We start from the raw sequence: 576716 nt of genomic DNA, 5'->3' as shown, positions 1-576716 counted from the left end.
AAAGAATTTGTATGCATATATGCATAACCAGTGGACACAATAGGGTGGTGAAGGCCTGGGGTGGGGGGTGGGGGTGGCCTAAGAAGGAGTCAATGGGGGGAAAAGGGGAACATATGCAATATCTTCAACGATAAAGATTTTAAAAAAATGTATACCTTGCCCTTAATTGGTGCTGCTGGACAGAATAATTGTGTAGTTAAGTTTAAAGGAAACAGTAAAATGTTTTCCAAAGTAGCTGTACCGTTTTGTATTCCCACTGGCGTTTTGGAGGCTGCTCTTTGCCATCTGTGCTGGCGAGCAGAGAGGAATTGTAGCAGGTGCCATGTCTGGCCCCCACCTTGATGAAAACTGTGACAGATATGGGCATTTGAGCAGCCAGTAATTTCCTGACTTGGTGAGGAACAGATGTTTTATTGGTGGCCTAATTCTGATGAGGTTTTGGGAGGTGTTCCTGGACACTCAGCCTAGATTCTGTTTTATTCACTTTCTGGTTAATCTGGTATAGTACTTAATATCTAGAATGACTCTCCTGTGCTAGGCAGATGGGTTTTGTTTCTGAAAATGAGCCCTGACACAATATATCTGCCATCTATTCTTTACTGGTTGGGAGGTAGTGGTGGAAGAAAGACAATTAACATAAGCTCTTTTGTCTTTTCTGTCTTCTGTACCAACATATATACCGGTAGTACCTATTCTAATAGTGATGATGTTGGTGATGATGATGGTGGTGGTAGTCATAAGAAAATCCAGGTCCACAAAGCATTGGTGAGTGATGCAAATGTTATTGTAGATTTTGTAGGGAGATGGATTAGACTAGTATTTGCATTCCTCTTGGTAAAACTTAAGACAAATCTTTCATAGAGGCTTCATTTCTCCTTCCAAAGTTCTTCTCACTTGTCATTTCCCAATTCTTTCTCCACAGGCCTCTTTTACCTTCTGAATCCCTCACTTTCTTCTCCTCTCCCCATGTCATTACAGTAAATTTATTGTAATATTAAAATTCTTCAGAATAAACAAACTCATAGAGAGATGCTCCCTTGGAAAAATAAAGGAAAACATACAGGTGCACACTGTTTTGAGTAGTTGGTGTTTTGCACTAGAAGGTTTAGAATTCTAAGCAGTATTTGGAAAGTGATCTTCCCAAATTTGCACAGGAAGACTAAGGCCCACTAACCTTGCCAAGTGATTGGCTTCCTGGGGATGTATTTATGTTAGTTGTTAAGATACTTTCTTCAAGATCCAGACCTACTGTTGATACTTTGCTTTGTGACGTTGAGGCTGGAATTGCAAACTGTCTTTCTGCTTTGCTAGCTGGATCTTGGTTAGACTTTGTCAATTGGGGGCGCTTACCGTTGGAGGAGGGAGGAGGACTTGCTTCCGACTTGCCTTCGATTCAGTGTCATCCCAGCAATGGTCTCAGCAGTAGTTCATTTCTCTAATACCAGATGAGTCCAGTTGGCAGTTTTTCTAACACATGTAAAAGCAGCTTCATTGTGTGTCCCCTCAGGGCCACCAGCTCCTGCTGGATGATGCCCCAGGGTATCGTCCATCCAGTTCACTATTGTATCTCTAGCATCTAGCCCAGGGGTGGGCAAACTTTTTGACTCGAGGGCCACAATGGGTTCTTTGGACCGGAGGGCCGGAACAAAAGCATGGATGGAGTATTTGTGTGAACTAATATAAATTCAAAGTAAACATCATTACATAAAAGGGTACGGTCCTTTTTTTTTTATTATTTCAATAGTTTTATTCATTTCAAACATTTTAACAAGAAGAATGTAAACACTAATTATTATAATTTGAAACTTCAAAAAATGGAGGAATCATAGCACAATAACATACCTTATATTGAAAATGGCAAAGGCAAAATAAAATTGCCTAACAAAGGAAAGGTACAAAAGCCTTTCAAATTAAACTTAAATATAATAAAATAATTTAAAACTAAAACAAATAGAAAAGAATAAAATGTGTAAACAGTAAATTAAACATTTTCTTTAGTGCAACTTCCAAATTATGCCCGGGACGTAGATGTAGATGGCAATGTAGACTGGGTTGAAAGGTTTTTGGTCTTTAAAACATCAACTTCAGTGGGAACAGTGTTGTTGGTCTCCTTTTTAGCTAATGCTCTGATACTGTGCTCTCCAGGGACGTGTCTCCCTACATCACCACGATAACGTGTCTACGCATTCCCAGGGTGATGTCGTGGGACGCGTCCACGGGCATTACAAGGAGCCTCTGGAAGATTGAGAGGTTGTTCCTTCTACTGAATGGGCAGATATAAATCCTCACACTCAGAAGAAGGAGCTGCGGCCGTGTTTCCCGACGTTGCCATGTTAACACTGCTGCTGGTGAAGGAGCGGAGGGGAGAGCAAGAGAACCCTCTGCTCTTTCGGCTCGGCTCCGCGGGCCGGATAGAACAGCCGAACAGGCCGGATCCGGCCCGCGGGGCCCTAGTTTGCCCATGGCTGATCTAGAACAATGTTTGGCTATAGAAGGTGCCTAATAAATATTTTTTGAATGAATGAATGAAAAAATTCAGAGAGGCCAGAAATATGGTGGATTTCAAATGCCAAAAGGAATTCTCTCCTCAACACTGCCTCCATCCTCCTGGCCCGCCCCCCCCACCCCCCAAATCCAGACACTATATCAGGGGCTCTGCATTAATCTTAATAAAATAGGCATTAATTGTTCCATTTTAGATGAGGAAATTGGGGCTCAAATTCTTTAGTAGATTAAATAACCAACTTCACTACCTTTATTCACAACAGACTGGATTCAAATTCTATTCCATCTGAGTCCTAAACCTGAGCTCTTTCCTCCCTGCTTTGCAAAAACTGTGATATTTTAAGAGCCAATGAGGAGAATCATTAACAAAACATAAATATTCTGATGCTATACATGCAGGCACTAAGAGAGTGTAACTTAGGAGCAAACATTTATTAGAAATAGTACTATTATAATTTTCATTTATCGAATGAAAACATGAAAATTGGTGTTAAAAGATGCTTTATAAACTTTGTGAGTCATCAGCAGCATACATTCTGGGGAGTCAAGAGACATAGATTCTATTTCTGACTCTGACGCTAATTAGCTCTAAGACCTTGACCTCCCTGTATGTCACTTTTCTCATCAGCATACCATTTAGCCTTGTAATTTGGCAATTCCATATATGATATAAAAATCTATATATGAATAAAAATGAACCAGCTCACCCCATGCAGACAATAAGAACCATCTGAGTGTAATTCAGATAATAAACTAATGGGAGCATAGATCCATTGTTCTTCCATTAAAATGTTTGCATTGCCACACATGAAAATCTATTCCTACAATTTATGATTTGTGCATTAAAGGAACTTGCAAAAGCATTAAATAATGTAACTTTTCTTTTTTCTTTTTAAAGCTAGCTTTAGGCTACAATGATTTCTTAAGGTCTGTTTTGTTTAGAAACTGTTTATTTTTCCCACTGAAAATTAAATAGAGGATTCTGTGTTCTGTTACTGGGATAATGGAAGAATTTATTGAGAGGTTTATCCAATTAGGAAACTGAAGTAAGACTTCCTATTTATTTGTCCTTGAATTATTTCTAAAAGGAGGCACTAGAATATTTTGATTAAATTCTCTCTTTCTTGTGGCTTTGTGTTCAATTATTATTTGGGGGATGCATCAGAAAGATTTTTAGAAATGACTCAGCCAATGAAATAGAATAGTTGTATCATAAATTAAATTCAATGAAATCTCTGTCCATTAGTTGAATGCCTGGGGCTTTGACATTCTCTCCGACTTAGGGATCCATGAGTGCTGTGACCACTGTAGTATACAGGTAATAAGGATGCTGCCCCTTTCCCCCCAAGATTGCCACTTCTCTCTCCCCACTCCAAGGGAGACAGTAAAAGAGGGACGGGCAGAATGTCAGTGTAAAGAACCCTGGACTGGCACGTGGCAGCCTCGGGTTCTAATTCTCCCTGGGTCAGTGCTTTGCTGTTACTTTGGGCAAGTAACCCTCTTTCTCTGGGCTTCACCTATAAAAGAAAGATTGAAGCAAAATATCCCTGAGACTCTTTCTGGATTTACTAGTCTACGACTTTAGAGCTGAACTTTTGGAGGCATTTGTGGTCCAGAGGAGACTAGTTGAAGAAATTGCCTTAATAGAGGGCTGTGATGAGTAAGCACTGCTGGAAACTGAAAGACCGAGAGCCCTCCTCCCCTTCCCCCCTTCCCCCTCCCCCTCCCCCCTCCCCCCTCCCCCCTCCCCCCTCCCCATGACGGAATCCTCCCAGGGGCTGTGTTTATAGCCCCTGGCAGACAGGCCCACCGCATGGAGTTACCTTCAGTTAGCGCCTGTCCAGATAGACAAGGCTGTCTGGGGGATTCTAAGGAGGCCTAACGAGGCGTTTACACAGGAGTCAGGAGCGGGTTTTTCTCTGGCCCAGGCTGTTTGACTAATAGGCTTTGTGTAGGTTGGCCTGGGAGTAGTCGAGCAAGAACCAGTTCCACAGGAGAAGTACTATTTGTTCGAGCAGTTATATTTAATAACCCAAGACCTCCTGGGACAGAGACTGAAACAAGAAAATGTTATTTATTTTCCCTTCACAACCCAAAGCTGTATCTTGCTTTTCCACCTGGTTTTAATGTAGACAATGTCTATTTTAGTGAGCTCCAAGAATCCTACCTACCAAGGAATCCTACCTACCAAAGAAAGAAAGAAAAAAAAAAAGATTATAGAAAAAAAATTCCGTAGTCTACATGTTTTCAATTTACATTTTAATTTGGGTGTTGATGCAATAAAACTAAGTGACTAGATAATGGTCCCATTCATTTTAGACTTTTAATCTATTTGCTGTATTATAGTTAGTCATGTTGAAGAGTCCTGGGCCTAGGGGGCCTTCAGAGACAGTCTAGTCTGTTTAATGCTGATAAACTGCCTCTCTAAAAACAAGGGCCCAGATGTGTAGCTTTTGCTGGTTTCTGTGGTATAAATTCTCTCACTGTGGTCAATTTCAAAGTATCCATATGACATCACTAAACGGGGAGACGGGAAGAGAGATACATATATAGGCTCTCTTAATCTGTAAGAGCTGTTTCAGCACATCCCTGAACATTCCCAACGAATAGCTATGCTGAGGAATGCAGAGGCGACATTGTGTATTATTGGAGGGAGCTAAAGGACGATTATGATTTAAGGGGTGGGCAGCTTCCCAGGGGGGGACGGCAGGAAAATAAATGATCTGAATACAATTGAAATGAAAGCTGCAAAACTAAGCAAGCATGAGTCCCTGGGCCCAACTCTTTGATATTAGGCTAGAAAGCAGATGAATGGAACCAAACTGTCCAGAAACAGATGTCAGTACACATAATATATGTATATGGATATACCATCTGATGAAGGTGGTATTTCAATGACTGAGAAGGGATGTATATATTTACATATTACATATATTTATAATATATATCTATTTTTTTCTGCTTAATTGTTGTCTGTCCTGAAAAAATGTTCCATGTGCACTATTCTGCTGCTTTTGGGTAAAATGTCATAAAAATATCAATTAAGTCCATCTGGTCTAATGTGTCATTTAAGGTCACTGTTTCTGCATTGATTTTTTTTGTCTCAATGATCTATCCATTGATGTCAATCGGGTGGGTTCAAAATGATCACATATTGAGTTTATAATTAGGGAAAGAAAGGATTCTTAGAATAAAGGCAGGCAATCACACTTTCCTTTGGGTAGTCTTGAAAAAGGTTTCTATAAAGTGCCATTTTCTTTCAACATCCCAGCCATCTGGCTATTTGTTTAGTCCCCTGTTTGTAAGAGAAGCATAAAATAATATAGCATATAAACAGCAGCATTTAAAATTACATGGATGAGAAGATTCTCAAAATGTTAAAAACGGATACCTTTTAGAAGACAGATGTCTTTGACATTTCAAAAATAAAGCTAACACTTTTCGTAAGCTATCAAGTGACAGGCTCCATTTGTCAAATGAAGTGGCATTTGTGTTGTGCTTTACCCTTTACAACTCACAGTCATTGTCTCACTTTTTGTCAGTCCTCACGACACTCCAGGGCAGGAATCCTTACGATCACCTCTAATTTACCAGCTCAGGGCTAAATAGAGCCAACTCAGGGCCCTTGGGTGGTAGAAACATGTTTCACATTTAGATCTTGTCTTGAGAACTCCCAAGCTCACACTGCTGCACCACACAGTTTCTCCACAGTTTTCAAATAATCCAGTAGAATCCTGACAACAAGAATACATTTTTTTTTGTCACAAGACTTTTTAGGTTTGAAACAGTTTCAATTTTTGAGAATGTGATGCCATCTGGAAGTGGGATCCCATTTTGAAGTTGAGACTGTGACTCGTGATTTCCTGACCATACATACTGTTTACTAGTTTTATCCTTTTTCCTTCCTTAGATTCTCTGTACCAGACAGGAAGTAGGTGGCTGAAGCGTTGTAATATCCAGGGCCCGTGCATTGCACAACTCCTGGAAGCACCGTTCACATCATCGTCTATGTGAATGGCATCTTCTGGAACTGTGCTGTGCCCCTGTGCAGTGGTACCTAGCCCAGGTGACACTGGAAGGATCCTGCCTTTCATTGTGGTTCTCAGTTCAGGTAATGTTAGCTCTGAGGTTAAAAAACCAAGTGTCCAGCAGAGGTGTCTAAATTCTTGCATCCTGAATTTGGCCCCACCTACTATGGCCATAGCACCTTCCCCCGCCTGCCCATCCTGAGTCCTAGGTGGTATATGAAGCACAGAGGCCGCTACAAGAAAACAAGTGTTTTGCTATTAGTTAAGCTAACATTCCTTTATCCCAACTCAGTGGTTCTTAACCCTGGGCATATTGGCAACGTCTGGAGACATTTTTGGTTGTGACAACTGGGTATCTGGTTCTATTGGTATCTAGTGGGTGGAGTCCAGGGATATACATCCCAGGAGTGCCCTCACAACAAAGACTTGACTACTCAAATGTCAACAGTGCAGATCCCTAAATGTATATTCTTGATGAGTTGGGCTAATGAATTTGTAAACCGTGAGTATTTTCTTGGTTTGTTCTTGGCTCTTTTCAGGCCTCTAATAAAAGAAGGCAAGGGGGCTCCTTTCCCCTAAATCCACCCCCTGTGGCTTCCTCCTGGGGATTTTATATTTCCTCTGTGTGTGAGAGAAACACAAGTCTTTCCTGTGGAGAGCTTTCCTGAGCCATTTACCCAATGTCCTTTTCCCCCTATAAATTTTGGTGCAGCAAGTGGTGTGAAATATTTCTTAGGGCAGGAGGAAGTGCACGGATGGAATTCCCCAGAGTACAAGAGGGCATGAGAAGCATTTACATGTATGGATATTATCATTTTATGACATTGCTGCCCACATGAGCATATCAGAAAGGCTGCTTAATCTATAAAAATATAGAAAAATAAAAAATATACTATAGGGATAGAGAGAGATTTTGTTCACAAACTTAGAGCAGATCTGATTCAGCTAAAAAGCTGTTGCCCACAGAAAGACAAATACTGCATGATATCACTTATATATGGAACCTAAAAAGTCAAACTCAGAGAAGCAGAGATTGGAGTGATGGTAGCCAGGGGTAGGGGCAGGGAAAATGGGGAATGTTGGTCAAAGGTTACAAAGTTTTAATTATGCAGGAGGAGTAAGTTATGCAGCATGGTGGCTATAGTTAACAATACTGTATTGTATACTAGACATGTGCTGAGAGTAGATCTTTAGTGTTCTCAACACACACACAGTAACTATGTAAGAAGATGGATATATTGATTAGCTCGATTGAGGGATTCATTTCACAATGTATACACATATCAAAACATCACCTTAAACATATACAATTTTAATTCATCAATTATACCTCAATAAAACTAGAATAAGATAAAAAAACATTAAAAAAAGCTTTGCATAGAGGAACTGGGTCTTCCCAGTATACTGGAGTCTGTGTAAGGGTGCCCCTTCCCTCGCAGAGCTATGCCACCCTGCTGTCCTCATTGTGGTTATGTGAGCTGAGAAGTAGCTTAAAAAACCAACTAGTTTCTGAATCACATGAACCACAAACTCTGCAATCTGCCAGCACTGCAACTTTCTAGGATGTAAAATGATTGTTAAGACATTTCTCCCTATGATTTGGGAGTAATGCTTCTCAGATCTTCTCTTGGGCATCTCACTTGGAGACCAACATTTTGATGATGTATGTTGGGTAGGCCCACTGCTGTCATTTAAGAAAATGCCTCTCTTCAAATCCAGATGACTATATCTGTTTTCCAAAACATCTGCTTGGCTTATGTAAAGGGGGTTGCATGGCGTTCATAATGAAAGCTTAAAAAATCTGTGTGGTTTGGTGGTTGAGCATCGATCTGTGAGCTGGGAGGTTGCGGTTCAATTCCTGGTCAGGGCACATGCCTGGGTTGTGGGCTCGATCCCCAGTGTGGGGCGTGCGGGAGGTGGCCGATCGATGGTTCTCTCTCATCATTGATGTTTCTATTTCTCTCTCTCCCTTCCCCTCTGAAATCAATTATATATATATAATCTGTATGGACTGGCAGGCTTCTTTCTTCCTGTAAGAGTTAAAGAGGAAATTAACTCAGACTTGTGTTAAGTTTTAAATCAGTCTGTTCTCATTATAGTGTTGGGTTATAGGTGAGTCATGGCTTCATGGCTTTCCAACAGATCACCAAGCAATTACTTGTCTGTAAACTTTCCCATTGTTCTTATAAATGGACAGGCTCTTCTGTTCGAACACCTATCTCTCTTCTAAATACTCAGGATACAGGCTATCTTACATCCTTTAATCAGTAACATGTTCTCTGAGATTAGTGCTTATATAGAATGATGTTTCATTGTACCAGGTGTCAAACCTGGAACAGAGATCATGAAGTCAATACAAAGTCACATCAGCATTCAATTCAGTTCTTTTCACTAAAATTAAGTTTTGGAATGAACAAAAAGAGCTTATCTGAAATTATAAATGACTATGAATACATGAAAGGGGTAAAACCAGCCAGTTCTGGAAAAGAGCAAAAGATAAATTAGTCAAGAATTATATTAAAATATCTATGAAGAGATTAAAAATTATTATGCTTCTCATTCCTTTGCTCTTTTTTTCAAGTTTTGTGATCTTTAATGTCTTTTTAGCTTTAGATGTTCATGCTTAAACAAATAATTTCCTTTGAAAAATTTTTAAAATATGTTTTTATTGATTTTTTTTTTTAAAGAGGGAAGGAGAGGGATAGAAACATCAGAGATGAGAGAGAATCATCTATTGGCTGCCTCCTGAACACTTCCTACTGGTTATTGAGCCCCAAACCTGGGCATGTACCCTGACTCAGAATTGAACTGGTGACCTCCTGGTTGATAGGTGGATGCTAAACCACTGAGCCATACTGGTAGAGCTCCTCTGATTTCTTGATAGGTCTTTAAATACTCAGCTTAGTCTTTTTCTAAACATAATCTTTCTCTAAAGATAACCTTCTGTTAAATTGGGCCTCCAAAATCTAATACTAGTCTAGGAAATATTAAGCTTATAAGAATTGTGTAAACTTCACACATATGGACATTTTGTTTTAAGAGTCTTTTCTCTGGAAAGGATCCACATCAACTTTCCAAGAGTAGCCAGCAGCAGTTACTCAGCTGCTAGAGCACCATCGAGTCCAGCTTACTGTCACCTTCCTTCTGCATTTCCAAGTTCTTCCTTCTCTTTCTTTAGGCCTGTCTAAGCCATCACTGCCCCATGTTTTAGGCTTTCAACCCTGTAATTGGAAACTTAGGCTTCTCTTTCTTCTCTCTCCATACAATCCAGTTGGTCCCATCTCAATTACTGCATTATTTTTCTAAATAACAATGGTCTTCAAGTTACTTTTCTGAACAAAAAAGATTCAATGATCCATATTGCTTACAGAATAAAGATTAAACTTCTCAACCTGGCATTATAGAATCTTCATGTTTTCATTCTAGCCCACCTGTGGTTTTATTAGTAGAATTTACTGTATTTATTTTATGCTCCTAGGAAAATTTAAGAGATTTTCTAATTATATATGGTGCAAAATCATGCCAATTTCTACCATTACTTTAATTTTAAAAATAATATAATAGCACATGATGATTTTAGAAAACATGGAAAATACAGATGAACAAAATGAAAATTATAAATATCTATAACAAACTCTCAGAGATAATTACTGCCAAAAAATTTTTGGCTATATTTTCTTTCAGACTTTTTCCCCATGCATATTTTTACATACATACATTTATAAAAATTGAATTTTACCATATATGCTATAATGTAATTGTTTCACTAAACATAATTCTATGTTTATACTTCTATATCTTGGCTATAAAATACATAGATGTTTAATTATCTGACCTCCTACTTGATCTCTTAGGTTGTTTTCAGTCCCCCCCACCCCCCATTTAAAACAACTTTCCTACAAACTTCTTGTAGAAAACATTTTGTAAAAATTCTTAGTTATTTCTTATAAGTGAAATTGTTTCTTAAACATTTATTATGTTTTCTTATTATTTTTATTTTCTAAAACTTAATTTTTATTTTTCTTCTTTGGATCCAATTTAACTTTTTTCCATTCTTATTTAAATGTGAAGATGAAACTCAGAATGATGAATCTAAGAAAAGTTCTGATCAAATCTAAGGACAAGATAGAGGTGACTTGCCGAAACCGGTTTGGCTCAGTGGATAGAGCGTCGGCCTGCGGACTGAAGGGTCCCGGGTTCGATTCCGGTCAAGGGCATGTACCTTGGTTGCGGGTACATCCCCAGTAGGAGGTGTGCAGGAGGCAGCTGATCGATGTTTCTCTCTCATCAATGTTTCTGGCTCTCTGTCCCTCTCCCTTCCTCTCTGTAAAATATCAATAAAATATATTTAAAAAAAAAAAGATAGAGGTGACTTTCTTACAGTTCATAATGCTTGTTAACACCAATCAGAATTACATGAGCTGTTAATGTAACAAAACTTGTTCTCAAAATGGTGTATGTTCAGTTGGCCCTTCATCTTCTGAGAGTGCTGTTGACCCATTTTGTTTAGTTATTGTGATCTAAACTATAAGTTTAGGTTTGCCGGGCTAGCTGCCAGAGGCTGATTTTTCTTTTTTTTAAATCTGTTTTTATTGACTTACTATATAATAGGTGAGTTCTAGGTCCACCCTAAGACGGTGGGTTCTGCAGAATGTGTATCCCCCCCCCCCGCCCCCAGGGCTCACAAGACAATTCCCACACATAAGCCACGAATTGCCCAGAGGGCTCAACTAGGTGTCACAGAAACCAGAGGAGGGAGGTATGTGGAAAAGTGGAATGTAGTAAGGATTCCCATACATGATCTTAGTTGACCTTCAGGAGGAATTATTATTCCTCTTTTAAAAGTAGGAAAACCAGGGCACAGCGACTTGCCCATGATCCTACAGTTAGCACTGTAGATCTAGGATTTAAATCATCACATATGGTATATTTAGAATAGGTGACCTATGTCAAATCATCACTCAGCCATCTGTGTGGTAACTGTGTGGTTTGCTTACTTAATCTCTCTGTTAGGTAACTCGTAGAAAACAGGGTTGTTAACATAAACTAGGCTTGTGAGGAAGAGAGACAAGAAACAAAGTTCCTAGCCCAACTGGCGTGGCTCAGTGATTGAGCGTGGACCTATGAACCAGGAGGTCACGGTTTGATTCCTGATCAGGGCACATGCTGGGGTTGCGGGCTCAATCCCCAGTGAGGATGTAAAGGAGGCAGCAGATCAATGGATTATCTTATCATTGATGTTTCTATCTCTTTCTCCCTCTTCCTTCCTCTCTGAAATCAATAATCATATATTTTTTTTTAAAAAAAGAAACAAATTGCCTAGCATAGTGTTGGACACATAGATGGTAAAAAGGTTGACTTCCTTCCTTCCCTTCTCTTCTCTCCCAAGGGACCTAAGGAGATGGCTCCACAAGGATTCACCAGGTGGCACAAACAGAGGTTTTCTCTCAAGCGAGTTACTTAACCTCTCAAGCCTCAATTTCCTCATTTATAAAATGGAGATAGTAGTGCTATCTACTTTATAGAATTGTGGCATTTAAGTGAGAAAACATATGTTAAGGACTTAGCTTAACAACTCACAACACATGGTTAGAGCTCAATAATAGGTATCTTTATGCTAACTATTTTTTTAATTTTATTGTTTAAAGTATCTATATAATAAAGAGCCAGGGTCGACCAGACCGGAAGTCAGTGCTGGGTTGCCTAGGGGGCTGTGGATCAGGCCGGGAGAGAGGCCTGCAGAGAGAGAGAGGCAGCATCTGATCCGTAGCCTCTGTGGCAGCTGTTGATCAGAACTTGCCTCTCTTTCTCTCCCAGCCTGGCCAACAGCTGCACCCTGATTTCTCTCTAGGCCTCCACCCAGGCTGCTGATCAGCCCTGCCTTTCTGATCAGGCCCCGTTGATAGGCCCAGAGACACTGACTGGCATAGAAACTGACCAATCAGAACAAAATCTGGGTGAATGTAAGGAGCCAATGGCTGCCTAGGAGGCGGAGCTTTTGACGCTGACTGGCATAGAAACTGACCAATCAGAACCAAATTGGCCGGCAGGGGAGAGCAGTTGTGGGCTCAATCAGGCCGCAGGCAGGGGAGGGCAGTTAGAGGCGATCAGGCAGGCAGGCAGAGGCAGTTAGGGGCGATCAGGCAGGCAGGCAGGTGAGTGGTTAGGAGCCAGTTGTCCCAGATTGTGAGAGGGGTGTCCGACCAGCAGTCAGACATCCCCCAAGGAGTCCCCGATTGGAGTGGGTGCAGCCTGGGCTGAGGGACACCCACCCCTTCGTGCATGAATTTCATGCACTGGGCCTCTAGTTACAAATAGTAGTACATATGTCTCCTTTTTTTCCCCATTGACCTTCCCCCAGCCTCCTCTACCCCTTGGCATATGCCCTCCCCCAACCCCAGTGTTTTGCATCCATTGGTTATGCTTATATGCATGCATACAAGTCCTTCGGTTGATCTCTTACCTCCTCCTCACAACCCTCCCCAGCCTTCCTGCTATAATTTGACAGTCTGTTCAATGCTTCTCTGCCTCTGTATCTATCTTTTTGTTCATCAGGTTATAATGTTATTTATATATCCATAAATGAGTGAGATCATGTGGATTTTTATTTCACTGACTGGCTTATTTCACTTAGCATAATGCTCTCCAGTTCCATCCATGCTGCTGCAAATGGTAAGAATTCCTTCTTTTTTATAGCAGCATAGTATTCCATTGTGTAGATGCACCACAGTTTTTTAATCCACTCATCTGCTGATGAGCATTTAGGCTGTTTCCAAATCTTAGCTATTGTAAATTGTGCTGCTATGAACATAGGGGTGCATATATCCTTTCTAATTGGTGTTTCTGTTTTTTTGGAATATATTCCTAGAAGTGGGATTACTGGGTCAAATGGGAGTTCCATTTTTAAATTTTTGAGGAAACGCCATACTGTTTTCCACAATGGCAGCACCAGTCTGCATTCCCACTTGCAGTGAAGGAGGGTTCCTTTTTCTCTGCATCCTCTCCAGCACTTGTCCTTTGTTGATTTGTTGATGATAACCATTCTGACAGGTGTGAGGTGGTACCTCATTGTTGTTTTGATTTGCATCTCTCGGATGATTAGTGACTTTGAACATGTTTTCATATGTCTCTTGGCTTTCTGAATGTCCTCTTTTGAAAAGTGTCTATTTAGGTCCTTTGTCCATTTTTTGATTGGATTGTTTATCTTCCTTTTGTCAAGTTGTAAGAGTTTCCTGTAAATGTTGGAGATTAAACCTTTATCAGTGATAACATTATAACATTTGCAAATATGTTCTCCCATACAGTGGGCTTTCTTGTTGTTTTGTTGATTTTTTTTTTCTGTGCAGAAGCTTTTTATTTTGATGTAGTCCCATTTGTTTATTTTCTCCTTAGTCTCTCTTGCCCTAGGAACTGTGTCTGTAAAGATATTGCTACGACATATGTCTGCAATTTTGCTGCCTATGGAGTCTTGTAGTATTTTTATGGTTTCCCATCTTACATTCAAATCCTTTAGTCATTTTGAGTTTGTTTTTGTGTATGGTGTAAGTTGGTGATCTAGTTTCATTTTTTTGCATGTATCTGACCAAATTGCCCAGCACCATTTATTAAAGAGACTATTTTGACTCTATTGTATGCTCTTGCCTCCTCTGTTAAATATTAATTGAGTATAATGGCTTGGGTCAATTTCTGGGTTCTCTATTCTATTCCATTGGTCTATATGTCTGTTCTTGTGCCAGCACCAGACAGTTTTGAGAACAGTGGCTTGGTAATATAGCTTGATGTCTGGTATTGTGATCCCTCCAACTTTGTTCTTCTTTCTCAAGATAGCTGTGGCTATTCAGGGTCTTTTTTTCAAATTCCAGATGAATTTTTGGAGAGTTTGTTCTAGATCTTTGAAATAGGTATTGCATTGAATCTATAGATTGCTTTAGGTAGTATGGACATTTTAATGATGTTGATTCTACCAATTCATGAACATGGTATTTTCTTCCATTTGTTTATGTCTTCCTCTATCTCTTTTTTTCAATGTCTTATAGTTTTCCAAGTACAGGTCTTTTATGTCCTTAGTTAAGTTTATTCCTAGGTATCTTAATTGTTTTGCTGCGATGGTAAATGGGATTGTTTTTTCATTTCTCTTTCTGTGAGTTCATTATTGGTGTATAAATAAAGGCCATAGATTTCTGGGTGTTAATTTTGTATCCTGCTATGTTGCCAAATTCATTTATTAACTCTAGTAGTTTTTTGATGGAGTCTTTGGGATTTTCTATGTATAGTATCATGTCATCTGTGAATAAGGACAGTTTTACTTCTTCTTTACCAATTTGGATGCATTTTATTTCTTCTTCTTGTCCGATCACTATGGATAGTACTTCTAGTATTATGTCGAACAGGAGTGATGAAAGTGGGCATCCCTGTCTTGTTCCTGTTCTTAGGAGAAATGGGTTTAGTTTTTGCCCATTGAGTATGATGTTGGCTGTAGGTTTTTCATAGGGCTTTTATTATGTTGAGGTATGACCCCTCTATTCCCACTTTGCTGAAAGTTTTTATCAAGAAAGGGTGTTGGATTTTGTCAAATGCTTTTTCTGCATCAATTGATATGATTATGTGATTTTTGTCTCTCAGTTTGTTTATGTGATGTATCACGTTTATTGATTTGTGGATATTATACCATCCTTGCGTCCCTGGAATAAATCCCACTTGGTCATGGTGTATGATCTTTCTAATGTATTGCTGAATCCGATTTGCTAGAATTTTGTTGAGGATTTTAGCATCTATGTTCATCAAGGATATTGGCCTGTAGTTCTCTTTTTTTGTCGTGTCTTTTTCTGGTTTTGGGATTAGGGTAATGCTGGCTTCATAGAAAGAGGTTGGAAGTGTACCTTCCTCTTGAATTTTTTGGAATAGTCTGAGGAGGATAGGTTTTAGTTCTTCGTTGAATGCTTGGTAGAACTCTCCCTTAAAGCCATCCAGACCAGGGCTTTTGTTTGCTGGAAGATTTTTGACCGCTGTTTCAATTTCATTGGTAGTTATTGGCCTATTCAGTTTTTTTTATTCTTCTCGGTTGAGTTTTGGGAGCTTGTATTTTTCTAAGAATATGTTCATTCATCTGGATTGTCCATTTTGTTGGAATAGAGTTGTTCATAGTATTTTTTCATAATCATTTGTATTTCTGTGGGATCGGTTGTTACTTCACCTCTTTCATTTCTGATTTTGTTTATTTGGGTCCTCTCTATTTGCTTCTTGGTGAGCCTGGCTAGAGGCTCATCAATCTTGTTTATCCTTTCAAAGAACCAGCTCTTGGTTTTGTTGATCTTTTGTTTTTTTGGTCTCTATGTCATTTATCTCTGCTCTGATCCTTATTATTTCCTTCCTTCTGCTTACGCTTTTCTTGTTGCTCTCTTTCTAACTCTTTGAGTTTGTAGGGTTAGATAATTTATTACCATTGTTTCTTGTTTTTTGAGGTAGGCCTGTAGAGCTCTGAATATCCCTCTCAAGACTGCTTTCACTGTGTCCCATAGATTTTGGATTGTTGTGTTTTCATTGTCGTTTGTTGCCATGAATCTTTTTATTTCTTCTTTGATCTCTCTGATAAGCCAGTCATTGTCTAATAGCATGCTATTTAGCCTCCAGGTATTTGATTTTTTTTTTTACTGTTTTTATTGTAGTTGATTTCTAGTTTTATGCCATTGTGATCTGAGAAGATGCTTGATATGATTTCTATCTTCTTGAATTTGAAGAGACTTTGCCTGTGTTTCAATATATGGTCTATCTTTGAAAATGACCCAAGTGCACTTGAGAAGAATGTATATTCTGTGGCTTTGGGGTGAAATGTTCTGAAGATGTCAATTAATTCCATCTGATCTAGTGAGTCCTTTAGGATTGATGTTTCTTTGCTGATTTTTTGTTTAGAGGATTTGTCCAGTGGTTTAAGTGGGGTATTAAAGTCCCCTATTATGACTCTATTGCTGTCAATCTCTCCCTTGATATCCTCCAGAAGTTTGTGTATGTATTTGGGTGCTCCTGGATTGGGTGCATATATGTTTACCAGAGTTATATCTTCTTGTCGGATTGCTCCCTTTAGTATTATGAACTGGCCTTCCTTATCTCTTGTTATGTCCTTCACTTTGAGATCTAATTTGTCAGGTATAAGTATTGCAACACCAGCTTTTTTTTTTTTTCATTTCCATTTGCCTGAAAAACCTTTTTCCATCTCTTCACCATCAGTCTGTGTGAGTCCTTTTTTCTGAGGTGGGTTTCCTGTAGACAGCAGATATATGGGTCATGTTTTCTTATCCACGCAGCTACCCTTTGTCTTTTTGTTGGGGCATTTATTCCATTTACATTTAAAGTTATTATTGATACATACTTGTTTGTCTCCATTTTTATTCTTTATGCCTGTGTTCCTTCTTCGCTTCCCATTTCTTCTTTTTACAGCAGACCCTTTAGCATTTCTTGCATTGCTGGTTTGGTGGTGATAAAGTCCCTTAGTCCTTTTTTGTCTGTGAAGCTCCTGATTTCCCCCTCAATTTTGATTGATAGCCCTGCTGGGTACAGTATTCTTGGATTCAAACCCTTCCTTTGTATGACTTTGTATATTTCATTCCATTCCCTTCCAGCCTGATATGTTTCTGTTGAGAAATCAGTTGCTAGTTAGATGGAAGATCCTTTGTAGGTAACTTTCTGTCTCTCTCAGGCTGCTTTTAAGATTCTTACTTTGTTGTTGGTGTTTGCCAATTAAATTATAATGTGCCTTGGCGTCGGTCTTTTGGGGTTCATTTTGTTTGGGACTCTCTGAGCTTCTTGGACTTGTGTGAGTTTTTTCTTCCTTATATCAGGGAAGTTTTCTGTCATTATTTCTTCAAATAGGTTTTCTATTCCTTGCTCAGTTTCCTCTCCTTCTGGATCTCCTATTATGCAGATGTTGTTTCATTTCATGTTGTCCCAAAATTCCCTTAGGCTCTCCTCCTGTTTTTTAAGTTTTTTTTCTAGATGCTGCTCTGCTTGGGTATTTTTTCCTACCTTGTCTTCTAGCTCACTAATGCGGTCCTCTGCTTCTCCTAGTCTAGTGTTGATGCTTTCTATTGAGTTCTTTATTGTAGTTATGTCATTTTTTCATTTCTTCTTCATTTCCTCTTGTTTCTTACATATATTGTTGAATTTGTCTTCCAACCTTTTCAGCGACTGTATGACCATTTCTTTGAATTCTTCCTTTGACATATTGCTTGCTTCCATTTCGTTTACTTCCTTTTCTGGTGTTGCCTCCTTTTCTTTTGTTTGCAGGCTGTTTCTTTGTCTCTTGATGATCTCTCCTCTCTGGGTGTCTGGTTATGTAGCTCTCTCTCTCCTGCACTGACTTAAAGGCACAAAATACAACACAACAAGGCACAACACACAAGGCATTGAACACAAATGTATTCATGATACTAATAACCCCAAATAAAGGTAACCGCCAGAGAAAAGAGAATTAGGGGATAAATAAAAGAGTGCAAAAATGATATTGAGAAAAGGAAAAAAAGTAAGAGAGAAAAGAAAGAGAATAAAAAAAGAAGGGGGATAAAACTATTTATATGGGGAGAAAACTCCAATAGAACACCAACAAATCCAAAAACATGCAAACAACTAACACACAGATATGAATGCAAACTACAAACAACAACTAATAACAAGCGAGGAGAGAAAAAACAGAAGCAAAAAAAGAGAAACAATCACATAAACCAAAAAACCAATCTAATCAACAATCAATCAATCAACAACTATAGGACAGAGAGAAAGAAGGGCAAAATAAAACAAAAAAACCATAACAAACAAACAAACCAAAACAAAAAAAAAACAAAAAACGGAAGAGAGAAAAAATATTTGGATAGTGAAGAAAGAGAAGAGAGAAGTGTGTATGGACCTAGAACAGGGGATTGGAAATTAGATATATAAGTAGGATGAATTTTTAACAGGGAGTAAAAAGAAGTAATAGGGAAAATCTAAAGCAGGAATAGGGTAAGAGAAACAGGACAAAAAAGGGAAAAAGTGAGGAACAGAGTGTTGGCATAAAGGTAAAGTTGAGATAGAGTAAAATGATGCTAAAGGAAAAATGAAAATAGAATGTATAAAACTAAACCCAATATAAAATAAAATAAAGACAAAATAAAATGAAACCTTAAAAAAAGTAAAATAATAGCAGTAATAATACTGATTAAAAATAAAAATATAATAATTAAAAAGGTAAAATCAGGGAGAAACCAAGATTGCGGCATAGATAAACACCTGAACTTGCTGCCTCGGACAACCACTTCAAAATTACAACTAAAAGACAAAACGGACATCATCCAGAACCACAGGAAGGCTTCTTGAGTGGAAATTCTACAACTAGAAGGAAAGAGAAAAGCACACTGAGACTCAGAGGAGGTGTAGAAGTAAAGTGCAGAGGTACAGATGTGCGCGCAGAAAGGGGCTGGCAACTGAGGACACGGTTGTCTTTTTCAATTGGGAGGGAGACACAAGCTCCTGACTGTTCTGAACTCCATTTCCGGGTGAGACTCTGGGGACCCAGACTCATACGGGGGGTGAGGGAGGGGACTGGACTGTCTGGCATCAGGCCGGAATACAAGGGTGGCTTTCTCTCAGAGGTGCTTGCAGTGATTACCATGGGACACTGAGACCCAGGGGCCTCTTAGGGCAGGGCTGATGGTCAGCCATTGCTGTTTGCTCTGCCCTGTTGATTCCCTGAGACCCTGCCCCACCCAATTTACAACCCCACTCCAACTGTGGGCAGAGGCTTTTGCATATGAATGGCCTGGCCCTTTGCAATCTAAAATTACTCAACAAACTGCAGCTGGGTCAGAAAGCCCCAGAACTTCCAAAAGAAGGTCGAAGGCTCCACAGAAGCTTGCATTGCTTCACAGCTGGGCCTCATCTGGGCACCTCCAAACCCCAAACAAACAAGAGGAATCTGCATATCTCTCCATAGTTCCTGCTGGGTGGCCTCAGGCAGATGCTAAATTTGCACCTCCTTGGAGATCCAAAAGTCAGTGTACCCAGTGGTCAGAGTGGGACCATCCAGATTACAACTTCTCACATCCATAAGGGACACACTCAGGGGGCAGATTCAGTGAGCGCCAAAATCCCACTGAAGCAAGTCTTGCCCCATAAGGGTGTCTCCAGCACAGAAGTTCTCCCATTGTAGACACAACTGATCCTCACAGCTAATTGGCCTGGAGGTCAATTTCTCCCAGTGATACCAACAACAATCAAGGCTTATCTACAACAAGACTGTGCACACAGCCCACAAAGGGGTGCACCAAGAGTGTCCACCTTAGATAATTGGGGAGGCTGAGCCACTGGGCCCTATAGGACACCTAGCACACAAAGCCACTCTATCAACACAGGGAAGCAGCTAAAATGTGGAGACAAAGAAACAGGTTACAAATGAAAGAAGTGGAGGAAAGCAAACTACTGGATATAGAGTCCAAAACCACGGTTATAAGGTTATTCAAGAATTTTCTAGAAACCGCTGATAAATTTAGTGAGTCCCTCGAGGATATGAAAAAGGACCAACTAGAAATTAAGCATACACTGACTGAAATAAAGAATAATATACAGAGATCCAACAGCAGACTAGAGGATGGTAAGAATCAAGTCAAAGATTTGAAATATGAAGAAGGAAAAAACAATCAACTGGAAAGCAAAAAAAAAAAAAAAAAAAAAAAGAATCCAAAAATATGAAGATAGTGTAAGGAGCCTCTGGGACAACTTCAAGCATACCAACATCTGAATTATGGGGGTGCCAGAAGAAAGAGAGCAGATATTGAAAACCTATTTGAAGAAATAATGACAGAAAACTTCCCCTACCTGGTGAAAGAAATAGACTTACAAGTCCAGGAAGCGCAGAGAATCCCAAACAAAAGGAATCAAAAGAGGACCACACCAAGACACATCACAATTAAAATGCCAAGGGTAAAAAACAAAGAGAGAATATTAAAAGCAGCAAGAGAAAAGCAGTTAGTTACTTACAAGGGAGCACCCATACGATTGTCAGCTGATTTCTCAACAGAAACTATGCAGGCCAGATGGGAGTGGCAAGAAATATTCAAAGTGACGAACAGCAAGAACCTACAACCAAGATTACTCTACCCAGCAAAGCTATCATTCAGAATTGAAGGTTAGATAAAGAACTTCACAGATAAGAAAAACCTAAAGGAGTTCATTACCACCAAACCAGTATTATATGAAATGCTGAAAAGCATTCTTTAAGAGGAGGAAGAAGAAAAAGGTAAAGATAAAAATTATGAACAACAAATACATATCTATCAACAGGTGAATCTAAAAACCAAGTGAATAAAAAAATCTGATGAACAGAATAAACTGGTGAATATAATAGAATCAGGGGCATAGAAAGGGAGTGGACTGACAATTCTCGGGGGGAAGGGGGTGTGGGAGGTGCGGGAAGAGACTGGACAAAAAATGTATACCAATGGATGAGGACAGTGGCGGGGGGGTAAGGGCAGAGGGTGGGGTGGGAACCAGGTAAAGGGGAGCTATGGGGGGAAAAAAGAGGAACAACTGTAATAATCTGATCAATAAAGATTTATTAAACATAAAAAAGGTAAAATCAGTTGGAAAAATATAGTTTCTTAAGTAAAAGATAAAAAATAAAAATGTGCAGTAGTGAAGGTTATTCACTTCCTCTACTGCTCTGTTTGTTTTTTTTTTTTTATAAATAAATCTTTATTGTTAAGATTCTTACAGGTGTTCCTCTTTTTTCCCCCCATATCTCCCCTCCACCTGATTCCCCACCCCATTCCCTTACCCCCCGCCACTGTCTTCATCCATAGGTGTAAGATTTTTGTCCAATCTCTTCCCGCACCCCTCACACCTGAGAATTGTCAGTCCACTCCCTTTCTATGTCCCTGATTCTATTATATTCACCAGTCCATTCTGTTCTTTAGATTTTTTATTCACTTGATTTTTAGATTCACTTGTTGGTATGTATGTATTTGATGTCATTTTGTTGTTCATAATTTTTATCTTTACCTTTTTCTTCTTCTTCCTCTTCTTAAAGAATACCCTTCAGCATTTCATGTAATCCTGGTTTGGTGGTGATGAACTCCTTTAGCTTTTTCTTGTCTGTGAAGCTCTTTATCTGACCTTCAACTCTGAATGATAGCTTTGCTGGGTAGAGTAATCTTGGTTGTAGGTTCTTGCTGTTCATCACTTTGAATATTTCTTGCCACTCCCTTCTGGCCTGCATAGTTTCTGCCGAGAAATCAGCTGACAGTCGTATGGGTGCTCCCTTGTAGGTAACTAACCGTTTTTCTCTTGCTGCTTTCAAGATTCTCTCTTTGTCTTTTGCCCTTGGCATTTTAATTATGATGTGTCTTGGTGTGGTTCTCTTTGGATTCCTCTTGTACGGGGTTCTGTGCGCTTCCTGAACTTGTAAGTCTATTTCTTTCACCAGGTAGGGAAAGTTTTCTGTCATTATTTCTTCTAATAGGTTTTCAATATTTTGCTCTCTGTCTTCTTCTGGCACCCCAAAAATTCGGATGTTGGTAGGCTTAAAGTTGTCCCAGAGGCTCCTTACACTATCTTCATATTTTTTGATTCTTTTTTCTTTTTGTTTTTCTGGTTGGGTGTTTTTTGTTTTCTCATATTTCAGATCTTTGGTTTGATTCTTGGGGTACGTTGATCTAAAGTTGAGTTTCTGTATATTCTTTATTTTAGACAGTGTATGCTTAATTTCTGACTGGTCCTTTTCCATTTTTTTGGCATTCTCATTAAGGTCCTTGAAGGTCTCACTAAGCTCTTCGGAGGTCTCATCAAGTTTCTCGGTGGTTTTTAGAAGATTCTTGAGTAACCTTATAAATGTGATTCTGAACTCTATGTCATCCAGTAGTTTGCTTTCCTCCATTTCTTTCATTCGTGACATGTTTCTTTGTCTCTGCATTTTGCTGCTTCCCTGTGTTGATGGAGTGGCTTTGTGTGGTAGGTGACCTATAGGGGCCAGTAGCTCAGCCTCCCCAATAACCTGAGGTGGACGCTCTTGGTACACCCTTTTGTGGGCTGAGTGCAAAGTCTTGGTTTAGTTAAGCCTTGATTGCTGTTGGTACACTGGGAGGAATTGACCTCCAGGTCAATTGGCTGTGAGGACCCGCTGTGTCTATTATGGAAGAACTGCTGCGCTGGAGACATGCTTATGGGGCAGGACTTGCTTCAGTGGGGCTTTGGTGCTCACTGAGTCTGCCTCTTGAATGTGTCACTTATGGATGTGAGTAGTTGAAATCTGGTGTCGTCTCACAGTGACCACTAGATACACTAGCTTCTGGATCTCCAATGGGGTGCAGGTCAGCTACTGTCTGAGGCCACTCAGCAGGAGCTACAGTGAGAACTACAGTTTTCTCCTCTTTGCTTGGGGTTTTGAGATTTTGGAGCTGTCTGACCAGAGCTGCAGTTTGTTAGGTTAAGCTGCGATAGGGCAGACCATTTATATGCAAAAGCTGCTGCGTGGAGCTTGGGTGGGTTTGTAGATTGTGCAGGGCAGGGTCTCAGGGAGTCACTCGGCTAGGGCGTGGCAAACAGCGATGGCTGCCAGTCAGCCGTCTCTGCGTCTCCACGTTTCCAAGTCCCTGTGTCCTGCGCCCCAGCGCAGTAAACAATGATTGCTGCGCGCACCTCTGCAAGAAAGCCACCCTCACTTTCCGACCCGATGGCAGACAGTCCAGCTTCTCCCCATAGGAATTTGGGTCCCCTGCATCTCCCCAGAAACTGGAGTTCAGAGTAATCGGGAGCTTGTCTCCCTTCGGGTTGAAAAAAGCAGCGCACCCAGTCGCCCGCCGCCAGCCTGATTCGTGCGCCTCCGTACCTCAGCTTTTTAGCGCTTGTGCATGTCTCAATGCTCTTTTCTCTTTCCTTCTAGTTGTAGAACTTCCACTCAGCCAGCTTTCCTGTGGTTCTGGGCAATAGACGTTTTGTCTTTTAGTTGTAGTTTTGAAATTGTGCGAGACAGCAGTTTAGGTGTTTACCTACGGCGTCATCTTGGATCCTCTTCTCTCTACTGCTCTGTTTGGCTTGCCTGTTTCCTGTCAGGCAGTCAGGACAGAATTGACGTTTCCTGCATTCCACCACTCCTCTGTGTCGTAAGCCACAATCCCGTTTCAAGTAGGCAGTGTTTCTTTGTTTCTCAGCCTCAACCCCTGGGTGGCAGTATTTCTGTATTGACATCCAGGGCTATAAGTCCTCTCTACCCAGTATTTAGATTTTGTTTTCCCTGTCACACTTAATACTGTTTTGGAGGAGTGAACTTCCCCAGAGCTGGTTTTCTGATCGTTAGGTTCCACAAAAACAACTTTCCCCTGCAGTCTCTGAGAGTGTTTTTAATTGGGCGATCCTATGTACTGGGCTTAGTAATCAAAAGCAAGGATTTAAATAGAAAAAAGAGCCAGAATAAGTGCACGGAACTCACGACTTTTTCACCCTGGTACTGCGCACGACTCTGTGCATGTCTTTTTCCGCTGGCACAGTGTGGCTGGTATACTGGTAAAACTTCAGGCTGCCTTTTTGTGCCAGCCAAGCGATGGGTTGATTTCTAGATCCCTTCTGCCAGCAGCCCTCTGGACCCCCATCCACATTTGAGGACTATTCTGGTCCCAACAGCCGCGGATTTTGTGGGGCACAGACTTCCTCTGAACCTCTGGATCCCGCTGTGCACGTTTCTCCCTCCAGCCTGGATCACAGACCTCACCTTTCTCTGGGCGAAATCTGACCTTTCTGTGAGAAGGTGCAGAGCTTGTCCGAGTCAACCTATTCGCGCTGCTTGAGATCCGGTGATCATGGATTTGCAGCTGGTCCCTGGGTGTTGTGGTTGTAGGGTCCTGGGAGGTATCCGATTCTTCCCGGTTGAAGGAAAGGCTAGGCTTCCGATCACAACCACTCTCCCCTTCAAGATGGCATGGTCTCTGTGTATGCTAACTATTGATAATAATAACAGAAAGGAGAAAATTCAAATGTCTAGCATATTGGCATCAGAGGAACGGTGAGCACAGTGCCTCTTTGACATGTTCTCTTGACCTGTCACACCCTTTGAAGCTGAGCTGGAGAAGGCTGAGGACCCAGAGGAAGGCCTGGAGGCCCCAGGAGCAAATTGGGGCCATTTGAGTCATCGTATTTTATTTACTCTGCATGCTACACAGCTCTTGCCAAGGAGATGGCAGGATCTTCTTTCAAATAAAACTGAATTTTGCACAGTCCTCAGAAGAAGGTTTATTTTCCTCTGTTGCTGAATTAGTTTCTAATGGGCTTCTTGCCAGTATGAAGAGAATGAAATGCTTAACTTTTCGACAACAGCCTCTGGCTTAATAATTAGAGATTCCAGGAATAACTGCTTTGGCAGGAGTCAGCTACATTTTATTTTGACAGTGAAGGGATCTTACAAAATTTTTTTTCTTCCTATTCCATTGTAATGATGGGAGAAGCTATTTGGAAGCCTGGAGTTTTTGTAACACATTTTACTGTTTAAGGCCATGATGTATGCTAAGATTTTCCCTGAAGGCCACAAGTAGAAATATTTTATGGTTGCAAGATCATGGGGAAGGCCAATCTCCTATATATCCCGGCCAATATCTACTTGAGAAGTGTCCTAATTAAAGTTATAGTACAACTTCTTTCCGATTTTATTCTGTCTTGGCAATAGGAAGTTGGCACTCTGGGGTTTAAAGAAGACTGGGAGGTTTGGGGCAGAGAGACCAAAGCATGGTACTAGGTGACTCATATAGAGTTTTGACCATGTGAAGGGGGTTTGCTGTGGGACCATCCTTGGTCCTCATTGGCTTCAGGGCTGCTTGTCCATCTGGCACAATATTTCCTTCCTTCATTATAAGGTCCACATCGGGGATTCGGCAGTTCCTTTGTCTTGACCCCAGCGTTCATGACTGCTGGTGCCTTCCTATAATTCCTCTTTTGATGAGAGGGGCTGCTGCTATAGAAACATTTTGGATGCTGTTCTACATCAGGCTAGGGGTATGCATAGAATGAATACACCTTTTGGTTTCAGGGACGTTACCAGTTTTCACCTATTATTTCTCTGTAACTTTTAAAAATTAATTAATTTTTGTTTATTTCATATAGAGGAAGGGAGAAGGAGAGATAGAAACATCAATGATGAGACTCACAGATTGGCTGCCCCTGGCACGCCACCTACTGGGGATCGAGCCTGCAACCCGGGAATGTTGCCTGACCGGGAATCAAACCGTGTCCTCCTGGTTCATGGGTTAATGCTCAACCACTAAACTACACCGGCCGGGATGTCATTATTATTAATAGCACATACTTCACTCTTGAAAGTGTCCCCGTTTCACAATACATTCGGTAGCCACCGTGGTGCGCAGGGAGGCCCTCTCAGGCCCATCGCTTCCCTCCCACTCATGCCCTCTTGGATTCAGGGTAGATGGGGCCCAGGAGCATCTCAACCCGAATCAAGTCCACTCCAAGCCCTCTCATCTTGCTTCAAGTTTCTTTTTTCCCAAGGGATGGGAGAGGAGGAAAATAATACTGATGTGATCAAATATCCTTCTCCACTTCATGAATTTATGCTGTAAGCTTTCTCTCTTACTATTTAAACAGAAGAAGTTTCTAGAAATAAAGAAACACAAAACGTTTCTTTTCCAGGTTCCTGGCCCTGTCATTGACCTTCAAGAACCTATATTGGCAGTGAAGGGGAGACTCAGTGAGTAAGATGATGAAGGTGTGTATAAAAGGGAACACCTCAAAAGGGATTGCAAAGGAGAGGGAAGGGCAGGTGGAAGAGGACAGGACATACACTAAAATAGTCCAAGACAGCCCTAACTGGTTTGGCTCAGTGGATAGAGTGTCGGCTTGCAGACTGAAAGGTCCCAGGTTGGATTCTGATCAGGGCATGTACCTTGGTTATAGGCACATACCCAGTGGGAGTGTGCAGGAGGCAGCTGATCGATGTTTCTCTCTCATCATTGTTTCTAACTCTCTATCCCTCTCCCCTCCTCTCTGTAAAAAATCAATAAAATATATTAAAAAAATAGTCCAAGACAGCAGTAAAGAAGTTGTCCAAAGCTGTGTGTAATCCAGGTACCCTAATTAGTTCAGACAGTAAGTGTGAGAAGGGCAGTGGCCCCTTCAGGCGGTAAGGAGTCAGAGGAGGCCTACGACAGCCTGGAATTTCAATGAGGAAACTGGAAAATGTGTAGGTAGAAGCATACGGAGTAGAGGGTGGGGATGGGGGAAAGGTGTGATAAAAATGTGGTGGTGTGAAACAGCAGGTGCTTTAGGGGAACAGTGAGCAACCAGGGTAAAGCAATTTAGTCAGAACACACTTTGTGCAAAGAGGCAGCGGGATAGAAGCTGAATGAGTAGACTGCAGACAGGTAGCAATTGGCCTTTAAAATCAATTTGATGAGTTTCAACATTATTCTCTGGTATAAAGGAAACATTGGATAATTTTGAGCCCAGGAGAGATATAATTAGAGCAGTTTTTTTCTCCCTTCTCCCTCCTTTTTTTTTTTTTTTTTGGTTTGTTCAAGAGAAATTTATCTGTCAGGGATGTTGACTGTATAAAACTTTGGAATGGTTAGAAAGAGAAAGATCAGATAAGGATTGAAATCCTTAAAATCAGCTCTTATAGCTATGATCACTGAGATAAAGAAGAAGATGCTTGCAGTGAATGAAAAGATAAGAAATATTGGAGTAATAAAAATATAGAAAATAACCAAGTGAAAATTCTAAAACTGAATAAAAAAAATTACTGGATGCACTTAGCAGAATAGAGATGACAAAGTGAGCTTCAAGAGAGATCAATAAAATTATCCAATCTAAAGAAGAGAGAAATTAGAATTAAAAAAGAATGAACAAAGCCTCAAGGACATGAATAACATCAAAAGATCTAACATATGTGTTATCGGGGTCCCAGAGGAGAGAGAGTCTGTAAAAGTAATAGACAAAACTTATCAAAATCTGGTGAAAGACAGTAATTTACAGAGTCAAGAAGTTCAGCAAACTTTGAGCAGGATAAATACATAAAGAGAAAAGGTTGAACACATCCAGCAACATCTAACACCTTGCATACAAGGGAAAATGACTCAACTGATCATCAACTTCTCATCAGAAAATATGGAGGCCAAAAGACAATGAAAACACATCTTGAAAGTGATGGAAAAGAAGAACCCAGAGGGGGGGAAAACTCTTTAAGGACGAAGGTGAAATAAAGTTATATTCAGGTAAAAGAGAATTTGTTGCTAGTAGACCTACATAAATATTCAGGGAAGTTCTTCAGACTGCAGCAAATGGTAATGGATGGAACCATGGGTTAGGAAGATAGCAAGAGCAACAGCAATGGTGAGTTTGTGAGTAAATACAAAGGCAATCCTCTGGTTACATCTTCGCCCAGCCAGCAAACTTGATCTTTCTGCATCTTCCCAGTCTCAACAAATGTCTCAGGCCAGAATTCTTTGGGTCATTGTTAACACCTGTCATTCTTTTATACTGCTTTCCTGGTACCAATCCACCAGGAATTCTGTCCTTTCTTTCAAAATATGTACACAAAGCTTGACTACTTTATTTATTTTTTACCTCCCTTGGACTAAGTATCAATATCTCCCCTAGGTTATTGTTGCAGCCTCCAGGCTGCCCTCCCCTCTGCTTCCTTGACCCTTACAGATTGTTCCAGCACAGTAGCCAGAGTGACCTTTTTAAACATAAACCTGATCATATCACTCCCCTGTCACCACCTTCTAAAAGCTCCTCATCAGAGTTGTGGGTAGATAAATTATTACGTTTTTAATGACACATTACTGTGACTTTTTATATATATCTGAGTAGACAGTTAAAGAACTGAATAATTTTACTATGATAAAAAAGACTTCCTCTTCCATGAACTTATCTATATGAACAAGGTTTCTCAGAACACATATCTGTAAAAATATAAAAAACACAAAAGGGAATACAATTGATGCCGAATCTTGTCTGTCTATTAATAAATATCACTCTATGGATACATAACTTAATTCAGGAAAAAGAAATCCCAGCTCCATTCATGTCATTAAGAGACACATTTTTAATAATATTTTACTTATCATGTTAAGCAATAATTTTTCCAAATTTAGAAAATCTAATTTTGATCAATTATGTCCAATAATAATTGTCATGATAACCCAATTCCTGAGATGTTTTATAACATTTAGACTTTTATGGGCATAGAAAATAAAAATTTAGCATTTTTTATGTTCATATTTTTGTTGCAGAGAATTATTTGATAGGGTCATCTGTAAAATATTTTCAAGCATACAAATATTTAATATCAGTATAAAATTCTGGGTGTAAAATGGACTGGAAAAACAAGTTCAGGGAGAAAAAGGAAGAATGTAAAATTTCCAACTGCTAAAAGGCATGCTCATGAATTTTTTAAATGGATGATGATAGATATCAAATAGCTATGGGATTTAAATTCCAGTGGATACATTTAAAATACTGATGTAACAACTTTATTTTAAAAACACCAACACTTAAATATGCTGGGCCTGGCATCTTTTGTGATTTTTAAAAATATATGATGAAGATATTTCATATTTTAAAATGTTTAAGTTGATACTTAGTTTACCAGTTTTTAAAAAAGGAAAACGTAAGCAGAAAGTTTGAATGCTAGAGCTGCAACAGTATCTAACCTGGAGGATAAGTATTAATACTTATTAAATGTTAATATATGCTAGACACTGTTCTAAGTATTTCTCACATCTTCTGTTAAATATTTATAATAAAGATATGAGTAGTGTTCTGGTTACTATTGCTGCAAAATAACCCCCAAACTTAATGGTGGTCATAAGGCAACCATTTCATTTGGCTCAAAATTTTGTGGGGTAGGAATTTGGGAGGGGCCGTTCTAACTTGGGCTGTCTCATGCAGTTACAGTCAGAGGTTGGCTGGGACTTCTGCCATCTGGAGGATAGACCGTGCCCAGATGCTCACGCCGGCTTCCTCACAGAGTTGGCAGTTGCCTGGGAACTCAGCTGGGGCTACTGATCAGAGCGATTACATGTGACTCCCAACCATGGCAATCCCAAGGTAACGAGATTCCTTACATAGCAGCTGTCTTCCCCCAGAATGCACCTCCCAAGAGCAGCAGGTGAAAGGCAGATGGCCTTCCTTCCACCATAGGACAGCTTCACTTCCACCAGATTGTACTGACCAGGAGCCCAACCAGCTGCCGGGGAAGGGAAGTAGACCTCACCTGTCAATGAAAGGCATGTCAGAGAATTTGGGAGCCATGTTTTAAAACTGCCACAAGTAGATGGTTATCCCTATTTTTATAGCTGAGGAAACTAAAGCATAGTGGGGTAAAGTAATTTGCCTAAGATCACAGAGCAGGTACATGATGGAGTTAGTATTCAAACCCAAGGAGTCTGACTCCAGAGCAAAGCTCTCAAACACAACAACACTGCCTCCTGAGGAAGGCAGCCCAAAGGGAGTATGATGGCCCCTTGGCTGAATGAGCATAGACCCGCCCTCCCCAGTTCTACTGCAAAGTCCTCCATTGACACATCCCCAAGAATATCAAACTGGGAAACTGTTTCCAGAGTCTATACTTGGGGAGCCTATTGCTATTGGATACCATGTTGCTGAAGCTCTTCTATGACTCCCGGGGTGGTGGGTAGAGAGAAGAGTTGGAGAGGCTGCTGGTGATGTTAAGATTCCTAAGACCACACAGCTTCGGGTGGGGCAAACCTGGTGCTTGGTAGCAGCTGCCTCCTTGCCCACGGATAAACGTTTCAGATTGCACATTGTTTGGTGGTCCTGGTCCTAGTCCTAGACTGCCCTGGAAGCTAATATGAAACAGCTTTTACCTGAATATGGACGAGTCTACATAGTGTGACTTGCTGTCCTCTCATTCTTGGCTTGGACTAATTAGTGGCCATAGGGATTTGCGAAGTCATTTACATACTTTCCCAAAGGGCCACCTCTGTAACCAGAGCCTCCTTTTTCCTCTTTTCTCTCCTGCCATTCTCAGAGTCTATAGGACCTCACTTACTTCTATGATTTTTAATTTATGGGTTTGCATGGACAAGGAAATTCACACACCTTCCCAAGTCCTTCACATGCCGCCGACACAGAGCAGTTGATACCGGAAGCACTGGGGTTGATTCGGGGGACGCCTGGGGCTTAGAGGGTCACCAAACACTTAGGTGGGCACTGACATTAATGTGTCCTGAGCTAAGACAGAGGTCACATGTCACATGGGTGGGCATGTGTGTGGGTCAATCCCATTCATCGTAACTGAACGGTCTTTCCTTCTTCGGAGCTAGTTGTCATGTGCAGTCGGCATACCTGCCTCATTCACATCCACACACACTCAGGCTCTTACCACTTCCTATTTCTACTTTCCCCCCATTCCAACGTCAGCCTCAGCCCCCTGGATTACAAGATGATTCTCATGCTTCCAACCATCATTATCATCAAGAGGGTCAATTACTGAGTCAGTTATGGTGGGCTTATCATGTTTTCATTCAGAATGAAAGACTGTTTGACATAGTGATTCGCTGACATTCAAAAAGCTCCTCCCCCCAAAGGATTATAAAATCAATTAAAAATTTCATTTTAAGGCTTATACAAAAGGACTATTACCCTCCCCTTGCATTGATGTTAGACTTATTTGAGGAAATTCACATTAAAACTTTCAAAACTCTAAAGGGACTCTAATAAAGAATGGCTAATGAGCCTCTACATGTCCCTTTTTAAAAATAACTCTGACATGATGATCAAATGTAATTTACCACGCCTAATGAGCTAAGGTTGAGAGTTATTGTTAGATGAAGCCGAGGTCCACACTTTGCAGAAGCAAGAGCACAGCAACGCTTGCGTCTTACCAAGTTGGAGGCTGTTTTGACAATTTCCACTATCCGTGCTATCACCGGTCCCTAGCTCTTCCTCAGGAAAATTAGAGATACCCTTTCATGCCCAGTCACAGACCCGGCTCAGTTACAGCTTCGTGGCAGGATAAGGTTAAAGGGATGGGCAAAGACAGCGAAGACGAGGGAGGCAGAGCAGAAAAACCCACTCCAACTGCTTTGATAACAGGCACTTGGAGTCTTTTCTGACAGACAGACAGGCCTCTCCAGGATGCTGTTAGCCCGGGGCGTAGAAGAGAGCAGCACCACCAAGGTAATGAAACAGTCGGGGCCCTCTGGAGGGGGCAAGGACAAGCCTCCCAAGAAAGCCTCGGAAAATGGGAAGGACAGCAGCCTCAGCCCCGCGGGGCAAAGCCAGCTCAGGGCACAGCAACTGGCGCTGGTGCGCGAAGTGGAGATGAACTGGTACCTAAAACTCTGCGACCTGTCCAGCGAGCGCACCACCGCCTGCATCACCGGCATGCCCCACAGGTAAGCCTTCTCCCCGGGCGCTTTGATTTCTTTCTTTCTTTCTTTCTTTCTTTCTTTCTTTCTTTCTTTCTTTCTTTCTTTCTTTCTTTCTTTCTTTCTTTCTTTCTTTCAATATATTTTATTGATTTTTTACAGAGAGGAAGGGAGAGGGATAGAGAGTTAGAAACATCAATGAGAGAGAAACATCGATCAGCTGCCTCCTGCACACTCCCTACTGGGGATGTGCCCGCAATCAAGGTACATGCCCTTGACTGGAATCGAACCTGGGACCCTTGAGTCCACAGACCGACGCTCTATATCCACTGAGCCAAACCAGTTAGGGCCGCTTTGATTTCTTGCCCCGGGCTGCTGGAGACCTTAAGGGCTCTCACTGCCTTACGGATGGATGATTGACACCAGAATGTGTAGCTGCCAAGAGGAGGGACTTGGTGAAAATGGCACATGATGGTCCCTGGGTAGTCATTCAGAAACCACCCCTTGGAAGGAGGCAGTGGACACTCACAAGCTGACAGGAAAAAGGAGGATGGCATTAAGATTTGTCTTAAGTAACGACCAGTTCCAAGATTGCAGGAAAGTGACCCCTCCTAAAACAACAAGAAAGGCCCTGTGGCCTTCCTGCACTTCTGTTACCTTGAGAACTTGGGGACGAGGGAGGGCAGAACATTTTGCCTGTTGGAAAATATCCTGATTACCTGGTGTGAACTTGCTGAATGGGGCTTAGGTCTGGCAATGGGTGCAGAGTAGAACATGCTGTCCACTAATATGAGGGTCTGAGCATCTCTCTAAGACAGTCAACACCAGGAAAAAAAGACACTTAAAAATAAAAAGAGGTAATATAAGATAAATTTCTATAGATTTTCCTCTCTTGCTCTTTCTTGTTTCCCCAGCGTCAGATTCAAATAATGCAGAGGAGGAAACATGTCACAAATCTCTTTGTTATAAGGCAAAATGTACTGAGCAGAAGTGTCTGTAGTCCTGAAATTTAAGAATGCCTATTCCCTGTAATTGCCATAAAAATCTCGTAGGTGCTGTTCAATCCGGTTTATATTCTGTTCCAGATTGGCTTATGCCCAAATGCAAGAAAAATTATTATGAAAATAAAGCCTAAAATAACTATTTTCATTAAACCGTTAATAAAAACCATTAGAAATGAAAAATAGTTTCAATGAAATGGCTGAAGTATGGAAAAGTAATTCCGTAGAGACTGTGTGGAAGTATAGAAATCCTGGCTGTATTCCATTCATCAAAGCATCCCTGTGTGCTCTGAGCTGCCCTGCTTTTATATTTCTGATTCCAAAAGGGCACGATAGGGAAACTTATTTAGCAATTGAGTTAATTGATGTCTAGATACTGAAAACTTGTTCCACTATGAACCTCAGAATGCCTGAGCTTCTCTTCTTCCCTTTCCAAAGCAGGAATAAAAGAGGTATTTCCAAATCTAAGCCAGTGTTTAAAAATCAACATGTAAAAGAAAGAATGAGATAAAAGTGTCTGGAAATGGTCTGTGAAATACATTGACTATTTATGGCCAGAGAGATTTGTCTGAAGCTCTTGTAAATTGTTATTTAATGTACATGGAGGAAGGGCCAAAGGAGAATGGTCTCAGTCAAAAAGAACTTGAATGAGCTGTCAGTGTTGGGAATGTACCTCCTATCTGTACATCTTAAAGCTACCATTAACGAGCTCCTGGACAAAGAATTAGGTGGCACAGAAAGCCTCTATAATGATTTCCTTCCATAACGTATTCTTTTAGTACTCTAGGCTAGCAACTGTCCTTAAAGGAGTCTAACACAGGACCATACAATTCCTGCTCTATTATCTGACATTGGAATGACATCTTTCAGGTTAGAGGGGAATATTCATTTAGGTAAACAGGTTTAGCCAGCAACTTTTGGAAAAAAACAGATGCTACTCTTTTCTGCTTTACTCAAGCAATAACAACATGTCCAGTAACCAGAATGAATGGTTTCCATGGTGATCTACCGGGTAATGTTATTAATCATTGCTTTGCAGTAGCCTTGTGAATCTCTTGTTTAATGAGTGTGCTAAAGAACAGTGAAAGTCATGTCTATCTTACATGATCCAAAATTAAAAATGTCTCTCCCCTTTATTTTTATAGCATGGTTGTTTCAAGAGGAGACTAGTGTGTGCAGTTGAAACGAAGTCCATTTACAAATTAGATTTACTGTAGAGCTCCAAGTGCATATCTCAGAAAAAAAGGCAATCTTTCTCATCGCCTGCTCCTTTCCTTTTTTCACGTAATATTGGAATTACCTACCTCAGTTGAATCATTGAATTTACTGGAACAATGACAAGGATGAATGGTGCAATTCCTTCAAATTATAATGTAAACAATAGACCGAGCAATTCCTCATGCCACAAGCTTTTCTTTCATTTGTAGATGTTGTCTGTGAAGAAGTTACAGAAAGTTTTTCCGGACTTCCAATTGTCCTTTCTTCCAACAACATGGCCCAAGAGGGAGATCTTTATTAGAGACCTGTATGTAGAAGATAGATATGATTGATACAAAATAGGGACATATGTATCCATCTGTGAAACCTTTCTTCCACAACAGAATATAAATCAGATTGAATAGGCCTTGAAGACATTACACATTTGCTATGGGCAAGAATTCTATGGGTCCTTGCATTATGGCCATAAATAGAGAATTGCTAGAGGAATCTAACTCCAAATTCCAATGAAAATATTTCACATCAGGTTAATTCCAGATCTTGAGGGATTTGAGGATCGGCTTATGCCCAATGATAATCTATATTTGAAATCAAGGGTATTCTTAACTGATTGGAAGAAGGCATTAGTGCTGGAGAGGGGTCCAGCAGTCCTGGTATATCTACACTAATAAAAGAGAAAGATGCAAATTGACCGTAACTTCATGATGCCCACCAGCTAATCAGGAGTGAGCATGCAAATTAACCCAACAAAGATGGTGGGTTAATTTGCATACACAGGCACCAAGCAGCTGGGGGTGATGACACAGGCATTCCGCACCACCCCAGCTGTTCCGGGCCTCTGGGTAGCATGGGAAGGCAGAAAGGTGGCTCCAGGCCGGAGCAAAGGCAGAAAGGTGGCTCCGGTCCAGAGTGAAGTTGGTGCTAGCAGCCAGGGGAAAGAAGGCCCATTCTTGCACGAATCTTCGTGCATCGGGCCTCTAGTTTAAGAAATAAAATTGCAGGAAGATGGAAGAGAATGCACATCAGTCTTGTGATAAATGGTTCTGACCTTCTTTCTGGGTCTATGTCTGCATAGGGCTACATGTGAAAACATCTGATTGGCTTTATACTGATTGGCTGGCCATTTCACAGAGTTGTCTGATGAATCTGTGAGGCTGATGGATTTTACAGGATGGCTCATTCCCCTGCACAGCGAGGGAGGGTGGTGCAGGGGCCAGAGTCCTGGAGTTGGAGGCAATGGGTTGGCTTTTAGTTCCTGTGTAACTGTGGATATGATTTTAAAACATTATTTGTTGTTTTAAATAACTATTTTTAAGGTTAAAAAAGTAGCATCTGAACTTGGTAGAAAAATTTAAAAATAGACATACGTATAAGGAAGAAAAGGTGACTACTGCTAATATCTTGGGGTGCTTCCCCCAGCCTTGTGAATTTGAATTATACCAGATATTTTGTTTTTTACCTTATTTTTATGGCAGTCTATTTTATTATTTTGAAAACCACTTTAAAAATGCAAAGGACTGCCTCTTATAATTATACTAGAGGCCTGGTGCATGAAATTCGTGCAGTCCAGGGGTCCCTCAGTCTGGCCTGTGCCCTCTTGCAGTCCAGGAGCCCTCGGAGGATGTCTGACTGATGACTTAGGCCCGCTACCCTCACCAGCCATGAGCCTGACTTCTGGCTGAGTGGCGCTCCCCCTGTGGGAGTGCAGTGACCACCAGGGGGCAGCTCCTGTGTTAAGCAATGGCCTCCTAGTGGTCAGTGCATGTCATAGTGACTGGTTGTTCTGCTGTCGGGCCAAAATCAGTTCTCCGACATCCCCCGGGGAATCTTGGATTTCAAGAGGGTGCAGGACAGGCTGAGGGACCCCACCAGTGCATGATCAGGGCCTGAGAGGGATCTGGGAGGTTGGCCAGCTGGGGAGGGGCCGCGGGAGGGCTCCAGGGTGTGTCCAGCCCATCTTGCTCAGTCCCAATCAGCCAGACCCCAGCAGCAAGCTAACCTACTGGTTGGAGCATCTGCCCCCTGGTAGTCAGTGTACATCATAGCAACTGGTTGACTGCCCCCTGGTGGTCAGTGTACATCATAGCGAGTGGTTGAGCGGCCTTAGCATATCATTAGCATACTAGAGGCCCAGTGCACGAAATTCATCCATGGGGATGTGTGTGTCCCTCAGCCCAGCTTGCACCCTCTCCAATCTGGGACATCCCTCTCCCAATCCAGGATTGCTGGCTCCCAACTGCTCACCTGCCTGCCTGCCTGATTGCCCCTAACTGCTTCTGCCTGCCAGTCTGATCACCCCTAACCACTCCCCTGCCAGCCTGATCAATGCCTAACTGCTCCCCTGCCAGCCCAATTGCCTCTAACTGACCTCCCCTGCCGGCCTGGTTGCCCCCAACTGCCCTCCCCTTCAGGCCTGGTGCCCCCCAACTGCCCTCCCCTGCAGGCCTGGTTCCCCCCAACTGCCCTCCCTTGCAGGCCTGGACCCTCCCAACTGCCCTCCCCTGCTGGCCTGATCACACACAACTGCCCTACCCTGCTGGCCATCTTGTGGCGGCCATATTGTGTCCGCATGGGGGCGGCCATCTTGTGTGTTGGAGTGATGGTCAATTTGCATATTTCCTCTTTATTAGATAGGATTATGCTTTGATTGGTTGAACAGCTGACTGTATGACTGGACACTTAGCATATTAGGCTTTTATTATATAGGATTATTGCTTAGCTGGTCTTGTCTTGTTTACTATTTATCATGATTATAAATAACTAGAGTCCCGGTGCATGAAATTCGTGCACGGGAGGTGGGGGTGTCCCTCAGCCCAGCCTGCACCCTCTCCAATCTGGGACCCCTCAAGGGATGTCCGACTGCCCGTTTAGGCCCGATACCGAGAGGATTGGGCCTAAAAGGGCAGTTGGACATCCCTCTCACAATCCAGGACTGCTGGCTCCCAACTGCTCACCTGCCTGCCTTCCTGATTGCCCCTAACTGCTTCTGCCTGCCAGCCTGATCACCCCCTAACCACTCCCCTGCTAGCCTGATTGATGCCTAACTGCTCCCCTGTCAGCCTGGTCACCCCGAATTGCCCTCCCCTGCAGGCCTGGGTCCCCCCCAACTGCTCTTCCCAGCAGGCCTGGTCACCTCCAACTTCCCTCCTCTGCTGGCCTGGTCACCCCTAACTGCCCTCCACTGCAGGCCTGGTCCCCCCGGATTGCCCTCCCCTGCAGGCCTGGGTCCCCCCCAACTGCTCTTCCCAGCAGGCCTGGTCACCCCCAACTTCCCTCCTCTGCTGGCCTGGTCACCCCTAACTGCCCTCCACTGCAGGCTTGATCGCCCCCAACTGCCCTCCCTTGCAGGCCTGGTCCCCCCAACTGCTCTCTCTTCCTGGCCTGATCGCCCACAACTGCCCTCCCTTGCAGGACTGGCCCCTCCCAACTGCCCTCCCCTGCTGGCCATCTTGTGGCGGCCATCTTGTGTCCACATGGGGGCAGGATCTTTGACCACATGGGGGCAGCCATCTTGTTTGTTGGAGTGATGGTCATTCTGCATATTCTTTTATTAGATAGGATAGAGGCCTGGTGCACGGGTGGGGGCCGGCTGGTTTGCCCTGAAGGGTGTCCCGGATCTGGGTGGGGGTTCCCTTGGGGCGTGGGGCGGCCTGGGCGAGGGGCCTGTGGTGGTTTGCAGGCCAGCCATGCCCCCCGGTGATCCAAGCAGAGGCCCTGGTATCTGGGATTTATTTATCTTCTATAATTGAAACTTTGTAGCCTTGAGCGGAGGCCAGGGCAGGCCAGGGCAGGTGGAAAGTTTGGCTTCCTCCATTGCCAGGGGCAACCCACGCCTCTGGCTGGCTCCAGCTCCATGGCCGCTGCCATATTTGTTGGGTTAATTTGCATACTCGCTCCTGATTGGCTGGTTGGTGTGACTTGTGGGCATAGCAGAGGTACAGTCAATTTGCACATTTCTCTTTTATTAGATAGGATTCTAGAGGCCCGGTACATGAAATTTGTGCACGGGGGGGGGGGGTGGTCTCTCAGCCTGGCCTGCACCCTCTTGCAATCCGGGAATTATCGGGGGACATCCCTCTCGCAATTCGGGACCACTGGCTCCTAACCGCTCACCTGCCTGTCTGATTGCCCCAACCCCTCTGCCATCCTGCCTGATCATCCCTAACCGCTCGCCTGCCTGCCTGATTTCACCCTTAAAACTCAAGCTTCTTCTTTTTTTATTTTTAATATCTATATTTCTTCTTTATTTTTTATTTTAAAAGTCTAGCTTCTTGAGAACATGAGGTGTTTAACATTATTCCATATTCCTTACAGAGAGCTAAGCATGGTAAACACAGCAGATACTAAATACTTATGTGCTTCTATACAAACACTTTCCAACCAGGAATGTTTTAATAGGCAGTCTCCAAAAACTTGAACTGGAAACCTAAAAGTAGAGTGCTCAGATTTCAGGCATCAGGTGCTATTAGCAGGATTTCTATCCCAATTGAAATCTAATTCTTAGCTCTCAATAGTCTGGACAAACTGCCCTTCACTGTCTCCAAAGTGTCTTATTCATCACTATCCCATTTTCCTTTTTTTTTTTTTTTTTTTTTGAGTTCAATGTTTTATATCCACATCAGTATCAAAGTACCATACAAAACCCACCTGCCAGCTTAGCTGGACAGGCAGGAGGGGGTCCATGGGAGCATAGAAAACCAGGGTTCTTGTCCCAAAAGAGGAGAAAATGGGTTTACAGTCAAGGAAACAAAATCAGAACCCAACACGATCAAGGAGAAGCCTTGAAAGTGCATGGAGCAGAGGTGCTGTGGGCAGCGGTGCATCTCAGCTGGCCCAGCAGTACCTGCAGCAGCCTCGGTTCCTGGGAAGCCTGGGGTCAGATAGGGCCCAGCTCTGGAGGTTATTTTTAATAATTTTGATTTTGGGGGAGGAGGGCTTCTGGGCAGCAGCTCCATGTGGGGGTAACCGGTGCGGGTTTCACTTCAGGGTTTGGACGGGAAGTTGGGTCTGTGGGCAGGACCTGGCCCGGCCGGGCCCCAAATGTCACAGCTGAGGTTCTTGGAAGTGGCCCAGCGAAGTTTCTTCTTGCCTTCTTCCTGCCCTGACCCCAGGTCTATGGCTTAAAAATCAGGGCACCAGGCTGGGGCTGAGCCCCAAGGGCCTTTGTAAACATGGCAGGTACAGGCGGGGGAACTTGGGGGAAATGTAGAAACTGGTGGGGGCAGCCAGAGCCAGGGGAGGGAAGTGCCCATGGGGAAGGGGGCATAGGGTGGAGGAGGTACGCTCCTCAAACAGAGACTTAGAGGCACAGAGACTAAGAGAGATAGAGAGGACAGAAATGGGGATAGAAAGAGTGACAGGAAGAGAAAGACTCAGAGAAAGCAAGAGAGAGATTGAGACAGAGAAAGATTCACAAAGAAGAGAGACAGACAGAAAGATGGAGTCCTGCTCTGTATGAGTCAGCGGGCTTGGGGCAGGGGGGTTCGCACAGGATGTGCCAGTGTGACGGTAAGTGCATCGTTGTGTTGCACGAGGGAGGTGTGCTGGTAATGCAGCACCAGCTCCTTCAGACACCCGTACAGGTTGTAGGGCTCCTTAAAACCCAAGCCAGTGGCCGTGCGGTAGATGACACAGTGCTTGGTATCACCGTCCACCACCACAGAGCAGGCATTGCAGCCCCGCTGGCTGCTCTCACGGGTGAGGAAGGTACCATCCCGCTTGCCGTTCAGCATTTCCTCAGCCTGCATGCGGTGATCTTGCCCACACACCAGGTTCGTTCCTTATGGTGGGGGAGGTCATCCGCATCCTCCATCAGTGCATACTGGTCTTCATCTCCTTTTTGATTCCCAACCACTGGTTGGTTTTCTTCTGCCGGCGCCTTTCTGGGTGAGCCAGACCAGGTACTGGTCTCAGATCTTGCGCAGCTGCATGAGGTCTGGCTTCAGACTGTTCATGCACTTATCGATCTCCGGGTTGTCCAAGGCCTGTGCCCGCAGCTCCTGTTCCAGCTTCATGTGGCTCTCGGCGATGGGAGACTTGAGCCGTTCTGAGTTCAGCAGGATCCTCTGCATCTCGTTTTCATTGCCCTCACGCTGGAAGCGCTCCACATATTCCTTGCTGCACTTCTCCGGCGTCTGACCCTGCTCTTCAAAGGCTTGATGGCGGTGCGCTTCACCTGCAGTTCCTGGGAGGTGCATGTGTACTCCGCCTAGAGCTGGTCGTACTGTCGGCTCTTGTCCTCACTTCAAACCAAGGTAACAAACGAAACCTTTAATTCTGATCGTCCTCCCCACAAGGGAACAGCAAACCTCAATAGAAAGAGTTTCCCGTCAGAAGTCAGGTCCAAACACTGCGCGACTGAGGACTATAGGGCGGACTACGTACATGCGTAATAACAGGCTCACGTCCCAGCCGTAGGCACCCAGGCGTCCTCCACAATCCCACAATCCTCTGGTCGCATACTTCCGGTTTTTCTAGCTCCGCCTTAAGTGGTGTTTCCTTCAGTTGCGTTGCAAGTCCAGAGCCTCTAGTTGGAGAGGATTTTTCTGTTTTGGTGTTGGTAGCTGTTTACTATTTGGAATCAGGGAAGTTTCGGGAGTACTGCTGCTGCCGCCATGAACATGTCGGTCCCAAGCGCACTCATGAAACAACTGCCCATTCAGTCCTCGACTGGAGCCATCTCTGTTCGCAATGAGAAAGGTACTGTGCTGAGCCTTTTCCAATCGGATCTTCCTCTTCCTTCCCCAGCAGACTCCAAACCTACTCTGGGCCGACCACCCCAACCCCGCAGACCCTCAGACCCTTAAGACCTTCTCCTCTATTTCTTCGATTTTCCCCCATCAAACTCGCACCCTATTGCCTTGCCTAGGGGAGTCCCCAACCGCTCCCTGGGGGGCAGGGGGGCAGGGCCAGCCTGGGCGAGGGACCGTGGTGTTCTGGTCTCTGGTCGTTACCGTAGCTGGCTTTTTATATATATAGATTGCATAGATACAGAGCAATTTGGCACATTCATTCTAAGGTACTATTCTGGTTGGAATATAATTCCACAAGAGAGAAAAGAGAAGCCATTGCATTCAGTGTGTTTCATTTCTACATTCAGACTCTTCCCATGTTGCATTTTATTGCTACTAGGATCTCAATTTGAACCCCACACTTTTAGCAGCATCAGACAGGGCCCGGGATGACAAGAATTAAAGACACATTCTGGCTCTAGCACTTAATATGATTTGGCACTTAGTACAAACTCTCTTGCATTGTTTCTCATTTGTTTCCCAACTCTTGTTTAACTAAAGATATTATAAACTGCCCTAACCGGTTTGGCTCCATGGATAGAGCATCGGCCTGCGGATTGAAAGGTCCCAGGTTCGATTCTGGTCAAGGGCATGTACCTTGGTTGCAGGCACATCCCCAAAAGGAGGTGTGCAGGAGGCAGCTGATCGATGTTTTTCTCATTGATGTTTCTAACTCTCTATCCCTCTCTCTTCCTCTCTGTAAAAATCAATAAAATATATTTTGAAAAGAAAAAAAAAGATACTATAAACTCTTTATGAACCTGATCCATGAATTAATTTCTTTAGTAGTTTGTAGAACAGGACTAGTTAGGCACAAAGTAGATACCCCCCAAATACTTATATTGAATATGACTTCCAAGAACTTAAGTGGAACAGAAAGAATATACTTTCCCCTAATTCTAGCTTAAGGAGAGGATGCCTGACACCTTCATAAAGGAAAAATACTTGAATGTCCTTTTTTTTTGGTATTTTATAATAAGGAACTAGGCTGAATGAATATTTTCATGTATTAGCAGCTTTAACTGACAAAGAGTTCTCTTTTTACAGGAATTTGAGTCATTACTGTGATTATATGAGAACATTTATATAAGTAGCAATGTATGTATGTGATTATAAGTAAAATCCAAAGAGGTTGAGAATCACTGAGCAACTTATAAAGTATCTGAATTAGTGGCCCTCACCTCCTTAAAATGATATGTATGTATGTTTATGTGCAAATTACATAAAAACATATATGTGTAAAGAAGTTTTCATAACACCCTTCAAATGACTGGAGATTGCTAGGCTTGGGAACAATAAGACTAGGTTGATAACTATAGAAATGCATGTTAAAGGCAATATGTTCTGAGGAATATTGCAGAATAGTGGTTCTGTGGGTTATTATTTGTGTGTACATGAAAAAGGGCTCTGGGATCAAATAGGTTTGCAAAACACTGAGCCAACAAAGGTGCTTTTGCTGCCATTACTGAAAGACCTGTCAGAGCTTCTCATATGCTGATGTGCACTGTGAATTTAGAGAAAGGAAACAGCAGGCAGGGATTCCCAAACTTATTTGTGGAATATCTTAGAACTAAGTGTTCTATGACACACACTTAGGGAGATCAGAATTAAAGAATGAGTAACATTTAAAAAGCACTGAGCTGGTGTGGCTCAGTGGTTGAGTGTTAACCTATGAACCAGAAGATCACGGTTTGATTCCTGGTTAGGGCACACACCTGGATTGTGGGCTCGATCCCCAGTGTGGGGCTTGCAGGAAGCAGCCGATCAATGATTGTCTCCATCATTGATGTTTCTATCTCTCCTTTCCTCTCAGAAATCAATAAAAATATTTTTTTTAAAAAGCACTGAGATACATATGGTTGAATGCCAAAGGAGAGTAAAAAGTAATGTACTCCTCAGTCAATCTAAATGAATTAGATTCTACTTATATGACTTCAACTGTCAAATGGATTCTTCCACATAGGGCTTATTCATTATGTGAACAAAATAAGTTATTAAATTAATAACTCTAAACAGCATCACCCCAGATGGCCAAATAAGCAGACTGGCAAACTCTCTAGTTATTTTCTTAGGCTCTATTTGTAGAAGTGGAATGAAAGGGTGAATATTATGTACTAATATTACATATGCATGTATGCAGTCATATTTATTATTAATGCAGTTGCTGTCTGGAAATATTTTCTCAGTTTACCTTCCCACTGGCAATATTTGAGAATGCCTATTTCATTGCTTTCTCTATATTACACAGTGTTATATGGAATCTATGGCATTGAGTTCTATAGTTAAATCATTGGGTAAGTTGATTAACTTTTCTGAGTCCCAGTTTCTTTGGCTGTAGAGAAGACTAGAAAGGACCATTGTAAGAAAATAAGTGAGGTACTACTGTACAAGTGATTTAAAAGAGCAATGCACTTTGTTTTCAAACTCTCTGAAATATGGGTTGCGGTGTGACCCCTGACTGTGCATGGTGTATTTAAGTGTTATGAAGATAATTAAGGATAGGGTGACTCTTAAAATATCTGGGGAAATGTGCACTTCACCTAGTACCTGACTGCTGAGCTCAAGTAGTACTTAAGGGGGATCTTTGTGTTCTTACAGAGGCTTTTAAGGGATTTATACAATCACCAGCCTCCCGGGAGAAAGTGACTTTGGGATAGAATACAAAGAGCTTTTAAAACCATCAGTGTCAACATTCCAAACCACAGCTGCCTGAACCTATTAATTTGACTGGATACATTTAGTAGAACAAATCAACACATGAATAAACATTTAGCTATAGTCCTTTAAGAGTGATTTCGACCATCTTAATAAATGTTCCTTTTTAACTAGAGAGTAGGTACACTGAGCGTCATTTCTGATATTTCCTCTCTGCTATTAAAACTCCCTGACTTCCTAGAATCATTTACTTCAGCCACTTCCAGAGGATCAGCTGTGGTCCTGTGTGTGGACAGGCAGTTCTGCACATACAGTGAGCTTTGGTGCACTCGGTTCCTGCCAGCAGGGCAGCAGGTAATCCATCAGCTTAGCAACCTGGCTTGAGTTCATGCAGGAAGATCTGGTATTGAGAATCAACCTGAGGTGAGTGCAAGAACATTCAACAACCGTTGAGTGAGCAGCCGGAGATGAATTAGAGAAGATTCCTGCTCTGAGAGGATGTAAAGGTTCCATAGCAACAGCTGCCCTGGCCTTTCCGGTTTTAGCTTGTGGTTGTCACTAAATGGCCCGTGGTTGTATTATGTGCATTTGCTCAGTGGGAGGAGGAAACAGCATGGTTCTGAGGAGTACTGACTCACATCTCTCTGGAGCTGCTGGTTGAGACCATGCTTCCCTTCCCCACGGCCTCCCTGGCAATACATATGGTTGAATACCAAAGGAGAGTAAAAAGTAGCGTACTCCTCAGTCAATCTAAATGAATTAGATTCTACTTATTTGGCCTTTCCGAGGCAAGAGAGATGGAGGGTTTTGTGTGCATTGGTACACATATTGCAAACTAGTTACAGACAGAAACCTGCCAAATATTTCGTCAGTCACCAGGAAATTAAACTGGGCTCCAGACCAGATATCTAGTTCTGCCTCCCAATACAGGAAGGGCTACTAATGCTCATTATGGGTAGGCGGTAGGCAGATGCCCTTTGCAACATAAAGGCCATGATTTCATGAAAGGTAACCCTTGCTGCTAAATCCTGAAACCTCAACAACTTGACATTATTTTCTACTCATGTAAGTTCATTTGAGGGGGAGGAAGTTCCAATCAGGTGAAAGTTCATTTGAGGGGGAGGAAGTTCCAATCAGGTGAAAGGTGGGATCAGCCTATGTTTCCTAAGGTGGATAGTGGCTGAGTATTGGCATTGATCCAACAGACAGGACAGAGACTGTGGAGGATTATGTGGAGGGTACTTTGTGGACCAGGCCTGAAAGTGGCACCTGTGGGCAGAAGTGACATTGGCTGGAATTCAATCACATGACCTACTGAACTGCAAGGGAGACTGGGAGTTGTAGGCCAAATGCGTGCCTAGGAAGGGAGAAATGGGCGTGGTGAACGGCTGGCCGGTCGGTCTCTGCCCTGGGGTGTGGTCAGAGCATGCAAAGGAGCTGCCCAGGGAGAATCCAGCTGTTTACTACAACAGCAAAGAGGTCAAGGCACAGCTTTCCCTTCAATACTACTCTCCTCGTCCCAGGCCAGATGCAACAACCTAACCCACAGGGTGGGCCAATCACTTTTGGCTTCTCTACTTGGGACTCACTTTCCTGTTTCACTGAGAAAGCTGATGGCCCTTCAGGAACTTGTAGATGGTGATCTGACTTGGAGCACAGCCTAGCTTATGACACTCCATGAGGGCTCTCAGGCTCAGAGTTTGTTTTTATTGCCCTAAGAATCACTTAGGGGTGGATGAGCCAGGAGTCCCCCAGCAGCTCGTTTTATTCCACCTGCATTTGGTTGTGAGATGGTCATCCCTCCCCATGGTAAGAGCCACAGGCTCTGGCGCCACAGACACAGGCTGATAGCGCATGAGGCAGGATCTGGCACATGGTCAGAGAGCACTCGTTGAGCCAACAGAGTTCACTATGGCAGCCTGATCTTCCAGAAATGGCCAGGCGTGCGTTTTTCAGAGGAGCTTCCAGGACAGTGTGTTGATTCAGACAGTGTAATCATTACACGTTTCTCTAGAATGCACCTACAGGATTCTAGAAGCCAGAGAAGCCTCTGCTCCCATCAGCAGGATACAGCATGGTTTTGAATGTAATATTATTAAATAAAACCGCTGATCATGGATGATATCTTGGCATTCCTCCCCTGGCTCACTGTCCTCAAACAAAATACATGCATTTTGTGTGTGTGTGTGTGTAAAATGGTGAAACATTTGAGGAAAAATTAGTTAAGAAAATATGGGCTTGATTCAAGAGACCTTTTTTATGACAATACCTCCCATTTGAAATACTTCACTAATAAACGATGAAAGCCCAAGGTGCATTTTATAGCTTAATCTTCATATTAAATTGGATTAGAGCAATGAGCATCAAGCATGAAACAAGCTGTCCAAAAGGGCTGTCGCGTTATTTAGTTTCCTCGGAGGTTGAGGGGGTGATAGCATAATCAGTTCCACAAGGGGGCACATTGGGTAGATCAGCTCTTCCTGTCCACGCTCAGTAATTTGAGTGAGGTGACTATCCAAACACCAGTTGCTTGCTGAACAAAATATTAAATGCTTAAATCTGCTTATATTATTTTAGGTTCCAAGTGTCATTTATCCAAAATAAATGACAAAGAAGTATTACGTTTAAATGTGTTTTTAAGGTATTTTCAGTTGAATGAATTCCCAATAATGCCAATATTCAGAATTCAAGGACACTCAGTATTGAATGTGTAATATTAAAAAAAGTTGAAGTTAAACTAGAAAATTGAATAGAAATCCATTCAAGAGGTTTGACCATCTCTTATGTCCCAGTTCCAGAGACATGAGGATACATAAGACAGGCTTCTTGCTGTGAATAATCTTGGAGTTTTTTTTTCAGGGAATACAAGACTACAGTTTTGTTTTATTGGTGTAATATTAGAAGTGTGAAATTCTCTGGAAATAGAGGTAAAGGACAGGGGCAGATAGAGATGTGTCAGAAAAAAAATACGCACAAAATACACCATTTCAGCTGGAGTTTTACAAGGATGCGAGGAAGTTTGTGGGAATAAGAACCAACAGGGAGGCAGGGAGGAAAGCTCAGGGAAGACACGTGTGGTCTGTGACTCAAGAACAAAGTTGACCTTTTTTAGGCTGGGAATCCACTAACCCACCAAGTTCCTAGGAATGGGAAAAAAGCTCATGACATGAGCAAGTAGTATAACTAAATGCAGAAATTCGTCACAGTTAGGCCTTGTTCATCTGATATTGTCAGAGAATGAAAACTCTGACTCGAGTGATTTTTCCCTGAAACTTTGTAATTGTGTCAAGGATTTTTTTTTTTAACTTTTTAAACCTGAAGAAACAACTTGACAGCTCTAGTTTATCTTTTTAAAAAAGATACGTTTTTATTGATTTCTAGAGAGAGAAGAAGGAGAGGGAGAGAGAGAGAGAAACATCTACGTGAGAAAGAAATATGGGTTGGTTGCCTCCTGTCAACCAGGGATTGAACCCACAACCTGGATATGTGCCCTGACGGGAATCAACCTGCAACCTTCTGGTTGAGTGCATCGGACAACACTCAACCAGTTGAGCCACACTGGCCAGGGCTCTAGTTTATCTTAATAAATGTCAACTGTTGTGCTGTGTTAAAATGTCCTCAGGGACTTATGGCATGTAGAACTATTTGCCTTGAAAATTAGAGGCCTTCTTTTGGTATTTTATTTTTAAAGTTTGGCTTCTGTATTTTTTTCTCCATTACTTTTTCTGTATCCTTACCTTGCTGTAAATTTTTCTTGCTGCTGTCAGTAGATCTGCCTCTAATGGGCTTTTTCATCTAATTTGCTGTCTTTACTCTGCTGAGGAATGGGGAACAAGAAAATCCACCTTGCTTGAATTATGTGCACAAAAGAGTAAATGGTTTATGAATTGAGTTCCTTTTCCAGGAAGCCTAAAACTTTTTGTTTATTCTTGCTTGTATTCCATTGAGCAAGGTTGCAAAAAAGGTGACCTCTAAAAAAAAATCAGTTGTGACTTTATTTGAACTAACATTTTAATCTGTTTGGGAAAATGGCAAATCTTGAAATGGCTTCAAGTTGAAGTTTATCTTGGAATAGTCCTTAGAGATGTTAGAAAAGCAAAGCATGTGGAACACTATTTCTCAAAATGTTGATGGGACAATTGTGCTTCAGGTTTTATAATTTTCCCAGCTGAAAAGAACATTCTAGCACAAAGTAAGGGAAATGAGTTTGTCTTCCATGGCAGAAACATACTTATTCAATAATATTGAACTTTAGTCAACGATTAAACATATACAATGATTATACAGAGGAATGGCATTTCAAAAGGCAGTGTGGTATGTTTGGGGATTTTAAAATATACAACCTGACTTTGCTTCTCTAACTCTGAGGAGGTAGTATTGTTTTACTCATTTTTCTGAGGAAGAAACTAACAACTCAGAGAGTACTCACATCACACAGTACTGTACTGATGGGCAAGAATTTAAGACCCTGTCAGTCTGACCTCTAAGCCCATGCTCCTGGGAATTTGTACTTTATCCCAGTCCTCCCAATAACTGAATCTTTAACAATTATTTTTAATCATTAGTATTTTTATTTGAAAATTTAAATTGCCTTTTAAAAATTGAATGTATTGGGATAACTTTGGTTAATAAAATTATATAGGTTTCAAGTGTACAATTCTATGATTCCTCATGTAACTGATAGCATTGAAGTCCCCTGAAAATTGTTGCTTGCTAAGTCTGTCAAGGTTTGCCCATCCAGCTATGCCAGCCGGGTATTGCAACACTAGGGGGTGCCATCCACATGGACTGCAATGTCATGGCAGTCCTTAGAGTTATGCCATGCAGGAGATATTAAAATGATCACCATCACTTAGAGGGCTGTTAATTCTGTGCCAGGTACATCAAATACAATATTTCCTTTATTCTTTAAACAGTACTATAAGGAAATATGGTGAGGAGTATTTTCCAGAGGAGGAAATTGGGACTCAAAAAGTGCCCCCATTCAATTCATTAGTGTGTTGTAGGGGTAGAATTCAAACCCAAGTCTCCCTGATTTCACAGCCCATGCTATGTTATTTCCACCTTACTTCATCAACCCCTATTCCATGGAATTTCTTATCAGCCAGACAAGTGCAGACTGGGATAAAGGGGAACGTGTTCTCAGCATCCTGGAAGCATTACTTAAGTGATGACTCATCAGCACATGACCACAATACTATCCTGATCTCAAACCTTCCATGGCCCAACATTACTTAAGAAGAGAGTGCAAAGCCTATATAAGAGGACCAAAGCCCCATCGCCAACCTTCCTTCCTCCTCATCTACCCCTTCTCCAAGGCACTCTGTGCCCGCAGCAGCCACCTTTTGAGGCATTTTTGGCCACTGAGTGCACATTTGCATATCGGAGTCCCATTGGTCATTTCCTTTGCATTAGCTTTAGACTGAAGGCCACATGTTGTTTCCCCATCCAGAGAGCAGAAAAAAACTGATGCATTGAAAGCCAGTGATGCGTGGAAGAAGGCTCCTGTCTCATTCTTCATTATTGCTTTCCCAGTTCACCTCTGTTTCTTCTTGGCTATTACAAATTAACCTGCTATGAACATTTGTATGTGGATATTTGTGTGAACATAGATTTAATTTCTCTGGCATAAATACCCAAGAGTACAATTGCTGTCATATAATAAGTTTGGTATGTTTAGTTTTAGAAGAAACTGCCATACTTTTCTGGGGAGATGCTGCACCTTTATACTATATCCCCACCAGCAATTTCTGAGTGATCCAGTTTCTCTGAATCCTTGCCAGCATTTGGTGTTAGTGCCATGTTTATTTTAGCTATTCTGATGGGTGTGTGGAGATATCTCAATATGGATTTAATTTGCATTCCCCTAGTGGCTAATGATGTTGACCACCTTTTCATGTGTTTATTTGCCATCTGTATCTCCTCTTCAGTAAAATGTTTGTCTATATCTTTTGTCCATTTGCTAATTAGATTGTTTATATATTTTTTATTGTTGAGTCTTGAGACTTCTTTATATGTTCTAGCTATAAGTTTTTTGTTGGATATGTGACTTGCAAATAGTTTTTCTTGGTCTGTAATTTGTTTTTTCATCCTATTTACAGGGTCTTTCACAGAGCAGAAGTGTTGAATGTTTATGAGATCCAATTTATAATCTTTCCTTTTATGGACCTTATTTTTGGTATCAAGTCTAAGAACTCTTTATTTAGCCCCAGATCCTGAAGATTTTCTCTTAAGTTTTTACCTAAGAGTTGTATCATTTTACATTGAAGTCTGTGATCCATTTTGAGTTAATTTTTGTATGAATATGAGGTGTCAAAGGTCATTTATTTTTGTTTGTTTGTCTTTGCTTATCAGTGTCCAGCTGTTCCAGCACCAATTGTGGAAAAGCCTGTCCTTCTGTTGAATTGCTCTTGCACCTTCATCAAAAATCAGTGGAACATATTGGTGGGGCCCTTTGCTTTTTACAACCTTATTGATATGTCCTATCATTTGACAGCAGTATCTGAAGAAGAAAAGGATTAGTGGGCCTATTGCCCAAATGAATCATGCCACTAGTATAGTAAATTTTGAAATATTTGAAAATTTAGATAGGTCTCATTACACACTCCTGAATCATGCTCAAGGCCTTATGGTCCTTATGAGAACAGAACACTTGGCTCATATCCCACCAAAATATTCCCTTTACCTAAATAGAAAGACATGGGAAAGAATGCCTGTATTTTTCTTCCCAGGGTCAATACTTGGTTGCTTACGTTTGACTTTGTGAACTTTACGGGGACGGGAAAAGTGATTGGCCTCTGTCAAGCTTCTTTTTGCGTAGGCTTCAGCCGAGACATGTAGCCAGCAGCTCTGCCAGGACCTCAGGAGCCCGCTCACATACAAAAGCCATAAGGGGCATCTGAGGAAAACAATCCGATGCCTTTTAGGGACACACCAAAGCCGGGTAACTCAAGTTAAACATAGCAAGATACAGCCAGTCTTAGAGCTGAGTCCTGCGCCATTAGCACTGCTTCCCTGTGTTTTTTGAAACATGCATCTGTATAAACCTGCCTGTGCAGACATCCCCAGCCCCAAGCTGGGTCTGCCCAAATCCAGCGACTCTGCTCTGAAATGTAGACGGCACATCGTGGTGACCAAGCCTCCGCCTGGGGAAGCCTGCTGGCCTGCCAGGCCCAGTGGAGCAGCGGAACGGAAACACCTGGAGAAGTTTTTACGTGTCCATGGAATTTCGTTGCGGGAAACCACCAGGGCAGAGACGGGCATGGCTTACAGGTACTTGCTGGTTGTAATGTCATCCAACCAGGACGCTGCACTGAAGTCAGAGGCTGCTGTTATCAGAGAAATAAGGATTGCAATAGCAAAACAAACAGAAAAAGGAGTGGGACTAGGAATGCAATGAACCCTCTTCTTGGGCTACTTTTTTTCTTCAAGCTTTAAATTGTCTATTTCCTCTCTGCTCAAAAGGTAATGTAAAAGATAGGCAAGCTCCTCTGGGAAGCTCCTAACCAGGAGCTGCCAGTAGAAGTATTTTTGACATTGAGCAGGCAGGTGGTTTTGTGGATCACAGTGAAGAATGGGACCCTGTTCTTCTTAAGGGAATTTATAAATTAAGAGAAGGATTTTTTCGCTGCCTGGGCTTTAGGACTGTTATTTCCTTCTAAGCCTGAATCATGTGGTCTGTGCTAGTGGCTAATAAAGTAGTTCATGAAACTGAGGTAGTTATTGAAATGACAGGACTTTTTATCAATGTAGCCCAAGATAAATTACTGGTTATTCTCTCAACTTCCAATCTCATCATTTATTCTGTGAAAGATTAACAAAAGGGAGAAATTTTTTTTCCTGGTGTGGAGTGGGATGTGTAATATTTATAAATTGCTCTGAGATGGGAGGCATCCCTCTTTTTCAGAACAATTATTAGTAAAACCTCTGTAAGAGGTGCTTGTGCTTAGCTAAACCACACAGCAGAAATGCTTCCTTGACCAATGCCTGGAGTTCTAAACATCTGGGAAGCTGAGCCAAAGCCATTCAGAAGGACAAGGGTGCTTGCTGAATGCTTTAAAAAAGAAAAAGAAAAAGGAAATATACTGTTTGTAGAGACCAGTTGTTGTAGCTCAGCTCAAAACTTCTTCACAGAATAAGGTTGTTTTGCATGGACAAGCTGTCCCCAGTGATTTCAATTTTCTATAACCTAAAGGTCAGTTTTAATGTAGCTAGTACTCTCGTTTATCAGCTAATGTGATTAATAAAGCAATTTGCAATGAGCTTCTCTCTGGAGAACGGAGTGCAGACTTTTTATGCAATAAAGGGCTCATGCAGAAGGGGAATGAACTTTTCTAGGTTTCTAGGACATGTAAACATAGGACAGACCACCCCATCATGATTTAGAAGTGGAGCCTAAGAAGAATCTAATTACCTTTTCAAGAGAACCTGTGGCTCCATATACCCCCTGTCCTGAATCCATCCCCCACAAAAAAGGAGCTGCCTTCTCTCTCTGCCTGTCCACAGTCTCTCACTGTCTTCTCCATGTTTTCTTAGACCCTCAGTGATAGAATATAGACCAGTGAGAAGGGACTGTCTCTCTTTCCATCTTTATCATAGGACGGTGGTATTAGCATGAACTCGGACAAACCTCCAGAGGGCAGGCCTCTTTCCCTCAGAAGTCCTGGTGTGAATATCAGTTACACATCTTGTGATGTTTTCCAATGTTCAAATATATGTTCTAGGACAGTGTTTTTCTAACAGTTATGAAGCAGAGGAATACTTTCTTCAAACCGCAAAGGTGCCCTAGTTGACACTGGGGGCCAGAAGCCCACCTGCTTGAGGGGAGCAGTCATCCCCAGCCTGGTTTCTGAGGCACCGTACTATCCACGGAGTGAGAGTCCAGTTGTGAAGTGACTCTTCATAATGCCCTGGAAAGCAGGGCTCTGTGACCTTGAGGATACCAGGTCCCACACAGAGGGACAAACTCTTGGGCAAGCGTGCATACCACTAGATCATACTCTAATAAGAAATGGGATGTAGGAGATTGTTGGCCTCAGATCAGGAATTCAGGAAAGAAAAGTGCAGTTACATTGGGCCTAGGAACAGCCAAGGCTGTGAATTATGATGACCTTGCTGTGCTCTGCCACTTCTCCCTGATGCATTCCTCCACCCCCGTCCTCTCCACCCCCCAACTTGAAGCACGTCTCCTTTCTTTAAATTCCATAGTGCTTTGTCTATTCTTCTTTCAAGGCACTTATTAATGAACACTATTTAAAACATCCTCCTTTAAGCATTAGGAAGGGATTGTTGGGGAAGAGAATCCTGGTTCTTTTGGTTCCTCCATAACTTAGCTTTTGACCTTGACTTCTTATAAACATAGTTGGGATTTAGGAGAGAAAGTAACTTTCATATTCTAACATCTTTATGTTTATTTACATCTTCCCTCAAGACCATTGGTTTGGTTCAAAGACCTGGTTCAAACTGTATGTCCCATATCCTTCTTCTTTGCAAGGGTATTATCCCACGTGTAGTGGAAAGAGAGTGGACGTTGGCAAGACCAGAGTTCAAATCCCAGCTTTTCTGGTTTACCAACTTTGTGACATTGGACCAGCTGCAACATCTAAGTGCCTAACACACAGTAGGTGCTCACTAAATGTAGGTTCCCTTCCTGCTTATTCTGTAGACTCTGTCACTCGTTCTAGGAGCAGGGGATGAACACCCCCTATAGATGAAACATAGAAATAGATAAGAGAATATTCGCAGAAGGAAAAAGAAAGAATAAAAAAACTCTCAGCAGTTCACAATCTGTGTAGATTTCCATGCTGAGCTTTAGAATTCTGAGAGGCCTGGAAGAGCTGGGTAAGCTGCTTTCTCTTCCTAATTTGGTCCGAAGCCGTTGCAGCCTTCAGCCCAATACCAGCTGCTCAGGTCCTTCGATCATCTGTGATAGAGCATTATGCTGTGTTTCCATGGAGACATGGTTATATTTCTAACTAAGGGTGACCAGGAGAGGAAAAAAATCAGTGAGTATGCAAACACATGTATCAACTGAAAAGAAACTGGAGGATATTGTTTGAACGTGTTGTGAAAAGTGCCAAGTTGCTGAGTAGATTCTTCTGTTGGCTTAGAATTTTCAGCAAAAATAGCAGTTTTTGTGGACTCATTTTATTAGTGTCTATAAAATAGTCACTCAAGAGGGTCCTTCAGTTATTTCTAAGTGGCTGCAAGTTAATTGTCTTTATTACATTGTACCGAACTCTGAGCCAGACAGTACGCTGGAGCTTGGGTCAAGGTTAAAGTGCACTGAGAAGTAAATTTATGAACAAAGCACACAAAATAAAATAGCTAGGCTGAGTAAGGAAGGATGCATCAAACACCAGTTTTGAAGCAATTTCATAAAACTAACATTAGCCAAGAGGAACTCAAACATATGTAAAATGAAGGTCTTATCCAGGAGTCAGCAAGCTTTTCTTGTAAAAGGCCAGATAGTAAATATTTTAGGCTCATGGGCCACCTCCGCCTTTGTGAGAACTACTGAATTCTGCTGGGCAGGGTGAGAGCAGCACTGACAATGAGTAAAGGAGTGGGCACAGCTGTGTGCCAATAAACTTTATTTACAGATAAGGAAATTTGAGATTTGTATATAATTTTCTCATATCACAAATATTCCTTTTTTCCCTCCCAAACATTAAAAAATATAAAAGCCAGTCTTATCTTGGGCACCATACAGAAATAAGTGGCAGGCTGGATTTGACCAGCAGTCTGAAGTATGCTCACCCCTGGTATAAAAACAAAGCTTTCGGTTGTACAGGTTATTTCTTTATATGATTGTTTATTTTCTTATACCTCTGTGTGTCTAGAGAGAGATTTAAGGGGCCCAAGTGCATATAATTCAGAAAGAGTAAAAATAAATATAGAAGAAGGAAAAAAAATGAGACTAAGAAAGATTAGGAGCAGGAAGGGAAGACAGCCCAGGTGAGTGAGCATGCCAGGTTCAGGCCATGCACTCGGGCCTGGATTTGGCTCTGCACTTTCTGACAGCACCAAACTGAGTAAAGGGAAATGGAGCTCCTCACAGCAGTCACGGAGTTCTTGAGGTAGAGGCGAGCCAGGTGTGCTCAGTAATGTGCTCTGATCTGGAGATCACAGAGAAATTTCTCTCTTGATTGTTCTTCTTGGTGTAATCAACAACATCCTCAAAAATATCCTTATACTGTAGTAAACACAGCAGTGGGGTTCCTAGAGCTCTTTCCCATGGAGCCCCTAATATTAATCAATGGCAGGGCATCAAATAGTAATTCATCAAAAGCAAGTGGGTGGATGACAGATGAAATGGCACTAGTTGATAGAAACCCCATCAATCAGTTTGAGATTATTACGCTTAAAACATTTCCCAGTAATGATGACACAGATACTGTTATATATTATAGTGACAGGATTTGTCCAGGTTCATGGAATAAAACAATTGTTTCTCAAAAAATAAAACAAAAAATAGCCAGTTATGCTATTTGCCAACCAAAAAGAAATTTTTTATAGTCTTGAGTTGAAGGTGGGGAGGGAATAATAAAAGAAGGAAAGGAGAGGCAAGGGGAAGTATCAGAATTATTATATGGGACAGACTTCAGAGAAAATCTGCTCCAATTTCTGGTTTAATATCTGAGGGAAATTGAGGCTTAGAGATGTTGGGTGACTAACCTGAAGGTGCAAAGCAGGGAATTCCTATCCCTTGGGTCCCAGCTCAATGCTTTCTGTAGACTCTCCATTTTTATTCCTAGTCCCCCAATCATCCCATCCCATCCCACACCAACACACACACACACACACACACACACACACACTCACTCACTCACACACACACTCACACTCTCTCTCCTGGGGATGCTGTCGCATTCACCATCCTGCTCTGATCGACTTTTCCAGGTGCTGCTCTTTTTGCTCTGGTCTAGAGCCTGCTTCATTCCTCTGCTCTGCACACTGACCCTCCATCACTTCCCCAAAGCTCAAGTCTCACTCATCATCACTTTCCCTATCTAAAATATTTTTTCACAGCCCCCTTGCCTAGGAAAATCCAACCCAGAGAGTCTTTCCCTTCTCTCTTACAGCATGACCTGTCTTTGCTCTAGATAGAATTTGGATTATTAGTTGTATGTGTGTGTGTCTTATTCTCAAAATTATGCCATTGTCATCTTGAGGATAAGGAGTAGAGTTTATAATATTTTGTAATCCTTCCATGCTTTGCATTTAGAAAGTGCTCAATGCATGTGTATTGCTTGATTAGGGTACATCCATTCAGAAGTTGGGGAACAGAAAGAAAGACACCAAAGAGCAAATAGGAACCTCCCTTTCCCCATTTAATAGTGCTCCAGCCCCATATTTTCTTCTGTTACTTGACCTTGGCTGAGCCTTAGTTTCTTCATCTGTAAAATGGGACTAATTCAACTGACCTCACCAGGGTGTTGTAAGAATTAAATGAAGCTACACATGTGAAAGTGCTTAGCTCATTGCCTACCAGAGTGGGAGCCTAACTAACTGAGTTCCCTTGCTTCAAATTCCGTCTTAACCCTAGGAATCCATCATTTTGTCTCTTTCAGAGGGTGAAAGGAAATGTATAACGATTTAGAGAGAGGGGCAGAAAATAAACACCTACAGATCGAGTCTTGCATAATTCTGAGCATATCACCTTCTTTTCCTCACTTTCTTTTAGTTTTTTTTTTGCTTTTCCTGTCAGAACATATTCTTAGGACAGTGGTCGGCAAACTCATTAGTCAACAGAGCCGCAGTTTGCCAACCACTGTTTAGGATCTATAGAGAAAGAGTTTTTTTTTCTTTTTACCTTGTACATGTCCTTCTATTTAATTAAAATGGCCTCATGAAGCATTGTTATAAATTACTCTCTAAATGCTGTAATATGAAGATGAATTCATCTTCTGTCAATCCAGGTATTTCCAGTGGCTAGCTTTGGGTTTAGAACATAAATATCTGAAACAGAATGAAAGGAAAGGGCTAAGACTCCCACTTGTATCTGCAGTACTTCTCCCATCGGCTGGTCACTGTGTCCAAGAATTTCTTTGACTAGAGGCATCAATTCTCCTGTTAAAATGGAATCTAAGCTCTGGCCAGTTACTCAGTGGTTAGAGCATTTGACAGAGGGTCTCAGGTTCGATTCCTGGTCAAGGAAACGTACCTTGGTTGTAGATTTCCCAGCCCCTGTAGGAGTGCTTGCAGGAGGCAACCAATGAATGTGTCTCTCTCAAGTCAATGTTTATTCCTCCCCCCCAAACTTCCACTCTTTCTAGAAATCAATGGGGAAAACAAGGGAATCTAAGCTAATCGGTGGCCTGACCTGAAAACAGAGAAGGTGGGAGAAGATTCTAGATCAAGGGGAAAGCTTGGGTGTCAGAGCCGGCTCAGAGCTACAGGCTGATTGTGCAGGACCACAGGAGGGAGGGAGCGAAGAGGAGGGCAGGAAAGCTAGAGAGAGACCTCACTCACCCACCAGCTTTTCTCAAAGATGCCCATGCAAGCATTAGGATGCATTCATGGACTAATGGAGTTTTCACTGGTCTCCAAGTGAAGATTCTAAAGACAAATAGAAACCTTTTCATGCTGAAAACCGTTCCCTGCGTTCTGTCACAGTGAGAATGTGGAGTCCTGGCTGGAGGATTGGAATACCAGCTTCCTCCCTCCCTCTTTCCCTGATCCTCCACTCCCTTTCTGATAAAATGAAAGAAAAGCGCCCTTCCTCCTAGGATGAAACTGTTCCTGCAAAGGGGCCTATAGTGACTCAGGAGAGACGCCCCTCCTCTGCCCTTTCTGCTTTTCATCTTTACCGTGCTACAGCGTGGAAGTTGCAACTTACTTTTGTTACTACATTCAATGTATGCTCATCCTCAAAGTATCGCCTCCCCAAAACCTCTCCCCCCAAATCTTTTTTCACTGCCTTCCCATGACCTACTTTTATCACGGAACACTTGGCGCACTCAGACCCGCTTGAAAAGTAGCTATGGCCGTGACCATGAAAATCAAAGCCTAGAACAAAATGCTACCCGTGCAGGGGGTTGTATTTTCTACATTAAAGAGAAAAGCCTACATGATTTATTTTAGACTGGCCTCATTTTTGTCCATTGCAGGGCCTGTGCTAATTTGCTCTGAGCCCTCTGGCTGTGGCTCTCCCAGCATTGACATTTCTGGGGGAACATGGGTGACACCCAGATGGTTCAGGTTCAAAACCCATGTGATCGATCACTTGAAACCTGAATAGGCTGCGGGTGAAGGGCCCAGAAGGCTTAGGGAAAGAGGCCCATACAGAACAAGACAGAATGCTTTTTCCTATTGACTGGAACAGAAGTTTTAAAACAGTTACATTAAAAAAAATGTCAGTTTAGATAGAAAGTGCTCTGAAATCTAAGCAGAAGTGAGAGATGAGTGCCACTTGGAATTGAAATATTATTTCATTTAGTTTTGAAATTTCCACTTGTGGTTTTTCCAGAGGGAAAGTTGCTTTGTTTACATGGCATAATAAAAACACTGAAAATTCAAGGTCCGAAAACAACAGTGGATTAAATGAATCTGCATTTTCTCATGTGGAAATTGTTGATAGCAGTTTCATATGAAAAAATAGGTATTTTGAGACCTGTGTTTTTCTGACTAAGGAGCATAGGTCAAATATGTCTTTACTCAAGAAAAAAAAACAACCCTACAACTCTTCCTGCATTTCCCTGCAGTGCCTGTGAGAGCCACTAGAATGCACTATTTCATAAAGAACATGGAACGCTTCAGTACCCTGAACCCAAGAAATCTACCCAGGCAATGCTAGAGCAGAACTTAAATTTGAATGTATATATTTACCTTGATTGTGAAAATTAAGAAATGTCTCTTTTGATACCACATGGAATATTTTCTATAGTGAGAAGAAAAAAAGAAGTTATGGCCAGCATACTCAGGATTCTGAGAAGCCCTGGCCCTATAGCAGGCATCTATCTATATAAAAGCCTAAGTGACCATCCGACCGTTCGACCGTTTGCCTGGTAGCTGTGACGTGCAATGACCACCAGGGGGCAGATGCTCTGACCAGTAGAGGAGGGAGCCTGATTACTCGTGGAATTGGCTGTGGGTTAGGTTGCTGCTGGGGCACTGTCAGCCCCCAATCTGCTTCACCCACACCCTGGACCCAGAGAGGAGGGAGCCTGATTCTGGAGTGCATCACCCGAGAACTGCCCTCTTGCAACCCAGGACCCCTTGGGGGATGTCAGAGAGCTGGTTTCGGCCTGATCCCCACAGGCCAGGCCGAGGGACTCCATTCGTGCATAAATCTGTGCACCGGGCCTCTAGTGCTATTATAACCTAATCTAGTTAGATATTTGATAGAGAAAAGTTTCTGTGTCCCTGAATTTCTGAGCACAGGGGTTTCTGAACCACACTGCAGACCTCTGGGGATGGCTGGTGGAGAAAGGAAAGGCAGATGTGTCCCACACGTGGTCTTCCTTTAGGGAATGTCTGTTAATGCCTTTGCACAGTTAAGATGGAGCAGATTTGGTGAATCTGGAAGGTGTGTGTTGTCAGGATGGCCTTGCAGAAAGCCAACTCAGAATCCAGGAATGTTCTTAGAACCATCATCTTGCCGGTCTGGCTCAGCACCAAATTAGGAGGTGGACGATTGGCAGTGCCCTTCCTCCTCTGTAACCATGGCTTATTTTCACTTCTCATGGGACATCTCTCCACACCTAGCAAGCACTTCAGCCTCTCATCCAGCGATTCCTTTGCCAGACCTTAGCTAGTTATCAACTAATGCTCCCTAAGATATTAATTATACATCTTGTGATGTGTCAATGTTCAGATAAAGATATGTTCTTTCAAACAATTGTGAAGCAGAAGAACACTTTCTTGAAACAGATGAAAGCAAAGCTGTCCCAGTTGAAGTTGGGGCCTGAGGGTATCTTCAAACTCTGTCATATCCAAAGAAGTGAACCTCTAATGGTGGGAGTCCAGGTTATAGAGGAGCTATTTTTAGACAACATATGTGCCTCCCAGTACAATTACCAACTTTAGTTAAATTTACACAATATACTTTCATCTCATCTACTGTTTGTATTCCAATTTTACTAGCCAACACAATAATGCCCTTTATAGAAAATTTTTTACTCCACTAATACTGGAACCAGTTTAGAATCATGCATTTTGTTGTTGTTGTCGTCATGTCTTTTTAGTTTTCTTCAATCTTGAACAGTTCAGGCCAGAATATTAGCCTGGGAGGGCAGTGAGAAAGAGGGCTGTGACTCATTGCAATGTCTACTTTGAGTTGGGAGGTGGCGCTGTAGTGCCGCACAATTGCAATGCTTGTCCTGAGGTCTCCCAGTTCCAACTACCAATTCTGTGTCAAAGACTGCGTTATCCAGCAAGCGCCATCACGTTTTCATCCTGTACTTTAGGTCCAAAGCTGAAGTGGACCTCAGAGACTTACTGAGAAAATTGACCTGCATAAATTCATCATCTGTGGGCGGTTGAGAATCACCAGGAACTGGAGTAAAGCACTGACAGGCAGGGCCAAGCACGCAGTTTCCTCAGACTGTCCAGCCCCAAAGTGAGGTACCCATGGAGCTGGGCCAGGGAACCACCCCAAGAGGCTGGAGCAGGAGCCAAAGGAAGAGGCCTATTCCAAACAGGCTCCAGCACAGAAGAGGGTGGATTCTGGCAGTAGGTTTTGGTGAGCCCACTGGGGGAATGGTGGGAGTAGCTGAGCTGCCCCAGGAGTCAGGAAAACACAGATTCTGAGTGGGTTAGATGTAATATTTTTAGACCAAACTGCTTTAATCTATTTTTGCTTCCATGATACTCCTTTTAATTTGTTAAGGCAGGATGACATAGAAGCTCTGACAGTTGTGGAGTATGGGTGTAGAATGTGCAGCTCATTAAGTATCCGAGCTCCTGCTTTAGCATTGGAAGGATCTGTAACAGGTCACTGATTCACCCTCTTTTGAAATTTTACAGCACTCTTTAACTCAGCACATGGTGACAACACATACATTTAGAAGCCTGTTATGGCTTATAAAGGAGTTATGATTGCTTCCTGAGAGGATCATTGTGTAAGATGGCACCTCTATGAATGATTTCTGAAAAGGTTAATACTCACTGGAACTTCTTTGTAAGATTCAGCAAACTAGCACCTCTCTCCTTTACCCCTATTTTTCCTCTTAGCACTCTTGTTTATTCCTGTATTGTCTGTCCCTTTCCCTGGAGTGAACTCCAGGAGGGCAATGATTTTTATCTGTAGGGTTAATTGCTGAATCCCCAGAACCTGGTGTCTAGTGCAGGACTCAACAAACATTTGCTGAATAAGTGAATTATTAAGCAGGGGTAGGACAAGTAAGCCTTCACTGTTCCCTGGCTGACAGCATGCCTTGTTATCAGACACAGGGAGGGAGTGTTCAACCAGGCTCTCCATCCAGAGTTTCTCTGCCATGTACTTTCTAATTTTCTCTGTTTACTAAAAGCATCCAAACTGTCCTTATTTGTGACAGTGATACTTAGAGACAGCATTGTTCCCACAGAACATAGGTCCTTAAATCTTGGATTTTAAGATCCTTTGTAAGTGCCATCATACTTACCATATTGTCATGTGCTCAGTTTATTTTTGTTTCTCTGTGGACATTCATTTGTTCACTTCTCATTCACTCATTTGCTTCACTCTAATCCCAGAATTTTCACTGTACTTTCCTCCGTAGTGGGGTCCTGAGTTACAATGACCAGTACAAGACACTCGGGGCTTTCATTCATATTCTCACTTCTCCTTAGAGATGGTGCTTATATACCCACATATGGAGCCATGGGCCTCTCCTTCTCCACCTCTTCCCACCACAAGTTCTTCCCGTCCGACCCTTTTTGCTTCAATCCCATTGGCCAGCCCTCTTTAGTTTACTTTTTTCCTGATCATCTTCTATTTCTATTTCATTTATAAGAGGGGCACCATCTCATATCACCTAGGTGTCATTCAGGGACAAGTCTGGAGAGTCAGCCCTCCTGTTGGGATTCTTGGATGACCCATCATCCTAAATACACTAGAAGATTTTCTGTTTACTCAGTAATTATAAATGGTTATGATTGGACCTTCTTGTTCTTAGTGTGATCAGAGTGTTCTGAGAACAATCTGGCCAACAACAAAGGAACTCTAGCTGGTGATGAGCAGTTGCAGGATGGTACCATTTTGCTGAAACTGGTAATGATTTGCTGGTATCATTAGGTCATTGTGGGGCTTCTCACTTGAGTCTGGCTCCACTCTACTTCCTGGGAAAGATGCTGACTTGTTCAACTCAGTGTTAGTGGAACTGGGCAATGGCAATAGTAGGTTTTCCTACTCAGTGGGTTTAATTGCCTGAAGGAGCCTGAGTGAGACTCAATGACAGTGGACAGAGTCCAACTATCCACTTTATGATCCTTCCTCACAACCATTTCCTCTCCAAAGACTTTCCATTTCTGACTCCATGTTCACCAATTCTTGGTTTCTGGATGTCCTGTATGGGTTAAATATTTTCCATAATTAGTCCCATGCCCCCTTTAAACTGTTGGGTGATCCAAAACACATTCTCTTAGAACCATGGTTGGCAAACTGCGGCTCGCAAGCCACATGCGGCTCTTTGGCCCCTTGAGTGTGGCTCTTCCACAAAATACCATGGCCTGGGCGAGTCTATTTTGAAGAAGTGGCGTTAGAATAAGTTTAAGTTTAAAAAATTTGGCTCTCAAAAGAAATTTCAATCGTTGTACTGTTGATATTTGGCTCTGTTGACTAATGAGTTTGCCGACCACTGTCTTAGAAGATGGAAAATCAGGTCCATGTGGCCAAATCTACTAACTCACATTTTATAATGGAACTCTTTATGAAGTTATTTTGTATGATCACTAATCAGTCTTTGTTGTTAGGGTAAAGTATCTATTTTTATTGTTCTTGAACCACTTAGCTTATTTCTTCCCTGACATAAACAGATTTTACCTTTCATTCAAGAGCTATTACTGGGTGTTAACCTGTGTTATACACTAGTCCAAGAATTTGGGACATAGCAGTGAACAGAACAGACTAAGTTCTCTGCTTTGTTGAAGATTTCATTCTAGTTGGGGTAAGGTAGACAATAAATTCACTAACTAAATAAAGTTTGTAGCATCTCAGAATGAATAAGTTCTTTATAGAAACAAAAAGTATGGAAGGAGGATGAGGATATGTGTCAGAGGATAGTTGCAATTTTAAGTATTGTAGCCAGAGAATGTGGCTATAATACTTCTCACTGAGAAGATGACATTTGAATAAATATCTGAAAGAAATGAAAAGGACAATAAGTTTTCCTGGGGTGGGAGTAGTGTACTGCAGACAGAGGATACAGCATGTGTAAAGGCTTAGAGTGAGAGTATATAAGGAGAAACATCACAGAAGCCAAGAGGAAGTGATGATTGGAAGAGTAGCAAGAAATAATGTCATGAAGGTAAAGGAGAATACTGCAAGTTCAGATGTTTTCCAAGACCTCCCTCAGGTTCAGTGATTCACTAGGAGGATTCACAGAACTCAGCAAAGCCATTATACTCATAGTTAAGGTTTATTACAAAAAAAAAAAAAGATACAGATTAAAATCATCATCAGGAAGAGGTGCCTAGGGGTATAGTCCAGGAGAACCAGAACTTCTGGTTGTCCTCTCCAATGGAATCATGTGGAAAGCACTTTTAGCTCAGCAATAATGTGGGACAATATGCATGGAATGTTGCCAACCAGGGAAGCTTATCAGAGATTTGGTATTCATAGCTTTCATTGGAGATTGGCTACATAGACACACGAACCACCTGTATGGTTGACCTTGGTCTCCAGCCTGTGTGGAGGTTGAGCTGATTCTGTGTAGCCCAAGGTCTTCAGGTAAACATAGACACTCCTGTTGGGTAGAATAATTCCAAGGGCTTAGAGTTTACCTCCCAGGAGCTGGGGCAAAGGGCCAAACCTTTCTTTGGTCAACCCCTCCCCAGCTACTTGGCTGAGAATGGAGAGGCAGAATATTGGTATGAGAAGAGGGGAGTAGATTATGGTGAGGCAACCTACATATGTCAACCACATTCTCTAATGATCACATCTGGAGGAGACAGATGTATCATAAGCTGGTATGACAATAAACTCACGGAAATAAGATTCCAGTTGGTCAGTCATCTGGAAATTGGAAATGAGGCTACCCTGCCATTAACCAGCAGTGTGCTATATCCATTGCTGGAGCTTTGTTCTCCTATTGCTCTAAAATCCTCTGGCTTTTTATGTGTAGAGGGATATTTTCCTCTATCTACATCCCCAACAGCTTATGCTACTTAATCACATGACTAAAATAAGCATAAGTCTCATTTAACTAAAGTTAAAGAAGGGAAACACTGGCTTTAAATGATATTTAATTTAGCATGGAAAGTAATGCATTTTTAATAAGAAACACATTAAAAACTCATAAAGTGGTTTATTTATAAGGTGATTATTTCCCCTCCTCCCCAATACCCCAATAACTACAGTTAAGTTCCATCTACTATTCAGGAAGTGCAATTACACAAATGCCATGTTTCATCTTGCATCTGATTATAGTAGTTCTCCTTCTGCATACAGATTGTGTGTGAAGAGTAAATGCATAAAATTTTAGACTCTGTGAGGACACGTAGATAATCAAATATCTCTTCCCCACCTCCCAATAATGTTACAAATACATTTTCTGAGGCTTGAAGAGTTTAAGCAATCTGCTAACAGTCACATAGATGGTTTGCTAAGTTCTAGTTAAGAACTTAACCAAAGACTTTTGCTCTACTAGTTTACTCGTTGCACAACAGAATTGTTCAAATCAACGAAGATTAACAGTTTTGCCTGGACATTATGCTAATCACTGACTCATACCAAGGGAGTACATGGTTCCTGGATTTAAGCAACTTCAAGAGCAGTCCAATTGGTGAGAGTACCATGTCAACCAGATAATTAGAGTCTAGTTAGATACATGCAATATTGCTGTTTTAAACACAGTCATAATAGCAGAGCAAGTGATGAATGTTTGCTTGAGAGTCGGAGATGACTTTGAAGAATTGTCAATTTCATGCACAGGGTTTTGAAGGATGAATAAGAGTTTTATAATTGTTCCAAAACTGGGAGAGCATTTGGTGTAGAGACAGTAGTATGTTTGAAGGCCTGGGGGTGATTATTGTATAAACAAGTTTTGGAAACAGACAGATCTGGATTGAATGCTGTTTCTAAGGCTCACTAAGTGAGTGACTCTCACAATTTGTTTATCCCTTCTGCACGTTCACTTTTGTTCATCAGTAAAATGGAACTAATAATACCTATCCCATAGGATAATGGAAAAAATTAAATAATGTTACAACTATAAAGCACATCATAGTGGGAACTCAGGAGCAGGTAGCTACTTTTCTTCCTTCTTACTTCCCTGCAGACCTTCTTGATGCGGATAGTGCTGGAAGAGGAGATTAAGAGGCAGGAAAGAAATATGTTGATCATTGGAAAAGCTTGCAATGAAAACTGTTGCTGGATACTTAGGTAAGAAAGGACAAGATCAAATTTGCATCCTAAAAAGGTAGTTTTGGAAGAGCTGTGCATAGAAACAGATAGAAGGCCATTTCATGATCTAGGTGAGAGGGCTTGAAGACACGAGTAAGGGCAGTGGCATGAAAGGGAGAAGAGAGCACAGACTGAACGATTTGGGGAGTTACAAGGAGCACGATGTATTCTGGTGCAGCTTTGTTCACTGCATTTTGGTTTTCATTTCCACATGTACTTGAGAGATTGTGTAGAAGGGAAAATCCTCACTGATTTAACTGGGCCCTAAGGTATGGCACTCTGGCATCAGGAAGGAGGCAGAGGGGCAGAACTCTGCAGCAGCTGCTGTTGCTTTAGGCTCTTGTGTCCTTAAAGTGCTTGCACAGAATCACTTAAATCGTCCACATTTCCATTCACATGAAAAGAAACCTCAGAGAGAGCCACTGCACAGTCAAATCTTTTCTCCCTTGTCTGACTTTAAAGCAACTCCTAAACTGCTACATTCCTGAGGCAATGATCTCTTCACTGTAATTGGTTAACTCTGAGTAACCTCAAATACATCACTTTTAAGCAGCTCAAGACTTTTCTCTGAGGCTGCCTGTGTCTCCTCAGACTTTGAACGGCCCAGTTGGGCATAGGGCTGGCTCCCCAGGGAGTGCTCACCAAATCCCTTGAGTTGACTGCACAATCTCCATCACCTCCATCACTTACCTTATACTTTCCTTTAAAAGCCATGCAGCCTTTACTACCTTTGTCTTTTTGTTTCAAATTAGTCTTTTTTTAAAAAATTTCTTTATTAAGTTATTACATATGTGTCCTTATCCTCCCTTTACCCCCCATCCCCCCCCACTCATGTCCTCACCCTCCTGTTGTCTGTGTCCATTGGTTAGGCCAGTGTTCAGCAAACTGCAGCTCACGAGCCACATGCAGCTCTTTGGACCCTTGAGTGTGGCTCTTCCACAAAATACCACGGCCTGGGTGAGTCTATTTTGAAGAAGTGGCGTTAGAAGAAGTTTAAGTTTAAAAAATTTGGCTCTCAAAAGAAATTTCAATCGTTGTACTGTTGATATTTGGCTCTGATGACTAATGAGATTGCCGACCACTGGGTTAGGCCTATATGCATGCATACAAGTCCTTTGGTTGATCTCTCCCACTTACCCCCACTCTCCCCTGCCTTCCCTCTGAGGTTTGATGGTCTGATCGATGTTTCTCTGTCTCTGGATCTGTTTTTGTCCATCAGTTTATGTTGTTCATTATATTACATAAATGAGTGAGATCATGTGATATTTATCTTTTCCTGACTGGCTTATTTCACTTAGCATAATGCTCTCCAGTTCCATCCACGCTGTTGCAAATGGTAAGAACTCCTTCTTTTTTACTGCAGCATAGTATTCCATTGTGTAGATGTACCACAGTTTTTTAATCCACTCAGCTCCTGATGGGCACTTAGGCTGTTTCCAAATCTTAGCTATGGTGAATTGTGCTGCTATGAACTTAGGGTGCATATATTCTTTCTGATTCATGTTTCTAGTTTCTTGGGATATATTCCTAGAAGTGGGATCACTGGGTCAAATGGGAGTTCCATTTTTAGTTTTTTGAGGAAACTCCATACTGTTCTCCACAGTGGCTGCACCAGTCTGCATTCCCACCAGCAGTGCTAGGGGGTTCCTTTTTCTCCGCATCCTCGCCAGCACTTGTTTGTTGATTTGTTGATGATAGCCATTCTGACAGGTGTGAGACGATACCAAATTAGTCTTAACAGCCCTTTTACTGATGGCAAAACTGAAAGTTAACATAACACACACGCACGCACACACACCACCACCACCACCACCATCACCACCACCACCACCAACAACAACTTCCCCCTGACCTCCCAGAGGACTGATATAAAAAAAAGAATATCTGGCCAAAACCGGTTTGGCTCAGTGGATAGAGCGTTGGCCTGCGGACTGAAAGGTCCCGGGTTCGATTCCGGTCAAGGGCATGTACCTTGGTTGCGGGCACATCCTCAGTGGGAGGTGTGCAGGAGGCAGCTGATCGATGTTTCTCTCTCATCGATGTTTCTAGCTCTCTATCCCTCTCCCTTCCTCTCTGTGAAATATCAATAAAATATATATTAAAAAAAAAAAAAAAGAATATCTGACTTCCAACCTCCTAACATGGGTGTGCTAGGATCCAGTCAGAGAGAGGATTTTTCCATTTCAAGCCTATTTTAGCTCTAACCAGCATTTTGGTATTTATTCATATTTTCGTTTTGAATATAAATAGCCATCTATACACTTTGACAATATTTTAATTCTACCCACTTAGGGGTTTCCGCACCATCTATGAAAGCTGGTTCACATACAAAAGCATCATAGCTCCACACTGTTCATAAAATGATTGGTCTTTGACTTCATTATCTACAAAAGATCTATACGTGGGAGCCCAGATGAAATTAAGTACAAAATTATTGGCAAGGTATTTCTACATTTATCTGTAAAAATAACCATGACTGACTATTTTAAAAAAGAACTACTCACAGAATTTTCTTAGATCTGACATAATTTAGGTATTGAAACCATTCTAAGAATTTACAAAAGCTCAGGGCACACAGAACACTGTGTTTGGGTGAGCCTGACTTTCAGGATTGGGCACATAAAAGAAGCCTTTGAAAAACTCACATCTGAAGTGCTTTCATTACTTGAAATCATAAAGTGGTTTTCTAAACATTGCTTGAAGCCAAATGAATAGATCACATACTTAGCATGTATTTATACTGGATGTTGTTAAGCAAGAAAGACGGAACAAATAGTAGCAATAGTACTATACCCATTTACTTTTTGCTTTAGGTAAATTTGCTATTCCAATTTTAGGACTAGCAATTATGCAGCCAATCAACTAATAATTTTGACCACCTGCTATATGCAACACATTATGCTGGACACTAACAAGGCTCTAACGACTCTCAAATCAAAACATCCCGGCAGCTGCCTTTAATCTCCTCCTTCCTGACTGTCTGGAGAGGATAGTTATCTTGTTTTCATTGGGCATTCATCTGCCTTCAGCAGTTCAGTCAAGTTGGAGAGGACCACAGATGATAAGACGTGGAGTCTCTCACTTGAATAGGTGGCCACTACCATCTCTTATTGACGTGTGGTGTCTAAAATTCTTTCAGATCATTCCTGCTGGGAACTCTAAGTGAGGCCATTTGCCAGCCATCATTTTGACATCTCCAGTAACTATTACCCCTGCGTTAAAAAAACAAAACAAAACAAAACAAAAAACTCACCAAACAACTTGATCTTGGATCAGCCGGGGCTTCTGCCCATTCTGTGGCTCCAAATGAATAAAAACTCCTGATCTCCTTCATGTGATTGGCTGCTTCAAGCTTAAGCCAAAGGAAGCTAAAGTCCCCACTGGCACCTGTTCAACACAACAACAAGATCAACAAAACAAGGAAAAACATTCTATAAAGTCAATTATGGAATTCACAAAATTTGGGTGCTCTGAAGTTAGCAACAAATTGCAGAAGAATTATACTTAGTTAGTTTATAAAACTGTTTTTAACACTGAAGTCTAGCTGTATTTGAAAACAGGACTCATACTGTGCTATCTTCTATGGTAGCCACTAGTAATATGTGGTTAAGTGAAAGTTAACGTTAAATTAAAATAAAATTTTGATCCTCAGTAGCATTAACATATTGCAAGTACTCAATCTCCACATGAGGCCGGTGGCTACTGTGTTAGATAGTGAAGCTATAGAACATCTCCATCGTCAATGGAGTAGTCCTGCATTAAAATATCAGCTCAAGGCAAGAGTCTCAGACTCAGCAGCCATAGGATTGTCTTCGCTTTCATGTATTTTTTTTCCAGGTTTTCAAATGAATTATGGCACTTAAAAATTTCTATAGAGTCCCCTTACCTTGAGACAAGTCAAGTAGTGGGAAGGTCTGGCCACCCACCATGCTGTCCTCATGGTGAAAGTGTAGGAATAATAATCGTTAGGTATCCAATTACTACCTGCCAGTGGGGTTGATTTAGTAACTTGTAAATAAAACTCTGTTATGGAGAAAGGTGTCAAAATGAACCTCACCGAAGAGCGTTTTGATGTATGCTATTCTGCATGCCCAGTTATTTTTTAAGGCAATGAGAACCATTATTTGGTCTCAGTGATGTAATTACCACAATGAACAGATTCCTGGCACCAGCTGAACCCTGTGATTCAGGAAAGAGAAATATGAGTTTTGTCTTTATTCATGTTGGTTCAGATCCATCCATAACTTTTGATGGGTGTAGACATTTAGATGAAAAAGCACTTATAAATTAAACTTTATCTTGTTATTTCATTGCTCTTTTGCAATAATGGCAAACTTTGTACAGAATTATAAATCAAGGCCAAATGTTGCCTGGATGCCATAGTACAAAGATTCATTTAGTGTGCATACAACCTTATGATCTACAAGGTGATTCATCACTTATTATCCTGTCTTCTGATGGAAGAGTTGGATGCTGATGCATACTAATGTGCAAAGTCAATGCTGGGTGTTGATCCTTCTCAGATCTAACTGTTTCTTAACCCATTGGCTGCAGGAAGGGTTGCCTTTCAGAATCAATGACCTAAATACAGTGAATTAATCTGAGAAAGTGGTGAAATATGAAGCCTGGCTTACCCTACCTCTGCTTGGCTGTTGACAGTTTGCTGAACATTACAGTTTAGATGTGACCAGATAAGAAAGACAGGAGATGAGTGCCCCAGAAGAGAAGAGAGCTGTGTGCTTTTCAAAGTGCTTTGCCATATAATATCCCATTTGGTCCTCACATCATTCTGTACCCAAGCAGGGAAGGTTTAGGTGCCACGAATGAGGCAGCTCTCTGGAGAAGAATTGATCACTTCCCCACCTGTGTCCCATTGGCTCTGTTCCCCTGAATATGCCTCTGTTGTTATTATCTGTATGCCTGGCCACCTCTTTCACTAGACTTGGCAGGGGTCCTCAAACTACGGCCCACGGGCCACATGCGGCCCGCTGAGGACATTTATCTGGCCCGCCGGGTGCTGCTGCCTGTCCTGCTTAGCAGCCGACTCATCCCGGGCCCACAGTGCGCATAGGAATTGGTTCATAGTTTTTTTTTGTTTTTTGTTTTTTTTTAAACTATAATCCGGCCCTCCAACCATCTGAAGGACAGTGAACTGGCCCCCTGATTAAAAAGTTTGAGGACCCCTACTTGAAGGCAAGGATGGGACAAACATGTTCTTATTTATCTCGTTTTCATGGCATCTAGCATGATGCCTCAGATATAAGTTGTTCATCTGCCCAGAAAAAGAAGGGTGAATAACACAAAAGATCTGTAAAGGAGGTAGGATTTTTTTTAAGGGAGGAAAACATTATGCTGGGTTTTGTTTGCTCTACTGAAATTCAGGAAGATGACGTTTAGCATGATCTGGGTTACACAGTCCCCAGTGTTGGAGTTAGATCTAAGACTTGGGTCTCCTTTCACAATACATTTCCCACTAAAACATTCTATTCTTCTCATACTGCTGAATATTTATTTTAAGACATTCTATTTCTCTTTGTAGCTAGTTCAGCAAAAGGGAACATGAATTTTACCTGAATCTTGAGTAGTAAGAGATTACAAATGCTTAAGTAGGAAGAATTGAAAAGCTGCACTGCTGTTTATACTTTTGTTCCTGGATATGAAGTCTAAAACCTCTTTGATGTGAAAGGAGATCACAGTGAAAGCAAACATGTGACTACAGTGTTCTGTTGTAGCCCGGGCTCTAAGCACAGACAGAGGAATGGATTTTTTGGTCATGGATGAACACAGTACATGATACTGTGAGTGGTCAGTGGTATGTGTAGGTCGTGGGCCTGCTCCAGAAGTCTAGTTCTGTGCTCAGGCTAGAGCACCCTTAGGCAAACTATGGCCCGCGGGCCGGATCCGGCTGTTCTATCCGATTCTCTTGCTCTCCCCTCCGCTCCTTTACTTTGAATTTATATTAGTTCACACAAACACTCCATCCATGCTTTTGTTCCGGCCCTCCGGTCCAGTTTAAGAACCCATTGTGGCCCTCAAGTCAAAAAGTTTGCCCACCCCTGGGCTAGAGATTCAAGAGGAGAGACAGAGTTCGGATGAACAGAATAACAGAAAATTGAAGAGGTAGCAGTCTCCACAATCAGAGGACTCCGTGTTTCACATAATGAGTGGACACTGCTAACTAACAGAACGGAGCACTAGGTTTATTCTATTGACAAACATCGTAACTCCTTTACTGATCTTTTATGTCGCATTTGCTTTTTCTCTTCTGAGCAAATGTTTTGTTATATTGAATACTTTTACTTATACCTGTCTTTAGCATTACTTTTTATACCTATGGTTTAACTCCCTTTTATATCTCTGAGCTCTCCCTGTTTTAGTTTTCAAACGTAAATGATTGGTACTTGCCTTTGACTATAGTAGTTTCCCCTTTATCTTTGCATGTTTCAGTTACCAGTGGTCAATCGTGGTCTGAAAATGTTGAATAGAAAATTCCAGAAATAAATAATTCATAAGTTTTAAATTGCACATTATTCTGAGTAGTGTGATAAAATCTCATTTCATTCCATTCTGTCCTTTTTGGACATGAATCATCCCTTTGTATAGCCTGTACATACAATGCAGTAAGATATTGAGAGAGAAAGAGAAAGACCACATTTACTAGTATATAATGTTTATTACAGTATATTGTTTTAACTTTCTATTTTATATTAGTTATTATTGTTAGTCTCTTACTGTATCTAATTTATAAATTAAACTTTAATATAGGTAGGTACCTATAGGATAAAATATATATATGGGTTCAGCATATTCAAGGTATCAGGCATCCACTGAGGGTCTTAGAACATCTCCCCGTGAGTAAGTGGGAACTACTGTGCCATTGTGAATCTTGCTGAATTGGGAAGTTGTTTACTGTGTTTTCACAAAGCCTCCTTCCCCTCTGGGTCACAGAGTGGTTCCTTGAAGGTATGTGAGGGATTCTAAGCTTGTGTTCACATGCAAAGGAAAGCGGGTAGTGATGTTGGGGACTGAGGTGTTATGGGAATCACCCAGTTTTGGGTTGAAGTTCATCTCCCTCATTTCTTCCCACATGCAGATGTTCAGTGACCATGCATATATTGTAAGGGAGAGAGGGAAATGGCCTTACTTGATGTAGAGGTAATAGGCCAAGATAAAATTGCAGAAGTAACAAGAAAGTGGAACACTGCAAATAATTTGCTGAGCTTTACTTTAAGTGTTGTGCCAACAAAGTTCTCAGTGTTATGCCGTGGTACAAAGTAGAGTTGAAGTGGACATATTCCCTTCCTTGAGGTCTCATGACCTGTGAGGCCCACATTCAGTTTGCAGTACATACAAAGGCCCTGGGGTCTTAGCCTTTGATGGGCCAGGGGCAACAGAGGATGCATTTGAAAACAAAGAATAATGGAAGAACCAGTAAATGAATTGTGTGATAGGACCAGACAGACAATAACAGAGTAAAATGGAAAAGTAACAGGTAATCTCAAACCAACATCTTATTTTTATCATTGTGCTAGAATATGGTATACGGTATATTTAAAAGTAACCCAATTAATGAAATTCACTGAGATCCCTTTATTTCTTATGTGGTTTTAAATCTGTTAAAGAGCTTTCAAATATCATCTTTTATTCTTTGCCAATAGTTTCTTTGTTTCTGTGGTAACTGCACTATTGCACAGGCACCCCTTTCAACTAAATGTACAGTTGAAATGAGTAGAGAGAATCTGTGGAGTGAATACATTGGTCAATAATTTTATGACAAGATATTTATTCCAATTAAGCATCTATCTTTTTTATTTTATTTATTGATTAAGGTATTACATATATGTCCTTATCCCCCCCTTGCCATCCCGCCCTCTCTGCTCATGCCCTCAACCCCCGCCCCCGGGTGTCTGTGTCCATTGGTTATGCTTATATGCATGCATACAAGTCCTTTGGTTGATCTCTTCCCCTTACCCCCACCCTCCCCTACCTTCCCTCTGAGGTTTGATCAATGGTTCTCTGTCTCTGGATCTGTTTTTGTTCATCGTTTATGTTGTTTGTTATATTCCACAAATGAGTGAGATCATGTGATATTTATCTTTCTCTGACTGAATTATTTCACTTAGCATAATGCTCTCCAGTTCCATTCATGCTGTTACAAATAAGAATTCCTTCCTTTTTGCAGCAGCGTAGTATCTCATTGTGTAGATGTGCCACCATTTTCTAATCTACTCATCTGCTGATGGGCACTTAGGCTGTTTCCAAATCTTAGCTATGGTGAATTGTGCTGCTATGAACATAGGGGTGCATACTAGGTGTAACGGTTAATAATGCAGGTTTTTTTTTCTTTCTTTTTTTTTAAGCATCTATTTTCCTAATAAACTTCTTTGAGAAGGTTGGGCTTTCGTGTAACTTTGTAAAAAAAGTTTTTAGGATTTTTACAAACCAGTTTATATTTGCAGTGCTATTTTATTTTATTTTATTTTATTATTTTATTTTTTATTTTATTTATTTTATATTATTTTATTTTATATTATTTTATATTATTTTATTTTATTTTATTTGCAGTATTTTGGCAGGACGTTTGGAAGTCATTCAGGAAACGGGCACTTCTTGGTTCCCTTGGATTGTCCCAGCAGGACACATGACTAGCATTGCCCCGTTGCCCCAGGCAGTTCAGGACCCTACTCTGACCCCAACAGGGCAGAGAGTCCTTTGACCCAAGAAATGTGCCCATCCAGCTGTTTGCCCTGTCTGGACCATCCTTCCTGCATATCCTGAGTTCCAGGATTCCCTGCTAGAGGGCCTCCATAGCCTCTTCTATGGGTCTTTTCCCTGGAGGGTGTGGATATGCGGGCTGAGATGTCTGCCTAGGCTGGGCTGCTCTCGGGGTGGCATGTGAGGCTCTTTGCAGAGACCAAAGGAGTACAAGATGGAAAAGAAGGGGGCTTTCATCCACAAAGATTAGGCATGAGCTTGTCTCTGACCCATGCCCATTAAACGGCAGTGGCAACATAATCATCTTTACAATCAAATTATTTCTGATAATTTCTGAAATGCTCGCTAAAAAGTAATAGTGCCACTGTTCTAAGCAAGAAGGTTGATTTTATTTTCTAACAGATAAACTTTCTCTGAGGATGACATCAAACAAACCTGAGAGATGTTCTCTGCTATGACAGCACCACTGGAATAAAAAGTGTATAATTTTCAAAGGTGCTTACTTTGAAGAAAATTCATTGAAATGTATAAGATCTGATATGTGTGGTAAAAACAAGAGTCAAATAGAAACCAAATAGTTTTTTAACCAAAAGAAAAAAAAATGTCAGTGCCTATTGGTGTTACTCATGGAATTTTTATGGTGTAACGTGATGTGTGAAATATTCAGCCAAAAGTCAGGAAAATGGCACTCTATTTCTAGCATTTCTGTGGAACAGCTGGATTATTTGGGCCTTGACCTCTTAGGATCTCAGATATGATGTCTGTTAAATGAGGAAGAATAGACAAGATGCCCTCTAAGGTTTCTTCTATATTCGAAAGTCCAGGAGTTTTGTATAAGCCATGTTCTCTTGGTTAGATAGGTGGCATAAGATATTCATCAAATCAAAGATACCATCAGTTGTAAGATACACCATTAATTTGTGTACTGTTAAGAATGAGACACACTGCCTTTCATAATTTTAAGACTATTGACTCTAAGAAGCATTCCAGTTTTGAGATGTGAAAATATTTAAAAAAGTGTATCTTAGAGTCTCTAGTAAATGATGATTCTTATCTTATTCATCCTACCATCCTTCAAAGAGTCTTGCAAAGTACCTACTATATCTAGTTACTCATTTATTCATTCAATAAATAAATATAAACTTAGTGCTTACTGTATTTCAGGCAATACAACATGCATATATCAAAACATATTGAATAATGGAATTTTAGAAGTATGCCCGCCTTCCATAGCATCAACATGTACACCAAGCTAGTGATGCAGATGAGAATTCAGTTCAAGAAAACAGCAAGATCTTCTCTTTTGAGCAGAATCACCAGAAACTTGACCTCTAATGTGGACATTGCGCCATAGAAATTTGTGCTGAGAAATGGAAGGCAGGTAAACAAGAATCCCTGGGCCCGTTTCTTAGTAATCAAGAGAGCCTGGTTAGTTTTCCACATTTCTATGAAAATCTTGTTGAAACAAGCACCACCTAGTTCCATGACTCCCATGTAGGTGCTCCTTTATCTGTCATTTCTTTTCCAGTAGAAATAAGGCAAGAAGTGAGTGTTCTATGAAACACTTTTATACTATACCACATGAAGTAATTTTAGATGATGTATTATTATTCTACATTATTAAACTTATTCATATACATGTAAATCTTCATATTATCCATTTGTGTCACATAGTACCCCAAGACTAAGTAAGTCCTTAAAGCAACACTCTGTAGGGAATGATACTTCCCCTAGTGAGCTCATTCTCAGAGTCAGTGTCTTGAGTGCATCAGGCAAGTAACAAATAAAGTTCATTCAGCCCCAATATCTTCATCTGCAGGGATTGTTCTGGGACCTTAGGAAGATGGCAAAAGAATTAGCTAAAAATGCTCGAACCCACTCTCTATAATGGAAACCATGTGCAGTGATTTTTAAGCCTAATTCTATACAATAAACAATGATCTGCCACTCTTCAAGAAGGAACTGTCAAAACCCCTAAGTCAAGGATGACTAAGAGAACAGTTTATGTTCTTGTTTGGCTTGCATTTTCCTTCTTGACTGGGTCACATGGAATATTTGAATATTTCTAATTGGCCTTTTCTGTCTTTCTCTGTTCAAAGTTGGTTTTAGGCACAGGGTCCTGATCAGTCCCATTTCCCTCTGCTACTGAAGGCTGCTCATCCTGAGAGCAGCTTCCTTCTGGGTCCCCAGGTCCCAGCATCCTGTTCCTCTGGGATCTGAGCACACTAGGCTTTCTGATCAGCTAAATCTCTTCTCCAAATTGGGGTGAAGAGAGGAGTTCCACACATTGCTCTCTGGGGATGAACTGGGCAAAACGTGGCGACCAGGATACTTTGAATCATGGTTCAAAGGTTTATGGCAGGTTATCTGCATGACTTTTGATACTACCTAATTATGTTTTCTTTGCTGTTGCATAATGTACATTAGGAAAAAATTTATAGCTGTTTAAATATGTTGCTTAGGACCATATCATAGTCAGAAACTTAATACGCACACACACAGACACTTAAATCAGTTTCCAATTACATCATTTTGACCTATGATACCCCTTCCAGGAACATTATTGTAAGAGTAAGAATGGTTCATATTGATTTTTTTCTCTTATAAATGTCATTGAAGAGTTAGCTTCCCTGAAGAATCCTAATCCTTATGAGTACGTTTTAAATTTAAATGTCTCCCCAGTGGTCCTTTGGCTATGGAGAAATTAGCACAGACTATAAAACAGAGTGCTTGGAGGACTCTCCTTGAGGGAAATGGGAGAGCAAGAGGGAGATTTATGCCGTTCATTTAGTGGTAATACTTATTGTATGCAATTTTATACCATTAGAATCATTAGAGGACAAGAATGTTGAATATGTCCTCCCTGTAGGCAGTCTTTCATAACATTTTCCTCTGAATAATCCAATCACAAGGAAGAGTCCAACGTGGATGTATTCTACTGCTCTGACTGTTTATTTCAAGGGCTCTCCAACCCCCCTTTCCACCCCTCACCCCAACCCCCCAGAGCTGGAACACCACAGAGCCTGCAGTCCTTAAGGGCATAATAAACTGTCTTCTCTGACCATTTGTTTCTGAAAACTCCTTTTGAAATCAACAGCAAAAATGCCCAGTCTATTGGTGGGTTCCAGTTTGTAAGCTTCTCTTACAAACCACAGCCTGCTCAGGGATCTATGAATATATTCAGTCTGACTAAGTCACAGATTTCTGGGAGTAGAATGTATTTGAGAATGTGAGTGCATGCCAGGCAAGGTTTTTTTTTTGTGTGTTTTTTTTTTCCATAAGACATCTTATCACAGTTTTCAAATGCATTTCAGCAAAACCTGGACACGGTAGACTGGATTTCCCATTTCCTGGCAATGTGTGGCACATGTAATTTAAAAAAGTATATACAAAGTTCAAATACATTTTGAGAATAATCCTTGAACTTGAAACAAGATGAGCAATTGATGCCCAGTAGATTCACACCTAAATCTGGCAATTTTCTTCATATCTTCTCTCATCAGAAAGTGTTACTAAATCAGACCCTGTGAGCAAACACACCCTAATTCCCTTTGGTTGCTCTGTTTCATAATTCAAATGGCATTTTTAAAAAAGGGAATTAAAGGTGGTGACATGGCTGGTCACTTATATGTAGCCTAGTAGCAAGTGGTGCTAAGGAAAGATAGAGGCCTTTCTAGGTAAACTGAGGCAGTCATTGTGAAAGTCATAGGAAGACAAGACAAGGAGATAAGACCCTTAGGCCAAAGGACTGAGGTAGGATATGGAAAGTCCTCAGGATGGTATCAGAGACTGGATTTTACCAGCCATGGGAGGAACTGATACCTTTTAAGGTGGAGTGGTTCCATATCATCTTTGTAGCCCCACATTCTCCTTGCTGTAACTCCACACCAACTTTGCTGTCATTGGGCAAATTCTTTCAGAGACTGGTTTGGGCATTTTATGCTCTGATGGGCCTTAAACATTTTGCTGCTAGGGAAAGCCATGTAAGGTTCATCAAAAGCACCTGACGGGTGTTGTCTCGCAAAGGCTTCTCTGAAGGTGGGAAATAGCCTGAAAGAAACTCTGAATGTCAGATGCCTCAACCCACGCTGTCAACTTCTAAGAGAAGTAGTAACCTGGTTATAAGATCCTGCCCAAAAAACCTGTCTGTTCAGTAGAAACGGACTCAGCACTTTTCTTATAGCACATCAACTACGTCTTAAGAAGTGCACTGCTGATTCCTCAGTAGGAGCAACAGGACTTTTATCAAGATGGCCGATGAGCTGACCACAGTGTTTCTGAGGTGAAAGAATGATGGGGGACATAGTAAGTTATGAGAAGAATAGGAGAAAAAAAAAAGAAGAAAATTTATCCTCTGAATGTGGGGCTCTTTCTAGTTTTAACCAATTATTAACCAGAAGTGAGTGATGAACTATTTGGATAATAAGAACAATTATTATCCAGTGGTTAATAAGAAAGAAAATGACACCCTAGCTGGTTTGGCTCAGTGGATAGAGCGTCGGCCTGGGGACTGAAGGGTCCCGGGTTCGATTCCGATCAAGGGCATGTACCTTGGTTGCGGGCACATCCCCAGTAGGGGGCATGCAGGAGGCAGCTGATAGATGCTTCTCTCTCATCGATGTTTCTAACTCTCTATCCCTCTCCCTTCCTCTCTGTAAAAAATCAATAAAATATATTAAAAAAAAGAAAGAAAGAAAATGACATTGTCCATCTGGGCTTGATTTCCAACTATATTATCACTGTGTCTGAGTCAAATCCCTTAACCTCTCGAGGGACCTCAGCTTCTCCATCTTTAAATGAGAACATTAATTGACATCTCTTCCAGCATTAATGCTCTAGGTAACAAGAAAAAGTGCAACAAGTTATACGTGAAGGTTAATTTTATGTGTCATCTTCACAGAGTCCAGGCATGCCCAGATATTTGGTTAAACATTATTTCTGGGTGTGTCTCTGTGTTTCCAGAAGAGTTTAGCATTTGATTGGTAGACTGAGAATGCAAACTGTCCTCCCCAAAGTTAGTGGACATATCTAATCAGTTGAAGTCTTGAATCAAATAAAAAGGCACAAGAAGGGAGAATTTGCTGTCTGTCTAACTGCTTGAAATGAGACATCACTCTTCTGTCCTCAGGCTGCGGACTAGCTCTCCTGGTCCTCAGGCCTTTAGCCTTGGACTGGAACTGTATCACCAACTCTCCTGGGTCCCAGCTTTCAAATGATAGATTGTGGAACTTCTCAGCCTCCATAATCACATGAACCAATTCCTTATAAGCATATCTCTCCCTCTTTCTATATATATCTGTCATGTTTTGTTTCTCTGGAGAATCCTAACTAACAACACATTGTCCACTTGGGTATGAAAATACTGCTCAAGTCTAAGAGCCTTCTTGTTTCCAGTTTTACGAAAAGTAATTTTAGGAACTAAACACTTGCTCCCTTCAAGTAATAATTGATTTTTAGTGGTTTGTTCCCAGGTAGGAATTAGAAACATTATGTGGCTGACAATGCACTGCATGCAGGGCTTATAAGAAGATGCTTTTTTACAGCTGGTTCCTTGATGAGAATTCAGCAGGAGGAGCTCTTTAGCTGTGCCAACAGCTGTCAGAGGGGTAACTAGTCAATAGGATCCACGGTACTCAAGAAAATAAATTTCTCCCAGCACAGAGTGGCCTGCTTCATAAGAAATGTGATGGGCTCATTCCCAACACCCTGATTGTTTCAGTGTATAGTCAAGGTATCACCATTGTACAGTATCAGCATATGGTAAAAGAAAACCAGGAATCCCCATATCTGCCAAATCCTTCTTTAGGTCTATGCCTTTAAGGTGGCGAGCTGCCCCTAAATGTCAGGTGCAGGTGAGGTCCAGAAGGGCTGAAAGAGCTGGTATTTAGCAAATATGGTTGCTTCCACTGGCTTTCTGAGCCTCACAGCAGCCCAGTGAGAGCAGAAGGCATGGAGCCACCGATGCAACGGTGTAAAGAGGAAGTGGGAAGCCACATGGCTTGGGCTTCCAATGAGGGGGGGCATCTGTCAGTGAACTCTCATTTCTAGAAGATGTACCAGCTTTTAGCTAACTCTACCAGATGCTAGTTGTCCAAGTGTCCTCAAATCTGTGGGTAGAATCCCTTAGGGCAACATGATGCTTCTCTGGCTTTCATGAGATTTATTATTATTTTTAAACTAGTGGCCCAGTGCACGAAATTCATGCACGGGGAGTTGCGGGGGAGGTGGGGAGGAAAGGGTGTCCCTCAGCCCGGCTTGCACCCTCTCCAATCTGGGACCCCTCAGGGGATAACCAACAGTTGGACATCCCTCTCACAATCCAGAACTGCTGGCTCATAACCGCTTGCCTGCCTGCCTGATTGTCCCTAACTGCTTCTGCCTGCCAGCCTGATTGCCCCTAACCACCTCTGCCTTGGCCCTGCATCCGGGACCCAGGATTCCCTCCTCCAGCTGAACACAGGCACCCGGGATCCGGGCTTCCCTCCCTCTGGTCAGCCATAGGCACCCAGGCCAGTTGCAGCCGCAGGGGATGTTGGGCAGGTGGCTTCACCTGGGCTTCAGCCACAAGTGCTGGCGCCTGGGACCGCGGGGTGGGCGGCTTCTCCATCTCCCAGGCCATAGCCAGCAGCAGGTACTGGTGCCCAGGACTGTGGGGTGGGCGGCTTCTCCATCTATCAGGCTGTAGCCAGCTGAAGGTGCTGGCACCTGGACTGCAGGCAGGCAGCTTCTCTGTCTTCCCTGGGATGCAGTGTGGGTGACTTCTCCGGCTGGCTGCAGCCTGGGATCATGGGGCAGGCAGCTTCTTCATCTCCCAGGCCGCACCCAGCCTCAGGTGCTGGGGCCCAGTTTCTCCGTCTCCCCCAGGACGTGGGGCAGGCGGATGTGAGGCTTCTGCTGCTTTCTGAGGCCTGGGATCACAGGGCAGGTGGCTTCTTGGTCTCCCTGGCTACAGCCAGCCTCAGGCGCTGGCGCCCAACTTCTCCGACTCCCACAGGCCCAGAGTGGCTGGGGGGTGGGGCTGCCACCATCTTTTCAGGTTAATTTGCATACTCAGGTTAATTTGGCTGTTGGGTGTAGCGGAGTGACGGTAATTTGCATGTTTCTCTTTTATTAGTGTAGATTACCTATTTATTTGTTTGATGGAGGATGCTGCAGGGCTTAGACTGGTCTCAGCCAAAAGATCAGCCTGCTCATGAGACTTCTGATCTGCTGCAGTGGGTTTGGATTTAAACCCTTCAGGACTGTGTTTAAAAGAAAATGGGATCGTTTGGGTTTTGAGGCCCATTTTCATACCTCCTTTTCTGTGGAGGTGTCCCCATTCCTTGGTGTGTGGGGTCCCTGTGGTCCTGCTGCCTTCACTCTTGCAGCTCCTCCACAGCACTTTGGAAGCAAGATGATGACTCTATCTCCTTTGTGTGTGATGATGACTTGTTTTGTTTCTCTAGGGGCATCTGTACTTGAATAGGGCAAAATCCATGAATACTCAAGTGATTTGAGGCAAACATCCAGCAGTACTTGAAGGGCTATTATAGAAAGAGGCTTGTACTGCTGTCTTCACTCATATGATGTGAGAGTCTAAACATGAATCAAACGTGGCTGGTTCTGCCTCACACCCATGCATTTTGTAGAATTGCCTGAAAAATAGCTAATGCAGGTTTGAACTTATGATTCTTAATTTGTGGTGATGATGGTGCTGATGAATCCTTTTGAGACTATGTTAAGAGCTATGGATCACCTCCACATAGTTAAATATATGTATCCAAGCATACCCACATTTATTTACCAGTCTAAGAGGGTCACCAGACTTTCCACAGCTCATGTTGGGATTTCAGGGTTAGAGAAAGCCTGATATTTGGAGTAAAGAGACCTGGAATTTAGGCCCCATTGTGATCTTAGGCAAGGTCTGTGTGTCCCTATAGCCTATATCAAAACCTTGGACTAATCAGTGGTTTTCAACTAAGGACAGCCCTGCAGGCATATTTTACTCCTCACGCCCATCCAGAATATATCTAATCTGGGGGACAGGCAAATGTTGTTTTGAAAAATATACTCAGGTGAGCTGATATGCCTCCAATGAGGTTGAGAAACTCGAGGCAAGGGGCCTCTAAGATGACCTCTGGCTCCAGGGTTCTGCGACTCAGGTTTTGCTCCAGAAATTCTACTCCACAAAGTTGAGAGGCTGCTCTACCAAGCACTAGTGGGAGAGTAGGGGATGTGTAGCATGACAGAGAAGGCCGGAGGCCTGGTTTTCCTCTCCTCACAACTCTGACCCATTGTTTAATGGGGGTGGGGGAAATGGGAGGAAGAGAGTAGAGCCCTTCTAGAATTCTCTTTCCTTGAGAGCCTATTGAATTGGAGAGAATTTATTTATTCAATCTTGAGAGGATATATAAACTAATTTATCTTTATTTTTTGAAAACCTATATACTTGTCATATTATAGCTACAGAATAAATGTTTTTTGACTAAATAAATTTTTTCCCATTAGTTGCTTTTTAAAACCAAATAATGTGATGAACTGCTATTCCATTCTGGTTGAGCATCACCAATATTGTGTAAGGTTTCATTTTACTGAAGTCATTAAATAGATATTAATTTATTGATTAATTGAAATTCAAGGAATATTTACTAAGCTCTTATTATGTGCTTGACACAGTAGAGTTTTCAAAATAGTGGATATTTAAGAAGAGAGTTCATAGTCCTATGCTAATAACAAATCCATATGTAAATACTAAGTACTGAAAAACATTACAGTCTATTTATGCTCCCCCCCCATTCCAGAAAGGGGGATACAAACCTTTATAAAAGACAATTGAAAAATGTCCTTCATTATTCCCTGGTTTGGACCCCTCTGGAGTTTTTTTCTGGCTGACTGCTATTGTGGCTTCTTGTCGAAGGGCCCAGACATATACACGTGCTTTAGGCTGGGAAAGCAGCCCATTTTGGGTTCCCTCAGAAAGTATGTGTCAGGTAGCTGAGCCAGTCTCACCAAGAGCTTTATTTCCCTGTCCACCATTGCATGAAATAATCAATAATGTAGAGTTCTGGAGGCTTAAAGAGGGCAGTAACCACAGACACCAAAGACATTAGTACAATGGATAAAAACTGATGAGGTTACATACCGCTTTGTTAATGGTCCAGCTCAAAATTAGTTTCATTCAGGAGAGGATTAAATTGCTTCAAATACTGCGTGTAATAAAAGACTACTTTTCCCTCATGAGAGTAGTTCTAGTTTTGATGTACATCTTCCTGGGACAAGTAATAATAATAAAAATACTACATACTGGATAGCCTCTATGTGGTAGGCTCTGCATTAGGCACTTTATTATACTACTTGACATATTTTGAACATTTACTGTTTCAGATACCCAAGCAATCAGTCTCATTAGCTTGAAGCTATTATTATCCTCCTTCCATAGTTCCTAACATATTCTCAAATTCAGACTTAGAGCGATTAAGTAACTTATCAGAGGTCACTCAGCTGATAAATGGTGGAAAGCTGGGATTCCAATGTCGATTCTTTAATCTTATTTCTAATGCAATCCTCACAGCAACCCTATAAAGCAGTTATGGGCATTTCTGTTGTACAGATAAGGAGATAGAGTTGGGAGGTGACTGCTCTGTTAACAGTCCCATAGCCAATAAATGGCAGAGCTAGGTGTGGAACCAGATTAGTCTGACTCATAAACTGGTGATTGTTTCATTCTGACACGCCGACGAGCCCTGGGCCTAAAGCATGCTGCAGTGTGAAAAGGGGGGTATTTACCTATCTAATCTTTCAAAATAATAGGCATCTATTTTGGTTTGCCTAATAACTTTCTTTCCTTGGATTTTCAACGTCAGAGGAAAATGCTGAATTAACCATTGAAAACAGTGGCAGGTCATTTGTGTTTACCATAGAAAACCCCTTAGCATTGAACTCCACTTGGCTGAGCTTGGTTGGGCTCAGCTGCTCTGGGGGCCTCACCTAATAGCCAGTCTGACTTTGTGTCCTTCCTGGATCCTGCTGTTTGCCCATCACAGCTTCCGATGCCAGTTTCTCTCACCTCCTCTCTGTTTGCCCTGTGGCAGGGATTTGGAGTAGAGAATCTGACTCCGGACTCTGCCATCTTCTAACTGTTTCAATCAGTTGCCTTACCTCCAGACTCAGTTTCCTTATCTGTTAAGTGGTAATGAACAGAATTAGACATGCCACTTGGACCTTTCAGGATTTCTATGAGGTTAAAATGGGAAAAAGTATAGTTGTAAATGTTCTATAATATGCTATTGACCCAGACTCCCTGGGTTTGGCCACCATATCCGCCCCTTACTAATTATATGACTTCGAGCAAGTTACTTAACTTTTGTGCCCTTCAGTTTCCTCATAGTAACATGGGGACAATGATTATACCTACTTTATGGGATAGTTGTGTGCTTTAAAGAAGGTAGTATATGTAATGAACATAGAACAAATCATGGTGCTTAATGAATACTATGTATGTGTTAGCTATAATACAGGTGGTAGTGAGTTTATTTATATATAACATGTCTTGTCCCCCAAAGAAATCAAGTCAATTCAATACAGAGAGATGACTTAAATTGGAAGTAGGTGAGATAGATAGTTATTTCTTCTGCCTTCTCCCTGCAACCTCCCATTCTGACTTCCTTTTCTGACAGTTTGATTCTACTCCTGCCGAACCCAGCTGGGATCAATTTGTGCTTCTTCTACCCAGAGAGAATCTTATGTTCTGCCCAGCTCTGTTCTGGTCCCGAGTGTGGTTCATAGAGAGAGACACTCTAGAACTGCAGTGTGTTTGGAGGCCAGAGAGAAGTGGCCAGTGGAGGGGAGATGGGAGGTGCTGGCAGGAAGCGATGATTAATGGAATGAGTGCCTGGAGCAGGCAGGAGGGGGAGAGTTCAAGAACATGGGTCTCTGAGAACAAAGTTGGCTGGGCTTTTAAAACAGTCTTCATCTATCAAGTGAAATAAAAGCTGTCTACCTTTGCAGACTAGCATGACCAAAATATTTCTCAGGGCAGCGCCTTTTAGCCTTCACCTGAAGGTACTAAGGTCAGCCTGAAGCAAAACCGGGAAGTCTGTCAAAATGTCTTTGCTCTCCAAGCCCACTTCTCCTCTCCTTTCTCATACTGGTCAGGCCATCCTCCCTCATGTCACTGGCTCTGATGCCCGCCCTCCTGCTCATGCCTGACACACCAGCCTCCAGATGCAATCAATACTGAGCGAGGCCGGCCATGTGCCAGGAGCTGTCATGCACGTTATTTAATATTTATGGTGCCTCATAAGAGGAAACAACAACTCAGGGAGGGTGAGGGTAAAGCTCAAGGTCACACAGACAGACAGTGGCAGGAATCAAATGGAATCCCAAGACTCCTGGCTACAGGTCTGTTGGTCTTCATACTGTCATTCCCCAAAGAGTTCCCACTGATTATCTTCAGGGACCTTCCATGACACTCCACCCACTTTGACAGGTCTTCTCCATGACTCGCATGACATTCCCAGCTCTCAGGGCTCAGAGCCTTCTGATCTTCTAGGGCTCCGAGGTGCTTTCCCCCATCACAGCCTCCTTTCCCATTAGCATTATAGGTTCATGGTAGGCCCATGCCCCTACCACCTCCACAACCACCCTGCCACCTCACCACCTCCTTCTAGCAACAATGTCTTAGGCATCTTTCTCCCCTAGCCATCCAAGCACACATCTGGAAATCTGTGGGCTGATAATCTTCTCTATTTCCGTAGCCTGTGGTCTGACCTTGCAAATCCTAAGTTCTAAATTCCCAGCCTTGGAAATATCTAAATAGTCTCTTCTGTGCATCCACACACGCAGCAGTTGAGCATCATGGTGGAAAAAATCATGTCATCGTGCCAATCACAGGCCTCAAGTTTCCAATGACCAGCTACTTGGTGAACTTGCCCTCGACCCTGCCAGTTCAGTTTCACTTGCTACCTCAATGTTTCAGTCCACTTTTCAAGCTTCCTTCTTATGCCCAACTCTGTGACTTCTATCTGATGATCTTGCCTTTTTCTCCATAAAAAAATTGGAGACTATCTCTCAATAGCTCCCTTAAAATGTAGCCTTTTTAATTCACCGCATTATCTGTATCAATTCCTACCTCAACTCTTCTCTCTCCCCTACCCCCAAAGTATTAGCAGTGTCTCCCTGTTCCTGTGAATGCCCCTCTCCCAGGCCGTGCTGTGGACCAATCCCTGGCACCATTGCCACCTGTTATATCCTTTCCTCCATGTTCCTTTCCTCTATCTCTGCCCCCCTCAGAATACAAACCTGTTAAAAAACAAAATGAAAACCCTCTCCTCTGCACTATAGTCCTTCTAACTGCTGCCCTGCCTCATCCCCACCTGTCCTACCTGCTTTCGCCTTCTCATGGCCATCCGGCCTCTCACCTCCTTGCCCCCTAGCTTCCAACCTCCATCAGTCCAGCAACACTGCCCTGGACAAGGTGATGGGCACTTTCCCTGAGGCCCAAAGGGAGGTCTCAGGCCTTGTATTTCTTGGCCTTTAAACTCTCCCTCCCTTTTGTACACCTCTCTTGATTTTGGATACTGCTTTCCTGACTCATCTCAGTATCTTTGACTCCATCTGTGTGCAATTTAGAAAAGCCCTTCATAATCTGGTCATAATTTTTAAATAGTTCATGGTATATTTTCTCAAACTTTCCCTTATGCACCTATTACCTTAAACTTTTAAGTTTGCTTTCATGGGATAATATGCTTCACACTGTTCTGAAACTTTCTTGAAAAATATTTAATAATGTATGCTTGAAAATGTATAAACAAACTTTAATGATGTCTCAATTGTAATTATCATTTTGTGTTTTTCTCTTCTACTACACCCCGAGGCCCTAGAAGCCAAGCTGTTTCCCTGCAGGCGAACTTAATTTCTTATTTTCCAAGTGATTTGAGAGAATAGCAGACAGGCAGATGTGACCACTTCTCTCCAGGAAACTCCCTGCCCACTAGGGGAGGATGAGTCCTCATGAGCACCAGGAACTGGCTGAGCTTTGGCAGGTGGAGGCATATTTACTCTTAAATTCAGCAATTTTTGTTTTTAATCTGAAAGTATTTTTCTAACCCAGATTCTTTATTTTTATTAACTAAAATACCTTTTAAAGGCTTACTGTAATTTTAAATGAAAGATTTCTCAAGTTTGCCCTCTGAGTTTTAAGTATGTCTCTTTCATAGGAAAACATTTGCTTTGATTTTTCAGATCCTCTCTTTTTAAATTTCTCTAATTCCTCATATATGCAGCGATTGTTTTCTACTTAGGCTTTCAGGGGGATCTTTTTTCACTCATTGCTGGGATTGCAAATAGGTCCAAACTGAGCTTATGTGGGTCTTTCTCTAATATATATAGGGTCAAGGCAAATGGTGAAAAGAAGAATTTAGAGCAGAAACCAAGATGTCAGTGGGACTGCCAGTGTGGCTGAGTTCAGCTATAAAGCCGAAAGCTTCACCCTTCCAAACAAGTTCATTTTCTATGATTATTGTTGCATTCCTGTGTTAGCTGAGCACTGTCCTCTTCCCAACCATCACATCTATTGTATTATTAGGAGCCACACATGCCCGGCCAGTATAGGACTGAAATTTGCTCTCCTACTGATTGCTGTGTGGCTTCTCCTCTTCTCTAAGACCTGCCACTTGTAGAGATGGTTCAGGGTACCATCCACTTACTTTCCAGGCGGGCAATTCCTTTTTAGCTCATGGGTAGGGGTTTTGCAAATTCTTTTTAAAGTCTGCTCTTCTATGTATTATAGCTTATGGATATTCTCAACATTACTGACATACAGAAGACACACTTCCCTCTGAAACTGATGTAAATTCTCCACTCATCCACTTGAGTAGAAATAATTGGACAGCTAGATTGCTAACCTTAAAACAGATGTCAATTGATGCTTTTAGTTTTTTAAATTGTGTATTTAGATAAAAGAGAAAACATTTCAATGAAATAATATGTATAAACCAACATTAGATGTCTCTTATATGCCCAGGAAATTGATAATTACATGTTTTTTTTTAAAATATATTTTATTGATTTTTTACAGAGAGGAAGGAAGAGTGATAGATAGTCAGAAACATCGATGAGAGAGAAACATCGATCAGCTGCCTCTTGCACACCTCCTACTGGGGATGTGCCCGCAACCAAGTTACATGCCCTTGACCGGAATCGAACCTGGGACCTTTCAGTCCGCAGGCTGACGCTCTTCCACTGAGCCAAACCGGTTTTGGCGATAATTACATGTTTAATGATTTTTGTAAATCACTTGAAAAGATAATTTTTAAAGATTTCTTATTCTTCTCTTTGCTGACTCTTGGGTTGACAAGGAATTCTTAGAACATTTTCAAGAAGGCAAAATTACAAAGCTTATTTCTTTAGCTTTATTGATTTTACATCTGCATCCATCATTCAGTTACTCAGATAATAAAAAAAACATATCTAAAATTGATCATGTTCTGAATTTTTTGTTATTTTCATATTTAAAAAATATTTTATTGGTTTTTTACAGAGAGGAAGGGAGAGGGATAGAGAGTTAGAAACATTGATGAGAGAGAAACATCGATCAGCTGCCTCCTGCACACTCCCCACCGGGGATGTGCCCGCAACCAAGGTACATGCCCTTGACCAGAATCGAACCCGGGACCCCTGAGTCCGCAGGCTGGCGCTCTATCCACTGAGCCAAACCGGCCAGGGCTGTTATTTTCATTTTAAGCCAAGGTATTTTGTAGATGGAATTTCACCTGCGATTTATTCCACTTTACTACTTTGCTTTGCATGTGCATATTAAACCACTGGAAGCTTCAACTGTAATAGAAGTTGATGGTGTTAATAAATATAAAAACGAATTTGCATGAAACATATGAGAGTGAATAATAAGAACACCTGGAATGCGATAAAACATCCTTGTCAGTACGCAGGTAAACTCAAAGAGTCATTCTCATTTTCTATTCCCCTTATTTGTTGTCAAGTCCAATTGGTCATCAAGTCTAATTGATTCTAATACCCAACTTTCTCTCCAAACTACCCTCTCATTCCTCTCCACTTAGACACAGTCTCTTGCCTCTGAATTCAATGACTCCTGACTTGGCTCCCCTCTAAGCTCCACCTCCTTCATAGCCTGTTACATATTGTCTTTCTAAAATATGGATCTGACTGTCATTCCCCTGACTAAATGTGTTAATGCCTTAAAGACAAGGCTGAGAAACCCTACCATTACATAAACTAGTGCCAAGCACCTCTGCAGTCTAGAACTGTTGCGAGGCCCTGTGACCCAGCCACACTGGGTGTCCCATTGCTTCTAGTACCTACCATATTTTTCATGCCTCTGTGCATTTGCACAGGTTGTTTTATTTCCAGGATCACCTCTCCCTTCAGTGCATTACCACGTGCCATCCCATCCTATTCCTCTTTTAAGAATCAGATAAAATGTTAACCAGCCTATTTGGGGAGTTTGTTACTCCCCCTCCCCCTTTTTGGTTAGCTTCTGGAACATTTTTGCATGTGTCTTTATTTTGTGGTGGTTGCTTCCCTGGCATTCATTCCCCCTTCCATTCACCAATAGCACTCAGATTGTCCCTTGGGGATCTACCCCTACTCCATTGTCAGGATGTTGGGTTGAATTGATTGGTTCCACACTCAACCTAAATGATGGGCTGGCCTTGACTTAAGTGAATCAGAGTATTCCTTTTCCAGCCCTAATGATTGGTTTCAGGGGGATTTAAGCCTGTCCATTCAAAGCAAACCCAGAACTTTACTGTGTTTATGACACATGGATATTACTTCTCTTCTGGGTTTCATGGTGCAAAAGTACAAGGTTTGGATCCCTACCACAAAGAGAATCCTCCTGAGGATCCAAATAAACACTATAAGGAGGAAGAGAAGAGAGAAGGAGCCTGGAAACATTAGTGAGTCCCAAATCAGACCAACATTGAAGCCAGTCCTGTCTTCTGAACTACCCTTTATATGTGAGTCCAGACAAACAAAGAAACAAAGAAACAACAACAAAAAACAGTACCTACCTATGTACCTGCCATTATTTTTTATTAAACTAACATAGGTAAGGTTTATTAACATTTATCTTTGCATCTCAATGAATTTCATTCAGGGCACTTGGGGCATGGTAGTTGCTCAATAAATGTTTGTGAAAAGAGGAGAAGGAAGGAGAATTATAATTTTATCTAAGTATTTTCTGTTTGGTTATGTGAACAGCAAAGCTGATAGCCTTAGATTTCAATCCTTTATATTTTTTTCTTGGTCAAAGAATGTGAATAAAAACAAAGTACGTACACAAGGAAAATCCTCAGGGATTTCTATTTCTTGTTGATTTTTCAAGGAGCATATTAAAAGAAGTTTGCAGGAAATGATATTGTCCCTAGAAGGGGTTGGAAATTAAGAAATTGAAACATCTAAATTTATAGATGTTTTAGTTGAAAGAAAATATTAAATTTTAATTTTTAAAAATAAAGCTTCTATTTTGTGCCTTTTTATCTTCTGTTTGCTTCTTTGGGTCCACACTCTCCACTTTTCCACCCAGCTTTCTGCCCCCGGAAGCACACTTACATGGCTTATGTGTTACCCTCTACCATCTGGCTTGGCCCATGGAAGCCCCAGCTGCAGGGAGAGAAGTGAGGTTGGATATTGACTCTTTGGGGAAAGCCTTAGGCTGACTGCATCCCTTGACTAGAGGCTGTGAATCCTTGACAATGAACTCATGACAGCCTTCTCTACATGACTTTCTCCAACCAGATTCTGGCAACCATGCCCTTCTCTCTGCTGCTGCTCACCCCAGGTTACTGCAGTGTCCCTTGTGATTCTTCTACACCTATGCAAATAAACCTGGTTTAAACCGACTAATCTGAGTGTGTCATCTGTGTTCTGTTGGGATCTCACGTGATACATACTCATTTCAGAAATAAAAATATTAAACATAACAATGCAAATCTAATGCATTCCGATGCTGCCCCATGAAACACTGTCTTTTAAGACTGGTGGAAGAATAGAGCATGTGTTAGCTAGGCCCATGTGAAATTGGTTAAAAGACAAAATCAGGGAAAGGAATTACTTAGAGGGTTTTGATTTTATTCAAGTAAGCCTTCCCATCACACAACCTCAAGGATGCCATTCACAGGATGATTTGGGGTAACTTTAGGAATGTTTGATAACCAGAATCATTTCTGCTTTGAAAAAGAGAATGAGAGCAGGCAAAACAATTTTTTGAGGGTGAAATGAGGTTGAAACGTACCAAGAAGAGCCACAAAGAGAAAAGAAATCCCCAGACTTGTTAGCTTCTTTTGGCCTTGAAAATTGCTCCTTTAGTTCTGAGGTTTTGAAATAACACAAACCAAGAGTTATATATCAAAGTAAGGAGGGATAGTTAGCTTTGCCTTGGAGGTTTGATTTAGGTTGGAATATATTTAACTCCAGGTGGCAAATTTCCCAGTTTCCTTAGACCTGACATCCTAAATCCTTGTCCAGTTCTCTGTCAAGCTGGAGTGTCCCCAAGTTTGGGAAGTGGGATCACGATGTCCCATTCCTTAGGGTTGCCTCTGGTCCTGATACTGTTGTAATTAGCTAGTTATTAATAACAGGAAAGGAGCAAAAGGAAAGCATGTCATTTGGGCAGGTTCACCAGGAAGCTACAACTTTACACGCCCCTGGGACCCAACAAAGGAGAGAGAAAATTGGGATGACATAGGGAAAATAGTTGCCTGTCAGTCACACCTGGGGACAGAGATGATTGGCCAGAATGGGCATGGCTACTGCAAGAACATGGAAATTTGGGATATATAATCTCTCATACAAAGATGCTCACTCTCTTTTGCTCTTGGGACTCTTGTTGTTCTGGGTGTGCTCTCTTGGTTCTCTTGTTTTGTCTGCATGGCCCATGGCCATGTGGACCCCCCACACAATGGACTGCAGTGGGAAACAGAAGCTAAGCTGGCCTGATGCTGGACTGGACCCGGCTCCACCATGGAAAAGAAACTCTGGATGTTGGCTCTGATTTTAGCTCTATCAGCTCTACTGAAACCCCAGGTACACTTCTTCTATGACTGGACTAAGGGAAATGGGACTTTGGAAATCCAGGGGTGTCATTCCATGGAAATAAAGCTTTCTACCATATCACACCCTCTAAGTCTCAGAAAATTCATTTTCTTGAGATATTGCAGAAACTCCATCCACAGCAGCAACCGCAACCGCTCTTCTTGGGTAACTGTCTCACTTGACCTTTGTAACAGCTCTGTTTCGATGTGTGTGTGGGGGGACTCTAGCTCATCCCTCCATGCCTACCCTTTTGATGTTCTCTCTTTTCCGCAGCCTTGTTTCTCATGACTTGCTTCCCAATCCTGTGACAGTGCTGCGCCTCTGTCGCAGCCTGGCTTTCTCTGAAGTGCAGCTGTAGCAGTGTGGAGTTAAAAATAACATCGTCTTGAGAGACTAGCAGTGGGGCGGGTGTGGGTGTGCGGAGCAGAAAGGTTCATTAAGAGCTTTTAAATTTCCAAATGCCCCTTCTGAGTCATTAACATGCTTGATTAAGAAAATCTCTGACAACTGAGAGAGAGAGGTATCCCTGTGTTGTACTCTGAGTATGTTTTGAGTGTTCATGCTCAGAAGGAGGGGAAGCATACTTCCCCATGCTGACAATGAACTGAATTCCATGCTGTGAGCAAACAGAACAAAATTTTAATTCTGGGTAAGTAAGCTGTCCTAGGAGCCTCATCTTGACCACCTGCCCTCTTACCACAATGGGCACTAATTAGCCAGTGCTCTTACTACTTAGGAACATGCTATATGCACAAGGCAAGCCAAAGGTTCTGTAGCGAAACCTCACTATTTATATTGATTGGAAGGACAACTAATGAGGCAACAAGAATTATAAGCTTTGGAATGTTTATTTCAGGTGTATAGTTTTCAAAAATATACAGTAACAAAAATGCATGACTGGCAGGTATTCTTCTGGCCCTGCCTTCATGAACAAGTATCCACTGTCATTCATCTGGTATTCAGTGCTAAAAAAGGAATAGATTCTATGTTCTGTATACTTTAAGAAAGTCAAGCAGAGAAATAAATTGGCATATAACTACATTTAGAAGTGATGTGTCATAAAGTGTATGGTGTTAATGGTATATGGAGAAGACATATATTGTAGTTTGGTAGAAAGAGAGGCAAGAGCCCAGGAAGGCGTCTGGAGAGAATGTGGAAGCTGAATTAGAGTTGGATTGGGATGGGCATTCTAGGCAGAGCAAATAGCATATGCAAAGATACTGTAGCAGGGGAATAGATTGCAGTTATGTTAATGGACATCTTGTCTAGAGTTTATTCAGAATGTGGAGAATGCTCTCCTTTGGGGAGCAGATACTGTGGGGCTACTGCATATGTCAATGTTTATACTAATTAATAAGCCAACATCCATATTGACAAACCTTGGTATAAGAGCAGACCTGTTGAGTATTAAAAGGATTGTGCAAATATTCTCTAAATATCAATGATAGATGTCATGATTTTGATATTTTAGACAAAATAGAGCTGCATGCATTTCAGTTCACGCTGCCACAGATGCTTTTGGGAATGTGGGTGTACAGACATTCCATACCAGGTCACATATGCAAACAGAACACAAAAGCTCTGGAAAATTCCATCACAACACAAAGGCATAAGGAAGCACATTGTGCGGGAAACTGACAAACATGCTCATTATCAGTGTGTCAGCAAGCCTGCTGAATTCATTCCCAAGAGTTTACTCTCTTGTCAAGGTTAAATGCATCCAGCATCTTGTCATGCCATTTGTTTCCTGGTAAACCTATTCTAGAATGGCAGAAAAAAAGATAAGTTGTCATTTAGAGCAGGTGATGGAAATAAAAAGGAGCTAGTTTCACACCAGTGGACTCTGTATTCCAAATTATAGAAAATGTCTTGAGGAAGGATCTTAAAAACGTTATTTCGCTCTTATTTCTTGAAAACCACCAAATCATCAGGAGACTGTGCCGATTTCCCCTTCCCCCCGCAGGACGTCTGCAATGGTCTGAACTCATCACTGATGCTCACTAAGCAACTGTCAGGTCGTATTGGATTATTGACTTGGAAGGCAACGGCACGCTGAGCCCTGTTGGTGAGCGGAGGGCTGCTGCTCAGGAGAGCAGCTCGCTGACCAGCGATGCCTGTGCTTTCCTGTGCTTTGTTACAGAACTTGGTCCTGTTCTACAAAGCCAGCTGTTCTTACACTTTACTTCGTGTACATTTCATTTTGTTTGCATGGGTGCAGATTGGATGTTTAGTTTTCCTACTGCCCTGGGTTATAACCCTCCTTCCCCTCCCTCTCCTAGGCAATGAGCAGGTTTGCATTTGTAGTACAGAAAATTTGTACAATTCCCCCCAGTTTGTCTGTGTTTTCTGGAGGTTGGAGGGCTAGGGGAGTTGGAAGTTGTTTTTCCAGCCTATACTAGACAAACAAGAGGCTCTAATGTTCAGTGTTTACTAAACACTCCCATCACTTATTCATCCACTCATCTGACAGTTATGGATCACATTATGTACCAGGTACCATCCCAGAAGCGCCAGGCACCCCACCCACTACTAGCCCAGAGACCATCCCAAAATTGCTGAAGTAAGTGTCAGTGCTCAGACCCAAAGCCATGTCTTCAGAGCCCAGACCCTGTGCTTTCTCTACTACCCGCTGTGTCCCAGGGCCAGGTGCCTGCCTCTCTTGGCTGTCTGCTGCCCTTCTGGAAACTTCCCTTCCATTTTCAAGTCCCCTTTATTTTTTACCTACTTTAAGAGGAATGGGGTGGAGAATGAGTGGGTAGGTGCCTCAAAGTGAAACTTTCCATAAGATTTGGCCCAGGAAGCAGGGTTGAACAATGCAAAGCTGAGATTTCAACAAATTTTAAAAAAGAAAATAAAAATCCCCCTGTGACGATAATGGAATCTGAGCTGTCAGGCTGTTTTTGATGTCAAACGAGGGAAGAGTTAAGACACTCTTCAGTGGGTGTGGGAAGGGGGTGCCATCAGGGGCTGAGGACAATAGTGTAGATTAGTCAGGGATAAGAATAAAATGACAGCGACTGAAGTGTACTTTTTAACACCTTATTCTGAGGATTACAAATCCAAGGGGAGAATGAAGAGAAGAGACACAAGATGAATCACTGATTAGAAATTGTCTTCAAGGTTTGCTTACTGCCCTATACTTTCCAGAAAATTATTACTTTCTGATATATTGAGTAATTATCTGCAGTGGTTAGTATTTGGAATATGCAAACATGCATTATCTGTAGACATATGGTCAATGCAATGGGTCAGATTTCTGGGTAATCAGCAATTGATTCTTCTAGATATTGTCAGAAGGTGCAAATAGGTGTTTTTCAGGCCTAATGTAATTGACTCACTTCTGCAATCACCTCCTCAGCTTTATTACCTCAGGTCCCTGCACGCATACAGGGTGATCACTTGAACACTACTGTGGGAAAAGCATTCAAAGGACAGTTTCTCTCTGCTATCATCTTATCCCCCATGAAGATCACAACAGAGGATGCAGTAACGGAAAAATAAGTTAGTTTACTTACTCAGGCCAACAGACTTGCTTACCTCAGTGCTTCTCATAATTCTATGGTAATTACTCAAAGGAAATGAATGGCTCCAGAAAACTCAGGGATACATTTGTGGCCGTGTGACAATCCCAGATGGTGTCCAAGCACCTGGCAGGCTGCCCAGTGGAGTAACAGAGGAGATGTAGCAGGCTCAGCGAAACACGTTCACAGGAAGATGCCCCGAGGAGGGGCTGGGCTGGAACCTGAGGGAGAGACTGGGCTCTCAGGAGGAAATCTGTGTGGGTGAGGGAAACCAGACCTGAGAAGGGTACAGATGAGTGTAGCCACACAGGGAGCTCTGCCCTCCAGATTCCCAGGATCCAGCAATACTGTGGGGGCTTTTTCAGGGGTGAAAGGACAACTTGTAAGGAAACTTCTTACCCCCAACCAACCATGTTAGTTTTGAAGGAGAATTAAGTATCTTCCTGGTTCTAAATCCTGGAGATAATTTATCCCACAAACACAAATATAGGAGAAGGAGTGATGCAAAGAGCAGAATAGAAGCCATTACAGTGCCATGGAAGAGGTGAAACATTCTTCACCTGGACCACTGCCGTGTGAGCAGGGGAAAATGTTCTCTTTCCCAGGGATAATTTAATTTTATTGATTGCTCTGGAAGACTTGAAAATGAAAGACGATGGGGTAGAATATTTTTATGAATAAAAAAGAAAATTCTTGTTCTCCTTCAAGCATTCAACAATCAACAGCTAATTATGAAGCCCCTACTATGCTCAGATCAAGCTTTAGATATAGCTACAGTGCAGTGGAAACAGACCACTATCTAGTTGTGGGGGGAAGCGGGGGGAGCAGGGGGTGTCAATGAGAGACAGAATAAGACAAATGATGGTAAATTTGCACCCACCACCAGGTGGCAAAGGATGATCCTCATTACTCACAGAGTTTATTGCAAAGCGGTTTGAGCCCATCAGGAAGGACCCGGAAGCACTAATTGGGCTGAGATCCAAAGGGTTTTCACAGATGGAGGGGAGCACTCCAGGCTGAGGGAAGAGTAGGGGTGCAGGCCTGGGATGGAGTTTGGGGATGGCAAGGCTCTGAAAGGGTAGGTCACATGGAGAGGGCAGGGGGAAGGTGATGAGAGGTGCCCTGCAGAGGTAGACAGGAGCTAGACCATGGGGCCTTGCAGAGTTGTGACTGTATTAGTAGAGCAGTGGGGAAGCCATGGAAGGCTTTTAGGAAATGGCGTATGATGTTTCAAAATTAAAAGCACTCTGACTGCCATTTGGAGAATGGGTTTCGTGGGTAAGTGATGAAGCAGGGAGATTAGGGCCAGATTTCAAAGTTACTTAGCAACTAAAACCAGTGGGATTTGGTGATGGGCTCACAGTATGGGGTAAGGAAGAGGGAACTCTCTTCCTGCAATCCTGTGCCTGTGTTCTGTTAGCACCCCAATACAACAGCTTGGCAGCATATAAGCCTCATAGACATGAGGCTTGGAAGACCCTGCCAAGGTTACCACATCCCCACATCCCTGCACAGTCTCTGGGGGCGATTGGGAGACTGGGGTGCATTGGGGAAAATTCTTGCCATCTGTGACATTTGCCTTTGTTGTGAGGGAATCTGGCAAGAGGTAATAAGCAACATCCCTTGTCTATTCCCACCAAAGGAAAAAAAAAAATGAAAGCCTAATGAAAACTCAAAGTTCCCCAACTCCCTATCTTTTCCCCCATTGTTAGAAGATAAGAGATTTTTGTCAACTCAAAGTCAGTGGCTACCTGATGCAGTGGCCTCAGGTCAGGGCATTCATCCATCTAACAGATACCAGGCTCACCTAACCACAGGCCGAAGAGACTCAGGGAACCACCCTGCCCTATGGGAAATGGCAGCACAATGGAATGATTTAATAAGCACTCACAGCTCCATTGAAGCCAAACTCTAATTTCTCAAAAGCTCAGATCTAGTCATATCATTCCAGTGGATGTTAAAAATAAAGGCTGAAACATTTATTCTTGTCACGTGGGGAGAGGGATTGGTGTGCTCGTACCAAACATATAGGCCGTTGCCCATCATTAGCAGGAGCTCAAGGCTTCAGTCTTTCAGGGTGTAAAGGCTTCTTTGAAAATGTCTATTTCTCTACCTGCCTCTGATGTTACTCTTTATTTAAATCCATCACCTGTCAGTTAATTGTTTAAGAAGCAATTGTAAAAGTAATGAAATCATACTTGTTCTCATTTTGGAGTGCTTACTCTATGACAGGCACTACACTAAGCATGCTTGCTACATTACCTGATTTAATCTTTATAACAATTCTGAGAAGTAGGGGTGGTTAGCCTGTCCTTGAGATGAGAAAAGGGAGACTGTAGAAGTTAGGTAACTTGAAGAATGTAGCTCAGATATTAAATGACAGAAGTAAGGGTTTTAAAAAGTCCTTGACCTTGATACGGAGCAAGGCATACGCTGTGGAAAGTTGGGTTGTGGCCCACAATCCACACTCAATCAACATTTAATGACCACCTGCTATGTGCCAGGTACTGTGCTTAACAAAGGAATACAAAATGGATAAATTAAGTTTCTTCTTTGATAGGGCTTAAAGTCTTTTGGGAAAATTAAACCTAGATATCCACATAACACAAGACACTATATTAAGTGCTAAAGTAGAGGTTAGGCAGAGGTTATGGGAGCACTGAGGTGACAGATAAATTCTGATGGGGTGTAGGTGGTGGGGTGGGAAGTAACTAGGAACAATTTTGGAGACGTGCTGTCTTTTCAGTTTCATATTGAAAGACCAGCATTTGACAGGTAGTAGAGTCTGTTGTTGGAGTTCATATAGAACACCTGACTGCCCATTTACCTGTGAACTTGACTTGGGCAACTGGAAGTTCCTCATTCCCTCCCCTGTTCTTGGAATACTAGTATAGGTTTTGCCCAGCACTCGTACACTAGGAGCTGTTTCAAGGATGCAGCCCTGAGAGACTAATGTATTGTTAAGACCATCTGGACATGACAGAACCCAGTTAAGTCCTCTACATAGACTTTTAAGATTCTAGCAGGTGGGTGTAGAGAGCTACTCATCTTGTAGCTGCCCAAGATAAGCCTTGTATGTAAATTCCCTTGCTGCTTTTTTCCCCCCTTTTAAAAAATTCTTTATTGTTTAAAGTATTACATATGAATCCTTTTTCCCTTGCTTCTTTGTGAGGGCAAAGCACTCATGGTTTGTTTGCTGGTGCTCAACGAAGTATTAGATTGAACTATATTAAAATGCTGATATTTGACCATTTTGACCTACAAAGATGATAATTTTATATGATAAAACTTAAGACATTTTGAGATTTTGATTCTGGTTCTGGAAAAGCTTTTGCATATAGTGTGTGGCTATAAATTTGGGGTATCCTGTCCTTTGAATGTCCCCAGAAATACCCTTGGGGTCTAATGATTCTTTGGAGCAGCTTAGCTTAGCCAATAAGGCAGTGAAATAAAATTTTATTTATTTTAGGCTGAAACTTGATTAACTCAGGATGATTACATGTCTACTGGATGGAGATCACAGGCTCTGATGGGTTGTTGAAACAATCAAAGAAGTTTCTAGTGTCTATGGGGAAGAGGGTGGATAGAGCATGAAGAACAAAGAAGGTTATTGATGGTAAGAACTACTGGCTGATGTAGACTGCTACTGAGAGCCAGCATAGACAAACATACCATGATTCTAAGCAACCTTGGATATCCTGGGGCTGTGCTTACTTTTCTTCAACCACCAAATGTTTTCTGAGTGTCTTAATGTTTCCTGAGCGGTTCTAGGCACTGGGGATATGGTTGGGTTTAAACCGGATATATTTGTATAATCTGGTTCTTGGATTTGAGGGCAAAACTAGAATGAATAACAGACTATTAAACTTGTTCAGAAAGATTAATTTGTGCTGAGCCTGTTCGTGATTATGGCAGCATAGTCTCTCTGTGTGCAGAAGGGGCAGCATGTGTGAGAGAGAAACATTTGATGTGATATACCTAGTACCAGACACTGGGCTTTTGTCTGATTGTCTCCTTTTCATCTTCCTCATCTTTGGACAAATTAGGTGTGGTTATCCCCTTTTAACAGATGAGGGAATGGACTCTCAGAGAAATTGAGAACATCGCTGGGGGGTCACCCATCTGGGAGGTGGTGGAACAGGGGTTTAAGGCCAGATCTGTGTGTGTTCAAAGCCTGAGCTCTTTCCATCAGCATCCCCTACACAAAGCAATTTTAGGTTTTGCATGACAAACCTTGAGGTTCACATGCTTATTTGATTAGGGGCGTATTTTCTTTTCATCTAGAATGGAACCAGAGTAATGTTATCATAACCATTTGTTGACAATGACAATGCAGGCTATAGGGATAGAATTAGAATTCAGTGTCAAGGCCAGGTGGTTGATATCTGCCAAAGGCATAAAAAGGCATTTTAAACCCAAGGTAATGATGCAGCAGCATCCTTGCAAGTCAAACAGATTCCACAGCGATTTCTATGTTAAGTAACTCCAATGCAAAGATAAATCTTAGAGTCAGCAAGCATAACAAGAATTCGGTTCCAATTTTGATGAATTTGTAGATGTTGCAACCCAGAGGTTGTGCTATTCATTTGGGTGACGTGATTATCATTGCCTTGGCTTTTCTATCCCCAATATGTTAATACAACAACAAAAACAAAAAGTCTGTAAGCCTTAAAGCTTCATGTTACATAATGTTTGGAGATATACAATCAGGAAACAGGAATAAAATAGGCAATGAATTCCATTTTCTTAGTTTAAAAAATGACTTTCTGCAGACTTGAGTGAAAACAAACAAACTTGCCTCGATGTGTCCATTCATCCTGAAAAGATTTTTTTTTGGTGGGGGGGAGGGGGCGGTTCTGGTTACCACACAATTTCTTTTCTATTTTTTATTTTTTTATTATTATTTTTTTACATATGTGTCCTTATTCCACCATTACTTCCCACACCCCACTCATGCCCCACCCACCTGTTGTCTGCGTCCATTGATTAGGCTCATATGCATGCACACAAGTCCCTTGGTTGATCTCTCCCCCTTACTCCCACCGACCTCCTCCTTCCCTGAGGTTTGAGGTTCTGATCAACGTTTTTCAGTCTCTGGATCTGTTCTTGTTCATCAGTCTATGCTGTTCATTATATTCCACAAATGAGTGAGATCATGTGATATTTATCTTTCTCTGCCTGGCTTATTTCACTTAACATAATACTCTCCATCTCCATCCATGTTGTTGCAAATGGTAGGAACTCCTTCTTTTTTACCGCAGTGTAGTATTCCATTGTGTAGATGGATCACAGTTTTTTAATCCACTCATCTGCTGATGGGCACTTAGGCTGTTTCCAAATCTTAGCTATGGTGAATTGTGCTGCTATGAACATAGGGGTGCATATATCCTTTCTGATTGGTGTTTCTAGTTTCTTGGGATATATTCCTAGAAGTGGGATCACTGGGTCTAATGGGAGTTCCATTTTTAGTTTTTTTGAGGAAACTCCATACTGTTCTCCACAGTGGCTGCACCAGTCTGCATTCCCACCAGCAGTGCACGAGGGTTCCTTTTTCTCTGCATCCTCGCCAACACTTGTCGTTTGTTGATTTGTTGATGATAGCCATTCTGACAGGTGTGAGGTGGTACTGCATTGTTGTTTTGATTTGCATCTCTCTGATGATTAGTGACTTTGAGCAGGTTTTCATATGTCTCTTGGCCTTCCTTCTGTCTTCTTTTGAAAAGTGTCTATTTAGATCAGTTGCCCATTTTTTGATTGGGTTGTTTATCTTCTTTTTGTTAAGTTGTATGAGTTCTCTGTAAATGTTGGAGATTAAACCCTTATTGTTGATATCATTGGCAAATATGTTCTCCCATGCAGTGGGCTTTCTTGTTGTTTTATTGATTATTTCCTTTGCTGTGCAAAAGCTTTTTATTTTGATGTAGTCCCATTTGTTTATTTTCTCTTTAGTTTTCATTGCCCTAGGAGCAGTATCAGTGAAGAAGTTCCTTCGACATATGTCTGAGATTTTTCTGCCTGTGGATTCCTCTAGTATTGTTATGGTTTCCCATCTTATGTTTAAGTCCTTTATCCATTTTGAGTTTATTTTTGTGTATGGTGAAAGTTGGTGATCTAGTTTCATTTTTTGCATGTATCTGTCCAATTTTCCCAACACCATTTGTTGAAGAGACTGTCTTGACTCCATTGTATGTTCGTACCTCCTTTGTCAAATATTAATTGGGCATCGTGATTTGGGTTGATTTCTGGGTTCTCTATTCTATTACATTAATCTATATGTTTGTTCTTGTGCCAGTACCAGGCTGTTTTAAGAACAGTGGCTTTGTAATACAGCTTGAAATCTGGTATTGAGATCCCACCTACTTTGTTCTTCTTTCTCAGGATTGCTGCAGCTATTTGGGGTCTTTTTTTTTTATTCCAGATGAATTTTTTGAAGGGTCATTCTAGGTCTGTGAAATATGCCGTTGGTATTTTAATGGGAAGTGCATTGAATTTATAGATTGCTTTGGGTAGTATGGACATTTTGATGATGTTGATTCTACCAATCCATGAACATGGTATGTTCTTCCATCTGTTTATGTCTTCCTCTATCTCTTTTTTTCAGTGTCGTGTAGTTTTCCACGTATAGGTCTTTTACCTCCTTAGTTAAGTTTATTCCTAGGTATCTTAATTGTTTTGGTGCGATGGTAAATGGGATTGCTTTTTTAGTCTCTCTTTCTGTAAGTTCATTATTGGTGTATAGAAATGCCATAGATTTCTTGGCATTAATTTTGTATCCTGCTACATTGCCGAATTCATTTTTTAAGTCTAATAATTTTTTGATAGAGTCTTAGGGTTTTCTATGTACAGTATCATGTCATCTGCGAATAAGTACAGTTTTACTTCTTCTTTTCCAATTTGGATGCCTTTTATTTCTTATTCTTGTCTGATCGCAATGGCTAGTACTTCCAGCACTATGTTGAACAGGAGTGGTGAGAGTGGGCATCCCTGTCTTGTTCCTGTTCTTAGGGGAAATGGGTTTTAGTTTTTGCCCATTGAGTATGATGTTGGCTGTAGGTTTGTCATATATGGCTTTTATTATGTTGAGGTATGATCCTTCTATTCCCACCTTGCTGAGAGTTTTTTATCAAGAAAGGGTGTTGGATTTTGTTAAATGCTTTTTCTGCATCAATTGATATGACTATATGATTTTTATCTCTCAATTCGTTTATGTGATGTATCACGTTTATTGATTTGTGAATATTGTACCATCCTTGCATCCTCGGGATAAATCCTGCTTGGTCATGGTGTATGATCTTTCTGATGTACTGCTGGATCCGATTTGCTAGAATTTTGTTGAGGATTTTGGCATCTATGTTCATGAGGGATATTGGCCTGTAATTCTCTTTCATTGTGTTATCTTTATCTGGTTTTGGTATTAGGGTGATGCTGGCTTTATAGAAGGAGCTTGGAAGTGTTCCTTCCTCTTGAATTTTCTGGAATAGTCTGAGGAGGATAGGTTTTAGTTCTTCCTTGAATGTTTGGTAAAACTCCCCTGTGAAGCCGTCTGGCCCAGGGCTTTTGTTTGCTGAAAGCTTTTTGATGACTGCTTCAATTTCTTCCATAGTTATCAGCCTATTGAGATTTTTAGAATCTTCCTGAGTAAGTTTTGGAAGGTCGTATTTTTCTAGGAATGTGTCCATTTCCTCCAGGTTGTCTAGTTTGTTAGAATAGAGTTGTTCATAGTATTTTTTAACAATCCTTTGTATTTCTGTGGGTCTGTTGTTATTTCACCTCTTTCATTTCTGATTTTGTTTATTTGGGTCCTCTCTCTTTGCTTCTTGGTGAGCCTGGCTAGAGGTTCATCAATCTTGTTTATCCTTTCAAAGAACCAGCTCTTGGTTTCATTGATCTTTTGTATTGTTTTTTTGGTCTCTATGTCATTCATTTCTGCTCTGATCTTTATTATTTCCTTCTTTCTGCTCACTGTGGGCTTTTCTTTTTTTTTTTTTTTCTTTAAAAATTTTTTTAATTGTTTGAAGTATTACAAATACTAGTACATATGTCTCATTTTTTTCCCCATTGACCTCCCCCCAGCCTCCCCTTCCTCCCAGTACATGCCTTTACCTGCCCCCCCCACAGTGTTTTATCCATTGGTTATGCTTATTTGCATGCGCACAAGTCCTTCAGTTGATCTCTTATAGCCCCCCCCCCCCAAAACCTCCTCTGCCTTCCCGCTGTAGCCCGACAGTCTGTTCAATGCTTCTTTGCTTCTGTATCTATTTTTTCCCCTTTTCTTTCCTTTAAAGAATCTTGCCTCTGCAGACTAGGAATAAACATATAATTACAAAAAATGTTTGAGTCCCAATTTCAATGTCCAACAGTTCTGAGTCCCCGTTTCAATGTCAAACAGTTCCTTATGTGTACATGTCAGCAATGATATCTGGATGGTGGGCACATGGTGGCAATGCAGGTCCGACCCTCTCTGGTTTGGTCCTAGGCAACCTGCTGCGTCGCACAGCTTCTGACTGCTAGCGTGGCAAGGCGTCGTAAGCGTCTCCCATCTCTGGACTGTTTCTCCTCTTGTCTTCCTGGTTGGAGCAAACCTGTCAATTCCTCTCTGTTGCAGGAATCCACATGGTCTTGGAGTTGTTTTCTGAAAATATACAAACATATTCTCAACCAAAAGTTAATAAAGGAATCTTTTCTATATAATTGATTTGGGATCCTTTTTATTTTTGCCCAAACGATTTTCCTTTGTCTTATTTAGACACCATGTGTGTTTTTCATGGGTGTTTTGCAGCTGCGCCTCCTTCGCCAATTCAGGCTGGATTCCACTCGTTTCAGCTGCTCCCTCTATCTGCTCCGGGACAAGGCTCAGGACACGTCCGTCTATTCTGCCGCCATTTTTCCAAAGCCCTGTGGGCTTTTCTTGTTGCTCTCTTTCTAATTCTTTGAGTTGTTGAGTTAGATGATTTATTACCATTTTTTCTTGTTTTTTTGAGGTAGGCCCGTAGAGCTATAAACTTTCCGCTCAGGACTGCTTTCATTGTGTCCCATAGGATTTGCAATTTTGTGTTTTTATTGTCATTAGTCTCCATCATGTTTTTAATTTCTTCTTTGATCTCATTGATAACCCAATCATTGTTTAGTAGCATGCTATTCAGCTTACAAGTGTTTGAATTTTTTGGAATGTTTTTATTGTAGTTTATTTCTAATATTATACCATTGTGGTCTGAGAAAATGCTTGATATGATTTCAATCTTTTTGAATTTGGGGAGACTTTGCTTGTGACCCAATATGTGGTCTGTTTTTGAAAATGTCCCATGTGCACTTGAGAAGAACGTATATTCCATGGCTTTGGGTTGAAATGCTCTGAAGATGTCAATTAGGTCCATCTGATCTAGTGTGTCATTTAGAATTACTGTTTCTTTGCTGATTTTTTGTCTAGAGGATTTATCCAGTGATGTTAGTGGTGTATTAAAGTCTCCTACTATGATGGTATTGTTGTCGATCTCTCCCTTGATATCTTCCCGGAGATTTTTTATATATTTGGGTGCTCTTTTATTGGGTGCATATATGTTTACCAGAGTTATATCTTCTTGTTGAATTGCTCCCTTCAGTATTATGTAGTGGCCTTCCTTATCTCTTATTATGGCCTTTACTTTGAGGTCTATTTTATCAGATATAAGTATCACAACCCCAGCTTTTTTCTTATTTCCATTTGCCTGAAAAATGTTTTTCCATTCCTTTGCTCTCAGTCTGTGTGAATCCTTTGCTCTGAGGTGGGTCTCTTGTAGACAGCAAATATATGGGTCATGTTTTCTTATCCATTCAGCTACCCTATGTCTTTTGATTGGTGCATTTAATCCATTTACGTTTAATGTTATTATTAACAAGTACATGTTTGTTGTCATATTTTTCCTTAGTGTTTGTGTTTCTTCTTGCCTTTCTCTTTCTTCTTTTTACTGAAGTCCCTTTAGCATTTCTTGCATTGTTGGCTTGGTAGTGATAAACTCTCTTAGCCCTTTTTTGTCTGTGAAGCTCCTGATTCCACCTTTAATTTTGAATGATAGCCTTGCTGGGTATAGTATTCTTGGATTCAGTCCCTTGCTTTGCATCACTTTGTATATTACGTTCCATTCCCTTCTGGCCTGGTGTGTTTCTGTTGAGAAATCAGTTGATATTCTGATAGGAGATCCCTTGTAAGTAACATTCTGTCTCTCTCTGGCAGCCTTTAGGATTCTTACTTTGTTGTTGGTGTTCGCCAATCTAATTATGATGTGTCTTGGTGTTGGTCTTTTGCTGTTCAACTTGTTTGGGACTCTATGTACTTCTTGGACTTGCATAGTTTTTTTCTTGCCAATATTAGGGAAGTTTTCTGTCATTATTTCTTCAAACAGCTTTTCTATTCCTTGCTTCTCTTCTTCTCCTTCTGGTATCCCTGTTAAGCGAATGTTGTTTCGTTTTGTGTTGTCCCAAAGCTCCCTTAGGCTCTCCTCTTGCTTTTTAAGTCTTCTGTCCAGTTGCTGCTGTGTTTGTGTGTTTTTTCCTACCTTGTCTTCTAATTCGCTGATGCGGTCCTCAGCCTCTTCTAGTCTACTGTTTAGGCCTTCCATTGTGTTCTTTATTGCAGCTATGTCGTTCTTCATCTCCTCTTGGTTTCTTTTCATGTTGGTGACATTCTCATTCAGCTCCTTATAGTTCTCATTGAGGTGTTTGTATTTGTCACTCAGTTGTGTGTATTTGTCATCCATCCATTTAAACATCCTTATAACCATTACTCTGAATTCTATCTCTGATAAGCTGCTAGCCTCGAATTCATTTAACTCCCTTTCTGGTGGTTCCCCTTTTTCTTTACTTTGGGGATTGCTTTTTTGTCTTCCCATGTTTTCCTGTAATGTTTTAATTGTAGATCCAATTGTTTGCTACCCAGGTTCTTTTGGGGATGGTGCTACTGGCGTAATCTCTCAGTTCTCCTGGGCTTGTTAATCTAGTGGAGCTCCCTACTGGAGCTATTTGGGTTCTGTTGATATAGGCCTGCGAGCTTGAGAGGCACAACTGCGGTGTCTAGAAGCCAGCCGCGTGGAGGGGAGTGTCCCAATTTTTGCTGTCTTGCACCCTTAATTGAAATCACGCGCGCCCAGCAGGGACTCACAGTGGCACCCATGAACCGTCTGTTGGGGTGATGGGGCTCAGGGGGCCTGCTCTCTGGAAAGGCGTGACCGTGGTGCCCAGAGTTCTGCAGTATTGGGGTGGGCAGACCCAGCTTTTGCTGTTGCACCTGTGGTGGATAGGCGCTTACTCCCAGTGGTGGCTCACAGGAGCACCCGTGGTACATTTGCCAGCGAGGCACACTGAAGGATTCTGAAGGGCCCTGGCAGTGTAGCCGCGCAATTGAGGCGCCTGTGGGCCAGTATCCAGGATGAGTGAACTCAAAACTTCTACTGCTGGGGGGAGTGCGCCCCCGCTTGTTCAAGATCGCATCCAGAGAGAGCTCACAGTGGCTCCCACTAGCGCCCTGTGGGTAGATGGGCTCAGGGTGTCTGCCTATTGGAACTTCGCCTCTGTGGAGGTGCGCTTGCAGGGCGCAGAGTTCTGATGCACTCTGAGGGGTGAATGTGGGCAGTTATTCAGGAAGAGGGAATTCAGAATTTCTGCTGAGGGGCTGCACACCCTTGTCTGTGCAGAATCACACCCTTGGGGGCTCTCAGCAGCTCCTAAGCGCTGCCTAAGGAGTGGAGTGCCCTGCATGGCTGGAAACGTGCGAATCCTGATACTGGGGAATCCGGAGTTCTGCCGCTGGGGTGGGGGAGGTTGCACTTACTGCTGCCGAGTGGTGTTTCTTTGGAGGTGGAGGTCCCAGGGTCCGCGGGTCTGCAGCTGGGGTAGCAGGATTTTGGCTGGAGTGGCTGCTGGGTCGCGGGGCAGTTCCAAGGCCTGTCTGGTTGGTGGTGTTGATGAGTTCCTAAAAAAGGCCATTCTCCCCTTCAAGATGGCGTGGGCTCCATGCTGGAGTCCCACCGTCCGGGGAGTGCCCGCAGCGGTGGTAGTCTCTCCTTGTCAAGGAGAGCCTGTCTGCCAGCCCCTGCTGCTCCTGCGCAATTTAACTTTCCCTCACTCACTCACACACACACCACGCTCATCCACACACTCTTCTTTCATACCCTCACTCACTCACTTCCTCTCCCTCACCTCTGTCCTGCCAGCCGCCATCTTTTTCTCTCTTCAGTGCTTCCTGAATGCTCAACCAACCACTTCCAGGAGGTCTCCCTGATGGCTCTGGCCTTCCTGCACTTTTCCCTGAAAAGATTTTTGTTCTTTTTAAAAATTACTTGAATTACCGGGGGGAATCACTTATATAATTATCTAACCACTGTGCTGTACACCTGAAACTAATACCGAATGTCAACTGCAATCAAAGAATAAAAATTTTAGAGTCATTGAATTTCCACCATAGTTGGGTGTGAACAGAGAAAAATGGCAACTCTTTCCTAAGTTGGGTGCCAGGGATGTAGAGCGTATAGAGCTGATATTCTTACCATTTAAAAAAATTCACTGAGTCCCAGAGCTGCTTTGGTACTTATTATTGACACAAAAAAGGGGGCTGCTCATTGACTATGTCTGCTCCTCCCTCCAGGGGATGACAAGTCCCTGTTAGTGGTCATAATGTCCCAGGGACTGTATGCCTTCAGTTGCCTGGAACAGGGAATCCAGGGCTGCGTGGTGGGAGGCATTATCTCCAAAGCTTGCAAACAACTTGCCATGTTTTGGGGGTGATTCTTTTCACCCCAGAATCAGAAAACACCCTGACTGCTGGTGCCCTTGCTCCCTCTTGTGTGAGTGATAAGCACCAATAACAGTCATGTTCATCTTGATTAATTCTGTGCATAGTGATCAAGAGAGCATTTTGACTTAGGGGCAAATCAAACCGTTGTGGACGTTGTGACACAGACATAGGGATAAACATTTATTAGAAGAGAAAAAACCAGAGCCTGAAGCTGGCAGGCATTGAATAAAAATAAAGGCACATAAATAATGAATTCCAACTATAGATAAAAACAGCTATAGGAATGATCAAAAACTTTTGGGTTATTCTGGTCTGTAAATTTTAATGGTTGCCAAAATCTGAGTGCTGCTTGGTAACAATGTTGTTTCAAAAATTATTCATTCAGTCTTTGTGTGAACAAGTATAGACCGTTAATCCACTACTCAGCAGCTCTAGCAAAAAGAAAAGGTCTTTTTTATTCTTTTACAACATAAGTTGCTTTGATTTCATGCTGAAATGACTGGTCATTTACAAAAATATAACAAATTTTAAGAAAAATGGCGAAGTACATATTCTCAAGGGTATTTACTAGGTCATACAAGTCTGATGTAGAGGGGCGGGGCCGGGGGTGGGGGCAACGGTACTTGAATATAGCCATACAAGCATGCAGTAAACTGTGACAATTCTGAGAGAGTGGAAAAGACTTTTTGATTTCAGAAAGAATTATCTTTTCTCATGATACTCTTGGCCAGGAATATATATTCCATACCACTTAGCACATGGTTTTTGTTTCATTCGACAATAGGTGATATAGGTAAGATGGGCGTTATCATCCAATTTTAGGAAAGGAGGAAAATTTGGACCCAGAGATATTAGGAGGTTTGTTCCTGGTCATGCACTTGGTACACAGAAATGCTTGAACATGAAGCTTGGTCACTCTGACACCAAATGAGTCTTCTCTCTATGTAATGAGAGCAGGGACCCCATTAGCAGGCGTGAGGTCAGTTCTCACCTCGAACCCCTTCCAGGCTGCCATCCCCTTTCGGAGCTTTTTCAGAAAGTTGTGCTGAAAGAGGGGCCTCCTTGAATAGAGCCTTTGGCCCAGACATTGCTTCTCCCTCCAGCCCCTTCTGTCATGCACAAGGTCTGAAAGAGACACCAAGTCACCAACTGCCATTGCTAAGTGTGAAAACCAACTACACACTTAGCAATGGCAGTGTAGAGACATCGGAGAGGGAGCAGGTAACTGGCAGGACACAATTTTAAACGTATCTTCTTGTAACATAATGGAAACCCAACATCAGAAATGTCCTCTCTCTTAGGGCTTTGCACAGTTTCTAGTACCAAAGTGGTTTGATTCTGCTCCACGGTTCACTCTTTTTTTTTCCATCCCTCACATCTTTATTGAGCACCAGTCCCATTGCAGTCTCTGTTTTGGTGAGAAGGTAGACACTACACAGGCCTCAGGGTACAAGGGATGGGGCAAAAGGAAGGCAGTGCTGGATGGGAGGTGGTAGGTAGCTAAAATTTTGAGCCTTGTGGATCACAGAAAGCTATGCATCGCTTGTCCACAGTCGTACCATGTGCTTTGAAAATGACAGATGCATGTCATGGTTTTGCCTCCATTGGTCTCCAGCCTCGGTGATATTCTCCTTAAGCATTTCTGGAAGCCCCTGGATGTGTGTCATGTGCGGTCATAAACATGCCTTCACATAGTGTCTGCTGTTTCTTCCCTCTCTCTCTAGCCTGCCTCTTCTGGGTTCTGTTTTGTCCCACTGGAAACGAGTGCTGATGTGCAGGAATCGGGACAGCACCTGTCTCCTCTTCTTGTTGCCCTCTGCTGGAGGGCCTCCCATGGCTTATCACATCTTTAGTGGAAGATGTGGTTGGGTTCCAGGCCTTTCTTCCCCCAGACCCAGGCAGGAATCCATGTGGGATGGGCCAGAGAAGAATCTCGGTGACTTCATTCATGCAGCCAGCATAGTCACACCCTTGGACTTGTCCTCCACTTCTGACCACCACCCTTTCTCCTTCCACTTGGACAAGTTGTATGTATTCTTTATTCAACCTCAAGTACTCCTCCAGTTGTCCAAAGATCCATTCACATCAGGTGTGCCTTCAATTTCATATTCCTGAAGAAGGCTGTCTTGAATTCTTCCCACCTGGTCCATCCAGGGCCAGCCTCTATGCCTACAGCCTGGCTGCCATCCTTTACTTCACTCTCCGTGGGACTAATGTCCTTGATCCCATGTCTTCCCCATTGTTGGTTTAATCCCTCATTTTGAAGATATTGACACATTACCCCTTAGTTTCCTGAGAAGGGGTTCATGGGAGGTTAAGTTATTGAAAAATTACCTGTCCAAACATATCTTCACACCCACTGCTCTTAATAAATGCTGCTGTTACTGTTTTTCACCAGGTAATGCTGTGTATTACAATAAGATTTGAATTTTAATGTAGGAGCTAATCTAAGAACTCAGCATCTAAAGATATTCTTTCTGACTTTAGGAGTCTTAAAAATCCTTAATTATGCGTCTAACATTCTCACAACAGTTTTGAATATCATTTGACTTGACTTTATTTCTTTTATTGACTTAAGAGCAAAAGAACTTGCTTATTTAATCCAACAAATAACCAATATTATGAAAAATTAATTAAAGTGGTTATATTCATTTGATATTCAAAGTAGGTAATTTGGTAATAATTCTGTAATCTATGAGCTGACTTATTTTTTGGACATAGGTAGTGATATATAAATAGTTATACAGACCAACACATAAGCCAGTCAGGGAAAGACAAGTATCACATGATCTCACTTTTAAGTGGAATCTAATGAACAAAATAAACTGATAAAATAGATCCAGAGACATGGAAGCATGGAACAGACTGACGAATCTCCGAAGGAAGGAGGGAATGTGGGAAGAGATTAACCAAAGAATTTATATGCATATATGCATAACCTGTGGGCACAGACAATAGTGTGGTGAAGGCCTGGAGGGTAGGAGAGGGAGGGGAGTCAATGGGTGCAAAAAGGGAACGTGTAATATTTTTAAAAATAAAGATACATTTTTTAAAAAAGAAAAGAACATCCAAACGTGTGTTCTTTACCTATTTGTCTTATTATAGTGGCAATCTTAATGAACTCTTTGATTCAAAGTTCAGTTCAGCAAATCACTTAAGGAGCTAGTTAAACGTTATTATGTGTCCACTGACTGTTTCATTGGGTTATATACGTATACAGAAGTAGATAAATTACATATTAAAAGCTCTGTTCTGAAGAATTCAGGAGCAATTCTCCTGCTGGAATCTGGTAAGCTTATGACCACAGTGGTCATGTGTAGGTTGTTTAGAAGATGTGTTCCTTATTAAGGAAAATATTTTTTTCATACAATTAACTAATAGAAGAGAATTTGTCCCTAAGATGGAATACGAATATGAAAAGCCATTTGCTGAAGAAGGGAGTGAAAAAAGAAAGGAAGTGCAGGATATCCAACATAAGATCATAGCTATTTACTTGTGCTATCATATGGGGGAAAAAAGAAAAGGAAAAAAGGCAAGGAAGGAAATGATTTCTAACCAATAGTTATAAATACCAGGTTATAGCATGTTGAACCCTGTCAATGGTATTATTTAAACATTAATAGTAAATAAAGGTTATCTGCAACTGTGACATTAGGTGGATAATTTACCCCCTAGCTCCTCTCCTTGTCCAAACGCTCACCCCCATTGGTTACTTGCAAATATAAATTTGGTTTACATGGGTGATGAACTATTCTTAATTCTGGTAAAAATTAATTTACCTTTCTACAAAGAAATACTGAATACTTACTAGTGCTTCTACTTTGGATCTCAAAGTCCAGGGAAGCTAGACCTTGAGACTGGCTTTTAGTCACCTCTGTCCTGATGCTTTTGTGCAAGGAGGCCAGTGGTTTCTTGTTTCTTATTCTACAAAAATAAACACAACTTCCCAATAGGGCCTGTACTCCTCCTAGGCCTCAGGCTTGGTTAAGAGGGCAAGGACATGGCCAAGAACTTCTACAACCAACTAACAGAAGCCCACCTGGAGAAAAGGCATAAAATTATTCCTCCCGTCTTTGTGAGTGCCCCAGGAGGCAGAAATGCAAAGCTGATTTTTCATTTTGAAGTGAGACTGTAATGGCTTTCCACAGTGTATAGAGATTTTAATCTGAAACTATGATTTTAAAAAAAAAATCTAACAATTACCAAACTTTTATAAACCATTTGGGGAGAAAGAAGGGCAAGTAAGAATAAACAAGTGCTGAAATATTTTAGTCATGTTTCAAAAAATAAAATCACATTATAAAAGTATTTGATTTTCAGAAAATATTTACTTTCTGAATACATACACTGAAATCTACACTGTAGAGAAAATATTTTCTTTCACTCCCCCCTGCCACTCTCCAGCTTACTTCCTTTCTGACTCCCTTCCTTGAGCTAAGATGCCTCATGGGCTGTTAAACCTGGGAGGATCATTCATCGCTTTGAGCTCTGCAAAGTCTGAAATCTCAAGGTTCAACTCTTAACATTCATTCAAACAATAATGGTTATGCACTAAAATCTGTCAGGTAATTTTTTAGGCACCATTTTTGGGCGCAGACAGAAGTGAACAAAGCAGATTTTTGCACCTGTGGAGCTAATGTGGGTGGCAAAGAATACAGGTAACAACAACAATCTATAATAATAAAAGGTAATATGTTAATTAGACCGGACATCTTGTGGACGTCATTCTGGATGTCCTTTCTGACAAAGCCAAGGCTGGAGGGAAACCGGCCCCAGTCCCGGGTGCCTGCCGGTGGCCTGAAGGAAGCCAGCCTGGGTCCTGGGTGCCTGCAGGCAGCCGGAAGAAGGAAGCAGCCTGGATCCCGGGTGCCGGAGGGAAGCCAGTGCCGGAGGGAAGGAAGGCCTACTCTTGCATGAATTTTCGTGCATCGGGCCTCTAGTAATAATAATAATTAATAATAATAACTTAAACATATAATATATTACATAATGCTAAATGCTAAGGAGGAAACTGAGACCAGGGCGGAAGGTATGGAAGACCAGAGGCTGCAGTGGTCACTAGGGTGTCAGGGAAGGTCTCACTGAGAAAATGCTACCTAAATCAAGACCTGAAGAAGACAGGGAGCTTGCCACACCAAGATCTGGGCAGAGAAAACAGCAAGCACAGAGCCCTAAGCAGGAATGGGACTGATGGACTGAAAGACTAAGAAATAAGCAGGAGAGGCTAGAAGGAGAAGGCAGGTAGGGAGAAATACTAAGTGGTGGTAGAGAAGAAATTGTGTAGGTCCCCTTGTAGATCATTATAAGGACTTTTGCTTTCTCTCAGAGTGAGATGGAAAGGCATGCATAGAGAGAGGATTGTCTTAGGGTACTGGGCTAAATATCAAATGAGAACTGGTAAGTGCAAAAGCAAGGAAAGTCGGAAGCTTTTTCTGTAATCCAGGTAAAGAAATGCCCTAGCTGGTTTGCTCAGTGGTTAGAGCGTCGGCCTATGGACTGAAGGGTCCCATGTTTGATTCAGATCAAGAGCACATAACCGGCTCAATCCCTAGTAGGGGGTATGCAGGAGGCAGCTGATTAATGATTCCCATCATTGATGTTTCTGTCTCTTTCTCTTCCTTCCTCTCTGAAATCAGTATATATTAGAAACAAGAAAAGAAAGAGGTGGCCTGGGCAGGAAAAGCACAGTGGAGGTAGTTAGGAGTGGACAGACTCATATCTCCTTTGAAGAAAGAGTTGAAGGATTTGCTGATTGAAAGGATGTGAGGAATGAGCAAAAGAGAGCCCTCGAGGATGACTATGGTTTCAAGTCTGTGACACTGGAAGAGTAGCATTATTTTTCCCTGAGCAAGGAAGGCTGAGAAGGAGCAGGAGCTCAGTTTGGACTTGTAAGATGGGAAATGACTATTTGACATCCAAGCAGAGATGCCAGTTAGTACTGGGTATGTAAGTCTGGACTTTAGGGGAAAAAACTGGACTAGAGATAGAAGGTAGGGAGGTGTCATTTAATAGGTAATATTGACAATCACTAGAGAGTGAGTGTGAACAGAGAAGCAAATTGATATAAGCATGAGACCTGGGGTTGGGGAGAGGAGGAAGAATCAGCAAAGGAGAATGAGAAGGAACAGTCCGTGAGATAGGAGAAAAACCAGAAGAGGGGGGTTCTGGAAGCCAGATGAGAAACGTGCTTGAAGAAGGAGAGCATGATCAACTCTGGCAAAATGTTTCTGCATGCTTATGGGAAAGATCCAACAGAGAAGGGAAAAATTGACACTGAAGGGGAGAGAAGGGAGAACTGTTGGGGCGATCTCTTTAAGTACACAAGAGGAAGTGGGATGCAGAATGTAAGTGGAGATATGACCTTAACTAGGAGTAGGACAACAATTCATCGACAGTAATATGGAAAAGGGAGAGGAAATGGGCACCTGTGAAGGATATGAGGATATATGGCACATGGAGCCTCCTGTGCCTTCTGTTTCTTGGTGAAATAAGAAATGAGGTCAGTGGCTAAGAGTGGGATGAGTTGAGGAGTATCTTGAAGGTTTGAAGAGAGAAGACAAAGTGGGGAGAAAAAAAGAGTGAAAGGACTAGAGAAGCAGACTAGGGTGCCATTTCTGGGCCCATTAAAGGCCCCTTGAGATCTGTGTCATGAACTTAAAGTAATACTAGTCAACATGGTTGTGTGTTTTGCTTCAGTCCCATTTCGCTACGTGGGTGCAAGTGTAGAGTAAGATTTAGATTCAGAGATGATGCTTTTCCAGGAAGTAGACTCACAATATCCAGACTCACGGGAGATGCCAACATCTACCAGACTTTGCTAACATATAAGGAGAAACGTAACTAGTACTGTCTTTGGTCTCTTTCTCATCCTGTATGTCAGCACCACTGGATGTTGTTTTTCTAGTTTTTAATTTCTTCATGTGAATACTTACCATGTCAGCAATGAGTAAGAACAGCAACCGTATATTCCAATGTGTCTGTCCGCAGGTAACTGGGCTCACGCTAGCTAAGTGTGTCCCTCTGACCCACCAGCCTTGAATGCAGGATTTGAAGTCATGCCTCAGAAAAGCCCATTTGCTGATGGAAAGTGAAGCTGCTAAATTCATAAGTACCACCACTCTGTCTGCTCTGATTCATCTTTGTCATTCGCCTTCTTTAGCCAGGCTGCTTGGCCTGTATGCCACTTGGCCTGGTTATATCAGCAGCCCGTTTGTTCACATGTATCCGGTGTCCACAATGGTAGCTCTTCAGCACCCCTCCCCCCTCATCTCATAGTTTGTGTCCTGGTTTCTTCTGTTCTCAAATCCTCAACTTAATCTTTGTTTCGTGCCTACAGTCTATGTTGTTCTAATAAATGGTACCTGACACAGTGCCCTAACCTTGGCCCACGTATTTCATCTTTTTGAAAGGTCTGCCTGAAGCCTATGAAAAGCAGTAAGGCCACAGCAAATGCCTAGCAGGACACACACAAACAATATTTGTCAAGTCTTTTACTTCTCTACTTTTGGATGAAAGGTTCCTGAAAAGTACAGATCATCATCAGCTTGGTGGCCGGAGGCAGAGGAGATGGGGAGCCCGTTTGTTCAGTATTGGGGTTTCTGAAAGGGTGGAACTTGGATTCTCTGCAGGATCGTTGCTTGTCAAAACTAGCAATTCCTGGGTCCCAGACTGCTGAATTGGAATCTCTGGCAGTGGGGCCAGGATGTTGCTTATTTAATTAGTGCATAAGAGGTACACATGTGCTAAAGCTTTAGGACTACTAGTCGAGAACAGTGGTTCCTAAACCACTCTCTCAGGATGGTTAATATACAGATTTGTGAACTTCATCCCAGACATGTTGAATAAGACTCTGGTTGGGGCCTGGTGTCTGAATTAAAATAATAATGATGATAAACAACAACAACAATAACGAAAACAACACTTCTGAAGTGATTCTGGTCATCAGCCAGGTTGAAAATGTCAAGTGTTTCTTATTCCAAGTCCGTTAAAGCTCGTCTGAGAAAGACGCAGTGTGCTGGAGAAGGTTCTCCCTCGGTAAGAGAGCAGCAGCTCTGGGTGCTGGCTGCCCTTCAGCTCCTACCGAGTCCTTACTCTGGGGTGCATCTCGAAACGGAGGGTCTGCCAGCTCTGCTCTTCTAAAGCTCAGGCTACCAAACCTGGTGTGTCACTGCAGGGGGTTTGGGAGAACAGGTTCTCAAGCTCCAACCCAGACCTGCTGAGTCATGGTCTCTGGGAGCAGAGCACAGGAATCCTTATTTTTCAGAAACACCCCAGCTGACTGCAAGGACAAGGCAAGTTGGGAGCCACAAGTCTGTGACCAAGGTGGGACCATTCCAACATGTAGGTGTCATAACAGCCCTTTAGAGGTGCTCCAGGAACTGCCAGGTTGATTAAAATGTAAACATGCCTTCTAGCTGCACATTTCCTGATCCCATCCCACTTTCTCTGCCTCTTACCTAAAATTATCTCCATGAAAATGTGTTTCAGATTTCCTATTCTCTTACTTCAGGTCCCAGCACCTATCTAATGTGTTTGTCCACCCATTGCTGCCACTGCCTGCCTTCTCATGTGGCCACTCCAGGACTCCTCTGGTTACTGACACAGACCTGTTTGAAACAGCAATCGTTTATTTGCTGGAATTACATATGTAGTCTATGACTGTATGAATGTAGATTTTTAAAAAATACATATTTTTATTGATTTCAGAGAGGAAGGGACAGGGAGACAGAGAGAGAAACATCAATGATGAGAGAGAATCATAGATAGGCTGCCTCCTGCATGCTCCCTACTAGGGATCAAGCCCGCAACCTGGTCATGTGCCCTTGACTGGAATCAAACCTGGGACCCTACAGTCCACAGGCCAGCACTCTATCCACTGAGCCAAACTGGCTAGGGCTGAATGTAGCTTTTACAATAAGGCATGCATGATTTCTTAGTTGTTTCCATATCAAATTTACTAAACGCAGCACAACTCCTCCAGGCCCCTTACTGGGGGGAAGACTAAAATAGAACCTGGTAAAAGGCTGAGTTAGAAGATCGTTTTTATGGAATTACACTGCCATTGTTCTTGAATGTAGGTGATGATTTGCACAGAGATTGAGCCGGGCTATTTGTAAGGAATAAATGTAGACAGCTATTTGTTGTCAGTGCAAATGGTGTTTGAATAGGAAGCCTAGAAGAGAAAAGGTTGAAAACAGTTTAGTGATGTTAGACCTTCATTGGACTAATCATTTATTTGGATTGCTTCCAAATAATTCATTTTCATAGATGATAGTAAGGTGAACTTCAGTCCAATGTGAGTGGAATTATCCCAGATTTTAAATTTAAAAAGTCTAAGTAAGCGAGGTTTAATAAATGAATAAAAATGAAACTTGTCAGAATAGTTGCTTTTTATTACACATGTAATTATTGCTAATTGTAGAATAATTAGAAGTGGCAAGAAATGCAAAGAAGAGAATAAACATTGCCCATATTTTTACCAGCCACAAAATGATTGTTGAAATTTTGGGGAACAGTTTTCCAGACTTCACACACATACACACACACACACACACACACACACACACACACACACCATGTTGTTTTGTAAAAACACTGAGTTTGGAGATTTTGCATTTAGCTCTGCCTGCAATGCTTTGCCTACCTTCTCTACATGGATATTTTTTTCTCATCAGTGTCTCAGATCAAATGTCACCTCAGCAAGGCCTTCCATGACGACTCGATCTAAAGATGCAACCATTCTTCAGTTATTCCAGCCCCATTACCTCCTCTGGAACCTTCTGCAGTTAGTTTTCCTGCCTGTCTTCTCCACTACAGCGTGAGCACCGTCTGAGCCAGGACGCTTTCTGTGCTCGTTCACTGTGTTCCCATTTCCTAAAGCAGTGCCTAGCCCAGGGTAGGTGAGCTGAAGATCCCAGATGGGCAAACAAAGGCAGGATTTGGGAGGCTGTTCTGAGGACAATGGACCACTTGTCCATAGTTCCAGAAGGATCTTAAGTGGCACTACCTGGCCCCTAACAAATGGCAAATAACAAACTGAAGTTTTTTAAGTTTGAGACCCTGATTGAGGGTTTGGTAGAATTCAAATGATTCTATAATAATTTTAGACCTTTCAGAGGAATAACCTCCTTTCTAGTTACACCTTGCCTCTTTCAGATTGTTTAGACAGAAAATTTGAAGTTACTCATCATTTACCAGTGGTTGACTCTAGAAAAACATGGGTAATTTTTCCAGGTGGCATTGCTTTTTGTGTCATCGATTTGGCTCACTGTTACATCCTTGCCTGGGATCTAGAATTATGAAATATGAGTAATATTTTGAGATATAAAATAATATATGAATGCTCAAGCTATAAACTAGCTAGTTGACAAAGGGGTTACTGTGAAAAATGTCTACAATAATATTAATATTCAGCTCTCTCTAGCAAGCAAAGGTACACACTGTAGTGTAATATATGTGAAATGTATAATGAGTTTATACATCAATATGCAGCCATTCTGCTCATTTCATGGGTATTTTGTGCTTGTTGGGAAAATGCTTCTTTTTCTTGCCTTTTCTTTTAAGCTTAATGTAAAGATAAAAGGATGACTTTAAAGGTAGTAGTTTGCACTTCTAAGTGAATATTTAAAAAATTCTGTTGCTTTTGTTATCAGGGGCTTCTCAGCAGTCAGCTAGCAGTCAGTCAGTCCTTAGTGAAACTGAAAAGTCAGTTAATCTTGCCCCCATCCCTTTCCTTCCCAGGCTGCTTTTCTCTCCTCCTCACCTGGGTTTCCTTCCCCGACCACCTTTCCTCCTCTGGAATGTTCTCCACAGGCATTGGCAGTGCTCAGAGAGGCCTGGCTCAGCACCTTGTCTAAGAGTTCTTTTGCATTTTCTCTCAGTCATCCCATTATTTATCCCTTTTATGGCATTTATCATATTTAGTAAGTACATATCTTTATAAAAGTTTGTTCACTTACCAGTTTCCTCCATACAATGTAGGTTTTATAAAAGCAAAGACTGTGCCTTGTTCACCTTCGTATCCTTTGCATTTACATCTGTCCCCTTATGTTGGGTGTTTGTTTAGAAAGGGGATAAAAATGCCTTTGAAGGGATGGGAGAAAACAAAGCTCTCTCCCTTGAGGATGGCAAGTTCTTATCCCAACCTCTTCATTCACAAGAAACATCGATGATGTAAGATCAAAACATCAATCAGCTGCCTCCCTGCATGCTCCCTACCCGACTGAGCCCACAACCCGAGCATGTGCCCTGACCTGGAATAGAACCGGCACCCTTTTGGTGCCCAGGACAACACCCACCCAACTGAACCACACTGTCCAGGGCATCAGAGGTACTTTTTAAATCCCAATAGCTGCAGGGAAAATGAGTTGGAGGAAGGGGGAGAGAGAATGAGAAACACACAGACTAATGAGGTCATTTATAACTTAAGTGAGTAATGGCAGACGTATTTCATTGTCTAAAAATATTTCCTACAATAGGCATGTTTTATGACTTCAGGGTTCTCAAAAATAAATTTGCCTAGCTTTGGATTTAACACAAGCCTTGGGGTTAAGGAGTTAGAGTCCAGCTGACAAAAGGCAGTTTTAATCGTAAAACATTTTGACATTTCTGAGAGAGCTAGCCTCTATCTTTCTCCTTTCAAACTTCCTCTTTTCTCTCTCCTTTTTCTTTCCTTCTTTCTTTACTTTCTTCTCTTTCCCTTTTCTTAATTATATCATATAAAAACAGTGCATGCTAGTACTAATGCTATTAAAACAATAAGTACTATTAAAAAGTGAAATACTATTAAAGGGTTTATGTATAAAAGGATGGCAAGTTCTTGTCCTTTCCATTCTCCTGACTCCCTCTTCCCAGAAACAGACTTTTGGACTTTCAGCTGTTCCTCTGACATTTATGGATCTTCATGCTAAATAATATGTGAATACTGTTCTCTTTTGATTCATCCATTTGAGAAATATTTTTGGGTTTCTTTTATGATAGATGAATATGTCACTCTCTGTGCTTTTCCTCATGTAATTATACTACAAATGTTGGTTAAATATATATTCAGTGTTAACATTTTTATGCCTGTGCAAATTTTATTCCCTGAAATTTGTGATATCTGGGTTCCCCAGAAGCAGACACTAAGACAACGATTCTGATATAAGGACTTTACTTGAAGGGTACAGGAAACACTAATAGGAAAGCAGGCAGTGATCAAAGGAAGGGGAGGCCGTAATAAAGGGTGCATTGCCAAGTGGTTACCACGGTGGATAATTAGAGCTTATCCAGTGAGAGGCACTCTGGGAAATGGTGCAGAACACACTACTCATGTGGTCCACAGGGAGGGTGGGGGAACTGGAGTATTTATTTACCAGCTCCTATCAGAAATTTGTTGAAAGCTGCTCTCAAGCACTGTTAATTCCTCAACACCTGCAGCCTGCTGTGTGCAAATGCTGGCAGTTAGAAGCTGGCCAAGAACACCAACGATTAGTGCATTATGGTTATGCTTTCATATTTTTTGTTTTTTTCCTAAAATTAATAAGAGCCTCTTAAAAGTTGCTTAGTTTTCCTGATACCTATTGCAAATTCTTCCCATGCCTTCCAACAGTTTCTTTTTTCTTTTTTTTTTTATATTTTGTTGATTTTTTACAGAGAGGAAAGGAGAGGGATAGAGAGTTAGAAACATCGATGAGAGAGAAACATCGATCAGCTGCCTCCTGCACTCCCCCCAAGGGGGACATGCCCGCAACCAAGATACATGCCCTTGACCGGAATCGAACCTGGGACCTTTCAGTCTGCAGGCTGACGCTCTACCACTGAGCCAAACCAGTTTCGGCCTTCCAACAGTTTCTCAACATATTATTTTATAAAATTAATCACATCGGGTAATCTGTCAGCTCCATTGTTTTCCTTGGAGACATGCCATGCTCTCAGGGTCTTGTACACAGAAGTTGACTTTCTGGAACTGCCTGTGCTTCCATCCTAGGAAGATGCTTTGTCTTCTGAGGTGGATTTCCTTGCTTCCTGGTTCGCATGTGTTTCTCTTTCTTGGTTTACTTGGTGGAACACACTGTTCAGAGCATAGTTGGAAGACGATGTGAGAGAGAATGTGTGTCTCCTGAGTCATGCTGCTCCCATTGGGCTGGTTGTCCCCTTGCCTCTTCATTACCACCATCCAGCATCTCTTTTGATACACTCCATTCCCTTCGCTAGCTCCCAGTGTCTTAGAAAAGGTACCTGGGGGAATTAATGTTTGAAACCTTTTGTGTCTGAAAATGTCTTTATTTTCTTCTTGATTGATGGCTTGTCTGGATAAAGAGTTATATGTTGGAAATAATTTACCTTCAAAATTGTGAAGACATTCTTCTCTAGTCTTCTACCTTCCAATGTTGCCATGAAGTATGGAGCAATTCTGTTATATAAACCCTTGCATTTGGCCTGTTGTTGATGTGAACTCTAAAGCTCTGGATGCTTATAGAATCTCTTATTTAGCTCCAATGTTCTGAAAGTTTGATGAAGTCACTTGGTGTGGGTTGATTTGTAGATTGTGTGCTCCATGGTCTTTCAATTTGGAAACTCATGTCCTCAGTTCTGGGAAATGTTCTTAAATTACTTTATTTCCCCACCCCACCTATGTTTCCTCTGTTCTCTAACAGGTGCTCCTGTTATTCTGATGATGGACTGTCTGCTCTGGTTCTCTCATCACCTTATGATTTCTCTCCTACTTTCCATTTTAATCTGTTCTTTCTGAAAAGTTTCCCCAAACTTACCCTTCAACTATTTCATTATTTTTTTCACTAATGTTTTAACTTTCTAAGATTTCTTTTTAGTTTTCTGGATGTTTATTTTTTTTAAAGAATCCTATCAATACTTTCTCATGTATGCAATGTTTTTTTCTAAACCCTCCAAATAAACCAATGATTTCAATGATTTTTTTTCAGATTTTCTTTTCTGTTTCCTTGAGCTTGACTTTTTCTTTTTTGATATTGATTTTAATGTTTTAATATATGTCTTTTATGTTCAAGGCTTTCCCAGATGTTTGATAATCCTTGATTGTTTGCATATTTTTAAGAGTGAGAAACTAAAACTTTGATTGGAAGCTCCAAATATATGGGTGAGGCTTGAAGACTTTAAATTTTGCTGAGGGATGAGCTATCTGGACCCTTTGTAAGGAAAACTACACTTGGGGTGTTTTTTGTCACAGTTGCATGACTGCTCCTATTTAAGACTAGGAATTACCTTTTCCAGATTTTACTTTCTTTGGCTAAGAGGAAAACTTGCATATGATCTGGAAAGTGGAGGTGAAGTAGGAGCCTTACTCTCAGAGATCATACTGATCAGAGACAATGACAGACACAGACAGACAGATAGTCCTTGGGCTCCAGCCTCTCCTCCCAACTATTGACCCCACTGACTAAGAGTGGCCCCAAGTCACCAACTACTTGACTGCAGTTCCATTAGAAGTCATAGAGTCTATAGACCTGCCATAGGCTCCCCATTCATTGTTCCATATGGGTGGTCAAACATGTACTCTTCCTGAAAATTTCCTATATGCTCTGTTTATATCCATTCCTTAAGCTGTAGTTAGTATATTCATTTCCTGTGGCTGCTGTAACAAATTACAACAAATGCAGTGGTTTAAAACAATGCAAATTTATTCTCTCACAGTTCTAGTTGTCAGAAGTCTACCATCAAGGTGTCTTTTTCTGGAGGCTTGAGGGGAGAAATCTATTTCCTTGCCTTTTCCAGCTTCTGAGGCCAACTACATTCCTTGGCTCTGATCCATCCCCAAAGCACATCATTACAATCTCTGTCTTTAAATCTCCTTTTGATCCTCCTGACTCCTTCTTATAAGGACTGTTAGGATAACATTGGGCCCATCCAGACAATCCATCTCAAGACCCTTTGCTTAATAAACTCTATAAACTTCCCATTGCCATGTATGGTAAAATTCTGGGGAGTAGGATGTGGATGTCTTTGGGGGTCACTGTTTTGTCTAACACAATGGGTAGTGACTGTCTCTGATGTTCTGACTTCCATTTTTTTCACAGCTCCTCCAGATTTGTACAAGCTCAAATTTCTAGAGTAAACCCCATGGTCCCCCAATACTTTTAGTGGCTCTGATTTCCTGACTGAACTCTAATAGATACATTTCCAATGTCACTATCTCTGTGTATGTCCTCTAGGGCTAATCGGATTTCCCCAAATTATTCTTCTAGCTTCCAGCTTGGAGAATAAATACTTGGCACCAGCAGTCTAGGAGTCAAGAAGGTGAATATGGTAGAGGACTCTTCTCTGATTATATCCATTCATTCATTGACTGTTTTGCTATTTTCAGTTTGGTTCTCCCTCACTCACCTGCTGTAGGAGTCCCCAGTACAGAGGTTCTTTGCCTTTCTGTCTCTAGAGAACACAGCTTCAGTCTCTGGCCATGTGTATGAGGAGGAGCAGAATTTCAGGGGCAGGGAAGGGGAGGAGCTCTAGCAAACTAGCTGTTTTTAAAAGGCCTTTTTTTTTTTTTTTTTTTTTTTCAAATCCTGCTTTCATTCATCTTAACCTGTCCACTCCATTTCTGGGCTGGGGGTGGAAGGAGAGGGCTGTTGCCACCAGTTCCCAAAACTTTTGGAGATTCTGTTGAAGGTTGCTTCTCAACTTTCCTCACTGCTATTTTAGGATTTAGCTTCTGGAGTCAGCTAAGACAGTTATCTCATATCCATCTGCTTAACTGCTTCCAAATTTTTATTGATGTTATCCATTCTTTTTCTTACTATTTTGGCAGGTTTAAATGACACATTATATTGAGACCATTTCTAGATTCCCATGTAGTTATAAGAAATAAAATGCAGAAAAATCCCATATACCCTTCACCTGTCTTTCCCAAAATATAACACCTTTCATAACCATAGCACCATATCAGAATCAGGGAACTGACATTGATATAATCCATTGACCTTACTCACACGTGCGCGCGTGCATTTGGTTCTATGCAACATTATAATTTTTAAAAAAAATATTTTAAAAAGTACCCTTAATATAATTTAGTGAGGTTTTGGAGGAAACAAAACTAGATGCTGTGTCCCATGTACCATCTTTACCTGGAAGTTGAATAACAGGAAAAATAGCAGAGGGTATTTTGAGCTTGTGAACAAGAGCAGAGTATGGTCAAATTTTATCTTCTTTATAACCTTGTCCACAGACTGATAGGTCAGGTAACAAGGCTCTCCACTTAGCTGGCTGGGTTTTAAATATTCTTTGTTTACCTTCACCTAGAGAACTGAATTAACACTTCTTAGGATCATGAAGTTATATTCTCTCTTGTAGACACTAAATTATAACTTGATGGAGTAATCAAGCTTGGGCAAAAAGAGACTTACAGTATTATTTTTTACATTTTACATTCTCTTCTTAAAGATGAAAATTATATTTTTTGATTTGTACAGGAATAAAAGAATTGGAAAAAAAAGAATTAAGGATCAAATAGGATGCATAAATAGAGAGACCATGGTGCTCTATCTTTGGATATGTAGCTGTACCTGAATTCCCTAAAATCACCCTTAGTATTTGGGCATTCAAATGATTAAATTGTCTCCATGGGCCACTTGGACTCAGTTTAATGCAGTCATGGAAAACTTATAATGTGTATTTGTACTCAAAGTCAGAAAGTAGAAATGGAGGCTGTATGAGACCATCAAACCAGGCCATATTGAAACTACAAGTCAACGTAGACAGTTAAATACACCCAACAATTTATGTTTAGTCTTAGGTATTGTGCCTTATTACAGAGGTACTTAGAAAAGAAAAAGGAATGCCATTTTTCCACATTTTCTTATCAAACTCTTCTGGCAGGTTGCATTTCTAAGCTAACTGTTGTTTTATTTCTTGTGTTTGATCAGGCAGAGGATGTAATGAACCTGGTAGGCATTGATGAACAGAAGTGATAAGAAAAAAATTTTTTTTTACTCTGCAGTCTTTTGTTTCAGCCTGTGATGCTGATTTAGGGCATGAGAACTGCATTATGTGAAACTGTTTAGAAGAATTAATGAAAACTGTAGGAGGAGGATTACTACATTAAGTTAGAACTTAATTCACTTTTTCTTAACCCTGTTTAATAAAATTTTAAATTCAAGTTGGAAGTGAAATGGAGACAAATAGGGTCTGGGCCACCTATCGCTACGTGAGCCAAATTAAGCTGAGACAAGGTTTAATCATATATAAGCGTTTATTCCAATAATGCCAACAGTATAAAGGGAGCAGCAGGTCATCCCGTAAATTCTGCTCTAGTATCCTCTACTAGCTGGCTGATTATACATGGGTAAGGAAGAAAGGCTATATGCAATGAGGCAGGAGAGAGCAGGATAAGGACTGCAGGATCTGTGATCTGTGTGTCTCCTTTCAAGATCTTGAAACCCTACAACAAGGTATTTAAAATTTTTATGATGTTAAAAACAGCTTGGTCAGCATTCGTGAAGCAAACTCCTGGTAGGTGGTGGGGTGGGTGTCAGGGTCCAGACACAGCAACCAAATCAATATGTGTTCTATCCTTTGCCTGCTCTCAAAATGCATTTTCTTTTCTGAGTAATGGACCCATCTGGGCTCTGAGGTACCTCTTTTTACAGCCCAGTTTTTCTCTTTGCAACACATCCCCCAGTTTCCCAGGGTCTGTAAGAAAACCTGTTATGTATAGTTAGTAAGGTGAATAATCATTAAACAATGGTAGTCCTATTCTTATTGTGTGTCCTTCCCCCTATCAGAAGGAGCTTTTCCGGTTACACATAGATGTATAAGAAACCATTTGAAAATGTCGCAGCTTAAGACAACCACCATTTATTAATGAGACTATAGTTGACCAAGAGGAAAACTAGCGATCTTGACCAAGCCACTCTGATTCTTGGCTGCACTCGGTTTTGTATCTGTTGTCAGTTGGCAGATTGGCTGAGGCCGGCTGGTTTAGGATGATTCTCTTCCACGTGGTTGTTTGTCCTTCAGAAAGCTAGCCTGGATTTGTTCATGTGGTAGTTACAGGGATCTGACATAGCGATGAAAATGTACAGACTCATGAGGGCTAAGCTTGGGACTGACACACCATCACTTCACTTGCTTTCTATTGACCAAAGGAAGTCATAAAGCCAGTCTGTATTCAGGGCTGATCTCAATGGCTAAGAGAAAAATGCTAATATAGTAACGTGATTAATATTTTCCTGTGTTATGTTCTATACGTGGTAAGTAATTTTTTTCTCTTATACCGCTGACACACTTTTACTCATTATTCAAGTTCTAGTTCAAGCACCACCTCCTCTGGGAAGCCTGCTCTTGCCCTGCCCCCGTAGACTGGACTGCAGGGGCCTCCTTTGTGTCACCACTAACAGTATTGCTATTGTCTGTCTATAATTCTCAGTGCCTTGAGGCCAGAAACTATTTTTCTACCCATCTTTGTATCCCCAGTTCCTAGCACAGTACTTAGCCCAACAAATATTTTCTGGTTAGATGAGGTAATGGCCATTCCTCGGTTCTTTTATTTTGCCCACTCACATTGTCATGACCCTATCATCTTGAGGAGACGCTTTCTTTCCTCCTGTTAATTTCTCTCCCTCAAATGCCTTAACAAAAATTGCACTATTTGACAAGTTGTAATCAAAGGAACAATGCTGTCAGTTCCTCTGTGCTTTGCAGCTAGAGTTTTGAGCATTAGTGAAGCTTACTCATTGCAATACAGCATTTCGACTTTAAGTCTTCGGTTGGGAACGCCCTCTTCCATATCCTTTTAGTGGTGCAGTTGCAAGTGCCCAGGTCTTAGCACTTGCAAGTCCAGAAATGTCTATGGTCAGGTGTTCAGAACTCCCTGGCAGTTGTGCAAGACACCTCTTGAAAGTACTTTTCTTTAACTGTCAGTTTCATTCCATGGGAAGTTGTTACAGAGTCCTTGGGGCCTGTAATGGCGTTTTCCTTTTGTAACAAACCCCTCTGTTCTCAGCATTTGCCTCTTATTGCATGCTATTGCTTAAGGGCATAAGCACCATGGAATGAACACCTATAGCAGTGGTCGGCAAACCCATTAGTCAACAGAGCGGCAAACCGCGGCTCACGAGCCACATGTGAGCCGCAGTTTGCCGACCACTGACCTATAGTTAAGACTCCCTGGGCCTGAGAGGTATAAAAGAGAACACTTAGTTCAATACAATCTTACTTTATAAAAGTGACAACAGAGGCCAGGAGAGGTAAAGTGACATACTCAAAGTTACACAATGACTTCAGGGTTTAGGCTAGGATTTGTGCAGTTAGAATACTTCAGAGGCGTTCTGGAGAGATAAGCTGCCCAGCCAGGTGGCTCTTTTCCTCTAGATAAGCCAGGCAAGTCCCTCGTGATAAGAGTTACCTATCTGTGGATCAGAGTCACCTGTTTAAATGCAGATTACCAGGCACCTTCCCAGACCTCTTGGATTTCTGGGGATTTGGGACAGAAATCTGCATTTTTAGCAAGTGCCCAGGTGATTCTGAGGTACTTTGAAGTCTGAGAACAAGTGAATATGATATAATGTCAGGCAATAACTAAGCGCTTTGGGGAAAAATAAATTAGAGAAAAGGATGATGGAAGGGGTGCTGTATGAATGAGTAAGTTAGTGGAGATTTTTTTTTTTTGACCAGAGACCTAGAAAGATAAGTAGCTGGCCATGCACTGATTTACGGTAAGAGGAAATAAGTAAGAGTAAATGCAGAGGGCCTGCCCAGGAATGAGCTTTGCAGGCTCAAGCAGAAAGAAGACCTTGCTGAAAATGGTCCAATGATTTCCTGTCAATCTTAGAATAAAATCCAAACTCCTTACGTTGCTCTATAAGACCTTATTGATCTGGTCCCTACCTATTGATAAGAATGGTTCCATGGCGTCACGTGATTGTGGGGCCAGTAAGGGTCTCTGGGCAATGTAATCTCTAGTTCAGCAGGCACCCCTCACCTCTGGCTTTATGCTCTGGAATGGGTAGCACAAAACTTAAGATGCTCTGACAATTGACCACTGGATTTGGCAAGGTGAAGATCATATGATTATGATAGAAGCTGCTTGAGTGGAGCCAGGGGAAATTTTTATCAGGAATGATTGCCAACTTTTAGAGGAGTTATATACTAGAGACCCGGTGCATGACATTCGTGCACTGGGGTGGGTCCCTCAGCCCAGCCTGCACACTCTCACAGTCTGGGACCCCTTGGGGAGTGGGCCCAAGCCAGCAGTCAGACATCACCTGAAGGGTCCTTAGCACTGCTGCGGAGGCGGGAGCTGCCACCGCTGCTACACTTGCCAGCCATGAGCCCAGCTTCTGGCTGAGCAGTGCTCCCGCTGTGGTAGCCCATGACCACCAGGGGTCAGCTCCTGCATTGACTGTATGCCCCCTGGTGATCAGTGTGCATCATAACGACCGTTTGTTCTGCCTTTTGGTCGATTTGCATATTAGCCTTTTATTATATACTAGAGGCCTGATGCATGAAATTTGTGCACTGGGGGTGGTACCTCAGCCTGGCCTGCACCCTCTTGCAGTCCAGGACCCCTTGCTCCTTACTGCCTGCCTGCTCACTCCTTGCTGCTCGGCTCGCTGCGCCTTAGCACTACCGTGGAAGCGGGAGAGGCTCCCGCTACTGCCGCTGCGCTCACCAGCCATGAGCTTGGCTTCTGGCTGAGCGGCGCTCCCCCTGTGGGAGTTCACTGACCACGAGGGGGAAGCTCCTACATTGAGCGTCTGCCCCCTGGTGGTCAGTGTGCATCATAGTGACTGGTCATTTCGGTCGTTTCGCCGTAGCGGTCGCTTAGGCTTTTATTATATAGATGGAACTACCTGACAGTCAATGTGCCCCCCTAAGGGGTCCTGGATTGCGAGAGGGCACAGGCCAGGCTGAGGGACCCCACTGGTGTACAATTGGGGCCGGGGAGGTATGCAGGAGGTTGATCAGCTGGAGAGAGACCATAGGAAGGCTCCAGGGCGTGTCTGGCCTGTCTTGCCTATTTCTGATTGGCTGGACCCCAGAAGCAAGCTAACCTACCAGTCAGAGCGTCTGCCCCCTGGTGGTCAGTGCACATCATAGTGACTGGCCGGCCAGTCGACTGTCTGTCCCCTGGTGGTCAGTGTACATCATAGCAAGTGGTTGAGCGGCCTTAGTATATCATTAGCATATTACTCTTTGATTTGTTGAATGGATGACCAGATGAGCAGAAACTTAGCATATTAGGCTTTTATTATATAGGAGGATAGTAACTAGCATGACGGCTAGAGGAATGTGGGGTCTGGGAGGATCTTTCTTAAGGTTGGAGGTTCTATAGCATCTCTTTTTTTAAATTTTTATTTTATTGTTTAAAGTATTATAAATAGTAGTACATATGTCTCCTTTTTTTTTCCCCATTGACCTTCCTCGGCCTCCCCTACATGCCCTCACACCCCCCCCACCCCTAGTGTCTTATGTGCATTGGTTATGCTTATATGCATGCATATAAGTCCTTCGTTGATCTCTTACCTCCCCTCCCATCCCTCCCCAGCCTTCCTGCTGTAATTTGACAGTCTGTTCGATGTTTCTCTGCCTCTGTATCTATCTTTTTGTTGATCAGGTTATAATGTTCTTATATATCCATTAATGAGTGAGATCATGTACTTTTCTTTCACTGACTGGCTTATTTCACTTAGCATAATGCTCTCCAGTTCCATCCATGCTGTTGCAAATGGTAAGAATTCTCTCTCTCTCTCTCTCTCTCTCTCTCTCTCTCTCTCTCTCTCTTTTATAGCAGTGTAGTATTCCATTGTGTAGAGGTACCATAGTTTTCTAATCCACTCATTTGCTGATGGGCATTTAGGCAGTTTCCAAATCTTAGCTATTGCAAATTGTGCTGCTATGAACATAGGGGTGCATATATCCTTTCTAATTGGTGTTTCTGGTTTTTAGGGTTATATTCCTAGAAGTGGGATCACTGGGTCAAATGGGAATTCCACTTTTAAATTTTTGAGGAAATGCCATACTGTTTTCCACAATGGCTGCACCAGTCTTCATTCCCACCAACAGTGAAGGAGGGTTCCTTTTCTCCGGATCCTCTCCAACACTTGTTGTTTGTTGATTTGTTAATGATAGCCATTCTGACAGGTGTGAGGTGGTACCTCATTGTTTGATTTCATCTCTCGGATGATTACTGACTTTGAGCATGTTTTCATATGTCTCTTGGCTTTTGGAATGTCCTCTTTCGAAAAGTGTCTATTTTAGGTCCTTTGCCCATTTTTTGATTAGTTGTTTATCTTCCTTTTGTTAAGTTGTATGAGTTCCCTGTAAATGTTGGAGATTAAACCCTTATCGGAGATAACATTGGCAAATATGTTCTCCCATGCAGTGGGCTTTCTTGTTGTTTTGTTAATGGTTTCTTTTGCTGTGCAGAAATTTTTATTTTGATGCAGTCCCATTTGTTTATTTTCTCCTTAGTCTCTCTTGCCCTAGGATCTGTGTCTGTAAAAATATTGCTATGACATATATCTGCAATTTTGTTGCCTATGGAGTCTTATAGGATTTTTATGGTTTCCCATCTTACATTCAAGTCCTTTAGCCATTTTGAGTTTATTTTTGTGTAGGTATAAGTTGGTGATCTAGTTTCATTTTTTGCATGTATCTGACCAAATTTCCCAGCATCATTTATTAAAGAGAATGTTTTGACTCCATTGTATGCTCTTGCCTCCTCTGTCAAATATTAATTGAGTATAATGGCTTGGGTCAATTTCTGGGTTCTCTATTCTATTCCATTGGTCTATATGTCTGTTCTTGTGCCAGTACCAGGCTGTTTTGAGAACAGTGGCTTGGTAATATAGCTTGATGTTTGGTATTGAGATCCCTTCAACTTTGTTCTTCTTTCTCAGAATAGCTGTGGCTATTCGGGGTCTTTTTTAAAATTCCAGATGAATTTTTGGAGAGTTGGTTCTAGATCTTTGGAATATGCCATTAATATTTTAATTGGTATTGCATTGAATCTATAGATTGCTTTAGGTAGTATGGACATTTTAATGATGTAGATTCTATCAATTCATGAACATGGTATGTTCTTCCATTTGTTTATGTCTTCCTCTCTCTCTTTTTTCAATGTCCTGTTTTCCAAGTACAGGTCTTTTATGTCCTTAGTTAAGTTTATTCCTAGGTATCTTAATTTTTTTTTGTGCAATGGTAAATGGGGTTGTTTTTTTCATTTCTCTTTCTGTGAGTTCATTATTGGTGTATAAAAAGGTCATATATTTCTGAGTGTTAATTTTTTATCCTGCTACATTGCCAAATTCATTTATTAGCTTTAGTAGTTTTTTGATGGAGTCTTTGGGGTTTTCTATGTATAATATAGGACAGTTTTACTTCTTCTTTTCCAATTTGGATGCCTTTTATTTCTTCTTCTTGTCTGATTGCTATGGCTTCTAGTACTCTGTCAGACAGGAGTGGTGAAAGTGGGCATCCTTGTCTTGTTCCTGTTCTTAGGGGAAATGGGTTTAGTTTTTGCCCATTGAGTATGATGTTGGCTATGGGTTTATCATACAGGGTTTTTATTATGTTGAGGTATGATCCCTCTATTCCCACTTTGCTGAGTGTTTTTATCAAGAAAGGGTGTTGGATTTTGTCAAATGCTTTTTCTGCATCAATTGATAGGATTATGTAATTTTTGTCTCTCAGTTTATTTACATGATGTTGATGCTTTCTATTGAGTTCTTTATTGCAGTGATGTCATTTTTTATTTCTTCTTGGTTCTTCTTCATATCCTCTTTGTTCTTACACATATTGTTGAATTTGTCTTCCAACCTTTTCAACGACCTTATGACCATTTCTCTGAATTCTTTCTATGACATATTGCTTGCCTCCATTTCATTTACTTCCTTTTCTGATGATGCCTCCTTTTCTTTCGTATGCGCGCTGTTTCTTTGTCTCCCCATGATCTCTCCTCTCCGGGTGTCTGATTATGTAGCTCTCTCTCTTGCATTGACTTAAAGGCACAAAATACAACACAACAAGGCACAACGCACTAGGCACTGAACACAAATGTATTCATAATACTAATAACCCCAAATAAAGGTGACCATCAGAGAAAAGAGAATTAGGGGATTAAAAAAAAGAGTGCAAAAATGATATTGAGAAAAGGAAAAAAGTAAGAGAGAAAAGAAAGAGAATAAAAAAGAAGGGGGAAAAACTATATGGGGAGAAAACTCCAATAGAACAACAACTAATCCAAAAAAATGCAAACAACTAACACCCAGATATGAATGCAAACTACAAACAACAACTAATATCAAGTGAGGAGTGGAAAGAGAGAAGCAAAACAAAACAAAACAAAACAAAAACAATCACACAAACAAAAAACCAATCTAATCAACAATCAAACTAACAACATTAGGACAGAGAGAAAGAAGGGCAAAAGAAATAAAAATAAAACAAAAAGCAAATAAAAACAATCAACAACAACACCAACAAAAAAAAGGGAAGAGAGAAAAAACTTTGGATAGTGAAGAAAGAGAAGAGAGAAGTGTGTATGGACTTGGAGCAGGTGATTAGAAATTAGATATATAAGTAGGATGAATTTTTAACAGGGTTAAAAGAAGGAATAGGGAAAATCTAAAGCAGGAATAGGGTAAGAGAAACAGGACAACAAAAGGGGAAAAGTGAGGAAGAGAGTGTTGGCATAAAGGTAAAGTTGAGATAGAGTAAAATTATGCTAAAGGGAAAATGAAAATAGAATGTAGAACACTAATCCCAAAATAAAATAATATAAAATGAAATAAAGAGAAAAATAAAATGAAACTTTAAAAAGGTAAAATAATAGTAATTATAATACTGATTAAAAATAAAAATATAATAATTAAAAAGGTAAAATCATGTGAGAAAAAAAAATTTAGTTTCTTAAGTAAATGATAAAAAATAAAAATGTGCAATAGTGAAGGTCATTCACTTCCTCCACTATTCTGTTTGGCATGCCTGTTTCCTGTCAGGTAGAAAGGACAGTATTTTTTTTTTATTTTTTATTTTTTTATTTTTTATTTATTTATTTATTTTTTTCAAATTTTTTATTAAGGTATTATATGTGTACATATCTTACCATTGCCCCTCCCCACCCCACTCCCATACCTGCCCTCACCCCCCAATGTTTTGCGTCCGTTGGTTACTCTTATATGCATGCATACAAGTCCTTCAGTTGATCTCTTATTTCCCCCACCTCTCCCTAACCTTACCGCTGTAATTAGACGCTCTGTTTGATGCTTTACTGCCTCTGTAACTATCTTTTGGTTCATCAGTTTATAATGTTTTTCATTATCCCTAAATGAGTGAGATCATGTGGTATTTTTCTTTCATTGACTGGCTTATTTCACTTAGCATAATGTTCTCTAATTCCATCCAGGTGTCTACAAATGGTAGTAATTCCTTCTTTTTTATGGCAGCATAGTATTCCATTGTGTAGATGTACCATAGTTTTCTGATCCAGTCATCTGCTGACGGGCACCTAGGCTGTTTCCAAATCTTAGCTATTGTAAATTGTGCTGCTATGAACATAGGGGTGCATATATCCTTTCTGATTGGTGTTTCTGGTTTCTTAGGATATATTCCTAGGAGTGGGATTACTGGGTCAAATGGGAGTTCCATTTTCAGTTTTTTGAGGAAACTCCATACTGTTCACCACAGTGGCTGCACCAGTCTGCATTCCCACCAGCAGTGCACGAGGGTTCCTTTTTCTCCGCATCCTCGCCAACACTTGTCGTTTGTTGATTTGTTGATGATAGCCATTCTGACAGGTGTGAGATGGTATCGCATTGTCGTTTTGATTTGCATCTCTCGGATAATTAGTGACTTTGAGCATGTTTTCATGTGTCTCTTGGCCTTCCTCTGTCTTCTTTCGAAAAGATTCTATTTAGGTCCGTTGCCCATTTTTTTATTGGATCATTTATCTTCCTTTTATTAAGTTGTATAAGCTGCCTGTAGATGTTGGAAATTAAACCTTTATCTGTGATACCATTTGCAAATATGTTCTCCCATACAGTGGGGTTTCTTGTTGTTTTGTTGATGGTTTCTTTTGCTGTGCAAAAGCTTTTTATTTTGATGTAGTCCCATTTGTTTATTTTCTCTTTGGCTTCCATTGCCCTAGGGGCAGTATCACTGAAAAAGTTCTTTTGGCATATGTCTGAGATTTTGCTGCCTGAGGATTCCTCTAGTATTTTTATGGTTTCCCGTCTTATATTTAAGTCCTGTATCCATTTTGAGTTTATTTTTGTGTATGGTGTAAGTTGGTGATCTAGTTTCATTTTTTTGCATGTATCTGTCCAATTTTCCCAACACCATTTATTGAAGAGACTGTCTTGACTCCATTGTATGCTCATGCCTCCTTTGTCAAATATTAATTGCGCATATTGGTTTGGGTCGATATCTGGATTCTCTATTCTATTCCATTGATCTATATGTCTGTTCTTGTGCCAGTACCAGGCTGTTTTGAGGACAGTGGCTTTGTAATACAGCTTGAAATCTGGTATTGAGATCCCTCCTACTTTATTCTTCTTTCTCAGGATTGCTGTGGCTATTCGGGGTCTTTTTTTATTCCAGATGAATTTTTGGAGAGTTCCTTCTAAGTCTGTGAAATATGCTGTTGGTATTTTAATGGGGAGTGCATTGAATCTATAGATTGCTTTGGGTAGTATGGACATTTTGATGATGTTGATTCTACCAATCCATGAACATGGTATGTTCTTCCATCTGTTTACATCTTCCTCTATCTCTTTTTTCAGTGTCCTGTGGTTTTCTGCATATAGGTCTTTTACCTCCTTGGTTAGGTTTATTCCTAAGTATCTTAATTTTTTTGGTGCGATGGAAAATGGGATTGCTTTTTTAGTCTCTCTTTCTGTAAGTTCACTGTTGGTGTATAGAAATGCCATAGATTTCTTGGCGTTAATTTTGTATCCTGCTACCTTGCCAAATTCATTTATTAAGTCTGTTAGTTTTTTGATAGAGTCTTTCGGGTTTTTTATGTACAATATCATGTCATCTGCAAATAAGGACAGCTTTACTTCTTCTTTTCCAATTTGGATGCCTTTTATTTCTTCTTCTTGTCTAATTGCAATGGCTAATACTTCCAGTACTATGTCAAACAGGAGTGGTGAGAGTGGGCATCCTTGTCTTGTTCCTGTTCTTAGGGGAAATGGTTTTAGTTTTTGCCCATTGAGTATGATGTTAGCTGTGGGTTTATCATATATAGCTTTTATTATGTTGAGGTATGATCCTTCTATTCCCACCTTGTTGAGAGTTTTTATCAAGAAAGGGTGTTGGATTTTGTCAAATGCTTTTTCTGCATCAATTGATATGACTATGTGATTTTTGTCTTTCAATTTGTTTATGTGATGTATCACATTTATTGATTTTCGGATATTGAACCATCCTTGCATTCCTGGGATAAACCCTACTTGGTCATGGTGTATGATCTTTCTGATGTACTGCTGGATCCGATTTGCTAGAATTTTGTTGAGGATTTTGGCATCTACATTCATGAGGGATATTGGCCTGTAATTCTCTTTCATTGTGTTGTCTTTATCTGGTTTTGGTATTAGGGTGATGCTGGCTTCATAGAAGGAGCTTGGAAGTGTTCCTTCCTCTTGAATTTTTTGGAATAGTCTGAGGAGGATAGGTTTTAGTTCTTCCTTGAATGTTTGGTAAAACTCTCCTGTGAAGCCGTCTGGCCCCGGGCTTTTGTTTGCCGGAAGCTCTTTGATGACTGCTTCAATTTCTTCCATAGTTACTGGCATATTGAGCTCTTTAGATTCTTCCTGATTGAGTTTTGGAAGGTTATATTTTTCTAGGAATATGTCCATTTCCTCCAGGTTGTCCAGTTTGTTGGAATAGAGTTGTTCGTAGTATTTTTTAACAATCCTTTGTATTTCGGCGGGATCTGTTGTTATTTCACCTCTTTCATTTCTGATTTTGTTTATTTGGGTCCTCTCTCTTTGCTTCTTGGTGAGCCTGGCTAGAGGTTCATCAATCTTGTTTATCCTTTCAAAGAACCAGCTCTTGGTTTTGTTGATCTTTTGTATTGTTTCTTTGGTCTCTATGTCGTTTATCTGTGCTCTGATCTTTATTATTTCCTTCCTTCTGCTTACACTGGGCTTTTCTTGTTGCTCTTTTTCTAACTCTTTGAGTTGTTGGGTTAGGTAATTTATTACCCCTGTTTCTTGTTTTTTGCAGTAGGCTTGTAGAGCTATGAACTTCCCTCTCAAGACTGCTTTCGCTGTGTCCCATAGATTTTGGATTGTAGTGTTTTCATTGTCATTTGTTGCCATGATGTTTTTTATTTCTTCTTTGATCTCTCTGGTAACCCAGTCATGGTTTAATAGCATGCTGTTTAGTCTCCATGTGTTTGATTTCTTTGGGTTGTTTTTATTGTAGTTGATTTCCAGTTTTATGCCACTGTGGTCTGAGAAGATGCTTGATATGATTTCTATCTTCTTGAATTTGAAGAGACTTTGCCTATGTCCCAACATATGGTCTATCTTTGAAAATGACCCATGTGCACTTGAGAAGAATGTATATTCTGTGGCTTTGGGGTGAAATGTTCTGAAGATGTCAATTAATTCCATCTGGTCTAGTGAGTCATTTAGGATTGATGTTTCTTTGCTGATTTTTTGTTTAGAGGATTTGTCCAATGGTGATAGTGGGGTATTAAAGTCTCCTACTATGATTGTATTGCTGTCAATCTCTCCCTTGATATCCTCCAGGAGTTTTTTTATGTATTTGGGTGCTCCTGTATTGGGTGCATATATGTTTACCAGAGTTATTTCTTCTTGTTGGATTGCTCCCTTTAGTATTATGAAGTGGCCTTCCTTATCTCTTGTTATGTCCTTCACTTTGAGATCTAATTTGTCAGATATAAGTATTGCTACCCCAGCTTTTTTTTCAGTTCCATTTGCCTGGAAAACCTTTTTCCATCCCTTCACCCTCAGTCTGTGTGCGTCTTTTTTTCTGAGGTGGGTTTCTTGTAGACAGCAGATATATGGGTCATGTTTTCTTATCCAATCCATTACCCTATGTCTTTTGATTGGGGCATTTAATCCATTTACATTTAAAGTTATTATTGATAGGTACTTATTTGTCGCCATTCCTATTCTTTACCCCTGTGTTACTTCTTCGCTTCCTGTTTCTTTCTTTCTTTCTTTTTTTTTTTTTTTTACAGCAGACCCTTTAGCATTTCTTGCATTGCTGGTTTGGTAGTAATAAATTCCCTTAGTCCTTTTTTGTCTGTGAAGCTCCTGATTTCACCTTCAATTTTGATTGACAGCCTTGCTGGGTACAGTATTCTTGGATTCAGCCCCTTCCTTTGCATGACTTTGTATATTTCATTCCATTCCCTTCTGGCCTGATGAGTTTCTGTTGAGAAATCAGTTGCTAGTCTGATGGGGGTTCCTTTGTATGTAACTTTCTGTCTCTCTCTGGCTGCTTTTAAGATTCTTACTTTGTCGTTGGTGTTTGCCAATTTAATTATAATGTGCCTTGGCGTCGGTCTTTTGGGGTTCATTTTGCTTGGGACTCTGTGAGCTTCTTGGATTTGTGTGGGTTTTTTCTTCTCTATATCAGGGAAATTTTCTGTCATTATTTCTTCAAATAGGTTTTCTATTCCTTGCTCAGCTTCCTTTCCTTCTGGAACCCCTATTTATGCGGATGTTGTTTTGTTTCGTGTTGTCCCAAAGTTCCCTTAGGTTCTCCTCCTGCCTTTTAATTTTTTTTTCTAGAAGTTGCTGTACTTGGGTATTTTTTCCCATCTTGTCTTCTAGCTCACTGATGCGGTCCTCTGCTTCTTCTAGTCTACTCTTGATGCTTTCTATTGAGTTCTTTACAGCAGCGATGTCATTTTTCATTTCTTCTTGGTTCTTCTTCATTTCCTCTTGGTTCTTGCTCATATTGTCGAATTTGTCTTCCATTCTTTTCAGCCACCTTATGACCATTTCTCTGAATTCTTTTTCTGGAAGGTTGCTTGCTTCCATTTCATTTACTTCCTTTTCTGGTGATGCCTGCTTTTCTTTCATATGCGGGCTGTGTCTTTGTCTCCCCATGGTCTCTCTTCTCTGGGTGTCTGGTTATGTAGTTCTCTCTCTCCTGCGTCGATTTAAAGGCACAAAATACAGCACTACCAGGTACAACACACAAGGCACTGAACAGAAATGTATTCACGATATTAACAACCTCCAATAAAGGTGACCACCAGAGAAAGACAAATCAGGGGATAGTAGAGAAAGAAGAAGAGGAAAAAGAAAGAAAGAAGAAGAAGAAGAAAAAAAGGGGGTGTCAAAATGAAATTGGGAGAAGGGAAAAAAAGAAGAAAAAAAAGTAAGAGAGACAAGAAAGAGACTAAGAGAGAAAGGGAAACAGACTATATATATTGGGGATAAAACTCCAATAGAACAATCACTTATCCCAGCAAATGCCAGCAACAAGTACCTGGGGATTAATACAAACTACAACACCAACTAATATTGAGTGAGGCAAGGGAAAACAGAAGCACTAAACAAACAAAAAAATAAACAAAAGAAGAATAAGCAAAACAATCTCACAAAAAAGCATAAAAATTCGATATAATCTACATTCAAACGAACAACAACAAAAGGACAGAGAGAAGAACAATTTTTTGGATAGTTAAGACAGCGAAGAGAGAGGTGTGTATGGACTTGGAGCAGGGGATTGGAGATTAGATATATAAGTAGGGTGAAATTTTAAAAGGGGGTAAACAGAAAAAATAGGGAAAATCTAAAGCAGGAAAGGGGTAAGATAAACAGGACACTGAAAAGGGAAAAGTGAGGAAGAGAGTGATGGCGTAAAGGTAGATTTGAGATAGAGTAAAATGATGCTAAAGGAAAGATAAAAATAGAATGTAGAACATTAATCCCAAAACAAAATGAAGAGAGAATAAAATGACACTTAAAAGAAAAAAAAAAGATAAAATAGCAGTAGTAATAATACGGATTGAAAATAAAAATGTAATAATTAAAAAGGTAAAATCAAGTGAGGAAAAAAATTAGTTTCTTGAGTAAAAGATGCAAGAAATGAAAATAAAAAAATAAAAAATAAAAATAAAATGTGGAGTAGTGAAGGTCATTCACTTCCTCTATTGTTCTGTTTGGCACGCCTGTTTCTCAGTCCGGACAGTATTGCAGTTCCCTGCGTTCCACTGCTCTTCAGTGATGTAAGCCAGTCCTGATTTTAAGCAGGCGGTGTGTCTTAATTCGTATTCCTTTATTTTTGATTACACAAGAGTCAATTTGTGATTCAGCCCCTGGGTGGCAGTGTTTCTGGATTGACTTCCGGGTTTATCTATGGCCTCTCTAGGGAGTGTTAGAGCCTTCTTTCCCTGTGGCACTCACTACCGGTTTGTGGGAGTGGTCTGCCTCAGAGCTGGCTCTCCGATGGTCACTCCCCGCTCCGATCCCCAGGTTCCAGAAAAACAACTTTCCCCTGCAGTCTCCCAGGGTGTCCCCAACTGGGTGAACCTATGAATTGGGCTTAGTAATCAGAAGCAAGAATTTCAAGAGGAAAAAGCCCAAGTGTGCGCACTCCGTGGCTGCGCGTAAGTCTAGCACACCCCTGAAATTCTTAGGGTGTCCCTGCACTTCAGATCAAAATGGGTTGCTTTTTAGAGAGCCCTTCTGTTAGCAGCTCTGAGGACCCCCTTCCACATTCACAGATCACGCCAGCCCCAGCAGCCACCGATTTTTCTAGGCACAGACTTCCCTGGTCCTCCAGCTCCCGCAAAACGCGCGTTCCTCTCTCGCGCTGGGACCAGAGACCTCACCTTATCCCAGGCGAAATCTGACCTTTCCATGGTGGAGTGTAGAGCTCCTCTGAACCCGTGTGTTTGTGCCAATTGGGGAGCGTTGTTCTGGGGCTCGCAGCTGTTCCGTGGGTGCCGCAGTTGTGGATTCTCAGGCTTCGGATAAGCTCCACTTTCCGGTTCCAGATGGCGGCGACTCCGCATCCAAGCCCGCAGCTCCGGGAGGGGACCCAGCCGCAGTGGGAGCTGCCAGGTCAGGGGAACCCCGTCTAGCAGTCTCCCACCTTCTTCTGGAGTTCAGCTGTCCCCCAACTTGCCAACAAACACTCCTAGTGCGACCCTCAGCTGTTCTTTCTTTCTGCTCCGGGACAAGGCTCGGAACACGTCTGTCTATTCCGCCGCCATTTTTCTCTCTCCAGGACAGTATTGAAGTTCCCAGCATTGCACAGCTCCTCTGCATCATAAGCTACAATCTTGTTTTCAAGCAGGCAGTATTTCTTTGTTTCTCAGCCTGCCTGTGGTTGTATTTACACAAGAGTCAATTTGTGATTCAACTACTGGGCGAAAGTGTTTCTGTATTGACATCCAGGGCTATAAGTCCATTACCCAGTATTTAGAGTTTGTTTTCCCTGCTGCACTTAATACTGGTTTGGGGGTATGGACTGTCCCAGAACTGGTTTTCTGATCGTTTCTTCCCGCTCTGATCCCCAGGTTCCATAAAAACAACTTTCCCCTGCAGTCTCTGAGAGTGTTTTTAATTGGCTGATCCTGTGTATTGGGATTAGTAATCGAAAGTAAGGATTTAAAGAGAAAAAAGAGCCAGAGTAAGTGCGCAAACTCTCGACTTTTTCACCCTAGCACTGCGCATGACTCTGCTCAAATCCCAGCTATGTGTTGATTTCTAGAGTTCCCTTCTGTCAGCAGCCTTGAGGACCACCTTCCACATTCGTGGACTATGCTGGCGCCAACGGCCATGGATTTTTTGGGGCTTAGACTTTCTCTGAACCTCTAGATCTTGCTGCGCACGTTTCTCCCTCCATCCTGGATTGCAGACCTCACCTTTCTCTGGGTGAAATCTGACCTTTCTGTGAGAAGGTGCAGAGCTCGTCTGAGTGTGCGTATCTGCGCTGCTTGAGACCTGGTGATTGTGGGTTTGCAGCTGGTCCTGGGTGTTGTGGTTGTAGAGTCCCGGGAGGTATCCGATTCTTCCCGATTGAAAGTAAGGCTAGGCTTCCCATCACAGTCACTCTCCCCTTAAAGATGGTGTGGTCTCTGCGGCAGAGCCAGTTGCTCCAGGAGATATTTCAGCAGCAGTAGAGGCTGCCTGGTCAGGGGAGCCCGGTCCAGCAGTCTCCAATAGTCCCTTGGAACATAGCTGTCCCTCACTCATGAATAGACACTCCCTGTACGTCCACACACTCTCCTTTCATTCTTTCACTCACACACTATCTTGCAACCTGCTTTCCTGTCGGCAGCCATCTTTGATCTCTCTCTCTTGCATCTTTGAATGCTGTCAGGAATAATCCAGTTTTGAGGGAGAGACTGACAATGTAGGGGAGAAGCAAGATCAAAACCTTTGAGAAGGAGTGGAAGGAATCCAGTGTACCAAGGAAGTCATTGGCCCTAGAATGCAACAGGGACAGTTCTCCTTTTTAACAGGGAAGAAAGCAAGTTCAAAGAGCTGGGAAGGAATGGCATCAGGATCCAAATCAGTGCTGTCCCATTCTATAAGTTTGCCCATGGCCAGCTTGAGTTGGAGGGTGTGGGGGAGATTTCATTGTTTTTCTTCTGCTCTTTTTTTTTTTCTTGCTCCTCCTCCTCGTCCTCGTCCTCCTCATCCTCTTCTTTTTCTTCTCTCTTCCTTCTCCTCTTGTGTGCCATATGGTCATTTGCTCCGGATCCCATAGCTCCAACTAATAACATTTATTCTTGCAACAAGCCTTTTGTGTATCACCCTGCAACATGTAGTGCCCCTGAGTGCATGCTGGGATACTTACCATCGGTGAGAAGCCAGTCTCTTTTTCACCCCTTGGTAGAGTAGCTGTCAGCCTTTCAGGAGAACTGATGGCTTTGACTATCTGGCCACATTTCTGGGTCTGCACCTGGGAAGGTACCTTCTCAGTGAATGGGTGGTCTTAGGTGATAATGTCAAAAGGGAATTTCAGTCTTCTCAGCTAGATGAGCCAAAATACCCTAAGGATGAATGGGTGATAAATGTCACAGTCAGACCTCTCAATATCTGAGCCATCTTTAGGTTAATACCTTCATGCCATTTAACTAGACTGTGCTGTAAGCATGAGTATCTTGTTAGAAATTGACAAGTGATATTGTGAATGCATGAGAAGCTCGGTTTACTTTAATTTTTTTTTAATCTGCACACATTTTTTTCTTGAGTCTGCTGCATTTCACATCATTCTTTGATGCATAACTAAGAAGTTGGAAGGCACCCAGACGGGGATCATTACAAAAAATGGAAATTCAGAATTAGATATCTAGCTCATTGAAGAGTTTGGCTTACTGATGAATAACTAGGCACCAGGTCAAAACCCGATGCTAGGAGACATGGTCAGCAAAGAGAATACTTGAGTGTGTTTGCAATATAAATTTAAAAGGCTGTGTAAGACAGAGGCTTTAGGTAATTTTTACGGTAAAATATGTTCTGAGTTCCAAACAATGGACTGAAGCCAAAGTTCTGAAATACAAATCACTTGCAAGTAGATATGCTTAATTGCCTAATTGTCCTTATTACTAACATTTAAGGCAATCAGAAGAAATAGATTAGGGATTCTGAGTGGGATGAAGATAGTAAGATTTGGACAGATTAACACCAGAGAAATGTATGGTAAGAAGTTTTCTGTACTCGCAAGGGGGCCATGAGCTTTGAACTTCTTAGGGACCAAAGGAAAGTGAGAAAGATAACTAATTCTAAGATTCACAGTGTCTATGAAATGCAACCTCTTTGTAAATTAGAGGCTTTAAGTCATCTTAGGGGAGGAACTTTTGCTCTTGAGATAGGCTGAAGCAGCCTGGGGAGAGGCACAGGATGATCCATACAGGCCCCAGGGCTACTCTGGACACTGTCTGTGCCTCCCTGTTTCTTGGCTTACATTTCTCTGCTCTGATTGGCTTCCTGGTGCTCTGTTCTCTGTCTCTTTTTGGTGGCACAGCAGCTGCCTCTTGGTTTTAATCTGTGTGGTTCTGGGCTTTCTCTTCAACACCTACACACAGCTGCTGTCTTGTTCTGACTCCCCGACGTCATGCAGCCTTTTGACCTGCTCAAAGCTGAGGCTTGTCTCTCCCTTCAAACCTTTTGACCTGCTCAAAGCTAAGGCTTGTCTCTCCCTTCAAACCCAGTCTCATTCGTTAGGCTCAAGCCTCCCACATGGGCAGGTGCACACAGGGAACTGTAGCCAGCTCTAAAATGGAGGCACCTAAAATAAACATTACTCAACCTTTTCCTTCTGGATGTATTTGAATAAACTATTCTTAATGAAAAGTGATGCATTTCCTAATGTTTTCTTTGATGTTTGTGAATGTTTGTATGGTTGTCATTTCTGCCTCCCAACTGTAAGTGATTAAATTTATGTGCTGGAAAACAATAGAGTGAAGGCTAGGCAGGGAGATGGCAGACCCTCTAATTTGCATTTGTGATTTGCCATATCTAAGTTAAGGTGGTGATATGTTCTGTTCCACCCTTACATGTCTTAGAAGAGAAAGGAAAGAAGGAAGGAGGTTCTAAAAGTATAGCAATTGTATTGAATATTTAGGCACATATTTTAATACTAGCAGAAATATGGAAACATATTTACCCCTGGATAGAATAATCCTCTGCCTTCCCAGGACAGCTAGTGGCTTTTGCCCATCTGACCACATTCCTGAGTCTGCTCCTAGGATGGGTGTCCTCTCCGATGAATGGGTGGTCTCAGAGGATGATGTAGTAACGGGAATTCGCACCCACTCAGTGGGTGGATTTATATGTACAGAAAAAAAATCCATTCATATGTTCTAAAACATCAAAGTATAGTCAGACAGCAAGAAGCTTTTTTCTATAGGTGTGCTCCTCAAGATTAGATATTCTATGAAATTGAAATTTAGGCTGCTAACTTTTAAATCTGCAAAGATTTATAAAATTTGCCTAATCTAGTATATTATAGGTAAAAACCTGTTGAGTGTCTGTCAGAATCCTTGTTAGTCCAAACTGTGTTGGAGACAGAGAGCTTGTATTTTTCATGCAGCCCCTACAAAGGAAGCTGTAATTTCTGGTCTCAATTGCTCCAGGTACCCATGCCCTGGCCCACTCTGGTGACAGATCTAGCTTCTTCATTGCTGGTGAGTAGAGCCTTTTTCCTGGGCTGGGATGACTGCCGTCCTCCGCTACCTTCCCAGGACATGAGAAGATCTTACATTCTAGGCCTGGCAGATGAGAAGGACCTAGTTCCCCCTGTGGAGGGCATCATTGAGCCATGCAGCCAAGGACACTGGCCTTGGGACATTGCCTCAGCATCCTCTATGCAGGAAATGTGTCCATGCATGAAACAACACACATGTGAATTTATCCCTTGGCAAAATGCTTCATATTATTCAGACCAAAACTGACTGAAAGTGGTATCTTTTCTTTTACCTCTTATCAGTATGTTTCCACCTATTTTCCCGCTGACTGGGAAGTAGAGCAGTACTGTGTATGGTTGATAAGCCAACATATTGTTTATTCTTTTGTTGTTTCAAATTCTGCCCAAATTGACAAAAGAAAGGCATGGCTAATGGATTGTCTTTGACAGCACTCTATTTCAAGCAGCTGATGTGCTTCTGTGGAAAGACAGTACTGAATGATATGGAATATATTTTCTCTTCCTTCAAAACCTGGTGTGACTGAGGCTGTCTTCAAAGTAACTGTTCTCCAGAATTGGCACGTGGATTAGAAGTGCTTCTTGGTTTACCAGGGCCTGGAAAATACCCAGGGCCCTGGTGATAAGATGGCTGTGGACGGCTGAGTGCCCAAGATGTATAGTATAACTTAAAACGCTCCCCATCCTCACCCCCAAAGCACTCAGGAAAGACTCCTGTTTCAGTGTGGGAGCTTAGATAGGGACTTATGGTAGGAGAGAATAAACAGTTTTCTACACACATTGTTTTATAAGCTTTTATGTCCTTCCTATTGGGTTATCTGAATAAGAAAACTCACCCATCAGTCACTTCACTCTGAACTCTCTCAAATCCCTCTGTCTCAATTCCTAACACCCTAAAGTTAATGAAAATCAAAACTGTGCAGGGAGCAGAGCTTATCCTGTGAGGAGTAGCCAAGGCAAGACCAAATTAACAGATTATTGAATGGCTTATATTCTCACAGACCACTGATGGAGCACTAATATTTGGCCCAGCTCATAGCATAATTATAACTAAACTAGAGGCCCACTGCACAAAATTCGTGCACTGGCGGGGTAGGGGGGGTGGTGTCCCTCAGCCCAGCCTGCCCCCTCTCATAGTCCGGGAGCCCTCAGGGGATGTCCTACTAAGCTGCAGTCTGGCCTCCCTCTGCAGGAGGTGACCAGGCTGATCAGGGGAAGGCACCACCCCCATCACCCTGCTGCTGCTGCTGCCACTGCTGGTCGCCACAGCTGCCAAGGGGTTTTCATCAACACGGACTCCAGTCCCTTTACCACAAAAAAAATGACAACTTTCTTTAGGCATTTTCAAGATGTCTCTTTCATAGGATATGACATTTCTTTCTTTTTTATCCTCACCTGAGGATATTTTTCCGTTGATTTTTAGAGAGCATGGAAGACAGAGAGAAAGACAGAGAGAAACATCAGTGTGAGAGGCACACTTCAATTGGTTGCCTCCTGCATGAGCCCCGGCCAGGTAGGAGCCTGCAACCTAGATACATGCCCTTGGTCAGAATCAAACCTGGACACTGTGGTCCACAGGCCGAGGCTCTATCCACTGAGCCAAACCGGCTAGGGCAGGATATGACATTTCTTAGCCCCTCCAGCAGCAGACCTTGGTTTTTTCCTCCAGGAGTGAGGTGGAAAAACCCTAGATCACCTTCTTGGATTCTTATTACCCAAGTTACCAAGAACACTGCGAGTGGCATAAGGGGAGCTTAACCAATGAGCAGTCAGAAAAGGTATTTCCTCTGTAGCTCCCGCGGAGAGGCGGGACCGCTGGCATGCTTCAGCCACGGGGCCGCTGGGGGCCGGCCCCCCTGCAGATTTGTGTCTGTCTCTGGTCTGGCCACCAACAGCCCAGTGCCACGGCTGCGGGGCTGCTGGGGGCTGGCTCCCCTGCAGATTTGTGTCTGTCTCCGCTCTGGCCACCAACAGCCCAGTGCCACGGCCGCAGGGCTGCTGGGGGCCGGGCCGCCCCTCTGTGTGGTGTTCTCTTAGGCTCCAGACTGCGCCTATGTGTTGTTCTCTCAGGCTCTGGGCTGTGCCCCGCCCCTCCTCCTGAGCTTAGTTCTTTAGCATGTACTTCATTCTGTTCTGTATTGGTTGTGACTGTTACGGCGTCCCGGCCTAATCTGCGTATTACACACACACACACACACACACACACACACACACACACACACACACACACACACTTGGGATATTGCACACACAGGAGACACATAAAAGGCAGGTTGATGCACCAGACTTGTATTTACAAAGTCTGGATTATTTCATTTTAAAGGGGCAGTTCAAGATCATCAGTTGATTGTTGTGTGTTTCATAATTTATCTCAGAAAACAGAGATGCTTTCCCTAGGACATTGCACTGAAGTGGGACGCATAGCTTGTGCTTCTTGCTGGAGTGCATTGGCAACTATGCCTTCCCACAGGGTCTTCTATGCCTTCCCACCGGGTCTGCTGATGGCCACTGACCATTTCCAACATAAGTTCCATCTCAGAGCTCATGCTGGGCTTGTTGGGAGCAGCAGAGTTGAGTGCTATTAACCAAGTGAGCAGGAAGCCAGAAGCAATGCAGACCGCAAAAGATGGCCTCTTTGTGAAGAAGTTCAGGTTTTAGTGGCTTCCAACCCAGAAGACTTTGGTGTTTGCCATTCAAGAGCCACACACCTACCCTTCCTCTCACCAAGAGATTCTTGATTTGGTTCCCTTTCCTCCAAGCAGCCACGTGTTTAAGGGATGCTAGCTTCTTCCCTGTACCTAAGGGTGAACCTTGATTTGTCTAAGCCATGTTCTCAATGTGAGGACCCACAGCATCAACCCAGGAACTTGTTAGAAATGTGAATTCTTAGGCCCCACTCCAGACCTACTGAATCAGAGATTCTTGGAGAGAGGACCTCAGTCTGTTTTAACAAGCCTTCTAGGTGAGAACCATGGTGTAAGCCAACCTTGGAGGCTCACGCCCCTGGCTTGGTGACAGTTTAGGGGTGGGTGTGTGATCCAGTCCCAGTGAAAGAGATGTGAGGGGAAACTGAGGCTTCTTAAGGAGATGGGAAAGGCAGATATATTCTCCTTTTTCTTTGCCTCTAGGTGTTTATAAAGAGGTCTGACAAAAAACTGCCATTTCTTTGAAAAACATAAAATGTAAAACATAACAAGCAAGGTGGAACTAAATGTAATTTATGTGAAGGATTTATTTGAAATATTCTGGCCATGAGACCTTATTCTGCTGCCTCCCCAGCAGGACCACGCCTCATCCAACCCAGAGCTGGACACAATGATGTCACCTCAAGGTCAGGCGGTCAGGCATTGAAAGGGTGTGGGGCGGGGGAAGGGGAGCATTTTTTTAGGGTGGCAGAGGATGGCTGTTTGGATGTCACTGGGCTCACCCACACTAAGAGAAGCGGAGAGGGTCTCCAGACGTGTCTTTGCAGCTGCTCAGTGGCCGTTGCTCAGGCCAAGAGCAGTGTTTGCACAGCTCAACCACCTCTCATCAAGGACTGTTTGCAGTTCTTCCCAGGCTTACGTGAAGTCTCAGTGTGAACTCCGCACAAGGCTGTCCCAATATTTGATATTTAATTACAAAGGCTCACTGCTGACAGTGCGACTCACGGGGCTCTATTTTCCTAACTGAGCCCTAAAGCAGATGAAGTATTAGTTGCTAAGGGCTGGGCTGGGGACTTTCACTTCCTTTCCATGTCAGTTAGAGAGTGAACTTCGCAACCATAGATGTGATTTCTCACAACCTCCTTGCCATCTTCCAGTCTTCTTTAATATCAAAATCTAAAAACATTTGGCCTTTGTTAGGTAATAAACACTATAAATGGAGCAGAATTATTTTTTTCTTTTCATTTTTAACACCAGTTGCCCTGATGGAAAGGAAAACTGCAGTGAATTACAATGGCAGAACTGGAGATTAATTAGCAGGCTTCCTCTCTTCTCCTCCCCCCTCCCCAGTTGACTGTGTGGGAGACACACCAGCCCCTCTCTGTAGTCACACTGATTTATGGAACATTCAGCTGATTAGTGGGAGGGCCTTTTAGCAACGCAGCCTACCTGTCCCAGCATGACTATTTATAGGCTACTTTGTTCCAACAAACCACTTTCATTCCAAGCTCCTTTGTCCAGTTGGTATTGAACTATTTCTATCATCCATGAGGGTGCTGTGAGCCAGATCTTACTTACAGTTTGAAACCATTAATATCATTTAGTTGAAGTGATTTAATGTGGAACATTAGGGATGACTGCACTACAGATTTTACTGTCACAAAAACAAATTGGGCACAGACATGAGGCAGTAAGATGGAGCGGCTATAAACCACGTGCTCAAAATGAAACCACGAAGAATATATGTAACATACATCCCAACAAGACACGCCTATCATCAGTCCCTATTGCCTCCTGAATAAGGTTAAGTAGGCTGATATTTAAATTCTTCATGATAGGACTCAACACCTTTTTCCTGCTCCATCTCCCTCTAACATCCTCTTTCACACCCTCATCCAACTGTACCACTTGACTCCTTTGGTCTACATTTGCCCAGCACTTCATGCATCCATGTCTCTGTTCATACTCGACCCTGACTTGATGTGTCCTTGTCTATCTGTCTAACACTGGGCTCCTATGACCTAAAACAATATCTTGTTCATTTTTTAAAGCCCAAAGCAAACATCACCTCCTCCATGCAGCCTTCTCTGATTGTCACAGAGTCCAAATGAATGTCTGCTTGGCTCTCCCCACCACCCCAAAATTACCTGAGCTACTGCTGCTTCTCCTCCTCCTCCTCCTCCTCCTCCTCCTCCTCCTCCTCCTCTTCCTCCCCCTCCTCTTCTTTCTCCTCTTCCTCCCCCTCCTCCTCCTCTTCCTTCCCCCCTCTTCCTCCTCCTTCTCCTTCTCCTCCTTCTCTGATTTATTATTTATTTATTTTAATTTTTAAATTACAGTTGGCATTCAATATGTACAGTATAGTGATTAGACATTTACATAACTTACAAAGTGATCCCCCCTTATAAGTCTAGTCCTCACCTGGTGCCATACATAGTTATTACAATATAATTGACTGTATTTCCTATGCTGTTCTTCACATCTCCATGACAATTTGGTAACTGCCAATCTGTACTACTTAATCCCTTCACCTTTTTTTTCACACAGACCCCCAACACCCTTCCCATCTGGCAACCATCAGTTTGTTTTCTGTATCTATGGGTTTGTTTCTGTTCTACTTGTTCTTTGATTTTGTTTTTCAGATTCCACATCTAAGTGAAATCATATGGCATTTGTCCTTCTCTGTCTGACTTAGTTCTTTAGCATGTACTTCATTCTGTTCTGTATTGGTCTTAGCCATTTTTATGTCTGTCTCTCTTATTAGACTAAGATGCTTAAGAAAAGATGGGTCTTGTTTATCTTGGAATGTTCCTTCCCAGCACCCAGAACACTGCCCACTGTGTGGAAAATATTTATTTAATAAATGGAAGAACAATGTGATTTCTCTGCAATATTAGCTTCTCCCTAGAAAAAGGCAGGAAAAAAACAACAGCCTTTGTTGGACTGCTGAGTTTGAATAATTTTAGTAAATTTGTTGGTGTCTTAGGCTTTAGTGAATTAATTTTAAACTAAAAAATGAAAAACATTATGTTTCCAGTACCAAGTTATCTTCCTCTTTTAATCTTAAATGCAAAGCAGTGCTCCCCAAAACCCACCTTTCTTCTCTAATATTTTTCACTTCCTGAATTTCAAACATAATATTTCTTCACAGTTTGATTAAAATTAGGCATTTTACTAAAGATTAAAGTATTTGATTCAATTATCTCTTTGGAAATGCCTGAAGGATGTGGTCCAGCATTTATGGCTAGTGCCACTTTAAACGGATCACTCCAGATCATCTCTAAAGGTCACTGTGCATTTCATAAAGGCAGCAGCTTCTCATTTTATGGTATCCTCAGGCAGGGCAAACTAGCCCCACCAATATGAGTGGATACTAACTGTCTGGCTGGGTGTCATTTCCTGTTTTCAATGTCCCAAAAGCAGCACTGGATCGGCCTGTTACAGCAAAGGTTTATCAGTTGGCCATGTTGTACTGAGCTATTCTTGCCTATTTGAAGAAAAATGTAGCTTAAGTACTCCCCTCCCAATGTATATTGAATAGTTTCCATTTACCTGTCCAGACCCATGCCTTACCCTTTTCTACTCTGCTTTGCACCCCATGTGGCTGCTATATGCTCCTGTGACTTTTGGCTTCTAGTTGGGTTAAGCCAGTTGGCAGGATAGAAGAGTAATTGGGATATTTATTTCTTGAACTCTTTCCCTGTGGGCTGGCCCTATCCCTCCATTAAGGGTCACAGTTTCTGTCAGATGGTCCTCACCACTCAGCCCTATCTACCTTCCAATTGTCCTTCAGGCTTAGGGCTGGTAATAGATCCAGTTATTACTAGGCCTGAGGCTCTGTGGCCTCAGGGACAGTCCCTTGTCAGTGGTCTCTGTATCATTCTCTTCAGATGGCCCATGAGTATGCCATCCTTTTCCTGCCATGGCCTTTCTGAACTACCATATCATATCAGACAAGTCTCAGGTATCCCAGATTTGGTTTTGTTTTTAAATCTCCTTCCCCTTGTGAAAAACTGGTGACCAATTCCTTAGTGGGACAGGGGTCGAATAGTGGGTGAGAGAAGAAAAATGAATGAAGTTGTCTCCTTGGCAACTTCCTTTATTAATATTTGTGGGAAACATCTCAACACTAATAAAAATCTAAACAAAACAATTAAAAGAATTAAAAAGGAAAAAGGGAATTGTAGAAACTTAAACTTGGAAATGACCTTGGAAATTGTTTGGGAAGGGATCTGGTCCATGCCTAGGGCCACATTCTGAGGACAGCTTCTATGTCTACAACATCCTTACCTAAAAAGAAAAATTTGAAAGTCTAGTCTCTTTCTCTTCTTGTAAGGACACTAATACCATCATGGGGGCCCCACTCTCAGACCTCATCTAAACCTAATTACCTCCCAAAGGCCCTGCCTCCAAATACCATCACATTGGCAGTTAGTGCTTCAACATATGAATTTGGGGGAGACAAAAATATTCAGTCCATAACAGTGTCTGACATAAAGATAGCCTCCTAGGGTGGCCAGCATGAGATCCAGAGTTTACTTGTGTGTATCACATGAATGGTGACTGGATGGTGTGGTCAGGTTCTTTCTCTAGGGGATTTAAATAGGAAGTTTGCAATTAGGCAATCTATAGTCCAGAAAGCCATGGAAGCAGAGACCAAGTAGCTGAGTCACAATGACACGGTGAATAAAACACCAGAGTAGGAAAGAGCAGACACCACCTGCTGAGGGAGGCCAGGAGAAGATGGGAACACTAGAGGATATGGTCTCTTAATGACCTTCCAGTTCACTCTCAAGCAGGTCCTTTCCTAGGCTTACCTAGCTAATAGTTAAAAATAAAATAAAAACTTTCTCTTTTCTAATAAAAGTCCCAGGATTTAGTATTATTGAATTGAATTGAGTCATATGACCATTATGAGTCAATCACTGTGACCCACACCAGGAGCTTGAGAGTAGGGGTCTGCCCCACTTGAAATGTAGGATGCTCTTATTAGAAGAAAGGAGAAGAGATGTTGGATATGCAAAAAAACAAACCCATTTCAGTTTCTTAACACCTGAAAGAGTCCATCGAACACAACTACTATCCAGACAAGTAAATCCTCTCTTTCTCTATCATGTACTGCATCTGGTCCTGTGGCCACAATTTGGGGATTCCAGCAGCAGCAAGCTTACCAGATCTCCAGCAGTGTGCAGAACAGCCCCCATTGCCAGCAGGTCCTGCTGCCAGTTCCCCTTGGTCCTGTTGCTATCCTCTGTAGCAACACTCCCAAATGTCCTCCCTCCTTCACATGACTGCCTTTTGAATTTCAGAAGACAGTTAACAATTAAGAATGATTACGGGGAAATTAAAAGCAGTTAATCATTTGTGGGAAGGAACATATTTTCTCATCTACCTACATGTAACATTAAATAACTCATTTCTAATCAATTAAAAGGTAAAGCCCCAAGCCAAAAATGTTAGGTGTCCAAAAATTTTCTCTCCTCTTCCCCCACATGAAAGCTTTTATAATCAACAGCCATATTGCTATAAATACTGTGCAGTGCTGTTGAGTGAGTGAGCACTGAGCCTAAATAATGATGTTAGCTACCCCCCGCCTGCCAGATGTGGAACATAACAGCGGTTTGTACAGAAAATGCATTCTGACTAGCAGGGAAATGGGATGACTCTGCTTCCAACTGGCTTTTGTTTAATGATACCTCAATTTAAAATGTCACTTAGTGAGTTATAAATGGGTGAATTGATCTGTAAATGAACCTAGAAACAACTGGGGTATAAGCCAAAGGAAGCTCTTGAAACCTAGAGACTCAGTGAGCTCACTGCAACAGCAAATCCTGGGAGGGCCTCCTGCATCTAGGGGTTTTGCCTGAGACTCTAAGATCAGTGACAAGAAGAAAGCTCCACAGTCATAATCTTTGTGCACCTTGTCTGTCTTCTCAAACCTCCTTAAGAAGACCTGATTCATCCTCTGATAGAGGCAAGCAGACATTATAATCGGATAAAGTGAGGTCCCTTAAACCCAGAATTGGCTATTGGGGGACATAGAAGGTTCTTCCTGGAAAATCAACCTAGGAGGTCTGAGGTCAAAAGTGACAGCATTAGACTCTCAGATCACTGGGAGCCTTCCACATCTTGCAAATGTCCATCCACAGTCAGAAAAGAAGTTTTTATTGACTGTCCTCATCTGGTTCTAAACCCCCTAGTTCTGCTAAGGGCACGAAGAAGCCTGTAACTTGCTACTTAAGGTAACTAATTCATTTTCCAAACAGGAGCTTTGGGTAAACATTTAGCTAAGTCAAAGTTCCAACTCCCCATCAGAGCTGATCTTTAGACCATTCTCTGGGTTTTGTTGCTCTCCTCTGAGTTGGCCCTTGCCCACCTGGTGCCTGTGTGTCCCAAAACTGTCTCCCCTGGTCCTTGGGGGCATTCTGCTGCACCTAGTATCTTTGATTGCAAACCTTGCACTGCCTTGGATCCAGCTTTGCTCTCTGTGACTCTGGTGTGCCCTGGAAGTCCTGGCAGTCACTGGCTGCTTTGTCGCCTCATTCCACAATGTGGTGACTCCATGGAAGTCTAAATAAAACAAATAGGAGGTAGGGTGAAGGGTGAATGCAGAATAATGGGGAAAAGTTACAATTATTAAAGATAACTCAGAAATTTCAGCATAGTGATTAGATTTCTATATAGCAGATTTCCACCCACTTCTGTCATTATCCAAGAGTTTGGTAGAAATTAATTTATTCAGTCAACAGGAATGAATAAAGCACCCTCTGCATGTGATAGATTGAGACATATCCGTTTCTTCTAAGGAGCTCAGCTGGCATTAATTTGGTTAACTCTGGACTTATATAGGTTCTCTTCAGTTTAGTAGAGGGCAGTTCTAGGGAGTGTCAACCAGGCTTAGGTTGATAGAGTTCATAGTCATTATTACCAAAAATTCATTTACTATTCCATGTTTAAGTGTTGCTGTTCTTAGTGAGCCAGACCATTTCTGCCTTGCCTCCCCAGCAGGGATCCACATCAAATCTATGGAGAAACAAACAGTTATTTGATTTGCCAAATTCTTCTTTACATCAGTCACTAAAGCTTAATGGTCACAACGTGGATAATATACTCTTGATACTTGTTTGTTAAAAAGCAAGCTGAGTAGGCTCAGTGACATTTATCCCACAGTACTGAGTGCTGTGAAATAAAAGTAGTAAAGTCATTGGTCTTCTCCTTATGATAAGTACACGTGCAGGCTCCTCATTGCTTAAGATTCACTTCTATTTTTCTGAGTATCATTTTTTTGTTTAATAATACAAAAAATAATATGTATTCACAGCAGAAAATCATATACTATCAAAATAAAGGAAATAAAAATTACCCAGAGTTCCACCATCCACAGGAAACTACAGGTAATATTTGGGCATATTAAATATACCCAATGTATTTGCTATATTCCTTTGTGTCTCTGCAGAGATAGATAACTTTTGCTTCTGTCAAAACAGGCTCATACTATACATATTATTTTGTGAACTGTTTGTTCAGCTCACAGTGCAGTGTGGGCTGAAACCATAAAAGATGATTTCCCCAACGTCTTTCTACTATAACTGGCAGTAAGAAGTATCATTTTTCCATCAACAGGTTTTACCTAATGGTCAGCTGATTCTAGCAGTCTCCAACTGGTCTTCCTGCATTGAATCTCTTACACCTCCAGGCCATCCTATTGGCTTCCAAATGGATCTTTCAAAAATACTGCTTACATTCCTCACTCCAGTCCAGAATCCTTGGTGAACTTTCTTGCTTCAACCCCCTCCCCACAACTGCCCAAAGGAGGGGAGTCTTATTCCAGGCTGCACACAACAGATTCCAGTTGATTTATGTACATTTGTTTTGCATCATTTGTTAGCTACACTCTTTTTCAAATAAGGTTCCATCTAAAGTGTTTTGCTCATTATTTCCCAACTAGAGGCCTGGTGCATGAAGCTCGTGTACGGGGCGGGGGGTGTGTCCCTCAGCCCAGCCTGCACCCTCTCCAATCTGGGACGCCTCAAGGGATGTCTGACTGCCCGTTTAGGCCCCACCCCTAGGTGCAGGAGGCCCTAAACGGACAGTCGGACATCCCTCTCACAATCTAGGACTGCTGGCTCCCAACCACTCGCCTGCCTGCCTGCCTGATTGCCCCTAACCGCTTCTGCCTGCCAGCCTGATCACCCCCTAACCACTCCCCTGCCAGCCTTGATCAACGCCTAACTGCTCCCCTGCCAGCCTGGTCGCCCCCAACTGCCCTCCCCTGCAGGCCTGGTCCCCTCCCCCAACTTCCCTCCCCTGCAGGCCTTGTCCCCCCAACTGCTCTCCCCTGCAGGCCTGTTTGCCCCCAACTGCCCTCCCCTGCAGGCCTGTTTGCCCCCAACTTCCCTCCTCTGCTGGCCTGGTCACCCCTAACTGCCCTCCCTTGCAGGTCTGTCTGATCACCCCCAACTGCCCTCCCCTGCCAGCCATCTTGTGTTGGAGCGACGGTCAATTTGCATATTACCTCTTTATTATATAGGATAGGCCTCTCAACATCCCTGTCTTGGCTAAAGCTGCTTCCTTTGTTGGTGTCTCCTCCTTCCCCTGTTCTCTTTATTTGCCTGGGTTCTTCTCTGTCCCTAATGCTCAGATCTTTTCTGATGCCACCATAGTTTCTCCACCTGCCCCAACCCCCAGTGAACTCTCCCTCCTTCTCTATATTGTGTATCAGCTATACCACTTGTCCTGACATTTAGAGTAGGCAACTAGTTATCAGTGAAGGTCTGCACCGTTCCCAGCCAGGAAGAAAACCCTTTGAGAAGGGGCTGAGTTTCCTATCTCTTTGCCTCATTAGGGTATAGAACTTGTCAACTCAACAATGAAAAATGCAGAGATTGATGTGGTAATCAATGAATGGTGAAAACAAATAATTGAGTTAAGGTTATATAATATACAAAAATGAAAAGTCAAATGAATAAATGCAAAATGATAGTATGTGGCAACTGATTCATGCCCTGAAAAGTATTCAATTGCATAAGATAACAACAGCAACATGAACAACAACCACTAAATTATGCACAGAAAATGAAAAATATAAAAACCAAGAAGATATTGACAACAATGTTAAACATTGAAAGTCTGGATCAGTGAATACTTGACATTTTTTATTTTTTGGTCTTGCTTTTATGTATCCTGTTTCTTCTTAGATAAATCTGTGATAAGTTTATAATAGGAAAAATAACTTTAAAAAGTATTCATTTTATTTTACTTTTAAGAGTAATATATGTGCATTATAAAACAAACTTTAGACAATACAGTTCTTGACAGGGCATAGGTGAGAGCTTGATCCTTATATCTCCCAAATGAGTTTTGCTTTAAAGGAGATGAAAGCCTGAAGGGCCTCCTACATTAACTTTCTGTGATGTGCCAAAGGAAAGGAATTAAGTGAGAAGAAATCTCATAGGATCTTAGAAATGTTCTTTTTACAACACCTTTCCTTTGAAAATGAATGGAATAAAGAGAGAATACATCTTTTAGAAAAATATGTTAGATAATATGAGGCAGTGGTCGGCAAACTGAGGCTCGAGAGCCACATGCGGCTCTTTGGCCCCTTGAGTGTGGCTCTTCCACAAAATACCACAGCCTGGGCGAGTCTGTTTTGAAGAAGTGGTGTTAGAAGAAGTTTAAGTTTTAAAAATTTGGCTCAAAAGAAATTTCAATTGTTGTACTATTGGTATTTAGCTCTGTTGACTAATGAGTTTGCCGACCACTGGTATGAGGTAAAGTGACATGTGTAATATAGCTTCTCTCACCCTAAGATGACCAATAAATTTGAACTCAAATAAGTAAATATTAATCCATTAATATAGTTTTGGAAAGATCTTCAGTTGCTTTATTTTTCTCAACCTGATCAGGCAAGGGTGACTTTATGCGGAAAGCAATTCCAGAGTCTGATTCATTTCTCAGTTTTTCAAGGGTGAAGATGAAGGCTTATGAAACTCCACCTGTAGATTACTTAGTTGAGATCCCAATTAATTTAGATGTTTAATAAAGGCAGATTTTTTTCGGCCTCCTTTTCCTCAGTAATGATACAATGTTGTAGAAGACTTTGACACAATGCCCAGTACATAGTGGGTGCTCAAAAATCTTTCTTTCCTTCCTTCCCTCCCTCCCTTTCTTCCTTCCCTCCTTCCACAATATTTTAGTTGGCATGAAATAAGAGCTTATAATATACTATCTTAGAAATCATTGTAGTTCATCAATTCCTTGAAGCACGTATTTTTTCCTTTGCTGAAATTGTGACATAATTCCTAGTTGCTGCTAGCTTATGCATCACAACTTTCAGAGGGGGTGTCAACAGCTTGGAAAACATCCCAGAGACATTAGTAGAGCTTTTTTTTTCTTCAAAGCTACATTACCAACACAAAGAATGATGGTGTGGACATTGATGACTCTTAGTAAAACATCCAGAAGCTTCAACTTCTAAATGGGAACACATTTGGGGAATATTTTAACCAATTTATTCCCCTTATATTTTCCTTTTAAAATATGTACAAGAGTGAAAATTTGGACTGAAAAGTCTACCTAAGTCTAAAAAGACTCAATAATTTTTTAAATAAAAAGTTAAAGGTAGAAAAAAAGCATTGTATCATAATTAATTGGCCATAATTTTTTATTTTGGTGGTATACAAAATATTGATATGTCTTATGGAATCTTAAATTGGATGAAATATAATATTTTTAATTATCTTGGAAAACAAATTCTCTGTGATATTAGCTATTTAGAAAAATCTTTTGTCCGAAGACATGGCAAATGTTTCTAAAGCTTTTTCCATTAGAAGCAACAGCAGAAATTATATTAATGGCTAATAATTTAGGAAGAACTAATAACATTTATAAAAAAAAATACACAGCCCACATGTCCCTGTTTTCTCTCAGTTTTATAACCAGGTTCCTGACAAGTTTATGAGAAATTACCAACCATAAAGAGAACTGAACAAAATAATGAATTGTGAATTTCCTACTTTCCACACTATAGCACTATGAAACTTTTCATTGAATCTATAAAATGATGCACAAATATTGGAGATCTGGCTGATACATCTAATTTGTCAGAAGTTTTGAATTAAGGATGTGTTTATCAGTGACTGTGGATATATTTTCAATGTTAGTTGAAAAGCTTAACTATCCTTTAATTATGTTTTGGTTTTTGAACTTGTGGCTGATACTGTGCAAATCCTTGTATTGGCTTGATCTCAGAGTATCCAGATAAAGAATCTCTGGTGACACTTCTTCCAGGGAAGCAGAAGCGTAGACATCTGCAAGTCTCTTTCATTCAGTAGAGCCTTGGGTATTTCCAATTTGGCCTCTCAATTTTACTTTCTCTGTTATTCCAAACCTATGTTCATGCAAATCTAAGCCCATGCTAATTTTCATGACTGATTCAATTTGTCAGAGTATAATCAATTGTTCTCCAAACCCACATGTTAAGAATTTCTGATAAATAGCAAGCTCCCACCCTCATAATCCCTCTTCTAATAGCAAATAATAGGCACACAGACTGGCTTGCCATCTGTACACTTGCATGTTTAAAATTCTTTGGATATTAGCAGATCTTTTCTTTGTTGAATGAATCCAATTTTTCCTGGCTGCATAATTGAATGTTTCCTGGCCCTGGCTGGCTGTGGCTTCCAATGGAAATAAACCATAAATTCTAAGTAGACTCACCAAAAGCATTTGACTTTACTTGTAAGAAACTGAATCAATCAAAAATTTTCCAGGTAATAGGAAAACATTTTTTTTCTTGAGTAATGGGAATAAAGTATTATGAAGTATTTAAAAGGTTGATAAAAGGCATACTCAAAAGCTACCAAGAATGAATGATTTAATTGTTCTGAAATTTTTAGATTTTTAATATTGAATTTTCCCCCCTCATGCATAATAAGAATATGATTTTTCTTAAATGATATTAATGAAATGACACTATTTAAAGCCCTTCTCACAAGGAAATTCTTGCAGTGAGAAGCAGCATGTGCAGTGTTAAGAAGGCAGGCTACCCTCAGGGAAATCCCAGATTTGCAGCTTCCTGTGTGTCACCTTGGGCAATGTATTTACTTCTCTGTGTTACATGTTTTCTAAACTATAGAATGGTGTTGATAACATAGCACCTCCCCATGGGGTTTTATAAAGAGTAAATGAGTTAATACATGTGAAGTGTTCTTAAGAGTTCCTAGGCTATAGAAGTGCTGTGTAAGGATTACTGTTACTAGTAATTGCTGAAGTCTCCTGGTGTGCTTGTTTGAGAGATTAAAGAGTTCCCAATAGCTCCACATTTAATAAATTGAGTTGGATACTTAACAGTTATTAAGTGCCTTCTATGAGCCAAGCACTATTTTCAGGCAATTCCCACTATTATCCAGAGAGGTATGTTCTTCTTTTAAAATTTTTAAATTATCTTTATTGATTAAGGTATTACATATGTGTCTTTATCCCCCCATTGCCCCCCCCCCCCCCCCCCCGGTTCATGCCTTCAACACTCTGGTGTCTGTGTTCATTGGTTATGCTTATATGCATGCATACAAGTCATTTGGTTGCTCTCTCCCCCATACCCCCACCCTCCCCTACCTTTCCTCTGAGGTTTGATGCTCTGATCGATGCTTCTCAGTCTCTGTTTTTGTTCATCAGTTTATGTTGTTCATTATATTCCACAAATGAGTGAGATCATGTGATATTTATCTTTCTCTGGCTGACTTATTTTGCTTAGCATAATGCTCTCCAGGTCCATCCATGCTGATGCAAATGGTAGGAGTTTCTTTTTTTTACAGCAGTGTAGTATTTCATTGTATAGAGGTACCACAATTTTTTAATCCACTCATCTGCTGATGGGCACTTAGGCTGTTTCCAAATCTTAGCTATTGTAAAATGTGCTGCTATGAACATAGGGGTGCATATATTCTTTCTGACTGGTGTTTCTAGTTTCTTGGGATATATTCCTAGAAGTGGGATCACTGGGTCAAATGGGAGTTCCATTTTTAGTTTTTTGAGGAAACTCCATACTGTTCTCCACAGTGGCTTCACTAGTCTGCATTCCCACCAGCAATGCATGAGGGTTCCTTTTTCTCTGCATCCTCTCCAGCACTTGTCATTTGTTGATTTGTTGATGATAGCCATTCTGACAGATGTGAGATGGTACCTCATTGTCGTTTTGATTTGCATCTCTCGGATGATTAGTGACTTTGAGCATGTTTTCATATGTCTCTTGGCCTTCATTATGTCCTCTTTCGAAAAGTATCTATTTAAGTCCATTGTTCATTTTTTGATTGGATTGTTTATCTTCCTTTTGTTAAGTTGTATGAGTTCCCTGTAAATGTTGGAGATTAAACCCTATCGGAGATAACATTGGCAAATATGTTCTCCCATGCAGTGGGCTTTCTTGTTGTTTTGTTGATGGTTTCTTTTGCTGTGCAGAAGCTTTTAATTTTGATGTAGTCCCATTTATTTATTTTCTCCTTAGTTTCCATTGCCCTAGGATCTGTATTGGTGAAGATATTGCTTCGGCATATGACTGAGATTTTGCTGCCTGTGGATTCCTCTAGTGAATTTACAGAAAGAGCGATTAAAGAAACAATTCCATTTACCATTGCACACAAAAAAATTAAGATACCTAGGAATAAACTTAACTAAGGAGGTAAAAGACCTATACTTGGAAAACTACAGGACACTAAGAAAAGAGATAGAGGAAGACATAAACAGATGGAAGAACATACGGTGTTCATGGATTGGTAGAATCAACATCATTAAAATGTCCATACTACCCAAAGCAATCTATAGATTCAATGTATTCCCCATTAAAATACCAACGGCATATTTCACAGATCTAGAATGAACTCTCCAAAAATTCATCTGGAATGAAAAAAGACCCTGAATAACTGCAGCAATCCTGAGAAAGAAGAACGAAGTAGGTGGGATCTCAATACCAGATATCAAGCTATATTACAAAGTCAGTGTGTTCTCAAAACTGCCTGGTACTGGCACAAGAACAGACAGATAGACCAATGGAATAGAATAGAGAACCCAGAAATCGACCCAAACCACTATGCTCAATTAATATTTGACAAGAGTCAAGAACATTCAATGGAGTCAGTCTCTTCAACAAATGGTGTTGGGAAAATTGGACAGATACATGCAAAAAAATGAAACTAGACCACCAACTTACACCATACACAAAAATAAACTCAAAATGGCTAAAGGACTTAAACATAAGACAGAAAACCATAAAAATCTTAGAGGAATCCACAGGCAGCAGAGAGGTATGTTCTTGCACCATTTCCCTCAGAGGATGCTGAGGTGCAGGGAGGTTGAGAATACTGTTCAGTGGCTCATGGGAAGGAAGGGGAGAGCAGAGCTGGGATTCACATCAGCACCAACTGAACCCACACCCCAGAGCCCTCCCAGGTTACCATGAAGACTCCATGATGAGAAGACTGGGTGCACGTTAAGTAGGCTGTGGTCTGTTCCTTACCAGCTATCACCATGACCCAGTGATGACCCTTTGACATTATTTCCAAAGAATTTCAAATATCAGGTAATAAATAGAGACCAGCTCAGAGCATGATGAAAATTGCAGAGTTAGTGGTAATGAGGCTTTACTAGTATGTAATACTGTACTCCACATCTCTCTGAAAAAGCACTTCATGGGATCTGTAGAACAAGAGAGGGTCTTGGAAATAAAAATGTATCACCCTCATATTTCAAGTGAGAGAGAAGGGGCAGAGAGAACTATAATGACACCCGAGGTCACAGAGAAAGCGACATCGCTGGGTTGGGAACCCAGGCCTTTGGCTGCTGTTGCAGGCCTCTCTCCACAGCCTTTTTCTCCCTCTGTATATGTCTTTGTCCTAATCTCTTCTTATATGGATGCCAGTAATGTAGGATTAGGGCCCACCCTAATGACCTCATTTTACCTAAATTACCTTTTTAAAGATCTAATCTCCAATACAGTCACATTCTGAAATACTTACTGGGAGTCAGGACTTCAACATATGAATTGGGGAAGACCCATAGCTATATATCTATTTCTGTCTATATATCTATGTCTGTGTCTATGTCCATGTCTACATCTATGCATATATACAAATCATCATTTGTGGGGCTTATTTGAAATTGAAATAATAATAGTGAGAACTCCTCCAAATCCTATTGTGTGACAGTGAAAGCATACATATTCCAAATCCAATTTCCCCAGCTTAATTAGCATGTGGCCCGTTAGCACAAACCCATTAGGGATGAGCATTCTCACAGTCAACTAATAGCTAATTTCCGGGCTCCTGAGACCTACTGCTCCATTAATGTTGGAAGGGTGAGCACAGCTGGGGTAAGTCACCACGCTGCTGGCTGGCTGTCAGAAAGCCCATGTGGAGTCAGATCTGAAAAGGTGCACTGTGAGCAGCAAGAAAGGGGCGTGCGCTGCGAGCATTCCTCGGGCCTCTGTTACTGGACTCTCTTTGAGACACATACTGGAGGCTGGAACACTTGTCTGTACACAAGAGGTGCAGACGTGAATGTGGGACAGTTACTCCTTTTAAGTGTTCAGGCTGTGTGAAACTACAAAGGGCAGGCTTTTCTTTTCTTTTCTTTTCTTTTCTTCTTTTCTTTAAGGAATCACATTTATCCAAGAATTTGACATATTCCCACACTCTTCCCTTCTTCCTTCCTTTTTTCCCCTTATCTCCCTTTCTCAATTATTTATTGAGTGAGGGCCTGCTGTGCACGAGGCACTCTGCTAGGTCCTGTGGGAGATGAAGAGATGACTCAGTGGGGCTCTGCCATGCATGTTTTTATTCTGATAACCTGTTCCCTGTTCCGCTTTTGGTTATGTGTCCAGCCCTTGCTCTGCTAATTCTTGGCAAACCTGAAAGTCACTTCAGTGAACAGTGTCAGATCTTCTGAACCCTCGACATTCCCCTCCACCCTGTAGAATTGATAGCACCTCCTGTCCCCCAGCCACTGGCTCCTGACCCCTCTGGTCCTGTGATGATCATTGTGCTCAACTTGCCTCCCAGGCTGCTTTATTTTTTCCTTTTTATGAGCTGTTCCTTCTGATTCCTCCCACTTCTTCCTCTTCTCACTGTGACTCTTTTCCTGATTCACACTGATCATTTCCGATGAGCCAGCTTGGTGTGAAAAAAGAAAGGATCTAGTGACCTGCTTCCTCTTTGCCCACTGTTACTTACTCTAGGGAACAAAGATACTGCTTGAAGAACTCCTTCCTTAGAGTTGAGGGTAAAAACCAGGCCTCCTAGGTTCATTTGCCTCTTGCTACAGCCCTCACCCCATCCCAAAGTTACGTCCCAGCCACTGAACATGGGGCAGTTGTTTCTTTCTTTTTTCAAAGTAAGGAGTGGGAAGGGCATGGAGTGTAAAGAATGAGATTTCACAACGAGATTTAAACCTTATCTGCAGGTTATAAAATGTTAAAATTCATACCTGAAATAGCATGCAAAGCAGGCACATGTTCCACTTGAAAATTCAATTCTTACAACTTAATTTGGCTGGGAAGAACTGGTCAGGCTTGCTGTTTTCTATCATACAGACACTGCCAGACTGTGTGTTCTCCCTACAGCTGCCAACCCCTGGGAGGCAGCCGCCCTCCTCCCCTGCTAATCAAATTCACGCCCCAGGCAAAGTCCTACCCCTCTCTGAGGGCTGCCTGGGCATCCATGAACTCCCTGAGGTCCAGCCTCTGTAAGTCATCTTTGCACCTCAGTAGCAAAGTCAGATGCTTACCAGGTTCTCAATAGACGTGTGGGAAATCAAGAAATGAGACTTTCTCCAGCTCCCTATAACCATTCCCCTGCTAAACCCCAGGGTGTTTAGTGTCTGCACAACTCATTCAAAAACTAACATGCCTCCGACATTATTAATGAGCCCCTTTGAGCGGTCAAGGGGGAAAAGGGAGACATGTAATACTTTAAACAATAAAGAATTTAACATTTTTAAAAAAAGATGGAGTGCTTTGTCCATTCCACCCAGATTGCCGGTTCCTTGGGGAGAAGGGCAGTGTTTCATTTTTCTCTCCATATTTCTCTTTTCTGCCTAGTGCAGAGATGGTGCTCATAAATATTGTTGATTTGAACCCTGTTCCTTTTTGCTTGACAGCAGTGTCTGTTGGGAACCATGCTTAGAAAACCGATTTTGCAGAAGCCACAATTTTGTTGTAAATACATCTACACAAGGAGCCTGGCTTCCATGCACTTTGAATGGGGAGATAAATGGTTATTGGCCTGTTGGTGCTTAGTTTGATGCAACCCCATTTATTGAGCAGTTGCTCTGCACCTGACACTGCCCCAGGCGATGCTCCTGCCTCACATCTTGCTGCTCACCCCTGATTTGGGGATAGTGCTTGTTCAGCTGGCCATAGATAACCAGGGGGTAGTGCACATGCTTCCAGACACCAGGCCTGGACCCTTCTGGGTGGTCATGTGGACCTGCTGCTTGCCCAGTGCAGGCCCCTTTTGGGGTGGTGCCAGCTTGCTGCCTCCTCCCCCATCTTGGCCCTCCCTTGGGAGCCAGAATAGATTTTGCAGAGAGTTCGATGATTTGACTCCAAAAAGTCTGCACTGTGGCTTTTCAGGAAACTTCAAACTTACCTGCTTAAGAAATAATGCAAAGGGGAAATGAATGCTGGCAAGGCTAATAGGGATTTTCAGCTGTGTTTTCCCAAGCCAGCCAGCCGGTCAGAGTATTCCCGTGTTAATTCACTGGCATGATCTTGGCGGAAGCACCCCCAACGCTGCCTTCCCCCAGTTCCAATTGTTGTGCTGCAGCAGGATTTGGGTTGAATCTGGGCAGAGCCCCCTTCCCCCCTTTTAGGAGCAGCCCTCGGGATTCTGTTACCGCAAGAGCCTGTGAAAGTGATCCTCGCCTTCCCCGTTGCACACAAAGGCAGAAGCTCTTTAAGGGAGCTAACAGCCTGCTCCTCCGCACAGCTGCAAACCAGGGCTCCTGTCGGCTCAGCCACCCAAGCTTTTGCCTGAACATGAGTGGGGAAGAGTCTTGAGGAGCCCCCAGGACATCCCGGAGGAGCGGGGCAGGGAGGGAGCAGACAGTCTGCGTGGATGGAGACCACCGGTCCCCGGGGATCGGATTAGGATTAGCTGCTGTTCGGGATGCTCAGCGCGCCGCTTGAGCATCTTGCCTGTGGTCCAGAGGGTGCGGGCAGCGCACGCTGCGGAATGCCTGCGTGGATTTGACCCAGCGCCCAGAGGCGAGCCCGCATTCGGACACGGCGGCGGATGGGCTTCCGGCCGGGCTGCGTGCAGGCTGCAGGAACGCTCAGCTCCAGGCGGCTGCGAAAGCCTCCCGGCTGCATGGATTTGGCTGTTCAAGCAGCGGAGATTCCTACCCGGGAGGATCGGGAGGATCAGAGAGCTCGATCCGCGCTCCAGCTGTGACAACTTCGGGGCTGGCTGTTTACTTCTGTGGGCTCCGGGCTCCGTCCTGCACTGCAGCCGCTCCTGCCGCTCCCCGCTCCCAAGTCTGCCGCCAGGACTCCCCTGACGGCATCCCCAGGAAGGGGGCCAAGGAGGGGTTAAAAGACGAGCAGAAACCCTCCCAACTACTCAACCTCTCGTGACTGCCTGGGTTCGGGGGTTCTGAGAGGGACCGTGCGCTGCCCGGGGAAGCGATGCAAGTCTCCATAGCCTGCACAGAGCACAATCTGAAGAGCCGGAATGGTGAGGACCGACTTCTGAGCAAGCAGAGCTCCAACGCCCCCAATGTGAACGCAGCCCGGGCCAAATTCCGCACGGTCGCTATCATCGCGCGCAGCCTGGGGACCTTCACCCCTCAGCATCACATTTCTCTCAAAGAGTCGACCGCCAAGCAGACTGGCATGAAATATAGGTATGGATGTGAGCTTTCCTCTTCCCGGGCTTGCCATGGTCTGTACAGGTGCAGTGGAGACAGTTCATCAGGTTTGCAAAGTGGCTGACTTATTGGTGGGTCACCTAATTTAGAATTCTCAGGTGTCTCTGATATAGCTCCTTAGGAGGGTAGAAAACCCAAATTGTGGTGTGTGTGCATAGGATTTTTAAAAAATGCAGCCCATTTTGTATATTCTGAAGTGTTAGGTACACCTTGAGAGCTGTATACAATCTAGTCTGCAGAGAATAACACAACTGCTGGGAACTGGTTTTGAGATCAGAGTAGCTTTTCAGCAGCATGTGGTTGTCCTAGTTTAGGGTACAGACTGTAGTTTCTGTGATTATACGATTAAAAATAGTTTCCCATCTAGTACTCATTCTTACTTATCTCTTGAAGGATCCCGGTAACAAATGCTACACAAGCTTTTGAGGAAGTTTTGTTGCAAATTAGATTGAACACTGACATTTAAATCTAAATTACTGCTTGAAATAAAATGTAGACGCTGTTGTGAAGTATGGAGAAAAAGTCAGTTGTTGTAAAACTACTAGTTTCCTCATAAAATTTTAAGGTCACTCTTCCTCTGTAGTTTTCCGTACTTGAAAATGGTCATGGTGATAGTTGATGCGCTCTTAAATAGGGAATGACTTAAATTTGAGAAGTAGAAAATTGCATTATTCAGTTATATGTCTCCTGCCTCTTCTTTGCACTGAACTTTCCTGACTTTATTGCTCTAAAACTACTGTGTTTCTAATCTCAAATTATATTTGCAAACGTTGAGGAGGAAAGCTATTGATGCATGTTCCAAAGGCTTTGGTTACCCTAACATGCAAGTATGATTTTGTCAGTGATTTACATTTAACTGTCCAGCCTCTTTCTTAGGAACCAGGTTTTAGGATAGAAGGAACGTAATGCAATTAAAATAGTGCACACCCAAGATTGTTTCCCAGGTGGGATTTTTGAAATAAGCATTTAAACCAATTTCTATAAAACTTGTCCTTGAAAAAGTTTCTTTGCAGAGTTACAGGAAAGCTTCTTATTGCAAAAAACAAACAAACAAACTTCAGACGCTGTTGTTTTTTATATTTTTGAGGCATTAAGGAAGCAAGCAAGCTGTGAGTGGGGTTAGGGGTCAGAGCACTATAAACCATGGCTAAAACCGAACCTCAGCATAATGCAAGCAGCTTGACTCCAGGCAGCTCCCTGTGTGTCAGCAGGATATCTCTGCTTGCCTGATATTCCATGATGGAGAGTGGAGCCCCACCGTGACGGTCTGCTAACTGAGACTGCAGTCCTGAGTGCACTGGCACTTTCTGTTGCTGCTTCTGTGGCACACACCCAACCCCTGCCCCGTGGACACAGCGCTGCCCTGCAAAGGATTCAGCAGCTGAGATGAAGATGGGCTGCTTGCTGCTTTCCTCTGCAGGGCCCCTAGGACGGGACACTCAGGGTTAAGGCAGATCAGAGAGGTGATTTGAATTGTGGTCTCCAGCAAGTTAGCAGCACCCTGAGCTTCCTTTTGGTAAACCAGAAGAAATAAAAACCCTTCCTTTCTGGTGGCAGAATTTCCTAGTTGCTTGGGGATCGCTGTATTGGAAGAGATTGGTCTTATGATGGCTTTCAGACACAGGAGATTTCTATTAAGGGTTTTCTGGTAATAGTTGCTCAGCTCAGATGGGATGATAATTGCCTCTCTTTACCAAAAGGTGTGCAAGTAAGATTGACGTGGACATCTTTCATTACTGGTAACTAAAACCTGCTCTTTTCTGACAAAAAGGCAGCCACCTGTGGTCTTCAGTATACTCTGACTTCAATATACTATTTGTTGTTTATGGTGGCTGGATAAGATACCTGGTCTCCACTACCCCTCTTACTCTGAACCTTCCTATCTATGACAGGCAGGTGGTTCTGTGTGTGAGTATGATTTAACCCCTCTCTTTTTCAAATTCTACTCAGAGTGACCTTAGGGAAAGAATCATGAGATTATGCCAAATGTACACTAAGATTTTCTTAGTGTTGGAGAGACAGAGGTGCGAGGAGAAAGAGGCTAACTGTACACGTTAAAAACAATGAAGGGAATCGTTTTATTAGCCCAGTTAACTTTCACTTTGACACTGATGTCACTAACATATAACATTCATGTGTGGACTATTGACTGATGATAACAAATAGCAAACCATAAAATATAATGCCATAGAGTTGGGGAGGGAATTGGCTTATGTAAGTGATCAGGAAAATGTCTGAAGGAACTAGAACGGAAAGTCAGTGTCTAATTGTGTTTATAATAATACTTTTATCCTTGCCCTGGCCAGGTGGCTCAATTGGTTGGAGTGTCATCCCATACACCAAAAGGTCTAAAGTTCGATTCCTGATCAGGGCACATACCCAGGATGCAAGTTCGAGTGATTCTCTTTTGGGGCACATACAAAGGAAACTGATCAGTGTTTCTCCTCTTTCTTTCTCTCTCTCTAAACATATCCTTAGGTGAGGATTAAATAACAATAATATTTTTATCCTTGAAAATTATTGCATTAGGCATAGCTTAATCTGTATCCACAAACCCTAGAAGATAAAAATTATTATCTTTTTGTGTATTTTTTGAGGAGAGGGTTCTTAGCTTTCATCAGAATTTGAAAAATGTCTACCACTCAAAAATTGTCAAAAAGCAGTGTTATAGAATAAAGAGATATTCATTTAGTCAACAAATATTTAATGCGCACCTATTCTGCACCAGGAACCTTACTGGAACCGGATGCAGAAAGGTATAGAAACCAGGCAAGGTTTGGGGCTTATATTCAGGTTGGGAAAACAAACAAACAATAATAATCTATTGTAAGACATTCCCATGAAGGATATGTTTTGGAGGGTGATAATCATGCTGGGCCAACTTAGTTTATCTGTTTTGAGGCTGTCATCTCTGCTTTAGTTTCAGGACTATGACTGCATCTTGGGACACAGGTAATTGTGTCCATATCTGCCACCTATTTTTGCCACCCCAGGGACTTCTTTTAGGTTCCAGTCATGCTGTAAGGTGCTGCCTGGCCATTGAGGACTTATCTATAACCCTGATAAATAAATAGAATGCCTTCTGCTCATATAATGCAATAGGATTTTTAAAGCCCAACTCATATCATCGTCTGTGATTACCATTCATTAATCAAAAACTCATGAACTTGGATTTTAGAAATAATATACACTGTGTGAAGCATCTGAATTCTGCAGGAATAAAATGCTCAAAGCCACTATTAGACCCACACTACCCTTGTGCAAGAATCTTGAATAAAATTAGCTATTGTTTCAAGGATAAGGATGGAAAAATAATCCATGAGAACAGTTTGCTACTCTAATGATACTGTCAGCCCAAAGAACAAGATTCCACATAATGTTTATCCTAGGGACTATCTTATATGTAAATAACAGAACTATTTATTACATTACTTAGAGTGTTTACACTTGTGCTTTGTTAATGCATGAGCATTTCTTTATGTTAATTTTGTGTGTTTTTAATCTCAGACTTCATTAGACCATGCTAGAGTTTGATGTACAATCTGCAACCATATGTGATAGATGTAGACACACACATGAGCCTTTCGTTCTAAGAAAGCCAAATCACTCAGAACCAAAGTTAAGCCAGATTGGTTTGGTTATTTTTGCTTGTTTGGCTGTTGGTATAATTTTTATAAGTTTTTAGAATGATTCAGCTACTAGATTTGACATCGTCTCAGTGCTTTTGTCATTCAGAATTGAGCACATTTATACCGATGAGCTACCTCCAATTCTATCATTGTTACTTTAGCTCTAGAGCAATTTGAATATTGATGGATGCATTTTCATTGAGAAAAATTTTCTCTGTAACACATGCATTCACGTCAATATAGTCTTGTGCTGTATAGTTACATAAGACATGTTAAAATTCTTAAGAGGATTCTTTACCAGAAGAAGTATTGCCTGAGCAATAATCTAAATTCCACTAAAAAACTTCTGTTTCCAGTTTTTTAGGTCAATCACATGACCACTTTAGTCATTTAAAAGTTTTTAAAATAATTATAGATTCATAGGAATTCACACACACACACACACACACACACACACACACACACACACACACAATTTCCTTGTACCTTTAATCCAGTTTTTTTCTAGTGGTCATATCTTATGTAACTACAGTACAACATAAGAACTAGTAAATTGACATTAGTACAGTCCACAGAATTTATTAAGATTATACCAGTTACATATATACTCATGTGTGAGTGTGTTTATATGTCTACAGTTTCATCACCTGTAGAAGTTGTGTAACTACCACCACCATGAAGAAGCAGAATTGTTCCATTATCACAAGGCTCCTTCAAATGACCCCTTTATAGCCATAGCCAGGTACTCCTCCCCAGTCCCTAATCCTTGGCAACCACTAATTCGTGATCCATCTCTATAATTTTGTTGTTTCAAAAACATTATATAAATGGAATCATACAGTTTTTAATATTTTGGAATTAGCTTTTCCCCCCCACTTAGCATAACGCCTTTGAGACCCATCCAAATTGTTGTGTATATCAATAATTCATGTATTTTCATTGCTAAGTAGTCTTCTATGGTGTGGATGTTCCAGTGTTTTTTAAAAATTCATCCACTGAGGGACAATCAGGTTGGTGTCATTGTTACTTTTAGGATGCATTAGAAACCATGATATTAATAGCATTATTTCCAAATTCTTTCCATGTCATTTAGTAGTAGCTCAGAAGATAAATTCAAACTACTTAACAGGCACCTGAGGTCCTTCATGGTCTGATTTCCATCATGCTTTTCAGTTGCTATTCTTTGTTTTCTCATTTTACCTCCAACTTCATGCTTGAGGTAAAGACTGCTCACGGTACCCTGAACCTTCTTGTGTGTGTTTTGTTATGTCTCTGTATATTTTTTCACACTGGTCCTTCTGTCCTGGAATGCTCACACCCCTCTTGACAAGTCAGGCAAACAGCCATGCATCCTCCAAGACGCAACTCTAGCATAATCTTCTATGTGAAACCCTTGGCTCCCTCCCATATAGCATTACTCTTTACTGCCTTCACTGTATTTGGTTCTTACTTCTGTTATTGAAATGATTGATTGCATGGTGCTGGTATTATATATCTGCATCTGTGTCTTCCCCATTAGTCCATGAGCAGCATGAGGTCTGGATTTTACTCACCTCTGTAACCTGGCACCTAGCACATAATAGCTACTTGGAAAATGACTACACATGTGGGACACTCTGCTAAGTGCTGAAGATACAGAGAATGAGAGTCCTTTCTGGAATATTTATAGTTTAGCCTGAATGGTTTTCTACACAAAGGGCTGCATATGTTAAGTGATACAAAGAATAAATCTTGCTGTAGTTTGAGGAGACCTCATTCACCAGGGCTGCCAGAGTCAGGGAAAGTAAAAGGTGAGTAATGGAGCTTGGTATTGAGGAAGGAGAAATACCAAGATGAGCAGAGAGGAGGAGGACAACAGATTTCATCAGGGGGAACAGCATGTCCCAAAGACTTAATGGAGTGGTGAGAAGTCATGGAATAGGGTGGAGGGTTTGTGCGGGCACGTGGTTGAGAGAGCATATTATAGAGTTAAAGAGGGATTAGATGATGGTGCCTTGGAGGTCAGAGTAAGCAATTTAGACAGAAGGTAAACATCAACAATGGTGGAACCTCTATAGATTTTTGATCAGGGTGTCTGGTTACACAATTCTGTTAAGAGAGGCTCAAACTGACAGTTGCTCCCAAAAGGAAATTCATGGTCTCACCTCCCACTCCATATTTTACATTTGAAATAAGAGACTTTATGTTGAATTCTGTAGCACTCCCTATTTTTCTATATAGAATCAAGACCACCTAGAAAAGACACAGAGCACCTGCCTTTCCCGTGCCATTCCTTCCCCAGCCTCCTTATTAAAGCACACATCTCATCCACTGTTCTTTACCTCCCACGAATGGTGGGCAGACTTTGAATCAAAGCAATTGAAGTGAGATCAGGCTTGCCAGCCCATTACGTAAAAGGCACCGTGTGTGTGTGTGTGTGTGTGTGTGTGTGTGTGTGTGTGTGTGTGCCTGCCTCTGTATAGGGAAAAGTGGGAGGAAATAGGTGGGCTGAAGTGGAAGAGGAGAAGAGCCAGCTCTGTGGCTGTGTTTCAAATAGAAATATTTGATTTTAGTCCAGAGAAGAGAGCAGCTTGGTTACTTAAAATGCCATTTTTTTTCCCTCTTTTTTGGTAAAGAGTACAGTTGTCATTCCTACTGCCTCCCATCATGGGTGTGGGCTTTCCTCTCTTCCTCAAAGCAAAATGCTGAGAATGGGGAGGAACCTTCCTGAAAATTAGTTGCTGATTCAATCTCGTGGAGTTTATTCCACCTCTGCAAAGCACCAGTCAGAAGTCTGGCATCCATGGGATGGTGAGAAAATGGTAGGAGGGAGGGAGCCTCCTGGAAGTTATCAGGCAAAAGCAGTTCCAGTTCCATGGCGCTGTGTATGTGTGTGTGTATGTACATGTGCAAGGGAAGGCATCCATCCAGTGTTTCCAGAAGCAGTGCCTCTTCTAGCTGCAATCTTTAGTTGGGTTGTTTCAGATAGAGTCCTTGATCCCAAATCTACCTAATAACCCCCTTTAGAAGTGCCCTCATTTTAATAGGTGTCCTCCTTAAAAATTTTCTGCAAACATTTCAACTTGAGGTAATTTGAGAAATGTTCTGAGAAGAGAAGAAAATAGCATTAGATTCAGAAGGAAAATCAGATGAATAAATTTGACTGATTTTTCAAATTCATTTTATCAAATTCATTATCTATTATTAGTATATTAATTCATGAATAGCATGAGGTTTGAGACCAGCAAATCTGATTAAAACATATGACTCTTGGTTTCCTTGAGTATTACTCAAAACTCCTTTTAGGAGAGAAACCCCTTTGTGAGAAGAATTGAATTCACAAGCACCAATTCATACTTTTCCTACAAGTCATTATGATAGTTATAGACATAAAAAAAATGGTTTGATGTTGCAAATTAATCATGTTGTGTGCTTAATAAACATCACTGTCACCAGTTTTCCCACTCTTTTCAGTATTAGGAAATAGAGTGATAGAGACTGAGGAATTTAAGGCAAAAGTCTTCAAAATTTCCATTTCAGTATTGAGAATGATTGACTAATCCTGTGTGATCACTAGTAATGAATGAGTTAGCAGTGGTATCCATGGGGAGGGAACTTCAGATGCCATCTAGTTCAGTCACCTTGGTTTATAGAGAATGGCCAGTTCCTTGGCCGGAGATACTCAGGGAGCAGATGGGAGGGTCAATGCCAAACTCAGGTATCCTGATATCATGAGCAGAATTTGCTGTACTCCTTTAGTTTCTACACTGCAACTTCTTGGTTATGCCCCATTTTTTTCAACACAGAAAAGAAGCACAGTGTATTAATGCCTCTAGAAGGGACAATTCCCATCCGATACATATGCACAGTTTGCAATTTAGCTTTTATCTCTGGAAGCAGCAAAGCCATGCTGTGCACTGAGAGAGCCAGACCAGTTTTCTTCACCTCCTGCAGAGCTGTGAGGACCCCAAAGTATCCCCCCGATAGCTTTTTACTTGTACACGTTCTGAAGCTGGCCATAAATTAATTTCCAGATGACAGTGTGCTTAGCATCACAATTGGTAAAGAACTGGTTCTCAGAAAGAGATCTACGAAACCATGGGCACAGTGATCGGACAGTGCAACGCGTCCATCCTGGATCAGAAATGCTCATTTGGGCATTCAGCACCGAGCATGCTTTCCTCTCCTTCATGCTTTCAGAGATTACTTGGAAACCTTGCTCCTAAGACTCAGAATCAAAGTACATTTAAAAATCCTCCTTGCAGGTTGATTTTCAGTTACTCAGATTGGAAACCAGAACAGAAGCCCAGCAGTGATTTTTTTTTTCCCTTAGAATCGACAGCGAGGGAGGTCTCTGAGAGCTCTTGCACGGGCCATCTGGTCCAGCCCTCATGAGAAATCTGCACAGTTTTTCCAATTTATACTGTGCAGCAAGTGCTTGTAAAGGCCCCTGAAGAAATATTGTGTAATCTCCTTTCACAGCAGTCATGAAAAAATTTGGCTCTTCTTTCTAAGAATCGGAATCATTCATTAAGCTCTGAAATGCTCAGAGGAAGCAATAAGGTGAGTTTAGATGTCTCGTCTATTGTCTGGATCCTAACAGTTTAGAAAGTGGAAATAGAAGATTAAGGGGCAAGAAAGCAAGGGCACAGCAGTGGGGCAAGGGGGGAGCTCAGTGGCATGTGGAGGACCCCTTACCCCTGGGACACAAGGGAGGGGACTCCTGCCCATTCCGATTTCAGCACCCGCTCACCTGGCCTGACTGTTTTGCTGCTGAACCATCCAAGAGTGAAAAAAGCATTTCATGAGGTCTAAGTCCTTCTTGCAATTGACTCAGCTCATTCCAAGCTGTATGGGAAGCTTCTTGGTCTGTCCTTGATTGAAATAGAAAATGAGCTAGCTATAATTTCCTGCCTCGTAAGGCTTCTGGTACTTGAAAACCATTACCACAACTCAGCCTCCTAATTTCAGGATGGTTCTCATCCTTTCCTCCTAGATTTCGTTTTCTGATTCCCACTTGTAATTATGGCTGGCATTTAAACCCTCTACAGCATGACTACATCTCCTTGAAGTCCTCCAGAGCTGGATACAGTTTGAAGTAAAAGTCTAGACCAGCCTTGGGCAAACTACGGCCCGCGGGCCTGATCCGGCTGTTCTATCCGGTTCTCTTGCTCTCCCCTCCGCTCCTTTACTTTGAATTTATATTAGTTCACACAAACACTCCATCCATGCTTTTGTTCCGGCCCTCCGGTCCAGTTTAAGAACCCATTGTGGCCCTTGAGTCAAAAAGTTTGCCCACCCCTGGTCTAGACATTTTATATGGAATAGCAAGATTGCCTAATAATAGAAGCAAACTCTGTCCCCTTGTTTGCATTTCATGGTCATGCTTACTGTATCTGGAGAAAAATCCTTTTTAATATTTTGAGTCAATCTTTGAAAAATTTGCTGTGAAACATTTTTAAAAAATCTAACCTATTTACTAAAATCATAAAGGATGACTGTGCTGATACATAGTAATTCTTGTAGGATTGTCAGCTCTAAATATTATAATGGTGACAACTGATGTCTCTTGAGTTGAAGAAGCATGAAAAGGTCAACTTTAATCTATAAGTTTCAATGCTGGTTGAGTATCCACATAAAAACTAACAAGGTATAGTACAAGTAATTTGACTTTTTATGGACTCTTATGGAGAAGTGTTTTTCAATCTAGCAGGTTTAAATGTAAAGGCAAGTGTGCATGACTAGTCTTATTAACAAGAGAAGTTTTTTGCGTTTGTAATTACCACCTTTCAGGAGAGTATCCCAGAAGGGACTCCGTTGCAGTGTTCTTCATGATGAGTTTGTACTAGTATGTTCTGGAAGGACCATTTGGTTTAAAAGAGCTTTTACGTAAGAAAAGCAAGTGTTTCCCTGAAGAACGTATGCTAATAAAATACCCTGTTTCCCATTTCTTTGAAATTAGTTTCCACTACAGACCCGGAGACAGGGAAGCATCGATCAGACTGTCAAACCTCAGAGGGAAGGTAGGGGAGGGTGGGGGTAAGGGAGAGAGATCAACCAAAGGACTTGTATGCATGCATATAAGCCTAACCAGTGGTCACGGACAACAGGGGGGTGGGGGCATGTGTGGGGAGGGGTTTGGGATGGGAATGGGGGGATGAGGACAAATATGTGATACCTTAATCAATAAAGAAATTAAAAAAACGTTGGTTTTTATGCCACTGGGTTTTGTTGGTAGTGTCTTTGGCCTGAGACCAGAGCAGCAAGCTTATTATAAAAATCAATCATGTAAATAATCCGACTTTAATGCATGTGCCTTCTCTCTCTCAACTCAAGAACCAGCAATGCATTCCCCTGAGGCATTTGATGAACTTAAACCTTTTGACTTGCCATTACTCCATTTCCTACCTCTTCATGCACGAGCGCTTCTGTATCACCTTGTATTTACTGAAAAGGCTGAAAATCCAGAAGTCTTAGTCCAATTCCAGAGGGTGTTCATCCTGATGGAAAGCATATAGGATTAGTTAATGAAGAGAAAATAAATGAAGTGTAAAGGGACTCAAACAGAAAGTGGGTGTTGGGAAATTCATGGTCTCACTTCCCACTCAATAATGGCTTATCTTTTGTTTCCAAGGAAGAAGGTTAAGGTTTCAATTTCACTCAAATATAATTTCTCTAAAAGGTCTAGACTTTTCAATACAGAATAGCAAGTTTCATGAATTAGTACATGAACAATTCTGCAAACCAGGAGGCCTGGGTCTCTCAGTCCAGAAAAGCACAGGATCATTCCTAACCACAAAAACCAGCGCACACTTGCCTGGGACTCCAGCCTCCACCAGATGTTTCCTGCGGGCTTCAGCAGGACCTTCTGTGGTCCTATTTCAAAACAAGAGGTGATTTAAAAGGGGTCCAGCAAGAATCCTTAGTTTCTTATCTTGCAACAAACTGCCATGAAATTAGTGCCTTAAAACAACACAAATTTATTCTCTTACAGTTCCGGAGTCTGAAGTCTAAAATCAAGGTATCGGCAGGGCCGTGTTCCCCCTGAAGGCTGCAGGGTAGGAATTAATTCCCCTCCCTTTTCCCAGTTCCAGAGGCCACTTACATTGCTTAGCTCCTGGCTCCTTCCTCCACCTTCAAAGCGCATCTCTTCAATTTCTGATTTTGTCTTCACCTTTTTTTCTCAGTTTGATCCCTTGGTCTTCCCTTGACAAGGCCTTCTGTGATAGCCTGGGCCCAATGGGTAATCCAGGATGGCCTCTCCATCTTGAAACCTTTAACTTAATCACCCTGCAATGTCCCATTTACTATGTAAGGTAATATTCTTCACAAGTTCCACGAATTAGGACATGAACGACTTTCAGGGGCTATTACACAGGCTACCCAACATATCATGCAAATATGTGACAAATGAGATGAGAGAGTGAAAGGAACCCCAAAGTACCAGACATTACAATCCTCATCACTTTCTCTAGCATCCAAGACTTATTCAGGTGAGGTGAGACAGCTAAAGGAATAATGAGGTCCTTGAAAAGGCAGGGCACTGGGACTTCAGTGTGTAAGGCTACAGCCTAGGTTTTGAATCAGAATAAAAATTCCCCTCTCCAGTGTGTAGCTCCAGTGTGAAAAGTTTAAACAGTTTTATCTTGGCCTTGGCAACTACTACAACGGCGGCTACATATTGCCTGAATCTGCTCTGCTCCTTAGCTCTCCTCAATGCAGCACCTACTAGAAATACCCCTTTTTCCTTTTCCTGTTTTCCTTTCAAGACCAAAGAACAAAGGAGAAGATTTGACATGAGTTGAAAAATCAATAAGTAACCATATAGATCAGCTGTAATTAAAATTCCCGTGGTTCAATAAGTTATACCCACCTCCACATTTCAGAATGATGACCAGTGAGATATGGACTCACCCTCCTTCCCAGCACCTGGGATGGTGGGAGCCGCAGTAGCAGCACACTTTTCATCCTGATGGGGTGCATCTGTGAGGCTCTGTGCACATCTCAAAACAGAATTTTACCTTTCTGCCTACTTCCTACTGTCCCCGCTTCATAGCAGTTGTCATGGCAGTATTGTGGGGGAGGAAGTAAGGTGTTTTTTGCAAGGATGTAAAAACTTTTTTCTGAACTCTTTATTAAATATTATTCACTTGAAGCCATTAGGTTGGCTCGTCATTTTATTTTAATCACAAAAGGCTTTTATTCTTAGTCATAAAATCTGTACATATTCTGACACAGATTTTCAAATGTTTTAAATCTCATGCAGTTTTCATCCATGAGGCTTGGTCTCACCTACCAATAGAGGAAGCTGGTTGTTGCTCAGTTTTTCCATCTCCTTCCAAAGACCCACAGCTCCTCAACCACCGCTTAGAATAGTGGGCTTTGAAGATTACATGTTCTTGATGCCAAATCATTTAAATCTACACCCTTGCTTGACTTACAAGCAGTAAGTACCAGATTGCATCAAATTTGGGGCAAAATATTAGAGCAAAGTAAGTTAGAAAAGAGACTCACTGGAGATTCAGAAATCAGGGGAGTTGAGAGTTAAAACTCACCTTGGCCTATAATTCATTTTCTTGTGGCCAGATACTGTTTCCTGGAGGCTGAAAGGAAGGCAATGCTTGAAGGAATTGAGGAAATGATGCCCTTGGGACCCTGCTGACTGTGGACTGTGCTACCGCCCTCAACTATGAAGTTGGGTGCAATGCATGGGCTGGGATGCAATGGTGCGGAAGTCATTGTAAAGCAGAAATGGGCAGGTGTTGTGGTAGAATCCTGCACAGGGCCAGGCAGTTCCACATGCATTTTCAACTCAGTGTCATCTTTGTATAGACAGGACAGTGAATTTAGAGCCAACAAGAAGCACTAAGCCTCTCATGTAGGGCAGGAAGGGGAAGAGCCGGACCTACCCTTGCTGCCCACCAAAGTATTACCAACTGTATTCTAACTCAGAGAAGACATTTTCCCTAGGCCTAATGCAAATCCAGCAAGGACAACATTGGTTAATGTTGACAGCAGAAGAGAAAAATGAGCAAATTGAAGTCTGTATGTTTATTCTGCTAATGAACTCCGCCAGATTACAGGTCCTTGGTAGCCACTAATGAAGCAAATATGTGAACTTCAATTTCACTTCTTAGCAGGAAGGCAATGCTGTCACGTGACAATAGCCTTGATCAAAATATTTGACCTTACTTTAGCAGTGATTCATTTTAGGAATAGAAACATTCATAAAATGTTAGTGTATAATTTTTCTTGTTGGTTATTCCTGAGCTGGAAATACCTTGGGGACAGTGTTTGACGAAACAAATGCTAATTATCAGCATGTGTGAATAACATACTGTGCCACTTAAAAAGCATACTTTATGTTGATTGCCTATGTAAACATTTAAAGCAAGGGATTAAAAGAGCTTAATTAATATTATTTTTATCCTTGAGAAAAACTCTGTAAGGAGGTAGCAAGTAGTGTTAATGCCCATTTTCAGCTACAGCAAATGAGACATAAAACAGAGCCTAATGGCATATTGTACAATCCAAAATATCAAACTTTTGGTTTCGGTTTTAAATTCTGACAGCTTCTAGCTTGGTTTTTCTTATAGTGATCAGCATATTGTTTATGCCAATAGTGAACAGGGTGAAAACAAATCTAACTTTGGCAAATGACATTTCTGGGCAAGGTTCTATTTTCTCCTGTTGGAGTGAGGCAGTGGAATGGTCCAGGTGCTCAGTGCCCAGAAAATCAGGGTAGAGATAGGACCAGAGCAGCATAATGGGATGAAGAATGTGCATTCAGGAGCTCAAAGCTGATCCCAGAATCCACAGGCTGATGTAAAGTTAAGGAACCATATGTTTATTTTTGGTAGTTTAAGCTATTGGAAATCTGCATGGGCGGTGGGGGCGGGGGGAGGTTAGTGCATTTTTATAGGGTTAATAGGTAAATTAATATATAGCTTAAGGAGCTAACATATTTTGAAGGTGATTTTTTTTGGACAAGTATTTGTCATACATGTTTGCTCCAGTAAGGGTGTGTGTGTGTGTGTGTGTGTGTGTGTGTGTGTGTGTTTAAGGTACAAACACAAAACATGGAGTGATAGTGGTGAATGGCTCTGTGGGAGCACGGCATAGTAGCTAGGGGAACTATAGTGTTCGTTTACCCCACTTTGTCTTCACTGGCAAATATCTCTCTGCCACAGTATCTGTAGGATGGACCTAGTAATCAATCCTTTATGGGGTGATTTGGAAGATTGCATGGGATAATTTATATAAAGTACCAGTTGTTATCCATTATACTTGTCACTAGAGGCCCGGTGAATGAAATATGTGCATGGGCGCGGGGGGGTGTCCCTCAGCCCAGCCTGCACCTTCTCCAATCTGAGACCCCTCGAGGGATGTCTGACTGCCCATTTAGGCTCGATCCCCGATAAACGGGCAGTCGGACATCCCTCTCACAATCCAGGACTGCTGGCTCCCAACTACTCCCCTGCCTGCCTTCCTGATGGCTCCTAACTGCTTCTGCCTGCCAGCCTGATCACCCCCTAACCACTCCCCTGCCAGCCTGATTGATGCCTAACTGCTCCCCTCCCAGCCTGTTTGCCCCTAACTGCCCTCCCCTGCAGGCCTGGTCACCCCTAACTGCCCTCCTCTGCAGGCCTGGTCATCACTAACTGCCCTTCCCTGCAGGCCTGGTCACCCCCAACTTCCCTCCTCTGCCAGCCTGGTCACCCCTAACTGCCCTCCCCTGCAGGCTTGTTCACCCCCAACTGCCCTCCCTTGTAGGCCTGGTCCCTCCCAACTGCCCTCCCCTGCTGGCCATCTTGTGGTGGCCATCTTTTGTCCACATGGGGCAGGATCTTTGACCACATGGGGGCAGCCATCTTGTGTGTTGGAGTGATGGTCAATCTGCATATTACTCTTTTATTAGATAGGATAGAGGCCTGGTGCACAGGTGCGGGCCAGCTGGTTTGCCCTGCAGGGTGTCCTGGATCAGGGTGGGGGTTCCCTTGGGGTGTGGGGCGGCTTGGGCGAGGGGCCTGTGGTGGTTTGCAGGCCGGCCACACCCCCCAGCGACCCAAGTAGAGGCCCTGGTATCTGGTATTTATTTATCTTTTACAATTGAAACTTTGTAGCCTGGATCGGAGCCAGGCCTTCTGCTCACTTGGTGGAGGCAGCCATTTCTGTTGGGATTTATCTTCTGTAATTGAAACTTTGTAGCCTGGAGTGGAGGCTGGGCCGGCCAGGGTGTGTGGAAAGCTTGGCTTCCTCCATTGCGGGGGAAACCCAAGCCTCCCTCTTACTCTCTCTGTGGCCGTAGCCATCTTGGTTGAGTTAATTTGCATGCTCGCTCCTGATTGGCTGGTGGGGGCGACTGGTGGGCATGGCTGGTGGGTGTAGCAGAGTGATGGTTAATTTGCATATTACTCTTTTATTAGATAGGATTAGCGTCAATACCAAGGACAAGAATAAATGAGGCTCTGTGAGCATATGGTATGGTCATTGAAATAGGTCTTTTTGTAAACTTTTTGTTTGTTTGTTTCGAATATTCATATTTTAATCATCCCCAGTCCTAGCACAAGTCTGGCATGTTGTAGGTAATCAGTAAAGGTTTGTTGGATGGATGAATGGGTTCATGAAGGTCTAGTTTTCATACTTTCAAAGGCTACCACAAAATTTTTTTACACTGTAACTCTCGCAGCTTCAGTGCAGCCTTCATTCTCTACCAGACTTGTCTGGTTCACATTCTTGATGGGTCCTCTTTCCTTTGGAAGCAGGAATCCTGTCTGCTTTTGACCTTGGCTGCTGAAGAGCCTGATGTATCTTTGCTGTCTCCCATGGTTTCTGTTATATCTGCTTACCCCCAGCTTTGTACCAGAAAAGAATGTGAGGAAGTTCCCAAAAAAAGGGAAACTTAAACAACAGGGTAAAGACAGGGATCAGGATGCTTGTGACATTTGTCTCATTCAGACTGTAAAGCACACACACATCCTTGGAAACCATATGCTGGCCACATACTGTGCGCAGGGTCTGGGAGCAATGATGGGGTGGTGGGCGGGGACTGCTTGAGTCCTTGTTTTTGTTAGTTTTCTGCTAAAAATGAGGGACTGCATGAGATGGTGATTCCCAAGTTACCATTTACAAAAAAAGGGAACAATAAAAGCAAGGTGGTTTATAAAACTATATTTGTATATATAGATACCTATATTACTATATATAATAAATAAATTAGTCATACAAAGAGAATACCTTATGAAAAAATACTTTGGGGGCAAATTATTTATACTAATAAACAATATTCACATGTTCTTATTGGTCAATTTAAAAAAATGGTATAACAATTCTGAGGCTCCTTTAGTGACTTGGATTTTGAACAGAATGTGATGTGCAGATGGAGCTAGCTGAGTCTTCTCCCTGTGGCACCTCCAGTCACCCTGGCCTTCTCTCAGTGGCTGCAGCAGATGGGGCGTCTGAATTCCCCAAGGGTAAGGCAGACCCCAAGTCTAGGCCCACTCCCTCCAGCCCACACTGAGCTACAACATTTTATTCTGAGACCCATGAACAGAAACTGATTTGTTTGTACTGGGGCGAGGTGTGGTGAAACCACTTAAAGATACATATTGACATGTATGGTTTCTCACTCCATCTTTCTAGTTTCTTTTTTTTTTCCCGTTCAAGCAAGTATCTGATGCTTTCTTATTTGCAGAAAATGTGTTTTTGCATTTCCAAAATTCTAAATCCATTGAAGAGGGTCAGGTTTGAGAGAAGAGGCACTTTCCAGATTCTGTCGAGGTTCGTCTTAGAAGATCCGTGAGCCTTGCTCTCTGGTAGCACCTAAAGAACATAATAGAATCTCAGAGGCAATGGCCCTGTGCTACTGGGGAGACTGGGTCCCCAGCCTGGGGTGTCCAAACCCTCCCAAGATCTATGAAGCTCCCTGAGTGTCTACAAAGTAGCAGAGCTAAGGACCGTGTGGTCTGGGACAAAGGCCAAGTGGACAGATGACTGGTGATGGGAGGGACTTTCTAAAACCTTAGACCCTCAGACCTTGGCCAATGCCAGCAGCATGGAGGGAGCCATTATTGTTTGAAAGTTAAATTTCCTGTCAGCTTGGCGGGGGGTAGGTGGGGGCTGAGTTGAAATTAAGTTAATTTTGAGAAAAATTTTGACATGCTTTATTTTTGCACACCTGAGTTTGTGGCCTGAGATTCTCACCTGTTTCTTATGCATTTTGGAAGGTGGACAAGGCAGGCAGGAAGGACAATCCAGGCATCGTTTCAGGAAAGAAAGTAAGAAAGCAAGAGCGATGAGGAAGAGAAAAAGCGCTGTATGCTGCAGACACACCAATCTCCAGGCTTAGCCATGCAGAGACTCTAGGGATTTGTTTTAAGAACAGCAGAAGTTATTTTTATGGAAATAGGGAACATTTTTATTTGAAATGTTTTCAACATTTTTTTTTATCCTGCCTTAACAAAAATAGCAATTATTTATTTGGTTAAAACGTTCCTTCTACTGGCATGCTTATTTCTCAAAAGAACAATTCAACGGTCTCCAGTTTAGAAGAAGAGAATGTTATTAAAATCGCAGCAGAGCTGAGGACACAGAGAAAATGAACGACTCTGAAGTTGTCCTGGTGCTGTGATTGCCCCTCTGAGGGGGAAGAGCCAGGAAAGTGCAGACGTGTGAATAAGACAGAGCAACACCATCTCGTGGAGGCCACTGATGGACCACATTATTACTAAAATGTCATGCACTGTTCTAACCATGACATAGCAGATGTCTGTTATTACTAAACTGTGATTCTTAAAGCTTTTAAATATTTAATTGTGATTATTCAGAGTGGGGTGGGATTGTACAGAGTAAACAGCGCCTAGTAGAGCATCCTGCTCATATAGTATATGGATTCTTAATGACTAAGGCCCATATGATTTTGATTGGATTTCTTTATTCCACAAACACTGCCTGAGCTCCACTCTGTGCCAGGCTCTGTTCTGGGTGTTGAGAATAAGGGAATGAATAAAATAGTCTTTGCCTTTTAAAAGATTACATTTTAGATCAGGGAGAAAGAGAAGCAAACAAATACTTGGCACATCAGGAGGTAAGGCCTGCTATGAAGTAAGCAGAGTCCTGAAGTGCGCTATTTAAGAGGGTAGACAGGGATTTTTTTTCATAACTTTTGATCATGAGCTGGAAGAAGGTGAGAGAGGGAGAGCCATTTGAGTATCTGGGGGAAGATCGACTCCAGCAGATGAAATAGAAAGTGCAAAGGCCCTGAGTGCACTTGCTGCACGTGAGAACAGTTAGAGTCCAGTGAGGTTGGAGTGGGACAGGGAGAGAGAGGGGCGGCCAGGAGTCAGATCAGATGTTCCTCGTGGACCATGGTGAAGACTTTGGATTTGCTTCGGAGTGAGATGGAGCTATTGCAGGGTTTTGAGCTGAGGAGTGACAAGGCTTTGTAAGGATTGCTCAGGGATCTCAGTGGACAGTGGACTGTAGGGGTGCAAGTGCAAGTCACGAGGCCAATCAGAAGGATGCTATAGTCATCTTCATGAAAATAACTTGAAATAGGAGATAGGGATGGAAGTGATGAGAAATGGTCAGAACTCAGGTAGACTATCCACGATGATATTGATGAGGTCCTCTTACATATGGAGCTTCTGATCTGGGGCTGTTTATTGTAGTGGTTAGACTTGAGCTTGAATTCGACTCTGTCACGTATACTGCCTTTGATGCTGAGCTAGCTTTTCTTCAGTAAAATGTAGATGATGACAGTATCTGTCTTACAGGTTGTTAAGAGGGTTCAATAAAGGGCTTACTTAGCACAGCATTGGTCTTAACATTTCTAGTTTTAATTCTGCCATGTTAATGTTAGAAAGTATCTTACGATGAACATCAAGAATTATTGTAGTCATGTTTCTTTGTTTTGAACAGCTATTATTAAATGATGGTACATTTGCAATTGCTGGAACATTAGAATTTAGGAAATACAAGGTAAAAATGGGAACACATCTATCATGAGGCTTTATTAGCATTAGCTTTCATATTTTTACTAAGAGTTATTTTTCTCTTCTTATTAGGAATCCTTCCTTATTTTTCTTAGTTTTTCCCTCCTAAAAAAGAGAGAAAAAAAATCCACCTCTCCTCTGTCAAACTTCAAACCTGGAAAACAAACATTTCTTCAGGATAGCTAACAATGTCCTTTTTTCTTTCCTTACTTGACTTTCTCTGGCACTATACTGAGTTTAAAATGATAAGTAATTTTTTAAATTAATTTCTTTATTGATTAAGGTATCACATATTTGTCCTCATCCCCCCATTCCCATCCCAAACCCCTCCCCACACATGCCCCCACCCCCCTGTTGTCCACGACCACTGGTTAGGCTTATATGCATGCATATAAGTCCTTTGGTTGATCTCTCCCCCTTACCCCCACCCTCCCCTACCTTCCCTCTGAGCTTTGACAGTCTGATCGATGCTTCCCTGTCTCCGGGTCTGTTTTTGTTCATCAGTTTATGTTGTTCATTATTTCCCCTAGATGAGTGAGATCATGTGATACTAGAAATACACTTATAAGAACCGAAAATGAGACAAGCAATAATGGTTATGCTGGGAGGCAAATGAATCAGTCTGTAGTGAGTTTCTTTCTGGGCCAACAGTTCTTTTGAGTCCCAATTTCAATGTCAAACAGTTCCTTATGTGTACATGTCAGCAATGATATTTTAGTTCTGGATGGTGGACCAATGGTGGTAATGCAGGTCCAACCCTCTCTGGTTTGGTCCTATTAGTAATTTAAAAAATAAAATGCAAGCATTCATTCATATAGATGTTTTATTTCCCTGATACTGGGAATCTGGATTTTAACTCTGTATTGTTGGAGTATTTGATGAACAAAATTTATCTTGAGTATCATGTAGACACAGCCTTACAGGCAGAATGAGGCTGCAGACCTCTTTACCACAGAGGCCTTAGCCCTCTCCAGATCCATGTGGCAGTGGGCAGCCAGCACAGGCCTCCTCAGCACCAACTCCTGGGTCTGTAGCTCCTGTTGTACCCCAGCTGAGTCAACATATTGTTATCTAGTCCTTATGTATTATGTGCATAGCACTCTGGGAGGGTCTAGCATAAAACAAAAGAAATACTGAATTCTACTTATTAAGGAGCATCTCAGTTTATACCTTATTGGGGAGACAAGATTCACCTGCTTAAAAGACTTGAGAATACTGTAAGTAATGTAAAATAGGTTGCACGGTAGAATTATAACAATATATCAAGTTGAGTGTTATAAACCATGGATCCCAGTTCACCCCATCCTGTGACCCCAGAGAAAGAGGAAATAGTGGACCTGTGATCACAGAAGGAGGAGTAGGAAGAAGGCTGGCATCCCCCAGTCTTCCTGCAATCTTTGTGACCACCCTGACTGTCAAGTGTCAAAAGCCAGAGAATAGAGGGGCAGAAGACTGGGGCTTTACAATTCTAGGATCTAGACTGAAAGCTAGGTGCCTAGTACAATGTGTCCCCACTGTTCAGGGAATGAGACTAGTCCTGTACAGATAGCGGCCAGATACAGTGGCAACCATCTCCCACAGGGCTTGCTGAGAGGTGGGATTTCAGCAGAGCCAGCCCTGGCACCATCTCTACCACCCACTCCCCAAAGTAATATATAGAGTCTGACTGGGGAAAGAATAAGAGGTCTCCTTGTGGAGTAGTGCAATGTTCTCCCTCCTCTCACTAACCCTCTAAAGGGAAATAGGGTCTTTCTCCTCCCACCCAGAGCCAAGAAGGAGACTCGGGAAGAATCACTCATAAATCTTTCATAACCACCCACCATCCTCAAAATGAGAGATGATAGATGCCATCCTGAGAGTTATCAAGCCCCTGGGGCATGGAGGAGGGGTCAGGAGGGAGATGGCTGGTGTGACACCGGGTAAGGGCATGAAGAAGTATACAAAGATGTGAAGGCATGCTCCCTGCGGGCCCTGGAAACTGAGGCCAAAGAGAGGAGATTACAGCTTCAGATTCCTGAGTGTTGCAGGGGAGTACACATCAGAGGAGTTGGTAAGAAGCCATTGGCTGAGCTTTCATAGGCTAATCTCATAAAGACCCCCTAAGAGCTCCAAAAAACAAAGCAGGGAAGCAGTTAGGCCCTGGACATGAGAGAACCGAACTCTCCACACACAGAGCAGCAAGGAGATCTCTCTCTCTCTCTCTCTCTCTCTCTCTCTCTCTCGCTCTCGCTCTCGCTCTCGCTCTCGCTCTCGCTCTCGCTCTCGCTCTCGCTCTCGCTCTCGCTCTCTCTCTCTCTCCTTCCTTTGTTGTCCTAGAGTAACACCAGAAACAGCATGCAAGGAAAAGAGGGGAGAGGTGTCGGTAAGAGCAAAAGGCTCCATCCTTCCCCACTCTCATGTGCCAATGCATCTTGACTAAAGTAGGGTCAGGAATGGGAAGAGAAGAGAGATGTGGATTAAATACAAGGTTGACGTTTTAAAACAAGCAGGGCTGAGTCTTTGAAAGTGTTTTAAGAGAAGTGGCTGAAAGGGGTGGAATTGAGCCAGCATGCCTCAATGAAAGCCATTACCCAGTGGAAAAGGGGTTGGGGTGTTCAAGGAGTAGAGTTGAAAACAGCGAGAAAATTAAAATGACTGATGTTTATAATCCAATGAGTTAAGGCAATAGTATGTGCTGTGAGAAGGTTGGGGAGGGAGAGGTCAGTTTTGACTAGAGGGTTATCAAGAAGGCTTCAAGGAGAAGGCAGGGCTTGAGTCCTCCTATTGAAAGATAGGCAGTGAATGAGCAGAGCTGGGAGAACAGGTGAGCCACGCAGGTCAGTGAGGGGCCCAGCTTGGATGGAGTACAGCCACAAGGACTGTGACAAGGCTGCACACACCAGAGGTGCCCAGATGAGGAATTGGTGCTTAGCCAGAAAGATGCAAGCATATCCTTCAGAGCCGAGTGATGTGACAGGAAGGGTGCTACCAAGAGGACTGGTCTGTGAAAGAGAGAAAGGAAAAGATGCTTCTTAAGCTATTCCATCCCTGTTCAGGGCATGGGGTTCAGAAGCACCACTGTGACTTGTTAAACCCACACCTTCACTCAACCCCATTTATTGACTATAAATAGTGCATGTGTGCTCTTGAGTTCCATCCTTTTAGGCATTTGAAGGGCTCACTGGGTGGAGATATGGGGACTGGAAGCTCTGCAGCCTGGTCATAGTTATCCTTTCAGGAGCTAAGGCGCCCTGTCCTCACATACGCAGCAATCAACTTCGGAGCGTCCCACCCATCGCACATTTTGCTTATGCTACTTGCTTGCTCCTGTTATCTGTAATTTCAAATTGCTCTGTGCTTCCCCCCACCCCTTGCAGTGCATTAGTAACTATGGAGACCTGATGCTGTTAGAATGGTCAGAGCTCATGACATGCACAGCTGCAGTATTAGGTGGTTTTGTGTGACAGCTGGCAGACACTGTGAATGTCTTCACTGAGTAAAGTAGGTGACAGGTGTTGTGACCACATTTATGGTAGGACATGTGGATATTAAACTTAAAACATAAAATTGGGCTACATCTTTGCTTTGAAGACAAGTTTCCAGAGGTTTTAAATAGCATGAAAAGTGAACTATGGGGAGTACCAGAAAGGAGACTTTTCATATGCTAAAAAAAAAAAATCAAATTTCCCAAAGTATGTGCTTACAAAAACCAGTTGTGGAAAGGTCAAATGTTTCATAATAATGAGCATAGTTCTTGTTTTTTAATAGCCCACACTCCACTGTGAAGAAATAGGATTATTATTGCAGCTCCAAAGGTGCGGATTGACTGCTCACTCAGCCGTCTCCGCCTGGTTTGTGGAAAGTTCTCTCAGGGAAGTGGGGGTGTCAGCTGCTTTTGGCCACAAGCCTGGCTCAGCCAGAATGAGCCCTGAAGCCTTTGATCACTTACTGAGCGTTGCTCTCCTGAACCCTGTGTCTCCTTAACCCCTCACCCCACCCAACATCTCCAACTGTGTCTTTTCTGCTTCACGCTTCTGTTTCTTTGGAAATATTTATGATTTTGTACTTCCACAGCATCAGTAACAAACATTAGTTCAGACCTGTACATTCAAATGAAACTCAGTGGAAGAACTTAGGCAAAATCTGATTAATGGTAGACACAGAATGACAAGGGCATGTGTCTTAATTCACTGACACATTTGCTGGATTCAGTATTTAAGATGGACTAGAAAAAATAAGTGTTTGGTAGGCACTTCTTCAGTCCCCTGTTTTATTGGCTACTGTGGTAGGCAAATAATGGCCCCAGAGATACCCAAGTCTGTATTCCTAGAGCTGTGAATGTTACCTGACACAGCAAACAAGACTTTGTAGATGTGATTATGGTAAGGATCTGAAGATGGAGAGATTATCTTTGATTATCAAGTGGGCCTTTTTAAAAAATATTTTTTATTGATTGCAGAGAGTAAGGGAGAAGGAGAGAGAGATAGAAACACCATTGATGAGAACGAATCATTGATTGGCTGCCTCCTGCACACCCCCTACTGGGGATTGAGCCTGCAACTTGGGCACACGCCCTTGACAGGAGTTGAACCTGGGACCTTTCAGTCCACAGGCCGATGCTCTATCCATTGAGCCGACCCAGCTAGGGCTCAAGTGTGTCTTAAAGGTAATCACAAGTATCCTTGCAAGAGGGCAGCAGGAAGATTTGACCACCAAGGAGCCAGGCAGGGCAAAGTGATGACAGAAGCAATGAGAGATTTGAAGATGTTATGCACGTTGCTGGCTTTGGAGATGGAGAATGAGGCCAAAAGCCAAAGAATGCAAAAGCTATAGAAATTGAAAACAATGAGGACTTGGCTTCTCTCCTGGGCCCTCCAGAGGAACCAGCGCTGTATGTGTCTTGACTTTAGCTCAGTGAAACTGATTGGGACTCCCGACCTCCAGAACTATAAGAAAATGAGTTTGTGTTGTTTTAAGGCACTAAGTTTGTGGTAATTTGTTCCTGCACCAGTAGAAAATAAATACAGCTACTTACTAAGCTAAAACCAGGAAAATGGAATAGAAACATTCAGCGTGAGTGACCAGAGTGTGGAGTGACATTTTTATTTTTCAATTACAGTTTATTTTGTGTTAGTTTCAGGTGTACAGCATAGTGGTTAGAGAACCATGTACTTTACAAATTGTTCCTCCCAATATTTTTTCAGTATTCATCTGACACCATACATAGTTATCACAATATTGTTGACTGTTCTCTGTGTTGTTCTTTAGATCCCATGACTATTTTGAAACTAACAATTTGTACTTTTTAATCCCTTCACCGTTTTCAGCCAGTCCTCCAGCCCCCCTCCCCTCAGGCTACCATCAAATCAGTCTATTCTCTGTGTCTATGAATCTGTTTCAATTTTGTTTGTTTGTTTATTTTAGTCCTTAGATTTCACATATAAGTGAAATCATTTGGTATTTGCCTTTCTCTGACTAACTTATTTTATGTGGCATAATATCCTCTAGGTCCATCCATGCTGTTGCAAGTGGTAAGATTTCATTCTTTTTTATGGCCAAGTAATACTCTATTGTATATATGTACCACTTGGATTGTGTCCATATATTGGCTATTGTAAATAATGCTGCAATGAACACAGGAGTGAATATATTCTTTAGAATTAGGGTTTTGGGTTTCTTCAGACATATACCAGAAGTGGAATTATGGGTCATAAGGCAGTTCCATTTTAATTTTTTAAGGAACCTCCATACTGTTCTCCACATTGACTATACCAATCTGTATTCCCACCACAGTGCACAAGGGTTCCCTTTTCTCCACATCCTTACCAATACTTGATTGCTGATTTATTTTTGATAGCCATTCTGATAGGTGTAAGGTGATGTCTCATTGTGGTTTTAATCTTCATTTCTCTAACACTTAGTGACATTGAGCATCTTTTCATATGTCTTATTGGCCATTTGTATGTCCTCTTTGAAGAAATGTCTAATTCAGGTCCTCTTCTCATTTTTTTTAATCCTCACCTGAGGATATTTTTCCAAGAGAGAATGGAAGAGAAAGGAGAGAGAGAGAGAGAGAGAGAGAGAGAGAGAGAGAGAGAGAGAGAGAGAGACATCAATGTGAGAGAGACACGTTGATTGGTTGTCTTCACACACACCCTGATCAGGGCCAGGGATGGAGCCTGCAACTGAGGTACATGCCCTTGACCGAAATTGAACCTGGGACCCTTCAGTCCACAAACCAACACTCTCTCCACTAAGTCAAACTGGCTAGGGCCCTCTGCCCGTTTTTTAATTGGTTTGTTTGTGTTTTGGGTATTGAGTTATATGACTTCTTTATAAATTTTGGATATTAATCCCTCATAGGATGTATCATTGGCAAATATCTTCTCCCATTCAGTAGGTTGTCTTACCTTTTGTCGATGGGTGTTTTGTTGTACAAAAACTTTCTGGTTTGATGTAATCCTATTTGTTTATTTTTTTTCTTTTGTTTCCCTTGTCTGAGGAGATATATCAGAAAAAAATTGGAATGGCATTCTTTTTGAGCATTGCCCAACTGGAGGGATAATGATTTAAGGTCCAAGCTCCTTTCTGCATGTAGCCTTCCTTGCCAATCTGGTCAGAAGGGTTCTCTCTTACCTCAATATATATAACACACATGCCACTTCGTTTCTGCCAGATATAATTACTAATTATCTGGTGGGTAAATGCCTTATCTATCAACTTGATAGCAAACTTCTGGAGGGCAGGGACCCTATGTTATACTTTTCATTGATTCATTCATTCAATGTTTATTGAACACATGCTATTTACTAGGCACAGTTCAGAGCACTGGAGAGGCAGAGTGAGAGAGGGGGATTGAAAAAGCAAAAAATATAAGTGAATTTATATAATATGCAAGTATTGTGTAAAAAACTTACAATGGGGAGTTAATATTCATTGGGTTCTTACTATGTACAGGCACATTGCTAAGTGCTTATATTTATTCTGTTTAAAACTCTCAGCATCTCTATGAAGTTGGTATCTTCATTTTACTCAATGAGTAAACTGAGTCTTAGAGAGGAAATCAATCCAAGGTCACACAACCTTCCTGACTCTGGAGGCCAGCTTCTTAACCCTCTGCTTTATTGCCTCCGTGGGCCTGCCTAGCCATATAGCAATGTTAGCAGGATCTTCAAGAACGAGCAGTCCCAGGGCCCTGACCTGGAATCTTGCATATCAAGGACATTAAATGACAAATGCCTATTATCTGAGGAGAGCTGGTCATTAAGAGCATGTGACAAGCATATAGATAACACCAACCCAAGATACAAAGAATTAGTTATCTTTCTCTCTCAAGGGCAGCATTTTCTTAGGTCTCTTAAAAATATCTTCAGGAATCTTTTGAGCAAGAGGCAGGAAGCTGGTACATACTTTGTTGATGGCACAATTGAGTCATCAAGCAACTAAATGGTATTCCCAATATCAGAGAATAAGACAGAATGACAGTGCAAGGAAGTGAGGCTTATCTCAGTGGTGCTGTATGAATGCTCATTTTTACCTCCCAGAGCTGTGGCCAGCCAGCCTGTCAATGGGGAGGAGGTCACCATCAACATATCTATAGGCAGAGTGGGCTGGGGACCAGGGCGCACCAGACAGTGACACATCAGCCAAATTACCAAGGTTCTCGTGGAGCCTACCTGGCCACCACTTCTAGGTCAGGGAACACCTTGCTCCCTGAGGTGTCCTGGAATTCCTCACAACTGGAGGCTTTATGGATTTCAAGCTAGTGTCCCAGAATATTGTCAAATACCTACCCACCTCCCAGCTGATGTAAAAGAGTGGAATCCATCTTTTCACTACTTCTTACAGAAGGTTTTATTTTATTTTATCTCAACCACAATATGTGTTTTGTATCTCAAATATAGCATAAATGGACCCAATTGAAGAAAAAAGTTTTTCTTTACCTATTTATGTGGGAAAAAAGCCATTTTGTAAAAATGTATCTTCATGTCTATATTATCATTTTCCCTAAGGATTTAGATATGTCTTGTTACATGATGGATTATCAATATTGAATGAAATTTTCTTTTTAAAATGGTAAAATATAAATGTGGGATCCTAATAGGACATATGCAAGTAGTAGTAGATACCTTAACAAAGGTTTTTTTTTTTTTTTTTAATCATGGAAGAATAGTGGCACTTATAGAATAAATAGGACATACTATTCCACATGTGCACGCATGCGTGTGCACACACATATACATAAATACATACAGAGATCTACATTTTAATACTGTTACCAGTTGTATAACCCAAGGAAAAAATAGCTTACATTTACATAGCACTCACATCCTAAGGTCCTTTCACACCTACCATGTCACTTTTGTTCTTACAAGAATCTTGAGCAATAAGTGGAATAAGTGTATTTCTCTCACTTTATAGATGTTGAAATCGAGGCTCAGAGAAGCCACGTGGCTTTAGAAAAACCAGCTCAACAGTGGTAGAGTGAACCCAGCTCCTCCTCTTGGGCTGGAAACCCAGATCCTTTTCTTGACGTCTTTGTAGGAAACCAACACAGTGGGGACTCTGTTACAGACCATGTACTGGATTGGGTAGGAGCCTGGGCCAAGAGCTCAGTTCAAAACTTGACTCTAGTATTTACTCACTGTGCTATCTTGGACAAGTCACATGACATGTCAAAGCCTCCATTGGTTTTTTCAACCTATAAAAGGACAATGATAGATAGCACTGTTCTATTCAGAGTCCGTAAAGGTTAGCACCCAGGGCATAGACCAGGGTAAAGGGAGAGGTCCTGAAGGGGCAAATGAAGGATAACCTGCAGAAGGACTATGCCATAGGTGAGTCATGGTGATTATCCGAGACAACACGCTTAACACGGGACCATCACAAGTCCTCAATAACTGTTAGTTGTTGGAATTATTTCTATTATTATTCCCATTAATATTTATTTTTCACCTTCAGGGAGATATTTCTAGAAACTAGACTGAAAAGAAACTACTTTGATCTGGAACCTAGAATAATTATTCTACTCAGAGATGGAATAGGTATGTCAGACATTCAGAATGTAATTCTAGACACATCTATAGGACTAATTCATAAGATGAAAAAGGAACATTTACATGTACATTTTACACTGTCATCATGTCTGGTGACAGTGTAATTAAGATTGTGTTAGAGTTACCATGTGTCTTGCTGTTTTCAAGCTTTTATAACTTGATGGTAAAATGTTGCTCTGGCAGAAACTCAGCATACTATGTCTCAGCCTTTAGATAAAAATTTTTACAGAGAAAAATTACCTTTTAATTGTCTTTCATCTGAGTAACGGAATATATATGTGTGCACTGTGGGTGTAGTTAAGTGTTTATCTACCCATTAATACGTGAGGTAATAGCTTTGGTGTTCTGTGTTACCTCTTCTCTATCTTGATACTATTAACCCTGCTACTTAATAAGAAAATGACTCAAAAAGATGACTCATCTACAATCTCACCTAACAAACAGAGAAGAAAGAGCAAAAGATCAAGAAAAGAAAGGCTATAGGACAAAGGACTTACAATAACCTTGCAAGTAATTTTTCAATATCTAACAACCCACATATTTTTCCCAAAGCCCGTTCCCCTTGGAGCTGAAACACGTCACCATTACTTGGCACCCACATGCCTTCTTGGATTCACTGCAAAGGAGTACATTGATGCAGTTAGTAACTAACATTGCAGAGTGAGCAGAGGACTTTCCAGAATGTTGTTAGAGTGAAATGCTCATTTCCATCCAACTGCTGCACTAAAATTTTAGACATGTAGTTAAATATTGAAGATGCCTAAGGTGTCTGCACCCCTGGTTATTTCCAAAGCGAACCTGCATCTCTACAATGAAGAGCCTACAGGAGAGCAGCAACGGGAGGAGGGAGCTGGATGGAAGCGAAGGAGACGTAGTGCGTGCTGGGTGTACCTTCTTCCTGGGAGAGGTCAGCCAAGTGAGAGGTAGTGGGGCTAAGAGGGTCAGAGGGCAGAGGCCATGTCCTTTTCTTTCTTTCTTTTTTTTTTTTTTTTTTTTTTTTTACCTATTTTACCTATATGCACAGCTCAGCTTATACAATTTGTCACAGTATTAAGATGTAGATTTTCTGTAACAGTTGAAAATACTCAGTTTCGTTTTATATTGCTTATACTTTTAGAATCATGACTGTTAGGAATGAAGGTCTCTGAGAGGTCACTTAGTCCAAGCATCTCAATCATAGGTGCCCATAGGGCCAGGCGGGAACAGCGGGCACCTGGCTGGGCCTTGTTCAACCCTGCAGAGGCGGGACCCAATGCCCAGGCCAAAGGTATCGGTGCTGCTCAGCTTCCCAGGAATCCTTGCTATGTTGAAATATGGGCCCTGTGCTGCCAAAAGTATGTCAATTCCAGGAGGGCACGAGTTTTTTGCTTGTTTTGTGTATAACTTTAAACCCAGTGCTTAGTATCGATGGCGCACAGTAAGCACTCAATAAATGTTTGTGGAATGAATGCTTGTAGAAAAGCAAACAAGCAAGTAGCAAGTGGTATTTTTATGTGAATTCTTTATTCAGTATCCTAATATTGACAGATTTTTATGTTGTCATGGTTCCATTAAAAGGGGGAAAATCCACCCCTTTGTGGACTGAACAAAACTTATCAGGGCTAGATATAATTCATCACGGGTGCTTCTTTGCCTCCCGGGGTCTAATCCAAGTTCTCTTTGCTACAGACAAGGAGACTGAGGCCCCAAAACATTATTGCCTTGTTCGGGGGTCACACAGATGATTAATGACAGAGCCAGTGAATCAGTAAAACAATTGCCAATCTAGAGCTTTCTCCTCCTTTGTATCTCGCTAGGGCTTCAAAAACAAATACAAAAGCAACAGTAGCAAAAACAAAATATTGAGAAATGTTTCTTTATGAAAGGTCAAAGGATGGGCAAGAGCTTTGAAATTAAAAGATAAATTTCAAGGGGGCAGTGGAGCGATTTAGAAAGATAAAAGGGAAACCTACACAGCCAGCCCAGGCATGGAAAACGCTCTCCAGCCCCACATTTGTCTGTCCAAACCCAAAGTCCATGTTAAGCTGCAGCAGCCCAGCCTCCAAATCTCAGTTGTCCCCAGCACAGGGCTTATTTCTTGCTCACACTGCATTTCCTCAGGGTCAGAGGGGTTCTTACTCTGGACCCGCTGACAAGCGGCCTCCTCCGGGACATGGCCCATTGCTATGACAGACTAACCACGAGAGGGTGGCAAGTGGTACACTGGCTGTAGAGCTACTGCCCAGAAGTGAGGCCTGTCACCGCTGCTCACAGGACACTGGCCTTGGGAGTCAGGTGGCCACCCCTGTCTTAGGACAACAAGAACAGTCCTGCCGCGTGCTTGGAATGCAGGGGCCAGAACTGCGGGTGGACAGACCCACAACTCGGTTCAGCAAGTTCAAGGGCCTGGAAGAAAAGACATGCCCTGGAGCAGCACCGACTTACGTCTACACATTTAATTCTTAGACTTAGGCTAGTAAAGGAAAACTAAATATTCCTCTTGTCAACATTTCCTGTTGAAGATTCTCTCTGGTGCTCTCTCTTTTTTCAAATTGTTCCAAATACCCTGGTAATGAAGTGCTTAACCAGATGGAAGGAAACAAAGAGCTCAGAAATATGGCTTGTTAGCACCTTGGGAATACTCTGGGTTTCCAAACAGATAAGTGTGCATTCTGCTTTGATGAAGTCAATGCTTAATGTTGATCAGGAAGTTCTTCCCGACTCCATGAGTGTCCTGCACACACACACGACCAGCATTCTCACTGGGCAGGGCAGAGTGGGGTCTGCTCCAGAAAATAAAGTGTGTTCAGAGGTACTGCACGTCCTTTCTCCACCCTGAGGATCTCCGGCCCCACACAGTGCTGCGCACAGAGGGCCGGGGAGCACTGCAAACACAGGCGTAGCTGCTGCGCCCCAGTGCACTGAAAAGCAAAGCTTTGGTTTGTTAACGCCTGAAGATAGATGGTCCTGCCTTAAGCAAAGCTGGCCATTTCCTCTCCCTGATGCACCTGTAAGCTTTCCAAGGGCAGCAAAGTTTCCTTAAACAAAGACAACAAACAAAGTTTATCTCTTTTTTGGAATATTAGAAACTATAACAGCCTTATGATGACCTTGACTTCACATATAACATTAGAATAAATATTATACTTAAGATGAACTCCTTAAACTGTTTAAATATCATATTATAGATAGGCACGGTCTGAAATTCCAGAAGGTATCCTCAGAATCTAACAAACGATTGATTGAGTAAATGAATGAATGAATGTTGCAGGCAATTGGTATGTGCTTAATTGCATTGAAAGAGGCCAGGAACTAGGGTTTTCTTACCCTGAATATGCTTGCTTGATCTGAGGATTCCTTTCTTGAGATTGAGAAAACACTGAGTGCCCACCGAGGATTCTGGGTATTATCACTTAGGTATAATCTGCAATCTTCTGCCACTGTCCCCTGAGCACATTTGGGAGATCATGAAGAAGGTCTAGCAGGTGAAAGGGCATCCAGTGGTGAACAGCTGGACGCCCGGAGGCAGGGCCACGAGGGAGCACCAGAGAGGCTCTAAGTTGTCCTGCTGTCCCTCCTGCTCAGGGCTGCTCTATAAGGACACCTCCATGAACTTTGTCCAGAGGGCTCCCCATCACCACCTCATGTCCTTATCTCCCTTTTGCTGTAGACACCCCCAGACTGGAGGGGAGCAGAATAGGGTCAGCAGAGTGATCAGTCAAGGAAAGAAGCAGGTGTAGGAGCGTGGTGAGAGGGACTGTTCTCAGCTCCCTTCCCTTCAATACTCCTCTCTCCTTTCCTTCCTTTCAAGTTAGACCAGACACTCATTAGAGAGAATGTTTTTGGACTAGGCGTGGATTCCCCCTCTCAAGGATGGTGGGTGTTTGCAGAAGCACAGGTGATGGAAATGCTGTCGTTTCTGAGCAGTTCACACCCACAGGAACAATTGTCAGAGCAAAGACAGAGAGCCCTTCCTATGTGCAATGTGCATTGTATAGGCTGGTTATGTCCTCACACACACCCCTGAGGAAAATACTCTATTAGCCCCATTTTACTGATGAACAAACTGAGACAGGAAGAGTAACTTAGTCAAGGCCCAAATCTAGTGATTGGTGGTATTTGAACAAAGAGAGCCTAGCTTGAGCACTCTTAGCCACTAAACTATACTTCCTTCTCTGTACCCATTTTTCCCCTTTAAAAAAAATTATTTGCAAATGTATAAATTTCAGAACAAAGATGTATGTGGACTATACATACATTTCACATCCTTTAAAACATTGTTTTTACAGCAAAATGGGAACCCACATACATTTCACATCCTTTAAAACATTGTTTTTATAGTAAAATGCATTCTGAGTTCCAAACAGCCAACTTTTGAACCTCACTCTATTTATAAACTGGATATATATTTTTAATTTTATGTTAAAGTTCAGGTAGAAAACAGCATTTTAGAGAAACCAGAAATTCTGGTTCCAGAAAGCCAAAGTCCTCAGAAATATCCTAGAATTAAAAATAATGGAGACATACCTTATATGTCAGTTATGTTCCAAAGTCAGTGATAAGGGAAAAACCAGGTGTAGGCAAAATCAGCCTTGAAAATCCTTTTGGAAGGCTCCCCTGGGGAGGCCAGTGTACCAGCTCCCAGCCTGCTGTTTCCTCCAGTGCTGCTGAACACCAGGTGCTTTAGGACCGTGAACTTCAGGATCACTTCAGCACAGTAAGGTGCATACTCGTGTGGGCCAGGAGGCACTGGGCTTCCCTAAGGAAATGGCAGGTTCTCTCACCTCTGGTTATCCCAAATAGTCCTTAGATGAAAGAAATCCCCAGCAGAAAGTCTTGAATTATTTCTTCTCTCGCTTTTCTGACACTGTGCTTTTTGTTGAATTTGAGTATGTTGAATGAATGTTTGAAGTGACTGAACTCAAAATATATCTGCAGTGAGGCAGAACGCTGAAAACTTAGGGCCTCTGAATGGTCTCAAAAGATGTGCACGAGCATTCTCGTTCTTACTCCTGCACCCGCCTCTATACAGCACTTTAATATCTAACAGATCCAGAGATTTCCAGGAGAATTTCCAGTAGGGACATGACCTTAAGGAGCAGAGGCATTATGTGCCTGCTCGAATGGCTTACTGAGCTTGCTTTCTTAGCTCACATCCAGCCTCAGGTTTTTTTTAAAGTTGACATCTCTGAGGAGACTTTATGCTGTAAACTGAATGTATTATGAAATACAACTCCCTTTTAATTAAAAGATTAGAGGCCCGGTGCATGGATTCATGCACCGGTGGGGTCCCTCGGCCTGGCCTGCACCATCTTGCAATCCGGGACCCCTTGGGGGATGTCAGAGAGCCGGTTTCAGCCCGATTCCTGCAGGCCAGATCAAGGGACCCTCTAGTACAGTGGTTGCCAACCGGTGGTCCGTGGACCACTGGTGGTCCATGAGGTCCGAAAGGTTGACAACCACTGCTCTAGTATGCATATAATATCTTTGGTTAATCTCTTCCCGCTCTCCCTGCTTCCCTCTGAGATTCATCAGTCTGTTCCATGTTTCCATGCCTGTGGTTTCTGCTCCTGTGTTGAGTGTCTGTCCCCTGGTGGTCAGTGCATGTCATAGCTACCGGCTGGCCGGTTGGCAGGTCACTTAGGCTTTTATATATATAGATGATGCCACTGATGTGCCAAGAGGAAGCCCACATGTTTTGTTATTTTTCTGAGGGGTTGAATCTGACCAACCAGTCTCACCTTTTCACCAGCCTGGATTTGGTGCTGGAATATCAACAGGGCCCTCTACTCTCTGGAAGATTTACCCTCCATTGTTTGACTCCTAAATCCTTCTTAATTTTTCAGGATTTGGGACTCATATCGGAAATGAATTCTCCACCTGCCCCCCACCCTCCACATTGCTGTATACATATTAGTGACTGGTCCATAAGAAGAGTCTTTAGGTAAAATGACTGGAGCAGGTAGGAAGTGCTTTTCAAAGCAGCATGGAATCGAATCACTTCTATTCCATCGGTATTGGGTTGAGGCATGTAGAAATGACCTCTGCATTCATTAAACTTCTCTAACCAATGCACAGAAATTTCTTATTTATTTCCATCATTACAATAGAATGCCAAGCCTTTTTAAACTATAAAAATAGGTAATAAGCATTTGTGTACTTGGCTCATCTTTAATCTGTACATTGCCCACCCACACCCCAATTCCTAAATCTATCTTTCAGCCATTAAAAGTAACATTGGAGAAGTATTTTTTAAACAAATCCCTTAATCCTGTGTAATATCAGTGTCATTCTGAAGAAAGGGTTTGAGGTGTTTCTTTTGTGTGCTTGAAGGTTAAGTTGCCATGGTAATGGCTTATTGAGAAATATTGGGAAAAGTGCATTAGGAACATTACATGTGGCAACTCCATATTGGGTTCTTGTTACGATAGCCTGGGCAGAACTTGACTTTTCTTGGTCCCAAACAATCTTTCCATACTTTTTAAATAACAGGAATTTGTATTTCTAGCACAAGTCTGCTTTTTTCCTACCTCATGCTGCTTTTAAAACAACCAAAAAGAGAATCATTATGGAAATGGCTTTGTATCGGGTATGACAGAGAAACAAAGTTCTCATAATTTTTACAGCAATTCAAACATGTAGAGTGCTTCCTTCTTCTTCTTCTTCTTCTTTTTTTACTCTGCATTATTACTACTTCTTAAAGCCAAGAAACATCATGTAGAGCAACTGGCAAGAACTGAAACCATTTATTTTGCATTTTATAACATTTGCTTTCATTTCCTTGGGACAACACATATATTTATGAATATATATATGAAGAATTGGGTCTGCTTTCAGGGCCTTATCAGAAATGTAACTTAGAAATAGTAATAAAAAAATAGAAACCATAATCTAGATGCTGCCATGTCAGCATTTTTTTGAGCTGAATGGATAGACAAGTATTTTCATTTAAATAATTCAAGTTCATCCTGTCCTTGGCAATGGTTTGGCTCTCTCAAGCTCTTGGTAGGCCAAGATGTATTTTCTAAACTGGTCTATATTGCAATGCATTTTAATTAGGAAACATAATAGATAAGTACAGAGTGATTTCATGAAGACCTTGTTCTATAATTTCCATTTCCAGGAAAATGTTGCCCATATGTTTCCCATGAATCAGTGACATTCTAGTGATATTGGTGAGCAGGTTTTTCAGAGGATGCCTCATTTCTTCATTCAATGTATAATATTGAGCACCTACTTCATGTCAAGGATGATACCTCGGTGACACACCCTGACCTGGCTGACAGAGTTTCCAAGTTCAGAACTGATTCCTAGCGGGAGCCAGTGGTCAGAAGCCACCCCTGTTTCCTAGGACTTTGCTAGTTTTGGTACTTTCTCCCAAACTATCATAGTCATAGCCATTTTGCAATGGGTCTTCATCTCAAAATCATTCATTCATTCATTCATTCATTCATTCATTCAACCAGCCTTTATTGGGCCAGGCTCTCTACCATGCTCAAAGAATATAAAGGCAACCCTAAGAGGATTGGTCCAGACCCTTCTGGAATCCTGCCCTTAAGAGTGTGAACCCATGCCAAAACCGGTTTGGCTCAGTGGATAGAGCGTCAGCCTGCCGACTCAAGGGTCCCAGGTTTGATTCCGGTCAAGGGCATGTACCTTGGTTGCGGGCATATCCCCAGTAGGGGGCGTGCAAGAGGCAGCTGATCGATGTTTCTCATCGATGTTTCTAACTCTCTATCCCTCTTCCTTCCTCTCTGTAAAAAAATAAATAAAATATATTAAAAAAAAAAAAAAGAGTGTGAACCCAAAGGAACTTGTTTTCTTACTGACTCCACTTCAGTCATATGTAGGTTTTCTTCAAACTCCTATATCTCTTCATTTCTTCTTTCCCTTTTCTCCTCCAAGCAGGGTTTATAAAGGTGCAATTCCTAAAATCATGGCACTGAGCTTCATTTCCTGGGTGTTCCCAATTGCACAAGAGACAACTTTCATTTATTCAGAATTTGTCATGTACTAGATGTGATGTGAAGCACTTTACACATATTGTTTCATTTCATCCTCACAAAAACTATACAAGATAGATAGTATTATTATTCCCGTCTTACAAATGAGGAAACAGAGGCTCATAGTCACTGCCTTGATACTCTTAAGTGGTTAAGTGCAAAATCAGTTTTGTCTGACTCTAGTGCCCAAGCTCTTAAACATTGAAGTGCAACCATAATTATTCAATAGGAGCTTATGGGTCTAGTTGTAGTTAGTGTTCATTCTCATTTATGAACTACTAGTGGCCTGGTGCACAAATTCATGCACATTGAAAGGAAATTAATTAGAAGAAATATTTTAATATCTCTATTCACCCTTTCTCTATAATAGAAGTGTCAACCAAATTCACAATCGACAATGACAGATTGAAACACAATATATATATATTTACTTAATTAGACCTGCTTTCTGATTTAGCTAAACTTTTTCCAGCCCAGTGAAGCACCCCAGCTTCTCTTTCAGATAATTGTCAGTAGCACAGCAGTAAATATCAACACGAAGCAGATTATTATTGTAGATCACGCAGGGTAAATATTTAACTGTAGCAGTGTTTGACTATATTCTGCATAGTGATAAAACCTGAAGTCATTTTCAAGATCCATCATTTCTTACTTCTTTTCAGTTGGGTCAATTTTCTAAGCTTTCTAAATCTCTGTTTTCTGGCTAATGAAAAGAAAATAGGATTCTATCCAGTCTCCTGTCTATCTACTCCAGGACTTCTATGAGGATCAAATTAGATAAGGCATGGGAAAATGCTTCACAAACATTTGGTTAAAGTGTAAAATATTTCCATCTGGCTATAAAGCAAGTGGTGTTCCTGGGCTGAAGAAACTGCAAGGAGGCTAGTCGCTAGGGAGAGGAAGCTGGGCGTTGCTATGTGACATCATTACCCAGCGCCTACAGGCACTGTTTCGGGGCTGGGCTGGGCTGTGGGCTGCATTTTGCACCATGAGGTCTTGGCAGCATTGGCTGCGATTTGGTGGGGTGTTGCTCCGGGTTGGTGCTGGGGCCTGTGTCCCACTTAGAGGAAGCTGAGTGTTGCTTTGTCAGAGCCAGGTTTGTGGTGCTGTTTCTCTGTAAATGGCCAGTGCACATCATGGCAGTTCCTGAATTGAGCGTCTGCCTCCTGTGGTCAGTGCACGTCATAGCAACCAGTTGAATGGTTAGACACTTAGCATATTAGCCTTTTATAAATATAGATGATATCCATATCTCTATTTTTATCATTATACTTTATTGATAAACCTATGTCTCTTATAAGTATCTTTCAAAATAAATGTAACTCAGACCTAGAAAAAGTAGATACTATTAGTGCATTTCAGAAAGATTTAGGAATTAAATAAAGAAAATAACTTATCTTGCTTTCCTTTGAATACTTATTCCACATTTAAAAAATAAATTTTATATATTAAGAAATGCAAAGGATTTTTTAAATGTGATGTTTCAACATTAAGGAATGTAAGGTTTAAGCATAACTTAAAAGTCTAAAATACATGTCATATATCTGTAGCTCATTCAAAATTTTCTCTATAATACATTTGGTTTTTAGCAGTCTGATATAATGTGTGCATGGATGGCTTCCTTTTTATTTATCATGCTTGGATTTGCTTCTTGAATCTGTAAATTAAGGTTTTCACCAAATTAAAATTTTAACACCAGCCACTAAAGCTGGTAAGCACCAAGCAGAGCCTGATTTTTATTAATAACATTTGCCCAATTAGCTTTTTCCACTTTTTAAATATTTTATTTTTCAATTACAGTTTACATTCAGTATTATTTTGTATTAGTTTCAGGTGTGTAGCTTAGTGGTAGACAGTCATCTTCACAATGTGATCTCCCCGATATTTCAAGGCAATAACATTGTAATAACTATGTATGGTGCCAGGTAGGTGCTAATTAAGTTTTTTAATTGCACAAAACAAAGCCCCCGCCCCCTTCAAGTAAGATGGAGTTTACTAAAGGTTCCCATAATGTAATAGACCTGGGATGATAAGAATCTCATAGGACTCCAAGGAAAATGATTATCGAACAGCCACTTCTTCCCTGAGCTGGTTTTTAATGGATTTTTTTATTTTTGTCTAATGGTTCTATTAGTTCTGAAAATGGAATTGTTTATTTCTCTCTTTGATTTCTTCAATTGTTGTTTCATACATTTTGGAGCTCTATTATTAAGACATATATATTCATGATTGTTCTATCATCCTGATTAATTAACCTTTATAACATTATAAAATGTGTCACTTTATTTCTGAAATACTCCGTCTTAAAGTCTGCTTTATCTGATATTAACATAGCCACTCCCGCCTTCTTTTTATTGTTGGCATGGTATAACTTTTCCTATCCACTTACTTTCAACCTACCTTTAGATATAAAGTGTATCTTTTGAAGACAGCATATATTTTGATCTTGCTTTTCTATCCATTCTAACATTCTCTGGCTTTTAGTTGCAGTGTTTAGTCTATTGACATTTAATGTAATTGTTGACAATGCTGGATTTATGTTTGGGTTATATTTCGTTTGTCCTTTCTATTTTTTTAAATCTTTGTTCTTCCTCACTGTCTTATTTTGGCATTTTAAAATTGTATTTAAAATTAATTTTGGTTTATCTATTGCCTTCTTAGCTATACTACTTTACATTATTTTTTAAGTGGTTGCTCTAGGGAGTACAATATACATCCTTACCTTTTTCAGTCTATTTTGAGTTGGTATTTTAACATATACAATGCAGAAATTTGCAAACATATAAATCTGTTTACAGACTCCCCTCACCCTTTAGATTATAGGTTTTTTAAAACCTTCAAGACAGTGTTATAATTTTTACTGTATAGATTCAAGGTATTTTAAAGAAACTAAGGGAAAATCATCTTTTGTATTTACCCAAATATTTATCTTTTTCATTGCTCTTAATCCCTTCCTAAAGATTTTCTAGCTGGTATTATTTTCTCTCTACCTGCAGACCCTCCTTTAGTATTTCTTACACAAAAAAATCTACTAGTGGCAAATTTTCTTAGTTTTCTTCATCTGAAAAAAAGTTGTTTTTGTTTTTTCAGGATATAGAATTCTAGATTGAATCTACCACCCCAGTAATTCGCAAATGTTGTTCTACATCTGACCTCTACAGTTTCTACTAAAAAATTAGTTGATTTAAATCATTGTTACCAGGTCGATAATGTGTCATGTGTCTTTAGCTACATTTAAGTTTTTCCCTGCAACTTTGATTTTTTAGCAATTTGACTATACTAGTAATATGCCTAGAGATGGGTTTCTTTGTATTTATCCTGCTTAGGGTTAGCTGACCTCCTTGGATCTATAAATGAATGTCTTCACCAAATTTGGGGAAATTTTCGTCATTATTTTTTAAATTATATTTTCTCTCATCTTCAATTACATATATATGTTAGATCTTTGAATATTATCGCTAAGTTCTCGAGGGTCTGATAATTTCTTAAAATTTTATCTCTCTAATTTTAATTTGGTAATTTTTATTCATCTAGCTCCAAGTTTGAGTTGTTCCTCTGTTATCTCCATCCTGATGTTAAGTCCCTCTAGTGAAAGTTTTCCCAAACATTGTATTATTTAATTTGGCAACTTGCATCTTTTAAAACATACATAGTTTCTATTTATTGGCTAAAATTTCCTTTTATTCATTACGAGACTATTTTTCCTTTCCATCCTTGAGCAGAGTTATAATTACCACTTTAAATTTTTTTGTCTGCAAATTCCAATATCTTGGTTATCTCAGCAATATTCTCTGTTGGTTGTTTTTTTTTATCTTGAGCATGGGTCATGTTTTCCTGTTTTTGGTATGCTGAGTAATTTTGGATTATATTCTGGACCTTGAACTAGTAAATGTTGTGTTCTAAAGATTCTGAATGCTATTATATTCTCTGAAGAGTTTTTGTTATCACAGGCAATTAAATCAATTGAACTCAAAGTGCAAATTCTGTCTCGTAGGCAACAAGTGCAATCTCACTTTGGAAATTTAGTCTCTTCTTGGCCATTTAGGGTCCTGCCTTGTAACTTTGGTTCAGAGGTCAGCTAGAGATTTGGACAGAAGTTATAGTTCCTTCCTCTGGCTCTCTCATTTCTGTGATTTATTTCTCACTTTGCAGTGGCTGTGCTTGTCCCGAACTCTGCCCTCTAATCCTTTAAGCCAGAAAGACTGAATGCTTTCTATCAGAGTCTTAGCTACTCCACAGGACATACTATAGACTGAGAATTGCTATCAGACCAGAAGTCATGAAAATGGAAAATCCATCCTGCACCATTCCCTTTACTCACATGTCAGCTCCCCTCTAGCAGGTCTGGGATTTGATTGTACCCTACTTACAAGCCAATAAATAAATCTGTCAGTACTTCATGGGTCATAAACATGGGCTCTATTATTCATGGCACAGCAAGCATCATGAATATAAACATGCTAACATTCATTTATCTTGTGTCCAAGTCCCACAAGGATTGTTCCATGGCCCAGATGGACGCCTGTGCACACAATGGATTGTACTACAGGAGAGGGGCACTGAGCTTAGGGAATCTACTCCCCTCTTACATTAAGCAGTGAACCAGCCTGCTCCTTGTTCCTTAGGGAAACCTTATATGATCCCACAAGATTGTTTACTGCAAATTCAACCCTGAGTAACGGCCCAGGTTATAAGCAGTCAGGTTCTTACATCCTAAGCATACCCAGAAAGAACATTCAGGGACATGTAGCAGATTGCTTCTCCCAGCACTCTCTAGAATGTATCTTCTTTAGATGGCTCTTCATTGCCTTTAGGTAGTTGTTTTTTATATATTATCCAGCATGTATAGTTGTTGTCCTCAGGAGGATCACTGTGATAGAAGCTTATTTATCCATTACAGGAAGTAAAATTGACCACTTCACCAGTATAGACCACATTGTGAATGATTTGGGAAGAGCCCTACGCAGCACTGATCAGAGACATATTGCCTTGTGTGGGACAGCACCCTAACCATGCAGTCAGTGGATCTTGTTTATGCATAAAGTCAGTCATGTGTGAAAGGTCAGATAGGGGACAGGGCCCTGAAGTCCACAGACATGGCCTTTCTGGCCCCTTCCTTTCATGATGCAGTGGAATCAGCAGATCTGACACTCTCATTTTAGGTTTCGGTTTAATAAACTGAAAATGTTAGACAACTAAGGTTCTCATAAGTTATATGAACAGGAAGGCTCTGGGCCTGTATTGACTCAAGTCGATGCAACAGAAGTGTCAGCTCCTCGAGGAAATCCCAGACCAGCATGCAAAGTGTGAGAAGACAGATGGAGCTGGATCTGCCTTATTTGCTGACACCAGCAGATGAGGACTTGCTGTCATCATGGGGCTGCTCACAGGGCAGTCCTTCCAGAGGGCAGGAACTTGGGCTGGCACATTTGCTGACCAAGAGGCTCTTTCTACTGCACACAACGTGAAGAAAGAATCAGATGCCTATTGGATTCATCATTCCTACCATATTCTTTACCATCTACAAGCATTGGGCTTTACACTGCTCTCCCTTCCTTACTTTGTTCATTTGTTTCTTTTAGTTTTGCACTTGCTATTTCCTCTACCAGGAATGCTCTCAACCCAGCAATTAACATGCCTCCCTCCCTCACTTCATTCAGTTCTCTACTCATATACCGCCTCTTCCAGGTGGTCTTGTCTAGGATCACTATCTAAAATAGTGTCATTGTCATTCTCCAGTCCCTGTCCCCCTTCATTTTTCTTTATAGCATATGTCACTATTTGGTATATTATATGTTTATTTCATTGTTTGTTTTTCTCTCCTTCCACTGGAACATAAGGCTCTTAAAGGCAGGATGTTGTCCATTCCGTCACTTGATGTATTCTCAGCACCTTGACTAGTGCCTAACACATAGTGGGCACTTGACGATAAGTACATGTAGAATAAATGAATGACTAAAGCTTATTAGCTTTAAAAGTAGAAAGAACATTTATAATGTTGCAGCTCAGACTCCATGCTCTGAAAGCAAAGTAGATAAGAAACCATTGACAACAATGCTGGCCCGTGAACGTCTCTGTATCTAAGTTAGCTATAACACTTTTCAAAGCTTACTCTATTCATATTTTTAAAAATCTGGTAAAGGCAAATGTAAGAGCAATAATAAAATAGCATGTTTCCATGGTAGGGATTCAGCCCACTCACATATTCAAGACTTGAAAGGCAGTGGAAGGGTTTTGTGTTAAAATCAGGTCTTTTATTTTCTTTTCAGTAGAAGACATACAGTTCACCCACAGCAGCTCTCAGTAGGCAGGAGTGCACATGGTGACACCATATGATCCAAATTCCTTTTCTTTGGGCAGATACAACTAACTCAAACTATGGATTGAAAAGCATTTTCCACTTAATAATGTATTTTTTAAATGATTTTCTCAAAATGAGATCAATAAGGAATCATTGATTCCTCTATGTTAATATTAGCATGATACCTTGAGAAATATGATGTTCACTAAGATTTAACTAGTTAGAAACACCATTAATTTATTAACATATACACACATGTGTGTATGTATATAAGTATATATGTACTGTGTACTATATGCAGATACTGTGGTACTGACACAAATGCAGTACTATGAACCAGACCTTGGGATTACACAGGTAAATCATGACCCCATCATCAAGCAAGTATTCAGTCTAGTGTGAGAATTGGAAATATAAACAAATAATTGAAAATCGGGGCCATATGAAATCTAGTAGAGAAATATTCAGGGTAGAGTTGTCATAGAGAATAGAGTGCTCAGCTCTATCTAAGAGTCATGAGAGACAGAGAAAATGAAGATCAAAAAGGTTTGGGGTGATGATTACAATAAAGAAGGCAAGCATCTCAGTTAGGTGGCTTCTTCCTTCTTTCCCACTTACCTCTCTTGCTTCAAATTTTTGACTATCATAGCTTTGATGTCTCCCTTCGGCACCCTCCCAACATTTGGGCTTCCCCATTTCTGCACACTTCTGATCTTTGCCTGTCACTTTCATCTGTGTTCTCATGCTGTCTAGCTCCTGACTCCATGGAATTCTGTTGCCCACACCTACCACCACCCCACATACTTCCCATCCACACTTTCCCAGACCTCATAGCAGTGTTGAAAATTTAGACAAGGATGACCTGGACAAAGAAACAAAGGCACAACAAAGCATGTAGAGGAAGTAGGCTGTGGTTTGGAATGGGACAGTAGGCAGGAAACACAAGCAATGGTAAATGAGGCTGGGTAGTTGGAGTAGATCATGAAGGGCATAGTACACTATAAAAAAAGGAGTTTGAGCTTTGTTCTGGAGGCAGTGAAGAGCTATGACATGCTTTTAAAGAGGAGCTTTAACACTTGAAGGTGGAATAGAAGGAAAATGAGTTTCCTAGGACAAACTATAATACGATAAATACTTCTTATGGACACTGATCTTCTATCAACAGTCTCAAAGCCACTAGATTTCCCAACTCTCATCTCTCATTCTTGGTTTATATTACTAGTGTGGTTAAGTATTCAAGGATATGAATTTTAGTATTTTTTAGCTGGGTCACCTCTATCTTGTAGTTATGACATTGCTATATTAAATATGACTGCAAGATATAATTATTATTCAGTTGAGTTTCAAGTTAGTGTCTGCCCATTGTTACAGCCAGTGTGTCCTTCCTAGCTACAGGCCAACTACAAATTCAGTACTCCCATCTTCTGTTCTTAGCAACAATCATTGATGGAGTTGTTGAATAGAATACAGTATGGTATGAAACTGTGTCACACAGCATTAAAGATCTCCTCCCAGGGAGAAATCGATCTATAATTCAATAAGCTTGCAGCAAGTTGTTCAGTCACCTACAAAATCACTTGACTCCACAGTCCATCTGGTGAGTTTCTGCATTATTGGAATGGAGGTGTTTGATATTTTTGTCATTTCTCTAATCTACCAATTTAGTCCTAAGTAAACTAAGAATATAGCTGAGAAAGAGAAATAGAGCTGAAGGATGAAGCAATCCGACCTTTGCAATGGGGGGGCAGGGTGAGGGGACACAGGAGAAGAGAGTGCATGGACCATCCAGGCCCAGACCAGAGACTCTTAGTAGATATGGACAGAGAGGCAACGGTCCTTTGATTACCTTCTGGCACACTTCCATAATAAAACAATGGAAAGTGAGAAACTAGAACTAGTTTTGTATGGCTTGTTCATGCCGGTGGCTAATTATGAATTATCACCTTTTTCTCTGCTAGGCCCATTTCATTGGTCCAGGAATCAGCATCTGACTTATCAATGGAAAGTTTCCAGGGCCTATTTTTTCCCATTTAAAAAAGGCAGGACAGCATTTGCTTGTGTCTGCCTCTCAGGCACTTCTGTTCACCAAGATTTCTCCCAGACCCTTGACAGGTTCTAGAGTCTGGATCTCTAAGCTTGCAGATGATGACTCAGAAGTCCTCCAACAGAGCTTTTACATACAGCCCCAAGGGCTGTTTTATTCTTGCACCCAATGCTGGGTCTCAGTTCTATGTTGATCCATTGCCTCTGACGTTTTCTCCTTGAGAACAATGTCCTTAATGGAGAAAGATGGGGCTCAAAAGGAGAGCTGAGAAGTTTTACTCCTGGTTGTCACCAGCCACATTATATCGCCTGCCCCAAGCAGTGGCCATTTTTTTTATCTCTCCCCTAAGACTATGCCCGACAGGGAGAAAATCTCTGCTGAGTGAATGAGTGTTAACAGCATCATCTGTGGTCCCGGAGCCTTTTTAACGGTCCTTTATCACTTTTGGTAAACCTCAGCTCACCTACTTTTATTTTCCCAGGTCATACTGCAAGCCTTCTCAAAGCGTCCAGGCCTCTCAGGTTTGGGAGCAAATCCCCTGACATCCCTGCCTCTAGCTTACTGTTTCAGTGCCCCTCCTTTAGAATGTGTCCCTTATCTCCTGTTAAAGCTGTTTTTAAAGAAAATACCCAGGAGACTGAACCTCCTTCTCCTCTTCCTGAGTACAGCCATCACCTTAGTCCAGGAAGCGTTCTTGCTGGTGACATGTGGCTCTGGCCCCAGGGTGCTGCTGGGGAGGGGTTCTTCATGCACGAAGACTCCTGCACTGGAGACTTGCTCCTAGGATCCCTGAAGTGATTGACTTGGCTTTGCAAGCAAGTATTTCCCAGCCTGTTCTTTAAAACTACCCTGAGACTTTTTCTGAACACTTAGCCCCATTTGTCCACTAGACAGTCTATTAATGGGAATGCAGTGCTGTGTGGGTGTGGTATTCAGAGGCAGCTAGAGAAAAGTCAAGGACAGGGGAGAGACTGGGAGGCTGCTGTGCAGATTAGTGGGGACCTAACCGTCCAACAGAGGTCCCTACTGGTGCAGGAAGACGCCTTCAGCAGCACATGGCAGAATGAGAAAAATTAGAACAACAAAGTGAGTGTTTTACTATTCAATGTAAAAAAATACTCCTTTATCCTTCTTAGGATAATATTTTTAAATGTTTTCCCATACAGACACACACCTAATTTTACATAAATGAGAGCATATCATTTCTAAAATAAAAATTTGAGAGTATTTTCTTTCACCATTTTATAGCATTAAAAAGATTTTTAAATTTATGAAACCCTGGTGGTGGGCATTTTGTTTGCATGTTTGTCATGTCCTAACATGACGAAATGAAAGTTAGCAACTTTATGTCCAGTCCTCAAATTCTTTTAGAATATTTACTTGCACTTAAAATCTCAACATCTTGAAACCCCTAGTGTTGGTCAATTCCCCATGAACCAAGTTTTGGCAGCAGATGGCCAAATTTTCTGGGTCTTACATTCTGAGCCCTGCTGAGATAAGCCAGACAATCACTAAAAGAAAGGGGAGCAATAGTATCTACACAGAAGTCAGCAGTGATCTGGAATTTCTCCTGCTCCTGTTAGAATGTGCCTGAGCTCAGGGGTTGAGGCTGAACGCAAGAGGATTTCCTGCAGCCTTTCTCTAATTCACCACATGTAAATATGCACTCCAACTCGACATAATCCAGATCAGTTACATCTCATAACAAATTTTATTTTTTTTAAAAAGCCATAAAGAGTATATGGGTCTTGTAATGAAAATCAGTTGGTTTTTAAAAAGGCTGTTCTGGGCTTTATGTGTTTGTATTCTTAATTAGAGATTGTGGATATTCATTTCTTTGAATGGTATATTTTAAAATATGAAATACTAATGGGACTTACTGTATATGAGTAAAAAGGTCAAGCATAGTTTGATGCCAAGTTTTTCTTGCTCTCACATAAGGATCCCACTCCTTCACCAGTTTTCCCCAAGTTTAGTCATCCAATTTCTTTTTAGTAAGTGGAATCGTTTCTATCCTGTCCTTTTAATTAGCTCAATTGTACCTTATTAATCCACGTTACTATGCCCTACATTTACTATTGGGAACTGGTCTGTGGTAGGATGGTGCGCCCCCTAGTGTGTGGGTTAGTTCCAACCACTAGTGTCTGCCATGGTCCACTGAGAATGTCCCTGCATCTCCACTGGAGAATGTGGCTGAGGCCTGTAGGCTCAGTAAGCTTCTACCTACACACACCCTGGAATTGCAGTGACTTCCATCTGGCACTCAGACCATGGTCAGAGCAAAAGGCTTGATTTTTCTTTTGGAAAATATGACTGTTGTGATACCAACCCATTTAGTAAGATTCAAAAGCAATAATGAATTTGAGTTTGATTATTCTGAAAACTGCTTTAACCTTAGGTTAAGGCAAGTAACAGCACAATAGTGCATGTGATTTATGACTTCCCCTTGAGAGACCAGTTTTGCCCCTGGATTTTATGATTAATTGTTCATTTCCGAGTTTCCATAACCAAGTTTGGTTAGAATCCTAAGTGTAAAATAGTTCTCAAATTTTCTTCTTATCTTTTCCTTGGTCCCGGAGCCAACCTTTTGTGGGGTTGATCTTATCAGTGTAAAGCCTCCAGGAGCCTTGATGCAGGCCTGAAATAAGATGGAAACAGATCTGAAAGCTGTTTGTGTTGTGTTCCTGAACTCCTACCCCTCTATGCATCACTTCTCACTCCCTCTGCCCTTCTTTAGCCTACTCCTTTTCTTTTGGGAGAGAAAATAAATGTATACAGTGAAAAGAATTTCAAACAGTGAAGAAGGGTGCAGAGTGACAAGTGAATCTCACTCCCTTACTTGTCTTTAGTTCTTTCACTTTGGACAGTTAGCAGTTTTCTATGCATATGCAAGTATACACATAAGGGTGTATACCTTTTACCCTTATAAAATAGTGCTATATTATATACGTGCTCTTCATATTGCTTTTTCTCTTTAAAAATATATCTTGGAAATAAGGTCCCATCAGTCTGCATCTGCCTCATTCATTTTAGTAGAAGATTCTTTGTTTGCCTATACTGGACTCTAGTTGACTTAGAGGGTCCCTATCAATGAATATTTAAATTGAATCTGGTTCTTTTCTGCACACATACACATGCACACACAATAGCTGCACTGAACACCATGAGATACACAGTTATATGTTGGGACCCTCAGCACTACTCACCAGAACTCACTGTGATCATGTGCACTTGCCCCTGAGCTTAGCAGGAACCTCCATTCTGTCTGCATTCTCCCCACTTCCAGACTTTTTATCTCTGGGAGCATACACTTTTCTCCTGATCATTTCCCTGACTCCAGCCTTGCCCTTCCTCAAACCATATTAGAAACTGCTGCTAAATTGCAGAATTGCTAAATTCTGCTTCCAGAAAAAATTCCAATCACGTTACTTCCCTACGTAAAGGACAAAACCCCAGTGGCTCTGTGTGGCAGACAAAGCACTGCGCAACTCACCGCTGCTGCTGCCTGGAGCCTCCGCTGCAGGTGCGGTAGGTTCCCGACACACACTTCTTTCCCACAGCGCTGTGGCTTTCCTCTGCTGTTCCTTCATCTCATCCCAGAACACCCTTTCCCTTATTCTTTCCCCCCTAAGAAAACTCTGCCCCATACCTTGAGACCCTGTTCCTGCTTCCTCCTTCTCTCTGTGAGTTTACACACCTCTCCCCCTTACCTCCATCATGATTTGCCTTTACCTCTGACTCTATCCAAGATCAGTGGCTTTGAATCACTGTTTTATTTTATACACACATCAATTACAACACTTACTGCCTCCATTATCCTCCCACTGTGTTTAATTATTCACATACGTGTCTGGTTTTCCCTCGACTGTGAGTTCCTTGAAGTTGAGGCTACAGCTCTATTTACTTCTAGCACATTGCCTAGCACAGCCTCAAAATTATTTATTAAATATCCAGACATTTTCTGGGCCTCCAGGGAAGGGATAATTGAGTTAGGATTTCACCTAACACCAAGATACCTCAAGGAAGAGCCACTGTTTTATTTATTTGTTTGTTTTCCACTGTCAGCATTTCATCTGTTATTTGAAATTTTATAACCTGAACCTTTTATAAAACACTAGGGGCCTAGTGCACGAATTCATGCACCTTGAAAGGAACTGTGTGCCGCAAGGCTGTGGTGGGCACAGGGGTAGGTCTCGGCCCATCCTCTGTGCCCCTTCCTGACCCCTCCCACTGTGGCCCCATGTCCCCTGTCTGCTGGCGGCCTTGCTCCCACCGCCGCCACTCCCACAGGCTGAAGGCATGGAGCTATTGGGACCGGCGCCAGCAGCAGGTGCCAGTGGTGGCTGCTGCCCTGATCACCCCTTAGGAGCAGGGGTAGGTGGAGAAGCCCTCAGGGGCAATTGGAGCCAGCAGCCGCAGCTCGCACCCGCTGATGGCGCCGAGCAATCGGGGCCAGCACCTGGTGCCCGGCAGCGGGTGTGAGTGCCAGCAGCAGGTGCGAGCGCCAGGTGTGACTGTGGCGCACGGGAGCAAAAAGATTTCAGTAACCACCAGAGGCTTGTCCCAATGACAGCAACCGGCACCCTGCCTTGGTCTGGCACCCCCACTCACCTGCTCCACCATCCCACCTCAGCCGACACCCTCCATATTCCATGCATGCCCCTTGGTGGTCAGTGCACGTCATAGCGACCGGTTGTTTGGTTGTTCTGCCATTCGGTCTATTTGCATATTAGGGTTATATATATATACTAGTAGCCTTGCACACGAATCTGTGCGCCAGTAGCTCTCTGAAGGGCCTAGCTGCTCCATGCCTGCTGCCCAGAGGCTCTCTGTGGCACAGAGGTCCATCCGTGGCTGGACATGGAATGCTTGCCTCGTCGCCGCAGTGACAAAGCAAGCATTCTGCCAGGCCACTCATGCTGCCTGCTCTCAGCAGCCGCCCCCTGGGGACTGGGGGACTCCGGCAGGGCTGAGAGGACTGGGAGCTGCCATCTTGTGGCTATGGGCGCCTCCATCTTTGTGACGGAGTGACAGTTAATTTGCATATTACCCTTTTATTATATAGTATATAGATTAGCTAATGAATCAGAATTATACTTAGATAAGAGCACAAATGCTTAAAAAAACAGTATAGATTCTTTCTGATTGTTGTTTCAGGATTCTTAAGGTATATTCCTAAAAGTGTGATCACTGGGTATTGGAGTTTTTGAGAGCTCCCAGGTGTTTCTGATGAATAACCAGGGCTGGGCTGATGCTACTGGGGACTTCAGGAGGGAAGTCCAGAGCTCTGGGCTTCTGGGTTCAGTTTTCTTCCAGATGTTCCTGAGGTGCATATGGAGAATTCTCCCTGATCACATGGATGGCCGCCATACAATGAGACACAGAGAGACTTCTCCCATACACAAACCATGAGTTATCAGAGTTGGTGCAGTTTGCATGCACATTAAGGAAGAAAACTGTTACCTGCAACATAATCTGCACAGACCCCTTCATTATGATAAAGAATTGTATTAGCCTCTGTACCTCTGCTCCCTCACTCAACTCTCCCTTCAAGGCTGTGAACTTAGATCTTCCTGCATAACGTGAACTCCAAATGCAGAGCTCCCTAGCTGGCACAGCTTTGAAACATCTTCTTTAACTTTAACATGCACACAAGTCACCTGAGGATTTTATTAAAATGCAGGTGCTGGTTCAGTAGATCTGGGAAGGGGCCTAGATTCTGAATTTCTAACTAACTCCCAGATGATGTCAATGTTGCTGGCCTATCATCTATAGGTCTTAGATCAGACTAGCTTCTGGCCACAGACCCCTATGTGATGGCTAAAAGCAGCCGAGGAGCCATGTGGGAGTTTAAGATGACCCCATGAAGTCTACCCAGAGACCTGGGGTCAGAGGGGAGGGTGAAGCCAGCTTTCAAAGAGAAGCTTCGTCCAGCACATTGGCCTCCCAGGGCAGAGTCCTTCAGCATCCTCAGTTTGCAGTAGAGCGTGGGGCTTGCTCAGCAGGCACCAGTTGGTTTTTGCTCTAGTTGAGACCTTCCCTTCTTGGTTCCCCGTGGCTGATTGACTTCGATGCTGGTTCTGATGACATCAAAAGCACTGTGGTTTTGGCACAAGCATCTTTAGAATAGGAGGATTTAATAAGCTCAGGAAACAATCACCAGTGAACATACAAAAAGGCTACTTATTTGTAGTAACACAATAACAGCTAATTTACTTAAATATATGAATCAAGAAATACCAAGAAGTCAAAGAAAACAAATAACTTCTAAGTGGAAAAATGTACACTGCCTCTTCTTCCTGGAGTATAAAGATCTGTTTTGATACATTCAGCTTCTTCTTGATTTTTTTTTAACAGTTGATGCCCTTGCTGGGATACTACATTATTACTTTCCTACTCAATAATTTGCTAGCACTGTTATGTCTTGAATCCATCTGATCTTTGATAGACAATCAGACTCCTATTCCTAGAATGGCCTGAAGATACCCATCCAAAACTCCTGTTTATTAAAGAGATCTATATCATTGTTACTTGACTTTAGCTCTTTCTGGTTAACTTCTTAAAGGGGCTATTTATTTGAACCACAAATAACATTAGGATTGTAAAGAAAAGGGCCCTTTCCCTTGATCACATCAAACTCTGCACTCGAAGGTTGGAAAGGGAGGGAAATTTCACCTTGTAGAAAAGGACTGCTTGACTTTCCAGTCCCAATTCTTCTCTGTTCTCTACTTCCCTGCCAAGACAAGACCCACTTTCTCTTTCTGGAATCTATCACTAACTGCCATTGAGTGCTCAGCCCTACAGGCAGGTCTTAGATACTAGTTTCTCCCTCTTAACATTCTTGCCTTGTAGAGAACCACAGGTGTACCTACAAATGGCTTAGGAGCATAGTTAAGAAGATGGGAATATTTAAGCAAACCTTTACTAAGACTGGGACAGTGAATCTAAACTGGAGGCCCATTTAATACTAGATAATAGGGTCCTAATCAATCCCAAAGATTTTGCTTTAGTACATGTGGGATGATTCTGGGTGATTCTAAGCTGTTTATGGACCATACTTTGAGAAATACTAGCTTACAGATAAAAATAAAGATAAAAGAGGCCCAGTTGGTTAGAGTGTCATCCTGATACTCCAAGATTGCAGGTTCAATCACTGGTCAGAGCACATACAAGAAGCAACCAATGAATGCAAAAATAAGTGGAACAGCAAATCCATGTATCTCTCTCTTTCTCTCTTCCCTCTTCCTCTCTAAAAATCAATCCTATCTAATAAAAGAGTAATATGCAAATTGATTGTCACTCCAAGACACAAGATTGCTGCCCCCATGTGGTCAAAGATGGCTGCCCCCATGTGGACACAAGATGGCCAGCAGGGGAGGGCAGTCGTGGCCAGTTAGGGGTGACCAGGCCAGCAGAGGAGGGCAGTTGGGGGTGACCAGCCTGGCAGAGGAGGGCAGTTGGGGGGGACCAGGCCAGCAGAGGAGGGCAGTTAGGGGTGACCGGGCCAGCAGAGGAGGGAAGTTGGGGGGAGACCAGGCCAGCAGGGGAGGGAAGTTGGGGGGACCAGGCCTGCAGAGGAGGGCAGTTGGGGGGGACCAGGCCTGCAGGGGAGGGCAGTTAAGGGCGACCAGACTGGCAGGGGAGGGCAGTTAGGGGTGGCCAGGCCAGCAGGGGAGGGCAGTTAGGGGCAATCAGGCCGGCCAGGGAGCAGTTAGGCATCAATCAGGCTGGCAGGGGAGTGGTTAGGGGGTGATCAGGCTGGCAGGCAGAAGCAGTTAGGGGCAATCAGGCAGAGGCAGGAGAGCAGTTGGGAGCCAGCAGTCCTGGATTGTGAGAGGGATGTCCAACTGCCCGTTTAGGCCCGATCCCAATGGGGTCCTAGATTGGAGAGAGTGCAGGCTGGGCTGAGGGACAACCCCCCCATGCACGAATTTCATGCACTGGGCCTCTAGTCAGTAAATAAAAATTAAAGATAAAGATAAAAGAAATAAACTGAGAGAATAGTATAGAAAAAAAAAAAACAGTATCAGGTTGCACATTCATGCTCTAAGGCAGTGGTCGGCAAACTCATTAGTCAATAGAGCCAAATATCAACAGTACAATGATTGAAATTTCTTTTGAGAGCCAAATTTTTTAAACTTAAACTTCTTCTAACACCACTTCTTCAAAATAGACTCGCCCAGGCCGTGGTATTTTGTGGAAGAGCCACACTCAAGGGGCCAAAGAGCCACATGTGGCTCGTGAGCCACAGTTTGCCGACCACTGCTCTAAGGCTCTAATAGCCCATCACGTCCTATCTCTAGGTTGGGCTCTCTATTCGCTTCTAATTCTAGACCCAGAAGGTGAGACTCAGAAACAGAAAGGTGTGCTATGGGTCATTAAACAATAAATAAAACTTACAAGTTCACAGAACTATTGGATATGAAACAAGAAGTTTTTTTGTTCTGAATTTTTGCTTTTCTGGCTTATTTTGCTGGTTACCCCCAAATATTCTCCATCCTCCACAATGAAATGGAGACTCTACCTCTTGAGCATGCACTAGTGTATGCATGGTTCCCCAGAAGTACTAGTATGGCCCCTTCTTCCTAGAGGTCACATTCTAAGCAGGCTAGACCAACTAAAACTAAGTTGTTTCTAGGCATTCTCCCCCCTAATAAAAAATAAACTACCTAAAATATTTTCTGGAATGAGAAGTATAAATAAATAAATAAATAAATAAATAAATAAATAAATAAATAAATCCTATATAATACAGAGGTAATATGTAAATTGACCCTCACACCCGCACAAGATGGCTGCCTACAACCAGGCCGGTAGGGGGGTTAGTTTGGGACAACCAAACGACTGAACAGCAGGCTGTGTGGGGCAACCAGGTCAGCAGGGGAAGGCAGTTGGAGGCGGCCAGGCCGGCAGGGGGGATAGTAAGAGGCAACCTGGCTGGTGTGGGGGGCATTTAGGGGCAACAAGGCTGGCAGGGGGGTGCAGTTGGGGGCAACCAGGGCAGCTGAGGGGGCAGTTGGGGGCAACCAGGCTGGCGGGGGGGGGGGCAGTAAGGGGTGACCAGGCTGGTGGGGGGGCAATTAGGAGTGACCAGGCCAGCATGAAAGGGGGCTGTTGGGGGCGACCTGGCCAGCAGCTGGGGGCAGTAAGGGGTGACCAGGCTGGCAGGGGGGGCAGTTAGGGGCAATCAGGCTGGCATGCAGAGGCAGTGAGGGTGATCAGGCTGGCAGGGGGCCAGTTAGGGGCGACCAGGCAGGCAGGCAGGTGAGCGATTAGGAACCAGTGGTCCCGGATTGTGAGAGGGATGTCCGACTGCCCGTTTCGGACCAGCAGTCGGACATCCCGCAAGGGGTCTGACATTCTCCAAGGGGTCGGACATCCCCCAAGGGGTCCCAGATTGGAGAGGGTGCAGGCTGGGCTGAGGGGACCCCCCCCTCCCCCAACGTGCATGAATGTCATGCTCCGGGCCTCTAGTAGATAGATAGATAGATAGATAGATAGATAGATAGATAGATAGATAGCAGAATGTATTTTATACATTTGTACTTGAATTGCATGCTGTGTTCAGTGGACAGTGGATCAGATTCTGAAGGCTTTGCAATTCTCCTTTTCCTAGAGACAAAAGGAAAAAAAACAGTTTAATTGCTACACTAAGGAAGTTTGTTTGGAAGCTAAAGAAATAGATTGATGTTTTAGAAATAAGTGTACCAGTTTTAAAGTTACTTTCTAATTTGGTTACTTTTTTAAAGTTTATCATATTTGAAATGAAATATTCTTTTTTCAAATGTAATCTTAACACAAGGGAAAAAAATGCAAGTTTACTAAAACTGAGGAATCCTGGGACTTGAGATTATGAAACTTGAATTGAAAGCAGGATTTGTGGCATGGTGTCGCCTTTGCTCAAACATTTATCATGACTTAACAAATAAAAATGTTTTAGTCTGAGCATGTTCTGTTTGAGATCCCTGGACTCGGGTGATGGGAATGTGAAAAGTTGTATTGTGACATATAGCTGGAACAAACTCTGTTAGAAGCAGGGTTGAGAAGCTGGCTCTCCTGCTGAATCAAGGCTTTAACCATTAATTGCTGAATAGTGGGGACAGATAGAGGGACAGGTTAGTGTCTGGGACTGTGGTGGTTGGGGCACTTGGGGAGAACTTGAGGCAAGAACTCTTTACTAACTGATTTAGAATTATAGTGTAGGGATATTCTTTACCAACCCTAATATGAACTAGAAACAAAGAGAAGAATAATGATCAATTCCAGCCTCTACATGAAAGAAGTAAAGGAAAAAAGGCAGAGGGAGGAAAATAAATTTATGAGGATATCTGGTGCTGTGCATCTGAACAGAATCTCACTGTAGTGCTGCCTCAGTTTAAACAAATCAAATTGGGTTAAGCTTAATTTTTGGAGCCATCTAATTGTTCTGAAGGAACAAATGGCTGGGTGCAATCTTAAATTAAATGAACGATAAGCACTTGGCTTACCTGAAATAACAGCAATGAATTTGGGCCTGTCATGGTCTGGTACATACATTTTCCACGTTGATGTAGTTAATTATATGCTCTGGAGGAGTTCCTAGCAAAAAGCTCTGAAAGCAGAAGGGAAATAACAGATCAACTACAGTTTAAGCTCTAATTTCGTTATTTTTGAACTGGTAGGAAAGAGTCTTGGAGGAAGTAATTTAACAGGTAGTGTATGAAGCACTGGTATATATGGTCCATGATGAGTTATGGTCATATGAAAGTCCATGAAGAAATCAATGAGCAGGAACATCATCTCTCCAAACAAATGCAGAACAGCTACACTTCTCTAAGAAGAGTGGGCCTGGTAGAAAAAGGCAAAGAATTTGTCCTTGACCAAGATTTCAGTCCCAATCATGACATTGTCTCTTCAATGCTTTATAATCAGGAAAAATCTCACTAAGCATCAATATTTTTTCTAAAAAACAAACAAACAAACAAACAAAAACAGATACAATAAGCCTCAGGGTTGGTGTGAGGATTCAATGAAATGTGTACAAGTTATCTTATTTATAAGTGATCATCCACTGCTAGCTATGATGATCACCAAAAAAGTAAGTAGTCAAATATGAAGATGTATAGGAAAATTACAGAAGTTGATTAATGTTATGAAACGTTATTTTTTTCAGTTATATACCTTATATTAATTCAGACATTTTGCCTACCTAGTTCTGTTCTTGTTGGCATGCCACTGTCCAAAAACTTAACAGTAATCAGAGTGATAGAATAAACAAAGCTCTCTTACTAAGATAGTCAAAAGACAAAAGGATGCCCTAGCCGGTTTAGCTCAGTGGATAGAGCGCCGCCCTGCGGACTCAAGGGTCCCAGGTTCGATTCTGGTCAAGGGCATGTACCTTGGTTGCGGGCACATACCCAGTGGGGAGTGTGCAAGAGGCAACTGATGGATGTTTCTCTCTCATCGATGTTTCTAACTCTCTATCCCTCTCCTTTCCTCTCTGTCAAAAATCAATAAAATATATTTAAAAACAAAAAGACAAAAGGAGGGAGGGAGAGAAGGAGGGACAGAGGGAGAGAGAACCTAAATGATATTTTCTGTTCAGAGTCTATGTGGTATAAATATTTAAAGAAAAAAATCCTGAAGTAGGGAACATGTATTACTTAATGTTTTACTCAAAGGTATTTTTTTAAAAAGTAACACAAATTTTGATAAGTTTAAAAGACAAAGAAAAATTTTTTTAAGTTTAACTTCAAGTACCAGGTAAAATGTATGATTTAATGTTTGGAATGCAAAAAAGGAAACGGTAGCGACAAGAGCACCTGGGCACCCAGCACTGAAATAGTCCCCGGGGAAGTGAGATCACGGGTCACACTGAACTCAGCTGCAAATGCAGTTTTCCACCCCAGGGAGTCAGCTCTGACAGGTGTGTGGGGCACTGTGGCTTGCTATTTGAAGAAAAGGTCACTGTTCTGGGCCTGAGCTCTCTGCAGGCTTCTTAAGACTCTGAAAAGACACCTCTGTCTTCTACAGATCTGTCATCAATGAGAACCTGATTCATCGGAAGGAGCTAGAGAATCCGTAGGATCGGGCTTATTGGGTTTCATATTATAAGAAACTCATTCACCAGTGAACACTTTATATACAGAAATGTATCCATTATAGCATTTTATTGCCTCAGTAAGGTGAGTCAAAACAACCCTTAAAGAATCTGGATTCACATAACAACTAATGAGAGAACTCCATCATTTCTGAGTGGTATTTTTCTTCCAAATACAATTTTCTAGCTCTTCAAAATTGTGACTTTTAAATTGTCTCACAAGTCACATCTTTGTTACTTTAAACTACCTTAGTACTTCTGTGAGATTTCCATGGGAAATTTTCAAAAAGTGTGCAGCATGGATCAAACAGGGCAGAGTCAATGAAATAGAAAATAGACGGATCAGTTAGGAGAATTCTGTCCCTTCTTTATTCATTTTTTATTTAAGTAGTATATATGGACTTTTCACCTACCAAGCATCAGACATTGTTCTAGACATTGGGGAGACAGGGAGAGTGGGGCATTAAAAAAAAAAAGAATGTAAGAAGTGATACTGCTGACATGTATTAAGTACTCTATAGGTCAGACATTGCTCTGAGCACTTATCTACTTACTCATTTAAAACTCACAATACCCCAGCAACTCTGTGAGGTAGATGATATTTTCCCTATTCACAGATGAGGCACAGAAAGGTAAGAAACTACTGCTTGGTCATGCAACTCCTGCACTCTTTATTTCATTACTAGAGGCCTGATGCACGAAATTCCTGCAAGAGTAGGCCTTCTTTCCCCCGCCTGCCGGCACCAGCTTCCCTCTGGCACCCAAGACCCAAGCTTCCCTTGCAGCCCCAGCTTAGTCTGGAAGGTGGTCCAGAAGGACATCTGGTCTAATTAGCATATTACGCTTTTATTATTATAGATACTACATTGACTAATGGAAATGGTAATCAGTTCTAGAGGCTCTAATTTGTTTTTGTGAGGTTATTTGGGGGCAAGTGGAAGGAAGACAAAAGTAGAGGAACTGTGAGTAAGCACATTCATGTCATGTCCCAGCCACTGGTAGGACTGCAATAGAAAGGACCCGCCCTATACCTGGTCCAGCACTGTATTAGAGGCCAACCCATTAAAAGTCCTATTATAATTCCACCAGAGGTCAGAGCCAAGTTCCCTGTTTGAACACCTGTTTGTTTCCTTCTAATGAGGAAGAGATAGTAGCATTGAGGCAATTATTGGTGACCTTGTACACCACGACTTCCACTTCAAATTCTCCAGCTTTTTGTCTTTGCTTTTCTTCAGTTTTCATTTTCCACAAAGTTATTTTCTCCTCTCTGTAATTTCTTTGTCTCCCTGTTATAGACTGAGGTCTATTGGTGTTGGCTAAAACAATTTCTAAATATTTTTCTTAGCTCAATACCGGGATCATTTGGAATTTTGTTCATCTTTTTCAAATTTTTTTTCAAAATTCCAAGCTCAATGTTCTGTTTTACATGTATTGGCATTTGGATGCTTATCATGTTATTTTTATGTCATTGTTACCTGTGTCTGCCATCATTTTATTCTGAAAACCCTTAGTGGACAATAGTTAAACTTTGGATCAGTGCTGAGCACACCTGAGTGCAAGTGGTTTTGTTTTATTTTAATTTCTAAATAAGTGAGGTCAAAAGCTGAATTCATCAAATAAGTCAGTAAGGAAAGCTGATTTTCTTCATGGGAAAAAAAACTCTTCTTGGGAAAGAAGTGTTCTTAATGCATTTAGATTTTTGTTTATAGAGCATTTACGTGAGAAGGTGGAATGAGGAAAACTGGAATTCTGAATTGCATTGTAGTCATTGCCTCCTGAAGATGAACAGGAAATGAAAATAAAGCCTTTTGGAAGTTAAGATGCTCATGAAGATATATGTTTCATCAAAATTTCCAGGAAAACATTATGTATGTAGTCCTAGAGCCCCTGTATGACAAATTCCACCAAAGAATTCCATGAGACCAGGTTGGATGAGAGAATTCCTCGTGCCTGCCTGTCCCTGGCCCTGGGGGAGGCGCAGGGGGAGGTGTTGACAGAGGAGTCTCTGCCCTCCCCAGCTGGGGAGCCAGGACAGGGACTCAGCAGCTGGGACTCTGTGTGTTGAAGGATCTGTGAGAGATATGCCCAGGTGCCAAAGAAGGCTCGGAGTGAATGCACGGGATCCGACAAACAGATCAACAGGTCTTGGGTAGGGGCAATAACATACTTTCAATCATCCAGAATGGAAAGGAAATAAAAACCTGAACTAATCTGGAAGCTCTCATAGGAAAAGTCTCTGACGTTCTTCACGAGATCTCAGGGCAGACACAACCATGCTCTTGTTATTCTCCGAGTTGGCAACACTGAGCTTACCTTGTGAGCTGGGGAAGGTGAGCCAAGAAAGCGAACAGAATCCTTCCAAAAAGAAGAGTCAGGGCTAAGCAGACAGCTCTGCGATAGAGGAAGGCTCTACGTCACGGGTGTGCGTGGGCTTCTGAGGAAGAGGCAGGTGATGGAGATGCAGGAACAGATGCCAGCTTTCCTTGCCGCCTGCCTGTGCTGAGCGCAATCCAAGCTCTCAGCAGCCACCTGACGTTAATCAAACCCCAGTTTATCTCCAATTTAGCCCTTAATGTGTCCTATTGTTCACTGCCACCTGGTTTCCTCTTACTTTTTAATCCTCATTTAGGGTTCAGCTGGTAGGACAAACGTCTGGACTCACAGTTTCTTTCAGCCCGTTTAAAGTGGGGGGGCAGGGGCGGTCAGTGGGTTGTGGCAGGGCTCCCCTCATTTCATAACTCCTCTAATCTGCCCTCCTGATCTGGGAGGCTCTGCAGTGGGTAAGCGTGTCCCCCATCTCCCGAGCTGTACATAACCTGCACCATTCTTTTCCTCTCTGGATCTGATATTAATTGTATTTGTTTTGCTTTTCATTCCCGTGGGTGTGTGAAACAATCTCAGACAATTCAGGGTCTCTCCCTGCACTTCTTCAGGTCCTAGGCTTCTGTCCTGGGGGACTGGCTCAGTGCCAGGGCTGTGTGGGCTGGGCTGTCCCCCTCCCCTTCAGCCTAGAGTCCGCATCCATGCAGGTCCCGCCCCAGCCTGTCCCACCACAGGGTCCTGCTCAGGCTGCCTGCTGCTCTCTGCAGCCCAGGGCATGTCCTGCGGCTCCTTGCACTGCACCGGGCCACAAGGAACTCTCTGAAGCTGGCTTGGGCTCACCTGCACAGGCGTCCTACTCAGCCACTTCAGCTCAAATCCGCAGTGAGGCTCAGAGAACTGGGGCAGGGAGCTGGGGGGACATTGCTGCCCACCTGGGCCACTCTTCTGCCCTCAGACTCACTGTCCCCCGACCTATCCAGGGTGTCTGCCAACAACGCCTCTTGGGGGACTCCCATCAGTGTCTGGCTCTCCTCCTTCCCTCTCAGAGGCTGTGGCTGTCCACAGGCTGAGAGGATGTGGGCTATGCCTGATCACAGACTCTTCCAAAGCTGTCATTTACGCTCAGACTCCTTTCTCTTCTCCTCTGAAGTTGAGCATCTGCATTTCACAGTGTCACAGTCGCTGCGAGACAATGAATACTGCAGCTTCTCAAGTGGATGGCCGTGGCGGTGGGGGGGGGGGGGGGGGAGTTGAGAGAACAGGAAATATGAGAGAAAGATGCTTCCCTGAACATGTCATAATCTTGTGTCCACGCAGAGTTCATCCTCCCCGAGTACTCACCCGGCTCAGACCTTTCTACAGTATCAGACCCTGGAACACGCCCTTTATTTGCTGGCAGTCTCCTCTTTACCAAGTTTCCCGGTGGTAATATCAGTCAGGTTCTGCCCTCAGGGTCACACTCAACAGGTCAGTTTATTCCATGTTCCTTTGATGCTCTTGACTGCCGGGCCCCGGGTGAGCAGCCTGAAAGGGGGAGAAAACACCCCCAGGAGTAAGACTTTGGCCAGTCCTGAGCAGGGAGAGGTGCAGCCCCCACGGCCCCTGCTGGCCCCTTTCTGCTGCTGCTTGGTCTCTGCTTCTGCTCCAGGGCTTCCCCACAGACACCTCACAGCCGTGGCAGTGCGTTTGGCTACAGGCCATCAAGCCCGGCTGTGGACCGCCTTTGTGCCAATGGTCAGGCCAGGCTGCTCAGCCAGGGCAGCACAGATGCCTGGGCTCGGCCCCCAGGGCTGAGATGTAGTGGGTCTTGCATCCCACACTCACATGTTTGACAGAAGCACCTGAGACGATTTCAGTGCATGCCCCAGGGGAGATCTCTGCTCAGAGCAGGTAAGCTGTTCACCAAATATAAAGCTCATTAGAGATGGAGGTAAAATTTATCAAATGAGTGACTATTCTTCAGGCAGTCAGCTGTCCATTCTCAGTTTTCCGTCAGTTTGAGTTGCTATTCTTTCACAGATGCCTACTTTTCTCCCTTCCCCTTCCCCCTTCTCTGTCCCTTTCTCTTCTTTTCTTTCTCAAACATTTTTTGAGCTTCTGCTATGTGCCAGGCAGCAGGCTGGGTGCCTATCATACAAGGATGCATCAGACCCAGACCCTGGTTATTATTATCATGTGTGATAGGCTATCTTAGTTTCTATTGCTGTGTAGCCAGTTACTACAACATTTAGTGGCTTACAACCATATTTATTTTCTCAAAGTTTCTGGGGATCAGGCATCCAGATGTGGCTCAGCTGGGTCCTCTGGCTCAGGGCGTCTTGTGAGCTGATTGACAAGTGATGGGCTGGGCAGCAGTCATCTGAAGGCTCAACTTGGGGGAAGTTTCACTTCCAGACTCACTCATCTTACTCCTGGCAGGCTCCAGCACATGATGGCTTCTTCCTGGCTGTGGCCGGAGGCCTCCCTCAGCTCCCTGCCACATGGGCCTCTCTGTGGGCAGCTCAGTATGGAGGCTTGCTCCCATTAGAAACAGCAAGCAAGAGAGCAAGAGAGGGAAGAAGGAGACCATGGTTGTTTTGTAGCCTAAGCTTGGAAGTGATGTCCCATCACTTTCGTCATATTCTATTTGTTAGAAGTGAGTCACTGAGTCCAGCCCACAAAGGGAGGAGATTATACAAGGTGTAAATACTGGGAAGTGGGGATCACTGGGGGATATGAGAGGATGCCTACCATGGAAGTGTTGCCATCGTAGCTTTTAAAACATTTAAGCCTCAAATCACCTGGCCCAAGCACAGTAAGTTTTAAAAAAACAATTACTCTTAAGATGCAGTGAAGAAGGCAGGGGAGGAAACTCAGGGAACATTGGAATGAAATCCCAAAGATAGAATAAAGATGGTCCATTATTCCCAGTCCCTGACCTTGCCAAATGTTACATCTCAGTTTCTGTCTCCGTGGGAGAGTTGAGATAACCTCACCAATTCTGTTTAGGCATATCCTTCCCATGTACCCTCCAAAAATGACCACTGTCAGTGAGGCAAGTAGAGATTATTCAACCGAATATTTACTATTTGGTTCAATATCCATCTTATTTAGCTCCAGAAAAATAAAAGCACTACAACTTGTGATGTGTCTACTTTGACTCAACATCATTTTTAAGTTTAATTTTATTGTTGAAAGTATTACAGATGTCCCCTTCTCCAATCCCACCTTAGGCCTTTACCACACTATTATTGTCTGTGTCCATGAGTTATGCATATATGCGTATATGTTCTTTGGTTAATCTCTACCCCACCACCACCTCCAACCTTCCCTCTGAGATTTGTCGGTCTGTTCCATGCTTCTATATCTCTTGATCTGTTTTGTTCATCAGTTTATTTTGTTAATTAGATTCCACATATAAGTAAGATCATGGGATACTTGTCCTTCTCTGACTGGCTTATTTCACTTTGCATAATACTCTCCAGGTCCCTCCATGCTATCTCAAAGGGTAAGCGATCCTTCTTTTTTACAGCTGCATAATATTCAATGGTGTAAATGTACCACATCTTTTTAATCTACTCATCTACTGGTGGGCACTTGGGCTATTTACAGATTTTAGCTATTATAAATAGTGCTGCTATGAACATAGGGGTGCATATATTCTTTCTGATTGGTGTTTCAAGATTCTTAGAATATATTCCTAGAAGTGAGATCATTGGGTCAAGTCACAGTTCCATATTTAATTTTTTGAGGAAACTCCATACTGTTTTCCACAGTGGCTGCACCAGTCTGCATTCCCACCAGCAGTGTAGTGTACTAGGGTTCCCTTTTCTCCACATACCTTGCCAGCACTTGTCATTTGTTGATGGTAGCCGAAGAGGTGATACCTCATTATTGTTTTAACTTGCATCTCTCTAAAGATTAGTGACTTTGAGCATTTTTTTCATCTGTCTCTTGGCCATCTGTATGTCCACTTTGGAGAAGTATCTATTTAGGTCCTCTGCCCATTTTTTAATTGGATTGTTTGTCTTCCTTCTGTTAAGGTGTATAAGTTCTTTATATATTTTGGAAATTAACCCCTTATTAGATGTATCATTGGCAAATACATTCTCCTATACAGTTTCATTTTGTTGATGGTTTTTTTTTGACTCGACATCTTTTGTATTCAAATTTCCAACCAGTAAAACCTGAGAGAGACCTGAAGAATACTAGCTCACACATAATTTCCAAATGAAAGATTTCTATTCAAGAACCTAGCCTATAAGTCTGGTTATTATCCATTTATAGTGTCAGAGGAAGGAAGGATTAAAGGCATTCCTAATTGGCTGCCTTGTAATAACGCATTTGAAAGGAAGTCAGTTGCTATCTCAGTGTCAGTTAGATGTTAGACCTATTTATAGGGGACTTACGTTTCATTCTAAAAGATTAAAAATGGATCATATAAATGGATTCTGCAGTACAATTTAAGATTTTTAAGAGTAGAGTCCCACTTGTACGATTATTTTTAAAGAAACACATGCAGAATGGAACTACTAAATATTTTATACAGAAAGCATTATTTATCACAGAGGAATCTAGTATTTTTATTCGTATAAGTTGCGAGCATTGAAATGAGTTCTTAGATTCTAACTCAGTCTCACTGCAATAATGCAGTATCCCTTGAAAACCCTCTGGGAGGTAAAGGAGATGTCCACACTGCCTCGCTAGCCTCCTCTTTCACAGCCAATGCCTCACTTGCCTTCTTGCAAAACAATTAGCCCTGCATATGTTGACCTACCTTAAAGCTCCTTGTTCATTGAAATGCTGTAGCAAATTAGATTTTTTTTAGTAAAAATATAAAATCAAATCATATTCACTCTATAACTCAAACTTGGAATATCATTGAGTAAATTTATGTCCATAATAAAACAATTTTGTTTGGGATTATTCAACGTGTCTTTAGATATTCGCCTACAGTCGTATTTGGAGGATTTGGTTTTGAACCCTCAGAGCCTCAATTATTATATTTAAAATGAGATAGTATTTAAAGCACCTCTCAGGAATCTGGTGGGTGAAAAGTCCTCAAAAAAGAGTAGAATTTATTATTGTTTAGACTACAGACTCATAAAGTTAATCAACAAAAAAACTATATACCCCCTATACATAACATGTGAGTATTTAAGGGCAGCACATCCTGCAATGCTCAAAAGAGAAAATGTCTTGTATAATTTGTCAAAAAATATTTATTTTGAAATACATAAATCTTGGGCTCATTTCATATGAATGTGCCTATCAGCAGCACCATTCCAGTTATTCTGAAGAGGAATGAATATATATTTCCTGCAGATCTCCTTTCAGATTGGATTGTTTGAATCATGGGGCATTAAAAATGAATGCCCCACCCCCCACCCACTGCAGAAGAAAAATATAAATTCTGCCAGTGGTCACTCAACCTGCTTTTCTTTATGATCTCATGACTTTTTCTATATTCTTTGCTTGTTTCTTCTCTCCTCAGCTCCCTTGCCAACACTCTATAGTATCGCAGGCCTCAGGCTATGGCTTAGAAAGGACATCAGAAGCCAAGCTCCCTGACTCTAAGAGAATTTTTAATAACCTTGCACTTTGTCCACCCTCTCCCATAAACTATTGCCATTGGTTTTTAAGGGATTTCAAAAGGTGAATCCCCATGAATAAGCAATGATTTTCTTCCAGCTCATCAATTTAGATCAGTGGGCTCTTATTGCTTTGGATATGAAAGGTCAGTGACCTTCAACCAGGATCCAAGAGAACAAAAATGAGCAAGGACACCAGAAAAAGAACAAATGATTTTCTTATGTGACATTGAGGAAATGATCACCATGGTGTGTATACATCATTCTATAAATTTGTGTCATCCGCAAATTATCAGATTAGATAGAAATTGCACATCACCATGTTATGCAATACACAGATTGGGTCATAGATTCTATTTTTGCACAACATCTTGAGATATTTAAACAATATTTTGCTGTAATAAGTGTTCCATAGATTTGTCACAGTTCGAGAAAATTGAAAATGGAAATGTTTCCTTAGAGGAAATGGTGGTGCGATACCAAAAGCTCTGAGAAATCCAAGTTTGTATCCTATCGTCCCATGAGCTGGTGGTGACCTTGGATCTCAAACTATGCATATCCTAAACGGAATTCCTGATATTCCTCACCTCCACCCAACCAGCCCCTCCTCCAGCATCCCCTGACTCCTCAATTAATAACTGTTAACTTCCTCCATCCTTCAGGTCATGAAGGCAAAACTTTGGAGTCATTATTGACTCTTATTTTTCTCTCCTGCCCCACATCTAATCTGTCAGCAAATTCTATTGGCTCTTTAAAACAAACCCAAATTTCAACTGTTTCTCACCTCCTCCACTGCTACCATCCAACCGAGGCCTTTTTTCCTCTCCTAGGTCATTGCCATGGCCTACTACCTGGTCTCATTGTTGCCTGATACCCTTGAATAGCCTACAGGCAACCTAGCAGCCAGAGGAATCCTTTGAAACCCTAAGCTATTTCATGTCACTGCTCTGTGCAGAACCTTCCAGTGACTCTGACTCTCCATCCACTCCGAGTCAAAACTAAAGCCCTCACAATGGTCCAACAAAGCCCTACATGATCTGACCCCCCAACCCCCCCATACTTTCTGGCCCTCATTATTCTTGCCACCTCTATTCACTCTGTTCTTGCCACATGAGGCTCCTGGATGTTCCTCAAACAGACCAAGCCCACTGCTGCTCCAAAGCCTTTGCACTTGCATCTTCTTGCCTGCTCCTCCCCAGACATCCACTTGGCTCCCCTTTGATCAATTTCAGGTCTCATCTCAAATGGCACCTTCTCAGCGATGTCCTCACTAGCTCCCTATGTCACTTAGCCCCCCACCCCACCCCACACTCCCTATCCCCCTCTCCTGCTTTATATTCCTTTGTGAAGCTTATCAGCATCTAACATTACCACTGTTTGATATGTATGTTTGTATGTATGAGTATGCATGATATGTATACATGTAAACACAAATATATGTAATTTGTTTGTTTATTGTCAGCCACTCGCTACTGGCATATAAACTCCATGAAAATAGGGATCTCTACTTATCCCTGCTATAGCTCCACTGCCCAGAGCAATGGCTGGCATAGAGAAGCCTCTCAATAAATATTTTTGGAGTAAGTAAGTGAATTATTTATCTATGTTCATTCAACAAATATTATTGAGGCCCCACCCTGTGCTAAGCATTGTGCTAGGAACTTGAAATACCACAGTAAATAAACTAGACAAAGATCCTGTTCTTACGGAGCCTTGTTTATACCTCTATCTACTGATTTAGCTCTACATCTATAGTGTATCTACATATATCTCTCTATTTTCCTATCTCTCTACCTACCTATCTGAAACTCAAATAGTGATGGATTAATGGGTGATTTTCCATATTTGTGTTCTTCTGTACTTTCTAAGTTGACCTGTGATTGCTATTGTAATCAGAAACAACTAGGTAGTAGAAAAGAAGAATGAAGGAACAGTTAAATGCAAAGGGAAACTTTATCTATCCTGTGCTCATGTGAACTCAAACATCTGATTAAGTATCAAACCATTTTATTTCTGCGGATATTGAGGCAGTGTGGCACTGAATTTAAGAGCAAGATTTCTGGAGACAGATTGCCTGGTTTTAATCTTTACTAGTTAAATGTCCTTAATTAAGCCTTCTCTGTAGCTCAGTGTCTTCATCTAAAAACTGGGGATAATAAGAGTATCTACTTCAAAGATTGATTTGAGGATTGAGTTAATATATATAAAGTGCTTGGGACAGTGCAGGATACAACTAATACTCAGTGATAAGTACTATTATTGTTTTTATTGGCATTATAGTTATTTTTCTTATTTAATGAAAGGGGGATTTATTCTACAGACCATTGCATTTAACTATGTATCTATTGGCTCCTAGAAAAAAAATACTCTTTAGAATTTTACTCTCACACACAAATTTTAATACCTTTATAGTAAAGTCTTCTGTTATCAATTTATCATGAATTAAAGCACAGTTCTGCGAATAGCAGCAGATTTCCCTGACAGCCCAGCTCAGTTCTCAGAACTGTCTCAGATGTGGTCTGTGGAAACTGACTTTCTGGCCACATGAGTAGGGAGTCCAGATATTGCCTCCTGAGCTGCCACAGAAAGAGCAGTGAAAATGAAGTTGTGTAATTGGATCTCCAATGTGAATGCCTGGATGCCTGATGTGAAGTTAATTGTATTAACTAGAGAAGCAATTACATTGTCTCAGAAGAAATAATTAATTTAGCCCCAGATCACATTAAAAATTAATAACACTCTTGTGTATCAGGTAAATATACATAATTCTTTTAAAAACGTATTTAAGTGGCATTGTTTGACAAGTGGTTATGCTTTATGAAGTTCAACCTAAAAGGTTTTAGTACTTTGGTATGGTTATTTATTTGTTCAGTTGTTTTTGCTTCTCCATATGTCCATCCAAAACCAACTACATTATTAATTTAAAATGTTTTCATTTAGCATTTTATCATATCCATTGACAAATAATCCAATTAAATGCAATTAAGCTTATTTCTTAGTACTGGAATGTGTTAAGACATCTGTGAATTCTATACTTCAGCAATCATATTTATTATAATTAGGAACTTTTACAAGGTATTTACATAGAATAGTGCAGAATCTCAACATTAACCCGTGTTCTCCAAGACTGAAGACTAGATGCTCAAAGGCAAGACTCCACAGCTCCATTTCCATTTCAGAAGCTAAATAGAAGTGACAAACCACAAATCTGGTGTGGTAGCTTAGGAGTTCTTTGCTTATATATTTAACATTTGAATACTTCTAATTTTCTCTCTGTTCCACTCAATGCGTAGCATTCTCTCAAATTCTTTCAATTCTGTCATTCCAAGAGAGATACCAGGGTACCATGCCAAAGAGGCCACAGAGTTATCAACCTGAAGGAAGTATCAGAGTCAGTCCACTCTATTTATCTGTCTTCCGGCTAAATCGCACAATTAAGAGTCCAAACGTGCACAGTCTCTCCCCTCTCTGAGCAGTTGAGATGTATATGTGATAAATGAGGTGGATTTGAACACCAGGGCGAAGTTCTTAGTTCTAGTTAAATCAGTCCATTTTCCATGTCAGGAATTCTCCCCTCAGACGTCAGTTTAGAATGAAACCAAGTGCTTGGATGAATATAAAATGATCCTCAGCTCATGACAACACATATGAGGAATTAGTCTGGAAATGGTGCCCCTCAGCACAGCAACGAGATGCCTCTCTGTGGGTTAAAGCTGTGGCACAAATGAACACAGCCATCTGAATGGAGAGAGGCAATATTCAAAAATCTGTTTCATTGAAAACACCTTTATACTTATGGTCAGGGAAGGGGTGTCCAAGGAGAGATCTTAGGAGAGATGGTGTCCAGGAAGGAAGTAGAATCAAAGCTAAATATTAAACACAATCTATTAGTGGTGAAGATGGGATTGTCCTCTCCTAAAACAGTTACTTGTGGGACTTGAACATGAGCTGGGGAAAAAAAGAGGAAGTTCAGGAGTTTTCTGCTGTTGTTGTCCCAGAGACAGAAAGCTTGCCCCAAACCTAGGCTGCATAGTAAAAGAGTTAAGAGCAGGGCTTTGGACAAACACAACCTAGGTTCCTATCTGGCCACAGCACTTATTTATTGTGTGGCCCCAGGCAGTGTGCAGAACCTCTTGGTTTCCCATTTATAAAACGGTCATTGAGATGAGCCATGTGTTGCCTGGTACTAGGTAGTGTCAATATAACTGTTGGTGTGTATTCTTTGTAGAGAGTAGAATAGGAGACCAATGAGTGCAAGAGACTCATCTCCTGATCCAAGGAAAATGCTAATTGCCACTAAATTTCCCTTAACCCTGCAAAATGTTAGCAACATTATTAAAACAGTAGAGGCCCGATGCACGAAAATTCGTGCAAGAGCAGGCCTTCCTTCCCCCAGCTGCCTGCACCAGCTTCCCTCCGGCACCCGGGACCCGGGCTTCCCTCCTCCAGCCGGCACCCAGGACCAGGCTGCTTTCTTCTGGCCTCCCGCAGGCACCCAGGACCTGGGCTGGCTTCCCTCAGGCTGCCTGCAGGCACCCGGGACCCAGGCTGGCTTCCCTCGGGCCCGGCTTCATCAGGAAGGATGTCTGGAAGATGTCTGGTCTAATTAGCATATTACCCTTTTATTTTATAGATTTTTACAGCCCCACCTCCTGTTTTCCCTTTGCAATAATACGCAACACAACTTTGTACCCATTTCCAGTGTTCTCTCTCTCATGCAACTGTATTTTTCACAGCTGTAACCACAGTGACTACATGCTTTCATATCTCAGTATTTTCATTTTCCTTTGAGTCTAGGCTTCTGTAGGGCCATACATTGTGCTCTTTTGTCTGCTCTGATTTGGGGAGGGCCTTGGACCAGGGACCATCAAACCATTTGGACCAGGACAAATCAAGCCATTTTTGTCAGGAAGGGCTTGAGACTTTTCATCTTGAATTTTCACTCCAATCACTCATTTTGTTGTAAAGCAGTTGGTCCCAGTTTCACTCTTTCCAAAATGAATGAAAATAGACAAGGTCTCAACCTCCAAGTGTTCACAATCTCATACAATCCAAATGGATGCAGACAAGACATAACCTAGGCAACAAGTTTTGAAAATTGCAGAAATTAAATTGTGCAGACTGGGAAAGCATAAGGGGTGAACACTCTTACGGTTTGGCAGGGTGGGTTCACTGTTCATAAATGCAAGGATCGGAGGGAAAAAATGTTCCTTATCTCAGCTTTTCTCTTGTTTCTCTATTGAACATTTAGTATTTTATTCTATACTTGACCTTCAGACATAAAAGGTAATAAAAGCCCTAACGGGTTTGGCTCAGTGGATAGAGCATCGGCCTGTGGACTGAAAGGTCCCAGGTTCGATTCTGGTCAAGGGCATGTACCTTGGTTGCGGGCACATCCCCAGTAGGAGGTGTGTAGGAGGCAGCTGATCGATGTTTCTCTCCCATCGATGTTTCTAACTCTCTATCCCTCCCCCTTTCTCTCTGTAAAAAAATCAATAACATATATATTTTTTAAAAAAGGTAGTAAAATAAAGTAGAAGTTCTTGGCCCTCAAACAGCTGATAAAAATTATTATAACTGATGCACAGTATGTGAAATATGCATGCAATATGACATTTTTATGAGTGCTGAAGATGGAAGAGAACAAACATTTGTGGTTTACCATTTCTATTTTGAGATAATATGTCCCTTGTCTCCCATCGTGTTTAAAACAAATGACAGACAAAAAGAGAACAAACTTTGAATAACAGAGCAGAAACTGAAAGTGTGGGACGATGCTGGAGGAAGGTGAAGGGAGACGATCTGAAATTGTGTACTTAGTAACTGATTTGATTTCTGTCTCCTTTGCTGAAACATGAGCTTCCTTAACCATAGGAATGCTGGTGACGTTGTTCACCTTTACTGCAGTACCCCTAAGTATCTATAAAAGGGTTGGTCCACAGAAGGTGCTCAAACACATCTGTTAAAAAATAAGAAAATAGAGAACAGAATTTCAACCTCCTGAGGTTGCAGGTTGGTAAAGCTGGGCATGACGGCCCTCACTGGAATAGCAACCAAACCCATGGAGCATTCCAGCACTCAGCAGCTGTGATGTCCTCTCAGGTCATTTTAGGGAGAACTCCAACTGAGGAATTGAGATTTCCCAGCATCTCATTTCTTAAATTCACCAAGACTGCTGCATTGCCACCCGATTCCACCTTTAGAGCTATAATTTGGAATCACAACCTGGTAAGAAAGGGGAATTCAGTACCAATGCATCTTAATTTTGTTTTAATAACATTTAAATAGGAAAACGACTTTGCCCACTGTGACCTCTCATGCGGTTTATGCTATATCTCATTTTAAAGTCTTGTGCATTTACATTTAAACCACATAGCTCACAAGAATAATGTATTTTAGCTCCTGAGAATAAGCACATAGTTGCAGAAGGAAAGGACCTTGTCGCTGGAGTATTGCAGGAAACCTGCAAGAGAAGCAGAAAGTCATAACTGTGTTGTGGGTCATCCGATACCTGGGCAGGTTGGTTGTATTCTTGAATTTAAATGGAAAATTTTCAGAAATTTCTGTGGTTCATAGAAGTCTTTTGCTTTAGTGATTAGTGACTTTAACAACTCCTGCCTCCAGTAAGTGGCATCTTAGAGTCATCTGACTACCTTAATGCAAATCCTTTATAGAAGAAGCTGGCTGGAGAATATGAAAGAACAATTCTACCCGCAAAAATCAATAATTCAAAAATGGTAGCTGGTGCTGTTTTAGTGGCCGATAATTTTGAGCAGATTTTTCATTTTTCTTAACAAATTGCCTAGTGGAAATGGCCATAGCAACGACATTGGGAAGGCACCAGCGATGCTCACTGTTTAATCCCTTCTCCTCCCAGCCTCACACGCTGCAGGTGGGTTAAACCAGAAATGCAAAAGAGCCCTGTTGTAATTCATTTGCAGAGTTGAAAGCTTTTTTTACCCCTGTTCTTGACAGTGGAAGATCTTTTAGCAAAAAGAAATGAGACAAAATTTTTGGTGGCAAAATTTCCCTACAGGTCCCTTTTCCTACCCCAAACCCCAAAGCCCAGTGGTTCTCCCTTCCTCATCAAAGCTGCTCCCAGGGTGTGTTTGTATGTGTTTGGCGTTTTGCAGTTACACCTGAGCCCTGGTTATGACATGAAAGGCTCTAGGACTTGCAAGTTTCATGAAAAAGATGGCATGGGAGAGGGGGAGAGTTGCCGAATTTAAAACACAATTGCCCAGTTAAACTTGAACCTCAGATAAATAATGGATAATTTTTTCAGTGTAAGTATCTTCTGTGCAGTATTCTAAACATAATTTATATTAAAATATGTATTCATTGCTTGTCTGAAATTCAAATTTAACTGGCATCCTATATTTTACCCTGCAATCCTGGGAGGGATTTCCTGGGTACGGAGCCGTTTCCTAGAAGGTTCCCTCCTACCTCTTCCCATCAATACCACCGCCCCAGAAGTAGCCATTATTCTGACTTCTATTACCATCGATTAGCTTTTCCTGTTCTTAAAGTTCATATAAATGAAATCATACAGAGTGTTTACTTCTGGGTCTGGCTTCTTCCACATACTATTGTATGTTTTAGATTCATCCATACTACTGTGTGTATCAATAGTTTAATTTTTTTTCATTCCAGTATAATCCATTGAGTGAACAGACTGCAGTTTATTTATCCATTTTGTTGTTGAAGGACGCTGGGGTTATTTCCAGTTTTGAGTTATTCTAGTACATATCATTTTGTGATGATATATAGTTGTTCCTCTTGGATGTGTAGGAGTAGAACGGCTGGGTCATGGGATGTCCATGTTCTCACTCTCTCTAACTCCAGGTACATAGCTTGCATTGCAAATTTGAAAATATGTGGGTGGTTTTTTTTTGAAAACAGGATGAGGAACAAAGTATATAAGAAAGGAAAAAAGGAGGAAACTGTTAGACTGGTTCCTTCACCAGACTTCACCAGATTTGGATGCATGCTCTAAATTCACATTTCTCTGTAGGCGAGGGCCCTGAGTTTAAGGGAGAGCTCCTTTAACACAGCTCAGGAATCACCAGACTTCACCAGACTTGGATGCATGCTCTAAATTCACATTTCTCTGTAGGAGAGGGCCCTGAGTTTAAGGGAGAGCTCCTTTAACACAGCTCAGGAAACAGAATTCACAGAAAATCTTGGGCCATGAGTGATACAGTTAATTTTTTAAACAAATGTCATTTAATTTAAGGGGAAAATGGTTGCTACATCTTACATAAAATGTATGCTCAAACCTTCAATTCATTTGTCTTATAGCAATCATAACATTTTTGTCAATTCTCAATTTGCTCCAACTGTCACATCATCGAAGATTAACACTTAGACCTTAAGCCTAACATGTAAGCTTTACAAACAAGTCGTGTTGTAAAGGTCAAAGACATACTAAATGTCAATAGAATTGTTTCCATTTTGCAAAGAAATGAAATATATTGAATCTTATGAAAAACAAAGTTCTCATAAACAAGGACAATATAATGCAAACTTCAACTCCCATGGGAAGTTTGTGCCTCTTGCTGCAATTTCCCAGAATAGGGTTCAAAGCCTCCCTCCTGTTTCAGGACGGTGCGTGTTGCTGCACTGCGGCAAGAGGGGACTTGACCTGGAGCTGAATCACTGCCTGTACTCATCCTCCCTTGATGTTAGTGCTAACCCACACAGTTCTGGGGTTCCCACTGTTGAAGCAACTCAGGGAAGGATACTTATGGGACAAGGTCAGGGAGCAGTAGAGGCCACCAAAACCAGAGGTTTTTAAATAAAAGCCCAAGAAGTTAAGGATGCAGTTGTAAAGTACAAATATTCGTAAATTGTTGTGAAATGAATTATTCTGCCTGAAAATATTTTTTTTTGTACTGAAATAATAATACCAAAAGCCCAGTGCCAGGATTATAAGATTAAGCACTCGGAGGGCATATTTATAATGCCACAGGGCATCGAAGAGATGAGGGTTCTGGTGTGGTACTTGTTCATTCAAAACCCATGTAGCGGCAACTGGTGTACAGGACTGAACCAGGTCACTAGAAAGGGAGGGAGACGCGATACAAAAGAAATCAAAGGGTTGGTCTGGACTCCAGAATTGAGGAATTAAAGCCCTTCCTGAATTGTGCCTCTCTCACTGCCCCCTCTCAAGGGGTCACAGAAATTAGTTGGAGGACAGCATGGACTTGGAAGGCAGCAGGCTTGGGTTCAAGTCTCAAACTTACCACTTACCAGCTCTGTGACTTTGCAAATATTAACCTCCTGAGCTATAGTTTCCTTCTCTGAAAAAAGTGGCATCAACAGCGGCCACCACAGGATCATTGTGAGGGAAGTTCAACAAGCATTGAATGCCTCCTCCCCCACCACTACCCTCCACTAGTCTGTTTTTCTGCTCAGATACCCCGAGCAGGTCAGTACATCATTTCTTTCTCTCCAAATCATCTTGCATGCTGACTGATGTTTCACTTCCTGAGACATGATTCTATTTAGAGAAAAATGGGATACTTCAGACTAGGGTCTACAACAGTTTTGAAATATTATAGAAATACAATTTGAAAGGGGGGTTTCTCAAGGTAGATTCTTCCCATGTGAAAAAAAACCCAGGTAAATTGGGGCTTAAATTAATTACAATGTTGATCAGTTTTAGTTAAAAAAAAAAAAAAACACACAAACAATTAAATCTGCCCCCCAGTTTTCACACTATTTTGCAGAAAAATACTCAGTATAGCCAATAGGTGTTGAAATCAATTATAATGGTCCGTCTAACTCTGGATGCACTATAGGAGCCCAAGCCCCTTTTTCTGCACAAAAGCTATCCTTAACAACCAGAAGGCAATAAAACAAGGATGGTGAATCTATAAATCTCTGCTCCTTGGAGAATGCTGAAAACGGTTTCAAACTGATTTTAGTGCAGCAAAGTGTTGATAAAACCCTGTGATTTATTTTTTTCATTCTCTAAACAAATGTCCATTGATCATTTACCCCAGACCAGGCATGAGGTTTAGCATAAATTACTTGCAGCGTCCCTGTCCTGGAGGACCTCACTGGTCTCCAGAAAACCAGAGACTCACAGTTATTTATTATAATAATAGAATGTGAAAAGAGAGATTACGGATTTGATACAAGAGACTGGGGAACACAGAAAAGAGGGCATTTTGGAGGAAAGGAATTTCTCCATAGAGGAAAAAAGTATCTGAAAAGTAATACTGAATAAATAGTAGGATATTGGGGGGGTAAGAGTGTGGCCTTCCCGAAGTTATTTAACTTCCCTATGCCTCAATGGACTCAGCTATAAAATGAGAATAAAATTATTTAACCTCAAGATCGTTAGCAGGATTAAATGAGTTAAAACAGTGGTTCTCAGACTAGAGCGCACATCAGAATAACCTGCAGTTAAAGCTTAGGACAGAGTTTCTGATTTAGTAGTTCAAGGGTGAGAATCTGGAATTCACCTTTCTAACAAACTCCCAGGTGAAGCTGATGCTGGCAGACAGGGCACAACACTTTGAGAACCAGAGTTAATACAATCGAGAGCCTCAGAACAAGCCCTGGCACATGGCAGACAATCAATGTGAACCCCTATTTATGGGCTTTGAGCAGGGTTTGAAAGCATGAGCAGGAGTTTGCCCAGTGGAGAAAGACACTGCAAGAACAGGGACTCTGTAATCTAGGAACACTCTAGCCCAGTGGTCGGCAAACTGCGGCGCGCGAGCCACATTCGGCTCTTTGGCCTCTTGAGTGTGGCTCTTCCACAAAATACCACTGCCTGGGCGAGTCTATTTTGAAGAAGTGGCGTTAGAAGAAGTTTAAGTTTAAAAAATTTGGCTCTCAAAAGAAATTTCAATCGTTGTACTGTTGATATTTGGCTCTGTTGACTAATGAGTTTGCCGACCACTGCTCTAGCCAAAAGAAACTGCATAATGTTTCAGGGACAGAGATTTGATGTAGCTGGAATGTGGGTTAGGGAGTGCCAAGATGAGACTGTGAAAGGATATTCGAGAACAGTTGTGAATGCCTGGGAGTGCCACAGACTAAATCATGACTTGATGAGCCCTTTTCATTATAAAATATCTCTCTCAGATCTTATGTCTTTTACAAGACTTCGGCTGCTGGAGGGCAGGCACAAGACCATACAGCGAGCTTTTAATAAATGCTTATGGCTGAATGCATATTAGCAGAAAAGATAAAATTTGTGCCAATTATAAAGAGCAATAGCCGAGCAGTTAGCAACTTTCTAACTTGAAAAACACAAGCAGCCCTGAGCTGCTTAGGTCAAACACAAGATTTCAAGACAGCTGAGCAGCTGAAAATTGTCTCCTTTCATTACTTCATCCCCACAGAACAGGGAAAATCCACAAAGCAATTATATCTACTGAAAAACAATTATAGCTGGATGGGGGAAGAACACAAAAGCCTTGGAAATTTCCCGAGAGCCAGGGTATATGAAATCCAGACAGAATGAATCGCCTTTGTTGCAGGTGATCCTTAAACGGAGAGCTTAATCTCATTTCATTTTCCATAAAGAATAATTTGGAGAGGCTTTGGGAAGCGGGAGTCAAAGCCTGTTGGAGTTTGAGGGAAATTGTACAAGGCTACCAAAGTTAATGTGCCTTTAAATGTTTAATTCTTATAAATTCACCCTTTAACATAAAATGTAAAGTGTAAAACATTTTCATGGAACAATAGAAGAATTTGTGTTTAGAAAACACACACTAAGTTTTGAAGATATGTTGTCAGGCTGTGTGATGAAAATAGGTTATTTCCATCTTTTCTGTCTCCCAGAGACTATGTGTATGGCCTCAGAAGAGGGGGTTTTAAGGGCTTCTGTCTGCTCTGTACAGGCCAGACAAGGGCTTCCCGGCTATGTCTGTCCTGTATGAAAACAGAGTGGGTTATTGAAGATGCTGAAGTTAAGAGGAGCCAAATGTCTTGGGTTAGACTCTTGGCTCTGCCATCACTGGGCAAGTCACCCAACCTCTTTATGCCTCAGTGTCTTCATCTGTAAAATGGGTGTGATAATAATAGCTACCTAATATAGTTGTTGAACATTAGATGGGTTAGGTCTTAGTTGCCACCACCCAACCAGCAGTATCAGATGCCTACCAGCTGTGTGGCCTTAGAAAACTCACTTAACCTCTTTGGGCCTCAGATTTCTCAGGAAATGAGGGGAGAAGATGAGTTTATTGTCAAGAACCTTCTGGGTCTTACACTTTTTGATTCTGTGACTCTGCTGTGAATGTTGCCTTCAAGCAGGCAAAGAAATAAAGGGATGGGCAGGAGCAAGAGACTAACTTTTGTTTCCTTCCCACACTAATTCTGGTCACAAACTCCTCAGCTACTTCAGAGTTTGAATGACATTCAACTGTTTATGTGTCTTGGGAAACTTGATTGTTCATGACAATTTGCACATAGTGAGTATTTGTCAAACATCATTTTTTAGAAGGTACACCAATATTGAAGTTTAATTCTTAGCACTAGATAGTTCCAGACCAAAAGCTTTATGTAGGAGAAATTGCAGAGAAATAACAGCTTTTATGGTCAAGTGGGCAGAGAATTTAAAGGCAGGGTCCATCCTCAGCAAGCCCTCCGCAGAGATGTCAGTGTCCTTTGCCCTCCCCACTGAAGACAGGCAGTAGGCAGAGTGCAGTGGTGAATGGCATGAATGTTGGTCCCATTGAGATAGATATGGGTGTCATGCCCATCTCTGCAACTTATGGCTTTTTGGCCTTGGCCATGTTACTCAACTTTTTAAAGACCCACTTTTCTTATATAAAAAGTAGGAGTATTAACAACAACACCTACTTCTAAGTTGTAAAGGTTTTATATATTTAATATATTTTTGTTGATTTCAGAGAGGAAGGTAGAAGGAGAGAGAGAGATAGAAACATCAATAATGAGAGAGAATCATTGATTGACTGCCTCGTGCATGCTCCACACTGGGGATTGAGCCCACCACCTGTGCATATATGCATAACCTATGGACACAGATAGTAAGGTGGTGGAGGCCTGAGGGGGGAGTCATGGGAGGAGAGGTCAATGGGGAGAAAGGGGACATATGTAATACTTTCAACAATAAAGATTTTTTTTAAAAAAAGCAAAGGTCAAAACTTCAGAGGACAATCACAAAAGAGAGGACGAAAATGAGTGTGAGGCCAACACTATAACATCTCATAGAGGAGTTAAAAAAGATGAAGACCAAAAGACAACCGCAGGGGAAAACTGTTGAAAGGCCACCTTTGGTTTCAGTGAACAAGTCTTAATGGCTTGCAGGGGAAAGAAGCTACAGTTGCTGGTTGAAGAGAAATGAGGGTAAAGAAGGAAACCCTCTGAGAGCAGATGACCTCAGTAAGCTTGGATGGGAAGGAAAGGGAGAATCTGGGGGATAGCCAAGGGCAGTCAGAGAGCTGAGGATATAACTGAGGGAGGGATTTTTATTTTTTAAGAATGTAAGAGGCTTGAGGGAAACACAGGGCACTGGTAATAGAATAAGGGCCCAAGAAGACAGGAGGAGATGTGATCAAGGACATTGGTGGATAGAAGAAAGGGCACATTTTCTCCAGGTGGGGGTAGGAATCTTATTTTGTTGCAGATAACAACAGAAGTTAATCACTGGTTTGCAGAATGAAGCAACCTGCTGAAATAAATAAGGGAAGTTAATTGGCTCAGAAAAGGTTAAGACTGGAGCTGGTTTTAAGAACAGCTGGATCCAGGGAACTAGGACTTAATCTCCCTTCATTTCTTAGCTCTGCATTTTTCAGTTTAGCTTTAACCTCCTGCACAGCAACTCTCAGGAGGCATTCTCTTCTCATTGGAGTAAAATTTTCAGAACAAGTTCTTGTTGGCCTAACTGAGTCACATGACCATTTCTGCCCAATGATTCCAATTAGATGGAAAGAAGATTTGATTGGCTCGGGCAAGATCACATGCCCATGTCTTGATTTAGAGGTGGGATGAAACCCTCCTTAAGCCATGTGAACTGAGAATGAGGGACTTTTCCAGAAAAACCAGGATGCTATTAGGAGAAAAGTGGGGAAGGATGATGGGTCAGCTTAAATAAATAAATAAACAAACTAACTAACAAATAAATAAATAAATATTAAAATAAACAAATCAGATGTCCACTACCACTTGTGACTGGAAGATGAGGACACTGTGGAGGAGGGACACAGGAAGTCCAGGCTCAGGCTGGTGGCCTGTGTTTTGTGCATGAGGGAGGAGGCCTGACTTGGCAGTGATGTGCAAGCTTAGCAGCAGCCTCCACACACCTTGCCACCTAACCACCCCTAACTCCCCTTTCTCTATCCCTTCAGAAGCGAGGGAGAATGGAAGTTGGTAAGGTGAATTGAAAGAGGATGGAAAGAGGTCCCATGCAGAGGTGGAAATACCTGCAAGTGGTAGGAGGGAAAGAAGCAAAGAAAACTCAAACCTTGTCAATCTGGGAAAATAGCTCTTCAAGTTTATTACTTATGGAAAGAAAGGCCCAATAAAGATTCAAGAAGAACAAGCTAAGCTCATAGAAAGTGCTGAGAACAGCTAATTTATTCTCAGTGTGTCTTCCTATTTTTATAACTTACCTCAATTCTTCTTCAGACAAGAGTGTCTGATCCCAGCAGTGTTGCATGGAGAGAGACAGGGTAAATATTGATGGCAACGTGTCCAGGGAGGTGCTACAGACAGTGCTGGTGACCAAGGGAAGGTGGACTCCCTGGCTTCCTGAACTAAGATGATTAATGTGCATGTGGACGTTCAGAAAGGCTTTGTCCTCAGAGCACATTTCAGAAATGAAAAAGCAAGCAAAGCTGATTATGAGGAAAATGAATTTGCTGGAACCAAATTGTAGGAACAAACCCTGGGCAGAAGTAAAGGCTATGAGCTCTTCAGAATCCGAATGCCCCAGAGCCCAGACGTGGATTTGCGTATGTTTATGTCAGCCAGCTAGGGCACCCCCATGGCTCCTGAGCAAAGGGCTGAGGAGGTGGGAGTGGGAGCCATGTCCTGGGGAGCTGCACAGAGAGAAGGCAGACACCTCCAGCTCAGAGTCTGGAGGAGGGCCCTGACCTCACTCACCCAGAATTTTGCCCCTTAAATTTGGGCATTGAACCATGGATGTCTGGATGTTTCCAGAAAAACTGCTTCTTCAAGTTGACCTGCCTATCTTCTCTCAGCCCTTCTGGATCAGTTTAAACCCAACCCTCTCCATGAACCTTTCTCTGGGCATCCATGTTCCAGGGTCCCCTTGCCCCTCCTCTGAACTCTAGTGGTGCATCGTTCATTTAACATTTAAATCGGGTCCTGCTTCACTGTTTTTCCTTCCATGTGCATCCACTTCTTCTCTGGGGCAGAGGCGGGGGTTAAGTCCTAGAGGACACCATCCTTGACTGGTTCATTTTGGGGACCCTAGAACCCAGTACAGTGCCTAGCAGATAGTTGATGGTCAAAACCTGTTTATTGGTTAAATACTCCCTTGCCTTAAGGTGGCTCCAAGCCCAGGAACCAGGAAGGCCAAGGGCTAAGGCAGACTCAACCGAAGCCAGGAGTAGAGGGCCAGGAGAGAAAGCAGAATATCTCCAACCCCTCGAGCGAGCTGCTGTGGGAGCCATCCAAAAGTCAGAGGCTGTCTCTTCGAAAGTTTCTGCTGAAAATCCCAGAACTATGGGAGCTCCTGTTTGCAGGGATCATGTTTCCTGTGGGATTTCTAGCCACACACTCATTAGACAGGGTTTGAGGGCACTTGCTGAATTACTTCTTTAAACCCCACCTGAGAAGATCACATAAGCATTCCATGACAGTGTTGAGGAGGTGACACCCCCGCTGGGAGGTCAGATTCTTGTTTACTTCTGAGTTGGGTTCTAGAGGCCCCTGTCAATTCTGTGAGCTGTCCTCTAGCCATTCATTCATTTGTTCATTCATTCATTTATTCATTCAACAAATATTTACTGGGCCCCTATTACACCTGTCAGCTCTGCTCTAGGCACTGGGGATGTAGCAAAAAACAAATCCAAAAAAATCCCTGCCCTCATAGGGCTTGCATTTTAGTTGGGAGAGGACAGATAATAAAGAAGATGAGGAAAATGTGTACTATATTATGAGTTAGTTAAGTGCATAAAAATAAAGAAAGGTAGAAGGGGGTGTTGGAGTGGGAACTGTATTTTAATCAGGGAAATCAGGAAAGACAGCCTTGAGAAGGTGACATATGCGCTGAAGGAGGTGAGGGAGTCAGCCTGTGATGATCTGGGAAGAGCACCTGTATAGAAAATGGCCTGTGAAGGTGCTCACAGCAGGAGTGTGCCCATCATGTTAAAGAAAAGCAAGGAGGTCGGGAGGTGGCAGGTAGCGGGGAGGGCCAGATCCTGGAGAGCTCTGTAGGCTTTTGCGTGGGCATGGGGATTCTCAGGGGGTCCTGAGCAGAGCAGTGAGAGGATCTGACTGTGTTTTAACAATATCCCTCTGGCCTCTAAGGAAGGGACAAGGTTAGAGCAGGGAAACACTCAGGAGGCTATTGTAATGATTGAGGAGATGGGTGGTGGCAGTGGAGGTACTGAGAAACAAGACAGCCCTGGGTGTATTTTGAAGGTAAGCAGGCAAGATTTACTTCCTGATGGGTTGGGTGTGAGCTGTGAGATGAAAAGATGAGTCAGGACTGGCACTGCCTTAGTCAGCTCAGTCTGTTATAACAAAATACCACAGATTGCGTGGCTTACAAACAACAAAAATGTACTTTTCATAGATCTGGAGGCTGGAGGTTCAAAATCATGGCACTGGCATGGTGAGGTGAGAGCTCTCCTCTGAGTCTCAGACTTTACATTTTGTTCTGACGTGGAAGGGGCAAGGAGATCTCTTGGGGCTTGTTTCATAAGAGTACTAATCTCATTAGGCCATGAGAACACTCATGAACTAATCACCTCCCAAAGGTCCACCTAGCAATGCCATCGCATGGAGGGGATACAAACACTCAGACCATAGAAGATGCTGAGGTGTTAGCTTGAGCACATGGAAAGGTTTGATTGCTCCAGGTCATCTTTCCAGTTCCCTTTATATGCTTCGTGATTGTAGATATGGGGGTTGCCCCTGCAAGCATGTCAGCCACTGAACAGTCACATTGCAGCAAGGTGACTTTCTGCTTCCTGACACCTTCCCATCAGCTGAGGTCTCTAAACACATGTAGTTCTTCTCCAGCATCTTCTGTCTCCTCCATCACCAGGGAAGATAGCAGGAAACAAAGGCAACCAATGTGGAGCAGGTTCGCTTTGTTGGCTTGTTGGGATTACAGAGAAATGCCATCCTTCTCCTTCGAAGTGCCTTGATTTGGTTTGTGAATCATGTATTCTCCATGTGGCCAATATATATATTTAGAGCGAAATGCATTCCTTTTGGTACTGAGCATTCATTTGGAAAGCCCTGAATGATACTTGAATCTTTTGATTTAGATTTAAGAAAAATAAGACCTGAGTCTCAAAATGACACAACTAGTTCACAGAAAACCAGATTTTAATCCCAGTCTCCAGGTCAAACAAAATCCTAAGGTGTTTATATGAAATTATTGCTAAATTGAGTGGGGTTGGGATAAGGTATAAATTCAAAGATAAATACAATATAGCCTTAGAGTTATTGGAATCAGGGAGAAAGGTGAAATAACCTCTATTCTTTCCTTCTTTTTCGTCTCCTTTTCCTCCCTCCCTCCCTCCCTCCCTCCCTCCCTCCCTCCCTTCTTTCCTTCCTTCCTTCCTTCCTTCCTTCCTTCCTTCCTTCCTTCCTTCCTTCCTCCCTTCCTTCCTTCCAGAAACATGCATTCAACCTCAAATATTACAGGAATTATGCAAGATGCTAGGAATACAAACATACAAAATAGATCTGTTCCCTGCTTTTGAGGGGCATAGTCTGCTGAGGGACACATTGACCTCCAAGTTAACTTATTATATGAGGTGGGGGGGGGAATCAATTTTAGAAAAGAACCAAGAATGAAGAGCCATTAGCCCCTAGGAGAAAGGAGTATTTAATACCGAGTTTAGGGACTGGGGAATTTTGCAGTGAGGTGGTGATACCTGAGCTGGTTGGTTAAAGAATGGAAATTTCAGCCAAAGGGGGAAGAACACTTTAGACTGAGGGGACAGGGTAAGATCTACTAAAGTGCATGGCAGTTTTAGAGAGCAGCTCCGGTAGCCTACATGGAGGGGGTTTTAGTGACACTGAGGAGAGGCAGAGGTGAGCCAGGATCCTGTGTTGAAGGGTGTGACACCTCCAGCATCCGAGAGAACAAGAGCATTCACTGGCTCCCACAGCTGCAGTCCCGTCTCTCAGATGCAGGCGTTCTGAGTAGGTGCCCACCAAGGAGAGATACGTGCAGGGAGAGATTCCCTAATAGGCTCCTCAGGGGCATTTACAGACTGTCTCATCTAACTCAATCAGTACACACTGAGAGATAGAAGGCAATTACCAACCAGCGTGGCCAGAAACACAAAGTGAGGGAAGGACCTAGAGGGGGGGGAATGTGGAGCGGCTTCAGTAGGCAGGAAGCGCAGGGAAGTGGCCTGGACAGATTCTCACACCCTGTTCCTTCCCTGCTCACCCCAGTATCCTCTTGCCTCTGGAAAAGATAGGGCCTGGGCAAAATTGGGAAGGCCCATCCACTCATTTGACACGTGAAGAGGTCCGAGGAATCGCCCCATTAGCCTCAAACAGATGTTTACTATTTTATTAAAGATTCACTCCTTTAGCCCGGCCAATGTGGCTCAGTGATTGAGCTTTGACCCAGGAACCAAGAGGTCATTGGTTCGATTCCCAGTTAGGGCACATGCTCAGATTGCAGGCTCCATCTCCAGTTGAGGCTGTGCAGGAGGCAGCTGATGGATGATATTTCTTTATCAGTGTTTCTGTATCTCTATTCCTCTCCCTTCTTCTCTCTCTAAAAATCAATAAATATATATTTTTAAAAAGATTCACTCCTTTAGCTGAAGAAAAAAAAAGATAAAATACAAACTCTTTTGAGGAAGCAGGATGGCCATGTTGAAAGAGCATTGGATCAAAAGTCAAGAGACCTGATCTCATTTGACTCTGCACCCAAGAGGCTGTGTGCCCTCATCTGCACTTTGCCAACATGCTGCCCATTCCAAAATCCTGGAGAGCTTTTAAATCTCTTGATTTCCAGGTTCCACCCAGATTCACTGAATTGGGAACTCCAAAAGCTGGACCCCAAATGTATAGGTGTTTGTGTGTGCTTGTGTGTATGTATAGTACTCGTTGGTGCTATTCACCAACTATTTCCTGTTCCGTTCACTCCTGGGAACCAGGTCAGATTGCATTTTGTGGTCCCTTGTGGTTGGGTGGGGCTGTGGGACTAGTTCCAGTCCCTGAGTTGTGAGTGGAAGGGGCCAGGGTCTGCTCCTGGCTGGAGCATTGAATGGCCAGAGTGAGACAGTCCCGTTTGTCTTTTCCTTCTGGCACTGTGATCAGCCCTTTGGGATCCCTGAGTGACCCCAGTGAGCAGAGCACCCTGCCTACCTGCAGTGGACATGGAGTCTGAGTGAGAAGTAACCTTTGTCGTTATAAGCCAGAAAGATGGGAAGCTTGTTTGTTAGCGCAGCGTAACATAGCTGAGACCAACTTAGATCATCCTCAGGGGATTCTCACACAGCCAGCCCGATGCTGGCCAGGCAGGCCTCTGAGAACCCGTGGCTAGGTGACCTTTTGGATTGGTGAAGGGAGTTTCTTAGGGTGGGGGCAATAGACCTCTCAGAGGGAGCAGCCATATGTGGGAGCAAGGGGACGACACATTCCCAATTCTCATATCATCATTAGGCTGAGAGCCAGCCCAGCAGCTGGAATTTCTACCTTTATCATTTCAATTTTTCCTTGGACTAGAATTTTTAAGTGAATGGATGGATAGTCTTTTGGGGGGATTTTCTCATGGATGAAGATGTTCCCTTAAAATTCTGCTGTCTGGAAGCTCTCTTGTGATTTTGAGGTCTAAGCTCCTTAGCACCACAGTTTGGGTCACCTTGACCCATTTTTAGGGTGAAGAACCCTAAAATCCTGGAACTGTCCTGCTGTTAGCACTGAGAGTCCCAACTTTGGGAAATTCCTCCATCCTGGGCAAACAGACAGTTGGTCACACAAGGGGCCACTTTGTTTCTTTCCAATAACATCACCATGACGATAAACTCTCACCACCCCACCGGATGGTTGGCAAAGTTAGATTTCAAGCTTTTTCCGTGTGCTCTAGCTCAAGTCAGGAAAAAAATAAACCCCCAACAGCTTCTGTTCTACAGAAAGAGTTTACAGATTTCAATATGCCAGCCAAAAAGAAAAAAAGTCTCAGCAGGATTCCTTTGCCAGCTTGATAGGCAATGGCAGAGCTGGGTGTCTTCCAGCAGAGTTTTCCGTCCCTGAGCTGGTTCTGAACCTCACAGCTCTGCCACTTGACGGCATCCAGGTTTCCAGACGCTGGCAGGGATGCCACAGTCTGTCACCATCAGGCTGCTTTTGATTTTCCTGTTCTAACTATTAGACAAGATGTCTTTGGGATGATGTTTATTGCTTGGGTGGCTTGTTTTCCAGGCAGTCGGGCCCCAGAGTAGATTTGCTTCAGAAAATATTATTAAATGTTGGAGACTCGTCTGTCCACTACTTGAAGAGTCTGCTTAAAGAGTTATAAGGTTAGAATCTGCGCTGTAATTAAATAAATTGATTGACCTTTTGCTGAAAATGGTAATCAGGAACTGGGTGATGAACGGAATGGGAACTTATTGGGGAATGGCTGAAACCCTGAGCAATTAAAGCTGGTACCGCATTTTCTTCTCCTCTGGCTTATACAAGGTATTAGGAAGTGGCTAAGACGCTTATATTTACCTTTAAGAAAAAAACCTCTGAAGTGAGCTATTTGCCTGAATGTCCTTCTACTCTGCAGCCCAATAGAAAACAGGGATATGAGGAAAGGCCAGATTGTCTCTAACTTTATCACCCTTCTCTGACCCTCTCCTTTTCTCTTTCTTTCTTTCTTTCTTTCTTTCTTTCTTTCTTTCTTTCTTTCTTTCTTTCTTTCTTCTTTCTTTCTTATTGATTTTCAGAGAGAGAAGAAGGGAGAGGGAGAGAGAGAGAAACATCGATGTGAGAGCAGAACATTGGTCAGCTGCCTCCAAGGACCAAACCCACAACCAGGCATGTGCTCTGGCTAGGAATCAAACCAGCAACCTCTCAGTGCATGGGATGATGCTCAACCAACTGAGCCACACCAGCCAGGGGATCCTCCTCCCTCTTTTAACTCCCAGTGTGCATGGGTCCCAAAGCAAAGGTTGTTGTTGAAACAATTAGCCCTTAGAGCAATGCACAAAAGAAAAAATCCACTTCCAGGGAAACAGAATTAGGAAGAAAGGAGAAAATGAGATGTCAAATACAAGTGGAAAGGAACGAAGGAAGGGGAGGTCATTTCTGAAGACTGGGATGGCCCAGGCGGGAGGCAGAGTCCTGGGTGCCAGGGAATAAGGCTTGAGCAATGCTGGGAAAGGCTTCTTGTTTCATATAGTCAACTCTGGCATAGGAACCACAACATAAGAAATTCTACTATTTCTTCTTTTAGATTAAGTTTGGCTCTTCCCACAAAACTTTGATTATATTGAAATCTCCCTTGGAATGGGATAACATGTACATATGAGTAGATTTATCACCTAGATTTTATTCTGCCAGCAGCAAAGCATGGCATCTGAGGGGCAGGAGCACCTAGAGGCAAAAAGGTATAGAAAAGAGTGTGACATGCAACAAACACTATTTGTTCGACTTCCTATCCTCATCCCAACAAGGAGTAGATTAGAAGAACAGGCAGGTCTGAATCTCCCAGCTATTCCTGTCGCTCTAGCCCCTGCCACCACTGCATTCTTATGACCACATGCCTTTGTCCCCAGATCCCATGTATAGGAAGACATGTATTTATCACAGTGGGTTCTCAAAGTGTGACCTTGGACCTGGATCATCCATACCTTCTGGGAACTTCTGAGACAAGCAAATTCTCAGGCCCCACCACAGACCTTCAGAATCGGAAATACTGGGATTGGAGCCTGACATTCTGTGTAGAAAGCCTACTAGATGATTTTGTTAAAAAGTTTGATCATTTGTATTCCTAATGGGATAAGATGATATAGTTGATCTGAAGGCCACAAATTGAGAACCAGTTTATAAGCTTGGGGAAATTATCATTCCCTACTAGAGTTTAGCAAACTATAGCCAGTGGTCTAAAACCAGGCCATCATCCCATTTGCAAATAAAGTTTTATTGAAACGTAGCCATGCCCATCGATTTACATATTGTCTATGGTTGCTTTCATGCTACAAGGACAGAGTTAAATAGTTGTGACAGAGACCATATGGCCCTCAGAGCCTAAAACATTCATAGAAAAAGATTGTTGATTCCTGGTCTACACAGACAAATCCTCTTTGGGACCAACTACATGGCTCCTGGCCTAATCAAATGTAAGCAAAGACAGCATCAATAACACAATGGGGAGTGGGCATTTGCATATTTTTTCTGCCTAAAAATGAAAGGGCTTTCTCCACAGCTGTGAAAGCAGCTCTGGTTGAGATCAGAAGTCTCTGGTAGAGGCCGTTGCTGGCACTGTGCCCGAGGCCACCCTAAGACTGATGGCTAGACCAGTGGCAGGATTGCACGTGCACAAAAATGGAGAGGCAGGAATGCTGGGCTGTCAGCTGTGTACAAAAGAGGCCACATTTTATCAGTCCAAGCATCCCTTGACTTAAAAAAGAAACAACTGCAGATTTTTTAAGGCAGAATGCTCATGATTCTTTCAGATGAACATGTCTATAAAATGAAAGCTTTTATATCAAGGGACTATTTGATTATCTTGGACTCTTTAAAAAAGGGGGTGGTGTTTAAAACTCTTTCCCTTAGCAGATAAGAAACTCCATTTTTCTTTCTATGGTATCGAAAATGCTTTCTCCATATTCCGCAGTTGCCAGCTATTCCAGAACAAGAGCAATCTGTAAATGTCTGACGCTGGAGAATGGCATTAGGTCAGACCTCCAATTTGGATTTGTGGTTCTGTCTCCAATACTCATGGGAGGGGGCTTGGAGGCTCTGTCTTGAAAATAACATATTTTCACCTTTTCTTAAGAAATACAGAAAATGGGAATAGCCATTTGGAGACAGCAATTATGGAAGGTCAAAAAGAGAATGTAGTTGAGTGGTAAGAAATAACCACTGGAATTCGACTAGAACCTGTGTACCCACTTTGAAATCTCAGTCCTGTAATTTTCTACTGCTGCTGCCTTGGGCAGGTTACGTAGCCTTCACCTCTCTGGATCCATTTCCTAATCATATCTATATCATATAGATAATCATATCTACATCAAAGATTCAATTAAATTTGACGTGATCAATTCTTAATCCAGTATAGGGATAATTAATGTTACCTTCATTCACTTCCCTAGCCAGTTGATAGAATTTTTCCTTTTATATTTTACAATTTCTTTGTTCTATAATTTTGGAAAATTTAACAAAACTGAGAAAAGAGAAGCTTTTGGGGAACAAATTTTGTTGCTTTAAGAAAACTAACAGAACAGTACTGGGTTAACAGCTTTACAAGATGCTGGAGGAGAATTGCCAGCCAAAGAACAAGGATTCTAGGCACATCCTAACACCTATGGGGTGGGGAGGGGATGGGGGATGGAACTAAATATAAAGATGATTCATTCTAATGGAACAGAGTTCTAGCCCTGCCTAGGATATTGACCAACCAAGTCATTTTTACTCCTGAGCTCCTCAAGAGTGAAGTAGCTCCAATAGCATTTTCCTTTTTCTAAAAGGCATGTGACTGAGATGGGAGGATGGCACATGGAAAAAAAGAAAGAGCTCCACATCCTATATAATAAAAGCCTAATATGCAAATCGACCAAACAGGGAAATGATGAGTTGGTGGGGGGCAAGGCTGGTGAGTGGGTGGTGTCAAGCCAGTCAAGGCGGGTGCCAGTGGGCAGAGGGAGGGGACAATGATTGGGAGAGCAGCAGCAACCGCAGCTGCTGAGGGGCGATGGGGGGGGGGCGGCGCTGTCTCCCCATCAGCCCGCCATTCTCCCATCAGCCCGCCTGTCGCCTCCCGCAGAGGGAGGCCAGACTGCAGCTTAGGCATCACTTGGACATCCCCTGAAGGCTCCCAGACAACGAGAGGGCACTGGGCTGAGGGACCCCCCTGAGTGCACAAATTTTCATGCACTAGGCCTCTAGTTGATAATAATTATTAATAGTATCTCAGCCTTTGTAGGTGGCATGTGCACAACAACTTACAAATCATTAGAAGGAGAATCTTTGTGATCTTCATAAATAAATATAGCTTGTCAACAGGTGCTTTGTTATTAAAGGCCGTGCACATTAATCTTATAAGGAATAAATTAGTTAGTTTAGACTAGAGGAAAGGCCTGTAGTGTTCTTGCTATTCAATGTGAATTCCCATTCAGGTCACTGCTCATTTTTACCTCCTCAGAGAGGATTTCCCATCCACCAGTCCATCTAGCCTCTCTCCTACCCCTAACCCACTTCACTGTCTTGTTATTTGAAATGATATGCTATATTTATCTGATTAGTTGCTTATTGTCAGTCTCTCCAACAAAATGAAAAAGGCCTTTGCTTTCTTCATTGCTGTCTCCTCAGGGCTTAGAGCAGGTACTCAACAAACAAGTATTTGATAAAAGCATTAATTCTCCCACAAACAATTAAAATAAAAATCTAGCTAGAATCTGTGTCCCATTGTAAAAGGGAGTTTTTAAGTCAAACAGACTCAGTAGTCTCCTATTTTAGAGAGACTCGCCTCTATTTCTGGGTTCAAGGTTATCATTCATTTGCTCATTTCTGATCCCTGTGCATTTATTTCCAGTTTTACTGTACTGGTACAGTTAATACAATATTGAATATTATCATAATAATGAGCATCTTTTTCTGCTTCGCAATATCAAAGGGAAAGCTTTCAACATTTCACCGATAAGTATATAATATTTGCTGTAGGATTTTTGAGATGCCCTTTTTCAGATTATGGAAGTTCCCCTTCTATTCCTATTTTGCAAAGATTTTAAAAAATCATGTATGGATGATAATATAAACACAGAATTATGAAGGGGATGGTAAATTATAGGAAAAACAGACTGCATTACTTTTAGCTTCCTATTTAAAAAAATAAAACTCTTGTTGGAAATATTCGGAGATTTATGTCAGGGTTGGAAAGACATGGAAAGGAATTGGAAGAACCCTCCCTACCCCTCTGTCACACATACACAAACACAAAAGAGTTCTTGATCAGCCCACAAAAGGCAGGATTGTGGGAATTAGTGTTTAGACTTCCAAGTAGACTGCTTCAAAATAGATGACACTCATCTAAATGGACAAGACTGAACTTTAAAAAAAAAATTTTAGCAAAATGTTTTATGTAACCCAGTATATCCAAAATAGCATTTCAACATGGAAACCGTATAAAATTATTAAGGAGATATATATTTTATATGAGGCCTTTGAAATTTGATATATATTTTATCATTTTGGAGTAGCCACATGGTAAGTGGTCAATAGCCACATGTGGCTAGTGGCTGTTGTATTGAACTATGCAGATCTTGGACATATTGCCTATGTTCCAATTAACCTACTTAAAATTCTCCCATTACTCTTAAGCTCAAGTGATAATTAAAGTATAAGCCTAGGTTGCACATAACATTCTGTAGGCAACGTTATGACATCTTTTCCCCAATGTAACCAGCGTGGGCGAGTTGAGGCAATTGTTAATAGTGGTTCTCTTGGGGGGCCCCACAGTTACCTCAGAATAGTTCATCTGCCAAAACTATTTGAACTTCTTTTTAATAAGACGTAACTCTGTAGTCTCTCTGGAGTATCTGTCCCTTAAGTACATCCCATTCCTCAGACAACCCCACACCCTGTTCATCTTCACTTCCACACCTTTGCTGCCTCATCCTCTCTCCAGGGATGCCCTCCTTCTCGCCCCATAGCAGCTCAAATCTCACCTTACTGCCAGGTCCCTTCTCTTCTGCGGACCTTCCTCTTACTAATCCAGCCTCCACTACTTTCCTCATTGTCCCTGGCAACCACACAGCACCCCTAAGCATTTATTTCATCACTTCCTTTTCTGTAATAATTAATTGCTTTTCTGTAATAATCATTCCAAGTCCCTATGCATGTCTACCCCTTCGGAGCCACTTTTTCTTTTTTTAATTTATAGTCTAAGTTCTTTACTTAATCTGCAATAAGGTCTTGGCAAAACAATGAAGTGGCTCCGAAGAGAGTTCTTGCTAGAACAAGGCTTGAAGCCCCCAACTTCCCAGGAGTCAAGGAGGTGACACTGAGGCAGCCAGGGGACAGGAAGTGCACGAGATGGACACAATAGTGCTGAGACCCAGACCCATGGCCCGCTGTTGGAGGCAGCAATGCCCACTGCATTCAAGCCTCAGCCAGGTCAGTGAATACTTAGGAAGAGAAGCATGACCTCATGAAGTGAGCTCACTACGTTATGTCTCAGAATTTTCTGGCTGAAAAACCTCAAACCAAATTCAAGAAGTTTCTTCCCCCCCCCCACCCCGAAAAAAGAATTTAGTGTTATTTAATTAGAACTCAACAGAGGGGACCTGCATGCTGCCTTTCTCACCACCACCTTCTGCAGGAACGTAAACAAGAATGGCAGCATTTGTCCAGGGATCTAACCTTCCCCTCTGCCAAATCAAGACCCAGTGGACATACCACATGGCAACCCACAGAAGGTCCCCTTATGTCTTCACTACGAGAAATGACTTGCAGCAGAACCACAGCGGTGGGTGTACCAGCATGCCCACCATTCGATATGGCAGCTGTTTGGTACCTACCCTGGCTTATATGTGAATTTGTTTTGTGAAGAACGGAGCCACCTTTTAAATGTAAGGAATAAGCTTCCTATCCTCACGTGGTACAGCAGAGGACACTAACTCCCTCAATAAATACTCATGAGTTAAATAATAACAACCCATGTGGGACAATAAATGGTGAGGTCTTATTTCTCCCTCCATTTCCCTCATTCTAGGGAGGGTTGAAGGGATGTTTAAAAGAAGATAGCTTGATCTAGGTAAGGAATATGTGATTAATCTATTCATCTGCACAAATTGGAACCTTCAATTGCCAAGCTGAACACGGTTACCACAGTAGCACCGGGAAGAGGATGCTAAAGAGAAAAGGCTTTTTCGTATCTTTAATACCGTTCTGTCACCAGCTGCGAGTGAGTGACACCAAAGCTTAGGGAGCGAACACAAGCGCAGGAATTGGATGACTCGTGTTGGAGGCCGGATCCATCCCTCGTAGTAGTGAGGGATCTAGAATAAGACAAATGCTGACTCTGCCGTGTTCTAAAAATGAGCCCACAGCAGTGAAGTCTATTTTCAAAGGGAAGGACCAGAAGTGGCGGAGGAAGTTGGACTGAGGAACAAAAAGCTGCGGAGGAGTTTGGCCCTCCGGGATATCACACCATGTTGATTCCGGGCAGAGGAGGGGTGAAGAGAAACTTCTTTCTCAGCTGACTTGTGCAAGGGAGGAAGCTGCCTCCACAACCATTTGTCACCTTCTTTCCTTTTCTGAACATGGTGAAGGCAAGCCCTGCGAGGCTAGAGAGGAAAGAAAAGGAATGTTTGTTGCCAGACCTCATAGAGGAATTCCACCCCTCATGTAGATACCATGAAGCTGTTCAGCACCATCTTTGCACTAATCCTTGCAACTACCAATTAATTTCCAGTTTTGCATATTTTTGTTTACCAGCTTTCTTCTGTTCTCTTCAAGTCCCAGAAGAACACAGTGGGAGTTCCTGTTCCAGGGTTCAGTGAAACTTGGAAATGGCCCAGGATATAAATGAACTTAATAATTATATGTCAGTCATCGAGCGTTATTGAGTGCTGCTCACTGCAGACATTGAAATACTCTTAAATAAGTGAAGACGACAATTTGTGAGCTGTTTTACATGCAAGCTCTTGTTAGTATCCTGCCATTCTATTCATATGATATCAAGTAAAACTTCCCTAAATTAGTCTTCTTAAGCTTCTTTGTTCAAAATGTTGCAGAAATGGGGTTGCACTCTTTAATCCTGAGAGCGCTCATTCTTTCTGGATACAAATGCTCGCCCAGCCCAGTTTTCATTTATCAAGACAAATGCCTGGTGTTTCTCTCTGTGTCCTTAATCAATACGTTTCGAGACGCACTTGACTTGCAGTCACGAAGCCGGGCGTTTTCATTTGTGAAGGCCAAGGGTTTCAAGCATCTGCAAAAGGAAGCTGGTGTTGCAATTCTTTTTTTCTTTTGCCTCGGAAAACAATAGGTTGTGGATTTAAAGTAAACGTTCCCAAAGCAGAATGTATCATTTTAGGAAGCTCTCTCTTTCCAGGTTTGAACACATAGGTATACTGCCAACGGTGTGCATGGGCATCTGCGAGAGCAGGCAGACTAGTGCCTGTGAAGAGACTGAGACCTCAAGTCCTCAGGAAAAGCAGCCTCCTTCCTCCCTACTTTATACCTTGTTACCATAGGTGGAAAACACCTACCCAGTCCTGCCCGAGGTTGGTGCTTTGAAAGGATGGTCAAACTCAGCCAACAGGAAGGCTGAAATACTGCCATTTGTGACAACGTGGATGGATCTTAAGAGAATCGTGCTAAATGAAATAGGTCAGATGGAAAGGGGCAAGAACCATAGGATTTCGCTCATGTATGGGACATAAAACAGCAACAAATGAACAAAACAAACAGACAAACTCAAAGACACAACAGAAGGGTGGTTACCAGAGGGGAAAGGGATTAGGAAAAGAATGAAGAGGGGAAAGGGAGTCCAATTTATGGTGAAGGGGGGAGACTAGACTCTGGGTGGTAAACACAAAATGCAGTGTACAGATGATGTGTTATAGAATTGTACACTTGAAACTTACATAATGTCATTAACCACTGTCACCCCCAAAAAACCTATTAAATAGAAAAGTTTTTTTTGAAAAAAGATAGTGAAACCAAGCTAAAATATTATTACCTCAAAAATCAGGGGCAGTGTGCTGATGACTAGTATTGAGAAGGTTAAACAACACAGTGAACCCAGGAGGTTCTGGTGAAACTACCTGGCTAGGTAAACCTTGTTTAACGACTTTGAAGGGCTGAAGAACATTTCCCATTTGAACAGGGCTTGTTTTGTTTTTCTCTAAAGAGGGAGCTAATCATTCTAATGCACATATTGGCCCTATGTAATTTTTCATGCCTAGTTAGCACTAACCTTGCTGTTTGCAGGCAGGTGGAACTAACTCAGATGGACCTATTTCAACATGTAGATTATGCAAGTTTTAAAAAGAAGTTAGAAATGTTCTTTTGCTTAATTTTGTTTAAAAACCACAAAACTGGAAAATTAAAATTCAAAATATAGATATTGAGAGCAGGACAGCCACTCTCATTCTTTGATACTTAAAATGCATCTTTTCCAGCAGAGCGAGACAGACATTTCTCACCAATATTTGCTTAGATGTGGCCTCATTTACCAAAGAGCTCAGTCCACGACACATCTAAATCAATCAACCAGATACAATTTTCAATATTTCTACTTATTCCTTTCTGCAACCCTGACCCCCAAACCCTCCCAACAGCTACAGGACCAAAAGAACATTATAGGGGGGTTTAAAGCTTTCTGGCAAATACACAATTTAATAAAACATATGATTTCTACTGCCCCAGGTTTTCTGGGTAAGCCTTATCTGCCTGGGTATATATTTAATAGCAATATTCATTTTCCAGCATTTTCGGTGACAATTAATTATTCTAAACGTGGGGATGGACAGCAGCCATGTAATCACTCAGGAAATTTATATGAGCAGCATTGGGGCTGGGAAGCCTGAGGTCCCTGGGGATTCTATTTTAGTGGCTCTGGCATTCACATAACCAGTTACTTCAATTCAGATTTCTTTCATCTTAATTAGGACAGGCGACGTAATGACACAGTCAAACACATATGGTAGAATTAACAAACATTTGGGATGACTCCTGGATGCTGATCTGGTGGTATTTACTAGAGTATATTGATTTGCACATGTAAAAATATTGGGCTGTGGAGTAGGACTTGCCACTGTGCCTTGAGGCAAGAGAATTAATATACTTTGGCTTCCAGAACCCCGTGGATAATCAGAAGCTAGGCCTTGTTTTACAAAGCACTGGAAAGCTGTGTGGCCTGGCAGAGTGGAGCAGGGTTAGCTGGAACTCCCACTTGAACACTGCTAGCTGAAAGACCATGCATTAGTCACCGAAACGCTCTGTGACTCAGTGTACTCCTCTAATAAATGGGAGAGAGACCAACTCACACTTGTTATTTATGGGAAGTAAATGAAATCGTGTGTGTAAAGAGTTGGGCACAAATTCTCTGTAAAGAGAATCATGAGTACCTGGATACCTACTGGACATATTTGACTTTCTTTACTCTACACACTCCTGATTACACTAACTTGAAGAAAGCTCTGGGAACAGTTCACATGGGAAGCCAAGCTGCCTTTGTGAAAAAAAGAAATTATAAATGTTCCATGCCTTTCTCTTCTGCTTTAGAATGATGCTCCCCACCTCCTGGGGAGCAGTAATGGCTTGGCTCCTGGAAGCCTGTGTGAAGATGTCTGTGTTTCCTTCCCATTTCCTTCCATAGGAACGTTAGAAATGCCTTTTCTCTGGTATATTGAGAATCCCATATTCACGAGAATAACAGCCTCAACCCCCAAAGACCATCTGGGAAAGAGGGTTGCTCTTTGTTCTTTACTTCCATTCTACTCTTTCTTCTACATCTGATCTTGAGAACCATTACCGTGTGTGTGTGTGTGTGTGTGTGTGTGTGTGTGTGTGTGTACCTGGGGAAAAACAACTACTGAGTGTATGTTTATGTATAGATGTATTTTCAGCTCCCTAACTAGAATGTAAGCCTTTGAAAACAAGATCTTTAATGTAAAGCTGGGTTTTTTTCCATAGCTTTCATTTGAGTGCCTACCTCCAATAAACAAGTATTTATTTTTAAAGCATGCACTGCTATGCTAATATCATAGTAATTATAAAATATACAAAAAGTAGACACTTTCAAAAGAAAGGAATTAAAAATGCAAATATAAATACTTCTAATGTTTAGTCCCACACCGCCGTGGGCTGTCTTATGGGCACGAACACGCATTTTGGAGACGACTGCCCCACATCACTGAGGAAGCCATCCTGGCCACCTAGGACCCACATGTGTGTTCAGTGTTGCTTTTTATAAAATTTAGCATAGATTCTTTTTTTTTAATTGTTGACAGTATTACAGATGTTCCCCACCCCCCCTTCCCCCCTACCACTCAGCCCCACCCCACCCAAGGCCTTTTTAGTTCCCACCAGCCTCCTGCCCACCATGCTGTCTCTCTTCAGTGCCTCTCTCCCCGTGCACGTTGACTCTGTAGGGATCGAAGGGGACATCTGGGAGATGAATTTCTTACTTCACTTACACTCATGCCCTCCATAATTATTTTCTTGGATGTAAAGGGTGCACTAGCGTCCTGAATTTCCCCTCTTGCTAATAAATGCAAGAAGCCCTCAGAGGCTGCTAACTTACAAGGAGCTCACAGTCTGCCCAGTGTTTCAATGTTAGGTGTGCTACATGGAATGGCTGCCCATGAAAGTCACGGGAAAAGTTCTTTGCAGAAGTAATCTGGCTTTTCATTCCAGGGTGCAGCTGAAGGTTTGGTAAAGAGGTGGTGGGGATAGGATGGGGTATGTGGAACCTGGCCCATCTTGAGGATTTTCAGGGAGCCTACACAACAGCTCTCTCACCAAACATGCGGGGAGGCCCTACTAGTCTGAGAACTCTAAGATAAGATTGTTCTTTTCAGGGAGTTTTCAGTCTTCCTATAAGGACAAAATATGGGCTGGAGAAACTAAATTATACTACAAGCAGCTGATAATGACAGGACACAGCAACGTCATGCACAGGAAGATCTGTCTCTGCTATCTGAGTCCTGCCAACACATATATGAGTCCATGGCTGCCCCAAAGATATGCCTGGATTGCCTAGACTTGGTCACGCATACTGAACAGGGTGCTGGGCACAACCGTGGCAGGGGGCCAGAGCCACTCTCAGTGAATAGGATCTACCTGGAAAGAGCAGACCACAAAGCAAAATTTAGCAAGTGAGTAGGTCTTATCAATGGAAGATTTTTCATCACAAAAAGCTAAAACATAAAAACCATTCAATTGTAAAACAGTCTGCAACCATCCATTTCAGCAGCCCTATCATATTACTGCACCACTTTCTCAACCATAACTCTTCCTTCAGGTTCTCGGCCTCCATCATCCTGCTCCCTTACCGGCACTGTTACTCTCTATACCCCACAGAGGCCACACCACACTCCTCAGGAGCCTACGTCATAAGGAGAGCCCCTCTGTGGCAGCCACAGTTCCAAGCACCTGAGAGTCGAGGCCAACCATAATTAATTCTTCACATGGTTCCCAAATGTGATCTTTTCATTTGCTTTCAGTGCCCCCTAGGGTGGAAAATATGTTAACTGTCAGTGACATAGAAAGAAGGAGAAAAGATTTATAAAGGCTTGATGTGAATGCTGAAAAATGTTTAAATTTCCTGAGGTTGTTTCCTGGTCTGGTCTCCCTTCATTCGCAAAGAACACCAGCAATGTATTTAGAGACTATAAAACTGCAGTCTGCGAAGTTAACAGCTGTTGTACCCCAGGTCCCTTATAAACCTCTTGTCAATCAAAGACAGCTGCTCTAATTTAGACTGATACGTTTTTCTTTAGACTACTGAAATCCCCTCCTGATTGATCTCCCCCCTCCAATCACTGCCTCCTCAATCCATCCTCCACACTGCTGTCAGTATCTTTCTGCAATGCAGATTGGGTGATATTTTATCCTTGCTTAAATACTCCAATAGTTCTACATTACACACAGGTTACATTTCAAACTCATGAAACGTGGCATTCAAGTCTTTCTTACACTAGTCCCAATCGATCTTTCTGTCTCAAGATCCCTAGCTGTAAATTGACCCACTGTCCATCTGTTAACCATACCATGTACCTTCTTGTTTAGGTGTGTCTCTTCACTCAAACTGGTTCCTCGGTTTGGAACACCTTCCCCCACTTTTTTACCTGATGAACACCTCCTCTCCCTTCAAGTCTTAGCTTAGATCCTTCTTTCCTGGGAAGCCTCTTTCAAACACAAGCAAGCAGAGTTCCTCACTCACCTCTCTGCTCCCACCCACCTCCTACTTAGTCTTATTGTGCACTCACCATTGGTATAGATGGATTCTTGTCTACTTATTGTCATTCCTCCCTCTGTTCCTCTAGACACAGTGATACCCCAGGGCTACTCAATACCCTCCATGAATGACTGGACAGAAGGAACTTATTGATCTTTAAGGTTTCCTAATACAGATATTCCCTTTCTGTGGGGTTTATATAATTCTTCTTTGCAGGTGGCTCAATACCCAGGTCTGAACATGGAGGACTCCAAATTCATTCACTACTTCTCTAAAAATATCTTGAATTAAATTGCAGGACATCCTGTAAATAAATGGAAAACCTCAAGCTGAAATAGAATGTAAAACAGAGCATCATTCAGAAAGTGTCCTTCATTGCTAAGTCTTCTTTCCTACTACATATATTGGCCACTATTTAGATGTTAATTCTACTTTCTATTTGCCACTTTTTAGATGTAAGTTCTACTTTATGAATACATGTATGTGCCAAACAGATAAATCCTGGATGAACCAGCTGCAAATTGGATTTACCAGCAGCTCTGCATCTGATGTTCTATGATTGAACCAGCCTTAGACATTGAAAACGCACTTAATGAGTCACTGAATTGGGTCTTGATTGCCTTTCCCCTTCCCCTCTTTTTATAGGGACACAGTGAAATCCAAGTTAAGGGTACTTAGCTGAAGGATGCATCTTGGAATTGAAATGAGGCTGCTTTAACCCATCCATGTCCAAGTTTATTCATTTAATCCACAGAAAGCTACCAGAAAGGTCTGAGTCCAGATTTCCATGATTTAATGATTAGAACTCACTTTCCCTTTAGCTAATAATTCATCACACCAAGGCCACATATATCCAATGGCATCGGCCTGTTTTACAGAATAGCAACAAAGGCATACAGCCAGTTTTTTTAAAATATTCTCTCCAAAATGAGCCAAATTACATTTGAAGCTCATTCCAAAACTTGTTTCTTTCACCGTTTGTAAAATAATGACTACTTGGCAAGGCACTATTAAGAGAAAAAGGCAAAGTCTCCCCAAAGATTTTCAACTTTATTTTTTACATTAGTTAGAAAAGTGTTTGGCAAAGCAAATTGCAGTTTGACTTTAAAAAGGAAAAGAAAAAGTATTGTGGGTGGGAACATCTGAAGAAATGTAATAATCTTAGTGCCTCATAATTTCTTGAGACCAATATTAAATGCTACCAGACTTCAATATCTTTAAAAATAGAAATAATGTATTTACAAGTTAATCTAAGAGATATATTTTTCTGTTTACTTAGAAAAAAAAAACTTCACACAAGCTCTCTACATAAACATATACTTTGGGCCTACCAGTATTTTCATTGAAAATATTTATTTTAGGGATTTTACAAACTGCCCCGAGTTAAATAACTAGGGTCTCAATAGTTGAATTTGCATTCCTTCAACATATGCTATTTTAATGATAAATCTAGAGTTTATTTTTCTCTCCCTTTGCAGACAAAAGAGGCAATGATCCATAATTATTCAAAATGTGTTCAGTTCAACTGGTAAAGGTTGCGACACTGGAGATTCCTTAACTGAGTTAGATCAATGGAGGCTATGATCATTTAGCTTGCTTCTGGCAATTGCCTATATAAAGTGCCATAAAGGAAGGCTAAATCCTTGTAATATTAGAGACTGGATTATAGTATGTTACCATGGCGAGATGGAACACTATCTAAGACACAGTAGTTGACAGAGATTACTTTCTAAATTCCTTGGTTTTCTTCCCTTCCTGTTATGGTAATTATAGCTATGAATATTATTTCAGAAAGTGTTTTAATATTTCTGCAGGATTATATTACACTAGTCCATGTTTGATTATAATTTTTCATGATTTGAAGTTAAAGTCTTCATTTAACAAATGTTTGTTGAGGATCTATACTGCCCCTGGCCCTGTGCTGAGCTCTAAGGATATGAGTATAGATGGAATGATATTAAGCCCCTACTACTTACATGTGGGTGGAGGGGAAGACATTTCTTGGTTTCCTATAACTGATATTATTTTTCTCTAAAGTCTCCATTATTGCTGATGGCAGGTGAGGGGGGCACCTAAAACATCCCATTCAAAGCAAATTCTTTCTCTTCTGATTTCAAGGATCAAACTCGCCTTGGGGAATCTCTCTCCCTTTTCCTTCTTTCTTCCCCAAATGGTGTCAGTGACTGGCAGGAAGCTTAGGAAACTTCCAGGCCACCACCAGCCACATGAGGTTAGTGTGAAGCTTCTTCTTGGAGCTTGGAATCCTCCTGGGTACCCTGGGCCTAAGGAGTGAGTGTTTGTCCTGAGAGTCTCGCAGACATCTCTGGTTACTGCTAATCTCTCCTAATCCTCTGGACAGTTTTACCACAGTGGGCAGGTTCGGTGGGGGGGAGTGGAAATGGGTGAGCCTAGACACTCACTTCTGACTTATCTTTTTCCTCTCTCCCTGTCTCCTGCAGAAAGGAATCTATTTTCCCTCCAGTCTAAGGCTCAAGGTCACAGTGGATTAGATTAGGGAGACCACATAATTTATCATCCCAAGTAAAATACTTTTGAAAGTAAAAAGGATGGATGGTCCCATTAATAATTAATTGTGCACCAAGCAACAGGTATAATCAGACCCCAACTTGGGAAACCAACACGTATGATCTCTAGTTAAGAAAGATCAAAATTCACCTATCCCACTTCCAGATTTAGGATTTTTTTCTTTGCTCTGTGCTACAATGGTTCTTCCTAAGTAACCATGCACAGTGAGATAGCAAGAGATCTCTCAGGAAAATCTTTGTGTATCCTGGAGTTCTTCAAAGAATGACTACCTGGCCTGACCAGTGTTGCTCAGTTGGTTGAGTAGCATCCCATGCACTGAAAGGTTGCTGGCTTCATTCTTCTTCAGGGCACCTGCCCAGGTTGTGGGTTCAGTCCCTGGTACGGGGCATGCAGAAGGCAGCCAATCGATGTTCCAGTCTCACTTCAGTGTTTCTCTCTCTCTCCCGCTCCTTTCTTCTCTCTCTAAAAAATCAATTAGAAGTCAAAAGAAAGAGAGAGAGAGAGGAAGGAAGGAAGGAAGGAAGGAAGGAAGGAAGGAAGGAAGGAAGGAAGGAAGGAAGGAAGAAAGAGAGAAAGAGAGAGAAAGAAAAGAAAGAAAGAAAGAAAAGAAAAGAAGGAAGGAAGGAAGAAGAAAGAAAAGAAAGAAAGACTGCCTGTGTGTACTAATATGTATATACAAGAGTCTGGTAACATCAGTAGCCATTGGCTGAACCCAGCAATGCAATCAGTGGAAGAAGTAAGTAGCTCTTCGTGGGGGCGCTTCCAGGTCTTGAGTAAAATGTGTAAGAAAAGCATTCCCAGCAGATGCACACGCAAAGAGCCATTCTCCCTGATTCCTGGGAGTCATAGCATGCTAATCCCTCCTCCACCGGCAGGCAACACTTGGTCATGTTGGCCATCTCCACCTTAGTGAGAATGAGTTGTTCTGACTTTCCTGAGAACAGAATTTGATTAAGGGAAAAGAGATGGAGCCTGAGGACTAGAGCCACTTGAGACCAGAGGGATCAAGAGAGAATACCATTAGAAAAGGAAAGGCGTACAGAAAGGGTAAACAGGAACACTGAGACAGTTGGAAAGAGACGTATGTGCCCCCAGGGTTGTATAATTCTGCCTAGGAAAAGAGCAGTTGAGCTTGTTGTCAGCAGCCTTGTAAATCCTGGCTCCCATCTCCCTGTCTCACCTCATCTTGTACTTTTCTCCTCCTCACAGTGGCCTCCAGCACACTCACATCCTTTCTGCTCCTCAAGCTTGTCTCACCTCCAGGCCTTGCTTATCTCTCTGCCTAAAGCTTTCTTCTGCAAGATCTTTCCGAGGCTTCTCCTTCCCATCCTCAGGTCCCTGCTCAGATGTCACCTCTTCAGAGGCGCTGTTGCTGATCACCTCATCTGTACCACCTTCCAGCTTCATACTTTCAGAGCACCTCGCATTTGTTGAGCTATTTCTGTGCCTACTTGTTTACTGTGAGCCAGCTCACTAGAATGTAAGCTTCCTGAGGTCAGGAATTTGATGTAGTCCTAGAACCTAAAAGAGTGCCTGCCTCAACAGTTGGTGCTCAATAAATATGAACTGAGTGAATCTGTAATCCACTTTGTAGAATGATTTATTTATGTCCTTAGCTCCTTGCCCACAGTAGCTCCAAAGTGTTTGTTGGATTGAAGCACTCCAAAAATTTCTCTTGACCTAACCTTCTTTTCTAGGGAAGGCTACCTAAGCTCTTTCAAACTTTCCTTTCTATTCCCCTTTCCAAACCCTTAGCCCCACACCCCTATGGCATGCAGTGAACATGGTCTGTCAAGGCCCCATTGGTCCGCCAATCCGCAGATCACACAAATGACTTCATTTTTTCCCTTTTCTCAAAAGAGAAAAAAATGATGAAATCAGTTGTGTGTATTTTAAACAATGTGAACTGTACATTTCCTTCTGCCTACTTTCCCCCCTGTGGTTTCTGTAAGAAGGCTGCTTGGGAGAGGAGTGAGATGAGTGGCAGTTCACCACCTCCCACTGCTGCCATGGCATCAATCACAGAGAGGCTGGAAAGCTACAGCTAGGGGTGGGCGTGGAGGAGGAAGTCCATAAAAGACATCAAGAGGATTTGGATGCCTAGAAAGAGCCACAGAAACTCATTTTCTCTCATCTCTAGGCCTCCAAAGTGTGCCCAAGCCAGGCAGAGACCCTCTCCCTGCCCATCTCTCTTGAAATTGCTAACTGTTGGCTCATTTCAAATAGGCAGGACACGTGAAGGCAGCGTGGGACAGTGGAAGGAGCACATACTTCCACAGCAGAAAGATTCCACTTCTGCCTGCTATGTGCTAGATTGGTGGGATCTTGACCTGTTACTTAACCTGTCTCAGCCTCCACTTTCTTCTGAATAAAATGAGCACAAAAGTGTCTACTTAGAAAGACTGTTGGCCTTTATATGCATAAATTATGTGTGAAAGCACCTAGAATAATGCGGGCATCCAGGTGGTTTCCAGTTTTTGGTGATTACAAGTAAAGCTGCCTATAATGGTTTGTGTGAACATATCTTTTCAGTTCACTTGGGTAAATACCTAGAAGTGGAATTGTTGAGTCATTTGGTATGGGTATGTTTAACTTTACAAGAAATTGTCAAAAGGTTTTCTAAAGTGGGCTGTACCATTTTACATTTCCACCAGCAATATATGAAATCCCATTTGCTCTTCATCTTTGCCAGTACTTGGCATTGTGTTTGGTTGTGAGTTTTTTTTTAATCTTATCCATTCTACTAAGTGTGTAGTGTAGTGCTATCTCCTTATAGTTTTAATTTGTTTTTCCCTTGTGTCTAATGATGTTGAGCATTTTTTCATATGGCTCATTTACCCTTCAACTATTTTCTTTGGTGAAGTGTCTGTTCAGTACCTTGGCTATCTTTTACTGCTGTTGTTGTTTTTTGCAGGTATTTTCTTCCAATCTGTAGCTTGTCTTTTCATTCTCCTAACAGTATTTTTCACAGAACAAAGTTTTAAATTTTTATGAAGTCCAATTTTTAAATTTTTTATCGATCAGCTTTTTGGTACTATTTGTAAAGCTTCTTGCCAAACCTAAAGTCTCACAGATTTTCTCCTTTTTTTTCCCATAAGTTTTGAAGTTTTAAATTTTACATTTAGATCTATGATCCATTTGAGTTAATTTTTATATGAAGTAGGAGATTTTTATCAAGGTTTATTTTTTATATGTATAGACAATTGTCCCATTTGTTCCAGCATCATGTCTTAAAAAGACTATTTTTTTCTTTATTGGATTGTCTTTGCACCTTTATAAAAAATTGGTTAACTACACTTGTGTGGGGCATATTTCTGGCTTGTCTGTTTTGTTCCACTTAGTGTCTATTCTGTTCCACTTAGTTTCTATTCTGTTCTATTTATATGCGATTCATTCCTTTAGACAATACCACACTGACTTGATTACTTTAACTTTATATTAAATCTTGAAATCAGGTAGTGTGATTCATCAGGTAGGGTCATTCTAATTTTGTTCTTCTTTCTGAAATTGTTTTGGGTATTCCAGTTCCTACATCTTGCCATGTAAATTTGAGAATCACCCTGATATTTATGAAACATTGCTAGGATTTGAATTGGGATTATATTTACTCCACAGATCAGATAGAAAGTAATTGACATCTTAACAATGTTGAGTCTTACAATCCATAAATATGGTATCTCTCTCCATTTATTAGGTCCTCTTTCATTTTTTTCTTCAGTGTTTTGTAACTTCTAGCATACAAACAGTGCCCAGATTTGGATAGATTTTTAAATAAATATTTTATTTTTAGGGTGCTACTATAAATAACATTATTCTTTTGAATTCCAAATGGCAGTTGTTCATTGCTAGAAATACAATTAACTTTTATATCTTGACCTTATATCATTCAACTGAACTAAATTAGCTTATTAGTTCTAGGAGCTTTTTCATAAATCTTTGGAATTTTTCTATATAGACAATCATGCTGTCTGCAGTAAGAGACCATTTTATTTGTTCCTTTTTAAAATATGCATGCCTTTGATTTTTTAATGCCTTATTGTACTATGATATTGAATAGGACAGTTGAATCTTAATAGTCAATCTAAACACAAAAGAATTAAGACTAAAATAATATCTAACTCTGGAAGTTTACATCAAGAAGGTAAGAAAGGCTTCTCAGACTTACTCATTTGAGCATTCATTTAGTCAATGAAATGTTTATTTGTACCATTTGCAGAGGGTTATGAGGAAGTCAAATATAAACCAGGCTTGGATCCTACCATCAAGTACTTTGCGGTTGTGGAAAGGCAGTAAAACATGAACAATAGTTACTGCATACAATTAAGAAGGGGATAAGGTGGGTTAGATCAACAGAGAAAGAACAGGAGAGAATCTAGAAGCAGAAGAACAGGTAAAAAGCCATTCGTCATAAAAGTATGACCTGGTAGTGGCTGTGAAGAAGCCAGGATGGGGGTCAGGGATGTGCAGAAGTAGGCTCTTCAGGATTTGCTGATTGTAGAGGCCAAAGAAGAGGCAGAAACAAAGAAATCTTTGGGAATTAAAATATATTTTTGGAGGGAGGGAAGGGGGAAGCCACAGACTGGTATTCCAGATTTGAGGGGTGTGTGCACTGAAGATTCAGATGGGGTGACCTGAAGGTGGGCTGGCTGGAACTAAAGGGTAAGATCTAAACATAGAAGTAGACCTTGGTCATGATTCCCCCTCTCACCCCTGCCCAAGGCTCTGAGTCTGTAAATACTAAAGGGCTGGCATTGGCCCTCCCATTGAAACAGAGACACAATTAGCTGGAAAGGCAGGGAAAAAGAGAAAGGGTATGAGTAGGGTTAGGATGCATCCTGCCAAGCAGGTTCCCAAGTTCCAGCCCCTTGTAAAATTAGAAGAAGGAGCCGTCCTGACACCTCCATTGGTTGAGAGAAGAGTGAAAGGCCACAGTGTTTCCTGTGTTCCTTCTTTCAGGGAGAGTGTAGAAACTCATTTTGCAGAAGAGGGAACCTGTATGAGGTGAGTGAGATTCCCACGGCAACCAGGAGCTCGCAAAGCTTGGATCCAAACCTGTGTCTGTCTGATAACAGCTTGCGCTTAGAGAGTATTTACCATGTGCCAAGTACTATCTTACATGCATTTTTCCTCACAATCACCCTCTGAGGTAGTTTCTATTATTACCCCAGTAACAGATGGGGCACAGAGAGGTTCAGTAACTTTCCCCAGGTTTCACTGATAGTGAGGGATGGAGGCACTTCTGCACTGTTTGTACTTCAGCACTGCACTGTGATGGCCTGTCATTTCCAACAAACCATACAGCCTTCCGAGCCACAAGAGGGGAACAAGTGAGAGGCAATATGGTCTTTATCCACAGCAAGATAATAGCATTAGAGCACCCACTGTGAGCATCATGGAACACCTACTATGCACCTCACACTGTGCTAAGCAAATGTCTCAGTCCCTGCCCTCACAGATCTCAGTCTGAAAGGAGAAAACCTCATACACAATGTGTGTAACATGCCCCGTGATGTATGGCACTCTGACAGCAGATCTAAAGGCTATGGACACACAGAGGAAATAGTCATGAATTTTCTGTTCCTCTGTCAAGGAAAGTGGAAGGCAAACTAATGTATTATGGCTGAAAGCATTTGCTTTTGATTAAGTGGCTATTTAAATACCAACCTGCCTTTCACTCAGGCTCATGCCTCAGTCTGCATTGCGCTGCTGACTTTGCTTTCTAAAGAGAAAGAAACTCCCCCACAGTAAGTGGAATTGAAAAGATGTGGAGCATGGAACTCCTCCTTCCGATGCTTTTTTGTTTGTTTTGTTTGCCTTTGAAAACTGCACATCTCATTACAGTGGAAACTAATCATAGTGCTCATTACAGTGTGGATGCCGGGGAAGGCTCGACCTTTGCTTCAGCAGGTGTGTGTATGGTATTTATGCAGGAAGGTGATCATTCTGTTGTGAGGAGAGAGGTGACCCTGGGCAAAATTAGGAAGGGGGCAACGTGTATTCTTCCCTTTGGGGACTTGCTTCCTCTACCCCACCTTTATTCCCCCTTCCATTTCTATCAGCATTTCAGTGCTTTCTCTCTTGATTATACCTTCAAATCCCTCCAAACTGATGTAAGAAAAAAGGTCTGAAACGCTTTCCCACTGAGGAGTAAATGACAGGTAATCATTGATAGGCAGGCCTCTCAAATGGGGGCAGCAGAGGGTGCCCGGGGGCACCCAGTTAAGCCATGGAGCCAAATGGCATTTCTCTAAGATAACAAACTTGCTTGAAGATTTAAGAAGGAAAAATTATTTTCTATTCAAACAAACACAAATATATTCCATGGAATATGAAATGGTTGAATAGATGAATTACATTAAAGTGAAATGTTATAAAATATTGTACATGAGGCCAGCCACTTCTTGCTAAGACCCCAGGGCCTTGGGGTGGGCAAATGCTGTGCTCTCGCCTCTGCCCCAGAGGGCAAGCCGGCAGCCCCCGCTGCAGGTGGGTGGATGAGGCTCTGTAATGGGTGAACTTAGAGTCAAGGGCTTATATACAAGAAGAGATAGCACAAGCACTGGGCCTGAGTTTGGAATTAAATCCAGCAGGGTTTAAGAAATATTTTTTAATTTACTAAAATTAAACAAGTTGGGATATTAAGCGCCAACACTATAATTTACATTATACACATTTTAAATAGTAGGAATGGGGGATTGCATATTTAATATTGCTTTCAAATACGTTTTAGGATTGTCTCCCCTCCCATTTGAAAAAGATCCTTGTAAACTCACGTTGCTTTGTGGCAGATGGATGCCCCAAGAGACATTTTAAAAACAACCTTTATCTTTCATCTGCATCCGAGATTCTTCATGCATAGATCCCTCTAGCAGTTCATTGAAGCCTAAAGACTATTCAGAAAAAGAGCTTTTAAATACACAACAAAATACACAGGAGTCCATTCAATTGAAATACATTTCAAAGTATTTATAATCCAAATTTGCAACCCCATAAAACATGCACTTTTATTAATATATTAAATAATAAGCTCTCGGAGCAAGTAGAATACCATGGTTTCCAAATGGTAATGAGGCTGAATGGTGAGTGCTAATAACTTTCTGATTTCTGAAGCAACTGGGACAGAAAACTACCTGTAATTGATCGGTAGTAAAAGCATGGGTAATGTAAATACTTCTTGCCTATGGTCATACTTGAAGGAAATGCTAAATTTTAGTTAAGTTGGTGAAAAATAAAAATGTATTTTTTTTCTATCCCAAGTTCATGACCCATCCCCCCCAAATTATATGCCCCTGAGTTAGAGGTTCTCAGCCTTGGGCAAACTACGGCCCGCGGGCCGGATCCGGCTGTTTATCCGGTTCTCTTGCTCTCCCCTCCGCTCCTTTACTTTGAATTTATATTAGTTCACACAAACACTCCATCCATGCTTTTGTTCCGGCCCTCCGGTCCAGTTTAAGAACCCATTGTAGTCCTCGAATCAAAAAGTTTGCCCACCCCTGTCTAGATTCTTCTGATTTAAGACTGAGTTATTGATTTCCAGCTATTCTGATGTTTTGGATACTTGAGACAGAAAAAGCAGAATCAATAACTAGACCTGGATGAGTATTTCTCAATCCCCACCTCACCCATGCAGAACTCACAAGTTTGGATAATGCCACCCACACAGCATCATGTCCCATCTCCATTTCCCCCTCCTGGTGACTCCAAAAGAACTATTCTAAATTCCTCAAACCCACATGACTTCTCCGAACTTTGCCAACAAATTGCCACCTTCTCCTTTGCCTCTCTTATCTATCTTTATCTCCTAGTTCCCACTTTTCTAATGATTCCAGCAAAATGACTCACAGTGTGCATTTAATAGATTCAGGACGGTTGCGATGTCTAAGCATGAATCCACAAAGTAAAAGGATCATGAGATCGGGGAGTGTGGGCCTCCTATCAGCTTCAGTACCTGAATTCAATGTTTGAGATATTACTTTTCGTAGGAAATAAGAAAGGCCAAAAGCAAGGAGCACTTATTGAACAGCAGTTATTGAAATGTGCTGGGACTGGTGCTGCATTTATATTTTCTCAGTCTCAAAAAAAAAAAAATGTGGGCTATTAATGTTTCCATTTATGAATGAGTAAAGAGGCTTACCAAGGCTAAGTAACCTGCCCAAGGTCACACACAAGCATTGTTTCTGTACCTCCGCTCTCCTCAGTCCACCCAGCTACACTCCCATCCACAGCACCACTGAAGTGACTGCCACAGAAATCAACAGCAGGCCCATGCTGCTGAACAGCAAGGGCATTCCTCTGCCCTCCCAGTACTGTACCTCTCCACCCTGTTAAATCCATCTTCACCTTGGCTTCTACAATGACACTTTTCTGGTGTCCTTCCACATCTGTACCACTCCTTCCTTTGCAGCTGCCCGCTGCTACCTAAGATGTTGGAGCTCCTCAAGGCTAGGTTTGTGACTTTCTTCTCCAGCTGAGCATGGTCTCCTTTGCCAGTTGACCCCAGCCCATGGCACCTGTTACCCTACCAGTGGTCGGCAAACTGTGGCTCACGAGCCACATGCGACTCTTTGGCCCCTTGAGTGTGGCTCTTCCACAAAATACCACGGCCTGGGCGAGTCTATTTTGAAGAAGTGGCATTAGAAGAAGTTTAAGTTTAAAAAATTTGGCTCTCAAAAGAGATTTCAATCATTGTACTGTTGATATTTGGCTCTGTTGACTAATGAGTTTGCCAACCACTGGTCTAGACACCTAGAAAATGCCTCTTCCCACTCTGAGCTCCAGGCAACTAGCTAGGATATTAATGCATGTTTGCCCATGTGCCCAAAGATGAGTCAAAACCCTCTGTTTCTCAAATGAACCCTAATCTAGTGAAATGTACCCCTCTTCATCCAGCTGCCCAAGTCAAAAATCTGAGAATGACCCATTACTCCACCTTCTCTCTCAGCCTCATTTTCAACCAAACACAATGACTTATAGCTCTTAATGGGTCAGAATATCTGGAGTCTTTCCCATTCTCCCATGTCCACTAAATCCGATTTTAGGATACCATTATTTCTCATCAGGATTTCCAAAGCAACCTCCTATCTCCTCTTCTTGCATCCCTTTAACCTGTTTTTGCTGTGGGTTTTTTCCCAGTAGTTTTCCATTACCCCTTCATAGTAAGACCAAAATTGGTAGCATAAACTAATCAGTAAAGCCCTGTTTGATTCACTTCCTGTCACTCCCCCAGATTCATTTGGAGTCACTCTGCACTCTACTCTTCCACTGCCCTATACTCTTTCACTTCTTCAATTACTCATGCTTCTTCCAAACTCTGAGCCTTTGTACATGCTGTTCGCTCAGCTCATCATGCTGATCCCTACTCCTTTCATTAAGTAACCTCCTACTCCTTCATTGGTTTTCAGATTACATGCTGCTAGAGAAGCTTTTTATAACCATCCAGCCAATGTCAGCTTCCCCAACATCCCAATTTTACACTTAGGGGCTCATTGTCCTTTTAATTAGGATTATAATCAAACAACAAACTCACTGTGTAACATCATGTCATTCCCCTTTCTTTGGTGTAAGCTCCATGGGAGCAGCAACTATCTGCTACTTAGCCCACTCCAATACCCTAATACGAGGCTTTGTATATAGTTGAAACTTGGTACATCTCCACTGAACTAATTAATTAAGTGGAAGTCTCTTTTTTGCCATACTTCTCAGACTTTTCTAGAATGATACAGATCAACAGGTGATTTTATATGTTCAAAAAAATAAGAATTTACATCATTTGTTGGAATTCACAACTGACAAATGACTTAAACCTATAACTCAAAGAATCTAAAAGAATCACCTTCTACTGTGTTCCTACTTCAATAAAAGTTAAGAATGAAATAAAGTTCCATTGTGCTATTTGTCAGTGCCTGTCATCAAAATGCTTGGCTTTTTGGTTTCCAAATAAGTCATTATTCATTTATCAACGGTGATGAATGGTGCCTTCATAAGAAAGCATATTACAGGTTGAAATCACCTTCATGGCAATCAAAATGTATGTTCCCGGGCAGCCATCAAAAGCAGCTGACTAACAAATGAATATTTCTTGTGCTCTGGATTTTTAAGCAAAGCTTAAATGTACATTTCTTGTTTTTAAAAAATTTTCCATACCTCAGATTTGACTAGTAACTTCCAGGTGAGGCACCCCATGATAGCAGAGTGTGAGTTAAGAGGGATAGAAAGGTGTTTAAATAGAGTGAGACAGCAGATGATGTAATGATCTGAGCACATGAAAGCAGGTCAAATCGAAACTTATTTCTGCCAGCCTGGCATGGCCACCGGAACCCCTTATATGGGCTTTTAGTTGTCCCTGTTGTGTCAACCTTAAATCAAATGCAAGGCACCTATTTTAGCTAGCTACACTTCTTTCTCGATCCACTTGCAACTGTGAATAATGTCTAAAATGCAAGTATTCAGAAGCAATCAATTTAAAACAACACATTTGGGCTGCTAATCTGCTGTTAGAATCTGTGATTTGTAAAGGAATGGCGAGCATAAGAATGGCTTGCGATGCTGGGCCTAAGTGATGCTTTATTTAAGTTCTCAATGCTCCATTATTGCCTTAAAATCAAAGAGAGCCTGATGGATGCTCCACAAAACAACACCAGGAATTATAGTTAATGCCTCTGCCATTGTCCTAAAATAAGTTCAGCCAAGTATTCACTGAGTGATAGTCCTGGCTCCAGAAAGAAAGGAGAAATACCACCACTGAGTTCTCAGAAGCGATAGCCCTTCTCCAGGTAACTCTTTCCTGAAGTTTTGATTTGAGACTGAGGATTTCCAACATTTGACTCACAAAGCTCAATGTCCCATGTCCCCACACTGATGATGTCATCCATTTCTAATATTAGCAGCAGAGCAGCTCAGGTTCACCCAGGAAAGATGAGCTATTATTTTGAGTTAAACAGGAACAGATACTAAAAATGAACATGCTGAGGCCTCCTTCTGATATATCTGACACGGATAAAATAGTTAAGCCCATGCACTGAAACTAGTATTTTGAATCAGATGAGAAAGGAATTCAATCTAATTGGAAATTTGATGTGCATTTTTATGCAGCCTCAATTGTGCAAATGCTGAGGAATTAAGAAATAAAATGAAAACCTATAAAGCTATTTGTTGTGCAGTGTCACACCAAGATCATAAAGTGTTCACAAAAATTCCATATGGGTGAGATAATGAAGGTTCCCGGGCATCTGTTATAGCCCAGCATGATGTGTAAACTTGGCCGTTATGGGTGGTATAGCCACACAAACAAGCTTTGAGATGATATACGTTGTACTCATTAGCTCAAATGCATCCAGTAGGTGCGTCCTATTGTCCATCAGAGCTTGAATAGATCAGCATAGCTGGACAATCGCCACATCTCCAGTTAGTACTGCAGGAGGATGCAGATGCACCATTTGGAATTGTGGAAATTGTGTTGGAATTCCATGCCATGAATTGGAGGGACCTAATTTCTCCTACCCTGTCCATCTGCAGAGTGAGAGGCATCATCATGTGCTGAAAGTGCTTTATGAGATAAGAGTCTCACAAAGATACACAGCCCTGGACAAACTCAGGGCGATGGACTAAGAGGTATGGCTTGTACACAGAAAATGCCTTTCATTTTAAAAGCAACCACCTGAACATGGTAACCATTCCCTCTAGAGGGTGAAGATATTTTTAAAAAGAGTTAAAGGAAATAAAAACATCGTAGCTCAGTGCAGAACCTATCACCACCACACCTGAACTTTTCTTACGGTGCAAAATCTGCTAAGACTTTCATTCCAGAAAAGCTGGCCTGGGAGTTTAAGCAGCAGTGGGAAAAAAAAAAAAATGGGCCACGTTTAGTACTTGCTACTTTGCAGTTTGTTTTTGCTGACGATTCTCAACTTTCTCAATTTGGTCTTCCAAACCCATAGCAGAGTGGTCATTATCTTCCTAAGTCTCTGTCATAGGGCAGGTCTCCCCACCTTCTGTGCCCAGTGACATAACCTTGCCCTATTTGAGTTTGTGATAAAAATGTCGTGCTCTGCATAATTTTCTGTACCACGTCCCTCCTTTCTGTTGTTCTCAGAATCATTGAATGATCTTAAAACGAAATAAAAATCCTTACCTAGATCCCCCCACCCATTACATGCACATAGGTATGCAAATACAAGCCTGAGATAGTAGTCTCCTTCCCATGTACTCCCAAAGACCCTGGTCCTGCTTTTCCCTGTATCCTCATGACCTGGACATTACCTGGAATGTGCCCACCTCTCCATAAATCTTTGCTGACTCATCAGTGTTGAATAAGTCTGCCTGGAAGACTCTTAATCACATTTATGTGTATGGTTTTGTTGTTGTCTTTTTTTATTCTCCCCACTATATAGCTTTTGCTCTTAATTCCCATTCTTAAAATCAGTAGACTTTCAGACTAAAAGAAAGATCTTCTGGTTGCACAGTCTGTAGTTTTCTGAGAAACTACTAAAAGAATAATATTTTTGATGTACAAGTGTAATTTAAAAATAAATAAAATAGATAAAATAACAATTTCTTATACAAATTATTCTCATGGAGAGGTCTGATTATTTTTCTCTTAGTACAGTAATTCAAAGTATTTTTTCACACCCCCCTTTATGCAAGAATTTCCTTCCAGGTGGACATATCCAATTCATGCTAGAAAACTCAGCACTGTGTCTGTGAAGGGTGAGCAGAAGCAGAAAGCACCAAAACTAACTGTGGCTTGCTGTTGTTTACTGTACAACACTTTAGCAGACGTTGTCATGTCACAGGCCCATAACAGTGATGCTGGATGAATGACACAGTCTTAGTATCCCATTCTTCTAATGAAGAACTTGAACCCCTTGGAAGGAAGTGACTTCTCCATGATTATCTAGCTAGTTGGGGAGATGGGACAGAAACCAGGGTCTTTCAACTCTGCAATACAATGCTCTTTGGACTCTGCTATCAAATTAAATGTGTTGCTTAGGTGATTTTGTAAACAATAATAACAAGTAGAGGAAAGAAAGTGATGCAAAAATGAGAGCACTAAGTACTAACTCTGATCCAGGGAGGACCTGGAGGAGCTAAGGAGTGCTGCTGTTGGATAAGTTTGTGGGTGCTGTTTTGTTTGGGGTGGGGAGGAAAGTTGTGTTCTCATAAGGGCATCTGATCAGAATATAAGGGATGTGGGTACTTGAAATATCAGGGGGATCACTTTGTAAATTATATGATTGTCTAACCACTATGTTGTATACCTGAAACTGATATCAAAATAATACTGAATATAAACTGTAATTGGAAAATGAAATTTAATCAACAAAAAGGGATGCAATTTTCTGCCAAGTTTCAGTTATTTAAGCCTCACCTCCTCACATTGGACCCCTACAAAATTCTAAAAGGCATCCTCTCTCTGAGAATTTGGTTTCTGCTCTGACAGCAGTTAGATGGTGGGTTCGGTCTGGGACTCTACGGACACACCTTTCAATAAAGACTAGAGTCCCTGCTTAGAGAGTGGAAATATATTTCCTTTCCCTGGTAAATTTTCAGGGTTGAAAAGCAAAGGTGTTAATGAAGGAAAAAATCATTTAAAAAAGGACTGTCTTGCCTTCTTAAACCAATTTTATGTAGCACTTTATAAAAAATAATGTAATTTAGTTTAAGTAGCCTGAAGGATTTTGTATTTGTTCTTTTAATAATCTCCATCCACTAGTGATAATACTCTGCTTTAGAGATTAAGTTGTCAGTTACTCAGCCAACAAATATATATTAAGGGTCCACTGGCATCAGGCTCTGCTGATGAATTAATAATAAATTATAAATGACTGGTTGGTTAATGAATAAGATATAGTTCTTGTCCTCAAGGAACTCAGATTCTAGAATGAGAGTGAAAGACAATTTGTAAGCAAATTAATAAAAACTATCATTCGGGGCTGCAAAGCTGTGTTTGCTGGGGACATTTGTTCTTGTGCTGAGCTGGAGCAACTTCTGAGCTCCTAGGGCCCAAATAGAGATGAACAAGAGGGTCTCCCCAGCCTGTGCCTGGGGCTCTGTCTCTACCACAACTCTAGTCAAGCACCATGTCATCAAAATGAGATAGAATCCTCATGGTTAAATGTACACAGTGCCCCTGAGGAAACAATGACCACATGTTGCTTTGTTTTCATTTCAGGAATCTTGGAAAATCAGGACTCAGAGTTTCTTGCTTGGGTCTTGGTAAGTACTCGAGGTATCATGTAGGGTGGGCTGGGAGGTGGAAGATTGGGGAGGATACTAGGAAGTGATTGGGGTACAGTCAGGACCCCATCTAAGGTGAGAAGGGACTTTGTGACCAGCCTTGTCCCATTCCTCCTTCTGATCCTTTCCTGCCCAACGCAGCCCTCTGCCTCTCAGGCCCAAGGAGCCATGGTGCCCATGATGCCTTAGGGAGAGGGGGGGGGCATCCAACAGAAAGAAATCTGATACTAATGCGGACCCTAGAAGAAGACTCAAGTATTTCAAGCTGTATTACAAAGCCACTGTTCTCAAAACAGCCTGGTACTGGCACAAGAACAGACATATAGGTCAAAGTAATAGAATAGAGAACCCAGATATCGACCCAAACCACTATGCCCAATTAATATTTGACAAAGGAGGCATAAACATACATTGCAGTCAAGACAGTCTCTTCAATAAATGGTGTTGGGAAAATTGGACAGATACATGCAAAAAAATGAAACTAGACCATACACAAAAATAAACTCAAAATGGATAAATGACTTAAACATAAGACGGGAAACCATAAAAATACTAGAGGAAACCACAGGCAGAGAAATCTCAGATATATGCCGAAGCTATTTCTTCACCGATACCGCTCCTAGGGCAAAGGAAGCTAAAGAGAAAATAAACAAATGGGACTACATCAACTGTTAACTTACAATTAGCAAATGGGAAGGACCTCATAGCATTTGTGTGCTCAGCTTACCTGCAGCTTATCTGAACTTTTTCTATCCTTATTTCTCTTTGCCTAATTTCTTCATGGATTTTTCTGTATTGTTATGTATTTTAGATTTTAGATACTTTTATAATCTACCATAAATACTGTGAGGACAAGGTGATATACATGTGAAAGTTCAGAGGAAGATTTCTTGATTCCTATTGAATGGAAGTGTGGAGACCAGGGAAGGGATGATAATGAATAAATAAGAGATAGTGGCAACTAATTCTGCCTCCTTTCACAGTATTTCAAAGATATTAAGGTGATTGAGGCCTAAGTTTTTCTGATTCTTTCTGATGATCTGATTTGGAACCTAAGGGTGGACTTTGTTCACTATAAGTCTAAGGGAACTTGACATTTGCTTAATTTATAGCTCTGATCTTGTTACCTTTCACTTCTATTTGAAAGGAGACTCACTATCAGGGATCATCTAGCCTTAGTTTTATGAGAATGTGCTTAATGGTAAATAATTATTCACTATCCATTATTGAAAGAAACTCTATAAATACAAATTATGAAATATGATAATTTAAGAAAATACAAATTAAGAAATATAGTAGAAGATCATTGACCAATTATCTCATAGAGTCAGTTTCTAGGGCAGAAAATAATTTAGTCAAAAGTACATAGAAAATGCCACCAAATGCCCTTAAGACTTAAAAAAATGCAGGTGTCCATGAAGTGCTACATGTAAATGAGTGTCTGGAGGACAGAGAGCAGTGTTTTAAAACCCCATGTGTGTGAGTGGAGGGGTGAGCTTTGGAACAGACGATTCAGAGTTTCAAGCTTCTCTGAGAGCCTGAACACTTGTGATAAGACACTGTGAGGAAAACAGGAGGAAACAAGGAAGTTCAGGGACTGACTGGCTTCATTCAGAACAGGTTAACAAAGCTTGACAGCTTGAATAAGCATTCTTTAAGAACTGCTCAGAGCTACCTCTGTAAGCCAGAGGAGACAAAAAAAATTCAGAGAAAGGAAAAATGCACCTGCCTTAGATAATTAGTCAGGCTCTGCAGACCCCAGCTGTCCAATCCAGAGGAAGCCGGGTTTACTGCTGTGGACTTGGGATGTCAGCAAAATCACAGCCCATGTTCAACTGAGGCTTTGGAAATTAAGCATCATAGTTCCAAGTACTCACACAATTATATTGGAATACTCTAAAGGCCATAGTTTAAGCTAACCATTCTGACTTTCTTCTCTATCAGAGGACAGGATGGGAACTTCTAGCTCTGACAAGCTTTCTTTCAATGAACCAGGAGCATGTGTAAATGAGATCAGGCAGGTGAAGTAACTCAAGGATGAACTGAAAATACATCTGAAGGAATAAACTCTGCCAGTAAGCGAAATGGGTAAAAAGAATTAAAGGGCCAAACCCACTTGTGTGTTGCTGTGGCTGGCCTGTTTTATAAACACACTGATGGGAAAGAGTAAATCCACAAAAGAGTGACTGAAAATCACCCCAGTCTAGTGGGAGGTGGGATCATCTTCTTAGAGAGGAAGAATAGAATTATGTACTCATTCATTCATTCATTCATTCATTCATTCATTCTGAGCAAACATGTAGGAAACCAGGCATTGTGCTGGTTATGGGGGATACCAGGATGAAAGCAGCAAGGTCCCTGCTTCAGATTGCTCCCAGTGTAGTAGGATCAGGCATGCAAACACAGACAGTGCATCTGACAGTGCCAGAGTGGAGAGTCTGGGATGAATCGAGCACAGGGAATTTGGGACAGCGTCACAGGGAAGGTGCTACAGAGCTGAGACTTGAAGGGAGTTATCAAGCAGAGAAGGAGGTGGAAAAAGAGGGCAAATAATTCAAGACAGAGGGATCAATGCAAGCAAGTACCAGAGCAGGAGGTAGTTGGGGAAACACTAGAATATTATGAGTGCACGGTGTTCAGGAACCTTAAGAAATGAGCCTGGAAGGAAAGCTGGGCCTGATGGAGAGAGCCCTTTTGCCTTGCTAAAGCATTCAGCTCTTGTCTTCCAAGTTCCTCCAAGTCTTAGGGCCCCAAGGTCTCAGGGATGCTTGGAGGAAGAGAGACAGACAAGGCTCCACCTCTCTCCACCCTCCTCCTTCTATTACCACAGCCTCCATCAAAGTGGCTCTTTTTTAAAAATGTAAACTAACTTTTTTAAATGTAAATTTTTAATGTAATAAGTAATAAATTACCATTTTTAGAGCAAAACTGAACAAAAAGTACAGAAAGTTCGCCTTCTCCCACGTACACATAGCTTCCCCCACTATCAACATCCCACACCAGAGTGGTTGGTACATTGGTTACCATTTTACATTGACACATCATTAGCACCTAAAGATTGTAGTTTACATTAGTTATATGTATAACTCTTGGTGTTGTACTATGCGTTTGGTAAATGTATAGTGCATATATCCACCATTATATTATCATACAAAATATTCCCTGCCCTAAAAATCCTCTGTGCTCTGCCTATTCATCTCTCCCTTCCTCCTAACCTCCGGCAACCACTGATCCATTTACTGTCTTCATCGTTTTGCAGAGTGTCTGATAGTTGGAATCGTATAGTATGTGGCCTTTACATATTGGCTTCTTTCACTTAGAAATAAGCATTTAAGTTTCCTCCATATCTTTTCATGGCTTAATAGCTCATTTCTTTTTAGTGCTTCACATTCCATTTCGAAGGGGGGTGGGAAGCATCCTTCTGCCAAACAAAAGTTTAAAACTCTGCTCTAGCATGTGAAAAACCATTCCAAAACTTGGATCAGGAGTAGGACGTGATCAAATGTATTAGAATTGTTTTCTGGCAGCAATATAAAGGCTACATTAGAGGGGGAAGGGTTGAGACTGGAAACAAGGCAGATGATGAGGCAGTGGTATTAAAGGTGGACCAGAAGGAGATGATTATTCAGATTATTCAGGAGGAAGAATAAACAGAACCTGGTGACCTCAGGATGCAGAATAAGAAGTCTCCCTGAGCAAGGAAGGATGCTTGGGTTCCTTGATTGGGCATGTGGTGGATGAGCTGAAACCTCAGGAGGAAGGGCAGGAGGGGGCAGTAAGAGGAGGGAGGATTCAGTGAACTAGGAGCGTTGTTGGGGAGTGGTGATCAGAGAGCCTGTGACCTGCTCCGGATACCCAGAGGGAGCTCTGGCCTGGGAATAAAGACCTGGGAACTTCTAACAGTGATGAACCCAAGGATGTCCTTAAGGCCACCTGCATATTCAAAGGGTTGAGATATTTGCCCAGGTTTAGGACACTGCCTGTGGAGTTTGCCACACGGCATGCTCCCTGAGAACAGAGACGGTCTCTGCATTTTCTGTACTCCTATTGTACCTTTAGCAGATCACAGTATCTGGCAAGTAGTAGGTGCTCAAAAATATTTATTGAATGAATATCTGCATAGAAGGATCAATTGCTACAGAATGACAAAATGGGCACTGGGTAATAGTGAAGATCCAGCAGAGGTCAGAAATCATGAACTGCTGAGGTCCAGCCAACCCAGTTCTTTGGTTTTCTTCAGCAGCACTTCAATGCAGAAACAGAGAAGGCCACGTGAAGGAAGGTGAGGAGAGGAGATAGGGGTCAGCCCAGCAATGAGAATTGCCCCCAAAGCAGGTCATGGACAAGGGGGTCTACCATGCCATGGAGTCCAGGCTGGGTCAGCTCTGAGCCTTCTCAGCCGGGCTCTCACTCCTGTCATTACAAAGGGGCATCTGCCTACATTCTGAGTTGCTCTGCATAGTCTCACATGAAGAGAAGGAGGCCCGTCTGATGCATGCCATGGGAGGTGACACACCACTGTGGGCAGCTACTCCTATAGGTGCTTGAAAGGGGCTGAATTTACCCGGCACCACTCACTCTCAGATGTGTGTGCTTCCCTCCAGATGAAATGCTCACAAGAAAAAGGTCATGTGATGATTAATTTTATGTCAACTTGGCTGGGCCATGGTGTGCCTTGATATTTGGTCAAATGTTATTCTAGGTGTGTCCTGAGGGTGTTTTTGGATAAGATTAACATTTGGATGAGTGGATTGAGTAAAGTAGCTCTCCCCATTGTGGGTGGGTGGCCCTCATTCAATCAGTGGACAGCCCGAATGACTAGTACAAAAAGGGGGACCCTCCCTCCAAAAAGAGGGGACTCCTCCTGCCTGACCGCTTTGAGCTGGAATGTCAGATTTGTCTGGCCTTTGGAATTGAACTGAAATATCCTCTCTTATCAGGCCTTGAGCCTACTTGCTTTGGACTAGAATTTATATCATCAGCTCTGCATGGACTGAATCTACTACAGTTTACAGATGGCAGATCTCGGGACTTCTCAACCTTCATAACCATCTTAGCCAATTCCTTATAATAAATCTCTTTGTATATGTACATGCATATTTAAATACCATATATGTTTATATAAATACATTTGTATGTTTTATAATATATTACATATTATAATTATATAGAAATGTATGAATATATCAATAAGGAATTCTATAAAAATTATAAGTTTCTATTTCTTTGGAGAACCCTACCTAATAAAATTATTTTGCTAGTTTTTAAAAACATCATACAGACATATGTGCCAAGCTGACAGGTACTTCTAGGAGTGCTGTAGTATATAGGGATATAGGGAGAGCTCAGATAAAGGGATATGTGGTCATGTACTCATTTGAGCATATATTGAACATCATCCTAAAAGGAATTCTGTGCTGTTCACTGGTCAGGAAGGACACTTTATGCAGTCCTACATGACAGGGTTAGGTCTGGATCTAAGCAATGAAGAAGAGAATGAACACTCCATGCCTTTGGGGCCCTGCTTTACACAAACCTCCAGGCTGTGATTCCTAGGTAGTGCCAACTGACTCCATGAATATGTAACACCTTGGCGAACCTACACTGAACCTCTCAAGAGATGTTTCTTCTCAATTCCAGCTGCATATTGGCATTTCCTGTGGTGCTTTTAAACATGCAAATAACTAGTCTCCACCCAGCCTGGGGCAAGTGTTTTTAAATGGCTGCACTGATGATTCAGAGGCAGTGGCAGGCTTGGAATCCATTGCCCTTACCAGATGGAAGCGGATGGAGACAGGTGTGAGCTGGTATCTGGTGAGCTAGGTGCCAGCAGCTATGATTTCTGTCCACTTGATAGCTGCTGTCCTCAGTCCCAGACCCTGGATCTACCCCGAGTCATTTCCCCCTGAGCTGCGGCCTCCAAGAGGAAAATCTGCCCAGGGTTGGCCTGGGGCTCTCTGGAGCTGAAGTCCGGGGAAGGTTTTTGGGCAGGCAGATCCAGCTCAATCCCCTTCCATTCAGCACCTGCCACCTGGGCTCATCCGGCCTTATTCCCTTCCCTAACCAAGTGAACCTTCTAGAGCAAAAGCAGGGAATCATGAAAATAAGCTGGTGGCTTCTTTCTAATGTGCAGAATGTACTGGTGGCTCATCTCCCTCTGTTTCAGAGATGCTATCACTGCACTAAATATTTTGACAACAGGAGAACGTGACTTTAAATATTTAACATGGATGGCATTATTTTTGTGACACTGAGGCCAATGCAAACTAGGCACCTCACCTATCATTCTAACAACATAACAACAACAATAGTATTTATAAAGCCCCCTGAGACTCTTGAGAAACAATTTAAAAAGTGCAATTTCTTCCCTCAGAGAATTTACCAATTTTTCTGCATAGCACAGAGTAAACTATCTGAAGACCAAAATACCCACAGAATTTAAATGGTGCATGAATATTAAACATGTAACGGGAGAGTTTTAGGCTTGTCACTTTTCCTGGAACGTCTGCCTTGAGTAAATGCCATGGTGCATACACATCAAAAAATGAATCGGCATTTGTGTTTTTACAAAATAGTTTTAAAATGTGGCTTCTTCATTTTTTATACCTTCACAGATAAAATCCTTCTTAAGAATTGCTGACAACTTGGCAGCCTGTGCTGTCCCTCGTGGAGTGTATTAGATACAGGGGGGGTGAGGGCACGGCAGCCTGAGGTTCATGGTCAGAGTTGGGGTTCGGGGAAGAACTTGAGAGGAAAAAGCAGAGGAGGCTACAACAGCCCCAATGTGTGTGCGCACACACGCACCCTTCCTGGCCCTCGGTGTAGTGGTAAAGGGGCGAATGGCCCTCTAATGCTAACCTGGGATTCAAAAATGAAACAAACGGTTGCAAAAATGTTTCATCAAATACGGGGGCGGGGGGGTGGGGGGGGGAGAAGGTCCTCCATAGACCCAGAGGTGGGCAACTTGCTGGAACTGATAACAATTTAGAAACATGGTCTCACAGTTATGAGAGTGAAAATTGGTCCTTGCAGTCGCCACCCCCTTTACAGACAAGAAAAACAGAGGCAGGAAGAGGGGAAATGTCGCAGCCAGTGGTAGAGACAGCAGAGCCCCATCTCCTGCCCCTGGCCTCTCCACCAGCTGCCTGGTTCCTGCCGCCCATCACCTCCAGCTTCCAAGTCCCCATAGTCACTGTCATCATCTGCGGCTCTTCACTTCCTCAGCCTCCTCTTCCCAGACTGGATTAGATCCTTGGGCTAAGTGTCCCCAGAGGACACCCTGCATTTATTTTTGCTGGGGATAACACTTTAAGTCTGACTTATTTCCTGCTGGGTTATCAGCTCAGCCTATGCCCATGCCCATTTATGAAATGAATGGCTGATTGACTGAATGAATCACTATGTGACCAGTGCTCTGAGAGAAATATGAGATGCTATGGGAACACATATCAGGGCTGCCTAGGTTTGAGTCGGGGAGGCCATGGAAGGCTTCCTGAATGAAAAAACATCCGAGCTGATTACTAAGAGGAAGGAGCTACTTCAAAGAGTAAACAAGCAAAAAAGCAGTTTAGCAAGACCATGACAGAGGTAGAGAGACAGAGAGGCAGAGGTAAAAGACAGAAATGACACAGATCAGGAATGGCCACCTTTTCTGCGGAGAGGGTGGGAGCTTCCGGAGGCAGCAGGATTTTGAAGGATGCATAGGAATCTGCCAGGCTGATGAGAGAAAGAAAGACACAGGCAGTTCTTTTTGTTGAATTTTCCTACTCTCTCCTCACTCAGATCCAGGCTTGATTGTTGCTTTCCTGACCATCCAAGTCCAGCTACAGGCTTTCTATTATTTCCCATCTGTCATCTCTTACTAGTATGTAGCCCTTGGGGCCATGTACTGTAATTGTTTGAACATTTATCCATCTTCCCTGCTAGACTGGGAGCTCCATTATCATCATCTGCCATTTTGACCCTACCATCTGGCATGGTTCTGGGGGAATGATGGGAGCTCGATAAATATTTTCGAAATGAATTGATACATACATTTTAGGAAGGGAAGCATGAAGTCTAGACTAGCATGGCCTGGAGAAGGAACTGCCTGGGAAATAAAATGATTAAAGAGGGTTTTAGAAAGATTATGAAGAGCATTGAGGCCAGGCCATGAAGCTTAGAATTTATTGGTTTTGTGCTTGGGAGTATGAAATATTTAACTCCAGGAGTCACTTGGTCAGATGCCTGTAAGGAAGCTCATTTTGGTCACAGTGGTCACCAGCACGTATGGCAAGTTGGAGAAGACTGGGGATAGAGGCAAAGAGACAGGGTACATATGACTCAAATACGGTCACTTTTGCAGAAGATTAAATGTGACAATCAGTTGCCCACTAACTTTGAGACCAGTTCATCATACTGTGAACATATAGAGAGAGCCTGTACAGAATCCATCAGGGGGCTGTGAGCTAAATGAGGCTTGACCAAATTAAAGACAGGTAAAGAAAACATTCTAAAAGAATGAAATAAAAATTCAGAAAAAAAGATCTAACATATGTATCATTGTAGTAAATTACTAAGTTTTAGAATTGGGTAAAAAGAAAGTGCAAGTTCCTAGGTAGGCTCTTTAAGGAAAGGGACAAAGATAAATGGAACATAAAGAAATGGGCAAATACAAATCAGACAAGTATAAACAAAATGGAATGGAAGTGGGGGGTGTGAAATTAAGAGTAAATAAATAAAGTAGAACCAGACAAAGAAAAAATACAACAATGAGAGGTGCTAATCCATGGAGTTTCCTTAACTCCGGAGCCAGTGCACATCCACCAAAAGATTAGGAAAGAGGAGTGTTTGCACACCAGTGGGAGTTCGCAGGCAGCTGTACACTCATGGGGAGTGGGCAGGGCATCAATCTTACCTGCTATGGGGAGGCTGGTAGATTTGGTAGCAGGAGGTGGAGGGGGTTACAGTTTGTTTGCTTTTATGTTCTTTGCTGAATTGCTCTGTGAAGCAAGAGGCATGATTATTTGCTGACGATGAAGGAAGAGGAGATGGGATCTGAGGTTGAGAGAAATAGGACAGGTTTGAAATCCAAACAGTGGACAAAAAAATGATGAGAAGCAGAAGCCTAGTGGGCTCTATGCACAGTTAGTGTAAACCAAGAAAGTACAACGCATGGGGCTCAGCAGCCTGTGATTTCCTCCAGTACAGCTCAGCATCTTGGTTATAGGTGATGAGCACAGAGAGTCAACTTCATTCAGGTGTGAATTTTTGCCAGGCAGATGCAATGAAGGAAGAAGGAAGCAATGGAGTTGAGAATAGGGCAGGAGAGTCTTCTAAATGGTGAACCATATTATGCAGCCATCCTAACCTTTCTGGTTAAGGAAGTAATTGAAGACAGAGATTGGATGAACTGAAAGAAGGTAAAGAATTAGAATACAGTGTATGAGGAAGGTAATTGCACAAGATAAGCCAGAGTGAGAGATTATGGCCCTTGAGAGCTAATGACCAGATCATTTTTTTTTTTTATTGATTTTTAGAAGAGAGGAAAGGGGGGGGGGGGGAGAGAGAGAGAGAGAGAGAGAGAGAGAGAGAGAGAGAGAGAGAGAGAGAGAGAGAAACATCAACGTGAAATCAAATCAGCAGTCTCCCACACGCCCCCTACTGGGGATTGAGCCTGCAACTGGGGCATGTGCCCTGATCTCGAATCAAACCAGCAACCTTTTGGTACACAGGATGACACCCAACCAATTGAGCCACACCGGCCAGAACTGATGACCAGATCTTTAATACATATACTGGAATATGAATGAGGCACACCTCCATTCAAGTTTTCTTGTGTGCAAGTTCAACACACCTGTGGTCTTCTAGCTCCACCCCATCAACATTTTTCACTGTCCCATCTGTCATCGCCTGTCTTGCAAACATGTTTTAAATTGAGGTTTATACTTGGGAGTTTGCACCATCCGGGGTGTGCTAAATATATGTAATTTCTTTATCAGTGTAACTCTAAAAAGGGCATTTTATTCAGATGAATTGGTGGCTGCTGTGTCACTCCTCCAATCAACCCACCAGAATTATATGAGGGAGATAGCAGATCCTCAATTACCTCTGCTAAGAGAGGGAACTGTGACACAGTAAATAAAAAATGCACATATGTTTGTCTTTAGAATGAAATTTGCATTTTTATTTCTGAATGCTATAGACATGAAAACCTGTTAGTGGAAAATCAAGAGTTGCCCCAAGTTAATAAGTTATGTAGGCATGATATAATGACCTAGTAGCCCATCTCCAACTAAGCTTTTAAGTCTCTCTGTTGAATTAATCATTCTACATGGCACCAGTGGGAGAAATCCTGTCCTAACCTCATAAGTCTGATGTGTCTCATTTGTACCCTATTCTATCAGAATTGGTGGCCTTTATAATCTTGTCCCAAAAAAATGAGACTGCTGGTGCTCTTCTTTATTCTACCCTTTTTTAATTATGTCCACTAAGCTATTTTTGCTACAGTCATTTACTGCCACTGGGATTATTGTGGAAGTTTAATAGTAATAAAATGAAGGGCAAAGCACCAAAGAGAGAGTTTTGAAAGAATAGTGTGTGACCCTTTATTTGGCCAGGGCTAAAGACCCTACAGTAAGGCATCACAATGTCCAGTTTGGAGTCAAAGCCATGTTCAGACTTCTTTGCTGAATTGCTTTTCCATGTTTGGCCCTGTATCTACTGTGTCTCTCCCTCCCACTCTGAGCTTCTCATCATTCTGGGAGCTTGTAGGGGGATTGAATCCATTCCAACGATGTTTTAACCACTGCCTAAACCAGTTTCCAATCCTGGTTGCCAATACCATCACATGGGGGGCTTTCAAAAAATACCTGTGCCTGAGCCCTTCCTCATACCAGGATCCCATATGGGACAGGGCATCAGCTCCTCAGTGATCATACCCACTGGGCCAGAGTTGAGGATCACTGGCCTGGACAAGGAGCTCTCCACCTCTGTTACTTGCTCATCAGATGGCTGAGTCCATCATGGAAGCTTTGTGCACCTGAGGGATTTTGTTTCCCATGCAGCATGCAGAAGACACAGACAGTGACCAGGGAAATGCAACCTTTGGTGCCTGGTGCAAGAAGCAAGTGCCAGGTGGGGTCTTTCTCTTTTATTTAGCTTGGTCTTTAATTGGTCTCCAATTAAAATTCAGAATCTTGCAGCATTTTTAATGTTAATGCTTTAGTCTATTCATTACTGCCCATATATCACTTCAGAACAATCCATAATAAATAATAAATTCTTGCCCTAGCTGGTTTGGCTTAGTGGATAGAGCATCAGCCTGCGTACTTAAGGGTCCCAGGTTCATTTCCAGTCAAGGGCACATGCCTGGGTTGCGGGCTCGATCCCCAGTAGGGGACGTGCAGTAGGCAGTCGATCAATGATTCTCTCTCATCATTGATGTTTCTATCTCTCTCTCCCTCTCCCTTCCTCTCTGAAATTAATAAAAATATATATTTTTTTAAAAATAATAAATTGTCCTGTGCTTTGTTAAGATGGTTCTACTGTTAGAATTGATGCATTCTCATGTTGATTATGTCTTTCCCTGTGGTTGATGGAAAAGTTATTTGTGTTCCTATAGAATTTCTGCTGCCTCAAATATTATCTCTCTGGAAGATAAGAAGGAAAGTAACATCTAATGAGTACCTGTTGTATGCTTACTACTATACTGGACACTTGACATATGCTGTTAAAATCATTAAGAGCATGGTTGTGGAGTCAGACTGCCTGGGCTCAGATCCCTGTTTAGTCATTCTCTAGCAAATAAACTCAAATCACAGAGCGGTCATGAGTTTCAAATGAGATAATGCCTGTAAAGTGTGTAGCACGGTGCCTGGCATAATGTAAGTTCTCACAAAAGGGTTGGCTGGCATCATCATCGCTTCATTCTGTTCTCACAACACTAGAACAGGTGTCATTATCCATTTTAGAGGTGAGCAAAGTCTCAAAGATGAATCTATTTATCCAGGGACATAATCTCAGATGTGTCCAAAAGAAAATGAAAATGCCTACCGTTCAGGGTTGTTGCAAAATACGAGAAATAATTTCAGAGTGTGTTGCCTAGGACCTGAGAGATGGCTGACCTGCAAAACTGAGCTCTGTTCTGGGTGTTGGAGGGACAGTGATGAACAAAACAGTAAGATTCCCCATTCTTATGGAGAACAGGCTGACGTCTCCACCCAACCTTCAGGAAACATGAGGTGTGCTACAGATCTTTTGGAGGCACATCCAGTGTTAGTTAACAGAAAGTTCTAACCCTTTGTAGCGAGTGGTCCCTGAGGTTCTTGACCAATCACAAAATAATCAAAGATGGAGAGTCACCAGGCGAGTATCCTTGCTCACCAGAGTTCCTTCTGGGAATATTCTCCCTTGTTTCCTGAAATGAGGGTCCCTGATGTTAGCAGAAGGAGTAACAAGACTCTATTCCTACTTAATTTACTGCTTTAAGATGGCAGATGCAAGTGTTATTCTACCATAATGACTTCCTGGATCCAGGCCAGCCTCCCAGCCATCCCCTTGCACACTGGTGTGGTAGCTGGTGGATACCCAGACCATTAACTCAGATAAAAGCCACAGATGGATTCATTCAGATCAACTCTTTTCCAAGCAATAAATTAATGAAATGATCAGCAAGTAATAAAAGGGTTTATTGAACATTACTTCTATGCGAATAATTCCCTCTCTGCAGTTCTTGAATTTATTCATTCATAAAACACTTAACAAGCCCCTCCTCTCTGCCTAGTTTTATTTAGTCTCTGGGAATACACAGGTTATCCCAAGATTTTAGTAGTTTTAAAAATGTCTTAAAAAGGCCTATCTTCTATGTTTGAGAATAATCCAAAATATTGTTGACATAGAAATATAATTTTTATATTCTTTGATGCCCCTGGTTATCTAAGTTTCTGGCTATCTTTCCATAGATGATGTTTGTAAATTTCATTCCAAACATGGGACTCTGTGGTTATATTGCCATCTCCTTGATGCCAAAGCCTGGCTGGGAAAAGCACTGTCCAGATTGGGCCGCCAGGAGCTGATTCGGACTTCTCCCATGCCATAATTAGTTTTTCAGTATAGTGTAAAGTATCATTTCAAAGCATTTACAAATGCTCTATGTAAAGTTTTAATTAAATGGGATCTCCTTAGATTGGAGATATACCAACACGGTTTTATGATTTAGTACTGCTCCATTTTCTTCTTAAACATGATATATTCCTATATGTAATTATTGAAAAGGGAAGGTCTCTGTCAGAAATAGAGAAAGAATCAGTTCATTTTAAAAAAATCCCATGCATAATTCTATGAGAGATGCAAAAATAACCCATTTGTTTAATCTGTTAGGAACAGGATGTTGTATATTTAAAAAGCTAAAATAATTAATAGTTCATACCCATCAGGTACAGATAAAATAAGCTAATCTTTACAAGTAACTTTATAAATCTACTGGGGAACATGGGAACTGGGTTAACTTGGGAACTGTTAAAATCTTTTTTTTTTAATTTCTTTATTGATTAAGGTATTACATATGTGTCCTCATCCCTCCACTAACCCCTAACGCCCCCCCCCCACTCATGCTCTCACCCCCCTGGGTGTTCGTATCCATTGGTTAGGCTTATATTCATGCATATGAGTCCTTTGGTTGATCTCCCCTCCTTTTCCCCCACCCTCCCTTACCTTTCCTCTGAGGTTTGGCAGTCTGATCAATGCTTCTCTGTCTCTGAATCTGTCCCTTTTCATCAGTTTATGTTGTTCATTATATTCCACAAATGAGTGAGATCATGTGGTATTTGTCTTTCTCTGACTGCCTTATTTCACTTAGCATAATGCTCTCCAGTTCCATCCATGCTGTTGCAAATGGTAAGAACTCCTTTTTTACTGCAGCGTTGTATTCCATCCTGTAGATGTACCACAGATTTTTAATCCACTCATCTGCTGATGGGCACTTAGGCTATTTCCAAATCTTAGCTATGATAAATTGTGCTGCTATGAACATAGGGGTGCATATATCCTTTCTGATTGGTGTTTCTAGTTTCTTGGGATACATTCCTAGAAGTGGGATCACTGGGTCAAAAGGGAGTTCCATTTTTAGCTTTTTGAGGAAACTCCATACTGTTCTCCACAGTGATCTGCATTCCCACCAGCAGTGCAAAAGAGTTCCTTTTTCTCTGCATCCTCGCCAACACTTGTCGTTTGTTGATGATAGCCATTCTGACAGGTGTGAGATGATACTGCATTGTTGTTTTGATTTGCATCTCTCAGAGAATTAGTGACTTTGAGCATGTTTTCATATGTCTCTTGGCCTTTTTTCTGTCCTCCTTCGAAAGGTGTCTATTTAGGTCCTTTGCCCATTTTTTGATTAGATTGTTTTTCTTCCTTTTATTAAGTTGTATGAGTTCCCTGTAAATGTTGGAGTTAAAACCCTTATCAGTGATGACATTGGCAAATATGTTCTCCTATGCAGTGGGCTTTCTTGTTGTTTTGTTGATGGTTTCTTTTGCTGTGCAAAAGCTTTTTATTTTGATGTAGTCCCATTTGTTTATTTTCTCTTTAGTTTCCATTGCCCTAGGAGCAGTATTGGTGAAGAAGTTCCTTCGGCATATGCTTGTGGATTCCTCTAGTATTTTTATGGTTTCCCGTCTTATGTTTAAGTCCTGTATCCATTTTGAGTTTATTTTTGTGTATGGTGTAAGTTGGTAGTCTAGTTTCATTTTTTTGCATGTATCTGTCCAATTTTCCCAACACCATTTGTTGAAGAGACTGTCTTGACTCCATTTTATGTTCATGCCTCCTTTGTCAAATATTAATTGGGCATAGTGGTTTGGGTCGATTTCTGGGTCCTCTATTCTATTCCATTGATCTATATGTCTGTTCTTGTGCCAGTACCAGGCTGTTTTAAGAACAGTGGCTTTGTAATACAGCTTGATATCTGGTATTGAGATCCCACCTACTTTGTTCTTCTTTCTCAGGATTGCTGCAGTTATTCGGGGTCTTTTTTTATTTCAGATGAATTTTTGGAAAGTTCATAGTAGGTCTGTGAAATATGCCATTGGTATTTTAATGGGGATTGCATTGAATCTGTAGATTGCTTTGGGTAGTATGGACATTTTGATGATGTTGATTCAACCAATCCATGAACACGGTATGTTCTTCCATCTGTTTATGTCTTCCTCTATCTCTTTTTTCAGTGTCGTGTAGTTTTCCACGTATAGGTCTTTTACCTCCTTAGTTAAGTTTATTCCTAGGTATCTTAATTGTTTTGGTGCGATGGTAAATGGGATTGCTTTTTTAGTCTCTCTTTCTATAAGTTCACTATTGGTGTATAGAAATGCCATAGATTTCTTGGCATTAATTTTGTATCCTGCTACCTTGCCAAATTCATTTATTAAGTCTAATAATTTTTTGATGGAGTCTTTAGGGTTTTCTGTGTACGATATCATGTCATCTGTGAATAAGGACAGTTTTATTTCTTCTTTTCCAATTTGGATGCCTTTTATTCCTTATTCTTGTCTTATCACAATGGCTAGTACTTCCAGTATTATGTTGAACAGGAGTGGTGAGAGAGGGCATCCCTGTCTTGTTCCTGTTCTTAGCAAAATGGTTTTAATTTTTGTTCATTGAGTATGATGTTGGCTGTGGGTTTTTCATCTATGGCTTTTATGATGTTGAGGTATGATCCTTCTATTCCCACCTTGCTGAGAGTTTTATCAAGAAGGGGTGTTGGATTTTGTCAAATGCTTTTTCTGCATCAATTGAAATGATTATGTGATTTTAATCTCTCAATTTGTTTATGTAATGTAGCACATTTATTGATTTGTGGATATTGTACCATCCTTGCATCCCCAGGATAAATCCTACTTGGTAATGGTGTATGATCTTTCTCATGTATTGCTGGATCCGATTTGCTAGAATTTGTTGAGGATTTTGGCATCTATGTTCATGAGGGATATTGGCCTGTAATTCCCTTTCATTGTGTTGTCTTTATCTGGTTTTTGGTATTAGGGTGATGCTGGCTTCATAGAAGGAGCTTGGAAGTGTTCCTTCCTCTTGAATTTTTTGGAGTAGTCTGAGGAGGATAGGTTTTAGTTCTTCCTTGAATGTTTGATATAACTCTCCTGTGAAGCCATCTGGCCCCGGGCTTTTGTTTGCTGGAAGCTTTTTGATGACTGCTTCAATTTCTTCCATAGTTATCAGACTATTGAGATTTTTAGAATATTCCTGATTGAGTTTTGGAAGGTTGTATTTTTCTAGGAATATGTCCATTTCCTCCAGGTTGTCTGGTTTGTTGGAGTAGAGTTGTTCATAGTATTTTTTTAACGATCCTTTGTATTTCTGTGGGGTCTGTTGTTATTTCGCCTCTCTCATTTCTGATTTTGTTTATTTGAGTCCTCTCTCTTTGCTTCTTGGTGAGCCTGGCTAGAGGTTCATCAATCTTGTTTATCCTTTCAAAGAACCAGCTCTTTGTTTCATTGATCTTTTGTATTGTTTTTTTGGTCTCTATGTCATTTATTTCTGCTCTGATCTTTATTATTTCCTTCCTTCTGCTCACTCTGGGCTTTTCTTGTTGCTCTCTTTCTAATTCTTTGAGTTGTAGCATTAGATGATTTACTACCATTTTTTCTTGCTCTTTGAGTTAGGCCTGTAGAGCTATAAACTTCCCTCTCAGGACTGCTTTCATTGTGTCCCATAGATTTTGGATTGTTGTGTTTTTGTTGTCATTAGTTTCCAGGATGCTTTTAATTTCTTCTTTGATCTCATTGGTAACCCAGTCATTATTTAATAGCATGCTATTCAGCTTCCATGTGTTTGAGTGTTTTGGATTGTTTTTATTGCATTGTTTCTAATTTTATGGCATTGTGGTCTGAGAAGATGCTTGGTAAGATTTCAGTCTTCTTGAATTTGGGGAGACTTGTGACCCAATATGTGGTCTATTTTTTAAAATGTCCCATGTGCACTTGAGAAGAACTTATGTTCCGTGGCTTTGGGATGCAATGTTCTAAAGATGTCAGTTAAGTCCATCTGATCTAGTGAGTCATTTAGGATTGTTGTGTCTTTGCTGATTTTTTGTCTAGAGGATTTATCCAGTGATGTCAGTGGTGTATTAAAGTCCCCTACTATGATTGTATTGTTGTCGATCTCTCCCTTGGTATCTTCCAGGAGTTTTGTTATGTATTTGGGTGCTCCTGCGTTGGGTGCATATATGTTTATCAGGGTTATATCCTGTTGTTGTATTGATCCCTTTAGTATTATGGAGTGGCCTTCCTTTTCTCTTGTTATGGCCTTCACTTTGAGGTCTATTTTGTCAGATTTAAGTATTACTACCCCAGCTTTTTTTTTCATTTCCTTTTGCCTGAAAGATATTTTTCTATCCCTTCACTTTCAGTCTCTGTGAGTCCCTTGTTCTGAGGTGGGTCTCTTGTAGACAGCATATATATAGGTCGTGTTTTTTTTTTATCCATTCACCCACTCGATGTCTTTTGATTGGAGCATTTAGTCCATTTTCATTTAAAGTTATTACTGAAAGGTACTTGTTTATAGTCATATCTATTTTTGTGTCTGTGTTCCTTCTTACCTTTTTATTGCTTCTTTTTACAGTATTCCCTTTAGCATTTCTTGCATTGCTGGTTTGGTGGTGATAAACTCCCTTAGCCTTTTTTTTTTTTTTGTCTGCGAAGCTCCTGATTTCCTCTTCAATTTTGATTGATAGTCTTGCTGGATAGAGTATTCTTGGATTCAGTCCTTTGCTTTGCAACACTTGGTATATCTCCTTCCATTCCCTTTTAGCTTGATGGTTTCTGTTGAGAAATCAGTTGATAATCTGATGGGGGATCCTTTGTAGGTAACCCTCTGTCTCTCTCTTGCCGCCTTTAAGATTCTCTCTTTGTCGTTAATATTTGCCATTGAAATTATGACATTTCTTGGTGTGGGTCTTTTGGGATTGATCCTGCTTGGGACTCTCTGTACTTGAGTAACTTTTTTCTTCCCCATATCTGGGAAGTTTTCTGTCATTATTTCTTCAAATAGATTTTCTAATCTTTGCTGCTCTTCTTGTCCTTCTGGCAGCCCTATTATATGTATGTTACTTTGTTTCATGTTGTCCCAAAGCTCCCTTAGGCTTTCCTCCTGCTTTTTAACTTTTTTCTCCAGTTGCTGTTCAGATTGGGCTTGTTTATGTACCTGATCTTCTAACTCACTAATTCGGTCCTCTGCTTCTTCTAGTCTCTGTTGAAACTTTCCATGGTGTTTTTGATTGTAGCTATATCACTTTTCATTTCTTCCTGATTTTTGCATAGGTTGTTGATTTTCTCATCCATCCAATGTATGAATTCCATGACCATTACTCTGAATTCTTTTTCGGTCATGTTACATGCTTCAATTTCACTAACTTCCTTTCTTGGTGACTCCTCATTTTCTTTCCTCTGGGGATTGTGTCGTCTCCCCATTCTGACTATCACCAGAAGGTTCAGATGTAGAGTTACATGGACCTTGGCCGTGTGCAGTGGGAGCTTCGCACCACCCGAGTGTCACTGAAGTGCTCCGACACTGGGACGTGTGGCTGCCGTGGGTTGGTGGGTACCAGGTCGCCCAGGGTCAGTGTTACCAGCATTCAGTGTGGTCTCGTGTGCGCACCTAGAATCATGGACCCCGCCTGCACTACGCTGTTGGCGTGTGCCGAAAATGAGTCCCCTAGCACGTGCCAGGAGTCAGAGTTTCCCGGTGTCTGCACCAAGAATCGAGTATCAGAGTCTCTGTTGCCTTGTGCAGTTTCTCGCTGAGAATCAGGGTCCCCGTGTGCGCATGCACCAATAAGTGGAGTCACTGGCTCTTAGTATGAATGCGCTGTGAGTCAGGGATCCCAGGTGCACACAGTAAGAAACAGAGTCAAGTCAGTGGTGCTCAGTGCTGCCTCTTGCCGGGAGAATCTGGGTCCCGGTCACCACAGGGGACTGGGTTGCACAGTAGCACTGTGGCGTGCCTGCGCTGTGGAAAACAGACTTCCATGTGCGCTTGCCCAGTATCGAAGTCAGGTGGCACTGCCGCCCTGTGTGGGCTTCGGGTTTGGTCACCTGATTGTGTTGCGGGGAGCAGATTCCAGTCTCTGTGCGGGTGCTCCCAAGCTCAAATTCCCATAGGGGTGCTGCGGCCCGAGCAAGGGGCAGGTCTATCAGTTACTATGGCGCTATCCACGATCCTACGGGGATGGGGATAGGCTCTTTGACTCACAGAAATCTGCGGCTGGGAAGTCTGGATTTTTGTTGTCTGTTGGTCTGAAGCTGTGGTCGCAGTTCTCTGTCCCCAGTGGCTGCAGGGTCCTGGTTTGCATCTGAGATGCAACTGGGTGGTGCTGAGGCCAGGATCCTAGTCTCAAGCAGCTCTGTTTCTCAAGATGGCGTGGTCTCTGTGCCCGCACTGGCCGCCTAGAAGTGTCCGCTTTGTGCACGGGGCTCTGCCTTCTAAGACTGCCCGGTTTGGCAGCCCCTTGGAGGACCTGCAGAATCTAACTGTCCCTAGCTCATACACACACACACCACACACGTCTACACTCTCCTCTATGGTTCCCTCACTCTCTCACACTCTTTCCCTCCCTACCTTCCTGCCTGTCGCTATCTTCTAATCTGTTAAAATCTTTAAATCTAAATTATCCCTTACATAGTTTCTCAGTTTTCTCTACATTTCAAAAAGCTTCTTAGTCAACAAGTATGTGAATTATTTTGTATTCTTATTTTGAGTTATTAGTGATATTTAACACTATAGACATTATAAGGCTTATAGCCCAAAAAGGAAGGAACTGTTGTAAAATATTTTTCATTCTTTTTTATAGTATATTATCTTGTTTTCACTAAAAGTTTGCCTCACCATGGAAAATACACTAATTTCCTTGCATATCCTGAGTGTCCTGTGAGCACGTACTGTGGTTTTAACATACAGATACACCAGAGTTATTCAAAATTATTACTGTTTGGAGAGAATAACTCACTGAACCATCAAAAAAAATATATATCCCTGCAAAAAGATAAAGATTTGACATGAACTTTTCAGGGATTTAAAGAAAGTGTAAAGGAAATTATGTTGACTTTAAACTTCTTGACATCTCTGTTTTGCCAGGGAGTTCTTATTCACAGTAACTTCCTGTGGAAAGATAAAAGATAAATCAAAAAAAGAAATAAAAACATATATTTGAGCATATGCTACGTTCCTGGCCCTGTGCTAGGCGTTCACAGAAAACAAAAACAACAACACTGTCAATCTTAGTAATATATCCCATTTTAGAAGATACTGAAAATAGTTGAATGTTTTTAAAAGCAACAACAGAAATTGCCATTTGGCCCTAGTGTCTGACAGTAGGTGTCTGGTTTTATTCTGACACTGGGTACATTTCTTATATGAGTTCTTCCAAAGAACAAAGTGAACCAGGCACATTAATGAAACATACTAGTTATAACTGCTCTGTAAACTTCACTGTAAGGATTTTCAACAGGTAAATGTCAGTATAAAAAAAGTGTGAGGAATTTTAACCAAGAACCTTAGGACAAGATACTAACAAAACACAAACACCATCTCTTTTTCATGTTCAAGAAGTAGGAACAGCTATGCTATGTTGAAACCCTTGTTTATGAAATGGATTTTCCTGTGAGGTAATAAAGATTTAAAAAAACTTTGCTTCTTATTATAAAAGTAATAATATTAATTTCAAGTGTATGAGCAAAAAAGTAAAACACAATGAGAAGAAATATTCATCTAAGAATCTTTTGGCCTTATCTTATGTTAAATTTCTACAAAAGGCTCAGGTGCTAAGTCAATTCAGGAGACATACCTACATAAGGAAATATAAGGCCCTTAAGCCATGGATTTAAATTACTATGTATTATTAACTCTAATGTCTAAATGTGAGGAGTGGAAAGATTTATTTTCTGGGGAAAGATCTAGGGCAGTGAAATTTCATTCCTATCCTATGGTCACAACAGCCTCCATAGAGGAATATCCAACCTTGAAATACCACCTCTTCTAAGCTCCTCCCCACCATTCATTCTCCTTCCTTGTCCCTAAACTTTACTGATCAGATTAAAAGGGAAACAGAACAAAATGATTCCAAGAAGATTTGCCCAGAAACAAATCTTAGAACAAAATGGAGCTGGCAGCATCCCTTAGCACTTAATGAGATAAAATCTTAAATCAAAGGAAAGTATTAAAAATTCATTACCCTCAAAACCTCAAGCCTACATATGGGTGTTAGAAGTTCAGGGTCCAACTCTCCTCTGGTTTTTCTGGGAGACCCAGCCAGCCCGCCACCCCCACCCCAGCCTTGCCTAATCTAAGACCGAGTTCCTTTTGCCACTGCTTGTCCATTGGCTCACCCTGCCCAGATTACTGCGGTGACAGGCACATCTCATTATTGCCCAGCTCTTAGCCTTGGCCCTGGGGTTCTTAAGTGTGTGAGAGCTTAATAGCCAGCATGGCTCTGTGCATGAGGTCTCTCGGGAAGATAAGATAAAACCTGTCCTCAGATTAAATTGGGAGACCCTGGGAACAGGGAAGTGGCCCAGAGGACTGGGGGCAAGTGTGTGCCGTTCTTCATCCACAGATGGGGCACTCTGAGGACAGAAAGAAATGTGAAGTTTATCAGAAGGAAGGTTTGGTGGGAGATGCATTTGGCAGAGGGAAGAACATGGGAGAGTAGGATATTGTCACAAGCACATAGAACAAACACTAGGCTGCATCATCTGGCACAAGGGGTGGGAAAGGGAGGTAGGCATCATTCCCAGAATGCAGCATGGGGCTGGGAGAGACCATGGCCTTGGAGGCCCCACTTCTAACCAGCTGTGGAAAGTTACTTCTCTACCACTCGCTCCCTCACCTGTAAAATGTGTAGAATTCCTTACCATTTGCAACAGCATGGATGGATCTGGAGAGTATTATGCTAAGTGAAATAAGCCAGTCAGTGAAAGATAAATACCCCATGATCTCACTCATTTATGACTAATAAAGAACATTACAAACTGTTGAACAAATATAGACAGAGGCAAAGAAGCATCGAACAGACTGTCAACCTACAGCGGGAAGGTAGGGGAGTGTTGGGGATGGGCGGTAAGAGATCAACCGAAGGACTTGTATGCATGCATATAAGTACAACCAACAGATGCAAGACACTGGGGGCAGGGGGGAGGGATGAGGGCAAGTGCCGGGGGGTAGGGGAGGCCTGGGGGAGGTCAGTGGTGGTGGTGGGGGAGACATATGTATTACTATTTGTAATACCTTAAACAATAAAATTAAAAAATTAAAACAAAAATAAATAAATAAAATAAAATAAAATGTGTAGAATTCTTCAGACCATGCAAAGTTGCCTGCGAATGAGAACACTGCTTGCACTTCACCTGCCTGAGAGCCCACGTTGATGCCACATGGCCTTTAGCACTTCCATACCTGGCTCCATGGTGATTTCAAGCTCTTTTGTAAAGTGCAGTTGTGAAAGCCCCCTCTGAACCCCCGGAACTTGAGTGGTATCATTGGCTTTTGCCAGAAAAGATAATCAAAGTGAAAAAAAATTTTTAAAAGGCTAACTTATTATTACATTTGTTAACTCAGGCCAGATGCTCATTAGTAATACACTGGCAGCCAAAAATGAAATACCAGCTGGCAGCTTGAACCCTAAAACAAGGGCCTGGCTCTGTAGAAAACATCAGCAAGTGCAAACCAGAGCAAGGAAGAGATTTTTGCCTGTACCTTTTATAAAAAATAGAGCCTTGAGCTGGGTCCCAGGTGCCCGGACAGAGGTCCACATCTTGTTTATCTGTCTGGACACAATTGGGTTGCTCAGTGTTTTGTTTCCCAATCACTTGGGCTGCTTGTTAAATATAAAGACTCCCACATTCTACCTTAGATCTGCAGAACCAGAATCTCAGAGTGAGGCTCCTGGAAGGTTGTTAATGCACCCTGAGGTGTAGGAACCATTGATCTGAAACTGGACATTAATACTCACGTGTGGCAGAGGCTGTTAAACGCCCACCAAATTTCACAGAATCCTCCTAACAACCCTGTAAACTAGTTATTGTTGTTACTCTTCCTACCTGTGCTAGTGAGTGATGGAGTCAGAATTCCAGCCCAGAGCCAAAACCGGTTTGGCTCAGTGGATAGAGTGTCAGCCTGCGGACTGAAGGGTCCTGGGTTCGATTCCGGTCAAGGGCATGTACCTTGGTTGCGGGCACATCCCCAGTGGGGGGTGTGCAGGAGGCAGCTGATCGATGTCTCTCTCTCATCGATGTTTCTAGCTCTCTATCCCTCTCCCTTCCTCTCTGTAAAATATCAATAAAATATATTAAAAAAATAAATAAATAAAGAATTCCAGCCCAGAGCTGCCTGATTCCCCCTACTTGCTCAACAACTCACTCTACTGCCTCCCCAGCAGGAGGGTAGATCCATTTCATGCTCTTCAGCTGGTAGAAAGTGCCAAGGGCAAGAAGCCAATTCTTCACCTCTGTCACCTGTCTGGACATCCCAGCCCTGTCATCTGAGACTTCCCTTCAGGCCAGATTTCCTGGTATCTGCTTTCTGTTTGTTTGGTTTGGATCTTGCATCAATATGATCGTCAAGGTACTTGTGCAAGTTATGTATCTTATTGAAAGAGCAGTGCTGGCTCCACACCATCCTGTCATTAAGAGGGGAAAGTTGGTTGGGGGGTGGGGGTGGGAGAGTCCAAGGAGACATGAACACAAAATGTCACATTGGGTCCTACATAGGATCCTGGAATAGAAAAGTGGACAATGAAATTCAAAAAAGGTCCGTAGTTTAGTTCCTAATATTGTACAATGTTAATTTCCTGGTTTGATAACTGCACTATGATGAGATAAAATGTTAAAGGGCCAGGGAGGTAGCCTATGTGAACAAATATTATATCTAAATGTCTAAATAGCTCTTCATACCCAAGCAAGAAGGTCATTTAAATGATAAGCATGTTTTCCGAAAGAATGGCAAGAAGTAAACCACCAGCAAGGTAACTAAGTATCCAAGATAGGGGTGTGAGAGGGAGAGGGAGAGGGAGAGGGAGAGGGAGAGGGAGAGGGAGAGGGAGAGGGAGAGAGAGAGAGAGAGAGAGAGAGAGAGAGAGAGAGAGAGAGAGAGAGAAGGTAGTTTTCTTTTTCTTTTTTCCATTTCGCCAATCATTTTTCTATGCTATGATAGGTGTGCAAGGGACCCAAACAGAGGTTTTCAAAGCATCTATTTCTTGGTGCATAAAGGAGTTTCACCAGAAAATACAATAACGATCCAAAGTTCTCTTTATACTTCCCCTGCTTTTAAAAGATTAGAAATAACAAATGTCAGTTTAGTAAATTTATCATCTAAATAACATCCCACTAATTTGAGATTTCACAGTGAAATAATCACTCACCATCCTAAGTCTCAAGAAGGCATGTTCTCATTAGAGGCAGAAAAATGATTAAGAAAACTGTCACAGATGGTTTTGACAATCATATGAACTAATAAACCACCTTAGACCTTGTGGAGGCGGGCAGTAGAGAATAAAATCATACAAACAGAATCCCCTGTCTGGAAGGCTGCCACCCTATCCCCCTCCATCAGGAGGAAATATGTCCTATTTGGAAGTGGCACCTCTTCCTCGGGGTGGCTGATGGACCCTGACTACACTGTGCCATACACACACCCTCTCCCCGCCAGGCCTTGCTGCCAAGGAGAACCCCCCTCCGGGGAAGTTACCAAAACACGTTAATCACCTCGGGCCTAGGACTGTTGATGAGCATTGCTCATGTTTCTTGAAATTGAAAGAAGCAAGCTGGTTTGCTAAGAAATTTATCCTGTATTTTGTAGATTAATGACAGTCCAAAGGCAATTTAATTTAACCAACAATTATCGACCATCTACTAAGGACTCACTTCTATTTTTGGGCTGTGGAGATAAGATGATAAATGAAAAAAACTAACCTTCAGACAGTTCATTGCCTCATAAAAGATAAAAAGTTGGTAAACAAATAACTATAAACAAATGAGTAAGGAGTGTCTAAAGGGCCAAAGTAAGCTGAGTGTAAGAGTAACAGAGTCCCAGAATGGAATCATGTATATATTTAGGGTAAACGTATATGCTATCCATGTTCTATTTTATACTAAACTTTTTTAAATAACTGAAAAAGAAAACATTTAATTATTACTATTTCTTTCATAATTCATTACTGCTTTTATTTGGAATAAAAAACCTGACATCTTTATTCTATACCACGATGTCACTCAGGTCCTGTATATTTTCACTGTGATATACATATTATAGCCTTAAATACTTAAAATAAGGTTGGTAGGTAGCTTTATGCAGATTGATTTTTCAGATTCATATTTCTAAAAATAAGCTTTTCCCAACATGGATAGAATTATGGTAAATGGTTCTTATAAGTAGAATAATCTCCTCCACGATCTGTGTGTAATGTTGCCATCACTAATCTGGCTATCCATGTTGTCATATTTAGTCTTCAGTGCCATTTTGTACTACATTTTGAGAACTTCAAATCATAGCACTTCATTTGTGCTATCAAAAATTAATTAGAAGCAAAATAAGCCAGTTAGAGAAAGCCAAATATCACATGATCTCACTTACATGTGGAAACTAATTAACAAAATAAACTGACGAACAAAATAGGGCCAGAGGTATGGATGCATGGAATAGATCTCAGGGGTGGGAGTACAGGAAGAGATTAACCAAAGAATATATATGCATAAATGCGTAACTCGTGGACACAGACAATAGTGTGGGAGAGGCCTGGGGAGCAGTGGGGTCTGGGTGGAGGGGGGCAAAAAGGGAAAAAATGGGAGATGTCTGTAATACTATAACAACAAAACATTTTTAATTAAGAAAGCTAAAGCAAATAATTCTGGTTTATTTTCATAAAGTTTGAAATCCAGTATTTAATGAATGGCCCAGTTTCAAAGAATAAATTTCAGGCTATCAATTTCATTTCTGGAAACTGACTGCAATATAGGAAAGTGGACTAAATTATTCTTTAACAACTGAAATTTCCCAAAGACTCTATTTTGTCAGAATTGAGAGAAGCAAATGAGATATTTATGCAAATACTTGTAAATGCACCTATAGAAAAAATTCAAAAGGTATAGATGAGTGTAATGTCAGCAAGAAACTTGGAACTTCGAGACAGTCTTTGGAGATAGGACTGCTCCCTTTGATGACATGAACAGTAAAAAAAAAATTCTGTCATCTCAGTATAAGTAAACCAGCAAATTCATCAAGCAGACACTGGCCTGATTTTGCTCCAAGATGCAAAAGAATGGCCAATTCATGGCATTAATTATTTGAATTCATGGCCTGTCTCATATTAGCTTTTCAGCCCAAAGCAAACTCCTGATGAATGAGAAAATTAACAGTTATGGATTTCAATATTGAGTGCCCCTACAAAATACTGCTGCCTGGGGATCTGGTGTTTGACAGGTTCAATGTTAGCCCCATCCTTTGTGAGAGCCCCATCTGTAGTCAACACATAACTCGGAACTGAGCATCCTACATCCACTGGTCTGAGATCTTTCTCATCACAAAGTAAACCATTCCCTGATGTTGTGCTTTGCAGAACTTCTTGTTCAAAAGCTCTTTGACCCTTCCAAAATTCTCAAAATATCACAAATAAGCATAGCTAATAGCATGTTATTATTTATATCTGTGTTCTCATTTGCTGCAATAGGAAATGCCATCAATCATTTAACTTATTCTGAAAGTTTTCAATCGTATTTTTAACATGCTGAGTACAATGATTCTGATTCTACTAAAATTTGCACATGCTGGTTTATTCTCTGGACACATGATTTCTGCTGCATTCAAAAGAGACTCTTTTATAACAGTACTAGAGGCCTGGTGCACAAAATTTGTACATGGGGGGCGGGGGTTGTCCCTCAGACCGGCCTGAACCCTCTCCAATCTAGAACCACTAGGGGGATGTCTAACTGCCAGTTTAGGCCTGACCCCGCAGTCGGACATCCTTCTCACAATCCAGGACCACTGGCTCCTAACCGCTCACCTGCCTGCCTGCCTGATCACCCCTAACCACACGGCCTACCGGCCTGCTCGCCCCCAACTGCCCACCCCCCCACAGCCTGCTTGCCCCCAGCTGTCCCCCCTGCTGGCCTGATCACCCCCATCTGCCCCCTCCTGCTAGCCTGCTCACCCCCAACTGCCCCCTTGCTGGCCTGCTCGCCCCCAACTGCCCCCCTCGCCAGCCTGCTTGCCCCCAATTGTCCCCCCTACTGGCCTGCTCAGCCCCAACTGCCCTCCCCGCCCACCGCTGGCCTGATCGCCCCCAACTGCCCTCCCCTGCTGGCCTGATCACCCCTAACCACTTCTGCCTTGGCCCCACCACCATGGCTTTGTCCAGAAGGACGTCCGAAAGGTCTCCTAGAAGGTCTCTCGGTCTAATTTGCATATTACCCTTTTATTAGTATAGATTGTCTGTAAAAAGGTTTTGATGCCATAGCTATTTTTTCACCTAAGAGAACTGCATTTCACAGCGATCACTTACTTTGCTTTCATTCACAAATAAACACTGCCATTTCTCCAGTTCATTAACTTTCTCAACGCCCATCTTTTTTGTATACCAGTCATGGTTGGTTTTATTATGGTGCCTTAAGTTATAATTTTTCTGTTTTTATGTTCTTCACATGCACCAAAAAAAAGTACACTCCTATTTTTTTCTTGAATCCTCCACTCTGTTTTTTAGGAGATGCACAAGCTTATTTTTCTCTTAATTTTACAATTTAAAAAAGAGCAATAAACATGTGGTAGGAAATAACAACTGCATTTTATTTCCATGTTGGAAATGCAAAGGAAGGTATGTGGACTTTGACAGACTGTGGAGGGCATAGCCCTTCCACAGAGGACATTGCCCCACAATTCAGGAATGTCTGCCTTGTGGGGACACCCAGTCTTCTGTTGTTAAGAGAAACTGGAAATCAGACATTTTAAAGAAAAATCTCCTAATTATTTAAATGTTGGTACCTTATTCAAATTTCATTAAAATAGCAAGTTGGTCAGCATTGTTTAGCCAGGCAAAACAACTCTGCAAGTAAGTACAGGGTGGTATGTGTCACCTCCTGGGGCTTGGAAGTGGGCATTGGAAAGACATTTGAGAGGCTTCCTTTTGAGAGGTAAGAGGGAATACAAAACAGAGTCAATTGTTGGAGACAATGAAGGAAAGAACCACAACCCAAAATCTTACCTTTACTTGCAGCTAAGGGTGGCTCCTTAGCTACGTGAAAGCAAGAATGGGTGTGTATCCAGAGCAGGCACGGTAACGTTGCCTTCTTGCACATTAACATTCATGGTCCTCTGTCAGAAGAGAAAGCATTGCGTAAGACTGGGCAGTCCTCATCTCCATGCCCAGGCAGGGAGACTGAGTGGAATTCGAGCCTAGCCGCTCATCCCTAGGGAGGTGGTCTTCTGTGACCAGATCCTGCGCCCACGCAGGGCAGGGAGACAGCGCTGAACTTGAGCCCAGACTTGTGAACTCGGGGAATTTGTTTCCCGTGACTCGTCTCCACACCCAGGCAGGAAGGCAGTCCTGAATTTGAGCATAGGTGCACGACCTTGGGGAGATTGTTTTCTGCGACCAGATCCTTCGCCCACACAGGGAGACAGCACTGAATTTGAGTCTGGGGGTGCAAACCCCAGGAGTTCGTTTCCCATGACTAGACCCTGCACCTTAGCGGAAAGGCTGTGGTGAATTTGAACCTGGATGTGGGGTCTTGGGGAGTTTGTTCCCCACGACCAGACCCTGTGCCCACACAGGACAGCAGCTCTGAATTTGAGCCTGGGTACATGGACACAGGGAGTTTGTTTTCCACAGTGCACACCCGCATGACCAGACCCCACACCCACACTAAGGGGCAGTGCCACCTGACTTTGATTCAGGGCAAGCGCACACAGAAGGCTGTTTGCCGCAGGGCAGAAGTGGACCTCCTGCCAACACAGTGTGACTGAGCAACCCGGTCTCCCAGGCAGATCGGGGACCCTGAATCTCCACACAAGAGGCAGCATTGACCACCAGTGACTAGACTCCGTTCCTCATTACATGCGCCTGAGATCCCTGGTTCTCAGTACATTCACACTAAGAGCCAGTGACTCCAATTCTTGGTGCATGTGAACACAGAGACCTGATTCTCAGTGTGAGGTAGCACCAAGAAACAGAGACTCTGATACTCAATTCTCGGCATGGACACAGGAAGGCTCTGACTCCTGACATGCAATAGGGGACTTTGATTTTTTGGCACATGCCAGTAGGTTCTCTGTTTCAATGTGGCGCAGGCAGGGTCCCTGATTCTAGGTGCACACACAAGGCCACACTAAGCACCTATGACTCTGACCCAGGGCAAGCATGGCTCCCACCAATCCACAGCAACCACACATCTTGGTATCAGAGCTCTTCAGTGACACTTGGGGGGTGCAAAACCCCCACTGCACACAGTCCAGGCTCCCGCAGCTCGACATCTGAACCTTCTGGTGATAGTCAGAATGGGAAGACAACGAAGCAATCCCCAGAGGAAATAAAAGGAGGAATTGCCAAGTAAGGAAATAAGTGAAATGGAAGCATGCAACATGACAGAAAAAGAATTTAGAGTAATGGTCCTACATTTCATACACCTGATGGACGAGAAAATCAACAACCTATGCAAAAACCAGGAAGAAATGAAAAATGATATAACTACAATCAAAAACACCATGGAAGGCTTCAACAGTAGACTAGAAGAAGCAGAGGACCAAATCAGCGAGTTATAAGATCAGGTACAGAAACAAGCCCAATCTGAACAGCAACTAGAGAAAAAAATTAAAAAGCAGAAGGAGAGCCTAAGGGAGCTTTGGGACAATGCAAAACGAAATAACATACGTATAATAGGGCTGCCAGAAGGACAAGAAGAGCAGCAAGGATTAGAAAATCTATTTGAAGAAATAATGACAGAATACTTCCTTGATATGGGGAAGAAAAAAGTTACTCAAGTACAAAGAGTACCAAGCAAGATGAGTCCCAAAAGACCCACACCAAGACATGCCATAATTACAATGGCAAATGTTATCAACAAAGAGAGAATCTTAAAGGCTGCAAGAGAGAGACAGAGAGTTACCTACAAAGGATCCCCCATCAGCTTATCAAATAATTTCTCAACAGAAACACATCAAGCTAGAAGGGACTAGAAGGAGATATACAAAGTGATACAAAGTAAGGGACTCAATGCAAGAAAACTCTATCCAGCAAGACTATCAATCAAAATTGAAGGAGAAATCAGGAGCTTCACAGACAAAAAATGGCTAAGGGAGTTTATCACTACCAAACCAACAATGCAAGAAATCCTAAAGGGAATGCTGTAAAAAGAAGAAACAAAAAGGTAAGAAGGAACACAGCCTCAAAAAATAAAAATGGCTACAAACAAGTACCTTTCAATATTAACTTTAAATGTAAACAGACTAAATGGTCCAGTCAAAAGACATCGAGTGGCTGAATGGATAAAAAAACATGACCTGTATATATGCTGTCTACAAGAGACCCACCTCAGAACAAGGGACTCACACAGACTGAAAGTGAAGGGATGGAAAAATATCTTTCAGGCAAATGGAAATGAAAAAAAAGCTGGGGTAGCAATACTTATATCTGACAAAATAGACCTCAAAGTGAAGGCCATAACAAGAGATAAGGAAGGCCACTTCATAATACTAAAGGGATCGATACAACAATAGGATATAACCCTGGTAAACATATGCACCCAATGCAGGAGCACCCAAATACATAAAAAACCTCCTGGAAGATATCAAGAGAGAGATCTACAACAATACAATCATAGTAGGGGACTTTAATACACCACTGACATCACTGGATAAATCCTCTAGACAAAAAATCAGCAAAGACACAGCAATCCTAAATGACTCACTAGATCAGATGGACTTAACTGACATCTTCAGAACATTTCACCCCAAAGCTGTGGAATATATGTTCTTCTCAAGTGCACATGTGACATGTTCAAAAATAGACCGCATACTGGGTCACAAGCAAAGTCTCCCCAAATTCAAGATTGAAATCATACCAAGCATCTTTTTCAGACCACAATGGCATAAAATTAGAAATAAACTACAATAAAAACAATCCAAAACACTCAAACACTTGGAAGCTGAATAGCATGTTATTAAATATTGATTGGGTTACCAATGAGATCAAAGAAGAAATTAAAAGCATCCTGGAAACTAATGACAACAAAATCACAACAATCCAAAATCTATGGGACACAATGAAAGCAGTCCTGAGAGGGAAGTTTATAGCTCTACAGGCCTAACTCAAAGAGCAAGAAAAAATGGTAGTAAATCATCTAACTCTACAACTCAAAGAATTAGAAAGAGAGCAACAAGAAAAGCCCAGAGTGAGCAGAAGGAAGGAAATAATAAAGATCAGGGCAGAGATAAATGACACAGAGACCAAAGAAACAATACAAAAGATCAACGAAACCAAGAGCTGGTTCTTTGAAAGGATAAACAAGATTGATGAACCTCTAGCCAGGCTCACCAAGAAGCAAAGAGAGAGGACTCAAATAAACAAAATCAGAAATGAGAGAGGCGAAATAACAACAGACCCCACAGAAATACAAAGGATTGTTTAAAAATATTATGAACAACTATTCCAACAAACCAGACACCCTGGAGGAAATGGACATATTCCTAGAAAAATAACAACCTTCCAAAACTCTATCAGGGAGATTATAAAAATCTCAGTAGGCTAATAACTATGGAAGAAATTGAAGCAATCATCAAAAAGCTTCCAGCAAACAAAAGCCTGGGGCCAGATGGCTGTACATGAGAGTTATACCAAACATTCAAGGAAGAACTAAAACCTATCCTCCTCAGACTATTCCAAAAAATTAAGAGGAAAGAACACTTCCAAACTCATTCTATGAAGCCAGCATCACCCTAATACCAAAACCAGATAAAGACAACACAATGAAAGAGAGAGAATTACAGGCCAATATCCCTCATGAACATAGATGCCAAAATACTCAACAAAATCCTAGCAAATCGGATCCAGCAATACATGAGAAAGATCATACACCATGACCAAGTAGGATTTATACCAGGGATTCAAGGATGGTACAATATCCGCAAATCAATAAACGTGATACATCACATAAACAAATTGAGGGGGAAAATCACATAGTCATATCAATTGACGCAGAAAAAGCATTTGACAAAATCCAACACCCTTTCTTGATAAAAACTCTCAGCAAGGTGGAAATAGAAGGATCATACCTTAACATCATAAAAGCCATATATGATAAACCCATAGCCAGCATCACACTCAATGGACAAAAACTAAAACCATTTCCCCTAATAACAGGAACAAGACAGAGATGCCCTCTCTCACCACTCCTGTTCGACATAGTACTGGAAGTACTAGCCATTGCTATCATACAAGAAGAAGGAATAAAAGGTATCCAAATTGGAAAAGAAGAAGTAAAACTGTCCTTATTCACAGATGACATGATACTGTACATAGAAAACCCTAAAGACTCCATCAAAAAATTATTAGACTTAATAAATGAATTTAGCAAGGTAGCAGGATACAAAATTAATGCCAAGAAATCTATGGCATTTCTATACACCAATAGTGAATTTACAGAGAGAGGGACTAAAAAAGCAATCCCATTTACCATCATACCAAAAAAATTAAGATACCTAGGAATAAACTTAACTAAAGATGTAAAAGACCTATATGCAAAAAACTACAGGACACTGAAAAAATAGATAGAGGAAGACATAAACGGATGGAAGAACGTACCGTGTTCATGGATTGGTGGAATCAACATCATCAAAATGTCCATTCTACCCAAAGCAATCTATAGATTCAATGCACTCCCCATTAAAATACCAACGGCATATTTCACAGACCTAGAACGAACTCTCCAAAAATTCATCTGGAATAAAAAAAAGACCCTGAATAGCTGCAGCAATCCTGAGAAAGAAGAACAAAGTAGGTGGGATCTCAAAACCAGATATCAAGCTGTATTACAAAGCCACTATTCTCAAAACAGCCTGGTACTGGCACAAGAACAGACATATAGATCAATGGAATAGAATAGAGAACCCAGAAATCGACCCAAACCACTATGCCCAATTAATATTCGACAAAGGAGGCATGAACATAAAATGGAGTCAAGACAGTCTCTTCAACAAATGGTGTTGGGAAAATTGGACAGATACATGCAAAAAAATGAAACTAGACTACCAACTTACACCATACACACAAAAATAAACTCAAAATGGATAAAGGACTTAAACATAAGACGGGAAACCATAAAAATACTAGAGGAATCCACAAGCATATGCCGAAGGAACTTCTTCACTGATACTGCTCCTAGGGCAATGGAAACTAAAGAGAAAATAAACAAATAGGACTACATCAAAATAAAAAGCTTTTTCATAGCAAAAGAAACCATCAACAAAACAACAAGAAAGACCACTACATGGGAGAACATATTTACCAATGTTATCACTGATAAGGGTTTAATCTCCAACATTTACAGGGAACTCATACACCTCAACAAAAGGAAGATAATTTAATCAAGAAATGGGCAAGGGACCTAAATAGAAACGTTTCCAAAGAAGACAGAAGGAAGGCCAAGAGGCATATGAAAACATGCTCAAAGTCACTAATTATCTGAGAGATGCAAATCAACAATGCGGTACCATCTCACACCTGTCAGAATGGCTATCATCAACAAATCAATAAATGACAAATGTTGGTGAGGATGTGGAGAAAAAGGAACCCTGGTGCACTGCTGGTGGGAATGCAGACTGGTGCAGCCACTGTGGAGAACAGTATGGAGTTTCCTAAAAAAACTAAAAATGGAACTCCCATTTGATACCACTTCTAGGAATATATCCAAAGAAGCTAGAAACATCAATCAGAAAGGATATATGCACCCCTATGTTCATAGCAGCACAATTTACCATAGCTAAGATTTGGAAACAGCCTAAGTGCCCATCAGCAGATGAGTGGATTAAAAAACTGTTGTACATCTACACAATGGAATACTATGCTGTGCTAAAAAATAATGAATTCCTACCATTTGCAACAACATGGATGGAACTGGAGAGCATTATGCTAAGTGAAATAATCCAGTCAGAGAAAGATAAGTGTCACATAATCTCACTCATTTATGGAATATAATGAACAACATAATATGATGAACAAAAACAGTTCCAGAGACAGAGAAACATCGATCAGACCATCAAACCTCCGAGGGAAGGTAGGGGAGGGTGGGGGTAAGAGGGAGAGATCAACCAAAGGACTTGTATGCATGCATATGGGCCTAACCAATGGACACAGACAACAGGGAGGGTGAGGGCATGAGTTGGGGGGGATGGAAGGGGGTAATGGGGGAAGAAGGACACATATGTAATACCTTATCAATAAAGAAATTAAAAAAAAAAAGACTGGGCAGTCCTTTGCATATATGGTACCTATGAATGAAGAAAGGGCATTCTCTCCTCCAGGGGGATACAGACTCCTGCTGGATGACTTAGTGAGAGGAGGAGGCTGGGCTGGACTTCAGCCCCCAGGTTTCCCTCATCCAGGTACCTTCATGAACAACCTGTTGAAATAGTCTTGTTGTAAGAAAAATTGTTTCCTCTTATTATACACAATATTAGAAAAATGATTATGTTGTAAATAATGTAAAAATATTTATTCTTTTCTAGGAACATGGGTGACATTTGGAGGTCAAATTTCAGATGAGGTAAGTTACTTTTGTCTTCCATTATGCTGATCAAAGAAAATGCAGAGAGAGCTCTGTGGTAGGAGTATTCTGCCTGAGTTTCTGGCATTTTACAAGGATTACTTTAATCATGGGAAATGGCTAAGATTGACTCAAGTATTATTTTCAATTTTATCTTGATTCTTGTATTTTTCACATTTCGACTATTAATCCTTGAGACTGTCAATGCATTATATGTGCAAGCTCAGTAGATAGGAAGAAGGAACCAGTTTGGAATGAATATTAGACACTTTATAGAAAGATTAGAAAGATTGTATTGCTGTTGTTTGTTTTAGCTCCATCTAGGGTGATCAAACTGGTCCCAATTGGCATGGACTTTCTCATTTTAGCAGTGGGTTTCTCAGATCAGGGCAAACCAGGACAGTTGGTCATCCCAGCTTGGACAAGTTAATCCAATTGCTCTGAGTATCAGTTTCTCCTGTGTAAAATGGGATAATAATGTGGACCTTCAAGATCTGTAGAAAGAATTAACCATGTTATACATGTAAGACATTTATATAGCCCTTTGACTAGTAGGTAGCAGACACTCAATAAATGGCAGACACTCATTACATTCCTTTACATTTTTGTTTACAATTCAAAAACAGTGCTTATCATAGTTATATGCTTATCATTGCATTTAATGAACATTTTCATATGAAACCTTACCATTATAACAGCATTGGTGGACCTAGAGAAAATTATAGTAACTCAGAGAAAGCTCATTACCATATAATTTCACTCATATGTGGAATCTAAAGAACAACAACAACAATAACAATAAACACATTGAAACAGACTCATAGATACAGAGAATAGATTGATGGTTGCCAGAGGAGAGGGAGGGTGGAGAACTGGGTGAAAAAGGTGAAGGGATTAAGAATCTATACTAATAAAAGGCCTGTGGCCGTCATGACCAAACAAGCAGCGGCTCTCACTGCAGGCGGGGTGCGAGCTACTAGCGGCGATGGGTGGGGCAGCCAGCTGAGGCAAGCGGAAGTGAGCTACTCATGCACAATTTCGTGCGCATTGGGCCTCTAGTTACCTATAATGTGTTGAGCCTGGTACCTGTCCCAGAACAAGTCATTTATAAAGGTAGTTCTTACTATCATTCCTAAACAGAAGCTTGGGGGCCTGGGGATCTTTACCCAGCTCCCAAGGTCACTAGCATTCGTTTATAGATCCAGGGGGAGGAATCTTATCCACATATTCTTAACTGTCTGAATGCCTGTTCCTAGTATTGGGCATAGGTCACCATAGAAAGCTTGTCACATAGGGGATTCCTTGAGAAGCAGACTCTGAGATGTAGATTACATGCAGAACAGTATTAGGAAGTGATCTCAGAATCAACACATGGCAGAGAAGGAAGCAGAATTGGGTAGACAGTGAAACTGAGGCATGATGCAGTCTCAACAGTGACCTCAGTTGACCCCACTGGGAGCTCCAAAGCTGAGATGGCCATGTAGGATTGTCCCAAGTTGGGGCAAAATGACTGAGCATTTACATCTCTTGTACGACCAACCATTGGATAGAGGCTGCTCTGGGAAGTAGGTTTGATGTTGGGCTAGGCGATTCTCTTTAGCCAAGTGCAATTTCCAGAGCGGGCTGATAACTTGAAGGCCAGGATTCCTAAGCAGCTATGGGAATAAGCCCTTCAATTCTGAAGGAGCATCTGGGCATCACAGGGCCCTCTGACTGGTATCAGGTAGGATGTGTGGAGGAGGCCCAGCTTGCCTAAGTCAGAGTGTGCATGGCTGGCCTCTGAAATGAATCATTTCAAAATTATGATTCTAAAAACTGCACAATGAAGTTGTCATGAGTGGTTGGAGCAGCTCTCACCTCAGATACAGATCAGACAATATCTACTCTCCTTCCAGAGAGAGCTGTGGCTTCCCCCCAGGTCCCTGCAGAGAGAATGCCAGCAAGGAGAAGGAAGGGAGGCACAGGTAGACCAGTCACACCAGTGGCTGAATTGCTGGAGCTCAAATATTTCCACATGGCAAAAATGTAAGCCAATAGCAATAAATTCACCTCCTTAGATTTTCCCACTTTCTCTCTGGCTTTGGATGAGCTCAGCACAAAGCAAATACAAACATGGGATCCTGGGATGACCACACCATTATGTGCTGGGTGACGCAATCATCAGTGTTGCCTCTGGAAGGGATGATGTCCCCATTACTAGGATAGTTCTACCATATATTAAATAGCCACTGGACAGGGATCTCATCAAAATTTTTCAAACTTGAAACTAAATAACCCTGTGAGGTGCCTCCCAAAGATGATTTGGCTTCATTATAAAACCAAAATAGATGTTATTCATATGAATAGTATTTTTAAATAATGGTAAGAGTGTGTTATCATCTTATAGCACTTAATTTTCAGAGTTTTACTTACATTTTCTCATCAGTAAAGTAGTTAGGGTTCTTTCAATTGCAGGTACCAATAAACTCAACTCAAATGGGCTTAACCAATAAAGGAAAAAATTATTTTGACTTTCACCCTGGAGGGTAGACCAAGAGTAAGCGTCAGAGTTGACTCAATCAGTGGGCCCCACTCCATTTCCTAGGGATTCTCTTGGTCCTATATTCCTTTGGTAGTAAGAGAGCTATATGAATCCTAGGCCTCAATGAGGATGATACCTGCAGAGGAAGAAAAGGGGAGGTGAGCCTCTGGGCTCCATGGGGGACCTGAACAGAATCACCCTTGTTTTTCAGATGAAGAAACTGAAATACAGAGAGGTCAAATGACTTGGCCAAGTGTATTTATCCAGTACATGGTACACTCAGGACCAGAATTCAGTCTTCTGACTTAGTTCAGTGATTTCATTGCTTCACGTTGAGGTCTTCAAATGCTATGGTTGGGAAACATCTCAGCAATCATTTAGTCCAACTCTCCATCTAGGAGTCTCCATCTTACCTTAAAATTTCTCTCTAATTAAAAAAAAATTTCTCTCTATATAAGATTCATTATTTATGTTTTCCAATAACAGTCCATCAGCATGTCAGGTGACATGGCACAAGGTTAATATTATAATACAAGCACAGTAATTTCTTAAACACAGAACAGTCATGATGGGGAAAACTATGCTTGTCTTAACTTTTAATCTCTACTTGGGGTAAATTAAAAGTAGAAATAGTACTTTTGCTGCTTTTTTCCTAAAGGATTTGCAGGGACTCCATTGTGCTAGCCTAATAATTTTCTTGGTCGGCCAATTTTAAAAATAGGAAAGTAGTTTATCTTGGAAATGCTGATGAAGCACTTCAGCCCACAATCAAAAGCATAAATGGAAAAATCAATTTTAATTATTTGTGTAATTTCCCAATTGACTAATAAATCAAAGTTTTAAAAAATGGCCCCTCTCCACCTCTCTTTATCGCTATTCCTCAATGGCTGTCCCTCAAGCTGTCATTTATAGCTACCCCCATTCTCTTGTCACACTTGCCACTTGCATCAGCAGCACAAAGGAGCGGACCAGAGCCCGGAGATGTGTTTTCAGGCTGACAGTGAGGAGCTGGGTCCCTGTGCCCTACTCCCTCCTCTGCTTGTCCTGTGGATTCGGCTGGCTGGCCACTCTGATGGTGTCTGGGGTTTTGCTGAGTTAAAACAGTCACAGTTCTGTCTAACCTTTCATTCATCAAAACAGTCTGCTAAGTTTTGAGGAAAACAGGTCCAAACTTTTAACTCACAAGTCACCCAGGTGCCACACCCATTGGCTTAGAGAAAGGAGAAGAAATGGAGTCAGCTGCAAAACAAATGACCCTCTGTGTCAGAGAAATTACGGTGCTAAAGAGAATGCCAAACCCGGCCTTCCAAGCAGAGTGAGCAACGATCTATCCACCTCACTGAGCTCCCTAGGGCTGCTGGATCCCAGCGCTGAGGGAAGTTCCTCAGTGCCCGGCTATGTCTCAGGGGAAGATGCATCCACCCTCGATAGGCTAGCTGAAATTCTGGTTTTCTTTCTTTACTACAACTGAGAAAAACAAGCTGTGGTTAGGGAAACTTCCATGTTCTTAAAGACCATTAAAGGATTCAAAATTGCTTCCCAGGTTTAAAAAGTATTTGGCTTTTCTGACTAAATGCATCCTCTTGCAGGTTGCTGAACGGCTGATGACGATCGCCTATGAAAGTGGAGTTAATCTCTTTGATACTGCCGAGGTCTACGCTGCTGGAAAGTAAGTCGGTACCTGTTTGTGTCCCTCAAGTGGCATTTCTAGAGCCATGGGACTCTGCCCTAACCATTGTTGACATGCGGGTGAGAAGGTTCTATCCTTGCCATACCTGTTATGGCACCACTTTTCCCCCTCCCTCCACCACCATCACCAGGGCATCTCTGGTCCCTTCTGCCCACCCAAATCTTCCCACCTCTGGCACCTGTATGAAAAATGGGCTGGAAGCAATTGCTTTGGTCTACATGAGGGGCAGAGGCGGCTGGGCCCAGAGTGGTGGCAGTGGAGATCAATAAATATTAGTTCAAAATATGAGAGCAAATAAAGGAGCAGATTCCAATGTGGTGGTTACTTCATAACTACATTTCATAGTTCCTCAACCCTCGATCCTCGACCCTCGCGGGAAACTAGGCCGTCCTCTTCAGAGGGAAGCAGGAACTGATTCTCCTGTTTGCAGGCTTGTTCCTCCACATAGCATTACAGGTAGATCAGAGATTAAAGAAGGATCCTTAAAGATACCAAAATCCAATATCTATACATATAGAAGCCTAAGTGATCAATAGGGCCAGTTGACCGGTCACTATGATGCACACTGACCACCAGGGGGCAGACACTCAATGCAGGAGCTGCCCCCTGGTGGTCAATGCGCTCTCACAGCCAACCTCCCATGGCCTGGGCTGGCCAACCTCCTGTGGTTCCTCCCCCACCCTGCCCCTGCCAGCCAATCTCCCGCTGTCCCTCCCCCTGGGATCACCTGATCAGGACTGGGCAAGACTGCCCCAATGGCCCCAATTGCTGGCCAGGCCGAGGGACCCCACCCTGGGCCTCTAGTCTTTTATAAGAGGGTATTTCAAACCCACTCTGAGGACAGAGGGGGCTGAAAGAGGCCTTACTTCTTTTGCTGGAGAAGTCCCATCTAGCTACAACCTTCCCATGGACCCCAGAGAAGGCTTGGGCTCTAGGACAGGGCTCACTGCTAAGTCAGAACACCTGGGTAATGTGCCCTCATGTGAGCCCCAAGGTCCATGTCCTCCAGGTTCCAGCACAACAAGCACATTTTAGAGCAGAACGGGAACCCCTTGCCCTCCTACTGTGAACGTGGATGCAGCTCCAGGAACTGAAAGGCACTAAGTAGCTGGACAGCTGCTTGAGCTGCTCTGCAATTTTCTAACAGGATTGCGGTGCATGGTCACCTGCCGGCCTAATTCCCACCCCACCCTGGGTGAGAATCACAATCAAAATGCTAGCCACGCTGAAGCAGGTTCATCGTTGCCTGGTCCAAGTGTATTTTCCTTGCGTGGGTTTCCTCCTTCTCAAGGGCAGGTGTAAATGTTTAAGGACCCTCTTAGGAGGTTCAGAGCCCACATTCCTGATGTTTTCTGTTGAGTCCAAGGAGAGAAAATGAAATAGATAAGGCCATGCTCCTTTCAACATCATACCCTTTCTCCGTGTTTTCTTCTTTTGTTGAATCCTAATGAATACCGAATGGGGCTAAGGTTGAAAAAGGGGAAGAGTGGTAAACAAGTGTGTAAAGAGTTCTGTTTGTATTCCTCCTGTGAGGAAGAATCAGTTCTGGTTAATTACTGTTTGATTTGTCAGTGTGTAACTGAGATCTGTTCCCACTGTGAAAAGCAAGATTGCAAAAGGCAACCATCAGAGAGACAGGAGGGGAGGAAGAAAAGAACACTAAGAACACTGTGCAACATTCAGCCCATGTCTATTTGGGGTGTGCTCCATAGCTAACTGCATCGTGGCCTATTGCCAGGCCCCCAAATACACTCCAACAGAGACAGAACTTTCAGTCAAGACGCACAGTGATTAGTAATGACTCCCATCTATAGGACCCTAGTGCCGTGGTCGGCAAACTGCGGCTCACGAGCCAAATGCGGCTCTTTGGCCCCTTGAGTGTGGCTCTTCCACAAAATACCATGGCCTGGGTGAATCTATTTTGAAGAAGTGGTGTTAGAAGAAGTTTAAGTTTAAAAAATTTGGCTCTCAAAAGAAATTTCAATCGTTGTACTGTTGATATTTGGCTCTGTTGACTAATGAGTTTGCTGACCACTGCCCTAGTGGACAAAGTGCTAATTCCATTGATGTCCCCACTCACAAAGCCTCACAGAGCAGAATTGGTCTTACTGGGAGGGGCCTAGAAAATAGCTTTAGTCTCCTCAAGCTTGGGTCTCAGCTGGGCTAGGAAGACGGGGATAGGACAGTGGGTATGTCCTCAATATACCTCTCCATGACCCAGCCTTAGGTGCAGGGAGAACACTTCTCTACACCTCCTTATGTCCTGCGTCTATGACAATGCTTGTCACTGGAACCCAGGACATTCTCTATGTGGGCCACTGCTTCTGCAGCCCCTACATCTGAGTCTTCTAAACCCACACGTGGGTACTTTTATCCTGCAAGATCTCCTAGGAGTCGATATTGTCTTTCTAAACAATGTGAGCTCTCGTTGTCCTCCCAGGTCATAATTGGAAGCCATAGCAAATAGAAGCAAAACCTTGACTACCCTTTGGGACACAGCCAAGCAGGACATTTAGAGATGAGATCAGTGGTTTAAAAACACCAAACTGCCAAATGATTGCACTGTTTCTTAGTGTCAGGACCACAGGTGGTCTCCTGCCAGCTTGAAAGGATTTGGCAGGTGCCTCTGCGATGCTCTGGAGCGGGATTCTGCAGGCACAAGCAGAAACAGGGAAACTGTGCTGCCAGCCGAGAGCAGCTTCTATTTTTAGGGACATGGAGGACCTGAGAGTTCAAACAAGGAATGGCTCTGGTGTTTTGCATTGACTCTTGCATTTCCAGGCCACTGTACCCTAAGACACTGTCTGTGTTCCCCTCCAGGGCTGAAGTGATTCTGGGGAGCATCATCAAGAAGAAAGGCTGGAGGTAATGCATTCATCACCGTAATTTACTTGCCTTTAAAAAGATTGACGTTATTTTATAACCAGAGAAGGGAAAATAAAATTGGATGGCAGCTGACCAAAAGGTTGTCCAAAAAGAAGTCAACTCTTAGTTGATTTACAGAGTTTTGAAAATAAATACCAGCAAGTTCATTACTTGTGCTTCAAAACTTATTGACTAGTCTTTAACACCTTCACAAAGAATTACCATGGGGTTAAGCCAAGAAGGAGGGAATGTTTAGGAGGTATTTGTCAATAAAAGAAAGGGACATTTTCATGGCTTCTGACTGCCATTTAGGATAATTTGGTAAAGGAAGCCAGATGACAGGAGGCTGATTGTATATACACATGTATTTATGTTCATTGTTCATTTTATTACCAACTCTGAATGCAAAGAGATGATGAAATAAGAAGACCTTGGGATAAATACCCCAAAGCTTTCTTATCTTCCAGTGTCTCTCCTGTGTCTGGGGAGCTCTGTTGTCTGGGGGGTCACATCCCATTCAATCACCTTCTGTAGCCAAAGCCAGTGGTAACAACAGATGCCATAACATTTGGGGGCAGGGGGACAATCCTCCTACATTTCACTATGTGTGTCAGCCCCAATACCCCCTTCTCCCCAGCATGAGTACAGAATCAGGCAAAGCCCAACAAAGACCATTGGACAAGTTTGGGTTTCTCTTCTGCTCTGGTATAATCTCTGCTGACGGCCAAATGAATAACAATTCAATAGTATCAGTGCGACAGTGCAAAGAACACTGCACCCATACATGTACACAGATTGTATAAAATTTAGTCTAGGAAAAAGGGACATTCTCACAGAGTATAGCTCAAGACTGATTTCATTATGCCTTTCCACAAAGCATTTAAACTCAGTCTGGAGGGGAAGCTAGAAGGATGGAGGAGAGCTCCATGTATTCTTTAGGGCTGCTTACTCCTCACTCTTAGAGAAATGTTTGGTAGGAATAGAGGGCCTTGTGAAATAGAAAACCAGAAATTTATGAAGTTGTCAATAAATAAAGTTTGGTGACCTACTTTCTCCCTCTCACTTCTCTTCCTCCCCAACTCCAGGGATTGTAAGTCTGTTAAGAAAGAACCATATTCATCCTTAAATATGGAAACATATTCATGTTCCCACCCAGTCCTCCATCTTGCCTGAGTTACCTGCCCACTCAGTGTGCTGGTCCATCCACTACTACCCAAACAGGGACTGTATCCATTTCCTAGAGCTGCCGTAACAAAGTGCCACAACCTGGATGGCTTAAACCAGCAGAAATGTATTATTTCACACTTCTGAAGGCCAGAAATCCAAAATCAAGGTTTGGGCAGAGCCACGTTCCTCTGAAGCTCTGGGTAAAATCATTCCTTGCCTCTTCCAGCTTCTGGTGTTCTTGATGGCAAATGTTGGTGCCTCTTGGTGCACATACAGCTCTTCAACATCTGCCTCTATCATCACCTGGCATTCTCCCTTCCTATGTGTCTGTGTGTCTTCTTATGAGCACACCGGTCATACTGGATTCTCCAGTGTGACCTCAACTTAATTTAACTAACTACATGTTTTCAAGTCAGCTGACATTATGAGACACTGGGGTTAGGACTTTAATAACATATATTTTTGAGGGACACAATCCAACCTATGACAGAGACCTTGGGGATGAGTCCACTAGCAGTCCAGTGAGATCTGCAGCAGGGATAGGCTGACAGAGTCCACCTGAGGAAGGAGGGGAGGAGTCAGTGCCGTGGCTCTTTCCCACCTGGACGCCAAGAGGACATTTAGCCATCAAGCTCCATAGTTTGTGGAGCCTATTATATGCCTAAAGGAAGTGATTAACATGCACTTTCACACACTGCCTTTCAGTCTTGCAAATAAAAGCTTAAGCTATCACCAGGCCACAGAATATTGATATCCATTCACCACTACCCCCAGAAAACCGGTGAAAAGATAAACTGTATCATTGAAGCACACAAGCAATTTCAACTAGAGCATACTTGGCTTCTGCTCCCAGTGCCACCACTTGCTAACTGTGCTGTCCAGGACAGGTTACTTCACTTCTTTGAATCTCAATTTCTCCACCTCTAAAACGGATGTCATACCTGCCCCTAAATGTCATGCTGATAAAGTGACATAAGGTGAGCAAATGTCTTCTGTAACCTGTGCTATATCAAAGTAAAACATTCATGTTATCATTCTCCACCCACTCTAAATGCCTCCATGAGGTCAGTGAAAATTTGCCAGGTTGCTGTCTGCTCATGTTTTTGAATATTAACATTAGTGTGCACACCCACGTAAGCCAAACATTTTACAGAAAGCCTAATTTTGGAAGAATAAGTGAATCTATGGGAGTACTATTTGAGTAGAATGTGCAGCTTTTGCAGGTCCACATGCTCTGAATAATCAAGAGGGCTGCATTTATTTTTTATACTATTCCATCCAGCCTTTTGTTGAAGCTCTGAAAATGTTTGCTAAAGGAGACCTGGCTCCCCCAGCAGATCACTACTACAGTAGTTATCCTGCGATTGATGGATCAACCTGGAAAGTGCATCAGCTCTTCTGGAGTGTGTGATCCCCAGATGCTTATATCTGTAGACCTTCCATTACAGTGATTCACATTACTTTTCAGGGAATTAACTTCAGTGGGATGCGGTTGCTGACATTTTCTATGAATTTTTCTTGTTGCAGCCAAGTTGTCAGACTTGTTACTATCGTCTCTCATTGGTTATCATTCATCAGGCTAGGCTTTTATACCTGAGGGCCCTGAGGTGTTGCCGCTACAGCTGATGAAATTATAAATGCCTTACTTCAACTATTCCCAAAGTTTGGTCTTAACCTTTGAATCACAAATTATTATTTTTTTCTAGGCGAGTTCAATTGAATTACATACCTGGAGAAATTAAATTACACTGAGATCTACCTCTGAATTTTAAATTTCATGACTATAGTTCTCAAGACATATTTCCTTTTCCATGATCATAATGGCATTTCCTCCCTGTGAGTGTGATTTTGAAAAAGTAATACATTTGCTAACAAGATTTCCACATTATATTCCCTTAAGAATAAGGTGGTAAAACTTTGAGTTAAGGATTTTTTAACTGTTTTCCTAAAATAACATTTCCATTAAAATGACACCCATTTCCATTAAAATTTCATTCCCACTTATTGACTATTATAATTTATTTCATTATTCATATTTCCATGTAGTCAAGTCCTGCCTGTGAATGTGATGATTAGAAAGGGTAGTAACTCAGAGCCATTAGGTCTATGGTCCTTGGAGGGTGGACTTACCCCCTAGGAAAGTTCACACTCAATTCAGGTTATATCATATGCTAAGTAAGTGTTAGTGGGTGGCTGTTTGTTTGAGATCCTATAGCAATCCATCAGTTAGTCCTTTCACTTACCCTTCTCATTTACTATTTGTGACCCTCCATGCCACCCTTCCCTTCACTTTGCCACCACCCACTCACCTATTTGCTGTCACAGCCCTCAGCCTCCTCTAGCCCCTCCTGGTAAAGATCACTTCTATTCAACCTCTTCTTCTGGGATCTGACTTCAAGTCCCTGCTCACTAGCTTCTTTGTTCTCACATTTTGGTGATGTGCATTAACAAATTTATCTCTTTGCCAATTTTTTAAAAATGTGTGGTACAATAAATTTTTTGGCTGTTATAATAATAATATGCCAGTATGATTTATTTAATATTTCTCTGTGTGTGTTTGTCTGTTTAACATACAGGAGGTCCAGCCTGGTCATAACAACCAAACTCTACTGGGGTGGAAAGTAAGTTAAATAACTTTTATTTTTCCCTATTTGACAGGAAACAATTAGTAGTTTTATATTTTTAGGCCACCATTTCACATCTAATATGCCAAAATCAATTGGTTTAGAGTGAAAGATGATTATTTCTCACTTGAAGAAAATAGCAATTAGCCTAGGATTCAATTTTAACAAGATGCTTCCAAAGAAATTTAGTAGCATGAGGTCACTTGTTACTAAGTGATTCACGGAGAGTTTTCAAATATCAACCTCATACTTAGAACCAAAATAGAGTCCACATTTGGGAAAAGGAAATGAGCACATAGCATCACCAAAGAAAAGCTATTCAACTCTGCCAACACTCAGAGACTTCTCCGGAATACGAATATAAAAATATCTTGTCTGGTCCCACTGTACTAGTAAGTCTCTGATCATTTCCGCAGAGGGCTCTGAAAGGCTGATCAAATGGGGCATCTCACTGGAGAATAACGTAGAGCTTCCTGGATCACTCGCTGCCAGACCACATGAAAGAGAAGTCCTCTCTCTGGTGTGGGGTTTAGAACAAATGTCACAGGATGAATGGCTTCTGATGGGCCTACTGGTGTTTGAACTGGTACTTACATTATCCAGCAGGACTTAGAAGTTCTGGTCTTTAAGACAAACATGTAAGAATACAGCAAGCTATTCCATAAGCCTTTGCATGGAAATCTCAAGGATTTCTTAACAAAATGTAAATACAAACAAACGTAACCTTCTTTACCACCCTATAATTGATAGGAGATAGTTAAAAACAAAATTGGAGGCAGAGACCAGATTTCTAGAAATCTCCTAACCAAAATGTATGTGTACCCCCCACACACACACACACTCATATTTTATTGCTGTTTTTGAGCCTGCTTGTGATGAATATGAAGACAAAAATGGAATTTAGATCTTTACTACCATTGTAGTCTATGTAAAAATAAGGCAACATGGTGCCTATGAGAAATGCAAATTCACATTGTCTATGTTCTGATGCATGGTGCCATGGCTTGGTGCTTTCGCAGTGGTACTCAAAACCTTTCGTATGGTTTAGAAATAATCAGGAAGTAAGACAATCTGCAAGAACCAGTGTGTATAGAGAATTACATATAATATTATCTAATATACTTATAAAAGGTACAAAATCACCAAAGGTGAATGGTGAACTACTAAGGTTGACAAAGGTATTGATGTTGAAGAAACATTTCAGCAATGCTTTAAAACCCAAGCACCACGTTCCTTTGCAATTGGCCAGAGTTTGAGAATGATCTGAAATGGCCAAAGTCCTGGTTGAATGTTGGTCTTCGTAAGATACTAATTTAAGGAAAAGTTGTTTGGTCACATTTTACAAAAAGACAATAATCGTTCATTTCTTTTGAAAGTCAAAAGGCACCTTCCAATTTGCTTCCTTTCTCGGAAAAGCTAATGCCATCAGCAGCCTGGCAAGCTTATAGTAAGCTCACACGTTTCTAGCAAGCCTTTTGTTTCATTTGCTTGGGATTGGTAAGAACAAGATGGGGAGATTGAGCCCTGTGTCAAGTTATATATGGACAGGGTGTGGGTGGCTGAGTTTTATTACTGTGGGGTGGTGACAGTCATGTTAATTCATCTCCTGGGGTCTCCGAAGAAAAGGGGCTCAGTGTGCTGCCCACCAGCCTTCCTCCGCAGCCTGCAGTGGTGCAGAATTTGCTAAGAACAGGGTATAAAATTAGCAATTCCATCCAGAATGACCATTCTTCTGTACTTTTGAAACAGCGATAAAAGAAAGCACACCCCACTCAAAGTAATTTGCTTCTTTTTTTTGTTAGAGCTGAAACAGAAAGAGGGTTGTCAAGAAAACATATAATCGAAGGTAGGTTCTGCTGCTTCATTTTACTTTTATCTGTGGGCTGCTGATTCAAGAAAGGTATCAGCCTAATACATTCAAAACACATTGGGAGGGGAAAAATAATCTCTACAAAAAGAATCACAGTCAACCAAGTTTCTTCCTGGGTTGTGTGTTGGGAGCGTAGTGACAGAGAGGGCAGAAGGGAAACTCGGCAAAAGGCCAAAATTTCCAGAACTGTTATCATGTACAGCTATGCTCACATTAATAAAACGCTTGCATAAGGCTTTTTAAAAGAGTTTTATTCAGCTATAATAGATATACCATAAAAATGTATCCATTTAAAGTATACAATTCATTGGTTCTGAGTATAATTAGAGTTGACCAATCACTACCATAATTTGATTTTAAAACGTTTTCATTTCCCCAAAAAGAAAACTTGTACCCACTAGTAGTCACTTCGCAACCCTTCCTTACCTTCTCTCCCACATCCCCAGGCAACCACTAATCTACTTTTGTCTATAGATTTGCCAATTCTGGACATTCCATATAAATGAGATTGTATAATATGTGATATTTTGTGACTGGCTGCTTTCACTTACCATAATGTTCATCCATGTTGTAGCATGTGTCAGTACTTCATTCCTTTTTATTGCCACGTAAAATTTCATTGTATGACTATTCCACATTTTTTTTTATCCATTCATCAGTTGATGGACATTTGGGTTGTTTCCACTTTTTGATTATTATATAAATAATGCTGCTATAAACATTTGTGTTCAAGTTTTTGTGTAGACATATGTTAAGATTCCTATACTTTTAAAAAAAGTATATATGCATAGAAAAAAAATTGTAGAAAATTGCCACTGTGTGATTGAGTGAAAACTTGCTACAGCTCAGAAATAAACAGAAACTGAAACAGTTGGAAGAACCATTACACAGTAGAGTACTACTACTGTAATTCAATGTAAGGATTATGAGAATTGGTAGGAATTTTTACTTATTTCTCCATTGTCTATATATTACAAAATTTTACACTTACACCTTTTGAAATAAAGAAAAAAAATGTTAAAGGGGGGTGCTATATATTTCCAACATCTTTATACTAGTTCATGAACTATTTCAGAAAAATCCAAGATTTTATAACTTTAGATTCATAATTAATCATTGAGACAGATGATTTTTGTCTCTTAAAACTAATATTACTTATGAAATACAAAAGTCACCTAAACTATAAAGTATACTCTAATCCCACCACTTTGAAAATAAAAATAGATAAAGAAATAAAGTCCTTCCTTTGCTCAGCTCATTTCATTCCACAGTTTGACTATCTGGTGCATATCCTTCCCAACTTTTCCCTGTAGTTACATTGACTTCTCTATCTATACAACCTACTTATAAACACAAAAACATATGTATTGAATCAATGGAAATAAGCCACTTATATTACTTTAACAGTAATAATTATATTTGATTGTTGTTTCCAAAGTTTTTGTTTGAGTTTGGTAATTCTTACTAATTAATTTTTAATATATTTGTAGGCATTTTGGGCTTTGAAATCAGATGAACATTGGTTTGAGTTCCATCTCTGTCATTTATGAGCTGGGGGACTTTGTGTAAATGATTTAACCACAGCAAGCCTGCATTTTCTCGACTATAAAATGGGCTATAAATATTCCTACCCTATGGTGTTACTATACATAGATTGAAATTAGGTACTTAGCATTAAGCACAGTGTCTGTCACATAGTAAACACTTAATAAATTATTTGTCATCATCAGCATGGTACTTGATAGTGCAACTTCTCATCACCATTCTATGGATAAGGACACCCTTTACTAAGTAAGGAACATCCTAAAGCTGCCATAAAAATGACCACATTCCAGCACTAGAGAAAGCTTCCAAACTCTTCACCCAACTAAACGCCTTCTCGGGCTTTGGTGTCTAATTTAACCTGTCTCTCAACACTTTTTTTTTTTAATATATTTTATTGATATTTTACAGAGAGGAAGGGAGAGGGATAGAGAGTTAGAAACATCGATGACAGAGAAACATCGATCAGCTGCCTCCTGCACACCTCCCACTGGGGATGTGCCCGCAACCAAGGTACATGCCCTTGACCGGAATCGAACCCGGGACCCTTCAGTCCGCAGGCCGACGCTCTATCCACTGAGCCAAACCAGTTTCGGCATCTCTCAACACTTTTATCATTCCTGCTCTAGTATTTGACCCCGTAACTTGTGTCTTCTAACAGCGTTTCTCAGTAAGAAGTAAACCTGTTGGCTCCTAGCAACAAGTTGAACAAACACAGCCGAGGGAGCTGCCTAGAGACTTCTTGTTTTCCTTTCCTTTTTCTCTAACTGATTAAAAAGAGATTCAGAAAGTGGTTCCAACTGACAATCAACAAAGAAACATAATACTAAAGAAAAAAGAACAGCATGCCATGGGGCTTTTTACCTAATCTCCATTGCTTTAATATTTATCTGTGACTGTTCATAATTTCAGGATCCTCTTTTTAAAAATCAGTTTTCTTCAGCTTAACATCCATAGATGGGGGCAGTTTTATATCCTATATTACAAAGCATACTAAATGGCAATTTGGAGTCAGCCATGCATTTGCTATGTCTTGAACATCTTAAATTACTTCTATTCACATGTTTTTGGTAGAATTGTTCCCTAAAGAAAACCACCACTTGATCTTGGTTTTCCCTTACAGAATTTTGTGCATCGTTGATGTGATAGTCATTTTCCTAGTAATTTTGTTAATTTGCTGTGAAAGATTGAAAATTTGATAATGTAGTATATATGATATTAAATTGTGAATTAGTGGGACTTTGATGTAAGAGCATATCAACATTTAAAGATATTGGTACTTGATACTCTATTAAGGAAAATTAGCCTCCAAATTTTAAGCTGGAAAGTCACTGTTTAGAAAAAAACAGCTCAGATAACTTTATAATTTTGGTACATATGTTAAGAATTGTGTACAAATTGAAATGTCTGTGTACTGGTCCTTAAAACAAACAATAAAATCTCAATTATGAAAAAAAAGAAAAATCTAAAAATCTGTTTTCTTGAAGCTTCATATAACCTAATAGAAATATCTTAAATTCTCCTTTTAGGTAAGTCAGGAATTCTCTTAGGAACTAATCTCTCAGGATGCATAAACTAGTTCAGCTGAAATTCCAATCAACCCAGAATCAAACTTTAACACAAAATTTCAAACTTTCGAGATTGAAAAAGAATTGGTATCTATTATTATGTTGTTATTGTTGCTGTCATTTTAGTTTATAGTTTCATCCAAAGACAAAAAATAATCATGAGTGCAAAAGAGAGTCAGCAAAAAGGACTGAAATTAGGGAATTGAGTGAATTTTGCAGAAAAAAAAGGGGGGGCATGATATTTCTAGACCCAAAATAAAGTTTGAATGATTTACAAAATTTAGGTTTCATTGGTACTTGTTCTGTGGTAAAGGTGACCTTATTCAACTATTCGACATTGGAAATTTATACACACATTAAATTTGAGGATTGCTCTTAAAGAAGAAGACAGAAGCCTGACTTATGTAGAGTTCAGGCCACTTGTGTGCTGGGTAACTTTGGCCCCTGAGTTACTTTATAAAATGTAAAATGAGCTTGACTTGTGAATAATGTCGTTTTGAAAAAAATTCATACGAAAGACCTTTTCAATGAGTCCACAGTCCTTGCCTTAGATCCATGTAGGAATAACATTCTCCTTAGAGTCACAAGGAAGGAGTAGAAATCTCATTAACAGCTTTATTTTATCCATTTATAATCCCAAGGTCCTCTCAGGTTCTGAAAGTCTATTTATTCATTTAGTCATTCCACAAACATTTATTAAGCTCAAATGTATTAGTATGCATGCCAGTGTTAAAATTTGGCAGATCCAATTTCTTGTTATCTAATGTGAAAGAATAGAGATGGTTTGGTAAGCCAAAGTATAAGAATAAGTAAATTGTTTGTGTGCTTTTATAGGCAAAACCTGTATCTAAGTCTATAGTTGCCTTTCAGGTAAACAACAGTTTTCTTATGTGATTCAAAACACAAACCCACTGTCATAGTTTTAGGAACGGAAGAAGAAAATAATCTGAGAAAGCTCTGCTTAAACATTTTTAATGAATGGCAAGTGGTTAATCCTACTATCTGAACTTTTTTTTTTAAAAAAAAAAAAGATAATTTATTATTTTTTAATTTAAAAATAAACTTCATAACAAATGGATTCACCCCAGTATTCCTTCTCTATATCATGTTCACAGTAATAGAAATTATCCACCAGAATAACCAGGTTTCATAATGGGAGAGGCTGGCACATATATTATTCTAATACAGTGCAGTCTTTATTTAAAAAAAAAAAAGCAAGTGTGTCCTACATCATGATTGAGAGGTCTGCTGAGAAGAACCTGGAAAATTACATAGCGACACTGTGTTACATTACTGACGGCAACTTTTTCTCAAGCTACCAGTAGATAGGAAATTAAATGTGAGATAGGTATAAAAAATAGAACCCTTGCAGAATCTCCAAACTACTGATCTCCTTGTTTCTACACAGACCTACAACACTGAGCACCTGACCCATGCGCATGCCAACCTGCTTAATGTCTGGAATGAGCACCTGTCTTTAGGTAGATGCCAGTACAACAGGCTTAAACTGAATTAAGGATCACCTTATAAACAATACAGTTCCTGTTCAACTTTAGAACCTAAAAGAAAAATAAACTTAGATTTCTCTTTCCTACAGTCACTTGAGAGCCGTTTTCTTTTTATAACATAATTTATCATCCTGTGGACTTGTGAGGAATTGGCAGTTAATTTCTAGACATTCCTCCAGGGCAGGGAGCATTTCCCCCTGCTTCTCTTGTATTCACTCCAGCAGATAGATACTGCGTTGGTGTCCAGGGACAGGTTAAGGTCAAAGTGCCTTCAGCAAGTGCACTCACTGCCCTGGAGCACTTAGCTCCTTAGCTTATGATTAGCTGTTGGGATGCCCCTTTGGAGCCGAGGTTAATGCATTTTTGTATGTCTACTTAAACTTAAAACAATGCCTGGCCCCAAATCAGTGCTCAACAAACACTTGCTAAATGGACATAGATCTTGACTATTTGTTTATTGGAAATAACCCTACAGGGCTTTTAAGGAGACATTGGTGAGCATGTCTTTATGTTGCTATGAGTTAGCTATTTCTACAAGATTAAAGTATCCCAGGTAGGAAAAGGAATGACTACCTGACTTAGTTTGCAATCACATGAAAGGTCAAAGAAGAGAGTTCATCTAGCTCCATGTCGTCTTTGGGCAGATGAAGAATGACCAAGTACAATGACCTTTCTATCAAGTCCACGCCATTGTTTTGGGGTATACATTATTACCTTGAATAATGAGCCTATGCCAATAGATGCTCTCGATATGCACTGTTAGCTCTTTGGGGATGAATGCAGTGTCCATACATCTTTATACACCCAGAGCCCAGCACAGTTTCAGAATCAAATTGGGATTCAGAACATGCTTATGGCATGGAAGAGTGAATGACTTAAGTTGTGACTGATTATGTAGCAATCACAACAGGGCCAAGTCAGTCGTAGCTTCTTCTCCTGATTATTCTCAGCCCACCCTGAGCTGCTGAGAAGAGACACAGGAGGAAAGGGCCATCATCAAGAAGGAGGACCTTGTTCCCAGGGTCAGGCACGGGCCAGAATGTCACTAAATGCCTCCAAAACCAGGGGGTCTAGTGAAAATCTCTGGCATTTAGTCGTTGGCACCTCTCATTCTGAGATGTGAATTCCACCATTTTAATTACCACATTACTAGTCTATTGAATTTACAAAGTACTTACAAATGATTTTATTTGCTCTCTGGAGCAGCAACTCCGAAGGCAGCAAGTACCGTTATCCCCACTGCAGATCAGAGAATTGAATCACAAAAAAAAAAAAGGTGAAATAAGCCAAGTGAGATCACACAGCATGCTAGGGTAGATTTCCAACCTTTCAAACCTTGTAACACCCTATTTATTTGTTTGCTTCGTTATCCAGTCCTCCCCTTAACTCCTTCATACAATTGCTTCCAAAAAGTGGCTCATATCATAGAGCTTTTTAAGTTAAATTTAATTGCAAGCTGCCCCTTGAGATAGCTGGTAATGCCCTGAGCCTGAAAGTCACTGCAGTTTTTCAAGAGCAGGCATTGGACCTTGTAACACCTGTCTGCCCTAATCTGCTCATCAATGTTTCTTTTAACAAGCTGCCACCATAGACAATCCTTTCTTAATGAGTGAAAAATACTTCCGGAACTATATTCAAGCACTCCATTTTCCTGTCAGAAAGGTAATTGGGGCTGGCTGATAAACTAGTTTGAAAAATCAAATTTAAATGAGCCAAATTTAAATTTTTAAGAGCCTCATTTAACATGCAATTAATTTTATGCCTATAATAAAAAGAGAAAACCCTCCGGTCTTCCTGAAGAATTAAATAAGCTGATAAGGAAATGCTGTGCCTCATGGAAATGAGATAAAATAACTCTTGAACACTGTCCTTTCAGTTACACAATATTATGTACAATACATTCTATATCGGGGAAGCATTAATTTTACTGAAATTAAATATTTTTTGAATATTCATAGGAATGTGACAAAATGGTTAGGGTTGAAACAGACTATGGGTTCTAGATTTTATTGTAAGCTCTCACTCTGTCCTTTATATTACCTTTTCAGTCTTTATAGCTTCTAGTATTTTTGTTTTTCCCCAAAAGAATGGGGAGTAATAGAAATAATAGAGCTCAGCTATATTTAAGATACTTCGAACTTTGTTCCAGTCAATGAGATGTTGAGTAACGCCCTCACTGGCCAACCCTTTTATTCCTATTATAACCCATGGTGGCATTGGTTGTCACTTACTTATGATATGTACTGTTTTTATGTTTTGCTATGCAATAAATATACCTCCATTCCATTATAAGTCCGTTAAGTAATTCAATAAATGACAGTAGGTGAATTTTTCATGAAGAAATTCTTAGGCTGCTTTTTATTTTAAACTTTGCTTCCGGACAGTGCCACACATGAGTCATTGCATGGTGATCACTAAGTCTGTATTTTCCAGTGTGGTGGGAGTACTAATGCCATAGAGAAAAGAATTTTATTTTTTTAAATGTATTTTTATTGATTTCAGAGAGGAGAGAGAGAGAGAGAGAGAGAGAGAGAGAGAGAGAGAGAGAGAGAGAGAGAAACATCAATGATGAGAGAGAATCATTGGCTGCCTCCTGCAGGTTCCCTACTGGGGATTGAGCCTGCAACCCAGGCATGTGCCCTGACCGGGAATCAAACTGTGACCTCCTGGTTCATAGGTCGATGCTCAACCACTGAGCCACTGAGGCCAGGCTAAGACTTTTCTTTGTGGGGACAAAATCAGACTTTGACATCGTTTTACAAGGATTTAGGGGTCAGTTAACACATCATTGTATTTACTGCCTCCTTGAAGCTAATCCAATGCTTTTTAATTGTAAAAAAGTAAATTCTTAAAGATAACCAAACTTCAATTCTTTCTAATAGTGCTCATTTTGGACTTTCTCGGTTTGCCCTGCTTCTGTTCCCAGGATTGAAGGGCTCCCTCCAGAGGCTGCAGCTGGAGTATGTGGATGTCGTCTTCGCAAATCGACCAGACAGTAACACCCCCATGGAAGGTGAGTAAAGAAATTTAATAAAAGACTCTGGAGTTACTGATTCTAGCTCGATGACTATTCCACTCACAGTAGGAAATGAGATATATTCAGACAGATTTAACTGAATATGAAAAATAACAACCTTTCCAGTCGATGTCATTCAGCCTCAATATTTACCTTCAAAGCCAATGCTCAACATCCTGCATCTTCATTCCTGTTTAAAGTAGTTGCAGGCATTGGAATTGTGGCTTCTGCTGGGTACAGTGCTCACTGACTTTTTCCAGGTTCTTTTCACTTCTATGGTTCCATCGACTAAAGCAATAAAATTAATTAGAAGGGGAATTTATAACCCATCCGTCTTATTTTACATCTTATTTTGAAGTAAGTCATCTGAGTGTCTTCCTATTTTATAATGACTCTAGGTCTGATTAGCTCCCAGTCCGTGGAGCCACTATTTAAAATGAGACCCTTCATTGTGATTTGGTTTTTGGTTCTCAAGGAGCTTCAACATTTTATTTCCCTTCTGTTACAATTGTTTGAAGACAATATTTTGAGCATCTTCTGTGAAAACTTTCAGGACATTCCTAAAAACAGATTTTCTTCAATTTACATTTATTTATGGAACCTACCTAGTATTATTGAGAAAGAAGATAGTTTGGGAGGACAAATTAAAAAGAATGCTCCAGTTAATTGAGGTTTACAATCATGGATTATCACCCAAGGTTAATGAGAATGAAAATATTTGGAAAAAAGAGGGGGAAAAGAATGTTCTTGTTATATGAGGCTTACAGTATGATGTAGATTTATAAATTTTCAAAGAATGAGGATAAAATAATCAACATAAAATATACTGAAGGTAATTTGTCCTTAATGATTCAAAAGGTAGTTCACGATCTTGTAATACAACAGGTCCTATAAAGATTTATTCTTGCTATTGGGCTATAAAAGTTATAAAAGTTATAAATAATCAAAGTACATATGAGTTTTTCTGTAGGTTTTTCTGACAAATATAATGTTCTAGAGTTTTCTGCTTTCTTGATTCTGAGTAAATTAGGAGTTTACTATAAATCAATATCAATGTTGGAAATTCATGATAATAAATTATCCATGGAAATGACATAAAAATGCATATTTTTATCAAATCAAAGAATAAATGTTTGATAAGGCAAAATATAAATGTTTTTAGTCTAAGAAGGGCTTTTTGCAGGGATAATATGGTATCACACTATTCTCAATGAAACATCAAAACAGAGCACTAAAGTGAGTGAGTAAAAGTGTGCAAGCGCTGTTTAGGCTGTGAAAGCCTGAAATTGCTTCCCATTTAAGTCCAGTGACTATTTTACTTTGGAAAAGTATCCTTTGCAATTACACCATGTACAGAATAGAACAGCGACTTTCAACCAGTGTGCCACAAGAATTTTTAAAACGTACACTGACCTCTTTTCCCCTTAGATTGTCAAATTTAAAAAATGACAACAATAGCCATCCAGTGTGAATGAATCAAAAGTATATCTATTTTTTGTCAAACCTGCAAAAAATATATGTTTTGGTGTGCCACAGAATTTTAGTAATTAGTTTAGGTGTGCTGTGTTTTGTGCTTTTTTAGAAAGTCAGTGATTCCAACCTCATTCCATAAAGTCCTAATCTGAAGGATCCTGGAGAAGAATATGTTTATACTCTATACCAGTGGTCGGCAAACTGCGGCTTGCGAGCCACATGCGGCTCTTTGGCCCCTTGAGTGTGGCTCTTCCACAAAATACCACAGCCTGGGCGAGTCTATTTTGAAGAAGTGGCGTTAGAAGAAGTTTAAGTTTAAAAAATTTGGCTCTCAAAAGAAATTTCAGTCGTTGTACTGTTGATATTTGGCTCTGTTCACTAATGAGTTTGCTGACCACTGCTCTATACAATTTAGCTACTTGCTCTATTCTCCCCACCACACACACACACACACACACACACACACACACACACACACACATATACACACTCCGGCTTTGTCCTTTCTTCACATCTTCAGTCAACAGTGAAGGCAGAAGCAATTCAACCCCTATCATTAATGCGACACAAAAGGAGGGAAAATGTGGACCACATGCCTGGGCCCTGTGGGGCCTCTTCACCACAAATCTGTGGCTTTCACCAAGTTCAGAAAGGGCATGTTTTTCCCCCTAAGTTACTTTTAGTTAAGAAATAAGTAGGCAGAGGGAGAACAAAGATGGCCCTGCTCACCCAAGCTGTCAGATGGAAACGGAGCTGTTAGTATTTCTGGAGCTATGGGTTTGTGACACACGTGAACATCCTTATGTGGGAGTTGTCATCTCCCTGGAAGATCGCTGGAGTTGTGACAAGATTTACCTCCATATTCGGAGGAGATGTTGAATCGGTCTCGGGAGAATTCATTTTTATACTCATCTCTATAAGTTCCTCATTGTGCTGCAGCTGATCTGCAATGACATGGGTAGAACTCGGAGACAACATTACTCAGCTCTCTAGTCCAGGCAGGTGGGGTTACAGACTTGAGCAGCCGTCACTTAGCAGCATCTCACTTAAACTCAGGGTTGACTAGCATGCTGATTCAATGGGGTGAGCAGAGCCACCTGTACCATTGCTAATCTGGAATTCCCAGGTGAATAAAGACCCTTCAGTTTCTCTTACTTTCTGTAAAAATGAAGTAACAAAGAGAGTAAGTGGTTTTGTTAAACCCTCCTGGGTATGGGTATTTAATATGTGTAGTGAAAAAAAAATGGGAGTCTTCAATCAGAGGGTGAGAGCACTAGTTTTAGGTGTGTGTACTTGGTTGAGTTGCTCAGACTTTCTGTTGCTCAGTTTTTCATTTGGAAAATGGGAAGAATAAAAATATTACCTTCTCTAGCTATTTCCAAGATTGTTATAAAGATAATATGAGACAATATAAGCGAAAATGTTTTTATACATTGCAATGCCCTGCACATACATTCTGAGGTTGAAATTGTCATTATATATGTTTATACTTTTAGGAATTGATATTCATAATAAGATGTAATAATCGAAGTTTCATCCAGGCACCAAGACACAACTGAAATAAAGGAGAGGTGCCCAATCTCCATTTTGTGTACTTGCAAAGGAAATGGGTGAGGGCTGGTTCCATGTCTCTTTCTGCCCCCAGCCTTTTATTCTGAAAAATTAAAACCTACAGAAAAGTTGAAAAGGTAAACATACAAAACTCTCCATGTAGATTTACCAAATTGTGCTCTATTTGCTTCTATTTCTCCCTTCCTTGTTCTCTCTCTCTCATGATATTTCACCCACACTTGCTCCTGTCTCCTGAGAACAGGGCACCCTTTTATATAACCACAACACAATCCTCACACCCCAGAGCTTCAACATTGATGCACCACTATTATATAATAAGCAAGCCATATTCAAATCTCCTAAAATGTGCTTCATAGTATTTGTTCAGGTTTTGGGGGAGAGGGGTGGATGGGAGGCAAGCCCAGGATTTAATTAAGAATCCACAGTGCGTTTAGTTGTCATGGCTTTTTCTTCTCTTAGTCTAAAACAGTTCCTCCACCTTCTTTTCTCTTTAATAACATTATCTTTTTTTAAAAAAATCCAAGCCAGTTGCTTTAGAGAATGTCTCTCAGTCTAGATCTGTCTAGTTGTTTTCCCTATGATTAAATTAATAGTAAGCCTTTTTGGCAAGAAGACTTTTTGGGTCTTTCTCAGTGCCTCCAATTACTGGTCATGTTAAGTTGACCACTCAGTTAAGATGACATTTTCCAGCTTTCTTCACCATGATGGTACCTCTTTGACTTGGTAATTAATAACATGGGGTGTGTTTCTTTGAAACTAGGTGAATTTCCTAAAATCAGTTTGTGTCCCCCACAAACTGATTTTAGCATCCACTGAGGCTCCCTGTCCACATCCATTATTACAATGGGGGCCACAACCCTTCTCCATTCATGAGTGAACATTTTGTAAAGACGAGCTTTCCTTTCTCCTCCTCCCCCACTGTCAGTTCTTGGACTCTGAACCCCCTCACTTGCTTGAAGAATATAAAGGTTGAGGCAGAGGAGAGAGGATCTAGTTGAGAAGGACATATCCAAATAAAACTGTGCTCTGAGCACCATCCACCCCAGCAGGGTGAGAGGGCTGCCCCTTCACTTCAACCCCGGTTGGGAGTGGGGGGTTTCAAGGCTACTCATACAGTTTAAAACATGACCCCCATGGTTGGGGAGTACAGTGGCTTGGAAGCTGACTCGTGTCTGGCAAATCCAGAGGTGGAAAAGTGGGATGAGTCTCTACTTTAGTGGTATAGCCAGGAGAATGCTGGGGTGACAGGGAGGGCCTCTGTGTTTGTTTCCCGGTGTGATGTCATCTTGGGTCCTGTCCTCTAGGTTGTGTTTGAGAAAAGGATGAACACCCAGAGCCAGTAGGAGAAGGCTGGGAGGAGAAGCAGAAAGTAGAGGAATGAAAACACCAGCCATGCCCCATGTCACTACCCTTTACCGCAGGCTTCTAGTCTGAGCAGGTTCCAGCTAGGAAAGGGAAAGGAATTTGAGTTTGAAATTTTGATTGACATCTATGGAGGCTATGTGTATAATTTAAAATTATGTCAGGACTGTCTATGACCCAGAGTGGGCAGAAAATCCATGGGGCCAGTCTGAGTTTTCATCAGGGCCAAGGGACACTTTTTCCCAGTGAATATAATGAGCCAATGGAAGACTGGAAAAAATTAAGTTGTGTTATGATTACATTATCATGAGTCATGCTTGCTCCACATTCTAGTTACATATGTTTAATAACCTAATTTAAATAGATCTGACTTAAATTACATGTGAAGAAAATGAACTCTTCCATTAGTTTCAGAAAACAAATTGGTCTACTTCATAAGAAAATATCATTATGTCCAAAATAATTGGAAGTTTAGGAAAACCTTGTGTGCTTAAGATCCAAGTCTCCACAAATTATAAAATAAGGCACTTGGCCACCTGTATAAAACATATACATTACACATAGACATCCCTCATATCCCACCACTGCTCCTCCCACAAACCCGCCCTAGAAATTTGAAGACTTCTAAAAGTGTCACTTCTCCTTGGGGAGTAATTGTTTGTCAATGTTCAAATACTGGAAAAGATTAGAAACCACAAAACCTTACCACCTGCAGTTTGGAATCTTCCATCCTTTCTAAATATGTTCCATTTTTAGCTTTTGCTAATTTGTTTTTAATTCTGAAAGGTGAGCTTGTGTTGTGACTTGCTTCAGTGAAGAGAATCATACGAAATTAATGAGAATTAGAGAACATACTTTTAGATGACTTTTTGAAACCCTACTACAGTCAACCCCAAATTTACTTACGTAAGAAAATTCTTTTTTTCTTTAAGAACAAGTGGATGGAAGGGTACAGGGAAACAATAGAAAAGGAAAGAAAGTTTTGTGTTATCCATAACTTGGAGAAGGAAGGAAAGTGTTGTATCATTAGCATAGAAACTGGAAGTATATATGGTAATGGAATTAACCAAATTACCACCTAGAAATAAGTGCTTTTATCTAAGAAGATGAGAGAGGACAAAAACTGACTTAAGAAGTCACACAAAACTTAACAAGCAAGTTAAAAAATCCAACTGGTTATCCTGGCTGATATATCTATGACCTGCTTTTGCCCCCTGACTGACCTAGTCTCCTGCTTTCTTCCTCTTTCCCACTGTGCTTCAGTCACATTGAACTGGATTTCTCTAATAAAGGCTTTCAAACCTTTCTGTTCTCAAGTCACAGTCAGAAATACATGTTATATCACAACCCAAAACACTCACACTTTATACACACACACACACACACACACACACACACACACACACACACACACATATGTAAAAAAACAACAACAAAATCTTAACAGCAAGGGAAAAAGGGAGATATAGAGACCAGAAAGAAAATTTTGGGAGGTAGAAAAGGATGAAATTCCATCCACTTCCCCTACTCCCTTCCCAAGCACTGGTCAAAAGCCCCTTTCTCAAAAAACCTAAGAATGTATTTTACATGTCACCTTATAGCACTTAGCATGGCCCAGAGAAGAACATGGCATAGTGAAAATACTCAAGTCTAAAACCTGGCTCATTCATTTATTCATATTCAGCTGATATTTAGTGAGTGCCTACTATACACTAAGCATTGTTCTCAACCCTAGAGAACACATAAGCAAAGATCCCCATTCTTGAAGGACACATTTATTCTAGCAGGAGAGATAGGAAAGAGACAGTAAAGCAATAATAAATTAAATTATATAGAATATTAAAAGGTAATTAAGTGTTACAGAAAAAATAAAAAGTAGAGCAGGATAATGAGCTTGGGAACATTTCAAGGTGTCAGGAGTGGTCATTGAGAAGGCAAGATTTGAGCAAAGACTTGAAGGGATAAAGCAAGTAACTAGGAAGGAGATAAGGAGGTTGTTTCTGGTTGTAGAAACAGTGCAAAGGTCCTAAGATGGGAGGAGCCTGTTGTGTTTGAGAAATATCAAAGATATTAATATGGCTGCAGAGAGGAAGGGAGGAGGGGGGTAGAAAGAGATGAGTATAGAGCGATTACAGGAGCCCTCTGGATTCTGGACAAGAAGTGATGTGATTTGACTTAGATTTCTAAAGGATCCCTCTGGCGTGAAATTGGAATAAATTATAACGGGACAAATGCAGGAGCAGGAAGACATGTTAAGAAAGAGTTGTAGCAATCTAGATGATGATGGCTCAGAGAATCTTAGCTGTGGACGTGTAAAAGGGGTTGAGTTTGGATAAATATTGAAAGCAGAGCCAGCAGAAATTCCTATGAGTTGAATGTGGGAGTAACAAAAAGAGAAGAGTAAAGAATGACTCCAAGGATTTAGGCCTGAGTCACCAGAAGGATGGAGCTGCCATCAACTGATATGGGAATACCATAGGTGGAGCTGGTTTGTGGGGGAGATCAGAGGTCTGAGTTTAGTCATGATGAGTTGGAAATGTTCATTACACATCCAAGTAAGCAGTAGGCAGTTGGACACTGATCCTAAAACTCAAAAAGATAGACAGAAACATGAATTTGGGGTCATTTACATGTAAATGATATTTAAAGCATTACAGAATTAATAAAATCACACAGGGAGTAAAAGAAAGGAAGATAGATGATAGATAAATGGATGGGAGGAAGGAAGGGAGGAAAGAGGAAGGAAGGAAGGAAGGAAGGAAGGAAGGAAGGAAGGAAGGAAGGAAGGAAGGAAGGAAGGAAGGAAGGAAGGACAAAAGAACCAAGGACTAAGCCCTGGGGCTCCCCAACATTAGGAGGATGGGAGGAGGGAGAGAAGAGTATGGCGCCCAAGGAACAGGTAAAGAAAACACATCCAGGAGGAGGAAGTGATCAACCACATCAAAGGCTATGACGGGTCAAGCAAGTTGAGGACTATGAGTCATTGGTGTTAGTGCCAGGATCATCAATAACCTCAACAAGAGCACTTTTGATGAAATAGGGAGTGAGGGAGTAAAAGCCACTAATCTCTGAGTCTCAGTTTTCTCATTTGGAAAACAGCAAGGAAACCTGTTGATTTAGGATGACAACGTAAAATATTTCTGCCCCTTTCTTTCAAAATAAAAAAAAATCACCCAATAAATAGCATCCAGGGCAAAGAACTAATATAAAAACTTCCTTTCTAATGAAAGTAGCTGACAACTCAAAACTTGGACCAAAATATATGAAAATAGAAAAGGAATGGAGAAATTGTAAATGACTTAGCAGAACTCAAAAGATTTATTGAAAGTGTCCACAAGTGCATCTCTCGGGGGGCAGGGGGAGAGGGGGGGCTTGAGTCGGCTCCTCTGGACAAGTCCACTTCCAGCATTCCACCTGTCAGCTTTCCCAGCACACATGTTGGGGTGTTGCACCCATGGGGTTTTTACTGGTTGGGTGGGACATTTATCTAGGGTGTTCCTCAAGCAGCTGACGGTCTTGAAATTTCTGGAGCTACTATGGTCACAGCGAGTCTTGGCTGTAAGAGTCACTCAAGAGAGAGATGTCCTTTATCTAAAAGCTACATGTCCAAGTCAACTCCTAGTCTTACATCTGCAGTCCCTGTGTCACTGTCTTCTGATCCTGATGTAGTCCCCCGTTTCCAGAACTCTCTTTAAAGCATTTTTGAAAAAACTATTTTTTATAGATGAATACTCAGGCTAACCTAGTGGACATAATCTTGGAAGTTCCACGATTACCCACTTCAAGATCAAAGTATTATATGCTTTTCAGTTGTTAGTGCCACGAACGCAGATGCTCTCTGTTGGTGCCCACGAGTGTGTGCTTACGTGAGTGCTTCCGCTGGAAGCAGATCAAGGTCTCCTTTTCTCAGCATGTGGAGTGTTTGTGCAGGCTCGCTCCAACTTTTTCTGTATAATTCAGTTGGTTAGGTTTTCTGTTGGGATGGAGGGTCTGTAATGCCTGCTTCCTGTCAAAATCTTCCTACCAAGGCAGTGTTCTGCTGGTTAGCCCAGTTCCCAGTGTGTGCCTTAGATTTTTTTTTTAAGTAAAGGTAAGAATCTATACTGACTTCATGTGGCTATTCTGCTTTAAAGGATGAGCTATATATAGGCTGTGTGTTTTCTGTACTGATGTGGCGCTTATTAAATACTTTTGTATCGTAAGTAAAATTTGAGGTGTTTTGGGAGGGGAAAAAAAAAGTGTCCACAAGTGAGAAGCAGGTTAATTTGCACCACACAATCTGAAATGGTTAAGGCATTAGAGGCACCAGTGTTACAGAACATGGGGCTGAGGTGGGAATTAGAAACAAGGTAGTTATTTAAAAGACTGTACAGAGCTATTAAAGCTCATGTCTCCATATCTGTAGGCAGGGGCCTGCCTTTCTCCTCCAATGATGGAGGCAAGAGATACATAAATGGGAGAAATTCATTGAGAAGCTCTAGTCTAAGGGATACCACAGAGGAAGATGGGGCCAGGCTAAAAAAAAAAAAAAAAGTTATGAGACCCCAGACCTTCCCTCTCATTTACCTTCAGGTCACTAACCATGCACTTTCCCCAGGCAAAGTTAAGAGAACATTTCTCTGGAGAAAATTAACTACCTCAGAAAAAAATAATCTAACAGATACTGACATTGTTGTGAAAGAAAACCCCAGTGGGACAAAGTGGCAAGACTCCTAATTGTTCTAGCTGAGAAGTGCCATTAAGCACAATTTTCATGCTTTACTCTTTAACAGGAATGGAAACCCAAGGATCACCTGACATTTAAAGGAAACCTCCAATATAGAAAAAAAATGTTAATAGCTCAATAGAAAAAAACAAAAACAGTACAATGCAGAGAGATACAGAAAACTTCAAAGAAGCTATAATTAATATACTTGGTGAGATAAGAAAATATATTGCATCAGTGGAATAAGAACAGGATAGAAGAGAGAACAAGAGCAACATAGACCTAGAAAAAATAATAGAGATTATAAACTATATAGTTAAATTTAAAAAAAAAACAATAAAGATGTTGAACTTTAAAGTTGAGGGAAATTTTCAAAAGTAGGAAATGGCCGAAACCGGTTTGGCTCAGTGGATAGAGCGTCAGCCTGCGGACTGAAGGGTCCTGGATTCGATTCCGGTCAAGGGCATGTACCTTGGTTGCGGGCACATCCCCAGTAGGAGGTGTGCAGGAGGCAGCTGATCGATGTTTCTCTCTCATCGATGTTTCTAGCTCTCTATCCCTCTCCCTTCCTCTCTGTAAAATATCAATAAAATATTTTAAAAAAGTAGGAAATTGACAATAGGAGTGAAAAGATAAGAAAATGAAGGTTCTTTCCAAGAAGTCCAATATCCGTTCAACTAAAAGATTTCTGGAGAGCACAGGTAAAATGGAAGAGAGGTAGTTAGTGAAAAAATAATACAAGAAAATCTGATTTGAAGAGTATGAGTTTCCCGACTGCAAGTGCCCACCGAGTATATCCAAGACAATGAATGAAGACCCACCCTAAGGAACTGTAAAATGAAATTTCATAGCTGAAAAAAAATAAAAGCATCGTAAAATATTCCAGAGACTTCATAGAGTATGCACATGAAGGTCAGAGAATAAAGATTGCCCAGGTGTTTTCAGCAACAAAACTGAAAGCCAGAAGACCATGGAGCAAACCTTCAGAATCCTAAGCCAAAAAAATTCCTCACGCTTGGTTGGTGGGCAAGCTACCAAACAAGAGTGAGGAAATAATCTCCCAAACACAATTGCTCAGAAGCTACTGGAAAATGTGCTCCACCAAAATGAGAGGATAACGCCACAAAGGGGAGGCCATGGGATCCAGCCCATTAAAGGGAAGGAGAGAATCTCCAGGGTGACGGGGATGTAGGGTGTGGCAGGAGGATGGTGGAGTCTACATGGAGTGTTACCAGGGGAAGAAAATAAAAAGAAACTGAGTTCCCCACAAGCATGACCGTGAGGAAAACTATACTGAGAGATACTTGTTTAAACACGAAAAATTTAGCTATAGCTCTAAATAGAACTACGTTAATGAAAGGATTGTCAACTGAAAGAAAAATGAAAAGTAATAGAGAAAGGAAATCATAAATCATCGTAAACGGCTCTGCTCGGTAGTGGACACTAACTACACAGTCGTTACAATGAAAACACGGAATATTAATTCAATCCTAATCTGAGATGTGAATATATTGGAAAAATAGTGAAGGTAGAAGAATGTATGCATGGAAGCTAAAACCCTCACTTCCACAGGCCAATAGATAATGTCTGAAAAAATCTGGACCACGATAGTAATGCATAAATGGTGAAAAATGTAGACATGGATACCAGAATATGTTGTGTATGTTGCAAATGGTATACTCTGGCATGCAGGCGAAGCATGCTGCTCTTTGTTACAAGCCTTTTCGTTTTGACTCTAAACTATCTATATGTGTTACTTTGACAAAACTAAAGATTAAAACAATAACCACACACATATATACACAAATGAGATAAAAATGCCAGTAGTACTGAGCTGTCAGTAGTAATGAGGGCCTCATGGCTGTTGAAGTCCAGGCACAGTCCTTGGGGTTTAGAAATACACAATCAATGCTAGTTTTCCTCCCTGAGACTCCACCTTCAGAAGCCAACCACTTCTCATACATCCCTCCAGGAGCATGCCTGCACCAAATATCCACTGTCATTTCCCAAACAGGCTGTGCTGAGCCGGACCCTTCCCTCAGTGGCCACCAAAGCAGGCTGTGACAGAGAATCCATGGCAGGGTGAAAGAAAACATAATGTCTATTTATTTTATATGTTACTGTTTTTAAAGAGTAATAACAGAGGAGCAGCATGTGGTCACACACACTCACTGGGCAGCCACCTGTGTGAAATGTGTGATCTCAGGAAACAGAAAATGGTTCCTGCTGGTGCCCAGAGGAGGTCCACAGTGAGCATCTGGTTCCTTTCACTACCTGCCATGCTCCAAATTTGGGTGAACTGTGAGGAGCCAATGGCTGCCTAGGAGGTGGAGCTTTTGACGCTGACTGGCATAGAAACTGGCCAATAAGAACCAAATTGGCCAGCAGAGGAGGGCAGTTGGGGGCAAGATCAGGCCTGCAGGGGAGGGCAGTTGGGGGCGAGATCAGGCTGGCAGGGGAGGGCAGTTAGGGGCGATCAGGCTGGCAGGGAAGGGCCATTGGGGGTGAGATCGGGCCGGCAGGGGAGGGCAATTGGGGGCAACCAAGCCGGCAGGGGAGGGCAGTTGGGTGCCATCAGGCCGGCAGGGGAGGGCAGTTGGAAGGGACCAGGCTTGCAGGGGAGGGCAGTTGGGGGTGACCAGGCCAGCAGGGGAGGGCAGTTGGGGGCAACCAGGCCAGCAGGGGAGGGCAGTAGGGGGCCATCAGGCCAGCAGGGGAGGGCAGTTTGGGGCGAGATCAGGTCGGCAGGGTAGGGCAGGTGGGGGCGACCAGGCTGGCAGGGGAGGGCAGTTGGGGGCAATCGGGCCGGCAGGGGAACAGTTAGGTGTTAATCAGGCCGGCAGGGGAGTGGTTAGGGGGTGATCAGGCTGGCAGGCAGAAGCAGTTAGGGGCAATCAGGCAGGCAGGCAGGCAAGCAGTTAGGAGCCCTCAGTCCCAGATTGTGAGAGGGACTCAGGCCTAAACCAGCAGTTGAACATCCTCTGAGGGGTCCCAGATTGGAGAGGGTGTAGGCTGGGCTGAGGGACAACCCCCCCGCCCCCAGTGCACGAATTTCATGCACCGGGCCTCTAGTCTATATAATAAAAGCCTAAGTGACTATTATGGCAGAATGACCGGAACAACCGGTTGCTATGATGTGCACTGACCACTAGAGGGCAGACACTCAACGCAGGACCTGCCCCCTGGTGGTCAGTGCGCTCCCACAGGGACAGCACCACTCAGCCAGAAGCCGGGCTCACAGCTGGCAAGTGCAGCTGCCACGGCGGGAGCCTCTCCCGACTCCACAGCAGCACTACCAAGTGGTGGCAGCAGGCACAGCAGGCCAGGATGAGCGCGAGCGGTGCCCGGCCCCAATTTGGGCTCCTCCCTGGCCACCTGCCACTTGGCGCATTGCTACATCCCTCGGGGGATGTGCGACTGCTGGTTTAGGCAGTCAGGCATCCCCTGAGGGGTCCCAGAATGTGAGAGGGATGTCCGACTGCCAGCTTAGGACCAATCCCATTGCTTTTCTCTGTAGAAGGCAGTCAGTCTGAACAACTCAGTGATTTAGGGAAGCACAGGGAACTCAGGGTGAGCCTGCCTCCGCACTTGACTCACCCACTCAATGGTGTTGGCAGGACATACTGTGGTGGCCCAGCCCATGCATGTGCAGCAGCTGCTGAAGCTCAAGCAGCAGGCCATGCAGCAGCAAAAGGCCATCCAGACACAAGCCGGCAGGCGGACATCCCCTGAGGGGTCCTGGACTGCGAGAGGGCACAGGCTGGGCTGAGGAACAGCGCCCACTCCAGTGCATGAATTTCGTGCACCAGGCCTCTAGTGATAATAATAATAAACCTATTCAATAAGATTATTGTGAGGAGTAAGTGAGTGACAATATGTAAAGTGTCTAGAACAAGGCCAAGTATAAGTGCTAAATTAGTGTTATTATAAATATTCCAGAAGACTCTTATGTATGTGAGGGAGCTCCATAAAATGGGCATGAAAATATACAAAAGTTCAGGACATAAAGGATGAGGTCAAACTAGGGTTCTGTGTGTAATTTAAGACCAGTCCAATCTCTTCAGTCACTCAGCCCTCTGGTTGCTCTTCATCTCATAACTGGGCACGCATTTCTCCGGAAACACAGGGAAGTGTATTGTGTGTGGAAAAGGCGGCTGTGGGAGGGTGAAGGGAGTTGGGCAAACCACAGAGTAGACATGAGGCATTTTCCTTCCAGGTCAGTTTTACTCAAAGATTTGTCAAGGAAAATACTATAATTGTTTTAAAGTAAATGCTTTATTATGGTATAGAGTCGAAATTTGCATAAATTTTTATGCGAAGTCAAAGTTGTCTAATAACGTTTTCTTTTGTGGTGCTGTAGTGGATCATGTGGTAGACATAATTAAGAAACACTATCTTTGCTCAGCTGGTGTGGCTCAGGGTTGAGCATCGATCTATGAACCAGGAGATCATGGTTCGATTCTGGTCAGGGCACATGCCTGGGTCCCCAGTAGGAGGCTTGCAGGAGGCAGCCAATCAGTGATTCTCTTTCATTATTGATATGTTTCTATCTCTCTCTCCCTTTCCCTTCCTCGCTGAAATCAATAAAAAAAATTTTTTTTAAGAAACACTATCTTATATTAAAAAGAAAGAAAGCCCCAAAGAAAGTGATCAAAGGTTCCAGATATAAACACACAAAGCATGGAGCAGAAACTAGATTGAGGAAAAGACTGCTGAGCATCCCAAGGTAGACCTGGACCGGCCAGCCTCCTCCACAATGGCTCTTTTGATGAATGTTGCTCGGCCACTCCTGGGCCTGCCTTACATATTAACACACAGAGCAACAGGTGCCTCATTGTAGTTCCTCTTTACCAGGCATTTCACTGCTGAACAGCATCCATTCCACCATGCCAAGTTTTGAACATGCCTTTTGGTTAGTTACCAGGTTCCTCCCAAACATAGGCTCTGCAGAGCCAGATGGATCTGGGGCTGCCAGGAAGCCACATCTGCGGAAGGGTAGAGTTTTTGATATCATTAAGATGAGGATAGCGTCTCCTTCCAGACGTCTCCTATGGCAGGACCAGGAACTAAGGCCAGCTCTACACTTTGCAAGAAGCAATATCAATTGCTTCCTGTTACAGCATGAAGTTAGATTTGCCAGTAGAAAAATCTCATTAGGATAAATATTTTTCCCTCGTATCAATCCTCTGCCAAGCTGCCTTCTTTAATCTTTCATCCACAAGATAGAATTCCTTTTAAAATAAAGTTAAAAGCCTGTCCCAAGAAGCTGATACACAGACAGTTGTATAAATGTTAAAAGCTGCAGACAGGATAATAGAGTAAGTTACAAATCAAGATTCTACATCCGCCTGTCTAACCAATGATGGTGACCTTCACACAATTGGAAAGATCAGAAATGTGAGGCTTGAGTCAGATATCTGCAACGCAATGACAGATGTTCCCAAGTATAAAAATAATTGTTCCATTAATAATGGATGTAGAAATATTAGGTGCCACATAGAACTTGTGGGATTTGGTTAAATTAAATTTTTAGTATCTCAATGAACATTTGGAAAACCATTCCTTAATGAGTGTTTTGCATAATACATTTCCTTTTGACATGCCTAAAGGTTTACTTCCTCACTTGATAGAGATATTTTAAACCTCTACACGTGAGCATGAAATGCATAAATACAGACGAAGAGAAATGGGAAAAGATAAGTTTCATTTTGTTTGAGCATGGGCATTGGTGGGTGAGGCTGGTTTTAGAGGAGGAGTGAAAACCTGGTTTCATCAAGTTTTTAATTTCTCTGAGCCTCAATCTCTTCAAATGTAAAGTGAAAATGTGATAATAGCATCTCATTGTTCTGCCGTAAAGCTTAAATGCAGTCATGTTGATAAAACTCCCAGCACACAGTAGACACTTGTAGAGTTACTTCTCCCCCTGTCCCTCTGTTGTGGCTGTGCCCAACCAGACCCAGTCTGAGCACAGAGGAAATTGTTGGTTGTCAGCCCAGAGGTCACCCCTCCCTCTCAGATACCTAGATTTTCATGTAAGTGACATGCTTCTCCCAAACTGCCAACTGGCCCAGAGGAAGGCCACTCCCCTCTCCTCTTGCTGGACCTCAGTTCCAAGGTGAGTTCTGGGTTGTGTTAAGCCAATCGGCTCAGAGTCACTGGTTCATGTAACCAAAACAGTCCAATCAGAGTGAATGTCAGGAGTCTTGGATTGCTGAGGGACACAGCCCTGGACAGAGATGGATAAGGAAGCAGGTGGCCACAGATGCTACTATCAGCCACCCTCATGCCACAAGGAATCCAGCTCTGAATAGCAGAGCACAGAGCCAGGAAAAAGTGACTTGGAATAACCAACTCTGAAGCACATATTATGATCTCTGCCAATAAATCTCTTTTATAATTTAAGGATTTTCCATTAAACAAATACAAAACACCACTGATATATCAAGAAGTTTGAGACATCCTCATTTCTAAGTAAGAAAAATGGCAGCCCAAATCGCAAGAGATCACAAAATAAAAAGCTAATAATTCTCAAAGATGTCATATTTTGATTTTTTTTATATATTACGACTAAATGAGGGATCTTTATAACTAATATCATATCTTTCTATGTGTTACTGATAGGTTTTATTGCCCTATACCAGAATACCTTCCACCATAATTGTTTCATCAATAAATTTGTTCTATCAAATAAACCTACACAGTAGGTGAATTTTCTCATTTATTTCTGCATACATTCTGTAGATTACTCATCCTGAGACATTCACTAAGAAACATTAGGTTATTGAAAATCAGGTGTTCTTGGGAATGTTATCTATGGCAAAGATGAACAATTGTTATCACCTGCTTTGAGACTTTTCTAGGTCACTGCTATAGACTAAATGTTTGTGTCCCCCCCCCCACCCCCAAAAAAATTTCCATGTTGAAACCTAATCACCAGTGTGATGCTATTAGGAGGTGAGGCCTTTGGTAAGTGCTGAGGGCATGAGGGTAGGGCCCTCATGAATGACATTAATGTGCTTATAAAAGAGACCCCAGAGAGCTCCCTCGCCCCTTCCACCATGTGAGGACACAATGAGAAGCTGTCTACAAACTAGGAAGAGGGCTCTCACCAGACCCTGAATCTGCCAGCACCTTGATCTTAAACTTCCCAGCCTCCAAACTGGGAGAAATTAATGTTTGCTGTTTAAGTCACCTATGGTATTTTTGTTAATAGCATCCCAAACAAATGAAAACAGCCATATTCTACAATGAAGTTTGTGGCTTAATTGACAAGAGTAAAACTTCAAAAACTTGAGAAGGAAAGAGAATCCTTTTCCAAATATTAATTTTTTCATTTATGTCAGAGAGATAGCCCATATCTGGAGAAGACCCATGTTTGAACTTTAAAAAATTGACCAATAGCATTGTCAAAGGAAACCCCAGTACACTAACATAGATTCCTACAATCCACCAATGATACAACTTTAAGCTTCACAGATGGAGATGTAAGTTAGGTATCTAGGAAATGTGCACGACCCTGGAATTTTAGTTCACTTCGATTTATTTATTTTTATTTGTTCATTTGTTGCCTTGCTTCAGACAAAATTTAAGGCAATGGGGTTTACTTACTCTCATTTTGAATGTCTCTAAATGAATTAGAATAATTCCACTGTTCATAAATCTTAAAGAATTTGGTATATGGAAGAATAGCACTGTACTCTATACTCACCGAGAATGCTACCTCCTTTTAATCGGGACAGAAATGGTCTGATTAAATAATTTAATTACTACCATTTAGTATTAACCAAACATAGCAATTGCAAACTGATGTTTTGGAATCACCAGGTTTTAATAAGAAATAGTGGGGACCATGTTTAGATTATGTTGGAGGAGGAGGTGTGATTTTATGATACATATTTGAAATAATTATTTCTTGGAGTGTCAGCAGGCACTAGTTGGTCTCTAGGTGAGCTGCAGGAAAGACTGGGTATAGAGATAAGTAGATTATAAAGAAATAATAAAGATGCAGTGGTACTGAAAGATAAGAAAATTGGGTCATTGCCTTAGGCAAGTCGCTTGGCCATTCTTATCTAAATGTGTACTGGACAGTTGCTCTCTTGCTAGGATTAGAGGTACCTATCTGGTGGAGGAAGAAATAGCATAGCCCCTCCACCGCCACACCCACCCTCACTAGGGAGAGTTGAACAAGAATTGAGCAGCGTCCCCAGGACAGCCTGTGCCTGTCTGTGCAGAAGTCACAGCAAGTTCAGGCTCTTGCTACGGGGAACTGTTCTTATTTGCATGTTCTGCAAATGGAATTTTCTGGAGTTCTATTCAGTTTGAGATAAGGTAAAAGATGGAGGGGAAGGGACGCATGACAGGGGGAGGTAGGGATATGCCACAAACTCAAGTTCAATTAAATTGTCCCTCAACCTTAACTTTCACCCACTTATTCTTTCAAGATGAGGGTTGGACTAAAGATGGCCAAACCTTTTTTTTAACCAGTCCTATGTGGATGATCTAACCTCACTTTGAAACTTATGGGTACTTACCAACTACTGATGTTGTTCAGGGCCTTTGAACTTTGGGTAAAAGTGAGACTAAAAGTGTCCCATTTTAATAACCTATTCCACATTCCTGAATAAGGTTTGGAAGTCACATCTGAGCAATATCTAAGGCTCAGCTCAAACTGTCTAGGGTCAGGGAAAACCCGTGTGAGGCAGAGCAGAGGTAGCGGGCCCTGTGCCCTTTAGGGAGGGTTCTCTCAGGGGAGCAGCAGGGCGAGGACAGTGTGTTCCTTAGATTTATAAGCTCCACATGTAACCCTTCCTAGTCTCATGAATCTGGGCTGTTCTGATCCAGAATCATTTTGGCCGACATCCTGATCTTATAAAGGATTATCTTGTGAAGGTCACTTCTTCTCTAAGCTTCAACAAGTCAGACACAGTCACAAGCCCTCTTAAAGCGCTCTTTTGCAAAGAGCCATCAGATTTGAAGTCTTTCTTCAAGGAAGCAAAAAGATAGCTCACATTTCTTGTCATTCAAACGCATCATGAACTATAATCAGCGGCACATTAAATGCAAAGGGATGGATATAACCACACACAAGGCATCACACATTCACAAAAACACAGTGGGATCAATGTTACTTTTCTGTCCCCATCCCACCTTCTTCCACAGTGTACTATGCGCAAAGCCTTCAAAGTGACACTCACCAACTTCAGAGCTAGAAGTGGCCATATAGACTGTCTCCTGAGAACTTGCCCAAATGACTCTTTCTGAGCCTCAGCTTCTTCATCAATAAAATGGGGGTTAAAATATAACCCATCCAAACAGTTACTATAAAGATTTCCTATGTGCTCAATTAATATCAGTCTGCTCATTTGTTTTGAAAAAACTGAGACCCAGGGAGGCTGAGCAATGTGCCCATGTTAGAGACAATGACGGGACATAAGTGTCTCCTCAGTCCTGGTGTGTGCTCGGCAGGATATACGAAGCCAGGCTTTTCCTCAGTCAGCAAGCCTTAAGGCTAGGCATGGCGCTGCTTCACTTATGGGTCTGAGTTTCCATTCCTGTGAGGGAGGATAGTCCTCTCTCTCCAGACCCTCAGCTGAGCACCGAGGGAGGATTAAGACTGATAAAGAACCAAGAAGGAACCTCTAAGCCACCAAGAGGCACGATCATAAACCAGCACCACCACAAGCTTCAGGAGTTAAGTACAGAAACAAGTCGAATTGATAAATAAAAAAAAAAACAGCTGGTTTGGACTAAAAATTGTGCCCAGGTCCAGACCTGGTTTTTCTTAGTGTTCACAACAACTCCTCTGATGAAACCAAGTCTCTGCGTTCTCCCAGTGCCCCAGCTGCCACCACCTCCTCTCCTCTCAGGAAAGAAAGGATCTGAGAGCAGGGAGATTGAACCACATGAAGGACACTGCCACTAGGCAGCCACCTTTGATCTCTAAAGATGGCAATTTCATTTAGTTAAACCTAATATTTATGAATTAACCTATGGCATGTTAGTGCTTGAAAGTGGTGCCTTTGCTTGCTAGGGAACCTTTTTTCTTTTTTAGATTGTAAAAGTATGATAACACACATTTACAGAAACTTGGAAAATACAGAGCAAAATCACATAATTCCACTATCTAGTACAATTACTATTTTGTGTATTCACTCTCAGCATTTTGTAGGCATATTTGAGATATTTGTAAGATTCAAGCTTTGGTTGTGCCTTAAAACAATGAACTCCTAGCCTCTGTTTCCTCTTCTCAAGTGAGAGGAAACTGCACTGGAATATCTCTGAGGTTTCTATTGTTTTTATTACGTTGTGTCCCTTTGGCCAGATGAACTTGAGTACATTTTATTTGATCAAAACATTCATTTCTGCATATTTGTATCTTCAGTCCTTATGGTTTATTGTTCATGCAGTATATCTATTTGCTTACAACTTCCTTTTTTTATGATTTTATTGTTTTGTTTTGTTTATTTTATTTTTTTTCCTTATATTTTCTTTTTTTTAAATTTCTTTATTGAAATTAAGGTATTACATATGTTTGCTTACAACTTTCAAAGTTCTAGGGAACATTTCCCATGAACAAAGATTTCATGTAAGCAACTTATTTTTGTATGAGGGCCATTTAAAAAAATGTTTATCAACAAATTTTGTTCACTCAAAATAAATAGTTATATTAGGGCCCTTAGCATAAAATACACATTTTAAAATATGAATGACCTACATTACTGACAGAAAAATGTCAACATTATTTTTCTATAACTAAAATGTTAAGAATCTGAGTCTATTGGAGAAGAAACAATCAGGGCCACATCTTGCTTCTTGTTACCCAGTTTGTGTTACTCTTTTAGATTCACAAATTGGTCTACACACATTATCTCATGTTAAGCTTCGAAAGGATCAATATCATCCTCGCCTTACAGATGGGAAATGGAATCCTCAGGGAAGCAAAATGGACTGGTGGCATTTAGAGCAGGCCAGTGTGTGCTAGGGTTCAGGGAATAAGAGAGAGCTGCCTGTGGCCTGTGGGTTAAATAGTGAGCAATTATTTCAACTTGGAAAGAAGCACACAGGGAAGTTTTTCAATAGTTTAGACAGTATTTCTCAAACTTTGAGATTTGAGAGCTGATGAAAATATTACGAAGGCCCAGGCTCATTGAAGTAGAATAGGACACACACCTCTGCATGTTCATCAGATTTCTCAGGTGATCCTGATTCATATCAAAGTATCAAAGTGTGTGTGTGTGTGTGTGTGTGTGTGTGAGAGAGAGAGAGAGAGAGAGAGAGAGAGAGAGAGAGAGAGAGAGAATGCATGCATGTCATGGTGACTATCTGTTTACATATCTACTAAAGCAAATAACTAAACTAAAGGTTAAATTATAGCATGACCCATTCAGATTACATGAAAGCTGAAAGGAAATGTGGGAGGAAGTTTACAGCCACTGAAATGGCTTACTTGGGAATGGTATGAAGCAGTGGTTCTCAAACTTTGTTCTGCACCAGAATTGCTTGGAGGGCTGGTTAAAACACCGACTGCTAGGCCCTACCCACCCCCAGATTTTATAATTCAGTAGGTCTGAGGTAAGACCCTAGGAATTGCCTCTCTAACAAGTTCCCAGGGGCTGCCGATGCTGCCACACTTTGGGAGCATTGGTGTAGACCCGCAGAGGGTTCCAAGCCCAGCCTGCACACCAGAATCCTCAGGGAGGGGTTTTTAAAGTGTTGATGCCAGGCCTCACCCAGAGATCTGATATAATAGGACTTCGGTGGAGCCCGGATAGTGTTATTTTGAGCCCAGATAGAGCAGTCGGGGTTGAGAACCACGGAGCTAAGGATTCCTGGAAGAGCAAAGTAGTCACATTCAGTCCTGGGTTGCCAGATTGAGTCAGTCTGTGCGTTCTTTGCAAGAAGCAGGTGAATGCAATGCACTAAATGATCTTCCTAATGTCTTTCTCCCCACTCAGAATCCATGCTCTGACCAGATGCTTTTAAAATGCATTTCCATGATACGCAAGTAAAACAGCAGACTCAATTTTTTATCTTAACAATGCTGCCCTCTAGTGTCCTTAAGTAGTCTAATAACGTAAAAACCCCCCTCAGCCATCAGTATGGCGATCTCCTGTTAGCTCAACACTTGGGGGATTTTTCTCTGACATTAAAAAGAAATTTTAATGTATATTAAGTTAAATTTTATTTTCTGGCAACATGAATCCCCACCTGCGGCCTTTCGGTTCTCCCATAACTCCTCCCTGCAGCCTCCTCCTGGATTAAAGCTTTTACTACAAATACAATTCAACCGAAAAGCAGAGCCCTGGTCCTTCTCTCTTTCTATACATTTTATTGTTAAACAATTTGTAGGGACAATTACAGGAGCAATTTGTGATATTATTATCAGTCCATGTGGTTCTAAAGACATCCTTTTTCTCCGAACTTGGTGAGAAGTGCCTTCATCCAATAAAGGCAAAATGAGAAGAAAAGAGAAAGCTAGCTCTGTTCATGTGGTCCATTTTTACAGTTTTTGTTGTCCTTCGGCTCTTTTTCAAATTGTAATACTGCAGTAAGTCAAACTCAACTACACATCTTGCAATACTATTTCCACTATAGACTGTTCTCAAAGATAAGGATGTTGCTTCTGACAAAGAAAAAAGGACTCCTGGAATTCTCCTTTCAATATTCCACCAACCTCGTCTCTGTGGGGTCAGAGGTCAAACGAATCAGGGAGAGAGAAATTACCAGCAGCTTTAGTTCTGGAACATTGGAGCGTCTTCATAGGCTCTTCCACACTCAGAACTATTCGTTCTCTCCTTTCCCTCACTTCTCACACCCACCTCATTTTCACTTGACTGGGAATTCATTGAGAATAGAATTCATCAAACAGGAGCTCCCATGTCTTCCAGGACGGGTTCTAAGACCTCCTGGGTCCCACTGTGTTGAAGGACATGTCCTTCCCACCCGACATTCCCCTGCTCCATCTCACTCTAACAAGTCTCCCTCTCCCTTCTTTTTCCCCCAATCCCCATCCCATATCATCAATAACTCCTCTTTCTAGATCACTTCCTACATCATGCAAGCTTAGTCTTATATCGTCCATCTTTAAAATAAAACTTTCATCCGGCCCGTGTGGCTCAGTGGTTGAGTATGAACCTATGAACCAGGAGGTCACGGTTCAATTCCTGGTCAGGGCACATGCCCTGGTTGCAGGCTTGATCCCCAGTAAGGGGTGAACAGGAGGCAGCCAATCAATGATTCTCTCTCATCATTGATGTTTCTCTCTCTCTTTCCTTCTCCCTTCCTCTCTGAAATCAATAAAAATATTTTTTAAATAAAAATAAAACTCTCCTTTGACCTTAAGGGCCCCTTCAGCTACTGCCCTCTTTGTTCTATTCACTTCCAAACTCAGCCTACCCAGGTTGCTTCTCAAGTCTTCCCTTTCCCACGCCCATGCTTCCCATCGGCTGCAGCTTGGCCTTGGTCTTATCACACCACCGACAATGAAGCTGCTCTTCTCATGCTCCACGATGACCTCCTTGTCATGGGGCCAAATCCAATGGACACTATTAGGGGCCCTTTGGACTTATATGCTCACGGCGTTCCAGTGCATTGGCACAGCTCCTTCTTGGAGCATTCCCTGCTCTTGGTTCTGAAACAGTTCCCCCTCTGGCTTCCTTCCTGCCCCTCTGGTTCCTGATGACCCTGACACCACAGTGTCCTATCTCCAACCTCTGGGCTGGCTCTTAAAACGTCTTCTCTCTTCCCTCTGCAGATTCCCCTCACATAGTCTCACCTAATTCCATGAATCTAAGTATGAGTAATAGACAGGTAACTAATAAATATATCACCTCCAGCCCACGTTGCTCACTGTGTCATTCATTCAATTATCTCTGTATGACATCTCTCCTTTAATATGTCACAGGCATTTCCATTTTTTGCATGTCCAACGAGGAACCACTGATTCTGCCCCCCCCCAAAACAAACAAACAAACAAAAAAACCTGTTCCTCCTTCAGTCTCCTTCACTGTAAGTGGCCAGATATCTGTGACATTGCCTTGATTCCTACCTTTCCCTTACCTGCCGCATTCAGTCCATCAGCAAGTCTTACAGATTCTTCCTCTAAAGTATATTTGAATCCATCCATTTCTCTATTCTACCACCCTATTCCAAGCCATCCTCATCTCCTGTCTGGAATACTGCAATACCTTCCTAAAGATCTTCCTGCTTCCTGCAATCCTGCCCCTGGGATTCTCCATGCGCAGTCAGGGATAGCGTTATGAAACAGAAACACATCCTGTTATTTCCTTACCTAAAAAACGTTAATGATTTCCCATTAAGCTTTGAATGACATACAAATAACATAGTTTTCCCTCTGCCAACTTCATTTGTATCTCTGTCCTCTTTCCTTACTAGATCCTGCTGCATTGGCTTCCTTCTGATTGCTGGAACTCACCAAGTTGTGCCTCGGGGCCTTTGCACATGCTGTTCCATTTGCCTAGAGATTGTGCTTTCCCTGTTCTTACCCAAGCTGGCTCCTTTTTACTTTTCAAGCCTACACATTACTCCTCAGGAAGACCTTTCTTGCCTAACCAAATAAGTCTTTCCTCTCATTCTCTATATCCACCTGCTATTTGTTTACTTCATAACACTTCAAATTTTGTAATTACTTACTTGTTTACATCTCCATCTTCCCCACTGGACTCTAAACTCCCTGAGTACAGGAGGCTTGTATGTTGTACACATAGATGAATCCAGCAATTGGCACAGTACCTGGCAACTATTAGGCTTTTAATCCTGTGTGTTAAATAAGTGAATAAAGGTACTCACAGCCTCCACTCCACCTTAACTGCTCTGGTCAAGGTCTCAGTGATGGCCATGTGGCCAAGCCACACAGTGTTCTGTGCTCATCTCACTGATTACAGACTAGAGACAGGAGAGCGTCTTGGGTTCATTTTATTCTCTGTGAACCTCATCAGTGTTTCCGATGGTCTTAGGCTCTACAGCAGTGGTTCTCAACAGGTTGAGAACCACTAGCAGGGTCACCTAAGACCATCGGAAAACACAGATATTTACATTATGATTCATAACAGTAGCAAAATTACAGTTATGAAGTAGCAACGAAAATAATTATGATTCATAACAGTAGCAAAATTACAGTTATGAAGTAGCAACGAAAATAATTTTATGGTTGGGGGTCACCACAACGTGAGGAACTGTATTAAAGGGTCACGGCATTAAAAGGGTTGAGAACCACTGGTTTACATAAACCAAGCAAGGAAGCTAAGACCCTAATCCTGCTGCCTCATTCAAAATCCTGTGCCCTACCAATTTAGACAGTGCTGTTTATGAGAAATAAAATAAGAATACATGTACCTCAACTCTACTTTGATTCTTTTGAAGGACATTTAACCCATAGGTATTGGTGGGACACAGAGAAGCTAACGTCTGCAACCCCTTGAAAATGCCAGTTGATGTAGCATCCTGGGTGTTTGGCTGACCTGCTTTGTAGAAGAAATCCAACCGTGATTGTGACTTTTCACTCAGTTGAACTTGTGGCTCTGCATGCTCCCTGGTTCTGCATCCCATCTGGCTGGTGCCAAGAGGATTAACTTGGCTCCACCTCTCTGGCACAGTGATTCATTGTCCAGTTTAGGAAAGGTAATGTCAGGCTGAGAGAGGCTGATGAGCAAACTGGGTGGGGCCACAAACAGCGCCCCACCCCCCCGCACCCGCCACCCCCAGGGAAATTCATTACTCGGGTGTCTTAGAATAAAGTTTGGTTCAAAGTGGTTAAGAACAAGGAGTGCCATTGTGGGCTAGGAGCCACTGTGGCTTCAGCTGTTTGCTCAGCATTTAATATGTTTATCTTTCTGCTAAATACATTGCTGTTGAGTCATCTCCGTTACACCGCCACCCTGTGTGAGGCCCAGCTCTGCAAATCCAGCACACAGAAGCAGGCCTTCTATCCTCAGTGACCTTACATTCTACAAAGTCAAAACAAATGCTTTCTCTTACTTCTCACTTTGGTGAGCAAAGGACCCAGGTTCCGAAGGAGGTGAATCATGTGTTCTTTCATCAGACCAGAAACCATGAAGCAATAAAAGTCAATGAAGAACTTAAAGAGCTCATTATGTTTTTAATATCATTTAGTGTTATGGCTGCAAATGGAAATGGAAAGTCAATTTACTCAAAAGTACCATCAGCCTCCACATCATCAATATTTCATGGCAGACTATTATGTTGTCACCAATGTCAAAGCAATTATATTAATCAAACAAATACTTGGATTAAACTTTTAAGCTTTGAGCAGGGGGGAAAAAACCCAAAGACCATATAACTTTGAAAAATAGAAAAACTCATGAAATGCTGTTTGGCCTTCCACAGAAATTGTTCGAGCCATGACACACGTAATAAACCAAGGCATGGCAATGTACTGGGGAACCTCGAGGTGGAGCGCTATGGAGATCATGGTAATTTCATTTCTACTTTTAAATGGCCGTTGAGCATCTTATTACAGGTATTATTGCACTTTGCTTTATTGTTCTTCACACATACTGCATTTTTTACAAATTGAAGGTTTGTGGCAACCCTCCATGGAGCAAGTCTCTTAGTGCCAGTTTTCTAATAGCATTTGCTCACTTTCTGTCTCTGTGTCACATTTTGGTAATTCTCACAATATTTCAAACTTTTTCATTATTGTTATCCTAGAGGCTCGGTGCACAAAATTCATGCATGGGTAGGGTCCCTAGGCCTGGCCGGTGATCAGGGCTGATCTGTGGGGCCTGGGGCCTGAAATGAGTGTCCGCCCCTTGGTGGTCAGTGCGCATCATTGCGACCGGTCATTCCACTGGTCATTCCACTGGTCGGTATATTTGCATATTCAGCTTGTATTATTTAGGATTTATTATGGTGATCTGTGATCAGCGATCTCTGATGTTACCCTCCACCAGCAAAAAAGTTACCTCTTGCAAGCTGAAGGCTCAGAAAATGGTCAGCATTTTTAGCAATAAAGTATTTTTTAATTAAGATATGTACATTGATTTTTTTTTTTTAGACATAAGGCTATTGCACACTTAATGGACTACAAAAGTGATTTTCAACCAGTATGCCACAGAATGTTTAAAATATGCAATACCTGACTATTTAGTCGGGGGCACTGACCTCTTTTCCCTTAGATTGTAAAAAAAAAAAAAAAAAAAAAAAAGACAATAGCCAACACAATAATAGCCATCCGGTGTGAATGAATCAAAATTATATCTATTTTTTGGTCAGAATGACAAAAATATATTTTTTGATGTACAACAAAATTTTAGTAATTAGTTTATATGTGCCATGAAATGAAAAAATTGCAGGACTACATCATAGTATAGCCATAACTTTTATATGCACTGGGAAGCCAAAAAATTTGTGTGACTCGCCTTATTGCGATGTTCACTTTATTGCAGTGGTCTGGAACTAAGCCTGCAATGTCTCTCAGGTATGCATGTACTGCTCCTCAGATGCCATGTGTAAACTGCAAGACCTCTTGCGATCTTTCCTCACAATCGCTGTGGCATGAGAATTCTCTGGTCAGTTCCCTCATTACAGAGGGATGTGGGGGCTGGAGCTCATCAGCTCAGAACACAACAGGGAGGGTGCAAGTCTAACAGGAAATGCGGTTTAGCATGTCTTTGGCAACAAGAGAGTAAATTGAATTTCTTAGCTAATGAGAACACAATATTCTAGTTTTCTTTTGAAAACTCTATTAAATGACTGTACTGTTTATCACATGCTAATTAAAGATCACCTGTAGATACTGTCTGTTTCATTTCTTTATAGACTCTAAAAAATAGTCAAACTACATTTTCTTCATTGTCGTCCATAATTCACACTGGGACTAATTTGCCCTGGGCTTTACTCAGCCCAAACCCTCCCGAAAAATAATAAGGATTTCTTGCATTTGGTATTGCTCTTAGTGAAACTGATGGTCATAACTTTGCCTATTGTATGTCATCCTCCATGCTTCTTGATTTGTATTGATTTTACTAAAATGAAAATTTCTCATGCATAGAATCACAGAGCAGTCTTATTTCTCATCAGCATAAATCCAGTTGCAATCTTATTTCTCCCTAGGAAGCCTACTCTGTAGCAAGACAGTTCAATATGATCCCTCCAGTCTGTGAACAAGCTGAGTACCATCTTTTCCAGAGAGAGAAAGTGGAGGTTCAGCTACCGGAGCTCTACCATAAAATAGGTAATCTCCACAATCAAATTTGTTGATTATTTTTAACAACAGTAGGCCCCGTGATCTGGAGGGTGGGTGGGTGGGATTATTAAAATGCTTCCCTAAATGTCCCTTATTAACATAATAAGAGCTATGCATTCCAGAGACTGTAGAAGAATCAAGTGTGCCTTTATGTAGTTTGCGGGGTAGCTATAGCAGAGGTGCAAACTGTGACTGGCATATTATAATTATACTCAGTAGGTGTTCAAAAAATGCATACAGAATGCAGGGGAGAAACCCATGAATAAACTCATTTTTCATGGGGTGCTTGCTGTGGCCAAAGCATGCATCCTTGAGAAGATTATGACCGCCTTTCCAAAAGATTATGGATATATACATATATATCTCCCACTCTGTGCCTGGAACCGAGTCAGACATGGAATTCAAGGACAACTCACAAACCAGGCACTACATGTTTGTGTAGGTAGACAGGATGTCAACGAGAGGGGGGAAATATATACACACCATATACACAAAAATTGTGGACATCAGAAAAACATGAATAAGCCACATTTTCAGGGTTATTTATGTATTTAAGTTCCCAGAGATAACCTTCATCCTAAGAAACAGAGGTTCACATGAGCAGGAAAATGCTGGGTAGGGGAAGAAGGATTAAAAAAAAAGTCAACAAAGACAATTGTTATTATTGCTGTCACTCATTGTGTGTTTACCATGCACTAGGAATTGTGCGTCTGGTACGTACCAGGCACTAGACACTGATTGGACGAGCAAAGCACTGAATTTCCGTGCCAGTCAAAGTGTTTGTGTCTGAGTAAAAGGAAGTGTGACATTTGGACAAGAATAAACCACAATTTCAGGCTTGTTTATATGGTCCACTCCCTATGACTGTGCACGTTTAATTGGCTTATAAAAATGAAGTGCAACTTGTAAATGCCTACATTTTAATAGGAAGATGTATGCTGGTGTGAACTCTTTTCATGGGTCCAGCTTTTTCCCATTACTAACCAATCCTGCTTAAACACCCCCACACTTTTGATCCCAGTTCACTACAAGCAGCTTTTCAAGTTGCTTTTCTTCTGCAGGAGTTGGAGCAATGACCTGGTCTCCACTGGCCTGTGGGATCATCTCGGGGAAATACGGAAACGGGGTACCTGAAAGCTCCAGGGCTTCTCTGAAGGTATTTCCCTCCACCTCTAGAAGAGAGTATGGGGATGGGTAAGAGGGATGCAGAGAGGGAGAGAAAACGTGGACTAGAACAGATCTGCAGCAGCCTGTGTCTTCCGGCTCATGCAGAGTATGGCCTTGGCGGGGAGGTGTCCTCTGGCAGGCTCCCCTGAGCCCTGAGCCCAGAGCCTGCCAGAGGTCTCTGCTCTTGGCCAAGCATCAGTCAGCCCTTCAAAATCGGCCGGCACAGAAAATTCTCCTTTTCTGGGGGCAAGGGGAAATGCCCAATGACCTGGTTGGACTCCTCCTGGAGCTCAAATCCCTACAGTTATTTATTCTTGTTAAAAAGGCATTTCATTCCTCTTTTGAAACTGATGAAAGAAAATCCCTTTTCTATATAAGAAGATCTAATTTTACTTTTCTTGACAGAACAAAATTTAAGCCAGTTACTGGTTGTAACTGAGTATGGTTGGAGATTGGTTGACATTTTTTTACTGTGTGGGGGTGGAGGGTCAGGAGGGAGGACTCCGAAAGCAGAAGCATTGCCAAGCCTTTGTCAGTGGGGCTCAAGGCTGATGTTCAGAGGTCAACTCTGGTTGCTAAGTCTTTTAGCTTAAATTATTTTCTGAAGCGTAAAGATATTCGAGATCATTGACATAAAATTATCTCCATTCAAAACATCTAGATGATTAATTTATTGGCGAGTACTCCAAACATTTCTCCTTATTAATAATAACAACATGCCTGTTTGTTTTTTAAACAGAATGTGTAATAACATTAGAATCACAAATTACTCTATAGTATCAGGGGAGAGAGAATATAGGCATTTTCAAAATTCAGACAAGCCAAAGCCTCTTGCTCCATTAGCACAAAGTTAGTGGGAGGTCAGCTTAAGTTAGGCCCAAACCACCACCCCTGTAATCAGTGTGGCTGGGACCACCATGTGCTTCCCTAATCAGAGCCTTCTCAAGGTCTGTCTCTTTCCTTTCTGCCAGTAACAGTAGACCTATTAGCTTGTTTTCTAAAACAATACAATATAAGCATGGTGACATTGTCCTGTTTCTAGTTTTGCATTATCACAAATATAAATATTCTAGAATATTAAATATGGCCGTGCTTCTGTAAATTAAAGATTGTTCTGAGCCAAGTCTGAATAAGTCAGCAAAGAAAAACTAAAAGCATTTTAGTGAAAAGGCAAGAAGAGAGTGAAAAAGGAAGGGAAGCATTGAAAATTGCAATTTTATTGAGCACCTACTATGTGCCAAACACTGGGCTAGGAGTTTTTATTCATGTCCTTTTACCGTCACAAAGATAAATGGATACAGATGACTTTTAGTCAGTTATGGCTAAGCATGTTGCCTTGCATTCTTTCAGAGGCTTTCTGAAAAGCTCAAAATACTTCCACATGAATGTCAGGTATTCGTTCTCAGACTATCCTTATGAGACCTTTTCCAGATGTAGAAACTGAGCACAAAGACGTTAGCTACCAATCCAAGAGCAAAAATTCCTAATAGAGAAAGTTGTTATGAGAACCCAGGTCTCCTGACCCTCGCTTTATCTCCCCCGAAGCCAGTTTTTTAAAGAAGGAAGAAGTAGCTACCCTGTATTTGAATTGTATGGTGGGTTAACCTCCATCATTGTTTGGGAAAAGCTTACAGAGACCTGCAAAAACTTTCACAAATACAGTTACAAAAGGAGAAAAAAAAGAGGGGGCGGGGGAGATACAATATATTTGAAGGTGGCTAAACCCAAAACACAACTCAGAAAAGATTTCTATTTTTGACCTTTATAAAAACAACTCAACATCTACTTTGAAACATCCTTAACAATAAACATTAAGGGCTCTCAACAGGTGAAAGGCAGACAATCATAAAGCAGATGTTTTTAGTTCAGAAGACTGTTGAAGCCTCCTTAAATCATCAGTCTGGGTTTTTCCGGACTGATACATGTGCACTTAGGAAAGCCACTTGAGTACAGTGACTAAAGAAAGAAAAGGAAAAAGAAAAAGAAAGCATCAGGACCATCTTAGGAGTGAATGAGAATGCTAATAGTAAAAAAAAAAAAAAAAAAAAAAAAAGATTAGAGATAGGGAGCTAGGCAAATTGATAAATGAGTTGGTAACTTTCACATACCCCACCCTCCAAAAATAGAATAAATAATGGTGTTTCATATTGGCTGTTGTAAGATATACCAATAAAATAAAAACGCTAATATTCTGTGTCTGTTGTAAATATTGAACTGTGTTTGAGGAATAAATTAACCCTGTATGAAAAATACCTATCTTTTAGATAGTAATAGTAGCCAGGGGGGTTCTGGGAGGCTGCAGTAATCCTAATGGAATCTATCCTCACTCCCCAGAACTTGCCCTTCCTTCTTAATCAACAGTGCCTCCACCCAGCCACCTGGTCATCTTAGTCAGAAACTAAGGCTTTTTCTCAGCTGCTTGCTCTCCTCCCTCACTTTCGTCCAAAGGGGCAGCCACTCCTCTAGTCCACACCTTTGACCTTCTATAGTCCATCTCCCGCACAGCCCTTGTTCAGATTGTTTCATACCTGGTTTGCTGTAGTAACCTGTCTGGATTCTCTGATTTCCCCCCTCTTCTCAACTACCCACCACTATGACCAATTATCTTTCTAAAAAATTAATCTGACCATATGATAACCCTGCTTAAAATCCTTTAAAGACTTTTCAATCATTGCTTATGGGACAAAACCCAAACCCGACAGAAAAGCATTGAAGGAAATCCTCTCGGGATCTAAGTTGGGCTCATTTTTCTATTCTTGCCCCTCCCCAAATCACATTAGTTCATTTTCCACCCAAATGCACCGGACTCTTGCCTCCCAGAAATGCCCTTCCTTTTATCCTGCTGTGAAAGGTCTCGTCATCTGGAAGGACAAAGCTTGGTTGTCTGTCGTCACCTCTGTGAAGTCTGTCCTCACTTTATAAAACTGAGTTATGTGCATCTTCCTCCTTGTTTATTATCCCCTAAACACTTCTTACAGAGGCTTAGAAGTCTCTGGTTGCAAGCAATAGGATGAAATTCAAACTAATTTAATCAAAGAAGGGAAACACATAGACGCTCCTTGGGAAGGAAGAGGGGAGACGGCCTCAGGGGTGACTCCATCCCTAGACTTGCACAGTGTCAGGATTCTCTTCTCTATTTCTCTCTGCATAGGGGTGTCATTTTCTTCCACTGCAAATAGGTCTTCTCCATGTGTCCAGGGGCAGGAAAGCTAGTTATTGCAGGTTTACATCCTTAAAGCCATGTAATCCGAGAGAAAAAGAGATCTTTTATCAGCTTCAGTCAAGAAAAGGTTTGTGAAGCTTGGGTCATGTGCCAACCTGTTAGACCAATGACAGTGGCAAAAAAGATAAGGTGCTGTGATGAGCTCACATCCTCTTCCCTTGTTGGGTATTATCAAGGCAGTACAAACATAGCCCTGAGGAAATCATTGAGGAGGACACCCCAACTACAAAACACTTCTCAACGTACCAATAATTTGTAAATACTTCTAGGAAAGACACTGAAATTTACTTGTGTAACTCATCACAGAGCCTGGCACACAGTAGGTACTCAATACATGCTGGTTGAGTGAATACAATAGAAGGTCAACAAAGTCAGAGCAAGAGACCAGGTGTGTAGCTCTTAAATAGAAAGTTTAAATAGAAGTGAAAAGTGCAACAAAACTTACAGGCAGCTCTTCCCTGTTGTTACCAAAATGCCTTACAGAAAAATCATAAAAATATGGCCCCCTCTGTCAAAGGGAACTAGAAAACATGCAAAGCTAGGTGACTGGGACGGGGGGCGGCGGGGAAAGAGAGACAGTCCAAGTACTATAAGTGTTCACATTAAGAAACAAAGGGTATTGCACATTATGGTCTAATTTCAGAAGGAAATTTTTTAGCTCCAGCATTTTACCTAGAGATTTCAACATCACTAGTAAAGACTTTGCTGCTCTAAACGCAAAGACTTTAATGCTTAAATAGAAATAGTCGATTATCTGGGGTGGTAAATTACTCTGGACAAGGTCCAGAGATGAAATGTGACTGGTTCTGTCCATGGCTCTATGGTTGCTGCCTGAGTTCCAACCGGGAACTGGGGGCTCCATGGGGCCAGTCTCACAGACTGTTCCCACTCCAGTACCATCCTATCTAATAAAGAGGTAATATGCTAATTGACCATCATGCCTTCACAAAGATGGAGGCACCCACAGCCAATAAGGAGGGAATATGCTAATTGACTGCCATGCCCTCAAAGATAGCGGCGCCCACAACCACCAGATGGTGGCGCCCAGTCCCCTCACCCCCGCTGGGGTGGCAGGCATGGTACGGCTGGGCCCGCCCCCAAGCGGGTCCAGCTGCTCCACGTGCCTGCCTCCAGAGTCCCCCAGTCCCCTCAGCCCTCCCGCACCCCAGGGCCAGCCCGATGGCAGCTGCCCAGCTGATGCTTAAGGTGCAGGCAAGCCTCAGATAGCGGCTGCCCAGCCGATGCCCGAGGCACAGACAAGCCTTGGATGGTGGCTGCCCAGCTGCCCAGGGCCACCCAAGGCTCAGGCAACCAGGGGCAGCCAAGGCTTGCGCTGCCGGCAGTGGCAGCAACAGAGGTGTGATGGGGGCGTCACCTTCCCCTGATCGCCGGGTCGCCTCCTGCCCTTGAGGGCTCCTGGACTGTGAGAGGGGGCAGGCTGGGCTGAGGGACCCCCCACTTCAGTGCATGAATTTTTAGGCACCAGGCCTCTATTCTATATCTATATCCATATCTATATCTATATCCATATCCATATCCATATCCATATCTATATATCTATCTATATATCTATATCTATATCTATATCTATATCATCTATCTATCTATCTATCTATCTATCTAAAAAGAGCCAGGGTCCATAACATCCAAAACGACCGAAGGGATGACCGAACGCCAGGCTGCGTGCTCAGCAGGCTTGGGTGGGCGGCGACTGGCAAGCGGGCTGAACTGCTGACCTCTTGGAGAGAGAGAGGCAGGGCTGGTGAGCCTCCCTCTCTCTCTGAGAGGTGAGCAGTTCGGCCCGCTCACCAGCAGCCTGGGGCAGCTGCTGATCAGCCCCGCCTCTCTGATCAGGCCCAGAGATAGGCCTGGAGATGTTGACTGGCATAGAAACAGATCAATCAGAACCAAATTTGGGTGAACTGTGAGGAACCAATGGCTGCCTAGGAGGCTGAGCTTTTGGTGCTGACTGGTATAGAAACTGATCAATCAGAACCTAATCTGGGTGAACTTCGAAGGCAGAACCTAAGGTGGGGCTGAGGAGGGGTTTTAAGGGCAACAACTGTTTGGTGTAAGGTATAAGAAAGCGGTTCAATTTTTTAATGACCAGTTTGGCAGTAGAGTGCATATGGCTGGCTATCAGTCCAGATAGAAGGATTATGTGTTTTTGTCTGCCAAGAGCATCTCCTCCTGCTGAAAAAGGCTTCTCTCTCCTCCTCCCCCATTTAAGCAATCCTATCCTATATAATCTATCTATACTAATAAAAGGGTAATATGCTAATTAGACTGGGCCGACTGGCCATCTTCTGGACGTCCAAGTTTTTTCCAGATAAAGCCATGGTGGTGGGGGCTGAGGCAAAGGCAGTTAGGGGTGATCAGGCTGGCAGGGGAGGGCAGTTGGGGGCGAGATCAGGCCAGCAGGTGAGAGCAGTTAGGGGCAATCAGGCAGGCAGGCAGAGAGGTTAGGGCCAATCAGGCAGGCAGGCAGAAGGGTTATAGGGGCAATCAGGCAGGCAGGCAGAGGCAGTTAGGGGCAATCAGGCAGGCAAGCAGGCAGGTGAGCAGATAGGAGCCAGTGGTCCCGGATTATGGGAGGGATGTCCACAGGGATCGGGCCTAAACTGGCAGTCAGACATCCCCCAAGGGGTCCCCGAATGGAGAGGATGCAGGCTGGGCTGAGAGATGCCCCACTTCCTAACCCCCCCACCCCCCCACCCCCCGCGCATGAATTTCATGCACTGGGCCACTAGTCTATATTAATAAAAGTGTAATATGCTAATTAGACTGGACAGCCAAACGACCTTCCAGATGAAGCCAGAGCTGCGAGGGCTGAGGCAAGCCGCCATGGCTGCAAGGGCCAAGCCCCTTGCACGAATTTCGTGCATCTGGCCTCTAGTTACCTATAAAGTGGAGACACACAGGTAACAGCCATAGCATTGGGAGGCAGCCAAGTAATGGGCTTTAGGAAAACTTTAGAGAATATTGTGACTTATGTAGAAAAGCAATAGCCCACTAATCTGTGGAGAAAAGCTCTTGCAGTGGTTCCTTTGGCAAATATCTCCTGAGTGTCTATTCTGTATCCAGCTCTGTGCTGAGTGCTGAGGATGCAAGGATGAATGGGACAGCTGCGACCTTCAGAGTAACTTGAGGACTTATTCAAGAGATAGACATGTGAAGGGGCAAATTATGAAAGAAGTGGAATCTACAAGCACTGTGAACTCAGGAAGAACTGCTAGCAAAGTTCTACTGTGTGAAGGTGGGATGCTCAATCTGAAGAGTTGAAGAGATCTAGTTGTACCTGTAGGGCCCTGGTTCTCAGATTCCTCTCTCTCTGCCATATTGGCTGAGCCCCTCCTCTGTGCCAACCAGTGTCAGGACGGGAGACATTGAGATGAACAAGAAGCCATCCCTGCCTTTCTCTTAATTAGAACAAAATGTCAACATGTAATCAAATCACTGCAGCAATGGGGAAAAATTGGAAGAGAAAACTTCATCTTTGGATTCGTAGATTATTACCCACAGTCAACAATCTAGCTTATTATTGTGCACAACCACACCCACCACTAATCTTCTTACCTAAAACACTGGTTTATTTCCATAATTAACTAATAATTAAGTCTCATCTCCTCCCTATGTTAAGATTTTCCCACTTAGAACGCAGATAAAGCTCTTTATTTCCAAAACACTTTCGTTTCCTTTGGTATGAGAAAAGCAATATAAATCCTATGCATCTACTTTTTTTTTTTTTTTTTTTTGCTTTATACAACTTTATTTTTAAAAATCTTGTTAATGTACAGGCATTGACACATTTTTAAAAACAAACTACATAAACAGCCCTCTCCTCTAATCTAGGAAAGTGGAATGTCAGGAGTCAGCAAGCGTGGTGAACTTAAAGTGCTAGAACGAAGGCACTTCATAAACTCTTCACGGGAAGTGACCGTAGCCTCTCGGACACCTTCACTTCATACGTGGCAGTGATTGTCTGTCAGGATTGGAGCACAGAAATACGACAGCTTCGTGGCAGTAAAAGTGGAACACAAATAAGTGATGAGCCCTTAGCCATTTTGGTTTTTGAAGACCTTTAACCTACTTTTAACTTCCCTCTCATATGAGTAAAAACAGGAGTTAGAATTGGAAGGGAAGTTGAAGTCCCAGAATGCACTCACTCCAGGGGCTTCGGAGCCCTTTGTTTTCACAATAGACGTTTTGTGAAGTCAGAGAGCAAGAATTAGGGAAGAAGATGTCAGAATCAGCGACCTAAACAGTTCATTATAAATGCTCAGGTTTTTAGCAAGTCTACAAGGTTTCTGTTAGAGGTAGAAAACTGTCCCAGGTTTCCAAGGAGTCTAATAATTTAGTATCTGGACATCAAACAGGTCACACACTCCGTCACTGTCATCTCAATTAAAGTTGATGTCGTCCGCGGGGGTCGGGGAGAGCCACAGGAGAGGAAACATCAGAAGACATCAGCTCATCAATGATTTCTCCAGTAATAGATCCTGAAGCCGAGGGCTGAGGGGGGGGTGGGGTGGGGGGGGGGCATGAGGTCGTCCCTTGGGGGAACAAGAAAAACCACAGGCTGAGACGAACTGGACTCTTTATTTATAAGCAGCATGTGGATGGGGCCCGAGTGACTCTTTAGGTTGACCTGGTCCTTCTTCTGTCCATTCTGACCCATCTCTGAGAGAGAGACCTCCAGCTGCGTACCAGCAGGTGCCTGGATGGCCAACAGTGTGTCACCATGGAAGCAATTGCGGATGTCCTCGTGTGTCACATAGGAAAACCTGCTGTTGATGGCATCATCCATCACATTTCCGATGCTCTGCTGCAGCCAGGACTTCTGCTGATCCAGTTCCCTTTCCTTCAGGTCCAGGTCCTCGACCTTGGCTCTGAGGTCTCGCTGTCTCTCCAGGACCTCCTTAGTGTTGCAGCCAGCGCCCACACCACTCTACTGGATGCTGTTTTTGGACTTTTTCTCAATCAGGTCCATGCCTTCCAAGACGTTGGTGATAATCATAAACTCTTCTTCTCTGCCTCACAGCCAAAGTATCTGCAGCCGCCTTGAGGTCCAGCACGCCATCCTGCGCCGGCTGCAGCAGCGACACGAACTTGGCCGTGAGCAGCCCCAGGCTCTTTTTGAGCCGGCTGCTCCTGCTCGCCGGCCCCAAGCTGCAAGGTGGCACTGGGGAAGCAGGAGGCGCCCACTGACCCTGGGCCTGGCCCTGCCGACACCGAGTTTAAATGCCTATGCATCTACTTTTTAAAAAAATTTAACCTGCTTGTTTTCCAATGATTAAGACAAGAGTATAGCTGAGGGTGGAGAGAGAGACTCGATAAATGAGTATTTGATATTTGTTACTTTTAGAAGTCTGCTTCTCACCATGGTGTGTATGCCCATATACTCATGTAGTGTATAACTTGTAACCAAACCTAGGAGTCAAGATGCATTGCACATATGATCTGAAAAATGGATTTCCATAGATTGATAAATAAACCATTCTTTGTGTGTAGGATATATTGAAACCTCAGGAACTCTCTTAGTTATAATAAAGAGTAATTGTTTTAAAAAAAAAATTTGGCCATTGGTCTTCAACCTTCCCTAAATGTGAATAATATTTGGGGATATCTACTGGTCCCCTGAAAGATGTTATGGAAGTGAGGAATGGTGATGTTTTCCAGTGAGGACAGCAAAAGCAAGCTGTGCTCTCTGATGTACCCAGCACGCTGCTCAGGGAAGGCTGCTGGGCTCCAGGCGCATGTTCATTGTCGTAACTGTCCACGTCACCACCACCAGCACCAGCTGTGGTCGCCAGGCCACCCTTCCTCCTGGAAGAAGCTGAGGTTTCCCAGAGCTGAGGCTGCAAAAACTCTTGGCCATCTCCCCGAGCGAAGTCTCAAGTGAGGAGCCAGATCATACGCCTTAGAGATGTAGGAGGCAAACAGAATAGGAGATGGCTTGCCCTTTCTCTCTTTCACATCTGCAAAATCATTCCCCAAAGTCATAACTTTCATTCTAATGAAAAGCATAATGTGGTTACTCTTTTCTTTGGAAATACTGTCTCAGAATGATACAAAAAAAAAAAAATACTTAAAAAACAAATGCCAGCTGCCCATGGAAATCATGTGGGTGGAGTGTCTGTGACAATTGCAGAGCTTCCTGCTGCTGCCTTTGGGAAGGCAACGGTCTGTGGTGGCAACTGTGTCACAAATAACACGCGATGGTGAAAGTCCACATAGCCAGCCAGTAGGATGGTTTTTATTATTTTCACTAAAACAGACTAACAGACTCTTACAAATATTCTTTTCCTTCGGGTGTTGCAATGTAGCAGTTTTGTACAGAAGAGTCTATTGTTCCCTGTGTCATAGTAAGCAGAACCCTCTGGGAAGTAGGCCATTGAGAAGTTCCGAAGGATTTTTCTCCTTATATAGGAAACTAGAGGCCCAGTGCATGAAATTCATGCACAGGTAGGGTCCCTAGGCCTGGCCAATGATCAGGGACGATTGGGGCCTTCTTGCTGCTGGCCAGGGCCTTCCTTCTGGCTGCTGGCCAGGGCCTTCCTTCGTTCTGCATCATCCCCTGGTGGTCAGCACACATCATAGCGAGTGATTGAACTCCCGGTCTCCTGGTCGAATTCCCAAGGGGACACTTTGCATATTAGCCTTTTATATATATAGATTAGGCTCGCTTTATAATCTACAGATCAGAGTCAGTCACATCTCATAGGTTTTACAGAGCAGTTTCCCATTTTGAGTTTCCTTACCGTTCTAAGTTTCATTACAGAAAAGATACTAGACATTTGGGAAGTATTTATCCACTTGACAATTTTCTAAATGTGCTTGCTTCCTGTCAGTTATACCATGTCTACTTCTGGGAAGGAGCGAGCAAGTGAACAATAGAGCCCCATTATAAGAACACAAAACTGGGAGTAAATAAAAAGCAAGAGGAAGAAAGGTAGTTATTACAAGAATGTAAGCTAATGGCTTTCTTTGAGCAGAAAGCTTGGCGACCAGCTTTCTTGACAAAAAGGAAGCATAATAGACATTGGTGAAATGTAAATGCTTTTTTTTTTCTTTTGCTGCATTATAAAATTGGGCTACCTCAATAAGAAACATCATTTCTCCCACTTAGCAAGTTGGATGTCATTGATTAGGTCAAGATTTTAACAACTTTTGTACATGTTGATGGATTTCAGTGGTGACTTAGTCAAAAGTAATCTGTTTTGGCCAGCCGGTATGGCTCAGTGGTTGATCATTGACCCATGAACCAAGAGGTCCCCAGTTGATTCCCTGTTGGACACATGCCCAGGTTTCAGCTCAATTCCCAGTAGAGGGCACGCAGGAGGCAGCCAATTGATGTTTCTCTCTCATCGATGCTTCTATCTCTCTATCCACTCCCTTCCTCTCTCTCTGAAATCCATGAAAACATATATTTTTTTAAGTAATCTGTTTTAAACCAATAAATAAGGAGTGAGACCATGAGGAACATTTCTTTGCAAGAACTCGTAAGCATCCTGTCATCACAAAACATAAAGTTCAGCGTGAAGGAGATGCAGGAATTCATGATGAGGTTCTTATATTTCACTGAATTAGCAATCTTTGACATCAAACCCTTGCCGGACATTGCCATTTAAATGTTCTTTTTATTCCTAGAGCTACCAGTGGTTGAAGGAAAGGATTGTGAGTGAAGAAGGGAGAAAACAGCAGAACAAGTTAAAAGACCTCTCTCCAATTGCTGAGCGGCTGGGCTGCACTCTCCCTCAGCTCGCTGTCGGTAAGACAATTACTGGGGAGGGGCCCTGCCAGAGCCCAGAAAATACCGTTTTCTCTGCTTGATCCACATCCCTATGGTGACAAAATATCTATTGTAGGGCAGACTGATGTCAGGAACATAAATTCCTGGTTAGCACTATCTAAAATGAGGTTTTCAGAGTACCCCAGGATTTTCTACGTGCTAAAAACTGTTCTTCCTTTTCCTCTCCCTCATAACCCAGTTCAAATGAGAACAGGTGAGTGAACACGTATACATCCTCAGTGCCGGGTGAGAGCCCCCTGAGCTGTGCAGGGACATCCATTTCTTCTGGCTCACTTTGCAGTCCCTGTCAAAGCTTAGGCGAGGCGGGTGAGAGGCTGAGAAAGGGCTGCCACAGAGCCCAAGGCCACTGCCACATGGAGAGCCCACCCTAGGGCAGCAGCTTCCCCCTGAGGGTCCAGGAAAAACTGCTCTTCTAAACTGTGTAGTGGGTGAAAGGTCATGGTCACTGCTAACAACTGAAAACCACACCCACCAGCCACGTCCAATAGAATTTCAATATGAACCACACACTTAAATTTTCAATATTCTAGTGGCCAAGTTCAAAAAGGAAAAAGGAGACAAGTGAATTAATTATACTAAAGGCTTTTCTTTAACCCAATATAGACAACATATGACCATTTTAACATGTAATAAATATAAAAGTTATTGAGATCTTTTACACATTTTTCATACTAAGTCTTCAAAAATCCAAACTGTATTTTGCACCTACAGGACATCTCAATCAGGCTAACCACCTCTCATGTGTTCAACAGGCCCATGTGGCTGGGTGTTGGACAAAAAAGCATTTAGACGTCCCGTTCCCTTGCTGGGGATATTTGCCAGGTTCTGTGATAAGCACTTGCTGCCACTGTCTTTTCTCCTTAATGGTAGAAACAATCCTATGAAGTACATGCTATTACCAGCCCTATCTCACAGGCGTTAATGGAGCATTTGCTATTATCTCCACTTTACAAATGAAGAAACTGAAGATAAAAGAATTCATGTGGTAGCTGTTATTACCAAATTCAGAGTTCACCACTTGGGGTGCTCTATTCAAGAATGAGACATGTTGTCACAAGATAGTTTTATTTACTTGCAGCAAGTAAAGGAGACAGGATTCATATCCAAAGCTCTGTCTCCCCGAAGGGAGGCTTAGCCATTGCTTATATACACCAGTTGGTCAATCATATTGATTGCAGTTGGCTACACTTTTTGGGGTGGGGTCCTATCAAACTCATCCTGTTTACAGCTGGTCTGCAAGAATAGCATTTAGTAAGAATGGCCCAGACCTTTGAGGCCCTTGTCCCATCTACCATTGTGGGAAAAGAATAAAATAGGTGTATAATCTAGAAAAAAAAATCCAAAGGATTAAGAAATAGCAGGAATTGGGACAAATCAGATACAATGACCCAATGAGATAAAAAGCTCCAGATAAATTCTAGGCAAATAAAATAATGTGATAGAATGTTTGTTAGAAGGTTGACCCTTCTGAGGTTGGAAGGCAGGAAAATGGCAGTTGCAGTTAACAGTCATAGAAAGATGAAAATGGAAGGTGGTCTGGGGGGGGCGGGATGAATACCCTTTACCTAAGTATAAGTAAGACTGTTGCTTTAATCTTTTCAAACTACAACAACAAAACAAAGAATATATTTAATGGGATCAGTTAGCACCCCGGCAGCTTTAATGGACATAGTAAAAAGTATTAGCTATTTGATCATCAGCAAGTTATTTAACCTGCTATCAATTTTCTCATTGTAAAATGGGCATAAAATACATATCTTACAAACTACTTGAGTAAAGGATAATTACATATGCAAAGCAAAGAGTAAGTACTCTTTGTAGTAGTAGTAGTAGTGATGATGATGATGATAATTTATTTTTTTGCAAAGAATTAGACACCCTGGACCTGGAACTATCTACCCTCAGCCATGGCCTATGGGCAAACTAACAGGCACAAAGAAACACCCATTCTTGAAACAGTCATAAATGTGGTTTTTAGGTAGTAATAATGTGAAAATAAATATTAAATTTAGCTCTGAAAGAGATGGAACATTGTCTTTCTCAAGAGATTTTTACAAGATTTAGACTTTCACTGGATGTTAGATGCACACCAAAAATCCTCTACAGAGTCTAAATTTTAATTAAAACATGCTTTGATTTTCCTTTTCCTCCCTCTCTGTGCCCCCAGCTATCTTGCCTGTCCTTTTTTTTTTTTTTTTTTCATTCTTTATAAGCAGTAGTTTTGTTTTTAACCACAGAACTCTCAAACCGAGAGAGGAATTATTTCCAGGCATATTACCTTTCATCTGCTAGAAGGGTGTGGGGAGGGGAAATCCTCGAGCAGGAAACAAACTACTTGAACCCAACTGTGGGCGCTGCCATGTCATTTGCCTGCACAAGAGCTGCACTCACAGCTTGCTGGTAAAGAGGCACTAGGATTGCCTGCTCGGGGGCATTTGCTTAGATGCTAAATCATTAGCATCATCTGCATGTGTTACCTCTGCTGCTAGGCAGTCCTGCCCAGTGGGCTCTCCTGCACCCTGCTCCCCGGAGTGGAGAGTTGGCGGTTGCTGACACCAAGTAGTTTATGGGCAATGATTTTCCCTGGCCCTGCTTTGCCCTCAGACCTTTCAAAAAGAGTTAAAAGTGCAAAGCAGGAAATAATACTGCCAAAAAAAGAAAAAAGAAAAAAAAAGAAAGAAAAAATAAGCCCTGAATCACTTGGCTTGTTGCCTTTATAGAACATTATTTTGCCCATGTGGTAAGATTTAGCGATTGCCTTAAAAGGCCTGAGCATGGTAACGGCTTAAGATTATTAGTTGACAGCAGGCCTGAGCAAAAGGGGTAGAAGAGGTGCTTGGATCTTCTTCCACCCATCAATCATTCATGTCTGTTTATTCAACAGACATTTATGAAGCACCTACTATGTGAAGGTCCTGGGCTGAATGCTGAGCATCCAACCACAAATAAAACACATTTCACAGACTGATGGGCAAGTCAGAAAATAAACAGCTCACATTAATACAGTGTTGTAAAATAACTGGGAAGGGCCCAGGGGTTTAAGTAAAGTAGAGGCTCCCAACTGAACCTTGGACTCAGGGAAGAACTCCGAGAGAAGGTAGTTCCCATGAGGAATCTCAAGTGGAGTAGATATCCGTGAGGCAAAGGGAGGGAGGAGGCAAAGGGACACTCCAGGCCAAGAAGCATTTGGAGCCAAGGGGATGGAGAGGACTTACAAACGGCTCTGTGCTCCTGAAGCACAAAGTTCAAGGCAGGGAATGAGGGGACATGAGCTGGAGCTGGACTAGAAAGCAAGGTTTGCCAGGTGAGAAATGAGAATTCATCGTGTAGGACAAGGATCACATCAGGCAAGAACATTTAGCCAGGCAAGTGACATGGTCAGATCTGTATCTGGAGAAACTGTGCCAAATGAGTGGGGAAAGGGATGGAGGTGGGGGTTAGGGGGCAATCCAAGCAAGAGGAGCAAAAGGCCCTTGCAGAAGATGGTGAGGGCCTGAGGACAGCAGACAGCTGGACCAGAGCAGTGATTCTCCGCTGCGGTCCCTGCATCCACACAGTGTGATGCTGTTCAGCGAGGAAAAGAAAGGATACACTGAGAGCATGCTGTGACACGGATGAACCTCCCAAACCTGCTAAGTGAGAGAATCAGACACAAGCCCGTATTGCGTAATTCTGTTTAGATGAAATGTTCAGAAACAATAAATCTGCAGGGTGCAAAGTAGATTAGTGGTTTCCTAGGGTTGGCCATAGGAATGGGATTAATTTCGTAAATGGGCATGAAGGAGCTTATTGGGGTCATGGAAATCTTCTAAAACGGGATCTCAAATGGTGATGGTTGCACACTTGATACATTTACCAAAAATTATTTAATTGTACACAAAATAGGTAAAATTTTTGGAGTGTAGAAATCACCCCAATAAAGTTTAAAATAAAGATAACATGGTCTCTGGATCAGCATCACATGGGAGCTTGTCAGAAATGCAGATTCTAAAAAAAAAAAAAAGAAAAAAAGAAAAAAGAAAAATGCAGACCCTCACGCCCACCCAGACCTTCTGAGTTAGAAACACCCAATAACTGGCGTTCCACAAGCCCTAGGTGGTTCTGCTGCACACTAAACTTTGAGAACCACTGGATTAGAGAAATGTTTAAACTGCAACTAGACGTGGCAATTAAAGGGGAATGTGAGATCAGAAAAGGACAGTCCCTAAGTATAAGTCCCAGCTTCTTAGATTGGGAGCTAAGTTGCTGATGATGCCACCCAGTGAGATTGGGAACACAGGAGAGACAGGCTTGGTAAGTAGCAAGCAGTTTGCAGTGCCTAAGGGACACCTAGCAGGGATGTCCAGCAGACACTGCATCTGTGGGCCTATACAATCATCTAGTTCCAGGCAGCTACAAACTCAGAAGTCTACTATAACCGCACGGAGGCTCCTGGGGACCTTGGCTTCTGACATGGCAAGAAGGGGACCAGAGATGAAGAAGGGGGATCAGGGAGCTTAAAATGCCCTTTTAGTGCGGCTGGTGTGGCTTAGTGGTTGAGCGTCGACCTATGAACCAGGAGGTCATGATTTGGTTCTTGGTCAGGGCACATGCCCAGGTTGTGGCCTCGATCCCCAGTGTGGGGTGGGCGGGAGGTGGCCAATCAAGGGTTCTCTCTCATCATTGCTGTTTTTTCTCTCTCCCCCTCTCCCTTCCTCTCTAAAATCAAAAAATATATAATTTTTAAAATATTGCCTTTCATAAATTTAAAGGGAGAAGGATGGGGCAGTAGCTAGGCAAGTATGAAGGGTTGGAGGAAGTTTATTTTAGAATGGGAGAAATTTGAGCACATTTTTCTGAGAGAAAAGAAGATAGTATGAAATAAGAAATCCAGGAGAAAGAGAGAGGGAGAGGGAGAGGGAGAGGAAGGGGGAGAGAGAGAGAGAATGAATGAATGAGAATGAATGAAGTCCAAGAAAGGGCAAAAAGAGACGGATCCAGGGCAGAGTCTGGCTTCAGAGTTATTAAGAACAGCACATGGCATCCTCTGAACTGGAGGATGTGGATGTGTACTGTGTCCAAGGGAGAGTGGGGAATTAAGGAATATCCCACCTGATGGACTTAATTTTTTCCATAAAGCCAGAGGCCAGGTCATCTGCTGAGAGCAACAGACAGGGGTTGAGAAGGTTTAAGGGTAGAGGTAGCCAGAGAGGTAGAGGAAGGAGAGGAGCGAGGGATTTGGGGGTCGGTGAGATAATGAACACAGGATGAACATCGTGTTAGGAAGAAAGGTTGCAGAGAGGGTTGACAGTAGGTGGAAATAAAGGAACCAGACACTCAAAAGTCTACAAGGACTCCAGTCACAGAGGGAAAAGAGAGCCTGAAAAGGTGGGAAGGCAGGAGGCTGTGGGCCAATGTGGAAACAGGAATCCAGACATTGGCCAGTGAGCAGGGCCAGGTATTTTCAGGAACAAGAGTGTGTAGCTGGGTGAGTAGCTGGATTGGGCGCCCCAGAAGTTAGGGCAAAGCTCATGTACCAAATCCTCTCCACGGCCGGGGTGCTGCTGACGATTGTAATCCTGAAGCAAGAGCACTATCCTCCCCACAAAAGTTAGTCCGTTTTGGTGCAGCAATGGTGGCTGCAGGGGGTGTGTACAAGGTCATCAGAAGGGCTTTGATGTCCTGACCGTGTTCTCTCTTCCCAGCATGGTGCCTGAGGAACGAGGGTGTGAGTTCCGTACTCCTGGGGTCATCCACTCCCGAACAGCTCATTGAGAACCTTGGTGCCATTCAGGCAAGTGCCACAGCCCTTTCCGACAAACTCCGGGGTTTTCATGGTGTCAGTGAGTATGTCTCCAGGCAGTGTCCCATCTCTCCCACCTCTGTCCTTCATGTCACCGCTTCCCAGTTGCATGGAAGTCCCTAACAGGCTACTTATTCCTAGATTGAGGGGGATGGGGGACACACACAAAGGTACAAGGGGTAAGAGAACTGTTATAGACATGAATCCAGGAGTGTCCTCTTCTGTTAGCAGGCAATGTTCTCAGACCTCATTTCTCAGGGTGGTTGGTTTCTGTGAGACAAGCAAGGCATTCCAAGATCCAAGCCGTGTGACACCTGGGTTCCCAGGCCTGGCCATAAAAGCAGCCTAATAACCTGCTTGAAATGTAGTAGCCCCAGGACATGTCCTCATTTGTTCTTCCTGCACATTTATTGCCAACCTAGTGTGCCAAGCCCTCGCAGCGGCCTGTATTCCCGCTCCCAACTCGGCCAACACTATTTGTGATGATGTAGTGTAATCGCTGGTCCTCCCTACTAGACTGTAAACTCCTGAGGTCAGGGACCTGTCTGCGCCTTTCTTGCTTTTCATGGATTTCCGGTTCCTAGTAACACTCCCAAGAAACACCTGTTGAGCGAATGTTCACCACCTTTCAAAAGAAACAGGATCAGCATTCTAGTCTGGACTTCCAGGATCACACCTCCCTGGCAGCAAATGCAGGGGTGCCCATCCCCCCTCCCTCCCCAGTTGGATTGCCTGAGGCCCGAGGCACTGGATGGAGCCTGAGGGTGTACTCTGGGGAGCCTGCTGGGGCAGTAGGAGGGGGTGGGAGAGGTGTTCCTGGGAGTTCTCTCTGAGGAGAGGGGTGGGGCTTAGTGGCTGGTGGGACCATCCTCCTCCCCCAAAGGGCACATCTCAGTCCGTGGCCTCCTCCCCTCTCAGCCCTGCTGAGGCCCCAGGAAGGAGCCTGCCCATGACTCGCCATGGCCACCATCTGCCAAACAGGTGTCTTCCTCTTGCTCACTGGGGAACAGAACTATCACAGCTTCTTCCCCATCCACCAGTCCCTGAAGCAAGTACTTATCGTACTGTCACCTCTCCCAGAAGAAACAGGTGGAGGTGGGGACCAACCTGATTAAACGTAAAATGTTAAAAAAAAACAACAAAAACAAACAAACAAACAAAAAAAAACACTTTCGAAAAGCCCAGAATACGTTGGGGATAAAGGGTGTGGACTTCCTTCCCCACCGGCACCTTTCTTAGGGCTGTGCAGCCTTGTCATCATCCCGCCTCTGCTTCCCAGAACCCTCTGAGCCCCACAACTCCTCCCAGATTCTGGGGGTTCTCCATCATTGCATGGGGAAGCCCTCCTCTTGTGAAAGCCGCCCTACCGTCTCTTCTTTACACTTGTGCTAGGGCTGGGCGGAAATAAAGGCCACACAGCGATGAGGAAATAAGGGACAGTCTGTACAGAGAGAACTGGAATTCCGTCCAGTGATTTCAATTCCACTAATAGGTACTGAGCACCACGCCCGGCCGAGTCCTGAGCGAAGAACAGGACCCTGTCCTTCGGGGCCCAGGGGCTGGCTGAGCGTGAACAAGAAAATCTATCCCTTATTCATTCAGCAGACCTCGGGGAGCCTGCATGGCCAGGCAGGCACTGATACTGCCCAGCTTTTAGGGAGCTTACATTCTAGTGGGAGAGGCACATAACAAAAGTGTAATTGCAACTGTGAGGAGGGCTAGTGAGTGAGGAGGGTGTGGTAATAGAGACTACTTGAGAAGTGGGTGGACCTGCTTTAGCTACTGTCCTTGCCAAGGCCCTCTGGGTTCCGTGCGTTCTGAAGCCTGGAAGATGAAGACACAGCATGTGAAAACCCAGGAAGGAGCATTCCAGACAGGGAGGAGCATTCCAGACAGGGAGGAACATTCCAGACACAGGGAGGAGCCTCCAGACACAGGGAGGAGCAGTGTACAGGCCCCGAGGAACTGCCAACCTGGGCCGTGTGGCCAACATGCAGTGAGCAGAAGGACAGAGGGTGCACTGAAGTGGCGAGTCAGGCAGAGGTCCGATCACAGGACACTGGAGTGTTGTTCTAAATGGAATGGGTCATCTGGAGGGTTTTAAGAGGAGGGACATGCTGTTATTTGAGTGTTTAAAGACTGCGCTGCTGCTGTGTGGGCAGTAACATGAAGAAAGGGCAGTTGTCCAGGTAGACAGGTGATGGGGCCTGGACTAGCTAGGATGGTGGCCATGGAGGTAACGTGGATGGATTCTATAGGATTTGGAAATAGAGACAGCACTATTTCCAGAAGAGAGAGGGCCCCGAGGATTCCTGTAATGCTACCACATTGTAAACACTGCCACCAAGGGGAGTCAGCATGCCTGGGATGGTAGAGACACCATGGCTAGGCTGCGGGAGTACTCCAGGTGGCTGAGGGTGCATTTCAGAAGAAAACAGTCATCTTCCCAAAGCACCTCCTCCCCAGCAAGGCTCTGGATGGTAGCAAGATGGATCACCCATGCTCAAAGGGTAAGGGAAAAGGGAGGCTACCCAAGCAGGGAGGCTGCCCCTTTAGGTCCACCATCCCCCCTTACTACTCCCGCCAGCCCAGCAGCTAAGAATTTGCCCCAGGTGAGCTGTGATTGGACCCCTCCATGGAGTGGGAAGTAAGCTGGGTGGCTGGGGGTTCCCAGAAGTGGAGGGATTGGGTGCCGGACAGAAAGCTGTAGTGCAAGCAGTTGTAAGGCAAGGAAATTTCTAGTGGGCCCAGCAAGGCAGCTGCTCCAAGGGATAAGATGTACATACTGTTAAATTGTGCATAAACTAGAGGGCACATATAAATCAGAGCCTCAACAGATGGGAGACTGGAGAGGAGAAACCACAGCTGCAGGCAGCCACCATCTTCTGCACAGGCCCCCATCCCCCCCAATTCTACCTAAAAAGTGGAGGTGCCTCTCCCTCTCCACCGCACCAGCCTTAAAGCCCTTGAGGCCCGTCACCTAATCCGAGCAGTTCAGGCTCCGCAGCGGCCCTTCACATCCAGGGCTCATCTTTCCCGGAATCCAAATCTCCAGCCACATGAGCCACTGGGATCCCCAGAAGTAACACTGGTCCTCTGCCTGCCAGTGTCCACCACCCACCAGCTCAAAACCCCTAGGTCTCACTCAACAGTGACCCAACCCTGGGAGGAATTCCCTAATACCCCACCAGGCCCAGCAACACTAACCAGACCATCCCTCACCCACCAATTATCCCAGTCAATATAACACCAAGGTTGCAAATTGGTAGGCTGTGGGATGTTTGTGTAATTGTAGATGGAAATGTTTTAAAATAGCTGTCAACATTTTTAAAAACTGGGCAGTTTCACATAAAACTCTGGATTTATGGTTCCTCTTGAAAATTTAGACCTTGCAACACAACATATATATTTTTTCAAGTTTTATTCAAGTACTTTTATGGTTTTGGGGTTTTAAATCTCTTATCTGAAACTTATTTTGGTGTAATGAATGAAGCATTTTTTTCCTTACATGGCTAACCCACTATATTTTAGCACAAAACTTCCAACAAACGCAGCTTCTAGATTTGGGTATCATTGTTGCAATCTCACTTTAAAGAACACTTTAGTTTAGATCAGGGGTCCTCAAACTACGGCCCGCGGGCCACATGCAGCCCGCCGAGGACATTTATCCAGCCCGCCGGGTGCGCTGCCTGTCCTGCTTAGCAGCCGACTTGTCCCGGGCCCGCAGTGTGCATAGGAATTTGTTCATAGTTTTTTTTTTAAACTATAGTCCGGCCCTCCAACGGTCTGAGGGACAGTGAACTGGCCCCCTGTTTAAAAAGTTTGAGGACCCCTGGTTTAGATCCTCTGAGATGCCAGAACTGGTGGGAAATCAATCTCTGAGAGAAAAACATTAACAAGAACCAGTTTCCCAGGCTGAGTAGCTCTGCTCTTCTGCCAGACCCTACGGGTCCTGAGGAAGCTTTTGAGTGAAGACAAGGTCACCCTGGCCAACAGGCTTGCAGCCGAGGAAGGGCGAGGCTGAACCCTCAGAACTGGCTGTCACAATTGTATTTCATCAGTCTGCACACAGGGTCAGGCTATTCCTGTGAAAAAGTCTGCCTTTGTCCCTGGTCTTGTGGTGTAATGTGTGCCCTTGGCCCACTTCTCACAATGAATGCTGGCCCTGGATGACGTCATCCTTTCCCTGGCTTTAATTAGCATATCCATGGAGATGACTCACAAATCCTCAACTCCAGTCCCTCTACCCACAAGCAAGCTCCACGGCTGCCCTTCCGCTGCCTACAAATCATTTCCACATGGGTCTCCCACAGGCACCCTGAACTGAACACATCCTACTCCAAACGTCTCCTCCCGGGAACACCAATCTCAGTAACCCACATGTTTCTAGTCATGCAGTCCAGAAACCACCACCATCCTCCAAAATGCCCCAGATCCACCAAGGTACATGCACTTGACCGGAATTGAACCTGGGACCCTTTTCTCCTCCACTGCCCCTGTCCGAGTTAAGGCTCTTAACTGCCCAGGACAATAAATTTCTAACATCTATGTCCCCTTTCAATCTCCTCCAACTCATCCTTCAAACTACCACTAGGTGTCTCTTAGGTTCACTCCCAGCTGACAAGTCCTGAGAGGTTCCCCAATATCTACTGAATAAAGTCCCCCCCGCAACAAAAAAGATATGCAAGGCCTTCTGCCCCCTTTACCCCAATGTCTGTTTCTCCTGTTTCTACCATCCCCATACCTCCACCACTCACTCACACTCGTATCACTCCGTTTCTCGGACTTCTCACTTTTTCATGCTATGCCATCCACCCAGGATGCCTGCTAACCCCTGGCCATCCTTCAGGGTGCTGACCACCAGTGGTAAAGAATCTCTCCTAGTCTCTAAACTGTGCTGCCCAGTGCCGTAGCCTCTAGCCACATGTCGTTCTTTGGCGTATGCAAGGTGACTAGTCCAAATGCAGAGTAAGTATAAAATGTAGATTGGAAAAATGTAGTACTTTAAAAATGTGCAAAGTGTCTTAAGAATTTTCTATACTGACTACTTACTGAAATAATGTTTTGGCTACAATGGAGTAAAATCAGGTATTAATTTCATGTTTCTTTTCACTTTTATTAATGTGGCCACTGGAAAAATCTAGTCACATTATGTGGCTCGCATTATATTTCTACTGGGCAGAACTACTGTGGGAATTATACATTCCTACCAGCCTTCATTTATATCTTGTCTTCATTTATCCACCCGACTAATAATTATGAGCACTAACTATGGGCCAGGCACTGGAGATACAGTGAACAAAACAAGGTCCCTGACCTCAGAAGGAGCTTAGGGTCTGGTGAGGAGGACTTTCCAGTGGTGGTTTTGAAACGCACACCAGTCTAGACAACTTTGCCTAATAGTGAGAAGAACAAATTTCAAGTACTAACTACATCCTTTGTACTTCTCATGTCTCAGGTTCTCCCAAAGATGACATCACACGTGGTAAATGAGATTGATAACATATTACGCAACAAGCCCTACAGCAAAAAGGACTACAGATCATAAGGCAATGAATGCATGAGTCACAGGAGCTGCATGGTCCAAATACCGGTCTATACCGGTACAGAAAGGTGTTCCTAGCCAGTCTTTTAAATCACTTAGCAGCCGCTGCTCAACCTCTCGTGGCCCTGGATTCTGAGGTGTCTGCTGTCGCTACCACTGTGCACCTGAATTATGAGCACATCTGAAAACTCACAATTAAGAAAATCCATTCTATTTTCTTATCTTGGACTGGAGTCACCTATTCTTGCATTGCTCTGTACACTTCATGCTAATGCAATGGAAAGCATATGGCGGGGAAAGGTGTATTACCTTCAGGCATACAACTTAAAAGAAGGCTACACAGATAGATCTGTTTTTTTCAAATGAACAAAATCCACAGATACAATGTACATTGTGTCAGAAAGAAGAGGCTACGTTAATTCAGAAGTCCTGCTTGGGAAAAAATAAGCAAAAACAATTTTACATTTGTTTTCCTATTTTCACATTCCAGTTGTTAGCAAGCTGTTTCCCTTATCATTTTCAACAAAATAGAATTCCTAGGTATTTGCTTTTGTTACCTTTTAAATATTCAGTGTTGCTTGGCCCCAAAAATGACCCTGTATAGCAATTTATCCAAAGTGTCTTAGAATTCTAATAATGCTCTACTCATTTACACGTAAAGATAGTAAAAGGATGAACACCCCTGTCTCTAATTAGAGACATTACGGTAAATGTATGCAAGTGAGGATTACACTATTACACTATTATGGAAGCTTAGCTTTTGATAAAATGTAATGCACCTGCATTACATTTTACAAAGTGTTCATTTTTTACTACATTTTATGAAAACCTGCATTATATTTTTGACTGCTTGTAGGCACAACTTCTGCAAGTTTAAATATTTGAGCTTTAAAAATAAATATACACATGCTTGGTTTTTGTAAGTAAACCTGTAAAATATCCACAAAGGCAAATGTTTGCTGTTTAATTAGCACTGGGATTTTACAATATAACGCTTGTGTTTTTGAAGAGATAGTAACATGAAAGTAAATCATGGGCTTTGTGAAAAATGTTGTTACCTCTCAGCATATGCTGGGTAAATTAACTTGCCCAATGAAAAACAAATGTTAAAGAATTTCCTCAATCTATAATTACATAATGTGCACTCAACTATATGCATGAAAGCTCACTGCATGAATTAAAGGGGCCTTGCTTTAATGTACCCAGAAGCTGAGGCCTATCTAGCCCTGCCACTATTGGCTACCTACCCTCATGAGTACTCCACTTGAGAACAATTTTGAGAATATATTGTGTGTACCTGTAAGAAAGACATTCCCCCCCTCTTTTTTGGGGTGTGTGTTGGGGGAGAGGGTCCTATAACTCTATTTGAACACCTGAGCATGCACAAAATTCTAATTTAATTTTCTGGCCAGCTGGTCCCAATATATACTAGAAATCATTGAGACTTACAGGACAAATATACTATCAGCTTCAGTTGCTATTTTCTGCCATCATTTCCAGGTAATTTCATGGTTAAGTTCTAAATATCAAAATGTTAATATGAAATACCAAGAAATTTCCTTTCTGATTACTACTACCTATATTCAATTTAGGAAATAGTTTGGGTTTTTGCCCCAGAATATCAAAGATGGAAATGGACCATTTTTTATTTTTCATTGTACATTCAACGAATCCAGTGAATACTTAATGTATAAATGTGCTGAAGTTGTCTAATTCAAACTGCAATTCAACTTAATTTGCGTAGAGTAATAAAAGCATTTTGTGCATTGAATCTCAGTTTTTATCTGAACTTTCTTTCACTATAAGGATATATATATATATATATATATACACATATATATATATATATATATATATATATATATATATATATATATATCCAGCTCCAAAAAACAGGCATTAAGACTCGTTTAATAAAAATGATGTTGGCAGGTAAGCTGCATTGAATGATACCTAACAGAAATAGTAGTGATTAAGATTTGAACTGCAATTCATACTTTTCTTATTAGTGGAGCAAATGATTAGCTACTAAAGATATCATTTCTCATTTGGTTTTAGAAATACTCCACAACAAAGGTTAAAGCTTCTCAAACTCATTTAAAAGAGCCTGCGAATTAAGCGAAATAAGCCAGTCAGAGAAAGACAAGTATCACATGATCTCACTCATATGTGGAATCTAATGAACAAAATAAACTGAACAAAACAGATCCAGAGACATAGAAGCATGGAACAGACTGTCAAATCTCAAAAGGGAAGGTGGGGCTGGGGGCAGGGTGGGGAAGAGATTAACCAGGGAACTTATATGCATACATGCATAACCCATGGACACAGACAATAGTCTGGTGAAGGCCAGAAGGGGGTGCAGATACGGGATAGAGGGGGTCAATGGGAAAAAAGGGGGATATCTGTAATACTTTCAACAATAAAGATGAGTTAAAAAACCCAACAACAAATATAAACATTATTGCCTGTGGGAATAGCTAACTTTTTTTTATATACAAGCCATCTGCCATGGTAAATATACTAGATAAGAAATATATTTCATAATTATATCCTTAAGAAAAATTTCCATGCACTCTCATTTTATTTTCTATTTTGGAAAGAATTCCTTGGGAGAGAACATACCATTCCTAAGAGTAACCTGGGTAGCAGCCATCCACATACTAAAATCTCAGCCAAGGGAAATGAAAACTAGAAACCCTGTGCCTGACTTCTCACTTTAAGAACTGTCACTTCATCTTCATTAAGGGTGCCAAGGGTGTTCAGATAGATAGCAGAGCTATCGTTAAGATAGATAGCAGGCCATCTTCAAGACCATCCCTCCTTGGCAAATGAGGAAACCAAGCCTGGAAAGATAGAAGGTTTGCCCAAACTCACACTGCTGGTTGATGGCAGGACCAGGCAAGTTATTTTGTTCAGTGTTGTTTTAGGTACAATTTTCTTTTTTAGCTTTAAAGCTTTGTAAAAAAGTAACTGTGTGTGAATTTTTAAGGTAAAAACAAAACAAAACTTGGGTATGAATCCAAATTCAGTTAAGATGGAGAAAGGTCAAAGAAGTGATACAATTAAAACTTGAAGGCCAATAAGTAGTCTTTAACCACCACCATGAAAATTTAAACCAACCACTTAAAAACCACTCTTAATCTTCAATTAATTTCCCTGCTTGGGAGTCTAAGCAGGCAAAAGATAATCCCTTCCAGCCCATCCTTCCATTGTGTCTCCTGAAACAGCATAACTGGCACAAATACTGAAAACACAGAAACAGTGTGGGCAGGATAGCACAGCAGGCACATGCTGGCAAAGAGGCCTGACATTCTGCTCTGTAAAAGAACTGCACTGTCTGAACAGTGTCTACAAAAATGCATTGATAAGTGTAGGAAATTTAAATGATGGGTAATGTAAGATAATGTACTAAAGATGATGTACTTAGCTACATGGTTCTTTTAAGAGTCTAGGGAAAATATAAATTTTAAAAAGCAAAGTTTAATGACCCTTAATTAGCGAGACCTTTTACAAGAATTTTAGATATGAATCCAACCTCCATATTTCAGTTAACTTTAAAATTTGTTTCAAATTATTCTTTCCAAATTAGAATAATTTATCAAATAGGACAACCAGTATATTTTTACTGGCTAAGAATAATTTCAAGTCAAGATTTTTATTAAGTTGTAAATGAATAAATTAAAAATAGGGAAATGTAAAATGTCCTAACAGTTTAAGGCTCTAGTTATCACAAGGGGTGTGAAAAAAGGGATTTAATAACTTTATATCCCAATTACAACAGAACCCTTTATTTTACTGGATCTGAGGGTCTTTTGAGATAAAAATTCTACAGCAAGTTTTTACTAACTAACCCAGATTAGCTCATTGTAATTCTATGTGTCACAAGCCATTTCAGATGATGGGGACAGGATTGGGGAATTTGCAAGAGCAGAGTATTGATAACCTGCATAAAACTGTGTAACTGTATGTACGTCTATAAACTCGTGCACAAAAATTTATCTAATATAGGAAGTTTGAAATCATCAGGATGAAAAACATGGTGCTGTAGGAAAAAGTCCGAACCAAAATCAAATTTTGCTTACTTATATTTCTACAAATTATTCAGTTTATTAATTCAAGAGCAACTCTAAAGAATACTAAGCTGATGCCCCTATTTCACCACCCCATTTCAACTAGATTGCCTTATTCCAATAGTGGCAATTCTTCCCCCATCAATACAGGCACTGCCATCTAGTGGCAATTTTTTACCTGCAATTGAAAAGTAAATGCATTTGGCACATAACTCCATACCACTTGTCAAACTACTTACTGGTTATTTCTCAACGGGAAAAAAACAAACAAAAAAACAGGTTAAAACATAAAAATTAACCACTTTGCAGTGAATCTCTTCTGGCATCCCCATTCACTATGTATTATCCAGTGATGACACATGAGTAACACATCAAAGAAAAGAACTGCAAACTTCCAGAAGCAGATGAACTGTAATCCTCAACTGAAGGTAATGATGGTCTGGGTCACTGTGCAAGTGAACTCCTCCCTGCGTTCCTTCCAAGTCCTTGGATGTGGCCTACCAAAACATCTAACAGCATGGAAGTGAAAAATGAACTCCCAATGAATGCCCTTCTATACAGTTATAAATAAAACAGCAAGTACTATTTGCAACATCTTAATTTACAAGTGAAAACTAAAGATTAAAGTTAGGATTAGGAATTAGGAATATATTTCCTTTGAGGTACTATGATAAGAAATTACTGGATGTGGTCAAAGCTAACAGGAATATGAAACCACTATCTCTTGGGATTCCACAACCTTTCAGTGATATAGGTTCAAGAGCTTCCCAAACTCTTTCAAATCATGGCACACACATAAAATTGTATCTGTACACACACTGGTTAAAAAATGCAAGAGATTGCTCTCAGTTGGACCCCCAAGGGCTGAAGAGAGCAATATTTTATTCCCAATCAATGGGAACCTGTGGTCTAAAGGTCAAATTTATTAATGTATGAATGGGAAAATGCTGACAAGCACTAATAGCACTTTAATTCCTTGGAATGCTCTTAGAATTCTGGAGCTAAGATCACAAAAATTACTTTGGTCTTTTACATCCATATTCAGGAGAGGTTCTCTCTCTCACCCCTCTCTCCTCCAGTGACAGAGACCCCACTCTAAGAAAACAATGATGCCAGTCTCTCAACACGTCAGACTAACATGGAGGGTCAAATTGGCATCCACGGCTACCCAAGGCCAAGCTGTACAGCTGAGCAGTGTGCTTTAACCCCACAGGACAACTCTCAAATGCCTGAGCACTGTTTTTATATTTTTCTTTATGTTTTCCCATCACCATGTATCCCCCCCATCCCCTTGTCCATCTCCACCCTCCCTCCCACCCCGGGCACTATTTTTAGATTATTACCTTGGCTGCCTTTCTTCTTTAAAAAAAAAAAAAAGGAAAAAAAGGAATAACTTTTCCACAAGTTTCTTTTCCCCAAATTGGAGAAACCATGTTTTCAACTTTAATTGAGTTATTTCAAATCACATATTCAGAGATTTGTAAACATGCAATTCAATCCCACCCCCCAGGCAGGGGGAAGGGGAGGAAAGAGGATTCACTCTGATATTTATGGTTCAAAAAAAGCTGTAATATTGTCCTTGGAACACACAGAACTGGCTATTAACTTCTTGCTACTATAACAAATACTAACAGTTCAGTCCAGGTTACTGTGACCTCTGACAGATCAAGGAAACAAGTTATTTTCTCCTCTTGTGATTATAGCACATTGCCAGACACATTTGCCTTTTAATAAATGTCCTGGTACTCTGAGTTTCCCTTTCAATTCATGTAATTTCAACAGTTTGTCAAACAAGAGCCAATAAACAAATACTGAATTACATTTTGTTGGGTCTTTCAAACCCTCAAGCTCCAGACTATAAAAACATCTTATGTGTCTCCCACCCCGACCACCCAGCTACTTTTCCATACACCACAGACCACCCATAGATACAAAGCCAAGGGTGAAGCTGACACGGTCTATTTGGAGCCAGTAGACAGGAGGGCGATGAGACCCGATGAAGCACTTATGGACAGAATATAGTTCCTGTAAGAATTTAATGTTAAGGAAAAATTAAGAATCCAAAATTAATTTTCAACAAAACAAAACAAGCCCATCTCTTTGGAATATAGTCCCGACACTCTGCATAATGACAATGCTATGTGGTCCCATTGTCTGTAAACACAATTTACAAGACTATAAAGAATATTCACAGGAGATTTAAAAACACTTGAGACAGAAACCTAGAACATATGACCACAAAGAAAACACTCAAATTCCATTTAACCTTCAGAAGAGCTGATCAAAGACTATGGGGAGGAAGAAGAGACGTCTTGTCCTTTCTCCCCTTCTCCATCAGTGTACTGGCCACAGTGGGCCTATAAAAGTAAGGAGGTTCTGAAAGTTTGCAGCTACTCTTGGCCTCAGGACTGGTCTGTTTGGGACAAACCACTCCAGTACCTCCAGAAGACACCAACTTGAAGGGTGTCACATTTTATTACATCAAAATCTCCAACTGTTAAAAATTTGGCTGCACATTCCTGGATAACAGCTTTAATAAATTACCTTAGCACCTTTAATAAATTAAGAAGGTTGGTTCTTGCCCAAAAGCTCAATTTAAGAGCAGCTCGAAACTGTTAAATTATTATGAAATGTACCTATTTAAACTGGCTATCCACCCAATCTCAAAATATCAGAAGACACATGGCTTACATCAAGAGTGATCAAAGAAAGCAAGTATGCTTTTCCTCCTTGGAACTCTTTTTTTAAATAGGCAGGTATACTAGTACATAATCATATATGTGAGACTATTTTTTTAAAGTATTCTTTTTTAAAAATATGTATTTTTATTGACTTCAGAGAGGAAGGAAGAGGGAGAGAAACATCCATGATGAGAGAGAATCATGGATTGGCTGCCTCCTGCAAGTCCCCCACTGGGGATCAAGCCCACAGCCTGGGCATGTGCCCTTGACCGGAATCGAACCTGGGACCTTTCAGTTCGCAGGTCAATGCTCTATCCACTGAGCCAAACCGGCTAGGGCTATGTGAGACTATAGTTACTTGCCATGAAGTCATAATTTATAAACTTGAAAGAATTTTAGATCAAACGAAAAACCCTTATTTTAAATGTTCAGAAATGTGCCTAAGGTCACAGTGCTATTTAATAAACTAACTCCCTATATGAAACCAAAACAAACTATTTCTAGACTTCTGAAAAACATAATCAACCTTTAAAAGGATACACGGTGGGGTTGAAGTTCTTCAATATAAAGAAGGATGCAACAATGACCAAGACTAGGAATAGGGTGTTGTTATAGAAGATGGAAAATGTTGTAGCTTCATAATCAGCAACTTCATTCTTCTTCCACAAGATTCTGTAGACACAGAAACAAGTCAACTGAGTTTATAAATATGTTTTAAAAATTTTAAATACCACATGGCTCTAGTTCATTGTAAAGTAAGTTTTTCCACCCAACTGGTGTTGCTCAGTGGTTGGTTGAGCTTTGATATATGTATGAACCAGGAGGTCACAATTTAATTCCTGGTCAGATGATACCTTCCACGGACCCTATGGCCAACACTATGGCTAATGTCATTGGAGCTGCCATGTTTTGTTCACTAAATGTTTTAATGCAAATTCAAGGAGCATAAAGGAGCTAAATGAAGAGTATTAGCACCTTATCTCCATCATAAGAAATTTGCAACCTCTAACATACCAGTATATGCCATGTTTTCTTAATTCTATGGATACCATTAACATAATAGATCTCCAACTTACTCTAAGTTTGGAAGCAGTGAATGGTATTATAGTCAATGCAGCTATCAACTATAAAACAGCTCCTGATTTCAAAGAAGTTTAAATGTAAATGTAAAAAATATATGACTTGGGATGGGAGGAGATACATTATATAATTCTAGCACTAATTGATCAAAGAAAACACCAGCTCAGAAAGATGCATAGACCCAACTGGTTTAATGCACAGAACAATTGCCTCTGGTTTTAAGACTCTGGCACAAGACCCAATAAAGACAGGTTCCTTAAAAAGGCTACTAACATGCCCTTACTATGGATGATTAATTATCCCCCCTCCATCACAGCACTTCTTCCTAACTCCCTGAATCAGAAACATCTTCAAAACAGCCTCGATGAAAGAAGTAGCTCAATCCTCTGGTTACCCCAGCTCCCAAAATCAGTGTGCATTACATCAGTGTATATAGTCAGGACTGTGTGACAGCTTTTAGCACATTTTCTAGTCTACACATATCCTGGTTCATTTTGAAAAAATTTAGAACTCCCAAGTGGCCTCCCTAGCAATGGTTCTGCCAAAGCTTCCCTTTTTCCTAGTTTGAGAAAGCACTTTCCAAGGAGTCTTTTTTCCAAGGAGCACTTCCTACAATAAGAGAAAAGCTGATACCAAACTCAACAACTATTACAATCAGACCCTGGTAAATGACAGATCATCAGGGAGAAATAACACTCACACCCTGGGGCAAATAATAATAAATCTGATCACCGCTGCTAATTTCATCCTTGAATGGATGGCAGTGCATTTTCAAAGTGCCAAGTAGTACATACTCCAAATGACTATAGAGGGAGCTTGACAGATATGCATCACTGCAAAGAGGTGCTGATAAGCCTTCTCTTAAATCAAATCTCTCCTTTGAAGAAGAAAAATATTAGATTATAAATGGTCCCAGTTATCAGAGTGAGTCATGAATACAGACCTGGGTACAACTGTATCTAGTGTGACTTTTGTGAGAGGAATACAAAACACATAATAGCACAAATTTCTACTGATAACAAGAATAGAAATTTTACACTCTTCTGACACTCTGATTAACTGAATACCACTTGCTGAGAAAAATTCTGAGACACATCCCAAGATCAAGATCAAGTGCAGACCAAATCAGGCAAGTCTGCTGTGGGCATATGAGACTCACTATCTGATATAACTAATCACCTGAAACCTACAAGAGCTATAACAAGCATTTTGAAACTGGGTATAAGCACTCAGTTTAATAACTATTAGTCTAATAAATATCATAATTCAATAAAAGGGTTTTTAAAAAGTGCTCTAAATTCTCTAACCTCCATCCCTATGCAAAAATTTGCATTCAGAATAGCCCTGCCGTTATGGCTCAGTGATTGAGTGTTAACCCATGAACCAAGAGATCACCGGTTCAATTCCCAGTCAGGGCACTGGGTTTCAGGCTCGATCCCCAGCAGGGGTGTGCAGGAGGCAGCCTATTGATGATGTTTCTCTCTCATTTATGTTTCTAACTCTATCTCTATCCCTTGCTCTCTCTTTAAAAATAAATAAAAACCTTAAAAAAAAGCTATGCAGCTAGACCTCATTAAAGCTATTCTCAGGGGGGGGGGGGGCCTTCATTGTCATGATTTTAGTACTGTGCCTTCAGTTTTATAAAGGATCCATAGGAGATAACCACTTCAATATTTGGTAGAAAACATTGTTCATTAAGTTACTCAGTGTCCCTTAAATAAGGATCCACTTGATAAAGTCCTTCCAGATTCAGTGCCAGGAAAGTTTCTTTTCAGGAGGACTGGCACACTGCTTCTCATCGGACAATGAAAGCAGCATGACCTCAGATGCTTCCCCTGACACTTGGACGCTCAGAGCTAAGTTTAGTGCTCAACTGCTCTAACTAACTCTGAGGTCCTTGTTCATCCACTTTTTCTTACTTTTAAATGGTTTCTGATCTTTTAAAATTGCATTGCTTTGTTTTACACACACTTTAATATTCCAAGTCCCACAGTCTTCCTGGAGCAAAGTGGGATAAAAATTCCATTTCACAAACCACTTTGTAGATACTAAAATTTAAGATCCATGAAAACAACCTCAATTAATGACTCTATTCAACCATCTGGCAGCTCTGAAGCACAAGTCTACTTAATCGCTCAGAGACTTCTGCTACTCAGATGTTAGACTGTCTATTAACCCCTTTCAGAGCAGTTGATAGGAAAAATTGGGGATGGGGGCCAGAACTAACAAATGTGGCACAGGACTGTGCAACAGGAGACAAACTGATTTTTCTTTTTCCCAAAGCAGATAACCCAGACTGGAAGCTCAGTAACAGAAATACCACCACATAAAAATGCTAACACATAACACAATGTAAACTTTTCAGACCCCGAGGGGTTAGGTGATAAGTTCAAGGTCACACAGCTATCAAGTGGCACCAGACAAAGCTCTGCAGCAGAGCAGGTATGAGTACAAGCCAGACTGCCTGTGGTCTTATCATGGCTTTACCACCCACTAATGTAAGGCCTTGATCAAGTTACTGAAGCTTTCTCTACCTGTTTCCTGAGGTACACAATGGAGATAACAACAGTACCTACCTTCTTAGGGCTCTTTGGAGAAATAAATGACCTGTGTACAGCTCAAAGGCAGTAGTAAAAACTCAAAGTCAGTTATTCCCATTACTATCTTTTCGACATTACCAATGTTTGCCTCAGACAGTTCCGACACCCACATTCTCTAAGCAGAAATCAAAAACTTCTACAAAGTATCCCCTCCTTTTTTGATTACCACAAACACATTAAACAAGGAGTCAAACCTTTCATCTTTTTCCTTCCGAGACATCTTTCTATTATCAGCTTCAGAAAGTTTTCGAGTCACTTCTTTGGAAACAGCATCTTCCCTCTTCTGTGCTACTCTGGAAGGAAAAGAAAAAAAGTTTCCACATGCTCCAGGAGTGGACATTACTCTCTCAGAAACACTCTGTACTCAGATTTTGTATTGGCAACTGTGTAATACTTTACATTTCCAGAAAATAAACTGTACAGAAAGTTCCAGGGTTATTACATTGTAGTGTTAGTTAAAAGAGAGGGAGGAGTTCAAGAAACTTTCAAGATGTGGTTTATTAGTTATGAGTCTGATTTCTGCTTAAAAGAGAGAATTTCCCAAAGTTTATGTATTTATTATGGAAACAGAAATCAAATTCTACTAACACAATTTAGTTGTAAGTCATTATAAATCCATTTTGTTTTAGCCTATAATTTAACAGTTCAATAAATAAATTTGACAAGGCATTAGCAAATGATACATGACTTTAATTCCAGTAAATAACAGGAGAGAAAACTAGGCTTAAAAACAAAACAAAAAAGAATTAACAACTATAAGTAATGCTTTTAACTCTACTCCAAAGGACAATTTCAATAAAAAGAAATAATACCACATGGTCAGGGACTGACCACACCACCTTTAATTAAATGAACCACTGGTAAGAGGTTTGCACAAAAAGATTATATGGAATCAGCCAGAAAAGGCTGTAAGTGATATTCATGCTATCAGATCAGAATCTTCAGTGACAAGTCAGATAAAGAAAAAAATTAAATGAATACTCATCAAAAAATATCCATGAATTTTATCAGATGAAATACAAAAAGTCTCCCAAAGATTATGACATTTAGATTTCAACATATATTTTTCACAAAATAGGAGAAACTTATTAGCCATAAATATAGAAGAAAAAGTAAGAACTGATCACAAGCAACATATAACAATTACCTACACAGTGCCACTATGAAAACATTTGACATGATACGGAGATGTATTAAAAGCAACAGGATGTGGAACAGAGATAAAAATCTGTTCACTCTATGTTCAATTAATGAATCCCTGGTGATTATGCTATTTAGTTCTGGTTAGTGTACTAAGGAAAACTGAGGAAAAATCAGGATGGCTTCCTGAAAAAAAAAAAAGCTGAAGATCATTCAAGGCAATAGTTTTCAATCTTTAACCACAAGAGCTTCTGGAATACAAATTAAGCACAAATTCTATCTGGTTTCACCTATGCCTCCGTCTCTATATCTCATCCAAGAACCAAGTTAGAGTCTACATTGTTAAAAAGAAAACCTTGCCCGGCCAGTGTTGCTCAGTGGTTACGAGTCAACCTACACACAGGGAAGGTCGCAGATTCGATTCCAGATAGGAGGCACTCCTGGTTTCGGGCTCAATCCCCAATTGGGGGGAGGCGGGGTTTGGGGGCTAGAGGGACATGCAGGAGGCAGCTGACCAATGTTGAGTTTGTCTCTCATCAATGTTTCTCTCTCCCTCTCTCTCTAAAATCAATATACATATTTTTAAAAAAGAAAAAACTTTGGTCATTTTCAACTAATATATTTTTCCACAAATTGATAACTGGGGAGGAGGGAGGAGGAAAATCAATTTGTTTAAGAAAAATAGATAAGTTCTGAAACCTAAAAAAAACAAAAAAAAAACAAACACAGCTAAGAGGGCAGACAGCTATCTTAACAGATAGTTTAGACAGACACTATAGTGTACTTTTTCCTCCAAAAATCCAACTTCACCTGACTCATTGGGTAAAAGTTCTGCTCAGAAGGTTATCTCTGACCCTCTCTAGCAGACCAAGCACTCAGTAAGTGTTTCTGAACTTAACAGAAGACCACTCTTTTCTAAGAAAGACCAATTGGAAAGAAATGTACCAGCAGAAACCATTGTTAGCTTAACAGAGGGGAAAAATACCTACTTACAAATGCATACACACCAGCTATCAGGACACAGGAATAAACTATTTTCAAGAGTTGGTTATCTCTAAGCATCTTTAGGACAAATAGTCAAATATCTGTTCACATAACAAATCTTCCTGAAGAGACTGAACCAGAAAAAGTTAATTTCTCTTCTAGATCTAAAATTCTATATTCAACAACCACACTGTAGGTTTATTAGAATTCAAAAAGCCCTACCCTCCTTCTTAAGGATCTTAGAAAATAAACCCCACTCAGCACTGAATACTGTAAAATACAGAGGTCACTCCAGGGGCCCAGCACTCAGCCAATTGAGGATAACCCACAAATTCAATTGTTTTGCTACTATTTTTTTACACCAGTATGTAAAAAATTAAAAAACAAAAGTACTATCTATTTAATTTCTTAACACAAACACATTTTGCAAACATTTTTTAAGTCATGCCTACTTAAAAAATAATCCCTAAGGGCTCCCTCACCCACAACCTCTCCAACACTGCATATAAACACTTATTATGTGCCAGACACTATACTTATCATGTCACACATAGTACAGTGTTTAATCCTTACCATCCTATGAAATACCATTAGTATTCCCATTTCACAGCTCAGGAATCTAAAGTCTAGAAAGGTTATGCCCTAGGTCAGTGGTCGGCAAACTGCAGCTCGCGAGCCACATGCGGCTTGCGAGCCGCGGTTTGCTGCTCTGTTGACTAATGAGTTTGCCGACCACTGACCTAGACTCTCGATTCCAATAATTACAAGCTGTTGTTGTTCCTTGTGATTAAGCCCCTATCCCAGTGGTCGGCAAACTCATTAGTCAACAGAGCGGCAAACCGCGGCTCGCGAGCCACAGTTTGCCGACCACTGCCCTAGGTTATACATTTAAGAGCAATAAAGCTGGGACAGAAATCCAGACTGTCAATTCTGAGCCATCTCCCCTCTACTACTAATACCTGTCCACACTCAACATCTCCCTTTGAGCTTCGAGCCTTAACTTTCTTGCATATCTGTAGGAGTTTCTGACAGTGGCAATATTTAATATTAAAGCAAAACTGTAACTAAAAAATAATTCCACTGAAAGAATCTGTTAAATCAGTAATCCACTGAAATTTTTACTGAACTAAATGTACTATGAACTGTTGTAACAGATATAGAAGAAGTAGCAGTTGCCTTCAAGAAATCCAAAGTAGAATGAGATGGTAAAAAGAACATGATTTTGATTCCAAAAAGTAAATGGAAAACGATATGCAGAACAAGAAAAACACTAAGTCTCAAAAGGACTGAGTTCTAAAGGATGGGCTGGGCAAGATGCCCACTGCTAAGCTCACTCTCCACCAATGGCCATGCCTCACAAGAAAGCCCAGAACAGCAGAGGCTGAGGTGGCTGAATGCTGGAATGGCAGCTGGTGACAAGGGGTTTACAACAGAACGATGACAACAAGGGTGACTTGATCACTATTGTCTAACAGAACTGCAGTCACCCACAACCTGAGCTCCCACTGGTCCAGAAGAGCTGTAGAGAAGTTACTGAGGCCACTTTCAGCTGCCGAGGCTGTTCTGTCCTCCTTACAATAAACAAATCCGTTAACTGAGGTCACTTCTATTCCTTGTCACCAGAAAGACGCTAACACAGGGACAACAAACTTGGGATTTCTCTGGAAAAGATTCCCAAGTCTTGAAATAAGACATGTAAGGATGGAAAGGAAGAAAGACAATCTTAAATGAGGGCGGGCACAAGACACTTTCAAAGGATGACATGAAGGGCTGATAAGAAGAGCTAAGAACCAATGCTACAAGGTGAAACCACACTGGGAGGAGGTAGGTGAGTTGCATTCCAGGGATCTGGAAGAATTTGGTTTTCATACACTTAGAAAAGAGTGTATGGTCCTCCTGGGAAGCAGGTATAAATGGTGAGTTCTAAGTAAGAGAATGACAGGGTAAAAATGATGGCCGATAAGGATGAATACATGTTCTTTTATCCCATAAAGCAGAACTACCACCTGCAGTTCACACGTGTAACCTAAGGATAACGTAGAGTAACTTGCTTTATACTGTTTATGGCAGGGAGAGCCACAGACTTTTTTTTAAAGACTAGATGGAGACTGCTACAACAACCCAAGCAAAAACAGCACCTACACTAGAGTGGGAACTATGGAAATGAAAAGAAAAAGCGCACATAAAGCACAATGGTACTTCAAGTCTCATCAAAATTCCAACTGCCTTTAAGAAAGTACTTCCAAAGAAATATAGCACCAAGAAGGCTCCATTAAGTAAACAGAAATATCCTGCTATCCTGAATCAAGTATCAAAGTGTGCATAAAATTCCAATTAAACATTAATGTATACCTGCTTCCCATGAGGACCACAGCACTCTGAATAAAAAATGTTATCATCTTTCCTTACATTTTGACTGTTCCCCCCACACTTTAACCTTTATGAAACTGGAGTATATAATTGCTTATAATTAATGTGTAAATTTATAGTTGTGTGGCTTGGGTTTTCTTCTCTAAAAGCTACCATTAGGGTGACTTGATATATAAAATGATATATTTTATAGTATGTGTGATCATAAAATATTAGTTTTCATATACAGAAAAAATGTGATTAGCATTAAAAATGTTAGTTTAATAACAACAACAAAACCACTTTGTTCATGTACAAAAATAGATCATGGAGAGCCCAAGACAATTCTTTCCAGAAAGAATTCCAGGTGCTTTGGAAATGTTAAATTACTTGGTGGGTTTTGTTTTTCTGATTAAACTCCATGATTAAAGACTAATTCCACCCTCAAAACCTACTTTCATAGCAATGTCAGAACATTGCCTCTGCTTCAAGTAAGTTAATAATTCTTCATAGCATTAAGGTGCCTTCCCCCAAAACAGATACATATATATTTCAAATTAATGCTTACTGAAACCAACACAAACACAAATGGTCTTTAAGAAAGTCTAGTATATAAAAATGCATCACACTTTCAGTTAAGAAATATACTTACTTGTGCTTGAGTACAAACTTCACATTTTTGTAGGCAAAGGCTACCAAATAAGTGCTTACAAGAGTCATAACGCTATATAGAACAGCAGACTGAATAAGATCCATATGCCATATTCGCCAGTATAACCCTGAAGATAAAAAAAGGGGGGGGGTACAAAAAGAAACAAAACTTTACCACCCAGTTGTAAAGATCTGCTGAATTAACTATAGGTGAGGCTGGTAAAATAGTCTGGGTTAGGGAATCCAGTATATGCACACTTCAGAAGTGGGACACCCAGGAAAGAGTCACCGCTTCAAACCTGCCCAATTCAGAACACTAGAAAAACATAACCTTCCATATGAGGTTTCTGCTTCTTCTAAAATGAGAACTCCAGCTCAACAAAATCACAATTCTGACTTCAAATTTCATTAGTCGGGGTGCTATTAAGCTAAATACAGGCCATTCCCAAATGCCACGTGCGGTCCTAAGCCACAGTTTACGTGCTGACGTGGCTGTTTGTCGAAGTCAAGGCCTGCTCAGCGCAGCCAGTGAGCCACACGGGCTCCAAACCACGTTAACTGCACGCGGGTTTTACGAGGCTGAAAGAGAAAACAAATCTAGATTCGATTGCCCAGCAACAGTGCAGCAGTGTGAGCGACAGGAAATGCAAATTCGGGAAACCTGAGCCCTAAAAACAACTTTGGCCAAGTCTGCAAAGTTTTTCCTTCCACTTGAGAATAGCCCTAATAGGATGGTTAAAAAAATTTAAACAAGGGAAATCGCTGGCCCTTGGCACTGGACCTACCTAGCTCATCAAATTAGGAAAAACGATGCTCAGGCCTGTGTGAATCGATTCACCGACAGCTACACTTTTAATTCAGTGCGAGAGTTCACAGGAACCTCTCTCTCCCTTTAATTCATTAGTTTCTCCAAACTAAGTCATGATGTAAGTTTAAGATCTCGTAATGGCAAAGGAGAGAGAGAGGGGGCTCTATGCGGGAAAGTCAACATCAGATCTTAACTGGGGTGATCGTTTAAGTACAGATTCGGGGCTGCCAGCCCAGCACCGGTGAATCCAGTCTCCGCGCCTGGGGCCCGGGAACCGGCGCACTTCTGCAAAGCGCCCCAAGTAACTTTGCTGGGAGGCCGCCCACCACTTCCCCAGCCGGGAACACGGAGGCCCACAGGGGCTACGTGATTCCCCGAGCTCCCGGCGAGCTAGGAAGAGCGGGAGCCGAGGAGCCAGCGCTCCCTCACCGTCCGCTGGCCCCTGCCACGTCCCCGCCCAGCCCGACCCGCCGGCCGCCTCCCCCGCCCGCCTGCTCCCGGCGCTCACAGATGGGGATGGCGGACACGATGAAGGCGTTCCCGAAGAAGAGTGCGGAGGACTTGGCTGAGAGGTTGCGACTGAAATCCTGAAGGAGCAGGTCCTCCTCGGACTGCTGCTTGGAGGAGCCTCTGGGAGCCATGGTGGAGCCGGAGCCCAGAGCAAAGAGGGCCTAACCCGCGCGAGGCCAGGCCGGGCCGGGGCTTCTGGCTCCGCCCCCGCGGCCGCCTAATCCGCTAACGACTCGTCAGCCCTGCGCGCGGAGGCGGGACCTGTGCCGTGCGCTGAGCAAGCTGGGCCAGGATTGGCCATGCTGGAGCCGCTGCCCAGGCTTCCCGGCGTGATTGGGCGAGTCGGCCAGACTTCCGCCTTCCTGGCAAGTCTTTTGCTCCTAAGCGTCCAGAAGACGGCTGGGATTTGTAGTTTAGTAGGTGCTTAAAAAAAAAAAAAAAAAAAGTAAAAAACCTTATTGACAGGCCATATCACAGCTTCTGATAGACTGGTGCTTTCCAAGGCTGGAATTCCAAAGTCAGATCTTGAACCCGCGTCATGCACTCATTCATTCAACCAGCGAACACTTAGTACCCTCTCTGTGTACCCAATACTGGAAGAAGAGGAGAGAGATTAAGGATAGCTCCCTTCTCCTTTACACATCCATTATGTCATTAAACATCCTCAAAAGTTCTATGCTATGCATATCATTGACCCGTTTTGCCGGAGAAGAACCTGATAGTGGGGGACCAGCAGGGTTGGTCTCCCTGTCCGTGGGCTCTTTTAATCATAATAAAGAGCTACCTTTGTCCAAAAAAAGGAGGCACTTTTAATTTTGAGAAACTCATGGTCTCATTAAGATAATATTTAACATGTGTCTAATACATTTACAGATTACTACTATTTGCTTACTCTTATTTAAACTAAGTATTTAAAGTAGTGTGGTCTCCAGAGCCATGCTCAATTAAACATAATTTACTTAAACATAATACTAAGTAAAGGCAACATGTTGGCTAGACAGGCTTCCTCTGAAGCTCAGAAGATTGAATATGCCTATTAAAACAACTAGGTACCATTTTTAACTCATCAAATTGTCACTTTTTCTTCAAAAAATGATGCTGAACCATTGCACTCTGAGCAAACGCTTCTTTCTTCTACATGATTGACATCAGATAAAACTTCCTCAACCTGCAGCTTCCCTATCAGATTTGTAGATCTTTCTCCCTCATCTTATCAAATTGTAGCCTACCTCTACAGGTTTTATTCTAATGGCATTGTCTTCAAGCTTTTTCAATCTGTTCTCTATATAGGTACCACAGTGAGTTTTCCTGGACTATAAATCCTTCTATTATCTACAGCAAGTATTTCCAAATGCCAGAAGTTATCAATAAACTGCAAAATGAGAAAGAAAAAAATATAGTGAATTTTTTTGAAAACTAAAAGTATTCATTTTTAAATATCTGCACTTGTGCCCCTTTGTGATATTAAAATTATTTTTTCTTTATTATGTAGTGATGGTGATAGTGGAAGAAACTCTTATTTTTCTCTTCCATCATACTCCTCTCCCAATTTTTTTCTGTTTTAATAAGCCCATTTGCTTTGGCTTAAATGCTAGGTTTCAACACTAATTCTGTTCTTTTCCTCTCCAACTGTGACATCAGTAAAACTGCTTGGCCTGTCTCTATAACTAAATTTCCTGATTGCTATTTGTAAAGTATATAAAAAATCAAATATGTGGTAAAATCAGAAAACTGTAAGATCAAAAGGGACAAAAACCATCAGAATATTTAAAAGAGAAGAGGAAGGAAATCAGAAGTAATAATGGTTAAAAAGAATTAAACCTGAGAAAAATGTTTAAACAATTAAATGTTAAGTAGATAAAAATGTTAAAATTAAAATGATCAAAAGGAACTAGATGAAAAAATTAATATACTTGGTAAACCAAGAATAAAAATCTAAAATATAATAGATATCTAAAAATAATAGATATAAACAGAAGAGAATAAAAAATAGTAGAAACTTGAATTTTTTAATGAGGGTACTTTAAAGAACTATGATAAGCAATGATGCTCATGACAAAGAAGGTTTCATGGTGATGGTTACACTGAAGATTGCAAAGGTAGCACACTTGAAGTACTGGAGCAGTGTTTTCTTATACCAAACTAGAGGCCCAGTGCATGAAATATGTGCACGGGGGAGGTCCCCTCAGCCCAGCCTTCACCCTCTCCAATCCGGGATCCCTCGGAGATGTCCCGGGGATCGGGCCTAAACCGGCAGTTGGACATCCCTCTCACAATCCTGGACCGCTGGCTCCTAATCGCTCACCTGCCTGCCTGCCTGACTGCCCCCCCCACTTGCTGGCCTGGTTGCCACTAACTGCCCCCCTCTGCTGGCCTCGTTGCCCCCAACTGCCCCCCACTGCCAGCCAGGTCACCCCCAACTGCACTCCCCCTGCTGGCCTGGTCACCTCCAGCTGCCTCCCCTGCTGGCCTGGTTGCCCCTCATGGCCCCGCCGCCAGCCTGGTCACCCCATGCAGCCTGCTATTCAGTCGTTTGGTTGTCCCTCACTAACTTCCCTGCTGGCCTGGTCATAGGCAGCTATCTTGTGAGGGTGTGAGGGTCAATTTGCATATTACCTCTTTATAATATAGGATGTTATCTAGTCCATTTTGAAGAGCAGCAAGATCTAAGGACGATTTTTTATATAGTACTAGAGGCCTGGTGCATGAAATTCGTGTGCGGGTATAGTTCTAAGGCCTGGCCTGCGACCAAGGCCATCTTCCCCAGCTGCCCACAGCCGGCCCTGCCCTCTGCTGCCACCCACTCCTGGTTCCCCATTTGCCATTGGGTGATCAGTGCCTGACAGCCTGGGAAGGGACCAAGAGGTCAATTGTTCCCATTCACTGGCTCCGCCCCCACTGCAGGTGGCCATCAGGCAATTGGAGCCTGCTGGCCAGGGAAAGGGACCAAGAGGTGGTCAGTGCACCTCATAGTGACTGGTCCAACCAGTTGTTCTGGTCGTTCTCCTATCAGGGTCAATTTGCATATTACCCTTTTATTATATAGGATACTAGAGGCCCAGTGCACGAAATGTGTGCACTAGAGGGGGGTTCCCTCAGCCCAGCCTGCACCCTCTCACAATCCGGGACCCCTCAGGGGATGTCCAACTGCCAGTTTAGGCTCAATAGCACAGGGATCCCTAAATGGGCAGTCGGACATCCCTCTCACAATCCGGGACTGTTGGCTCCTAACCACTGGCCTGCCTGTCTGCCTGCTTGATCGCCCCTAACCACTCTGCCTGCCTGCCTCATTGCCCCTAACTGCTTGTCTACCTGCCTGATTGCCCTATGTCTGGATGACATAAGGAAGGTACTTGACATAGGGAAGGTACCTGGGAACAGGCCATGGGGCAGAGAAGGCATGGCCACTGCAATCTTGGGAAGATTTGAGATGTATAAGCTCCTAAACAAAGGAGTTCTCTCTCTTTCTTGGTTGGTTTGTGCTCCTGGCCTACAACTCTCAGGCTCCTGCATTTGCCCACATAGCCCATAGCCATGTGGACCCCACACAATGGACTAATGGACTACAACTAGCCTGATACTATACTGGACCCATCTCCACCATGGAATGAAATCTCTGGACCCGGCTTCATTTCTAACCCTGTTGAATCCCCAATTTCACCTCTTCCAGGACTGGATTAAGGGACTTGGGACTTTTGAAGCCCAAAAATGTAATTCCATGCAAATAAAAATCACTCATCCTCCCATGGGAGTCTCATAAAATTCTTTTTCTCAAGAAATCATAAGGACCCTACCCTGAGCACCCAGTGGGGAAGGGGATCCCCCACTTCCACTGGTCGACACCCCACTTTCACTGATAACAGAACAGGATGGATTTGATTCTATATCAGCCTGTTTCTAATGTGTTAATTTAAGGCATAAGGTTCCATTATATCACTTTACACTGATCAGATTGGTAAAAGAGAGAGAGAGAGAGAGAGAAAAGAGAGGGGGGGGGGATGAGAATTTAAAGCACTGTTTATTGCTGTCAGGGTTATGGATAACAAATTTTTCTCCCCCACTGCTGATGGCTTTGTGGAAGAAAATCTGGCAGGTTAAAAATTAATATATCTTTCTGTAGCAGACGCTGTAAGTTGTCTAGCCAATAAAGAAAGAAAAATAAAACAACAATATTGCTAGCTTTTCACTGAGTCCTTATGAAGGGTAACAAATAAATCACCCAGGGCTCCAGGGGCAGAGGGAGAGCTTCTGTTGTAAGCCCAGTTGAGCTGCAAATCTCATTATGGAAAGAAATTTTGTAAGAAAAGATAAAACACATATATTAGTCTCTAGGTATAACATTTTAAAATCCTACCAGAAAGGCAATATACTCTGTCAAACTACATATTTCAGGCACTGGTGTATGATTAATTCATTGGTTCACAATTCATACAAATATTTATTGAGGCATTACTACCTAAAAGGTACTATGCTAGACCCTTGGAAGTATCCAAATAACAATCATGATCATTGTGTTTATAATAACTAACATTTATTGAGTCTTTGTTTTATGTCTAGCTCTATGCTTGGCCCTTCACATACATCATCTAATTTAATCCTTACAGCAACACTGTTATTATTATCCCCATTTGTTAGATGCAGAAACTGAGGAACAGATTAGTAAAGTGTCAATGATAGAAAGTCCAAACCTATAGAAAAATTTTAAAAGAGTTTATTAGAGTTTATTTGAATCACACTGAGAAAAACCCTGGAAGCAAGATCTCAAAGTCTTGAGACAATGCTCCAGAGAATGGCAGTTTTGCACTTCTCTTTATACATTTAGAGTCAAAGGATAAAATGTAAGGAAAGCTACATGAAATCCATTGGTGGGAGATTAAGGTGGCAGGAGAAAGCAAGTCAGGGGAAATTTCTAGGATTGCATTAAAAGTAAAATGGAGAGGAACACACTTATTTTATACTAGAGGCCCGGTGCAACCCAGTGATCAGGAGAAGGCGACACCCCATCACACCTCTGCTGCTACCACTGCCGGCAGCGCAAGCCTCGGCCGGCCCTGGTTATCTGAGCCTTGGGTGGCCCTGGGCAGCGAGGCAGCCACCATCCAAGGCTTGCCTGTGCACCGCCATCTTGTGGCTGTGGGTGCCACCATCTTTGAGGGCGTGGCAGTCAATTAGCATATTCCCTCCTCATTGGCTGTGGGTGCCGCCATATTTGAGGGTGGGACAGTCAATTAGCATATTCCCTCTTTATTAGATAGGATTGGTGGGTATAGAATAGTTAACATTTAACATTTATAGTAAATCAAGATAGGATTCTGGAAATAAGACAACACTAAGGAATTTCAGGATCATGTCTACAAGGGATTTGGAAAATTACTCTAGTATTTCCTAGATGCATAAGAACAATGGACAGAGCTGGCTTACGGTAAAGATTAACCTTTTCTAGGTAAACTATATGCCTCAGATGTGACTACCCACCATGACCTGCCTAATCAGACTAGAGGCCCAGTGGGGTCCCTCGGCCTGATCTGCGGGATCGGGTTGAAACTGGTTCTCCAACATCCCCCAAGGAGTCCTGGATTAAAAGAAGGTGCAGGCCAAGCCGAGGGACCCCACTGGTGCAAGATCAGTGCCAGGAGAGACACGGGAAGTTGGACAGCCAGGGAGGGAGAGGCCCGGTGCACAAAATCATGCAATTGGGGGGGGGGGTCCCTCAGCCCGATTGTGAGAGGGTGCAGGCCAGCCGAGGGACCCCACGGGTGCACCATCAGGGCTGGGGAGGGACACAGGAGATTGGCCAGCCGGGGAGGGACCACAGGAGGGCTCCAGGGCATGTCTGGCCCGTCTCACTCAGTCCCAATTGGCCAAACCCCCGCAGCAAGCTAATGTACCGGTCAGAGCATCTGCCCCCTGGTGGTTAGTGAACATCATAGCAAGCAGTTGAGTGGCCTTATCATATCATTAGCATATTATTACTCTTTGATTGGTTGAATGGACGACTGGATGACTGGACACTTAGCATATTAGGCTTTTATTATTTAGGATTACCCTGAGTGGTTACTTTTGGTCACTGGGCTTGTTAGGTCTGCCATGTAGCCAGCCCCTTTTTCATTCACAATAGTAACTCATCTAAGATCCCACAGCCAGTAAGTAATAGAGTCAAGTTTGAACTACAGGCAATATGACTGGGATATAAGTTCTTAACTATGAATGAGTTCTGATCTCCTCTGGGGAGGGGAGAGGTGATGGCCTGAAGATTGACTTAATCACCAATGACCAATGATTTCACCAATTATACTACCTACACTGCCCCTAATTCAGATGCCAAACCCAAGTTGTTACTAACTGGCTGTAAATTGGAGATTCCATGGCCCCACTCATTGGGTTGGATTAATTTGCTAGAAACAGCTCACAGAACTGAGGAAACCAGTCTACTCACTAGATTACCAGTTTATTACAAAGGATATTCAAGGATCTCAATGAAGGGCCAGGTGAAGAGATATATAGGTTGAGGTCCCAAACAAAGGAGCCTCTGTCCCCTAGGACTTTGGGGCCCAGCTCATGGATGTGTTTTGGTTCAACAACCTGGAAGCACTCTGCACCCCCTCCTTTAGATTTTTAAAGAGGCTCAATTACCTATGCATGACTGATTAAATCATTGGCCACTGGAAATTCATTCAACCTCCAGCCCCTCTCTTCTGGGTGGCTAGGGATAAAACTGAAATTCTGATTGGTTCCCTTGGCAAATAGCCCCATCTGGCTGCTTTGCAAAGTCACCTCATTAACATAACAAAAGACGACTTTGTGTTCTTAACACTTAGGAAATCCCATGGGTTGTAGGAGCTCAGGGCAGGAAAAGTGGACTCAGACCAAATCTATATTTCTTATTAAAAATCCCAATACCACAAGTGTAATGAAAAAAGTCTTACCATTTCACTGATACTGCTCCTAGAGCAATGGAAACTAAAGAGAAAATAAACAAATGGGACTACATCAAAATAAAAAGCTTTTGCACAGCAAAGAAACCATCAACAAAACAACAAGAAAGCCTATTTGCAAATGTTATCACTGATAAAGGTTTAATCTCCAACATTTACAGGGAACTCATACAACTTAACAAAAGGAAGATAAATGATCCAATAAAAAAAATGGAAAACGGCCCTAAATAGAAACTTTTCAAAAGAAGACAGAAGGAAGGCCAAAAGACATATGAAAACATGCTCAAAGTCACTAATTACCTGAGAGATGCAAATCAAAATGACAAAGCGGTACCATCTCACACCTGTCAGAATGGCAATCATCAACAAATCAACAAAGGACAAGTGCTGGTGAGGATGCGGAGAAAAAGGAGCCCTTTTGCACTGCTGGTGGGAATGCAGACTGGTGCAGCCACTGTGGAGAACAGTATGGAGTTTCCTCAAAAAACTAAAAATGGAGCTTCCATTTGACCCAGTAATCCTACTTCTAGGAATATATCCCAAGAAACACCAGTCAGAAAGAATATATGCACCCCTATGTTCGTAGCAGCACAATTCACCATAGCTAAGATTTGGAAACAGCCTAAATGCCCATCAGCAGATGAGTGGATTAGAAAACTATGGTACATCAACACAATGGAATACTACACTGTTATAAAAAAGAAGGAATTCCTACCATTTGCAGCAGCATGGATGGAACTGGAGAGCATTATGCTAAATGAAATAAGCCAGGCAATGAAAGGAAAATACCACATGATCTTACTCATTTATGGAAAATAAAGAACATTATAACCTGATGAACAAAAAGATAGATACAGAGGCAGTAAAGCATCGAACAGACTGTCAGATTACAGCGGGAAGGCTGGGGAATGCTGGGGAGAGGGCGAGAGAGATCAACCAAAGGACGTGTATGCATGCATATAAGCACAATCAATGGACACAAGACACTGTGGGGTGGGATGAGGGCATGTGACAGGGATTAGGGGAGGCTGGGGGAAGGTCAATGGGGAAAAAAAGGAGATATATGTACTACTATATGTAATACTTTAAACAATAAAATAAAATTTTTTTAAAAAGTGCCCCTTTGCAGAGAATTCTGCAGAAACTTAGGCTCTTAGACATGGTCAGGCCCTCTCTCTCACCGAACACATATCACACCTTTCATAGAAGATGTTTGTCAGCTGGGTTATTTTTTTTTTAAAGATAAGGTCTTGAGAATTCTACATGCCAACTTTATTGTGGGATTGATTTTTAAACTAAATGAGGCATTAAAACATTTGAGGGACAAGCATTTGTCTTCGAGCTTGAAGCTTAGGTGTTCCAAGGTAAATATTGTTTTCCTTTTTAGGAAATAATGATTTAACCCACGTTAACTGTGTACTGCTTCTGAAACAGTCAGAAAAGCCTGCTTCTTTTGTGCCTAAGGATATTTATAAAATCATTTACTTTTTAAAGAAAACGATACACATCTAGAGAAAATATATTATCTTAATAACCACTGATAGAGGTGATAATACTTTAATTCTCAAAACTCCCCCTGGAATCGTCTAAATATGAGACTTATCACACATGCATCATCCGTGCAGCACTGCAGGGCACAATAAAAATTAATATTTGCACTGGAAATCAATCTTCTTTAGTTTCACAGTTAACCTAAGCACTATGGCAACAGACTGTAAGATAAAGTAGGTCATGGATTTCAACCAGAATGGCTTAGATGATACAAAAGCTCAATGGTAATTTATTGCTCATCCTTTAGAAGTCTTTATTTAAATTTTCTTTTATTTAAAAATTCTTCTATTTCACATGCCCCAACAATAACTAAGTAGGTAAAAATCAGAAGACCCAAATTATTAAATGAAATTTATTCAATCTCAGTCTTCATTTCATTTGGTTTGCCAATTAATTAGTAGTGTACATCACCGTATATCTCACATATGGACAACAAAGGAAATTCTAGGTAAAAGGAATAGCTATATGGGTGCAGTCATGCAAAGGTACAGTATATGATTTTTTCTTTGATGTTTTTTTAAAATATATTTTTATTGATTTCAGAGATGAAAGGAGAGTGAGAGAGAGAGAGACATCAATGATGAGAGAGAATCATTGGTTGGCTGCCTCCTGTATGCCCCCCACCAGGAATCAAGCCTGCAACCCAGGCATGTGCCCTGACCAAGAATCAAACCATGACCTCCTGGTTCATAGGTCAATGCTTAACCACTGGGCCACACCAGCCGGGTGACAGTATATGATTTGAAATAATTTTGGGGCACAATCCAAACCAGACACAATAAAAGGATTAAAAATAGTAAGTTGTGCTTCTGTCACCGTAAGGTCAATGAAATCATCAGTGATCTCCTAGGAATTTAGTTGGACACCTACCCAGCTACGGAGGCTATTTTTATCCAAATAAAATGAAATTAAGTTATAATCCCTTCTGATGCCATCTTCCTTTGCCTTTGGGGTAGATATGTCCCTCTGCCTTACTAATCCACATTTTTTATTCCAACTCCAATGACTTCCTCTAGGACCTTTGTGTACTAAATACACTTTCCTCCTTTTCCTCTGTTTTATACAGAAAGCTTATGGTCTTTCGAATCAGAAAGATATGTCTGTTTTATTTGCCAGAGTAACAGCTGTGTGATCTTGGGAAAATTACCTTCTTTGAGACTTGCTGTGCCATTAAATGAAATAAATAATGTGAGGCCCTAGCACCGTGTCTGGAACAAAGTAAGCTTTCAACCATGGTAGTTATTCTATCCTCTTGTCTCTTGGTGTGCTGTCTCCTGCTCGGTTTATAAACCTGCTCAGCTTTCTTATTTCTGATGCATGTGTGCGCACACACACACACACACACAAGTGCACACTTTTCCTTAACTCTGTTACATGCCTAAACTTCCCACTACCCTTCACTGCCAAAGAAAGAAGAGACTGCTGAGGCTCACCCAATGTCTCACTGCCTACTCACTGCTGACCACCAGGAACCATGAGTTCTACTCTTGCCTCTCTTCTGAATCTGTTCCAGAAATGGTTTAATAAATTGCCAAATCCAACCTTTTCCCCTCAGTTTTTAACCACTTAACCTGTATTCGGCTTTTAGCACCATTAACCATCTCATGCTCTGGAAAGTTTCTCTTCTCTGGTCTCCAGTGCAACTGGAGGAACCCCTAGTCCTCCTTCTACCTTCTCTGGCCCTTCAATGACCACTGCCCCTCCCTGCTTCTTCCAAGAGTAGCTTTGCCCACTCAAGCGGATATGAAAGAGTCAAGGGATAAAACTATAGTGGCTCCAACCGGAGGCCTCAAGAAGTAGTGCCACACTGGCAGGGATTAGCTTCTTCAGATAAGGCTTAAACTCAGTGTTGCTCCCTAACCAACAAAAACTGAGGTGATCTTTAACTGCTTCACACCCCAGCAACACAGAACAAAGTGAGGGGAGGCTAGAAAACGTACCCAGAGTTTTACAGCGAGCACTTTAGAGAATAGCCTTCCTTGTCTTCTTTTCCTACCCAGATCTATGCGGAAGCTCGCAGGAACAGAAATATCTAAAACGACACACATAACTGCTCAACACTGTGTATGTCAAGTCTGAGCTCCAATCAGTTACATGTAACGAGCTTTTTCTACAATTATTTTTAAAATCCTTAATCCCAACAACAAACCTAAAGAAATGGTGCAGAATCAGATCATGATACTTTTCTGAAACTTTCCCTTTACCCCCTTTTGCAAGAAGAATTAAAAAAAAATCATGGTGTATATTACCATGGTTTGTCATACACATTTTGGTTAACAGCATACGCCCACAGTAAAATTGCCTTGGTTCAAATTCCACTTCGACCACTTATTGGCTGTGTGAAGCTTGGAAAGGTGTTTCATCTCTCTTTAAGATTCTGTTTTGCTAATCCATTAATCAGGGGAAATAATGATACTTCTTTTTCATAGGGATTTTTAAAGGGTTAAATGAGAAAATACACATAAGTACTTAGCACAGTGCAGGCCAAGTGGTTTGCATTCAAAATACGTTATGTAAATATTTATTTTTATTTTGCGATATTTCCAGATTTACCTCCTCTGTTTTTGAGAAATTCTGCTTTAATTATTTGTAAATAAACAAATGTGTGTGTGTGTGTGCGTGTGTGTGTGCGTGCGTGTGTGTGTGTGTGTGTGTGTGTGTGTGTGTGTGTGTAAAGCTAAATTGGGAGCTAGAGAAGGGGAACTTGGCTGTAAGAAGACAGATTCACACTTGGTGATGGTTTTTACAAGGCTTCATTCTCTGCCCATTCACTACCTCCTCCAGAAAAGACAGAGAGAGGATTTCAGCCCCTGACCTGGGGGAAGGAGGAAAAGTGTCAAGTATCCTATTTCAAAGGGGTGGGAGTGAGGTAGAGTTGCTATTTCAAAAGTTTTTTCCACCAGAGTAACATTTTACTGTTGTACTAGAGGCCCATGCATGAAATTCGTGCACGGGGGGTGAGGGTTCTCCTCAGCCCAGCCTGCACCTTTTCCAATCGAGGACCCCTTGGGGGATGTCTGACTGCCGGTCTCAGTTGGACATCCCTCTCACAATCCTGGACCACTGGCTCCTAATCACTCACCTGCCTGCCTGCCTGGTCACTCCTAACTGTCCCCCCTGCCAGCCTGATCGCCCCTCATGGCTCCCCCTCATCGGACTGGTCACCCCACACAGCCTGATGTTCAGTCATTTGGTCGTCCCTCACTAACCCCCCTGCCGGCCTGGTCACCCCATGCAGCCTGCTTGTTCAGTTGTTTGGTCATCCCTCCGGCCGGCCCTGGGTGGCTGGGGGGCTGAGGGGACTGGGGGACTCTAGAGGCAGGCACGTGGACCGACTGGACCCATCTGGGGGCGGGCCCAGTCATGCCGAGTGCCTACCGCCCCAGCGGGGTTGAGGGGACTGGGCGCTGCCATCTAGTGGCTGTGGGCGCCGCCATCTTTGAGGGCGTGGCAGTCAACTAGCATATTCCCTCCTTATTGGCTGCGGGTGCTGCCATCTTTGTGACGGTGTGAGGGGTCAATTAGCATATTCCCTCTTAATTAGATAGGATTATGATTATAAAAGAATAATTCTGATTCTTAAAGTTGGAAAAATACAAACATAATATAAAGAAGAGAACAAAATTAACCACAATCTCACAACTCAGAGGTAACTTCCATTAATATTTCAAAGCAATTGCTTTACTCATTTTCTCTGCATCTATTTGCACATCTATAATTAACATAATATATATAGTTTTGTCTACCTTCCCAATTGTTCTATTATGAGCATTTTTCAAAGTCACTGAAATGTCTTCAAAACATTCTTTCTAATGACTACAAAATTGTCCTCTGGATGAATGTACTACAATTTATATATTATATTAATAACTCTTATTATTTTCTAATCACAAAATAATTGAATGTCCATTTATAAAATTGGAAAATATAATATATAAATCACTCATAATCTTATCCTCAGATTATTACCACTGTTTATATTTTGATATATTTCCTTCTATGGCTAGCTATTCCATACTTAAAATAATTAAGATCATATATTACAAGTATTTTGTTATGTCATTAAAAAATGCTTTCAAAACAATTTTTAGTGCCTGTAAAATGCTAAGTGATATATGTGTGATCTCACTCTCTTACTGGTAGGGAGGAAAGAAATTTTTAGCGAATAAGGACAGAAAATGTCCAGAAAGAGAGGGAAAGGTTTGCATCAAGCCATGCCCCTAAGTCAAGAGGTTCTTTAGAAACAGCCCAGGCTTGCTTGGCAAGAAAATCCACGGGGTTATTTACAAAAGCCAGATCACCAAACTCAGGGAGGGGAACTGTTTGAGTTAGAACCCCTTCAGTTACAAGTGACAGAGCCCTTTCTCAAACAAGCTTAAGGAAAACTCAACAACAGGGAAAAAATTACAAATAGAGATAAGAAGGAAAGAAGGGAAGGAGGGAGAGAAGAAAGGGAGACATTTATAAACTAAGGTAAAAAAAAAAAAGTTTCATCATTACAGGATTCAGAGGCTCAAACAATGCCTTTAGGACTTTCTTATTGGTCATCTCTCACATCCCTATTCATCTGTGTTGGCATCTTTCTCTCCAATATGGACATTTTCTTGAAAGAAAGGAGGTCATATGACTCCGGTTTAAAGTTTGTTTGTAAATAAGCTAGTGTGTGTGTGTGTGTGTGTGTGTGTGTGTGTGTGTGTGTGTGTGTGTAAACTGGGATATAAAGTGGGAACTTGGCTATAAGAAGGCAGAGTCACCCCTGATTAGAAATAGACACCCATTCACTACCTGGTGAAAGTTTTGACAATGCATCTGTCTCTGCCCAGAATAGAAATGGATCCCCATTCACTACCTCCTCCAGAAAAGACAGTGGGGACTTAAGTCCCTTATCTGAGGAAAGAAGGAAAGTTGTCAAGTATCCTATATCAAAGGGGTGGGAGTGAGGTAGAGTAGTCTTTTTCCCCCCACACACAAGTCAGAGGGAAGGAATAACACATCCCAGAGTACCCTACAAACTCTGCTCTGTGGGAAGGAGGGCTGGGATGGGGGATGGGCAGAGAGTTCTCCAGAACCCTAGGGCACCCATGCAGAGTTGGCAGTTAGGGGTGGGTGTCCTGATGGTCCCTTACAGCTGGGAAAAGAGCATGGGGAAAAGGAGGAGGTGAAGAGGGACCACTGCATGGACCAAAGTGAGTAGGAGAGATTTTCAGGGCCACCATGAATACAGAGCTTTGACTGAAAGAACTATGGCCCAGGAGGATTTCTGGAATGCTTTCTGTAAGGTGCCATGAGTCTAGAAACACGAAGAACAAAGATACGAATTAATCTTCAAGGCTTCCAAAGACAGACTTACGTTTCTTTTCAACGTGACTCTGTACAGAGACTGGGCCACATGAAACCTGGAAATAACTTTTAAAAGTAACCAAAATGTGAACCACCATATTCTCCTTAGAAAGATGCACTCAATCTCTTTCACACAGGATCTATAGAATTTATCCACTCCAATTCTCCCCCTCTGGTCCTCCACCCAAATGCTTAATATCTTTCTATTTTATGATTGGACTAGAGGCCCGGTGCATGAAATTGGTGCACAGGGGTGTGTGTCCCTCAGCCCAGCCTACACCCTCTCCAATCTGGGACCCCTCGAGGGATGTCTGACTACCCGTTTAGGCCCGATCCCAGTAGGATCAGGCCTAAATGGGCAGTCGGACATACCTCTCACAATCCAGGACTGCTGGCTCCCAACTGCTCGCCTGCCTGCCTTCCTAATTGCCCCTAACCACTTCTGCCTGCCAGCCTGATCACCCCCTAACCACTCCCCTGCCAGCCTGATTGATGCCTAACTGCTCCCCTGCCACCCTGTTTGCTCTGAACTGCCCTCTCCTGTGGGCCTGGTCACCCTCAACTACCCTCCCCTGCAGGCCTGGTCACCCCCAACTGCTCTCCCCTGCAGGCCTGGGTCCCCCCCAACTGCCCTTCCTCTGCTGGCCTGGTCACCCCCAACTACCCTCCCCTGCAGGATTGATCACCTCCAACTGCCCTCCCTTGCAGGCCTGGTCCCTCCCCTGCTGGCCATCTTGTGGTGGCCATCTTGTGTCCACATGGGGGTAGCCATATTGTGTCCACATGGGGGCAGCCATCTTGTGTCCACATGGGGGCAGCCATCTTGTATGTTGGAGTGATGGTCAATTTGCATGTTACTCTTTTATTAGATAGGATAGAGGCCTGGTTCACGGGTGGGGGCCAGCTGGTTTGCCCTGAAGGGTGTCCCGGATCAGGGTGGGGGTTCCCTTGGGGTGTGGGGCAGCCTGGGCGAGGGGCCTGTGGTGGTTTGCAGGCCGGCCACGCCCCCTGGCGACCCAAATGGAGGCCCTGGTATCTGGGATTTATTTATCTTCTATAATTGAAACTTTGTAGCCTTGTACAGAGCCAAGCCTCCTGCTGGCTCTGTGGCCACAGCCATTTTTGTTGGGATTTATTTATCTTCTATAACTGAAACTTTGTAGCCTTGAGTGGAGGCCTAGGCCGGCCAGGGTGTGCAGAAAGCTTGGCTTCCTCCATCGCCAGGGGCAACTCAAGCCTCCTGCTCTCTCCAGCTCCGTGGCTGCTGCCATTTTTGTTGGGATTTATTTATCTTCTATAATTGAAACTTTGTAGCCTTGAGTGGAGGCCTGGGCCTGCTAGGGTGTGCGGAAAGCTTGGCTTCCTCCATTACCAGGGAAACCCAAGCCTCCTGCCTGCTGTGTGGCTGCAGCCATCTTGGTTGGGTTAATTTGCATACTCGCTCCTGATTGGCTGGTGGGCGTGGCTTGTGGGTGTAGCGGAGTGGTTAATTTGCATATCACTCTTTTATTAGATAGGATTAACTCAGCATGTAGTTGTGAAGAAAGTATTCTAAAGTTCTTGTGGTTTCCCTCTGCTCTGAAATGTTCTTTCCTCATCTTACCATGTTTTCCTAACTGATTATAGGTTACTAGAGGCCCGGTGCACAAAGATTCGTGCACTTGGTGGGGGGAGGGGGTTGTCCCTCAGCCCCGTCTGCACCCTCTCAGAGTCTGGGAGCCCTCAGGGGATGTCCTACTGACGCATCTGTGGGAGGTGACCGGGCAGCAGATCAGGGGACAGCGCCGCCCCCATCACCCCACTGCGGCCACCACCACTGTCCTTCCTCTGTGGGAAACAATTGGGCAGCCGATCAGGGGACAGCGCAGGCCGGTGTGGCTTTGCTCTCCCATCACCCCTCCGCCGCCGCTGCAGGTTGCTGTCGCCTCCCCCTCCCACTCATCGCTGTCCCCTCCCTCTGCCCACCGGCATGTGCCTTGCCTGGCCTGGGGTTGCCTGCTCGCTGGCCCTGACCCCCTGCTGACTGGTCATTCTGCCATTTGGTCTATTTGCATATTATGCTTTTATTATATAGGATTATTGTGGCGAATTCTTGCTTTACTTGTACAGCCAGGATTGAGAAACACTGATCTAATCTACCTATCCCTCCAGCTACCTCCATTTGTCTTCATTCACTGTATGAATGAACACCTCTACCATTCATACCTCTACCAGTGTAATCTGTCTCTTGCACCCTTCACTCCCCCCTGCCCTCCAATGCATCAAGGTCACTGAAGATCTCATTGCTAAATCCAACTTTCTTGACTTGGCAGTGTTGACCCTATTGACCATCCCTTCTTTCTTGAAACCTTCTGTTCCCTTGGCTCCCCACACTGCCCTCTCCTAGCTTTCTCCTTATCTCCCTCACCCTCACCTTTCCCTAGGCCTCCTCTCCTTGGTTCCATCCTTACTCTTCTCTCTGCCCAATCTTATTGGGAAATCTTATTTACCCTCTTGCCTTCCATTGCCATCCAAACACTGAATTTGTACAAAGAGCCTAGACAGCTTTCCTAGACACCTCTATATCCCACTGCCTCCTGCACAACTCCTGTTAGATCTCTCAATAGCACCCTCAAATTCATTGCTAAGGTTCAACTCCTTATCTCACTCACTGTCCCAAACATGTTTTTTCTTCATTGTTTCCTATTTCAATTTACATCCAGTTGCCCGAGTAAGTTGGGCATTATTATCTTTGCTCTCACAAACCTTTCATTCAGTCAATCAAGTCCAATTTGTCTTATCTCCTAAGTAATTTTAATTTAGTTTTCCTTTTAAATGTTACCCCTCTAGGGGTCCTTCCCTGATCCCCAGAGGAGGTATGGCTTTCTGCTACATGCTTTGAGAGCAATGCTTGTCCTAGCAAACTCATCACAACCTGTAGTAATTGCTTAATGTCTTACTTCCCCTGAAAGTAAGGTGCTAGGAACTAGGAACAACACAGTCTCTATCTTTAAGGTTCTTAAAGTCTATAGAAGAATATTGGTCATTGTAATATACACAGAAAAATGCCCAGGGATGAGTAAAGCTCTCACCATTCTGTGAAAGGATTGCTTGAGCAGTGACTAATTGTAGATGGCATGAGGGGACAAGCTGAAGAAGTGTTGTGGAGTAGGTGCATTCTCCCTATGTTAGTCTTATACCTTATAAATAAGTAGGTCTGCTGAGCTGACTCCATGTGAATTCTTTTGGGGAGAATATAATAAATTTCCTGTATCTTCATTTATAAATACTGACTCTACTAGTTGACAATACTGTATTGTATATTTAAAAGTTGTTGAGAGAGTATATCTTAAAAGTTCCACCACAAGAAAAAAAAAGAAACTATATGTGGTGATGGATGTTAACTAGACTTATTGTGGTGATCATTTTACAATATACATATAGTGAATCATTATGTTGTATGACTAAAATTAATATGCCTAACAATATTATATGTTAACTAGAGGCCCAGTGCACGAAATTCATGCATGGGGGTGGTTGGTGGGGGGGGCCTCAGCCCAGCCTGCACCCTCTCCAATCTGGGATTTCCCAGGGGATTGGGCCTAAACTGGCAGTTGGACATTCCTCTCACAATCTGGGACCACCGGCTCCTAACTGCTCACCTGCCTGCCTGCCTGATCGTCCCTAACTGACCCTCCTACCGGCCTGGTTTCCCCCAACTACCCCCCTCTGCCGGTCTTGTCACCCCTTACTGCCCCCCTGCTGGCCTGGTTGCCCCTTACTGCCCCTCTGCTGGCCTGGTTGCCCCCAACTGCCCTCCCCTGCCAGCCTGGTCATCCCCAACTGCTCCCCTGCTGGCCTGGTTGCCCCACGCAGCCTGCTGTTCAGTTATTTGGTTGTCCCTCACTAACCCCCCTGCTGACCTGGTCGCCCCACGCACCCTGCTGTTCTGTAGTCCGTCCGGTTGTTTCAGTCATGACAGCCCCTGGCTTTTTATATATTAGGATTATATCTCAATTTTTAAAAAAGAAATAGAAGAAAAAAAGAAATGCCTACTCTTAATTCTGGAAGCCCTTAGACCTAAATATGGTCTGAAAAATCTAAGCATTTTAATTCTATAAACTAGTCTGAAATAAAAAATATTATAAGGAGGCTTTGCACTTCTGTTACAAGATCCATTATGTGTTTATGAATACTATTTGCATATTAAATATTTGAAAATGTATTATCATTTATTGTATAGTACTTGCCCCCAAATTCTACTCTTTCCCTTCTTATAGAGAATCATACAGCTGTTAGTTAAGGAAGCCTACTCTTTGGTCTCTTGCACAGGACATCCTGGTCCCTACTCATGGAGAGAAGATCAACTTTGGTGATGATGATGCTGGTTGAAATTCTGTGGCTTTTCAGAGGCTTGTTTTCAAAGGAGAAAAAAATGTAAAGTTCTAAAAGCTGTTTTTCTTACACTTTTATTAAAGTACAGTTTCCAAAATTTAAGATAAGTTCCATTACCAGTTCTAAGAAAGGCTATTTTTCCATAAAACTCCTATGTTGGCTTTTAGGAATTGCTGGGGTTAATAATTTGTCTCAGCACCAAACCCCTGGCTTCATTTTCCTTTGCCCATCTGCACACTTTGCATGCATAAGGCTGTTAGTGTGCATATGTATCTAGGCCTTTGCATATGGAATGAGGGCGCTTTCAAAAGCAGGCCCATAAAAGTTTTAAAGGAGTCAGTGAGTACTTGGAGGTGGTCCAGGCGCACACTGCAGATGCGTTGCTGCGATGGGGGTGGAGGAGGTCACAGCCCTAATCAGGCTTCCTTTGCTCAGATCTCCCACACTCTTGAATGGATGGCACTGGCTCTGTGCATTTACTATTTATTAGGGGCTTTCACACAGCACTAAGTATGAAATTCATGGAGGAAAATGCAAAGCTATTTTAAATGAATACAGAATAATGCCTGCTCTCCTTTGTTTGCAACTTGGAGAAAAAAAAATAAGGTCTAAAGGGTAAACCAGTGTCAGTATTTAATCATAATGAAGAATAAGAATAGTGATCATCAAACTCTCTAACTTGCTATGAAAGAGGAATCAAATAATAACAGGCTAGCTATGATCTTGGGGATGTCTTAATCTTTTTCACTTAGTGCCACAGAAAGCCAATTGTCTAGTGAAAGTAATGGTTTATGTGGATTTCAGTCATGATGCTGCCTGAGGAGGCTGCTAGATGAGAAGGGGGAATGGAAGGAAGTACTTGATCTGATCTGAGAAAGAAGAATATTTAAAACGTTAGGTTGGGACAACTGGGGAACATTTGGAATGTGTAATTTTGAAATAGCTTTTTTTTATATTTAAGTTTGTATTGATAAGTCAAAGTTTGCAATAAAAGTTGTGATAAAGAACCAAATAACCAGCACCAGCCCCTGATTGACTTAACCCTGAGCTTCAGCCACAAGCAGTTGTATTTGGGGATAGTGGCTGACAGCACAGGTCAGGCCTGAGAGCTAGAGGAAGGGGACAGAACTGTAATTTACTTTTGAAGATTTTTGTTCCATTCATCATGCACTCCACTGCGCCTGGCACAGCTCCTCGTATACAGTTGGAACTCAAAAATATTTTTTGAGCTGAAACAATTGGCTACCAACTTGACAAACACAATAAGGGCAGGGGGTTAGGGAAGTGACAATACTTAAGTTACTCTGTGCAGTTGAGAGAGAATGGCCTCAAAGAGGGCGCCTTGTAACATATCTTTTGATGGGATGAAAACACAAACGCCTTGACTCTCACACAATGCAATGAGAAACAAACATGATCTAAACCATTTACCAGGAAAGGTGGAGTTTTCTTAGGAAGAACAATTGGGGATTGTCATGTTATCCATTTATACACAAAGTTGTTCCAGGAGTGGACATTCTACTTAGAACGTGTCTCTCTGGACCCTCACTGAGGCATGGCCGGCTGGGAAGCCAGGGAGTGGCTGTATTACCTCAGTGCTTTCTTCAGCGTGTGGATTTCTCAAATAAATGTACTATAGATTTTTCATAAAGTACTAACTATGTTGACTTGACAGTTGTTAAGACTATGGTGAAACAACTTTAGAGGAAGCACATTGAAAGCAAGAGTTGTGAGTATGCAAAACAGAGTTTATTCTTGTATTGTTACTTATTAATTATTGCATTATTTTCCATATGAACAACTAAACTTACTTTTGTCCACCCCTGTATATCCTAACACTGGGACATCAGCAATCAGAGAGTCAGGTTGGTAGAAAAGGGAATCAAAGGATAACACATTGGTTTATACACTTGTTCCTTGATTAGCATTTCTGAGAGTCATCTGTTATCTCTATATATAAAAGCCTAAGCGACCATGTGCCTGGTAGCTATGACATGCAATGACCACCAGGGGGTAGACGCTCTGACCAGTAGAGGAGGGAGCCCAATTCCTCCTGGAATCGGCCATGGGTTACGTTGCTGCTGGGGGGAGGGTGGGAAGAGATTAACCAAAGATCTTAAATGCATACTAGAGGATTCGTGCACCCGTTGGGTCCCTCCACCTGGCCTGTGGGGATCTAGTTGAAACCAGCCCCATACACAGATTTGTGCACTGGTGCGGTCCCTAGGCCTGGCCTGTGGGGATCGGGCCGAAACTGGCTCTCTGACATCCCCCGAGGGGTCCCAGATAGCGAGAGAGCATAGGCCAGGTCGAGGGACCCCACCAGTGCCATGCACCGGGCCTCTAGTTTAAAAAATAAAGGCTAATAAAACCTTTTATATTGAACCTAAGTCTAGGGGCTGTTGGAAAATTACTACTATCCAGAGGGTAGGTAGCAGGAGCTAATAGAGTAGATGAGGCTGTCCAGGCAAGAGTATAGACAAGAGTAGAGGGCCTGGGACAGACAAGGTGAGTGTGTATATTTTAGAGAAGGGCATAGTGGAGAGCCTCAGAGGAGACAGAAGTAACAATCAGAGATGAGCCGAGAAAGACCAGGGAGATCATCAGATGATATCAGCACCAAGCAAAGAGAGTGTTTCCAAAAAAAAAAAAAAAAAAAAAAGAGGGAGTTTTAGTAAATTACAATAATGAACTTTGCAGATTTACTGTATGATAATATTTTCTTTTGCTTTTTAACTCCTTCAGGCTTCAGAGAGTTCTGCATCTACCTGGATTTGTGGAGTTAGTGTTCTAGAAACATAGGTAAACCACCAAGATGTTTCATAAGGATACATGTTTTAAATAATTCTACCATGACCATTTTTTTCTGAAGCAAATATTGACTCACGTGAGCTGACAGTGGGGCAAAATATTTGATATCAGGTTGTGTGGGAAAACTGCGAATAAAGGATAGCCATGGCGTTTCCTCTGTCCGAGCCTTTGTTCTAAACACTGAGGAATCACAATTACAGTATCTTTTTATTTTTATTTTATTTTTAATTTTTTTAAAAATTTAATAAATATTTACTGTTCAGATTATTACAATTGCTTCTCCTTTTCCCCCCCATAGCTCCCCTCCACCTGGTTCCCACCCCACCCTCTGCCCTTACCTCCCCCCCACACTATCCTCATCCATAGGTGTACAATTTTTGTCCAGTCTCTTCCTGCACCCCCCATACCCCTTTCCCCCTGAGAATTATCAGTCCACTCCCTTTCTATGCCCTTGATTCTATTATATTCACCAGTTTATTCTGTTCCTCAGATTTTTAATTCACTTGATTTTTAGGTTCACTTGTTGATAGATATATATTTGTTGTTCATAATTTTTATCTTTACTTTTTTCTTCTTCCTCTTCTTAAAGAATACCTTTCAGTATTTCATATAATACTTGTTTGGTGGTGATGAACTCCTTTAGCTTTTTCTTATCTGTGAAGCTCTTTATCTGACCTTCCATTCTGAATGATAACTTTGCTGGGTGGAGTAATCTTGGTTGTAGGTTCTTGCTATTCATCACTTTGAATATTTCTTGCCACTCCCATCTGGCCTGCAAAATGGGAGAAATCATCTGACAATCATATGGGTACTCCCTTGTAGGTAATTAACTGTTTTTCTCTTGCTGCTTTTAATATTCTCTCTTTGTCTTTTGCTCTTGGCATTTTAATTATGATGTGTCTTGGTGTGGTCCTCTTTGGATCTCTTTTGTTTGGGATTCTCTGCGCTTCCTGGACTTGTAAGTCTATTTCTTTCACCAGGTTGGGGAAGTTTTCAGTCATTATTTCTTCAAATAGGTTTTCAGTATCTTGCTCTCTCTCTTCTTCTGGCACCCCCATAATTCGGATGTTGGTATGCTTGAAGTTGTCCCAGAGGCTTCTTATACTATCTTCAACTTTTTGGATTCTTTTTTCTTTCTGCTTTTCTGGTTGAGTGTTTTTTGCTTCTTTGTATTTCAAAACTTTGTCTTGATTCTTGCGTTCCTCTAGTCTGCTGTTGGGTCTCTGTATAATATTTTTTATTTCAGTCAGTATATGTTTAATTTCTAGTTGGTCCTTTTTCATATCCTCGAGGGTCTCGCTAAATTTATCAGCCTTTTCTAGGAAATTCTTGAAAAACCTTATAACTGTGGTTTTGAATTCTATATACAGTCATTTGTTTTCCTCCATTTCTTTCGTTTGTGATCTGTTTCTTTGTCTCTGCATTTTTGCTGCTTCCCTGAGTTGGTAGGGCAGCTTTGTGTGCTAGGTGTCCTATATGGCCCAGTGGGTCTGCCTCCCCAGTTAACCTGAGGTGGACACTCTTGGTGCACCCCTTTGTGAACTGTGTGTACAGCCTTGTTGTAGTTAAGTCTTGATTGTTGTTAGTATCACTGGGAGGAATTGACCTCCAGGCCAAATGGCTGTGAGTATCAGCTGTGTCTACACCGGGAGACCTTCTGTGCTGGAGACAGCCTTATAGGACCAGACTTGCAAAATTGCAAAAGCCTCTGTGCTCAGCTTGCATGGGGCGGAGTCTCAGGGCTGAGTAGACAGTCTTGGCTTCCTGTCAGCCCTGCCCTTGCGTGTGCACCTCCAGACCTCTGCCTTCCACGGCTCCCCTGAGTTTTCGCCTGACAGTCCAGATTGCCCCGTAAGAGCGTGGGTCCCCAGGGGCTCGCCCGGAACTGGGGTTCAGTGCAGTCAGGAGCTTCCGACTCCCTTCCGCTAGGGAAAGCCTGTGGCAACCTCTGCAGTCAGTCTTCTCTGCACGCACTCACGCACATGTACGCACCTCCAGACCCCTGCCCGCCGTGGCTCCCCCAAGTTTCCGTGTGCCTTTCTCTCTACCTGACAGTCCAGACTCCCCCCGTATGAGCCTGGGTCCATGGGGTTTCACCCGTAACTGGGGTTCAGTGCAGTCGGAACTGGGGTTCAGTGCAGTCGGGGGCTTCCTTCCCCCTCCCGCCAGAGAAAGCCAGCCAGGCACTCAGCCGCCCTTCCTCTCTGCGCGCGTGTCTCCATATCTCAGCCCTTTGCAGCTCCTCTGATTCTTTGTGAGCTTTTCTCTTTCCTTCTAGTTGTAGAATTTCCACTCAGCCAGCTTTCCTGTGATTCTGGATGATGTCCATTCTGTCTTTTAGTTGTAGTTTTGAAATTGTTGTGCAAGGCAGCAGTTTAGGTGCTTACCTATGCCGCCATCTTGGTTTCTGTCTGACAATTACAATATCTTCATGTGAAGCTTCTCCATCCCTCCGTAATGTTTACTATCTGAATAAAGATGCTTGTGCCTTTTGGAAAATAAAGTCTATTAAGAATATTTCTATTCTAAAAGTAATATTCATTAGAGAACATTCTCAGTATAGAATATACAAGGAATTGAAGAAAATCACCCATTATGCCAACATCTAGTCTCTGTGAACATATTTAGTATGTTTCTTTTCTATCTTTTTTCTACATATTAAATAATTTTTTACAGTTATGATTACTTTTTATAAATACTTTTACCTTTTTTTTTTCTCCATTAGACAGGAATATAACATAATCAGTTTCCCACCTTATTTTTGAGTTCTTATAAAGGTTATTTTTAATGGTTGCATTACACAACTTAATTAATGAGGCCCCTACCGTCAAACATTTGTATTAATTTCTAATTTTCTATGATTATAAGGAACTCTGCCTCTAACACTTTATCTTTCATGCCTTTACATTTTTCAGAACATTTAATTTAATAGATTAAGCAATATGAATGTTTTTTGAGGCTATTGATTTAATTTGCTAAATTGCTTTCTAAGTTGCGTCCCAGTCATCTTTGTGATAAGCATAGGCTTTGTTATAAGCACAGGCCATGTATCCTGGCTCCATGGGCTGGAGTAAGACCCTTAGGGGCCCTCACCAAGCATAAGGGAGCCACCTGCTCTCCTCAATAGGTAGCTCAAATACAACATTTAGCTGAAAGTATGTTGCAAGGAAGGCTAATGAATAGATGTTTCCCTGTGATGACTATTTTAATGCTTTATGTTTCATATCAAATTTTAAACTCTAATTATTTTCTTCTGTTTGTTGGTGCTCCTATTTCATTAGTCTTCACACTTGCTTGGTTCACTTGCAGAGTGGTAGGATTGCAGAGAATCACCCTTTGTGCCTGCAAGAACTCAGCAAGTTCCATGGTCTCTGTAAACTTTATCCTTAAACTGGAGATAGCAGTATCTATTTAGTTGGCTTGTCTTAAGGGTTAAGTCAGTTTGTTTGCTCTGCATAGTGTTTGTCATTTCGTAAGCATGCAATAAGCGATAGCTGCTGTTGTTATTTTTTAAAGAGCTATGATAGTTTGCATTCTTAAATACCAGCAAAATATGACAGTGCTTACCATTAACAAATCTTCAACCATGTAGTCGTTTTAAAAAATGGGGCCTCAATCTTGTTTAATCTTTACTTTGCTTACTAATGAGTTTGAACTTTTTTTCATGTGTGTGTTAATAGGTTACATTCTCATTTAGAATTATGTGTAGGGGTTCAAATCTCAGTTCTTTCACTCATTTTCTCTGTGACAGGCCTTTGGTGCCAAGTCAGGGAACACCCAGACTCAATGGAATCAAATAATAAGGAAATGTGCGGTCTCCCATAAGGTGGAGCTCCAAATAGAGTCACTCCAGCAGGGGCAAGTATGATTAGGATTTGGCCTTCCCCACCCCTTCCCCAGAAGACTTGTTTCTGTCCCAGCTCTAATGATCATGAGATGAACATAGCATTTTTAAGTATCTCATTCACACATGACTCCCAAAACACAGCCGAATTATCTTCTGATTTCTCATTGGGAAAGAACTTTCTCATCTATAGAACAGTGGCAATTAATAAAAAGATCAATACATTTAGTCCTAGCTGGTTTGGCTCAGTGGATTGAGCATCAACCCTTGAAGTGAAGGTTCCCAAGTTCTACTCCAGTCAAGGGCACAGACCTCAGTGGCAGGCTTGATCCCTGGCCCTGGTCGGGATGCATCAGAAGGAAATCAGTTGATGTGTCTCTCTCACATCAATGTTACTCTCTCTCTTTGTCTCTCCCCTTCCCTTCCACTCTCTATAAAAATCAATGAAAAAATATCCTCTGGTGAGGATTTTCTTAAAAAAGGAAGATCAATACATTTAAATTCACTAACATTGTTAATTTCTTTAAGTTATTTATTGCATTAGGTATTGTGTGTTTAAATGCAAATTAAGAGCATCACAGCAAATTATCACTGCACATCTAATAGAATGGCTAAAATACAAAAAGCAAACAAACAAAACGGCAGTACAAAGGGTCAGAAAAGATGTGGAGCAGATGATTAAATATTCATGAAATCCTGGTAGGAATATAAAACAGCAGAGCAGAAAAACAAAAAAAGGAACTGTCTGTTTATGAGAGGGAAAAATTATTTCCCCAAAGCCACGGGGGTGATTTCTCCCTCCCTTCTGATCAGCCAGAATGTGGCATGTTTCCATTTCCAACGCTAATCACTGGCAAGAGGAATGAGACCCTTGAGGACCCATCTTCTGGGCCTGGGGTGGGAGCCAGGCTCCCCTAGGCACTGGGCTGTGAAGGATGGGGGAGTGGCTACCTGAAGGAAATCAAGGTGATTATGAACATGGAGGATGGGGCTGGAAGGGAACAGATGTCTGAGAGCAAAAATAACACTTGCCCATCAGGTGAGTGACTAGGCAAGACCCTTCATACCTCTGATTCTCAGTTTCTCTCTGTGCCAACTGGGGATGTCTACCTTAAAGGAACGTTTGCAAAGTATCTGGCATAGACCTGGCTTGGGCGCTCAGAAATTGTATTTCTGCTGATTTCAATTTATCTGCATGTGCATTTTATAAAATATGTTGTCTTTCACAATGAGGCAATCACTTTGTAAATGCATTGGGGATATATTCATTGGGGGAGTAAGACACCTATAGAAATTTGCATTGATTATCTGGTCAAGTACACTTAACCTTTTCTTTTTAAAAATTTCCTTCTAACACTTCTAAGCTTAGAAAGTACCCCCATTTTACTATCAAATACAAAGTCTCATTTTTCCTTCTAGACTTTTTTGATGTGATTTGTTGCATTCGGCTCTCTTTAATCCATATTAGATTTGGTATGGTGTTGAATGTAAAAGAGTATCTATATTGATTTCTTTCCTAAACCAATTGTTTCACTATCATTTATTAAATAATGCTTCTCACCTCGATTGTGATGCCTCTGTTACAACAGATTATATTCTTACAAAATTTGAAGAGACAAGGAATACCTCTCCTCATGTAAAACAGAGGAGTAGGAAAGAAGCACCCCAACACCAACCCCCCCTACACATACTGCATGCATGAGTTTAAGAGCTGACAGTGGCATAAAATTCAGTCTTTCCACCTGGCTAACTGCCCTTCCTCTCAAATTTTCATTTAGCACATTCAATTGACTTTCTCTAGTTTCCCTCAGATCAAGTCCTCACATTTATCTGAGACGAAAGAAGAGACTGAATCACACCATAACAAACTGTGCCACCCCCAAACTAAAAAAAAATATATAAAAATTCTGGTCACAAACTGTGCTCCAAGGAACATCTGGGCAATGACAGAACCGTGGTGGACTTTGGATTTGTTTTCCTGCCTTGCAAATGAGCTCTGTAGGACTATGCAACATGGGCTTGCCAGCAAAACTCATACAACTTCATTCACCACTGATGTTGTTGTTTTTTTCTTTCAAGACTAAGTATGTCTCTACAAGATGAAGTAAGAAAATCTGGAAATTTAAAATTAGATTAGTTTGCAATTACTGGCATTTTTCTTCTGGTGTAAGGTCGCTCTGCCCTTGCGGGCCAGTGCTAGGGAAGTGACACATTTCTTTCTCCATCCCACACTTCTGCTTATTTTCATGCAATAAAAAGCAAATCTTCAACATTTCCAGTGCTCAGTGCATGTGGCAAATGCTTTTATCCTCATTTTAACTTTGAATTTGAAGTAACACAATGTAAAAGGTAGATTGCCAGACCACTGGTGTGCCAGGCCATTTCTATGTGGAAAACAAAATCCTGTCCTTGCAGAAATAATTAGCTGACGCCTCAAGTCTCTGCAGCGTTAGGCTGCCTGCTGCTTCAGCGTGTGTCATGCTGTTCAGTTTTTAAACCAGTGACAATACTACACAAAAGAAGGCTCTCATAGTTAGTAATGGCTTACTGTAGAGACTCTCCGTGCTGAACACCAATACCATTATTATTTCCACTTAACCTATGAGCAAAACCAACCTCAGTAACTTGGCTGAGAAGTGGCAAAGCCAAGATCAGAAGCCAGGTTTATCTAAGTCTAAAACAGGCTGTTAACGGTTCCCAACTCAGGACAGTGTAGACTGGAAGTTAAGTATATATATGTCTCTGGGGACCATCATGGTATCTGTCTCATGGGTCATTGTAAGAATTAATAGTTAATTTATACATGACACTTAGAACTGTGCCTAGATTATGCTATGAGAGAGTTAGCTATTACTCGTTTTTAAAATAATAGTTTATTAAAACAGTAGAGGCCTAGTGCATGAATTCGTGCATGGGTAGGGTTCCTCAGCCTGGCCAGCAATCAGGGTGATCGAGGCATCTTGCCCAGTCCCTATGGGGTCCAGCCAGCTGGGAGAAGGGACTGCGGGAGGTTGTCTGGCCATGGGAGGTTGGCTGTGGGAGCGCATTGACCAGCAGGGGGCAGCTCCTGTGTTCAGTGTCTGCCCCCTGGTGGTCAGTGCACGTCATAGCGACGGTTGACAGGTCGTTCGGTTGACCGGTCCTAACAGTTGCTTAGGCTTTTATATATAGAGATAATTCACATACTACAATCCAAACATTTAAAGTGTATCATTTAATGGTTTTTAGTGTATTCAGAGAGTCATATAACCATACAATCACTTTTAGAACACTTCATCACTTCAAAAGAAATCCAGCATCCATTAGCAATCACATGCCAATCCCACCCCATCTCCAGCCATAGGCAACTCCTGGTTTACTTTCTGACCTTATAGATTGATAAGAATCTATTAAGTAGCCCTAGCTGGTTTGGCTCAGTGGATAGAGCTGATGCTGAAAGGTCCCAGGTTTGATTCCGGTCAAGGGCACATGCCTGGGTTGCAGGCTCAATCCCCAGTGAGGGGAATGCAGGAGGCAGCCAATCAATGATTCTCTCTCATCATTGATGTTTCTATCTCTCTCTCCCTCTCCCTTCCTCTCTAAAATCAATTAAAAATATATTTTAAGAAAAGAATCTATTAAATATATATTGACTATTCTGGAGATTTCATGTAAATGGAATAATATAATATGTGCCCTTTTGTTTCTGCTTCTTTCACTTACCATAATGATTCAATGTTCCTACATGTTGTAGCACATATCAATATTTCATTTCTTTTTATTGCCAAATAATATTGCATTGTATACATATACCACATTTTATTTAGCCATCCATCAATTGATGGTTATTTGGGTTGTTTCCACTTTTTGGCTATTATGAATAACAATGCAATGAATACCTGTGTACACATTTTTTGTGGACATATGTTTTTATCTCTCTTGGGAATTTAACTAGGAGTGGAATTGTAGCTATCACTTGGCACTCCCTCTCTTAATGTGCATATATCTCTGAATATTCAGGCACATTCTCACAGATAAACACATACCTTAGTGTTTTTGTTCAAAATGACCTAATGAAGTAAGTATCCTTCCTATTTCACATCACAAATGAAGAAGCTGAGACTGGGAGATTTGCCTTATTGCTTCTTGGTCTGCAGCTCTGGCCATGATACATCCCAGTTTTTAGCCAGCTCTCCCCTTCCCTCTGCCCCTTGCCAAGACTTTGGGTTTGAGCTTCTTGCCAGGAAGCCTTTCTTGGACCCTATGCTGGGCCAGGTGCCATGCTCTATGCTTCTGTGATGTCCTGAGTGTTGCTTTAGCATTGCCCTGGTCACAGTTCTATACACTATTTAGATGCTGTTAGAGGTACATGAAGAACATTTTATTTTATTATTATTTTTAAAATATATTTTATTGATTTTTTTACAGAGAGGAAGGGAGAGGGATAGAGAGTTAGAAACATCAGTGAGAGAGAAACATCGATCAGCTGCCTCCTGCACACCCCCTACTGGGGATGTGCCCGCAACCAAGGTACATGCCCTTGACCGGAATCGAACCCGGGACCCTTCAGTCCGCAGGCCGACGCTCCATCCACTGAGCCAAACCAGTTAGGGCCATGAAGAACATTTTAAACATAATACTTCAGAATTTATTTCTAAGTGTATTAGAAATAAGTAGAACTAGGATATCCAACCCATTACATCATTGTTTAGGAGTAGACCCCCCAAATTTTTTTAAATTAAGATTGTTCAAAATATGTATTAAGTAATTAATGGTGCAGATTGAACATAGATATAGCAAATATAGTTTAAATGGTACCAAAAAATAATTCAAGTTTTGAATACTAATTAATGATATTTAAAATATCCAGATAACTGAATTACTCATTTTTAAAAAGTTTAAAGTACAAAGTACAAAGCTCACTTTTTAAAGCCATGCTAAGCCACCCGCTCTATGGTGATTTGTTAGAGCAGCCTGAATGGACTAAGTCAGTAGGTCCGGGGAGGGGTCTGAGGTCCCGCCTTTCTGAAAAGCACCCAGGGGTGCTGACACTGCCGACCGCAGGCCACATTTGGAGCAACAAGGTTACAGAGCATAAATGAAAGGCTAAAGTTAACAGCAATAATACTACCTACTACCTCTTCATTCTACTATGCACTGGGTACTCTTCTAGGTGTTTTATAGATGTCAAAATTATCCACACTAACAAAAATTTTACCAAGTAGTTACTGACATCTCCATCTTACAAGTGAAAATTTAAAAATCAGAATTGCCTCAACTTTTCATCACAACTCTTTCCCCTCCCAAAGTAAGACACACAGGCAGAATGGAAGTAATAATGTCATTGTCTGTATTTTCATTATTACTATAAAATAAAAGAAATCAAGCTAGGAGGGCTTAAATCATTGCGTTTATTCTATTCACTTATCCTCCCTATGGCTTCATTGTGGGTTGGAAAGTAATCTGGTCCAGGGATTAAAGCCCCACATTCAAAACAAAACAGCTCTGGGCAAAGGATGCATTTCCCTCTGATGGTTCTTGATGGAGGGGGAAAAAACACCTACTAAAACCTGATTTGGAACTTTAAAAAAATTCTTAAATATCAATTACTTATGATTAGAAAAAGACACACACACATACACACACATGCACACACATATGCATGCTAATGTGTACAACAGTTTCAGCTGCTTGCAGGGGAGTTATGCTGTCTCTAGTTAACTACTAATTCATTTCCATGTAGGTGCTTTGGGAGTTAAATACTTGACATTCATATAATTTTTTTTTTTTTTTGGTAAAGATTGCCAAGTGCTTCATTAAGAATAAATCCAAGAAAAAAAATAAAACCTAGTTTCTTTTCAGAGGGTCCTAGGGCTCTTGGCAGTTGAGAGGAAAGGAAGATAGTCTACTGCCAGTCACAGGCCATTAAGGTACCTCTTTACAAAAGCCTTCACAAGGGAACTTTATTCTCTACCTGGCTAAACAGCAGAGTCCAAAAACATGAGGGTCTAGGGACTTAATCTGTCCTGCTCTATTGGCACCGTCTCTGTAAGTCCAGCTACCAGGCTTTTCTTGAAACATGGGAAACCTGGCCACACGGGACCCAGATTCCTGCATTAGCTTTAGCTGCTTGTAGCAGAGGAGTGTATGTTCCTCTCAACTGTCCCAGCAAATTTCACTCACATCCGTTATCTGCCTGACCCTGTCTGTAGGCTCCTGAATTTGGAAACCCCGTTTATAAACAGCTAACATTTGCTCATCATGATCCTGGGGAAATTCTGGCCAAGTATGCTGGAACACTGAAAACAGTATCCTTTTAGCAAGTGAAAGCAGCTGGTTCACACAAGAATTATTTATTGAGTTTGTGGTGTGCCCTGCTTCATATTGCTCAGGTATGCAAGGGACAGATCCCCCGTGTTCCTCCCTGTAATGCAGCTGGTCTTTAGTTGGGATACTCTTGGCTCATTTCCTGTGAGGCTCATATGAAGAGCTAGAAGGGAGTCTAGAGGTGACCCCGTAATTTTCCCATCCAGGTTTCTGGTTAGTAGGAGGTGAATTTCCTGAGGGTCATAAGACACAGGAGGATGAATGAAGATTTTCATGTATGGTGGGGAGAGATGATATCCAGATAACTGAATTACTCTTTTTTAAAAAAGAATATACTTTCTCATGTTCAATATAGAGGGTGGAGAACATTGCAGTCACCTGAGCTTTTAGTTATCTACTAGATATTTATTAAGCACCAACTGTGTGCTGCACACTGTGCTAAACTGGAGACATGATTAATGAGACCGGGTCCCCTGCCCTGGAGAAGTTTAGTCAAGAGATAGAATCTAAATATTTATCCCCCAAATAACTGAGAACTGATGGGTGTAGAGGAGCAGCCACTACTCAGGTGCTGCCCACTGTTGATAGGAGGAACCCTGGCCCAGTGTTGGTGGAACATCTCAGGGTTTGTGAGAGAAGCCAGAAATTGGGATATTTTTTTTAAAAAAATAATACTTTCTTTTTTGAGAGTTAGGGTTCACAAATATTTTTAAACTCAGTGTAGATAATAAAAAATGGGTTTGCAGGCAGATTTCAACTAGGGGTCCCCAGACTGTGACCTCTGATGCCAGGTGACCTGATACCCCATGCCACATTGTGTTTCACAGGGAAGCTTACCAAGAACTGGCAACCTGGAATTTGCCTTTTCCAGGAAGTCTCTTTGAGTCTTTCATGTTTTTGGAAATCTGACACAATAATCATATTCAGACTTCCTACATATTCTCTCTTTCTCTCCCCTTCCCTTTCTCTATGTAAAAATAATTATTTTCATTAAAAGCGTGGAACTTGAACACATTCATCAACACAAGTTACTCTTATAAAATAACCTTTGAAAGATATAAATGGTTACAATATCATTTAGTTCTTCTGATACTAATCCTGTACTAACTTTCCACATCTGCATCTTTCTGGCTTGGAATCACACCCTTTTCTGAGCCCTTGCCCTTAACTTCTGGGCTGGTCTTGAGCTAAAGAGCCCTTGAGTGGCTTATCATTCAATGGCTACAAAGACTGCATTCTCTGCCATTCACAGGTGTTCTTATTTGCCCTGCCTAGATTGTGTAGGCTAATTACATGAAATATCTTATTTTGATTTTCCATCTCTCTCTGTTCTCAGAGCTGCTTTTTTTTTTTTTTATCCAATTGCAGCTAAAAAGAAACAAGATAAAATTGACAGTGTAAAGCCCCCCTTGTTTTGCTTTTATTCATGGAAGATATTTTCATTCTATAATTATTTTACTGCAGCTTCTTTCCTCATTAAGACCTAATTTATGCACAATAAGTAGAATTAATTTTAATTAGTAGTCTTGGACTGTGAAATTTCCTTAGCAACATCCCAGAAGAGGCCTCGGTTTTCATAATGTTTCAGATTTCCTGCTTTTCTAGAACAGTATTCCAAACAGCACAAACAAACCAGATATACAAACTAGCTATCCTAACACAATATATTTATTTAAAACATTTTAACCACCTTGGAATATTTATTTATAACATTTAAATTACCTTAGGATGCTTTGACTTATATGTGGTCTTTTTTTTCTAACCTTTTTATAATTTCCATCAAAAGAATGTGAGTTGAGTATCACCAACACAGATTCTTCTCTAAAAATACCTGTCCCTCAGGAACTTAACAGTGATTGTTTTGTCATCATGACTTTAGGTCGAGGCCTTAGCAGTTAGTAATTCCTAAATGTGATCTAATTTTCCGAGAATGAGAAAAGTGACAATTTATCCCCAAACAGTAATATCACTAGCATTCTTTAACATTTTTAAATTACTTGCTGCATGCTAACATTGTCTAAATCACTCTGTCTCTGGCAGCTCATTGACTCCTATTAGAAGCATCCCATTCTTCTGGTGGCATAGCTGAGGCAGGGAGAGACAGGGTAACCTGCCCAAGGTCAAAGCAGTGGGAGCACAGCATATACTTAAACCCACAACCCTCTGGCCCCAGAGCCTGCAACCTTAATCACTTGGCAGCCCTGCTTCTGGGCCTGAGTTGAAAAAAAGCAGAAATATGGTTAAAGCTGATGGTTTTTTTTCCTTAACAGTTTGCCAGGGGTAGGCTTAGTTCTTCCTTTTGTCTCAAATTCTTCATTTGTAAGTTCCAACAATTTATTTATCAGAATGCTGTGGCAACTCATTATTTAAATGTATTCATAGTTCTTTGGAAGAAAGGCTACATAAATATTACAGAACCATTTAAAAAATATATAAATGTAGTCACCTAAATATGTGACAGTTGTATTTCTCATTATAAATAAATAAGTTGCTGCTGACATTCTAACTAAGGCCTGAAGACATGGTTGTTCTGGGTCCCTCTGCCTAATTTCACAGTTCAGGCTACTGAGGCTACCAGGTTCAAGGTCAGACAATATACTAGGAGTGAGTCTCTCTGAGGCCACAGGCAGTCGCTAAGCCTCCATGTGCCTTTTCAAACCTTCTACTATGCTAAGTAATATAGGAGAACTATGAATGGATATATAAATTGGGATTGATATATTCATACAGTGAAATACTACTCAACAAGAAAAAATGAACTAAATATATATACAACATAGATGAATCTCACAAGCATTTATGTTGAAAGAGACAGACAAAATAACACATTTGTATACTTTCCTTCATATAAGGTTTAAGAACAGGCCAAACCTGGGGTGTGTATAAACTGAGAAGGGGCACATGGGAAACACACGAAGTGAGAAAAATGTTTTATGTATTGATCTTGCAGTGGTTACCTCTGGGCACAGAAACATGTTAAAATCATAAAGCTGTACACTTGGGATAAATGCGCTTATACCTCAATAAAAAATAAAATGACATAAAAAGTAAGTAGGTTGAAGACTATTGAGCTGTGCTCTGCATGGTAGGATCTGCAGCCAGAGCTGCAGGCAGGGACCAGCTCACAATGGGGCTTGTATGTCCAGCTAAGAGGTTGCCCTTTATCCAGTAAGCCCAGGGGCCTCCTGCAGAAGCCACTTGACCAGATAGGAGCAGTGACAGCTCACTCAGTGTCTTTCTGTACAGAGGGAGGACTGGAGCTGGGCAACACGGAAAGCAGGAGACGAGATTACCTTACATAGTCCTTGTCTGACAAAAAAAAGGCTAATTATATTCCTATCAACTTGGTCAATGCACACTTTCTGTAAATACAATATGTCCACCCATGAAGTTGGAGGAGGAGGTAATAGCTACGTGGGCCCACCCTGCCACCCATGGCATGCAGACAATTTAAAAACTGCTTTTCTTCTGCTCCCCAGCTCGGGCCTTCCTGGCTCTCTGCCCTTCTCTGCTTCTCATATTTCCCCACCTCCAACTCCCATCCAGGCTGCATAGTCTTCCTTTCTTCATAGTATTTGCATAGAGGAGGAGGAGGTGGTCACTGCTGGCCATGCTGACCCACATAAAATGCAGGGGTCACAACGTCATTTCCATGGGGATGGTGTGTAATTTGCACATTCTCACTCAGGCATGCTGTCAAAATTCAAGGAATTCTATTAAAATTAAATATTGATGGCTTAAAATAAGCAATTTTTAAAAAACCTGAATTGAACACAAATGAGTTTTAATGTATCTGAATTATAGCTGCAGGTCCTTTAACTTTTCAGTGTTGTTTTGAGCTGTTTCTACTTATTTAATAAACAATTTTAATAAAAAACTGTTTAAAGTGTATCTGTTTATGGGCTTTAAATACATACACACAGGATAATGCTGTGTCAATAGTTGGGGCTTTTTTCTGATGTAAGCTTCTTCAGGTATGATCCTGTATTTGTCAATAGACACACTGAAGTAGCCAATTACATGCCATTAAATAAACAAGATTTCTAAAAAATGCATTCCAGCAAATGTAACACTCTAATTTTAAAAAATGATGTGTGGTGTGTTAGCGTACATGTAGGTTGTTAATTTACAAATGGATTACCTGAACCTTCAGGTACTCTCAAGACCTTTAGCAGTTCAGGGGTATAACCTATGATCTAGAAATTGTATAGCTTGGAGGAAATTTAAAGATCAGTCATCTTAACCCACCTACTTTACAAATGGAGACAGCAGCTCCACCAACGCTAAGGAACTTGCCCAAGGTCACTCTATTGCACGCAGGTTCTTTACGATGCTTTCTTTAATCTCCAAATCAGTTTAAAGAAATATCCTAAGTAAAAATTCATCCTGACAATTTGAAGAGAGGAAGAAAAAGGATATTAAAAAATAACTATGGCACTGGCCAGGTAGCTCAGTTGGTTAGAACATCATCCCAATACGCCAAGGTTGCGGGTTTGATCCCCTGTCAGGGTACATCCAAGAGTCAACCAATGAATGCATAAATGAGTGGAACAACAAATCTCTCTCTCTCTCTCTCTCTCTCTCTCTCTCTCTCTCTCTCTCTCTTCTTTCTAAAAAGAAATAAATTTAGAAAAAAAAGAACTATGTATGGATATAATAAATTGACCACCTGTGGTGGGATTAACTTAACTCTGAGCTGGAAAAGACAGGAAAATAGGGGAACAAGGCGTGAGATTGATCACACCCCTAAGAAGGACGTAAGCACCGATGAGTGGTGGGGAGGGAGGCAGGGCAGGGTCAGCTTTGGGCACTAGACACCAGTCAATGTTGTTAATCTAGGATAACTTGGTAACTGCCAAAATTGATGGGAGTGAAAAGAAGGTTAGAAGGCAATTTAGATATATGAGATAGTTTTTAAAGCCAAAATTAATACCAAAAAAATCCATGATAAACAATAAAAATATAAACACAGAACAGGATCTGATGCTGTACTTGCACAATCCTGCCTCACTGACCTTGCTCAAATCCTGGCCCTGGTTCTAAAAAAATTTATTTACAAAAACTTATTTACAAAAATTTATTTACAAAAAACCATGACCTGTGAGTCATGGTTTGTCAATTTGGTTTTTAAAACACTGCATTAAAAATATCACTTAACTTGATTACTGAGTTTTTCGGCATCCTCTTAAAGTTTGTGCCCAAGGTAAGTACCTCACTCACCTCACCTTAGTCCTGGCGCTGAGGCGACCCTTACAAACAGTGGACAGTGGCTAAGTTGGCTGATAAGGCAGCCTGAGTATAAAACAGAAAGTTATGCAAAATAAATAATGTCAAACAAATGAAGTTTTATGTGCATTTGTTCATGTAATTATTCTTCCATATAGCTACTTTAGACAGTACATTTTTATAAATGAGAGAGAAGACAGACACCATGGTACTTGCTGGGCCTCGGTGGAGTGGGCCAAGGCACCAGGACCTCCCTGCTCAAAAGCTCGTTGAGCTGATCAGGAGCAAAGCTACAGCACTAATAGATCCAGGGCTGAAACTAGTGTTTTAGTAATTCCCACATTACTTCAGTGCCCAGTAACCTCTAATCTTACATTTATATCTCTCCAAGCTTCATGTGAGAGCCCTTGTGGTCGGTTTTAAGCATGCATTATGATTCAAAAGCAACTCAGGGTTCCAAAGAAAACCACAGTGCAAAGATGAAGTCAGAATTTCTTCAGGATGTAAGCGGTGCTTTGTCTGTCTTATTATTCTTATGTGCTCATTTCCCAAAAAACCTCCAGCCTGAAAGAACACATCTGAAATGTTACACCTCCTGCAAGAATGTACAGTACAATGACTTCCCGTTCCAGTACATTATAAGCTTTAGTGACTCCAACAGACTTTGTATATTTTGTTTTCCCATTAAGGTGTCAACTGAACTCATAATCACATTTAGGGTCAGTTTGGCTTTCTTCTCACTGATCAAGTACATACTTGAAGATTTCCTGATGTCCAGATCTGAAAACATCATTACCCATGGGATCATTGTGAAGGTAGTACAGTTGTCATTAAAACTCTGCAAGCAGTTCTTGGAATGGCTAATGTGATGTTTACATACATCTATCCTGTCTACTCCCCAAACCAAACCTACTATTTTGATTGTGCCAGAACTCTTTGGGCTCATCTGTACAGCCATTTATTTTGGGACAAGTTCATTTCTTGCCGTGAGAATTCTAGCCATTTTCCATTCGAACTTTTGGACTTCATTGCTGCCAACTGAGATAATTGTATCCATGAATGTTTTTTTTTTCTTCTCTCTCTTTTTAAGTTTTTGTTGTTGTTGTTGTCATTGATGATTCCTGAAGATATGGTGAGGTTTCTTTCTCTTTACATCTTACTAGCTAAACTATTTGTTGGGTCACAAATAAGTAACACAGAGCACATAGTTATTCATTAAGGAAGAAAAAGTTAAATCATAATGAATTTCCTGGAGCTCAAGAACACCCCGAAATCTTTTCTCTCAGAGCATATTTGGGATATAAAATTAGAACAAACCTAAGGACATGTTGGTATGCATGCTTTCATTGCCAAGTACAAGAGGTGAAATAAGTTTCCGATAAATATCTTAGGGGGTACACATTTGTCCTGGACAACCCCAAATTGACTGTCCTGTACTGGAAGGAACATCATGCTCCCTTCAGTAATTTACAGGCTTCCTTTTCTTTCTGTGCCTGCCAGTACATGCTGGGTAGACCAGTTGGCTGGAGCATTAAGCACCAACTACTCCATAGGAGGGAACAAGCCCAGAGTGCTCTGGGGGCACTGACATGGAAACGCTCAGCAGGGACAAAGATGAGGCCATCTAGGGGTGATCCCTCAAGAGCCAACCTGATGTGGCTAGCAGGGCATTCCTGAAGTTGGGGGACACCAGGGCCACTTCCATTTTTTTAAGGTCCTAGCATATTAAAAACTAAATGCTAAAAAATGTATTGAAATTGTGGCATATTTTAAGTGTTTACAACAATTTAAAAATTGAGCATCTTTTTCTTCTGTGGGTATATTTCTGTGGTGGCTTCACCTCATTGGAGATTATGTCCAAAGTCCACATTTGAGGCCCGTGGTGAATGGTAGACCCCAGTCAAATGCCTTCTGGGGACTTCACTGCCCCATAGTTCACCCTCAACTTGGACCAGACAGTCCAACCAGCAAGGCCTGCTTCTTTTTTACCCTACACCCTGGACTGTCTGTACCCTGAACAGGCCTCAATAAGTATCTACCAAGGCTAATATGCTAAGTGTCCTTCCTACTGTTTGACCGGTCATTATGACGTGCACTGACCACCAGGGGGCAGACGCTCAATGCAGGAGCTGCCGAGATGCACACAGAGAAACGGCACCACAGACCTGGCGCTGACAAAGCAACACTCAGCTTCCCACAAGTGGGATATAGGCCCTGCCACCACCCCGGAGTGACAGCCCATCAAATTGCAGCTGATGCTGCCATGGTGCAAAATGCAGCCCATAGCCAAGCCAAGCCTGCAAACAGTGGCTGTGGGCACCGGTAATGACGTCACATTTTTGTTGACATTCTGAAGCCAAAATTGTCGACAGAATATGTCTGAAGACCAACTATTGGCACAATGTATCTCTGAGGCTGAAAGAAAGCGACGTAGTCGACAGAATATGTCTGAAAAACAATCATCGACAATTACTACCAATACTGGTAGGAACTGCCTTCTTAGTGAAAATGAGGTAAATGAGGATGCAATTATCGAACACAGTTCTGGTGGAATGACTGTTACTTGCCAATTTTGCCTATCCCTAAATTTCTCCAATGAAAAACCATCTGATGGAAAATTTACTCGATGTTGTAGCAAAGGCAAAGTTTGTCCAAATGATATAAATTTTCCAGAATACCTGGCATATTTTAAAAAATTAATGATAAACAAAGATTCTGACAATAAAAATTTCATGGAAAATATTCATTGTTATATCATGTTGTTATTGCTTATTTATTAATCAACTGATATATTATTTTCATGTACATTTTATTAATTTTCTTTCATCTCTGACACTTCTATTATAGAGAAAGGGTGAATAGTGATATTAAAATATTTCTTCTAGTTAATTTCCTTTCAATGTGCACGAATTCGTGCACTGGGCCACTAGTGTTGAATAAATACATATAATGTTCTTTAAACATAAGCAAAAGCTTTCTCACCTCATTCCTCTTCCGAAATAACACCCACCCCCCCCACCCACACACACACACTTCCCTCTAACCACACATCCTTCCCACCTTTGAGGTTCTAGGCAAGCACCATGTATTTTATGAAGTTTATCTATCCCAGTTACTGTCAAATCTCCTCAGAAGTTCTCCTGTGCTTGCAGTCAGAATCATTTATAATAGTTTGACACTCCCAGACCTCCAACCCCCACTTCCATCCCAGCCCAGAAAATTCAAGCTCTTCGCAGTTAGGAACCCTGTCTTACTCTTCTTTTGTACCTATAGTTTAAGGGGCCTAGCTATGAGCTCTCCTGCTTTTGCCAGATAGTTCCACCCAGTGGGAAGTTTCCCCACTTGGCTGGTTCCCCCATTAGCCAGAACAGTTACACTCCACCTGGTCCTCAACCTAATAGATATTACTTCCCTGACAACCTATAAAATTATTTAAACACCTGGTCACATCCTCCCATGGGAATCAGGGGTCACCTTACCTCTTGTTGCTATAAACCTGCCTCCTGCAGCCCCTGCTTGTTCACTCAATTCCCAGATAACTTCCAGTGTGTGATATCTTCCCACTGGCTGTGGGTATGTGTGACTGACATACTGCTGTCATTCTCATCTATCCAATGTCAGGTGTGGCATGCTTGGCCATCTTGTACAATTAGGCTGGGAAATCCCTCCTTCAATGATGGGGTGAATAGGAGGTGATCAGAATGGTATCCCACACAGAGCTGTCACTTAAATTTATGTTGATTGCAAAATGTGAAGTTCCTAGCAGGAAGAAAGCTGGAAATAAAATAGATATTTTATGTAAATGATGACAGATTCATTTTCCTACAAAGGATCAATTTGAATCATATAGCAATGGCTTACATTTGCATAATTCTTTTTCAAGCATTTTTTCTTTACTACTCATCAAACTGTTGACCAATAAAAGTAATATTGTCTTAGAGGAAATCTGTATTTAATTTCTATATTACCTATCTGGTGTTTACATTGTATTCCTAATTGCTAACAAAAATACATTATAATGTCCACTTATAAAAACAAGATGCTAGTATCAGTTCATATAACCAAGAGATCAAAAACAACGGAAAGCATATAAGAACTCAGACTTTTCACACATAAGAATTTACTTAATCTGTTTCACTGCCTCCATTTATCTCACTTCTTTGTAAGCAAAAATGGCAACACTGAAGGTACTGAAAGTCAAAGAGCATCATCCTGGAATCTGCAGCTAGTACTGAATTTATTAGTGCTTCAGAGAGAGCTTCATTGGCGTTACTCTGCTATTTTATCACTTGTTTCCCAAGGAAAAAAAAATAGCCACTTGTTTTTGCTTCTGAGAGTTCCTGCCCATCCCAAAGCAATGGGTGAAAATACACAATAGCAAGCAGCTCTCCTGCCCAGTTTCAAAGTCACACTCCTTCCTTGGGCCCCTTCTCCTCCCAAGGCCCCGCTACTTCCCTCTTCTGGTTTGTGCTGCTGAGCTCGGGAGGGACGGGCTCTGAGAGGGAAGAGGAGACCGAGAGGGCGGATGAAACCTCAGACCCATTCTGGTACTACTCTTCCTCCACACTGGGAATGTAATGACTCCTTTCTAGCCTCAGCCCTCCAAGAGGAAAATTCCAGGAGGCAAAAGTTAGTGGAAAATGATCACTAAGCAATTCAGCAAGCTTCATACCAGGAAGTCAAGTACAGGGCCATTCTTTGAATACCTGGCCAGTGCCTGAAATTAAGCGGCCACTCTGCTGTGCCTTCTCCCATAATGGATGGTGTGGGTGAAACAATTGGTTCACTGTGATTACTGATCATGTGATAACTATAAGGCTATTGCCAGAAGCAAGGGTACCAACGGTGCTCAGGGTGTGGAGCAGGCAAGGAAAATAGATATTTCCAAGTAACTCAAACAGCTTGCTACTGGGGACTAATAATTTCATCAGGACGGGGAGGAGTGAGACAGGCCTGTGTGAGTTCTGCAGGCTCCATGCACAGACAGCTTGGCTATGCACCACGCATGCTCATGTTCATGTTTCAAAGCTGGGTTGTCCATGCTCTGGCAGGTCATGGCCTCTGCCTTCAAAATAGCCACCGGAAGACAGGCTTTGCTTCCCATAGTGGCTGGAAAAAGAGAAAGAAAAGACAGAATAAAAAACTTTCCCACCACAGTGCTAAAGGAAGGGGCCAGGTAGGACGCCAAGCTCCCAAGGAAAAGCAGGAATTATTCATCTTAAAATAAGAATTCTGTATTAAATGGAGGCAAGCCACCAGGGTGGCAGCTGGCCTGCAAGTTTTGTGCCCAAAGTGTGCCCACTTTGCTGCCGATTGCTGCCAGCTTGATCAGCCAAAAAAAAAAAAAAAGAAAGAAAGAAGAAGAAGCCCTCACATTTGACCCCTTAGATATGGAGACCTTTTTCAGTATTCAATACACAAACTTTCCAGATTTAGTTACAACTTTTAGGAAAAAAATAATCAGAGGAAAAATTACTTTCCACTATCTAATTATCTAGTACTAATAGTTTTATGTGTATACTGCCAGTAATTGCATATATACACAAATGTATGTAAAATCAGAGCATACCATATAGCTATATAATGTATTTTTTAAAATTTTATCATGCTTATCTTTTCATTTTAAGAAATGTATATCTACTTCATAATTTTTAAGGCTAGATAGTATTCCAAGTGGATGGTTATACCATGGTTTACCCAACTAATCCTCTATTATTGGAGTGTGTGAATATCTCATGTTTCTAGAACAATGGGTCTATAGTACAATAAAGTATTTTGAGAGAAACCACATTGACATAATTTTAATATGCTATAGTTATAGTTATTCTATTATTAGTTATTGTTGTCAATTTCTTACCATGCCTAATTTATAAATTAAACTTTATCATGGGTATGTATGTATAGGAAAAGGGTTTGGTACTATCTGTGGGTTCAGACATTCACTGGGGGTCTTGGAATGTATTCCTGCAGACAAGAAGGGGAGGGCTATTGTACTGTAAAAGACTTGGAGCAAAATCTGGCTGGAAAAGATGTGGGAGGCAATTGTAATGTCCACTAAAGCTAAAAGAAAATCATTTAATTTCTGGTTGGCTATGATTTCTGTATGATTACTATGTATACTCAGGAGAATGAGACTATAATCTGCAAATATATTTCAAACATAACATTTTTGTGAATACTAAATTTAACAATTAATGTATTGAATATAACTATATATTTCAAAGACATTAAACTAAATATTTAATGATTTTCATATTACTGTTTTCTTTGTGCATTTGGAAAACAATACATTGTTTTTCAGGTCTCAGATATTTGAGTCCCTGAAAAGCTCTTAGACTCTAGGCATTGTGCACAATGAATGAAAAGGCTCCAGAGGCAATACTGGAATGTGATGGTAATTAAGAAAACCCAAAATGTGATAAACTATTGTGTTCTTTGCTTGAAGAAAAACTATGTTTATGGCGAAACAAAATCCCTCTGGAAGCTAGAAAGAGGGAAGCAAAAACAATAACAATTTTCAGTGTGTATCCAGCACCACCCAAGGAAATAAATTTTGACCAGTAAAATCAAAGATGTGGGCAGGCACTACTAGAATCCCCTTATCCTTACTAATTTTTCTTTGCAGCAATTTGTTCAGCAAAACAAAAACAAAGTCAACAACAAGAATGAAACAACAGCAAAACCAAAAAGAACCATATTTTTCTCTCTGTCATGCAAAATGGGTATCTATTTAACACAATACCAGCCAATGAGATACAAGTGAAAGTCTGTGGAAGATTGCTGGGAAAGTTTGCTTTCCTGTTATTCTGGTAGATGTCTCTTTTTTTCTCCTTCTTGCTTTTCCTTTTCCCTACCTGGAAGGCAGACTTAGGGCTGGAGGTAGATCCGCTGTCTTGTGACGATAAAGTAACCGTGACTGGAGAAGTCCCACACCAAGGATTTTCTGAAACTAAAAGGCAGAAAGTGCCTGGAGGCTGATGATGCCAGGTAGCTGCTGCACCAGGCCTAGACTAACCCACCTCTGGACACACGAGGAGGAGAAACACCTATTTGATTGAGGTATCTCACCATGGTTCCTGTTGTATGCTGCTAAATAGGATCCCTATGAATGCAGAAAGCTTCACTGATATGGCAGCATTTTAGCTGGGGCCTAAAGATCAATAGAATTTAAACATGAATTAAAGGGGAGAAATGTACTGCAGCCCAAGGAAAGGGCAGCAGGAAAGGGCAGCAGAAAATGACACTATCTTACAATGTGAATGAGGGAGGGGTCTGTATTGTTTATTCGTGCACAGACATGAAGGAGGATATGAGTCTTAAAGGCTAGACTGAGAACAGATTTTAAAGCAGAAATATACTGTGAGCCATATATATGTAACTTAAATTTTTCTAGTAACCACATTGAGAAAGTAAAAGGAAACAGGTAACAGTAATGGGACCAATTACTCTAAAAAAAAAGGTAAATTAATTTTAATATACATTTTATTTAATTTACATATATATGTTATTTCAACATGTAGTCAATATAAAAATTACTAACAATATATATATTTTTTTAATTAAAAGTCTTCAAAATCTGGTTTGTATTTTACATTTTCAGCACCTCTCAGGACTGGCCACAGTCCACAGGTGGCTAGTGGCTACCATATTGGACACTGAAGGCTTAAGAGACTTGAATCTCATATTTAAAAGGGTGAACCTTAACAAGTATAAACAGAGTCATACTTAAATTTGTAAGAAAACCTCTAATATATTCCAATATTACAGTATTGCATTTTGTTTAAAAATGATATAGCATATGGTTTTTGGAGACAAAACCCACAAATGCAGATTTTCATAGACATTTATCTAAATATTTAGTGATTTTTATATTGCCAGTTTTTTTGTACATTTAGAAACCAATACGTGTTTTGTTTTTTTTTTTCAGGTTTTAAATATTTGAGCCCCTGAAAAGTTCTTAGACTCTACCAGGGGTGGGCAAACTTTTTGACTCAAGGGCCACAATGGATTCTTAAACTGGACCGGAGGGCCGGAACAAAAGCATGGATGGAGTGTTTGTGTGAACTAATATAAATTCAAAGTAAAGGAGCGGAGGGGAGAGCAAGAGAACCGGATAGAACAGCCGGATCAGGCCCGCTGGCCGTAGTTTGCCCACGGCTGCTCTAGGCATTGTGCACAATGAATGTAGATTTTCAAGATAGTATGCTTCTATGGAACAATAACACCAGTGATCTGAAATCCAAGGTCAGGATTATCTGCTGAGTACCCTTAACCTTAGAATGTTTCTTTCACAATTACAATTTTAGAGTATTTTAAAGAAAAAACAGAAGCCAATAAGAAAGAAAATAAAATCACCTACCACAGAAAACTATGATCAACATGTTAGCAAACTGTCTTCTTTGAACTTTTTAAATGTATGAATCCTTGATACACAGTTGAGATTATACTATTCTCTATTTTTAACATTATTTCAGTCTGCTTTCTGAGTGGCTCTACCATTTGTTCGTCCTAGCATGATTGTATGAAAATTTCAGTTGCTCCACATCTTCACCGGACCTTGGGATTGCCAGTTTTTTGTTGTTTTTTTTTGTTTGTTTGAAGTGAGGCAAATTAGAACAGCTTACTTTTTACAGACTCTTTTATACTTTCTAAATGTTCATGGATTTTTAAATCGTGTATGTATTAATTTTTCAATTAAAACAAGTTAATTAAAAACAATAAAAATATGGCACCTGTTTCTATCACTCAAGTGCGAGTCCTGGAAACTCTCACTGGCAGAGGCATTGATCCAGGGAATCTCAATTTTTCGAACAAATCGCTTCTCCAACAGCCTTCCAGAATGAATTAAGTTTGAGAACTGAGGTTCCACTGTATTTTTTTAAGCTGCTAGTTTTCACAGCTCTGTTATTCACAGCCAGACTTAATCCTGACATATGTCTTATATATCCTATTGTCCCAACTTCCTCAATGTCAGAACCCTGCAATATTAGCTAGAAAACCAAGAATGTCACGTATGTTAGATACATGGACACAGATTTTTTTAAAATACATATTTTTAATTGTTGCCACATTAGGGTCAGAGGCTTCTAAATATTTAAAAATGTTTGTTATTAGACTATATGCTAATTTATCTTTCATAAAGTCAAATTATTTATTTAAAGAATATTCACAATGTCCCCAGAGAGCATTAAGAAGAAAAGAAAATAACATGAATCAATGCTGCCTGTCCCATGCCAGGGTCTTTATAAGATGTGGGCTCCTCCAGGGTGCATGAGGCAAGCCCTAGGCTCTCAGCCAAGTTAATTGGAGTCTTATGGGTACTAGCCTGTTACTCCTTAACCTAGGGGACCTCCTAGCCTTTGGCTCAACCTCCCCCACACCTAACATTGCCAGAATGGCTTTCATCATCTATTGTTCCCAAAGAAGCTTGGCAGAAATACAACAAGTTGGAGTTTTTCTTTTACTTAGCACTTCAGATAATTTGAAATTGCAGGGGATGACTCAATTCCAGGAAACTTAGGTATCCTGTGACACTTGTTCAGCAAAGTGTTGAAAAAAGGCCTACTGTAGTGTTTTAATGAAAGATGTGAGCAAGCCAACTCGTGGGAGGCAAGGACAAAATGTAACTTCAGAAGAGTGTCCCTCTCATTCCCTTGTGGTTTGCAACAGTGGTCTTCTCTGCCCCACTCCTACATTGTTTCCTTGAGCCCTGCCTCTGTGTGCTTGGCTTCAGAAAAGCCCTACCACTGATTTCCCATAGCAACGGGCTCATACCTTCCTCCAAGTTCTATTTATGAATGTGTGTGTTTAATTATAAGCTCTTTTAAATCCTTTGAAGCGAATATTTATTTGATGTTTATTAAATCTTTGATATTAAATACTATCTCCTTTACTTCTCTTTTCTTCAAGCTATGCACTGTGAGGTCCATTTTACAGATGAGAAAATGAACTTAGAGGTTAAGGATCTTGCCCAGGGTTGCAAAGCAAGTATGTATTGGAGCTATTCATTAATCGCAAATTAATGCAGTTTTTTTTCATGACCTCCTTCAACCATGCCAGAAAGAAACTTGCTGCTAGCAAAATAGAAAGATCACAGGCTTTGGAATAAGACAGACCTAAGTTTAATTCCATTTGGATATTTCTGAGCTATGTGACCATAGGCAATATATTTAAACTAGGTTCTCTCATCTGTAAAATGGGAATAATCATAGTACCTACCTAATGGGGTGGTCAAGAGAATGTGAAAAAGAACTTGGCACATGCTAGGTACTGCATGACTAGTAGCAATGATGGATTTTAAAAATCAACTTAATAATAATAGTACCTACCTATTACGGGGTGGTCAAGAGAATGTAAAAAAAAGTTGGTACATGGTAGATATTGGATGATTAGTAGCAATGATGACTTTTAAAAATTAATCTACAAGATCATGGCTAACTGAGTAGCTAGCATATGCCAGGCCTAGGTGTTCCAATTGTCCCTAAAATGTCATTGAAGAAATAGAAATTCATTCCTTCTACAAATGTTTATTGAACATCTACTCCATATCAATACTGTTCCAGGGACTGGGGATCCTGAAGCTTACATTCTAGCGTGGTGGTGGGGAAGAAGCAGTAAATATAATAAGTTAATTATATAGTATATTAAATGATAATAAATGCTATGGGGGAGGAAAAAAGTAGAGGAGTGGAGGAATAAGTTGCAGCATTATACTGAGACGTCATGGCAGGCCTCATTGAGAAGGTAAGATTAGAACAAAGCTTTGAAGGAGGTGAGGTTATCAGCCAAGAAGACATCTGAGGAAAGGAAAGAGGTAGATTTACTCTAAAGCTAGTGCAATGAATATTTAAAATCCCTAAATTCCAGGGGGTCCTTCCAGGACTTGTATATAAATTTGTATTTGTGATTACTTAGCCCAAGTCTGCAAACCTGCATAGTTTAGTATTTACCCCTGTAAAAAAGTATTTACAACAGAAGAATCAGAGCAAAGACTCGGAGGTGAGTACATCTGCCTTGCTCAGGGAATAAATAGCAAGGAGACCCCTCCATGGCAGAAGCAGAATGAGCAGAAGAGGTAGGAGCCAGTGGGCAGGGCCTTGGAGGCCACTGTAGGGACTGACTTTTATGGGAAGCTACTGGGGGTTTTGAGCAGAGCTGTGATATAATTTGACTTCATTTCTTTCAAAGCATTGTTTTGCCTGGTATATTGAACAGAAACTAGGGAATGGTTGGGAGGCTGTCACAGTAATCCACTTGGACCAGTGTGGAAGCAATGATAATGTGGCTGGATTCTGGATATATTTTGAAGGTAAAGTCAATAGGATTTCCTGATCGATTGGTTGTCAGTTATGAAGAAGAGAGTGGCATATTAATAATGAGATAGCATGAGAGCACTAACTAAGTAAGCCTAGAGAAAGAAAGATAGCCAAGTTCTGAGGCAGGAGACATACCAAATTTTCAACAAAAGTGTTTGGCAACACTGGCCTTCTATTTGATTGCAGTAATTCTTTCAGAGAAAAGCTCAGGTTTAATTTCTTCAACACTGACTTGCAATTTAATTGAATGTTTGTTCACTTAAATCAAATGAAACTAAGGTATGAGGCTAAATCTTCCCTCTCCCACTGTGTGAACTTCAACTGAAAAGATGTATTGTATTAGGTCAAAGGAAAAGGCATCAGAATTGGAGTCAACAGTCAAGGATTCCAATCCCTAGTCAACAGATAATGGGACCCTGAGCAAATCATTCAAACCTCCAGTCATTGATTTCTGCATCACTGAGGTAAAAGGATTGAAACAAATGTCCCTTCCCCTTCCATATTTACATTATTCTTTTTTAGATGAGTCTATAATTGGGTAAAATTTCTTGTTTTATTTGTTTTGTTCTTGATATAGTATAAGGAAGATAATTTGAGCAGAGACAACTTGAAGAGTGCTTTTATTCTCTCCCTCACATCCCTCTGTCTGCTAGGGAAGGGCATAGCCTGAACCAAATGCTTCCATCAAAACTGAGAAGAGCCCTCTCTCTTTGCAGGATTCCTAGGGGAATATACTATGCAGTCTCTGCTGAGGAAGGGCTGTTTCATTGGCCTGGCAACCTGGGGATCTCCTGCAGGTATTTCATCAGATTTTTACCAGCAAGGAGAGTACAGAGCTGAAGACAGAAGGCAGCAGCTCTTGCGTGTTTGGGATCATCAAGCCTCTTGAGAATGTGATGCAACAGCTGCTCTATCAGGTCAATGGGAAAGACATCATTGCCACCAAATATCATAAATGGAACCCTCATCCTTTAATAAATAAAGAGGCTGAAGATAGAAGTTAAGAGACTTGACCTAGGCCTTGCTGTTAGTAAGTAGTGACTGCAGCCCTAGAATCTAGGTCTTGACTCTTGGCCAATGTTTTTTCCATTACATGACGTTGCCTTGGCAAATTTCATATTTCCCTACACAGTTAGTTTTTTTTTTTTATGTTTTATTTGAGGGGGTGCCATGTTTTGTTTTTAACAGCATTATTGAGCTTTAATATACATACCGTAATATTCAATCATTTAAAGTGTAAAATTCAACAGTCTTTCGTACATTCACAGAGTTGTGCAACCATCACCACTATTTAATTTAGAACATTTTTCACCCCAAAAGGAAACCTCGTACCTATTAACAGTCATTCTCATTCCTCCAATCCCCAGCCCTAGGCAATCACTTAACCTACTTTCTATCTCTATGGATTTGTTACAAGTGGAATTACACAGTGTGTGTTTTTGTGACTGACTTCCTTCATTTAGGATAATGTTTTCAAGGTCCATCCATGTTGTAGCATGTCAATACTTCCTTTTTATTGCCAAATAATATTACATTGTATGGAATGTTTTGTTTACCCATTTTGGTAGATGGACATTTGTGTGTGTTTTCCACTTATAGACTATTATGAATAATGGTACCATGAACACTCTAGTATAAGTTTTTGTGAGGACACATGTTTTCATTTCTTTTGTCTATACCCGTGGTTGGCAAACTGCGGCTCGTGAGCCACATGCAGCTCTTTGGCCCCTTGAGTGTGGCTCTTCCACAAAATACCACACCCTGGGCGAGACTATTTTGAAGAAGTGGCATTAGAAGAAGTTTAAGTTTAAAAAATTTGGCTCTCAAAAGAAATTTCAATCATTGTACTGTTGATATTTGGCTCTGTTGACTAATGAGTTTGCCGACCACTGGTCTATACCTAAGAGAATTGCTGGATCATGGGACAACTCTATGTTTAACATTTTGAGGAACTGCCAAACTGTTTTTCCAAAGTAGTTGCATCATGTCACATTCCTACTAGCACTGTATACAGGTTCCAATTTCTCCATATTCTGGCAAACACTTTTTATTGTCCTTTTTCAATTATAGCCATCCCAGTATATGTGAAGTGGTGATGTATGTGCGTAGTGGCCACCACTTTGAACAGAGTGCTACTCAAAAGTCAGGGACTAAAATGAATTCAAAGTGAGATCATAAATTTTACCCTCATTTTTTTTTCAAGTCAACATTTACTGAACCTTTACTACCTGGCAGTTACTATACTAAGCATTGTCTTAGATTATCTCATTTAATTCTCATTATACCACGAGCAGTAGGTACTGTTACTGGCCCATTTATAAATGAGAAAACTGGTTAGAACAGTTAAGTACTAGTGGCTGGTAAGTGGCAAGTCCAGGCTTTAAGTCTAGGTCTATTTATCTCCCAAACTGAAGTCTTTAACCACTATACCACACTGCTAAATATTTTATTCAGTAGATTCACTTTTCCAAAATGAGTCGAATCAATCATTACTTTTCAAACTTTTACCCTCATCATGGTTCCTTTCTAGCTCCAAGAGATATCTGCATAGTTATTCTCAAATTTAAGCATCAGAAATCACCTACTTTAATGTGCTTTATTAGCTTGGTAGGTATTTCTGCTACATACCACAATTTGAGAACCACTGAGTCTGTTAGAATTAAGTTCAGCTGCAGTTAACAGAAACAGTGCCATAAACAAGACAGAAATTTATTTTTTCTTAAGAATCCCAGAGATAGTCAGTCAGTCTAATGCTGGTTCCAAGCTCTGTGGTATTGGGAACCAGGTTCCATCTACCCTGTTTCTTTGCTTCATGTGGCTTCTATTTTCCAAGTCATCTCACAGTCCAATTGGCTGTTGGAGCTTCATGGATTAAGTTTGCATTCAAGCTACCAAGAAGATGGAAAGAGATAAGAATACACACCTTTCCTTCAGGGACTGTCCAGAAATATGCAACACCACTTCCACTTAATCCCATTGGCCAGAATCCAGGCATAAGGCCATCCTCTGCTGCAACAGAGGCTGGAAAAAAGTAGCCTTTATTCTGAGTGCCCATGTTGTCAGTGAACTACTAGAAGTTCAGCTCGCAAGCTGCAGTTTGCCGCTCTGTTGACTAATGAGTTTGCTGACCACTGGGATAGGGGCTTAATCAAAAGGAACAACAACAGCCTGTAATTATTGGAATTGAGAGTCTAGGTCAGTGGTCAGCAAACTCATTAGTCAACAGGGCGGCACACCTTGGCTCGCGAACCACATGTGGTTGCGATTTGGCAACCACTGGGATAGAGGACTTAAGTGGGATGAATATTTGGGACAATTAATCTCTGTCACACATAGCAAAGGGAAAATTTTACCTAATTCCTACTTCAACCTTTGACATGAGAGCTAAGAGAATTTTTTTCTATAAAAGATTTTAGATTCTGTGATGAAGGTGACCAAGGCAGTAGTTCTCAAACTTTGCCACACAATGAAATCACCAGGGAATCTAAAAAATTCCTGATGCCTGCATTCCATACCCATGGCTTCCCATCCTATCTAATAAAAGAATAATATGCAAATTGACCATACCTCTGCTACACCCACAAGCCATGCCCACCAGCCAATCAGGAGTGAGTATGCAAATTAACCAAACTAAGATGGCTGCAGCCACAGAGAGAGCAGGAGGCTTGGGTTTCCCCAGCAATGGAGGAAGCCAAGCTTTCTGCACACCCTGGCTGGCCCAGGCCTCCGCTCAAGGCTACAAAGTTTCAATTATAGAAGATAAATAAATCCCAACAAAAATGGCTGTGGCCACAGAGCCAGCAGGAGGCTTGGCTCCGCTGAAGGCTACAGTTTCAATTAGAGAAGATAAATAAATCCCAGATACCAGGGCCTCCGCTTGGGTCGCCAGGGAGCGTGGCCAGCCTGCAAACCACCACAGGCTCCTCGCCCAGGGCACCCCACACCCCAAGGGAACCCCCACCCTGATCCGGGACACCCTTCAGGGCAAACCAGCTGGCCCCCACCCTTGCACCAGGCCTCTATCCTATCTAATCCTATCTAATCAAAGAATAATATGCAAATTAACCATCACTCCAACACACAAGATGGCTGCCCCCATGTGGACACAAGATGGCCGCCACAAGATAGCCAGCAGGGGAGGGCTGTTGGGAGGGACCAGGTCTGCAAGGGAGGGCAGTTTGGCGATCAGGCCAGCAGAGGAGGGCAGTTAGGGGCAAACAAACTGGCAGGGGAACAGTTAGGCATCAATCTGGCTGGCAGGGGAGCAGTTAGGCATCAATCAGGCTGGCAGGGGAGTGGTTAGGGGGTGATCAGGCTGGCAGGCAGAAGTGGTTAGGGACAATCAGGAAGGCAGGCAGGCAAGCAGTTGGGAGCCAGCAGTCCTGGATTGTGAGAGGGATGTCCGACTGCCCGTTTAGGCCCGATCCCGGGTCAGGGCTCACTGGCCAATCACCCGCAGCCTCTTCCCCCAGCCAGCCCAGCCCTGATCAGGCCCTGATTGGGTTGGGCCAGCCAGCCAACCTCCTGCCATCTCCTCCTCTCAACAGGCCCAGCCCTGATCCACCCCGATTGGGGCCGGGCCAGCTGGACCCCACCCATGCATGAATTCATGCACTGGGCCTCTAGTAGTGATTATAATGTGCAGTAAAATTTGGGAACAACACTCCTAAAGCTTTGAGATCTTCAGCCTAAAATCCATTGAGTGTGGATTTGTTCCATGAATGACTTCCTATTTTCTCTGAATTGAAACCCCAGCAGTTGTACTGGTGCATGGTACAGGTAATAGGTTAGGTATGATTGGGCAAATCTATTACCAGCCCTGCAAAAGACAATTCAGAGGGCATGTCTTACAATAGCCAGTGACGTTTTCATATACAGAGGAGAACACATTTTATTTGTAGCTGCATTTAAACACATGTATTATTTCTGGTGGCATGAAAATAGCTAGTGTGTGTGTGTGTGAGTGTGTGTGTGTGTGTGTGTGTGTGTGTAGCAGGACTCCGACATGATGATGTATCATCCTTGAGAACAACATTTACATTTCAAACACAAGAACCTATTCAAATCAAAAATTCGAATGGCCCTCTATATTTGGCAGTTTGCTTGTCATCTGAAAGCTCAAAATAGCCTTTTAGAGATCCAAACAGTTTGAGCTGTAGCACCTCAAACGGTTACTAGCTGTCATATATTTTATCCTTTCAAGCAGAGAGGTGGGCAAAGGTTATGTTTTCTTTGAATCATTAATGCAGAGGTCTGTCTTTTAAATTGATGTGAAATGAGAAGAGAAATAAAATAGAAAAATTTCAAAGAAGAAGTCTAAGCAGGTCATTTTTCATCCACCTTTGCACTTTCAGAAAGAATGACATTAAAAGATTCTAAACAGATAAGAATCTATACTATTTTTACAGCTCTTAAGTGACAGGATTGCACAACCCCATTCTCACCACACCACATTTCCTTGTAACAATTTGCAGCTAGAAAATTTTTCTTTGCATCAAACCCAAGGGCTTTGACCAGGTTAATCTCATTTCCTCCTTGCTGGTGCTTCAGTTCAGATAGAAAACAGCGTTCTTTGTGAAATTTTCTCACACACTTGGACAATATAATTCAAAAAAAAAAATCTTCAGGTTTCTCTTTTCCAATCCGAATAACTTCCATTCATACCTCCCTCTTACATTGTTTTCAAATGCAATACTCTTCCTGGCAATCTTCTCTTAACCTGGGGTACCCAAATTTGTCCCCACATTGGAATCACCTGGGGAGCTTCAAAACTACTGATGTTCTATGGCCCGCTCCCTGAGATTGTGATTTAATTATCTGGGGTCTGACCTGAATTTGGGGATTTTGAAATATTTCCAAGTGATTCAAAATTGCAGACAAGTTTGGGAACCACTATCTAAACCTACCGCAGGCCCATTACCCTCCACTCCTTCCTCCTCATTAGTAGAACCTTGATAACACCCCGATCATGATTGGTCTAAAAACTGATGTCCATCCTTGGCTACTATTAAAATAATCTGTAGAGCTTTGACAATAGGAATGCCTGAACCCCACCAACAAATTGAATCAGAACATTTAAACGTGGAAGCCAGGAAACTTTTACCTTTAAAAATGCTCACCACATGTGCCTAATGCACCACCATGGTTGGGAGCCATTGGTGGGAAGTCAGTGGTTCTCAAAGTGTTTTCCTAATACCAGCAGCATCAGCATCAACTGGGAACTTCAAGAAATACAAATCCTCAGATCCTAACCCAGGCCTACTGAATCTCTGGGGGCGGAGCCCCCAGCAATCTGTGCTTTAACAAGCCCTCCAAGTGATCCCAATGCTTGCTAAAGTTTGAGAAGCACTAGTCTAAGCCCATTACAATAAGCCTGTCCCTGATTTCCTAGCCTCCTTTTCACCAACAGGTGCCATGTGACACCATTCTGACCAGTGAGACCGAGTAGAGGCCTGGAAGAGGTGATTTCCAGGAAGGCTTTCACTTTCTTGATACAAGGGAATAGACAAGGCTGATAGTGCACTTCTTCCTCCCTCACCATCCTGAAAGTAGGTGATCCCTGAAGCTAGAGCTGCCACTTGGGGGCCACAAGGCAAATAAACCCATGAAAGTCCAAGAGAGTCAGAGATGTTGACCTGATGTTAGCACTCTGCTGACCAATCCCAGCAGTAACCTACCTCCAGACTTCTAGTTATGGGAAAAATAAACCCCACTGAAGCCATTGTTAGGACTTTACATTGTTTGTAGAACATAACCCTAACATACAAAGTCAGATCTTAGTACTTTTATTTTTATTGATTAAGGTATTACAAATGTGTGGTTATCCCCCATTGCCCCCCACCCCCCAATCCTGCCCTCACTCTCACCCTCTGTTGTCTGCGTCCATTGGTTATGCTTATATGCATGCATACAAGTCTCTTGGTTGATCTCTCCCCCTACCCCCACCCTCCCCTACTTTCCCTCTGAGATTTGAGCATCTGATAGATGTTTCCTTGTCTCTGGATCTGTCCCTGTTCATCGGTTTATGTTGTTCATTAAAATCCACAAATGAGTGAGATCATGTGATATTTATCTTTCTCTGACTGACTTATTTCACTGCCTAAGTGCCCATCAGCAGATGAGTGGATTAAAAAACTTTGGTACATCTACACAATGGAATAATATGCTGCTGTAAAAAAAAAAAAAAAAAAAAAAAAAGGAACTCCTAACAGCATGGATGGAGCTGGAGAGCATTATGCTAAGTGAAATAAGTCAGTCAAATACTTTTTACATGGAGAAAACTCAGCATTAAACCCAGTATTTATACCTGGACTTAATTGTGCTAAATTTAATCATGCTAGATTTAAGGGACTAGCACCTTCTACTGGTGGTATTCTAAATACTACACCAATGGATCCCAAATCTGGTTACATATCAGGATTACCTGAGGGAGCTTATTTAAAACTAGAGGCCTGGAGCACAGATTTGTGCACATTGAAAGGAAATTAATTAGAAGGTGGCCGGTGGGGCGAGACTGGGCGAGAGTGGCCGGACATGCCCTGGAGCCAACCTCCTGCAGTCCCTCCCTGGCCAGGAACAGCTGGGGGTGGTGCCAGGGCTCAAAGGGCGTCTGCAGAGTGAGTGGGGGTCTCTCTGGCAGGTGGGGTCCCTCAGCCTGGCCTGCAGGGATTGGGCCGAAACCGGCAGTCTGACATCTCCTGAGGGCACTCTGCAAAATTGCTGTCACTTGGCAGCTCCTGTATTGAGCATCTGTCCCCTGGTGGTCAGTGCACGTCATAGCTACCGGTCGGATGGTCTGACGGTCAGACAGTTGCTTAGACTTTTATATATATAGATGATTCCTGAACCTTACCCCAGATGTACTGAATTGGAATCTCCCATTTTTGGACTGGAATACTCTGTAACTTAACCAGGTAAGTATTCCCACTGCCCCTCACTGGCCCCGTTCTACAGCACTGAGACTAGGGTAACACAAGTGTAGAGCTCAGGATACAAAATTTAAGGAAGAACTTTCTCTCAGGGTTGCACAAGTGTGTAGAACAAACAGGTGCACGACTCTGAGAGTAAGTGCCTCCTTATATTTTGTTCCCTAGGCACTTTATTTAGCTTCACCCTTATCTCTACCCAGATCCAGATAAGGTAAATTTAGCAGGTGGTGCCTGTCATTACCGGAAACCCAGTCAAACAATCCTTTATACAAAACAATTAAGTCAACTGAACTGTTTAATTTTTCAGTGGTCTTTCCAGCATCATAAAGACACATTTACATACAAATGATGCCACATATAGTTTAATTTCAATTTGGGGTACGCATCTAGATGTCAAATGACATTGATTCCCTTCCGAGTTAAAACATAACTATAGTACCAATTGTCTCAGTCCCTGTTCACCACAGGAAAACATTTAATTAGATGAGTCGATGGGTGTCAGATAATGTGGTGGTGGCAGAATCCAGGATCAAGGTCCTTCTGCAGCTACAAAGTCATCAAGTTTTGGTTACTTGAATTAAAAGTAGAAAATAGTAGGTGTGTGTAAAAACATGTGTCAAGCCTGGCTATTCCTGTTTCCTGAAAGCATTTTAGGACACATATATGCTGCCGTCTCCCAGAAATAGAAGTATGGGCCACTTAACCAAAAGTTGCAGTTCCTGTGTCCAGTCAGTGCTGGATCGTACGTCAGCAGAATGAGTGGTGAAGAATCTCAGCGGAGGATATTCCGGAGTGTCCCAAGACTGCCCCATTAGGATCATAATGGAGGCTGGGGTGCTGGCCAGGCTGGCTAAGGGAAGTCCACACCTGGCTCTGGTTGAGACAGTGCCTTTAGATGGATGTGTTTCACTCCACACTTCATGACTCTGGCTTTTGCTTTTATAGGTGTAGTGCTGGTGGGTACAGCTGGTGGTATGCAGCAGGAGGACAGCCTCAACCAGTGAGCTACAAAAGGGCCCTCTCCTCACACCCTCCCACCTGTTGCAGAGGTGACGTTAGAGTACCTTGCATGTTAGTGCAGCTGGTGGGCACCCAGCATCGATTAGGCAAATATTTAACTCGTTGTTAGAAATAATGACTCCTCTTGCCTGCTGATGTGTGCTAGAGACTCTGACTGACTCCTTTTCAGAATGTGATTGTATCTCAGATTTATGGCAGCAAGACTATATGTCCTTTATCTTACTGGACTTGAGAGGGTTGGTTCCAGTCCTACCTGTGAACCGGAAATTGAGTAATTTGTCCTGAAGCTGCTCCACTACTTCCTTTCCTGACAGTCTTTAAGTAGGCAAGGCAGCACTGAGCAGCAACTGGCAAACCAACACCGGATGAAATCAATATCCGAATGTCAGAGGGTTTGGAGGGAGCCCAAAATGTGTGCCAGCCAGGATGACTGAGAGTCCACACCTGGTTCCAGAGTGCAACAGGGACCTGCCAGCGCATCCGGGAAAGTTCACGGTGCTCACTGCAATCTATGCTCCTGGTACAGGGAGGTCCCAGGTGGCTCTGCCTGCAGAGTCACACTTCATACACAAGGTCAGGTGTTTTGCTAGATACACCCTGAGGTATTAAGGGAAGAAATGGCATGATGTCTGGGATTTTTAAAAAAATTAAATCTAAGGATTTCAGCCAAGAATAAAGAAGAAAATAATAAAGGGGCTAGATAGAGCAAGTGTAGCCCAATCATAATTATTGCCAAATCTGGACGTTGGGTAAATCAGATTTATTATTCTACTAGAGACCCGGTGCATGAAATTCATGCACTGGGGGGGAGGGGTGGTCCCTCAGCCCAGCCTGCACCTTCTCCAATTTGGGACCCCTCTCACAATCCAGTACTGCTGGCTCCCAACTGCTTGCCTGGCTGTCAGCCTGATCACCCCCTATCCACTCCTCTGCCAGCCTGATTGACACCTAACTGCTCCTTGATTGCCCCTAACTGCCCTCTGCTGCCTTCCCAGTCGCCCTCAACTGCCCTCCCCTGCTGGCCCGGGCACCCCTAACTGCCCTCCCCTGCTGGTCCGGTCACCCTTAACTACCCTCCCCTGCAGGCCTGGTTGCCCCCAACTGCCCTCCCCTGCAGGCCTGGTCCCCCACAGCTGCCCTCCTCTACAGGCCTGGTTGCCCCCAACTGCCCTCCCCTACCGGCCTGGTCATCCCTAACTGCCCTCCCTTGCAGGCCTGGTCACCCCCAACTACCCTCCCCTGCTGGCCATCTTGTGGAGGCCATCTTTGACCACATGGGGTGGCCATCTTGTGTGATGGTGTGAGGGTCAATTTGCATATTACCTCTTTATTATATAGGACTAGAGGCCCAGTGCACAAAATTTGCCCACGGGGGGTGGGGGGGGAGGGAATGTCCTTGAGCCCGGCCTGCACTCTCTCCAATCTGGGACTCCTCGGGGGATGTCTGACTACCGATCCCACAGGGATCCAGCCTAAACCAGCAGTCGGATATCCCTCTCACAATCCAGGACTGCTAGCTCCTAACTGCTCGCCTGCCTGCCTGCCTGATTGCCCCTAACCGCCTCTGCCTGCCAGCCTGATCGCCATCTAACCACCCTCCCCTGCCAGCCTGATTATCCCCACTGCCCTCCCCTGCTGGCCTGATAGCCCCTAACCAACTCTGCCTTGACTGCCCCTCAACGTGACTTTGTCCAGTAGAAAGTCAGACGTCTGGAAGATGTCTGGTCAATCCGGTCTAATTAGCATACTACCCTTTTATTAGTATACTAGTTGATTCTTTCTAATGTTGTATATTTGAATAGTTTCATAATTAAAAATCTGTTTGAAAGGTTAAATTGATCAGAATAAAGCTCATAAGCCTGACGGAAGTCGATGCGTGCCTTTTTATACTGCCCACTTCTTTTAGGTGGTGACAAGCAATAAGGAGCCAGACCAGTGTAGAATTGGGTTTAGAATGTCCTTCCTGCTCAGCCCCATCCATCACCACTTACTCAGGCTTAGGACCCTTATTTGTCAGTGAAAAGATGGCAAGACTAGAGCTGAAACCTGGGTGCAGGTTTATTCTGTTCACTAACAGTGAGACATTAGATAAGTCAGTGGCCTGCTCCTCAGCTTCCTTCCTTCCTCTGTAAACTGGGTATGAGCCTGGAATAATGCCAGCCTTGTGGGTTATTGAGGGATCACATGAAATAAGGAACCCTGAAGTGTTAAGGAAGTGTTGTTATTAACACCAGCAACATGACCTTGGACCAGGTGGCCAAGTACACTGGCCTCAAAGTCCTCATTTATAAGACGAGGGGAGAGATTACACCGCCATTTCTAAGGCTGTGTGAGAGTTTTATTAAAATTTCGATGCTTGCTCCCACCACAACCCACCAAATCCTACTGATTTAGGATTTCTAGGGGTGGGGCCCAGGAAAACTATGCAGCCGATTCTGCATGGCAGCCTAGCTGGGGTCAACTGAATTAAGTAACAGTAGAGGTTCTTTTGTGCTCTAACAGCTGGAAAGGCTGTTTGGGGAACTGCGAGTCTGTTATAGCAAGTTACTTTGATGGTTATGTGCAGGTCATAGATTTGGTGTGATTTCATGGTGATAAACAGCTCAAGAGAACCAGAATTAACGAGGAGAAGGGAGTCGGAACTGGTCTGGTGAACCAAGGCCTTTATAGCCAGAAGTAGGCACATAATTGCAGAGGGGAGGGAGTCTGCTGTTTGCTTAGTTACATGAAATGACTGGTGGGAGGGCTTCCTCAAGCCGCCTGGAAGAGCTTATAGCAGGAAAGCAAACAGTCTGGAGTGAGAGCAGCACCTATAACTTCTGCAAGCTAGGGGACCCGCAGGCAGCTGATCCAGACAGCAGGGTCATATGTGGGAAGGTGACCTTGAAGTCCTGGCGCTTCCTCCTTCACTGCTGGGGGCACATGTGATTGGCTGTCCCCCAGGCCTGTGTCCATCTCATTGGCTGCCTGTCCTCTCTGCTTTTCCTTCAGCACCTTCCAACATTTGTGCATACTGTCCTTGCTTTACAAGATGCTCTTCCCACATTCTCATGTCTTCCAGAATTCTTGTTTGTCTCATCTGAAAATCAACCCAACTGAGTATTTGTTGACTCCTGTTAGGTTCAAGACTTTGTGCTACCAACCTCAGATGGTACAAACAAAAGCAAAAGGGAGCTTTTGCACTTAAAGCACCAGACTCATGCAAACGGGAGGAAAGTGCAGGAGCAAAGGCACAAAAGGAGAATAAGGTGATGCATGTTTAGAGAAAAGCAAGCAGTGCCATTTGGCTGGGTCCTGGAATGAGAAGGAGACCAGGATGACATTGAGAAAGGCTGGGATCATTCAGAAGAGGTACTTACTTCAACTTGCTAAGTAAGAAGGGGCACCATGAAGGTTTTTGAGAAAAGGCCTGATGTGATCCATGCAGTACTTTGGAACATTGACTTAGTGCCAGTGTGCAGCCTGGAAGGTCATGTGGAGCAAGTTACCTAGCGTGGAGAGGATAAGAGAGTGGTGGTCCTCAGGATGGGCCACAGGGGCCACCACATGTCAGTACCCAAAGTCCAGGAAACCATGGAATCAAACTAAACAGATGCCATAATAATTCTAATTAACCTGAGAAAAGAAGCCCTTTTTCTAGATCAATACTTGAGGTCTGGAGAGGTCAACATTTTCCTATCAAATACTGAAAACACAAGTTTCCTCCCCAAGTGAGCCTTCTTTCAACTTTGACAAATTCACCTTCCATTTAATATCAACAGCCATTCTGCAGGAATCTGTAGGGAAAAGACAAAAGTGGTTGACATGAAAGCCAGAGTTCCCTGCCTTCTTTGTGCCTCAGAACGTCTAAACAGCCCCTGCGTGTAGATGATTTTATTCTTTCATGTAACAGTTTTCTTCCTCTTCCCCCTTCCCCTCCTGTGCTCTCAGGTATATTTCTTCCCCATCCCCACAGCATCTGCAAGGTCTCCCTCTCTGATGGCTCCAACCCCTGAGCATCCATCTCACACTCCTGCTCCAAACTACCATTTCTCATTTCAACTACTATAAGAGCCTCCTAACTGCCTGCTTGAGTCTTGCCCTCCTCCCTAGCACCACCTTTCAGGCCACAGTCAGATATTCCAAGTGATCTTTCTCAGGATAAATTAATGCCATATCACTGTCTTGTTTCAACCTTCCACTGGGGCCCCTCACACAGGCTAACATCTAACGTCCTTCACATGACGTACATAGTCTTTAGTGACCTAGCTCCTGGCTCTCTTACCCACTCTGGCTTCCTGTTGTTTTCACAACCAGACTCAGGCCTGGCCCTTGCTCTCCCCTCTGCCTAGAATTTCTCCCTCAGATATGTGCATAGTCCATTCCCTTGCTTTAAGGTTCTATTTAAATGCCACCTCCTCAGAGAGGCGTTTTGGACCTGTCATTCTCTATCCACTTACTGTGCTTCATTTTTTATCATAGCATTGATCACAGTCAGTATTTGTTTAGTAAAGGTCTTCTCCAGTAGAATGTAAACTCCATGAAGATAGGTCTCTATTTTGCTCACCTCAGTTTGTTCAGGGCCTGGATAAAGGCTAGTTTCTTAATAAATATTTGTCAAAGAAATGAATGAATATGGAGATCTTCTCTCTGGGGAAACACTTTCCTTTGCCTTCGCTTTTGTTTCTTGGTTCTCATTTGCTTTGGTCGTTGAAGGTTTTGAACTAACTGAATACTGATGGGCCATGCTGATGGGCCTTGCCTCTTGACCAACATGGAGCTTAATGTTTCTCCTTCATTTCAGACCATTCCTGATACTTTCATAGACTCTCAAAACATAATCATTTCTGTCTCACAGTTCTGGAGCTGGCAGTCTAAGTCTCTGTTGGCAGGGTCGGTTCCTTCTAAGGACTTCCTCTCCTTTTCACCCTCTCTCAGCCTTTTCTCCATCTGCATCTCCAATCTCTCTATACTAATAGATGATATACTAATACTGTATTTACTCTCAGCCTAGACCCCTCTAAACTCCAGTCCTTTCAATGCCTGCTGGGCATCCTGATGGCACCTCATATTTCTTCTTCTTTCTCACTTTTCTATGTGTGTGAATAGCACCATTATTTTTTTGACTCCCAAGTTAAAAGTCTTCAAGTTTTTTCCCCATTCTTTTTTCATATCCCCTTTCCTACTAGTCATCAATCCAACCGAATCTTCCTTCTAAATGGCTCTTACCTCTCTCCTACTTTTTCCATTCCCACAGCCACCACCCTGATCTGGCCTTTACCTGCCTGATCAGAATGAGCTTGACCACTTTTATGGTTCCCATCCTGCTTATAGGCCCTATTTAAGGCCCCCTCCCCTTGTATCTCTGCTTCAAGGGCTCCTTCTGGACTCTGAGCCAGCTGGCCTCACCTCTCTGATGACCATGTATGTATTTCCAGCCCACATTTGGCATCCTGCTTGCCCCTGCACTGCCCAAGGCTCCCAACTCTGCTCTTAACTGGAAGTCTGAAAGCCATGTATGCCAGGCTCACGCATTTCACAGCACAGGCCCCGCTCCTAGCTACTCAGTCCAGCAGGAGGACCCAGCTGCCATTTCCCTAGGCAATGAGGTTTAAAGTCACCTCTTCACCAGCCTCCTGCATCCTGTCTCCTTCTCTCATTCCCAGCTTCAAATAAAAGTCAGAATCACTTTTGAAAGGGTTGCTTCAAACCTTGGCTAACCTACTGAAAGTTATTATGGCTTTCTATTTCCTATGGAATGAAGACCAAATTCCTCAGGTTTGAACTCAGTTTGACTGTGATCTATCATTTTAGCCATAGAATTCTTAAAATAGGCCTAAGACTCAAGTGCTTCTGAAGGGGTGGGAAGGTAATGGAAATGGATAATATGGGTCCTGCATTACACAATCAGGAATGGTGTGACGGTGGCAAACTGGAGAGCATATGTACTACTTAAAGGGGCAAGCCAGCTGTTGCCATAAGAAAATTGGGGCCTAGAGTTGCCAGATGTTCAGATTATTTAACAGAAGCTAAAAATCTGGATTTTTAGGCAAAATTTTCTGCATTTTAAAATGTATGCAAATCCTATCTGCAGGCTGCACCCAGCCGCAGAGCCACCAGTTTGGGATTCTGCACTCTGTCAACAGAACCAGCCAAGAGCTCTGAGCCTATACCTGTTAAAATAGTAATAATAATAACAGCAATAAGCAAGTGTTAGAACCGTGTGACAGATCTTTTAGCTCCAAACTGAGACCTCCTACTTGCAAGCCAATGACTTTGGTGTACAATCTAAAACCATCCCATAGTACCAGCAACAAGGGCCCAATTTAGAAAGCACAGACACGGTTCTTCCCAACCTGGCATAAGGTACACAAGAAATGCTTGTCATGGTACATTGGCGGGGGCGGGGGGGGGGGGGGGCGGGGGGGAGGCATTTCCAGACACTGTAAGGCAACATTCTTTAAAAGGTCTGTGTTCCAAGTGTTTGTTTATGAGGGTTTTGTCTCTTTCAAATATGGAAACATGGAGCACACTTTCCCCAGAAACAATAAGATTTCTGGGGAAAGCAACACTGCTGATAGGTCACTACATTTGCAATGTAAACAGAGAAGCAAAAGAAGCTGTTGCAAATGTATGGAGTGGCTGTTTCAACCCAACAAATGTCCTTTTGCCCTAATGACTCCTGGTGGCAAACAAACCTCTGGCAGGCAGGCCTCTGAGAGGAGTGTGGTAGAGTGGTGGAGCGGAATGTTTGACAGAGCATACAGTTTCTGAAGTCCCTAATGGGAAAGGTATTGGTCTTTCAACGCCACTCCCTGGACATGTCATTGGTACTGTCCCAGGAATGGCCCTTCTTTGAGGCTGATGGCCTTGGTGTTTGGCTGAAAGTAAGGAAGGTGAAAGCAAGACTGTGGGGAGCATTCCTCCATCTTTCCAGAGCTGGGGACCATAAGACAATACAGTTTTCCTTCCTGCTAAGGTCACTGGTGCAGTGAGGTTGAGAGAATGAAAAAGGAACCACATGTGGAAACATCTCCAGCTGACACAGGTCAGGCGTTCCTCTCACCTCCCTGTTCCTTCTCCCAGTCCTGCTTCTGCCTGGGAGCTGGCTGGAGGCACTTCCTTTATCCAGTATTTCACTCTTTCTCCGGAAGTTCAGTTAAGTGGAGCTGACAGCACCCCAGGGGACTCCTACCATCTCCTCAGTCTCCAGGGAGATGCCTCCTGAATGAAAGGATCTAAAAAGAGATACACACACATTTATATATGCGCCTTCCTGTTCTCTCAGGCACCAGAATATTTTCTGCTCTGGGCTCCCACACTCAACAGCCTCATTATCTTCCCTTCTCTGAGATTTTCCTCTCCTTCCTCTTACCACTGCCTCTGCCACCACCCCCACCTTACACACACACACACACACACACACACACACACACACACACACACACACACACACACACCGTTTCTGGGCTAGGAGAGCTGCCTCAGCCTCACTGTGTGAATACTAAGGAAGCTGTCAGGGTATTGCAGGGCACACAGTTCTCCCCCGCCCTCCCCTGTTCATTCCCCACAATCTCACCCCATCCATCAGTGAGCCCATACTTATTTCAAGGCTTCTGTTCAAACCCAACTTTCCTCAGCCAAGAGAGCCACAAAAACTTACAGTGCCCTCTGCACTCCTCCCTCCCCACCTGCTCTATTCTCCCAGCCCTCTCTCACCCCCCAGTCTGGGAGACTGTGTCTGGCTTTTCTGTTTTTGCCAATTGACAAGATGCAATGCTAAGGGTAAGACACCACAGGGTGCTCAGAATGTCAGATTGAAAAAAATTGCTTGTAAAGAGTATTTTAGTTACATTTCCAAAGAATATGCTGAATGTCTTCCTTCAACCTCCAAATCCCTTTTCAGGTGAAGCATTTCTAAATGTAATGTAGTGAGTCCAATTGTTAACCAGAAAAGTACAATAAAAATAGTACAGGAGTACCCAAAAGTCTGGAAACATAGACAATATTGTGCATCTATTGTACTTTTTTTCAGATTAATAATTAAAGCCCCTGTTCTACCTAGAGAGAATCTTCATCTGAATATAGTTGAAAACAAAAACATATTGATTGAGTTTCTCCTATGCTTTCTTTACCAACACCCTGCATAATGCCCGGTAATTTAAAAAACTTAAGTGGACAATAAGATTGGTGTACATTCTCCATTCAGTCTTCCAAGCTAATTAGTTTACTGTAAAAGCTATTTATCTACACATAAACCCTTCCATGAGGATGACCAATTCAAATTATGAGTAAGCTTATAATGTATTTGTCAGAATACACCAAAAATGAGGATGATTTTGAGTTTTGCACTTTCATGAAATCCTGGCACCTCCAACAAGAAGCAGAGTACAAAGGGTCATAGTGTCCTATTTCTGCTTTTCTCTAAAAATAGAATTCTTATTATATAAATATTCTGTGTTACACAATAAATCTAAATAAGTAGGGGAGAACTTTTGCTCCCAATCTTGCCAGCTCAGCAGACCTAACTTTTCATTAGACTCTGCTCCCTCTAGCCCTTGTGGATAATCACGAGTGCATTCTCCCATTTTCAATTAATAGCATCTCAAAAGCATGTTCCATGTTGCTGTGTAGTCTTTGTAATTTAAATTTTAATAACTACACCATATTTTTAATTATTCCCCTGCTGTCAGACATTTATTTGGTAATATTTTCTATGATAATTAATGTGGCAGCTAAGTTTTCTTTCCTTATGGATTATTTCTTCAGAATACATTCCAAGCCTGGCTGGCATGGCTCAGTGGTTGAGCATGAACCAGGAAGTAACGGTTGGATTCCAGGTCAGGGCACATGTCCAGGTTATGGGCTCAATCCACAGTGGGGGCCGTGCAAGAGGCAGCCAATCAATGATTTTCTGTTATCATTGATGTTTCTATCTCCCCCTCTCCTTTCCTCTCTGAAATCAATAAAAATATATTTAAAAATAAAGAAAAAAATAATACATTCCAAGTGGTAGGATTGAAGATCGAAAGCCTGGATGTGAGGAGGTTTTTATTTTACCCAGTGACCAAGGAGCTCTGAGGCCCCACCCACAGCCTTCCCCCTTTGCCCCTTCCCCCACCCCACCTTTTCCTTCAGATATAGGCAATTCTGCCTCAGAGGTTTATCAAATACAGGCAGCCCCCAACTTCTGCCCTATCTCCCAGCCCCACAGAATGCTGGGACAAGCTCAGAGTCTATTTCAGGAAAATATAAGCTTAAATACTATGACCTTTAATCCATATGGGCTTGTTATATGTTATTCTCAACAAGGACTAACACCAACACTTTAAGATTATAACAATTTCACTGAAAAAAAAAGAGAACAACATTTCTGTGGCCAAGTAGTGACATTTAAAGAGTTGTATGCCCCTTTAATAAATGTAAAATGGTCCTCATTGTTTTAATTTGCATTTATTTTACATTAATAAGATTGAATTCCTTTCCATGTATTTGTTTACTAGCTATTTCCTCTTGAATGAAGCATCTATTTATTTCCCCAGTGTATTTATTTATTTATTTTTTTTTTTTAAAAATATTTTATTGATTTTTACAGAGAGGAAGGGAGAGGGACAGAGAGTTAGAAACATCGATGAGAGAGGAACATCGATCAGCTGCCTCCTGCACACCCCCTACTGGGGATGTGCCCGCAACCAAGGTACATGCCCCTGACCGGAATTGAACCTGGGACCCCTCAGTCCGCAGGCCGACGCTCTATCCACTGAGCCAAACCAGTCAGGGCCCCAGTGTATTTATTTATAAGGATCTAATATTTTTGTATGAGTATTTTATATAATATACATTTTAAGCCTTTTTAATATATGCTAATATTTTCTAATTTATTTTTTTCTTTTTAATGTAATTCTAAGATTGTCTTAATAAGCTATATCCACCTTCAGTTCTCATAGAATTGCTTCAGAAAGCTTTGGATATTGATTTTTCTTCACACATGTTTCCAGATATAACACAAAGTTGTCAAGTTTGGGGATTTTGACAACATGCTAGGCATATTATGGAAATATCTTTGGTCAATGTCAAATATATGTAGTAACTTGTTGGGTTTTGTGGTTTTTTTTTTTGTTTTTTTTTTTTTTTTTGCACTGTATAAACAAAATAGTCAATTAAAATAGATTGGGACTTTTGGGGACCTCAGTGTGGATAACGGGGTTAGGGCCTTAGGAATGTGGAGAGGCAGGAGCTGGGCTTTTGGGGATGGCATGAGATAAGGGTGTGTAGACTAGAAGTAGTTTGCTATTATTTTTAGTATCTCCCTGTATTTCTTTTCTCTCTGTTACACTCCTTTTTCTTTTTCTCTTATGGCATATAGCACAGTTACACTGGGGTCAGACAGGCTGAGACCAGGCCCTGCCATTTGATTACAGTATTCTCCCTTATCTGTGTTGGATACATTCCAAGACCCTCAGACCCCAGTGGATGGCCTGAAACCATGGACAGTGTATATACTAGTATTTCCTATTCATACATACTTTTCACTTAAAGGAAGCACTTTACAGATTCTTTTTGGCATACTGAATTGCCAGCATCACTACTCTTGGGCTTTGGGACCATTATTAAGTAAATTAAGAGTTACTTGAACTTGAGCACCGAAATACCTAGACAGTTGATCTGATAACTGAGATGACTACTAAGTGACTTAACAGGCCAGGAGTGTATACAGTGTGGATACGCTGGACAAAGGAATGATTCATGTCTGGGCGGAACTGAATGGGAGGGTGCAAGATTTCATCATGCTACTCAGAATGACATGCAATTTAAAATGTATGTATTATTTATTTTTGGACTTTTTCATTTAATATTTTTGGACCATGCTTGACTATAGAAAACTGAAACTCTAGAAAGAAAAACTGCAAATAAGGGGAGACTACTGTATTATTTGACTTTTGCCAGGTTACTCTCTGAGCCTCAGATTCTTCATCTGTAAAATGGAGACAATAATAGTATCTATTTCTAGAAGGATATTATGAAGATTAAAGAAGAAACTGTTTGAATGCTTAGCACTGTGTGGTAGACTATTTCATTCACAAATATTTGGTGCTCTTTCCTGGGGAAGGATTAGATTTCCCTATCCTATTGATATTAGCCTTGGCCATAAGATTTGATTTAGCCAATGAGATATGAACAGAAGTGACATCTGGCACTTTGAGGTAAAAGATTTAAGAGCCAGTACATTGTTTGCTATGTCCTTTCCCTCTGCCAGCAGGACAAGTAATGTTCCAACAGTGACTGCTCCATTACTCTAAGTCTCAAAGTAAAGAAGATGCAGAATAGTCACAGCCAATATACAGTGGGCACACAGCATAAGCAAGAAAAAAAAACTTTGTTAAGTCATAAGCCACTGAGCTTTGGGTATTGCTTGTTGTCACAGCACATACTAGTCTATACTGATTGATAAACATAGTATTGTAAGAGTTTATATACTGACTGGGGAGCAATAAGCCAATTTCCAGTGCTCACATTGGCTTCAAAATATATGAAGTGAAAAGTAGAACTATAAGAAAAAATAGACAAATTCACAATTATAGCCAGAGATTTCAATACTTCTATCTCAATAAGTATTTGAAAAAGCAGATTAAAAATTAATAAGATCATAGAATATTTAAACAAGAACCAAGTTGATCTAATTTATAAACGATTCCAACCAACAATAGCAGGATACATATTCTTTTCAAGTGCACACAGAATATCATCAAGACAGACCATATTCGGGACCATCACATAAATCCCAATTGAAACCATTCAGAAGATAGATGTTCTCTTACTACAACTGAAATCAATAACAGAAAATAATCTGGGAAATCCATAAATATTTGGAAATTACACTACACACTTCTAAGCCTGTGCATCAAAGAAGAAACATGGAGAAATTAGAAAGCATTTTGAATAGAATAAAAGTGAAAGCACAACGTGTCAAAATTTGTGGGATGCAGCAAAAGTAGTGCTTAGGGGGAGATTTATACCTTTAACAGCTTATATTAGAAAAGAAGAAAGGTACAAAGCAACAGTCAAAGCTTTCAACCTAAGAAGCTATACAGATAAGAATTTATATCAAAATAAGCAGGAGGAAAAAAATAATAAGCATAAGAGCACAAGTCAGTAAAATAGAACACAGACTAAAGAGAAAAATCAATATGTCCAAAGCTGTTTTTTTTTTAAAAAAACAACAATAAAATCAATAGATAAGAAACAAAAGAGGGAACAAACAAAACTACATATCCTATAAATATTGAAAGCATAATAAAATGATGTGAACACATTTGTCAATGAATTTAACAACTTAAATGAACAAATTCCTTAAAAGACATACACAATCAACACTGATTTAAGAAAAAAATAGAAGTGGTACATTTACACAGTGGAATACTATGCTGCTATAAAAAAGGAGGAATTCTTACCATTTGCAACAGCATGGATGGAACTGGAGAGCATTATGCTAAGTGAAATAAGCCAGTCAGAGAAAGATAAATATCACATGATCTCACTCATTTGTGGAATATAATGAACAACATAAACTGATGAACAAAAACAGATCCAGAGACAGAGAAGCATCGATCAGAGCATAAAAACCTCAGAGGGAAGGTAGGGGAGGGTGGGGTAAGGGGGAGAGATCAACCAAAGGATTTATATGCATGCATATAAGCCTAACCAATGGACACAGACACCAGGGGGGTGAGGGCATGAGTGGGGAGGGGTGAGGGGGCAATGGGGGGATAAGGGCACATATGTAATACCTTAATCAATAAAGAAAACAAAAAGAAAACCTATTTAGCCTCATATCTACTAAAGAAATTAAATTTTAAAACCTGAAATCCTAATCTAGGCCTAAATCTAGATCCAGATAGCTTCACTGGTGAATTTCATCATTTAATTAAAAAAATATGTAAATTCTACAGAAACTTCTTTACAAAATCGAGGAAGGAGGCACATATCCCAACTCATTTATGAGGCCAGCATTTCTGACACCAAAACCTGTTAAATACATTATAAGAAAACCATTGATCAATATCCTTCATGAATATAGATGCAAAGATCCTTAGCAAAACATTAGCAAATCAAGCATAGCAGTATTTGAAAGGACACTATATCATGATCCAATGAGGTTTATCTCAGGAAAATAACATTGATTTGAAATTCAAAAATTGATTAATATAATTCAGCATACCAACAGAACAAATGAAAATATAATATGATCATCTCAATAGATACAGAAAAAGCATTTGATAAATGTTTCTTTTATAATAAACTTTCTCAACATATCAACCTGTGCAAAGACATTTACAAAAGCCTGCAACTAGCACCATACCTAGTTGTAAAAAACTGGATGAGAAAACATGGAAGAAAATCTTTCTGAACTTGGATAGGCAAAGATTTCTTAAAACAAAAATAAGAGGAAATCACTTATTAATAAATTGAACTTCATGAAAATAAAAGACAAATAGACAAGTCACAAACTGAAAGAAAATATTTGCAAAATACACATTTAAAAAAAATTGGTATCCAGAATATATAAAGAACTTCTACAACTCAATGGTATGATGATAAAACAATCCAATAAAATAAGGGGCAAATGCTCTGAACAGACACTTCACAAAAGGAGATATATGAATAACCACTAAACACATGAAAAGATGCTTCAAATCATTAGTCTTTGGGACAGTGCAAAGTAAAACCACAATGAGTCACCACTACATAACTACTGGAAAGTCTAAAATGGAAAAGATTGAAATATCAACTGTTGGCAAGAATAAGAAGCAGCTAGAGCTGTCATACATTGCTAGTGGGAACAGAAAATGCTACAACTGCTTTGAAAAATAATTGGGCAGTTTCTTACAAAGCTAAACATACACTTACCATACAACTCACCAATCCCATTCATAGATATTTACCCAATACAAATGGAAATATGATCAGTATATATCTATGCATGAATGTTTATAGTAGTTTTATTCATAGTATCCAAAGCCTAAAACAACCCAGGTGTTCATCAACAGATGAATTGATAAACAAATTAGGGAATATCCACATAATGAAATATTACTAATCTATTAAAAGGAACTACCAATGTAAGCAATGTATCAATAATTTCCAACAGTATGCTGAGCAAAAGAAAATAGACGTAGAAGAGTAGATGCTCTATGATTCTGCTTATATGAAGTTCTAGAAAGAAAAGAATCTAATATATACTTACAGAAAGCACATTAGTAATTGCCTAAGCCTAGCAGTTTTGGGTCAGGGAGCATGAACAGCAAAAGGATACAAGAGAACATTTTAGGGTGACAAAAAATGTGTTATTTCTTGACTGTGGTTGTAGCATGGTTGTAATCACTTGTTAAAACTCATGAAACCATAACTTAAATTGGGTGCATTTATTTTATGGAAATTATGCCTCACTAAAATGTCTCTTAAAAATAGTTACAGGTAGTATTTTAAGGGCATACACTCTGAACCTGTCAGCCTGGGCTAGAAACCCAGCTCCAACTCTTTTTAGCCTTAGGACCTTGGACAGCTACTTAATCTCCCTTTGCCTCAGTTTCATTACCTGTAGCATCATGATAATAGTAATAGTAGCTGCCTCAAAGGGTTGTTGTAGGGATTAAATTATTTAACACTTTTAAAGCTCTTAGGTCAGATAGCAAGTATTAATATTATTACTGATATTTGCATTGGTCACCTGGCCATTCACAGAAAGCACAAATGTTCAAAAATGGGCCACTCTATTGTTCACTCTTGCTCATCATGGTTGTTTGGTTGTTCATCTCGTTTTGAGCACAGGATGATACATACAGTGGGTACTTAATAATTAAGTTTTTAGTGGGTGAACTATTTATTTAATGAAGGAACACTTACTCAACATGTTGCATAAAATATACCTAATGATATAGGAGTTTCTGTTTGGGGTGATGGGAAAGTTTTGGTAATAGTGCTGATGGTGGACAATATTGTGAATGTAGTTAATGCATATTTTTGTTAAATAGTAAAGTGGCATATTTTATGTTCTATATATATCTATCTATATAAAACCCTAATATGCAAATCAACCAAATGGCAGAACAAACGGCAGAATGACCAGATGCGCACTGACCACCAGGGGGCAGATACTCAATGTAGGAGCTGCCCCCAGCCTGCAGGCCCCGACCGGCAGCAGCAGGGGGCAGGGCTGGCGAGCGGGTGGCGTCAGGCCAGCCAAGGCAGGTGCAAGCAGGGCCCCCGATTGCTCCACCGGTCACCCTGTAGAGGGAGGTGACTGGCAGTAGTGGCGGGGGGAGGGTCAGTGAGCAGGTGGTGCCAGGCCAGCCAAGGTGGGTGCGAATGGGGCCTCCAATCACCCCACCGGTCACCCCACAGTTCAGCCCTGGTCACCGGCCGGGCCTAGGGACCCTACCTGTACACGAATTTTGTGCACCAGGCCTCTAGAGTGTGTGTGTGTGTGTGTGTGTGTGTGTGTGTGTGTGTTTGTATCCTAATATATAAAAAGCCAGGGGCCATCACAACAGAAACAACTGGATGGACAACCAAACACAGGCTGCATGGGGCGACAAGGCTGGCAGGGGGGTTAGTGAGGGATGACCAAATGACTGAACAGCAGGTTGTGTGGGGCGACCAGGCCAGCATGGGGGGGGGGGCAGTTGGGGACAACCAGGCCGGCGGGAGGGGCAGTTGGGGTGACCAGGCCAGCAGAGGGGGGCAGTTGGGGGTGACCAGGCTAACGGGGGGGGCAGTAAGGGACAACGAGGCCAGCGGGGGGGGGGGGCAGTAAGGGGTGACCAGGCCGGCCAGGGAGCAGTTAGGGGCAACCAGGCTGGTGCGGGGGGGCGGTGGGGCAGTTGGGGGCGATCAAGCAGGCAGGCAGAGGTGGTTAGGGGCAATCAGACAGGCAGGCAGGTGAGCAGTTAGGAGCCAGTGGTCTCAGACTGTGAGAGGGATGTCCGACTGCCGGTTTAGGCCTGATCCCCTCAGGGGTCCCAGATTGGAGAGGGTGCAGGCTGGGCTGAGGGGATGTTCCCCCTCCCCCATGCACGAATTCTGTGCACCGGGCCTCTAGTGTGTGTGTGTGTGTGTATATATATATATATATGTATGTATTACCACAATAAAAGAAAGTTCATACATATATACACACATATACATGTATGTATATACACATATAAAATGAAAAAAGAACCTGTAAACTTGTCTTCCAGCTTTGCAGAGGTAACTCAAAACAGTTACTACATCTGTTTTTTCTGTGGCTAAAATGTGGAGAAAAATGTTCATTTGTAGAGTCCTTTAAAGTGTTAAGATGGGGATATTTTTGCAACATCTTGACAGGAAAAGCTAAAATTTGGATCCATCATGGGGTACATTAAGAACCAAAAAAACTTGATCTATCAAACATTTGTCTAGTAAGATGAAATTTCCAGCTAAACCACAGCTTGCTTCCCACACAAAAGCTATTAAAATATAGAAGATTCAGCTCCTGTTAGCAAAATTATGAATTGAAATATCTTGACTTCCGGTGGTAAGTTGCTCAATAACTATATGATTAACATTCTTCTTCTTTAGAACTTACATAACATGAGTTGCTTGTATACCTTGAACATCTCTAGAAACACTATAGAAACACTGATTTTGTTGATAATGGTCAAATTTTAGAAAATGTCCTTGAAGCATGACAGCTTTAAAAGTATTAGTTTATTTCAGACATTTTTTAAGTACATGAGTGAGTGTTTGTTTTATGGATATAAAACATTTACATCTTTTTCCTTCCCTTGATGGAAATTATTTAAGAACCAATGGTGTCTAAAATGATTAAAATCACATAAGTACAGAGGAAAATAGAGTTTTAGTGCTTGAATTAGTTTTGCCTAGTATGTAGTGTTACTTCCTATCAAAAAGACAGGATAAAAGGATACCCTCTAGTTCCATTAAAAAGGAAAGTTTTATTCACTTATTTCCTCTCCATTTCTCTGTCTACTGCTGCATGGCAACCATTGGAGAAAAGAGGAGGCGTGTTAGATTCCACAGTGGCATCTGCCATGATGTAGAGCAATGCTCTGCGTCTGTTAATGTATTTTGGTTTTCTGGTAGACTATCTAAACCTCAATTACCTTATTATCAAAATTCCATTGTGATAAGAGTTTCTCTCCCCAGGGGATCCCATTTACTTTACAGTTATTAATCTGTGAAGAGCCACAGGGAGACTTTTATGAAGAAAAAGGATAAATGAACCATGCATATTATTTTCTTTATAAAACATATATGCTAAATCTTTGAATGGAATATCGGGTGGAAGTTTGCAAGATATTTTAAATGTTTCAAAAAGCACAGTGAAAATTCTATCTATATTAAAACAAAGCTACCTGGCCCTACTTTTTTTTTAGCTTGTATTTTTCATAGCATAATGATTAATTAAATGCTCTAATTAGGGGTTATATATTTCTAATTAGGAATTTCATCTGATTAATAATGAAAAAGTAAATTATTGCATGAGAAATGTAGTTTGTTTACTAGATAAATGTTTTTCTTAAATATGAGGTCACTGTGGGAAAAGCAAATGTCTTTTGAAAGCTAATGAAACAAATCCCTGGTAATGAAAATGTTGGGAACCATGAGTCTATAGTAATCATTTGGCAATTAGTCATCTTTCTATAATGTGCTGCCTAAGTGAGTATTTTTTATTATTTATGTATGAACTATATCCTACCTTTTTCTGGAAGCACTTTTCTGGATTGCAGAATCTTTAAGGAAAAGGAGCACCAAGCATTTTCTGCACAGAGTGGGTGGTTTTCCCTTGTCCTAGTCACTGACCTGTGAGTTGTTGGTAAATTTTCTTGTCAAATCCATTTGGTGCCCTTATTTAGTAAGTACTTATTCAAAGCCTCATATGAGTCAATCACTGTACCTAATCTAATTAGGCAAGGAGAATACACATAAAAGGAGTAGGCAGAGTATTCAAGGAAAAGGGAAGTTTATGCAAAAGCCCTGAGGTGGGAAAGAACTCTGGTGATTCCAGGAACGGAAAGGACACCAGGTTTAAATTCTGTGGGCAAAGGAGAGAATGGAATGAGATGAGCTTGGAGACGCTAGCAAAAGCCAAATCATGCATGGCCTTGGAGGCCATAGTAAGAAGTTCTTCAAAGTTTACTCTCTGTCCTGAGTCAAGAGATTGGGGTGGGGTGAATGTGGCAAGAAGTGTATCAGAGAAATCAATTTAGAGGCCAGGCTTTGGCTTAGATCAAAGTAGTAGAAGGGGAATAAAGAGAAGTACATTTGAGATTTACTGTGAAGGTAGAAACCATAGGGTTTACAGATGGATTCGATGTGGGAGAGGAGGGGAAGGGAAAGGTTCCTGGCTTGAGCAATTGCATGAAATGTGATGCTGTTTACTAAGTTGGGAATTCTGGACAAGGACAAGTTGACCTGAGAGGTTTTGAAAGAAAATCAAGACTGGTCAGGGCTGTTATGTTTGAGATGCCTGAGAGACACTGAGAGGGAGATATCAAGTTAGTAATTATGTTTACAAGTCTGGAGCCTACTAGGTACATGGTGGATATGAAAAGGAAAATGTCCGGGCTTGCAACCTAGTTCAGTATCTGGTTAAAACTGTAGTCTTTTTTAAAAATATTTTTATTGATTTCAGAGAGGAAGGGAAAGGGAGAGAGAGATAGAAACATCAATGATGAGGGAGAATCATTGATCAGCTGCCTCCTGCACGCCCCTTACTGGGGTTGAGCCCACAACCCAGGCATGTGCCCTTGACTGGAATCGAACCCTGGCCTCTTCAGCCCGCAGGTTGACGCTCTATCCACTGACCAAACCTGCTGGGGCTAAAAGAGTAGTTTTACTTCCCCACTCTGACTGACTTGGGCAGAGCTGCAGAGCCTAACCCAGCTGTGGGCAAACTACGGCCCGCGGGCCGGATCCGGCCCGTTTGGCTGTTCTATCCGGCCCACAGAGCTGAAAGAGCGGAGGGTTCTCTTGCTCTCCCCTCCGCTCCATTACTTTGAATTTATATTAGTTCACACAAACACTCCATCCATGCTTTTGTTCCGGCCCTCCGGTCCAATTTAAGAACCCACTGTGGCCCTCGAGTCAAAAAGTTTGCCCACCCCTGGTAACCCCATGGCCCCACCACAGCTGACTTGAGCAGAGCTGCAGAGCATGCCCCCAAGGCCCCGCCAAGACTGACTTGGGCAGGGCTTCGGGGACCCTCAGGGGCCCTCCACAGGAGGAGATATATAGGTCAGAGCCTCCTCACAAGTTCAGTTCAGGCTTTGGATCTGGAATTCCCCTGGACTAGCAGATCTGCAAAATAAAGGTTAAACCTTCCTCCCTCACAGTGCTGGCTGATTGTTCTCCCGTGCATTCTGCCATAACATTTGGTGCATTTTGGCTAGTAAACATCAGTTGAGCTGGCTCTTAGGCCACTACTGACAAAAGCAGACTTCAGGGCACTAGCTTCAGGCTCTGGGACCCAAGGAAGGCACACCACCGGCACATTGCCAGTTCCTGAACTCACAGGGCCCAAAGGGACTGGAGCAACTCTGCACTCCAGCAGACCCAAAAGAGGCAGGAAATACTTTTCTGGGACTTCCTGGGAGGAAAGTCAAAATCAGACGTCTGAAACAGGAAGTTTTTCCCTGGGGAAATGGGTCCGAGTTCTGACCTGTCCTATGGGACAGGAGAGGTAGCTGGCCCCTACCTAGGTAATTATTTACCTCAGGATAGCTTGGATCATCTGGAGGAATTGCTTCTAAATGGTATTCACCATCTCTGGGACTTCCTGGGAAGGAAGTCAAAACTTGGACTGGCTAAGGGTCCAAGTCTGGCCTGCCTTTGAAAAATTAAGGCTAAGAGTTCTAACTAACTGGAAAGAAAGACTTGGGTGTAATGGAGGAAAGTAAAGAGAAATGTTGGAATGGATGACAGGCCAGTAAGCTGGGACAAGTAGAATAGGGAAACTGAGCAGAAATCCTGTCTTCCCTAAACCAAGGACACTCGGGAGTAATTTTGCCTCCCTAAACAGAGGTAAATAGCTTATGTCAATGTACTCAGGGAGACTGATAGCAGAAATCTGATTAGTATCATTTGAGGTCCACACCCAAGGATAAATGAAGTTAGAAAATAAGCTTTATTTTGATTAGTTTTTTAATTCAGTTTTGTTTTTTTTTAATGTAGGCAACTCTGTCCCTCCCTGCAACATGGGTAATATTTCCTAAAGCTGGTTATTTCTGAAACTTATAAGAATTTGATATATAATCTTTTGGTAAAATCAAGTTTGACAATCTTTCAAGGGTTTAAATTTTAAGAAACTTTCTCTTGACCTAGAATTGGCTTTAGATCATCCCAATAGGCTTTGAAATGCCTCAAATGTTTGTTTTCTGAAGGTACATAGGAGCCTTTGTCAAATACAGTTATAACTAATAGTTATAATATTATAGAATACTAGAGGCCTGGTGCACTAAATTCATGCACTGGGGGGGGGGGGGTGAAGAGGTCCCTTAGCCCAGCCTGTGCCCTCTCCAGTCCGGGACCCCTCGGGGGATGTCTGTCTAAGCTGGAAGTCAGACATCCCTCTCATAGTCTGGGACCCCTTGCTCCTTACCACCTGCCTGCTCGCTGCTGCTTACCGCTGGGCTCACTGCTCCTTAGCATTGCTGCAGAGGCGTGAGAGGCTCCTGCCACTGCCACTGTGCTCGCCAGCTGTGAGCCTGGCTTCTGGCTGAGTGGTACTCCCCCTGTGAGAGTGCACTGACCAGGGGCAGCTCCTGCATTGAGTATCTGCCCCCTGGTGGTCAGTGCACATCATAGCGACCGGTCGTTATGGTCGTTCTGCTGTAATGGTTACTTAGGGTTTTATTATATAGATTGGGTTTTACAGAAAGAATTTGCCGGGGATTATAGTGTGAAACTAGTTCCCTGAAAGTTAAGAAAATTCTGTGAATTAGAATGGCCAGCCTATGGTGTGTGTTGGCCTTCAGAGGGAACCCTAGATATCCCAACTGTCAGAGCCCTCTTTGAGGTCATCACGGGTGACCCTGGACATCCTGATCAGTTTTCTTACATAGATCAATAGCTAGAAATAGCTCAGCACATGCCTCCTTGGATCTGTCTCTGCATGTGTAAGAAGGGACAGAGTAAGGTTTTAGTGGCAGGAGAACAGAAGCAGGCAGGAGAAAAGAAGCAGGTCCCTCAGAAGGAAGCTCAGCCCCCTGTTCTACAGGAACTCCCCCTCTCCCTGAGGAAGTGCCACCAGTTTTACCACCTCCATATGTGCCTCAAGTGGCACCCAGTGCTCCTTTGCCTGGTCAGGGAAACTTAGATACACCACCTCCTTCCATCTCTCCCCAACCAGACTCTCCAGAGCCAGTTGGACGATGTTTGCACTCAGCTGATGAGGGACCCAGGCCACCCCCGGCTTTCCAGATGCTTCTCTGAGAAACTCGGGGTCCCTCAGTATTGGGAGAAAACGGGACCCTACAAGCGGGGGGGGGGGGGGGGCGGTATTGGTCTTTTACTACCAGCCTTTCACTATGACTGATCTCTTAAATTAGAAGCATCACACTCCCCCTTATTCCGAAAAACCTCAAGCCATGATTGACCTTCTAGAGTCAATTTTTCAGACCCATAAGCCCACCTGGGTCGACTGCAAGCAACTCCTTCTCACACTTTTTAACACTGAGGAGCACATGAGAGTAACAGAAGCTCGAAAATGGCTCCAGACCCAGGCCCCACCAGGGATATTAGACACCAACAGCTGGTGTCTGGCACCCTCCAGTCAGCCCCTGTGTGCCTTTGAGTGGGAAAACCCAACCACAGGGGCCAGGAAGGTGCTCCCAGATGTGGAACGCAGATGGGACCTGAATTCAGAGGACAGGAGGGCCAGATTAGATATATCAGCTGGCCTTCCTCCAGGGGCTCCGAGCTGGGGCCAACAAGCCCACTAATCTGGCCAAGACCTGTGAGGTTTTCCAGAGGCCTGATGGAAGTCCGGCACCTTTTACAGATCTCATCGGACTGGCGGCAGCCGACTCCAACTAGGTCAGACTGGGCTATTTCCAACTGGGCCCCCATGAGCCCATGGCCGAAATGAAAATCGAGGCTCAGACTGTGAACTTTATGGTTGATACAGGAGCAGAGCACACAGTAGTTACTCAGAAAGTAGCTCCCCTCTCAGGACAGGAAGTCACCATTATCAGAGCTACAGGGACCACACCTGCAGACCATTCTGACGGCCCCGCCAATGTCAGGCGGCCACCAGGTGGTTCATGAATTCCTGTATTTGCCAGACTTCCTGGTCCCTCTTATGGGCAGAGACCTTTTGGCCAAGATGGGAGCAGAAATATACCTCCCACTCAAAGGACTCACCATTAGAGCCTGAATTAGAGAAGGAATTCCCACTGGTCTGGGCAGAAGGCCTTTTTCTGCCTTCATCTGGCACCCTCCAGTCAGCCCCTGTTTGCTTTTGAGTGGGAAAACCCAACCACAGGGGCTGAGGAACAGTTCACCTGGACCAGACTGCGACAAGGGTTCAAGAACTCCCCGGACTCTTTTAGTGGAGCACTGGTATCAGGTTTGTCCAAATTTCTAAGACAGGACTTGGGGTGCATTCTATTCCAATATGTAAACAATCTCCTACTGGCTAGCTCCACATGAGCTCAGTGTTGTGAAGGAACACGAGCCCTTCTAAGACTCTTAACTGAAACAGGTTACCGGATGTCCAAAAGGAAGGCTCAAAGCTGTCAGAGGGAAGTCAAATACCTAGGTTTTCGAATCACCCAAGGGAAACAAAGACTAGGAACTGAAAGGAAGCAGGCAGTATGTGCCATACCAGTACCCAGCACCCGGCAACTGATTCAGGAATTCCTAGGGGCAGCAGGGTTCTGTCAAATTTGGATTCCAGGATTCTAAGATCTAGCTAAGCCCCTCTATGAAGCTGTAAAAGGAGAGGAAAAGGCACCCATTAATTGAGGTCTGGAACAGGAAAAAGCCTTCGAGACCATAAGGACAAAGCTCACCAAGGCGCCGGCCCTAGGGCTTCCAGATGTGACACGGAACTTTAACCTTTTCATTCACGAGAACAACAGGGTAGCCCTAGGAGTTCTGACTCAGGAGTTGAGACCCTGGCAGAAGCCAGTGCCTACCTCTCCAAACAGATTGACCCAATTGCCTCCGGATGGCCCCCATGCCTCAGGGCCCTTGCAGCCACAGCCTTATTAGTCAAAGACGCAGACAAGCTCACTTTGGGACAGAACTTAAATGTTAAAGTGCCTCATGCTGTTGTCACCCTAATGGAAGCTAAGGGGCAACATTGGCTGACTCATGCTTGGATGACTCAATACCAAGGACTTCTATGTGAAAATCCACGAATAAGATTACAGGCAATAAGAACTCTTAATCCTGCCACTTTCCTACCCATCACATAGGGAACCCCTGAGCATGATTGTCTAGAAGTCCTAGAGGAGGTTTACTCCAGCCGACCAGATCTAACAGATAGGCCTCTACAGAATCCGGACTTAGTATTGTTCACTGATAGCAGTAGCTTCCTAGATGAAGGAAAAAGATGAGTTGGTTATGCAGTAGTATCAAACTTTGAGATAACAGAAGCACAGGCCCTGCCTAAAGGATGGTCAGAACAGAGGGCAGAACTTTGGGCCCTAGTCAGAGCCTTAAATCTCAGTAAAGATAAGCATGCCAACATCTACACTGACTTGCATATGCCTTCGCTACCCTGCATATCCATTGGGCCATATACAAGGAAAGGGGACTCCTGATGGCTGGAGGAAAAGGAATCAAAAATCAGAATGAGATCTTGAAGTTACTAGAAGCAGTCTGGGAGCCCAAGGAAGTAGCAGTCATCCATTGTAGAGGATACCAAAGAGGAAAAGACTCTGTGTCAGAGGGGAACCGTCACGCAGATGCAGCGGCAAGGCTAGCTGCTAAGGAGCAGGCAGCGCCATCACAGATCATGCTGGTTCCTGAATTACCTGAACCTCTGAAATACACTCCTCAAGAAGAAGAATGGGGTAAAAGGACAAAGGAAGGTTGGTGGATATTTCCAGATTATAGGGTCTATGTTCCAGAACAGTTAGCTCATAGAGTAGTGCTCCAGCAGCATGAACTTACCCATTTAGGGAAGATGGCTCTAGAAGCCTCGTTAAGCACATACTATCTAATTGCCCGTCTCCCCTCCTATGCGCCTGTCCTCAGAGCTGCCTCCTCTGTGCACAGAACAATGCAAGGCAGGGTCCTGTAGGGCTAATAGGGATTCAGTGCTGTGGGCAGGCTCCCTTTGAAGATCTAGAGGTAGACTTTACAGAATTAGAGCCTAGTAGAGGAAATAAATATCTTTTAGTTTTTGTCTGCACCTTTTCAGGCTGGGTTGAGGCATATCCTACCCTCACAGAGAAGGTGAGAGAAGTCACTAAGGCATTACTGAAGGACAATTCCGTGGTATAGAATGCCATTAACCATAGGGTCAGTTAATGGCCCAGCCTTTATAGCTGAGGTAGTACAGCAGGCAGCTAAGGCCTTAGGAATTAAGTGGAAGTTACATACAGCCTACAGGCCCCAGAGTTCAGGGAAAGAAGAATGCATGAATCAGCTATGGCTAAGCTATGCCAGTAGACAAACTTACCCTGGACAGATATCTTCCTGTGAGTGTGCTGTGCCCTGAGAACCACGGTAGGGTTCTCTTCATTTGAAATTCTTTATGGCAGACCCCCTCCCTTAATTTGGCCAGAGGGAGATTTGGGGGAAATAGGGAACTTAGAAATTCAGAAACAGCTACAAGGACTTGAGAAAACTATCCTTAAAGTCCACAGATGGGTTACTGATCAATTGCCCATCTCTCTAGGAATAGCTGTGCACCCTCACAAGCCTGGGGACCAGGTTTGGGTAAAAGATTGGAAAAAGGAACCTCTTAAGCCAACCTGGAAGGGACCTTATCCAGTCGTACTAACCACTCCCTCAGCTCTCAAAGTTACAGGACTGAATCCACCACTCCTGGGTAAAAGCAGCCAACCAGCTGGACAATCAGCATCCAGAGTGGAAGGTGACCTCTGACCTGAACCACCCCCTGCGGATCATCTTCAAGAAGATGGCGGATCTGGCTGACTGACCTGAATCTCCTTATCCCCTCCTATCTGGATAATTATTGTTTTTATTTTTTTCTAAAAGTTTTATTCTGTCTTCATAAAAATGTCGCTGGAACCCCAGACTGGTACTGGGAGGAGAACTTCTTTGCTCTTGCTACTCCAAAGACCCCCTTGGGGAAGATGGTGAAGACTCGGGATACTGAACTCCCTTTTTCATCACCCCCCTTCAGCAGGAAGTAGCAAGAGCAGTCATCAACCTTATCGCCAATTCCTGAGTCTTTTGTAATCCCCAAGGCTAAGAATAGCTTGTGGAACAAGAGGGGGGAATGAAAAGGAAAATGGGGTGTGGGGAGGCTTGCAATCTAGTTCAGTATCTGGTGAAAACTGTAGTCTTACTTCCCCACTCTGACTGACTTGGGCAGAGCTGTGGGGACCCTTAGGGGCCCGCCACAGGAGGAGATATATAGGTCAGAGCTTCCTCATGAGTTCAGTTCAGACTTTGGATCCAGAATTGCCCTGGACTAGCAGATCTGTGAAATAAACGTTAAACTTTCCTCCCTCACAGTGCTGGCTGATTGTTCTCCCGTGCATTCTGCCATAACAGATCAACATATATTGATGATGTTTTAAGATATGTTAGAGGAACTCTGTATTTTAGAGTTTGAAGAAGAGAATGTTGAGAAATAGAGAGGAACAGGGAAAGGAAGTAGAAAGAAAATCAGGATGTGTAATGTACCAGAGGTCAAGAGAGGAGAATATATAGTCATCTGAAAAGTGGGCAGCTTGAATGCTGCTGAGAAGTAAGCATGAAGAGAATAAAGTGACTATTAGATTGGGCACCCTGGGGTCACTGGAGGCCTTAATCAGGCCGTTTCAGGAATGTGAAGGACACTTAAGACAGGCTGGAAATTCTGGGGGAGATGAGCAATTTGAAATAGTACAAGTAGATAACTCTTTTGGGGGAAGTTTAGGAGAGATATAAAAATTAAATTCAAGAGGAAGAGAAAGATTTGAGGGAGGAGATGGGGCTGAAATGAAGGAAGTTTTCAGGTATGGTGAGCTTTGGGATTTGACAGCTGCAAAGCATCCAGGTAAAATTATCTTACAGAAGACTTGAGGGAGAACTTTGGAACCATGTATGTGCAGCCAAAGCTGGGACAACAATCTCTGGCCCAGGTGCCCTTTTAGCATACCTTGTCTCTTCTACAGCACATACTCAAGGTCCTGATGTAAAAGAGGGGATGCAACACATAACCCCTTTTCCAGACATAAGTCTTGGATTAACCAGCTCAGCCAGTAACCACTGACTTCATCCTCGCTCTAGAATCTATAAGCCACTTTAGTCTTTTACTTGGCCCTTTGGTTTTCTCTTGGAAGAGAAATTTCTAGAAGTAGCATTTCTGGACCATAAGGTATATCTTAATTTGACATGTCAGAGGCAGCTTTGCACCGTCTTAGGGACTGTGGGAGGCTGGAAAAAAGCTGCATGAAATATGCTGTGTCTCTTCCTGCTCTGAGTAGCATTTTACTGCTTGGTTTCTGTAGCCTTTGCTAAATAAACCAGGAACTTAATCTTTCCTGGAGTCAGTTAGTGCTGTCTCTTGGGCCATTCCATAGCCCACAACTTTCTTTCAGTATTGGGAAGAAGAGAATAGCTATGAAAATCAGAAGAGGTGGGAGGACTTTTGAAAGTGGAACCCATTATGTATGACTGCAAAGATGTTTTCTCAGCACTTTGATGAAGGCTGTTTTAAGATTTCTCATGGGAATGTTTTCTTATGAGAGTAGCATGCAGGTATATTTTACAGGCTTCTTTTCCTTTTTTCAAAATAACTTACACCTACTCAAATAAGCTACCAGTCTTGTATGAACTGACTCATTTGCCAATAATACATCCAAAAGCCAGTATGGGGGCTGACTACTCCATCAAGAACACAAAGTGTTTCAGCTTAAGCATGGCAAGAAGCAGTGAACTTTTTCTTCTTGTTCTAATGGCACCCATTGACTTACACATGTTTCTTTGTGTACTGAGATAAACTGTAAGTTTAATGCAAAGGGACAGGGACACAGCATGGGCAGCATGTAAGAGAGATGATTTATTGTACATCATGAGAGGAATATTTCATCATATCAGTTATTTTATTGTACAGTATTAGTTTCCTAGAGCTGCCATAACCAGGTACCACAAACGGTTGTTTAAAACAACAGAAATGTATTGTCTCCCCCAGAATCAAAGGAAAGAGGGAATCCTTCTTTGCCTCTTTCTAGCTTCTGATGGTTGGCCAGCAAGCTTTGCTGTTCCTTTGTTTGTAGCTGCATGACTCTAATCTCTCCCTTCATCATCACATTGTGTTTCCTGTGTGTGCACATTGCCATCTTCTTTAAGGACACAAATTATATTGGATTAGAGGCCCACCCTACTTCAGTATGCTCTCATCTTAATCACATCTATTTCCAAATTTTTGTAGCTCTATTTCCAAATAAGTTCACATTCTAAGGTACTAGGGGTTAAGATTTCAACATATCATTTTTGAGGAGACATAATTCAATTCATAATACTCATTTTCACAAAAAGGAAAGAAGTAAAGGTGATAGTTATGGATAATGGGTTGAGAGGCTAGTTGTCCCTATTAGTTTCTAGACCCTATGATAGCAAAACATTGCTTTGCAGAGGTCCCTTCTATTTGGCTAAACTACCCTCTCTTCCTTTCCTCTGATAAATATTCTGTACTGACTAATCAGTTACTTCCCTCCACTAAATATTGGACAGTGGTTCTAACACGTTGTTGTAAATTCCAGATCACTTGGGAACTTGGTAAAATTATACGGAAGTCCAGGCCCTATCCTACTTCAACAAGCCTGTCTCTGTATCTTCTAATGGGTTTCCAGGTGACTCTAATACACTCCAAAGTTTGAGAACCATTGGCCTTGTGCACATTGCTTGCAATCTTTCTACTCAAACTTTGTAGGCATCATGAAGACTTCATCATCCACAAAGATGTCATAGCCAACACCATCTCTCTCATATCTTGACCTCTTCACCCTCAATGACCTTCTATTCCAGTACATCAGAGCCAACTGCTCCCTCAACCACACTCTGGAGCTTGTTATTATTATTTCACTAATTTGGAGTAACCAGTAGTATGGTGAATGAACTGCACTCTACAGGGCAGAATTTTAAGGTGAGTTCTTTTTTTCTTTCAATTGCCCTTTTCAACTCCCAAGCTAGTTTTTCTTTTGTTTTCCTTGCTCCTAGGGTAGACCCCTAACTTTTCTGGCTGCTTTTAGGTGATAAAAATTCTGGGAACTCACAGTCACAAGAATGTTCAATAGAATTTGAGCCACATTCAAAGCTAAAGCTCTTCTCCTCCCCCACCTTGTTACTGCTGCTGGCTGGGAAGGAGTACTGATGGCAGCTTCTCTCTGTCTTTCCCTTCTCACCCCCAGTTTGGTTACCTCTATTTGCATTTGGAAGAGAGAGAAGAGATTGTCAAGGTTTCCCTTGATTGGCACAGACACAGTCCAGCATGATAGCCTCTGGGATGACAGAATCCTATTGATCACTCTTTCCTTAAGGAATTTTGAGGAGATACTCCTTGATGGTGGCAATGTCTCTGGCCTCCTCCTGGTTTCCTATAATTTATTCCTCAGCCCCTGACCAGCTGGTGGCCACTCCCTCCAGCCAGCCATGGAATCTGAGATAGCCCCAGACTGGCTTCTCCCAACCTTGCCCACTGCTGGTGGATATGTAGCTTGCTCCCAATGTAACCTTATATCTCCACCATCACCCCATCTAATTTGGTCATTTTCTCTTACCAGTCCTTACACTCTTCAAACTCAGGGAGGCACAGTTGAAGCTCTTCAAGTAGTTTCCTTGAAATAGCTCTCTCACTTGGTTTAGAAAGAGAGAAACATCATTTCCTTCACCTAGAATAAAGGGGAAGAACAAGCCAAGGCACCCCAACAATTCTCCAAAGAAAACTTCCCTGTCAATTTTTCAACTCCAGTTCTTGTACAAACTCTAGATGGGGGATGGATTAAGGGTCACAACACCAGTTTGACCCTCTCTTTGCAAGTCCTGTATTAGGTGATATTATAGCACCTATTGTTTACTTCTTGCTCTGCAGGGCCTCAGCCACAACTAAAACAGAAAGAGCCCCAATTAAACATCCCCTTTACACAGAACACGGCTCCCTAATTTAGGAAAAGGCTACTTTGCTAGTTAAATAATTCTCACTAGGACCATTATTTGACCTTAAGAGGACCCTTCCCTTTACTTTATCTCATCACTAATCTCCCTCCCAGGTTAGATTTCACAGTCCATACTTTCAGTAATCCTCTTGCCAATATCATACATTCTCTAGTCTCTATCTTTTCCTCACATCAATCTGGAAAAACCACAATCTTAGGTGAACTCAACAGCCCACATCCTCCATGTCTGAACCCAGGTAGCTATGCACCACATCTGAGAAACACAAAAGGGCAAGCTGATATGACTATAATTTTAAGGTCACTATCTCTGGGCCCTCAACACTGCCAATAATCCAGTCACATTTATTTGGCCAATGGGCTCTCTTGCTCTCTACAAAGTTCAAGTCTTCCTCACTCTCCTGAATCTCTGATCCCCCTCCTGCTACTAATGCTCATAAAATACCTTGCCTTTGCCTGGCCAGTGTGGCTCAATGGTTGAGCATCAACCTATGAACCAGGAGGTCACAGTTTGATTCCAGGACAGGGCATAGGGGTGGCTGTGGGCTTGATCCCCAGTGGGGGGGTAGGGAGGAGACAGACAATGATTCTCTTTCATCATTGATGTTTCTCACTGAAATCAATAAAAATATATGTTTTTAAATAAAGAAAAAGAAAATACCTCCCCTTTTATTTCTTGGAGAATACAGAAGTCATAACACCTTCTCCCTAGCAAAATTACCACCCATCTGACACCTGTATCCATTCTATTCTCTTTCCCTCCTGTTAAAATAGAAATGCTCCTCCTTTAGCCTCTGTTTCTTCCTTGGATCCCCGCCCTTCCCACCTTCTTAGGAACCATACACCATTAATTATCCCTTCTTCTAACTTCAACCTCTCTCTTTTGAATTCTTATCAGAATCTAAACATATTAAAGTTTCCTCTATCTCAACAAACCTGTAACAGCTTACACTTATAATTACTATGTACCACTATTGTTCTAAGTACTTCATATATGCAACTTATTTAATAATTATATAATCCTATAAAGTAGGTAGTATTTTTATCTCCATTTTTTTTTTGAGAAAACAGATTCAGAGATTGTATAACCTGTTCAAGATGACACAGCTGATGAGTAAGGTGGGATTCCAACCCAGGTTGGATTCTAGTCTCTGGATTTCCTATTGGTCTGTTTTTATTAGCTATTGTTTCTCTAGGTTTTTGCTTTTGTTATCTTATCTCTTCATGACTTGCTTCCCCACCCTAAATTTTATTACAATAATCTGAAATTTAAAGAAAAGCTGCGAGAATAGTACAGTGGACACCTATTATATATACCCTCTATCTATGCAGGGGTCCTCAAACTACGGCCCGCGGGCCACATGCGGCCCACCGAGGACATTTATCTGGCCCGCCAGGTGCCGCTGCCTGTCCTGCTTAGCAGCTGACTCGTCCCGGGCCCACAGTGCGCATAGGAATTTGTTCATAGTTTTTTTTTTTTTAAACTATAGTCCGGCCCTCCAACACTCTGAGGGACAGTGAACTGGCCCCCTGTTTAAAAAGTTTGAGGACCCCTGATAGAGTCACACACATATCTACACACACACACACACACACACACACACACACACACACACTGACATGATTCAAATTTTAATTCCCATGGTATATTAATTGTAATTGCATAAAGAACAAACTTCACTCCCAGAACTTCAGTTTTCAAAGCACCACAAAATTAACGGATGCCCATCCTGATTAATGACAGTGACCAATCACAACACTTCTTCCCAAATCTGTCAGTGATGGGTCTCTGCACATCTGTTATTCAGTTCATGACAGACAGCAAAGCATACTATTGTGTTGCCTCCTTGTCTCCCGGTGATAAACTTACATGACATTTTATAAAAATGGATATTTGAAAGAGGAATTTGACCAAAAAGATGAAGGTACAGGAAAAAAATTAAAAGTGATAATGATGAAAGTGAAATTAGAATCAAACATAAATGGAGTTATAGAAGAGATAACCAGGAGTGTTAACACTGCCACCATTAGAAACACTAGCTATGCTGCCAGAGGAACTTGGTGAAGGCAAATTTATGAAGATTAATGAGGAAAGTGATTGTGATGAAAAGGATGAAGATACCTTGGAGGCAGTGGCACTCACAAAAACTTCACATTAAGAGAAATTTTGGAGATATTTCATGACATAAGTACAAATGACAAAATGGTTTAAGCTGATCAGGCTTAGAAAGGAGTATGACAATTTGCAAAGGCATAGAGAAGATGCTTAATCCATATAACTAATTATACAATCAGAAGAGTTGTTCAAACTATCTTTTGAGTTTTTTACAAAGAAATGAAATGCTTTAATCCACAATGTTTCTAGTGTTTTAAATTATAGTGTACTAAAGAAAACATTGTTTTACTAGTTTTTCATTTTCCTGCCTTCCTAACTAACCATTATGTTTTGACAAAAATGTTTAAAGGTCATGGAACATTGGTAGTATTTTTCCACTATTAAAATAATTTTGGTCGGGCTGGCATGGCTCAGTGGTTGAGTGTCAACCTATGAACTAGGAGGTCACAGTTCCATTTCCAGTTAGGGCACATGCCTGAGTTGTGGGCTCAATCCCCACTAGGGGCATGCAGGAGGTAGCCAATCAATGGTTCTCTCTCATCATTGATATTTCTATTTTTCAATGGGGATTATGATATTAAAATGGATCCCAAAACACTGAGGAAATTCTGTGAATTAGAATGGCCAGCCTTCAGGGTTGGCTGGCCCTTGGAAGGCTCTTTAGATGAAGGACTGGTCAGGGCAGTCTGGAATGTAGTCACGGGAGACCCCGGACACCCAGATCAGGTTCTCTACATAAGACAGCTGGTTATAAATTGCTCAAACCTTGCCTCCTTGGATCAGAGAAATGGAGTTACACAGTTTTATTACGCCAGCGGACTCAACAGAATAATTTCCCAAGTCTGAGCAAAGTAACATGCAGGGAGCTTCTCCTTTATATTTTTTCTGGTGTCTTTGTCCCCCAAATATGGATTATGCTTCCAGTCCTTTCACGGGCTTTACCAAAAAGGCCCCAGGTGTTGGGGGTCTTGAGACCATATTTAATGGTCTGGCCTGGTGCCAGCACTAATACCCGTCCCCCCAGGGCTGTGCACCCAAGGAGGCTGGCCTTCCTCCAGGGGGTCAGGGCTGGAGCCAAGAAGCCCACCAATATGGCTAAAATCTCCAAGGTCTTCCAGAAGCCTGATGAAAGTCCAGTGGCTTTCTGTGAGAGACTATGTGACACATACCAGGTCTACACCCCCTTTAATCCTGAGGCCCCAGAAAATCAAACAATGGTAAATGCAGCTTTTCTAGGTCAAGCCCAGCCTGACATAAGGAGAAAGCTACAGAAGCTAGAAGGATTTGCAGGAAAAAAATGCTACTGAGCTGCTAGAGATAGCAAACAAGGTTTTCATCAACCGAGACAGTGCAGCAAGGAAGAAGGAAGAAAAGAGAATACAAAGAAGGGCCAATATAATAGCAGCGGCTTTTAGAGGCTCAGGCTCCCAGACAGATCAGAAAGGGAAGCAAGAATACAGATCAGGGGGGAAAGGAAGAGCGAGCCTGAGACGAGACCAGTGTGCTTATTGTAAGGAAACAGAACACTGGAAGAATGAATGTCCAAACGGCAAAGTAAGAAAACTGGGTCCCCTTTTCCACCCAGTCACTATCAACCAGAGCCACCTGAAGCAGATCTCATTGGGCTACCAATGGCTGATTCCAACTAGGACAGACTGGGCTCTTTTCAGCTGGATCCCCACAAGCCCATAGTCAGAATGAAAATAGGGGGCCAGACTGTGAACTTTATGGTTGATACAAGAGCAGAGCACTCAGTAGTCACACAGAAAGTAGCACCTCTCTCAGGAAAGGAGGTCACCATTATTAAAGCTACTGGGGATCAGACCCGTAGACCATTCTGCCGCCCTCACCGATGCCAACTTGGTGGCCACCAAGTCTGTACTTTCCAGACTCTCCAGTGCCTCTTATGGGTAGAGACCATTTAGCCAAAATGGGGGCAGAAATCACTTTTGCTCCAAATGGCTCAGCACAGCTTCGCCTAGGTGAGGAGACCTCCCCGATGATCCTGTCCTTAGCAGTGCCAAGGGATGAAGAATGGAGACTTTATACACCCAGTCAAAGGCCTCACCATTAGAAGCTGAATTAGAGAAAGAATTCCCACTGATCTGGGCAGAAGGGAATCCTCCAGGCCTGGCTAAGGACCATGCCCCGGTGCTAATCGACTTAAAACCTAGGGCACAGCCTGTTAAAATCCACCAATATCCAATTCCAAGGGAAGCATGCCTAGGAATACAGGTCCACTTAGACTGGCTGCTCCAGTGGGGACTTATGATGCCATTCTCCATGGAACACACCTCTCTTGCCTGTCAAAAAGCCCGGGACTAATGACTACCACCCGGTGCAGGGCCTGTGGGCTGTTAATGAAGCTGTTATAACCCTGCATTCAGTGCTGCAAAATCTCTACACTTTTCTGGGACTCATTCCATCAGCTTCGGAATGGTTTGCATGCCTAGATCTGAAAGATGCCTTTTTCTGCCTTCAGTTGGCACCCTCCAGCCAGCCCCTTTTTGCTTTTGAATGGGAAAACCCAACTATGGGGGCCAAGGAGCAGTACACCTGGACCAGACTGCCACAAGGGTTCAAGAACTCCCCTACTCTTTTTAGTGGAGCACTAGCATCTGATCTGTCTAAGTTCCCAGGACAGAACTTAGGGTGTGTTCTACTCCAATATGTAGATGACCTCCTACTGGCTAGCTCCACAGGAGCTCAGTACTGGGAAGGAACGTGAGCCCTTCTGAGACTATTAACTGAAACAGGTTATTGGTGTCTAAGAAAAAGGCACAGATTTATCAGAAAGAAGTCAAGTATCTAGGCTTCTGAATCACCCAAGGGAAACGAAGGCTAGGGACTGAAAGAAAGCAGGCAGTATGTGCCATCCCAGTCCCTTGCACCTAGCGGCAGATTCGGGAATTCCTGGGAGTGGCAGGGTTTTGTTGAATTTGGATCACAGGGTTTTCAGACCTGGCTAGGCCTTTCTATGAAGCTTTAAAAGGGGAAGAGAAGGCACCCATCGACTGGGGTCCTGAGCAGGAGAAAGCCTTCATAAAGGCAAAGCTCACTGAGGCCCCAGCACTAGGGCTACCAGATGTGACACGGGACTTTAATCTCTTGGTTCATGAGAACAGTGAGGTAACCCTAGGAGTTCTAACCCAGGAGTTTGGACCCTGGCGAAGACCAGTAGCCTATCTCTCCAAGCAGATTGACCTGGTTGCCTCCAGGTAGCCCCTGTGTCTCAGGGCCCTTGCAGCCATGGCATTATTAGTCAAGGAAGTGGATAAGCTTACCTTAGGACAAAATTTAAATGTAAAAGTACCTCATTGTCACCCTGATGGAAGCTAAGAGGCAACATTGGCTGACTCATGCTTGGATGACTCAGTATCAAGGGCTCTTATATGAAAACCTGCGGGTACAATTAGAAGCAGTGAGAACTCTTAATCCTGCCACCTTTTTACCCATTGCTGAGGGAGCCCTTGAGCATGATTGCCTGGAAGTCCTAGAGGAGGTTTACTCCAGCCGACCAGATCTAACAGACAAACCCCTGCAAAATCCGTATTTAGTATTGTTCACAGATGACAGTAGCTTCTTAGATGAAGGAAAAAGATGAGCTGGATATGCAGTGGTATCAAACTTTGAGACAATCGAGGCACAGGCCCTGCCTGAAGGATGGTCAGCGCAGAGGGCAGAACTTTGGGCCCTAGTCAGAGCCCTAGAACTCAGTAAAGATAAGCGTGCCAACATCTACACTGACTTGCGCTATGCCTTCGCTACCCTGCATATCCATGGGGCCATATATAAGGAAAGGGGGCTCCTGACGGCCAGAGGAAAATGAATAAAAAATCAGAATGAAATTTTAAAGTTACTAGAATCAGTCTGGGAGCCCAAGGAAATAGCTGTCATCCATTGCAAAGGTCACCAGAAAAGGAAAGACTCAGTGTCAGAAGGAAACCAGTGTGCACCATCACGGATCATGTTGGCCCCCAAATTACCTGAACCTCCAAAGTGCACTCCTCAGGAAGAGGAATGGGCCCAGCAAGAAGGAGGCATGGGAACTAAGGAAGGCTGGTGGATACTCCCAGATTATAGTGTCTATGTCTCAGAACAGTTACCCATAAGGTAATCCTCCAGCAGCATGAACTTACTCATTTAGGGAAGACTGCCCTATAAGCTTTGTTAGGCAGATGGGTAACTGATCAGTAACCCATCTGTGGACCTCAAAGGTAGTTTTTCCAAGTCCTTGTAGTTGCTTCTGGATTTCTAAGTTCCCTATTTCCCCCAAATCTCCCTTTGGCCGAATTAAGGGAAGGGGTCTGCCAGGATCCCGGCTGGCTTCCCTCCACCCCGGCTTCATCAGGAAGGACATCCAGAATGAGGTCCGGAAGACATCTGGTCTAATTAGCATATTACCCTTTTATTATTATAGATCTTAATGTCTTATTCTCCATAGCTCCAACACATGCCTTACCTCTATAATTGAAGTTCAGTAGATGCTTGCTGAGTTTAAAAATATATATTTTATAAGAATATTACATTGATGATGGTTTGTCCTCCTCTGTTAATCATATCAGATGATATATAATATCTATTAGTGCTAATTTTAAGTTCAAATACTTGGTTAAGTTGATGTGTGCCCTATATTTGCCAGTAGGAGGACCTTTAATCTGTATGTCATTTGACATGTCCCATCAGTTTGTGAATGCTCACCTGGTTATTTTTAGTTGAGTACCATATATGGCATTTGGATAATTGTAAAAATAGTTTGAGTTCCAGAATAATATCATCTTTCTTCAAGGAGGATTTACATTTGCTTCTGGAAAGAGGTTAAGGCTACTAGCAATGATAGGTCTCCTTAATCCAACTGGAGGACCTCAGAGGATTTGAAGCTGGGAGGGCTGGCAAATTTCTGGTTTATCTTTACTCCCAATGTAGTCCTTTGAGTCCCAAACCCAAAACCTGGAGTCACTTCCCTTGACCTTCCTCAAACTTTATATCCCTATTCCTAGTAGTCTGTCAAAAGTTTTGTTTAGCTTCCTGTGCCACGCCAGCACGGCCAAGGGTGAACCTGAGTGGGGGCAGGGGCGGCTGAAAGGCTTAGAAAAGACAGACAAGAGAATGAAAGCTGTGTTTCGGTGGAACGCTGCTTCTCTGAGAGACAGTGACCACGCCCACAAGCCGTGTCTTTACTTTTTAGCAGATGCCACGAGGCAAAGGAAGGGCGTGATCAAGATGTTTACAACATTCTTGTGGGTTTCAATCCTACTCAACTACATGCACCTGAACCCTATCAAGCCTACATTACTCAGGCACATGGGGCCAGGTATTCCAACCATAGGTTCAAGCTTACAACTACAGCTGTTGGCTATAATTGTGCTGGGAGGGCCCTGCCCTCCAAGCTGGGACTTGCACGTGGCAATGAGAGGACTGTGCCCTCTCATCAGTCCAAGGCTTGAACCTGTCCAAACACTGTAGCTGCTCTCCACAGCTTCCCAGTCACCTCCTTGGGAAAAGCAGCTCTAAGTGTTCTGCTCACCTCTCTGTGTTTTCTTCTCTTAGATCTTGTTATCTTACTTCATTGTCATGCTAGCTCTCGGAGTGATTTAAAAAATATTTTGTCCAACTTCTGTGTTTTTTTTCGGTAAAAGTGTTAGCCTGAATTACCTAATCCGTTACTGGAAGTGAAAGTTTTCCTTGCCCCAGAGTTAACTTTTAAAAATAAAAATATGGTTATATCATTTTCCTAATTAAGACACTTCAATGACTGCCTATTTTTCTTCAGAATCTTTTATTAAGCTTAATGGTCTACATCCCCAAATCATCTCCAGTCATTCTCCATTTCGCTTTGTACTTTCCAGACACAGTGGCTCTCTTTCGCAAAAATTATGATTTTCAATCATTCAACCTTTACAATTCTGGCATTGCACTGTGGTTTCCATCTCCTGACTACTGTTAACTGCTCCCATCCATCACCTCCCTATGACCTCGTTAATGCTTACTAATTGCCAGAGCTCAGTCAAATGTTCAGCAAGAAAGACTTCCCTGACTGTCCTGGCCTACGTAGGTCAGTCACAGCACCCAGTTTCCTCTTCAAAGCACTTATTAAAGTTTGCAATTATATGTTGATTTGAATGATTAATTGAATAATTTCTGTCTTCTTCAAATGCTATATGATGGCAGGGGTCATGTCTGTTTTGCTCACCATTGCATGCCCAGCAACTACTTGTAACAGATGTTTAATAAAATAGAGGAAAGAATAAAAATGATTGTCAATCAAAAGTCCTTTTCTGGTTCAGTTATCTATGCAATTAACCCATTAATTTGCACCAACAGTTCTGCACTTATGGTTTGTTGATGCAGCTGAAATTTCCTGGCTTTTACTTTGAAGTCTGATTTAAAAAAACGATGACAAAAAACCACCAGTTTCGGTTTCCATTCCTCCTATGGTCACGCTGATTTCATGTCAATAGAGCGTTCTTTTTAACCAAAGAAATGTTGCTTTCTTGGTGACTTTGTAAAACTTTGAAACAAACCGAGATTTACTTTGGTTTCAATGTAAACACACTGATTCTTGAGAAAAAGCCATTCCGATGCTTAGTTTCCATTTTGGCTAACTCCTCAGAAAGTCAAAAATGAAAGAGTCTCTCTCAGGCAGGTGATGGAAGTCAAAATAATACAGCAAATAATGTTGCAAATATGTTCTTTTGCTGACTATAGATTTCCCAGGTAGAGTGAATTTCCATCTGTTTTGCAGTTGAAAATAAAAGACAGCTGCTTCTTTAAAATTTGTAGGTAAGAAGTCAATAAATAATGGGAACTCTAATTAATATTATAGGTTTTTGTTTTAAAACCAAATTTAGGCTTACATAATTGTGTATACCTGTACCAGTTTTGTATTTTGTATTTTAATAGGCTTGTCTTGGAATTGGCTATTTTTCTTTCTCTAGGATTCTAGAATACACAAACAATAACTATTTAACTTTTTTAGTTTCAAAGTGATTTCTTAGCTTTCCTGAATGGAGTCTTCACTGACACAGTTGGGTAATGGTAACTGTAAATTAGCTTAAGTTTATAGGGATTACAGTTTGCTTCTGCTGGAGAAATATGAAATGTGTCGACACACCACTGGGCAACACCTCACTTTCACGCTTTGTGAAACTAAATCTTCCACTGCAAATGCAGTCCTCTTTTTAAAAGACACATGTTTAGCCCTAGCCACTTTGGCTCATTGTATAGAGCGTTGGCCTGCGACTAAAGGGTCCTCGGTTTGATTCCTGTCAAGGGCACATGCCCGGATTGTGGGCTCGATCCCTAGAAGGATCTCTCTCATCATTGATGTTTTAACTCTCTCTCCCTCTCCCTTCCTCTCTGAAATAAATAAACATACATTAAAAATAAAAAACCAATATGTTTTCTATGTAGGTTTAGAAAGGGAAATATTCTTAGATATGGCAGCAAACAGTCCCAACTTTTCCCCTAAACTTTTGCCTTCATTATCCAACTACCTACTAGCCATCTCCTCTTGGATATTTAATATATCTCAATCTTAACATGTCTAAAACTACACTCTTGTTTCCCCTTGCTCCCAAAAGTCTAATTCCCATAGTCCTCATCATCTCAATAAATGAAACTTCATTCTTCTCATTGCTCAAGCAATTGAAGGGTCATCCCTGGCTCTTTAGTTTTCTTCATACGCCATTTCCAATTCACCAGCAAATCCTCTCAGTTCTACCCTCAGCACGTGTCCAGAATCTAATCACATCTCATCACTACCACCATTACCCCCCTAGTCCAAATCCAAGCCACCATAATCTCTTGCCTAGACTATAAACTGATCTTCCCTGCTTTCACTCTTACTATGTATAATGCTCCTTCACACACAGCAGCCAGAGTTATCCTTTCAAAATGTAAACCATATAGATTTTTGTCTTAAGGTAGAATCCAAAGTCCTTACCATGGGCTCAAAAGATAAAATATGGCCTCTGGTCACCCCTTTGACCTCTTCAGCAGAACTTCCTTTTGTTCATTTCACTCCAATCAAACTGGCTTCTGTGATTTTTCTCTACCATGCCAGTCTTGCTCCTACCTCAGAGACTTTGCATATGATATTCCATCTACCTGGATTGCCCCTCCCCTAATATCATCATGACTAGCCCCTTAATCTTCCTCAGGCTTGTGCTTAAATGTTTCCATTCAGAAAATGCCCTTTCTGAACAGCACATTAATTTTAAAAAGTACTTCATCCCCTACCCACAGGACTCATTCATGCCTTTCCTAGAATAAGGTTTTCCAAGATAGTCCTGATTTCATCTGTTTTGTCTTGACATAGTAATTATAAGTAATTATTCTCAAAATGTCCTTGTTTGATAAATTATGTTGTTGCACACCCTTACAATGTTTCCTTCTTATAGTTTTCATCTCTACCTGATACCACCTGTCTATCTCTCCCCGTTTGAATGTTGGTGAAAGTTGACCATTTGTTTTATTTTCTGTTGTATCCCTATCACTAAGAAGTACCTACAACACAAAGACTCAATAAATATGTGTTGAATGAATGGGGTCATTAGCTACCTGATAATGTCAATTGCTCTCCTGGAAACCATGGAGGAAAAGATAAATAAGAGACCCTATTCAATACACAAGCCCCACCTGAGAGATTGTGTTTTGACAGAAACTGGAAAAAAGATTTTCAGGTTGAAAATCTATGGTCTGGGAGCTATCTGCCTAGTAGAGGAGTCAGAGATGAAAGGTGGCTGGGATGTCCAATCTGGCAAAATCACCATATTGAGTTTACTATGTACATAGTCCTGCCCAGTGTGGCTAGTCAGGGCTAATGATAAATTAAATTGCTAAGTTCTATTTTTGTCACTGGAAAAAGTTTTTACTACAGAGTATTGGCTTTGCAGAGCCTAAGCAGCAAAAATAGAAAATATTTATAGCCCCAAATGTCTCATGACAGTATAAGAAGTGGGGACAGGGAAATTGTCTCACAGAGAACTGAGTTTGGGATTTGATCAAAATGAGCAGTTGGACACAAATTATTTGCTGCAGGGAACAGCTTTGTAACCAAACTTTTGCATATAACTCTAATTATATCCTTAGGATAAATCCACACAAGTTAGAAATGCTATTAACTCGGATGATCTTTGCATATGATTTTCAAGATTGTCTTGAAAACTACTTGGGAATTCATTTTTTTTTAAAAAAAGAAAACTTTCACCCTCGATTAAATGTAGGTGTACTCCCAGTAGAAACAGCTGAGTTTCTTAACATTCTAAGGTATAGTAATCCTAGATACTTCAAGAAATCTGCTGCATAATTCTCTCTACTGACAATATAGAGGTAGGCTTAATTCCTCCTCTCTATATTATATTCCTAGCACCTTGCAGGTACACCTCTATTATAGCACTTGCCACACTACTAGTATAGTGTATTTGTTTTCCTATTTGGCCACCCTCCAAGTCTCCTTTCCCTCCTACCCAACCCCCAAGGGTTTTAAAAGCCTGTGAGTTCTTACTAGTAAAGCAGCAGTTTTTAGGGAACATCTTCAAAGTGCAGAATTCGCTGCCCTCTCAGAATTTTTTTTTAATACGCACTTGAGGGCATGTTCATTAATTTTAGAGAGATGGGAAAGGAGAGAGAGTAAAAGAGAGAGAAGAGAAATAAGAGAGGAGAGAGAGAGAGAGAGAGAGAGAGAGAGAGAGAGAGAGAGAGAGAGAGAGAGAGAGAGAAAGGAAAACATGGATGTGAGAGAGGAACATCAATCGGTTGCCCCAGCTGGAATCAAACCCTTGACCTTTCAGTGCACTGAATGATACTCAACTGAGCCACTTCGATCAGGTCATGCCCTCTCAGATTTTCACTCAGAAGTTCTAGGGTGGGGTTGGGGAATCTATAGCAGACTTTCCCAAGTGACCTGGATAGTCAGTTCATAGACTTCACCATATGAAAATGACTGAGAGTAGGGACTATCTTAGTCATCATTGCATAACTAGTGCCTGGCACATACACACCCATAAATGTGTGCTGAAACAACTGAATGAATGGTCTGGAAAACATCTGGGGACTTCACTAAGAGAATCCTTTCAAAAAGAATCAAAACCAGTTAGATTAGACAGCACTTTGCTTATATGCTATGGGAACTATTCAATAAACAGGTCCAAAACTAAAGGGGATTAAAGAGCACAGTAAGCTAGCCTGTGGAGATAAGAATAGTCCAGCAAGTGATTAGGCAGTTTACAGATGGAAGTCTTAGATAAACAGAATACAGCCTTGGCCGGTGGGGCTCAGTTGGTTGAGCGTCATCCCATGTACCAAAAAAATGCTACCGGGCCGAAACTGGTTTGGCTCAGTGGATAGAGCGTCGGCCTGCGGACTAAAGGGTCCCGGGTTCGATTCCGGTCAAGGGCATGTACCTTGGTTGCGGGCACATCCCCAGTGGGAGGTGTGCAGGAGGCAGCTGATCGATGTTTCTCTCTCATCGATGTTTCTAGCTCTCTATCTCTCTCCATTCCTCTCTGTAAAAAATCAATAAAATATATTTAAAAAAAAAAAAAAATGCTACCGGTTTGATTCCCAGTCTGAGTTGCAGGCTCAACCCCAGTAGGGGGTGTGCAAGAGACAACCAATCAACGTTTCTCTTTCTCCCTTTCCCTTCTTCTCTCTCTAAAAAATCAATAAAGACATATTTTTTAAAAAGTCAAACAAAAACAGAATATAAAAGATCCTAATTTATGATGGTTTGACTTATTATTTTTCAACTTTTTGATGGTGCAAACGCTATATGCATTCAGGAGAAGCTATACTTCAAATTTTGAATTTTGATCTATTCCCAGGCTAGGGATTTGTGGTACTATACTCTCTCATGGTGCTGGGCAGCAGCAATGAGATGATTTTGCCCTACAGTAGGGTAATATAAGTGTTTTGAGCACTTTAAGTTAGGCCAGGATAAGCTCTGATGTTGGTAGGTTAGGTGTATTAAGTGTACTTTTGACTTAACAATTTTTCAGCTTATGACAGGTTTATCAGGATATAACCCCATCATAAGTCAAGAAGCATCTTTAGTTTGTGAACTGGCATAAGCATTTTAGGACTCATCCTATTCATATTTCACCTGTTTATTTTCCAGTAGGCCTTGTACCCTCATCTTTTCCAGACAGAGGCACCTTGTTGCTTCATCAGAGGCAGAGAGAAGTGAGTTTCAAGAGAGAAGTGATTATAACTGAGAAATATTTTTAAAGCCCAGAAGTGGTCTTCAAAGTGAATATTTTATCACTTTATGAAAACATGAATCTGAAGTTTACATTTATCAAAGTATGTTCATGTCAGGCTCAAAACCAGCCCTGAGCATTTTATTAACTCGCCCTAAATTCATGCTGATTAAGTAAATTCTCTATCTTTTGTTTCTCTGACATACTCTCCAGCAGCACTTTCCAATCTTCTCCCATAAACACCATATTTAAAATCCACTTGATGTGAATACATTCAGCCAAATCTTTTATTGCCCTAGAATCCCAACAGTACAGAACTCCCTCTCCAGGAAATAGGAAATCTTCCTTTAAGTAAGTCCCTAGAGTTGGCCCAATAGTAACAGCATCAAGACAGAATTTTCAATAATAGAATTTATATGTTTAAAAACAAGTCATTCAGTTGTTTAAATAATATAGTTGGACTTTTCCTTTACTTTGGATATATTAGATATATGCACATTAAAGAACAAGTTGTTCTTATACATCGTCAGGAAACATTATAGCTTGGACTTGGCACTCATAGATAAGGAATTGTCAGTCTGCCATTTATGCAACGTGGCTGCATTCTCCATGTAATCTCAGTACAGCATTGCTGAGAGCCAAGGCCTCTGTTTTAAAATCTCAGGTCTTTCACTGTGCTCTCTGAGTCACATTAGTCACTGTTTCCTTCTTGGTGCAGTAACCAGAAATGATTTTCTTTCCACCAGAAGGATGTTGGGGAAATAACTATTACTAATAATTATGAAAACAGAAAGCAACTGATATTGATACTTGTACTTTATAGCATGTACTGTGTTAATGAGCAGGGAAATGGGAGGTTTTGAGTCACTTGAAATTTCAAGTATGTAGTTTTGGCATTTACATTAATAAGTTGTTCATTGGGAGTACTCTACTGAGCTGATCTTTGCTGAGGCAAATCCAGCAGACAAGGAAAACAGAAAGTGATAAAAGAAATATGTGCAAAGGAAATTAGAATATTTCAATCCTATAAGCATATTTTAAAAATATTAAATGGCTTTGGGCCACATATAGAAAGTATACACATGCAAATGCTATATATGTTGCATGTACATATTTGTACCTTTTGCAGTTTTGAAGAGCATTCAGAGAGGAGGCACTTATTCATGTATGAGTACTTACAATCTCTGGATCTGTTTTCGTTCATCAGTTTATGTTGTTCATTATATTCCATAAATGAGTGAGATCATGTGATATTTATCTTTCTCTGACTGGCTTATTTCACTTAGCATAATGCTCTCCCGTTCCATCTGTTGCAAATGGTAAGAATTCCTTCCTTTTTACCATAGCGTAGTATTCCATTGTGTAGATGTACCACAGTTTTTTAATCCACTCATCTGCTGATGGGCACTTAGGCTGTTTTAAAATGGGACTTTAGAAGTATTCTTTGGTCTCCTCTCTACTTTCTATTTTTTCTTTAATAAACATGTTTCTTGATCATATAATTTGGTATAAGTGTAGAATTGCCAAAAAAAATGCTATAGGAGTTGATGTTTTGCTTTGTGACAGCTTTTATATCTCTGACATGCTATGTCATATTACTATCCAACTGGTAGAGCCTGCAAGCAGGAAGAATAGTTGGAAGATAACATGATAGTTTATGTATCAGCTGGGAAAATTTTTAGCTACACATAACAGAAAACCAAATTGGGGTTTCTGTTACTTACATAAAAGTAAGTCCAGATGTAGCCAGTCTAGAACTGCTGCAGCAGCTTCAAGATGTCAAGAGTGACCCAAACTCGTATCTTTCTGCTCAGCATCCCTATCTTGTAGATTCCATCTTCATATTTCCCACATCATGTTCATTTTCATTTTTGTCATGAGGTCCACCTCCATCCTCATTCTAGAAGGGGGAAAAAGGGAGAAAATGGAGTTTTGAGGTGGTTAGTAGACATATTAAGAAAAAAAATTTTTTTTTCTAGAAATCTTCACCATATGTCTAGAAATATATCCCATGGCCACCCATAACAGTATGGGATCTAATGAAATGAGTTTTTTAGCTAAGCTCATTGCCATCCTTCCTCCCACCCCCCACAAAAGTATCAGGATAGCCCAGCTCTTGTGGTTCAGTGGTTGAGCATTGACTCATGAACCAAGAGGTCACCAGTTCAATTCCCAGTTAGGGCTCATGCCCGAGTTGGGGAAACAACTATTACTAATAATTATGAAAACAGAAAGCAACTGCACGCCCCCTATTGGCTCTATCCCCAGTAGGGGGCGTGCAGGAGGCAGCCAATCCATGTTCCTCTCTCATTGACGTTTCTATCTCTCTATCCCTTTCCCTTCCTCTCTCTCTAAAATAATCAATAAAAACATTTTTTAAAAGTATCAGAATATTTTTAATAGATAAGGACAAAAAGCAGTGTCTGCCCTTTCTTTTCATATAAGGAATACACTCATCCCCTCCCTAAGAGAAACAATCTCAAATTCTCATCCAGTTACTGCAATGAGCTCAAGTCCAGAATCCAGAAGTTCTGATGATGTGGGGTACTTCCCATCAAGAGTGTGGATCTGGCAACCAATATTTAAAGAAAAGTTATCTGCCTCAATATTCCTAATAAGCAATGGTGGATAGACAAGTACAGAATGTTGGTAAAACTACTTACTATTCAGGAAAGGGGAAAATGGGGAACACAGTGGTCTCTGGCCCTCAGAAATATCAAATCCTGCTGGATAATTACTGGTATAGCAAGGAATCTATGCCCTTGGTCAGTTAATATGTCAGTCCCTGGTTCTGTTCTGTAAGAGGATCTTCTTATTCTATTGTCTTCCAGGCGTCACATCTGAGGTAGACATTGTGGAGGATACATTTTGGAGCATTAAAACTTTAGCAGTTTGAAGAGACTAGATCTAAGAGTGCTGAATGAGTCCAGAATCTGGTGCCATTTTACCTTCCGAGGCAATTGACATTCTGAAAGCAGTAGTAGAGAGGTTTAAAGTTCTCAAGGGCAGTGGGTGGGGAGTGGAGGGTGAAAATTTTGAGTTCAGGACCCAGGAGGGAAAGATTTTAAGTTGGAATTCCAAAGAGTTACACCCTGGAAGAAACTTTTAATTAATCCAATTGGATTAAGTTGATCTGTCCTTAATCTAAATGGCCCCCAATGAACCACACCTCCTAATATTCATGGCCTCTTGCCATAGGCTCTGCTCTTGGCTGTGTGACTTGCTTTGGCCAATGATACCTTAGTAAGCAAAGGCCTACACACTGAGGCTTGTTCTCTTGGAATGCTCCCTCTCGGAATCCTGGAATTACCATGCTGTGAGGGAGCCCAAGTTAGTCACATGGAGAAGCCATGTAGAGAAAAACCAGGGAATCTAGTCAACAGCCCAAGACACATGGGCCTACTTGAGCCAGCCCCAACCATCTGAGCCACTCCAGTTGCGGCCCAAGGGATCATGGAGCAGATGTGGCTCGTGCACTATGGCCTAACTGAATTCTTGAGCCAAAGAATCTGGAATCTTGAGCAAACAAAAGTTAAGTCATTAAGTTTTGAGGTGGTTAGTACAGAGCAATAAATAACTGAAACACTACTAAAAGAATAAAGAATGTATAGCAAATAATGTAATTGTTGGGAAAAATACAATTAAAAGTGGGTAATCCAAAGGAAGGCAAGAAAACAGAACAGATTAGATAAATAAAAGCAAACAGTAAAATCCATTTAAACTTGCTTTTAGGCAATTTGTGTATGAGTAGGCAAGATGAAGAGCTTGTCTCAAATCAGTTTTTAAGCCTGAAAAATCTTGTTTTTTCTATATTAGCCTCTGTATCCTGTCCATATCATTTCCACCTCAGTTTAATGGCCCAGCCTTGATGCAATTTGAAATAAGCCTGCAGGGGCGATCCTACCTTTAATCTGTTCTTTGCTAAATAAATAAATAAATAAATAAATAAATAAATATTCTTTGTTGAATAGATTTAGAAAAGTTTGCCACCCGGTTTGGTTTAGAAGCGTTTAAGAAAGGCTTGGAAGCATATATCTATTACTACCACCTCTCAGCTCCTATTTTTATAGGCTCCTGTGTCTGGTAAGGTAATAGTTGGCTTTCTGAACCCAGAAAGTCTCCAAATTATGGAATTAAATTAGTTAATATTTCAGGCCACAGGCCGAGAGCATCTTTTTGCAAGCTGTATGTTGTTCACTCTCTGCCAGCTGTCGGGGATAAAGCCATAATTAACGCTTTTATTTTGATCAGGGCCTTTCCTTCCCACAGATAGTGATTATATGATTTTCACGTGTTTCTTCCTCCACCACTGAAAAGCTATTCAATATATGGACTTACCATAAAGGCATTTTACAGTCCAGACAATACAGCAAATTCTCATGGGGTATATATTTTAGAGGTGAGTATGTGGTGCCCTGCATGCTGCCTGGTGGGTGTCTGGGTTGATCAGAGCTGCAGCCTAAGTCTAGCACACGCCGAGCACGCAATAGGCGCTAGACAAGTATTGAGTCAATTAATTACTACGGTGTCTGTGGGCTTTAAAACATATCTATGGGCGCTTTTTCGTCAAAAAACCCCAAAGGTAGGTCACCTGAAAGAGGAATGCCTTCGGCCCCATTGAGGCAGGCGATACCTGGTGCTGCCGGGCCGGCCCGTTGGGTACGGAGCTGGCGACCCCGTCTGGCCGCAGCGGCCATAGCAGCCGTTTGCCGCCCCTGGGGGTTCGGTGGCGTCAGGGGAAGGAGGCGTCTTGTGAGGAGGCAAATAAACAAAGCCAAACGCTCAGAAATGGGTCGTTCCGTTTCACATCCTCCTTCGGATGCCTGGGATTTCTCGGAACAAAGTGATCCTCCATCTAACCGCAGGCAGGTGGAGCCCGCCCCACAGGGAGCGCACTCTTCCTCATCACCACCAGCTCAATGAAGCGCGTTGACAGGGACCCTCCCGGCCCGCGCCGCCCGGAAAGGACACGCCCCCTCGAAGGAGCGCGCGGCCGCGGCAACCCCCGGCGCCTTCTCGCGAGCGCGCACGCGGGAGGGGGCGGAGCTCCTTCCCGGCACCCAGTGAGCGCCCGGCCCCTAAGCCCCACCCCCGCCCAGGCCCCGCCCCTTCGGCCGGGCTGTAGCGAGCAGGCGACCGGAAGCCACTTTAAACCAGAGCTCGAGGTGACAGGGGAACAAGCTGGGTCGAGAGCGCCGTCGCCGCTTTCTGCGCCCGCGGCGGCGGAATGGCTCGGGCGCCGGTCACCGCGTCCCCAGCCTGCGAACCATAGAAACCTGAGCCTGCTCTCCGCGCCTACCCCCGTGCGGACGTTGTCCGCGAATCGGCAGCGCCGCAACTCGGCTCCTGTGGTCGGCGTTCTCAGGGTGCCGGTTCAGGTAAAGGACTCCGGCTGAGCTCTGAGGAGCCGGTGGGGGACCCTCGCGGTGCTGGCGGGCGAGGAAGGGGGCACCGGCCCCGCAGCGACTCTCGAGGATCGAGGGCAATGGCTACTTAGATTGTGCTTTTTTTTGTACCGAGTTCACTTGGATCCCGTCCGCATCGAGATGGAATTGGTTTACACTTCTTAGTCACTTAGGGCCTCTGGCAGGTGTATACATCGGAGTGAGACACTGAAGGCTTTAGTCAGGGTCGCGACGTCTCCCCTGCCCGCCTTGGTCAGCGCGGGAGCGTCTGTGCGGCCTCCCCCGCGGGGGCACTCCGCAGACCGAGGGGGAGGCACGGTGGCTAGGGGAGCCTTCCGGCCGCCCCGCGTTGCGGCTGCAGCCCAGAAGTTAGCAGGCTGTTTTCGGATTAACTTTGAAGGCGCGGGAGTCTCCGTCGCCCTTCCCAAGAAGCGGCGGCCACTTTTCCCCGGCGCTTCGCGGGGAGGTTCTGCGACCCTCCGAGACTCGCGGAGCGATTCTCTTGGGAAGGTCGGTTGAGGGGTGAAGAGTTGACGGGAAGGCCCCGTGAGTGGCTTCTGGGATGGAGGGAATCCCGGGCGGGGGAGGAGGCTAGACCGAGGGTTTGAGGGGCGAGATGCTCGGAACTCCCGGACCAAATTGGCCGAACCTGGCGGCGCCTCAGCCGCGCTGAGCCGAGTTGGCGCGGCCGGGGTGCGGAACTGCGCAAATCGCTGCGGCCCTAGGAGGCGTCGCTCGGACCCGGGCTCGGCGCCGGGGTGTCGGGCAGCGGCGGGCCTTCGAGTCCTAAGTTTGGAGCCGGCGATTCCCTTGGAGCCGGCTCTGAGCCGAGCGTGCCAGAGAAATCGGGGCATCTAGAGGTGTGGGGAGGAGTGGTAGGTGGCCTGCTGAGGGGGACCCCAGGAAGTGTCCTCCTAATCTTTATTTTTTGGTATGCAGACTGATTGAGGAACTAGATTTTGTTGACTTCCCCACTCCAGCCACTCCTCCAGTTCTCTGCTGCTTCGGTTTTATTTCCGAGTGTGACAGAGGACAATAATGGGAAAAGTTGAAGTGTGTGACTCAAGATTGGTTTAAGGTCTGTTTTGCCTTGATGGGGTGTGATAGGAGGGTGTGCGTGCGTGTGTGTGCATGCGTGTGTGGAGGATGGCACAGGCCGGTTTGGTGTGGTGGAGAGGGAATACCACAATCTGTGCCAATTGTGCCTTGAGGCAAGAGCACTGAATGATGAATAATAACGCCTGGCTTGGCTGCTTTCCAGTTGATTTATGTCTTCTGTCAAGTCCCTCCTTCTTCGTGAAGCTTTCCCTAACAATGGCAGCGCACACTGAACTCTTTATACCTTTTCCTTTTGTACTTATCATGGAGGCTAACACCTTGTGGGATGTATGGTGGTTTTTTTAAATCATTTTTCTGAGTTTGATCATTATGCACTTTTTACACGCACAGATTCAATAATCCAATTAGATCTTTAATATTCATTTTTCTGGGGACTCAATTTTATTATTTTGTGTTATTGTTGACCCATAAAACCTAATGGAACTAGGCACTTTAGGTTATTTTTCTTTAGTTATTCAGACAAAAAAATATCCTGAGTATCCACTATTTGCATTTGTGTTAGGCACTGTAATGGGCACCTGGGTTGCATACTTGATGAAGTCATGGGTCCTTGCATCAAATATCTCTTTCACTCTATTGGATAAGAGAGAAGAGTATTAATTGCTCATCACCAATCCTTTTCCACTGGACACAATGCTTAATAAATATTTTCAGAATTAATGAGTGCTAGATTTTGGAGGAGATACCATTTGTCATTTTACAAAGTTTCCTTGGCTTTATTCTTTGTTCCATTTTTCCCCAAAGGGTCTGATTCCTTGAAGAAAGAACTTTTATTCTCTTTCAGTAGTTCATAAGGAATCTGAAAATGTGGCTTGTGTTTTATATTATTATGTTATTTTCTACAATATTCCTTCATTTGCCTTTAAAAAATACATGTGTAAAGGGGTCTCTTTATGAAGTTGTGTTTGGTTTCTAAAACTGTGTGTGCTGCAGTTGTTGATTTACTTTCTGTTGCTAAACAAGCCCTGGTATTTTCTCCTCCAGCAATGGTAATGTTTTGGAGATTGCAAAAGTAGACCCTTGATGTCTTTGGGGTTTATATTGAAACTTTCTGAATACAGCAGGTCATCAAAAATGTCTTTTTGTTGTATGAACTTAACTCTTGTTTATAACAATTAGCCTATGGTCGGCAAACTCATTAGTCAACAGAGCCAAATATCAATAGTACAACGATTGAAATTTCTTTTGAGAGCTGAAAACCGACTTCTGCCCATGGGCCACGAAGTTTCAATTGCACTGTATGTGCGCGCCCGCACGTGGTATTTTGTGGAAGAACCACACAAGGGGCTGAAGAGCTGCATGTGGCTCGCGAGCCGCAGTTTGCCGACCACTGGCCTGTGGTAAAATTGGTTTCATTATACTTGTTTTTCCTAAAGTCACAGCTGACCTTAAGTAAGGACTTAATTGCATAGGAATGCTTCAACAGGCTCCTGACTTTCTCCCATATAACGTTTTCAGAGCCCCTATTTCCTGAGTATGTTCTCACACCCAAATTCCCTCACTATTTATCTTTGAAGTTTATCCTTCATTTGATGAACTTTTTTTATTTTTTACAAAGAAACAGTTTTGTCACCTCATGAGAAAGGCGATAAATAAACAACTGTGAAAAGAACCACAAAGCAGTGAAGATGTGGTTTCCCTGCTGTCATCAGTTAGACACACTTATTTCTACCCCTCATTCTCCCCCTTCCATTCTACCCTAGACTTAGAGTAAAAATTCCTATCCCAGCAAAAGTACAAATTATTGTATATTAGGTCCACAAATAAACTTCAAGTGCCTAAAATACTTTCTCTTTTACCTTTACCTTCTGTGGGCATAGCCCTGGCTGTTCTGGAGCCTTAATTTCTCAATAAAATTTTAAAAGATGAAATACAATGTAAGAGGAGTGATTTCAGGAACTTACAGACTAAAACTAAACATTTTGATGAATGAATGGGATCCAGTTGTTGTCAGCTTGTAAGTGATCATCTTCTTTCCTTTACCTGTAGGATTTTAGACTCTGAGGAGCAATTGGAGCTAATCCACGTTATGGAAATGGAAACCACCGAACCTGAGCCAGACTGTGTAGTGCAGCCTCCCTCTCCTCCTGATGACTTTTCATGCCAAATGAGACTCTCTGAGAAGATCACTCCATTGAAGACTTGTTTTAAGAAAAAGGATCAGAAGAGATTGGGAACTGGAACCCTGAGGTCTTTGAGGCCAATATTAAACACTTTGCTAGAATCTGGCTCACTTGGTGGGGTTTTTAGATCCAGAAACCAGGATGCAGATGAGAGCAGCTTACATGAACCTATGGTGAAAAAACCCCTGGAAATCAACGCATCCTGTCCACCAGCAGAAAACAATATGTCTGTCCTGATTCCTGAGGGGACAAATGTCGGGGACCAAATACCAGAAACTCGCCCTTCTACTGATGCTCCAGAACAAGTGATTCCAATCCAGGATCACAACTTTCCATCAGAAACCATTAGTGGGACAGTGGCCGATTCTACAGCAGGGCACTTCCAGACTGCCCTTTTGCACCCAGTTTCAAGTGATGTTCCTGTTAGTCCTGACTGCATAGACAAAGTTATGGATTATGTTCCAGGGGTTTTCCAAGACAACAGTTTTACAATCCAGTACATTTTGGACACCAGTGATAAGTTGAGTACCGAGCTCTTTCAGGACAAAAGTGAGGAGGCTTCCCTTGATCTTGTATTTGAGTTGGTGAACCAGCTACAGTACCACACTCACCAAGAGAACGAAATTGAAATTTGCATGGACTTTTTGCAAGGCATGTGTATTTATGGCAGGGATTGTTTGAAACACCACACGGTCTTGCCCTATCATTGGCAGATCAAGAGGACAACTACCCAAAAGTGGCAGAGTGTATCCAATGATTCCCAGGAGCACTTGGAAAGATTTTACTGTAACCCAGAGAATGATAGGATGAGAATGAAGTATGGGTATGTATTTATAACTTTAAAGCTGTTGTTAAATACTATCGAGAAGATAAAGAAGTTAAAAGCTTAGTAGGGTGGTTTCTTTTAAATAACCTAACAGGTTTTATTCTTTTTTCCACTGTTACTCTTCTGCCTGTGTGCTGTACTGATTTTTTTCATAGTGGTTGAATGAAGGCTATTTACCTAACCAGACAATTAAGTTTTTATGATTTGAACTATTCAGATATTACTCTGTGCAATATGTATATGACTGAGAAGTTACCTGTACATTGAATGTTGTAAATTAAATACAATTTTAATCATACAGGAGAACTTGATTTTGAAAGTCCATGATGAGTCTTATAACACAAGACTCATACCTAATATTTCCAATTTTCAAGTTTTGCATATTGAGTAGCTACTACTTTTTAAAGGAAAATAGTATTGTTTGGAGATTTTTGTGGCTCTCTTGATTTTGAATGGTACAAACTATTTTTGTGAATGATTCAGAAGTTTCTTCCAAACTTATGAATCCTGCTCAAGCATATTAATTTTTTTTTTAGTTTCCTTAAAACTTTTTGCCATTAAGTTTATTATTTTAATTATCTTATAGGTAAAGTAAATTCTACAATTCAGCGTACTTTTTAAAAAACTGAGTCTTTTAACAATGAGTAAAGGGTATGTTTATGTTAATGGGTATGTTTGTTTATCACTTACATAAAAACAGTTATGTTTTCCTATGCAAGACATATAAGTAAATAATTTGGTTCTTTTAGTATGGATATCTAAGCAATATTCACTGATAGGGAACTGAAACTTCCACATCTGAGTTCTTTGAATTTAAAAGTGAAGAAGAAAATGATAGTTGCCACATGTAAAGTTACTAATGCAAAAATGGTTGCATAATAACATTAATCTTTATATTTCTAAGTTGTTTCTCCTGTAGTATGGAAGGACTTAAAATGTGTGATGTTAATAGTTAGTTGTGTATGACCAAGAGTAAATATTCAAATTACTTAGGGGAAAAGAGCACGTCTATACATGCTATCTGATTTGGGAGACCATGAGGGCATCCTGACTGCTTCACAGGTAATGAATAGCCTGATGATGTGTGTGTAGTACTGAAAGGAATGATCCATAGGGACGAAAACTACCCTGAGTATCCTAGACTAGAAATCCAGGGGAAAAACTTTCTTGAGAGTCATCTTTGTTCACAGATAAGTTGGGTTACTCTCTTCAAGAGAGTCAACAAGCAAATGGTGGCAGTAAACCATTTCCAAGTTGTTTAATTCTGTTAGTCTTGATGTTCATCTTCTGTGTTCTAACATAGTGCCAAAGCATTGTTGGCATTGCAGAAGCCTGGTCTTTTTTCTTTTCTTTTAACTTCTCTTGTTACCATTTAGTATTGGATAAGTGGTTTCTTTTTAATATTTCAGGCATATAGTACTCAGATTTTTGTCTTTTTAACAACTCAACTATGAGACTAGAATTTTGAGATGCAAAGGGACATTTGAAGGGATGTATGGAACAAGATGAGAAACAATATAAGGCCCAGGTTTAAAGGCATTATCATATAGAAGACTCCTTGGGATAAAAGTAAGATTATATCAAGAATATAGTTTTCCTGATCATGAATGTATTATCTTTATAATAGAATGCATCCAAGATTCTATTTTGCATGGGTAGTGAAATAAAGCTAAATACTTTTAACTTCATATTTTAAAGCCGGCATTGGAAGACAATGTTTTCCATTCTCTTAAAACCCTTTTAATAAGGCTTTGTCTAAAATCTCTGTTGCCCATGAGCTAGCAATTCTAATTGGTATGTAAAGGATAATTAACTTTATATACTCTCAAAGCCACTCTATCTTTCCCATCTCCAGATTGCAAAACTGCAGAATAGTAGCCTCCCACTTCATTCTTACGAAGCACATTTCCTGTCTGCTGAGTACTTCAGCATCTGGTACATTAAGTTTCTCTCTGTTTGAATTGGTCAGGATTATTGTCCAACACATTACGTTCTGTTATTATCAGCAAGGCAAGATGGGTATTTTGATGGAGAGAATCCAGGAACTCTTAAGTCAGCAGCATATTGGGTATTTTGTCCTTCGGTAAAATTACTTTGCTGAAGAATAAGCATGGATATTGTTGGATTAGTTATAAAGTAGTTGCAGTGAGTGCTTGATTTCCAAATCAGTTTTACTGAAATAATGTTTATTTGACACTTGAGAGGAAAGGTATGAGTGAATTATTATTGTAATTATTGTTGCTAATACATTGGTAATGGTAGTAAGTTGTCCTGCCCTGATAAAAATAGCAAAGTACTAAGTTAATTATTAGTAATGTGAAGAAGGTTCTCCATGGACTACAGTAAGAAATGTTATAAGATTGTAGATAGCTAAGTGTCAAAAATTGGACTTTTGGGAAGTTGACCTGTGGTCATTGCAACCTGGTTTTCCTTGTATTCCAAAGCGATGTTGTGTTTCCTGGCAACAAGATGCAGATAACGGCATGTTGAGCCTTGCTGAGAGATTCACAAACAAGCTGGAGCAGCCCAGGTTCACATGGTTACCACATTATTTGGCTAAAGCTATTAATCTCTGTGGTCAGGCCTGTAAAGCTGGTCTATCTGTGCAGATTGCACATAACCAGGAAGTGTGTGTTCAGCTGTGTATATGCCCAAGTCAGACCCCAGCAGTCTTTGGATTCAGGAAAAATGAATGACAGTTGTTAATCTCACTTGTGTTCAGTATTTTATATGACTTGATAAATCATTATTACATACTATATCTACAATACTTCATTGTGTGGAACTTGGGGAAAGTTCATAGTTCTGGGTCTGCTGTGCAGATAAAATTCTTTGTTTTTCAAATGTATTAGATTTAACAGCTAAATTAATCCAAATTAGATTTACAGGGTTCATTTTATTCTCAAGAATGAAATTGGAAAGGAAGTTGAGTTAGATAAATTCACAAGTCCATTCTGCCTCTTTAATCAAGATGCCTAGATAGTAAAAATACACTTAATAAAGAGAATTTCAATTTGGTTAATTATAATGAAAGTATTTTAATTATTTTCCAATTTTGCCTTGACCCCAAATTATGATATAATCCTACTTTTCCGCCACACTCTGCTTTTGTACATCTGCAGATGTTCATTGCCAACATCAACTGGAAACTAGTTGTATGTGTGAACTCCCTGTATTTACATGCCGAGGCTTCTTTTACACACAGGATGGGCTTTGGAGAATTTCCAAATTCCAAATATGAAGTTAAGAAAACAACATTGAATGTTAGGTTTTCAATTAAGAAAACATAGTCTCTGACAGTTTAGGCACTCATCCTTATTAGAAAATGATACTAAATGGCAAGTCTAAGTAGTTTTAAGAGAGCCTCACTAACTGTAGAATACTGTTGAGGATAATTGAAATTGTGGAGGATGTGCAAATCTCCTATTAGCAACTAAGACCGCCATTGGTTTTCACATTACATCCATTTTAAAGTGTGCCAGAAGTCTTATAGTTACTATTAACCATAAAGAAGAGGCATTCTGCAAACCTTAATTTGGGGTTAATCGGTAGATGAAAATATAGCCTGTGATTATTTCTAATTCTGAACGTTTTGAAGTAGAGTGGGAGGGTGAAGTAGAAAGTTGCAAACCCCAACTCCAGGGTTAATATTTCTCAGAGGACAGTGTTCTTTTCTCCTCTTTTGGAATTAAGGCTTATTTATAAAAGAGAGAGTTTTACTTGATATGACTTATGCCTAGAGTGTTTGTCATAGTCTTAGTTTTGAGTGATTTCGATTGCTAATTGCTTTTAGAAGTGTGTGTGTGTGTATGTTTTTAATCTGTGCAGAGGATAATAAAGATGACTTCACAGGTACTCTGTGAAAGAAGACAGGAGAATTGCATACTAATGATAATAAAGAGGATATGATGTTCTTTTCTATATGACTTGCAGAATGGATTATCTAAAATAGAGCCAACTCCTGACTGAACTCTGCTGGAATAGTTAAATTAGCCAAGTTAGCTCTGGCTTGCACAGCTGTGATGATGTATGAACTAACTCATTATGTGCTATTGATAATACTGGAGAGATGAGAACAGCTGAATCTTACTATGCCTTGTGACTTTTTGGTATTTCTTAAATATACACAGCTGGATGTATTTGAATTTATTTTTAAAATTCCTGCCTAAGAGAGAGAGCTCCATAAGCAATAACTGTATTTGAAGTGACTTTCAAAATGTGTGCCTTGTGCTTGAAGATAAAGCAATCTAATGAATTATATTTTCTACCTCTTTGTGATGCTATTTACATATGAAATAAAACTAATTGGCTTCTTTCTGTACTAATCCAGAGGAGTTACTGGGTCTGTTGAGCTATCATGGGAATCACTAGCAATCATTCATTTATTTTCTGTGTGGTTTTTTTTTTTAATCAATAAGCAGATTAGACTTTTGTTTCCCCATTGATATTTTTTTTTTTTTGAGAGAAACATCAATGTGAGAGAGAGAGAGAAAGAGAGAGAGACACATCACTTGGTTGTCTTCCACACAAGCCCCAAACCTGCAACCCAGGTTTGTGCCCTTGACCAGGAATCGAACCCGCGCCCCTTTGGTCTGAGAGGTGATGCCCTAACCACTGAGCCAAGCTGTCCAGGGCTAGATTAGACTTTTTAAAGCACCTAGTTTCAGGTTAGGTCAGTCTGTTCCTAATGTATTTATGGTAATGAAAATGAACTTGGCAAGAAGCAAAGACAGTTGGAGTAAATAGCTTATAAGTTATCTGGCAATCCCTAAAAATACATCAGATATGCATTTTCTTATTGAGTTGACTGTAAAGCTTTTACTTTTTGTTGTAAGTAAATGGGGAAAAGTAAGTAGTAACTCCTTATTCTGCATATGTGTACATGCAAAAAAATGCAACTTTTGATTAATTCTACTGTGTCCCTGTAAATCTATTTTCTATTGTTACACTAGAATTTCTAGATTTGCCATCTACCATAAAGCAAAGGTAAATTCATAAGTTCTTTCTATGCATCTTTGATCTTAGTGATTCTTAGTTTTATATTGGATTTGGGGCTACTTCTAAAGGGTAAAGCACTATGTAGCCCATACAAACCTTGACTACTCAAGGAATGCTACTAAAATCCAACCATTTGAGATTATAACTGTTTTCTCATGGCCTCCCTTCTTTCTTATTCCATGATTTGAGACAACCAGATTCTCATCCTTTGTCTGATGGTAATAATTTTGATCACATTTAAATTAGGACCTAAGGTGCTCTTAACCTAGGTCAGCAACCTTTAATAATTTACCAGTGTCCTGCTTGTGAGTTGCAGTTGCATTTTTGTGGAAAGAAAACTTAAGTATATGTTATTTTTGCAGAGGGAAAAAATGTGTTTTGAGTTACAAGATTACTCTTGATTATTCTGGCCCAAGTTTCTATGAGGGTGGGTAGGTTTTGCCAGAAAATCTCTTTGTTAAAAGCAGGAGAGTTTCTCTTCTAAAATCTGGGAGTCTTAAAGTGAGTATGAATGATTTTGAATCATTGGAAGACACTAGAGTGCTGAGGGTTGAACCATTTTCTGTTTCATCTGGGTTTGATATCTATCTATATAAAAGCCTAAGCGACTGTTATGACCGAGCGACCGGAATGAACCGGAATGACCAGTTGACCAGGCGCTATGATGCTCACTGACCACCAGAGGGCAGATACTCAACACAGGAGCTGCCCCCTGATGGTCAGTGCATTCCAACAGCCAACCTCTCATGGTCTCTCCCCCTAGCTGGTCCCTACCCCGGGCCGGCTGGCCCTGATCCGCCCCATCAGTCTGGCTAACCTCCCGCAGTCCCTCCCCGCTGGCCAGCCAACCTCCCGCAGTCCCTCCCCCATCCCACCCCCTGGCCAGCAGGCCCCAATTGGCCTGGCCCCGATCAGGACTGGGCGAGATGGCCCTGATTGGCCCTGATTGCCAGCCAGGCCTAGGGACCCCACCTGTGCACAAATTTGTGCACTGGGCGTTAAGGTTTTGGGTTGAACTGTACTTTGTACCATAAACACAAACTGTGCAAAGGAATAAAATAGTCCTATAGTTCACCATTTCTAGGAGCAAACAAGTCACATTTTAGATATGAAGGTAATTCTTTAACAAAAACAAAATTTTCTATTCATAGATTTATGGTAGTGCTTTCTAGGGACTAAGGATTATGCTATACAAACTCACCTCTATTTAAAAACCCTGTGTTAAAACTAATCCAGCCCAGTCCCTGACACATTAACTAAAAGCCTTGACTTTCCAGTGTAGATTAATTCCTTGCTAATAGGGAAATTTGAAATTGCAGGGGGTAGGTTGTGAAATATATTTTTTAATCTTTGAAAATAAAGGTTTTTATGTAAAATAAATAAATTCTACTTATTCATTTTGGTAGTTTGTAAAGATATATATTTGTTCTGTACAAAAGACAGTTTTGTGCTAAATATAACTAACCAATTCTGTGATTAGGAACTCAAATTTTAGAAGTTGATGATATTAATAAATTTCTAATTTCCAATTTTTCTTGCTGACCTAGTCAGTTACTGTTGCTAAGACAAGCATAGAAGGGAGTTAGCTAAGCATTCCTATTTGCATTGTTCACACAATAAAATGTGTCTGCCTCCTTGATCTTTCTCTGCTATATGCTATTTACTTACTGGTAACACCCACTTGACCAGCAGAGAACCTTTGCATGGTAATCACAATGAAAGGGTAAGCTCATATGAGAGCGAGGATGCCAGAATGACTGTTTCCTTTCACATGCTACAGAAACCAGTGATTTTCAAGTATGTGTGCCACAAAGTGTTGTGTAAAGAGTGTATTAGAATCCCCTATGACTAAATTGTCTGAGAAAGATTTGTTCAGGAAACTTGTATTCTTTATGCAAATGGTACTGTTGCTTCTGAGCATAAGGAAGGATTTGTGAATAGTCAGTGTTGAAATAGCACTTCTCACAATGATTGGAAAAGATATTTCGTTTAGGCCACACTTACTGGAATTTGTTATATTTTTATTTTCTTTTTGGATTAAGAAATTCTTAAACTGTCCCTTCTCATTTGACATATAGCCATAGAATTTGGGTGACCTTATTTGCTCTAAAATTTACCATCACTGAATAGTCAGTGAAGAATGGCTGGGGTAGGGGCCCAAGAGTGAACTTTGCTTGCAGTAGTGCATGTGCTTTCAGAATCTTGCCTGTACCCTGTGATCTTCACAGCTCCTGCAGCTGATCAGGGGAAAGAAAGGGCAAATGGCAAAAAATACTCTAAATAATTTCCTGCTGTGATTGGTCTTTGGTTTTTGACAGTCATCTGGCTTCTCTCTTTCATTTCCAGGCATTGAGAGAATAAAAATAAGCACAGGAGAAATATTAGGTTTGCCTTCCAAGTTAGTAATAATAATAAATAGGACATCCTTGAATGGTGCTAGAGTATGTGAAACAGAAGAAACTTTGCTTTCTTGCTTTCTGAGGTTTGGATTGTCCAAATGTTGCTGCAGCTCAGGAGCATTGTGTAAAGTGTTCTACAGTTAATTAGCTACTAAAAAATAATGTAGACTCTTAAATTTGATAAAATTAAATATATTAGAGAAACTTGGTTTTGTAGAATCCCTTTCCTCTAGGAAAAGTTGACTGGTGTAAGACCCTGTTGAAAGATTTTGCGGACATAGTTTACAGAATCTATAGACAAAAACAAACAACCTCTTGATAAGTTTTCTATAGAAAGTCTTATTTTTCCCTTTCAGAAATTAGCCCAGAAATAAAATAAACTAATAGATTGTATCTTACGGGGAGTTAGAGTATATATTTTATGATAATTATTTATAATTAGTATTTTATTTATGTATAAGTGAGTTCTGAATTGTTTGAGCTTATTTGAAAAGAGTTACTTTAAGCACTTTTAACATTTATACAGTATACACCTGATTTTATAATGTGTATGTAGAAAAGTTTTATAAACAAATATATTTCAGCTCTCTCTAAATACTGTCAAATTCTATATCCACAAAATTGAATTAATCAGTTGTGTTTTGAGTACATGGCAGACATTTTGTATTGTCTACATTGAGGTAAAATAGAAATCCCTCAGTTTAAAAATATTTTATTTAACAAAGGATATATTTACTCATCTTCACAAAAAGCAACAGCTGCATAATTTGAGGTAGTACAAGGCATAGTACACATTATTTTAATCTATTGTGTGCTTTCTATCTCAAATTCTTGCAGAAATTAAGTTTCACTTCATCAGGCCATGGTAGTCAGAGACATGTAGAAGTATTTCTCGCTTAAGTTACCTTCTAGGAGTCTAAGAACATGTGATTAAACTTGGATAAAAGTTAAAGCTGCCCTGCAGGCATGGCTCAGTGGTTGGACGTCGAACTATGAACCAGGAGGTCTCGGTTTTCGATTTCAGTCAGGGCAAATGCCCAGATTTTGGACTATGATGTCTTCAGGGTGTAAAATTAATCCCATGCCTCCATAAATAGATAGCAGTGAGATCTTCTGAACTCTTTAAGTATAATTTTAATTCACAAAAGATTATAGGCTTATCCACATCTTATTAGAAAGTTCTTTTGTATTTTTTGCTTTGGTCCAGTAATTTTGTAATAAAAACCAAGAAAGCCCAACAACAGTATTTTAGTAGATTATTTTTTCTTCGAGTGGATATTGTAATTTGCTTTTAGTGGTTGCATGAAGGAAACTTCAATGTATGATATTAAACTGTGTTACCTGTTTGTTTAGTTTCCCACATTCTTTTGGAGACTATAGAATTACAAAAGCTTAAAAACAGTCCTAGCTAGTTTAGTTCAGTGGATAGAGGCTTGGCCTGTGGACTGAAGGGTTCTGGGTTCGATTCCTGTCATGGGCACAACCTGATCCCTGGTAGGGGGCGTGCAGGAGGCAGCCAATCAATAATACTCTCTCATCATTAATGTTTCTATCTCTCTTCCCTCTCCCTGTTTTCCTCTCCCTGTTTTCCTCTCTGAATCAATAAAAAAAGTATTTTTAAAAAAGACAGCAGCAAAAAAACAATACAGGGCATCCTTTCATTTAGTAAACCTACCTGCCTTTCATTTTTCTTCTGTCTTATCCTCATTATTATTTCACTGTGTTCACTTCTAAAATGACTTTAAGACCATCGATTAGATGTCTAACAATTAGATGTCTAACAATTTGTAAATCAGACACAGATAAATGTGATTCTAGATTCCACTCACTAACTGGCTGCATTCTCATTCACTTATTTCTAAGATGTCCCAGAAGGGACCAAAGGAGCAGCACACACAGTCAGAATTTTGCTTTTTGATGATCCCTGTATAAGAGTTGTTTCTTAAAGTGGGGAATATTTTTACCTACCCAAAATCTTTTGAAGCATTTAGAACCATAATATAAATTTATGATTCAAGATGGGTATTAATTATTTTACAGAGTGATCTAAGCCTCAGCAATCCTGCCTTGATTAGGTCAGGGTCTCCTTAAATATGGGCAGATTTAATTGAGAGTCAACATTTGATGTGTAGCCTACCCATAATTACTGAGGGCCATATGCATAATAATAAACTCCCAATTTTGATTTATAGGTATATCTGTGTCTCCAGCTATTCTGGACACAAAGGGGAAAACCCAGTTGTTACCAAGACCCCATGTCATAGTATAAAAATTAAGTATAGAATTTTAACTTCCGGTAAATATTGAAAGATATTGCTTTGTATGTAAACATTTATAGGTAATTTTTATTGCTTCCTCCCATTGCTTTGTGCTATTTGAGTTAGTGTTAGCAAAAAATCTTAATAACAGAATAAATGACCATTATTATGCTCCTAATACAGAAAATTAAAAATACATGGTCAGACCTCTGAAGTTTAATAATTATACTGCTTTTACAAAAAATGCTGGTATTGTATATGCCATGGCTTTGATTCTCATCACCTTATAACATATTTGAAGGGTTATATAAGCTGCCAGATATTCCAGTGTTGCTAAATGAGTTCCTGAAAACATCAAAGCCAGGTATCAAAAACCAGCTATATTTTGTGTGCCTGTGAAATTTCTTTAGCAGCAGCAAACATACCCCATCTGTCATGCCTGTCTCAAGTCTGTAGGAGAAGAGCCTTAACACTCTCTTCATATTGCATTTGATCTTTAGCCTTCTATCTTGATGACCCTCAGTTCGGGGAACATTTCATTTTATATCATAGTAATAAAATAAAAGGACCTATTAATTGTGTCAGGTTAGTCTAGCTGATTAGGGCATGTGTTATTGAGGTCACAGGTTTGTCCTTGTAGAAACCAGTTAACTCTTATAGGCAGGAAGCCAAAGTGCCAAAGTTTAACCCATCCAGTTGAAACTGTACAGAGTAGGATCCAGAAACTTATACTTAATTGACCTCTGTTAAAGTCTGATTTCTATATTTTATTTACATCATCTTCCCACTTAAATGTGTTCCACCTCCTACAATTCCTATCTCATTTAATGGCACTGTTAACCCGTCACCCAGACCAGAAACATAGGACACATCTTGGAATCTTTCTATTCCCTCCATGCAGTTAGGTTCTAACTCTTAAGTACCCCTCAGAGTATCCCTTGCCTCTTCCATTTTCTGTCATCATTTGTCTTAAGAGCAATGCTAATAGCTGCAGATGGCTAAGCATAGAATAATAAATATTAAAGCAAGTAAGTGCCTTCTCCACCCTTCCTCCATCTTTCCCTACCCTCCCCTTGCAAAAATAAACAAATCAGTCCATACCACTACTGCTGGAGTGACCTTTATAAAAGGCAATCTGAACCTTGTTGAAAATCTACCAGTGATTCTTATTGCCCATAGAATCAAATCCTAACCTCTTAACCCAGAATACAAAGCTCTTCATTATCTGGCCCCAGCCAACCTATCTAGTCCAGTTTTTTATCTTATCATCCCCCTCACACACACATACACCCTGACCTCCCACATGAACTGCAAATGCTGCATGCTCTTGGGTCTCTCCTGCCTTGCTTGGTTAGAGTCTACACATGTCAGTCACTGTGCAAGTGGTGTCCTACCTCCCATTGTCTGCCTGGTGGCTGGCCAGATTTGGCTCTCATTTCATCCACTCTGGGATACCTCCCTTGACCATATTTTCTGACCCCCTTTTCAGCAGAGGTAGGCCCTCTCTATGAATTGTTCCCAAACCACCTTTGCGTTACATTTCATACTATGCCACAGGGTTTGTCTTTTCTGTCTCTTCTTCCACTGACTCTGGCATTTTGTTATTGTTGCTCTTCCACACAACCCGTTACTTGTAGTATTTCCTATCATTTAAATTGTTCTTAGAAAGTTATCTTGGATTGATAAAGTCTCTTACTTTTCCTGACCTTTTCCATTTTTGGATGCCAGTAACCACCTCCTCTCTCATAATGCTGTATGCCTATTCTTTGTCCTTTTATTCCAGGATTGTACTTGCTGCTGATGAATATAAATAGGCAGATGTACTGCTTCTTTGGTTTTAACGTTTGGTTTTTCATTTCTCTCAAAGCCATTGAAAGCCAGGGACTACATCTGTTTAATTCTTTGTGTGTTGCCTAAAACAGCCAACCACCGCTATTACCACACACATGACTTATAACTGCTTTCTGATAATAGAAAACAATGGTTTGATAAAGAAGAGTGGTAAATGTTGAACATTTACACATTTGTACTGATGCAGATTGAGGAGGAAGAAAACTCTTGGCTTTGGAGTTTTTAAGCATTGCTTGTTTATGGGAGAGCAGGTGGTAAAATTGATCTTATAAAAAGATAATTTAATGTTTTTCAGATTTGTTGTTTTGTCTCTGTCAAGTCTAGAAAAGCATATTGAAAATCAAATAGAGCTAAAACAGTACTTTGATACATCAATGCAAGGAACATTTGGTTGTAGTAAATTAGGATTTGTCATAGAAATTTCATAATGGCCAAAGGACTGAAATGCACAGAGAATGTAGCAAAAGCTGCAGTTTTAGATGTCTTTCTCATGCAAATCATTATCTATGAAGTCTTAGTAATACAGGCTTAAACATAGAATGATGCCCAGAATAAAATTTGACACTTTAATAGCAAAAAGCATTGAATATTATACATGCATGTTAACATAATGACTGCTGTTCTAAGAACTCCTTAGAAAAATACTGAGGATTTATTAACTCATAATTGGGAAATAAACATACTAGTAAAGCAGGAAAATCTACTTAGAAATTGGCAATGATCTTAAGAGGTAAGTGGCTCTACGATAACATCAAATTCTCCTAAAGTTAAGCCCTGGCCGGCGTGGCTCAATTGATTGGAGCATTGTCCCATACACTCAAAGATAACAGGTTCAATTCCTGGTAAGGGCACATACCCAGGTTGTTGGTTCGATCCCTGGTTGGGGTGCGTATAGGAGGCAACCAATTGATGTTTCTCTCTCACATCATTGTTTCTCTCCCCTCCACCCCTTCCTCTCTCTAAAATCAGTAAAAACCATACCCTCAGGTGAGGATTTAAAAAAAAAATTATCCTAAAGTTAAGTGAAAATTGTTTACAGCAAGTTGATGTGGCGTATAGGCATAGGAGTTTGTTTTCGGTGTTTTTTCTCTTTTTTTTTCAAGGATTTCCCAAAAGTATTTTTTCCTTTTTGATTGGATATTCCTATTTACCATAATCTTTTTTTATAATCCTCATCCGAGGATTTTTCCATTGATGTTTAGAGAGAGTGTAAGGGAGAGGGAGAGACAGAAACACCGATGTGAGAGAGACACATGGATTGGTTGCTTCCCACATGCCCCCAACCAGGGCTGGGAGCCTGCAACCAAGGTATGTGCCCTTAATTGGAATCCAACCCAAGACGCTTCAGTCCCTGGACCAATGCTCTATCCACTGAGCCACACCAGGGCTACCATAATCGTTTTTAAACAAAGCAGTGTCCAAATGTTATTTTAAAATACACTTTATTGTCTTATTCTCATTTTATAATTAAAATTATATGTTCTTTTTAAGCCCTTGTCTTAACTAGTTTGTCTGTTTCTGAGCAAGAAATTAGGGATTTTGGAAACTCTTTGGGAATTTTTAAAGACCATACTGTTTTTTACAAGTTATGTGCTTCATGGCACTATCATTTGGGTTTATGTCGTGAGTCTTTGTGTGTGTGGTTTGTTTGTTTTTAATATAAAAGCTGATTCACTAATTATGAACTTTGGGATGGTGGGTGGAAAATAGATTTTCTTTCTCTGACATTTGTCAGGGGTGTTTATTGAGAGATGTTAACAGGTATTCATGAGGAAAAGGGAGAGCATTGTCATAGGTTTGGAAGAATACTTTATAACCCTTATCATGGTACTTCAATGTCTGCCATAGTATATTAAAGGGACTGAGGAGTGGCCACAGTATATAAATTGTTTAATTTTGTATAACCACTTTTTTTCAAACATTTGACCGCAGAATGCTTTTTGCACAGAATACCTAGTAACAGTCCTTAAAACATGTTTTCTAAGGGCAGAGTTTAGAAAGTATTGCACTAACCAACAAAACCCATAGGTCAAAATTAATACCCTTTTCAAAATCCCAATTTACAACGAGGAAATAATTATTGGGCATATCTGTCCAGACATCTGGATTTCACATGAGCCAGTCTTCCTGAGTGCCACTGGATCTGGAGTATCCTGTGTGTTATAGACATCTGTTTAGAAATCTGTGGTGGAAAAAGGTGGAAGTACATCTCTGATGTTATTTTATGATATATTTAACACTTTGTTTTCTTAGGAAAATTTTGAAACATACAAAAAAAGAAAGAAGAGCAATGAACTGTTTTATCAGTTACTGAAAATAAAGGTTTAGATGTTTTAGACACTAGATGAAGTTCCATTTAAAAAGAAACACAAATATTTTAATTGGACCACCCTTTATAAAATTAATTTCTTAAGTGATTCTAATTCATTCAGTGGGTATTTTCCCCAGCAGTATTCAGATGTTTTACAAAGTGCTGATTCAGCAGCAGCAGACCAGATAACAAAAAATGAGAAAAATAATCTCATAGCTAAACCTCATAATCAAGTCATTTTTCTCTTCTTTTTTTGCCAACTCTTTTTTCACTATAAAAGGTAGTATTGGTGGTGAGTAGATTAGCAGTAGTGACCTTCTGGAGTCATTTTATTTTTCCCTTCTTTTGTTACCCCCCTGTCTCATCAAACAGTATTGTGTATTCCTACTTGGCTTAGGTAAACTGATGTCTCTGAAAAAAGCAACAAACCAAAACAAGCTTCAAGAGAAGTTTCTTGTTTCTCTGTAATCTTTGTCAGTGTCATCCTCAGGGTTTGGCTCATCCCACTGTAGTGGGAGGGCGAGATTCTGTTGATTGGTTTAGGTCAATGATGGTGTGGGGCAGGGGTCCTCAAACTTTTTAAACGGGGGGCCAGTTCACTGTCCTCAGACAGTTGGAGGGCCGGACTATAGTTTAAAAAAAAAACAACAAAACTATGAACAAATTCCTATGCACACTGCGGGCCCGGGACGAGTCGGCTGCTAAGCAGGACAGGCAGCAGCGGCACCCGGCGGGCCGCATGTGGCCCGCCGGCCGTAGTTTGAGGACCCCTGGTGTGGGATATAATCAATTCTACCATAATTCCATGGCCTGGAGATTTTTGTGTAGGAGATGGTGAAACAATCAGAAATGCCCTTTACTCCAAATAAGACCACTTTTAAAAATCTACAACATATGCTATACTAGTTATTTTTAATATCCAATGAGATGTTTAAATATTTCTATTTTGTAAATGTATTAATATTAACAAATCATTTTTTCTTGGGTCTTTTTAGAGGACAAGAATTTTGGGCAGATTTGAATGCCATGAATGTGTATGAAACAACTGAATTTGACCAACTACGAAGGCTGTCCACACCACCCTCTAGCAATGTCAATGCTATTTACCACACAGTCTGGAAATTCTTCTGTAGGGACCACTTTGGATGGAGAGAGTATCCTGAGGTATTTAAAGGATTTTTAAATCCACAAAAGTACATTTAAATTTTTTTTATCTTTCATTGTTCTTTTGTTCTTCCTTTCCAACAATGACTACACAGAACTACAAATCAAAGAGCTTCTGGTTGTAAATATAAAATTCAGTCTTGTTGATATAAGTAACACTTTCTCTCTTCATTTTTCAAAAAATGTATTTTTTTCCACATTAAATCCCTGGAATCCATGAGTAGAATATCTCTATTATTAGAGATAAAATGTTTCCCCAGTAACTTACATTATGGAGAGAAAGTCTTTAAAGTTGTAAGTACTCAGACTCAGAGCAGGTTTTGGAGTAATTTTAATGAAATGATTACTGGTTTAACTTTTGGTTGTAACTGGTTCTTGGGACCATGGTGATTAGATCATGTGTTATGCTTAGCATTTCAGAAGTATAGTGGGAAAAAATCACTCTTTGGCCTCTGAAAGAAGTATTGAAAATGTTTATTGAGCTGTAGTCAGGCACATTTGTCATTTAAAATTGTATCAAATGTGCACATGCATCCTTAGTTTAAGGTGGAAATAGCTTATCACAAAGCAAAATTTTAAAATGGTGATGGTTTATTTGCCTCTAAATGAGATTCCAAGATAAGTTTAAACCCTGAAATGGACTTTAGAGATTAATTTCATGTTCCAAAGATCTGAGTTCAATTTGATCAAATTTCCAACATCACGAAAAGGGGAAACTAACTTAACTACCTTAGGTTTTCTTTTAAGGCAATAACTAAAGAAAATGACATAGTATTTTAATTGCTATAAAACACAATATTGAATTAAAATTTTGACTCTCTCTTAAGTAGTAACTAGTATCTAATACCTTCCAAAGAGAACAAGAGGCTATTTAAAAAGTATTCTCAGAATACTTGGACTGTCCCTTCGTTTGTCCTCTGAGAGATTTTTTAGGTTTGGAATTTATTTATTTGAACACTACCTTCTTTAATCCTCTTCTGAAAATTCCCTTAAGAAATATAAAAAATCTCTTTTCCTCTCCCGGGGATGGTGTCCTCAGGCATTCAGAATAGTTCAGTGTTTGACACACTGTCGGAGGCTGTCCTACAATGCAGCCTCTAACAAAACTAGACTGTCCTGAACCCCTGCTATTTGTTTACCTTTATACCAAGATGGTTGGGAAAGCACCAAAATTTGCATGTGGCCTGTGCCCTGGCCAACTTCACAGAGTTCGTGCTGTGCGACCTAAAGTTGTAATAAGGTTGTCTAAAATGAGAAAACATGCCAGCAGGATCACCAGTGTCCAGAAGCAAAAAAAAAAAAAAAAAATCACTGTGAAAGTGTTGAAAGCACTAGCACAGAGTGAGAAATCTAAATTTTTAAAAAATGAAGCTTTTTTTGAGTAATTAAAACAATTAGAAGGCTAAATTAAAAAAGAAACAAAGCATATCTAGGACATTGTAAGGCCTCAAAATAGAAGAGAGCCCTGGGCCTCACATGTTTCTTAAGGTGGAAATCTGTGCTCTTCTAAACAGGGAGCATCTTTCTACCCTGTATCTTTGCTCCAAAAGAAAGGAAAAAAATTTCTATGTATAAAGGGAATAATTTGACTCACTGTACTTTTTTGAAACTCTTCTGATATTAACAGCAAGGTTAACTATGTGTGGCTTTAGTAACATTAACAGTTTTTATATTTCATAGTGATTGTATATTAAGTTGCTTTTTTTTTCCTTTACCTTCTGTTTACTACTCCATAGACTGTTATTCGATTGATTGAAGAAGCCAACTCTCGGGGTCTGAAAGAAGTCCGATTTATGATGTGGAACAACCACTACATTCTCCACAACTCATTTTTCAGGAGAGAAATAAAAAGGAGACCCCTCTTCCGCTCCTGTTTTATATTGCTTCCATATTTACAGTAAGTGTCCAGTGAAAACTCTCATTTTTACTCTGATTTTATGTTAATGTACAACTGAATGCCAAAGAGAAAAAAAATTAAATTAAAAAAACTAACTTGGTTATTACCTCTAGAATGTGAAATTCTAAGTTATTCTTTGGGCTTAAGTTTTCAAAAAATAGAATTCAGGTAAGATATAGTTAACTGACATTAAAAGAGTGAGTATTGTATTAGATTTTTTTAAATGAAAGCACAGTAGAATTAACATTTTTTTCACAACTAAAAGTAATTATATCTGGAATAAGGCAAAATTTGCATATGTCTCCTTCATGCAAAATTGAGTTTTCTGATGATACCCTTCTGTGTTATGGGACTACTTCTCAATCCCAGAAAACTACCAGGTCAAGTAGGGAGAGACCTTCAAGGTGATGTTCTCCATTCTTCTTCCTTGAATGCATTTGCATGGGAAGAATTCACCTTTTCAAATAATTTACATTTTCATTTGCTAAGGAAGACCCATCTTCCTATAATACTGACTAAAATTACTTGTGGCACTTTCAGGTTGAGACTGAACTCATCCTTCTGAATTATAGGTGAGCTCTTTCATTTTCCCAAGTGCCATTTCTTCTTTCCCTCTCTAGATAGCCCACTCACCCATCTTTGTAGATGTGAAAAGGTGGGGCACATTGCCATTTGCGTAGCCATCTGTGAAAGTTAGTGTCTCAAGGAAAATCTTTATATACTCTAATCAGATATACTGTATTTAGAGCCTGATTTTTAAACTGATACTAGGTTTACTTGGTTTTATGAACTTTGGAGGTTAGAGTAATATTGGTTGGTCCCTTCTGCTGATCTTTGAGGTGAAGACGCTCTTTCTATATTAATAGTAGTTTTTTTTTTCAAGCCCAAACTGTGTTTTTCCCAGATCATTATGACCGAATCTTAATGATTCTGATTCTGAGATTGCAAAGGGAACATTCAATCAAAATAGAAACAAATAAAAATCCATGAAATTCTCAGGATCCAAAAGTACTGTGTAATAAGTCCAATTTTAGAAATATATATTTGCTTGGGTAAATGTGTACTTTGTTTCTTGTCCAAGTGTGAAAAATTTTACCTTAATGGTTTTTTAAATTAGAAATGAATAAAAATGCCAATCCTGTTATTTCATTAGCACAGTTGGAGATAGTGTTAGTGTCCAGTAGTTAAGAACACATCGTCATCCTAGTGAGATGGTGGAACTCATTAGTGAGAACAGCATCTTGGCATGCTGAGCCAGTCGAGTGAGATGTAGCTTCTATGTGAGAGTAAGAATGCTCATTCAAGTGCTACATTGTTGAGGGACTTTCATAGAATGGTGAAAATTTGTTTTGATCCTAAGATAAGTAATTATGAAATGCTACCTTCTTGCCCCCCCCCCCCTTTAAAACCTAAGCTTGTTTTGTAAAAGTATAAACTATAATATAAGCAGTAGGAGAATTAATGTCACAAATATGGACTTACTATTTCTAACTTAGGCTTAATGAGAACAAAGTTCTTCCATTTTCTTTTTAAAATTTCCTATTTTAGTGTTGTCTGGAACAGTGGTAATCAGGTATAAAGTAAGAGCTTAGCAAATCAGAGATTGTGCAGACATGTCAGTGAGAAAGGAGTAGAGAAGCATCAAGTTCACCAGGGTAGAATGGGTAAATGCAGCCCTTCAATTCCCATCCAACTGAGTCGGCCTAAGGGGTACTCGAACTGGCCTATTGGGGAGAAAGAGGAGTGAGGTAGTTCTAAAAGCAGGTTTCCGAAAATCTATTTTTCAGTAGTAAACCTGTTTACTAGTCCATAGACTGTTACTTGATTGATTGCAGAAGCCAACTCTTAGAGTCTGAAAGATCATGATTTTAGCCAGAAAAAAAGTTTAAGTGTTAGTAAATACAAAAGGTCAAAGAAAAACATGTGTGTCAAAAAAGCCACAATTATTAGGGAATCAGAGATGCCTAAGAATTGGGAAAGCCCAGAGTAGGGAGGTTGTAAGATGATTGGGGAGGGAGGCTGACTTAATTCACGAATTTCCTGCAAATTTAGCTCTTTAAATGAGGGTTTCCTTGCTCCTTTTTATTCTTCTAGTGTTATTTATAATTGACAAACAACACTGTAAGTTTAAGGTGTACAGCTTAATGCCTTGACATATGTATATATTACAAAATGATTACCACATTAAGTTTAGTTAACATCCATCACCTCAAAGTTACAAAAATTTTTTTTTCCTTGTGCTTGCTCTTTTTTCATGGGGCTGATAAAAAGGAGCTTATTCTTTAATATTCTTACAATACTTGTGCTGAGGTTGCATGAAAGCAAACAAATCTCAGGTTTAGAGGTTTGTGAGTTCATTTCAGCTGAAAAGACATCTATTCCATGCATTCACCTTATGGTTATGAGAAGGCCTGATACAGTTTCTTTGGCTTCTCCTCCCAAAAGGATCAAATGAATTAGTTTTTGGTTCATTACTGAAGTTGGGTTAGGAAACCTCTTTCAAACTGACAAGGGAGGGGGAAGGTGAGTGATAAAAGGTGACCTTGGATTTTGAAAATCCATTCGTCAGAGGTCCTTGAGTACAAGTTCCTTACCCACCAGCTTTGCCTCCCTAAAGAGACTGGTGCAGCACTGTAAAGCACACAGTATGTCTTTGGAATACCTATGAGCTGACTACAAGCTCAGCATTCTCAGAAAATAAAGCCACATTTCTAACTGTGCTTGGAATATACATATTTTTAACCCATGTCAACTAGATTGTATAACTCCATCAGACATGTCTATATGCATTTTTATGTTTTAGCCCAATTAGGATGTTGGTTTGTTAAAAGTAAGCATCTATTGATGGGAATGGGTGCTGACTGGATATATATGATCTAATTTAATATCTTAGGATGGATGAGACTTAGTTATACAGGCTCATCTTCAGGTATGTGTGAGTAAATAATAGACCCTATCCCCTCTGAAAAAAGGAAAAGATAGGTTTGAAACTTCTATTTTATGGAACTGTTGTGTTTTTGTTAAGAGAGGAATGGTATTAGAAAGAATAGAAGCAGAGTGTCCTCTATTGTAAGTGCCACGTTTTCAATAGAGTTGCAACAGCCTAAAACCTGTTTTGGGCAGAGTGCTTGGGAAGAATCTTACTTTCCTCCCTCAACACAGAAACCTCTGTTGCTAGCTTCAACCCCTGATAAAACTGGAAAACCTGGTGTGCTTGGATTTACCCTCTTTGCAGAGCAGGGATAGAGGGGACAGCTAAAAATAAGGAGCTTATATTCTGTGTTTCCTGCCATCCTCCAGAATTGTGATGGCTTTTAAGGAGTTACAGATTTTTCAGAATCTGATTAAAACAGTAAGGCCTCTCTCCAGAAATATGTACCAGTGAACGCAGGTTCTGGAGGGATCTATCAGAGCTTGGTGAAAATGCTTCAGAAGCCAAGAACTGTTGTGCCTTCTGTCATAAAAGTTGGAGAAACCAGCACTCCTTTAAATCTGCCCCTGAACTTAAAAGCACTTGGGGGATACAGGGACTTTGAGGCAGGTTAAATCAAAGGCACAGCTTGAAGGGGTGGGGATTAAAGAAGGGAGTTGTGCCTCTATTAATTGTTAGCTTCTTATCAAGTCCATCTTTTAAAAGGCAAAAGACTATGTGAGGTGGTGGTAGTGGTGTTAGTGGGAGCCAAACAAACCCTAGTTCTAATCCTGATATCCATCACTTTTAAGCCTTGTTTGCATATATTGGGGGAAATGGAAAAATACGTACTCTTTCCATTTCCACATATTTCACATATGCACTTAGAAACTAGGTAGACCTTGATTAAAATCCTGTCTCTGGTCTTTGCTGGCTCTGCTAGCAATTTTTTTTAATTTGAAAAGTAGGGATAAGCAAGCCATCTTGCAGGGTGGTTATGACAGGGATACTGTATGTAAAATGCCTGGTTTGTAGTATGTGCTTAGTATAAGGTGGCTATGATTATTATTAGGAGGAGGAGGATGAGATATGTGCTGGAGATTAGATGCATGTTCACCCACAGTTGTAACCTCTGTGTCACAAAGCTCTTGGAAAATTTCACTTTCCTAATCTGTTTGGCAGACTTGTCGCTTCCTTGTGATCACTACATGCTGATGAATGTTACAGTACTCTAAACCTGAATCTGGGACTTAGGGTCAGGATTTCCTTTCTCTCTGCTTCTTCCTTTTTGCTTTGTTTTGAAAATGGTCAAGAAATATGATTTGAATTTAAGCATTTAATCAGGCAGGAATAAGTAACTGAGCAAGTTGCTGCTTATCTAAATGCATCTTTCAAATTCATCTAAATGTAAAGGTTCAAGAATATGCATTCTGGTATCTAGAGCTTAAAGTAATTAGAGCCATCACACCTAAAATTGTAAAATTTGAATAGTATTGGTGGGTTTTTTTTTGTTGTATGTGATACTGGAAAATGAAGTGAATTCCAAATGTCAGCTTTCAATGCCTACGCTATGATTTTTGTTTGTTTTTATAAAAATTATAAAGTTTAAGCTTTTTTATTTTGAATATTTTGTGTTTCTCTCTGTAAGCTCCCTCTTTTCTGCCTGCCTCATTTTTTTCTCCCCCTTATTTTGTTCTTCTTACCCCACATAGACGTTAGTAATGATATGTTTCCTATTTAGTACAGCAAAGTTTGAAGAACACATATAAATTATCACTGCTCCCTTGAAACAAAGTTTCTTTAACTATATAGGCAAAAAAGAAGTCCAGGATTCAAAGAGAAAAGATATTTATAAATTTGTTATTGTTTGCTTACCTTGCAGCAGTATATTCTATAGTGTTCCCCACAAACAGGAGGCCAGGAGGAAGCAAATAATATCTGTATAAAGGTAGTTTTTGTTCTAAGATTTCTTTTGTCTTTAATCAATAGCATTTTATATATTGTTTTTTAAACAAGCTTTTAAGCTATACAGATTAGGTATTGCTAAAGTGCACTCTAATGTGAAATGTTCTGAGTGGTTTACATTGACATTTCTTATTCTCCTTTCTAGGACACTTGGTGGTGTTCCCACACAGGCTCCTTCACCTCTCGAAGCAACCTCATCATCACAAATCATCTGCCCAGATGGGGTTACCTCGGCAAACTTTTACCCTGAAACTTGGGTTTATATGCATCCATCTCAGGACTTTATCCAAGTGCCTGTTTCTTCAGAGGACAAAAGTTACCGAATTATTTACAATCTTTTTCATAAGACTGTGCCTGAGTTTAAATATAGAATTTTGCAAATATTGAGAGTCCAAAACCAGTTTCTTTGGGAGAAATATAAAAGGTGAGTCAGTAGTATGAAAAGTTTAAGAGAGCTTTTCTTAATATAGCTAAGGACAAGTGTGGAACCATTAGTAAAGACTTGCATAGAAATTAATATGTTTGTGTTTTTTATATGTTAGTTTTCATATAATCCTTATAACAGATCTATAAGTAGGAGTGGAGTATTGCAGTCTACATTTTACAGAGAGGAAACTGAGTCATAGAAAAGGTTAGTAATTTGCCAAAGGACATACAGCTAATAAGATGCTGGAATTGGGATCCTAGCAGTCTAGCACCAGAAACCTTGCTCTTAATTACTCTACTAGGCTGCCTCTCAAGTCAACAAACAAATTAATGTAGTGCAAATGGAATACATGTAGGTTTGAGGAATCTCATAATTAAGAGACATTAGGTTGGTGGAATTAGACAGGAAGGCATTCTGAAAAGGTAAAATGTGAGAACTAGTTTTAAAGTGGAAGAGAAAGCATGTGAACAGTTGGTAGAGAAAAAAAGAAAAGGGCTTTTATCTGCAGTGGAAATGATAAGCTTAAACTTTTAATATGATCATCGATGGCATTTTGCTCTTGATAGCCACTTTAGCATCTCTTCCCCATTGAAACCATGAGGAAGTTTATGACCACATCATGCCTTTTGAATTGATGCATACCTTCTTTCTTCTGAATTCCCTATCCACTCTTGCATTAGGAAAAAGGAATATATGAACAGGAAAATGTGTGGCCGTGACAGAATAATAAATGAGAGGCATTTATTTCATGGAACATCCCAGGATGTGGTAGATGGAATCTGCAAGCACAACTTTGACCCTCGAGTCTGTGGAAAGCATGCTACAATGTTTGGACAAGGCAGTTATTTTGCAAAGAAGGCAAGCTACTCTCATAACTTTTCTAAGAAGTCCTCCAAAGGAGTCCATTTCATGTTTCTGGCCAAAGTGCTAACTGGCAGATATACGATGGGTAGTCATGGAATGAGAAGACCTCCTCCTGTCAATCCTGGCAGTGTCACCAGTGACCTGTATGACTCTTGTGTGGATAATTTCTTTGAGCCTCAGATTTTTGTCATTTTTAATGATGACCAGAGTTACCCTTATTTTGTTATTCAATATGAAGAAGTCAGTAACACTGTTTCCATTTGAAAAATCTTGGTACTGCTAAATTATTTGATATGAACTCAATCCAGCATTTGTAGCAGGTTTTGGATGGGTGGGACAGAGTGGGAAACAGCATTGGACATTAATAGGGCACTTTTAAGACCCCATTTTTTTAAGTGTTAGAAAGTAAAAAAATTTTTAAAAACAAGTTTTAAAATGACCACTTACTCTTTAATAATTTACTAATTGTTGTTAGTGTACTCAGTGTGGGAAAGACTACAGATTGCATATTCTTCATTCACACTTGTACATATAGGCAGCAATGTTATTAGAAGCATTAAAAAAAAAACACCAAAAAAACAGCCTAACTAATTGAATGTGACTTAAGCCTGGTAGAAGTTTGGCCAAATGAAATGGCAGCTGTGAACAAAGTGAGGATTTGGTATATTTACAGTGATAAAACTGACTGGAACTAGTATTATGCGTACTCCCTGTCCAAAGTGGAAAGAAACATTTCTATCAGCAGGACTGAAATGTATCACCGAACCAAAGCATACCAATGACTTTAACTTCTGCAGAGTTTGCCTGAGAATTCAGAGTTCTGTTTAGAGGAAGTTTAAAAAAAGGAACTATTTGAAAAATTTTTGTCATCAGCAAAATTTTCCACTAGCCAGTTATATGTGATTCTCGTGTTGTTACACTTCAGCCTTGGAAAAAGTCTCTCCCATTATCCACTCAGTTTGAAGAAGTTGGGCAGCTAATTTGGTTAAAGCCAGTTTTGAAGATTAGGAGTATTACTTTATTTTAGGGTTCCAGAGCTAGGCCCTGACAAGGTTTTAGAGAAAGAAAGTACATTTGTAACCAAATTGGTAGGGCTTATTACTGTGCTTTGCACAAAGTGGACCCTCAAAACTATTTGCTGACTTGGAAATATTGTTAAAGGTGGTAATCCCACCCCTATGCCTGCTTTGCCAGATGCAGCTGGGTTCCCTGGCTGGCTCTGTATTTTACACTACTTAATAGAAACACAAACTTGGAAGTTGTGCTACTGGCCCAGCTGGAGCAGTGTTAGATGAATATGCTGACACCTCGGTTCAGAGAGGTAGCAGCTAGGTTTACTTTGCCGTAAGCAAAGCAAACACCTGGATTTACAAAAGTGGAAGTGGCTGTTCACAAAAGAATTCACAGAATTCCTTCAGTTACCAAGCTTTCTAAGTATTTTGTGGTCATTTCATTTACACAAAACTTTTCAGGAACTTCTGTGTTATTTAAAGCAAGATATATCTATATTGATGTCTCAGTGAATCAGTCTGTTTAAACACTTTTCAGGGCTTCCACACCGTTATTTATTTTGCTCTAGTTGACCTTGTTTGCTGCCATTGGCATGAAGCGGCCAACTGTGGCTGTTACAGTTGTTGTTTCAATTAGAACTTGTAAACCTGTGATTCCCAATCTTTTTCAAGTTAAGACACCTTACCATTGCTTATTTGATTTTATGAAACTTGTTTCTTTTTTCTCCCTAAAGAAAAAAAAAGCTTTATGATATATTTATTTTTTTAATAAAAACTAAGCAAAAATAAAAGCTCTGGTAATTCTTTAAAACTTTTTGCTTTGGTTCCATTTAAAATAACTGAATTTAACACAGTAGATGATCTATAAATGATGGTTGGTTGGTTGGTTGAATGAGTGATTGAATGAGCAGAACTAACCAGAACCTGCTGCTTAAAATGTGTGCTCTGGGAATCAGCAGAAAGGATATTATCTAACAATGGACTAAGTCACCAGAGAAGAGTGAATATTTTATTTTGCAGGTAAGTATTTGGGGCATCCTAAAAAGGGGCATGTTTTATATCAGCAAACAGCTATAGTGTAAAATATAAGCAGGATTGTCCCAACAGGTGCTGAAGGAAATAGAAAAAGGAATTGTAGAAATCTTGTCAGCTCTCAAGCACCTTAGCTTTCAGTCAATTTAGTCATCTGATTGGTAAATGTGAGCATCTGACAGTATTTAACCTACCTCCAGTGTAATAATTTTGAAATTCCTATATTGTATTGTATGTTGTTTTAACTAAGCAAGAACTATGGAGTCAGCCCAGCCAGCATGGCTCAATGGTTGAGCATTGACCTATGAACCAAGAGATCCCAGTTCAGTTCCCAATCAGGGCACATGTCCAGGTTGTGGGCTGTGGGTTCTATCCCCAGTGTGGGGTGTGCAGGAGGCAGCCAATCAATGAGTATCATTGATGTTTCTATTTCTCTCTCCCTCTCCCTTCCTCTCTGGAATCAATACAAATATATTAAAAAAAAGAAATATGGAATCAGTCTCAATTTTATAATGGTTCCATGGATTTAAAACATACTGAAAGGCATTCAATAAATCTTTATCCCTACTGGCCCAGCTATAATTTATACCATTTCAGAAAGTTGAAACTTACTGTTAATGAAACTTTGGTAAATATTTCTAAGGAGAGTCTGCAGACTCCCCAAGATATTTCAGTGCCATACAATCCTATATACAGGACGAGTTTTTTTATGTGTTAAAAACTTACAAATATTGGATCCTATGTAATTATAAATTGTAAAACTGTGCTATTAGCCCGAAACCTGTTTATTTAGTAAATTATTATTTGGATATAAAAAAGTCCTGAAATGCTGATATTTATAGGAATTTTTATTATACTAAGTCTGAAAAAGAGAATATAGTCAACACCCATACTGTACCTGCCAGTTTAAATCAGAGTGTTTTTTTCCTCTTAAGGGAGGTAAGATGACCACAAAATGTTTCCAGTTTTTCTTCATTGGGATCAAATAGTCAAAATGCATAGAAAATTCGGTATGGCACTTTTCTAACATCTAATGCACATCACATAAGTTGCTATTATGTGATTTTTTTTTTTTAAATTGTAGCTTCTTCTATGTTTGACAAGTCACTTAACCTTTCATGTGGTTTCTCATCTTTGAAATAGTGTGTGTGTTTTTGTTTTCTTTTTCAAAAGACTACAAATGAGCCCAGCTGGCATGGCTCAGAGTTGAGCATGGATCTATGAATCAGGAGGTCACAGTTTGATTCCTGGTCAGGGCACATGCCTAGATTGGGGGATCAATCCCCAATGGGGGGACGTGCAGGAGGCAGCTGATCAGTGATTCTCTAACATCATTCACCTTTCTATCTATCCCTCTCTGAAATCAATAAAGAAGGGAAAAAAGTTGCTTGCTTTAAAAATAAGTAAATAAAAAGACTACAAATGATAAGAATGTTCCCACTCTGGGACCCTACAATGCAAAAATTTCTTGTAAAGTGCTATACAACTGATAGCATTTATTTACAAATTAAAAGCCAGACATTTTCTTAGAAAAGGTAGTGTTGGGTTTTAAAAACAGACCCTCTCGTTTATTGATTTAGACGCTCCAGGCAAGTTAAATAAAGGAAATGAAACTTTTTTACCTTTATCTTGCTAAACTTACTCTTAAGCTATCATTGTAGAAAGAAAAAGATGCTATTGAAAGGTTTCATCAGCATTATTAGTCTTAATATATTGCTCAACTCCTCAGCATCTTTCGGGAGACTCAATTCTGATTGAACTTTCAGATGATGGCTCTTTTAAAGCTTTAATCTTATATGAATGGAAACATTGGTGTGTAAGAAGTATTTTGGGCCCACTGCTAAATTCAAGTTAGAGCAGAGGTGCCTAACCACTTTGAGGATATCAGAATTTCACACTTGATTGTAATGAAGTGCCTAATGATTAATAAAATGCAAAATGACCAAAAGCTTCTATGAATTCAGTGATATTTTAAGCACATTTGTATTACTCATCACAACCATATCAACATTTGGTATGGAGGATATAATCTGCAGACAACATTTGGTACTCAAATGGATTAATGGACTCCTTACAATAACTTCCACATGTTGCTAGAGTTTACAGCCAACAGGCTGAAAATTACTGGTCTAGACTATTATCTATATTCAGGCTTTTATAACTATCTTAATTATATTCCATCTTAAAATAGCCTTAAATCAGACAGCTAAGAGGCTCAACCCAGTGTTCAAGAGTCTCTAACCCTCCTAATACTTAGGAAGTCTTAGGTGCCAAATTGTCATTTGGGCCCTATGATTAGATACATCAGCTGCACTTCTAAGTGTTTCACCATACATTAAGGACTGCCTCTAACAGATTTGAGTGGCAGGAGTACATTAAACAGATGCTATTCAATTCCACTATAATGTGGGACTCTTTAATGCTAACAAATTCTTGTGCAACCATCAGTTTATAAATTGGGTTTGAGTAGCAGTGATGGGTTTTGTGCATTAACCCACACTTTTCTGACAAAGGTCCTACTTGAAGGTTTGCATTTCATAGCATCTTGGTCAAGGGTCTAAGACAGTTTCTTTTTTTCAATTTATCTTTATTGGTGAAAGTATTACAGGTGTTCCCTTTTTCCCCCCATTGACCCCTTTAACCCTGTATCCATCTCCCTGCCCCCAGGCCTACTCCACTATTGTCTATGTCCATGGGTTATGCATATAGTCTCTTAAGCTAAGTGCAATGAACTGTTCTACATAGGAGTAGCAATGATAAATCTAATTAGCATTGGTCTCAATGATCTAAGCTAACAGAACCCAGTAACTACAAGGTTTCCTACCAGCGACTCAAATGTAGCTGAATTTCTTCTAAATGCAAATTTCTATCCATATGACTACATTTTTCTAAAAATACAGTTTGTAATCTCATAATTAACTTGTAGGCATATACAAGTCAGTGCTTGATAGGAGTGGGAATGCAGATTTTTGTATCATTATTACTCAATTTTGTGATGAACTGTCATTATCAACAATGGCTTAGTCACAAGCCTGTCTCAGAAAGTTACACAATCTTAGTATGTGGTTTATGGACTAATTGAGATGAAGAATGTAAAGCAGTTAGCACAGTGCCTGGCAAATTTTTGCTAGTAGTAGTAATAATAGAAATAGTGGTATGGAAGGCTGAATAAAGACATCCTATTCCAAATAAAGATTTGGTATGTCCCTAAGATATCCAAGTCCTAATCCTAGGAATTTGTGAATATGTTGCCATAGAAGGCAAAAGAGGCTTTGCATATGCAATTAAATTAAGGGTCTTGAGATGGGGAGTTTATCCTGTGGAGCCCAATGTAATCACAAAGTTCTTTTTTTTAAGAGGGAGACAGAAGGTCAGAAAGAAATTGGAAGATGCTATGCTGCTGACTTTGATGACGGAGGATGAGGCCATGAGCTAAGGAATGCAGGTGGCCTGATCTAGAAGCTAGAAAAAGTAAGCAAACATTTTACCCTCAAGACTCCAGAAGGAACACAGCCCTGCTGTCATATTGATTTGAAGACTTCTGACCTCCAGAACTATAAATTTGTATTGTTTTAAACCACTAAGTTTGTGGTGGTTTGTAACAGTAGCAATAGGAAGCTAATACAAGTAATAAGTAAAATAGAAATTATATTGAAGAATTTTTAGGAAGTTATCCTATTCTAGAGGCCCGATGCACGAAGATTTGTGTAAGAATAGGCCTTCCTTCCCCTGGCTGCCAGCACCACCTTCACTCTGGCCCAGAGCCGCTTTCCCACCTTCGCTCTGGCTAGAGCTGCCTCTCGCCTTGTCACATCAATTTGCATATTCCCTCCTTATTGGCTGTGGGCGTCGCCATGTTTGTCGCAGAGTTACGGTCAGTTTGCATATTCCATCTTTATTAGGATAATATGCAAATTGACCAAATGGTGGAACGACCAGTTGCTATGATGTGCACTGACCACCAGGGGGCAGACGCTCAATGCAGGAGCTGCCCCTGGTGGTCAGTGTGCTCCCTCAGGGGGAGTGCTCCTCAACCACAAGCCAGCTGATGGCTGGTGATTGCAACTAGCCTTTCCCGCCTCTGTGGTAGCACTAAGGATGTCCAACTATGTGGGCTTAAGCCATCAGTAGGACATCCCCTGAGGGGCTCCTGAACTTCTAAAGGGCACAGGCTGGGCTGAGGGACCCCCCCCCCCACCACACACACACACACACACACACACACACACACACACACACACCTCTGAGTGCACAAATGTCATGCACTGGGTCTCTAGTTTTAATATAAATTAATAATTAAAAAGAGCTCTCCAAATAAGAAAAATTCAAATGCTTGTTGGAAATTTTAAAAGATTATATGAAATTCCAAGAGAGTAGACTACCAATAGCTTTCCAAGGGTGATATATATATATGTCTGTGTATATATATATATATATATATATACACACACAGACATATATATGCACATATACATTTACATGTATATATGTGATATATATGTATATGTGTACATGCTAAGTAAAAACCTCATTTAAAATAAAGCTTCTTGACCCAATGATCCCACTTCTGGGAATATATCCTAAGAATCCCAAAACACTAATCAGAAAGAATATATGCGCCCCATGTTCATAGCAGCATTGTCTACAATAGCTAAGATCTGAAAACAGCCCAAGTACCCATCAGTAGATGAGTGGATAAAAAAGTTGTGGTACATTAACACAATGGAATACTATGCAACTGTAAAAAAAGGGGGGGGGGACTCTTACCCTTTGAGACAGCATGGAGGGGCCTGGAGAGTATTATTGCTAAGCAAAATAAGCCAGTCAGAGAAAGACAAATACCATATTTCACTTATACGTAAAATCTAATGAATAAAATAAACTGACAAATAGATCCAGAGACATGGAAGCATGGAACAGACACAGACTGACAGATCTTGGGGCGGGGTGGGGGTGGGGCGCGGGGAGGGAGAGAAAGAATTTATATTCATATATGCATAGCCCAAGGACATAGACATTAGTGAGATGAAGGCTGGGGTTGGGGCGGGACTGGGTGGAGGAGGGTTCAGGGGAGGGGGTGGGAATGGGGGACATCTCTAGTACCTCAATAATAAAAATAAAATTAAAAAAATAATAAGGCTTCTTTAAGGAAGTGCTTAAATACTGAATAAAGACAAGCACTATACTTAGTTAGCCCAGTCCTCATGAAAGCAAATTGCTTTAGACAGTTGATTGGTGAAAAGATGTAGGGATGGAAAATTTTAGCATTTGAAGCTGTTTAATAGTGGGTTTACTTTGCATATTCAAGCTTCCTTTGAGTGGTCTCTTGTTCTTACGTAGGAAAGAGTACACAGCTAGTAGAAAAGAGAAAGAAAACACCACACATCTGTTGATTAACTCTTAGAACCCCCTACAATTTCCTCTTGAAAGGGCACTGTGGAGGGTGGGGTTTATAGGTTGTGGCAACTCAGAGAGCAGGTGATCCAGGATATAAAGTTAGTTCAGTTGATAAGGAATATTAGAAACTCCTGTCTTTTGTAGAGACCTTGTTAAAGTCTCAAACATAACTTAAAAATAACTCCACTCTTAGCTAGCTTGTTATTTTTTCATAATCAGGAACTTCTTAGCAGAAGACCTCATTTGAAATTTTGCTTTGAACAAAAGCAAATTTCAAATTTTGCTTTGACCATCCAGTTAGCTTTGCTTTTCTCTATTGTAGGTTATTCCAAAGAGTCTTATAGAGAGGGTCACAATAATCAGATTGTTTTGGTAAATAAAGGTGTCATTGTCATAATGAATATAATGAATTCTTTATCTCTCATAACAGAAATTGGGAACAGGCTATTCCAAAGGTGCAATATTCCCAAAGATTTTGAATGATTCTCTTGGTTCTCTCTTCATGATTACAAGATGACTGCTCTGGCCCCAAATTCTACATCGCATTTGCAACATTGAGAAGTAAGAAGAAATTATCTTAATCTAGTGCCTTTTTTTTTTTTCCTTTCAAGACCTAGAAAGACTTTACAAAAGCGCCCCAGTGGACTGCCATTTTTGTCTTGCTGTCCTGGTTGCATTATGTGCCCATGCCTAAAGCAATTCCTGGCAAGGGAGACAGAATCACTACGAATGATTTGGACTAATCAACATTCACCCTCTAGGTCAGGGGAGTGATCCATTAAGCAGGTAGTCAACTGGTTCAGTAGTCTAGTCACCTGAACAAGATTGGGCTTTGGTTAGGAAAAAGGAAAATGGCTGTTGGGGAGAAAAACCAGCAATTACCTGTCACACATGTTGTTTTGCAAGATTAAGTCAAGAGATTGCATTAAAGGGCACTCCTTGGGAAACTTTTTCAACCTATTTTCACAAAGACTCTAGGTATCCATTTACTTAACGACCAAATAGTTAGGGAAGCAAAAATGATGTTTCAGAAAGCCTACAAACAGACTTAATACTGGATTTACCACTATCTGGTTTATGAAACTTCCAGATTCTAAATGAAGCTATTTTTAATGTGAAACTTGGGTCTTCCTATGGGCTGACATTTAGAAGACCTTTGCAGCATGGGGGGCAGGAACAAAGACTCTGGTTGGATTACTTTGGTTGGAATCCTAGCATCATTATCTCTATGTGGGGTAACTTGAGCAGATTAGCATCTCAAAGACTCCGTTTCTTTATAATAAAAAAAACCCTCATGGGCCATAGAAGGATTAAAGGAGAATGTATGTAAAACATTTAGCACAGTAAGAATGCTGACTTCTTATTACTTGAGTCCAAGGACTTGAATGTGACCAAACTGAAGATTGATATTTTTATAAACTAAAAAGATAATAAATACAGCTAACCACAATATAATGAAAACAAAAAGTTAACTCTGTCTACCACATCTCTTACATCAAAGCCAACCTCCCACCTTCATGGAACTGCAATGAAAGACTAGTTCTCAATCAAAATTTGGGAGGAGACCTGAGGTTGGCAATGAGCAGCATCAGAAATGGACTTTCATCCCTCAGAATTTGCTAGGACAGGCCTTGAGCTTGTGGCAGTGAGATAAGCCTACTTGAAGATGATAAAGTTAAATCATCTCATTCATTACTAGCAAGCAAGCTCAGCTAACTTTCTCCACTGATACAAACCAACATCTAAGGAATTAGGGTGTTACCACTCAGGATTCTGACTGAGATACCCAATTCTGGGCAAACCCAATTCTGCCTTGGATCAGTCATTTCATCTTCCCACAAGATCTTTGAAGAGATATTGCACAAAGGAAACAGAACAAAGAGATTATTACTGTGTTCCCCGAAAATAAGACAGTGTCTTATATTAATTTTTGCTCCCAAAGATGCGCTAGGTCTTATTTTCAGGGGATGTCTTATTTTTCCATGAAGAAGAATATGGTACACATTTATTGTTAAATGAAAATAAAGGAAATTTATTACCTGTATACGGTACGGTAGTACGGTAGTTGTCAACACAAACCAGACAAACTGTGAATCCTACAGTATCAAGAATTTACTCATTTATTCAATGACAATCATGTCATCATCTTCTGGAACATCATCATAACAATCCAATTCCTGAATTTCCTGGTGAATTTCTTGTGACTCCATTTCTTTCAGAATCAGTGGACCAAATCTCTCATGTTTAGCAATAGCACTGTCTTTAAATGAGTACTTCTTGTCAAGGTAGCCTGCTCGCAGTGCATTTGCAATGCAACTGTCAGTGATTTTCTCCCATGAATTCTTCACCCAAGTCACAACTTCTTGCAGTTTAGGTTTCACAAAGTTTCCACACTGATTTCTCTCCATTCTATTTTCAATGTAGCCATTAATTTCCATGCGCAAATGGTCTTTGAGTGGCTTGTTTATTGCAATATCAAGAGTCTGGAGATAGGCTGTCATTCCTGCGGGAATCATTATCTGATCTATTTTTCTTTCGTGAAGAAATGTCTTCATGTCTTTAGTGCGGTGAGTGCTGGCTGCATCCCAGACTAGCAGACCTCTTTGGCTCCCTCGCATAACAAGCGGCAGCATTAAATCGACCCACTTCCTTATAACTGCTTGTGTGGCCCAGGCTTTTTCAGTTTCAAGAATAAAAACGCCCAAAACACGTTCAATCTTTTCCTTCTTGCCCTTAGAAATGATTAAAGGTGGGATTTTAGTGCCATCCAGACAAATTGCCAAAATACAGGAAACACGTGCACTTTCATAAGCAGTGGAGGGAATGTACACTAAGGAGGCACCCCGCTGTTCAATTTTTGTTTGAGATGATTGGCCCATAAACACTGCAGTTTCATCCATAGCAATCATGTTGGAAAGATTGTATTTAGAGAAGTCAGCATCATCAATAAAGGACTTGAATGCAAGTGCTCGCTTAATAACTTGAGTATCTTCCAACCTAAACAATGTTGTAGATCTTCTTAAAGACAGTTCACTTCGCTGAAGGAAATGATCCAGCCAGTGTTGTGATGCTTTGAAGTCTTTGGGGGCTATGTCAAACTGTGGTGCCATTGCAAGGGCAAATTCTTGAATCTGAGCCCTATTCACAACCAAAGCCTTTGCTCTCCTGTCAACAACCCATTCACAGATCAGGTCTTCCAGCTCGGAAAATAATGGTTGCCGACCTGATCCACACTTGTGCTTTTTAGAATTTCCCTTGTCCACTTGTTCAATGAGGTTACCATACTCTGCTCGCCATTTTCGGACCAATCAGATACTCAACATCTTCTCTTTGCAGAAAGCAGTAAGATTTTGGCCCCAAGAGTCTTCCACGATTCCTTTCTTGTACTCCACGGAGTAGCTTTTTCTTTTTACGCTCATTTCTAGGGGTAAAAAAAAAAAGGAATTGGGGTATCAAGGTGGGGGGAGGGGGATCACTCAAAATGACACAGGGGGGATCAGAGGGGGGAATCAAAATGGCACAGGAGAATCAGAGGGGGAATTACCATTTTAGTAACCCCTTTTGATCCTCCTGTGTCATTTTGATTGTCCCCTCTAATCCTCCTGTGTCATTTTGATTGTCCCCTCTGATCCTCTTGTGTCATTTTGATTGCCCCCTCTGATCCTCCTGTGTCATTTTAAGTGATCCCCCTCCCCCCACCCCTGTGACACTGAACACCTTCACCAGACATCCCCCTTACCCCTTTATCAGACATTTACCCCCTGGGGCCTGCCTGGGGACTGTCACTGGGCTTGCTGGGGCCTGGATCTGGGCTGGAGCAGGGTCTGCCACTGACTGAGAACCTTCAGTCATCATGAAGGCGGCCGCGAGCATCAGGTAGTGTCACCAGAGACAGTCCAGCACTCACCACCTTCGCCGCGTCCTGTCCGCTCTAATCCTCCTGTTCTTCTACACGCATCTGCGAAAGTCTCCTCCTCTCTCCCGCCCCGCGCTCACTGCTCACTCCGACCTCCGCTCCGGCTCCACACAGCAGTGACGTCATGACTCCGCGTAACGTCACTGGTTGCTAGATGCCAGTCAGGGCGGCCCTAGCGACCAGTTTACGGTAAATTAATTTTCATTCTGAGACAGAGCCTGGGGGCCTTATTTTCGGGGGGTGCCTTATATTTCACCCAGAAGGAAACCTGTACGTAGGTCTTATTTTCGGAGGATGTTTTATTTTCGGGAAAACACGGTATTAGCTGGAGTCTTGGCTCTAATCTCAGATAAAGTAAACTTAACTGATAGTTGAAAGGCTACTTATATTATTGGTTAGGACCAAATACTACTCCCTACTTCTAATGTCTTAACTGGGATATCAACCTTTACTTCTATGATATAAAGAAAGACCAGTACAATTCATGTTCCTGCCAGTTCCAGGAAGAGAACAGTATTTGTTATTTATAGTGAGGGTTAACAAACTTTTTCTAAAAGAGCCTGAGAGTAAATATTTTAGACTTGGTAGGTCATTCAGAATTTCACAGCTACTCAACCCTGCCATTGGAGCACAAAAGCAGCCATCGACAATGTGTGAGTGAATGAGCCTGGCTCTGTCTCAGCAAAATCTTACTTCTAGCCTGCTGCCACCTATGCTATACACCACTTTCATTCAGTCTAATAATTGAACCAAAGTTAGTTTGATTTGTTACTCAAGATGTCCAGGTATTATATTACAATTTTGCTTCTTTCTCTTACCATAGCTGTGTTCCTAATCACAGGGAAAGCATTATTGTTATTATTTTTAAAAATCTAATTTGTTTTCCTTCCCTGTTCTATAATAGACCATATTCAATTCAAGAAGAAAATTAAAAGCCTTTAGGAAGACTATGCTTTGTGTCTGCTATTATTTGTGGAGGCATGCTAATGGCTCATATTCTCCACTCTGGGGGAGTGGTGGATCAGGAAACTATGAGCTTCCACCATTGCTCTGGTACATCCACCAGTTGAAAAGCCATCCCATCCCTGCTGTTTTGGTTCAATAGAAACCTCACGTTAGAGGGCAGAGTAGCTGAGGAACCAACTGGCTCCAATAGTGGCAGATAGTCTCTTTCTGGGGTCCTACGTGGATGAAAAACTTTGGGGGGTTTTCTGTCATAGGATGGCCAAAGGGCATACAGAAGCTTCTAAAGGCAAGGGGTCACATTACACTTCACACACACCCCTTCTTCAAGAGTTAGAGTTGTTTGGATGGTGGAAATATTCTCCAGGACCAGAAAAACAGAGCAAGGAGCTTTCTCTAAAGACAAAGGGAGACAGCAGGGTGAAGAGGGGGAAAACCATTACAGAAGCATGGCCATATGTTTGATGAGGCTCAGGTTCAGATCCAAGTCTCAAGAGGCTAATGTTAAAGCTTGCATTTGGGCTGTATGGAAGCAAGAGTTCAGGAATAGAACACGGATTTTATTCTAGCTCTCTCTACAGAAACAGGGGATAAAGGTATCTAATGAGGAAAAAAAAAGTTGGAAGCAGACAGCTGGAAGACATGCCTATAGAATTCCCAAAATAAAAACTCCAGAGAGCTTTGGCAGCTTTTCACAGAATTGCCACAGGGTCTCCAAAAAGCCAACAAGGAGGTAGAGATGGCTATGGTGATGGTGATCATAACCACTGAGATGATAACAGTGGTCTTTCATGATGGTGGTGACTGTGATGTTGGTGATAGTAGCCATGGTGACATAGTGGCGATGGAGAAGATGATATGCTGATGGTGATGATGGTGAGGGTAAGGGTGATAGTGGGGACAGTGATGTCATGATCCAGGCTGTTATGTGGGTCATAAGGGTCATAAAGGTGGTGATGGTGATGATAGTATTGTTGTTATTTTTAGTGGTGGTGGTGGAAAGGGGAAGAAATCAAGACCCATAGGACTTGGTTACAGAGAAAGGAAAAGAAAAAAGATCTAAAAAGTAGGGATAATAAAATTTTTAATTGCCCAGCTCCACTATAAAGACTCATAGGAAAAAGGAAGTACAATTTTTTTTACCTTGAGCCCCTGCTTCAGAATTCAATCTGATAATTTTGGATTCAGGAAAGACCCCAGGTTTTTTATTTAGGAAGTGATATTAATGGTTTATTGAGTTTGAAAGTCAAGTGTTTCCATCCACCTCCACTCTTGAGGGAAAAGGTCAGGGCTTCCTTATTGAACAACCTCAGGGAGCGTTATTCACTCATCAGTGTTAATGATATCCCTAGAGGAGTTTAATGCCCAGACTGAAGCTGTGCTTAAGACCTTGGCATAAGAGAGTAGGCTGTAGTTGTCTGAGAAATGGGCTGGACTCTGAATTCAAGGAAGAACTAAGAAGACAGAAAGTTCTCTGAAGTGAAAGAACTGTGCCAACACCAAGAAGACAGTCTGGGCTTTAGGGCTATACAGAATCAGCAAGACATCCCAGCAGCGGGCAGTAGTCCATGAACTTAGAAAGGGCACTGTGTGATATCTAAATTTTAAGTTGCTTACTGTTCTGAACAGTATTTACCCTGTGTTATTCTGAAGTCATAAGTCTTACAACAGCCTTGAGTCTTAAGAAATGCTGGAAAGGAGGCTATGTCCGCTCTTGGGGACATAGGGAGAAAGGATAGGACAGAAGCCTGCAGGTGATGGACAACTGAGCCAGGAGAGAAGCATCAAGCAACCAGCAAGAAAGTGAAACTATCCCCGAATTTAAGCACCCGCTGTAGAAATTCAGGGACATATGCTGGTCTTCCCATAAATAAGTGAGATGAGAGGGACTGAGTTATTCTCTTGGGATAATCAAGAAATGGGTTACCCTAGAAGACTGAAGAATGTGAAGATATTTAGGTATAATAATATTGTTTACTGATCTTTATCAAACAGTTATTAATATTTATTGAACATTTACTATGTGCTAGATTCTGTATTAAGTGTCTCATGGGAATTATCTCAATTTTACAGTTGAGAAAATAAGACTTATAATAAATTATTCTGATCTAGAGAATGTAGCCAGTGAGTGGCAGAACCCTATTTAAACTTGTCAACTAAATTCCAAATTCACACTCAGAATCAGTGGTCTCCAAACACTGTACTGATACATTCCTATTTTTTAAAAAATATTTTGGGGGCATACATCCCAATGTATACATATTTATTTATTCATAATTGTATATATTTTCTTCTCCACTAACAAATTATATACATTATAAAACTGACACAAAAATAGATATGAAATGAGTAAGAAAAAGATGAAGTAAATATTATAAAATAAAAGATTTAAAAAATTTAAAAACAAGAAATGTAGTTTTTTATATGTATTAAATGTACACAAATATTTTTTGTTTTCGCTAAAAATAAAATAATAATAGTAGCTGGAAAAAGAATATCACAAAGACACATGTCCAAATGGGAAAAAAAGTTCACCATTGACTGAGCTTACTAAATCACAATGCTCATTTTTTCATTCTTAACCTCCTTAGACACAGATTTCTGTTGAAATTCAGCTAGTAAATATTCATATTTCCAGATGCCAGTCATTTTTGAAAACCAGTAGAAAAGTGTTGTATTTGTGTAATTTTAACATATGGCTTCAAATTCTATTGAAACTCTTCATTTAGATGACTTTTAAACCGAAAAAATTCTGCTTCCAAGTGTCTAAGAATATACATATGAACAATTTTCTGTGATACACTTATTTTTTTAGAAGCACAATCACATAAAGTAGGAACACATCAAAATATTTTTTTTCAAAGTGTTCTCTCCACAGAAGGTTTTTTTGTGAAATACACAATCATTTCTTACGCATTGTTCCAAAGTGAAACGGCAGTTCTACTTAAAACGATAGTTTAAATGTGTGTGGGGTTTTTTTGTTTTGTGTCTGTTTTGTTTTGTTTTTCTCAAAAATATCTTCTTGGTCACTAGAGTCAGCTACTTGTCATCAAAATAAAAGGCCAGCAACTTTGAAACATTCGTGTTTTCATAAAATAAAAATGCATAATTCATCTTTAATTCTACCTTTCTTTTAAGAACTTTGTCATGAGATAACCAGTGAACCTTGGTGTGATATTAAGATTTTCATGGCCACTATCCTCTCTTCCCATCTTCTAAAAATTTTCAAAAATTGAACAATTTTGGGGGTGGAACTTGGCCAATGTTATCTGTAAAGGGCCTGATAGTAAATGTTTCCAGTTTTTCAGGCCATACAATCTCTGTTGCAACTACTGTCCCTTATCCCTTTAGTTTTTCTGGCTGGTTGAACACTAGTAATTTAAACAACATACAGCAGATTAACAGGAGAAAATCAAATCTTAATGCATTTTAATGGAATTCACATAAGCATGAAAATTCCAGAGACAGTGAGGCTAAATGAGGTATATATGTCACTTTAGACTGAGAGAGAGGGAAGTAGGCAATTCACAGGTAGGAGAGAAAGAGCAAACGTTTGCTAAACAAATTCTTGCAGGGCCACCAGAAACAAAGGGGCACTATGGGGAATCTAGCAGCAGAGTTTTGCTTGTACCCTCCCTGTCTGCCATGCTTAATTTCATATGTGCCTAAGTGAAAATACTAAGATAATTATTCTAAGGTTCCCTTCCTGAAGCAGGTTCTTCTATCTGAATCTCTTTAGGCAAGAAGAGGTGGGGTGGAAATTAAAAAAACAACAACACAAACTCTCCTTGCATTTGTTGGGTTTTAATTGTTTTCAGCTCGAAATAATCTTCATGCCAGGGTGGCACATCCCCAGGAGACTGATTCCTGACCCCCACCCTGCTCAACTCTGCCACTGCTATCTGAAAGCAGACACAGACAATATATAAATCAATGAGCATGGCTGTGTAAATAAAAGTTTATTTACAAAAATAAGCATCACGCTGGATTTGACCATGGCCATAGTTTGGCAACCCTAGATTTTGGATAATATAATTCTTAAATCCACTCAACCAAGCACCGATAACCTGAAATATGTTCCAATACCTGACGGCCAAAAGACTGCAGATGCCTCCCTCTGCTCTGAGAACTCACTTTTTCCTGAGGGTACACGCGTACTTGATATGTGCCCATCCAACAGACAGGCCTAATGAGGGTGCCAGTGTCATAAAAGTTAAAAGTTGGGGAAATTAATTATTTTTCTTTTAAATTAAAAAAACACACATTATTGTTGGAAGTATTACATATGTTAAAATTTCTTAGATAAAAATGAATGTGATGTTCCAATACTTTTGTCCTTCATCTTAATTGATCCTTGTTTGCACCCCTCTCCCTTTATTGACTTAAAGCTTCCTCACATCTGCCTGTGAAAGCAGGGGATAGGTATGAAAATGGCCAGAGAGATGAAGGTGAGTCTGTGTGGGACCTTTCCAGTGTCTAACACTAGCCAACTTCCTCATGGGTGTCAACGTGATGGCTGCCTTCAAGGATGAAGGTCAAGGAGTAAGAGACGAACTAATGGAAGAAGAAACAGGGCTTGTGGCTCTTGGATAGACTTTCTAAGCACCACCCAGACACTGTGTTGTTACCACACTACATTTTTATTATTTATTCAGACTTATGTTTTTACCACTAGACTGAGTTCCTTGAGTGAATATTTGTATCTTCAGTACCTTTGTATGATGAACACTCAATCAGTAATGTTAGTTGAGTGTGTGCAGAGGAGCAGAAGATATGGGATCCATTCTTAAGGAATAAGGTGGAGATTAGCTAAGATAAGACAGGCATATAAAAATATAAGGCAGCTTATCTCCCCAAACTGTCACTGTGCATCACAGACCCACCCTAAGTGATGGAGGGAGAAAATGACTGTGACTCAACAGACTGGGATATTTCACCACCATCTGATGTGTTACAGGAGGAGGTGGCAGGTAAGGCCCCAGGAATTGTAATTGTGTTTTTTTCACAGATAACCAGAGTGGCAATAATTTAGTTGATTGGATCAACACAGACTGTAGGACTGGAAAAGTTTGATAAAACACAATCTACTTAATGCCAAATTATGTGGTTTGTTTGCATTTATTGAACTGGAAAATACCAAATCCCTTTTCACTTGGCAGTGCATGAATATTGCTTGCAATACTTAAGTGCAAAATCCTAGGCCATATCAAGATATCAGCCAGCTGACGATGGATTGCCCTTAAGCAGGCATGGCCGCCCCTGAAGACAAAGGTTAATCTTATTTTCTTTATTTTATATGTTTGTACGGGTGTCAGTTTATAATGTCTCAAGTGTTGTTAAATCTGGATAGTGTTTGTCGATTAACATTCCTTTGGTCACAGTAAGCTTTGTAGGCTCTGATGTATAGTTTTGCATTCTTGCTCTTGCTCTCTCTCCCTCTGCTCCCCCTTTTTTTCTTTCTTTCTTTCTATCTCTCCCTTTCTCAGCTCAGCTCTTGGGAAATTCCTGCTGAACCAACATATTCACTTCTCTTTGGGACAGGGAAATGGACCACATAATTTGAAACACAGTGAATAAATAGAGCTGTGAGCAGAATGCAAAAGCAGGAAATTAATGTTACTTTTCAAATAGCAAAGGACTCTGCTTGGTGGAGAAAACCTTGAATCCTAGCCCCAGCTTTTCTGATAGCTTCATCCAAGTTCCTTAACCCTTCTAGCCCTCAGTTTCCTCATCTCTACAATGCTTGGGTCCAATCTCCACTGCCCCTTCCAACTCCGATTCTAAGACAAATTATCTACACTAATAAAAGAGAAAGATGCAAATTGACCGTACCTTCACAATGCCCACCAGCCAATCAAGAGTGAGTATGCAAATTAACCCAACAAAGATGGTGGGTTAATTTGCATACACAGGCACTGAGCGGCCAGGGGCCAGATGCTTGCATCGTCGCCATGATGACGACACAGGCGTTCTGCACCGCCCCAGACGCTCTGGGCCTCTGGGCAGCGTGGGAAGGCGAAAAGGCAGCTCTGGGCCAGAGCAAAGGCAGAAAGGTGGCTCCAGCCAGAGAGAAGGCAGTGCCAGCAGCCAGGGGAAGGAAGGCCCATTCTTGCACGAATCTTCATGCATTGGGCCTCTAGTGGAATAATAAATCTATAGCTTGAACCATTGATACTAAAGATCTTGACCTTAGAGACAGAGTATGCTTCATACAGAGAGTCAACCAATTCTAGGCTGAGTGATTCCAAAGAGGGATCTCAAAAATAGAAGGTGAAATCCAACTCCAAGATTATTTACACTTGTCACACCAATCTCCACCGGGCTGTCCGACATATTTGCTGCCTGTACTAGAGCAGCTCCTCCCTGGGACAGAGTCACATCCAGTTGTGATTTCCAGAGTTTTGTCTGAATTATTCTGTTTCTCTCAGGTTCCTTTCTCTCCAGCTCCACTAGCCAGGGCCCACACCACAACCCTCTCCCTCCCTTCTCCAAGAACAACAGAGGGTGTGTGAACTCAATGGTCACAGAAGCCTTCCCTGAAACCTGATCTTGAGGACAAGGGACCCTGACCTGGAGTTGGCCCAGCCCTCTTCAGTGACTCACTTTTAAAAAATATATATTTTTTTATTATTTTTATTGATTTCAGAGAGGAAGAGAGTGGTGGAGAGAGATAGAAACATCAATGATGAGAGAGGATCATTGATCGGCTGCCTCCTACATGCCTCACACTGGGGATCAAGCCCACAACCCAGGCATATGCCCCAACTGGGAATCGAACCGTGACCTTCTGGTTCACAGGTCTTAATTATGGAGCCACGCTGGCCAGGCAACGACCTACTTTTTAATAACTTCCTCCCCTGTGATCAGGTGCTGTTGGCACAGATAACAGGCAGGCCTGCCGCATGTAAGGCTCCTGGGATCCTGACTCTGGCTTTCTCTGCTGCACTCACGCTGCAGTGTAAGACCAACAGCCTAGCAAATGTCCAAAACACCTTTCACCTGAACCCGCTTCACAGAGGGGTAGACTCTGCCAAGAACTGATGACATTCACTTCTCGGATGATGACGCTCAAAGCTGCTATCCACACGCTGACTGCAAGCAGTTTCTCTTTGCTCCTCCTCCATGGGGTTGTGCTCTCTGACTCAGCTTCACACACAGCTGTTCTCTGGGGTGTTGTTACCAAGGCTTCTTTCTAATGAGCCATTTGTCCTTCCTGCAGCCCCACTGGCATCAAACTGCAGGCCGCTCCCCAGGCTCTGCCCCTGCGAGAGTCTCACAGCCACCTTCATGCTGATGGAAATTTTGCCTCCAAGCAAATTAATTCCTCACGATTCCACTGGATACATATTTAATGCATTTTTAAAAAATAGATACTGAATGTCATTTCCACAGCTATTTCGGGTTATTGACAGCAATTTTTCTTTCAAATAAAACTTTTATATGCACAAATGATTTATTCATTGTAGGGCAGGTTTTATTCCCAGGAGGAGTAGTAAGTACTATTTGCTGTCCTTCTCTGGCACAGCGTTGTAGGAAACCACAGAGACTGGGCTTGGAATAAGAGATGTCTGAAAAACATCTTATTTTCATCGTATTTCTTAAAATTTTACTGGTAGCTGAAGACTCTTATCAGTCCATAATCATTAATGGACCAGAACATGAAATAGCTGTGAGAGTTTAGAAAAACATTCTTGCTGGAACAAGTTCATTCTTAAAAACCCAGGCCTGTTCTTACTTAGAAGGAAGCAAATTGTAATATTATATATGCATTGGAAAGTATTTTTCAAGAAAAGTCACCTTTGTTTCAATTCTCTATCTGAACATTGGTCGACAGTTAGTTGTTGAGCTCTTAAAATGGATAGAAATGAGTGCATTGTTTTCCAAAAATTATGTCCATCCTAAGAGAAAATGCCTTTTCTGAAATGATTCCTAAGCTCATCCTAGAGGCCATGCCCAAGCCCTGTCTGAGAAATGCCCATATGTTGAGTTAGCCAAGAAGGTGACTAATTCTAGGAGCTTTTTCATTTTTAACACTTAAATTCATTCCAGCTGGAACTGTGATGTATAAGTACACATGAAAAGACATTACATATATAATTATACTCCAATGCTTTATTTTTCAAAACATGTTTATTCAATAGCTAAGATATGCAAAAGGTAAAAAGTGAAAACATTACAAAAAATATATAGAGTTTCCCTAATTCTCCCCCAACCCCTGTTGAGGCAAAAACTGTTATCATTGTCTTACATGCCCTCCCAAAGATAATATGTACGTATATATATATATTTTTTCAAAGATGATAGCATATTGAGCACAGTTCCTGCACCTTGCTTTTCCTCACATAATTTATCTTGGAGCTCAACCTCATTCTTTCTAATGACTGCCAAGTTCTCTCATATGGATGTTCCATAATTTCTTAGCCACTCCCCAGTGGTGAACGTTTGTGTTGTTTGAAGTCTTTTGCTAGTGCAAGCTATGCTGTGGCAAATATCCCTATATATACATCTTCATGCATAAGTGCCATTATTTCTATAGATTAAATTACTAGAAGTAGGGGTTGTTGGATCTAAGGATAGTACATCTTTAATTTTGACAGATATTCAATGTTGACCTCCTTCGAGACTGAACCAATTTACCAGTTATCCTTGCATACCTCCCCCAACTCAAAACAAAACAAAAAACAGTATGAGAAGACAGTGCTCTCCTAATCAATCTCTTCGCTCTATTTGAGTTTCTGCCATTGTGGAATTGCTTTAAACAGAAGTGTATCTAACAGAACATGACAGAGTTAGCATAACATCATCATTCAGGGCTCAAATCCAGGGTTATTCCCTCAACAATGTTTCTCTGACCATCCAGCACATACATCCCCAGTCACTCTCTAAGCCATTATCCTTTGTATGGTCTTACTATAACTTGTCACTATTGGAAATTACTTTGCTTTCGTGTTTATTGTTTGCCACTACCCTGCGCAGCCCCCCTCACCGCCCCCCGGAAATTGAGCCATGAGAGTGCAGAAAGCATGACGGCCTGTGTTGTTCACCTCGTGCCTGGACCAGTACCTGCCATGGAATCAGCACTCAGTACAGGTATGTTGAATAAAACTCTGGGTCCAAAGGTACCCTTGGTCTCCATGGATGTGAGTTTGCTCTGGAATAACTTCCCCGAGCCCCCCAAGAAAGCAGGAGGGTGGAGGACTCAAAGGAGTTTCTAACTCATGCTGGCTATATCTTAACAGGCTTTGGAGGGAAAATAAGGCTCACACTAATTTCAAGAAAACAAAAAACAAAAAACAAAAAAACAAGCCCTAGCTGGTTTGGCTTGGTGGATAGAGCGTCAGCCTGCAGACAAAAGGGTCTCAGGTTCAATTCCTGTCAAGGGTACATGCCTGGGTTTCGGGCTTGATCCCCAGTAGGGGGTGTGCAGGAGGCAGCCAATCAATGATTCTCTCTCATCATTGATGTTTCTATCTCTCCCTCCCTCCCTGAAATCAATTAAAAATTATTTAAAAAACAAACAAACACGGGGCTGGTAGGAACTATCCAGTCCTTTGATTTGGGCCTGAAGAAAAATAAATCCCATAATCCTTGGTCTGGACAAACTGTGGAATAGAAATTAATATTTGTGAAGTGGTTTGAACGTTAAGCACCATAGCTCTGATTATTAAGAGAATAGAGAGAAATTCTTTAATGAAAAATAAGGCAGAGGGCTCTGACTTTTAGTGTATACAGCACCCTGTTTTGAGGAAGCTCTGTCAGATGGCATCTGCTGTAGAGGTGATTCAGTGAAGACAGGTCATAATAAATGAGTGTTTGTCGAAGGAGTGTTTCTAAATCCTCTGAGGGTTATTGGGCTGGGTCCCGGGTGTGGCTGGCAAGTTCGGCTAGGCCTAATTAATTAGATTCAGCCATGTGGGAAACTTTAATAATGACTGTTGGTATAAAATTTCTTGCCAGCCATTCACTGGCTTGGCACCAGCAAGACATGAAAATGTCATTTGAGCTTTCTAGACCTTAAACACAGTGGGCAAAAGTAGGTTTATAGTTGTGAGTATGAACACAGAGTTTATTCTTGTATTATTATGTATTAATTATTGCATTATTTTCCACATGAACAACTGTAAACATACTCTTTCCCCACCCTGTATATTCAGGGAGATACAGGGGCTACCAGGTATTTTCCCACTGGAAAATATTTCTCAGTCTTGATTACTTAAATACATAAAGTAGGTCCTTATTAATTACCAAAGAATGTGCATTTCTCAGAATACTTAGACGCGTGTGACTTAGTTTCTTATAGAGAAATTGCATCTAGTCTTTCCTGACTCCGTGCCATCCAAGGGGTGGCTTTGGGACTTTAGACCCCCTTCATCCCTATTAGTCATCTTTCCCAGTTCTTTAAATGGACAATGAATGTTTCCTCGAGCTTCCAGTGCTATGAAAGTGCAGCTTCAAAGACAAGTCTTCTAGCTGCTCCCTGCCCCCCCACCCCCCTGCCGCTTCCAGCTCGGTGTTTGTTCCTTGAGTACCCCCATGGAGCACCCCTCAAGTCACCCCTTGGCAGGGTCCTCCAGATCTGAAGTCATTGGAGAAAGCAGCCAGTGCAGAGCTGTCTGTCCAAAGAAAGCCTCATGGGTCCACTCTCTACTTCTTCCCTGCCGGACACACCCCCTCCAGGGAAGTCATTCTTAGACGCCTTTCACAGAGTGCCCTTCTCTGATCTCAGCAAAGCCAGGGAGGAACCGGCAGCACCGGATGCAGGAGGACTTTTCTGAGTCGCCAAGTGGTTTCTCCTCAGACTTGGGCTCTACAAGTGGAAGCTTCCAACGATAACACTTCGCAAAAGGGCCCTCACTCTAAGGGCTGTACAAAGCCCTTACCCTCTGAGACTGGAGCATTTGGTTAGATGCCCTCTCCACGGCTGGGAAGAAAGTACAATGCTGCATTAGGGGTGATGAGAGCATTCAAAGTTTGTTTGAATCACATGATTTCTAAAATGTAAAAGCCAACTTTGACTTGACGGACTCAAGACATTCCTTTTCATCGCATATATTTTCTAGACCTTTTATAAAATACCCTCAAAGAAAAATGAACTGCATATTTGTGTTCAAGAAATGTATAAGATTTTGAAAAGAAGTGATGCTAGAATTTGGTCCCACTTAAGATTCTCCAATATCTATTTTTCCTTATAGGTTATGAAACATCTATTTGCCTGCTTTAAATTTTGCCCAGGAAATAAGAATTTTCCCACAAGTAACTTAAGTTGCCTAGGGGAGGAAAGGTATAAAGAAACACATACTCCCTAGCATGTGGAATGAGGAGTGATGTTATAATTCCCATTGAGATGATCCACTGCGATTGTTTCCGAAACAAAATGCCCTTTAATTAAGAGAGGCCTTAGGAAAGCTAAGAGTCTTTTACAATGTTTGTCCTTCAATTGAACACCTAAGAAGAACCTGTGTATCAACTCAGTCTTCTAGAACCAAGGAAACAGCAGTGAGGACATGGCTTTCTCTGTAGTTACGGAATCCTCTAAGAACTGTTCTGTCAGGTCCTGTGGACAGGGTGACCAGTGTTGCTATGGCTGTAGCCTAACCCCAAGACAAAGCTGTATTAGAAAAGCCAGTGTGGGGCATTGTCTTAGCTTGGGCTGTCACAGCAAAATACCATAGACTGGGTGGCTTACACAACAGAAATGTGTTTTCTCACTGTTCTGGAGGCTGGAGTCCAAGATCAGAGTGTCACTACGGCCCTCTTCTTGGTTTGCAGGTGGCCATCTTCTCACTGTGTCAGAATGAGAGAGAGAACATGAGATTTCCATCCAAAGGCCCCACTCCAAATAACATCACACGGGGGCTTCAACACATGAATTGGGGTGGGGGAACACAATTCAGCTCATAGCATTACATCAGGATAACTGAGGAAGCTTGAACCAATCATGTTACTTCCAAAGATGTGTGCTTCCTCATCTGTAGCATACAGGCCATTTTGGATGCAATCTTCTGTGATTTCTTCAGAGAAACGCAATCAAAAGCCTAAATTTAAATATAGGCCTTTATCAGTGAGTTGGGTAAGGAGTGCCAGGCTTACAAAGGCATCTGCCAGGCAAGGCCCAGCTGTTAGCACTGAAGGCTAACAATGCAGTTGAGATTCATTCACGGTTCGCCAATCTTTATTGAACCCCTATGATGAGCCAGGCACAGGCCTAGGCACTGGGGATACACTGGCCAAAACAACATCAACTCTCCCTGCCCTTATGAAGCTCCCATTTACATCTGCTCCAATAGGCTGGCCAGAGCTAGAGGCTTTGGAAGGCTCAGGTGTGAGTGCTCAGTTAGCCCTGCATTTTAAAAAAGTGCTTTGTTTTAAAAAATGAGCTACCCCATGAGTACCTGCTCTTCAGAGGAGGGAAAGCTGCCCAGGGTAGGACCCGAGGAACAGGAGCCTTGTCCACAAGTGCTGCCTGGCTGTGTGGCTGACATGCTTGCTGTGTGGCCCTGGACTGCCTGCCAGATTCCACCTTGTGATCATGTCTTCATTGACAAAGCAGGGGTGATGCTGTTGGCCTGCCTCCCAGGGATGCGTGGGAATCACCCACCAGTCAGCGTTTGGAAAGTCCACGTAGATCTGAGGACAGGTAAACGAAGTGAGCTTTGCAACTTGCCTCCACCTGGCTACTTGCTGCCTGCCTTTCAGGAGAGCTGCGTGTAATCACCTGATGTCGACACCTGCTGTGCAAAGGTAAGAGGCTGAGGGAGCCAGGTGGCCCAGGAGAGAGACACTTGGGCAGGCTTGAGGCAAGAAGGAGCCCTTTTCTCTGGTTCCTTATTCAAATCCCTTCAAAAGAGGAATGACTTGCCCAATGTGGGCAAACAGTTTCCAGGACTGATGAGTTTCATTTACACAGAAGAGAACAAGAAGTTACCCCTGGGAGGCATTTATTTTCTGAGAAGCCATGGGCAGCCAGCGGCTGTGGGCATGTGGCCAGATACTCCAGGTGGAACCTGCCATTACCTGCATTACCCCCAGGAATTATTTCATATGGTGATAGTGTCCGTGGGGTTAAGTAGGGGGTGGAAGATGCACTGTGGTCCTGGGGCTGCTGACAGAGGTGGGGGAAAGGTGGAAATTAATGACTCAACTTCTACCCATTCTGTCCAGTGTTTTTCTTCGTTTAGGGAAGTAATATATATCGTGGTGAGATGATTTATAATCAATAAAACAATGTTGAAATGGAAGGCATGAGAGAAAGCTATGTAGTCATTTGGGAACTAAAATTGCAAAGGTAAACTCGGTATGTAGTTAAGACACAGAGACCTTTGAAGATTGGCAGGGTGGCAAGATGTGGCATTGCTAGGGATTCTCCCACAGTTTAAAGGGAAACTCTTTTAGTCAACTTGTTACCCCTCCTCACCTCAGGTTGAATGGAATATTTTGTCCCAAGGAAAATAAATTGTCCTAGCAAAGGAAATTTTTTTTAAACATAAACTTCTATTGATTTCAGAAAGGAAGGGAGAGGGAGAAAGAGATAGAAACATCAAAGATGAGGGAGAATTGCCTAACCGGTTTGGCTCAGTGGATAGAGCGTCGGCCTGTGGACTCAAGGGTCCCGGGTTCGATTCTGGTCAAGGGCATGTACCTTGGTTGCAGGCACATCCCCAGTAGGGGGTGTGCAGGAAGCAGCTGATCGATGTTACTCTCTCATCGATGTTTCTAACTCTCTCTCTCTCTCCCTTCCTCTCTCTGTAAAAAAAAAAAAATCAATAAAATATATTTAAAAAAAAAAAAAAAAAAAAAAGATGAGGGAGAATCATTGATTGGCTGCCTCCAGCACACCCCACACTGGGGATTGAGCCCTGACGGGGAATCAAACCATGACCTCCTGGTTCATAGGTCAATGCTCAACCACTGAGCCTCACTGGCTGGGAACAAAGGAAATGTTTTTGCTTTGAACAACATAAATTGGGAGCTGGCCCTCTCGCTACTCTCTGACTAGTGGTTAAGTGCCTACCCTTTTTTCCTTCCCTCCTCCTATCCTTTCTTTTCACTTCTTCTTCCCCTCCCAGCTCTTAACCACGATAAACAGGTTTTAGTCCTTTAAGTAAAACGTGATACCTTTCTGACCTCTCCTATGAGGTGTTCCAAGTGCGTCACAGGCCTGCCTGGTGTGACTGAAAAGTAGAGTTCCATCTGGCTGGAGAGATAGGTCTCCCACTTTGCAGTCACAGTGCATTGTTTCGGGTTATCAGCGCCCAGCAAGGAGGCCTGCGGGGATGCCAGGATCTAGTGGGAATGCTAGTATGTGACAGGCACGCTCTAGGCTAAGTTCACAGTAAGCCAGGCCTCCACCGTGAGAAGGCCAGGGAGGCCTGTGCCATGGGTGATGGGGGAGGATGCCCTGCAGCCTTTTGAGGACAAGGTGTCTGACTGCAAGTGGGATATTTCCTCAGAGGGTTCCTGGCAAATTCCTGAGGTGAGCAGAGCAAGAACAAAACCACACAAGGCGGCCATTACTTTGAGACCCCCTGCTCTCTCTTCCTGGGTCCCAGACTTTGCAACTTCTGTGGGCACCTGAGAGCTGCATCTCCCTGGCAGCCCGAGCCCCAGGAGCTGCCTTCTCTCCTGGATTCATAGAATAAGAGCTAGATGATGCTGAATTCTAATTTCTACTCTGAACAGTCAGCAGAGCTGAGTTCTAAACTATCTGTCCCCCCCCCCCCCCCATTTGTATTTTGTTTGCTTGGACTAGGGTCCTTCTTTAGCAGGCTGGTTTGCTTTCCACTCAATGATCAACTTATGAATAAAAAACACTGGGAGCTGTGGGTTCTCACCGGGGGTTTGGGGTCATCAGACTGATGATTCAAGAACAGTGACCTTAGATGCTGATGACCAGGACCGCAGGTCACCTTGCAAACCTGCTAACATCCCCAGGTCTGTGGGAAGGAAGGAGCCATCGATGGCCTTTGCACTCTTGAATGGCAGACCTGTCACCCAGCCTCCGGCCCAGGGTTTCAGCCCCATCAGGGCTTCCTTCACCCTGAGAAGAGCTGCTCCGACACAATTTTCTGCACAAAACACGAAGTCGTGCTGGAGGGATGGGCTGGACATGAATCCACTTTGTGGTTATTCCAGTGTCACCCTCTTCCTGTTCTTGGACGGGCAAGTCCCTCTGTGGGTTTTGAAACACTTCTGTTTTGGCTGGAGTTAACTCTACCATGGCACCAGCAGCCCTGACTGTGGGACAGGCAGGCAGTGGGCACCTGTGGGCCTGGGAGCCAGAGCTGCGATGATGAAGTTTATAGGGGCAGCATGTTGTCTGAAGAGTCACTATCATTTACGTGTCACTGTGCTAACTTTCACTGGGTTTTCAGTGTAGTTTTTCCCCCTTCCCCAAAAAGGTAACATCAGCTCTCAGAAGATTCAAAAAATTCCAAGCATAGGGATCGTTATATTTCTTATCAGTTAAACAATTGAATAGAATTACTAGGAGGTGGGGTAATACGTTGTTTCTTGTCAAAGCTAGGTAATAGGTACAGGAAGCATAAGTATACTATTTTCTATACATTTAAATATTGTGAAAGCATTTAAATAAATTTTTGGAAAAAAGATTGAATACCCATTTGAAATGATTCAAAGACATTTCACATGTGCATATTTTTTTAAGGTTAATAACTTTATTTTTTAAATAAATCTTTATTGTTGAAAGTATTACATATGTCCCCCCCCCCCCACGCCATTGCCCTCTCCCATCCCTCTCCCCCAAGTGCAAATTCTTACTTAATTATGATCAAGAACTATCAATAACTGAGCACTTAGCCTTGGATCTGAGGACCTATGGGCCAGGCCTTTGCTTTACATGCATGATTTCTAAGCCTCTTAATAGCCCTGCAAAAACAGATAATTAATCCAATTTACTCATGGAGGCTATGTAAATGATTAGCTCAAGTCACCTGTTAAGTAACAGAGTCAATGAGCAAACACAAATCTGTCTTTCCTTAGGAAGCACAAGTTTCCCCAACGTGATTCCCTCCAGGGGTCGGCAAACTCATTAGTCAACAGAGCCAAATATCAACAGTACAACGATTGAAATTTCTTTTGAGAGCCAAATTTTTAAAACTTAAACTTCTTCTAACGCCACTTCTTCAAAATAGACTCGCCCAGGCCATGGTATTTTGTGGAAGAGCCACACTCAAGGGGCCAAAGAACTGCATGTGGCTCGCGAGCCGCAGTTTGCCGACCACGGCCCTAGACCAAGGGCCAAGCTCGGCTGGTCCCAAGAGTGACCTGGGACCCAGACAGGTCCCTCTCCTAGAGCTCCCACATCAGGAATCAGGCTGGGTTTTACCCCCAGGCAATTTTCATGGGGAGGAGAATTTAGGAAATTCAGTTCTCTTTCATTTGATGACTCTTGGATTCTCCTCTCAAAAACAAACAAAATCAAAAAACTTGTTTCTCCAAAGTGCCTCACTCTTTAGAGGTTGTCTTTTAAAACATAGTGTTTCTAAGCTGACATAAAACATTCCTAATTCTTTGAATTTATTAGTTTATAACATAGTTTTGTTTCTCCCCTGGTGGGAAAGGATGTCCTAAGAGCAGGGAAATCTGGGGCTAGGGAATCACTAAAAGGTGGTAAAATATTGCAAAATAGGAAGGTGGGGAAATCAACGTCCTTTCCCTCCCAATTTCCTCTAGCACCAGCCAACACCACACCCTTGTGGGTGTAGATTTGATCTTTATACATAGTAAAGTCTGAAAATATCTTTGAAAGAGGACATCACGCCCTCAGTTCCTGTAGAGGATTTGAATCTAGGAATTAACCCTATTTTTTCAAAGGCCAATTTTGATATCTGGATTTTCTTCCTCGATGCCTCTTCCTTGCCCAAGTGCAGTGTTTGCTGAATGGATGCAAGGGCCAGATCCAGGCTAGAAAGGACAATGGGCGTATTCGAATTGCCAAGGGTCAGAAACTGAGTCATTTCATATCATAGGTCTGAGTTCCAGGAAACCATCCATGTAATTCCTGAATCCTTTGGAGATACTAACATTCAAAGAGGCATGGATGATTTCAGCTTTATTTTAGGCCTGGGACTGCATTGGGTTGTGAATATCTGCAAACATGTGCGCGCCCACACACACACACACACACACACACACACACCCCATCTATAAAAACCACAATCTCAGTGATCCTGACATTGTTGACAAATGTTTATCCTTCTCAATAGCATGTCCACTCCCACTGAGAAGAATCCAGAAGGGCCTCTTAATATGCCCTGTGAGAGAAGAAAACACACTGGATCCCCCTCCCTTTTGCTTGTCAAGACTAAGAAAACATTCAAGCCCATGGCTTCTTTTCTCAACCAGCTGAACCAAGGGCAGGGGACAGAATGAGAGCAGGACCCTCATTAATCCCTGCATCTGACCTCAAGTCCAAAGATGACGACCTTTTTCAAAGAAAGAATTCTTTGACTGTGTCCGTATAATCTTGAGGCAGGGGATTAAGGCAGCTGAGGCCTGTGGGCACCCATTGTAGGAGTGGATCTGCCTACTTCCAGCCAGACGTCAGGTGGGCCAGAGAAGTGCAGCTGGAGGAATCAGAGACACCACGAGGTGCTGGGGTCCATTATTAGCAATCATTCTGAGGAGAGACTGTATGGTCAACCGCTGGCCAAACTTCCTGTCCTGGACCCTGACAGGGGACTCCGAAGGCACACAATAGGGACATTGGTAGTTCTAACAGACAACCTCCTCAGAACCATTTATAAAGTTCTATGATCTTGGAGACCCAGGCCTCCAGGAATCTCAGGCCTAGAAAGCACCCCAGAGCCACCTCATTGTGCCTGGTCATAGGATAAGAGACATCTTGTAAGTGAACTTCCCACTTCTCCCTTGAAGCCCTAGGAAGTCTCTGGTGAGCAACTTTTGAAGGAAGCATTCTAAAAGATGCTATCTACCCACTTTGTTTTATTAAACAGGTGTTAACAAACATAGAACCCTTTCTTAATAACTTGACGTCACCCTTAAGCTTCTGTTTTCCCATCTATAAAATAAGAAAAATAGCCCTGACTTTATAGGGTTGTCAGGATTAAATGAGACATGACATGGGAAGTGTTTAGCACAGTGCCTGTCAGTGTTAAATAAATAACAGTGAGAATGAAGTCTTAGCAACTCAAACCATCAGGTACCACTTTCTTTGCTGACAACACAGTGACTGTCTCCAACAGCTCCATGCCACACCCCATTCAATTTGTTGTTTATTATCTACTGTGGGCCTGGGAACTAGAAAAAAATCAAACATGTCCAGAACTATATGTTTATATGCTCAATTAAAATCAATAAATCTCCAACTGAGTGTTTATAAGCACAACTGTATGAGTGCTTTATCTAATCTGCAGAAACTTTCCCCCACCCAGGAACAGAGTCTGTGTTTTGAAGGGTTGAATATATTATAAATCAGCTTTCCAGTGTCTAATGAATGTATTTACTATTCCCTACCCATATTAGGTCATATTTCTCTCTAATGAAGAAGTTTTAACCACACATCTTTAAGGTCTTGCTGGGAAGTTACTCTTTCCACCTCCTGGGAGAGACACACTAGAGAACATTGGAAGTGATGTATTGTGATCAGTGTAAACCAAAACCCAGTCCTTGGAGGACCATCCAGATTTAGAAGTATCAGATGTTTGTCAACCCAGGAGATATCTCTAGTCTTGGCTGTGCAAAACAAATCTCATGAGGAGTGTCTATCTCTGGCTCTGTAAGAAAGGTCATGGAAAAATAAAACAATGATGTGTTTCTGGGTTGTCAGTCTTTATCATCCTAATTCGGGGGGAGTGTGATATGATGTAATTTTTTGTTATAAAAACAGACAGATACAGATGTGCTTTTGTAGTGAACTGTAGTTGATTTTGCTGGCCCAGCACCATTCATTCCTCTTTTGATAACATCACTCCAATCCAGGAGTGAGCAATGACAACTTAAGCCTGGCCAATCAGAGCACCATATCTGAAAGGGATCACAGTGATGGGTTCAGAGATAAATGTTCCAGGGGTCCTCAAACTACGGCCTGCGGGCCACATGCGGCCCACCGAGGACATTTATCCGGCCCACCCGGTGCCGCTGCCTGTCCTGCTTAGCAGCCGACTCGTCCCGGGCCTGCAGTGCGCATAGGAATTTGTTCATAGTTTTTTTAAAAAAACTATAGTCCGGCCCTCCAGCAGTCTGAGGGACAGTGAACTGGCCCCCTGTTTAAAAAGTTTGAGGACCCCTGATATTAAGCCAATGGAAGCCCCACAGGGATTTTCATTGGTGTTAATAGGAAAGAGGCAGACTCTCTTAAACAGGGGGTGTTAGCCTAGAGCTACTGGTAGCCATCATGCTGCTACAAGAGGAAAGCTGATCTGAGAATGAGATCAAACCCCAGGAACATCATTTAAGCACCATATCAAGACTTTTCAGTTATATGAGCTAGAAGATGTATTTTCTTTTATTTGATTGTTTCTTGAGACAATTTTTTCAAAAACTTGTTTTATTGATTTTTAGAGAGAGAGGAAGGGAGAGGAATATATAAATAGAAACATCAATAAGAGAGAAACATCATTGATCTTTTGCCTCCTGCATGCCCCCTACAGGGGATTGAGTTCGCAAATGTGCCCTGACTGGGAATCCAACAGGCGACCTATTGGTTCCTGGGCTGACGCTCAGCCACTGAGCCACACCCTATGGGCTCTTGAGACCATTTGAGTTGGATTTTTGTTGCTTGCGATGGTCAGATTTCTGATAATATGCAATTCTGGCTCTGTGTGACCTCATGGTGGCCAGCCTCTAAAATGAACTTTGCCTCCTAGTACTATTTACATCCGTGAGTAGTATTAAAATACTGAGTTAGGGCAGGGCTGTGTGACTGCAGAATACAGCAGAAGTGCATTCTGGCCTATGTGGCTCAGTTGGTTGGGCATCGTACCATACACCAAAAACTTTTAAGTTTCATTCCCAGTCAGGGCACATGCCTGGGCTGCGGGCTCCATCTCCGGTTGGGGGTGTGCAGGAGGCAACCAATTGATGTTTCAATCTCACACTGATGTTTATTTCTCTCCCTCTCCCTTTCTCTCTTCCTAAAAGATCAATTAAAAATAATAATAATACAGCAGAAGTAATGGTGCGCGACTTCAAATGCTAGGTCAAAAAGTGCATTGCAGCTTCTGCCTTGGCCCCTTGAAGCCCTCATTCTGGGGGAAGCCAGCCACAGCATTGTAAGAACACTCAGGGAGCCCATGGAAAGAAGTCCACGCTGAGAGCACTAAGACTTCCTACTCAGAGCCAGCACCGTTTACCTAGACGTGTGAGTGAGCCACTTTGAGAGTGGATCCTCCAGCCCCAGTCAAGCCTTCGGGTGACTGCAGCCCAGCTGCCATCTTTACCAAACCCTCATGGGAGATCCCAAGCTAGAACCACCGTACCAACTAAATCCCAAATTTCCCACCCACGGTGGGGAACTGTGAGAGATAATAACGCATTGTTGTTGTCCTGCGCCACTAAGTTTTGAAGTAGTTAGTTACACAGCATTAAAAACTAATAGACCTCCTCTGCTTCATCTAGCCTCCCGTTCCTGGTGAGAAAAATGGGATAGTGTCATGAGTACATATCAGGCTCTTGTCCATCAAAGTCTCACTCCGTTTCTGAGAGTTCTGGGAAGGGAAGTGATTGTCATAGTGGAATCCCTCCCACCATCACTCTCACCTCTCCTGGGTCCCACCATCACCTCGGCCAGGCATCGCCACCACGTCCCTGGGGGTCGGCGCCCCTGCAAGTGACTGGGCTGTCTTGGTCCTGACGACTCCTTCATAGCAGCCCTTAAGTTCCCAAAGCAGAAGTCAGGCCGCAAGGACTTCTGGGAGCTCAGGGTTCACTGTGGCCCCTCTTATTATGTCACTTTAACCTTTGACTTGCCCAAGAAATTTGGAATGCATAATTTTTTACATGAGAGCTCAGAAGTCCAGTTTGACCATTTTCTCTTCCATCATTGGGACAAATTGCTTTTTCTTTGAAGTAGAGCAGCCTAATAGATTTTTTTTTTTTTTTTTTGGCGAAGATGGAGATATTCTGTATCTTCACTATTAAATAGAGTAGCCACAAGCCATGTGTGATTACTGAATACTTGACATGTGACTAGTGTGAATAAGAATTGAATTTTTAATTATATTTAAGTCATCACATATGACTAGTGGCTTTTGTGTTGGACAGCATAGTTTTAGACACAATGGTTGCCAAGCAAAAAAAAAAAAACAAAAAAAAAACACACAAAAAAAACCACACACGAACACACACACATACACAAAACCCAAAACAACTTCTAATCTTGAGCACACAGTTTGCACTAAGATAAATGTGAGGTTAGAGCAATGCTTTAACTCCAATATCTTTCCCACTTTTAATTCAAGTGGCTTTCATGTTGTATTTTCGGCACCTCCTCCCACCTTCCCCTTAGGACTGAAACTGGAGCCCAGGACTGACTAATCCCCGCTCCCAACAGACACATCCACACACAACTGAATCCCAGTGATGGGCGAGGCCCTCTTTCAAATGGATGCCCTGCCACAATCAAATCTGGCATCTCGGGCTGGGGAAGGATCTAGAGCAGTGGTTCTCAACCTTTCTAATGCCGCGACCCTTTAATACAGTTCCTCATGTTGTGGTGACCCCCAACCATAAAATTATTTTCGTTGCTACTTCATAACTGTAATTTTGCTACTGTTATGAATCCTAATGTAAATATCTGTGTTTTCCGATGGTCTTAGGCGACCCTGCTAGCCGTTCTCAACCTGTGGGTCGCCTAAGACCATCGGAAAACACAGATATTTACATTAGGATTCATAACAGTAGCAAAATTACAGTTATGAAGTAGCAACAAAAATAATTTTATGGTTGGGGGTCACCACAACATGAGGAACTGTATTAAAGGGTCGCGGCATTAGAAAGGTTGAGAACCACTGATCTAGAGGCTTATCTAGTCCAAGCTTCCGTCGGCCCCTCACCCCTCACTGCTTATGATTACAAAACCATTCACGGAGCAGCCCCAACTCAGTGGGGTTTTACCATGAAATGGTTTTAATTTTTCCAATCACTACCTTCAAATTTGATTTGCTCCAAACAAAGCAAAGTAACGGATAAAAAAAATGAAAGCTTTTCCCTTAGCAATCTCAGGCAGATTCCATTTCTCTCTTGTCACCTTCAGTCCCATTAAAGATCCCATTCTCATGTCTAATTCCAAATTCTATGCCAGCACCCTTCTCTCACTTAGTATTAAGATCCTCTAGGCTGTTGGAGTGAGAAGGGTAGGGGAGCCAGGAACACAGCGTTCCCTGCTGTGAAAGATCCTTCCCCCTGAGGCCTTTTCTGCCTCCCCTCAGCTCTGCCCTGGTGGCACACCACACAGCCTCTCACCGCTGGGTCCCTTAGCCAGTGGGCAGTCCTCTGGGGTGGATCCTGGCAACACAGATCGACGCCACTATTTCTCAGGCACAGACCTCCTGCCACTGTCTCCTGCTCAGGCAGGCAGAGGGGTAGATCTGAAAGTCCACAGCTTAAGCAGAGGTTCCCAGGGGAGGGAAAGGCTGCCCTCCCTTCTGGCAGCCCCTCTCCCATTTCCTTCGCCTCAGGGCAGGAGTGGACAGTGGGGCACCGGCCAGGAGGGCATCACTTCTTCCTGTGAACCTTGCCCAAGGCTGCTGACCTAGATGACCTCTGCCAGCTCCTCCCCCGACAAAAGGAGCAGTGAGGTGGTGGTGGGTGTGGACAGGGGAAGCCTGACCTGTTGCCTTTTAGAAGGTGGGGAGGGACTTCTGGTTTCTAATAACTCCCGTTTGAATGTGAAGCATTTAGCACCTCTTCTTCTCAGCTAGGGCTCTAAAGGCCAGTTGTAAAATAGCAGGAAAACTCTCCTTCCACCCTCCCCACCCCCCTCCCCATCCCCATTTTTTTTATTTGTTTGTTTGTTTTTTGGTTTAGGTTGCCCTGAGCAGGAAGTGTGGATCCCCACGGATCCTGTGAGCTTCTTGATGGCCTTGGATGAGCTGCTGGCCTTGGGGGTTGTGTCTGACACTCAGAAGCTGGATAGAGACCCCAGTCCTGGCAGTAGCTCCCTGGCTTTCAGGTTATGTCACCCTGTTCAGTTGTCCTCACAGTGGGCAGGGCTGCCCCGCCTCCAGCAAGGCCAGGCCGAAGGGCTGCCAGCACAGTGGTCCAGGCAGGAGGGTTAAGCTCTTGTCTAGTCTCTGTTGACTAACGGGTGCACAATGGGGGGAGTTCCAGCCTCAGTGATTGAGTCTTTTGGGATCAAAATGCCACTTTCAGGGCCCACCCGGCATGGTTTAGTGATTGAAGGTTGACCTATGAACCAAGAGGTCAGGGTTCAATTCCCAGTCAGAGCATATGCCTGGCTGTGGGCTTGATCCTCAGTGTGGGGTGTGCAGGAGGCAGCTGATCAGTGATTCTCTCTCCTCATTGATGTTTCTATCTCTCTCCCTCTCCCTTCCTCTCTGAAATAGAGAGGCACAGAGGGGCTCAGGACCTGTGGCAGTTGAATCTCCCTGGTGAAGCAAACCCTGAAGGGCGGGTGGCGGGGGCGGGGGGAGATCCGAGGCTGGAGCTAGTCAGTCAGTTTATCGTGTTTTTGGAGTGTGGACAATTCTCCAATATCACGCTCAGTCTCCTGGGAACCCACGCACATTATCAGGCTGCACGCTAAGCGGTGGCCATTCTCAGGGACCTGCACACAGACACCTGCAGGGATGGCTCAGGGCTGGCGCCAGCATCTCAACCCAAACCCCCACCGGGTCCCGGAGAGCGAACCCTGCCCGCACCCTCCCCAGGCAGAGACAGTCCCTCTGCCCTGCTTTCCATTCCTCTCTCCCCTTCCTCTTTTTCAAACACCGGAGAGCAGGGATTCCACACCTCCCGTTCTCAGGGAGGCTCTCTGCATTGGTCCCAAGGCGGTTGTCTGAGCTGGCCTGTGTTTTGAAGTATCGGCACTTCTCTCACTAAAGAACAGAAAAGAGAGAGAAAAAAACACAACAACAATACACAAATTAAATCTCCAGGACATGGTGCTGACGGAGAAGCTGCTCCCCACACACACTTGAGTGAGAGGAAGGGAAAAGCACCATCGCTCTGAAAGCATTACCATCGAGCGGCTTTTGGCAGTCTTGTTGCAGCCTGAATATGTCCCTGTTCTCAGTGCCATCTGTTCTCACACACCTGCAACCTTTAAATAGGCCAAGCGTTCCTGTGACAGGTAAGAGGAGCGCTTTCTCTAAGCAACACCCCCCCGCAAAAGGAAGTGTGGTTTCTTTCAACTCACCGGATGCTGCAACTTACTTATAATGGACAGGGGACACATCCCAGAAGAATTCTTAGTAAAAGATATGCAACACGGTTGCCTTGTCTCGTTATTAAAAAGAGGACAGAGAGATGACAGCTTGGTCAGCCATTTTTTTTCCCTCTCTCTCTCTCTCTCCTCGTGGTTTGGCTAACTTAGGGAAAACTTTATTTCCCCCCCTAAAAAAAATATACTGGTCCTTAAAGACAAGAAGGTTTCACTCACTGTTTCAATTAGAATTATGGTGGCGTTTTAGATGGATTGTGTGCTCACAACAGAGCCACTGTCCCATTCCATTTGCAAGGACCCCAAGGCTTGGAAATTTCGGGAAATTTCTCCCAGGTTACATAATGACTGACTGTCCTGAGAGTTCAGGTCATCACGCTGTCCCGAGCATTTAGGCACTTTGGCCAGGGCTGCCTTCTGGTGGGCTGAGGGCCTTTGCTTCAGTTCTTGATGCCAACTCCTTGACCAATGTTATCCTTTTATTTCAACTTCTCTTGTGGTGGGGTTAGATGAATAAGTGCATTAACTGCAAGTGGCTTGACTTTTTTAAATAGTGGCTGAAGGAAATATATAAACAAAATGTGGTCAGAATTCTGTCTCAGTTATTAATATGTTGTTTCAGTATTTATCTTATGGGAAAATTATATACCTAATGCTTCTTTATATACCCAATGCTGTTTTAAATGAGAGATTTTACTGGCCTCCTGGGGTAAACGTACGAGGGAATAATCATTTTGAGTTAACACATGGAGTCCGTTTCCTACTGGTAATGTTTTCCTTTATATGAATGGATCCGCTTTTATGTTGTGTTTTCATGTATAGTATTCACACTTCTTCCGTGTGTTCGTGAATTCTTTTCTATTTGGTTGTCTTTGTTTTCCCTAAAGCCATCCAGATTTTTCTTTCCCCTCTTTTTCTACGGATGCATAGCCAACTGGCACGCACAGTATTTCTCTCTCTCTCTCTGTTTGCTTATTATTATATTTCTTTACTTCCTTTTCTCCCCTTTAATCCGTAGTGTGTGCCCTATCACAGCATCAGGGGATGTAGGAAATCAAATTTTTGTCCTTGGTCACAGCGGCACCAACATTACACCTCCAGGGAGTAAATGTTTGCGCTCCTGACTCCTCCAAGTTCTCAGACATCCCGCTCTGTGTAGGTGGGAGCTCGTCGTTCTTGGTCCCAGGAGTAGGAAGCTAAGTCGGTTCTCGGTGCCTGTGTGTGGGGCAGCTCCAAGCAGCGCTGCTGGGCCATCTGCTCCTCTGGAAACTGGCAGGAATCTCTCCTTTCAGAAGCCTCTTTGTGTGGCTGCCGGACTAGCACCTGAAGAGTGAAGGGCTTCTCCTCACCTATTTGCTGTCCTTGGACTAAACCTGCCACCACCTGACTTTTATGAGACTCCACTTCACAACTCTAAATTAAGGAGAGAATTTAAAAATCATCAGATCGCAGTCTCTTTTAAGCTGTGGAAGGTCCAGACTACAGCCTGGAGCGATGGGCGTGGCCTGAAACCATGTGGACCACCCAGAAGGCACAGATGCTTTGGCAAGTTACAAGTGCAATCTAGTGGGAGGGGGTGGGGAGGAGAGGCTTGACATTTGGGGGGAGAGAGAGAAAGAGGGAGCCATAGAGGAAACAAATATTAGGATTGACAAGAATCTAGAACCCATCAAGTCTAGTAGTCCCAAAGCTTTTCTCAGCATAGGAGACACCATAGAAGGAGGTGCTGGAATGAGGGCCTCGCTAACAATGTATTTCTGTTCCGCAGGTTTATGAACCACTGGAAATGTAGCTCTCTCCCAACCCCCATTTCCAGGTGAAGCCCAAGGCATGCGACTTGTCCAATATCCGTCACCATTTAGTGGTAGAACTAGAACACACATTTCCCCAACTTACCGGCCCATTCCTTCTTCTAGTACAAGACAGAAATAATGTACCAGAACTCTGCTCAGGGGGAAGGCATTCTGCCAACATAATAATAAGAGCTAAAGTAAAGCAAACGCTCACTGTAACAGTTACGGGGGAGTGGGTGGACCAAACATTTTTCTCCAACTTCTAAGTTCTTCTAGCTGGGCTAAAAATTAAATTCACAGAGACAGAGGAACAGGAGAAAATGTCCTAAGTTTATGATGTAAATGCGCGTTTGGGAGTGCCATTAGAATGAGACCCAAAATTCATTCCAAACACATGCCATTATGGACAAAGGGGAAAAGCTGGCAGGGTCTGGGATTCTGAAGGGGAACTGGGCAGTTTACAGGCAGTGAAGACACAGCTGAACAGGCAGGAAACGGATTCTGCGAGGGCCCCTGGGGAATCTAGCTAACTGGATCCTTCCTCTCTAATGCGAAGGTCAGTATGCTGAGACTCCCACAGGCCTTCCCATCTTCAACTCTAGGCAGGAAAGGAGGAAGGTCAAAGGTTCTTTCTGAGTCTTTTGTTTCTGAACAACCAGCTTCAAAATCAATATCCCCAAAGGCACATTTTCACAGTCAAAGGGCAGTGGATGGGGGAGTGCAAGGAGAGTCACTTGGGATACTATTTGTACTCAAACTCTAGAGCACAGAGGTCAGGCATGTCACACAGATAAGAGTAGCTAGATCCAGATCTGGGAAATTATTACCTCACAAATGTCGATAGGCCCTGCTTCCTCCTTCCTTCCAAGGCTTTGGGCTGGTCCTGACGCATGGAGGTGAGGTAGATTTGCTAGAGGATTTAAAGACCCAGAGCCAAGGAGATCTTCATAATGCTTGTGTTCCCAGCACATAGGTAAGAAGAGGAATATATTGATGCAATTGTTTTTTTTGTGTTGGGGGTGGGGGGTGGGAGTGAAGGTCTGTAAGACTCCAAAGGAGAGAACATTTTATGTCAAATATTAGGAAAAACTTGCTAAAGCTCGGAGCCATTTGTCTGATGATGTGGGAGCTTCCTCCTGCCATATCTTCTTCACAGCAGTGCAGCAAGGCAGAAAGGACCAAGGCAGAAAGTGCTCCTGCCCTTTTAGACATTCATTCCGTGAGCACAGCAGGTCAGCAGCGTGACTGGCCTTTTCCCCAGGCTGAGTCAGCCCCAGACATCACTGCTAATAAGGAAGGGGATCCTTTTTTTTTTTTTTTTTTTAACCCTCCTGGCAGTAGCCAAGCCAATTCCGCAGTTATTCATGAGTAAAGGGACAGTATCTCTGGCATGAGATGCCTGGCAGGCTGGAATTTCTGGATGGCTTTTCCCACTGGAGGGATTCAAGCAAACCATTGTCAGTCTTGCCCCGTCAGTGAGAAAGGAAAATCCCAGCCCCTGGGGCATCAGTTCTGGCTCAAGGACATGGGGTTTCTTTTCTGGACACAGGGACTGGCTCAGTGAGACGCCCCCAGAGTTGTGCTTTGTGTTGCCAAGCTGCCTGCCCCGGGCAAGCTGTGGGGGAAAGAGGCTGCTTGCGAGGGGGAGTCCTGATGTCCCGCAGAATGACACAAAACTTTCATTATTTAACAGTTATTTGGCATCAGAGAAATTATATCCCAAAAAGCGCTTAAACAACTTTACTAATAGGAGCATTTTAAGAATCATAAACAGAAATTAGATCTTTAAATAGTGCGTTTCCAAGCCCAGGACAAGTTAAATTGCCTAACAGGCTGAATAGAGAAACAAAGTAGGTGGTTGTATGTTTGTAACCGGCAGCACTTGGACTGGGGGAGCCAATTTCCTGTGCCCTCTGGCCAAGGCCTCACCAGCACCTCAGCACCTGGACTCCTCCATCAATGACTCCATGCATTGGGAGCCACCAAGGCAATAGTGACATTGACCCACATGCAGAGGCCAGACCATGATGTGACACAAAGCTTAGTCTCTTCCCGGCCCTTGCAATAATTATCTTGTATCAGTAACGTCTCTTAAGGGGTGTCATTACCAAATGATCACCTATTATCTCGGTTCTCCAAGTGTGGTCTCCGGACCCTTGGGGAGCCCCAAACCAATTCAGGAGGCCCATGAGGTCAACACTATTTTCATGATAATATTAAGATGGCATTAACCTTTATCAATGTACTGACATTTATACTGATTATGCAAAAGCAATGGTTGAGAAAACCACTGGTGCCTTAGAACGAATCAAGAAAGTGGTACCTAATTGTTTCAGTCGTCCCTGCATTCTTTACGACCACACACTCACAGAAGCAGAGAATCCTGCCAGTCTCATTCAAGAAAGTCCTTGATGAAACAATTAAACTTATTCATTTTATGAACTCTCAACCTTCATGTACATGTTTTTTTTAATATTCTGTGTGATGACATGGGAAATATGCAGAAAGAATGTCCACTGCATGAAGTTCCATGTTTGTCGCCAAGGAAAAGTACCTGCACCATTGTTGACTCACAAGCTAAACTAATGGCTTTTATCATGAAACACTGCTTTTACTTGAAAGAATGGCTGAGAGACAAATTATACTTATTCAGACTTGTGTATTTGGCAGACATTTACTCAAAAGTAAACAAGTAAGACTGTCACTTCAAAGAAAATAGCTGACAGTATTTGTTGCCAATGGTAAAAATTGAGCATTCGAGAAAATATTAGAATTTTGGAAAACTTGTATCGTCTGCCAAGAGCTTCACAGCTTACCAATATTTAGAGACTTTAATGATGGTATCAATGGCAATATTGATAAATGCAATTTTTGATACTGTAGAATATAACGTGTCAACATTTGGAAGATCTGCCTAACTCAGTGGAAACACTTTCCAAATGATCAGTGTCTGATGTTACAAAATTGTGCACCTGTAACATGGTTTCAGGTTCCACATTGCACCTAACCCTTAAGAAACTAACACTTGTGTAGTTTTGGTATAGCTTCAAAGCATATAACCAATTACATGAAAAGGTTTGTAAAATACTCCTCTCTTTTCCAGTGACATAGTCGTGTGAAGTCAGATTTTTTTTGTATACTTCAGCTAAAACAATACATCACAGCAGATTGAATGTAGAAGCAGATAGGACCCAGCAGCCTTCTATTAAGCCAGATGTTAAAAAGATTTGCAAAAATGTAAAACAATGTCACTCTTCTCACTATTTTGTTTTGCTTTGGAAAATATAGTCATTTTTCATGAAAATATGTTACTTTCATTAGCATAACATGGGTTAATGCTATTTTTTTAAATAAATTAAATTTCTTAGTTTTAATTTTTAATGTGTTAAACTTCAGTAGATAAAACCTAAATACATGAAAACACTTTTCTCTTTTTTTATAATGCAAAATACATTTCTTTTTTTATTTTTATTTTTTCAATTATAGTTTATAGTCAATATTATAAATAAAAGCCGCTCAATCCTCAATAAGTCTTAAGAATTCAGAGGAGTCCTGAGTCTATAAAGTTAGAACTCAATCTATTGAGGCCTCATGTAATAGCACTATCCAAACTAGGAAGCAAAGCAGAGTGGAAAAAACATGTGCTTTGGAGTCAGACAGGCCTGGTTCAAATTCTGGCTTTACCATGTACCAACTGTTTTACTTAATAATTCACTTAATTGCTC

At 41.7% G+C, this 576716-nt stretch overlaps 3 protein-coding genes and 1 pseudogene across 6 annotated transcripts; 2 read left to right on the top strand and 2 right to left on the bottom strand.

Annotated features, from left to right (window-relative positions):
- The first annotated feature begins 164451 nt into the window (after positions 1-164451).
- Positions 164452-387591, top strand: KCNAB1 (potassium voltage-gated channel subfamily A regulatory beta subunit 1). The gene is made up of 14 exons (XM_080657831.1): positions 164452-165785; positions 279729-279772; positions 314540-314577; positions 318688-318767; positions 321609-321653; positions 325397-325441; positions 327247-327290; positions 334859-334945; positions 360426-360511; positions 362154-362274; positions 363348-363442; positions 374327-374447; positions 380174-380262; positions 385730-387591. Exons 1-14 carry the CDS (start codon positions 165568-165570, stop codon positions 385817-385819), a joined length of 1203 nt encoding a protein of 400 aa, XP_080513957.1. The 5' UTR covers positions 164452-165567; the 3' UTR covers positions 385820-387591.
- Positions 371023-371483, bottom strand: LOC308242953 (transcription factor E2F5-like; annotated as a pseudogene). Its single transcript has one exon. The product of its transcript is annotated as a transcription factor E2F5-like (transcript).
- Positions 387592-391290: 3699 nt separating the features above from the next.
- On the bottom strand, positions 391291-506977 carry SSR3 (signal sequence receptor subunit 3). 3 transcript variants are annotated; one of them, XM_080655125.1, is made up of 7 exons: positions 506614-506977; positions 503705-503880; positions 402691-403115; positions 401376-401502; positions 396445-396543; positions 393111-393242; positions 391291-391914 (listed from the first exon to the last, which is right to left on the bottom strand). In XM_080655125.1, the coding sequence occupies exons 3-7, from the start codon at positions 402821-402823 to the stop codon at positions 391848-391850; spliced, it is 558 nt and encodes a 185-aa protein (XP_080511251.1). In that variant the 5' UTR covers positions 402824-403115; positions 503705-503880; positions 506614-506977; the 3' UTR covers positions 391291-391847. The 3 variants fall into 3 exon arrangements, with proteins under 3 accessions (XP_080511251.1, XP_080511250.1, XP_080511252.1); XM_080655124.1 differs by having other exon boundaries at positions 506572-506884; XM_080655126.1 differs by lacking the exons at positions 503705-503880; positions 506614-506977 and adding an exon at positions 503160-503227.
- A 148-nt stretch (positions 506978-507125) lies between these two features.
- Positions 507126-536315, top strand: TIPARP (TCDD inducible poly(ADP-ribose) polymerase). Its single transcript, XM_080655434.1, has 6 exons — positions 507126-507358; positions 510494-511450; positions 526266-526434; positions 528171-528331; positions 533353-533631; positions 534315-536315. Exons 2-6 carry the CDS (start codon positions 510534-510536, stop codon positions 534760-534762), a joined length of 1974 nt encoding a protein of 657 aa, XP_080511560.1. The 5' UTR covers positions 507126-507358; positions 510494-510533; the 3' UTR covers positions 534763-536315.
- The last annotated feature ends 40401 nt before the right edge of the window (positions 536316-576716 follow it).

The sequence above is a fragment of the Plecotus auritus genome (assembly GCF_963455305.1).
Source record: "Plecotus auritus genome assembly, chromosome: 2".
Lineage (NCBI taxonomy): Eukaryota > Metazoa > Chordata > Mammalia > Chiroptera > Vespertilionidae > Plecotus > Plecotus auritus.
Note: the sequence above shows the minus strand (reverse complement) of the source record. Positions and strands in the feature narration are given on the sequence as shown.

Coding starts and splice junctions, on each gene's coding strand:
- SSR3 (XM_080655125.1), bottom strand. CDS start 402,823: ATGGCTCCCAGAGGCTCCTCCAAGCAGCAGTCCGAGGAGGACCTGCTC. Junction 401,503..402,690: donor CGTGTCCGCCATCCCCATCT/GTGAGCGCCGGG, acceptor TTTTATCTTCAG/GGTTATACTGGCGAATATGG. Junction 393,243..396,444: donor CGGAAGGAAAAAGATGAAAG/GTTTGACTCCTT, acceptor CTGTGTCTACAG/AATCTTGTGGAAGAAGAATG.
- KCNAB1 (XM_080657831.1), top strand. CDS start 165,568: ATGCAAGTCTCCATAGCCTGCACAGAGCACAATCTGAAGAGCCGGAAT. Junction 165,786..279,728: donor CAGACTGGCATGAAATATAG/GTATGGATGTGA, acceptor TTTTCATTTCAG/GAATCTTGGAAAATCAGGAC. Junction 325,442..327,246: donor AAACTCTACTGGGGTGGAAA/GTAAGTTAAATA, acceptor TTTTTTTGTTAG/AGCTGAAACAGAAAGAGGGT.
- TIPARP (XM_080655434.1), top strand. CDS start 510,534: ATGGAAATGGAAACCACCGAACCTGAGCCAGACTGTGTAGTGCAGCCT. Junction 511,451..526,265: donor AGGATGAGAATGAAGTATGG/GTATGTATTTAT, acceptor GGGTCTTTTTAG/AGGACAAGAATTTTGGGCAG. Junction 533,632..534,314: donor CTTTGGGAGAAATATAAAAG/GTGAGTCAGTAG, acceptor CTCTTGCATTAG/GAAAAAGGAATATATGAACA.